The 481,762-nt window shown below is 38.7% G+C and overlaps 16 protein-coding genes, 1 long non-coding RNA gene and 2 pseudogenes across 25 annotated transcripts; 14 read left to right on the forward strand and 5 right to left on the reverse strand.

Annotated features, from left to right (window-relative positions):
- The first annotated feature begins 38,303 nt into the window (after positions 1-38,303).
- On the forward strand, positions 38,304-55,917 carry LOC139946246 (uncharacterized). Its single transcript, XM_071943867.1, has 8 exons — positions 38,304-38,833; positions 39,071-46,896; positions 47,814-48,641; positions 48,774-49,568; positions 49,692-50,075; positions 50,445-50,819; positions 53,016-53,303; positions 53,555-55,917. Exons 1-8 carry the CDS (start codon positions 38,304-38,306, stop codon positions 53,755-53,757), a joined length of 11,229 nt encoding a protein of 3,742 aa, XP_071799968.1. The 3' UTR covers positions 53,758-55,917.
- Positions 55,918-58,610: 2,693 nt separating this feature from the next.
- LOC139946005 (proteasome adapter and scaffold protein ECM29-like) lies at positions 58,611-102,729 on the forward strand. The gene is made up of 47 exons (XM_071943587.1): positions 58,611-58,680; positions 59,633-59,763; positions 60,520-60,636; positions 61,781-61,899; positions 62,645-62,800; positions 63,340-63,553; positions 63,823-63,920; positions 68,567-68,687; positions 70,528-70,644; positions 71,077-71,241; positions 72,045-72,094; positions 72,695-72,764; positions 73,470-73,592; positions 74,473-74,576; positions 75,093-75,258; positions 75,411-75,491; positions 76,719-77,009; positions 77,265-77,396; positions 78,258-78,444; positions 78,968-79,218; positions 79,472-79,573; positions 79,753-79,980; positions 81,865-81,979; positions 82,791-82,905; positions 83,651-83,719; positions 84,113-84,230; positions 84,671-84,841; positions 85,241-85,320; positions 86,268-86,373; positions 87,503-87,550; positions 87,834-87,955; positions 88,255-88,417; positions 88,701-88,760; positions 89,358-89,447; positions 89,883-89,949; positions 90,266-90,357; positions 90,666-90,732; positions 91,861-91,992; positions 92,494-92,556; positions 93,288-93,499; positions 93,898-93,941; positions 94,728-94,929; positions 95,247-95,373; positions 96,646-96,751; positions 97,312-97,406; positions 97,803-97,874; positions 98,281-102,729. Exons 1-47 carry the CDS (start codon positions 58,659-58,661, stop codon positions 98,448-98,450), a joined length of 5,751 nt encoding a protein of 1,916 aa, XP_071799688.1. The 5' UTR covers positions 58,611-58,658; the 3' UTR covers positions 98,451-102,729.
- On the reverse strand, positions 65,498-67,728 carry LOC139945710 (zinc finger protein 862-like; annotated as a pseudogene).
- Positions 102,730-108,996: 6,267 nt separating the features above from the next.
- Positions 108,997-113,800, reverse strand: LOC139946506 (uncharacterized). Its single transcript, XM_071944192.1, has one exon. The coding sequence runs from the start codon at positions 113,524-113,526 to the stop codon at positions 111,985-111,987; it is 1,542 nt and encodes a 513-aa protein (XP_071800293.1). The 5' UTR covers positions 113,527-113,800; the 3' UTR covers positions 108,997-111,984.
- Positions 113,801-118,627: 4,827 nt separating this feature from the next.
- Positions 118,628-174,463, forward strand: LOC139945921 (importin-13-like). Of its 2 annotated transcripts, none has more exons than XM_071943437.1 (27): positions 118,628-118,795; positions 124,604-124,819; positions 125,669-125,794; positions 128,540-128,598; positions 129,980-130,088; positions 132,846-132,944; positions 136,068-136,121; positions 136,886-136,958; positions 137,552-137,771; positions 138,322-138,406; positions 138,935-139,054; positions 139,654-139,734; positions 140,373-140,511; positions 140,740-140,789; positions 141,514-141,603; positions 142,120-142,267; positions 143,125-143,193; positions 143,476-143,615; positions 145,253-145,387; positions 148,076-148,312; positions 151,379-151,516; positions 154,351-154,447; positions 155,132-155,184; positions 155,608-155,733; positions 157,318-157,407; positions 157,803-157,984; positions 174,326-174,463. In XM_071943437.1, the coding sequence occupies exons 2-27, from the start codon at positions 124,754-124,756 to the stop codon at positions 174,417-174,419; spliced, it is 2,880 nt and encodes a 959-aa protein (XP_071799538.1). In that variant the 5' UTR covers positions 118,628-118,795; positions 124,604-124,753; the 3' UTR covers positions 174,420-174,463. The 2 variants fall into 2 exon arrangements, with proteins under 2 accessions (XP_071799538.1, XP_071799539.1); XM_071943438.1 differs by having other exon boundaries at positions 157,803-157,913; positions 174,326-174,426.
- A 13,996-nt stretch (positions 174,464-188,459) lies between these two features.
- Positions 188,460-219,028, forward strand: LOC139945915 (uncharacterized). The gene is made up of 31 exons (XM_071943431.1): positions 188,460-188,569; positions 190,228-190,272; positions 192,113-192,648; positions 193,001-193,202; positions 193,683-193,920; positions 194,243-194,513; positions 194,953-195,081; positions 195,580-195,743; positions 196,220-196,450; positions 196,819-197,059; positions 197,380-197,712; positions 198,068-198,271; positions 198,804-199,024; positions 199,485-199,688; positions 200,034-200,237; positions 200,573-200,727; positions 201,114-201,465; positions 201,696-201,951; positions 202,492-202,723; positions 203,312-203,574; positions 204,335-204,620; positions 205,143-210,025; positions 210,477-212,015; positions 212,272-213,196; positions 213,492-213,868; positions 214,095-214,550; positions 214,692-215,082; positions 215,334-216,098; positions 216,317-216,738; positions 217,201-217,429; positions 217,917-219,028. The coding sequence occupies exons 1-31, from the start codon at positions 188,524-188,526 to the stop codon at positions 218,090-218,092; spliced, it is 14,976 nt and encodes a 4,991-aa protein (XP_071799532.1). The 5' UTR covers positions 188,460-188,523; the 3' UTR covers positions 218,093-219,028.
- A 4,732-nt stretch (positions 219,029-223,760) lies between these two features.
- On the forward strand, positions 223,761-227,529 carry LOC139945916 (uncharacterized). Its single transcript, XM_071943432.1, has 3 exons — positions 223,761-223,959; positions 226,117-226,204; positions 226,686-227,529. Exons 2-3 carry the CDS (start codon positions 226,117-226,119, stop codon positions 227,000-227,002), a joined length of 405 nt encoding a protein of 134 aa, XP_071799533.1. The 5' UTR covers positions 223,761-223,959; the 3' UTR covers positions 227,003-227,529.
- A 14,514-nt stretch (positions 227,530-242,043) lies between these two features.
- LOC139945976 (uncharacterized) lies at positions 242,044-273,092 on the forward strand. 7 transcript variants are annotated; one of them, XM_071943536.1, is made up of 25 exons: positions 242,044-242,112; positions 242,204-242,273; positions 243,130-243,257; positions 245,952-246,108; positions 246,644-246,706; positions 248,869-248,930; positions 249,473-249,550; positions 249,981-250,108; positions 251,096-251,272; positions 251,886-251,988; positions 254,577-254,698; positions 255,323-255,503; positions 256,018-256,140; positions 257,051-257,309; positions 259,585-259,611; positions 261,322-261,448; positions 261,930-262,053; positions 262,547-262,956; positions 263,844-264,011; positions 264,144-264,203; positions 264,762-264,922; positions 266,349-266,559; positions 267,318-267,394; positions 267,931-267,960; positions 271,117-271,252. In XM_071943536.1, exons 1-24 carry the CDS (start codon positions 242,095-242,097, stop codon positions 267,936-267,938), a joined length of 3,042 nt encoding a protein of 1,013 aa, XP_071799637.1. In that variant the 5' UTR covers positions 242,044-242,094; the 3' UTR covers positions 267,939-267,960; positions 271,117-271,252. The 7 variants fall into 7 exon arrangements, with proteins under 7 accessions (XP_071799637.1, XP_071799632.1, XP_071799633.1 ...); XM_071943531.1 differs by lacking the exon at positions 267,931-267,960 and adding an exon at positions 268,784-268,994 and having other exon boundaries at positions 271,117-271,250; XM_071943532.1 differs by lacking the exon at positions 267,931-267,960 and adding an exon at positions 268,784-268,994 and having other exon boundaries at positions 264,147-264,203; positions 271,117-271,250.
- A 1,575-nt stretch (positions 273,093-274,667) lies between these two features.
- On the forward strand, positions 274,668-310,769 carry LOC139946291 (mucolipin-3-like). Of its 2 annotated transcripts, none has more exons than XM_071943913.1 (14): positions 274,668-274,867; positions 276,602-276,914; positions 277,751-277,942; positions 285,350-285,503; positions 289,186-289,273; positions 295,914-296,010; positions 297,700-297,793; positions 299,633-299,754; positions 301,927-302,076; positions 302,850-302,951; positions 304,490-304,612; positions 306,064-306,270; positions 306,502-306,644; positions 307,956-310,769. In XM_071943913.1, exons 1-14 carry the CDS (start codon positions 274,782-274,784, stop codon positions 307,990-307,992), a joined length of 1,908 nt encoding a protein of 635 aa, XP_071800014.1. In that variant the 5' UTR covers positions 274,668-274,781; the 3' UTR covers positions 307,993-310,769. The 2 variants fall into 2 exon arrangements, with proteins under 2 accessions (XP_071800014.1, XP_071800015.1); XM_071943914.1 differs by lacking the exon at positions 274,668-274,867 and adding an exon at positions 274,991-275,010.
- A 14,700-nt stretch (positions 310,770-325,469) lies between these two features.
- LOC139946252 (pancreatic lipase-related protein 3-like) lies at positions 325,470-329,902 on the forward strand (annotated as a pseudogene).
- Positions 329,903-331,615: 1,713 nt separating this feature from the next.
- On the forward strand, positions 331,616-358,007 carry LOC139946283 (uncharacterized). The gene is made up of 21 exons (XM_071943907.1): positions 331,616-331,690; positions 334,007-334,108; positions 336,206-336,435; positions 337,707-337,840; positions 338,074-338,217; positions 339,026-339,222; positions 340,268-340,442; positions 340,996-341,121; positions 341,615-341,746; positions 342,460-342,546; positions 343,195-343,374; positions 344,358-344,534; positions 345,107-345,157; positions 345,815-345,903; positions 346,193-346,271; positions 347,298-347,423; positions 347,861-348,057; positions 350,410-350,571; positions 351,958-352,030; positions 353,096-353,196; positions 355,366-358,007. The coding sequence occupies exons 2-21, from the start codon at positions 334,017-334,019 to the stop codon at positions 355,514-355,516; spliced, it is 2,703 nt and encodes a 900-aa protein (XP_071800008.1). The 5' UTR covers positions 331,616-331,690; positions 334,007-334,016; the 3' UTR covers positions 355,517-358,007.
- A 2,719-nt stretch (positions 358,008-360,726) lies between these two features.
- LOC139946337 (dehydrogenase/reductase SDR family member 12-like) lies at positions 360,727-376,302 on the forward strand. Its single transcript, XM_071943973.1, has 9 exons — positions 360,727-360,740; positions 367,903-367,985; positions 369,110-369,243; positions 369,493-369,569; positions 371,034-371,129; positions 373,905-374,048; positions 374,501-374,608; positions 375,283-375,520; positions 376,061-376,302. The coding sequence occupies exons 2-9, from the start codon at positions 367,954-367,956 to the stop codon at positions 376,177-376,179; spliced, it is 948 nt and encodes a 315-aa protein (XP_071800074.1). The 5' UTR covers positions 360,727-360,740; positions 367,903-367,953; the 3' UTR covers positions 376,180-376,302.
- Positions 376,303-387,389: 11,087 nt separating this feature from the next.
- Positions 387,390-402,178, forward strand: LOC139946334 (dehydrogenase/reductase SDR family member 12-like). Its single transcript, XM_071943970.1, has 8 exons — positions 387,390-387,418; positions 394,449-394,582; positions 394,990-395,066; positions 397,378-397,473; positions 398,329-398,472; positions 398,721-398,828; positions 399,475-399,715; positions 401,096-402,178. The coding sequence occupies exons 1-8, from the start codon at positions 387,390-387,392 to the stop codon at positions 401,206-401,208; spliced, it is 942 nt and encodes a 313-aa protein (XP_071800071.1). The 3' UTR covers positions 401,209-402,178.
- A 13,218-nt stretch (positions 402,179-415,396) lies between these two features.
- Positions 415,397-432,305, reverse strand: LOC139946075 (dehydrogenase/reductase SDR family member 12-like). Its single transcript, XM_071943675.1, has 8 exons — positions 432,177-432,305; positions 430,687-430,820; positions 429,905-429,981; positions 426,832-426,927; positions 418,303-418,446; positions 417,916-418,023; positions 417,224-417,461; positions 415,397-417,084 (listed from the first exon to the last, which is right to left on the reverse strand). The coding sequence occupies exons 1-8, from the start codon at positions 432,197-432,199 to the stop codon at positions 416,966-416,968; spliced, it is 939 nt and encodes a 312-aa protein (XP_071799776.1). The 5' UTR covers positions 432,200-432,305; the 3' UTR covers positions 415,397-416,965.
- Positions 432,306-438,069: 5,764 nt separating this feature from the next.
- LOC139946554 (dehydrogenase/reductase SDR family member 12-like) lies at positions 438,070-451,755 on the reverse strand. The gene is made up of 8 exons (XM_071944250.1): positions 451,575-451,755; positions 446,004-446,137; positions 445,187-445,263; positions 443,263-443,358; positions 441,440-441,583; positions 441,053-441,160; positions 440,360-440,597; positions 438,070-440,212 (listed from the first exon to the last, which is right to left on the reverse strand). Exons 1-8 carry the CDS (start codon positions 451,595-451,597, stop codon positions 440,094-440,096), a joined length of 939 nt encoding a protein of 312 aa, XP_071800351.1. The 5' UTR covers positions 451,598-451,755; the 3' UTR covers positions 438,070-440,093.
- Positions 447,133-449,730, forward strand: LOC139946093 (uncharacterized). Its single transcript, XR_011787202.1, has 2 exons — positions 447,133-447,535; positions 448,183-449,730. It is a non-coding gene; the product is annotated as an uncharacterized lncRNA (long non-coding RNA).
- A 1,803-nt stretch (positions 451,756-453,558) lies between the features above and the next one.
- On the forward strand, positions 453,559-454,701 carry LOC139946253 (beta-1,3-galactosyl-O-glycosyl-glycoprotein beta-1,6-N-acetylglucosaminyltransferase-like). The gene has a single exon (XM_071943874.1). It carries the CDS (start codon positions 453,559-453,561, stop codon positions 454,699-454,701), a length of 1,143 nt encoding a protein of 380 aa, XP_071799975.1.
- A 518-nt stretch (positions 454,702-455,219) lies between these two features.
- LOC139946136 (lysosomal aspartic protease-like) lies at positions 455,220-469,161 on the forward strand. Its single transcript, XM_071943752.1, has 9 exons — positions 455,220-455,396; positions 457,280-457,430; positions 461,285-461,408; positions 461,991-462,109; positions 463,079-463,278; positions 464,427-464,549; positions 465,847-465,991; positions 466,507-466,608; positions 467,148-469,161. Exons 1-9 carry the CDS (start codon positions 455,299-455,301, stop codon positions 467,307-467,309), a joined length of 1,224 nt encoding a protein of 407 aa, XP_071799853.1. The 5' UTR covers positions 455,220-455,298; the 3' UTR covers positions 467,310-469,161.
- A 440-nt stretch (positions 469,162-469,601) lies between these two features.
- LOC139946137 (zygote arrest protein 2.L-like) lies at positions 469,602-480,728 on the reverse strand. The gene is made up of 3 exons (XM_071943753.1): positions 480,512-480,728; positions 476,226-476,405; positions 469,602-470,588 (listed from the first exon to the last, which is right to left on the reverse strand). The coding sequence occupies exons 1-3, from the start codon at positions 480,566-480,568 to the stop codon at positions 470,373-470,375; spliced, it is 453 nt and encodes a 150-aa protein (XP_071799854.1). The 5' UTR covers positions 480,569-480,728; the 3' UTR covers positions 469,602-470,372.
- Positions 480,729-481,762: the final 1,034 nt, after the last annotated feature.

Genomic DNA, 481,762 nt, shown 5'->3' on the forward strand with positions numbered 1-481,762 from the left:
TACATTTGATAACATAGGATGAACAAGAAATCCATGGGGGAAAAACTACACCACATTAATTTTGTATAGTTCATTTTCAAACTGAAACTATAGTAAAAAATAAAAATCTGTTGGTTTCTTAATCAAATTTAACACGGGGAAGGCGGGGGAGGGGGTATGTGCTCATGCCCTTAATACTTGTGAACAATATTTTCTTGTACATTCTATTGCTTGAATGTTTTGGGTGATACTTTTCATCTTGGACCAGTTTGTGCACGTATACCCACCCTTTTACAATGGATCTTACATGTCAGAGTGGGTTTTTTCCCCTTCATATTACTGATCCCATCCCACACACCCATAGAACTTGAAAGGCCTGAGTGCCCTTAATGTATGTTGTTAGTATTTATCCATGCACAGAACATCGGATGTGGTTTCATTTTCCATGGCCAATGTTGATGTTTTCCCATAATGTATACAATTTTGATGAAAAGACCTAATTTTCAATGGCGTAAAGTCTCGTCATGGCTCGCCTCAGTTATGAAATTTGCCGGCATTCCGAAATCGAGAAGCCCTTCGTGTTATATTGTTGAATAACAAAGGGGACCTTCGCTGTAGTTAAAGAAAGAGATTTACACAACAAAGTGCAGAGAGAGGAGCATGAATAGATTTACAGCACCGTCAAGCATGGATGGGATGATGTGTGAGGTGTTTTTTATTATTCTGTGAGACGTTGTTGTATAGAAGACGGTGATAGTGGGTGTTTCCCTGCTTCAGACACACGCGGACCGGACCACGGACCATTCAGTGCATGTCGAGGTAGTGTACAGCGTGCACCGTACGGGGCGAAAAATGTGGAAAGATACCGCCCGGACTATCATGGACATCCGCTTGGTGTCATCGTTATTTTTGGTTGTTTTGCTAACTGGACAACCTGGGGATGCAAATGGTAAGTTAAACAGTATTTGTTCATTCATTTATACAATTATTTTGGTTTATATCCTGTGGTGGACGTCATTAGATGGGGACGAAATGACATGGGGACGTACGACATGAGCTACCGGCATTCATCTTCAAATCTGGGTTATGGTTATGCAATGACCCCTCCCAATCTGCAAAATGTGTTAAGGGTGTCGTTTGGGGAACGATATTTTTTCTAGGATCTTTTTTGTTTCACCAGCCCTTAAATCATACCTCATTTGTCAAAGTGTTATCTTCCATGGAGACAAATCTCATTTTGGGATGGGCAACTTTTGTTCTTTACTTTATTACCCCCAAAATAATATATACTTTCCTCCACCTATTTATACCTCCATGCTCCATGCTATTATTAACTGTACCTAAACAAAGACCATACTGGAACTGGTGGGATGGGGGTTGACAAGTAAAGCAAGCTCATTCTCAAACATCATTGAGGAATGTTTGCTTAGTAATGTCTAGTGTATATTTAGGATCTTGAGATCGTAGAGATTTAGTGTGATTGATGCTAAGGAATGTATTTGTACATCCCCTGCCTGTCCTCCATGCGGCCAAAGGGGCGACCTTTGAATCTGAGGTATATTGTCAGCAAAGTATCATATGATGGAAAAATCACACAAAGCGAAGCAAAGAAATTTCAGTTCAAGACGTGATGGCAGGAAAGTCCATACGACGAAAATCCACATGGTAGGGACTGAAAAACCAACTCCACATGCAAGTCTCCGGTCCGGGGGATTCGAACCGGGGTCCACAGAGGTGAAAGGCACGGGGCAGAAACCACTGAGCAAACCTGACTGTGAATGGCGTGACTGCAGACCAATGAGCAGCGACATGAACCCCATATACTCAGCATGAGGAAATATTTTAGATATCAATCCTTCAAAAACAATTGTCCGCGTTTCATTCTTCTCTTTGTTTATAATATTTAAAGTTCTACAAACAGCTGTCAAATATAATTATGGAATTGGCTGTATGAAGAATGGCAACAACAAAAAATGCTCAAATCCACATTAGGTTATGTAGGATGTCAATAATCCTGCATAAACTATAGAACACAAATTATATGGGAACATATCGAACAATATAAAAAAGATGAGACTCATTGTGGCTCAGTGGTTTCTTTCCCTGCCTTTCATCTCTGTGGAATTAGTTCGAAAACTACTCAGACCAGAGCCTTGTAATTGTAGGGATTGGGTTTTCAGCCCCTGCACGAAATAGTTGCGTGGGTTCATCCAAGGTGTGGTTTTCCTCCAACATCTATTAAAGGCAGTGGAGACTATTGGTAATTGTCAAATTCCAGTCTTCTCACTTGGTGTATCTCAACATGTACATAAAATAACAAACCTGTGAAAATTTGAGCTCGATTGGTCGTCGGAGTTGCGAGATAACTTTGTAAGAAAAAACACCCTTGTCACACGAAGTTGTGTAAATACCCTTGTCACACGAAGTTGTGTACTTTCAGATGCTTGATTTCGAGACATCAAGTTCTAAACTTGAGGTCTCGAAATCAAATTCGTGGAAATTACGTTCTTTCTCGAAAACTACATCGATATCACATCGGTCATAACTAGCAACAGGTCTCTAAACATGAGTGTTTTGTTGTACCTTCAAAACGTATCCAACTCCCCTATAACACTTCTAAATTTCTTTCCACTAAAAGAAAACCTTCACAATTTATTTGCGGTGATTTGAGTACGCATGGACGATTCGCCCACCGTGAGAGTCAGTGGGCGGGAATTTAATTCCCTTGACACGAGAATCTTCATAAAGGAAAAACGAACACAATATTGCACACAGAGAAAAATGTAGGCCTATTATTGATAAATAACAAAAGAAAACAACCGAAAAACGAACCAAAAATTCCAGCCATTTGTTATAATTCTTGCATTAATTTTATAGCTTTTTACGCGTAGGCTGTACATTATGTTGTGAGGAAGTAAATATAGGGGGACTGAGCCTATACCGTATAAAATGACGTGATATAATAATATTAAGAATACCTCTATTACAATAACTCCTATTTCTTTTATTTTCATGTGAACATAACTTGACAAAGGACATTTTTTGCACATAATTCACATACAATATATCTAAAGATATAACATTCACTCTGACACCTTTTGGGTGGTTCACAATTTAAAATGTGATGAAAACTGCAACAACTGAGGTGTTTTAAAAACTACCGAAAAAAAAAACGAAATTTACACAATAGGGTATTAAAATTACACATTTCTGTCAGCACAATTACATTTGTGTTATTTTCAACACCAACATGATGTTAGTTTACATTTTCTCTCCTGTGTATCTACATATTTATGTGACCAAACCCGTGGTGTAAATTTCAACACTCCATTGTTTGCAGTGAAAAAGTTTAAGAAAATGCCACACGATAAAATTACGTTAAAAAATATACTATGGTGCTCTGTTATTTTGTTGCTGCATTGCAAGGTGAATGACACATAATTTTGTATGCAGCTGCTGTATGAGCGCACATATTAACTGAGCACAAATTGTAATTATATGAAATTTCCCTATTAGTATTATAGCAAAACTCAATTATTTTCCTCCATATTCTAGGAGCTGCGAAACAATATTATTATACAAAATACAATTCGCACTGTGTAGATCTATCTCGTTTTTCCCCGTTACTGAGCAAACTTAAGGGACCCTTGTAAAAGTGCTGTCGTGTGAAATAGCTTAGAGGTTGGGTTGTATTAGTTCCAAATTTTGTGTAATTCCTGTCGGAAAGCCACCATTCACTGCTATAAAGATGAAACTGATAAAAGCATCCTGCGAAATGTTTGCGTCCGAAATACCCCCATTGATCAGAAATCAATAAAAGTGATGCAGACACATTTGAATCTCCAAAACTCACAAAAGAAACAACAAGGACTAAAGAAACCCTCAAAGTATACCTTGTTCTAAAAAGTTAAAAAATAAAATTGCCTGTTTTATATGTAATGAACGGTCAAATTTAATCAGGTGAGCCATAATTTGCAGATTGAGAATCGTGCCTTGTGGGGGAAACGGATCAATGATTTCCATTCATAAAAACGTGTCCTTTCACGCGAATAAAAGCGCTGACACGTAGTGCAAGTGTAGCCACCTCGGGTGGCACAAAGTTACATGACCTCCTTTGTGTGACACCAGGGCAAGGACCACGGTGTGACATGCCTGGGGCAATGGACTCCATTCATTGGCCTTTAGTGGTGTTCCAAACGTCATCAGCAAACACGTGACCATTGGGAGGTACAAAATTCGGCGACATCCTTGGTATGACCGCAAGAACCAATAAAACTTGCTCATGGAGATAAGTCATTGTCTAAAAAATTGGGGCTAGTGAAACTGTGCCTTTTACTTGCCCCCCCCCCCCCCAGTGTAAGTTTGAGTTAAGCCCAGATTTCAAACTATTGTCAAAACTGTATGTTTCTTTGATGTTTATCAATGGTAGATATCACAACCAATTTAATGAAAGCATTCGCAAATTCAACATGTAAGTATTAACACATTTTAAACATGACTCACATCTGAGGAACGAGTAATATAAGATTTCGGGGCAAGTTGAGAAGATGTTTTACGGGTAGGACAACTTCTAGAATGTATGCCTGAGGTTCTAGAAGAGTATTGTGAGCATTGATATGAAGACCTCCGATATCACTTACGCCCAATCCCCCCCCCCCCCCCCAAAAAAAAGGGGATAATAATTAGAAGTTTTACAGTCTGGCGTCACAGCCGACAATCTTGGGCCCTTTTCGAAACCACAGCTTCGGGCTCCAGATTCGGCTAAGGCTAGCTTGGCCCCGCGGTTGTTCTGACAAAATTGCGCGTGCTTTGCGTACGTGCTCAGGGGTTCGGACGAGAGAACGGAGTCTGAAGTACGTGCTCAGGGGTTCGGACGAGAGAACGGAGTCTGAGTCTGCTCAGGGATTCAGACGAGAGAACGGAGTCGAGTCTGCTCAGGGATTCAGACGAGAGTACGGAGTCTGAGTCTGCTCAGGGATTCAGACGAGAGAACGGAGTCTGAGTCTGCTCAGGGATTCAGACGAGAGAACGGAGTCTGAGTCTGCTCAGGGATTCAGATGAGAGAACGGAGTCTGAAGTACGTGCTCAGGGATTCAGACGAGAGAACGGAGTCTGAGTCTGCGCTCAGGGATTCAGACGAGAGAACGGAGTCTGAGTCTGCCCAGGGATTCAGACGAGAGTACGGAGTCTGAAGTCGAAGCGGTGGATTCGAAAAGGTCCTTTGTATCTGGGCGGGAAACTTGGTACCTTTGTAGTCTTTATGACCAGGAGCCAGCAGAGGACAGGTTTTAAAAAATAAGAAAGACTTTGTGCATTGGACCAGGGGCTCTTTGATTGGGTTTAGTGAGTCATCCTTTGTGGAGATCTCTTGAGTTATGTAAGCTGGGATTATGGATCAAACCTCGCCATCACACCAAGTAAATCGTAGATGGAAACTACATGTATTGCTTGACCAACTGATTCAAAATGAGAAAAAAAATAATTAGCTGTTGCTTACCAATCAAAAGAACCTAATATTATGGCGTTTCGACCCTCATATAATCTTTCTCGAGAAAGACTTTGGTACTTTAGGCAATTGACTGATTTAAAAAAAAATCTTTTCCATGCACCAGTCGAGTACATTGTTTCGTGGTATTATTCATGTTTAGGTATGATTATTTTAAGGGAAACTGTTGCAGTTATGTGAACATCTCTTTTGAGTAAAACGGTTGGTTATGAAACAACCGGTTCTTTTCGGAACCAAACCGTATAGGCCTACTCAAAACAGATTTGATATTGTTGCTGGTGCATCACATGCTTGGTGTTCAATTAATAATATTATTCCTATTCGCGTTTTTCTTTTTTGCACATAAGAAAAAAATCGCATGTATTATTTGCCCTTGAATTCGGTCAAAAGGTGACACAATCTTTGATCGAGCTGCAAAGTTCAAATAAATCTAGGTCCAAATTGGTTGAAAGCCCATTTTGCAGGGGAACAATTTCATGAGGCTATCTCCATGGTTTGTGGCGTCCATTTTCGGCCGGGGCCGAATATCGTACAGCTGCCTTAGAAACAAAAACAACAGTTGTTTTTATAAATAAAAAAATCTGCGCAATAAAAGTGAGCAGGGACATCAGTCACAGATGGAACATGATTGCGGTGTTGTTTTTTGGCTGGTAACCCTTACTCGATGGCAAGCGTATATAGCGATGTGCTTACCCCTAGCCATATTTTTGAAGTGCTTTTACAGTTTTGTGAAATTGGGCCTTGAGCAATGTAGGTAGGCCTACGTGGCTGTAAGGCAAATCGTGTAGGATTAAGTACAATTGCCTTAGTGGTCATTCTGTCCTTCATTCAGGATATCGTCGTGATAAATGAGGACTGCTGATTTTAGGGACTATGACTGATGTCCCGCAGTACAAAAGCTGTGCGTTACGAGGTGATAACCATCACCATAAAAAGTGCCTAAATTGAATGTCATAAAATACTGATTTTGTGGTACCACTTGATCGCAATCTGCTTGTTAGCAATTTCGATTGTTTCATTGGCTACAACTCTTGGTCTTAGACAGACAATATTGTCTTGGAAGAATCTTAGAACGCTGTAGGCTACTTAATGTTGTATGCCCGATTCCTGCGGAAAATTACTCGGAGGAGATTCGAACACATGACAATCGCACAATTCTCTGGAGCGGAACTATTGTTGGGATGTCTTTATTTTTGTATCATTATGATACAACAACTATAATTATTGCCTGAGATGGTTGCGTTAAAAAACTATTTACCGAGTAGGCATACTCCAGTGTCGAAAAACAATTACCCGAGGTAAGAAAGTTGGCAAGAAAGTCACAAATTTTGTGGTATCTAAAGAATTACGACGCCAAGGTTGAGAAGTAAAGCCCTTGTCAAAACTAAAAGGGCCTATATTTAGCTGTCGGAAATGGTGTCACCCATGTAAAAGAAACTAGGGCCCACACCTTGCACTTTGGGTCTGTCATTGTTACTTTGAACAGAACGTCTGTTTGCTTAGACTCCTCCTCCTTATAGCATACCCGATATGTGGCAGAGGGTGTCTACCAATGTTCCCTTTCCTCTTGTACAGAACTAGGCCGATACTCCTTTAAAATCCTCTGAAGAATTCCTTAGATTCCCTTAACACAATGAATACACAATAGGAGGGGATACACCATCCATGCCACATAATATCAAGCACCCGAATGCGGCCTTCAGGAAATTCCGGCACATTTTCACTGACATGATGGCACACATTACATCAGCAAGGATATGTGAAATTTACGTCTTGTCAGAAAAATAAAATTACAAACCGTGTGTTCAGTTTGAAACTGGTTCCGTGCTTACCATAATTATGCATTCCTATCTAAGCGATATTATGTTTAATAGCCAAGCCACTGGTCGCGAAATGGCAACTAAAAGAATTGCCGTACCGGAACTCGAAGCTTGACCACAGATTTCCGTCCAATTCTCATACGCTTGTGGGCCTTAGTTTAACTTTATTGTCTGGGATGAATTTCACTCAAGAATTTATCTTGTATTTTTTGCGGTCGTGAGCAATTTGTTTCGGTTGTATTGGCCATTGGTTACTCACTGGCCAATGACCGAAACAGTTATTGGTGCAGCCGCGAAAACGCAACCTGCAGCCCTGTGGGCGCTCGGTTGCTGTCGGTTCGGACGATTAATTTGCTCTGGAAGTTATAGGTCCTGGGTTCATTTCCAACCTTGTTTTTTTTTATTTGTTGTTCTTTATTGGGTTCTGTTTTGTAGTGTTTCCAAAATTTGTCCTTTAGCTATTGTAGCTGTTGAGTTTGGTGGCACCAAGTTCTGGGAAAAGGGAATGTTTTGTCTTAGCCCCGAAAGCAGTGAACCTAGTCCAGTAATGAGGTGGATTTTTGTATGCGCGGACGTGTATAGGAAATGAGGAGCTTTTACATTGTGGTCAGTGTACGGTTCTTCCGCAACATCCAGCAAAATCACTGAGAACTTTGAGTGAAAACAAGATCATTATCTTCCCAAAACCAATGGTGCACTTATATTTCGCATAATGTAGGCCTATAGTCCTAACTGAAATTACAATGCTAGACGCGCTCAGCTTTCATGTCCTCTCTAATTTGAGTTTGTTCTCAGAACGGCTTTGAAGTTGTGTCACGCTTAAAAGCCACTTCCTTTATCATTTTGAGCTTCCTTGAACCGCCTCAGCTCTCTGCAACCGTAAGGATCTCAATTTGTTGTTGCCATGGCAATCAGTCTAGCTTGCTAAAGACTTGTGTAGTATGTGAAGTTTGCGGTAGCACCGGTAGTGTGTAAATCTCTTTTGAGAGGTTATGAAAAGAACCAGTGGTTGACAACTCAATGTTTCCGATCAGTATGCTCTGCTGATCGTCTTCAGGAGGGACTGGTGTATGTATTTGACAATTGATAAGGAAAGTGTGATTGTTTAAGCCATTATGTCGGACATAGTGTATGCCTATTGGTTTCACTGTCTTTATAGTTGTCACTGTCGACATTCTGATGCACTAGGATTGGTTGATGATCTGTCCATTTTCGAGGGATTTTATTACACCGTTTTTTTTTTATGGCACCATTGCATGACTCGTCCCTCTCATCTGGAGGCCTACTTTTGCTATTGTCGCCCCTACCCTCCTAATGGCATTTCACCATCGTCTCCTTTGTGGAGCCTAGTGGAGAACATTCTTTCGGAGTTGCATGATTTCAGAAAAAAAGCAGGGCTCATGATGATACAAAATGTATCATCGGTTCCGTTAATTTGCAGTAACTTTTCGCCTTTTTGCACCGTAGGACAGGACTTTGCGTATAGGGCCCAAAAGGTCAAACATAATAGTTATTTTTAGCAAAACGATCCTGACCCGGGATGAGCTTGAACGCCTCTGGATTGAAAACAGTTTACGCTCTTTGGGCTTAAAGTCACCTGGGATTAAAACTTGTTTTCCTTCAAATATGCTTCAGAACAATAAAATAATTTTTGGAGTAAGTGTTTTTAACAATTTATATGTGAAAAAAAAGTTTTAAAAAGTTGTGACGTCAATCGAGGCAGACTTTGCCTCGATCGAACATCGAACACACGTACGTGCAAGTACATTCAAGTCCTAGTCGTGAGTTTGTACGTTTCGAAAAAGTATTTTTCCTGCATTTTTCCGGCAATGTCGACTACGTGTATTGCTGCTGGATGCAGCAAAACAACTAAAGATGGGGTCAGTTTGCAAGTCTTTTCCAGCGCTGTGCAGCAAACACTTTGAGCCGTCGTGCATCGAGAATCCGGAATACACCACACATTTTGACATGAAGAGAAAGGTTTTTTTTTTTAAATGACGCCATCCCAACAATTTTTCCAGCTAGTGGGGAAGTCGAAGAAGGTACCTAAAAGACGTAACGAACATGAGCATTTGCCTAAAGTGAAAAAAATCAGGTTGTTTCAACTTTGATGCCATGTTTTTAGCTTGCGCCAAGCGTCACTATAATAATTGTGTTGGCACTGCATGCGATTCATCGCGCCTCGATTTACGTCACGAACAGCGCCCTCTCGGGTTGGGCTTATTTTCAAATTTGTAAATAACATGGAAAATAACTTTTTTTTTAAACCTTAGTTAATTGTTTATTCATATTCCACTGATCAAAACACATATTTTAGTGAAAAAGCTTTATTTTGACAAAATACCACTTCCAGGTGACTTAAAGTTGTTGTCAGTAGGCCCTGTGATGTTTTGTTGAAATAAGTTCTTGTGATAACATGGAGTTTTTATAAGCTTTACAGCATCTGTGTGTGGGCCGAGAGAGTCATGGTCGTGCACTTTGCGAAAGGACTCTTGGATCGGAATGGCAGGAAATGTCTAAGGTAGTTTCTTATTAGGACTTATTGGTGTCTATTTCTGGGAAAATATTTAATTTATTGCGGTTGATTTTAAAGGGGTGTGACTATAACTGGGGCTGAAGCTCACACAAGGCCCTCATCAAATCATTGAACAAAAACGAGCAGAAAAGTCATAAAGTGACATTCTTTTTGTAAAGACTTTTGTTTAGTAGACTAGAACAAGAGAGGGCGCGCTTCTTAACATTGATGGCGCTGAGCTCAAGTTGCCTACTTTACAACCTCCACAAAATCAACTTTTCAGCTTCTGTGTTGCTGTCTTTAAATAAATCGGTAAGCCCCGTCATGTATCATAGTTGTTTCCACAAAATGTAAGGAATAAAATCAAGTAGGTTGGAGCTTATAATAATATTATTATGGGATAATAAGTGCAGTGGGAGAAATTTGCAATCAGACCATGAATGGTGTCTTTCTCCGGCTGGTCGGAGGTGAGTTTCTAGTTCAGTTGCGATAACGAACATAACCCTCCCCCGCCGGGGAGGGTAACGTTATAATATCGCAACTAGTTCCTACCTCCATGTTCTCCATGGTTCTCTCCAGTCCATGCCTATGTTTTTCACCTCTATGCTCTTAGTCTTAAGACTTGGGATAGAACAGGCCCAGTTCAGTCCCTACCTGACTGTGTGGGTTTTCCTATCCTAAAGCTAGTACTAGTATAAAAATAGGGGTTTTTCCTCCCACGTCTAACTGAACTCTCTTTATTGTCTTCTCTACAAAAAGTTGTTGTGATGTTTCCATTTATTTTAGGACGTTTGCCGACTATATAAATCAGATCCATCTCTCTGGGAATTGGGATGCGGGCATGCAGTGATCCTTGGGTCAGCTGGGTCAGTCATAGACCCAGTAACAGGGGCGCTGTATTCCTTTTTCGAAATTTTGACATTTTCTCTAGTATGACAGAAAATGTCAACATTTTGAAAAAGGAATACAGCACACCAGTTACTGGGTCTAGTTTAGTCAGTGACCTTAATCTTTTCCACTTCCACTCCACATAATTACTAGGTGTTTTTTTAGGTCACATTGCCGCTTGGGTCACTGCATTATAGAATCATCCAACCGTAATAGTCAGTGTCTGCATATGGCGTTCTTTTTCCGTTTATTAAAATCAAGTTTTCAGTTATAAATAAGGCAACTCTGTTTACTATTTTCAACTATCTGTTTTAGTTAAGTTGACACATACCCATCCATGGACTAGTTTACAAATATTGACTGCTTCGACCGAGTGCTATGGTTAAATACGCGCATTTCAGATACACAGATGCACAACTGATTGGGTTCGATGTGGGAAAAAGACATCTAGCTGTACTGCGCGCACCATGTGATATTCTTCGGACTAACACATAGCAAATTACTATTACATGGCCGTCGGGTTTCTAGTAAAAGTAAGACATATCATGTGATGCGCTCTAAACCAATGAAAAGGCAAAATTTTTGTAAGGGGTGTTATACATGTAAATCAAAATAGATGATTGTATGGACAGCAGCTCGTACCATCATAGTAATACCACATCTGATCTCCTAGACTAACTAAAGAGTTTTTACTGCAACCCCCCAAAAATTAATTTGCAAGCTGCAAAAAGTACAAACACCTCAGGAATGTTAAACTTGAATAGACACGATTTGAAATTCATTTCATTGCCTAATTTGTTGAATTTTTTTGTCAATAATACTTCCAACGTCAGAGTTGAGTGCTGTACACATAAATTCATACAATGTAATTTGATCTGAAACACGGTCATGGCCTTTCTTTCATTTAGGCCTACTTTTTACGAAAAAATTCAAACCCACATTTTACAAACAATGTAGTAGTACAGCAGCATTGACTGCCGGTAAACGATTATTTGTGTTTTCACAGTGGTTGACCATGTATACCAGTCAGGGTCAAAACCAAGGTGATTGATCTGGTTCATTAGCGACACGACACATTCATTAATTGCGAGTGGGAGTCAAAATCAACGTTCCGACACGAACGTTTTATCACCAGGAATGTTTTGAACTTAAAAAAAGTTTGTCTTTGTTCCAAATTTAGTGAGTGGTATTTTTAAGAAAGGCCTTGCCCTGGTTGGTTGAGGTCAAAGTTGTCCAATTAAAAGTTGAAATTTACGATGTCCAAATGTTATAAAGTATAGCTCCCTCTGTCCATCAAGGAAATTTGTATCAAAAGTTATTGACTGAGCATGTTTTTTGCATACCAAATTAACAATTGTTGAGTTAGCAAAATATATAATGACTATATGCAAGGCACTAAACCATTATTGATTATTGCGTTCTGCTCTACCAAACATGCTCCTACTGGATGATACCCTTGCCTTCCTTACATACTTTGAAGGGGGTAACTCAGTTTCAGTCCCAGAAGATGGCAATGTGCACTAGGTGGGCAGTTGATTTGGGTCGACAGCCCAAACCGGTCGAGTTTAGCCCTCACATTGAAGTGGCTGTCCGACCTTGTGAGTTGGGCGATAAGAAAAACCATAATCAAAACAAAACTGCTTGTTCCTTGGAATGTACAATAGCAGTAACCTGTAAAAAGTTAGTTTCAAACACTGTCAAAAGGTGATTGGGAATTATGTCTACGCAGGGAATAATTCCTAACTCGCATTCAAATTTCGGGGGTTAAAAACAGATCTTTTTTACAAAACTACTTGATGTGAAATGTTTTTCAACTGAGCTGTATAATTGGTTTTTTTATCGCCATTACTTTAAAAGTGATTACCAAACTTATACCTTGCCCTTTAAGACTGATTTTCTGCAATCAATCTTAATTTCAATGGAAAGTGTGATACTCATGGTCCAAATCAATTTGGCAATATTATCAACTCGGCTTTTAGACAAATCTTAGGTCTTTGTGAAGCACATGACGGGTCTGATACTTCATGAAATCGTTTGCCTCCATGCCCCCTGGCCTTGGTGCCCTTGAAATGCTGTCAGTAGAAATTTACAGTTTCCTCATGCCCTTTACCAATGAGAAAATGCCTTGGTGCCCTTGCACTTTCAAAAACGAAGCATACAGGCCTGCCAGTTTTATTATAAAACAATGCATCTTTTAGGTAAATCGTAGGGCTTTGAAATTGAAGCATAGTGATGTTTCTTTGAAGAAGCTGTATGAACTTATTGTTATAAATTGTATTCATTTGTTTTATTTATTTGTTTATATTGCAGGTGCTTTGTGTGATAGCAGACCATGCCAGAATAACGGACTGTGTGTATCATTATTTGAGGATCTAAATTATGCTTGTGTATGTGTTCCCGGCTTTGAAGGAAGGAACTGTGAGACTGGTATGTAAATATTAATTTTGGTTTTTCCCCATACACCGATTTGTGTTAGCACTGTATACTCAGTTCTTTCCAGTGCTCTGTGAAAAAATATCACAGGCATGTTACTCGGGTGGGATTCGAACCCACAACCCTTGCAATTCTAGAGCAGTGTCTTACCAACTAGACTACCGAGGTTGCCCGGCAGCTGGAGGCAGTTAGAATCATATGTTATAGGTGTGCAAATAGTTCCTGATAACTCTATCTTTATGGACAAGTTGGGTTTTTAGCTTTGGTCCTAATCAAGCGTACTGTCAGGTGCGCATCTGATTTTGATAAAAAACTAAATCATGCAAAAGTGCTAGACGAAATCGTTCCCTGCACTGCACTCCCCTCCCCTACCTTACAAATTTTACAATTCAGCATTTGAATTAAAAAGAAAAAAAGAAAAAGTAGAAAGGGCAGACATCATGGCAGATGGTTGCTAAGCATCAATCACCATGGCAACCAACCTCTCACATTGTATCATGGGCTTACCCATGAATGCTGTCGGGAAGCTTAGAAAGAGTGCAGGAATGTTATTTTTTGGCCTAATGACCAGAGTTCTAATGTAAAGCGCATTGGTATGTTAAAGTAAAAGGTGCTGTAATAAGAACTCGTTATTATGACCATTATAAGGATAAAACTGAAATCGTTGGAGAAAAGCTGCAAATTAAGTTATGATCACCGCTTTTAGAAACTAAGGCACTTCACAACATTAAGTAGCCCATATTTTATGGGCAGGTTTTGTCCCGGGAGACACTGAAAACCCTACAAAAGTAGTTAAATTTTTTGTGATCATAGGCCTAAAAGTTAAAATTCCTTTTTGATTGCTCAAACTAAAGTAGTAATTTTAATTACTACTTAGTTTGAGCAATCAGAAAGGAATTTTTAACTTTTTAAATACCCGATCGTATCACACATGAATGGTTTTGTGCAGTTAATGACAAGGCAATGTACTTTTGTTGCCACATAACGCAACATATTTGTCATGCATCACAGTGCTTGAAATAAGATGAAAATAGCAGGGTTTTCTGGCTAAAAATGTTTACTGGACCAGAATTCTTTTAACAAGACTAGAATCAAAGTATGAACAACTTTCCTAACACAGTTTAAAGTTTGTTTGGTTTGAACAAATGCTAAGACATGTCAGAGAAGATTGATCTCATTTGTCTTTTATGAGCATTTAAAAGTATTCCTTGTTATTTTATTACTCAAAAGAATTGAAAGATTCAGACCAAAAGTCAACATAGTTAAATTTGTACATTGTTTGTACAAGATTACACAGTGAGGTATTATTCTTCGCATAGTTCATTCAGTTCGTCCTGTCAAACGTATACTGGCCTGAAACCAATATTAACTGGCCTTATGCCTGCTCTCCAGTGTACAAAATTTGGGTGTCCACCCGATAGTCCGAAGGTCTGTTATTCCGAAGGTTCAATAGTCCTAAGGTTCAATGGTCCAAACGCACAAATTTCCCATAACGGGGGGTTCAGTAATCCGAACATTTGATGCGATAGTTCGAAGGTTCATTGATCCGAAGGTTCACTGGTCCGAATTCAGTAGTCCGAATCGACGATAAGGTCCGATAGTCCGAATCTACTGAACCTTATTGTCACTTCGGACTATCGGACCTTATTGTCACTTCCGACTATCGGACCTTATTGTCAATTCGGACTATCGAACCTTTGGCCTATCGAACCATCGGACTATTGAACCTTCGGACTAACAAACCTTCCGACAAACAAACCTTCGAACTAACCAACCTTCGGACCATCGAACCTTCAGACTATCGAGCTGTAACCCATAATTTGAGCCCGGCATCAACTACATGGAGAACGCTTGATTCTTACATTGTAAATAATAAACCATCTAAAACGATGCACAACTTCATAATCAATACAACACTTCCAGTCCCAATTCCTCTGATATCCAATTATCCAAGTGAATGATTTTGGCGGAAATGGTTCTGTTGACCCGTATTACTTATCACAGGGTCAGGTATTCCTATCTTATCCAAGTCCAAACAAGTTAAAATGCTAAAAATGGGCCTAGGGAGCTCAGAGTTATGAAATAAGTGAGTGTTAGCAATGGAGCCAAGGGAAATAACGCCAAAGACAATATTATTATTCCTAGTATTTTTTAGACCCTTTGCCATATTGTGACATCACATGCTCAAAAAGTGCCCATCACTGGGTCAAGTCATCTTTGTGCATAAAAAAGTATGTCATGCAAGGGGTCTATTGATAAATAGCGGTCTCAATAGACATCAAAAGAATAGTATAACTTCTTGCATTTTTCCTGTGTAGATGTTTGTTTAATGTGTAGTGTGTGTCTCCCCTTTGCTACAGATATCAATGAATGTGAGAGTACTCCATGCCTAAACGGTGCGACCTGTGCAGATCTGGCCAATGGGTATTCCTGCACCTGCCCCATGTGGTACTCTGGTGAACGTTGTGGAACAGGTGAGTTTTCATTCTATTAGATTTTATCCTTTCTTCTCCCCCCCCCCCCGACCGTCTTGAAACTTTGTTATCAGGCATTTTATTCTATTTTTTATTAATCTATCTTAAAGATTGGTCCTTAAAGAGGTACCTTAAACCTTGAAACTATCTCGGGTGTGCAACAGGGCCCATTTCTGTAAAGCTGAAATACTGCTTGACAAATTTACTTTCTGTGACTCTTTTGAATGTATTGGATTATCTATTTTTGGAGTTGGCAATGATAAATCAGGCCTCAAACGTCGCTCTGAGGGGCACAGCTATTTTTCTCTGGTGAGAGGTACACTATGTGGAAAATGTCAATTTGTATTGAAACTTTGTAAAGGACACCACAGCAAAAGCACAAGGCACCACGGCAATTACTGTTGAAGTTGTTGGTTATTCTTAGGCCAGATATATTGTAAAATTGTTCAAGGATTTACAATGCTATATACTGTGTAAATTTCTCTTCTACATGTAGATCTACGACCATGCCAGAGTGATCCATGTCTGAATGGGGGAGACTGCAACGATGTGTCAGTGGATTTCTATGTTTGTTTCTGCGCAGCTGGATACACAGGGGAAAACTGCGATGTTGGTGAGTTATAAAAGCAGTTTGGATACACGAAGAAACTTTTTAAGGAACATTTTCCCTTGGATCGGTCGAGTGAGTCGTTGAAAAGCATTCTGTAACTGTTTGTAATAAAATGCATATCGGTAGAAAGATGTTGTTAGTATAAGTTATCACACAAGCGCGAGTGGAATACGAACAAATATAGCACTTCTGCGTCCCATATCCAACGAGGCCGAAGGCCGAGTTGGATATGGGACGCAGACGTGCTATATTTTTTTGTATTTCACGAGCGCGCGTGTGATAACGAATTTATCTTCCAGTCTCACTTGCAATGTGCAAAATTTAATACTTCAGAGCGTTAGTTCACGCACACAAAGTTTAGAATGTAATTTTTGCAGTGTCCGTATATGGAGCGTGACAAAATGATATTTCACTATACGCACTGTGTAATAAGAACAGAGGAAGTAGGATATAAAACAGAGCTCGTAGCATATATGTTTTTATCCGCCTAGTAGTTCGAGCTTCTGATTGGTGGACTAGCGCATACTGGAAGATAAAGTAGAATACAATGATCTACACAAATATGCCTCGAAATTCTGTGGTTTTCTTTTTACCTCGTCGGCTAACATGGTTGGCCATTTATGGTTGACTCCCATAAATGGCCAACCGTGTTAGTTCGCAACAAAAAGGAAAACCATGCAATTTTGAGTAATACTTGTGTGGATCATTATATTCTACTTTTACAACATCTTTCTAACCATATGCATTTCTTAACAAACGGTTTCAAACGCTTTTTACAGACTAACTCGTCCGATCCAAGGCAACATACGTGTTCCTTAAAACAACACCTCCCCCCCCCACCCTAAAAAAAAACCAACACAATAACTCTTAAATAAATGGAAGATTCTCAGTACGTAAAGTATTATCTCGCCTGCCAGAAAGAAATTACAGGGCCACCATTTTTGCAAACAATGATCTTTTTGTGGAAGGAATTTACCCTATCATAACCTATGATGTATCAGGCCTTGAAGGATCACAGCGGTTTACCTCTGGTAATTAGGGGCATGCCTGTGAGGAAAATCCCAATTTGTTTTATAACCTTGCAAAGGGCACCACTGCAAAAGCACAGGGAACCATGGCAATTGCTGTAATAGGTGCCAGGGGTTATTTAGAGGCCTAATGTATGATCCCTTTTAATAATTAATTAAATATGTGGGCAAGATTCTGTAAGACTTGCAGCCCAAGCTTCCATCAAGAAAGAACCAAGACAAAATAACTACAAAACATGTTTAGTGCCTCCCTTTTTTATGAGATAGTTAAAATACTTCCTCTTTTTTTTGTAAATATGTTTTAAAAATAAAAACAAAAAGGAGGCAGCCTCTAAAAAGGGAGCGGCTGGGGACGCTGAACATGTTTTTTTATTAGGCTTAATAAATTAATTTTATTTTATATACAGATATTGACGACTGTGCAAACAACCCATGTCAGAACAACGGTACCTGTATCGACCGGCTTAATGGGTTCAACTGCTCATGTGCTGAAGGTTGGATGGGTCAGACATGTCAACAAGGTAGTGCATTTTGTACATTTCTTAACGGGAACTTAATGCAGGTCTGTGATTGATCAACATCCATCGATGATCTCTCCTAACATTTCTTGGTGCTCATGTTTGTGGCGATGTAGAGAGTCTACAAACTTCTTAATTGCCTTATTAAAAGTTTGTGGCGTGTTGTGGACAAGGGGTCTAGTTCACCAGTCACAGGCTCTGGTCTTGTGAGCTGCAGAGTGTGGGTTCGAATCCAAGTTATGATACCTTTGACCTTGAGCATGGCACTGTAACCATAATTGCTTTGTACAAAGTTGGGAAGGTATTGATTCTGCTCTACCAGACAGGCCCCTAGTGGATAATACCCTCGCCTACATCCTTACGGACTCTGAAGGGGCTAACCCTGTTTCAGCCCCAGGAGTATATGTAGGTGGAAACATGCCCCTGGTGGCTGTTGATTTTGGTCGTTTTTGACCATCTATGGCCTTTTGATGTTAGCCGTTCTCTTATAAAAAACAAAAATTTGAAACAAAAAAAGTATAAATAATGCATAATGTTCCTGTCGCATTGTACCTTACTACATTTACTATGATTGATCTGCAGATTTCGATGAGTGTCTTAGCACTCCATGTGCAAACGGCGGCACATGCACAAACGTACCGGATGGGTTCCTCTGTAGTTGTTCACATGGTTGGCAAGGGGTTAACTGTACCATACGTAAGTAATTGAAGACCCCAATTTTGTTTATTCTGCTATTCTTGGTAATTCAGGCATGCCACTTCTCTGGTCTCTCCCAGCTTGTCTTAGATTGTTGCAACACTTGGGTCAGCAATGAATTTTAAATTCACTAATTGAGTTCTTGCCATTGATTTCCCTCCTCTACATTATCAAGGCCTTATTTGATGGCACTGCTAACCACGGAAGTCCACGCTTACAGCACATAAAATGACTCACTTTACAGGGTGTGGTAAGCGCTGATTTCTGCGGTATAAGTAGTGCCGTGAAGTTGTGACCTTGTGCAGTAATAATGGTTCAGATTTTACTACCAAACACTTACACAACAATATCACATAATCCCCCAAACACCACCCTCAGAAAATGGACGTGTTGACATTGAAACCTTTTGTTGACAGTTACCAATAAAATCTTTTGTTGATAGAGACACAGTGCGCAGCAACTGATAGATGCCTTTCCCCTTGGCGGGAAACGCTTGAGGGGATTCCGAAATTGTGAAGTCAACACGGACTTACAATAGTTGTGGTTAGCACAAATCATGCGTGAGCTGTTCTCTTTGTTTGCACTCAAGGTTCCTCCAACACTAACAGGAAAGCCTCTCACAAATCGCCTGCGCAGATCTCTTTCACTGCCAGTAGTTGAACTTCAAAGAGAAGTGCAAACATGTTTTCTCATTCAATGCCAACAATTTAAGTGTATTTATAGAAAATATATACTTTTGGGAGAATGAGAAGTGCAAAGTCCCTTAGGCTACTCGTTTGCCAATGACCTAGGGATATTTTTCAACTATACTTGCTCCAATGAGTTTTTTGTACAGGGTCCAAAATTTCAGCCTTGAACCATGGCTTTAACTACCCTCCAGTAATTGATACCATCTGGGCCCAATTTCATAAACCCTGCAAGCATGGAAACTTGCTAAGCACAGAGCAATTTTACATACTTAATGGAATTCTGGTTACCAGCCAAAATTATGTAAAGTTTTCATTGTTGAATCTGGTGACTCACTCATTTTTCGCTAAGCAAAGAAATTTATCAAGCAGTCTTTACTGCTTAAGAGTCCCTGCCTGTAAGAATGTACCAAGTGGTGACTCATGGGTTCTCAGATCTTCTTCTAAAAAATTAGAGTGATGCATTATCATACCAAACGAATCCAAAATATTAGTTTGCTGACGCTTTCGGTTTGGGAGTTCAGTTATCAGAGTTTCGGCCTAAAAGCCTTCATGAAACAAATAGTACATTCCCTGTAAACACAAAAATGTGCGCCAAGATCATCCCAACAAAAGTAAAACATTTTTTGAAACCTCCAGTTGGGCTTATAACAAAGTAAAAAAAAAAATTTGGCATCTCGTTGGCACGTCATGATTCGCGTACCTGAACCTTTGCCATTTTCAACGCCTCATTACTCAACGCGCCTATAAGATCCCATGAATTAAACAAGTTCACATGAAAGAGCTTGCATCCCTAAAACAAACTGAAGTGCAAAGTCCGTGGGATCTCGTTGGCGCAGAGAAATAATAGAGGTCGAAGTTCAAATTTTACCAATATGTTGCGTTTTCAAACCTCCGTACAAAAATTTGTTTTATGGCACAGGAGGTTGGAACAGTTTTCATCTAATGACAAATGAAAAAAGAATCTTGGGATCACTGCAACTTGCATGTCAAAAGATTTTTTGAAAATTTTCTAAAGTTTTGCCATTCCACACATTTTGGCCTAAATTGGCACAACATTCACTTTTTTCATCACTGTAAGTATCTGTGCCAACAAGATCCCATCAATGTTTTCTTGTATTTGGTTAAGTTGAGTGTTCCTAAACAGATTTCAATTGAAAAAAAATTTGGATCATGTTGGCCCACCAATATGTCAAAGGTCATATGAAACTACACTACTGCCTATTTCGGACATTAAAAGCAAAAACCAAATGGGATTTGAGTGGAGCTAACAAATATTACAGACCAAAAGTCACAATACCTGCCTGCATGTCCTTGCATTGCTGTGGCCACCGACAGTGAGAAATATCCCCCAATTTCAAAACGTTGGCAAACCATGAAGGGGATAGGTCTCCAAAACAAATTTTGGTCCAGATATAGATTGGACTTGCTTTTACAAATGGTATTAGTTTAATGTTGGTGGGTAACTGTTGCCAAGGTCAAAGGTCACAAAGAACATGGGTGTTTTGTATATTTTCTGTCAAGAACCAACTTCAGAGCCTTTTCAAGATTTTATTTAAAGAACAAGAGCTCTATCCTTTCAGTTTGGGACAGCCACTTAAAATACCTAGGCACAATGGTTGTCCCAAATTAATTATAGAGCACTTGCTCATTTGATAAAATGTTGACAGGGCTTCGAAGTTGGTTCTTGACAGAAAATGTATTACAAAACACCAATATTTTCTGTGGAGAGCCAACTTCGTAGTCCTGTCAACATTTTATCAAATGAACAAGGGCTCTATAATTAATTTGGGACATATCACATGTGCCTAGATACTATAAATGGTTTTCCCCAACATAAAGGATAGAGCCCTTGTTCATTAAATAAAATATTGAAAAGGCTCTGAAGTTGGCTCTTGACAGAAAATATCAAGAAAAACCATATTCTTTGTAACCTTTGACCTTGGCAACAGTTACCAACATTAAACTAACAGCATTCGTAAAAGCAAGTCCAATCTATATATGGACCAAATTTGTTTTGGAGACCCATCCCCTTAATGGTTTGCCAATATTTTGAAATTGGGGGATATTTCTCACTTTCTGTTGCCACAGCAATGCATAACAATAGGCATGTCTTGTGAACTTTTGATCTGTAATATTTGTTAGCGCCAATCATATCCCATTTGGTTTTTGCTTTTTATGTGTTGCTGAGTATCTATATAATCATAAAACGCAGACAATTTAATGGGATCATATTGGCGCGTGGATTTCTAGACGACGCAAAATCGCCTGAAATAGGCAGTAGTGTAGTTTCATATGACCTTTGACCTTTGTTATATTGGTGGGCCAACATGATCCCAATTATTTTTCAATTGAAATCTGTTTAGGAACACTCAACTAAACCAAATACAAGAAAACATTTATGGGATCTTGTTGGCACAGATACTTACAGTGATAAGAAAAGCGAATGTTGAGCCAATTTAAGCCAAAATGTGTGAATTGGCAATACTTTCAAAAAATCTTTTGGCATGCAAGTTGCAGAGATCCCAATATTCTTTTTTCATTTGTCATTGTTGAAAACTGTTCCAACACCCGGTTGTTGATTTTGGCGCAGGAGATAATGGAGGTGCGAAAACGCATAAATTGGTAAAATTTGAACTTTGACCTCTATTATCTCAATGCGCCAACGAGATCCCATGCACTTTGCACTTAAATTTGTTTAAAAGGGATGTAAGCTCTTTCATGTGAACTTGTTTAATTCATGGGATCTTATAGGCGCGTTGAATTATGAGGCGTTGAAAATGACTTGAGGGCACTGTTCGTCAAAGGTTCAGGTGCGCGTAACATGATGCGCCAACGAGATCCTAATTTTTTTTTTTTTACTTTTGTTATAAGCCCAACTGGAGGTTTCAAAAATGTTTTACTTTTGTTGGGATGAGCTTGGCGCACACTTTTGTGTTTACAGGGAAGGTACTTTTCGTTTCTCAAGGGTCTTTTGGCCCAAACTTTGATAACTGGTAGCTCAAAAACTGAAAGCGTCAGCAAACTAAAATTTTTGATTTATTCGTTTGGTATGATGGTGTTTCACTCTAATTTTTTAGAAGAAGATCTGCGAACCCATGAATCACACCCCCCCCCCCCCCCTAATTTGGTAAATTCTTACAGGCAGGGACTCTTAACAGCTTCATGAAATTTCGGCTCTGACGATACAATGGTTAAAAATTAAAACTTAGATGAATTCATCAGCGACTTGAAATTGTTTGTTCTTGGTTTATAAGGGCACCTCTATGAGGTTATAATAATTTCCATCTTTAATGGAGCATTTTCTAATGTTAATAACCCTTGCTTTATCTCAGTCCTTTTTCACCCGGCCACAACCCTGTCAGCCATTTATAAGACCTTGTTGTTGACTCTTTTATTCCCGTATATTCTTACAGCTTGGGATGTGTGCGAAGTCTTTCCATGTTTAAACGGAGGGACCTGCACGAACTTTCAATTCTACGCAATTTGTACTTGTGTCCAGGATTATGAAGGTGTCATCTGTGAGATATATACTGGTAAGTAGGCATTGCATGATAATAATAATAATCGGTTTTTATATAGCGCTTTAAACACCATGTCTTAAAGTGCTTCCAACATTATTACCCTGTTTACTGGGCCATTTCAGCTTCCTGGGGAGTATACAGCCTGTGTCGCCAAATATGTAGCGCACTAAGCTAACCAACCACAAGAACCATCTCTGCCCTCACATGCACCCATTAACCCCTCGGTGAAAAGAAGCATTTATAGTAAAGTGTCTTGCTCAGAGACACAAGTGTCACGACCAGGATTTGAACCCTGCTGAACAAAAACACGAGAGCTTGAGTTCGGCCCTGACATCCCACATGATAGAATGTTCCCTATATCCCTGTTTTGGCTCGATGGCAAGGCTGTTTGTGTGAGTCTGAGGAACGATACAGATGTACATGCACCGAGTCCATGCACCAATAAATACAGTTGGATTATGTTTAATTTGCAGTAAAACAAAACACGGACTTTGGTCCTGTCCTGCCATGAGTTTACTTGCTTGAAGCTAACCTCTCGGCCTGCGGTAAAATTCAAGCCCTCAACTGCCATCAATATTTTACATATAAATCTCATAAAAATGGAAGCAAAAATTCAAGCTTTTTTTCAAGAAAATAAGCTGTTCCTTCTTCCGATCTTTGATAAATGACATTGTTTCACCTCTCCAGGACCAACATCAACAATGGAGGCATCAACTTCTGAGCCAGTAACTGCAGGAAATTCTACTGAAGTGATGATGAACATAACCACAGAGGCTACATCCACCAATGGGACATCTACTTCAGCAGAGGCATCAACTTCTGAGCCAGTAACTGCAGAAAATTCTACTGAAGTAATGATGGACACAACCACAGAGTATACATCCACCAATGAGACATCTACTCCAGCTGAATGTATGTTCACCCCAGTTACATACACAATGACATCATCAATATGCCAGTTTTCTACAAGGCCACCGATGATGGGCAATGTGTCAACAGATAGTGCGACAGGTTCGACAGCAATGCCTTCGACAATGCAGCCAGCGCCTATCACAAGAATTGAGGATTACATCTCCACACAAGATCCCACAACAACAACCATAACCACCTACACACAACTCCCTGCCTTCATTGAACTCATCTTAGAAACTACATCCCCCGCAACTACTTCAACTATTGAAATAACAACAGTTCCTGATAATATCGTTGAGGTTGTTAATACAACAGAGATCGGCGTAACTGTTCTGGAGATAACATTATCGGAAGGTGCTTATACTACTATCCTGATAACAACCACACAGCCTTCAGATATTTTAGTATCCTTAGCGACGGTAGATGCAGAAAACACTGCTATGTTACTCTTTGGAATATTGAACATAGCCTTACCAACAATGTTGCCGATGACTGAAACACCAGTGGTTGAGAAAGAGACCTTCATCAGGTATTTGAGTACAGCAGAAAATACAAGAGTTGTGGCTTTTGTTGCAACTGGAAGTGCAGCTGATTACCAGCTTCTGGTGCATACTGAAAACCCAATGGAAACAGTCTCCATCGTACTTGAAACTATACCTGTTTGCCGTTCGACCAACTTGACTTCTTTGATTACCAATTGCCCAGATGGATCATTGGTATCTTTTCAGACTTTAGAGGCTGTTAATACCACTTTGCTCATAACTCTGAAGGAAGCTGCAAACATATCCTTCCAGGTGACCACAGCAGACCCACTAAGTGTTGTAGAGCTTTCTGAAGATGACACTTATGTGAAGACACAGTACTACGTAAAAATGCTCAGTACCCGGGGGAGCTCAACACTAAGAGCTTTTGCTTCATCGGAATATCCAACAAATTACAGTCTCACGGTGTACACCACTTATCCTGTAGATTCTTTTGATGTTGATGTGGAAACCATTCCTGCAAATCGTGCACAGAATTTGAGATTTTTGACCAGTGGTGATTCTGAGGCTTACTATGTGACTTTTGAGACGTTTGAAGCAGCTAATACAACAATGTTCATCACACTGATGGAACCTGGGAATGTCACCTTTCAATTTTCCACGGAAGATGAGTCGGGCATTATAGGGCTTGAAGAGTATTCTCCAGAGCCATTAGTGAAGACACTAAGTACCCAGGGAAGAAGTGTTGTTAGAGCTTTTGCTTCAACAAGACGCCCTGCAGATTACATGCTGGTCATTTATACTAAGAACCCGAACGACACTGCTACTGTTGGACTAGCAACATCACCAGCTAATGCAACCTATGATCTGAGATACTTCAGAAGTGACAATCCAGAGGCTTTGATGGTGACATTCAAAACCTTAGAGGAAGTTAATGCCACCCTACACTTGGAACTGATGGAAGTTGCAAACGTATCTTTCGAGGTGACTACAGCTGATCGATCTAGTTTCATTGAGCTTGCAGAGTATATGACAGAACCAGAAGTTGTGGAACCTGTCCTAAGAAAACTAACTACCCAGGGAAGCAGTGTTGTAAGAGCTTTTGCTTCGACAAGGAGCTCTGCCAACTACACATTAATCATCTACACAACAAACCCCAATGACACTGCAAATGTGGTCCTTGAAACATCGCCTGCTGATTTTGCCTATGATGTGAGATACTTGAGGAGTGACACTCCAGAGGCTTTGATGGTGACATTCAAAACCTTAGAGGAAGTTAATGCCACCCTTCACATACAACTGATGGAAGCTGCAAACATTACCTTTCAAGTAAGCATTGCTGATCAATCCAGTTCAGTAGAGCTTGCCGAGTACAGTACAGAACCAGAAGTTGTGGAACCTATCCTTAGAAGACTAAGTACCCAGGGAAGCAGTGTTGTAAGAGCATTTGCTTCAACAAGAAACCCTGCTAACTACACATTAATCATCTACACAACAAACCCCAATGATACTGCAGATGTGGTTCTACAAACATCGCCTGCTGACGTAGCATATGATGTTAGATACTTTAGAAGTGACACTCCAGAGGCTTTGATGGTTACTTTCAAAACCTTAGAGGAAGTTAATACCACCTTACTTATAAGGTTGATGGAAGCTGCAAACTTAACTTTCCAGGTGACTACAATTGATCAATCTAGTTTTATTGAGCTTGCAGAGTCTAGTACTGAACCAGAAGTTGTAGAACCCTTTCGCAGAACTTTGAGGACCCAGGGAAGTAAAGTTGTAAGAGCTTTCGTTTCAACAACTCGTCCAGCAAACTACTCGCTGGTTATCTACACACAAAACCCTGAACAGACTGCTAATTTTAGCTTAGAAACATCACCTACTGATGTAGCAGTTGATTTGAGATTTTTCAGAGGTGATTTTCCTGAAGCATTGGTAGTGGCATTCAAAACCCTGCAAGCAGTAAATGCCACAGCAATTCTGCAGCTCAAAGAATCAGCAAACATTTCCCTTCGTGTTGACACAGATGACAAATACAGTGTTGTAGAGCTCGAAGAGTTTGTGACAGTGACTGTCCCACCACAGATGTATAGATCATTGAGTACAGACGGAGAAAGCACTGTGAAAGCTTTTGCAACTGCAAGAAGTCCAGCAAACTATACCTTGATTATCTACACCAGAAATCCCAATGAAAGTGTAGAAGTGGCTCTTGAAACATCTCCTGGAAATGCATCCTATGATGTAAGATCTATGATTACAGATGACATGAAAGCATTGGTTATGACATACAGGACTTCAGGCAGTGTAAATTCCACTTTGCTGATTACCCTTCAAGAATCTGCCAACATCTCCTTTGAGATTGAATCAGATGACCAGTCTAGTGAAGTAGAACTTGAAGAGGAAGATGATGAAATGGAGTCAACAGTATCACCTACTGACCCACCACAGATGTTTAGATCCTTGAGCACAGACGGAGAAAGTATCGTTAAAGCTTTTGCAACTGCAAGAAGTCCAGCAAACTATACTCTGATTATCTACACCAGAAATCCCAATGAAAGTGTAGAAGTGGCTCTTGAAACATCTCCTGGAAATGCATCCTATGATGTAAGATCTATGATTACAGATGACATGAAAGCATTGGTTATGACATACAGGACTTCAGGTAACGCGAATTCCACTTTGCTGATTACCCTTCAAGAATCTGCCAACATCTCCTTTGAGATTGAATCAGATGACCAGTCTAGTGAAGTAGAACTTGAAGAGGAAGATGATGAAATGGAGTCAACAGTGTCACCCACTGACCCACCACAGATGTTAAGATCCTTGAGCACAGACGGAGAAAGTATCGTTAAAGCTTTTGCAACTGCAAGAAGTCCAGCAAACTATACCTTGATTATCTACACCAGAAATCCCAATGAAAGTGTAGAAGTGGCTCTTGAAACATCTCCTGGAAATGCATCCTATGATGTAAGATCTATGATTACAGATGACATGAAAGCATTGATTATGACATACAGGACTTCAGGTAACGCGAATTCCACTTTGCTGATTACCCTTCAAGAATCTGCCAACATCTCCTTTGAGATTGAATCAGATGACCAGTCTAGTGAAGTAGAACTTGAAGAGGAAGATGATGAAATGGAGTCAACAGTGTCACCCACTGACCCACCACAGATGTTTAGGTCCTTGAGCACAGACGGAGAAAGTATTATTAAAGCGTTTGCAACTGCAAGAAGTCCAGCAAACTATACCCTGATTATCTACACCAATAATCCCAATGAAAGTGTAGAAGTGGCTCTTGAAACATCTCCTGGAAATGCATCCTATGATGTAAGATCTATGATTACAGATGACATGAAAGCATTGGTTATGACATACAGGACTTCAGGCAGTGTAAATTCCACTTTGCTGATTACCCTTCAAGAATCTGCCAACATCTCCTTTGAGATTGAATCAGATGACCACTCTAGTGAAGTAGAACTTGAAGAGGAAGATGATGAAATGGAGTCAACAGTGTCACCTACTGACCCACCACAGATGTTTAGATCCTTGAGCACAGACGGAGAAAGTATCGTTAAAGCTTTTGCAACTGCAAGAAGTCCAGCAAACTATACCTTGATTATCTACACCAGAAATCCCAATGAAAGTGTAGAAGTGGCTCTTGAAACATCTCCTGGAAATGCATCCTATGATGTAAGATCTATTATTACAGATGACATGAAAGCATTGATTATGACATACAGGACTTCAGGTAACGCGAATTCCACTTTGCTGATTACCCTTCAAGAATCTGCCAACATCTCCTTTGAGATTGAATCAGATGACCAGTCTAGTGAAGTAGAACTTGAAGAGGAAGATGATGAAATGGAGTCAACAGTGTCACCCACTGACCCACCACAGATGTTAAGATCCTTGAGCACAGACGGAGAAAGTATCGTTAAAGCTTTTGCAACTGCAAGAAGTCCAGCAAACTATACCTTGATTATCTACACCAGAAATCCCAATGAAAGTGTAGAAGTGGCTCTTGAAACATCTCCTGGAAATGCATCCTATGATGTAAGATCTATTATTACAGATGACATGAAAGCATTGATTATGACATACAGGACTTCAGGTAACGCAAATTCCACTTTGCTGATTACCCTTCAAGAATCTGCCAACATCTCCTTTGAGATTGAATCAGATGACCAGTCTAGTGAAGTAGAACTTGAAGAGGAAGATGATGAAATGGAGTCAACAGTGTCACCTACTGACCCACCACAGATGTTTAGATCCTTGAGCACAGACGGAGAAAGTATCGTTAAAGCTTTTGCAACTGCAAGAAGTCCAGCAAACTATACTCTGATTATCTACACCAGAAATCCCAATGAAAGTGTAGAAGTGGCTCTTGAAACATCTCCTGGAAATGCATCCTATGATGTAAGATCTATGATTACAGATGACATGAAAGCATTGGTTATGACATACAGGACTTCAGGTAACGCGAATTCCACTTTGCTGATTACCCTTCAAGAATCTGCCAACATCTCCTTTGAGATTGAATCAGATGACCAGTCTAGTGAAGTAGAACTTGAAGAGGAAGATGATGAAATGGAGTCAACAATGTCACCCACTGACCCACCACAGATGTTTAGATCCTTGAGCACAGACGGAGAAAGTATTATTAAAGCGTTTGCAACTGCAAGAAGTCCAGCAAACTATACCCTGATTATCTACACCAATAATCCCAATGAAAGTGTAGAAGTGGCTCTTGAAACATCTCCTGGAAATGCATCCTATGATGTAAGATCTATGATTACAGATGACATGAAAGCATTGGTTATGACATACAGGACTTCAGGCAGTGTAAATTCCACTTTGCTGATTACCCTTCAAGAATCTGCCAACATCTCCTTTGAGATTGAATCAGATGACCAGTTTAGTGAAGTAGAACTTGAAGAGGAAGATGGTGAAATGGAGTCAACAGTGTCACCTACTGACCCACCACAGATGTTTAGATCCTTGAGCACAGACGGAGAAAGTATCGTTAAAGCTTTTGCAACTGCAAGAAGTCCAGCAAACTATACTCTGATTATCTACACCAGAAATCCCAATGAAAGTGTAGAAGTGGCTCTTGAAACATCTCCTGGAAATGCATCCTATGATGTAAGATCTATGATTACAGATGACATGAAAGCATTGGTTATGACATACAGGACTTCAGGTAACGCGAATTCCACTTTGCTGATTACCCTTCAAGAATCTGCCAACATCTCCTTTGAGATTGAATCAGATGACCAGTCTAGTGAAGTAGAACTTGAAGAGGAAGATGATGAAATGGAGTCAACAATGTCACCCACTGACCCACCACAGATGTTTAGATCCTTGAGCACAGACGGAGAAAGTATTATTAAAGCGTTTGCAACTGCAAGAAGTCCAGCAAACTATACCCTGATTATCTACACCAATAATCCCAATGAAAGTGTAGAAGTGGCTCTTGAAACATCTCCTGGAAATGCATCCTATGATGTAAGATCTATGATTACAGATGACATGAAAGCATTGGTTATGACATACAAGACTTCAGGCAGTGTAAATTCCACTTTGCTGATTACCCTTCAAGAATCTGCCAACATCTCCTTTGAGATTGAATCAGATGACCAGTCTAGTGAAGTAGAACTTGAAGAGGAAGATGATGAAATGGAGTCAACAGTGTCACCTACTGACCCACCACAGATGTTTAGATCCTTGAGCACAGACGGAGAAAGTATCGTTAAAGCTTTTGCAACTGCAAGAAGTCCAGCAAACTATACTCTGATTATCTACACCAGAAATCCCAATGAAAGTGTAGAAGTGGCTCTTGAAACATCTCCTGGAAATGCATCCTATGATGTAAGATCTATGATTACAGATGACATGAAAGCATTGATTATGACATACAGGACTTCAGGTAACGCGAATTCCACTTTGCTGATTACCCTTCAAGAATCTGCCAACATCTCCTTTGAGATTGAATCAGATGACCAGTCTAGTGAAGTAGAACTTGAAGAGGAAGATGATGAAATGGAGTCAACAGTGTCACCCACTGACCCACCACAGATGTTAAGATCCTTGAGCACAGACGGAGAAAGTATCGTTAAAGCTTTTGCAACTGCAAGAAGTCCAGCAAACTATACCTTGATTATCTACACCAGAAATCCCAATGAAAGTGTAGAAGTGGCTCTTGAAACATCTCCTGGAAATGCATCCTATGATGTAAGATCTATGATTACAGATGACATGAAAGCATTGATTATGACATACAGGACTTCAGGTAACGCGAATTCCACTTTGCTGATTACCCTTCAAGAATCTGCCAACATCTCCTTTGAGATTGAATCAGATGACCAGTCTAGTGAAGTAGAACTTGAAGAGGAAGATGATGAAATGGAGTCAACAGTGTCACCCACTGACCCACCACAGATGTTTAGGTCCTTGAGCACAGACGGAGAAAGTATTATTAAAGCGTTTGCAACTGCAAGAAGTCCAGCAAACTATACCCTGATTATCTACACCAATAATCCCAATGAAAGTGTAGAAGTGGCTCTTGAAACATCTCCTGGAAATGCATCCTATGATGTAAGATCTATGATTACAGATGACATGAAAGCATTGGTTATGACATACAGGACTTCAGGTAACGCAAATTCCACTTTGCTGATTACCCTTCAAGAATCTGCCAACATCTCCTTTGAGATTGAATCAGATGACCAGTCTAGTGAAGTAGAACTTGAAGAGGAAGATGATGAAATGGAGTCAACAGTGTCACCTACTGACCCACCACAGATGTTTAGATCCTTGAGCACAGACGGAGAAAGTATCGTTAAAGCTTTTGCAACTGCAAGAAGTCCAGCAAACTATACTCTGATTATCTACACCAGAAATCCCAATGAAAGTGTAGAAGTGGCTCTTGAAACATCTCCTGGAAATGCATCCTATGATGTAAGATCTATGATTACAGATGACATGAAAGCATTGGTTATGACATACAGGACTTCAGGTAACGCGAATTCCACTTTGCTGATTACCCTTCAAGAATCTGCCAACATCTCCTTTGAGATTGAATCAGATGACCAGTCTAGTGAAGTAGAACTTGAAGAGGAAGATGATGAAATGGAGTCAACAATGTCACCCACTGACCCACCACAGATGTTTAGATCCTTGAGCACAGACGGAGAAAGTATTATTAAAGCGTTTGCAACTGCAAGAAGTCCAGCAAACTATACCCTGATTATCTACACCAATAATCCCAATGAAAGTGTAGAAGTGGCTCTTGAAACATCTCCTGGAAATGCATCCTATGATGTAAGATCTATGATTACAGATGACATGAAAGCATTGGTTATGACATACAGGACTTCAGGCAGTGTAAATTCCACTTTGCTGATTACCCTTCAAGAATCTGCCAACATCTCCTTTGAGATTGAATCAGATGACCAGTTTAGTGAAGTAGAACTTGAAGAGGAAGATGGTGAAATGGAGTCAACAGTGTCACCTACTGACCCACCACAGATGTTTAGATCCTTGAGCACAGACGGAGAAAGTATCGTTAAAGCTTTTGCAACTGCAAGAAGTCCAGCAAACTATACTCTGATTATCTACACCAGAAATCCCAATGAAAGTGTAGAAGTGGCTCTTGAAACATCTCCTGGAAATGCATCCTATGATGTAAGATCTATGATTACAGATGACATGAAAGCATTGGTTATGACATACAGGACTTCAGGTAACGCGAATTCCACTTTGCTGATTACCCTTCAAGAATCTGCCAACATCTCCTTTGAGATTGAATCAGATGACCAGTCTAGTGAAGTAGAACTTGAAGAGGAAGATGATGAAATGGAGTCAACAATGTCACCCACTGACCCACCACAGATGTTTAGATCCTTGAGCACAGACGGAGAAAGTATTATTAAAGCGTTTGCAACTGCAAGAAGTCCAGCAAACTATACCCTGATTATCTACACCAATAATCCCAATGAAAGTGTAGAAGTGGCTCTTGAAACATCTCCTGGAAATGCATCCTATGATGTAAGATCTATGATTACAGATGACATGAAAGCATTGGTTATGACATACAAGACTTCAGGCAGTGTAAATTCCACTTTGCTGATTACCCTTCAAGAATCTGCCAACATCTCCTTTGAGATTGAATCAGATGACCAGTCTAGTGAAGTAGAACTTGAAGAGGAAGATGATGAAATGGAGTCAACAGTGTCACCTACTGACCCACCACAGATGTTTAGATCCTTGAGCACAGACGGAGAAAGTATCGTTAAAGCTTTTGCAACTGCAAGAAGTCCAGCAAACTATACTCTGATTATCTACACCAGAAATCCCAATGAAAGTGTAGAAGTGGCTCTTGAAACATCTCCTGGAAATGCATCCTATGATGTAAGATCTATGATTACAGATGACATGAAAGCATTGATTATGACATACAGGACTTCAGGTAACGCGAATTCCACTTTGCTGATTACCCTTCAAGAATCTGCCAACATCTCCTTTGAGATTGAATCAGATGACCAGTCTAGTGAAGTAGAACTTGAAGAGGAAGATGATGAAATGGAGTCAACAGTGTCACCCACTGACCCACCACAGATGTTAAGATCCTTGAGCACAGACGGAGAAAGTATCGTTAAAGCTTTTGCAACTGCAAGAAGTCCAGCAAACTATACCTTGATTATCTACACCAGAAATCCCAATGAAAGTGTAGAAGTGGCTCTTGAAACATCTCCTGGAAATGCATCCTATGATGTAAGATCTATGATTACAGATGACATGAAAGCATTGATTATGACATACAGGACTTCAGGTAACGCGAATTCCACTTTGCTGATTACCCTTCAAGAATCTGCCAACATCTCCTTTGAGATTGAATCAGATGACCAGTCTAGTGAAGTAGAACTTGAAGAGGAAGATGATGAAATGGAGTCAACAGTGTCACCCACTGACCCACCACAGATGTTTAGGTCCTTGAGCACAGACGGAGAAAGTATTATTAAAGCGTTTGCAACTGCAAGAAGTCCAGCAAACTATACCCTGATTATCTACACCAATAATCCCAATGAAAGTGTAGAAGTGGCTCTTGAAACATCTCCTGGAAATGCATCCTATGATGTAAGATCTATGATTACAGATGACATGAAAGCATTGGTTATGACATACAGGACTTCAGGTAACGCAAATTCCACTTTGCTGATTACCCTTCAAGAATCTGCCAACATCTCCTTTGAGATTGAATCAGATGACCAGTCTAGTGAAGTAGAACTTGAAGAGGAAGATGATGAAATGGAGTCAACAGTGTCACCTACTGACCCACCACAGATGTTTAGATCCTTGAGCACAGACGGAGAAAGTATCGTTAAAGCTTTTGCAACTGCAAGAAGTCCAGCAAACTATACTCTGATTATCTACACCAGAAATCCCAATGAAAGTGTAGAAGTGGCTCTTGAAACATCTCCTGGAAATGCATCCTATGATGTAAGATCTATGATTACAGATGACATGAAAGCATTGGTTATGACATACAGGACTTCAGGTAACGCGAATTCCACTTTGCTGATTACCCTTCAAGAATCTGCCAACATCTCCTTTGAGATTGAATCAGATGACCAGTCTAGTGAAGTAGAACTTGAAGAGGAAGATGATGAAATGGAGTCAACAATGTCACCCACTGACCCACCACAGATGTTTAGATCCTTGAGCACAGACGGAGAAAGTATTATTAAAGCGTTTGCAACTGCAAGAAGTCCAGCAAACTATACCCTGATTATCTACACCAATAATCCCAATGAAAGTGTAGAAGTGGCTCTTGAAACATCTCCTGGAAATGCATCCTATGATGTAAGATCTATGATTACAGATGACATGAAAGCATTGGTTATGACATACAGGACTTCAGGCAGTGTAAATTCCACTTTGCTGATTACCCTTCAAGAATCTGCCAACATCTCCTTTGAGATTGAATCAGATGACCAGTTTAGTGAAGTAGAACTTGAAGAGGAAGATGGTGAAATGGAGTCAACAGTGTCACCTACTGACCCACCACAGATGTTTAGATCCTTGAGCACAGACGGAGAAAGTATCGTTAAAGCTTTTGCAACTGCAAGAAGTCCAGCAAACTATACTCTGATTATCTACACCAGAAATCCCAATGAAAGTGTAGAAGTGGCTCTTGAAACATCTCCTGGAAATGCATCCTATGATGTAAGATCTATGATTACAGATGACATGAAAGCATTGGTTATGACATACAGGACTTCAGGTAACGCGAATTCCACTTTGCTGATTACCCTTCAAGAATCTGCCAACATCTCCTTTGAGATTGAATCAGATGACCAGTCTAGTGAAGTAGAACTTGAAGAGGAAGATGATGAAATGGAGTCAACAATGTCACCCACTGACCCACCACAGATGTTTAGATCCTTGAGCACAGACGGAGAAAGTATTATTAAAGCGTTTGCAACTGCAAGAAGTCCAGCAAACTATACCCTGATTATCTACACCAATAATCCCAATGAAAGTGTAGAAGTGGCTCTTGAAACATCTCCTGGAAATGCATCCTATGATGTAAGATCTATGATTACAGATGACATGAAAGCATTGGTTATGACATACAAGACTTCAGGCAGTGTAAATTCCACTTTGCTGATTACCCTTCAAGAATCTGCCAACATCTCCTTTGAGATTGAATCAGATGACCAGTCTAGTGAAGTAGAACTTGAAGAGGAAGATGATGAAATGGAGTCAACAGTGTCACCTACTGACCCACCACAGATGTTTAGATCCTTGAGCACAGACGGAGAAAGTATCGTTAAAGCTTTTGCAACTGCAAGAAGTCCAGCAAACTATACTCTGATTATCTACACCAGAAATCCCAATGAAAGTGTAGAAGTGGCTCTTGAAACATCTCCTGGAAATGCATCCTATGATGTAAGATCTATGATTACAGATGACATGAAAGCATTGATTATGACATACAGGACTTCAGGTAACGCGAATTCCACTTTGCTGATTACCCTTCAAGAATCTGCCAACATCTCCTTTGAGATTGAATCAGATGACCAGTCTAGTGAAGTAGAACTTGAAGAGGAAGATGATGAAATGGAGTCAACAGTGTCACCCACTGACCCACCACAGATGTTAAGATCCTTGAGCACAGACGGAGAAAGTATCGTTAAAGCTTTTGCAACTGCAAGAAGTCCAGCAAACTATACCTTGATTATCTACACCAGAAATCCCAATGAAAGTGTAGAAGTGGCTCTTGAAACATCTCCTGGAAATGCGTCCTATGATGTAAGATCTATTATTACAGATGACATGAAAGCATTGATTATGACATACAGGACTTCAGGTAACGCGAATTCCACTTTGCTGATTACCCTTCAAGAATCTGCCAACATCTCCTTTGAGATTGAATCAGATGACCAGTCTAGTGAAGTAGAACTTGAAGAGGAAGATGATGAAATGGAGTCAACAGTGTCACCTACTGACCCACCACAGATGTTTAGATCCTTGAGCACAGACGGAGAAAGTATCGTTAAAGCTTTTGCAACTGCAAGAAGTCCAGCAAACTATACTCTGATTATCTACACCAGAAATCCCAATGAAAGTGTAGAAGTGGCTCTTGAAACATCTCCTGGAAATGCATCCTATGATGTAAGATCTATGATTACAGATGACATGAAAGCATTGATTATGACATACAGGACTTCAGGTAACGCGAATTCCACTTTGCTGATTACCCTTCAAGAATCTGCCAACATCTCCTTTGAGATTGAATCAGATGACCAGTCTAGTGAAGTAGAACTTGAAGAGGAAGATGATGAAATGGAGTCAACAGTGTCACCCACTGACCCACCACAGATGTTAAGATCCTTGAGCACAGACGGAGAAAGTATCGTTAAAGCTTTTGCAACTGCAAGAAGTCCAGCAAACTATACCTTGATTATCTACACCAGAAATCCCAATGAAAGTGTAGAAGTGGCTCTTGAAACATCTCCTGGAAATGCGTCCTATGATGTAAGATCTATTATTACAGATGACATGAAAGCATTGATTATGACATACAGGACTTCAGGTAACGCGAATTCCACTTTGCTGATTACCCTTCAAGAATCTGCCAACATCTCCTTTGAGATTGAATCAGATGACCAGTCTAGTGAAGTAGAACTTGAAGAGGAAGATGATGAAATGGAGTCAACAGTGTCACCTACTGACCCACCACAGATGTTTAGATCCTTGAGCACAGACGGAGAAAGTATCGTTAAAGCTTTTGCAACTGCAAGAAGTCCAGCAAACTATACTCTGATTATCTACACCAGAAATCCCAATGAAAGTGTAGTAGTGGCTCTTGAAACATCTCCTGGAAATGCATCCTATGATGTAAGATCTATGATTACAGATGACATGAAAGCATTGGTTATGACATACAGGACTTCAGGCAGTGTAAATTCCACTTTGCTGATTACCCTTCAAGAATCTGCCAACATCTCCTTTGAGATTGAATCAGATGACCAGTCTAGTGAAGTAGAACTTGAAGAGGAAGATGATGAAATGGAGTCAACAGTGTCACCTACTGACCCACCACAGATGTTTAGATCCTTGAGCACAGACGGAGAAAGTATCGTTAAAGCTTTTGCAACTGCAAGAAGTCCAGCAAACTATACTCTGATTATCTACACCAGAAATCCCAATGAAAGTGTAGAAGTGGCTCTTGAAACATCTCCTGGAAATGCATCCTATGATGTAAGATCTATGATTACAGATGACATGAAAGCATTGATTATGACATACAGGACTTCAGGTAACGCGAATTCCACTTTGCTGATTACCCTTCTAGAATCTGCCAACATCTCCTTTGAGATTGAATCAGATGACCAGTCTAGTGAAGTAGAACTTGAAGAGGAAGATGATGAAATGGAGTCAACAGTGTCACCCACTGACCCACCACAGATGTTAAGATCCTTGAGCACAGACGGAGAAAGTATCGTTAAAGCTTTTGCAACTGCAAGAAGTCCAGCAAACTATACCTTGATTATCTACACCAGAAATCCCAATGAAAGTGTAGAAGTGGCTCTTGAAACATCTCCTGGAAATGCATCCTTTGATGTAAGATCTATTATTACAGATGACATGAAAGCATTGATTATGACATACAGGACTTCAGGTAACGCGAATTCCACTTTGCTGATTACCCTTCAAGAATCTGCCAACATCTCCTTTGAGATTGAATCAGATGACCAGTCTAGTGAAGTAGAACTTGAAGAGGAAGATGATGAAATGGAGTCAACAGTGTCACCTACTGACCCACCACAGATGTTTAGATCCTTGAGCACAGACGGAGAAAGTATCGTTAAAGCTTTTGCAACTGCAAGAAGTCCAGCAAACTATACTCTGATTATCTACACCAGAAATCCCAATGAAAGTGTAGAAGTGGCTCTTGAAACATCTCCTGGAAATGCATCCTATGATGTAAGATCTATGATTACAGATGACATGAAAGCATTGGTTATGACATACAGGACTTCAGGTAACGCGAATTCCACTTTGCTGATTACCCTTCAAGAATCTGCCAACATCTCCTTTGAGATTGAATCAGATGACCAGTCTAGTAAAGTAGAACTTGAAGAGGAAGATGATGAAATGGAGTCAACAGTGTCACCCACCGACCCACCACAGATGTTTAGATCCTTGAGCACAGACGGAGAAAGTATCGTTAAAGCTTTTGCAACTGCAAGAAGTCCAGCAAACTATACCTTGATTATCTACACCAGAAATCCCAATGAAAGTGTAGAAGTGGCTCTTGAAACATCTCCTGGAAATGCATCCTTTGATGTAAGATCTATTATTACAGATGACATGAAAGCATTGATTATGACATACAGGACTTCAGGTAACGCGAATTCCACTTTGCTGATTACCCTTCAAGAATCTGCCAACATCTCCTTTGAGATTGAATCAGATGACCAGTCTAGTGAAGTAGAACTTGAAGAGGAAGATGATGAAATGGAGTCAACAGTGTCACCTACTGACCCACCACAGATGTTTAGATCCTTGAGCACAGACGGAGAAAGTATCGTTAAAGCTTTTGCAACTGCAAGAAGTCCAGCAAACTATACTCTGATTATCTACACCAGAAATCCCAATGAAAGTGTAGAAGTGGCTCTTGAAACATCTCCTGGAAATGCATCCTATGATGTAAGATCTATGATTACAGATGACATGAAAGCATTGGTTATGACATACAGGACTTCAGGTAACGCGAATTCCACTTTGCTGATTACCCTTCAAGAATCTGCCAACATCTCCTTTGAGATTGAATCAGATGACCAGTCTAGTAAAGTAGAACTTGAAGAGGAAGATGATGAAATGGAGTCAACAGTGTCACCCACCGACCCACCACAGATGTTTAGATCCTTGAGCACAGACGGAGAAAGTATCGTTAAAGCGTTTGCAACTGCAAGAAGTCCAGCAAACTATACCCTGATTATCTACACCAGAAATCCCAATGAAAGTGTAGAAGTGGCTCTTGAAACATCTCCTGGAAATGCATCCTATGATGTAAGATCTATGATTACAGATGACATGAAAGCATTGGTTACGACATACAGGACTTCAGGTTACGCGAATTCCACTTTGCTGATTACCCTTCAAGAATCTGCCAACATCTCCTTTGAGATTGAATCAGATGACCAGTCTAGTGAAGTAGAACTTGAAGAGGAAGATGATGAAATGGAGTCAACAGTGTCACCCACTGACCCACCACAGATGTTTAGATCCTTGAGCACAGACGGAGAAAGTATCGTTAAAGCTTTTGCAACTGCAAGAAGTCCAGCAAACTATACCCTGATTATCTACACCAGAAATCCCAATGAAAGTGTAGAAGTGGCTCTTGAAACATCTCCTGGAAATGCATCTTATGATGTAAGATCTATGATTACAGATGACATGAAAGCATTGGTTATGACATACAGGACTTCAGGTAACGCGAATTCCACTTTGCTGATTACCCTTCAAGAATCTGCCAACATCTCCTTTGAGATTGAATCAGATGACCAGTCTGGTGAAGTAGAACTTGAAGAGGAAGATGATGAAATGGAGTCAACAGTGTCACCTACTGACCCACCACAGATGTTTAGATCCTTGAGCACAGACGGAGAAAGTATCGTTAAAGCTTTTGCAACTGCAAGAAGTCCAGCAAACTATACTCTGATTATCTACACCAGAAATCCCAATGAAAGTGTAGAAGTGGCTCTTGAAACATCTCCTGGAAATGCATCCTATGATGTAAGATCTGTTATTACAAGTGACATGAAAGCATTGATTATGACATACAGGACTTCAGGCAGTGTAAATTCCACTTTGCTGATTACCCTTCAAGAATCTGCCAACATCTCCTTTGAGATTGAATCAGATGACCAGTCTAGTGAAGTAGAACTTGAAGAGGAAAATGATGAAATGGAGTCAACAGTGTCACCCACTGACACACCACAGATGTTTAGATCCTTGAGCACAGATGGAGAAAGTATCGTTAAAGCTTTTGCAACTGCAAGAAGTCCAGCAAACTATACCCTGATTATCTACACCAGAAATCCCAATGAAAGTGTAGAAGTGGCTCTTGAAACATCTCCTGGAAATGCATCTTATGATGTAAGATCTATGATTACAGATGACATGAAAGCATTGATTATGACATACAGGACTTCAGGTAACGCGAATTCCACTTTGCTGATTACCCTTCAAGAATCTGCCAACATCTCCTTTGAGATTGAATCAGATGACCAGTCTGCTGAAGTAGAACTTGAAGAGGAAGATGATGAAATGGAGTCAACAGTGTCACCCACTGACCCACCACAGATGTTAAGATCCTTGAGCACAGACGGAGAAAGTATCGTTAAAGCTTTTGCAACTGCAAGAAGTCCAGCAAACTATACTCTGATTATCTACACCAGAAATCCCAAAGAAAGTGTAGAAGTGACTCTTGAAACATCTCCTGGAAATGCGTCCTATGATGTAAGATCTATGATTACAGATGACATGAAAGCATTGATTATGACATACAGGACTTCAGGCAGTGTGAATTCCACTTTGCTGATTATCCTCCAAGAATCTGCCAACATCTCCTTTGAGATTGAATCAGATGACCAGTCTAGTGAAGTAGAACTTGAAGAGGAAGATGATGAAATGGAGTCAACAGTGTCACCCACTGACCCACCACAGATGTTTAGATCCTTGAGCACAGACGGAGAAAGTATCGTTAAAGCGTTTGCAACTGCAAGAAGTCCAGCAAACTATACCCTGATTATCTACACCAATAATCCAAATGAAAGTGTAGAAGTGGCTCTTGAAACATCTCCTGGAAATGCATCCTATGATGTAAGATCTATTATCACAGATGACATGAAAGCATTGATTATGACATACAGGACTTCAGGCAGTGTGAATTCCACTTTGCTGATTACCCTCCAAGAATCTGCCAACATCTCCTTTGAGATTGAATCAGATGACCAGTCTAGTGAAGTAGAACTTGAAGAGGAAGATGATGAAATGGAGTCAACAGTGTCACCTACTGACCCACCACAGAAGTTTAGATCCTTGAGCACAGACGGAGAAAGTATCGTTAAAGCTTTTGCAACTGCAAGAAGTCCAGCAAACTATACTCTGATTATCTACACCAGAAATCCCAATGAAAGTGTAGAAGTGGCTCTTGAAACATCTCCTGGAAATGCATCCTATGATGTAAGATCTGTTATTACAAGTGACATGAAAGCATTGATTATGACATACAGGACTTCAGGCAGTGTAAATTCCACTTTGCTGATTACCCTTCAAGAATCTGCCAACATCTCCTTTGAGATTGAATCAGATGACCAGTCTAGTGAAGTAGAACTTGAAGAGGAAGATGATGAAATGGAGTCAACAGTTTCACCCACTGACACACCACAGATGTTTAGATCCTTGAGCACAGATGGAGAAAGTATCGTTAAAGCTTTTGCAACTGCAAGAAGTCCAGCAAACTATACCCTGATTATCTACACCAGAAATCCCAATGAAAGTGTAGAAGTGGCTCTTGAAACATCTCCTGGAAATGCATCTTATGATGTAAGATCTATGATTACAGATGACATGAAAGCATTGATTATGACATACAGGACTTCAGGTAACGCGAATTCCACTTTGCTGATTACCCTTCAAGAATCTGCCAACATCTCCTTTGAGATTGAATCAGATGACCAGTCTGCTGAAGTAGAACTTGAAGAGGAAGATGATGAAATGGAGTCAACAGTGTCACCCACTGACCCACCACAGATGTTAAGATCCTTGAGCACAGACGGAGAAAGTATCGTTAAAGCTTTTGCAACTGCAAGAAGTCCAGCAAACTATACTCTGATTATCTACACCAGAAATCCCAAAGAAAGTGTAGAAGTGACTCTTGAAACATCTCCTGGAAATGCGTCCTATGATGTAAGATCTATGATTACAGATGACATGAAAGCATTGATTATGACATACAGGAGTTCAGGCAGTGTGAATTCCACTTTGCTGATTATCCTCCAAGAATCTGCCAACATCTCCTTTGAGATTGAATCAGATGACCAGTCTAGTGAAGTAGAACTTGAAGAGGAAGATGATGAAATGGAGTCAACAGTGTCACCCACTGACCCACCACAGATGTTTAGATCCTTGAGCACAGACGGAGAAAGTATCGTTAAAGCGTTTGCAACTGCAAGAAGTCCAGCAAACTATACCCTGATTATCTACACCAATAATCCAAATGAAAGTGTAGAAGTGGCTCTTGAAACATCTCCTGGAAATGCATCCTATGATGTAAGATCTATTATCACAGATGACATGAAAGCATTGATTATGACATACAGGACTTCAGGCAGTGTGAATTCCACTTTGCTGATTACCCTCCAAGAATCTGCCAACATCTCCTTTGAGATTGAATCAGATGACCAGTCTAGTGAAGTAGAACTTGAAGAGGAAGATGATGAAATGGAGTCAACAGTGTCACCTACTGACCCACCACAGAAGTTTAGATCCTTGAGCACAGACGGAGAAAGTATCGTTAAAGCTTTTGCAACTGCAAGAAGTCCAGCAAACTATACCCTGATTATCTACACCAATAATCCCAATGAAAGTGTAGAAGTGGCTCTTGAAACATCTCCTGGAAATGCATCTTATGATGTAAGATCTATGATTACGGATGACATGAAAGCATTGATTATGACATACAGGACTTCAGGTAACGCGAATTCCACTTTGCTGATTACCCTTCAAGAATCTGCCAATATCTCCTTTGAGATTGAATCAGATGACCAGTCTAGTGAAGTGGAACTTGAAGAGGAAGATGATGAAATGGAGTCAACAGTGTCACCCACTGACCCACCACAGATGTTTAGATCCTTGAGCACAGACGGAGAAAGTATCGTTAAAGCGTTTGCAACTGCAAGAAGTCCAGCAAACTATACCCTGATTATCTACACCAATAATCCCAATGAAAGTGTAGAAGTGGCTCTTGAAACATCTCCTGGAAATGCATCCTATGATGTAAGATCTATTATCACAGATGACATGAAAGCATTGATTATGACATACAGGACTTCAGGTAACGCGAATTCCACTTTGCTGATTACCCTTCAAGAATCTGCCAACATCTCCTTTGAGATTGAATCAGATGACCAGTCTAGTGAAGTAGAACTTGAAAAGGAAGATGATGAAATGGAGTCAACAGTGTCACCCACGGACCCACCACAGATGTTTAGATCCCTGAGCACAGACGGAGAAAGTACCGTTAAAGCGTTTGCAACTGCAAGAAGTCCAGCAAACTATACCCTGATTATTTACACCAGAAATCCCAATGAAAGTGTAGAAGTGACTCTTGAAACATCTCCTGGAAATGCATCCTATGATGTAAGATCTATGATTACAGATGACATGAAAGCATTGATTATGACATACAGGACTTCAGGCAGTGTGAATTCCACTTTGCTGATTACCCTTCAAGAATCTGCCAACATCTCCTTTGAGATTGAATCAGATGACCAGTCTAGTGAAGTGGAACTTGAAGAGGATGTGGATGAAATGGAGTCAACAGTGTCACCCACTGACCCACCACAGATATTTAGATCCTTGAGCACAGACGGAGAAAGTATCGTTAAAGCGTTTGCAACTGCAAGAAGTCCAGCAAACTATACCCTGATTATCTACACCAATAATCCCAATGAAAGTGTAGAAGTGGCTCTTGAAACATCTCCTGGAAATGCATCCTATGATGTAAGATCTATGATTACAGGTGACATGAAAGCATTGATTATGACATACAGGACTTCAGGTAACGCGAATTCCACTTTGCTGATTACCCTTCAAGAATCTGCCAACATCTCCTTTGAGATTGAATCAGATGACCAGTCTGGTGAAGTAGAACTTAAAGAGGAAGATGATGAAATGGAGTCAACAGTGTCACCTACTGACCCACCACAGACGTTAAGATCCTTGAGCACAGACGGAGAAAGTATCGTGAAAGCTTTTGCAACTGCAAGAAGTCCAGCAAACTATACCTTGATTATCTACACCAGAAATCCCAATGAAAGTGTAGAAGTGGCTCTTGAAACATCTCCTGGAAATGCATCGTATGATGTAAGATCTATTATCACAGATGACATGAAAGCATTGATTATGACATACAGGACTTCAGGCAGTGTGAATTCCACTTTGCTGATTACCCTTCAAGAATCTGCCAACATCTCCTTTGAGATTGAATCAGATGACCAGTCTAGTGAAGTAGTACTTGAAGAGGAAGATGATGAAATGGAGTCAACAGTGTCACCTACTGACCCACCACAGATGTTTAGATCCTTGAGCACAGACGGAGAAAGTATCGTTAAAGCTTTTGCAACTGCAAGAAGTCCAGCAAACTATACCCTGATTATCTACACCAGAAATCCCAATGAAAGTGTAGAAGTGGCCCTTGAAACATCTCCTGGAAATGCATCCTATGATGTAAGATCTATGATTACAGATGACATGAAAGCATTGATTATGACATACAGGACTTCAGGCATTGTGAATTCCACTTTGCTGATTACCCTTCAAGAATCTGCCAACATCTCCTTTGAGATTGAATCAGATGACCAGTCTAGTGAAGTAGAACTTGAAGAGGAAGATGATGAAATGGAGTCAACAGTGTCACCTACTGACCCACCACAGATGTTTAGATCCTTGAGCACAGACGGAGAAAGTATCGTTAAAGCTTTTGCAACTGCAAGAAGTCCAGCAAACTATACCTTGATTATCTACACCAGAAATCCCAATGAAAGTGTAGAAGTGGCTCTTGAAACATCTCCTGGAAATGCATCTTATGATGTAAGATCTATGATTACAGGTGACATGAAAGCATTGATTATGACATACAGGACTTCAGGTAACGCGAATTCCACTTTGCTGATTACCCTTCAAGAATCTGCCAATATCTCCTTTGAGATTGATTCAGATGACCAAGTGGCCGTTGTTGAGCTTGCAGAGTACATTGTGTTGACAAAAACATTGAGCACCCAGGGAAGTAGTGCTGTTAGAGCTTTTGTCTCATCAAAAAGCCCTGCCAACGTTTATTTAGTCATCTACACAAGTAATCCAGGTGACATTGCTGATATAAGTGTCGTTACTGTCCCTGCAAATGATGCTATTGATGTGACACCGGTGATAAGTAATGAGCCAGAAGCCTTAACTCTATCCTTCAGAACTTTAGGAGAAGTCAATACAACTCTCTTCATTGAACTCCAAGCTTCTGCTAACATTTCTTTCAAAGTTGAAACACTTGATCCAGACAGTTTAGTTGACCTATTTGATGTGTTTGTTGAATCAACGCCAAGTCCAACTTTGCCTTCTACCACAGGTCCGACTCCGCCTACCACTACCACTAGACCAGCTGAGATGTTTACTTTCAGGAAGGCCTTGTTCGCCATGGGAGATAAGACTGCAGTAGCCTCCGTGGACACAACTGGTGTGACAATGTATACTCTTGTTGTATTTGCACTTGATGCAGTGATTGATGTTCAAACCCTCCCCGAGGGTCTTGCCATGGATGTTAGTTCTGAGGAAAGCTCTGAAGCATTAATAACAACATTCAGTACCTTTGAGACAACTAATTCGAAAATGTTTGTTGACCTAAATGGTCCCGCTATTGTAACACTGAAGGTCGATTCAACAGATGCCTCCACTTTTGTTAGCCTTGCTGAAGTAACTGAGGTTGTCACTGAGCGTCCGGATACCACACTTTCTCCAGTAGCTGTTTATCGTTTCATCGAGGAGTTACTGACTGTAGAAAGTACAACTGTAACAGGTTTGGTAGCCACCAGTGGCCCTGCAAATTACACTGTGATTGTTCACTCTAGGAATCCAAGAGAAACTGTTAGTTTAAGAGTAGAGACGGACCCTGTTGATCTTGCTATTGGTACTACTGTATTCATTGAGGAAGGTGAAGAAGCAGTTGCCATGGTTTTCAAGACATTGGAAGCAGTAAACACAACTATCTTCATGAGCCTGGTGGAACCTGCTAATATCACTATTCAAGTAGACTCCTTTGATCAATTTAGCACTGTGTCACTTCTTGATGTTGGAACTACAGTGCAACCACCAACCATGACTTCACCTACCGCTGTGGTCTATGACTCTCAAGTTGAACTGAATACAAGTAGCAGTGCCCTCATTGAAGCATTTGCCTCCACCAGTGGTCCAGCAAACTTTTCTCTCTTTGTGTACACAATGAATCCCAGTGAAAATGTTGTTGTTGCTATTGAAACCCAACCGGCAAATCTCACATCTGATGTTAAATATCTCTTTAAAGATGATGAGCAGGCTTTAGCTGTCTTATTTACAGTTTTGGAACCGAGCAACACTACCTTGAGAATCACTGTGATGGATGCAGCACAGATTATCTTGAATGTGGAGTCTGATAGTGAGCTGGTTGTCTTACTTGAAGAAATTGAGTCTACAAGTAGAGAAACTTCAACCATGACATCCCCTAACACTGTGGTCCATGACTCTCAAGTTGAACTGAATACAAGTAGCAGTGCCCTCATCGAAGCGTTTGCCTCCACCAGTGGTCCAGCAAACTTTAATCTTTTTGTGTACACAATGAATCCCAGTGAAAATGTTGTTGTAGCCATCGAAACCCAACCAGCGAATCTTACATCTGATGTTAAATATCTCTTTCAAGACAATGAGCAGGCTTTGGCTGTCTTATTTACAGTTGTTGAACAGGCCAATACTACCTTGAGAATTACTGTGATGAACGCATCACGTATCATCTTGAATGTGGAGTCTGATAGCGAGCTTCTTGTCTTACTTGAAGAATTGGAGTCAACGAGTAGAGAAATCCCAACAACAATGGATCTTTCCACATCGATGCCTACCCTACCATCCACAACAGAATCTGCTGTTGTACAGATTGTATCAAGTAATTTTACAATCTCCGGTCCAGCAAATGTTTCGTTTACGTTCGACCTAGTGAAACCAGCAACCATCTACATTATGCTCAATGCATCATCAGAGGGTGGATTGACGAGTGTACCAGAAGATGCAGTCCAGTTGGAGAGCATCTTTGAAGATGGAAACAGCCTCTACATTCTCACGTCCTTGACACCATCCAATGTCACTTTTGTCTTGAGTGCAGATGATGCAGCACTCATAGTGACAACAGTTGAAGCCATCAATGCAAACGATGTTGATGTTGTCATAGAAACAATGTTAAAACCGACAGACGAACCAGATGTAGGTACCACGCCGCATTTGTTTGGTAAGTTAACAATTTCACAGATATTTACTACATGTTGCTCATATACATGTAGAATCAGAGAAAGTGCCTTTTTTAAGTTTATACCTTGATACTGTAAACTATTTTTTTGCCATACACAATACACAATACAAAAAGAGCTGGTCAACCACCAGTTGTTTGCAGACCCAACACTGCTCAAAAGAGATTTACACATGGTACTACCTCAAACCTCACCTTATTTTACTCCCACCATGCAAAGTTTCAAATCCTACTTAGTGGGTTTATGTTTTGTGGGAAAAAGCTGAATCTAATCTCTTTTTTATACAACGGATCAAGAAAGTGTGAATGCTCTTCTCGCTTTATTCAACATGTCTATACTCTGATCTCAACTTTTATTGTAACATTTGGTTTCCTCAAAGTTAAATAGTGGACCACAAAAATGTTTTGCTTTAGACAGTCGAAGAAGTTAAACAACTTGGTGTTACAAGCAATGGAGAGCTGTTGATAGTATAAAACACTGTGAGAAATGGCTCCCTCTGAAGTTACATAGTTTCGAGAAAGAAGTAATATTCCCTGAATGTGATTTTGAGACCTCAGAATTAGATTTTGAGGTCCTGAAATCAAGCATCTGAAAGCACACAGCTTCGTGTGACAAGGGTGTTTTTCCTTCATTATTATCTTTCAACCTTAAACGAGCAATTGAGCTCAAATATTTACATGTTTGTTATTTTATGCATATGTTGAGATACACCAAGTGACCAATAGTGTCCAGTGTCTTTAAGGCTATTTAGTATATGTTGATTACTCCACAAACTTCCACAACGTTTTTTGTCCTTTACTGCAAACTTAAACTGTCGAGGCTCAGAACATTTTGTTGTGTCTTTTTTTATGTTCTCTTGTGAAGGTTTTAAATTTTGTTATTTGCCTCCAAAACACAGACACCACAGCAGCATTGCCGACTACCCCTACATTCTTGCAACCTGTAACAATTATCAGGACTTTGAGCACCACTGGAGTGACTAAAGTGGAAGCAAGGGCATCAACACGCGGCCCTGCTAATTATAGCCTCACTGTTAACGTCCCAAATCCATCACAAAATACCCAAATCAATGTCTTGGTGGAACCCAATGGTGTGGCTTCCAACTTCCAAGTGTCGGCCTCTCCGGGTCAGGACGCAATCACATTGCAGTTTATGACATCCCAGGAATCGGATGTTATCATCTTTCTGACCACACTGGAAGATGCTTTTTCCACCTTCACCGTCGAGACAGTGGGGTCGTCAAGCACAGCAGATTTGATTTCTGGCTCTCAGCCATCAACACCTCGAAGCACCATGGCAACAGATATGACATCAGCAACTACAATAGACCTGTCCACACTCACAAGCAGGACTCCATCTGGGCCTGTTAGGTTCAACAGAAATCTGGAGACAGAAGGTGCGTCTTTAATCCATGCTGTGTCGACCACATTAGAGCATGCATTCTATGAAGTTGTTGTGGTCATCCCAGACCCGAATGAGAACACAGATATCGGCATACAGACGAATCCCCAGGGCCTGGTGAGTGATTTGAACATTATTGAGGACAATAACCCGAAGAGGATGACTGTCAGATTTCAAGTAAGAGAACCAGCCTACACGTTAATCTCAATGACTCTGTTAAAATCAGCAAACATATCCTTTAGTGTAGAGACAGCTGATTCTGAAGCTCTTGTCGATCTGCTTGACATGACTCACCTGTTAGTTACACCAGGAACTACACCAGGAGGTGAAGGTGGGAGCTCATTAGCGGCAACAACACCTGTAGCGGAGACTCCTCAGACTACTGAGCAACCATCCACCACCAAAGCACTTACTATGACAAGTAGTATGATGTCGACCTTGACTGATGTGGTGACAGATGCTAGTACTGCTACGCCATCGATGGGACCTCTTGCTCCTCTCTCTATTACTAGGACACTTATGACAATGGCTAATGTTGATGTGCAGGCTTTTGCTTCTCTAGATAGGCCTGCTGACATGAAGGTAGAGATCTACACTAACAATCCTAGTCAGACCACAGGAATAAGTGTTTTAACTGACCCACAGGGCCTGGCAACTGACTTTACGGTACAAGCAAGCCAGAATCCAGATAAATTCACAATGACATTCAAAACAGTTGCTGCAGCGCAAACATTTGTTTATCTTAATTTATTGGAAGCTGCAAATACCTCTTTCACTGTTGAGACAGCAAGCCGAGGAAGTGCTTCCAATCAGGTGACACTCATGCTTGTGGGAGATTCAACAATTCCACCCCCAACTACAGAAATGACACCATTGGTAGTAATGAACACATCACAGTCTATCTTCACCACAGGACCTTCACAAAGTACTATCTTCATCAATGCGAAATCACCTGCTTCTGTCTTAATTGATGTAAATGGGTCTGCAGCATATACCTGGACATCGGAGGAAGAAGATGCTTTCCAAGTTGAACAATTCAGCCTTCCTGAGCTAGGCTCCTTTATGCGACTCATCATATCCAGGCCAGTCAACATCACTGTGACAGTAGGCACAACAAGTGATGTTGAGATTGTCACCACAGTGATGAGTATGACATCGGATGCAGCTGTGGTTACTTTACTAACGGAGAGCTTCAGCACCTCCACTCTACAGCCCACTCCAGCAAGCACTGAGGGAAGCAGCAGTACTACTGGTGAGTTTTAGTTAATGCTTCGAGTTACTGTTTCAAAACCATTTGATTGCAAACATTGTTATTGTTCAAATATGTACTGAATATATTATTTCTCAAAACCATTCTCTTGTTTGTTTTACGCAGAATTTCCAGTGGCGATGACCCAAGACCCAGTTAGTCCTGGCACAGCTGTCAGGTCGTTGAGGACTCTCAGCAGAGGTTCCGTTGTTCAGGCGTCGGCTGTAACTTTCAGACCCGCAGAGTTCCTGTTTGAGATTTACACACCAAACCCAAGAGATACTGTATTTACTAACTTGCAGACTACTCCAAGTGGTCGAGCGGTCAACTTTGAGAACTCCGTTGATGGGGACAAGATGCTTGTCAGATTTAAGGTCTTGGAATCAACAGAAACGCAGACATTGGTCACTTTGACGTTCAATGAGCTGGCCAATGTCTCCTTCACTCTTACTAGTGATGATGAGGTCAGTCAAGTCTCTCTGCAGAATCTTTCAGAGATGACTCCTACAACTCCAGGAGGCATGACAGACACCGGTAGGACCAGCTACGTCGAAATCTTAACTCCGGAAGAGCCATCAGTTACCGTTATAGATATTTCAACTACTAACCCAGCAACTTATACTATCATCGTTAGTACCAGCAATCCCAATGAGACAGTAGAAGTGTCAGCTGAATCTACACCTGATGTAACAATAGCAGAATCTACAGTCAGTCTGACCAGCTATGTTCTTGTGGCAACAGCATCGGAAGCAACCAACATCTCCTTCTATGTGACAACCTTGAAGTCGGCATCAATCAATGTAAGTGTCGACACGGCAGATGCAGAAGATACTTCATCTGTACGGTTCTCGACTGAAGCCTTGCCAGACATGACAACGTCAATGCAGTTCTCAAATGTCAGTAGGACGACGTCTACATCAGGTGGTGTAACAACATTAGTCTCCGTCCAAACCCTTGAACCTTCCACCATCTATCTTATCGTCAATGCATCCGCTGAGATCAGCATAGCAGCAGATCCTATTGGGTCTGTGGAAACGGATACTTTCCATATGCTTGGGTCTAGCGTGCTTCAAATTACTACAGCAGTCCCAACAAACATTACTCTTTACATCTCGACCAGCAATGCTGCTCTGATTGAGACAATAGTGTCCTCACTGAACCCATCGTCTGCTGTCATCTTGATACAAGATGAAGTGAGCTCCACCCTTCAACCTCCTGTTACTTCTGTTGTCATGACAACCACTAGAACCCGAGGTAGGTCATTACTGTGTAACATGATGTCACCCTACCATCCAGCATTCTTCTCTGTTCTTCATCTTTCACATAACTGACCTCATCTGACCCCATCTGACCCTTGACTTCACGTTCATGATGTCATCCATGGACCTCACCACTAATTTATCTCGTCATTCATCTTCAGGAAGAGCACGGTGTTTGCTAATCCATCTCCATTTAAAACTCATGAGTGATCTGCACTTAGATAGGAAACTGCACCTTTCTAATTGTTATTAATTCAACTTGGTTGTAATATTTGTGTGTGAGTGGTAATTGGATTTATATAACCTAATTTTGACCCATGTTTAACAGTTAACATCATCGGAATGGTTCAGCCACCATTGTGAAACCCATGTAACTTTGTTTATAGTACAGGCTGATGATCAAGTTTTGCATTTTTTGAACTTGATCAAGTTTTGTATGTATGTGCAAAAAAAAAGGAGTAACAGATTTTTCAGTCTAATCATAATACATGTTACAAGGAAAGTGGGCTGTGTTTGACTCTACTTAGAGCTTGCTTATTTTGGAGAGAAAAGAAGTTACGAATCTCTTTCCAAACTACAATTACACAAACTAATCATTAACAGTGACGTTTTCGGCGTTTAATGGCATGTTGTGGCTGAGCACCAGACTCAAGCTCTTGTGTTTCTGATAGGCAGAGTGTGGGTTGGAGTCCCAGTCATGGCACTTCATCCTTGGGCAAGATACTTTACCATCATTGCTTTGTACTTCAGGTCTCGTGTAGGATTAGTAGTGCACGTTAAAGAACCCTTAACACTTATCATGGAAGACTAGGGGTTAACCTTGTTGTTTTGGTTCACATACAAGCACTCTTTTTTATAGTTTTCTTCGAGCTTATGAGCTACAGTGATTAAGTTTACTCATGAGGCATCCTTGGTTTCTTTACCAGAAATATATCATAATTATAATGATTTTAGTAATAATTTTTAAATTTTTAACAATTAATACAACGCCAGATTTAGGGTAAAGACACATCAGTTGAAAGAATGGGGAGACCGTGTAATTCTGCAAATGACACAGTAAACTTGACGTAACTTTACACAAGTTTGAGCTTCTACACTGTTAGACAATTTTATACAAATGTTTACCTTGCTTAATTAAACCCACAATTCTTGGGATTTTTTAAAACTGAAATCATGCACATTCTGTCAATTATCAAAACTCAAGTTCACTTTAAGTGTCCCAATTTTCAGATTTGTATAAACTCCATGGACCTTCAAACTTGATTGAAACATGAACTTACGGTTTAAGGATTCTAATTTCATCTGTACGATCAAATACAACAAAATAACAATTTCTCATGACTAATTGTAATCACCAATGATAGACTTTGAGTTGGAAAAAAACCTTTTCAAGATTGAGTTTGCAGACCCTAGATTTAGACAAGCATTTTGAGTCTTGTTTTAATACATAATCATAATCTCCTTATTGTGAAGACATAGATGATGTAATTCTCTGTTATTACATTTTATTTTTTGTTTTAACATTTTCTTATAACTAATGAGAGTGCATTACTAATCCCCTGTGATTGTAAAACTTGACTTTTGTACTCTAACATGCATGATGTATGATGATATATGAAGTGGATTATACAGTTTAGACCACAATGGCCCTTTTCAGAACCAAAACTCCTCCCAAATAAGATACTGTACTAGTTATAGTTACTTCCTTTTATATAAATCATAGTTTTTCATTTTAGTTTCCATTGACTAGTTCCTACGGTGCCTCATTTTGTCTTCAGGAATCAACTATTGCAATGCACTAGTTCTCCTTTCCTCCAATTTTGACTAAAAAACATTTGTCATAAGTCAATATCAACCATTTTTGATTCCTCGTCAACTTTGGTTAATGGATATGTTCTGATACAATATCCACCAAAACAGATGTTCATTTAAACTTGTTATGAAAACCTCAAAGTTAACTTATAGATATGCAAATCTATGCAACAATTTTAAAGAAAATGCTAAATTCTTAGTAGAGAAAGTAAATGACAGTTGCTAGAAAATAAAACACTTTGTGATGACTAAAAAATGAAGAAAAAACATCTTCCGAGTTCTAAAAATTCCCTTGCCTCATCAAATAAATTCATGTCTCGCACAAGAAATTTCTTCAAGATTCTAATTTTTCTTTTAAATGTTTCTCTTAATTTCTCAGGCGATGCAACCATCATTGAAGTAACCGGCGTCTTCAGCGACGAAGTCACCGTCTTCTGGAGTTTCGATCCAGAAGACGAGCCGTTCATCCAAGGGTTCATCCTTCAGTACCGGGAGGTCGGCGTTGATGAGTGGACCAACTCGTCACTCATACTGCCTTCCTCGCGTCTATTCAAGCTGATTGGACTTGGGGAGAACATGCTTTACTTCCTGAGATTGATTGCTGTGGACAGGTCCGCTTACCCAGCAGCGTTCTCCTTCCAGAAACCAGTCAAGACCTTGTCGAGAAGTGAGTACTTCTTAAGCCCCTTTCACACTACTCTATTCTCCGGGGAACTAACAGCTGGCCTTTTCACACTGTATAAGACTTGTTTACAAAGAGAATGAAGTTGTATGTTCCTGTGCTTTTTATTATAATTTTTAATGGCCGCAGTTGGTTTGTCTCAAATGTTAATTAATTATTATGTAAGTGTGTGTTTATTGCAAATCTTAACTGTTAATTGTTATAATAAACTTACTTTTATACTAATTTCTTTGCAGACTTAATGGACCCGGTACCTGATCGAGGCCAGCTGAACTCTTTCGACCCGTTCTTTTGGATAATTACAGCGGCCGTCATCTTAGTTGTCCTCCTACTGGTTTCCCTCGTCGCTTCCTTGATTCTGTACACTCGGAGAAAAACGGCCGTTAAAAACAGCAATGGCAGCGGTGGTTCACCCGCAATTCTGGATGATCAGGTTTAGGCGAGGCTGAAGTTGCCAGGAACTCCTTGGACCTTGTCACTTTGGCTGAATAAGTTCAATATATAACCTCTTTTGTTTTAATTATACATATTTGTTTAATTTAGTGTGAAAATAGCTTTCCATTCACTGAAATGTGTTACACGCTGTGAGAGTTAAATATTTTTAATGATTTCATGAATTTCTTATTTTTATTATGAAGGTTGTACCTTTTTTTGTTTCTTTACTTCTTTTTATATATAATGTGTTTGGTTTAGGTAGTGGTGGTAATAGCAATGTTTATATACTATTGATACTTGCCGATACTAACCTTAAATTATTGGTAAATCCTGGTAAGATTGTCACCATCGATTTTAACTTTTTTTGAAGTTCCAGTATGTTTCACAAAGGGGACATCAGGGGAGTTGTACAACTTTGAGGAAAAATCTCTTTTTATTTTTTTAATTGAAGGTTCGTCATCTCATCTAAAAGGTTGTACTCATGGAGAGAAAGTAATTTAACCCTTTAGTGACCATAGTAGCCGCAAAAAGGGCTAGTATCTCGTAAAGTGGCCGCCAATGGCTGCAAAACTAACCTACTTCCATTCAACCAAAATGGTCAAAGTAAAGATCAGGACTTGAATTGAGATTTTAAATGTTAAAATTTTAAATTTTCCAATGTTAACATAGTATCTCTGTTTTACAACGAAGCAAAATTTCTAGTTTAGTTTGTTCCAACAGAATAAATCATTTAAACAAATCAACAAAAATACAAGTCCGTGTGTATGGTGAATGAGTAATCATCACCATTGGTGATGATTATTCAGTTGAATGGTCAATAATGGGTTAAATAAGAAGTGTGTGACCTTTATACACTGTATAGCTTTTGAAGGGAGTATTAAAGTCATTGTGTGTCATTTTTTGTTTTTGCTGTAGGCCAACCTAGAGTTTAAATGCTTACTTTGAACTTGTGTTGTTAATGAAGACATTTTATTTGTTTTATTGTAAAAACAACAGTGCCCACTTACAGCCTTTAGTTGGGAGCACCGTCTGTCGACCAGAATTTTGTGTAAACTTGAAATAAGAAAGAATACCTGTTGCAGTTAAACACTCATTGCACTTTCTGTATTTGATCTTCAAGTTCATTTAAGCACGAACACAAGACAGTCAGACTTGCCTGGTTGTGTGTTTGCTGTCCTTATGCTAAAATTACTGTCATTTGGCCTACCGTCAAGTGTAATATTTGAGTCCTGAAAACTACCTTACACCTTGATGAATATGTAAAAGAATGAGGGTAACATTTATTTATTTTTACCAGTAGAGGCCAAGATAACTGTCAATATTTGTACCCTATTTTTGTAAACAATTTTTAATATCTAGATATGCATTGAATATACATGTACTCGTTAAGAAACCCTGGTATTAATCTTTTAGATCAATTTGTTTTGTAGGATCATTGAGCTGTAATATTTAATGTAAGATTATGGTCAGGTTCGTTAACATTCGTTTTTATTAAAGTTATCAGCTTTAAAGGTAATGTTCATCATCAAGAGTTTGCATGCATCTCCGACCAACAAGAGCTAGTTTTGATCGTTGACTGACCACAATCGCAACACAAGTTACTGGAGAAGAGATGTATGTTTAAAAGAAATTGTATGGTCAAAATGGACACGTAATTTGCTCAGTCCCTTTGAGCCAGTTGATGAACAGCTGTTATTTCATGATGATCCACTTCAAAACACTGTTGCAGACTTTCTGTGATGTACATTTTCTTTAGACTGTATCCTCAGGTAAAAAGGATTGTAAATATTTTATGTAAATTGGTATGAAATCTTTGAATATGTTACTCCTATAATCAACAACAAAATCTACACAAATAAGTTATAAGCATTTATAATGTTCCTCTGAAAAGCACTAGAATAGTTATCATTAACAATTAAATTCACACCTTTTTTTACTCACAGAAATTACATGTATTTGGTATTGGTTTTTGTGAAAATTTTTAATTAAAAATGAAACAGTAAAGTTCAGAACAGATCAAGTTTGCAGACGGTAAATGTGAATTGATTCGTATGTTAATCCAAATAATTATTTATTCAGGTTTTAATCTTAAAATAAACTGTATATTTTTGTTGTATATCAAAAGCTAAACAGACCTTGTAATTAAACTCATTTTTGTTTACAATAAAATACTGATGTGTAACAAATATTAATGCTTGATGAGATGATTTTATGATTTAATAAATATTTGAATCAAAGTTGATTTGAAAATACTGTTGAATAAGTTTGTCCCACACAGGGCTATAAAAAGTAAGAGCCACCCATGTGTCTTGTTAAAGAGTACACAAACAGATTGAATCCTGTAAAAAAGTAAAACAAATTGGGAGATATGAATGTATGAATTTATACTAAAACAAGGAGTTCCATAGACGTGCAGTCTGTGGGCACTTGACTCGGTATCAAGTTCCTTTGTTTTATATAAAGCCTGACAAACGGTGTATTGCAAATTAAGGTCCTTGTTTTCTTATTCAGAGGGAAAAACACATTTTTGGAACAGTTCACTGGAGTTTTCAAAAGCTTCCAGTTGTTTTTTCTGAATCTAAAAAATTGAGTGAGAGATTGACCCAGAACATTTTTAACAATAATGTGACATTTTGCATCTTCGACGTTACACTATGGGGGACCGAGCCTAAGTTTAGTTATTACTGGGTTAATCAAGTGAGAGTCACCGATATGGGTGAGATAATTATGGGAACAATCGGGAAGCCTGGTTTCAGGCACAAACGCGGATCAACAATACTACTGGGCCCAATTGCATTGCTTAGCATGAAATTTCTTCCTTGGTAAAAACAGGATTACGGTTATCAACCAAATTTCAATTTGTTGCATATTCCAATTGTTACTGGTATTTTAGCTGTTGTTTGCTCATCCTGAAAATCATGTTAAAATTTGGTTGGTAATCTGTTTTTATCGAGGAAGAAATTTAATGCCAAGCAAATTTCTGTGCTTAGCAGCTCTATGAAATTGGGCCCTGGTTGTAAACAGTAACCCTAAAAACACCACCACATTTTGCATTTACAAGTGCAACTAAAACCAGTGCAGTGAAGAAAGGAGAGGATCGAGATTTGTTTGCTTGGCAACAAACCACAATGGGACAGTTTTCATCGCGCGCAAGAAAGAGGTAACAGCTTTTTATAGATGTCAGAGTCGCCTTTTGAATACAAGACGTCCTGCGATATACTTGCCATAAAAACTACAGAAGACAGAGGCTTCTTGGCTCCTTATAAAAAACTTACAGAAGTTTCAAACTTTGTTGACGGACATAGAGGGCGCACTTTTACAGAACCCAGAACCCTGCATGGAAAAGGAAGTTGGAATTTGTATGGCGCCATAGAGCAGGAGACTTTTTCTTCTTAAAAAAACACCTATAGTTTGGGGCTTTTTTCGTCCCGCCAAAATGTCCTTGTTTTCTTCCAGCGGGAAATACATTGATTTCGAAATGGCGCCGACCCGACGAAGCTCTTTCAAGTTTGTCATAATCCTATAGGCGCTTGTGTGGTGCGTGTTCATGTTGTGTCTGTATTTAGTAAAAGGCAGTAGACACTATTGGTATTATTGTCAAAGACTAGCCTCCGCAGTTGGTGGATCTCAACATAACAAACGTGTGAAAATTTGAGCTCAATCGGTTATCAAACTTGCGAGATAATAATGAAAGAAAAAAACACCCTTGTCAGACGAAGTTGTGTGCGTTTAGATGGTTGATTTCGAGACCTCAAGTTCTAAATCTGAGGTCTCGAAATCAAATTCGTGGAAAATAGCTTCTTTCTCGAAAACTACGTCACTTCAGAAAAGCCGTTTCTCACAACGTTTTATACCATCAACCTCTCCCCATTTATACTCGTCACCAAGAAAGGTTTTATGCTAATAATTATTTGTCAAATACTAGTCTTCACAGTTGGTGCATCTCAAAATATGCATAAAATAACAAACTTGTGAAAATTTGAGCTCAATCGGTCGTCGAAGTTGCGAGATAATAATGAAAGAAAAAAAACACCCTTGTCACAAGAAGTTGTGTGCTTTCAGATGCTTGATTTCGAGACCTCAAATTCTTAATCTGAGGTCTCGAAATCAAATCCGTGGAAAATTACTTATTTCTCGAAAACTACCTTTCTACAGAGGGAGCCATTTCTCACAATGTTTTGTACCATCAACCTCTCCCCATTACTTATAATCAAGAAAAGTAGGCTTAAAACAATAAGGCTATACAAAAAACACTTGTTTCACTGTGAGGGTGGGAGATGAGCCGGGTGCCGGTAAAAACTTTCAATGCCAAATAACAGACCGTTATTGAATCCTAACGCTAGAATTTAAAGCGGGATGGGACCATAGAGCAAGAAATCCAAACACCATGGTTTAATTAAAAAAATAAAAATACACAGCAGCACAGATCGACTACCTGAGAAACAATAATCGGCGGGCCGGGTGTGGGATATGACTAGTACAAAAAAATATATATATATATAAACAATACTATGATGCCCCATTTGCTTATTTTCCTGACTGTTTCGACGATCTCATCCAATCGCCGCCACCCGCCTCATACCTCCCAGCCCCCCCCCCCCCCGACCTCCCTCGATCCCCTTTTGCAAGTCCGGACCTCCCTGTGTTGCATGTTTTCTATGTGTATTTAGGAGGAGGTATTGATAACCTTGTTTTCACGAGTGTAAGACAGTTTGTTACTTACACGTATGGGGACGATACAGCTCTCATTGTCGGTGAAAACGACGTTGACTATCTCGGAGGGAGAAAGTTGGAAACCAGTGAAAAATGCTGCATCATCATTGTGTTGCACAATCTGCAAACACCAGCGAAATTACGGTGCATATTTCACCGCATAGGTTCTACACACGTTATTCAATTTGCACGATGGCTGCTCAAGATGAACTTGGTAAGAACTTAGAAAATCATATTCTTTTGAACGACTTTAAATGGCCATGTTGTTAATATTTTAGGTAATGACTGTGATATTGTTTATTTGGAAATTAGGCGTGTGCAATAACCAGCCTTATCCTAGCATTAGGCTTTTTAGCGCATTTAAAATCAAACTCATCTCGAGCCGATAGATCAAAGACAATTGAATGAATGTTGATACTTGATAGAGTCAATGGAGTAGACTAACTCAGTCTTCTAAAAAAAGTCCCAGAAAGCACTATCGCTGGCGCCGCTGCTTGTAAGTTGTAATTGTATTGCATTGTATTGTATTTTAAAGTCGTTACTTACCATGCTCACTGTTGCAGAAAAATTTGCTATGGTGTAAACGTATTAATGTGGGTACGCCTACCTCTAATCTAAATGTGTTCTTAATTCTCAATCTCAGTGAGCTCTTGACTAATCAAAAATGTGCACAAAATTATGAATCCTCTTCAAAATCAAAGTTCAATCCCTTCTATCATCCGTGAGAAGCTTTGTATGTTTTGTTAAGTTGTTGCAGTGCACAGCTCATCGTAGCAAACTGCCCTTGTCTTTCAAAATCTTCAAGTGTGATGCGAGGCATGTCAACCTTTTAATAAACAGTTTAGATTTAATAATAGTACTTTTAACAATACAGTAACAAAAGGCCCCAAATTTACGACCTTCTTGCTGTTGTTGTGGCCCTCAGGATATGGAACAGTCTTCCTAACAATAACATTTTTGAACAACATCAAACAACCACTTACAATACACTACAATGTCAATCGTCAATTCAATAGACAATACATACTTTTAAGACATCACTCAAATCTCACCGGTTTACGGTTTACAAGAGCTCACTTTGGGCGCCATGAGAAATGAGCGTTGGATTAAGTTGGCAATACAAATGTTTAGTTGATTGACTGACAATTTCCTCGTTGAATTTACAGAGTTGCTGGAGAGAGTGTTTCTTCGAGTAGGTTCAGCGGAGACTGATGAGCAATTGCAGAATGTAACATCACGATTTCTACCTCCTGTGCTTCTCAAACTATGTAGCAACCAGGAAGGAGTTCGAAAAAAGGTCCACTACATAAAATGTCTCCATGTCATTCGTTTTGGCCGTTTTTTTTTTCCAGTTTCACTTCTGGCATTTTAAATAGTGTAACCATGTCAAGATTAAAACTTAAGTTTGTCATTCGTCAGTGACTAGCCAGTGGGATTGGTGTAATTTGTCAATTCACTGTTCTGCCAGCTTTTTCACGTGTTTATTTTTACAACGTTATTATTTGTATCTGAAACCGGATGTGAACAATCTGTAGATTCCAGAATGATATAGTCAGTAAACAAATAAGTAAAGAAAAATAAACTTCTAGTTTCACATTCTGACATTACTTTGTAGTATTCTCAAGTCTGTACATTCGCAGCAACAAAATACGTCGAAAGTTCTGGAGGTTCTACTTTCAGACCCGAGAGTTCAGGCCCCAATTTTACAGAGCTGCTTAAGGAATAAGATTAAATCTAAGTTTGGAAGAGTTTGGTATTGTGGACAGCTATGATGGATTTCGATTCACAAAGAGATCAAACTAGTCTTATCTTGAGTCTAGCCATACGTTTTTTATATCTCCTACGGCTAATCCAAAGTTAGGAGTAGTCCTTACTCTTAGTGAAATCTACCATGTCACACGTACAATTTATGACTGGTCTCCTGCTTTTTTTTTTGCTTAGCAGAAAATTACTAAGCAATATTTTCTGCCTGAGCATCTCTATGAAATCGGCCCTAGTTTATAATTTTGTCAAAGGATTGTTCTGATTTGATATGTTTACTTTGTCACACCAGGTGTTGGAGCTATTGGTCCATATTAATAAGAGGCTTAAGAGTCGACCTAAAGTGCAGATCCCTGTGGATGTTCTACTCCTGCAGTACCAAGACCCTGCCAATGTCACGTTTGTTACAGTTAGTATCATAGAATCACCGTCCAGGCCTAGAATTTTATCTTATTAGAGAAAAATAAAAAAATAGGCTAGTATAGTCTGAAAGAAAAAACAAGGAAGGTAGTTGTAGCACTTAAAAGCACTGGACACTACTGGTAATTACTAAAAATAGTTGTGAGCATAGAAACTTTCTTGGTGGCGAGCAGTAGAGAGCTGTTGATAGTATAAAATATTGTAAGAAACGGCTCCCTCTGAAGTAACGTAGTTTTTGAGAGTTTGTAATTGCTCAGTCAAACATTAAAAGACGTCATGCCTGGAGCCTTTTATTAGGCATCTAAATACACGTACACTTTGTCCAACATTGGTGTTTTTTTTTTTCGTTATTCTCCTGCAACTTTGATGATCAATTGAGTCAAAATTGTTACAGATTTGTTATTGTATGCATTTGTTTGGATACACCAAGTGAGAATACTGGTCTTTGACAATTACCAAAGAGTTCCTATGCCTTAAAAAACTAACTTATACATAAAAATTGAATTTCTCTTTTGTAGCAACAGCTACCACTTCAATTAACTACTTGCATCTTGCAACTAATCTAAGTGCTACTACTTTATTCCTTGTTTTATCTTTGAGAGGGCAAGGCCATTATTAATTTGCAAAGGGCATTTTCATTGGAACATGTTAAAGTCAATGGGAAACTTTTGATGGAACACCAAGGCTAACATTATCGCCATTGTGACATCCGTGTAATTCCAGGCCTGAACATGTCTAGCATTGGAATTGTGACAAGTAACGCTTTGCTCACTTCATTTGCCGCAATCAAAATAACCCTCAAATGAGCTTGCAAAAGATCCTGGACAGAAAATCAGTCACTTTCCTGTTCTTCCTTATGAAAAAATGTGTGCAACGCAACATGAGGCTATAAAGGCCACAAGAAAAATAAAGAACATTTAAAGAGAGGGAAGGTGTCTATTTATATTCCTTTAAAACTATTTAGGGTTGAACAAAGGCAACTTTAACCAGAGTGGGATTTGAACCAACGACCTTTGGAGTTGCATGTTCTACCAAATCAGCTATCTAGCCATATGTTGGTGGTCTTTTTTCCCTGTAAAAAAATGTATTTTATCTGATGACATTGTTAATTCCTTTGGTTTTGTTATTTGCAGAACTTCACCATACTGTACCTGAAAATGGGCTACCCTAGGCTTTCATTGGAGAAACAGGCCAAGTTGGCACCCTCTCTTATTCAATGCATAGAAGGCAAACCGATATTGCAGCAAGAATGGTGAGTAGCTAGCTGTCCAAAGTTATTATTATTTCCACATTGTATAAATGGTATGAAAGCAGTGTTGTAATCATAGTCATTGTATAAATGGTATGAAAGCAGTGTTGTAATCATAGTCATTGTCAAGTCAAAGCACTACTCACCTTTGCTTAAAGTCAAGTCAAGTCAAATAGAATGTAATTGTTGCTCAAGTCAAGTCACAAGTCAAACTTTTGCAAATCAAGTCAAGTCAAGTCATATAATATCATGAAATATGCCCACTCCCATGCTGTTGTGAAAAACTTTAGTACAATAAAACAAATCTGTCAAAAGGCTTATTTATAATCGATTCAATCCATGAATCATGCACCCACATATCTGTGCAGATTTATTGTTTGACCTTACGACAAGAGCACTAAAAAACATCGTGGCGCGGGCAGCAGCATCGTCGCCTGAGACTATAATATTTCCAAATTTATTTTAAACATTAATATCATCATAAATTTATTATTACAGGCTGCTCTCAACTCTCAAGTAATTTTTGCGCTAATCAAGTCACAAATCATTTTTCCCCAAGTCAAATCGCCAGTAATTTTTCCCCCAATTCAAGTTAAGTTGCAATTCAATGAAATTGGCAACTCAAGTCAAGTCAAAGTCATGCACTTGAGTCAACAACACTTTATGAACGGTGCGCCTTTATAACACCATCCACAACCTTTCTTGTTTCCAACTCGAAAATTTACTCTTTTGCCTCCTCCTCGTTTAGTCTGCTGCAGATGCTGATCCCGACCCTGCCGCATCTGAAACTCCCGAAGGACCCAGTTCAGAGAAAAGTGGTTTTTGGTCTAAGCGAGAAGCCTATCACAGTACAAATGCTACTGGATTTCATGCTGGACTACCTGCTGTTACCATACACGTTCAGGTGAGCTTGGATTAGTGTGTTGTGACAGGCTCGGGCCCAATTCCATAAAGCTGATTAGAAGCAGAAAATCCTGCTTAGCAAATTTCTTTGATAAGGAAAAAAGGGTGGGGCACCAGCCACAATAATTCAAACTAAATGGACTTTTGGCTGGTTACCAGTTTCTGCCAAGCAATATTTGTCTGAGCTTAGCAAGTTTTTGTGCTTAAAGGTTTCATGAAATTGGGACCTGTGCTTTGTTAAGATTTTTTTCCCCCACAGAACTCCCTAAGCCCAAACAATTTTTTTTTTTTTTAAGAAGTTAAACATTTCCTCCGGGCTCCAGTTTCATGAAGTCGCTTGGAGCAGAAAATAATGCTTGCATTTCTGCTTAGCAAAAATAAAGGATATTAGGATACCATCCACAGGTAGTACATGCGATATGGTATTTTGGCTGGTAACCTTATTAAGGTAAGCATATTGTGTGTGCAGTTTATGCTTAAGCAGCCCCAATAAGTTTGGTCCAGATTTTAAACAACTATGGATTTCTTTTTTCCACCCAGTACATCCAAGGCTGAGGAACGCCCCACTACTGCCACTGGAGGGCAGCAGACTGCCTCATCATCATCGTCAAGACCTACAACTGCACCTGCAGGTGGGGCTGGTGGTGCTGCTGCAGCCACAGCTTCGGGTTGGACAACACCACCGGGTCTGAGTGCCACTGCACTGAAGAGGGTATTGGGAGAAGGGGTTCTGGAAGCAAGCACGATTGAAGAGGTAAGTCAAATATTCAAACCCTCCAACTCTTCTCAAGCAAGTTGACCAACCGTTTGAAACATTTAACTGCACATGTAATTTTCGGGATATGCAAACAACAGCTGAATACCAGTAACAAGCAGTATGCAACACATGGAAATTTGGTTGGTAATCCTGTTTTTATCAAGAAAGAAATTTCATGCTAAGCAAATTTTTGTGCTTAGCAGCTCTATGAAATTGTGCCCTGTTATATACCATATTGCAATGATGTATTTTTTCCCTTTTTGCAGTGCAAAGTGGGTATTGTTAACTTCCTTGCTGCTGATGTGTTGTCTGAAGAAGATGTTGTGTGCCATCTCATCGTGGCCTGCTCAGACACCAGATACAGGTGGGTGCAGGAAATTGTTCCCTTAAAGGCACTGAACATGTTTGATAATTGTCATTCAAAGACCAGTATTCTCACATGGTGTACCCCAACATATGCATGAAATAACAAGCCTGTGAAAATGTTTTCTCAATTGGTCATTGAAGTTGCAAGAAAATGATGAACGAAAAAACACCCTTGTTGTACAAATTTGTGTGCTTTCAGATGCCTAATAAAATCATTCAAGCCTGAAGTCTTTTAATATTTGAGTGAGAAACTACCTCTTTCTCACAAACTACATTACTTCAGAGGGAGTTGATTCTCACAAAGTTGTCTACTAACAAAAGCTCCCCACTGCTTGTTACCAAGTAAGGTTTTATGCTATTTTTGACTCACTACCAATAGTGTCCAATGCCTTTAAATGAAAAATATTGACTTGTGACAGCCAAGGTTGTAGCTAGGGCAAATTGAATGCCGGCTAATTTTGTCGGTCAAGGGGCAGAGCCTCGGAATTTGAAGGGTTTAGTTTTTGCTTATTATTGGTTTGACAATTTATATGAGGTCCCAAAGCTGTCTTCTGCCCAAAAACATTTGCAGGAGAGCCACATAGCATGTATAGAGAAAACACTTGTATATAAGGGCCAAATAATTTAAATATCTGCAAAAAAAGTTAAGCCTGTGACTGTTCATTTATTTGATATACCTTTAAAATGAAATTTGTTTAAACTGTTCACAATTAACCATACACATTATAATACAGCAGCTGAAGACAATGTTACCATGGTCGTACGTAGGCCTACACCTCACCAAGTTGCTGCCTAAATTCTTCAAGTTTTACAATTAGATTGCTATCAGCTATATTCGTCATCAGTTCATCATGATTGATAAATTATCATACTTATAACATAGAAAGAGAATAAAGACGATTCGACGAAAGAATTTAGATCTTTTTTGACTATTTACGAACATAATCAAGATCCGAAAATGTTTCCCACAGCCGACCACTTGATCGTCCTCCTTCCCATAATATACAGGCAGGCAACGCACGTGCTGTGTGATATGACATCGCACACTAATGGGGACGAAATTGTATCACTCGGCGTATTTAGACAACGATGCAGTGTATACTATTTAGTAACACTATTTTACCCTCGTCCGCGTGTGTGTATACCTTGCATGCCGCGTCAGTGTGAATCGTTACGTTTCATTGGTGGTTGTGTAATGAGACGATGTCATTGACCCAATGAAGAGATTTCAGAAAGCAGGCCGATTATCTTCGGCATCTCTAAAGAAGCGGTATTGTTTGCGAACACGTACCGTTGCAGGCGCCCACAATAAAGTTCTCGAAACCCGCAGAAACTTGTTGGCAAATTGAAAACCGCAGACAAGTTATTTTTATAGTCTGTGGGGGGTTTGTTTCGCGGGAAATAAACCGGTATTTTGGCGACTTGTTAATAGTTGCAGAGCTACGTCAACAATACCATTGTATGAAACAGAAAAATAAACTGACAAACGATGCAACAAAAACACAGGTCACATTGTTTTCGTTAATCTTCACAGACTTGAATTTGAAAATAACTACTGTCTTACCTTGTTCTTCTTTAAATGAGTCTAACTTTATAGCGCCTGTCCTTCTTCTCCGACCAGAGCTTGACAGCTTTCCCAAATGGGTATTGGTCTATTGGTGGGCCTGCTATATTAATACGAAGTAGATAGTCCAATGTGTCTTCCCCCATCCTGTTCCGTATGTCCGTCTTTATGAGTTTCATTTGTGAGAAGTCTCGTTCGCAGTCACTGGTAGTGGGTGGCAAAACTTTGTATATGTGCGCCAGCTTGGACAGTGAAGGAAATGTAGCACAGTACACACTGGAATCCGATTTGATAGTGAGTTTTGTGAGGAAGTCACTTTGACTTAGGTTAATATCACCCGCTGCTTGTACATAAAATATGAAGTCTTTCATTTCATTGATGGCTGCGTCCTTTGGTAGTCCAAACTGGTCACAAAGTTTTGCAACATGGGAGCACATTTCATCAGGTTGCACTTTACTTGTACCATAACTTTGTGGATTGAATATTTCTGAGAATGCAGCCATGAACTCTGAATGTTGAAACCTTGCTTCTATGTTTTCCACTAACGTATCTATGAATGGAGCCTGGGTCTTGGTACGAAACTTGGCAACTTCTTCCGGAATAGTTAGCTTTGTCTTGATTTTGATACCTTGAGCTTCCAAGCCAGATATGGTTTCTGTTAAGTCCATCTCCTTTTTTGCTTTCAGTATAGCAATTGTGGCAGCCAGTGAAGTACTGATAGTTGAAAAGTTAATCTGCGAAACTTGAAACTGCAAACTTAGTTTATTAATTGTCGGCAACACTTCACACATAAGACACAATGTGTCCAAGAAATCAAATGGCGTCATCAGATTAACGAGTCCTCCTGTACCTGCATCACCCCGCTCCTCAGCCTCTCTTTCTAGACTAATTGACACGCTCCCAACAATGCCTTTCAATTTTGTGGCACATTCCCCTAGCGCTAGCCACCTAGTTTCAGCCGGGTTTTTTACTTTTCCTGATGCTGAACTTGAGTCGGATTCAATCTCGAGACTATCCTTCAGCAAATGTTGCACTGCAGTGAGCCCTTTGCTTCTAACAGCACTTCGTGAGTAAAATGCATGGTGTGATTTCACCACTCATTTGAACTTTTGAATAACTGGGAAATTTGTTCCAGCTTGTTTGGCTGCCAGATTTAGTTTGTGCGCCACACAATGCTGACCAATAGCCAAAGCTACAGGCTTGTGTGGGTCATTTGTATCCTTTTGTTTCTCACACTGTCGGTCAATAATTTGTTTTACTGCGCCATTCAATCTCCCCGTCATAACTGCAGCACCATCTGTACCGATTCCCCTAAGCTTTTCATATGGTAGGTCATTACTTTCAATGTAGTCTGTTATCTTCTTGCTTACTGCATCAGCATTTAAACTTATGACACAGTCATCAAGTTCGTGCATATCAGTCGACTGAAATTCCAAAGCATCTAAAATTTTCAGATACTTGACGCTGACATCCCCAAACAAATTTATATACCTACAATGGATCACCATTTGTTCAACAACAGACACGTCGGTAGTTTCATCGAACATCAGGGAGTAGGCGTCACTACTTTTAATGTCTTCTAAAATCTCTATTTCGATAACATCGCTTTGCAACATATCTCTGATGGCGGTGTTGGAGGTATATTTGGCATTATTTCCTTTGTTTATCTTTTGTTTAATGTCGATTCCCAGAAGTTTCTCCAACTCGAGCAATTTTGGAAAGTTCGAAGTGTGAGCAATGTTGTTCTTGCAGAGAAAATACAGGCACTTGAATGCCTGAATCATACCATCCTCAGAAATGTTTTCAGGGTTGGTCAAGAGTTTGGCTACATTTTGGGATTGGGTAGCGGTCGTTTCAGCCTTGACTGAATCCCGATGTTCTGCCGTTTCTTCATGTTCCCTTACTTTTTGTAGTCTAATTCGTACAGTGGGAGTTTTTCTCCATGCTGTACTCCGACTATGTGGTTGCTTCTGGCAATATGTACAATACATACCCTTGTTTGGAACATATTTTAACCATGGGCGGTTTATTCTCCATTTATTTGAAAATGTTTGTGCAAGTTTTTGTTTTTTACAGTAGGGTTATTCATACAAGAAGCCTGCTCCGACTCACCGTCGGTGTCATGATTTCCACTCTCGGCAACAGTCGGGGTCGGGGCCACATTTTCACTCAGATCATCACCTTTATCATCAGTATCCTTTCTCTTCCGTCCAAAAATAATTTTAAGGCTTGATTGCGACATAATTAATAACTTGACACTAAATACAATCTTCGGGAAAACTTTCAGAATTGCATGTAATAAAGACAGCCGTGAGTGAATACACTTAAGGTCCGTTCACCTGATACTGCACGTGTCCTGTAAGATCTCAGCACAACAACCAACTAACCAATCACGATTGAGATTCACTGGGCTATCCCCTACGTCACGTATGTGCTTCCCTTATATGGATCGAGTAAGTCTCGTACCCACATTGCGGTGGTGCAAATTCGTAAAGCGGGGATGAGCGAATGGTGCAAATGCCATCTGTGAGATGCACATCCTTTTCTGGGAAAGAGTCTAGTATGTTGTTGTTGTGGTAGGATTATTTATATAGTGCGTGAAAGGGGCAACGGACGGGCGCTAAACTATAGTTAATGTACATGTAGTAAGCTAAACGGACGGGCGCTAAACTATAGTTAATGTACATGTAGTAAGCTAAACGGACGGGCGCTAAACTATAGGTAATGTACATGTACATGTAGTAAGCTTACGATGTCTTTTACTTACAATTTTTTTAAGATTGGCGCTGATTATTTTAACTGAAAATAAAACACACACATTGATAAAGAGTTTACAAAGAGTGTTTTCTTTATTTTTTCACTTATTTCAATGAAAACAAAAACAAAAAAACGTAAATTTATGCCGGTCGGAATTCGGTATTATTCATTCGATCCCTGTCGGCTAAAGCTGGGGCCGGTCATAGCCGTCCGGCTCCGACCGTGGTAGCTACAACGTTGGTGACAGCCTTGTTGCACCAACACGACAATATGTCCTGAATTGTATCTTTTCTTGAAATGTTTCTTGTTTTGTTTCCATTCAGTGTTGCCACAGCTGCAGACATTGAGCTCAGGAAGATGCAAGGTGTTGTCAATTGGAATAATATAGCCATCGTCAATAAACTCTACAGCTTGTTCAAGGGAACTGTGGTGATCAAAGGCCAGGTAAAAACTGATATACCAGGGATGTGATTTCTCTGTTTTTAACTGGAAATCTGTTTTTTGCCGCTCCCCTTTTTTGTGTGATTTTTTAAATATTTGTTTTTTTCATAAAAACATGAAAATCAAACCATATAAAATGCACCAGATTGGAGAGTAGGGTTTTTAAAACCAAAGATTAATGTATGTAAGCTGGCTTCGCCCTCACAAACTTTCGCACTCTCTCAAGCTTTCATGCCTTGAGCTCATAGTTCTGGTTTTTTTAAACAACCTATCACATCCCTGATAAAAGCAATGTGCCATACATTGTAGGTTAGCATTTGGTGGGTGGGGGGCAAATATTACTGACAATTTTTTTGCTTACGACGGTCTTGAGCGGTGGACTCGAGTTCTGTTTTTTACAAGATATGGGTTCAAATCCTGGCCAGGTCAGTCGAGACATTTGCATCCTTTAGCAAGGCTCTTTATCATAATTGCTTGTCTTCATGCAGGAGTACAAATGGGGTATCGGCGAGAGCTGGGGAGTTACCTGCGATGGGGGAATAGAAATAATCTTGGTCGTTTACTGCCATTGAGACTGGACATAAACACCGTCCTGATGAGCTGTATTGGCTTGAGCCTTTTGGCAATGACATGTCTGAATAATAATGTCCACTCTAGTTTCAGTTCAGTACTGTCTCCTCATTGTTTTTTGGGTTGAACAAAGTATTGACTAAAGTTGGATTTGAGCCAACGACCTCGGGATTAGCGTGCCAGCGCTCTGCCAGGGTTCGAAATTAGCGGTCGCCCGATCGCCAAATGCGAGTGAAAATAGCGGCGGGCGAGTGAAAACCCTTTCTCGCCAGCCCGCTGGGCGAGTCAAATAATTATTCCTTTTCACATATAAATGAGGGTTCAGTGGCAAAATCCCACAGAAAACTTTTACTAAAGCTTTTAAATTAGTAAGTATGACAAATCTAGATACTTGCTAGATTTACTTTTGCCCTGATCGGGACCGGAATTGCTGTCGTTCGTTTCAGAAAACACGTACAATCAATTGAAAACACGATGCACAAACCACATGGTGCTGAGTATCCTCACAGTACACGGTCGCCCACGCAGTATGCACAGCACATACACAACGCACACAGTCGTCCAAAGTCCATTCTGACCAACTCTCTGCACGCTGTGAGTGGCCGTTGATGGCTGTTAATAATTCCATATTCATGATGTTCTTGACTAGACTTCAATGCAGTACACGTTCACGAACGGAGTAAAGAATTGCCGCACGTTGCGCATAATGACTGCAGACTGTGCTCAATGTACAGCCTTGGACAACCAACAACATGGACAACTTTTGCCAACAGAGGGCGTTGCGGGGCAAAGTTCATTGAATTATTTCTCGATGTGCGTTGTTGACTGATCGTTGATTCATGAAGATTTTGTTGCAAACGGAGTTCAAAACATGTTCAAATCAACTGACCCCCTAACCACGAAGTCATTAAAGTTGTTGTTGATGGAAAAGGGATAGTGTAAGGTAAAAATTCAGATATAAAATCCGCAAAAAACAGTTTTAAGGGCTTCACTTTCGTTTTTGGTTTTTTTTTTGAAAATTTTGTGGATAGTTATATGTGGACTAGTGAAAAAACCTGCGGGCGATCGAGAATTTTGGTTGACTTGCCCGGCTGGCGATTGAAAAAAAATGTTAAGGGAAACCCCTGTCTGCCAACTGAGCTATCTAGCCCTTTGTTGGCGGTGTCCCTATTTTGTCAATTCTTTGTTCAACCCCAAAAATCATTTGAAAATTACCCAGTCAGTGTCCCTTGTGGTTTATATTGATGTCATCTCATTGTCTTAACACTTTCAGCCTGCCATCAAGCAAGACGACCGCCGTCTTCCGGTTAGCACCAGAGTTCGTCTCAAGATCTTCCCATTCTTTCTCAAGTCTAGGGAAGCCGCAGAGCAATTTCCAGCTTGTATCCAGGTAAGCTTGGTACTCGTCCTCCTACACACTGGTACCACATGCTGACATAAAGTACCATTCTGTAATACTAGTAGTTTCTTGTTAGGACCCCTGTCCCCCAGCACCCTATGCAATAGTACAACACACTTTGACACAAAGTAGTAGTCTACAATTTTCCTGTGTTGCAGCTAATTGAGTCTTGGCTGAGTTAAAAAACAAAACATATTTAAAGTACTGACTCTCTAGGCTTTGCAAATTTTTACTGTTAGATTTTAACTGACTTGTCTCTTGTGACTTTTTTATGGGGGTGGGGGGAGCTTAACTTTTGCTGTTTATGTAAGTTTTTGCTACTGTTGTTCATCTGTGAATTGCCTTGAGGCCTTTGCATAAGGCGCTCTATAAATATTTCCTTGTTATTATCATGTCATTTGTTTGACCTTCGATGTGTTCCAGGTTATCTTTGACTGTCTCTACGGCAATAACACCAATGCTAAGCTGAAGACGTTTGCCGTTCAGTTCGTTCATCATCTCTGCGATACGTGCAGCACATCGCGCATGCAGCCTATGGGTCCTATTCTACTCTCCGGTATGGGGAAACTCATCTCCGAAGCTAAAGATGTACGTAGTCCAAAATCGTTTCTATCGTCGACCATCAGAACTTGCACAGACAACTTTGCCATGACACCACAATCTAGTGAATTATATAAAACGTGACTAGGGAAGACAGTAGTTTGACCAAGTGACTGTAGTATGTTGCAGCTGAAGATACTGTTACACCACAATCTAGTGAATTATATACAACATGACTAGGGAAGACAGTAGTTTGACCAAGTGACTGTAGTATGTTGCAGCTGAAGATACTGTTACACCACAATCTAGTGAATTTTATAAAACGTGACTAGGGAAGACAGTAGTTTGACCAAGTGACTGTAGTATGTTGCAGCTGAAGATACTGTTACACCACAATCTAGTGAATTATATAAAACGTGACTAGGGAAGACAGTAGTTTGACCAAGTGACTGTAGTATGTTGCGGCTTAAAATACTGTTTTCAGAAGCTCCTTGAAATTTATATTTTCAGGTGTTACCAAAAGGTGAACATGCCATCAATTCAATATACGTACATGTATTAAAGTTCGATCCAATTTATTTGAAAGTCATTTTTGCACAAGTCAAGTCAAGTCTCAAGTAATTTTTCCTCAAGTCAAGTCAAGTGACAAGTCAGTGTAACTGGCGACTTTTGTCAGCAGCAACTTGTATCCGTGGTTTATTGTAAACAACAGGATTGAAACAAATTTACTGTTTCAAAAACCTATGATGTAAATAACCTTAAGTTCATAAAAACATCCAGATAATTTGGAAGATGTTTTTTTTTTCTTTTTTTCTTCTTATTACTGCATTTGTTTTTCGTTTTTTACTCAGAGTGCACAGTTACGAGGTCTGGCTTACGTTGCGGTTGGAAAATTATCAAAGTAAGTTAAAGGCAGTGGACACTATTGGTAATTCTAGAAATGAAGCATCTGAAAGCACACAACTTCGTGTGACAAGGGTGTTTTTCTTTCATTATTATCTCGCAACTTCAACGACCGATTGAGCTCGAATTTTCACAGGTTTGTTATTTGATGTATTTGTTGAGATACACCAAGTGAAAAGACTAGTCTTTGACAATTACCAATAGTGTCCAGTGTCTTTAAAGGATGACTTTCAAATAAAATAAAATCAAAACTGGATGGCCCATTAAGAAAATGGTTGAGAAATGTATGCCCTAGTGCCTTGAGTTCCTTATTGGTAGATATGTAAGACCCTATTGCACCTCGTCTATCGAACTCACTGCCGCTTGAACACGGAACACAGAACAATCCTTCAGTCTTCAAGCGACAGCTCAAATCTCACCTCTATAAACAGGCATTTAAAATCCGTGAATTTTAACTTTGACTTTGTGAATCGGTGCCCTTGAACCTAAACTGGTACCCTTTTTGTGTTCCCGTCATATATTTTGATCAAATCATGAACCACTAAAATATAATTCATATTTAGCAGACATTCAAATGTCTTTCCCTTCTTTTCTCCAGACGTCTACCACAGCTGTCAAACAAGTTTGACATGGCACTTTTACAACAGTTCTTTGACGCCTTGTCTACTGTAAGTTTGAGTAATTCAATGTATATTTTGTTTGTGGTTACACCATTTGTATATCTACTTGCTGGGTAGATTATGTTCTTTTGAGAACTTGTCCTGCTTTATTTTCTACTACTGCTGAGTAAAGCGATCATAGTGTGAGAAGGCCAGCCGTTATTCACTGGGGGCAAACCCGGGGATACAGTAGTGTGAAAAGGGCTTATTTGAACTGGTTAGGGATATCTTGCAGGTTGGATAGTCAACTGTTGAGGAGTCTATCCACAAGGTATCCAGGGAAAGTGTTGAGAAGGTGCCTAAGTATTGTGGTTTTAAAGGGTCTGGGTACTTTTTGTACGACACAAAACACAATGTCCACAAATTTACATCAAACTTACACAGTTTGAAGATAATGATGGTAGAAAGCTTTCCTTAAATTATTGCTTGCTGAGGTGCCATAGTTCTTGAGAAATGAGTAAAACAAGTCACAAAAATAATTTTTGTCTCAGGAGGCGAAAATTATTTTAGCATGTAAAACGTTTTTTTGTGGCATTGTTTTAGTCATTTCTCAAAAACTACAGCACCTCAGCAAGTATTATTTTAAGGTAAGCTGTCTACTATCATTAACTTCAAACAGTTTAAAGTTTAATATAAATCTGTGGACATCGTGTTTTGTGTTACAAAAAGTACCCAAATCCTTTAATAGCGAATATTTTTGTTCTCTGACTTCAGGAAGATGCGAATATTCGAATGCATGTGCAGGAGTCTCTCTCTATGATGGCGCAGGCATTCAGGAACCTGGAAGGGCCAAATGTACAAATCATGCAGAGCCTCATCATGAGTAACATTGAGAAGGTAAGGTACCAGACCCACTGAGAGAGGGGATGCTGTTCCAGTAAGCACTGGCTTAGAGAGAACATATTATGCTTATCATGATATCATGATTTTTTTTATGGAAGTATGGACAACAAATTGCATCTTATTTGACTTGAATACTCGACCGTTGGTGCAGTTTGTTTTGTTTTTGTTTGTTTTTTCTCTCTCCTAATTGTTTGTGCATGTTTTTGTTTTCTTTACTGTTCTTATTGTCTGTACTTGAGTTTTTACCTGTGAAATTGATAAATGAAATAAATGAAAACAAATGAAAGGACCAGTCTTTGTACGCCAACTAGAATACTAAGTATTCTCGTACTCTTAATCAAATTTTCTGATTTGAATTCAATCCTGCTGTTTTTATCTTTCGTATTTTGCTTGTATATTATAATACTTTTCATAATGTTTATATATTTGATGTATTTTTGTATAAAAGGTAAATTTTCAGTGTGCATTTTTATACAACATATTTTCAGACACGCAAAACCAAAATGCATTTCACTGTACAATTTTATTTTACATGTGACAATAAAACATTAATAATAAACAATTTCACAATAATAATAATTGTGAGATATACCAAAAGGGAAGAAGTGTGTCAAACCAAGGAAAAGCACGAAATTGCAGTTTAATTGCAAATGAAAAGGTACCATTTCCTTTGATGGACATCTAGTTTATATCTTTTGTTGGCAATTTAAAATTCAGCTTTCCCCATCATTTTAGCAGAATTGATAAAATACGCAATTTGAGGAGGCTTCTCAATGTACTTGCAATGATAAAAATGTACTGTTTGATATTTTGATGCAATTCTTTGTATGGGGCACCATTCTCAACTTACAATGCGTTGCTTTTATGTTCACAGTCTGAACCCCAGGCTCGTCTTGTAGCTGTTCAGTATGCAAGTATAGTGTTTCCTGGCAACCACATAGCATCACGTTACGCATTGCTGCTAGCTTCTGGAGATGAGTAAGTAACACATTAAAAAGGATTTGAGGCATTGCATGGTGAGGTATTAATATATATTTTGTGTTAATCATGATCCTATAAGCTAAAGTAGTAGTCCCAGCCTATTTTCTATACCATCCGCCCGGGTAATAGTTAAAAAGCAGGACAGTTCTTTTTAGAACTGAGAAGTCTCCCAAACCCCTGAACTCCGTGGTAGACGAATAAAGCAAGAGAGTTCTCTAAGAACAAACTCTACCTGGCAAGTAGATACACACACGGTGTTACCGCAAACCAATATGTATATTTAATAAGACAGAAAAAGAAGAAGAAAAAAAAATTTGTACAGCTTTTTTTATTAAATAATATTGAGGCGTTGCATGGTGAGGTATCAATATATATTTGGTTTACAGTAATACCATGTGTGTATCTACTTGCCAAGTAGATTATGTTCTTTTGAAAACATGTCTTGCTTTAAATTCTACTTCCGCGGAGTAGAAAACCATTGATGTAATGAACCCTTTAATATTTGTATTTCAGGAAGGAAGATATTCAGAACGAGGCAGTGAAAGGGCTGAGAATACCTAGTGAGGAGTCTCTGAGGGAACGGCCAGATGATGCTAGTGAGGAACCTATGAGTGGAGCTAGTAACAGTAAGGCACTAGTTCCTGCTTTCCCTGAGATGGTACTCTACATCAGTGAAATGGTGAGATTATATTGCAGGCTGGCATAATGTATAGATACTATCATTCAAAACTGTATGGATGGTGTTGAATGGTCAGACAGTAGGAGGGGTGATTTTGAACTGTGTAGACTTTATCGTTCACTGCTCCTATTTTCTCTCCTTTTTGTTTTCAGGCATCCAAGAGAGTGAAAGGTTCCTCTCGTTATGTATCAGGGAACACCCACATGCCCTTCAAGCCATCTACGTTCAATCAGGTAATTACTTGAACATTTAATAAATCATTTGCATTGATGTATTATTTTTGGTTTTAACCAAAATTGAATCTGTATCCTCGTAAATCTATTAAATGCGTTGATATAATTTACATATTTTTCCTTGTCAATAGATGAGTTAAGAAAGCGTTCTGTGGCATCCTTGATTTTACTCTGTATTTGTTGCCACGACAGTTGACCATTGTAACCGTCAGATATAAAAAAAAAAATATAGGGCGGGAGATACAAATATAAACTATTGCCTAGACCAAAAGTGTTCAATGGTATACCTTTGGCTAGACCAATGGTGTTCAATGGTATACCATTGGCACAAGTGGTGTTAAATGGTATACCCCTGACTAAACAAATGGTATTGAATGACTTACCATTGATGTTATCATTGGTACTGAATGGTATACCATTAACAAAATAACTGGTGTTCAATGGTATACCATTGGCACAAGTGGTGTTAAATGGTATACCCCTGACTATACCAATGGAATTGAATGGTTTACCATTGATGTTATCAATGGTACTGTATACCATTTACTTAATAACTGGTGTTGAATGGTATACCATTGGCTAGGCCAATGGTGTTCAATGGTATACCATTGGCATAAGTGGTGTTAAATGGTATACCCCTGACTAAACAAAATGGTATTGCATGGTTTACCATTGATGTTATCATTGGTACTGAATGGTACACCATTAACTAAATAACTGGTGTTCAATGGTGTACCATTGGCACAAGTGGTGTTAAGCAGTATACCCCTGACTAAACAAATGGTATTGCATGGTATACTGGTCATTGATGTGATCAATGGTATTGATTGGTTATCAATGGTATGTATGTCATTAACTAAATAATAGTGTTCAGTGTAAAACCATAAGCCTTTTTAATGTATGGCGGACGTGATGCCACGCTCACCATGTTGGTGGTCATTAGGTTTACGTGTAAATGCCGCGCCGCCTAAAATGCGCACTTCACTGAATAACATACATTCTATTTCTATGGTCAGTACGCACAAATTTACCTCAACTTTACAGTGTTGTAGCATTGTGTCCGCCATATCTCAAAAAGGCTTATTGGCTAGATCAATTGTGCTCGATTGTATACCATGAGCTTCACTGCCTGATGGATTTATGCAAGCTATATTAGAAGCCTCTATTATAATTAGTATTATTATTAATGTTGTTAAACAAAATAAAAATATGTCACTCTCTTTGAAGGTGATATTCTACCTACGATCTTGTTTGCTTTATGATGCCGGTATACACGTCAATCCAGAGTCACCCTTTGACCTCGGCCCCAAGGCGCCAATGGCTAGTCGCCATGTTAACCAGCTACTGAACCAATCAGGAATGAGCGTTGCAAGTCCATTATTGGTCTACATCCGTCTCATACAGGAGCTTCTCAACACGGTGGCATCATGTGATGTCATGAAATGTCTCCTGGAAGTTGTTGCCATAGCGACAGGAAGACTTGCCAAACAGTTTGAGGATAAACTCACGTGGATCAAGGTATGTCCATGATGCTGTCCACAAAACTATTGCTTCTACTAAGTAAGTTCTAATTTTCTCGAAAGCTATTGCCTTTCAGGAAGTTTCCAACCCTGACCATCTTAATACCATGTATAACATCATTCGCATTAATATTTTTACTCTTTAACAATGTTATGCACATCCTTTCATGCCATTTTGATAATTTTTGATATGAAACTGCAATTTACAGCCTTACGACACTCAGCCGATGATTTGTTACTTATTTTGAACTAGAACTTTGTGAATGGTAACCGTGAGGATCTTCGAACCAGTGCTGCCCAGCTGTATGGTATCGTGTGCGACGCTTGCAGTACAGAGACGCTGATTGAAAACATCAAGGAATGCTCAAAAATAGTCAAAGATCAGGTGAGAAAACTTTACTAGAAAATCTTAAAGACAAAGTATACCTCTGTTGTTTTTTAACCGTTCAATTGTTTTAACCTAATGTAAATACTGTAGGTGTATTTAATAGAACTAACATGAGAAAATTTCATTTCTAAAGGTTTTTGTGTTTATTGTGTATCCCCCCCCCCCAAAAAAAAAAAAAATCCGGAGCGATTATGTCCACGCAAGAAGAAAGATTTGTAATTGGAATACACAATCTGAGCAAGTTGCTCACAGTAACGCTTCTTTTATTCAAATTTTGGGGCATACAAATTAATTGCCTTTCAAATAACCAATAACTTTGAAGTTAAATGCTTTCTACTTTAGAAAGCTGCTGTAGGCTTCTCTAGCAGTGCAAAGCTTGTGGGTTTGAATCTCACCCAAGTGTTTTGCCTGGGGATTTTTTTCACAGAGCTTGGGGAAAGTACTGAGAATACATTTTATATATATGGTATCCTTATATGTGCTTGATTTTGTTTCCTTTCTATGTACTGTTTTAACAAGAGTGTGGAGAGACATCATATTGAATAGGCCTGGGCGAATTATTTGAATATCTGGTTAATGGATATTCCTTTTACTTTGCGACCTAACACAGTCGGCCGTTTTTGGGAGTCAAAAACTTGGATCATTGTATTCTACTTTTACAACATCTTTCTAACCAATGCATTTCATAACAAACGGTTACAAACGCTTTTCAAAGACCAACTTGACCGATCCAAGGCAATGTGTTTCTTTAAAACAAATTATGTTCTTTACCCTTGTTAGTCACCAATGAAAATTCTATACTTGGCCTGTAGATTTTCTTCAAAATTTGGTTTTGATTTTGTCATTTTACTTTGTCAGTCCCAGGTCCAGTCGTTTGAATACAAGCACGGCTGCCTGCTGGGATTGGGATTCATCATTGGTCGATACTTGTCACGTGACAAGAGACAAGACGAAGCCATGATTACGGGCAGAGTATCAGGGAAGAGCAAGGATAAAGCAGTCGTACAACTCCACAATGCCATTGAAGAGGCTGTCAAAATCATTGGTAAACCTTTGAAAATACATAAAACATTTGTTTTCCCAGACGCACTCCTTTTGCTCCTTTTTTCTTTTCTTTTGTATATTTTTTGTTAAAGTTCAAAATGTTTTTTTTCCCTCACTGGTTATTATTTTAGGAACTTAACAAGTAATGCATATTGTGCTTTAAAAGATAAAAATCAGGTAAACTAATCAGTGTTTGAAGATTTTGCCAGGGTTTGCCATTAAACTCTTTCAGTGACCTGCTAGCGACACTACTCAGCTTGTCATTTCAGTAGTCTAACCTGACATGTATTTTTACTGGTCCTTATCTTAACCGCTTCACGCCAGTTTGCCTGTATAGACATTTCCATTGAGAATGTTTGTAGTCTGTACTTTATCTAGTCAGGATTTCATTTTGACAGACGTAATTAGAGCAACAACAAAAATTACTTTCAAAGTTTTAAACACTTTCGAGAGACATTGTTAAGTTTTTGAACACCAAGCTTCAGTTTTTTTTAAAGCTCTCTATTTGTGACATCTCGCGACAGCTTCCTCTTTAGATAACACCAACCCTCTACTCAGCACTGCGGCTTGCATTGCCATCGGTGAGATCACTCGCAATGGTGCTCTCCCCCTTCCTGATGGTGATACGGTCCAGCAGAGTGCTGCTGCGAATGGGATGGATGATACCAAAGAGGACAAGAAAGGGAAGTCTGCAAGCAAGGATGGGCCATTCACAAAGAGACTGGTCGTCCAAAAACTTGTGGAGAAGCTTCAGTCTTCCAAAGTGCCCACAAAAGTAGGAAGCCGTTTTTGAAGTTTTTCATAATTATGGACAGCCATGATATTATTCCTATTTTAATCTGGTTTCCAATTTTTGTCAACCATGGAATATACAGCAAATGTTTTTTTTTTTTTTTAATAGCTTGAAATAAGCTATGAAAGCTATACCATGTTTACAAGCATCATGCCTGAAACAAGAGGATTGTAATTAATTTACTCTACTGAAAATACTGATGGTGGTTGTTGTTGTTGTTGTTGTTGTTGACTAGGTGAAAGAGCAAGCAGCTTCGTGTCTAGGTCATCTTCCCATTGGTGAGAGGGACTTCCCATTCACCCAAGACGTCTTAGAAGGACTTCTTAAGTCAGCCAATGTAAGTCATATTATTACAATATAAAAAATAAAAATGAAAAATACTTTTTTCAAAATTCAGTATCAAAAAAACATATTTCTCACCCGACTTCACTGCCAAACCAAAAGACGAAGCAATAATTGTCATTAAAAAATGTATAAAAACAAATATATTACAATGGAAAAAAAAAATCTTGACAGATCAAAGAAGTAGAGCTTCACTTCAGTGTGGGTAACGCTCTCAGCCACGCTGCCCTAGGCCCGGCTTCCCCAATGAGTCGAGACATCTGGACTCAAGAGCAGAACAATGGTACAGAGGCTGTGCAATCTCCAGAGGGGGCATCAGGAGAGCGACGTGATTGGCTGGAGTGGTTACTGACCAGGATCCTCCAGGAGGAAGTGACCAATCAGAACCCCCACAGAAGACAGGTTAGGACTTTGGGGTTTGAAAGGGAGAATTTATATTTGCCTTGCTACTGTTGGCTGGGGCCAATTTCACAGAGCTGCTTAAGCAAAAAAATTGCTTAAGCATGAAAATAGCTCGCTTATTTTACACATGTTATTGACCAAATCTTCATGCCATATACATTGCTTGTGACTGGTATTTACCTGTTGTTTACTTAGCATAACAATGGACCCTTCCCGTGAAATATGCTAATCACATTCACGCATGCGTACAGACCCTGTTGGTTGGCAAACACCATAGAGTTGTGCACTAAGCAGACGCGCAGTCGCGTCTGCGTCACGCACCCATTAGCTGTGTACAAAACAGCGCGATGTTCCCTCATTTTGCCAACCAAAATGTTAGTGCGCAGGCACTATGTGCAATTTACATATTTCATGGGAAGGGTCTATTGAGTGGAGTCTTGGCCGGTTATCTGATTTTACTAAGCAAGGATTTTTTTGCCTAAGCAAAATTTTGTGCTTAAGCAGCTCTATGAAATTGGGCCCAGCTCGTATCAAAACCTCTTATCATTAACCCCTGGTCTAACCAAAAGGATGTAGCAATAATGGTTGTTAAAAAAAGTCTTTCTTGAGGACACATGCTGCTGATTAGAAATACCACAGCTGTAGTCTGCCTGTTTAAAGCATTTTTGTGAAATGAAAACTACATGTTTGTTGTGAAATACAGAACATAATGTGCAGTAACTTATCATTTTTAAAGATTTTATTTCTATGAGAATGTTTTTTTTTTTTTTTTTAGGTGTTCGGGCCAACAGCCCGGAACACCTCTTATTTTTTGTTCGTTTTTTTTTTCTTCTTTTTCTTCATACATCTTCTTCTTCTTCTTCTTCTTCTTCTTCTTCTTCTTCTTCTTCTTCTTTTTCTCAGCGTCCCTTGTCCACTAACAAAAGCGCCTATCCAAAACTCGTATGAACTTGAAATTTCACACATAGTTAGCGATTTATTAGGAGAAGAAACCGTGTGAGTTACGTCATGATGACGTCATCAATTCTGGAGTTATGAATATTCAAAGTTTATTAATTCAAAAAATCTTAACTTTTGATCTACATGAGGGATTCTTACAATCAAAACATCATCGGAATCGTCATTGAAAACTCCGTAAACGCCTCACAGACATGACCCCATTTTGATGTTGTCTTCCGGCTCAAAAGAGAGGTTGAAAATTTCAAAATTCACGTCTAAAGAACAACGTAAATCCCCTTTGGTATGTGCATAAACATTGCACGTAGGCATACACACAACGTGTAGTGTATAAGCGGTGCAGCAGAGTCACGCTCCAGTGATCATCCATAGAGCGCGAAAAAGTTTCATGAAGAATAGTCTTCGTTCAAGGCGGTTAAAACATACATGCCCCTTACAGTCTTTTCTACAGTCGTCAATATTTCCTAAGTTTATATAACCTAAACTACATAAGCTATTTTGACAATCTATACATCATATGAAAGGGCGTTACGTACTTTACAGAAATGGATATGTTGGTGAACCTTCGTTGACCTTTTGATCTGTTTAAACCGGATGTGACTGTGAAATGATTTGAAAGGGCGTTGTTTATTGCCTTTTAGGTTGAAATATACATCCTTTGATGCTTAACCATCACAGCATACAAGTCTGGCAAAGGTCTGGTTTAAAACAAATATTACAGATGACGTCACCAAACATACACTTTTACTAGATGACGTAATCATGTTGTTTTGACAGTTTTTGCAATTTGAATCATTTATTACAAATCTTGAGAACAAAGCAAGGTGTAATATTTGTTTTTTAATACAGGCTTTTACTCCCGGAAACCGAACACCTTGAGTTTGTTCACAAACTATCAATCTCTAGTTTTACATGTTCTTTCCTTAGGCTGTTTGCATCTGGCTGCTGTCTATAGTCCAGCAATGTGGCAGTTCTCTGGCGACACAGAAGAGGATGCAGGACATTCAGCAGGCGTTTGTCAACTTTCTGTCTGAACGCGAAGGTAAGGAGGATGTACTTGGAAGTGTTTGCGGTCAATAAGCCATTTGTGCATTGGACTTGAATTTGAGGAAGGTATTTGATTATAATGTCCTGCGAAAATGTCTGGCTGGGTGTCATGGCTGAGTGGTTTAGAGCATCAAATTCAAGTTCTGGTTGTTAAGTCATCAGAGTGTGAGTTTGAATCCTGGTTATAATACTTGTGTCCTTGCGCATGATGCTTTACTATCTTCACCCAGGGGGTATAAATAGAGTCAGCTGACGATGACTAGAGCAAGCTAGTCGAAATATTGAGACCAATTTAAGAACTGACTCCGCGGTAGTACAGTTAATCACGATCCTATAATCTTAAGTTGTAGTCCCAGCCTATTTTCTATACTATCCACCCGGGTAATAGTTAAAAAGCAGGACAGTTCTTTTGAGACCTGAGAAGTCTCCCGAACCCCGAACAATCTACTCCGTAGTTGTAGAATAAAAAAAAACAGTTCTCTAAGAACAACCTCTTCCTGGCAAGTAGATACACACATGGTGTGTTACCGCAAACCAAATATACAGAGTTGATATTGTGTTTAACAAAAACCTTTGAATGGCCAAGACAGCCCTTAGCTGTATACTTTCCAGGGCACTACTAGTGTTAAGCGCATTGATATGTTATTGTTAAATGCACTATATAAGAACTAGTTATTGTTAGTATTTGTATAATCTTTAAGCAGAGAACAATCTTTGGAGATGGTGTCCAGTCAGATCTTTTTCTAAATAAAAACATCATAGAAGATGAATCTCAATTTTGTATTATTTGTATTAATTTTTTTTAGAACTGACTCAAGACGTGGCGTCTAAAGGTCTGAGCCTTGTATATGAGCAGAGTACACCAGATCGGAGGACAGCGCTTGTATCCGTCTTGGTAGAGGCACTCATGACAGGAAAAACGTGGGTTCTGCCAATATGTTTTTAATTTAGCAGGGATGTGTTTTCTTTGTTATGAACCGGAATTCTGTTGTTTTTTTTTAGATCCCACCAAATTGTTTGTTTTTGTTATTAATATATTTTATAACTTGGATCAAATTCTAAAGAAAATGGCGATAAAACCACATGGAACACCCCAGATTGCAGAGTGGGGCCTTCAATACCAAAGATTAAGTTTATGTGAGCAGATTTCGTACCTTCATTTTGCACTTGAAATATCTGAGAGAATGTTTGCTAATAACTGAGAATTGACTTCAAACCTTTCTGGCAGATACGTTTCTCAAGTTCAAATTTGGGGTATAAAAGATAATACCTTATTAACCCCATTACTTGGAAGTAAAATGATTCTGCACATCCTTATAATATCCAAAGCTGCTGTACTTCTAACCAATTTGTTATTGCCATGAATTTGATGAGTGGTTACCAACTTTATCTTTAAGTACCCGCTAATCCTCCAATCAGATTGGCAGAATGGAGTGGTGATAAAAACCTATATTGTACGGCTAATAACACTACCTGCATCTTGTGTGTTCTATGTCACGCGCCAAGTTTGCTTCGGCCTCATTGGATATGGGACGCAGAAGCGCTATATTTGACCGTATTCCACTCGCGCTTGTGTGATAACTTATAGTATACTTTCTCTTGTGCAAGTCACATATTAATGAAAGTGTTTGTATATTACCAAGTCATGATACTTTTCTATTTTCAGAGCTAAACAGACAGTTACTGAAGACACAAAGCTGTTTTCTGATGGATCATTAGGGAGCAATCCATCAGGGTAAGTGAAAACATCAACCCTTTTCACATTGTATCACTTATCCCCAGGGATCACAGCCCTGGGGAGGCCCCAAGAGGTTTTTTCACCCAACAGTACCCCAGTGCGCTTTCACACTTTCCCCTCCTATAGGTCCCGATAGTATAAAAATATTGACTTCTTTGGATGCTATGGTTGCTAAGGGTATAGTCCATTTTTTATTATGGGTGTAAATTGTTACATTCATTTGCTTTGTAAAACAAATGAGATATCATGTGACATGCTATAAACCAATGACAAAACTGAATCTATCTATGATGTGTTACATTTTAAGAATAAATGAGGTTTACATGGCAACCCAACATATTTCAAAAATGGCGAAAACATATAGAATTGTCTTAATTTTGTCATTTGCAGTGGGAGTCTTTCGACATACAAGGAGCTGTGCTCATTGGCCAGTGATCTCAACCAACCAGATCTTATCTATAAATTTATGCACTTAGCCAATCACAACGCAATGTGGAATTCACGAAAGGTAGGAGAGAAGATACTTTAAAAATGTAAAAAATTACAAGGTAGTTGAAACAAAAAAATTAAACAAGTATTAAAGAAATTATGCTAGCATTTAGGTTAGCAATGTGCTTATATACAAACAGTGATTGCTTTGAGTGCTATGGTTAAAACTACGACGTTCGAGGTGATCGTCGGAGCTTTCTTTTTTTCCGAGGCAAATCCAGAGTAAAAAAGAAAGCTCTGGGGATCACCATAGCACGAGTAAAAGATAACACCAAATACACTGTACATAATATATTGTGCCTAGAAGAAGACAAACCATGTGGTATGCTCTGAACCAATCAAATAGCAGTATGTTTCTGAGCTGTTATAATAAGGGTTGTGTACCATAGTGAAACTAATGGTTTTGAAAATAATTCCAAGGTTTGAAGAAAATATTTTCCGTTCTTTTGTTTCTCGCAGGGTGCTGCATTTGGTTTCAGCTCAATCGCTGCTCATGCAGGGGACCAGTTAGCTCCCTTTTTACCTAAACTGGTACCCAGGCTCTATAGGTATCAGTATGATCCGAGTGGTCCCGTTCGCCAAGCCATGTCCAGCATCTGGAGCGCACTAGTCAAAGACAATAAGAATGTGGTAAGTTAAACGTTTAACTTCCCACAGTACGTCCAATATTATGACGGTGACTAGAGAAAAGTAGCAAGCTACCCGCTGATATCACAATGACTAAAATAAGTATTGTCGTCTAGTTACTAAATCAGATCTTCTTGATTAGTGCAATTCATAAACATAGACTTTAAACTAATTGTTGTATTAGAGAGATTAGCTGTTGCTAGCGTAGTGTTTATTTCCCCTTGTGAGAGTTTGCCAAGTTTGCTTGACAGGAAGATCATCTAAACAATCAACGCTCTTATTTTTACTTTTTGTTTTCTTTTATTGTCATTCTCTCAGATGGATACGTATCTGAAGGAGACATTGGTACAAACACTCAATCTCTAGTTTTTCTTCTTCTTTTTCCTAAAATCACTCTCTCAGGTGGATACGTATCTGAAGGAGATTGTGAAGGATCTGTTGCATCATCTTACCCATCATGCCTGGAGGAATAGAGAATCATGGTACGAAAACAACAGCTTTGTCCAGAATTTCCAGTAAATTCAATATTTTGACATGCTGCTTTCTTTCAATGTAGGATTGGGTTTTTTCTTCTTTTTTCTTTACAAGTTCACCCCAAACAAGGCTAAAAAGCACTCTTGGGGGTGACCCCTGGCAAGGGGCTACATTTAAACAGCTACCTAAGCGGAATGTTTTCAACAGAAATTGTATTTTTACTTGTTTTTAATGCACTTGTTCACCATTTTAATGTAATTTTGATATGTGTACACTTCTGAACTTTCGAAATTATCGATTAAAAAATCAGGCCCCTACCTAAAGGTTTTTTTTTGAAAAACTAAAAACACTTCTGCCGTTGAGAGCGGGCGTCAAAGGACAATGCCGCTGACGTCATTTGTGGGAGTTTGCTTTGTTATACATCCACGCTGCAACAAAGCGGCTTTATCTACTTATGACGTTTTGAGAGTGATTATGTAATGGGGCTTTTCGCAAATCTCGCAGAAAAGCTCTGGACAAGGGCATACAAAATGATTGTTTTTTACACAATTGAAACCTATTTATAATCATATGACTCGATTTCCTTATTCATCGAAAACATTTTAAGTGGAATTCAGCAAAGTTCACGACTTGACATTTTCGTTCAAGCAGGTCTTTAAGATAAAATAGCTCAGAAACAGTCTAGGATGGAGGAATACATGCACCAGGCAAAAAGATGCAATAAATGGAGAAACTGTTTGATATTTTTTGCTAATAATCAGTTAAACATATTGATTTATCAACAATTTGTCTTTAAGTTCTCAAGAGAAACAGTTGGATATTTTGCTAATAATACATTTGTTGACTGTTTGCATTGACAAATAATATATTGATTGACCAACAATTTTTGTCAGTAAGATCTTTAATAGAGAAACAGTTCAATGCTCACTACATGTGGTGATTGTTTTGTTGACAGTTGTTTGGCGTTGAGTGATTTACTACGAGGAAGGAATGTTGACGGTATCGTGGATTTCATGCCAGCATTATGGGAGAGTTGTCTCAAAGTATTGGATGATATCAAGGTATACAACTAAAGCGATTTTTACATTGGACTTAAAATGGTTAATTTACCGCCGCAAGTTTTTAACTTACCGATATGTAAGGAACACATTGCCTTGGTTCGGACGTTTTGGTCTATAAAAATGCGTTTGTAACCGTTTGTTAAAAAATGCATGTGATTAGAAAGATGTGTTAAAAGTAGAATACAATGATCCACACAAGTCTGCCTCAAAATTGCGTGGTTTTTCTTTTACTTTGTGAAATAACAGGGTCAACCATTTATGGGAGTGAAAAACTTTACTCCCATAAATGGCCATGTTAGTCGACGAGGTAACAGGAAAACCACGCAATTTCGAGGCTTATTTGTGTAGGGCTTTATTGATTCTACTTTTACCACATCTTTCTACCCATATGCATTTCATAACAAACAGTTACAAAATCTTTTTAAAGGCCAACTCGTCCAATCCAAGGCAATGTGTTCCTTTAAGTCGGAAGTGGGAACAGCCGGTAAGTGGTAAGTTATTGCCACGGCGCTGTTAAATTAACAGGCCGATTCGAGCCCCGGTGACTTAACAATGTTAAATTTACAGGGACAAGAAGTCCAATGCGAACACACCAATTCAAAACTTAACAATACTGTAACATGACTGCTATCTAACATGTGTAAAAGGTCTGCTGATGTTCGAACCAATGCATGCAATACACACTGCTCCAAAAAATCCTGTTAAATGCATAGCTGTGTTTCCTCTTACGTATGCAGCGCTCGGAGCCCAAGCGGAAGTTTGAGAAAAGCCCCTGGTAAATTACCAGACATAAGTTAATCCAAGTGCGGACAGCTTTAAACTTACCGGGCCTGAAAGTTATCAGACCCAAAAAGTCCAATGCAAACGTGGCTTAACATGTTGACTTTTGGATTAAGTTTGGTGTTCACCAGCTGCCCAGAGCAGCTCAGTGGAGTTTAAACAGATGACAGTTATTGATGAAGACTATTATTGTAACAAAATTTAAATGGATGGTAAATTTGCATCAGTGATACTGGAAACCATTAGCTTAAGTATAGAATACGGACTGCTTATAGCATTTCTGCTCTAGAATGGCAAAGGTTTAGGGTTTGAAATAATATGCCAATGATGCATTTTTTTTCTTCTTCAGGAATCTGTTCGGAAGTCGGCAGAGGCTGCCTGTAGATCACTCAGTAAGGTAAGTGATTTTTTTCTTCTTCATACAGGTTTTATTGCAGGTAAACTTGTTATTTTTTTCTGAAAGCTTAGACGTCTTATTGTTATATAATAACATGCATGCACTTTGTCAGCTAAGTTAGGTACCTCAGTCAGTAGAGCGCTGGCGGTTAATCCCATAGCTCTTTCGGTAGGGCTATGGCATGTTAAACTGAAGGTCGTAGTTCAAATCCCACTCTATTCAATTTGTTTTCCCCTTGTGGTTTAGTATTTTGATATTAAATAATGAATTGCTTAACAAACAGGTTTGCATCAAGATGTGTGATCTACAATACGGGAAGGTGGGCGAGCAAGCCTTGGCGTTGGTCTTACCCTGTTTACTGGAGCATGGACTCCCAAGCAGAGTGGAGGAGGTTCGAAACATCAGGTACGTCACAGCAAAGTCTTATCTTTGGAAGTTTCTGGAAATATTAGTTTTTTTCAGTATGTGTAGATTAATATCCCTGTATATTTAATTTATTTTTTGTTTAAGGCTGGAAATTTACAAACTTTGATTTCTTGTATTTACATGTAGCCTCTATTGTTGTTAGTTCCTGATCCTGCTTGTGAATTATGGAAATCTAAAATTTGATAGAACAAAATATTAAATTCCTTAAGTTCCTTAAGTACAAAATAGGTATAATTCCGGTGTGTAATTGTTTCTTACTCTCATTTTTGCTTGGCTAGCCTTTATACCTTGGTCCAAATCAGCAAGAAGGCAGGCAGCAGGTTAAAACCCCATATGGCAGTACTAGTAACTGCACAGTTGGAGTCACTCAGCGGTCTGGAACACCAGGCTATGAACTACATGAGCCTACATGTCGGTGAGAACCAAGACAGTCAAGAAAAGGTTAGTGGATAATTTGTAGGGTGTCATGGCTGATTGGTTTAGAGAAATTAATTCAAGTTCTCAGGGTTCTCCACGTGCGGGTTTGAACTACCAAATGTTCTTTCAAAAATTTAGTGCCTGGACAAAATTGTCGAGCACCCAGACAAGAAATCTCGAAGCACAAACAACATTATGGTGACAACAAATCAGTTTATAACCCTACCTTTAAAACAGAGAGAAGATATAAGGATAAACAAGACATAAATAAATAAATATTTGTGTTTTATTCTAATTTTGTTTATAGTTGGATAATGCTCGGATAGCCGTGAGTAAGAGTTCTCCAATGATGGAAATGATCAACATGGTGAGTAACTAAACATCTCAATCATCGCTCAAATATTTGTATCACAGCATATACAAAATATGAACTAGAGTAGAGTTGTGCGTCAGTTCTCTCCTGTGCTCAGAGAGTTTTTCTCCTGGCCCTCCAAGGCAATAAGTCCCTTTAAGTAATGAAGTATCCAATGAAGGGGTGTCGCCTCTCATGGTTGGTTAGCTTGTTTTAAAGTGTCGGAGCTATGACTGAAAAAAGCATGATTCCAATAGCGTATCATGGGTCCCGGGGAAGCTGAAAAGACAGGTAAAAGGAGGGTGAAGGCGTCGGTTATTTGATGATAGTGATAATGAACAAAAGACTAAGAGATCTTGGTCATACACTGGGGCTGGATTATGAACAACTTTATACACAAAAAGAAGAACTTTGAAACATGAACTACTTTCTACTTCGACTTTCTTCCACGCTTTTGAGTGTGTGTATTTCATATATGCTTTTACACGTGTATTATAAATTGTATTTTTTTAACTTTGTAAAAACTTACAATGTAAATTTAAATAGTGTCAACTTTTTGCTTGTTGTTTGATTCAAATAAATAAACTCATTGTGTTGTTGACTTGATTACAGTGTGCGCAGTATGTAGACTCTGAAGTTTTGGTGGAGTTGGTGCCCAGAGTGTGTGATCTCATCCGCAGTGGAATCGGCATGGGTACTAAGGTAGGTCCGATCGGTGACCTTTCGGAGGACTCTAGGTGGCAGCAGAGGTGGCAGGAGTACTACTAATCTGCTTTTATTAAATTTGTAATGTATTTGGACTTTACCCCATCGAAAATGAAAACGATATTAAAGAAAGTTGTGCCAGTGAAAATCTCTTTTTCGTTTTTGTACTGAATGCAGCGACTTTTGCATAAAAGTAGAATCACAAATTGCAGAATTAGGTGACACTTCCACCGAAAAGGGTTAAAACATTCTAACAAAGACTTTCCCGTGCTTGTTCAAAAAGCATCTACAAACTAATATATTTGTTGAATATGTTTCCTCTGTGGTTTTTGTATGTTTTATTGTAGTGCTTAGTAACCACTGGAAAAGGCGCTTTACTTAATGCTTTTATTATTTGTATTATTATTTCCCCATGTCAACTTTTTATTACAGGCTGGTTGCGCTAACTTTCTTATTCTTTTGAGTCACCAATGCCCTCTGGATCTGGCACCCTTTGCAGGTAAATTTAATTTTGTCATTCTGCAGAAAAGTCACGATACTTTAATCGAAAAAGTCCATTGGTAACCATGGTAACATGGCTAAAGATAAACATGAATTTGAGTAGGAAAATTGATTTGCAAGTAATTGTTTCTGACTTATGTCTGTTGGTCTGTGTCTTGGGCTCTGCACGCTGTGTTACGCAGTGGAAAGGCATCGACTATGAGCCAGCCTTCAGGCCTTTACTTCAGCGCCTGGAACCGAAGCCCAAACCCAAGTTTGACAAAGACCACAAGACTGCCAGTTGATCAATTTAATTGTTCACTTGATTGTTTCAGGAAAGCTGCTTAGTGCACTTTTGACGGGTCTAAACGATAAGAGCTTGGCGGTCAGGAAAACAAACGCAGCAGCAATTGGTCATCTCATTAAGGTGAGAATATGAACAACATTGATCAGATCTACTTTTACATTTTATGGAACCTTATGTTACATGTCCAAGGAATGGTTTCTTACAAAGGGCTAAGGGGCCATTCAGAATAGAGGGTTATACAGTTTCAAATAAAACAAATTGTAACATTATTTGGACCCATCCACCCACCCCAAGTTTTCACTACTAATATTGAGAACGATTTTACATCAGACACACTTTCTTTTTAACCTTGTCAGTTGTCTTTTCAAGTTTTTAGTTTGAATTTGGCATTGAAGTTTTTATTGTGTTTATCATCCCCCCACCCCCAGGTTGCCAAAGACAGCAGTGTAGAGAAACTGATAACAAAATTGAAGAATTGGTACACAGAAAAAGACGGTAAGACTACGGGGGGCCGGAAACGTAATGGTGTATTTACACTGACAACATTTCTTCAGTAGTCCGTTCTGTATCATTTGAAACCATAAAAATCATCGAAAATATTTGGACCCCAAATCTCACAATTTAACCATGCCGGCATGGCAGGTTTTTATTTTTTTTTTTGACCAAAAATGCAAACTTACAAAATTCTCAATGAATCTCACACTTTTGCTTATTAACCCATTCCACAAGGATAAAATGTCTTTAGTTGTGTGTCATTTGAAACCATAAAATCAGCAAACATTTTTTGACCCATAATCTGAAAATTTTGTGATACCGGCACAACAGATTTTTTTGATTTTGGAACGAAAACAAAAATTTGCAAATTGCTCAGTAAATCTCAAACTTTGGGTCTTTTACCCCTTCCACACAGATAAAATGTCTTTCGTGGCTTGTTCTGTATCATTTGATACCATATAATCACTGAAAGTAATTTGACCCCAAATCTGAAAATTTGACCATGCCGGCATGGCAGATTTTTTTGGTTTTGGACCAAAAACCCAAACTTACAAATTTCTTAATAAATCTTTAAGGAACACGTTGCCTTGGATCAGTCGAATTGGTCTTTGAAAAGTGTTTGAAACCGTTTGTTATAAAATGCATATGATTAGAAAGATACTTTAAAAGTAGAGTATAATGATCCACACAAGTATTACTCGAAATTACGTGGTTTTCCTTTTACCTCGTCGACTAACACGGTCGGCCATTTGTGGAAGTCAATTTTGACTCCCATAAATGGCCGACCCTGTTAGTTCGCAAAGTAAGAGGAAAACCAGGCAATTTCGAGGCAAACTTGTGTGGATCACTGTATTCTACTCTTAAATAATTTTGTTAACCATATGCATTTTATAGCAAACGGTTACAAATGCTTTTCAAAGACCAACCCGACCGATCCAAGGCAACGTGTTCCTTTAAAATTTTGCTCATTTATAAACCCAGTCCACACTGATAAAATGTCTTCAATAGTCCGCACTAGAACATTTGAACATTTACAACCACCCAAAAATGTTAGACCCGAATCTGAAAATCTTGGCTGGTATGAACTTTGGCCCTGATAAGTTCATGATTGTATGGTTTGTATTTCAGATGAAGCGTTGCACACGGCTTGTGGCTTGACGTTACAAGCTATGTCCAGGCACAGTTCAGATGCTTTTAAGAGACACAATGCTCTGGCCATGCCGTTGGTGTTCCTAGCGATGCACGCCAAGAAGGAAAAAGGTAAGACTCTAGTGGAAATATTTTTGTTGACGGTATTATGCAGGATTGGTTGAGCTGACCATAAAGTCGCAGAGAGTGTCATGTTTTGTGTGATCAACCATGTTAAAACTTTGTTACATTGTATTTCACTTTGAAATACTGCGATTCTGGAAAGAGATGTCATTTTTTCTTTCCCAAAATTTGAATATACATGTAAGAAGATTACTGTACCTGGTAGAGCTTCTCAGATTGTGTATTCCTCAAGGTTTTTTTTCTTCCTACTTGGACATAGTTCCAAAAGAGTTTCAGCGATATCTTAAAAAGGCGGCCACCTTTTGAAATAAAAATTTCTCAGGTTAATTTTAATGTATAAACTACATTTATATGATTAAAACAATCAAACCGTTCCAAAAACCAAAGGTATTTTGTACAATGCCGTTCAGCACAATAGAAACAAGAGAACTTATTCTGAAGTTGGTGTTTGACAAACTTTGCTGTATTTGTTTTATTTCCTTAATGCAGTGAGTGGACGAAACGAGGAGAAAGATTGTGTATGGGAAGAGGTCTGGCTAGACTCCACTCCAGGTAAAGTTACTTACCAAGCTACATCTACCTGTACCTGTGTGTCTACTCTTTTTTTGCTTAAAAAGTTGTACTTAGTTGTACTAAGTTTATTTAGGCATTCCGCCCGGCATTCCGCCCGGACACCTATTTTTCGGTGTTTTTTTTTTACTTTCTTAATACTTCTTCTTCATCTTCTTCTCCCCGTTTCTTTTCCACTAAAAACAAAAACATTTTCAAAGCCCATATAACATTGAAATTTCACATCTAGCAAGATATTTTTTTAGGAGATGAAAACCGCATCAATTACAGCATGATGATGTTATCAAAATGACGTCATCAGTTTTCAAAATTTATTATTGTTGCTTGTTTCAAATTTGCTAACCGTTAGAACCAACATTCACTTTACGTTTATCAAACCTTTGTACAAAGACATATTTACACAATTATTCTTTTAAAGCAAAAGGGCTGCTTACTCAAAAGAGAGTAGAATATAAAGCAAGACAAGCTCTCAACAGAACATAAACTACCCAGTAGATACCCACATGGTGTAACCACAAAACAAATAACCTTGTTTTTGTTTCTACAAACTGGACGTCAGATTTGAAGCCTTTAATGGTCTGTGTAAGTGATAGATTTGTTTATGTAGTTATTCTTTAATAGCAAAGTGCTGACTTGGAGATATCTACACAGAAAACCTTGTTTTCATTTCTACAAACATTTATTTCTGGTTATGTTTTTACTTCACATTTTAGGGACTGAGGGTGGAATCAAGTTATACTTAGCGGAGATCGTCACTCAGACCAAGGAGGCATTGGGATCCCAATCCTGGCCTCGTAAAGCCCAGGCAGCTAGAGCAATGAGCACTGTTGCTAAGAAGCTCGGCTCCAGGCTCCAACCCCCGCATCTTGGCCGGTTACTGGCGGCCCTGGTCTCTGGACTCTCTGGTAGGACGTGGAATGGAAAAGTAAGTAAGGCAAACCATAAACCAGGGCCTAATTCTATGGCTCTGCCTAGCGCCGAATTCTGCGCTTACAGGTTCTTTCCAGAGCTCTCTGGAAAAAAGACACAGGCATATTACTTGGATGGGATTCAAACCCATGGCCTTTGCCAATCTAGAGCAGATGTCATATCCCACCCGAGTAATAATAATATGAGTGTGATTTTTTTCACAGAACGTGGGACATTACTGAGTATACAGTACTTGCACACATCGGTGTAAGGGTAAAACCAAGTAATATTCCTTATCCCCTTTGCAAATTTATAAAATGTTTATTAAACATCTTTTAAATATAGCCAAATTAAAAATGTAAAAAATGTTGTTAATTTTCATTGATATATTTATTGATTTGTGTATTTTTATAGGATGAGCTGTTAAGATCTATTTCAACGGTCTGCACATCATGCAGGTAAGTAATCTGTGAATGTGAATCAGACCCAATTATTCGCTTTTTGATAGGTAGAAAACAGGCAATTTTCCCTTTTTTTTAAAGGGCTGCCATTGCTTGACACTTTACTATTATTGCTCTCCACCCAGGGGTAAATGGGTATCTGTGAAGGCATAGATTGATATTTGGCAGCACAGGCTGTATACTCCAAAGGGAGCTGAGATAGTTTAAGGAATTAAATAAAATGGCTTAGTGACTAGGAGTTATAATACTGATGCCATGACAACCTATATAAGAAGCCACTTACACTATTTTTATAATTTTTTTATAGCACCTTTATTTTTCTGAAATTTGAGTCTGCGATGACCCTATAGCACAAAACCCTTCTTTTGACATACTCAGTGGGTGCGTTCGTTTAGCTTCCCTGGGTCGACCCCGGTCTGCCCCGGTACGCTCGAGTATGTTTGACGGGGCTCACTTGGGTCAGCCCCCAGTGCCCTGCTTGTGGGGTGTGTCACTTTGGGGTGACCTGAGGTGCATGCTGTCACCCCGAGAGGGTGAGTGATCGTTCGATTAGCTCTTGTCATGGGCTAACCCTAGTGAGGACTGCGGGGTTGACCCAAGGAAGTTTATAGAACCCTTAATGTGTGCCAATTTTTTATTTTTGTTTTCATCAAGGGCACAATCTCATTAACATCACCTACCTGCCAGACTACTTTAATCGTTATGCGCCTCAAAATAACAAACAAGATGGCATCGCATTATGAATGCTTTATGTTATTATTGTTATTTGTCGGAATTATGTAGGAATGCACTTGAGAGTCCCGACGATGCCTACCCGGAGCAGCCCACCATTGAGACGGTTCTCACGGCCGTCTTCAGGGAGAGCAAGAAGGAGCGGATTGATTATAAGATCGTTGCTCTTCAATGTCTCTCCTCCATCTTACAGGCTCATAACATTGATCGATTCAAAGATGTCACTGACATCCTCTTCCCACTCTTATCAAAGGTAAGTTATTGAAGTTCCCTTTTTTAAACCATGTGGACTGGGTTTTCAGTCCCTACCTGACTGCGTGGGTTTTACCCTTAGAATAATTCTCTGGGCTTTTCCTCCAACATCTAAACCTGAAAATTCCTTCCAAGTCTTCTCTTCTTTTGGGTTCTTGGCAAGTACAGTAATTAAGTTTGCTTTTCTGATGGTTCTTGGCTTCACAACTAGAGATGAGAAAGGAAATCATATAACTTTTATCATTTATAAAAAACAAACAAATTGAAAAAGGGTTGGACTAGAAATATTTTGTTCAAAAAAGACCATTTTATTTTCAGGAGAAGAAGGATGACTCTGATTCTGACGATGAGAATGATCGAGAGAGACAAGACGCAAAACTCAAACTTCAGGAATGTGCATATGAGAGTCTGGGTAAAGCGTGGCCGCACGAACGACTAACCCAAGGTGATTATGACAGACCCCTCTCTTTTTATTACGCAGTGCTCAAACTTGGCCATTTAGCTCTGGCATACAAAGGCTACAGCGGGCATGACAGTCGCCCTTCTTTTCGCACATCAAATATATTTTTCTAAAATTTTTCAATTCAATTCTCATTTATTTAGAGTGCATACAATGTAATAGCGAGTACATGTAGTGTAAGGTTTATATGAGAATAACCTCTGGTTTGAGATGTTTTGTACTCTGTATTTTTATCGTGTATCAAAATTACTGTGATATTTACTATGCTGTAATCCATTTGATTCTGAACTGTTAATCTCAATATTTGTTCTTCTTCTAGTTTCTCATAATTTGTCTGTAATATTTTTATTCCTGTTGTCTATTATTTCTATGTCTTGATCTAGTGTTGTCTTATGTTAGACCAAGTACGTGTTCTCCTTGTACACAGGAAAGACAGATGTCATGCATTATTCTATAATGACAGTAAATACTTAGAATCTGGAATCTTGATTTAAATTGTTAAAATAGTCCACAAAGTTGTACATCTTTAACAGTTGATTTTCTTGCATTAGTTGTTATATTCCTTGAAGGGGGCATTAAGGCAGAATGCTCTTTGTCTTTGAGGCACACTTAGTGCTTTCTTCTAGTAATACATTAGAAGTTTTTAAGAAGTAAAATGGCTCCAGACAATAAAGATTGCATCACAGTACCATTTTTGTTGCCGAATTACTGTGAAAGACATGTTTTCCCAATTCCATGCAGAATTTACCCTTCCTATACTGACTTACGAATGGTACAATACTGATGAAGTTTTCATGCTCAGTTTTCTTGGCACACAACATAAATGTTGGTAATAATAATAGATGTCTGCTCTAGCAATACAATGATCATGAATTCGAATCCCACTGTGGATTTTGTTTTCACACAACTTGGGGAAAGTACTGATTATACATCAGTGTAAGGGCAAAAACAAGATATTGTTTTAGTAAGAGATTTCTAATTCATCCTAATTTAGGCCTAGAATGTAAATATTGGAGTTCACAAATAGTGGAGTTCACAAAGAGTTAAAATAGTTTTCTCTCAAGTAAGGACTAGTTACTCATCCTAATTTAGGACTAGCCTTTAGTGTTCAATAACTCCTAGGACTAGTCCTATCTTGTCTAATCGACCACTGATGACATTTATTTAAAAGATGATGTTTTGGTTATCTTCAATCTTCAAGTGCTTGATTTTCTTTACAAATAATTGTAATCTACTGATTGTATATTTCTCACATAGATCTTTACCACCAAGAGTTCTGCCGTTACCTGTCGGATGGATTGCAGAACAGCACCTTTAAAGTCCAAGTAACCATCCTCAAATCTCTAGGTCTATTCTTGGAAAGGTAAGCGACAATATTAATTTGCTTAAAGGCAGTGGACAATATTGGTAATTACTTAAAATAATTGTCATCATAAAACCTCACTTGGTAACCAGTAGTGGGGAGAGGTTGATGGTATAAAACATTGTAAGAAACGGCTCCCTCTGAACTGACGTAGTTTTCGAGACAGAAGTAGTTTTCAAGAAAGAAGTAATTTTCCACAAATTGGATTTCGAGACCTCAAGTTTAGAATTTGAGGTCTCGAAATCAAGCATCTGATAGCACACAACTTCGTGTGACAAGGGTGTTTTTTTCTTTCATAGTTATCTCGCAACTCAGACGACCATCAAGCTCAAATTTTCACATATTTGTTATTTTATGCATATGTTGAGATACAGTAAGTGAGAAGACTGGAGTTTGACAATTGCCAATAGTGTCCAGTGTCTTTAAATCTAGATCTAAATATCAGACATTTTGTCAGCAGTGACTCATCACTGAAATATACAACAGCTTGGGATGTTTGCTCCCCAGGGAGTTGAGAAAGTTTGAGGAATGATCCAGTACTTGTGGTTTTTCTTTAACAGGTTGATGTTCCTAGTTCCTGATATCTCAGATATCGACTGCAAGTTTGTGTCCAGTATACTTCTAAGAATCATCCCCGATCTATGCAAATGTTTAGGTAAGTCAAATATCAATTTTTCCTCTGACTTATGAACTGAGTTTGCTTTCAACATCTACAGTAGATGATTAAAGCAATTTAGGCATTTTAAGTAGGATTGAAACTTTGGAGGGTGGGAGTTATAGTTGAGTTTTGCAGTAGCACCATATGTATCGGTCTTAAGTAGTGATGGTTCTGAAGTAAAGGTTTAGTCCCGTCTCCATCCTATATTATGCGTCACCGAGCTATGCCCAGCTTATCCTGTTCCAGATCAGAACTAAACAGAAAGCTTTCCAGTAGAAAATTAAGCTTGGTTAAAAATGTTTCTAGTTGATGAGATAAATCTCCCTTACCATAAAATTATATCATGCTGTTTTGTGTCATTCTTAATTGATCTCTTATTTTATTTTTTTACAGGTATCGTCAAGTACATAGCAATAAGAAGAGAAGCTTTAAATATACTGGAAAAACTTGTCACTAAACTAAAAGGTAATTTTTAACTGCCTCTAGCCACTAGACTTGCTTGGTGGTATATAAAGACATCTGCTCTGATAATGCACAGGTCTTTGGTTTGAATCCCATCTGAGTGATTTTCCTTGGGTTTTTTTTTCACAGCTTTTGGCCTGAACGTTTTTTTTTTATCAGGAGGGCAGGGTTTTTGTTGACAATTTGGTATGGAAGGACAGCCTTGTAGAGGTGCTAGTCTACTGTTCCTCCTTGCCTCCAAATAGCTTGGTATTTTATTCGGTTTCAAATATTTGTATTTATTTTTAGTTGCTCAGTCTGTTCTATTTGTAGGATTGTATCTTTTAATTCTTAATAGCGTTTTGCCAGTGTGAAGTGTAAGAAAATAAATAAATAAACAAATACTTCTTTTTCTTTTTCACTCTTGCAGAGATTAACCAATTTGTTTTACTGAATGAAGAGATGTTAGAGACTCTACATGATGCTCTGATTGGAATGTCGACAGACACTGATCTAAGTCTAAAGGACCGATCCAGACAACTCAGGAAACGCCTTGAGCAATACTCCCAAGAAGATGAAGAAGAGAACAGCATGTCTTAAAGAAAAAAAAAAAAACCTTTATCACAGTGTGGTCATCTTGATTTTACTCCATGTCACAGAGAAATCCTGTATTTATATTTTTAATGCATATTCACTAGCTGACATGAATATTGTAACCACACTGAGGCTGGACAAAATAATAGCCTGGTGCCATGCACAATGAATGTTAGCATTCATTACTGTTATTGGAAACAGGGAACATGACCAAGATGGCGACAGCATGATAAAGGTCTATTCACAGGGCACTATGGATACATATTGCTACTAGATTGGTCTTTTGTTTTTATTCGTAAGGATAAATACTGGCACTGGCCTAACAGGCACAATGATTTCTTTGGATGCATTGATTTCATTGGAACAAATGTGCAGTGACGTAAGTGTCATTTGTCATCATGGCTCACACAGAAAACAAAACAACCTGGAGGCAAAATGCTACAAGCCTGTCTTTATCCACTTCACTCATATTTAAAAACTTTGTTTTCTATGAAAGAGAATTCATTTAATAAGCATAATTTATTTTGCTTTAAAATCATTGCGGGAAAACTTGATTAAAGATTTAAAGTTTCATAGCAAAAACTCGAAAATTATAAATCCTTTTCACCAGTGGGCGTGTTTCCATTAAATTACTTGAGTCCTGTGTTTAAAGGCACTGGACACTATTGGTAATTACTCAAAATAATTGTTAGCATAAAAACTAACTTGTTAACAAGCATCGAAGACCTGTTGATAGTATAAAACATTGTGAGAAGAAATGGCTCCCTCTGAAGTAACATAGTTTAACGAGAAAGAAGTAAGTTTCCACTAAAATATTTTAATTTGATATCGAGACCTCAGAATTAGATTTTAGGTACTGAAATCAAGCATCTCAAAGCACACAACTTCGTGTGACGCAGGTGTTTTTTCTTGCATTATTATCTGGCAGCTTCAACGACCAATTGAGTTCAAATTTTCACAGGGTTATTACGTTTAGATACACCAAGTGAGAAGACTGGTCTTTGACAAAGGTGTCTTGAATTGATTAGTTATAAATCTGCCTGGGGCAGTCAGCACCACTGGTTTGTGCATGATTCAATTAAGTCCACTTTTTTGAAAAGGATTTACATGGAGATAACAGGTGTTAGTTGTTAGATGAAAAGGACGTTTTATTATAGCCTCTTTCATTAATGAAGCTTTCCCGTAATGTGAAATATTTATGTTAATAATTGAGTTTGTAAAATTGAACTCGGAGCTGTTAGGTAAGGTAATCAAATTGTTGCGTGAGTGGTCAAACAATTCGGTTACAGTGGTTGTTTATCTCAAAACAATTTAGTTAAAGGTACTATACAGGATTGGTAGACCTAACTAAAGATTCACAGAAAGTGTTTGTGTTTTGTGTGATTAACCATCTGTGAAAATTTAGACTAAAGCCAGGTTCAAACTTCGTGCGAATGCAAAGCAAATTGTGACGTCACATGGCTGTTTTCACAGCAAATGTTTCGCAGGAGTTGAGCACCGTTCAACTGTTACAACCTATTCGTTGCAAATTTGTGACGTCAACATTCGTATCGCATTCGCAGGAAGTATGAACCAGGCTTTAATCTGTTTTGCGAGTCAGGAGAAAAAAATGGGAGAAAATGCACATTTTTCCAGCATGTAAACACTTTGTCCTTAATTTGGGTTGTAAGAATCGAAATCAGTTGTTGAATTCTTCATTCAGATACAGTTTTCTTGAATGTGGCTACAAAAAATTGTTTTAGTATTAACTTCATATCAGTAAGCTTTCAGACCAAAACATTTTATCCTTACCTATCCTGTATCAAACCTTTAAGGGGGTGGGAAAAGTTTCTGTATGGCGCCACCATTTTTTCATTCGATATGAAATTATATAGTATCTCATTAACCTCAATGAGATATCTATCCCTTTTTGTAAAAATTAGTGAAAAGTGGTGGCGCCGTAATATAGGGAATGTATCCAGATGGTGAACTCCCTGTTGATCTTGAAAGTGCAATAATTTTTGGGGTTTTTTGTTATTAACTTCACTTAAAATGATTGTAAAAATTTAGAATCAAGGTGGAGGATGTATCACGTGAATGTTGATGTGAGATTAAGATGACCTTTGACACATTGTGACTATTGAAGATTCAAAGGTCGGTTACATAGCATTACTTTATGTATAGGACATGACACTTAATATTTACTATGGGTGTGCCTTGTGCATTCTAGGGTGTGACCTCATCCAGTTGCTAAGGAAATATATTTAAAATGTAAATTCAACATAAGCTCGGTAGTGAAATAACAACACTTTTGATATATGCACCCCCCCCCCTCTTCAAAAGTTGATTTAAGCCATACACTGCCATATTAAACAAAACGAAATTGTTGGATTAATTGAACAAAGACTAAATGATCGAGCAGGACTTAGCCTGCGACCTCCAGATTGCCATATGCAGGCATCCTACCAACTGAGCTATCAAGTCCTATGTTATCAGCCTCCCGATTTTGTCAATATCTTTGTTTTGGGTGCCAGTCAGAAGCCTGTCTCTTAAAGGAACACGTTGCCTTGGATCGGACGAGTTGGTCTATGAAAAGCGTTTGAAACCGTTTGTTATGAAATGCATATGGTTAGAAAGATGTTCTAAAAGTAGAATATATTGATCCACACAAGTATCGCTCAAAATTGCACGGTTTTCATTTTACAGCGCGAACTAACACGGTCGGCCATTTATGGGAGTCAAAGTTTGAATGGCCGACCGTGTTATTTATGGGAGTCAAAGTTTTGACTCCCATGAATGGCCGACCGTGTTTGTCGACGAGGTAAAACGAAAACCACGCAATTTCGAGGCATATTTGTGTAGATCATTGTATTCTGCTTTTACAACATCTTTCAAACCATATTGATTTTATAACAAACGGTTCCAGGACGCTTGTCAAAGACCAACTCGACCGATCCAAGGCAACGTGTTCCCATCGAGCAACCATGGTGTTCCTTTAATAAAAGCTTTTACGTTTTCATCCATCCATTTGCTTTGTTTGCTTTGTTTGCTTTGTTTGTCTGAAGAATGTTTAGTCTCTGGAACACTTATACATGACGTCTTTGCACCATCATTGTTTGGCAAAACAATGACAAGTGGGAATCTGTTAAGCAGAAGTGACTGCTAAGGGAATTTATTTGCATAGCTTAAAAATGAGCGGGGCCTCAGTTGCAACAATGTTAACTTTATAGAACTTTGGATGGTTAAACCTGTTTCTGTTAATTAAGAATTGTTCGTGTTTAGCAAGTTTTTTAGTTTTACAGGCTCAATTGGGTTGAGGATGGTGTGGTAAAAATACTTGAATAAAGTTTTAAAAAACACACACAAAAACCACTTTGAGGAACGTTAGCAAATCACCGTAAAACTTTTACCCCCAAATCTGAAAATTTGTCATATTTTTCACTAAAAATACAACTTCAACTTTGGTTGAATACTCAGTCTGCACTTCAATAGTCTGTTCTGTGTCATTTGAAATCTTAAAATCACCGAAAATTGTTTGACCCAAACTTGGAAATTTGCCCATGCCGGTGTCAGATGCAATTGTGTCCGCCATGCAATACTGTCCGCTCCTGACACTTTTGCATATGCTATCGTGTCCGGGGCTATGCAAAAACAGTCAGTTGGACATGTACATGTGCACGCGTAAGCGAGCGTGCATGCACTGAAGCTTTGCATATGCAGCATGAATATTGACAAATCTTATGATTGTAGCGAATACCCAACGGCCGACCATTTCCCATGTCATTCATGTCATGCACTTTGCTTGTAAAAAAAAAATGGCGAACGTGTTCCGTCGACCAAGGGCGTTTAATTTACTGCAAGGACGGTTTGACACGGGGGCAGACACAACTGCATATGGAAATGTGTATGGGCGGACACATTTGCCTTATGCAGCGTCCGGGCGGACACGATTGCATATGCAATAATGTCCTTCGGATAGTATCGAATAGAGGACACAATTGCATGCGACACCGGCATAGAAGATACTTCAGATTTTTGACTTACAATTCTCAATATATCTGGAACTTTGGTTGATTTACTAGGTCCGCACTGATGAGTTGTCGCTATTGTTATGTTCTGTATCATAAAGCCATAAAATCACCGAATTGTTTTTACCCTTAATCTGAAAATTTGCCCTGCCGGCATGACTGATTTTTCAGATTGTATAAGCAAAGAACTGTTGCTATGTGACGGGATCATGGAGAACGGAGGCAGGCATTAGAGTACGTGGGACGGGGAGAGGAAGGGGCATGGAACGGGGGAACGGCACCCACTAACGCAGCTCCATTGTTTAGGACATGCATCCTTCCTCAAGTAAATTATGACAAACTGAATAAACCACGCCATAAAAGTTTACACGTGGGACATTAATTTTTATTTGAAACCTCGCAGCATCTACACATCTTTTGTTACCCCCGCCCCGCCCCAACACACGACTTTCTTTGTACGTTCGGAAATACGAGGAAGCAAATTATGACGAACTGAGTTTTATTACATGCCTTGGAAACGCCAGGAAGCAAATTATGACAAAATTAATAAAACACACCTTTAAAAATTACTCTAACACGTTTAAGCAGCTTTACGAAATGGGCCCATCATAATCACGGCATGAGCGTCAATCAGGGGTGGGACAGGGGGACATGTCCCCCACCTTTTGGAGGGTGGGGGACACAATATCAAATGTCCCCCCACCTTTTTGACCACCTTTATCATGAAGCCCAAGTTTTGCACTGTGTAAGACGAAACCCGGTGTCCCTATATGGGCATTAATCCTGTGGGCAAAGGATTACACAATTTTTTGAAGGGTGGGGGACACTATAACAAATGTCCCCCCTCAAAATTGGCCCTAGATTGCATCACAGAGCATCTAAAATGCAAAATTTCCCCGGGCCCTTAATCGGGCCCGCACCTCACGACGTAAAGGCTTCCCACACGCATAGTCCATCGCTGACAGATTTGCACCTCCCCCCTGAAAGAGTGGAAGGAACGTGAACCCCCACCCCATTTTCGAAGGGTGGGGGACACAGTATCAACTGTTCCCCGTGTCTTTTGACCACCTTTATCATGAAACTCATGTTTTGCACTGTGGAACTGTGGAGCACTGGAACACAATATTCCCATTGTTCTGTTTCGTTTGCCATTTGGCCGCTAAATGGCCTAAAGATTGCACCACAGAGCATCTAAAAATACAAAATTTTCGCAGGCCCTTAAGCGGGCCCGGACCCATGCCGTAAAGGTTTCGCATTTGCGTGCTCACTCTTTGGCAGATTTGTCCCCTAAAATTCGTGTCATAGATCAACACCTGAACATGCTGTTAACCAAAAAGATTCTACTGCTGCTCACATTTTACAGATATTCTGTTCCATTCTGTAAGCCTTTTATTAGCCTAAGATTGCACCACAGAGCATCTAGAACTCAAAATTTTCCCGGGCCCTTAAGCGGGCCCGGACCCATGCCGTAAGGTTTCACACTTACGTGCTCACTCTTTGACAGTACCCCCCCCCCCCCACCAAAAAAACAAAAAAAAAACAAATTGGGTTCAAAGACCCGGACTTGAAGATGCTATCAATTCAGAAGGTTCTACTTCTGCTCACATTTTACAGATGCTCTGTTCCATTCTGTAAGCCTCTTATTGGCCTCTTATTGATTGCACCACAGAGCATCTAGAATGCGGAATTTTTCCCGGGCCCTTAAGCGGGCCCGGACACATGCCGTAAAGGTTTCACACTCGTGTGCTCACTCTCTCACAGATTCCCCCCCTAAAACAAGGTTCATAGATCCGCACTTGAAGATGCTGTTAACGCAAAAGGTTCTACTGCTGCTCACATTTTACAGATGTTCTGTTCCGTCCTGTATGCCTCTTATTGGCCTTAGATTGCACCACAGAACATCTAGAATCCTTAAGCGGGCCCGGACCCATGCCGTAAAGGTTTCGCACTCGTGTGCTCACTCTGCGACAGATTTTCCCCCTATAACTTGGTTCATAGATCCGAACTTGAAGATGCTCACTGTTTAATAACTCAAAAGGTTCTACTGCTGCTCACATTTTAAAAATGTTCTGTGCCATTCTGTATGCCTCTTATTGGCCTTAGATTGCACCTCAGAGCATCTACAATGCAAAATTTTCCCGAGCCCTTAGGCCCGGACCCAAGGCCGTAAAAGGCTTTGCGTTCCGCTTTAATACCCACCAGGGATGAACTGCCGTCTGAGCATTAGAATGCAGAAACAAAATGGATATTACGAAGCTATAGTTGAGTTGTTTTTTAGGTAGAATAACCATGCATGATAGCAAAAATAGGTGCATCATAGCTTGAAATAGGCATTAATTCTGAGAGGGGGGAACATCACCCCTCAGACTCCATAGATTGCACCAGAGAGCATCTACGGACAAAAACATTTCCGGGGCCCTAAAGCGGGCCCCGGACCCCACGCTGTAAATGTTATGTCCCCCCCCCCACCTTTCAAGACGGATTGACGCCCCTGAATCACGGTAATCTTGGTTGCGCCATTTTGGGAGTGATCAGTGTCCCCATGTGTTAATACACATTCACCTTTGGGGATATGGTTGACACTATAGGTAAAAAGTAAACCTCTGATTTGCAGAGTCAAACAGTTGTTACATACTTTATTGAGACTTTGAGGAGAGGAGTTTTTTGGCCGATTTTTTTTTTTTAAATCAAACTTTGTATTACACCACATTGATTGAATTTGCAAGTTAACAAAGAAATGTTCGCACATTTGGTGATTACTTAAAACAAACTGACTTGGTAACAAGCTTTGGAGAGCTGTTGGTGGTATAAAACATTGTGGGAAATGACTCCCTCTGAGGTAACGTAGTCTTTGAGAAAGAGGTAATTTCTCACTAAAATAATAAAAGACTTCTAGCTAGAAGTCTTTTATTCCTATCTGAAAGCACACAAATTCGTCCAACAATTAAGGTTGTTTTTTCTGTCATCATTTTCTCGCAACTTCGATGACCGATTGAGCCCAAATTTTCACGGGCTTGTTATTTTACCATTGTATACACCATTGAGTACGCTGGTCTTTGACAATTGCCAAACGTGTACCTTCCCTTTAAGTTATATTGGTATTACAGATGTACGTGTAGTAGAGTTTCCTTCCATTCAATTCACAGTTTAAACAAAAAAACATTTCTATGAAAGTTACCTCAAAAATGCATAGAATAAGTCATACAGAAGAGTAGGTTAGATATGTATTTGTAGAAATGGGGGGAAAAGCTTTGTACAAGCATCATCAAAATTTGTGATTGATTATTTTTTATATCAAGGACTTTGGTATTTGGTAAATTAGAGTATACCAATGTGAAATCCAGTCTGAGAAGGGTTTTATATTGTTTGTCTTTGTTGTGCAGTTGGCTCAGTAGTCCGTCAATGTTTAAAAACACAATTAATAATGACAAATCAAAGGGGAGGATGGGGGAAGTGAGGGCTGGTAATGCTGCTCTCACACTGTGGCCAATATTCTTGCGAATATGAATAATTGAACTCCGCGATGAATTGGTCCCCAAAAGAGCGATTGGATAAAGAATATTTTCTTGGTCATCCTCGGTCGTCCCTCGACCTCTCCTTACCAATATCTTGAGAATATCTATATGAATGCTAACCAATGCTTTTCCATTGTCTTGCGAACTGTAACAAACGTTGCTCGGCTTGACCAACATTTCCAATGGACGACCAATACCTATGATAGATGGGATGACCATCTTCACATCATTCGCTGAAATTTCTGAAGCGCTTCCTAAATTGAACGATCTTCGTAAGGAGTGGAAAATGACTTGTTAACCATAAATTGTTAACAACGCTTCTGAATGGTATGTTGCGAAGTTTGAGCGATTGTCAAATATTTCCATTCATAAGCATTCACTAGCCTACTCCCACAGGGTTGGGGTGTAAACCACACACACACCACACCACACACAAACCATTCTAACCACTCGCTGTCACAGTTTACCGGGGTATGGGTAGAGAAAAAATATTCTGCCTTTTCATTGGTTTAGAGCGCGTCACATGATATGTCTTAGTTTTACTAGAAACGGCGGCCGTCGTTTGCCCTCTGTTAGTCCGACGACTATCACACGGCGTGCAGTACCCAGATGTATTTTTACCCACCTCGAACCCAATTGTGTACTGTGTATCTGTGTATCTAAAACGCACGAACGAACGTTACGTGTACGAGGATGACTCTGTTGATTCTAAAACAAATATTGACTGCTTTTACTCATGCTATGGTTAAAACTCCGACTCCCTCGGTGATCCCCGGACCGTTCCATTTCCCCTCGACTGCGCCTCAGGAAAATAGAATGCACTGGGGATCACCTCGAGATTTGTAGCTTTAACCATATAGCACTCGAAGCAGTCAGTATAAAATTTTGTGTATAATATTGTCTCCCACAAGGGTGGGGGAGGGGGCAATCAAATGGGAGAGACCCCCCCCCCCCATACACACCACACAAACACACACAAACACACCATTTTAATCACTCTTTGTCAGTTTCCCTGGGTATGGGTCGAGAAAAAGATGGAGGTAGCCTACAGTCAACTCTCGTTATAACAAGATCAATGTTATTATTGTTGTTATTAGCCAAATTAACAGAAACGGTATATAAGATTAGAAGACAAACAAAGAAGTTCAAAGCAAGAATGAGTTCAGAGTAAGCATTCTACACAATGGAATGAGAAGGGTGTGTTGAGAGTATACCACTCATCTTATGTACCACCCTCTATTGACAACTTACAATGTATAATGCAACTCATGTAGGCCCTACAATACTTCGACCGAACATGATTCAAAGAGTTCTTAAACAAGCCGTGCATTATACCAATCTCCTCAAATTGGATGTACCATGCAGGCGCTTGTGGCTATTTGCACAGACTAATTTTTTACTCTTCCTTGCTCTATGTTTATACCGAGTCCCCAATAGACCTTTTCGCAAATACTGGGGCGCGCGCGTAAAGCTTGGAATTAGATGCATTGTGGTCTAGCTGGTAGCAAAATTTGATTCATATCTATCCCACAATGCACCTCACTCAACAGTCTGCGCTTGCGCATTGGTATTTGCGATAAGGTCTATACGGTTCATGTGGTTAATCCACAACACGCCCCCTCTGAAGGCCGTTCTACAAAACACAGATTTACTCAATTTAAACACCCGGAACAAAATGCATGAATTTTCTTGAAGTTTGCGGATGAAATCAGTTGATCTGCCGTGTACACACACTGAGACCAGCGTGGTAAACACCAAGTAAAGTCAGATCAGCATCCCTGAGCTCAGCAAACAATGCATATAACAGCCGCAGGCCTTGGTAAATAAACGCATACAACAGTCGAAGGCTTCTCGCTCAAGGATTTCTTTGATTTGAGACTCCGTGATTGAAGAAAGAACCCGAGAGCAAATACGGATAAAGTTTTCGCTTCGCACCGATCAAATATCATGCAGGTCAAAAACAAACAGAGCAAAAAACACTGAACAACTCTTAAGATGGACTTCCACTAAACTTTATTGTACGGCCTTTTAGACTGAAGATGGGTTATTTCGTGCTTGTTATTCAAGTATTTTATTTCTTTGTTCATTAATTGCGCTGTAACATTTATTGCCAATTACTGTACAAACGGAAGTAAACGCTATTTAGCCGATCAGGTTCTTGCGCGCATCCGAACAATGTGGGTGCACCCAACTTTGGAGAAAACAAAATGGTGAAAGATTTCTCTTGAAATATTATCCCATGCAATGCTTTTCTTTTTTTGAGAAAACATTAAAACAATTATCAACTCTCGATATCGAGAATTACGGATTTATTTAAAACACATGTCATGACACGGCGAAACGTGCGGAAACAAGGGTGGGTTTCCCCGTTATTTTCTCCCGAACTCCGATGACCGATTTAGCCTAAATTTTCACAGGTTGTGATACACGAAGTGTGGGCCTTTGGACAACACTGTTTACCGAAAGTGGCAAATGGCTTTAAAAAATATTGTTGCCTAATTGTGACCTGGGGGTTGTTGACTTCCAACTTGAGGTATTTTGGACGACATAGGCCCTGAAATAAATGGCCCTATTTGCCGAGAGGTGTGCCCAGACGTTTGGAGAAAGAAAAATTATTTCGAGGGAGAATAACTCGCCGGGCCTTGGCACCCCTCATATCAAATTGAGCAGAGGATGGAACATCAAGAGTCAATGGATAATTTCCCCCTTAACTGTCAGGTCCGTGTACTGCACCTGTATTTGTCCTCGCCTTTCACAACTATGACACCGGTTCGAATCACGCCCGGGAACTTTGAAGATGGTGTTTTCAGTCCCTACTTGACTGCGTGGGTTTTCCCTGAAATAATTCACTTGGGTTTGTCCTCGCACACCTCGTGTACTCTCCAGCAGGGTTCTAGCTATGTTTACAATGATCCGAGTTAGCTTTCATGGGATTCCTTGGCTTCAAAACAAAAATACATTTAAAATAAAATCAATCCTGAAATGTTTTCAACAATCTTTGAATAATATATTGATTTTTATTATCTGTCATTAAAAATTTATTGATAAGTTATTAATTTGAAATTGATTGCCCATAATAGCACATAAAATCTAACTGTGCCATTATTGTCAAACCATGCAGGCACCCAATTCCATAGAGCTAATAAACAAGCACATAATATCATGTCACAAACAGTATTCTTATTCTATAATTTGGTCCATGCATACATTTCAGTTAGAACGGTGTTGATTACTGTTACAAACACAAAACCATTCCAGCTGAACATGGTCTGTGTCTCCTATGGTTACATTAAACAACAAATCGTGCCCCATACGTCAAAGCTCTATAAATAAATATGTTATGATGTCTTCACAAATCAAGCAAACATTCATTATCCTTAATGTAAATAAAATAATGCACCGTGTTTGGAGACCAAATAGGCAGTAGACTTGCCTCCGAATAAGTTGACATAACGGGGGGGGGGGGCACCAATATGTTATATATTTTTAAGGTGCCATAAAATGTCATTTTGTGTACACATTTTACAATCGCCGATGTCCTTAGTTCTGGACAGTCAGTACAAAGTTGACTTCTGACTTCACTAAATACCATAGAGGCAAACTTTGATGTCATATAGAACTTTTATAATTAGTAACTTAGTAACTTTCTACGTTCTCCGTTTCACAGTGAAAACGCCCAGAAGGTTTGCAGTACAAATATTTTGGTACAAATTGACAAAATTATGTCACTTAAGAAGGAGACTTTGTTCATCGCATGTAGGCCTGTAGGCACTGGACTGGTTGGTTATTGTCAAAGACCACTAGTCTAACTTGGTGTATCTTAACATATACGTATGAATAATATAACAAATCTGTGGAAGTTCGGACCTAATTGGTCATCGAAGTTGCGAGAGAACATTGAAAGAAAAAACACAATTGTTGCACAAATGTGTATGCTTTCAGAATAAAAGGCTTGGGGCATGAAGTCTTTTGTTATTTGAATGAGAAGTTACCTCTTTTAAAGGGTCTGTGTACTTTTTTTTGTAGGCCAAAAAACGCAATGTCCACAGATTTACATTAAACTTACACAGTTTGAAGATTATGATGTAGAAAGCTTCCCTGGACATATTACCTGCTGAGGTGCTGTAGTTTTTGAGAAATGAGTAAAACAATGTCATGAGAATAATTTTCGTCTCAGCGATCATGAGATGAAAATTATTTTAGCATGTAAAAACATATTTCATGACATTGTTTTACTTATTTCTCAAAAACTACAGCACCTCAGCAAATAATATTTTTAGGTATGCTTTCTACTATCATTTTCTTCAAACGATGTAAGTTTAATGTAAATATGTGGACATTGTGTTTTGTGTTACAAAAAGTACCCAAATCCTTTAAATTACGCTACTTCAGAGGGAGCTGTTTCTCACAATTTGGTATACTAACAACAGTTGCCCATTGGTAGTTACCAAGTAAGTTTTTATGCTATCAATTATTTTGAGTATTTACCAATAGTGTCCAGTGCCTTTAAGGTAAATTCTGTTGCCTTGATTCTTCGTGAGAATTGATAGTTGGAGCAAGGGGGATCCAGAAAATGTTTTTCTCAAAACAAACAATTTGTAACACAAAGAGAAGACTTTTGCAACATCAGTTATGTTTTTTAGAATTTAAAATAATGCTTCTTCTTTTTATAGCGTTATTTACAATTTTAGTCAAGACATATTGCACATTGCAAATTTATACTTAAATCTATATAATTTACACAAACAACTGTCCAAAGCAAACCACTGCAAACTCAAATAAATAACATGAAGTGGAAGAAATGAAAGACGACAACTAAACAAATTTTTACTTTCAAAATTCAAACCTGCGATGGCCCTTATAGTCAAATATCTATCCATGACCATACTCTGACTGTATGCCAAATTCAAAATGCACGTTTCACCCAAATATTTCCCCTATCTGCCGGTGCAGATATGTACAATAAAACACATCAAACCAATCACACCCAACCTGGAAACCACAGTGGCAATCGTTGTTGTATTTCTTATCAATTTAACCTCAACATCAATGATAACATTGATGCTGAGCTTGTACAGTGAATATGCCCGTGTAACCATCTATAGTGCATTTAATCTAGACACCAATGTAGGTCTATCATGAATACCTGTATTGGGAACGTCATGGGGATTTACCCCGATGAAATACTATTATTATTCTCGATCAGTTTGACACAAAAAAGTCATGCATATTCACGAAAGTTAGTACGTTTCCATATTGTTTACGAGTCATGTCACTTTGTCACAAGAGGCAATTTACAGGCAACCAGTTCAAAGCAATCTACAAGCAGAGAATCCGTTCATATTTGATAAATGTTAACATAATATTCTTATTTTATAAGAATATCATAAGACATCGTAAGACATCGTTGAAAATTTATCATGTGCCACCAAAGTAGTCCAGTGTAGCATGCAATGCAGTTGGTTGCCTCCAAGTTGCCTGTAAATGCAGGCCAAGGCCCTGGCCACCAAAGTAAATTAATATGTTTCAAATGTTTGATGGCGGCAATAGTCTTAGACCCTAAGTTAGAGCACGACCCGGAAAAAGGGGTATACAATTCAATGATGATGGTAATCTCACGGAGATCCAAGCTGTAGACCGGACTAAGCGGGATAATCCCGCCGTCATTATTGTCAAATTTCCCCGGTGGCTCATTGAAAATCTAATGGTTTTAAGCCGGGGTGCCGGGGCTTCTAATTCGTATTTTGACGCCATTGTTGTAACATAAACTTACAGATTGTGAGAGTCCTTCTAACAATTTTATTTGTATAACATTGTTCGTCGTGTGTTAATAAATCAAGTCACCACTCAAGGAGTGATGCATGCTGGGGCAAAAATAAATTAAGATTACGTAAGATTGTAAGATTGAATCTGATTTTCAGCCGTTTTGAAGAGTAATTGTTTCTCAGATTTTATGGATAAGTTTTGTTATCATTTACTCCCGTTTACAATTGCTTTACCGATACCGTTAGTACCCGATCAGGATTCGGTATCGTCATCCACAGAGCCTTTCCCAATCGTCGATGAGGATCCCACGAACGCATTCGACTTTCTCCTCCGGAACGCGTTCATGACCATCTTGGCAGCTGCATTAGTGTCGACTGACGATGTATTCGATTCCATGTCTCGCTTTCCTTTCAACCCTCCAATGTTAACATTCGTCCTCCGCGATGTGTTTGAAGCAGTATCGATGCTGTTCACACTCGGGAATCGTTTCAACAATTGTCCGTTATCGAGAAACGATTGTCTTCGACTGAGTCTACTCGATGGGGCCTTTCTGTCCTCCTCGATGGCGATAGAGGGATTCACCGAAAATTGACTCTGTAATCTGAACTGATTGGAGAAGACTGGGTTCACTTTGGCCTTCTTTCGGAATGACTCCGTCACTTGATGTTCATAGCGCTTGAATATCTGTCTGAATTCTCCTTGCCAAGCTGCGCGATCATGAGGCTCACCGCCTGAAGAAACACTCGATTCTACCGGTCGGAGGTTCTGGGTCATTCTCCATTGACCATACGCATTGTGAGTCTTTTCGGCATCTGTGGTCAGGCTTGGGTTGGAAAACGGCACAGGAGACGGGTAGAACTTAGCGGTGATGAGCTCCTTGCTCATGTTGCTTTCCTCCGTCCACGTACGGGTTAGTCCTACTACTTTAGCCGAGTTGATGTTCGGCAGTGCCGACATGGTCTTCGCTCGAGTAAGCCGCCTGAGTCCCACGCAACGGGCACGGTGTGGTGTCGAACCTCCATCGGTGCTCACTGTCGACGTGGAGTCACCGTCGTCACTCAGACCCTGCTGACCGTCATCGGGGACCCCTGATAGACTGGCGGATCTCCTTCGAGGCTTCCCGGGTACCGAGTTACTCGCCGACTTCTTATCCGCCAGCCAGGGTTTGTCATAAGACCGATTCCTGGTTCGATCAGCCGCCTCAACTTGTCTTTCGTGTTCCTGCTCCCAGTCCATTGCGTTCCAGTGTCGAACACTGTCCCTGTGCTCTTCATCTGCGCCGTTCTCAACCAATATCCTCCCCACCGTCTTGTGCCCTAGTCGGCAAGCTTCGAGAAGTGGCGTCATTCCACATTTGTTTCCCCTGTCAAGCTTCTCACCAAAGTGTTTGAATTTCTTCACCAGTTCAGTCACAATATCTATGTTGCCACTTGACGCGGCGTAGAACAGGGCCGTGTTCCCGAAGCGGTCCCGATGATTCAGGTCAAAGTCTACAGCTCGTAGGAAGATTTCAACCAGCTCGAGTCGGCGGTAGATGCAGGCGTAGATCAGGGCATTGCGTCCTTGTTTGTCTGGGAGACCCACCAGGGCTCCCATCTCAAGCAGCATCCGAGCTATACCGACACCCCACGTTGCTTGCTCAAGTAAGGCGCAGAGGATGAGGGGTGTACGATGGGTCCCATCCCCGCAGTTCACGTCGTCACCGGCAGAGACGAGCTGCCGTGCATCGTGGAATTGTCCCCGGCGAATTGCAACGTGAAGCTCCGGTAAACCCTTCCACATGTTTGATGCCATTTTCAATACAATGTCTTACACAATGTGGGTGAAACCTCTTGTCATTGGCACTCTGTCATCAATAGAACATGCCCGTGGTTTCAGCCTTTCCAACAAATGAACAAATTTCTCTCATTTTAATGACGTCATCATTAAAATTAAATCACAGAATAAAGTCATAGATCTGCAAATTATTTGATACCCATTTCATCTTCTCGTCACTCTCATTTTTAACGTATCCATTCAGCAGATGAAATGACAGTGTGCTACACTATGCACTCATCTTTACAGTGAACTGATTTCACCAAGTGACACAGAGCGCTATGACTACCCAAATATACACGCCATGGTTCTGACAGTACCGGAGGGGTGCTACGCATTAACTTAATCTGGTATTGTGTCTTCTGTAGTTTCCACAAATGGCTCAGGTGACAAAGCCACTCAGGTAGTAAACACACAGACGTGTAACTGGAGTCCGGTCTTTTCACCTTTTTCTTTCTATTAATGAAAAATAAAATCTCTCAGAAAGTGGGGCTTGTGCTTTTAAAGGCACTGGACAAGTTTGGTAAACAGTTAAAAGTAAAGGCCAGTATTCTCACTTCGTATATCCCAGCATGTGCATAAAATAACAAACCTGTGAGACATTTTGGGCTCAATAGGTCATCGAAGTTGTAAAACACTACAATGAAAGAAAATACACACTTATTGCACAAATAGTGTGTGCTTTCAGATGCATAAATAAAAGGCTTCAGCTGAAGTATTTTATCATTAATTGAGTGAGAAATCCTCAAAAACTACGGCATATAGTTTTATACCACCAGCTCTCCATTGCTCGCAACCAAGTAGCTTTTATACCGACAATTAGTTTGAGTAATTATAACTACCAATAGTGTCCAGTGCCTTTTAAGTAGTAGGCGAGCATTGGGGAGATAATCTTTCAAAGTGAGGAACTTTGAACAGAACAAGAAAGGCGTGTAATGTTTCCTTCAGCGCAAACCCAAACCAACTTTCCAATACCACGCTCGGTGTTTATTACCAATAAAGGTTTAAAGAATACCGGGTTATTCAAGAAACGAAGCCGAAGATTTAATTAAAAATCATTATATCGTGTTTTGATGATGGTGTCGATCCCCACTAGACCTATACTTTAGTTTTTGAGTTTTCAAGCACCGAAAGATCAGGGGCAACTGGTTGGGGTTTTTCGGGGGGAGGGGTCTAAAATGGGCATTTTGAAAGGCAGACAGAAACAACATTTTTATTCTTTAGTGAGATTTGGGTCTGGTTTGTGTCAAAAAGTTGGTTGGGAGAACGGCTCCCCCTGAAGTAACATAGTTTTTGAAAATGGGGTAATTTTCAAAAAATGGGGACTTCAGGCCCGTGAGGCATTTAAAAGCACTCACATGTTGTGCAACTAAGTGTGTATATTCTTTCACTATTCTCCTGAAGCTGAGCTATATACAGATGTAGTTGCTAGGGACATCAGGATGCTTCCATAGCCGATCTTCCCAACCTAATGGGGGATATACAAGAATGGGCAAATCTCAATATGATTCCGACATCGGTCGAATAGAGAGAGAGAGAGAGATTTTCTTGCAACTTCGACGACCAAATGAGTCCAAAATTTTACAGGTTTGTTACTTGATACATTGGGACATACAGCAAGTGATTACCAAAGATGTATATGCCTTTGTTTAGAGTCTCGACCCGTAGTTAATCTGGGTGTGGCCCCCATTGCTTCCCCCTTCTGCCTGTTTGTCATTCATTAAGCTAGTCCCCATCAGCCGGCCTCATGTCATCAGCCTCTTGATAAACAAACCAAGCCCAATGGACTGTGTCCAACGTCAATACTTGAAGAGACAACTCAAACATCAAGGGATTAAAACTGATATCGATTTTAGGGACTGTTCAAACATTTACTGTAAAAAAAAAAACACGAGATACTCAAAAAGTACTTCACTCTTTCTTTAATTGGTCATAGATGACGAGGAAGAAGTGTATATGGATGTTCGTTCTGGATGGATATAGGAAATACTCATAATATTAATTACATATTTAAATTAAATCTAATCAATAATTACGGATATGCCCCCTATGTTTATTTTGCTTTTCATATGATATTAAACTTGTGGACATGTCGTTAATTATCTGTCGCGGTGACTACTAAAGGAATTTGATACGTTTGGTAATTGCCAAAGACGAGTATTCTCACTTGGTGTATCCCAACATAACCATAAAACAGTATATCTGTGAATGTTTGGACTTAATTTAATCATCGAAGTTGCAAGAGAATAATAAAAGAAAAGACACCCTTGTTGCACAAATTTGTTTGCATTCAGATGCCTAATAAAAGGCTTCAGGCCTGAAGTCTTTTCATACTTGAGTGAGAATATTTCCCTTTACCATTTCTATTTATTCAATGAGGTATTAATATTAAGTGTAGACCAAACCTCTCAAGATTTTCGGCGACATATAAAAGAAAAAACAAAAATCTCTACCGCCTTTTGAAATAAAATTTTCACGGATGATTTTTTGTGTGTACATGATTAAAAGAATCAAACGGTTTAAAAAACCAAATGAATAGACGACGTGACATGTGACTTCACATGTTTACAATTGAGCCACCATGCCTAGACTTCATGCAGGTACCTGATGGGTGGATGGCTCAAGGTTGCTCAAATTGAAAGAAGGTTTGAATAAATTGCAAAAGTCATAAAATAAAATTACAATGTTTTAAGTTGTGTCTGATGAGTGGATGGCTCAAGGTTGCTCAAAATGAAAGGAGGTTTGAATAAATTGCAAAAGTCATAACAAAATAACAATGTTTAAAGTTGTACCTGATGAGTGGATGGCTCAAGGTTGCTCAAAATGAAAGGAGGTTTGAATAAATTGCAAAAGTCATTACAAAATAACAATGTTTAAAGTTGTACCTGATGAGTGGATGGCTCAAGGTTGCTCAAACTGAAAGAATGTTTGAATAAGTTGCAAACGTCATAAAAAATGACATTGTTTAAAGTCGTACCTGATGTGCGGATGGCTCAAGATTGCTGAAATGAAAAAAATGTTTGAATAAATTCCAAAGGTCTCAAAATATGACAATGTTTAAAGTCGTACCTGATGTGCGGATGGCTCAAGATTGCTGAAATGAAAAAAATGTTTGAATAAATTCCAAAGGTCATAAAGAAATTACAAATTAATGTTGTACCTGATGAGCGGAAGGTTTAAGGTTGCTGAAATGAAAGAATGTTTGAATAAATTGCAACGGTCTTACAAAATAACAATGTTGAAAGTTATGATGAGCGGATGGCTCATGGTTGCTGAAATGAAAGAATATTTGAATAAAATTGCAAAAGTCATAAAAATGGCAATGTCTATGATGAGCGGATGGAACATGGTTGCTGAAATGAAAGAATGTTTGGAAATTTTAGAGGTCTCAAAAAATGACTATGTTTAAAGTTGTACCTGACGAGATGACCCAAGGTTGCTGAAATGAAAGAGTGATTGAATAATTTGCAAAGGTAATAAAACTGACTATGTTAAATACAATACCTAATGGGCAGCAGTTGGCTCAAGGTTGGTCTGTGTAATAGTGTTTTAAGAGTTTGCAAAGGTCATAAAATGACAATGTTTAATGTTGTACCTGCCGAGCGGAGGGCTCGGGGTTGCTTTAATAAAATAATGATTGTGTTTGAATAAGTTGTTAAAGATTGTGAAAAATCATGATTTTTTTAATGTTGTATTTGGCGAGCGAATGGCTCAAGGTTGCTCACATAAAAGAATGTTGAATTATCTGCCACGGTCCTAAAAGATGACAATGTTCAATGTTGTACCTGCTGAGCGTAGGGAAGGCTCAAGGTTGTCCCACTGAAAAAGTTTGAGTCAAAACTGCCGAGCAAAGGGCTCAATACGTTTTAAATGTAAGAGTGTTGGAGTATTTTTGCAAGGGACATCATAGGCAGTGGACACTATTTGTAATTACTCAAAATAAATATTGGCATAAAACCTTACTTGGTAACGTAATGGGGAGAGGTTGATGGTATAAAACAATGTGAGAAACGACTCCCTCTGAAGTGCCATTTTTGAGAAAGAAGTAATTTTCCACAAATTTGATTTCGAGACCTCAGATTTAGAACTTGGAGGTCACGAAAGCAACCATCTAAATACACACAGTTTTGTGTGACAAGGGTCGTTTTTCTTTCATTGTTATCTCGCAACTTTACTGACCGATTGAGCTCAATTTTTCACAGGTTTGTTATGTGCATATGTTGAGATACACCAAAATGTGAAGGCTAGTCTTTGACAAATACCAATAGTGTCCACTGCCTTTAAAAGGAAAATGTTTAATGCTACCCGCTGAGCGTTGGAGGCTCAATTAAGGTTACCCCGTATTGAACATATTTTTTACAAACCGATCACTGGAAGATTCAGACAAGCGCCTTATAGATTCGAACGTAAGCATCTGGGTTTAGGTTCGCCACCTACTGCGGTTAAAGGAACACGTTGCCTTGGATCGAAAGAGTTGGTCTATAAAAAGTGTTTGAAACCGTTTGTTATGAAATGCATATGGTTAGAAAGATGTTTTAAAAGTAGAATATAATGATCCACACAAGTATCACCCAAAATTGCACGGTTTTCCTTTTACGTCACGAACTAACACGGTCGGCCATTTATGGGAGTCAAAAATTTGACTCCCATACATGGCCGACCGTGTTAGTCGACGATCCAAGGCAACGTATTCCTTTAACAGAAATAGAGCGAAAGGAAGGCCCTGCCCGAAAAACGTGTCCTTTTGTCGAGAGGTGTAGATAGGGCCTAATGATTGTTTTCTTCCAAGATTGGTGCTCGGGTCCGTTTGTAAATAAATACACGCAGGCTAGGCCTATAGGTGGTGTTTGGTTAGGGTGTATTCATTTGTGTCTCTTGAGCAAAGGAAAACAGTTTAGAAGTCAATGTATACGTTTCTCCTTACTGTAAAAAGCTATGAGACATCTAAATATTCCAACTTGTGTTTTGAAACTTTAACATTTTGTGCCATGTTATTGTTGGAGATACTTTGTTTTAGTGAGCCGCTTGTCGACTACTCTGCTTCCGTACCTCTTGAGGGCGCCCATCAGCCAACATTCGACGACGTGATCCTTGTACGACGTGAGGATTTGCCGTCTTATTGTGTTCCTTCTTCACTCAGTTCTTAAAAGTAAAGATTCCTCATCATTAAGAGTGTTTGCGGGAAGAAGTCTTATGGTAACGAGCATGGATATGGAGGTTACAGCTGTCTAAAATTGAACCAAACCAGGTATGTAGAGAATAGTTCCATTTATTGAGGAGGGTTTGTTTTGTGTACGAATTTTTTGTCAAAATTGACACACACTGACAGGCGCCGCTGTGTGTATGTGTGCACACAACAGCCTGCTGGACAAGCAGGGACAGTCAGTGTCTCATGATTTACAAGAAAACAAGGAGGTAAATGGATGTATGATGCATGTAAATTGGGAATCCTCAAGTTGTAACATTGTGGCTATTTCTAGATCCATTCTATTTATTTCGACTTCCTTATAAATACTTATAAAAATGACTTAAAGCCATTGGACCCTTTCGGTAAACAGTGTTGTCCAAGGCCCACACTTTGTGTATCACAACTTCTATATCAAATAACAAACCTGTGAAAACTTAGGCTCAATCGGTCATCGGAGTCGGGAGAAAACAACGGAAAACCCCACCCCTGTTTCCGCGCGTTTCGCCTTGTCATGACATGTGTTTAAAATAAATCCGTAATTCTCGTTAATGAGAATTGATATTATTTTGCTGTTTTCTCAAAAAGTAAAGCATTTCATGGAATAATATTTCAAGAGGAGTCTTTCACCATTGCCTTCTTTAAACCCTGTAAGTTATTTTTAAATCTGTGAACTTTTATTTTTTTTTCTGAACCGAAAGGGTCCAATGGCTGTAAAGCCAGTGGACACTATTGGTAATTCAATTGTATATATTTGGTTTGCGGTAACACCATGTGTGTATCTACTTGCCAGGTAGAGTTGTTCTTAGGGAACTGTTCGGGAGACTCCTCAGTTCTGAAAAGAACTGTCCAGCTTTTAACTATTAGGCCTACACATAGGCCTACACGAACATTGCCAATGTTTTGCCAGCTGTGCAGGTTTTAGTTAAACGGACAATAAACATTTTAGTCTGGACACTATTGGTAATTTTGTCAAAGACAAGTGTTCTCACTCGGTGTATCTCAACAAATGCATAAAATAAAAAACCTGTGAAAATTTGAGCTCAATTGGTTGTCGAAGTTGCGAGATAATAAAAGAAAAACACCCTTGTCACACGAAGTTGTGTGTGTTCAGATGCTTGATTTCAAGACCTCAAATTCTAAATCTGAGGTCTCAAAATCAAATGGAAAATTACTTCTTTCTCAAAAATTAGTTTACTTCAGAGGGAGCCAGTTCTCACAATGTTTTAAACCATTAAACTCTCCCCATTACTCGTCACTAAGTAAGGTTGTATGCTAATAATTATTGTGAGTAATTACCAATAGTGTCCACTGCCTTTAAACACATTTTGAAAGAATTGGTTTTGAAGCTGTCACATTAGTGGTTCTTACATTTACAGTGTATGTGCAAAGTGTTCTGCAGGTGCACCAGACATTCTTTGTTGATAGTCTGTGGTTGCCAGTGACATTATGAATTATTTGACAATAACATTGACATTCTTTTTGGAGACCTTGGGTTGCCATGTAATTTCGGCTCCAATGTATTTCTGATATTTGTTGCTTTCAAAAAGGCCAAGTAAACCTTTGGGTCTTGGAACCCAAATTTTGATTGTTTTCATTCGTTTTAGTTCTATAAAATATAAAATTTTAAAGGCCTGTAACACTTCTAAGATTCAAATTTTGTGGCATACATGTAAAAAAAATAAATCTTCTGACATTACCTCATTACTTCGAAAGTAAATGTTTCTGAAAATACTTTCTTGCTATCGAAAGTTGACTAGGCTTCTAACCAAAAGTTGTAACAATCAAGAGTGATTCAAAACATACTACGGCTAGTTTGGCTACATTTTAATGGGAAAAACGCATGGTTGTAACTGTTGCAACTTTAACTTAAAGCAGTAAAAAGCAGTCGCATTCACTAATGTCTTGTTCATGACCCAATGAGATAAAAAGGGGGCGAAGAATGGTTTAAAAGCACCCCTCCTACATGTACCACTTGTCTTCATAAACTTTACAGGAAACTCTTCCATTACCTGACACTGCATATTTAGGTGATTTTTAACATGTTGCCTTAAAATTGCCTCTTGTGAGCATGTCCCCGAGAACAGCCATATTTGGATCTGTCTTTCTCTCTTGAAAACTACAATAAAAAACTTTGCAGACAACCCGAACAGCTTATTTTGTGAAAATACAGTACGGTACAGTACTATGGAAGCCTGGAAACACTCTGGAATCAGTACTGCCCGTGGCAGGCCTGTATGCTTGGTTTTTGAAAGGGCAAAGGCACCGAGACATTCTCATTGGTTAAGGGCACTCTGAGGAACTTGTAAATTTCTACTGTCCAGAGCATTTCAATGGCACCAAGGCAATGATCAGAGGGCACAGAGGCAATCGCCTTTGTTGCCTTCGTGAAGTGTCAGGCCTGCTTTTTTACACTAATTGTTCTGACAGACTGTGGGTTCGACTAAGGAAGGAAATAGTTACAATCAAGCTACACGTAGACACAAACAGGATGGGAACTTCATCTTGCTCAGCAGAGATTTTATGGACTGTACGTAAAGTGTTTAAGAAAAACATGTTACCTCTGGGGTGTATAGTGGTGACAACCTCCACCCCGCCCTCTCTCTGAAAGATTGATTAGAAAAACTTAGTCATTCTCGGCGTGTACGCCTGATGTTCAGTAAAGATTGATTTTGGAAAGAGTAAAACTATTCCTGTTCTCTAGTTTATACTTGGGAATACAGGTAACCAACAAATCTGTGAAAATTTAGGTTTTGTGGTCATGTTTTAAGGGTCACGTTTTAAGTTGATCTACTGCATGTATTTGCAACCTTTCAACAGTGCACAAGTCGAACGGTATACTGTACTACAGGTATATTTGTGATAATAATGAATAATGATGAATACATGGTTCTTAATAGAATCATGGCACTCAAATACAACACAAGGCCTTTCCCAGTTCATTGTTTCCTTTCCCAGTTCATTGTTTTTACATAAAGGCAAACTTTAGCCAATCCACAAACTTTCTCAGTTCCGTGAGGAGGAAGCTGCAAACTTAATATAGCTCTAAGTTTTTTAATTATTTCAATGCTCTAGTCTCGGCCCATGTTGCAGATTCCCATATACCTTGGTTAAGAGAAGCAATTTATGGTTTTCCCTGTCTTGCAATCACCTCTGTTGCCCATGGTCATTGCCTTGGTGAATCTTGAAATGTTCCAATATAATTTTACAAGAGGTGCCCTTTACCAAGGAGAACAAATCCCTTGCCAAATAAAAATGAAGCATCAGCTGTGAATTTCACAAAGGGGTGAAGACGAATCTTATATTGAGTTTAGGAAAAGTTAAAACTTAGGACTTGCCTTCAGGTTTTTAATAACTCCTAGGACTACATGTACATGTAGTCCTACTAGTAAGTTACACTAGGACGTATCTTTTTTGAAATCAACCCCAGGCCTGACAATGACGTCATAACACATGAGGAGGATCAATGTGCTTGTATAAATTAAGTTTGATTTCATTTATTACTTATTTTTATTGTGGCAAACATTTTTCAAAGCATAAACCTTTTGAAAAAATACTGCCAGCTCACACCCATGCAGTACAGATGTAAAATACAGCACTAGTGTTTTAACAGGGAAACTATGTTTACTGTACCTGTTTATACCCTTGTGATCGTTTCTGAACACATCAAACTGTACTCTGCACTCTCTGCAGTGACACACTTGGGGGAACTCAAAGTGTGTAGACAGAGGATGTGAATGGTTAACCCAGAGGAAGTGATACTAGATATGGATCAGTCTAGCCTGCAGGTTATCTCTGAGTGAGTAGTAGACCCCCCTCAACGCTGCCGCCCTGTCAGCAGGTGTGCCTCCAAGTTTAATACCTGACCCTTGAGGGAGGGATGCTTAGCTTCTCTTCAAGACACTCGGGGTCGATTGATCTTTAAAGGTTCATGAACTTCTGCCTGAAGGAGGCGTGCACCTTTACGAGGAGCTGTACAGTGTCTATGCCACTATCGAGAGAGAGGAGCTGGAGCAGAAGATAGCTTAAAAAAAAACTAAAAAAAAGAAAGAATGATACTGAAAGTGCAACTCTTAAGATGTTTCGTTGAGCTTATTTTGTTTCCGTATTTATAAAGTCAGCTCTCTGGAGTATGCTAAGAGTGTTCTATTAATGTAGTGCTGAGAGGCTAGGATTGTGCTTTAGAGCCTGTCAATGGCCTCTTGATGGCCAGGAATCAGGCTATTTAGGAGGATTTGTGACGGCCGTCAGCTTTAATTATCTGAGGGATCACAATAATCAGGAAATGCTTTTTAGTGAGTCTGTTGGTAACTAGGGTCATGTTGGGATGGTCAATCCCTTCTTAAGATGGGTGCAGAGGGTTGACAGACTACTTTCCTGCCTGAAGACCGGTACAATACAGTGTTCACTCTGTAAGAACTCAGTGTTACACCTGCAGTCATTCTAAAAGACAGGTAGAATAGACTCTGCACTTTGCACTTAGTGTTACTCCTATAGATAATACTTGTGTAGAATTGAAGGTGATGAATTGTTTACACTTCAAGTCAACCCTGAAGACAGGTAGAATACACTCTAAAGCTGTACTGTGTGCTCTACACCAGTGCTACACCTGCACTCAATTCTGAAAAGGGGTTGAATTCCCTCTGAAGGTGTGCTGTACACCAGTGTTACACCTGTACACCAGTGTTACACCGGTACACATGTGTTACACCTGCACTCAATTCTGAAAAGGGGTTGAATTCCCTCTGAAGGTGTGCTGTACACCAGTGTTACACATGTACACCAGTGGTATACCGGTACACCTGTGTAACACCTGCACTCAATCATGAAAAAGGGTTGAATTCCCTCTGAAAGGGTGCTGTACACCAGTGTTACACCTGTACACCAGTGTTACACCGGTACACCCGTGTTACACCTGCACTCAATCATGAAAAAGGGTTGAATTCCCTCTGAAAGGGTGCTGTACACCAGTGTTACACCTGTACACCGGTGTTACACCGATACACCCGTGTTACACCTGCACTCAATCATGAAAAAGGGTTGAATTCCCTCTGAAAGGGTGCTGTACACCGGTGTTATACTGGTACACCAGTGTTACACTGGTACACCCGTACACCATGTACAACTGTGTTACACTAAAGGGGTGTGATACATCTGTGTGACAACTGTACAGTGTTACACCAGTACACCAGTGTTACACTTTGGTGCTCATAGTATGATTATGGTCAACTACCCAATTACACCACTTTACAAATACCGCAGGTTTACAAGAAATTTTGTGCTCTGGATTTAAAGTTTGACTTGTAGTGTTCAGATTTCAGAATGCCCAGTTTCTTAATACAGCACCAAAATATGGTCAATGTGAGAATATAGCTGTGTTCAGATCAGATTTGTGTTCAGATTTTCAAAATGCCAAGATTGTGAAGTACACATCTATGAGGCCCCTTTTGAGCCTTCGGCTTTGGTTTTGGCTTTGGATTTGACAACGGTTGATTTGACCATTGCGCGTGCTTTGCGTTTAACCCGCTCAGGGCTTAAGACATGAGGACGGAGTCTGAAGCCGAACCCAAAGCCGAAGCCGTGGTTTCGAAAAGGGCCATAGTAGATGTATCTACAACATACATGTACCGCATTAAATTTCCTCTATGATTCTTGGCTTATTCAGTTTACCACATCACCCACAGGGATTTCAATCTACACATTGTACTGCCTCCATGTACACATACCACAATCTGCAGGTGAAAAAAAATGAAAATAATTCTCCTAGAAAGACTCTGCTAGGGGGTCGAAACGTCAGGCCATTTACTTTTTTTTAAACCTTTTTAAATTTAAGCTTATCTTGGTTTTTTGTTTTGTTATTTCTCCGAACAGGAACCAGGCCATTAACACCTGATGATAAAGTGTTTCCTTCAAACTGGAGAGGTAGAGTGTTTTTTATTTAGTCGCCCAACGTGACGTTGACCTTCCAGACGGTCCTGGCAGTGTTGCTGGATTTATTGACAGCAGTTTGGTCCAGGAGGGATGGCTGCTTCGTCCCAGTCAAGAAATGATTCTACACTGGACATTGATGTGGATAACATAGAAAAGGTAGGGTAAACTGGGCTAAAAACTGCCATTGGGTATGGGGTCAAAAATGGCCACTGGACTTGTCTCCACTGCTAGTAAAAAGTTAGAAAGTAGAGTTACTACATTTATAACAAGAATGCGTATTTAGTCTTTCTTAGCATGCTGGAAAGTATACTCTCAGGATTTTTCTTGATTTCCATATTTTTTTTGTTTTTTGTTTTTTTTAGGGGGGGGGGGGATTTCTTGAAGCCATCATTAAAATAGACTACAATAATATACATGTGCAAAGACATTGTGTATCTCAAAGCCATTTGGAAAATTTATTGAAGCCATACAAATAGACTGAAGTACAAAGATATTTACGTATCTTGTACACTGTACGAGGGTCTTTATTTTCAGATACAATGCTCCAGGGTTCTCCACAGAATTGTTCAAAACTGGGGGGGGGGGGGGCATTCCGGACCCAGATTTTTGCAGTGGCCAAAGAAGTCTGAGTTGAAACAAGGACTTAAGAATGTTTTCTACTTGGTGTTTATCTTGGTTTTAAATGCCCTAATGTGCATTCTGGAGCATTACGTGTATAGATGGTTTTAACTTTTTTTGACATTAATATAAACTTTTTTAGCAGAAATAAAATTTGCACTTATCTGCCAAAGGTTGTGTGTATCAACCTGTTGCATGCTCATTATATCAGATGGCCCGATACGCTAGCTTGTGTATGGTTAGAACCCTGATGGTTAGAACCGTGATGGTTAGAACCCTGACGCTTAGAACCCTGACGCTTAGGCACCAATATTTTTAAACTCAGTATAGAGAGGCCATCTGAAACGCACTCTCAGTCCAAATAATTTGTTCTGTCCTTTCCTTCAGGCTATACATCAGCTTTATTATGATCCACACCCTGGGGTAAAGGACTCTGCTCAGCGATGGCTGCTGGTGGCGCAACGCTCACAACAAGCTTGGCAATTCTCATGGACACTTCTGGCCCCAGACAAGGTGAGTTCACCCCGTAAACAACCAGAGCCCAATTTCATAAAGCTGCCTAAGCACAAAAAGTAATGTAGCTAAAAACACAATAATTTTGCTTACCATAATAAGGTTACCAGCCAAAATGCCATCTCTCATGTTCATTGTGTGACTGGTATCCTGCTAATTTGTGCTTAAGAGAAACTTTTTTAGCAATATTTTCTGCTTATAAAAGCAGCTCTATGAAGTTGAGCCACGGGTCAAATTTCAAAAAGCTGTATTAAAGCAGAAAATACTGCTTGACAAATTTCTTTGCTAAGCAAAAACTGAGTGGTTCACCAGCCACAACAATACAAACTTATTGTAATTTTGGCTGGTAACCTGTTTTTGCTACTGTTTTGTGCTCAGCAAGTTTTTGGTGCTTCCCCAGGCTTTATGATATTATGCCCAGGTCCTAATTTGACGCTCAGTAGAATTAAAAGATAGTATGCAATTTTTCACTAAGACATTACATAATGAGGTAACCTAATATTATTCAATCACATATCAGAAGACTTCACCACACTTGTCCAGTCTGGTGTAAGTTTACTGGCGCCCATCGCTAAAACCACTGGCTTCAGGCCTGTGGTCCAGTGCTAATTTAGAGCCCTGCTGTCACAATGTGGATTGGCCTTTGGGAAGCACCTCCAGATAATGACTGTTGAGATGTCGGTTAGTGACGACCAGTAGATTGCCAGTAGAGGCTTAACATCCAATCAGTATCAAGTAAGGTGTCCATATCATTCACGTCGTAGTAATTCTTCTCTGCATGTGTTGACTTTCTTGATCCTCGGAAAGCGTTTTGGAAAGTCTGCCACTCTTTAGAAATGAATCATAGTTAATGAAAGGTGTCGACAAAAGGATGGCAGTTGGTACTAAATGCATGAGACAGACAATTAATTGCTTTTTTTCACTTCATGTATTCTGGTTGTGAAGCCAATGACTCTTAAAAGATCAAACGTAATCTACAATCCCGGCCAAAATGCTTGTGCCACCCATTTACAACGTTACAGTAAACAATTCCTGTCCATTTCCCCTGTGACAATAAACATGTTGATGGGAGCGCCGACGACCGCGCAAAGAGAGCTACATTGAAAGGGGGCACGGGAGCATTGGTGTCCCAATGAGATATGACCAAGATTGTATCCAAGAACCCAATAGAGAGAAAACAAGAAAGGAAGTTTCAGTTTTAGACGTGGGAGGAAATCCCTCGTGAATTAATCCATGCAAAACCTACGCAGTCAGGTACAGTAGGGACTGAAACACAATCCATTTAGTGCCCCTGGCGTGATTCGAACCGGGGTCTTTGAGGTGGATGGTGAAGAAAGATATTACCTGCCAACCCCGACCACCCAAGGAGCCCTTAAGCATATCAAGTGCAACAAAGCCATTTACACATACATGTAGGCGTTGGACTGAAGTGTATTAAACCTAGGGTACAAACTTGATGGAAACAAGTTTTTCCTTGGAATACATGTAGGTTCACCTGCTTGGGACTGGGGAAGGTTGAAGCAAGATAATACCAGGGGTAAAGGCAGTGGACACTATTGGTAAATTACTCAAACTAATTATTAGCATAAAACCTTTCTAGGTGACGAGTAATGGGGATAGGTTGATGGTATAAAACATTGTGAGAAACGGCTCCTTCTGAAGTGCCATAGTTTTCGGGAAAGAAGTAATTTTCCACGAATTTGATTTCGAGACCTCAGATTTAGAACTTGAGGTCTCGAAATCAACCATCTTAAACGCACACAACTTCGTGTGACAAGGGTGTTTTTTTTCTTTCATTTTTATCTTGCAACTTCGAAGACCGATAGAGCTCAAATTTTCACAGGTTAGTTATTTTATGCATATGTTGAGAAACAACAACTGTGGAGGCTAGTCCTTGACAATTACCAATAGTGTCCAGTGTCTTTAATAGACGATGTGACCTCTGACGTCACTCGAAAATCATAACACGATTCGCGCGCATACCGCCGGGCAAAACCTTTGTGTTTTGGCAGCCAGCTAGAAAGTGAATGCAATGTTACCATGACTACGCGTAATTTTGCCTGGCGAAACATGACCTATACAGTGTTTTGTCAACAGAGGGCGATTTGAATGTAAAAATAGGTCACATTGTCTATATTGTGTTGGGAAATCCCAGCGAATGTGAAACTCTGAGTGGCAGTGAATTTGTATGATTTGTCTCCATAGTGTGAAAGGGTTTTAGTCTTTATTCTTGTAAAATACTCCTTTGTCAGCTACATTTATGCTAAAGGTTAAAGGTTGTGAAAGTATAATGGCAAGAAATGCCAGAAAACAAAACTGAGAAAGAGTTTTTTATGTGGTGTTGTTTATTAGAAATACATTGCAAACCCTTTTTTATGTTATTTATTAGGGAGGAAAAGGACATTTGAAAAATTTTTGTTTATATTTTTGAAAATGGCACCCCTGTTACCACAGGACTCATGGAAGTATAGTGCTTTACACACATCGGTGTTTGGTTAAAACCAAATAATGTTCTCCTCTTCTTTTAGATTTGAACTGTTTGCCTGTAGGTTAAGATTGCCCTATGTGACATAGGGTAGATTTCACAAAGAACTCGAGTTAGGACGAGACGAGGTACTCGTCCTATCTTACAATGTCTTAGGACTAGCCATACGTTTTAAGTATCTCCTATAACTCTTTGTGAAATCCACCCATTGTCTTTATACACTGTGAATAATGAATTCTTTATTTTCTTTGTATCACCAGGCCACAGAGGTCCAGTATTTTGGTGCTAGTGCCCTCCATACAAAGATTTCCAGATACTGGTAGGTTTTGGCTTGGTTATTTATTGACTGTTCACGTCTTTCACTTTGTTGTGTTTGCACAACGGCTAGGAACGGATTAATTTTCATCAATTTCGCAGACTTTCAAGGAAGTTGCAACATTTGTGCTTGAAAAAATGTGCTAATTCTTCGGAAAAGTGTTCCTATTTCTAGACAGTAATTGATACTAAGTACTCAAAATACAACACTGTATAAAACCTTAAAGGCTCTGGACACTATCGGTAACTACACAAACAACTTTTTAGCATAAATACTTACTTGGTAACAAGCAACGAAGACCTGTTGATAGTTTGAAACGACTCCCTCTGAAGTACATGTAGCATAGGTTTTTAGAAAGAGGTAATTTCTCACTCAAACATTAAAAGACTTCAGGCCTGAAGCCTTTTATTATGCATCTGAAAGCACACAAATTAATTGTGCAACAAGGGTATTTTTTCTTTCATTATTTTTGTGCAACTTTGATGACCAGTTAGGCCCAAATTTTCACAGGTTTGTTATTTTATGCATATTTTTGACAAATACCAAAGATGCCAGTGCCCTTAAAGTGTTCAATAATGATGCAGTAAAGATTTAAAGCTTTACACGTTGTGGGAAAGGAAGAGAATAACTAGTTTGGGGTGGAACTACCGTGTCAAATTAATCACTTGGATGATCCATTAGCCTTGACAAACGAAACAGATTCTTCTGCTTGTCATTGCAGTTTTGTCTCATTAAAGGCAATGTACACGCTTGGTTAATTATTCAAAGACCAGTATTCTCACTAGGTGTATCCCAACATATGCATTAACAAACAAATCTGTGAAAATCTGGGCTTAGTTGGTCATCGAATTTGCAAAAGAATAATGAAAGATAAAAAACACTGTTGTTGCATTAATCTGTTTGCTTTCAGATGCATAATAAAAGGCTTCTGGTGAAGTTTTTTATTATTTGATTGAGAAATTACGTCTTTCTCAAAAGGTACATTACTTAAAGAGGGAGCCATTTCTCACAATGTTTTACTATCAACAGCTCTCCATTGCTTGTTACCAAGTAAGTTTTTATGTTAACAATTACTTTGAGTAATTACCAATTGTCCAGTGCCTTTAAAAATGATTAAATGGAAAATGTGCTAAAAAGAACTCCAGTGTGATATTTCATTAACTGAATACATCCGGACAAATGTTTTCATTTCAGCTTGTCTCCGCAAACATCGGCAGCTTACTTCTTTTCCTGTGGCATTGAACGAGGATGTGCTAAAAGCTTAAAGATCTTTAAATGTCACAGGAAATCCGTAAATTACTTATTAGGTTATTGTACTTGACACGAGTTAAGTATTGCTCTCTCTGACTTTTTTCCCTCTCCTTGTTATTGTCGTCTTGTTTAGGATTGAGGTGCACCCGGAACAGTATGATATCCTACGCACTCAGATATTCAGACAGATCTTTGCGTTCGGTGCTGGAGCCAGAATTGTGTTGACCCGGTTGTGCGTAGCAGTAAGTACTACAAATATTTTATATTGGGATTTGAGGAATTGCATGGTGAGGTATCAATATATATTATAAATTTGGTTTTGGATAACACCATCTGGTATCAACTTGCAGGGTAGATTTTATATTCTACATTGTACTACCGCTGAGAAGAATTTTTTGAAAATATTTTGTATGGGATTTAAGGCATTGCATGATGAGGTATCAATATATATTTGGTTTGTGGTGACACCATGCGTGTATTGCTGGTTAGATTATGTTCTTTAGAGAACTTGTCTCGCTTTATATTCTACTACCGCTGAGTAGATTTTATTGAAAATATTTTATAAGGGATTTGAGGCATTGCATGGTCAGGTATCGATATATATTTAGTTTACAGTAACACGATTTGTGTATATACATCTAATTGCAAGGTAGATTTTTCATTAGAGAACTGTCTTGCTTCATTTATTCTACTACCACGGAGTAGATTTTCGGTTCTTAAAAGAACTGTCCTGCTTTTTAACTACTAGCTTGGCTTAGAAGGTAGAAATCAGCCGAGATTACTACTTAAGCCTAAAGCCTGGTTCAGACTTCCTGTGAATGCGAATGCGATTTGTATGTTGACACCACAAATTTGCAACGAAAAATTTGCAGCAGTTCAACTCCGCTCAACTCACTTGCAAATATCGCTGCGCAAGTAGGCTTGCTTTAGTCATCGTTAGGAGACTGATATTTTTATTGGGCCCACAGTAACATTCATGGGTACACTTTTTATTTTTCGTTTCCATTCCATGAACAATTGAAAACCACTGATGTACCAGTTAATTCAATGTTAATTATACATCGGTTAACAATCGCTGTGTGAGTAATAAATTGAAGAAGTGCTGCAGTTTGTTGAATCTGCAAAGAGTTACTCAGCATTGATCTCTCGTTCATTTGGTGTCTTTGTAACAAAAAGTGGACCTATGATTGTGGCTGTGCTCATGTTCATAATGGACAGTTCTAATCCGCAGCATTCAAGTTTATAGTCAACTTCAACTGTTATTTTTGTGTTTTGTTGCTTCGTTACGGGTATTCTAATTTTATAATTTTATCTATGGCCAGTTACAACAAGCAGCATTGGCACTTCGAGTCAAATGAAAACTTTGTACAGTTTTGTACAATTCAATACAATTCAACTAAATTCGATTCAATTTAATTCAATCCAATCTCCCCCAGCATGTGATAATTGTATTTAGGTCTATTTTATTCATATTGACGTACTTGAAGTACTTGCGGATAGAAATGTCCTCATGGAAACTTATTGCTGGATTGAACTCTATATCAGTTAGATCTCATATTGAAAACATTCATTGGTTATCCATTTAAATTTATTTACCAATTAATAATAATATAATAATAAAAACCATTCTTATATAGCGTATATCACCGTGAGGTCCCTATGCGCTGTAAAAGGAAATCAACAATTATTGTACAAAGTAAACAGATATGTTTTCAATCGGGTTTTGAATTGTTCTGATGTCTCAGCCTGTTTAACAACCTCTGGAAGACTGTTCCATAACTGAACTGCTGCATATTGGAAAGATAATCTAAAAAAAGGCCACAACACACTAAGGGTTTATTTTAAGACTCAGCGAAATCTTGGAATACTTTTTCAACATGATTGGGCGATTTTTGTTTTCATGGTCAAAAGCCTTTGAAAGTACTTGAAGTGATATTTGTGGCTCTTCTTTACTCCAACCTGGTTAATTACTACACTTGCTGGTACTGAAACCATGGATGTGTCATTAGTCATGTTAGTGAACCTTATAGTATTGAAGTTTTATATAGCGCACGTATCTACCAAACAAGGTACTCAAGGCGCTGAGTATATACAAACATTAAAAAAAATAGGTTATTGCAGTGATGAATTCTGAGACCCAATTATTTAGCACCTTATAAGGGTTTACAAGGTGCTACGGCGCATTAAGCAGCCACAACCAGGAACACCGGGGCGAACCCCTTCTCTTTTCGATAAGTGCACTGGGTTCTTTTACATGCGTTACACAACACATGGGACCAACGGCTTTACGTCCCATCCGAAGGACGAAGCAATGGTTAAGGGTCTTGCTTAAGGACACGAGTGTCGCGGCTGGGGATTTGAACCCACATTCTGCTGATCAGAAACACCAGAGTTTGAATTCGGTGCTCTTAACCGCTCGGCCACCACACTTCCAGTGTAGCATACCTACCAACCGTGTAGATTTAATTGGCATGGTCCAGATTTTTAAGATTACAGGCAGCACAAGATCATTCCCTTCTCTGACCAGAGACCACATGAAAAGAAAAGAAAAAAGATCTGGCAAAATAGTGTGCCATTTGCTTGTGACCTTCAGATAGTAAAGGTTTTTTTTTTACGTGATACTATGATTTTAACAGATTTTTGGAATGTATTTAAGTTGGATATGAAACTTTGCATGGTGGGAGTATAATTAGGTGAAGTTTGTGGCAGCACCATGTGTAAATCTCTTCTGAGTAGTAATGGTTCTATAAAGAAACAAGTGGTTGACAACTGAATGCTTCGATCAGTGCATTATCTTGGAAGACGATCAGAGTATACTGATTGAAACAATGAGTTGTCACAACCAGTTCTATTCAGAACCAAGATTTCCATATGTTGCTACTGCAAACTTCGCCTAAGATTGAATCTTTACAAAAATCTCCCTCTTTTTTTGGATATGTACAAATCCTGTAGTACATGTATGTCTTCACAATTTAAAATGAATTGTTTTTGATTTCCAGTTATCATCCTTTGCCCTAAACACAATGCCTGAAGTATGGCCGGACGCAGTCAAAGGTATCATTGATACCTTCCAGCAGACGGATATACCACAGTTGGACGTAAGAAATAACCTTTCTTGTCTTAACCCTTATCTCTACAGTAATAATGTATTTATTAAGCTCCTCCCCAATGTAAAAAAAACCGTAACACATACCTGCCAAAAGTCAGATTGAATTGGAATTGTCCAGAATTTTGAGAGCAAGCAAACATGGACATGACACCAAAAAATCAAGTTTTTGTCACAACTTTCTTTCCACTTAGAAATTATAGCTAACATAATGAAACCAATTTATTTTTAGTTGTTGACAAGGAATGAACCCAATTTTTCCAAATAAGAACTCAGCTTGGGCTCCATGTAGGCGTGGCTACATTGTCTGGAAAACTGTAATGCGACTGACCATGGTTTTGCCATGTACACCGAAAAGTTCAAGTTGCTGACCATTTATAAGTATCCTGTTGGATACTCATGTATATGGGCGATTCCATGGTTAGTCGCATTACACTTTTTAGTGTCATTTCTTGATCTTGGTGCTAGTAGTTCTATGTGAGATATTATTTCCACTAAGTTTATAGACTGATTTGTACTTGACACCCAAGGCTTTGAAGTGATGATATGAAAAATGTTGTGGGCGTTGTACTCTGGATGTTATAGCTTTGTAAAAAGCGGTTAGTCGCATTACACAAAAAGGACATGATTAAAAATACACTTGTCTCAATTCAAAAGTTTCCTCAAACTAAAAAACTTGCAAAGGTTTTACTACATTTAGCACACATCTCTTATACATTATTATCCAACAGGATACTTATAAATAGTCAGCAACTTGAACTTTTAGGTTTACGTGGCAAAACCATGGTTAGTCGCATTACGGTTAGTCGCATTACAGTTTGTCCGGCCACTTCAGCCAAGCCCAATGGAGCCCAAACTGAGTTCTTGTTTGGCAAAATCGGGTTCATTCCTTATCAACAAACAAAATAAATTAATTTCACTTGTTTTTACTAAAATAATAACGCCTTTTCTCTTAAAAATCATTGAAACAAGGCTGAAATGTGCAAACTTACATTTTTCGGAAATATTATTATTTCCCATTTTACTGACTACCTTTATTTTCAGAGTCGTGCATTCAACATAAAATGTTAAATATCTTGCCGAGTATGTAGGAATTGAACAAAAATAAAATCTCAGATTTAAAGTGACTTACATACATGAAACCATGTCCCTGAAAAACCAAAGTTTGGGTTATTGTTTAAAAGTGGACTGTGAATTTAAAATGGCCTTGTTGGTTATCACAGGTTACTCAATGCAACAAACAATTTGTTTTGTGTCGAAAAAGTGTACAAAACAAAACAAAAAACCTTCTTGATCACCCATCTCCTCGACTTTACCTGGATACATTTCACTACATGTTACACCACACACCACTGACCATGCATTGCTACCCTTGCATCACTACCCTGGTTTGTAAGGCAGCATTTTGTAGTTATCATGTTTCTTCTTTCTGAAGGAAAATGGTGGCAAGAGGACATCAGCTTTTTGCTTTTGTTTGCTCTTTTGGGAGATTTTTCTGTGCTCTTCTTGAATTCCTTGTATTTTAACATCATTCTGCTTTTTCAGCCTAGGCAATGGTACAACATGTACATATTATGTCCACAATTTTTGGAGTAAATTAGTTCCATTACTTCACTTTTCTACTCAAAATTCTCAGAAATGTTGCTTTTCTTTATTTTTTTTCATATATGTTAATGATGAAACTAGATTGGAGTGGCACATGTACAACACATGTTATACTTTTCAGCATGGAAAAATGCATTGTGGGTAGGGCACGAGTGGCATCTGCAGAGCCCCAGATCTCTTAATTCATGTAATATTGTCCTCTAGTAAGTCAAAACCAAGATATCCAGCTTTGCTGACCTCTTAGCGTCCTCCTCTTGAAAAAAAATTTGGTTAGTCGCATTACATTGCATGGTTAGTCACATTACCGGTTAGTCGCATTACACTTTTTGTTGACTCGTTATTAAAATACACCAACTAGAGTGTTGATTTCTTTACTCATTTCAGACTTGGTAATAAGGGTAGAAGCATATTTTGAATTGCCATGAAGATAGTCAGTGGATTTTTCGTGCAATTGAAATAACTTCATCTCTCGGTTAGTCCCATTACGCCCTGTTGAAGCTCCCACAAGTACACTCACATATTGCTTAAATGAGAAACACAAATTAAAATTCATTCTGGATTTTAAATAGTTGTACCTGCTGCTAATCACAACTATTAAAGTTTTGCTGGAAGAACCTTTGTGGGGGACAATATTTAACTTTGAAGAAATCACCTTAATGTGCTCACTTTGTAGGGTCTGTTCACAGCTTGTGCAAACATGAGCTGAATTTGTACAAAATGGTACAGAGTGTGTAAAAAAAGTTAATGTCTGTTTCCTTTCATATGTTAGCTATAACTTTTACGTGGAAAGAAAGTTGTTACACAATTTTTATTTTTTGGTGTCATGTCCATGTTTGCTTGGAATCGCCCATAAGAGTTGTGTGTTACATATAGTAACACTTTCGCAAGCTTTTTGATAATAGGAAATTTTTGAATTGTTACAAGTGTGTTTTTTACCATGTCCTTTTTGTGTAATGCGACTGACCGCTTTTTACAACGTTATAAAATCCAGAGTACAAAGCCCACAACATTTCTAATATCATTACTTCAAAGCCTTGGGTGTCAAGTACAAATCAGTCTTTAAACTTAGTGGAAAGAATATCTCACATAGAACTTCTAGCACCAAGATCGAGAAATGACACTGAAAAGTGTAATGCGACTGACCGTGGAATTGCCCGACTACAAATCTTTTTTAGTTCCACATATTTTTTACTAATCACTTTGGTAGTTTTAAGACACGTTTACTTTTGAAAATTTGTACCGTTTGCTGTTCTGTGTGCTCTCTATATACTTTACTGATTGTGTGTGTATTTTATGCATTAAAAAAAATTGTATACTTTTGTTACTGACCATTTGTATTGTGTTGTGCATATACACAGTTCTTTGTCAGTGCCTTTTTATTTTCTCTAGTGAGGAATGATAACATTCTATCTAATTATTTATTTAAGACCTCATACTAAAGGAGTGCACTGAAATTGATAGTCATGGTTAAAGGTTTTAAAAATATTTTGACTGTTTTTGTGTGTAACAGGCAACTCACAGGTGTACAGCCTTACTGGAGCTCTTGACAGTTCTACCAGAAGAAGTAAGACAAGAATATTGTAATCAAATAATAATAACAATTTTTTATATTACACATTTCACAATAACGTATCAATCCGCTTTACATTAGTGCCCTGTTCATTGGGCCAATAACATTCTTTTTCATCTTTCTGAGCTCCCTGGGAAGTATATAGCCCTGAGCTGCTGCATTGCGCTAGTGGCTATTTTTTTATATTATGCATTTCACAATAACGTATCAATCCCCTTTACATCAGTACCCTTTTCATCGGGCCAATAACATCCTTTTTCATCTTACTCAGCTCCCTGGGGAGTATACAGCCCTGAGCAGCCATATGGTGCTAGTGGCTTTTATATTCACAATATCAACCTCTACCCTCGCAGCTACCCATACATGTACCCCTGAGTGAAGAGAAGCAATTATATTATAGCATCTTGCTAAGGACGCAAGTGTCATGTCCAGGGTTCAAACCCACACTCAATAAATTCAATAATAATAATAACAACAAAGGATGAAATAAATGTTGCTACGGAAGCGTACAGTATACCGTTTTCGGCAGTGTATTTTATAATAGTATGGAATAAGTGCATGGTAACACGCCATCTGGCGAAATCAACTCGCATTCCAGGCGGGTTTGTTTCTGTAAAATTAGCTGAACTTTGAACTATAAAATTAAGCTAAGATGTAAGTTCCTTACATTTTCAAGACTTGATGACTTCACAGAAAAAAGAAATGAAAAGGAAAACAAGACAACCATGTTATTGATATTTAATTGTTGCTTGTTTCAGTTTCACACAGCACCCCTTCCTCAGGGTAGAAGAGGAACGGTGCGTCATGAATTGGAGAACGGGCTTCAGCACGGTGAGTAATCAGTACAATTAGAAGCCAATGTTATAATAGCTTCTCTACCTGTCAAGTGGTCCTTAGTAAAAAGAGTCATTAACATAAAATAAAAAAAACCTTGGAAAGAAGTAAAGCTGAAAAACTGTATATTTTTGTGACTTATGACCATGGCCCAATTTCATAGAGCTGCAAAGCACAAAAATGTGCTGAGGATGAAATGTCTTCCTTGATAAAAACAGGATTACCAACCAAATTTCCATGTAGTTTTCAGGATAAGCAACCAACAGCTGAATATCATTAACAAGCAATATGCAACAAATGGAAATTTGGTTGGAAATTTGATTTTTATCAGGGAAGACTTTTTTCATGCTAAGCAAATTTTTGTGCTTTAGTTTACTTTTCTGAGAGTCCTTGGCTTCACAACCAGAATAAATGAAATCAAATGAAAGCAAGCAGTCACCAAGGGAAGAAGAAATAGTTCGCAATCTAAATGCTCCTATTAGAGCAAAACAAGAAGAGTGGAAGTGCACGGTGTGGTTTTCAGTAGTATGCTGTGTAAAATGAAGATGATTTCAGAACATTATTATTTCTTTCTGTTCTTCCCTCTGTAGTCATGCCTCTCCTTAAGACGCTCCTTGAGCAGCAAGATTCACCCGCGGCAGTCCGCCTCCAAGCTCTGAAATGCTTCTCAAGTTGGGTCCAGTTGAAGGTTCCGCTCAATGACATCGACCCTATCACGGAGATGTTATTTCAGCTACTACAGGATCCAGAGCTCTTTGATCTATGCATCGACTCGCTGATCAACGTCGTGTGTCAGCCAGTCGCGTTTAAGTGAGTATGAAGGCAAGGGGATGTATTTGGTTTGCGGTAACAGCATGTGTGTGTTGACTTGCCAGGTAGATTTTGTTCTTTAGAGAACTGTCTTGCTTGATCTTCTACAACCGCAGAGTAGAATATTTGGAGTTCAGGAGACTTCTCAGTTCTGAAAATTACTTTACTGCTTTTTATTAAAGTGAACAACATAACAACAACCAGACTTGCTTGGTCCTCAGTTAACTGATATCATGTTAAAATTACTGACCTCAGGTCTGCAGTCCAGTGTTGAGCCCTGTATGAGTAGGTCATCAGGGCTCTAATTTGGGGGAAAATCTGTCAAGATCACAGTGTCTTCTGCTGAATGTTGAGTTGTCAACCGCCGGTTCTTTTCCTCTGAATGAATTTTGACATAATGAGGATTTTTCTAAACTTAAACAAAAACACACACCAAACACAAAACTCGGTAAAGTACTGAGTATGCATTGCCTAACACATTTGATGTACATGTAAGGGTGAAAACAAAACTATATGTTTCATCACTAATGATGTTTTCTGTTTAATGTAGATATCCGCTTTCCATTAGGAAAGTAATCAAGCAAGTATTGCAACTACAGGATCACTTGTCATCAGCAGTGCAAGACAAGGACATGGTAAGTAACCAAATAAACCTACATGTATTTATAACAACAGAGCCCAGCATTCTCCTGAAACTAGAGCATACTGAACAACCACCGGTTCACACCCAGGTATCACACCCAAGATTAGGATACAACCTTGATGTTTCAGTTCTGTTCTTTGTTCTCTGTGTACAGCTTTACCATCTTTCTTTTAAAGGCAAAGAATACCTTTGATTTTTGGAACCCTGCGTTCTTGTTTTTGAGATAACACTAAAAATATGGAGCAATTATGCCAACGCAGGAAGAATAATCCCTAAAAGGAATGCACAAGCGTTACGTCAACTGAAATTCAAATTTGGGGAATAAAAAAATTTATCTTTTGACATTACAACATTACTTCCAAGTGGAATGTTTCTGAAAAATGCTTTTTACTTTCGAAACCTGCTAAAGGGTTCTAACCAATTTCTTTTATTAACGTTAATTTAAAGAGTGACAACCAAACATGTAGCTTCCCTTTAAAGCACTTGATAAACACCTGTTGTTGTTTGATTGATTGACCAGGATGTGGTTCAGGGTATCTGCCGTCTTGCCGTCTCGCTGGGAGAAAACAATGCCAAGATCTTACTGGAGTCTAAAGGAGAAGATCGGCAACAGGCAGTGGAGTTCACCAACCTTATTATTGTAAGCTCACCTCTCAACTGTGACATTTTAACTATGGTCTGAGCTATTCTAAATACACTATATGGCAGTATCCGAATTGGCAGCTACAGCTTCGGCTATGAGTGTTGCTAAGTGTGTTGCTTTAGGACGCCCCGTACTTCAACACATGATGATGCGGAAATCTAGTCGTAGTCGTAGCTGTAGCTGTATCTGCCTAAGCCAAGCCCGATATAGGGCAGAGGGTTTTTCAAAATAATTCCATACTTTCATGACCATTTTCATCTTGTGGAGAAGTACCCCATAAAAAAATATAATCTGAAGCCAAGATTTATCATAAAGAATACATACACCTGTAGCTCAAAAGTGAAACTACATGTGAGCAATCAGGGCTCAATTTTATGGCTCTGCTTAACATAAGCAAAGAATCAGCGCTCATGGAAGCAGGGAATACCTGGGAATGGGGATCGGAAGTGCAGAACTCAACAGTAAGCAGAGCCATGATTTTTGGCTCAAGTTCGCCCTATGTAAAAGAAAAGTGTCAGCACAGTCACCATGAGGTGTGTTAGTCCAACCTGGGTACACTTGTTTATTGTTACCTTGGTGCTTGATCTTGTCTGCAGGGTTTTACAGCATTACCAGGCCACTACCCAGTGGATGAAAGTATCAGCAATATACCATTTGGATTCTGGTACATCCTTCAAGTGAGTACGGACTTTATTATGCTTCCTTTCAAATAGATGGATGGCACATACCGTCATCGACCGCCATATTTGATGATAACTAATGGAAAAGTGTACTTGTAAATTCACTGCGCACAACTCTCAGCCAAGGATAGCCCTTCTTGCGTGCACTTTTCATCAAAGATGGTGTTCAATGATGTAAAATGTGCAACCCATCTATTGCACTCTTTGAACAGCCATTTTCTTCTGGTAACAGGTACTTCTTTGAGCAAAATGCAAACTTGTATTTCAACTTTGCAAAGGACACCGCAGCAACAGTATAGGGCACCACAGCAATTGCTTTGGGTGCTGTGCGTTATTTTGAAGCCTATGGCTTTACATCCCAGCCAAAGGATATAGCAATTGCTTAAGGACACAAATGTCATGACTGGGACTCGAACCCAGGCTCTGCTGAACTGAAACACCAGAGTTTGAGTCCGGTGCTCTTACATTGTAACTGCTAGGCCACGACGCAGCATTCAGTTTGCAAACTGAGTTACTTACTGTTGTTTATGAAAAGAAAATTCATAAAACGAACCTTGGCAAAGCTTTCTCTTCCTGATTGTCCACCACTGTATCAGAGAAAAATGTTGCCCTCTATTTTCTTCCTTCCCATCCAGGATGACATCGTGTCGTCGGATCAAGAGGAGTTTCAGGAGTATGTTCGAGTCTTTGCTCCAGTCTACATGCATCTAGTGGAGGTCATGCTGACTAAAGTGCAGTATCCACCGGATGAAGAATATAACTCATGGAATGCAGGTCAGTTCAAAGGTCAAATCATCAAGATTGACTGCTTGCTTAAAGGGCCAAATTTTTGGAAACATTTTTTGGTTTAGCAGCTCCATGAAATTGGGTCCTGATCTCGCTAAATTTGTCCTGAATGTACACTTAAAGGCACAGGCACCGAGACCCAACAGATATATAAAATTTAAATTATGATTTTTGTTTTACTGACTGTGTATTCTTATTGTGTTTTTTTCCCTTCAGAGGAAAAGGAGCATTTCCGATGTTACAGACAGGACATCGGTGACACACTAGTAAGTTAATCAAAGGTTTCATTTCTAAACCTTGCTAAGGTTCCATCTCTGGCCCCGGGCCCTGTTTGATGTAGGAAACACCGAACAAAACGTACACTGCTCCAGAATTGATGGCTAAAGCCTGGTTCATACTTCCTGCGAATGCAAATGCGATGCCAATTTGATGTGAATTTGACGTCACAACCTTCCTTTCGCAGCCAAATTCGCAAGTGAGTTGAGCAGAGTTGAACTGCTGCGAAGTATTGTTGCAAATTTGTGACGTCAACATTCTCTTCACATTCGCAGGAAGTATGAAGCTGGCTTTAGCCTCCAGCCCGAATCGGAGCCCAAGGTGATGTTTGGAAGGGCCCTTTGTTGCAGTTTGCTTGGAGTAATTACACATATTGAATACAGGGCACTCTTATGGTTGATGGTTGGGTCATAGACTGTTCTTTGTCAATGGAATGCTGATTAATGGGAAAATCAGAAAAAAACACCTGTAATTTTATTTTCTTAAGAACGTAGAATCCATCCATGGTTAATAGTGAGGTGACAGCATGCACCAATTGTATATTTGGCAGAAAATGTTTTTTTTATTTTTTCTCGTAATGCTTAATGCTATCGAAGCTGCTGTAGGCTTCAAAGCAAGAAGTTGTCATTGTCATTAAATTTAAGAGTATTTATACCTAAGCTTCCCTTCAATTGAGGGTTCTAATTTGTTTTCTTGTCTGTTTTCTGTTTACAGATGTACTGTTACACACTCCTGAGGGAGCCTTTATTAAATCATCTCTATGCAATACTGAGTCGTATTCAGGAGCAGCAGTTACCATGGCAGGTAAGTCTGTCAATCAATCTGGCAATCATGTGTCGTGTAATGCACTTATCGTAAAAGGATGGGGTTGGCCCTGGTGTTCCTGGTCCGATTGGCGTATATTTCACCATAGCACCTTGTAAACCGTTGCAGGAAATATACTGAATGTTGAACGTCAAGAGCGTCACTGAGTGACAGATTTCATCGCTATATGAGAAGCCACTATCATTATTTAAAATAATTTTATTAAATAGGCTCCACCCCTTTTGTCAGGGCCTTCATGGCTTGGCGAGCGTGCATGGTCTCCCGTTCCAGGCGCTTAGGTTCGCGGCTCTCCAAGCCACGAAGGGCTTGACAAAAGTCTACTCGGTGTAAGGACCACACAGGACACGTTAATGCAGATTCTTGCACGAAGCTAGGGAAACCCAAGATAGAGATCTTAGTTGGGTATGTGTTCTTCAAATAAAAACAATTTAAAATGAGATTAAATATGTATGCTCTGACAGGATAAAATTTTTTCCCTACGTTTTTCTCTTGTAGCAAGTTGAAGCGTGTTTATTTGCGTTCCGATCCATCGCTGAGGGCGGGGATTACGGGGACGATCAATGCGTGACCGATCTACTGCGACTACTCGCTCAAGTCAATATGTCACATACAACATTAGCATCAACTGCCTTATACATGCTAGGTAAGGGGTTATTGTTTCAGTCTCAGTTTTTTCAATCCATCAGTCCAATAAGCCTTTTTTTTAGGTATGGCGGACGTGATTGGAGTGCACTGTTTGGTTTTAGTGTATCCACACAAATTTACCCAAACGTTATAGTGTTGTAGCATTTTGTCCGCCATATCTCAACATGGCTTATGGGCTAAAGAGCATACATGTCTGGACAGCCGTTCAGATGTCATTCCAGCTGTCCCTGGGCACTTTCGTTCGCAGAGGGTAACTCCTCTTACAAGTGACATTCGTCTGCTCAGAACTATTAGGTCTTAAATTCAATTTGTATGGATTTCGTAAAACTGCAATGGCATATTTTGGAGCTCCAGGTAAACAGGGTTTATTGATAAAAGGTGTTCTTAAAAAGTACTGTTTGGAAAAAATTGTTTAGTAAATTTTTATTTTATTTTATATTTTCTTTTAAAATTGTATACATGTATACTTTTCATGAATGACCTTTTGATTATTACATTTATGACGTTCTTCTTCTTGAGTACAAAGTTGTTCATGTTTTGGCCCTCTCCAAGATCTCTTAGCACTTTGTTCAGCTTAACTATCATCCGCTACCTGATGCCCTCACTCTCCTTCCACTGCTCATTTCCAGCTTTCCCCAGGACCCCGTTATGGCGACTGTACCTGCTCGGTCATAGCTCCAACACAGCTACCCACCCACATTCAAGCGGCACCTTCATTGGACACTTTTAAGTCATTACTTAAACCAATCTGTTTTGTCAATCTGGTTGGTCTGGTTACATTATAGTCCTTAAAAACATACGCACTAAGTGCTTTATAAATGTTGAATTTTTGTTAAATTATAATTTGTGTTTCAGGTGCCTACTCGGAGTGGTTAGCGGATACACCAGAAGCCTTGGGAACTGTGATTCCCGTTTTACTCTCAGGTACATTAGATTCACTTGATAGATGTTAGTTTGCATCGCGGATAAAGAATATATATTTTTTTTTTTCTCAAACACAGATGTGTATGAAGCACTGTATACTCGGTAATTTTATGAGTTCTGTAGGCAAATCACTGTGGGATGCGAAGTAACAAATGCATGAATTCCTTTTTCAGTGGCACTCTTGTCCAAGTACCTGTGTATCCGACTAATATTCTTGAAGTGAAATGACGATCTGGTATTTTGTGTATTTTAATTGAGTTTGCTTTCATTTTGACCTTCCAGGTCTGAATGACTCTGAGCTGGCTGCCCCAGCCACCATGTCCCTCAAAGATATCTGCTTTGAGTGTCGTAAAGAGATGAAGCCCTATGCAGAGACAATCCTCAACGCTAGTCAAGAAGCACTCAGAAGGAATACTATCAAAGTAGGGGTTGAACTCTTTAAATGTTGTAGCATTCCAGAAGATATCCCCTACCAGCTCTACTTAACAGTTAGGGCTGGCTCCAGGCTCTTGTAAACCACTTTTGCTTTTTACTTGCACATTAAAGACACTGGACACTATTGGTTATAACAGTCTTCTCACTTGCAGTATGTCAACATACATGTACGCATTAAATAACAAACCTGTGAAAATGTGAGCTCAATTGGCCGTCGAGATAACTATGAAAGAAAAAACACCCCAGTCACACAAAGTTGTATGCTTTCGGATACTTGATTTTGAGACCTCAAAATCTAATTCTAAGGTCTTGAAATCAAATTCTTGGAAAATTACTTCTTTCTCAAAAATTACGTCACTTCATCAGAGGGAGCCGCTTCTTACAATGTTTTATACTATCAACCTCTCCCCGTTACTTGATACCAAGTAAGGTTTAAAGGAACACGTTTCCTTGGATCGGTCGAGTTGGTCTTAGAAAAGCGTTCTGTAGATATTTGTAATAAAATTGGTATGGTTAGAAAGATGTTTTAAAAGTAGAATACAATGATCTACACAAATATGCCTCAAAATTGCGTGGTTTTCGTTTTACCTCGTCGACAAACACGGTTGGCCATTTATGAGAGTAAAAAATTTGACTTCCATAAATGGCCGATCGTGTTAGTTGGCGACGTAAAATGAAAACCGTGCAGTTTTGAGTGATACTTGTATGGATCATCATATTCTACTTTTAAAACATCTTTCTAAACATATTCATTTCATAACAAATGCTTTTCATTGACCAACTCGTCCGAACCAAGGCAACATGTTCCTTTAATGCTCCTTTTTTTTAAAAAGTAATTACCAATAGTGTCCACTGCCTTTCACATTAGTTCACCACCACCTGTACATTTGACCAGTTCGGCACCTGATGCACCATCCAAGTTTAGTTTCTATTGAGAACTGCTACATGGATTACTTACATAACTCAAGATTCATCACATCTATTTCATGCTTTTGCTTTCCGTCGACTTCTGCACTAACGATCACCATTCTCCACTTACCATGCTTACAGGGCACAGCGCTGGCTGTATTGTCAAAGAATGCCTAGTAACCTGGAGTAGCACATGCACAAGCCAAGATTCACTGCTAACCAAAGAAATATGTTTGGCGTAAGCGCAGAATTCCCTGCTACCAAAGCGCCGCTTACGTTAAGCAGAGCCATGACATTGGGCCCAGTTTATGTTTGGAGAACATGGCAAATTCCCACAAGGGTATATTAAGCATTAAGCTGGCAACAGTCACTCTCTCTCGTACTATAAATTGGTTGAACGTCTATGATTATGAACTTCACAAATCAAGAAATTGTGGTTCAGTAAGTAGACGACAATACTTATTCAGCTGTAAGCTTGGTAGGGTTCAAACCCACAACCTTGTGAAGTCCTGCAGTCTAACCACTCGACCATGGTTTACAGATACCACTGATATCGTTTGAGTCTTTCTTTTACTTGCCATCTTTTTGTTTTTACTTTGCACTGCAATTTTACATTTCTGTGTAATATAGTAATACATTTTAGTCTGTTAGTGTTTTGCCAGTGAAGACATATTATTATAATTTATTTTATTTTATATGTTGTTGTGATTGGCAGGCCAGGGAGAGTATACGACTCATGTCCATCATTGGTTTTGTCCTGTCGACGTTATCGTTACAAGAGATTCTCAGCTACCTTCAACTCATACTCACCCCTCAGCTTCAGATCCTGGAAAGTGCAATTAATGAACAGGTACAACAACTCATATTGAATCATCATATACTCTGATCGCCTCATGACAGATTGGACCTCAGACTAGGCCTGGAATTTCATCTGAAAGAGGGCAAGGCAATTTTCCTTTTTCAGAGGGCTCTTCCATTTCAAAATCATGAAGTCTATGGGAATTTTTTGAGGGGGCAGCAAGGCCAAGACCAGGGCTCGATTTCACAAAGAAATACAATTTAATGGCAAGACAAGTTTTCAGTATTACCATAGTGATTTGTATTGTTATATCACACTTTACTTAGCGACTACGATTGATTTCCAGTAAACATCAATTTTGGCTCTTTGAGAAATTGACCCCAGGCCACAGAGGTCAATGCGTTTAATTCCAGGCTTGTCCGATATTCAAATCTGATCTCAGAGTTGTATCTGAGACTTATGTCTTAGACTCGTATCCCTGACTCAAAACTCGGACTTGAAACTCAGACTTATGTCTAAAACTGGCATTTTTTTGCAAGGTAAACTCTTTCCCTAGGTAAACAAACCTAACAATCGATCTCTGAAGATTTTATGCGGTCATGTTTGTTATGTTTGTCAACGATTTGTGCACTTTCATGTTTGTACTTAGTTTGGTTGCTTCTACTATGGTCCCTAAAGTGTTAACATACATATATGTACCTTTTTATGTAGTTTTGACACCTTAACTTTTATGCATGGATTCCTCTGTTACTTTATGTTAGGGAAAGAATAGCTCTAGCACTTCCACTAAAGACAGTTCAGGCAGTTGTAAAATACGATCAACGTCCTCCGGGGTATGTGTGTGTCTTAGCATGCATCAACAAGGGATGTTTGCACATTGCATCATGGGATGTATGCCTGGTGCATTATGGGATGTACATACCTACCAAGTCTCACGCATGAAGCGTCTCACGCATGAAGCGTGAGAGTCGTGCATTTGGGGTCTGTCTCACAAACGACTGGTGAAAACAAAAATAGTGGGCAATAATTGCCCATACACAGGCAAGAACCTTCAGGAGGGGAAACCATTTTTCAAAAAGAAACCCCTGTTTTATATGCCAGGGGCAAGGGTGCTGAAAACGCCTAGCTGGTCTCTGAACTAAAACCCCTTTCATTGTGGGGTGTACCTTTTTAGAGGGATGTAATGCATGCTGGGATGTGTACCACAAGAGCATCGTTCACTATTAGCCATATAAGTGGGTCAAAAGTCATATTTAAAAAGTTTTGCAAATTTGTGTACGTGCCGTAAATACGTATTGCAAAATTAAGAGTGAGATAGCATCCTATGCATGCTTTATACTCCTCCTTTAATTTCATTTTTAATTTTGTTGGCTTATTGGGTTTTCCCAAGTTTGTAAGTTGTCCAAAAAATCTTCTGAAAGGTAAAGTAATATGAAGGTAACCATTTTTACTCCATGAAATTTCCTACTTCAGTCAAAGGTAAAAAAATCTTGTTATGTGCAAGATGCATGCTGGGCTGTATGAATGGTGCATGATGAGTGTACAGGTGAACATGTGTCTAGTTGGTATGTCACTGCTCTAGACTTTCAAAGGTCATGGGTTCGAATCCCATTCCAGTAATATGCATGTGGGCTTTGTAAGTACTGAGTATACAGTGCTAACACACATCGGTGTATATGGGTAAAAACCAAAATGAATACAGGTGTTAATGTTTGATATTACTAGGGTGCGTTTTCACGGTCAAAACAAATAATTGTTTTGGTTGAATTGGCAATTGGTTAATCACTGGCAAAAGACAGAAAGTGTTATTGGTTACAGCATGGAGCTACAAAGTCCATCAACTACATACGTGTATCACTTCAGAAACATCTCAAAAATACATGGTATTGACACAAAAACCTGCTACACCAATGCCAGAGTCCTTGTGTTATCTACAATCCTGGCCATATCTCATTGGGCCCCACATCACGGCAACCCTTTAATACATGTTGGACTTGCATGATGAGTAGATGCTCAGTGTCTGGTCCCCTGTCTCATAATGCAACACATCATCAACGTTTGAACATCACAGAATGATCTGACTACTTTAATAATAATATATTTAACATTTCTAATATGCCATAACTCTCAAGGATCACACTCCTGCAGTCGATTTCACGAAACGCTAGGATTAATCCTATCTCCAGTTAGGACGAGCAACCCGTCCTAACTTAGGATGAGTTCAATGCGTCCTACGTATTTTGATACGGAACTGAACTCGTCCTAAGTCCTAAGATCAATCCTAAGTTAGGAATAGTTTGGTGAAATCGACGACTGGGCTCAAAAACAAGAACTCTGCCAAATACACAAGGACAACCAAAGGCCAAAAGATATTATTTCCAAAATAAATAGGTTATGAGATGTATTTTTGCAAGAACCTTTTTTAAGGCGGGCTCGAGTATGTTTTTTCCAAGTATTTTGGTCATGCATGAGGGTGGCCAGTTTGTGGGTTCTACACCGGTGTCCTTTTGCATTTTCAATTTTTCCTCGTCTCCTGTGTCCGTGAATTGGTTTCTAGGGAATGACTTTGTCTGCCTCCAGCGACCTCCAGTGGCCTGCTAACTGCATCTGACGGCTTGCGATTTTGTCTCCGACCCCAGGGAGGTCGCCATATAGGTCGTCATTGGTTTCAGAACTTAACGATCTATTGTTAACCTATTGTAAATCTATTGTTAACTTTTCTCCCTCACCCATTTCTAGCCTACCCCAATGACAAAATCAACCATTCTACTAAAAATCAACATGTTATCCAACCTGTGCTCGACCCTTGACCTCAAACGGCCTGACCGATCAGAAGAAGAGGAGGGGTCAGGGTCAGGGACTCGCCAGCTGCCGACGCCTGATGAGCCTCAGCCTGTCTTGCTGATATTACAGCAGACGCTGCCGATCCTACAGAATCTACTCAGTGTGTGGATATTGGACGTAGGCGTGGTTGAGGTAAGGAGGGAAAGAGGGCAGGCCTCGATAACTTTGTTGTTACTCAATTGGAAACTAATGCATTCGGAAAGTATTGCTTAAATTTTTCAGTGACAATCAGTGACAAGAGACATGGGCCCAATTTTATAAATTAACGAGCAACGGAGAGAGCTGGTAGTATAAAACATTGTGAGAAACAACCCTAAAGTCAGGTAGTTTTTGAGAAAAAGGTACTTTGTCACTCAAATATTAAAAGACCTCGGGCCTGAAGCCTTTTCTAATGCATCTGAAAGCACACCAATTTAAGTTTTTTCTTTCATTATTCTCTTGATTATTTAATTCTCTTTATTCATGTTGGGATACACTTAGTGAGAATACTGGTCTTTGACAAATACCAAAGGTGAGCAGTGCCTTCAAGTGTCTTCCTTAAGGACAAAAGTGTTATGACCGGGGCTTGAACCCACTCGACCGTGACGATAAGAACCAAAAACCAGGTTAATTCTAGACCTACCAGCTGATCCAAACCTTTGAGATACACTTGGCCTACATTTATGTTTTTACCGAAGCTTGTTTGAACAATGTGTTGTACATTGACTTTTTCTACTCATGCGATATGATACAGAATAGTCTTTGTAGTATAACCTTAATATTCTTATCATAATTGCCGTTGTACCTAATTAATTGCTTGGCAGCTGTATTGTGGAAAATGTGAACAATTAGAGAGAACTTTTACAGTTCAATGCAGTTTTGAAATAATTGGGTTCAGTAGTGACATCTTGCATAAGACAACCATATCCCTTAAAAGGCAAAGTATACCTTTGATATTTGGAACCATTCGATTGTTTTTAATCCTGTTCGAAAGGTAGTTGCAATTTTGAGGTATTAGAGAGGTTTCGCAAGCGTGCGGGGATACAGATACATATACGGATAGGATAACCGTATCTGTTCACGTCAGCCACGTGTTGGGTTTTGTTTCTCAAAATAGTAGGTATATGTCACTTGAGTGCACCCGCATTCACCAGGAGTGTTTTCCCCGACAAGCATGTATAGAGACCTTGTATTTTATAAAGAACTTTTTCTCATCGTTTTGCTTGCAAATGACAAACAAATTTCTATCTACATCAAGCATGATACAAGTGAAAGCAATTCCGTGGGGAATGGTTTTGATCTGGGACAAAAGACAACTAGTTAAAGTATGTAAAACAGTATCCATTTTTCTACTATGTGTATGAGCTCCTGTATCCGTTGCTAACATGTATGCAAGATAGGATAGTTGCGGATACGCGTCACGTGAACACACGAAGGGTATCTGTTTGCGTATCCGTAGCCTTGCGAAACCTATCTATTACCTTAAACCTGGAGTGAACATGTTCACGCACAGGAAGAATGATCCCTAATAGAATTAATGGCATTAAAAACTTTTGGTTAGAAGTCTGCAGTAGCTTTTGATAGTAGAAAGAATTTTTAGAAACCTTTCACTTAAGAAAAATGTGGTTACGTAAAAAAGATATAATTTTTTTTGCCCCAAAGTTTGGATATTGGAAGCGTTACTGTCTGTAACCTTCTCAGATAGTGTGTCAGGATTATTCTTCCTGAATGGCATATTCGTTCTGGATTTTTGGCGATATCTCAAAACTGCGACCACACTTAACTCTAAACACTATAACACTGAACTCTTTACCTTATATGCAAATAATGACATCACTAAAAGATAACGGCCATGTTGATTCCTCATTGTGCCTATGTTTCATCAGGGTTTTTCCTGGTTTTGATTTGCAATAACCACTCTTCGGTGGTCTTCCCAAAAAACAGGTTTTTTTTGGGGGGGGGGGGTGGAACTTTTGGGAGCTTCTGGAGTAGTCTTTTCCTTGCCACAGTGAAACCTCGACTCATCAAAGGAAAATGAATTGGGAATTGAAAAACATTTTATTTTGAAGTAATGTGGTTATGTAAAAGTTATCAGCTTTTGAATCTTCGACAGATCTGATACAGTTTACAAAATTCTTCTCTTAACTTTCAAGGCTCAAACATGTCAATCTCCTGCTTATTTATCTGAACTTGTTCACCATTATTCCCCTAATTGGACTTTACGATCATCTCAACAGGCATTTCTATCAACTACTAGAGCTTCTTTTCATTTTTTATGGCCACAGATCTTTTTCATGCTGCACCGTTTCTTGGGAATAGTCTGTGTATACATGTAATCGTCAGGCTAGTTCTTTACAATGTTTTAAGTCACTATTGAAAACTCAATTGTTTTAAAGCTGTTTTTTGTTGTATCTTGCTTATTTGTATTTTGTATCTTTCTCTCAATGTTGTATATTTTATTGTTCTCTTTATGCACTTGTAGGCTTTTCGCATTATTAGCTCAACCACCACCAGTAGTCCACCATTCTACTGAAGACGAGCAGAGTATACTGTTCGAAACGTCTAGACCTACCAACTCTTTTCAGAGCCAACACTCTGTCAAAAGAGATTAAAGGCAGTGGACACTATTGGTTATTGTCAAGACTCCTTCACAGTTGGTGCATCTCAACATATGCATAAAATAACAGACCTGTGAAAATTTGAGCTCAATCGGTCATCGAAGTTGCAAGATAATAATGAAAGAAAAATAACCCTTCTCACACGAAGTTGTGTGCGTTTAGATGGTTGATTTCAAACTTGAGGTCTCGAAATAAAATTCATGGAAAATTACATCTTTCTCGAAAACTATGGCACTTCAGAGGGAGCCGTTTCTCACAATGTTTTATACTATCAACCTCTCCCAATTACTTGTAATCAAGAAAGGTTTTATGATAATAATTATTTTCAGAAATTACCAATAGTGTCCACTGCCTTTAACACATGGTTGTACCCGCAAGTTTACTATTCATATTTATATGTATAGTTACTCTGAGACAGATTTTTAGAGTAGGGATTTGTCTTCCTGCATGGACATAAATTTGCTCTGGATTTTGGGTGATATCTTAAAAATGCATACACCTTTTGAAATGAAATTTTCATATAGGATTAAAACAATCAAATACTTCAAAAAGACAAATGTTTACTTTGCTTAATTTTCGTTTAATTTTGTGGTATTTACAGGCAGTCTGTGAGCTGCTTAGGAGAGCAAGTCGTACACTTCTTGATGATCTTCAACCAATGGTACCTCAGTTGGCAGAGCTCATAGCAACAATATACAACGCTCTCCCACAGTCTGCGATTCTAGACCTTGCCAGACAGGTAGGTGTCTTCTAACTTGTCTAAATTTGGCTGGCTTGAACTCTAAAAGAAACTAAACGTACCCTTCCCCATTTCTATTTTCCGTTCCCTCACTCCCCGTTCCCCCGCTCAAGTTGTTTAATCCAGGTGGAGCTGAGATCGCGCAATGAGAGCCAATATTGAAAGGGGGCCGGGGAGCAGGGCACAACGAGATAGGGCAAGGATTGTCAGAAACCATTTTCAGGATTTTTACAGTTGACAAATCTCATCCCTGTTATGAAGTTAATACAATTTGAAACTTTGCATGGTGGGAGTTTAATAAGAGGAGGTTTGCAGTAGCACCTTGTGTAGATCTCTTTTGAAAAGTGTTGGCTCTGAAAAGAACTGATGGTTGACAACTCAACATTTTGATCAGTTTGCTTTCATTGTCTTCAAGAGAAATGATCAGAGCATACTGATCGAATCTTTGAGTTGACAACCACCGTTTTTTTTTCAGAACACTACTTACACATGGTGCTACCACAAAACCTGACCTGATTAATTTTTACAGGTTGAAAACAAAATAAGAACAAAATTTACAGATGTCAGATCATGAAAAGCAAAAGATACAATGAACAATGTATTTGCATTGCTTACAACCCACCTAGTGAACTTAGATTGACCTTTTGGGAAATTTCAAGTTGCGACAAAAATAAAGTTTGAGAAGTCCGCTTTGATTTGTTTTTATGCCGCAGCTGCACGTAAGCCAAAGTTGTTATTGACTTTTACAAGTACTGAGCAAAGAGCAGCTAATGAGTAAAAGTCAGCTCTGACCGACCTGGTTTTGTTTAGATGATCTTCCCGCCAAGAGATCTCGGCAAACTCTCACAAGGGGATATAAACACCAACCTGGCAGCAGCCAATCTCTCTCATACATTGGTTTAATGTCTATGATTATGAATTGCACAAATCAAGGAATCTGTGATTCAGTAACAAGACGGCAATACTTATTCTAGTCATTGTGAAATCAGCGGTTAGCTGGGGGATTCGAACCCACAACCTTGTGATTGCAAGTCCTGTAGTCTAACCACTGGATCACAGTGACCTGGGTTCAATGTCATGAGGCAGGTCGCAGTTTCATCAAGCCTGTAAGCATGATTATAAACTTGGCCAGCTGAGAACATTAAAAAACTTGCTAAGCTGAAACAGGTTACGTGTACCAGACAACATTCCATAAACAGTACATTGTTGCAACTGGTGCCCCACTCAATTTATCACAAGATTTGCCAAGTAGTACTTTCTGCTAAAAATCTTTGGCGTGTCAGGGCCAATCGGGCTAGTTCACCAGATTCAAGCTCCGGTGCAGTCAAAAGCACAGTGTGGGCTCAAATCTCGGTCAGAATACTTTTGCCCTTGAGCAAGGCACTTACCCATAATTGGGTAGTACACTGTGCTTTACCATTCAGGCTCCTACATGTAGTGGATCATAAATGTTGCTACATCCTTGCGGGCTATGAATGGGGTAACCCTGTTTCAGCCCCAGGAGTAGATGGCATCTTGCCCCTGGTGGCAGTTAACCTAGGACGATAGCACAAATCAGTCAAGTGTAGCCCTCACCTTGAAGTGGCTGTCCGGCCTTGTGAGGAGGGCGATACCCAAACAGATCATAAACTGGCGTGCTTTATTTTAACTGGCAATTGGCCAGCTGAGAGCATTGTTAAATATTTTGCACACTGCCGAGAACGCTGTTGAACAGTTTGCACACTGTCCCTAGAAGGTCCATGGGTAGCTTGTTGAGTTTATCAAGGTGTGGTCGATGGGTTTTTGAACTCAGCAATCTTGTGACCCTCTTACAGCGTTTACTGATGAGATTCTGTACTAATTAGGTCACACTTGATCTGCAGACCTTTAGCATATAGGTGAACCCTGAATGGCATAGAGTAGAAATGTTGAACTCTGATGTTATTGTTGTTTTTTAATCGTTTGTTGGGAGTGTTTACACTTTTTCATCGTTTTCTGTTTTTGTATCAGAAATTGCTCCAGAATTCAGATATCTCTTATGAAACCCCAAATAAGGTGTTGAATCACGAGGAAGTGTCCTTATTTATAGCTAACCTTGGGGTTTTTATAGTGCAAAGTTTATCAGGACAATAATCTTCCAAGTTCAATTTGATTTCTGATTTTGACAAATTGTTTTGCCCCCCAAAAAATAGATTGTTGTTATACCTTATTGGTTATTTTTGTTTTGTGCAACTGAGGGAGTTTAAAAACAAAATCAATACAAAACATTCTTTCTCCTAGGGACACAATTTTGTTGCTGTCTTATCAAACTTTTGATAACAAAGAAAACATACTAAATAAAACAGCGCATGCAAAGTATGAGGTAAAGGCACTGGACACCTTTTGTACTTGTCAAAGACTAGTATTCTCACTACATGTAAGTGTATCCCAATATACCCAAAATAAAAATCTATGAACATTTTTACTCAATTGGTCATCGAAGTTGCAGGAGAATTTGAGTGGGAAGTCACCTCTTTCTCAAAAACAATGTTACTTAAGAGGGAGCTGTTTCTCACAATGTTTTATATTATCAACAGCTCTGTATTTCTCTTTACTCAGATTTTATGCTAACAATTATTTTGAGTAATTACCAGTAGTGACCAGTGCCTTTAAACTGCCTTCTTAGAAGGTTCCAATCAAATAAAAAAACATTTCTCATAAAGGTCCCCTTTACAACATGTACATGTACAAAGGGGGAAAGCGCCATGGTGCCTTTTTCTTTTCAAGAATAAAACTTTATGTTTCCAACTTATATATCTGAACATGAATAACATTTGAGTGCTTGATATTTTGAATCACTATGTCTTCACTCTCAGATTATCATCCTATTTGGGAGTAGCGAGGATGTCAGCACAGCGGTGGGAGCCATGTTTGTTCAGCTCTCATCAAAGACAATCAGCCTCTTTCCTGCTAGTACGTCTTCATTAAAATTCCTTAATCCACTGTTATCAGGGTTTTTTTTTTTTTTTTTTTTTTTTTTGGGGGGGGGGGGGGGCTTGTTTGACGGAAAGTCAATGGAACTTGGCAAACTCCCACAAGGGGATATAAACATGATGCACACAACAGCCAATCTCTCTCATACAAAACATTGGTTTTGAGTCTATGATTATGAATTGCATAGATCAAGAAATTGTGATTCAGTAACTAGATGGCACTACTTATTCTAGTAATTATGATATCAGCGTTTAAACACACAACCTTGTGATTGCAAGTCCTGCAGTCTATCCACTAGACCAACGTAACAAGTTTTTAGTGGACTAGCAATGCCCCTGGCATTTGTTTAAGTTTGTTCTTGGATCATTGTTGGCAAAGCTACAAGCTTGTAGTTTTGGGTGTTAACAACACAAGATGGTACTTTTTTGTGAGATTTGTCATTGTTTTTCACATTCGTGTCAGCTATGCTGAGTTGCCAGTGTGATTGCTTTCAGTCGACTATTTTTTGTCAAAATTTACTTTCCAAATATAGAAGGCGCACTTGTAAATCACCCATGTTCACCAAGAATAAGGCCAGTTGAAATAAGGTTTTGATATAACATAAAATACATACACACATTTTAGAATTAAGAAGTAAAACCTATTTTGTCTTTATTTCTGTAGGAGCAAGGGAGCACACTGATGTAGTAGAGACATTCATGGGAGTATGTGGCAATGTAAGTGTGCCGTGTTGTCATGGTAACAAACCACTCACTTTATAAAGATTGCTTATTTTTTATTTGTTTTTTTGAATCTCCTTGAGCATTCAAGTGCTGTTGAAAGAAGTAAAGCAGTTACTAAAGGGAGAAAGAGATATTGTGTCTAAACATGTACATTGTAGTGTTGTATTTCTGCTGAGTCCGTAAATCTTCTGAACTACAACAACTGAAAAAGTTGAGTCTGACAGCATGTACTACAATGTGTATAAATATGTTTTTGTGAAAGTTTTACGCGTATTTGAACAGTGCAAGTTTATTTCCTTTCATGCACTAAAGCAATGTAGGTGGGTCCCAAAAATGTTTGAATACGCGCTAGACTTGAGAGGTCTATTGTCAGTTCATTAACAATGATATGCATTTTCGTTTTTACTCCAAATGTAGCTGTTGAAAAAGCAAAGCAGTGTGTTTATTCGTGAGGGTTGTAATCCTGCCGCTATATTCCAGTGTGGTTTAATGGCAATCACTCTACCTGAGAATCCAACAGTGAAGAGCACCTGTAACTTCTTTGTGAGTACAGGGCCTTGAAAGCGCCCTCTTAATTGTTTAAAGTCACTGGACACTATTGGTAATTACTCAAAGTAATTGTGAGCATAAAAAACTTACTTGGTAACAAGCAATGGAGAGAGCTGTTGTTAGTATAAAACATTGTGAGAAACAGCTCCCTCTGAAGTAGCGTTGTTTTTGAGAAAGAGGTAAATTTTCACTTAAATAATAACAGACTTCAGGCATGAAGCCTTTTTTTAAGGCATCTGAAAGCACACAAGATTGTGCAACAAGGTTTTTTTCTGTCATTATTCTCTTGCAACTTTGATAAGAGTCAAAATTTTAACATGCATTAATTTGTTATTTTATGCATATGTTGAGATACACCAAGTGAGAATTCTGGTCTTTGACAATTACCAAACATGTCCATGTGCCTTTAATAAAGCCTTGGTGATTTGTACTGTGATACCACACTTTGCTTACCAGTTAAAGATTGATTCTCTCCCTCCAGTGACCTGTATAAACTTCTTGTGATAACGCCCTCAATAGAATCAAACCCCTTCAACCTTTGTGTAATATTTTCCCATATGGGGGATAGAATATCCAGGGGGACAGATTTCCCTATGGCACCTGTGCTCTACCATGCCACGTCCCCTGAAGGTGATCCCTATGCTGTGGCATAGTTGGTAACAAGCAATGGTGAGCTGTTGTTAGAGGGAGCTGTTTGTCGCATCCCAGACAGGTTGTATGCAACATGCTCCTTGTTCCCCGGTCTCGGCTAGCCAGCTACAGGGACAGGGTTGTTTCCATTACAGCACCCAGGCTCTGGAATTCACTCCCTGAAAACCTCAGGGAAATACAAAACATCTCCATCTTTCAGCAGCAACTCAAGACACACCTGTTCACACTTGCTTTCCCTAACACTTGAGAATTCCCTCTTTTCCATCTTGACCGGCGCCTTTGAATGGTTTTAGATTAGATTTAGTGCGCCTTTATAAATACTGTGTAATTATTATTTATTATTATTAACAAAATTGGGTGTAATCCCTGGCTAAATGGCAACTACAGGTTGAATGTCTTCTGACTGGCTAACAAAACAAAGATATTGCAAAATTGGGAGGCCGCCAAAATTCTGGGCTAGATAACACAGTTGATGGAACGTTGGTATGTTAATTCACAGGCTGCAGGTTCTAGTCTCGCTCTAGAAAGTTTTTCACACCCCTGTTTAAATTAAGAGGATTTCAAAATTCAGCCCCCCCCCCTGTAAAAAAATTGAATTAATACAAAAATAAATTAATGAAGTATCAGCAATCCCGACCAAACAAACAAACAAACAAACAAACTGCACACTAAAAACTTAATAAGTTTCAGCCATGTCCGCATAGGCGGCCTACGACTAGATTTTGGCGTCATCATACGTTAAAGTATGATATGTCTTTAGCAACACCCTAAGCAACAGTCGTAGCCGTAGCTGTAGTCCCCAATTTGGATACAGCCTAATTGTTAGTAATGAATAGCAATGATAAGAAGTGAAGATATACCAGTTTAGAGATTTGCTGGCTGGCTTTTAAGGTTTTGAATATATTCTGTCTTTGTGTTTTATATCAGATGTCCTTCATTGCCCAATCCGAGAACAACCCAGTTTTAGGTGAAGTGTTGACGCAACATGGTCGCGCTCTCGTAGAGCTTGTCCTTAAGGTAAGAGTCTCTTGAAATTGTCATCAAAAGTTTCTAGACATCTGTTGGACACTCTGTGGTAAATCTGGACACATTTCAACAATATATCATTATATGTAAAAGACATGCACATGAAACACAGAAGTGTTTGTAAACGTTTTAAACGATTTGACACCCAGTTCCATTCCTACATTCTTGCCGATAATATGGCCATACACCGAGGAATAGCCACCCCATCTCTGGAGTAGGGGTGGGTAAAACACTGGGGTATTCTTGAAAGGTTTATCAGGAACCGTGTGGAATCGGGACCTGGGCAAGGACAGTGTAAAAGCTTCTTCTCAGAACCAACGCTTCTCTCGAATAACTTGGTTATTACTCAAACTCTGTGTTTCTGATTTGACCTTCTTGTTCTGCAGGCTATCGGTGGAGCAGCCCCTCGCACCGTCGTTGAGACCTTAGCGGATGTCATCTTTATCTTGAATAAGCACAGCTTCACTCACATCAACAACTGGCTGAGAGAACTCATGGTGAGTCCAGATCTCAACCTCCCACGAGTCACTAAAGATCAACGGGAACAATTCGCTAAGACGATACTCAGGTGAGTCCAGCTTTTTTTTCTTTTTCCCATGAGTGAGAAGAAGAAAAATAAGTAAAGTAATGTTTGAAATCTTTGCATTGTGTGAAGAATAAGAATAAACTAAACATACATGTAATACAGAAGAACAAACAAAACTGTTTTTTTTCTTCTTCTTTTCTCCTGAAGACGAGCAGAGTATACTGTATAAAAAGTCAAGACCCAAACCGGCTCTTTTTAAAGCAAACACTTCCTCAAAATGAATTATTACACAGTTATACCCGCAAGTTTGCTATTAATTTCTCCTGAAGTTGAGCAGAGTATACTGTTCAAAACATTGAGACCAAACCGCTTCTTTTCAGAGCTAACACTCCCTCAAAAGAGAATTATTAAATGTTTGTATCTGCAAGTTGACTATTATCTTAAGAAGAATAGGTGAGAAAAAGATTTATTGAGGGAGATAAAAGCGGATTTTTGGTGGAAGGAAGAACTTTTTATGTTCCCCGAAGAAGGCTTTAAGGTTATTGCCCGTCTTCCAGGCACATCAACAAAAATTGTCCCAGTAACAAATGGCCATCAGCAATAAAATGGTCCAGCTTTTTTTCCAACATGATTGAGAAGAAGGTGTATTGAGGGAGTTAAAAACAGATTTTGGTTGAATGATGAACTGTTGTAAGAAGTTTAAAAAACTTTGAAGTTGCATACATGTATCACGGTCGTATGTTTGATGACCTTTACTGTTCCTTGTTCCATCGGCAGCATATTTGGCCACATCACCTTGTAAACCATTACATGTACATGGTGTTTTTTTACATTTTTTGTATGCAAGTCGCCAGAAACACAAGGCCTGAAGGCCACTTCAAGGTGTGGGCTACAATTTTTGTTCTTCCGGGGCCGTTGCCACGTACTCCTAAGGGCTGAAACAGGGTTACCCCTTTTGCAGTCCATACGGATGTATAGGCTTGGGTACCATCAGTCTGAAGCCTGGCCAGTAGAGCAGAAAGCACTACCTCCACAATTTTACGTAGCAAGTGTCATGACCGGGATTCGAACCCACACTCTGCTGATCAAACACCTGAGCTTGAATCCGGTGCTCTTAAGCGCTCAGCCATGACACGCCACATGCTATGTAAAATTAAGTGGTCTCATACTTTAAAAACTTACTTGCAGGAAAATACTGAACTTTTGAAGCACCTTGAGCGTCTCTGAGTGACAGTTTTAAGTGCTATATAAGAAGCCATAATTATTATCATTATCTTTGGAATAAATCTTGGCTAGGTCAAGTACATAGTAATGCCATCAGATTCCTGAATTGAGGTCAATGACCCGTTGACCAGTTAGGGGCAATCTTGTGTCACCTGCCCGTGTCAAAATGATCCTGTCCATCATCTGACCACTGAAAAGAATGACCTTAGAAAAACCTTTGATTGGCAGCATATTGCGACACAGCAACTTGTAAACCATTATATGGTGCTATGTAAAGAAATTAGTCTCATATACTTCAAAAAACGTACTTGCAGGAAAAAATACATTATTATTATTATTATTATTATTATCTTTGGAATCAATCTTGGATAGGTCAACTACAAAGTAGTGCCATCAAATTCCTGGGGTCAATTGAGGTCAATGACCCATTGACCAGTGAGGGCCCGTCCTGTTCCATCTGCCCCTCGTTGAAATCATCCTGTCCATCATGAGACCACTGAAAAGAATGACCACGGAAACCCTTAGAATGTTTGACTGGAGCCATTCAGAAAAGTTAAATGTTTAATTAATGTGATTTTTGTTCTTCAAAATTGTGGGTGCGTGGGTCAAAGATATTAAAGTCACCTGGAAGTGGTATTTTTTCAAAATAAAGCTTTTGTCACTAACATATGTCTTTTGAGGGGTTGAATGTGAATAAACAGTTAACTAAGGTTTTAAAAACTCAGTTCTTGTGTTATTTACAAATTTAAGAGTAGACCCTGACCCGAGAGGGCGCTGTTCGTGACGTCAATCGAGGCAGACTTTGCCTGTAATGCGTAGAGTAAACACAATAATTGCAAACTAGTACATGTACGGACCAAGTCGTGAGTTTGTATGTTCAAAAAAAAAATGTTTTTTTTTTCCGGCAATGCCGACCAGGTGTATTGCTGCTGAATGCAGAAAAACACTTTTTGAAATGTACCAACTCACGACTTGGACGTACATGTACTTTGCACGTGTGTTTACTATACGCATTGCAGGCAAAGTCTGCCTTGAATGACGTCACAAAAGGGGTAGGCGGAGTCAGCCCCCCAAACAACTTTATATATTTTTTAAACATATAAATCGTGACAAACAATTACTAATGAATTTGTTTTATTGTTCGTAAGCAAATACTCTTATGTTTGAAAGAAAAAAAATCTATTTCCAGGTGACTTTAACTTGAAAGTCAAAATTCAGTTTTTAATTTAAAGAGGAAAAGAAGAAGGCAAAATACACATTGTCGATTACATTCCTGATTAAACATCAAAGTAAACTTTGTTTATTTTGTTTAAAAAGCAATGAATACCCTTTGAAAACAAATTCTCAAAAATAATTGATTTAAAAAATATGTATATTTTAAAAGTTTTAATATCGACTATTCTGAAGAGGCCACGGTTGACATACCAAGTTCATTGAACAAAAAGTGATATTTACCTACGATAGGAATGAATAACTCATTTGCAATTTAAACATTGGCTTAATCTAGATTGTTATCAGGTAGAAGGGCCCTTTAAATTTTCCATGGCAAACCTTTGGCCAAGTCAAGTTCAAAGCTGGAAAGTAATGGTCAGTTACAGTGGTCATTAATTCCAACCTGACCCAGTTTATCTGAGCCTGCTACATAAAAGCCTACTTCACACTGCATCTCTTATCCTCGTGGAATACAGCTGTAGAGAGGGCTCATTAGGGCGTCTGATGTTCCTTGGTGGTCCAAGAAACGAACTCCCTCCATGCCTCCCTGCCCAGAGTGTGGAAAATAAACAATCTTATAAATAAACAATCTTATACAAGCGTTACATACATGTACACTCTTGTAAAAACATTACATTATAAGTTACCACACAAGCCGAGTGGAATACAAAAAAATATAGCGCTTCTGCGTCCCATATTGATAGAGGCCGAAGACCGTGTTGGATATGGGACGCAGAGGTGCATTATTTTTCCGTATTCCACGAGCGCGAGTGTGATAACAAATTTATCTTCCAGCCTCATTAAGTCAATAAGGTTAGGTTATGTTTTGGGTTTTGGTTTTGCACACGCAAATTTTAGAATGTAATTTTTTGCACACTGACCATATGCGGAGCATGATGCATTGACACTTACAATACGCAGAGTGCAATATAAAAACTGGGAGTAGGTCATCATCTGATATCACACTCCGGTTAGAGCATCTGATTGGAGGATTAGCGCGTACTGGAAGATAAACACTCTTACACAAGCATTGCATACACTCTTATAAAAACATCACATACACATTCTTATGAAAGCATTACATATGTACACTCCTAGAAAACCATTATATACAATCTTATAAAAGCATTATGTAAACTGTTATAAAAACATTATTTTAAGAATAAGAAGATAGTACAAGAGTTATGCCACTGGCCTTAAAACATTTCTTTTCTTTTTCTCAAAAGCTTTCGACTAATACAGCTAAAAATTCTACATGTCAGTTAAAATATTACATACATCTTCATTCACAGTGGGTAGGGATTTATTTCTTGGCCGAAGCCCGCATCTTCTAAAGGTATCAAAACCCTCTCAACTGAAAATATTCTTGAGTTAATATTTGCATGTTTTTTTTATCCTTCCATTGTTTAGGGGTCCAATCCCTTTGACCTTGTGTGTTGTTTGTTCGCAAACAAACGATTTATTGTACAAGTTGTTTATTTCGACACATTAATGTGATTGGCACATATACCCCTATTTACTCGCCAAGGACATGAGATTGCTCTTTGGGGGATTGTGAAAGAGATTTGCGATTACAACTAAACGAATAAATCCCAAAATGAGATGAGAACTATTTAGTTTGTTCTCTTCAAATAATTTATGAAAACTGTCGCTACTGAAAATGACAATTCTTAACATTGCATCTAATGTACAGTCAACAACCTTGTTTAGCCCTAACCAAAACTGGCTTAAATCGGTTATTGCCTATCTTAGAATCTTAAAGACCCTTGCTTATGATGCCACAAGCCCAAACAGCGCCCTCACTATTGTCAATAAAGTACTATCATTGTGTTCGGTTCATTAGCACATGCAAGTTTACCTTGTTCGAAAATGTTCTCAAACTAAATATTTTGCATTAAAATGTTTTATCCATCCATTGTTCGGCCTGGTCCCTTTGACCTTGTTGAAGTTTGTTGCAAACAAACGATTTATTGTGCGATTTAGATAATAGTTTTTTTGTTCTATGTGATTTTTTTCGCAGTAAATTATCTTTGTATCAGCTTGATGCAATTGTGCCCAAGCAGTACAATGCATTGTATTTCTCACCAAATCTCTACTAGGACAATCTATTTATAGTTAATTGGGCTCAACAATGGCAAAGTTCAAACAGCTATGATTAACCAACCTTTGTATTTTATTATTCCAGAAGTAATTTTACAAAACACTTGTGCAGGATAAGTACATTTAGTATATTACAATGCTGATGTAATTTCTGCCCGATTCAAATAAATAAATAAATAAATAAACAAATAAAAAACCGAGTAGTAACAAATAAACAGATCTTTTTTTAGCAGTGCAAAACAAGGTTGAAGGTAATGTTTGGTTGGCGATACTGGACCTTGGATTTGATTCCAAAATCACGATCTTGGTGGTTACCGGCTTTTTCTGGCTTCAAGCCAAACGCATGAGTCATTAGTTTTATAAATGTCGCAATCAGTTTTTAATAGTTTTAAGTTTAGTCATAGTTTTTTGCCTTTACTGCACAAGCATAAAAAATGCAACATGGTGCAAAAGGGAAACCCCGAACCGGCACGAACAGGCACGCAGGTACACTAAATGGGGACCCTTGATCACACTACAGAATAAAACAAAGCAACAAAGAAAAGAGCAAAAACGCAAAAAACAACTTTAGAAAACATACAAATATGTACAAAGATAATGACTCATAATGTGAGACAATTGAGGTCGTCTTTTCACCGGTTCCAATTCTTTATCTTTGTATTTGATCTATGATCCTTCCACATGGCTATTTTTTAAGCAGATTTATGCAGCAAAGTATGGTGGCTCTATAGAACGCAAGTTTTTTAATGGCAATTTGGGTTTGAACTATGAACATTTTAGTGGAGTGGGACATGAACCAACAGCCTTCAGATTACAAGACCACTCTACCAACTGAGCTATCCAGCCCTATGTTGGCGGTCTCCCCTCTTTTCAATATCTTTGTTCAGGATGCAAGTCGGAAGCCATATTCATTATAATCCTTATTCCTTCAGATGGGACGCAAAGCTGTTGGTCCCATGTGTTGTGTAATGCATGTAAAAGTGTAGAAAAGAGAACCACGTGGTTCGCCCAGGTGTTCCTGGCTGTGGCTGCTGTATGCGCCAGAGCACCTTGTTGAAACCCTTATAAGGTGCTACATAATTGGGTCTCAGAATTCATCACTGCAATAACCTATCTTTCTGGAAGTTTGTATATTATACTCTGGACCTTGAGTACCTTGTTTGGTAGATACATGCGCTACAGTATATAAGACTGATATTATAACAGCATTACATCGCAGTACTGTTGCGTTACATTGCTGTATTTTATTACAATTTAAGAGGTCACTTGTGAAAGTAGACAAGTCTTTGTACCCGACATTATACAACTTTAAATTAGCTTATATCTCTTCATATCTCTTTGAAGAGGTGTTATCTTAAATATTATTTAAATAGATGCAACAATTCCCTTCTCAACATACTTTTTTTTATAATACCTAGCTTTACCATTATTGACACTCCGTATTATGTGATTGTAGCCTAGGCTCACATAATACATAAGACACAAGATTAACCAGAAACGCAAACAATCTCTGATTGTGTAAATCACAAGAAGAGATTTCTAGTCTACACCCTTGAAGTTACATCATGATCAATTCAGGCAGCACAGGTATCTGCAGTATTTGCACTGGTAATTACACTAAAACGACTGACCTTTTCACACTATGAAAACCTCCAGTCTACAACCCCCCCCCCGTCTGCAACCCTTTTTGGAAACTTTTTGGTCTTTTTGAAACTTGCATTTTCAAATTGTGGAATGGGGGGGGGGAGCTATTTGTGAGATGTTTTGACTTAGCTCAAGCCCTTTTTACAAAATAATGGATAACTTTTTCACACTAAGATTGCTTCACCCCCTTTCTTTGTCTGGTCTGCCTCAATCAGATGGGTACCACGGGGAGTAGCCACCTCTGCTCCGGTGTATGGGTAAGCTGTAAAACCCTGTGGTAGCCCCGAACCAAGCAACCAGAACCCTGTTGAATAGGGACACAGTGCGAAACCGTGCACGGCCGTGGGGTAAAAAACTCCCAGGGCCTAACCTCCCCAGGGCTGTAATCCACTTGGATAAGATATACATGTACATGTACGTTGTGAAAAAGGCAGATGAATCTTTTTCGAAGGTTAATGTTTTTTTCACAAAACAAACAAATGAGTCAAAGGGAACCAGTCACTTAATGATAATATCATCCTTTAATCTTTCTCAGCTCCCTGGGGAGTACACAGCCCCCCCCCCCCCCACTGACCCCCATGCCCCTCCAAAGGCTTTTTCATACACAACTTCAAACTCTTTAGTGCAAGTACCTGTTTATACCCCTGGGTGAAGAGAAGCAAATATAGAGAGTGTCTCGCTCAAAGAAACAAGTGCCATGAGTGGGATTCAAACTCACACCCTGGTGAGTAAACCACTCGGTCAATACATCCCTGACCCCTTTCCTATTGGGACTTTCCTATTTTTCACGGTGATGAAAACAATAGAAAATGGACCCTTGAGTGTGATGCCTACTGTCATGACTGCTCGCTAGTCATTAGAAAAGTCTCCCATTGTCACTCAGCAGAAGTTCATGAAATCTTCTATACTCTCATTTCCCACACACCTACACATGTACATGAAAAGAGTTGCACGCAAAAAGAAACAATACAAAGTTCATCTCCACCTTGTTATTGCAGTTTGGTCTGATAAACCCAAGTCCTGTACTTCCTTATTGCTGGATAGGCTTCCTGTTTGTCAGCTCGTTGCACAATCGATATTGTGTTTGAGTCATGTTGATGTCCAAGGACCAATCTCTCTTTAAGTGTGCAATAGTCAGGGTGTATTTTGTTTGTTTTGCGCAACTTTACTCTGGGTTCCAGGATCTGAGGAATATCCTATCCTTGAGTTTCTATCCAGGCCACAGTCTCATGAGGCCACTGGGGTATTTAGTGTTTGCCCTTCACTTTTTTTAGCTGTTTTACTTGTCCACATGTTTGTTCACGAGTCCATTTTTCATATTCAATAAGGATGGAACATTGAACTATCCAGTCGAATCACTTGGTGAGAATTCTTATTGGTCATTGGGTGTTTTAAAGGCAGTGGACACTGTTGGTAACTACTCAAAATAATTATTAGCTCAAAACCTTACTGGTAACGAGTAATGAGGAGAGGTTGACTAGTCCATTTTTCATATTCAATAAGGATCCTTTGAGCATTGAACTATACAGTCAAATTACTTGTAGAGAATATTGATTGGTCCTTGGGTGTTTGAGTGTTCTAAGTGACATTTGGCTAGAGGACCAACCCTGCGAAGGGAGACCCTTGTTTATGTAATATGTCTCAACTTGTTTGTTTGGTTTGGGGAATTCTAAGAAAAGGATAATTCAAGGCTTTGCTGATGTTCAGTTACAGTGGTTTCAAATTCAAGGAGCCCTGGTTAAGTGAGGGCTGATAGAGCATCTGTGAATGGTTCACACCCCTATGTGCTGACACTCCAAGTGTTTTCCTATTCCTAAACCCTGAGATTAAGACTAACCCTAATCCTAACCATAGCATGTAAATCAAAAGGGGGTTGTCACAACATGAACTTGTATGTGTGATGAATGAGTTAAGACCCAAAGTGCTGACACTCCTATGTTTTCTGTTCCTAAAACTAAGCTTAACCCTTACCCTTACCCTAGCATGTAAATCAAAGGGGGGTTGTCGGAACAAAGTAGTCTCTGAATATATGGATGTTGGAATAATACAGAGCAGTCACTTACAAATGCTCCCCATGTCTCTTTCTGGTCCCTGATCCAATCACTACTGTCTGACACCCCCCCCCCCTCCCCCACATGTCACCCTCTCCATCTGCTGCCCTGGAATACAGGGAGGTCTAGCTCTCTTGTCCCTTGGCCTTGGTGCCCATTCAACATTTTCCCTGACGCTTTAAGATTTTCCAGTGGAAGTTTTTCCAGTGGAAGTGCCCTTTACAAATAGAAATAGCCTTGCCCTCCAACAGGGATGGCATACATTTAATAATCACTCTTAAAATTAATAGCAATACAAGTTTTTGGTTAAAAGCTTACATTTCACTTCAAACAAAAAGTAGTTACTGTATGTAAAACGATGCAATTTTTGAATCTGCAGTAACGCTTTTCAGATTGTGAATTCCTTTTATGAATTATTCTTCCTGCGTGGACATGTTTGCTCCAGATTTCCTGTGATATATCACATGTTAGTTTTATTGTATACACCTACATTTTTAAAAGAGTTCAACAATCAAACATTTCCTAAAACCAAAGACATACTTTGCCTTTAAAGATAAAATTTATGGCCATGTTACCCTGATACCTCCATTATAATGAACAAACCACCTCTACTGTTTATATAGTTTCTTCAACAACACTTCAGGCCATTTAATTTTTCCAGCAACTCTCTGGTGAAATTATAGCATTGTTCCCATTGTGTCAAGTGTGCCCAGGAGTATTAAAAAGCATGTGACTCTCCATCCACACACACCTTTCCAAGGCAATGTGACAGATTTCCAGGTCCTATCAAATTTAAGGTCAACAAACTTTGTGTTCGCTCATTGCAATGCCCTTCAGAGGGTTTCCCTGGAAAAAACAACCCAAGTGTTTAATCCAGCCTATCCAGTTTCCATTTCCTTCATTGTGTGGTGAACTTTCACAAATTACTTGTTGGTTTTGAACTGGCCCTGGTATTATTAAATTGAGCATAGAGCAAGGACTCTACATGTATATGAATTTAGTTTTAAAGAGAAAACTCCCTGGGACAGTTCCAACATTGAAATGAATGTCCAGTGGTGTGCACAAACATGGTTAACATTAAAAAGTCAATGTTGTACAAACTACAAAGTCGGTTTAGGTTGAATCAATGTTTCCTCAGCATCACTTTATAAATTTGTGTATCAGTTCATTTCCTTCATTGTGTAGTGAACTTTCACACACAACTTGGTTTTCATCTGTTCTGCTGGCCCGGTTATTACATCAAGTAATACAAAATATTCCCTTAGAATGTCCTGAATCATGGTTAACATTTCACACAAATTGTGGTATTCATCATCTGGCCCTGTTTTAAATTTAGTGTAAATGAAAATTCCCTGGGACAGTCCATAATGAAGTAGTCTTGAAGTCAAAACGGGAATTGTTAAGCGCGTTGTAGGTACAGTGCGGTGTAACTACGGGGACAGTACACTCATCCTCAATCCTAGTGTACGTACATGTTTGTATGTGTTCGTCAGTGGCAATTACCCGCCACGCGCTACCCACGACCGTTGCATGTTTAAAATCGCACTGTTACTGTTTCATGAATGGCAGACAAATAGGCAGCGCCTAACGACTTGTCATCAAGTCTAATAATGAAGTGAGTGTCCTGCAGTTTGCTCATGCATAGTTAACATTAATGAGTCGATGTAGTTCAAACTATAGGGACAATCCAATTTTGAAGTGAATGTCCTGCAGTGTGCACAAACATGGTTAACATTAAAGAGTCACTGTAATACAAACTACAAAGTCGGTGAGGTTGAATCAATACTTCGTCAGCTTCACTTTATAGATTTGTGTATCAGTTCATTAATTCCTTCATTGTGTAGCGAACTTTCACACACAACTTGGTTTTCAACTATTCAGCTGCCCGGTTATTACATCAAGTAATAAAAAAAAAACTAAAAAGTTGGTTCGATTTGAATCATTGTCTCTTAAAGTCTGATATTCACTGTAATACTTTGTATATCTGTTCCAATTTAGAACCATTTGTTTTTCAAAAAGATTTAAGTTTAATTAATGCCCTGCAAAAAAAAAACCTCATAAAATTATTAAAAGTTGTGTCTTTTATTGACCGTTGCCAAATGCTTATTTGCAAGCTTGAGCAACACACCAACACAAGTGTATCTGTCTTTTGAAATCGGTGACCTGTTAGTGTCCCTCTTCTAAAAACCAGTAAAAAAACACTGGATGACCTAAATGGTGGTGCGTTATCCACCAATCAAATGACAATGATCTCTATCTTGTCCTTAGTCTATGCTATAAGTATATGAATAATTAAGTATTGTTCTAGTCATGATTTTGACCGTGAACATCATGAATGATAGTCTTGGTCCAAGACCTTCGCATGCAGCGCGCTGTATCACCCACTAGCTTTCGCATACATGTGTAAGTCTATTCTCGCAACCGAGTGCAGCGCATCGTATCGTCCGCAAGCTTTGTGTAAGTCTGATCTTGCTACCACGTGAAGGGCGCCGTATTGCCCGCTAGCTTTGTGAAAGTCTTGGTTTGATTTCCAGCTACCTACAAACATTTGTCAACCGAAATGAAAACAAGAATAAAATCAAGAAATGGAATCGTGGGAGTGCTGTGGCTGAGCGGTTAAGAGCACCGAATTCAAACTCTGGTGAATCTGATCAGCAGAGTGTGGGTTCGAATCCCCAGCCGTGACACTTGTGTCCTTAAGCAAGACACATAACCATTGCTTCGTCCTTCAGATAAAGCCGTTGGTCCCATGTGTTGTGTAAAGGCATGTAAAAGAACCCAGTGCACTTATCGAAAAGAGAAGGGGTTCGCCCCTGTGTTCCTGGCTGGATTGGCAGCATATTGCGCCATAGCACCTTGTAAACCATTAAATGGTGCTTAAGGATTAGGTCTTATATCTCAAAAATTCGCCCCACTCCTTGCAGTAATAATACCTGGCGCTTTGTATCCTTTGGCAAAAGGCGCATTATAAATACGGTTATTATTATTATTAATAAAAGCACGCCCTCTGTAAGGTTATCAACTTCTTTTACGCTACGAGTATGAGATAATGACGTCTTGGACCGAGACTACCTGAATGATGATTACAGGGGTTGCCCTGCCCATACCTCCAGTCATAGTATACAAATAATGAGTGGCTCAGAGTGGAATGGGAGGAATATTATCGCAAGGTAAATTTTGGACTGTTCAATTTTACGAGGCGAAGCCGAGTGAAATGGAACAGTCCAAATTTTACCGAGCGATAACATTCCTTCCATTCCACGAATTAAAGCCACTCAATATTTGTTTTATATATCTGACATATAGATCCTTGTCATTTGATGTATTGTAAAAGTATAACATTATGAAAAATCACACAAATTACAGACAACCAAAAACCATATAGCGCCGCGTAGCGGCAACAATGCACAAATCGGATCACAACCTTTTGCACAGGTGCTCCTTTGTTTTAGCAGCGGCGCGGCGGCGCTGTACTGCTTAAAGACATTGGGAACCAGGATGATCCTAACTGTTGAATGGGAAATGCTATTCCCCATGGACAAATAGGTCTTTTTGATTGTTGGTGGGGATTGGGGTAATAGTGAATGTCTTGTGAAGTAAGTTCCACCAATCAAATGACAAGGATCTGTATGTCAGTTATATAACTGCTCTTATTGCTAGACCAGGACAAGCTTTTAACAATAATAAATAAGCTTTCACAAACTTGGACGAAGTAAACAAACCACAAAGTTAGTACCATAATACACAACAACAGAAAGCTGTGTTTTGTAAGTTGAGTAATACCTGGATTCATTGTATGCAGATGAAGCCAGTTTGGTCATGGAGGTTGGGGTGCAGTTGTACCAAAGAGCCTTACACTGTGGTATCATAGATCACATCCACCACAAGGACCACAATCCTTTACAATATACCTGAACAACTAATAATAGATCTCATCTACCAAAATGACCACTAAGCTAAAGATACAATACCTCACAGAAGACCAGAGCTTTTGCAGCAGTGTATGCAGTAGAGTGTGTATACACCCCCCCCCCCCCCCCCCGACTTCACCAATCCACCTGTCAACATTAATGAAACTTTAATGTCATGCTGAAGCAGTGGCCCCTCCCTCCCCACACCCCCTCACAAATTGGTACCTGGATCCGTCATATTTTTGCTATCAGTGCAAATAAAGTTGATAATGAAGACTATTATCAAAAACTCCATTTTTACATTCAAATACAGAAGATCAAACAAAACATGTACAATTGTTTTGTATGATTAATTTCTTTTTTTTTTCTGACGAAATTTAAAGCACAACAGTTGAAACTAGTCGAAACGAAAGTCCAATTTCATAGAGCAGCTCAAGTACAAACATTTACTAGATACTGGTCTTTGGCAATTTGTGCTTTAAAGGCACAGGACGATATTGGTAATTACTCAAAATAATTGTTAGCATAAAATCTTACTTGGTAACAAGCAACGGAGAGCTGCTCAAGTAATGTAGTTTTCAAGAACGAAGTTATTTTCCACTAAAATATTTGACTTTGATTTTGAGACCTCAGAATTAGATTTTGGGGTCCTGAAGTCAAGCATCTGAAAGCACACAACTTCGTGTGACATGGGTGTTTTTTCTTCGACCAATTGAGCTAAATTTTTCAAATGTTTGTTATTTTGTGCATATGCTGAGATACACCAAGTGAGAAGACTGGTCTTTGACAATTACCGAAGGTGTCCAGTGTCTTTAAGTCGGATCTGCACTGGACACTATTTTGTCAAAGACTAGCCTTCACAGTTGGTGTATCTCAACATATGCATAAAATAAAAAACCTGTGAAAATTTGACCTCAATTGGTCATCGAAGTTGAAAGAAAAAACACCCATGTCACACGAAGTTGTGTTCTTTCAGATGCTTGATTTCGAGACCTCAAATTCTAAATCTGAGGTCTTGAAATCAAAATTACTTCTTTCTCGAAAACTACATTATTTCAGAGGGAGCCGTTTTTCACAATGTTTTATACTATCAACCTCTCCCCATTACTCGTTACCAAGAAAGGTTTTATGCTAATAATTATTTTGAGTAATTACCAATAGTGTCCAGAAAATACATAGCTTGGAAAATTAAGTTGGACTTTAACTCATATTGTGTCAGGAGGGTATAGTGTGTCGCAACATACATTGTATTTATCTTCAGTGTAATGTTGATTAATGTGTTATATTCTCAAGTGGTTTTTACTTCTTCTGGAGGGTCTGAATATCTATTCGATGAAAGGTCACTCAGAATAAATATGGATCTTGAGAGATCAACAACATTCTGTTTATAGGTTTTCTTGAATGTGAAGGATCTAAACAAGTATAGGACAGATTTGATTACATTGTTGTGCAGAGTATAATCATGTGGTGAATAACAAAGCAAGGGGTCGATTTCACAAGGAGTTAGGATAGTCCTATTATATATTAAAAACTTAAAGTAAGGCTAGTCCTAGAGTTAGGACGAGTAACTCATCCTAACTCGATAGAAGACTAGTCTTAACCCTTTGTGAAATCCACCCCAGGTATAAAGCAATACATGTACTTGCACTACAACCATACAACTCTTTTCAGAGAAGTCTGAGAAAAAATGGCGGGGTCTCGACTTTTCAAACAGTATACCTTGCTGTTCTCATCTTCATACGCTTTCATGGAGCTGCTTAAGCAGAAAAGATTGCTTAACAATTGTCTTCTAAGCAGATATGAGCAGGATACCAGTATAAACTGTACATGGGCCATGTCAGTCTGCCTTTTTGTGCTTAAGCAACTCTTTGAAATTGGACCCTGCTCTCAGAAATAACGCTTTTCCCCAAAAAGTTGTTGATACATGGTTGTTCCTGCAAGTTTACTGCTATAGATTTTTTGTTATTCACATTATGTTAAACTTCATTCAACTCTCCATCTGTTGACAGCTGGTAAAAATAAGTAAAAAGGGCAGACCTTATACTTGATGGTAAAAGTTTAAAATTTCCTCATAGGGTGCCTTTTATACCAAGGAGAAAATGCCCTTGCCCTTCCAAAAGCGATGCTAACAGGGCTGAAATGGATTATGCCACCAAATTTTGCTAGAAAACTTGTCACAATTGAGGTGAGCTTTTTGAGGAGGTCTCTTTTTGTGATAAGCTAAGCTCTGAAAGGCAGGTTGTTCCATTGTTAGTGGGGTACATTGTATGCAGATAGGTGTTGATATTCAGGATTGATGGGGGGGGGGGGGGGGGTAGGGGGTTCCTTTATCAATATGGTCACTTTGTATTGTGTTTTTTTTAGCATTGAGAAAGGAAATTTTCTTGTGACCTATGCAGGTATGGCATTGAGGATGTTTGCATGTTGCTGCTTGAAGAAATGAATTAAAAGAATTACTTAGCAATGTTTTGTTTTTCCCTCAGCTGGGTCTGACTGAGATCAGGGCCCAATTTCATAAAGCTGCTTAAGCACACAAAGTAGCTAAGCTAAGCTTGACAAAATTATGCTTTATACCAGATAAGAGTTACCAGCCAAACTGACCTGTCACACTTAAGTTCATGTACAATTTCTGCCGAGTATACTATGGTATAACATAGTTTTAAGCAATAACTACGAAATTGGGCTTTGATCCAAATGAGAATAGACAGTTTTTCTTGAAGAATGACAGCCCAATAATAGACTATTCATTGTTTTTAGGGCAAGGTTATTTTTGCCTATCAGAGGGCAATAATATCGTCAGCGTTTTCACGAAGTAGCACTCTACGTGCTTAAGGATTTTTTTACATTTTTATTTTTTTTACATTTCTGATGAGAATGCATGAAGACCTACAACTCCATGAAGTTTCAAAGCGCAGACAGCTTTACTTTTTAAATTAAGCTCATTAGTGTTTTCATTTTTTGCTCAAACGTGGAAATTTTGGTTTCACGAAGTAGCTACCGAACCCCTGTTTACCGTTGTAATGCATGTACACACTCGAGTCAAAGCTTGGTAAAAACGTTTTCATGCTGACCTCGTTTCAAAAAGTAATACAAAATGCTGTGTTGTGGAAAACGCAAAAAGACATATTTTGCACTTTTTTGGTTTCACGAAGTAGCACGGGTCTTCTCTCGTGTCTAGTTTAATAATTAATTATGCAAATGATTTAAAATAAGATTAATTGTTAAGTTCAAGTCATCAAGTATCTACATTGATATTTTGAAATGGAAATGCTTTGAAGTTTTGAAGGGAGGCGGGTTTCTAAAAAGTGTTCAGCTTCAGAGGCAAATGAGTTAAAATAAGATTAATTGTTAAGTTCAAGTCATCAAGTATCTACATTGATATTTTTAAATGGAAATGCTTTGAAGTTTTGAAGGGAGGCGGGTTTCTAAAAAGTGTTCAGCTTCAGAGGCCGTTTTCTTGGATTGTAATTTTTTTGCTGGTATAGCAGTGAGTGCTACTTCGTGAAAACGCTGACGATATGAAGGGCAGCATGAGGCAAATAGAAAAGGGCTGCCAAATATTTTAGCTGCTGGGCAAGGCTATTTTTTAGCCTTTGATAGGGCAACAGTATGAAGAGCAGCATGGGGCAAATAGATGGGGCACCAATATGCCAAATGTTTGGAAGGGAGAGGGAGAATTGGGTACACTTACCAGTGTGTGGAAAGAACCCCCCCCCCCCATCCTACTGAAGCCCGGTTCATACTTCCTGTGAATGCGATACGAATGTTGACGTCACATATTCGCAACGAATAATTCGCAGCAGTTGAGCTGTGTTCAACTCTCTTGGAAATATCGCTGGGAAAACAGAGTTGTGACGCCAAATTCACAACAAATTTACATCCCATTGGCAGGAAGTATGAGCCGAGCTTAAGGCTCTCTCCTCCTCCAACTAGGAACTATGGCCCACTCCCAAGTGTTGAATTCACACCCAGCTAAGAACCAAGGCCCACTTGTCACCCAACCAATACTTAAGGCCTCTCCTCACCATCTTATTACCAACGCCCACTCCTCGCCCAACTAAGAACTAAGGCTCACTCAATTAAGGACTAACCTTCTATCACACCCCACCATGGTCCCTTCCTAATGCCCCACTCCTCAGCAGGAGTCTGGCATCCCATGTGACGTATGCAAATATCAATAACCAACTTTTGTTTTTGAATTTTAAATTATAGTTGTTGATTTTGTTTTTTCTGCAAAACAGAAATCGTGTTAACAAGCGTCAAGTTCGTGATATGGTCACCGAGTTCAGTCTCATGTGTCGCGGTCTCCACGGGACGGAGTATGCCGAATATTGACTAAAATGCGCAAACTGGATCAAGAACAGCGAGTTTTCACCAGCGGATATCCTCGGTCAGTGAAATATTTTACAAATCAACAAATAAACAGCTCTCAGCTTTTCTGGAGAGCATAAAGCGGGTCAAGACAAGACTGCTCCACACATGGTTTTATGGCTGGTAACCTTTCTGAAAAGCAACTTGTAAATTTGTAAACATTTTTACAAATAAAGAGTTCTCAGCTTTTCCGGAGAGTGTAAAGTGGTTCAAGGCACGACTGCTTCACAGAAGTTTTCGAACAATCTTTTTAGAGGTGCTTTTTTTTTTTTTTAAATCAAACAATATTGCTTAACAAGTTTCATGCTAAGCAAGAACAAAGCAGGGAACCAGGCAGAAGCAGTGCACTTGGTAATGTTTTTCTGGATGGTAACCTTTCTGAAAGGCAACTTTGTTTTGTTCTTAACTTAGTTTTTCTTATGGTAAAAGTGCTTCTGAAAAATTTTACCCATGTTTTGGTTTTGAGTGAAAGGCTGTGTCTGAGTAGCTATTGCTACGGATAGATTCTTAATATGTCATCATGCGTTGAGGTATAGGATGCCCTGCCTTAGCAATACCCTTTGCAGTTGTAGTCCTAGCCAATTCGGATACTGCCATAGATCAACCAAATGTACAGTTTTGAGTTTTGAAATAAGAGATTTTCTTCTGTGATTTTCAACAACCCGAGATCAGCAACTTGGTCTTCTCTGCCAATCCCAAGATTTTTCTGTTCTTTAGTAAAATGTAGATGCTTTCATCTAATTTCTTGTCAAGTCTTGGGTTTTTTGGGGGAAAGTCTTAATTTCTGACATATTGAGCGTTAAACCAGGTGCAGGGATCAGAAATTTCTGACTATAATCCGAAGTCACACTTTTTTAAGTCTGCTTGGCTAAGAAACAAAAAATGCTGTAACCATTTTGGATTACATGACACTACATGCAACACAGTAAAAGTTTTCGCAATCTGTATTCGCATCGTCCGTGGATTGTAGCATTCAGGTAGACTGTAACTTAATAGTACAGTATTTAGAAATGTGTGGGGTGTTATAAAACAAATATTGACTACTTTTTCTCGTGCAATGGCTAAAACTATGACTCCCCGGAGCCTTCTATTTTCTCTCGGCTTCGCCTCGGGAAAATAAAACGCTGCGGGGATCACCTCAGGAGTCATAGTTTTAACCATACGTGTAGCACTTGAAGCAGTCAATATTTGTATACTAACCCCTGGGGGACTGTTCCTAAATCTCCTTTGGGTTTATAAGCTCCTGGGGTTATCAAAAGGTGGAAATGCCATAATTTCAAGAAACTTTTCAATATCTGGATTCATATTCCATTTTTTGTTTGGTAATGATGACTCTCAACCCTTTTCTAACAATGAACTCATCCAATAGTGATCAAGTCAAATGAACTTAAAACCTTAAAATGTACATTCTTTTTAAGCCTTCAAGAAAGACTCTGCTAGGGTCGGAACATCACGCAGCTAACTATTTTTTGCCTCTTTTTAAATGTCAAACTTTAACAAAAACATGGTTGCAGGACATAGACAAGAGGTCTTGAGGCTGGTGCTTATATTATAGCTGGTGACTGTAAACTTATTCTGTAATGACGAGCAAGGAAACTAGACTGCATAATGACCATGTGAATTGGATGTACTGTATGAAGGCTGTGTATGTTTGAAACAAGTGATGTGGTGTACGGCTTTGGCTTGATTACAATATATTACCATATGTCTATACTTCAACACTGCCAATGTATCCATCAGCCACAGCCAAACAATATGCACAGATTTTGCCTTCTGAAACACCCCTTCCCCTCTCCCCATCTTAAAGATACACCCAGTACACTTTTTCTTAGAGCTGTTTATAGAACCGAAAATATTGTGTAATCAATTTCTGCTGTAAAAAAAAAACAGGTGAAGAACCAGTCCTAAACTTTTGGGCCTAAGCAATCTAAAAAGGTTTGTTTATGATGAGGGTTGAAGATTCAGTTTGCCTTTTTGTTATTTACGTCCCCAACGTTAAAAAAGAGCTTAAAAAATCCATGAGCTCTCTTTGTCAACAAGTGTAAAGTCCGCCCAAATTATACTATCTTGACACCCCCTGAAATCCATAGAATCTTCCAGTTAGCCTTGAAAGTTTGATTATACTCGGGAGATACCACTTTGGAATCTAGGTGTCTTGAAATAGATTTTAACTTTTATCCACATCTGTTGTGTAAATATTTTGCAAAATAATTATTTAAACTAATCTCTTTCTTAGATAACTGGGAAATCTCTGCAAACAAAAACAGAGCGGGTGGGTTCGTTGTATAAACAACGATTATAGCTGTTTGCCAACACAATCAAATATTTTTGTGTTCCTTGCAAAAAAAATGTCCTTTCTCGATAAATCCATATATAGCTGCCAATTTCTTTTATGTACAATGTATGCTGTATTGGTTGTATACTGATACTTCGAAACTGTCTTAAACTAATTTCATCTTCAACTTCAAGGGTGTGCACATCATTTGTAAAATTGAAAATATTAATCTTCACATATTTGCACATTATACACAGTATAAAGATGGTCATAGTGGAAAACTCCCTTGAAATACTTTTGCATGAAATGCTTTAGTTTTTAAAGAAACATTTACAACAATTAGTTTTTATCTTAAAAAACTTTGTTTTTTTACAAAACAGTAAAATAAAATCTCATTTCCTTGTGCTCTAAAGACACTTGACACTATTGGTAATTACTCAGAATAGTTGTTAGCTTGAAAACTTACTGGTAACAAGCAAGATCATATAAAACATTGTGAGAAACGGCTCCCTCTGAAGTAACAAAGAGTTTGAGAAAGAGGTAATTTCTCACTCAAATATTAAAAGACCTCAGGCCTGAAGTATTTTAATAGGCATTTGAAATCACACAAATTTGTGTAACAAGGGTGTTTTTTGTTTATTTTAATGTCTTGCAACTTTGATGACCAGTTTTGCCAAAATGTTCACAGAGTTGTTATTTGATGCCTATGTTAGGATACACCAAGTGAGATTACCAAACATGTCCAGTGTCTTTAACTTCAACATTTCTTATTTCATGTATGTGTAGAGTCACATCAAGTGCGGATACTGGTCTTTTACAACTACAAATGTTGTCCATATGCTTTTAGTCATAGTGGCTGTACTGAGATTGCCTTTGATATTAAAAAAGAATTATATTTGATTGAAATAGCATTTTACCAATGAAATAATACCCCATGAAATGAAGTCATACATACATAGTTTATTTAGTTGGTTACCACACATTTTACTTAACTAACTTACCACTCATTTGTCATTAGTTAATCACAACATTTATTCAACAGCTAAGGCCAGGTCCAAACGGCAACTTTGGCTGCAGCTATGGCTAGATCAGTGCGTCTGCCTATTTTTCAACACCACCAGCAGACGCGCTGATCTAGCCGCAGCTTTAGCCAAAGTTGCCATTTTGGACAAGACCTAAGTACACTTTCATTATGACATCACATTTGCAACTCTCTCACTGGGTATTCCAATTTAGAGCTCATAATACATAGATTTAATTAAATGCATGCCTACATGTACATGTACACGTACAAAGAAAAAGATGATGCAATTTACAGAGGGATAACAAACATAAATGAACCCTGTTTTCACAAACACTGCCAAGTTACCTACATGTATTGGCACAGCACCAACTCACATTAACCACACTATGTTTAAACTACTAATTCCTAAGGTTTACAATTTCAATTTCATAACAGTTCTCAGGCTGACATATTCATTTCCTAAGATGGACAATGACAAATGTTGAGAAACTAATTTGATTAAAGGATAGACCCAAGGTCTACCTGGGCCCTCCTTACATCTTTCCCGGGCCTACCATGGGTTGTCCCCCATGTTTACAGTAGGATCAACCTAGTTCTACCTTGGTTTACCCCTGGTCCACCCTGGGTTCATCCTGGGACGAGCCACCTTGGGTTTAAACGTGGTTCATGCCCTCCTTACATCTACCCTGGGTCTACTTTGGGTTTACCCCACGTTCACCCTAGGATCAACGTGGGTCTACCTTGGTTTACCCCTGGTCCACCCTGGGTCCAAACTGGGCCCTCCTAGGTCCACCCTAGGTCTACCTTGGGTGTTTCTTGGTTTAAACCTTTGTCCAATCTTGGTCCTCTCCTTTGGTACCCATGGTCCCTCCCTGCCCTTGGTTCATCCAGGGCCCTCGTTAAGTTCACCCTATGTTTAACCCTGGGCCCCCCTAGGTCCACTCAGGCTCCCATCTGGGTTGCTCAGACTGGATTCTAACTGTGACTACCCTGGGCCCTCTATATGTCCACTCTAGATTCACACAGGGTTCTCCCTTTGTTTACCCCGGGCCTTCTCCAGTTCCATCCTGGGTTCACACTGGGTTCTCCCTGGTTTACGCATTGCTATTACTACTCGAGGTCCACTCTATACCCATACTTGTTCCACTTTAGGTCATCCTTTTTCCACCTTGGTCTATCCTTGTTCCACCTTAGGTCTATCCTTGTTCCACCTTAGGTCTATCCTTGTTCCACCTTAGGTCTATCCTTATTCCACCTTGGGTCTATCCTTATTCCACCTTAGGTCTATCCTTATTCCACCTTAGGTCTATCCTTGTTCCACCTTAGGTCTATCCTTGTTCCACCTTAGGTCTATCCTTGTTCCACCTTAGGTCTATCCTTGTTCCACCTTAGGTCTATCCTTGTTCCACCTTAGGTCTATCCTTGTTCCACCTTAGGTCTATCCTTGTTCCACCTTAGGTATATCCTTATTCCACCTTAGGTCTATCCTTGTTCCACTTTAGGTCTATCCTTGTTCCACCTTAGGTCTATCCTTATTCCACCTTAGGTCTATCCTTGTTCCACCTTAGGTATATCCTTATTCCACCTTAGGTCTATCCTTGTTCCACCTTAGGTCTATCCTTGTTTCACATTGGGTTTACCCTTGGTTCACCCTGGATCTTAACTTTGGATCCATTTTGGGATGCTCAGTTCACCCTTCTTGAGATATAGTGAACACACATTCATATGACACTATTGGGTTTGGGTAAATGTGTCTATATACACCCAAACCAAACAGTGCACTTATAATAGGGAGGTTTACATGTAGCTGCGAGCAAATACGTAAACGTGAACGTCAGAAAATGTTGTAAGAATTTCACGCTTTAAGCATACGTGAAGTAACCATATCTCACGTAAGTTCATCTGTGCAGATGACATACTGAGCATGAAATAAGCCCAAAGTGGTGACACCACCTAGAAACGAAACAATTTTCTGACGCTCACGTTCACGTTGTTGCTTACTTAACGTGCAACTAAACTTCCCTATTATAATGTCCACCATTTTACCTCAAAAAAGGCTAATGGATCCACTTGCACCTTTTTAAATGTGAATTTTTTTAAGTTATTTAATTTCAATCTAATATCAGTATTTGTAACTTTTCCAACAAAGGTATGATACATCATTGATTTTTATGGGAGAAGACATTCAAGCAACTCCTTTGGTTCAAATAAATGCACACAATCCTTCCATCAATACTATATGTTTTGTCATTTTGGGAGTCAATAATGTTGCATGAAGACGCTGCTCATCTCACAGTGTGCGTGTATCGCCTAAAATGCGCATTGTCGAATCGGACTACCAAAATTGGCGTAACCACAGAACAAAGATGTATTGTGGATGATGGCATCAGGTAGAAGTCAATATCAGGGCCAAATTTCATAGAGCTGCTTAAGCAGAAAATATTTCCTAACATTTTTCTGCTCAGCACAACTAAGTGATAATACACATCGGTGTATGGGTAAAACCAAAACTAAGCAGGATACCGGTTACATTTTTGTACATGTAAAATGGTATTTTAGCTGCTAACCTTAATAAGCATAGTATGGTTGTGCTTAGCAACTTTATATATTTAGCAGCTCTATGAAATTGAGACATGGGGCCAATTTATGAATAAAACAGCATTTCTCAAGTAAAAATTATTGCTTGGGACACTTTTTCAAATCAAGAGTAAGCTTCTATAATGTCACAATTTTTGTTATCAAATCATGTATCATATCTTTACAGAAAGAATAGATTTGGTGTCCTAACGTTTAACATTGCTTAACAATTATTTATGTTTAACTTATTTGTTTAAGCAGAATGGCCCTGTTTGGGTATTTTTATTGCTTTTGTTTATAATGCTTATGTTACAGTCAATACACCACAAGTTTTTTATTTGTAATAATTAAACACAATAACTTTTCTTTTTTTAGTTTTAATGTTATTGATTCTACAGCAGGTAACCATAATAATATATTTATGTCATTAAAACTCAATGCATGGTTTAATTAACATCATTATTTCTCACTTGTGTTGGTTTTTTTGGTGTTGTCGATTTTAGTTTTTACCTCGCTGTTAAATAACATTAATTTGGCCTATCCCCTCGTATTTGGTGCCATCGCTGACGTCAAATATAAGACCCCTTGGGTATGATGTCACACTCTCAAAAAGGAGAATTTTTGTGCACTGAAACCCTTTTCTGGGGCTCTCAAATATGTCTAATATAGAATATTTTGAGGGTAAACAACATTGATTGATGAGCTTGGCTCTCTGTTTTCTCCTTTTTAAGTCGGGTGCACCCTTAGGGACAAACAAACGGCATTACCCACGGCATACCACACGTTGAATCAGACGCATCTTCTTGATCTAAAATGATTGTCAAGTTTTATCTCTCAGAAAGCTTCCTCAGGGCTCCCAACTCCGCCTGAAAACCTGACCTGGGAACAATACCGTTTTGTTTATTGCAATGTTGGGTGCGTGTGTTCCTGCCCTGATATGGAGTTACAGATTGAATAGCCAATGGGTATATAATTAACCCTGCCTGGTTGAATAGCCATGGGTTATAACATCAACAACACCCCGCTTCCAAAATGTGGTAATATATGTCTCCCCAAAATAGAATAATTGATATAAACAGGCATTAATCGCATGCTCCATGATTTAACTAATATTAAAACCTCGGTGCATACTTGCATAACTAAGGGGTTGGGCGCGTACCCCCGCCCCACAGCTATGACATTGCCCATTTACCCACTCCCATATTTGGACTTTTAAGATGAAAAAAATTACATAAATTATGAGAGTTTATGCGGTACTTCCAGCGAAACTAGTTTTGAGAACAATGCATTTGTTTTTAACCCCACGGCAATAATGTCATAGAAAATTGTATAAGACGTAAACAGAGCGCTGAAATACTTCCAGTTTTTTAAAGTAGTTTTACACTTAGACAATGTCGTTGTTTTTACCCCCACTACATATAATCTTACTAACAGAGCAAATTGTGCTGAAGGAAATTGGTAATTTTTGTGTAGTAAACTTCCTTTTTGGACCGGAGGGAAAGCTAAAATTTGGGTCAGCTCTACAACTTTGTGTGGCCGCTGCACTATTTTTGCACCGATTTTACCTTTATTTTTGAATAATATAAAGTGTTCCGTGGTATCTCTGGGAGACCCAATTTTTCGGCTTTTAAATACTAATTACTCTAACTTTTATATTTAGAGCAATTTTTTATTATTATATAAGCTTGTTTATATAAGTCAACAATTATTATACTAATAGTTGTTAGCTTATAGTATACACATAATGAATGTTTATGAGTGCAATGGTGCGAATATGTTCATGAGTTGAAAGATGGAATGTTCTATTAAATGAGGCGGAGCCGAGTTGAATGGAACATTCCAGCTTTAAACGAATGAACATATTCGCACCATTGCACGAATGAAAAACATTCATTATTTGTTTTATAATCCAAGTAGATCTTTGTCATTTTGATTGAAAGATACAACTTTCAAAACAAACAAAGCGTAGGCCTACAATTTTTAATTGTAGAAGCCGAATGCTAGTAGTTTTACTCAGGGGCGTCAATCCGTATTGAAGTGTGGGGGGGGACATAACATTTACGGCGTGGGGTCCGGGGCCCGCTTTAGGGCCCCGGATTTTTTTTTTAGCCCATAGATGCTCTCTGGTGCAATCTAGTGAATCTGAGGGGTGATGTTCCCCCTCTCAGATGTTGGAATTATTTAATGCCTATTTTTAAGCTATGGTGCACCTATTCTTGCTATCATGGTTATTGTACCTAAAAAGCAACTCAATTATAGCTTCGTTATATCAATATTGTTTCTGCATTCTAATGCTCAGACGGCGTTTCATCCCTATCATCACCAGACCAAAGACACAAGTTTTATGGGGCAAATCTCTCAGAATGGAACAGAACATCTGTAAAATGTGAGCAGCAGTAGAACCTTTTGGGTTGACAACATCTTTAAGTGCGGATCTATGAACCATGTTTTTGGGGGAAAATCTGTTAAAGAGTGAGCTCAGGTGCGAAATCTTTACGGCATGGGTCCGGGCCCGCTTAAGGGCCCGGGAAAATTTTGCATTCTAGATGCTCTGTGGTGCAATCTTAGGCCAATAAGAGGCATACAGAACGGAACAGAACATCTGTAAAATGTGAGCAGCAGTAAAACTTTTGGGTTGACAACATCTTCAAGTGCGGATCTATGAACCAAGTTTTAGGGGAAAATACTGTCAAATAGTGAGCACGTGAGTGTGAAACTTTTACGGCATGGGTCCGGGCCCGCTCAAGGGCCCGGGAAAATTTTGTATTTTTAGATGCTCTGTAGTGCAATCTTTAGGCCATTTAGCGGCCAAATGGCAAACGAAACAGAACAATGAGCTGTGTGAATATTTGTGTTCCAGTGCTCCACAATTTCTCAGTGCAAAACACGATTTTCATAATAAAGGTGGTCAAACGACACGGGGAACATTGATACTGTGTCCCCCACCCTTCGAAAATTGGATGGGATGGGGTGGGGTAGGGGTGGGGTACACATCCCTTCCACTCTTTCAAGGGGGAGGTGCAAATCTGTCAACGATGGAGCATGCGTGTGAGAAGCCTTTACGGCTCGGGGTGCGGGCCAGATTAAGGGCTCGGGGTGTGGGCCCGATTAAGGGCCCGGGAAAATTTTGCATTTTAGATACTCTGTGATGCAATCTAGGGCCAATTTTGAGAAGGGATATTGTGTCATCCTTTGCCCACAGGATTAATGCCCATATAGGGACACAGGGTTTCGTCTTACACATTGCAAACTTGGGCTTCGTGATAAAGGTGGTCAAAAAGGTGGGGGGGGGGGGGGGACATTTGATATTGTGTCCCCCACCCTCCAAAAGGTGGGGGGGACATGTCCCCCTGTCCCCCCCCCCCCCCTGATTGACGCCCATGGTTTTACTAATATGCCTTGCAGTAACACTGCTGAGTTACCAAAGACACGCGCACGCAGTGATGTTTCTACTCAGCTTTTTCGTTCCATCCGAAAAGTACCATTGCACGCTGGCAGCGTGCAATGGTACTTTTCGGATGGAACGAAAAAGCACGGTGAGTGACTCAGCGTGCAATGGTACTTTTATTTGCTATCACGTGACGGACAATCCTCCAATCAAATGGCAAGGATCTGCTTGGGTGTTATATAAATGGCAATAAAACCCATCCCAATTGGCTGTTGGAACTATTCAGGATAAAGATCTATACATAAATAGTTCTCAGTTCTCACTACAAACTAAAATAAAACGTTGGTTACTTTTCTCGATGTGTTTTTAATGGATGAAAACCGATGTGACATAGACAATTAAATTTAGAGCTAACATTGTTTCTGATATCGGTAATTATACTTATAGTTGTTAGCTTATAGGTGACTCTACAAAAATCATCCGAACTGTTGGAACTATTCAAAATAAAAGGTCTAAACTAACATACAGCATTTACAACGCGATGGGCAAAACACAATTTTATGTACAATGCAATTAATCTATTATACCTCTTCACGAACTTTTGTAAATCAAAATATACGCTTAAATGACCCGTACAACATCAATGGAAAACTTTCGAAGGGGCACGAAGACAAATGGGGCATGGCAACGGAGGCAATGACTCCCGTGGCTCTGATGTGTAAAGAACTGAATTGAAAGAACACAACAGTAAGAACCAGGGATAGAAAAACGACTAAATGAAAATAAAGAACAGAAAACACAACATAACTAAAATGAAAGTCAGAAACTATTCCAAGAACAATGCGAACTTTTAGAACAAAAAAAGAAAGACATTGGGCCGTATAAAAAAACAACCATTGTACTATTGCGTGTGGATAGTTTGTCACACAATGGTATTTGATAACCAGAGTTCATCTCCACAAAGATATTTCACTACAATCTTGTCAATGCTGAGCTGTCAGATTTGCTTGTTATGAAATCATCATTATCAGTGTAACTTTGGATATTCTGAGATTGCATCTAAACGCGGACACCAAACACAAAACGTAGACTTTGATCAAATCAAATAATATAATATTATAAAGTATCGTGAGGCCAAATTTGGCTATCTTGTAAATCACGTAGGTATGCATTGATTAGCAATAATATAGGATCAAAGGTATTCTTTCGCAACTTGGTGCAAATCTCAAGGTGGTTATTTTATGTCCGTTTGAAAAGTTTATACCTGGAATGTACCTGCCAGATTTCTGAGTTGTTGCTAGTAAAATTCTATATATTAATGCTTATAACTGATTCTTTCAATAGTAAATCATCCTGTGGTTTTATTTCCACTTTCCAACCGACCTGTGAAAACTTCTGGTCCTGTTTTTAGCGAAAACGCCGGATCTGAAAATAGTACATGGTACTATTACTGTTGTTGGGCCCTTTGTATGTTCATTTACTGTATATTTCGACTGCACAAATTGAAATTATAAATTGTTGTTACCAATAAACTTTTAAAAAAATTAAAGTTCACTTTTTAAGGCCATCCCTTTAAAAATATACGAAAATATACACTGCAATCATTCTAACGAGTTATTATTAGTCGACGTTTCGATGCTTTGATCGTCTTCGTTGAGAGGAAGAAAATAACAACCCACGGTGACCAGTGCCCAATTTAATTTACCCTGCAAGTACAAAACATTGCTTAGCACAGAGTAGTATTACTTAGCAGAAACAGCCTACCAGTCCAAATTGTATTATTATTATGTTTGGTGCCCGACTCCATTTTTGCTCAGCAAAGATTAATTTGTGCTTTTGACTGCTGCGGAGGCGTTCATAGAATAGGCCCACTGACCGAAACGTGAAGTTGGATCACTCGGACATCACTTGGTCATTATCAGATTATCAGCACTTTATAAGACCCAACATACGTCCAAGCTGTGGAAAAGTTCGTTCTATCATCTTATTCAACTGAAAGCAGTGGGAAATTCCCTCACGGTTTTCACTGTTGCAAGCATCAAGATTTTAATTTCGCAAGATCAAATGTTTTACTCATTTCTTAAAGACCAAATAGAGCGCCAGGCAAAGAAAATGTTGAGGGAAGTTTTCAACCATAGTCATCTTACACCATGTGCAAATTTGTGAACCATGCTGTAAAAACTATTAAAACAACATTGCGTCCACAACTGCCGAGAACAAAAGAGCAAAATGTTGACGAATTTAAGCTGTCGGACAGCACTTAGAAAACTATTGTTGACTGGCCAGCAAAATGATTCAAAACTGCATTTTTTTTCTTTAAAATAACCCACACACACAATGGACAAGATTTCACTGTATATAATATGGCCTTTTTGAGAATAGTAATATGGCTATAATATAGCATATTATGCCCAGTCAAGTTAGTTATCGCGAAGTAACATTTTGGAAGCACATTTTGTCCCCATAAGTGATGTAATCGATCTATAAATAGGCCCCACATGACTTTGTATTCTTTCTGTTTTCGTAAACAATCTCTGATTGAAAACAATTGATGTCTTTGTCCTGAGATATGCCTACTTTTGTTTGAACTTGGTAGTGTATAGCTTTCTGTTATGACAATTTTTTTAAACAATTTTAAAGGCACCTGACCATATTGGTAAATACTCAAAATAATTGTTAGCATAAAAACATACTTGGTAAAGAGCAATGGAGAGCTGTTGATGTATAAAACAGTGTGAGAAACGGCTCCCTCTGAAGTAAACGTAGTCTTTGAGAATGAGGTTAATTCTCACTCAAATATTCAAAGATTTCATGCCTGAATCCTTTTATTAGTATGGGCATAGAATTTGTGCATGAATCCTTATAATAAAGGCATTTGAAAGAACACAAATTCGTGCAACAAGGGTGTTTTTCTGTCATTATTCTCTTGCAATTTCGATGACTAATTGAGTAAAACATTGGCACATGTTATGCATATTAAAGGATAGGCTTACATCAAGTGTGAATTCTGGTCAATTGCCAAAAGTGCTCAGTTCCTTTGATGAGCTCGACCCTGTTTATCATCAACATTTATCACCCATCAAATACGTAATTTATAAAATCTGCAGTGTTTACCAGATATTAACTTCAAATAAGTGTAAGGATTTCGTAAGAATAAATCAGGAAAGAAAGAAAAAAATTAAGCCTTTGTCTTAAGAACAATTACAATGTTTTTCTTGTCTTTGTTACGCGTAATTTGTTTTCCCCGGATTTTGTGTAATACCGTAAGCTGTCCACGCGTATAAGCGCCGGTGATTGGCTACTGGGGTCATATCACGAGCACACGGCGTGCCCCTGCAGAGAATTGATCGCTAAACTTGACCCTAACAAACTTTTTGAAATTCTGAATAGAGCGATGGTAATTAGCGTCCATGCCCAACTGCATTCCGTTATGAAGCTTGTAATATAGCACCCCAACAACACCGTTTCGTTTGTTTGTGCTATTGAAAGTGTCCTCTGTTGTAAACTACATTTAAGAGCTGCAAAATATGTGAAGAAACGAATAATTTCAAACGTTGTACTTCACAATGCATAGATAAAACAATGACCCATTGGTAGGCCTGCCTCTAGACTTCGGCCCTTTCTCTACGGTTGGTTTTCTCTTTCTACGCGTCTTTCTTTAAGGTGGCGTACTGTTGTTTGTTTGCTTGTTTGTTTATTTAGATGATCTTCCCGACAAAGGAACTCAGATAGTGTCAGTATGCAACTCACAATGGGAATATAACGCGAAGACAGCAACAACATAACAGGGAGCGCCATTTCAAAAATAACACTGCGATACAAATTTCATGAACAATTCACAGTGACGACAAACTAGCCCGTACATAATTTCATAATCAGTAGGAATTTATTCCTCCATGGTTTAATGAGCTTTGGTGGTGGGGTTTATATTTGCAAGATGGTGTAGTAGGCCTACAGCCTTTGATAAATCGTAGAGCAAGGGCCAGGTCACCCCAATGGAAATAAGTATAGCTATTGACCGTTTGGTTATCCTCGTATAAAGTGTGTAAGAAAAGAGAGAAGCAAACGAAAACCTAAGCAAGCAAGCAGACAAACAAACAAAACAAACAAACAACCAATTCGTTTATAAAACATGGAGACTTCCCATTCTTCATTCTTACCAGATGGCCAACGTAAATTAATTGGCGCTAAAATTGTGAACAATACGATGCATACAGTGACTTTAATGACGGGGTGCCGTCCGGATACAACCGGGTAAACTTGTGAAAAGTCGTTTGTGACTTTGTCATCCCGCTTTATGTATCATCATGACTTCAATATTGTCACATTGTTCCTAGAATGTTCTAATATTGCATAACCCAGTGTTACCTCATCAATTGTCCTTCTTACAAAAGTGTTAATTATGAAAAAGGGATCGTACTCAAGGGCGAAACAAAAATGTCCACTCAGCAGATCAAAGGTGAAAGACTAGACTAAGTCTAATCTTTCTCCAAAGTTGCGTCAACACCACTTTAGGGATGTCCCAGGCAATCGAGGAAAGCCTTTGCTCAGTAACAGTTCTCTGATTGGTCGGTTGCCATGAATAGCTAATTATAACTGTCAACTTAGTGGGTGCATGACTTGGGATCATGATCTCGGAGCGGGGGGTTTCTATTCATTATGCAAGGCACAGATTTACATGTTTTTATCTGAGCAGTGAATTTCTCTCGAGGTCAGGATTTTTGATAAGGAGGGATATATAAAGGCTGGGAGTGCAGTGGAAGCTTCAAAGTAAATCTATTTTGGTGACTATTGGAGCCTCAAGATGAGATTTTGCGTATTGCTCCTGACGGTAGCCAGTGCCTTGGCCTGTGAGTATTCAATTATATTTACACTTCAACATTTATCGTTCATTCGTTTTTACCTAGCATTTCATCAATTATTATTGCATTCTTTAATAGTTTCAAAACAATCTCAAGATTTTTAATACCTCAATTCCAACATTAATTTTTCATGTGTTCTGATGTTCCAAAGTTATATACTCTGGATGATTTTATTTCTGTGTTTAACCTGCTGAATTGGTTTGCAAATTAGACTGAGAAAGTTTCCTTGTATGTACGTATTTATAATCAATAGGCCTACCAACAAGAGATGCTTTCGTCTTATAATGATTATGAATTAGCTGTAGTTTTTCATTGGTAACAAAAATACGTCTGTTCTTTTTTGAACGGAAGGGAATTCCAAAGCGATTATTCAGTGTAGTTTTTATTTTCCTCCAGTTGTTGAATGTATTTTATTCACTAGCAGTCTGTTCTGAAGGTAACAAAACACGGTTCCATGCCTACTTGGAAGATAGACATACAATTTTGGGGTACGCGTGATTGAATGCAAGTAATGCTGGTCGTTGGCTGAAATGAAATTTTATTTGACCTATCCTGTCGGCTGACAAAATTTCTCATGTGAAACCTCTGTAAACTGAAACCAAATGCAAATTTAACCGATGACTTACAAAAATGCACCTTTGTCCAGGTCCCGCCAGCGAAACTTGTTCATGGACAAAGAAGCTCTCTAAACTTGTTTACATCTCACAGCTGACTGTCAAAAGCAGCATTGCCCAATCCCGTCAAGTATACACGTACTGCGCATGCTCAAATGTATTGTATGCTAATTAGGTTATTCCAAGTTGAGTGCTCTGCGGGGGAGAAGCGGAAATATTATTTTGTTGTGTGGGTGAGAGGTTCTCGCAATAGTTTATTCCTCTGGGATATTGGGTAATAAGAAGTTCTTGCTCGCTCAACAACTGAACCCTGGATTTCTTGACGGATGTTTCAGGGAAAATGTTTATCTTTACAGCAATAAAGTGATCGAGCTTGGCTGGAAAAAAACAAAGCAATAAAACTGTCATGAAAAGTCCAAACTGGAGCGGGAATAATAATGAATATATTTTACCCAAACTTGGTTTCGAAACAGCCAAAGTTTAATCTTTCGTTTACCGTTAATAGGCCTACATGTGTGAAGAGTTTATTAATTTGTGAAACAATAAGAATGGAAAGGGAAACAATAACAACAACATTAAACTTAGAGTATGAACAACAAGATACAGTTTCTTTGTTTCTTTTAACTTGACTTGAAACAAGTTTTGTTAATGTAATGAGCCAGGAAACTTTTCCATGATTTAGTTACCTGAGCTCTGATCTGAATTTATTTAGGTCTCCAACCTTGATCTGAAGATGCACGATCCCTTAATTTAATTTATAAAATTACTTTCAGTTTTGGTAGAACTCAAAAAAAGATTTAGTTATTTGCATTTTACCTGCTCAGAATTAAACTATGTCTTCAACTTTCAACTGAAGATGCATGTTCCCTTAGTTGAATTTATAATGTCACTGTCAGTGTTGAGAGAACTTGATAAATATATAAGCCTAACTTATGAAGTCAGTGCAGTATACCGTAGATTATGTTGAGAAATATTAGTATAGAAAATTCTGGTGCTCATGTATTGATAATCGTTGTTAATTTTCTTATGCAGGGCCCGTACAGTGGTCGGAAACCGACGAACAATGTCCTCCCATGAGTAAGTGAAGTTATTTTTTTTTCTCTTTTAATTATCAGTGACTTAAGTTTCAATTTCAAATTTATTTTTTTAAGAAAATAAATTGCTTGTTTTAAATCTTAAGTGTTACTCATTTATGGAACTAACAACCCATAAAATGCCTTAGGTAGGTGATGAGTTTGCATGAGCTGTTAAAAACCTGGGTTTTTTTTTCCTTGTGATTTTGTTTTTACTCTTTGATCGATACAAGCTTTCACAGAATGCAAAACGAAACTGCCTAACAAATAAGGATCTAAACGTTGACTTATCTCTCCAGCTTCAATTTCAAACAAAGCCATTGTTTGGAAGGCTGGTATGTCGAAACCAGCTGGTTTGATTTTAGAACAATGGTGTTACCCTTCCCGTTGTTTTCATACCATTTCCAGGGTTCTACAATTATAGGTTTTTTAACCTAACTTGTTTCGCTTTAGTTTACCTCAAAGATCACCTTGATAACCTCTCTGGAGGATTTCGAAATTGTTGAAAGCCCACCCCTGCCTTGTCATTGTACATCAAAACAATTATCTTGCATTGTACATCACTTTGGCTTAAGGCAGGTGTTGCATAGATACAATTAACCAAGTTGTGTTTACTTACTGATAATATTATCACATTGAGCTCTGGCGCTCTGTTGGCGAGTTTGCCTTGATTCCAAAAGTCACAATCAGATAGTTAAACACAATGACCAATAAAGTTAATGAGTTAGTGAAGCTTTTAATATAACTGTTGTACTCTTATCACAAGTTGACTGAAAAGATTTATGCAAATGTATACCCAAGAGTTGGGGGTTAGGGTGATTTTGCAGATTTGGAATTATCAATTGTGTGGCTCTGTATTTCGCAATGCCTGGAAAGGGTTACGCAAAGGTTGGGAGCAATTCCCTTTGACTTTTAGACTTTGCTATTTATAACAATATAAGTTATTTCTTGACTACCAAAAACTCTTTAAAATTATATGCACTTGTGGTTTTTAATTTCCATTTTATATTCCCTTTTTTAAAGTATTTTTTAAATATACTTACTTTTTTGTTGGGGAACAGAGAGTGCTGCCACTGTTTTTTTCCCAGATTTTTTTTTTAGAGAAAAAAAGTGTCTAAAGAACAAGTGGCAGCAAAACCAGTTAAAGTTCAACTAAATTGTTTCCCCCAAACAATGGATTCACCTCTAAAGTCTGCTGACACCTTTACATTCCAAAAAGCCTTTAATAAGTAAGCTATACAAAAACAAAAACAACCAACCTATTTTGTTTTTTTTATTTGGGTTTTGTTTGTGTGAGTCCTTCTTTGGAATGTGTTGTTGCAGAATAACAAAACTCCTCAGGTTTCAAAAGACTTGAAGGAATAGTTGTGTCTCATGACGCACCATATGCTCCATTTACCTGATAAAGGGGAAGCTTTAAAAACAAATTGAGGAGTTTTTCAAGCTATAACTATTACCCAACATATTCTTCTGGCATTATGGTCCCCCCTTTTACCATAGAGGTGGATCCCCTCAATTGTTTCTCTAAAGAAACAATAAACTTGTTTCACAACTACAGGAACAACAATCCAAAGTTTTACTGATCATTTTATTGATGGTCATGAAAAGCTTTATTTGTGTCTTTCTGTAGATTGACAGAAAAACTTTTTGTTAAACCTTTTCTTATTTTTTATGTCATACAGGCTAGAAACAATTTACTTATGCAGTTACTTTGTAAAGATTCCATAACTACCACAACACAATGTTTTACTGATAATTTATTTATAAGCAATTACCATGAAAAGCTCGTTTGTGTGTTTGTGTACCTTCTTTAAAAACCGCTTGTTCAAACTTGTGTCTTGCAGGCGACAGGCTCTTCGAGTCCGGCTCGAGCTACCTCCTTAAATACGACGCATCTGTCACCACCCTCATCCAGGGGACCAGTCATGAGGTCACAGGAATGAACGTCGACTGTGACGTCTTAATAGAGGCAACGTCGGATTGCATGTTGGTCTTATCCACCGAAAAATGCAACCTGAAGAACGTTGAGGGACAACGCTTGCTGAACAGCAAGCAGTTCTCCCAGGACATGAGTGCCCACAAAACCATCTTGAAAATGGACAATGGTAGAGTGTTGGAAATCCTCGCACACGAGGACGAACCTCTTTACATTCTTAACATCAAGAGGGGTATCATCTCCACTCTCCAGTACGACTTGAGAGAAGACCAAGTGGTTGAACAGACCACCGTCAACGGAAACTGTACCTCACAGCGCACTGTCATTGACCGTTCAAGACCTGGCCGTGTCCAAGAAGTGTCCATCACAACCGATCTCAACAACTGCACCAGACCCCAACAGAAGGTCGTTACATTGTCTCCAACTTCGTTCCTTACCGGTGTTGTAAGTGTTTTATTTAGATTTTATGAGTAGAACCAAATCTATATTGATACCTCACCATGCAATGCCTCAAATCCCATATAATGTGTGTGGATTCAAAACAAAACAAAGCAAAATATGTAAGGCAATAACAATCCAAATATCAGATCTGGGAAGAGAATTCAACTGTAAAAAGGAAATACAAATTTGCTGCTCCCTTTGTGGGATGAGAAGTCAAAGGTGTAATCACCACCTCTTTTTCAACTCAGTGCTCCATAAATGTCGGCACTTAACATCTTTTCAAGATGATCTGTTGTGTACTTTATGAAGTGACACTATTTGTAATCACCTTTTTGTGCATCTTCTTTTTTTACAGCAAGTCGCCGACAAGTTCATCAACTCCACCAGGGTATGTAGCTACGAGCTGAGAGATGAGAATGTCAAGAAGGTCAACTGTTTCGAGAGCCACGTCTTCAACCCATTCAGCTACGATGGAGTGCGCGGAGTCCAGACATTCATCCAGCAAGAGCTTAAGTTCAAGGAAAAGGGAAAGATCAACAGCGTCTTGAAGCTGAAGGGTGAGGTTTTTTTTATAAGTTAACTAAACCACCAAATATTCTCTGATGTTGAAGTTTTTCTCACTTTGTTATTCTTGTAACAATCTTCTTTTCGAGAAAAACCAGCAAATGTTTGAAGACAAACAAACAATAGTTAAAGGTGTCTTTTACGCTGTTACAACTACCTTGAAAACAATTCAGGGCTTGAATTTATGGTTGAGAGAGCAAAGCCAATTTCATTTTGCAAGGGGCACTTCTGTTGGGAAAATCTTCAAGTCTATAGGAAACTTTACAATGGTATCAAGGCCATGGCCCCTGTGACCTCTTTGTTATTCAAGGCCTGCAAATATCTTGATAATAATAATAATAGTAACATGCATTTATATATTGCTTAATACAAGGTTTCTAAGCGCTGAGATGCTTTTGTTGAGATTTCTCTAAACTACATGAAGCATACAAATAAACGAATTTTCACATGTTCCTTCCCGTTGCCCTCAACAGACAACTTGATAAAGAAGAACTTGACTTTTGAGTTTGAGGAACAGCAGGAATCTGCTCATGATGACCGTACTCATGCCGAAGCCATCCTGGCCGAGCTTGTAAAGGGCTCCCTCGAGGAAACTCAGATGGACAGTGCTCGCCTCTTTGGAGAGTTTGTTGTCAGCATCCGTACCTTGAACTACGAGACTTTGAAAGCGCTTTTCGATGGAGTCCGAACCAGAGAGGTTGAACTTGAAAAGTGAGTAGGAATTGCAAAAATGTTGTTCATAATATGTTTAAACTGTAGATGTATTTTTCTGACTAAACAGTAAATAATAATGAAACCTGAATATCTCCAAAAATACATCCAAAAGTCTCCATCAAAATTAGTATGTGAGACATATTCTAAGAAAAAAGAAGACGACTACTTTTGGTTTTATTGATGAAAAGTACCTGAAGATGCATTGAACAAAACACGCTGGCGGAAAACACAATCAAGTCTTGTGTGAAACATGTTTACTGAGGATGTTTTTTTTTTTTACATTAAGTAGTAATTTTAATGTTTCCTTGCCCCGTTACAGGACTTACATGTACGATGCCCTCCTCCAGTGCGGCAGTGTCCCATGCTTCAAGGTGATGAATGATCTCGTCATTGATGAGTCAGTCCCATCTCCAATCTCCGATGCCATCATGTACATCATGGCTTTCCGTCAGTTCCCACCTCTGACCCTCATTGAGGAGAGTCTGAGAGTTGCTCACGTCCACAAGAGGCAGTCTGTTCTCCTTCCCCTCAGCATCATGGTCCATAACTACTACATCCAACAGGAGGAGACCCTGAAGGTTGCTCGCAAGGTGAGGAAAAATTCCCTAAGGGGTTTCTTGTAAATAATGTCTCCTGACGATGACTAGAGCAAGCTAGTCGAAATGTTAAGACCAACTTAAGAACTGACTCCGTGGTAGTACAGTTATCTACGATCCTATTAGCTAAAGTAGTAGCCTATTTTCTTTACCATGCCAGGGTAATAGTAAATAAGCAGGACAGTTCTTTTCAGAACTGAGAAGTCTCCGGAACACCCAAACACTCTACTCCGTGGTAGTAAAATAAAGCAAGACATTTCTCTAAGAACAAACTCTACCTTACCTTGTGTGCCTTAGATGATTATAAGATTGCCAAGGTGATTTTTAATTTTGACACAACCTTTGCTTTGCAATTAAGATTGATATACACCAAAAGATAAATTTTAGCTTACAATAAATTGATAAAATATTTTGCTTTTTTTACTTCTTGCAGCTTCCCGATCCCCTGAAGGAGACAATCCGTATGGTCCGTGACATGCTCGGCAGAGATTGCTCCACACCCGATGAGATCCAAGGAGAAAGGAGAGTTGAGAACAACCGTCTTGTCCTCCTCGCCCTGAAGGTACGTAAGACAGCACCTGAACTAATATTTTTACCATTGGTGGCTTCATGACCGTCTCGCTAAAAAGGGCTATTTAGTACCACAGCAGCTGAAAAATGTTTTATTCTAACAGAAGTCCCCTAACTTCCGTTAACTGCATTTTAAAAAATACAATTTTTCAAAATATAAGTTAAGCTTTTGTCATTCACTTGCGGTTACACCAATTTATCCTGACATCCCAAGTGTATTTTCCTAATCTTCACCTGAACCCAAATCCTAATCTAACATTGGGTTGCTGATGGAACATAGAGCAGGGGAATTTTCACAAAGATTGAGGACTTAGGAGTCCTAATAATTTTCAAGAACTTACGGCTAGTTGCTGCTAAAATATGACAAGTAAATCGTCTTAACTCGAGACAAGACTATGTAGTCTAAAATCTTTGTGAAATCCACCCCTGCCACCCTTATTAATCATGAGTTGTTCAGGGTGTTCATGGTCTTTGTACTTAAATTTTGCAGAGCATTGGCAACATGGGTGAAGCCGTACAGAAGTTCGACAGTGACGAGATGTACACCACCGAGCAGATCGTTCCCCGTCTGAAGGAATGCATCGCCCGAAAGGACCTCCACCACAACATCTCAATGGCCGCCATCCAGGCTTTCCGTCGCTTCAACATCCCAAGGTGAGCTTGAGAATCAGTCATCTAGGGCCCAGTTTCATAAAGAGTTAAGACTAGTCTTAACCCCTTGGGCTCATCTCCATACAGCTGCTTGGAGCACAAGAAGTAGCCAAGCACAACAAAATTAAGCTTACCATAATAGGTTACCAGCTAAACTACCATGTCACATGTAGGCCTACCGTTTGTAACTGGTATCCTGCTCATTTCTGTTAAGCAGACAATTGTTTAATAATATTCACTACTAGAACATGAAATAGCAACAAGCATTTGTTTGAAAAAATACATCACACTAAAAACACTTCGAAAGCAAAAACGTGATACCGCATTAAATCAAGTAACCACTTTGCTGTAAACACACCGCTTCTCTATCGGAACTAAGCAATTTTATCAATAGTCTTTCTCTGAAATTGATATTTTGGCTTGAAAATTACCGCCTCTATATTGAAACTTCTCTAAAATTGATGTTGTCGTTTTTACAGCACTGACGAGAAGAGAGTCCGCACTTCACTGAAGGAAGTCCTCGGAGACTCCTCAAGGAAGGTCCACTCCCGCATCGCTGCTTACCTGATGGTCATGCGTAGCCACCCTGAGATTGTTGATCTGGAGGAGATCATTGAAATCATGCTGAACGAGCCTCTCATGCAAGTTAAGGCTTTCGTCTTCTCTCACATCGAGAATGTCCTGGAGTCAGATGAGCCCCTTGTTCAAGAGTAAGTTGTCTTCATCTGTTGATAAACGATGATTTCATGTTGATTAGAAAAAGTATGCAGTTGTTACTGAATCACAACTTCTTGATATGTGCAGTTCGTAAACCAATGTTTGTAAGAGAGAGATTGGCTGTTGCCAGTTTTGGCTATATCCCCTTGTGGGTGTTTGGCCAAGTTCCCTTGACAGAAATCATCAATGTTCAATGTTTAATGTAAAATTCTAAAAGAAAAAAAAAAAAAATTTTAAATTAAAATTATCTAATGTGACTTGCTCATAAAAACAGGTTTAAAAGAACCGTCGATTTTAGGGAAGCTGCTCCACCGTTTTATTTGTTTTCTTTCCTCTGATTTTGTTTCTCTTTTCTTAACAGTCTGAAGAGGAAGATTGTCGCTGCTATGGGCAACCGTATGCTCCCAGAGTACCCCAAGGACCCTCTACGATACTCTCGCAACATTGAGAAGTCTAAGGCAGTCAACGTCCCCTACCTGAACAAGACCATGGCTGCTCAGATGGAATCCAACATCATCTTCGACGCTGAGCACTACCTGCCCCATCACGTCATGCTCAACACAACCATCAATGTCCTCGGACAGAGCTGGAACTTGTTTGAGGTTAGTAGTTTTTCTGTGGAGATTCATTAGTTAAAAAGTTGTTTTCAGATTAAGGAAAACCACTTACAGAACATAAATTTAAATTGGCTTAGATCAAGCAAAACCCTCTTAGAGGTTTGAAAGTTTGAAATATGTTTCAGATCAAGCAAAACCACTTGGAGAATTATCAGTTTAAAAGATGATATAGATCAAGTGAAGCGACTTGAAGATTCAAAAGTTTCAAGATGTCTCAGATCAAGCAAAACCACTTGGAGATTCATAAGTTTTAATTCATAAGTAGCTAAAAACTAATCTTTTGCATAATTGTTGTTTTTTTTTAGGCTGGTGTTGAGATGAAAGGATTTGAATCTGCTCTTGAGGCCATCTTCGGCCCCATGGGGTACTACCCCGATGACATCCTCGGCAGCATCTACAAGCAGATGGACACCAAGATCCTCCCCAAGATGTGGAACGCCTACACCTTCCTGGTGGAAGAGGCTCAGGTCCAGATCGAGGACCTCCGCAACACACCCTACGCTGAGATGAGTGAGAAGATCTTGGAGAAACTTGATGCTGCCAAGAAGGTTATCCTTGAGAAGTTGAACATGGCTAAGCCCAAGACCACCACCACTCCCCAGAAGGAGAGCCCAATGGCTGAGCATATGAATGAAGTGGTAAGTGTTCATACACCTTAAAAGAGTCTTGTGTCTCGGTGATAATATTGCCGTCTTGCACAATGCAGAACTCACCTCTGTGCAATGCGCGCGTCCACCATTTTCGGAGTCAATTCCTTTGTGTTTACTTTGACTCCTCAAATGGCAGAAAGGATATGTACGTGAAAAATCGCTGCCATTCTCTAATGGTTCATTACTTAATACAAAGTAAGTCTGTTTTCCTGCAAAAAATATTTGCGTTTTGCCTTTAATGACTAAAAATCTGGTACCCTCACTTAAGTTTTGGAATTTTTGTGCATGGAGTTTGAGACATTTCTGTTTTATAACCGGTGTCTTTGATGAATTTTTTCTCCAGCTGACACAGGCCCTTCCAGCCGAATTCGAAGCCAAACTGAACAAGATCCATGAGATGATCCCCCAGGAAGCCCAGATGGTCCACGCCTCTGTGTACCTGAAGATGCTCGGTAACGAGCTCGGATACGTCAGCCTTGAAGACATCAAAGCCCTGATCCCAAGACTCAACTTCACCGTCGCTAACATCAAGACCGTTGCCAAGAAGGTACTTAAAAAAAGATAAAATTTAGTTCTTGTGAATTTGTGACATGCAAAATTGCTTTGTAAACGGGGTTACTAAAGCTATAAAGGTTTTGGAGAACTGGAGGACAATGACAGTGAATGGGCTAAGGCACTGATGTTGAATATATAAATTGCGGCCTTATTTTAGTTTTTAAACAAGTTTTTTTTTTGCGTTGATAAATCTTTTCATTACCAAATTGGATGCTTTTGAGGTTGTGTAGGTGTTTATAGGCAAGCTGTAAAAGGAAAAAAAAAACCATCAAAATATTTGAGTGTCAGTCTGAATCATTAGTTTTTAATTGATTCCAAGAGAATGGGACACTCTTCCTAATCACATCAAGGATGCTCAGACTATTCGTATTTTTAAGAAACTGCTCAAATAATATCTTTTTCAACAAGTCTATAGAAATTAGTTTCATGGAACTGTCTTGAGCGCCTTATTGAACAATTTTTAGTTTTTATTTTGGTGCTATATGAATTAATAAATTGATTGATATTTGTTTTTTTGTCTTCAGTACGCCCAAGAGATGATGGAGAATGTTGCCCAAGGAATTGAGAAGAACATCACTAAGAGCTTCATCTTCTTGGAGCGTGACTTCATCATCCCAACCAGCGCTGGTCTTCCTTTGAACTGCTCTGTAAATGGATCCGCTGTGCTTAGCCTGCGTATGCGTGCTGCCCTCGGTATGGAGCTGATTATGACTAAGGCTTTCGCCTCTGGCAGAATCGCCCCTAGGTAAGTTGTTTTTAGAAAATAAAAATAATATAGGCCTTTAAATAATCCATGGTACACACAGCAATTGCCAAGATGCCTTCTGTTTTTGCTGTTGTGCCCTTTGCAAAGTTCCAATTTACAAATTGACATTCCCACAGCATCCACAGCAATTGTCGTGTTGCCTTGTACTTTTGCTGTAGTGTCCTTTGCAAACTCCAATATAGATTGACATTTTCCTCATAGAAGTTCCCCTGACACCAGAGGAAAAACTACTGCATTTGTAAAGTGCTGTTTCTGTAGAAAAGACACTTCTGGCGCATAGACAAAAGAACTCTGCTAATGAATGTCTACTTGTCTTAAGTTCAGTGGAAGAGCATTCTAAAGAGATGGTCCAGCTTGTGAAAAACAATCATCTCTCGTTAATTATAGTTCATTTATTGTTCCTTAATAACTTGATCGTCTATTTCTGTTCTGTTTGTAGTGCTTCAATTGAGGTTGTGGGAACCATGGGAGTCAAGGTACCAGTCCTGGGTGAGGCTTCCGTCATGGCTAACGCCACTGCCTACCACGCCTCTCATGTTGAGGGTAACATCACCCTCGCTGGACCACACCTCAAGTTGAACCTCAACTCTACCCAGGGACCAATGAACCTCCTCAACTTCTCTACCAATTACTTCTTGGTCAAGTGAGTTTTTTTGTCACAGTCTGATCTTATGTAAAATTAAGTGGAACTCAGTGGTGTCATTTCAGAAATATTCATTATAAAATTTGAAAATAAAAAAACAAAGCATGAGATGACAAACCCAAGTAGAAATTGATTTTTCATTGAAACAGCACACTTTGGGAACAATATTTTAACAGAGTTTTATATAAATAAAGAGTTGACCTGCGGGTACAACCATGTATTAAATATCTTTTGTGGGAGTGTTGGCTTTGAAAAGATACAAATACTTTATTAAAATTTTAGCATCAAAGACATGTGCATTCTTGAACATAGGTTAAACATTTGTGTTCCTCTTTATTTCCTTAGGCCTGATGGTGGCATCCAGCTCATCCCAGGAGTGCAGAAGGACCGCGTTGATGTTAAGAAATGTGTCGGAGTCGCCAAGACCGTCCTCGGAACTGACCTGTGTGTCTCATGGGCTTACCCCAACGCTAGCTATGTTGATGAAGCACCTCGCTTCCCCATCACTGGACCAACCAGCTTCAACATCACTCTTGTCAACTCTGACAAGTAAGTCAAATCTATGTCCTTAAAAAATGTACTTTTTATGGGGCTGCTCATTGTGCTATGCTGAAGGGGTAACAATGATGCGGAGCCCAGGCAAGGATGTCTCTTCCATGGCAAAACAGCCTGACTAAAAAAATTACATTTTGAGAAAAGAAAGTACAGAGATGAGCTGTTAATCCATAAAACAAGATGAAAGTGTAAAAAGAGGCTGAGATGTTAATTCGCATCAATACATAGTATGCCTTTGAACCTTTGTTATGTAAAGTTTGGGGTAAATATTTAGGTATACACCCACACCAAACGGTGCACTTTATATTTCGGTTTCTCTTGTACCACAGGGCTCTGAAGACCTTCACTCTCGAGTTCTTGTACAAGAACATGAAGAAGGGAGGAAGCCCAGCCAAGAAGACAATGCAACAACTGATGAAGAAGAAGTCTGCAACCATGCCCGCTGAGATCACCGATGTCATCTTGGTTAACTTCACTGCTCCAGGTAAGTTTGTAAATCATGCCTTCTCTTCAAAGAGTCTTTGAAAAGTGCAGAATTCAACTTGCAAAAAAATATTTAAAAAATAAATGGAAATCCTCAAACATTGAGAACAGGTTTGAAGGTTAGGTTGGCGGTAGCACCATGTGTAACACTCTTTTGAGTTGTGTTGGTTCTGAAAAGAACCGGTTGTTGACCTCAACAGGTTTTTTTCATAATGTTTCTTCTCAGAACAAACACTACTCAAAAGAGATATACATATGGTGCCACTGCAAACCTCACCTAATAATACTTCAACCATGCAAAGTTTCAAATCCTATTGAGCTTTTGTACTGTTAAAACTTCTGTTGTTGACATCTTTAACCAAACTATTTATCATCTTCACACCCTAGGTGAGACCCTCAGAAGAGAGATCTCTTCCAAGATCACCTTCAACCGTGCCACCTACGAGACCAAGTGGAACTTCTCTGCCCCCGAGCTCCAGACCTACGCCTTTGCCGGCCTTCTTAACCTCAAGAACCCCAAGACCAACACCAAGGGTATCCACCTCGTTGCCAATGCCACTGTCACTCCCGAGTACAATGCATCCGTCTCTCTGACCCTGAAGAACGTCACCACTGTGGAGAAGACAAACCTCACCGCCGTCTTCAATGTTTCCGTTATGGAGCTTTACTTTGCCAATGTTGCTCAGTTTGTGAAGGAAGGCATGAATGTTAAGGCCAGCGCAACCAACTTCTACTACTGGTAAGTTCTGATGCACACTTCTCTCATGGGCCCAATTTCATAAAACTGTTAAACTTAAACGAAAATTGAGTGGGGCACCAGTCACAACAATGTAAACTTAAAATGTAATCTTTGTTGGTAACCTGTTTCTGTTATGGAGGTAAACATGCACCAATGTAGTTCACAAAATCCAACCATTATCCTCGACAATAAAACTTGCATATTTTTTTTCTCACTTAACCTTTGTGTAGGGATAATGAGACACCAATCTACCAGCAGATTCTCTTCCCCCTCTACAACTACGCCATCCGTCAGGATAAATACCGCCAGAACACCGCTTTGGTTCAGTGGGACGTCACTCGTTTTAGCCCAGAAGCATACAATGTTGATGCCAAGGCACTCCTGAGTGTATTCCAACAGAACCTGACCTTCGCCAGCCAAGCTAGGAGAGTAGAAGCTGTATCTTATGATAACGATATGGACATTAAATTCGCCAACTGCTACATGGTAAGCTTCATTTTCCAAAGTTTTCTTTCTTTCACTTCTGTATATCTGTTGTTCGAAAACAAAAATAGCTAAGAATTCATTTAACAAGATTCTTAAATTATCTACATGACATAAGTGGTGTTCGAAGCTTTTCATTGTGTGACAAATAGGTAGTAGCTAAAAAATAGTTAACTTGCGAATACAACTATGTAGCAAATCTCTTGTTTTCTCCTGAAGATGAACATAGTATACTACTTGACCACACCAGCCCTGTTCAGAGCCAACACTCCCTCAAAAGAGATTTAGTACATGTTGTGCACCTGCAAGTTAACTACTTTTTAGTAACTTTGTGGTTTGCATGACTTGATTGGTCCTCTGTTCAATAGACAGAAAAATCTTCCACTCCTTTCTTGAGAAGACATTTAACCGCACTTATTATTGCCATGCGTAGGAACCAACCAACGAGATACATATCTTGAGAAATATTTCCATTACCCTTGTGAAAACCTTAAACAAGATCATCAAGACTAACTTAATCGTTTGTTTTGTGTGTCTTGGCAGGATTACTCAATCCTCAACAGTACATTGAGCTTCCGTAACTCTGTACTGTCACCAACCGTCACCAAGGGGGACTTCAGAATGGCACTGACACGTAATGACAAATCAATCGTCTACGAACATGAGAGGATCTTCAGTCCCAAGGAGCTGAACGAAACTGTCACCATCGGTTTTGAGAAGATGGAGAAGACTTTGAAGCCAAGCTTCGAAGCTTACAGAGATTGGACTTTCTTGAGTAAGTGATTGAACAAAATGGAAATACTATAACAAAAGCAGGAACAAATTCTGTTTCAAAATCATGAAAGAATTCAAACGGAAATAGATTTTCAATCAGTCATTTTGAATGTTAAGAAAGTTTTGAATTCTTAACTTTGGGTCTACCAGGGTCCGTTAAATAATTATGCTATCATATAATTGATTTTGTTTGTTGTGCTTTGCAAAGTTTAATAACAAATATGAAAAAAAGCAAACTCTGGGGGGACAAATAAAACCCACCCAAGTACTTTGGGTGATTTTTCTGCCAATTGCTTAATAAATTTTTTATAAGAGTTTGTAGCTACACAAAGGGAACAAAAACTAATGATGGGAATGGAATTGTGCATTGCTAAGTGCCAGCTTTCGCTAATGCTCTCCTAAAAATGTCTCTGTTTGTCACACTGTACTGGTTTTCTACCAGTCACCTAAAAGTATTTTTGTTAATGCATTTTCTTCATTGCTTGATTGCGTGCTTTGTAGAGGGTCGATAAATCCCTTGAAGTATTATTAAAACTATTATTACTATCAGAATGTAACTTATGTTTTTATTTACTATGTGTAATTGCAGGCATGTATGGCGACAGCGCATTCACCACAACCAAGACTTCTTACAATATGACCACCAAGCTTTGCCTGCGCAATGAGACCATGGATACCATGGAGCCAACCCCAGTCATGTACATGGCTTACTTCAACGTTAGTCTGCCAAATCCAATGAGTGAGGAACGCATCACATACAGCATGAGCGGCCGCTATGCCAATGAGTCTCTACTCCTTGACAACCAGTACAGCTATTGGACCCAGTTCAACACCACTGTACCAACACTGAAGGTAAGCCCACTTCACAGGATCTGATGCCTTTTCCAAACTGGTGGCTACGGCTTTGGATGTGGTTAGATTTTCATGTCCTCATCATGCATTAAATATAGTATCACCCAACAGCAACAGTCGTAGCCTTAGCTGTAGCTGTCAATCCCGATACAGCCTCGAACTAACAAGGCCCGATTTCGCTAAGCACAAAGATTCACCTGAAGATGAGTCGGTATAATCTCTTGTATTGTGACATTATACTTTGCTTATAAGTTAAGATTGATTTCCACTTAAAGAACAATCTTAGTTCTTAGTGGAATCGAGCTTGCACTTTATTTACTAATGAAATAAACTATGGTAAAATAACTTCTTTTGCACTCATTAATGTGGAACATTAGCAAGATATTCTTTATCCCCACTGAAAAACAATGAACATATTACCTGACAATTCATGCAAATAGTAAGAGTATTTTTTAGGATTTGAGTTACGATCACAACTGACAGTTGCCATGTTTTCATCTAATAATATTATCATCAGACAATGTAAAGCCAGTGCCTATACAGCCCTCAACATGTTCTGATTAAAGACAAATACTCTCTTACTGTTAACTAGTGCAGCTGCTTCTTTGTCACAAGACTATTTCTTCATACATGTATCTATCGGCAGTTGGACATAGTTTTTTAGTCTTTTCGAACACTCTACAAAGTGGTCCTTTCTTTTCTATAATCGACTGAAACTGTTGCAGCCAAAACTTAAAGAATCCTCTTTTATTTCCTTTAGCTGAAGACTGCTTCCGTCTACACTCTCATGAAATCCGAGAATGACTTTGTCTTCTGGTTTAACGACACTGCCATGACAATGGAGGAGAAGCCTCTGTTCATCATCGACTCCGATCTGACTTTGAGCAAGCAGAGAGGCAACTACCTTGCCTTCAGGACTGTCACACCAGTCTACAACTTCACCTTCAACGTGAACGCTGACAAGGACCAGGAGAAGGGATGGGTTCTGAGCTACACCACTTCTCACAACAACACTCTGACTGATCTCCTTAATGTTACTCAAGCTGGTGAGTTGTTGCTTTCGAGCTTTGAAATAATTTGCAGAATGATTCATCACATTCCTCCATACTTTATTTATTTGTTCTCTGCCTTGTAAAAGAGCTTTGTTTATTTGTTACTTCTTTATAAATTATTGTTATGGCTTTGTAATGATTTCATGAAGTATGAAAATAGTTGTGAGTTTAAATTGAAATTAAAATCTTGACTCAAACAAACTGGGTAGCCGAACTTGATAACCTTTGCTTGCTGTGAAGGATTTTGGAATATAGTTTACACATATTGCCAAAGGAAAATTTCTTATGGCCAAATACTTCAAATATTGCTCAATTTCTGTTGTAAATTGCAAAGGTTAAACACTTAAATTTCAAAACCTGCAAGACACTTCAATTCAAAACATTTTAAATGCTTATAAAGTTCAGTTTATAATTAAGTTTTGGTGAGCCAGTTTATACCTCGTCATTTATACAAATTTTAGTACTGTTCCAAGAAATTAATGAAATTTTTCTTTTCCTTTATTCTCTTCTCAACAGCCACAGCAACTCTGAGCCGTGAAGCCATGTCGTTGAACGGTATGTTTTACCACCCCTGGCTGCAAGCTGACATGACCAACATCCTCACACCAAGTGGTCCCATCAAGCGAATCAACGTGCCTGAGCTTAAAGAGTTCATCGTTGAGGCCTACAGAAAGACCTTGGAGCTGAACATGGATGGGCTGAAGGAGATGAGCCGCGAAGCTGTACAGTTGGTTCTGGACTCCCGTTTGGAGTTGACCAACTCACTTCGTGCTTACACACCAATGGTCGCTAACCTGACGCTGGATAACTCCTTCTTAATCGACAGCACCATGCTGCACAATGTCTTCGACATTGAAGTCAACCGCTCAAGATGTGGATCTGGTCTGAGAGTCAACACAACTTCCTTGATCAATGCCGAGGGCATGAAGACTGGCCTGAGCTACAGAGTAAAGGGACGCCGTCTACCTGAGATCTCTGGTAACCATACCATTCAGGTCCTGAAGGAAGATGAGAGCCACATGAAGGTAGATGTTCAGAATGACTTCCTCTTCGGTTCTCGCTTTGTTAACCTTACCACCAATGCTGACTACCAGATCAAGAAGATGAACAGGCCCTGGAGGTTTGAGGCCATCAATAGTGGCATCAAGTACAACCTAACCAGCCCACTGATGAACTCCTCCATGGAATCTGGTCTTTTCTTTGACAACTTCGAGAACATCACCAACTTCAATGGTATTGAGTATTCTCTGAATCACAATGCTACCTCAAGGTGGGCTAACACCTCAACCCTCTCTGGTATCAGGTTTAATGGATTCAGGTCTCTCTTCAACTTCGATGACATCTCATCTGCTCTTGTACACAGCTTCAACTCAACTCTGACCAACTGGACCACAGATGCTAGGTTCAACCTTCATAACGTTCGCTCTTTGTTCAACTTTGACCGTCTGGATGCTGGTGCCGAGTACAACATGGCCTCTCGCTGGTCTAATGTCTCAACTGGGGCTGAATACCTCGTCGATGGACTCACTGCTCCTTTTGCATTTAGGCTCATTGACGGCAAAATTTACCACAACATCACCACTCCCTGGTCCGAGATGACAACAGAAGGTCTTCTTCAGTTCAACAACTTCATCTCCATGTTCAACTTTGGTGGAATTCAAGCATCAGGAGAGAACAAGATGGTCTCTTCCCTGTCCAACTGGACCAATGATTTCCTTATCGACTTCTCCAACTTCCGATCTCTCTTCAACTTTGACCGCGTCCTCATTGAGGCTGGCAACCGAATGAACTCTTCCTTGGCAAACTCTTCCAACACTGGTGTGCTTGAGGTCAACAATGTCCGCTCCATCTTTGAGTTTGATGAAGTAAGATCCTCTGCTGTACATGATGTCACAACTCCATTGGGCAACTGGACTCTTGGAGTTGGAATGGACCTCAACAACTTTGCTTCTCTCTTCAAATTTGACGAAGCAACATTCGGAGCCAAGCACAACTTGACTTCCACCTGGTACAACACTACCACAGAGTCTGAGCTTGCCCTTCGCAACATGAGATCTCCATTTTCCTTTGGTAAGATCATGGCTGCCATGGAACACAACACCAACACTTCTATGGGCAACTGGACAACATACTCCGGCATCTCACTAAACGGGTTCCAGAGTATCTTCAACTTCCAGAGCATTGATGCTGCCTTGGGACATGAGATCAAATCCCAGTGGGTCAACTGGACCACCAACTACAACATGCAGTTGGATGACGTCCGATCCCTGTCTGTCTTCCGTAATGCCAACAGTGGATTCTCCACAGTTCTTACAAGCAAATGGGGTAACATGACCACCAACACCGGAATGCAGTTTGAGGCTTTCAGGTCACTCCTAGACTTCAACAGAATTGGCGCATTCTACAATACCTTCATTAACTCCAGCATCGTGAATGCTTCTCACACCTTTGAAAATGAAGTTGTCAACTCAAGAGGTCTGTTTTCTTTTGATAGTGCAACCAGCAAGATGACCACAAATGTTGTTAGCATTTTGGGAAATGCTGAGCTCTCCAACAATGTCCAGCTGAACAACTTTGTCAGCCTTGCCACATTCAGGAACATCAAGCACACTCTTACTGTAGATGTCATTGCTCGTTATGTCAATGCCACTCACTTCAGTGAGTTGACTTTGGATGGCTTTTCTGGCATCTTCACTTTCGGTAAGGTTCAACACCAACTGCGTTCCAACCTTGTATCTCGCTTCTTGAATGCCTCCATGCAAGATGACCTCAAGCTTCTTAACTTTGTATCTCTGAAGCAATATGAGTCTGCTTCCCTTGGAGTCAACCATATTGTCAACAGCTTTATTGGCCAGTTGGAGTTGAACCAATCTTATGGTATCTCTGGCATGCGTGACTTCATGAGTTTCCAGAAGGCGAATGCCAACATCATCTTTATAGGCGAAGGACCCCTTGGACACCTCACTCTGAAGCATGATCAAAAAATTAAGGACATGTCTGGCATGTTCAAGATTCAGTCCGCTACCCTTACCCAAGAAGCTAAGCTTTTGGCTCGTTTCTTCAACCTGACGGCAGTCTTCTCTCGGGAGACTAACCAGATGGCAGGTCCCTTCAAATTCCAACGTATTAATGGCAGCATCAACTACGATGTGAGCACCCCAGTTGGAACACTGAAGGCCGGCGCAAGTACTGATCTGAGTAACTTCAAGAACATGATGAAGTTCCGTCTTATTAACAACACTGCCCTTCTCAACATGACCAGCCGTTTCATGAACCTGACCCACCTGACTCAGACAGAGTTCCACAACTCCCGCCGTTTGATGGATTTCGAGCACATCATTGCCAACACGAGCACCAACTTCTCCTCTCCAATTGGAAAGGTTGCAACCACTTCTGTTGCTGAACTCAACAACTTTGATGACTTTTTCAAGTTCTCCTTGGTCCGTGTCAACAACACTGTAAACATCAGCAACTGCTATCTTAATGCCACCAGTGTACATGGTGTAGAGTTCAACAATTTCCGCAAAGCCTTTACCTTTGAGAGAGTCAATGCATCCAGTCAGTTGAATCTTAGCACACCTCTTGGTGTTGCCAGCAACATTGCTGAGATTGCATTTGAAGACTTCACCAGCTTGTTCAACTTCCGCATCATCAACTTCACTTCTCGTGCAAATGCCAGCAGCAAACATGTCAACGCTACAAGCCTGACTAATGTTACGCTGAATAACTTCTCCTCCTTGACAGCCTTTGAAAGCATCATTGCTCTCACCAAGAACAACCTCAATACCCCTGTCTTCAACACCTCAGGAAAAACTGGTATTGAGATGCACAACTTTGCAAGCCTGTTCAACTTTGGCCGTGTGAATGCTAGCGTTATTGCTGAGCTGACAAGCAAGTTCATCAATTCATCCAATGAGGCTGCAGTTGAGTTCATCAACTTCACCAAGCTGTACACTTTTGAAAGAATCAATGCTACCGGAAAGACCAACCTGAGCATTCCCTTCATCAACACCACAGCTGTGGGATCTGTTGGTTTCCATGACTTCCGCAACCTCATTGACTTCTCTCGCATCAATTCTTCTATCGAGGCTAACTTGACCAACTGTTTGGCCAATTTGACCACCAGTGGCAGCATGGAGCTGAACAACATGTCCGGTTTTAGCAAGTTTGAGCTGCTGAATGGCACCACAAGAGTCAACCTCAACAGTATCTTGCTGAACTTGACCACTGCCACCAACATGGAGATCAACAGAATGACTGGATTTGCCCGCTTCCAGCGCATGATCAACAATGCAAGCATGAACGTCACCAGCAGGTTGGCCAACATGACTGCAGCAGTCAACTCTGAAGTCAACAACATGACCGGTCTGAACAAGTACGAGCGCATCCTTGGAAATGCCAGCCTTAACTTCACCAGCAAGCTTGCCAACTTGTCTGCTGGCACTGGCATGGAAGTGAACAACATGACTGGTATGATGGTGTACGATAGAATCCTTGCTAATGCTAGCATGAACTTCAGCAGCCCCATCGTCAGCCTCAACAGCAGTTCCAACATGGAAGTGAACAACATGACTGGTTTCAGCAGATTTGAGCGCATTATTGGAAACGCAAGCCTGAACGTGACCAGCCAGATCGCCAACTTGACCACTGGTACAAACATGCTGATCCGCAACATGAGAGGAATTGGTCAGTTTGATCAGATCATCGGCAATGCCAGCTTGAACTTCACCAGCAGAGTCGCCAACATAAGCACCCAGCACCTTATTGAGATGAACAACTTTGCCAATCCCATCACTTTCGAGAAGCTGAACTTCACCAGTAACATGGATGTCACCAGCATGATCGGCAAGGTCGCCCTGAAGGGAGGTGTTGAAGCCCACAATGTAAACCTCTTGTACACCTTTGACCGTGTCAATGGCAGCATCGCCGCAACAGCTGTCAGTAAGATCGCCAATTTGACCGCTGGAGCCAACCTAGGTCTGCATGGTGTCGCTACTCCTACTAACTTCGGGAGAGTCGAGGGTGACCTTAAGTGGGATCTTGTTTCCAAGTACATAACAGCTGGACAGAACTCAATGTTTTTGCTCGACCGTTTCCGTGATCTCCGTACCTTCAATGGCATCTCTGGTAACACCCGCATCTTCATCGACACTCCAGTCTACGTCACTGAACTCCGCACCAACCTGAACATCGACAATGCATACAACTTTGTCCAAGAAGCTGAGATGCTGTCCGAGGTAATCACAGGCAACAGGTATCAAGTTATCCTTCGACAGACAGCTAATAATGACCGCATCCTGCTCAATGCTACCATCCCAGCTCGTGGATCTCTCTGCGCAGAAGGACATCTCAACCCTGTTGGCGATGAGTTGACCATGACTCTCTTCCACCAGAAGAAGGTACTTAAATATAATTTTGTGAAAGTCCAGAACAAAAACTCTGTATATTTGATGTGTGAAATTTTGTTTTTAACTAATGAATCTAAAAAGAATGAAAATAATGACAGTTAACAAAATCTTAAATGTTGCATAGTACCTATCTTCAACAAAAAGGAGTTACTTAAAAATTTGTTTTTTGGAGTCCAGAACAAAACTTTGTATTTTTAAGAGTGGTATTCCGTTTTAAACTATTGAATCTAAAAAGATTGAAAACAATTACTGTCAATTTGATGAGGGAAAAAATCTTAAATAAGCATCATGACTTTCTTCCACAATAAGGAGGTACTTGAATTTAGTCCTAAACCTAACTCTGTTTGTTTGATGAGTTACATGTTATTTTAAACTGTTGTATTTGGAAAGATTGAAACAATGACTAATAATTCATTACATTTTATCCTTGTAATTTTCTCAGGATATCAAGACCATCGACCTGAGCTTGCTGCTTAAATTGAACAATACTGGTGTCATCTACAGCAATGTCAGCTGGAACCCAGAGACCCTTCAGGCCATCAAAGAATTCAAGAATGAGATCTACAACAACCTCCTTGAGATGGTCCGAAATGCCAGCAACACCTCCAAGGTGTACCTCGAGCAAGGCCTCAACACCACTCTTGAGCTTCTGAACCAGGCAGTTGATGTTGCTAACACCACCTACAACCTTTTGAACTTCACCATCTACAACCCACGTGAAGCTTTCCAGAATTTCCATGAGCTTGAGCAAGTCCAAAAGCTGATGGAGAAGTGGAACGTAGCCATCCAAAAGGTTAATGACACCATCAGGGGTGTTGTTAACCGCATGGATTTCACCACAGTTGAATCTATCATCGACAGCTTCAAGGCACTGGAAGAGGTTCAGAGGGTTGAGCAGATTGTGAAAGATTTCATCAGGAAGAATTCCAAGAGGATGTCAAGAATGATCGACGCAAACGTTGAGAAAGTCAAGCAGCTTATCCAGGAATACACTCTAAAGTTTGAACAAGCCCGAGAGGAGTTTCTCCGAATCACCAAGGACCCGGAACACCTCATCAATGTCTGGGTTATGAAGTGCATTGATATGACCGTATACGATGCCGCTGTAAAGAGCTACGACCTGACCCAAGACTACTCACTTCTAGCTTTGAACTACTCAAAGAACTTCAGCCGTCAAGCTCTGAACTACACCAAGACCTTCAGCCGTCAAGCTCTGAACTACACTCTCAACTTCACCGAGTGGGCCGTCAATAACACCAAGGGCTTCACCCAGTTGGCTGTGTACAAGATCAACAACTACGCCGTCCTGGTGTACAACTACACAATGAATGTATCTAAGATGGCTCTGGAGTTTGGTCGCAACTACTCTGATGAGGTTAGAGTGATCTCCGAGGCTGGTCTTGAATATGCTTTGTACTACAAAGAATTGGCTCTGAACAAGACCGAGTTGGTTATGAATGTGACCAGACCTTACATTGTCTGGGTTGATGAAATCAGCATGCCATACAGAGTCATCGCTGTCGAGTATGCTCAACAGCTCAAGAAAGATACCGGCAAGAAAATGGTTGTTATTTTGAAGAACGCCAAGGCAGCTGGTAAAGCCGCCATCAAGTATGCTGTGATTGGTTACAAGACCGGCCTCAGCTATGCGTCCTATGCAACTGCCTACGTCATTGAGATCAGCAAGGACCCCGAGCATATCTTCAACAGGTACCTCGCACAATACCTTGAAGGCACCATCTTCCAGGCTGGCGAGAGAGCTTACTACCATGTCAAAGATGCTGCTGACAAGTGGTACCTAGAGGCTGAGGTGATCTACCAGAAGTACTACACCGAGATGGAAGAGCTCATCAACACCACTGTGGAGAAACTGTCAACTTTCGTGGAGCTGAAGCTCAACCAATTTGATGTCCTAAGCAAGAACGAGACCCACTCCATCAACATCTACCTCCGCAAGTACTTTGAGAAGAGTCTCTTTGAGGTATGATAACTAAAATTCCTGTTTTTTTATTATTTCTCTTGGTCGAAGGCAACTTGTTTAACTAAAGAATCCATAGTTTAAAAAACAAGGCAGTTTTACTTAAATCATGGCTCTCTTTGTGCAACATTTGACAATGTCTGGAACGAGAAATATTTAGGTGAACAGGTGGTATCAAACTACCTCAGTAAACTCAATATTATTTTTCTAACAAAACAAAATCTTAATCATTTCCTCCCACTTTCTTAATTCTGCCCAGATTGTTGAGTTGGTTAAGAACAAGATCACCGTTACCCGTGAGAATGGCCGTATTCTCCAAACTCAGTTCAGGCAATGGTTGAAGAAGGCTGCCAAGCAGCCCTTCGAGGTCACCAAGCAAGAAGTCAGACAGTTCTTCAATGCCAAGTACGAGAAAGCCCAAGTGCTGATCGAGGAGTTCCTTGCTCGTGATGATGTCATTGAGATTCTTGAGAAGATCAAGAAGCCTCTGCTCTGGGCCAACCAGACTCGCTTCCAGCCCCTGCAACAAACCATCGATGAGGTTAAGGTTATCCTAGAAGAAGCCAAATCCATGGCCAAAGCACTATACCTTGACCTCACTGAGCGAGAAGAGTACCAGCAAACCATGCAAGTCTACAGAGACTTCATGGCTAGAGAAGATGTCACCAAGGTCTTAGAGGTTGCCGAGAAAATGATGCTGTGGGCCAACCAGACCCGCTTCCAGCCGCTGGAGGTGACCCGCGAGGAAATCATGATGGTCCTGAGGAAAAACTCAGAGATCATTCGTGAGAAGATCATGACCTTCCCCGTAGAGTCCAATGTAAGAAAGGCTGTAGCGTTTGTTACTGTCTTGGCTGAAGACACCAAAGTACTCGCCATCAAGTACATCGATCTCGTCAATGAGACGTACATCATCGTGATGGATGTTGCTGAAGAGAAATACTTGCTCGTCAAAGAATACGCTGAAGAGAAATACTTGCTCATCAAAGAATACGCTGTTGAGCAATGGCGTTACTTGAAGGAAGAGACCACATACGTTGTTCGGGCTGAGGAGCTTCTTGAACAGACCAAGGCTTTCGTGACTGACCAGATCGAGTACACAAGAAATCTTGCTGAAGAGGTTAAGGTTGCTTCCATCGAGATGGCTCAGGATTACATCACCTATGTCAACGGCACCATGCCAGGTAAGAACAATGTTTTTGTTTTTTTAGTACGATGCAGGGGTTGATTTCACAAAGAGTTAGGACTAGTCTTAACTTAATTAGGACTATTCCTAGAAGATAATAAAATCTTAAGGCTAGTCCTAAGTAAGGACGAGTAATTTACTCAACTTAAAATCGAGATAAGACTAGTCATAACTCTTTGCGAAATTCACCCCTGATCAGATGTATCTATTTGTTTGTATTTTTATTTATTTATATTTTTGTTCTATACTTAAGAGTTAAACATCAATTGTGAATATTTTGATTATTCTTTCAGGTTGGTTTGTCCGTTATTACGAACTGAATCAGATCCCATTCAAGGCATTCATCCGCTACGTTACCTTCCTCTACGACAGTCAAAACAGAATTGTCTACGTTGTCCGTTATGTCATCTCAGAGATCCCAGTCGTCTTCGATAACGGCCTGAACGCCATCGGACAAGTTGGAGAGCACAGCTATGCTATGAACACCAGCCACCCAATCTCATGGGCCAGCTTCCGCGAGACCCCCACTTTGACCGAGGCCCAGTGGAACATGATCGAGGAGACCAAGGACTTGATCAAGCTCAACCTCATTGAGCCTTCCGTCGTTAAAATCAAGGAATGGGTGAGACGTGCCAATGAGACTCAACAGGAGATCCGTGAATACATTGAGGTTAGTTTGGTTTTTAATACGGAGACTTTTTTACAATGAAAAAGACATGCAGCCCTAAAATTGGGTTGTTAGTATTAAAATTCTCTTACTACACCCAAAAATCTTTTGGCAGGAATTCTTTCAACCGTATTGTACAAGCGTTTTTTGTTGTTATTTTCCATTTAAACAAGTTAACCATGGAATATGATTGAAGTTTCTCACTGGCAAACCAAACTGTTTTTTATAGGAGGTATACAACAAACCTGTCGTGCAGCAGCGCATTTCAGAGCTTAGAGAGAAGATCATGCAGCTGAAACAGAACATCACTGAAGAGTACAAGAAGCTGCCAACTCTTGAAGAGCTCAAAGACTTCGATAAGCTCGCTGAGAAGTACCCAGTCATCTTGGAAATCAAGGAGAACCTGATTGAACTCAAGGAAAACATCACCGAGAAGATCCCCACCATTGAAGAGCTGAAGGGCAACTGGACCATCTTCAGACAGAACGTCGAGGACAATTTGATTGTCCTGAGAGCCAACATTGAAGACAATCTGATCGTCCTAAGGGCCAACATTGAGGGCAACTGGACCATCTGGAGGAGTTACATCGAAGGAAACTACACCATGCTGAAGGAAAACATCATTGAGAACTACCCAGTCTGGAAGGCCAAGGCAACCGAGTTCCTTAACAACGTCACCCAAAAGGTAAGAATTTTAATTGCTCCACAAAAATAGGTGAAGCCATGTTTGTTTATGAATCGCTGCAACGACAGAAAAAAAACAATGATGCAAAACTACATTTGACAAGTCTCTCTAATGTTGTAAAACTTAAATTTTAATATGCAGGTGGAAGTGATCTATGAGCTCGTAAAGAAGGAGTATCCCAATGCAAAGATCCATGCACAGAATCTCATCAAGATGATCAAGGAAAAGACACTCGAGGTCCGTGCTGAAATTGAAAGAGTTGCTCCCATCTGGGTCGAGAAGGCTAAGGAACTGGTGCAGAATTTGACTGACAAAGCCAACGAGTTGTACCCTGTCTACGTCGAACAGCTGAGAGACTTGATGGAGAACCTCCGTAACAAGATCGACAGCGAGTACCCACAACTGAGGATCAAGGTCGAGGAAGGAATTGAGAAGATCAAGGAGCTGATCGAGTACCTGAAGGAACTCCGTAAGCAGATCCCAGTCGAGAAGATCCTTGCTCTGCGTTACTACAGACCATTCAGCTCAGAAGGTGAGTAACAAAGACAACAAGTGAATTTATACAACAAATTTACCTCAACAACTTCTACAAATTATAGAAGGTCAAAATTATTACCCGGGGTGGGGGGCTTCCATAAATCATTACTTATTTTAGTTGGGAAAAAAATGGAATGTGCTGAATTTGTTGGCACCAATACGGAATCTATAAACATAAATTCAGTGAATAAGAAAGATTTTTGAGGAAATACTCAAATTCACTTACATCTTTATTTATTGCTACAGCAACTGCACTGATCTTTGATTCACTTCATGTCCTGACCTTCGACAACCATCTGTATGAGCACCCCGGATACACCAACCCTGAATGCACATACTTGATGGCCACCGACTACGTCGACAAGAACTTCACCTTGTTCAGCAACCAAGAGAATATCTTCCTGGCTCTGAAGGGTGTCCACATGAGGATCAACCAAGACAATGTCGTCTACTTCAATGGTGCTGTGGTCCCCCAGGACATCTCCTTCGAGGATGAAGAGAAGACCGTCACCATCTTCCACCAAGGTCCATGGGTCAATATTTCCTCCTCCTACGGCGTTAAGGTTTCTTGCAACTCAAGGAACTTTATGTGCTCCGTCTCCCTCAGCTCATGGTATCATGGCAAGACACGTGGACTCCTCGGAAACTTGGACCGCGAGGCAAGAACAGACCGCATCAAGCCCAATGGCGAGAATGCAACAGACATCATCGACTTTGTCAACGCTTATGAGGTAACCCACCGTCCAGAGTGCCAGATCAACCGCTTCAACCGTCCCAACGTTCAGGTTCCCGGATGTAGCCAGAGAAACCGTGTTGCTTTTGAGGCTCAGTGCATGGAGAATTTCAACAGTCTAGAGTCTCTCCTGCAGCCTGCCTTTGAGACCTTCAGCCCAGTAGAGTGGCTCCAAGAGTGCAGGAATCTAGCTGACCAATGCAAGGATATCTGTACGCTCACCAAGGGTTACACTCATCTGGCTCGCACCAAGGAGATCTCTGTCGTTGATCCATGTGGTAAGCACAATCTTCATTCTTCATCTTCAATTCATTCACATTTACAAAAACTGTTTTCAGAACTTGTCCCTAAATTAATTTAGAGTGTTGGTCAAAGCAAACTATGACTAAGCATTTTTTATTTTATTTTTTGATCTAGTGGATTTTCCAAAATCTTGACTATCTGCTTCATTTCGGCAAAACATTTTAAGTAATTTTTGCCCTTTCCAACATTACAGAACAATGTGGTGACCGCCCAGTAGACTCCATGTGGATGGAACGTAAGGTTGTCAACAGCGCCGACATCGTATTCGTCGTCTCAGAGAACAAGCTCTTCAGAGGTCCAGAAGTCCTTGTCAACCTCAACACTCTCATCAACAAGTTGGACAACACTCTCCGCAAGGCCAGCTCTCCAATGGAAAACAACATGTATGGTCTAGCAGCCTTCGGCAGCAATGGTGTCCATGAGGGAGATCACAGCCACACCATCAACGGTTACCTGATGAACACAGCTGCCAACATGCCCAAGGGATTCGAAAGCCTATATTCCGAAGGTGACTACCCAACAGATGCTTTTGATGCCATCAGTCTCGCCGCTACATACAGATTCCGTGCTGGAGCAGCCAAGGCTATCATCCTTATTGTCGAGAATGAACGCCAGGTAAGAATAAAATCAGACTTTCTTTTGTCCATATGCACTAACAACATCAAAATTTATCGCAATAAATCTTGGGAAACATTTAAAAACAAAAATGAAGCTGCCAAGATAGATGTCATGCTGTAATTAAAATGTAACTGCAGGAGGTGTTATAGTTGTGTATTGCATTGCTTCAAAATCAGTGCACAGTGATGACTGTTGTTGTTTGGACTCAGATTTTACCCATATTGCGTGCATGGGCTATAGGGGCTGTTTGATACAAATGACACCAATTTTAGTCATGTTCCCTGTATGAAGTAGCACCATTGCTTACTAAATCAAAATAGGATCAGTCTACTGGCCCTCCCAGCATTTGTTAAATGCTGAAACTGAAGAAAGAAAAGATACAAAATGTGAAACTTTTCAAAGCTCTTTCTACTCTTTTCTGAACACTTAATAACTGTTGTCCATGTGATGCCTTGGCAGGTTGAGAAATCCTACCTCACTCTCGCTGAAGTCCAACAGAAGTTGAACTCCCGTGGCATCATCCTGTATGTTGTCTCCAACTACGAGTCCATCTCTAAGAAGTCTGCCCCAGGAGCACCAGTCGGTATTAAGTTCGACAAGACCATCATCACAGCAAGCAAGAAAATCAAGGAAGGAGTGGTCAACATCCCAAGCGGAAACTACGCCAAGCTGGCCATTGCCACACGTGGTATGTATTATTCAGTTGTTGATTTCAGCAATTAGGAAAAAACCTTGGGTATCGATGATGGAAGCTGCCATATTGGTGATAAACCAGCGATGAAAGGAACAAAATTGTTCTAGCAGAGCGCAGAGTTGGTCAATGGACCTTATTTTGCGGGCGCCTTACTCGAATGTATCTTTGGTTAGATGGTCAGTTTTTAGGTTTTTACTTTTCTACTTTAGCTCCGTCGAAAAACTCTAATAGGGTCGAAACGTCAGACCTTTTGACTATTTTTTTGCATTTCAACCACAGATCCTTTTGGGTGGTAAGCAGTTCGTAATAGCTAATTTCTCATGAATTTTTATTTTCTAATGAATACGCTTTAAAGACAAAGCACTGAGCTGTTAGTTATCATAATCATTGGATGACGGTATTGGTTTCAATTTTATTTTCTATATTCTCATGTATAAATTACTTATCATGGTTTTTTTTTCTTCTTCTTATTCGCGCACAGGATCCATCTTCCGATTGGACATGCTCCTCTCAGGAAACAATGAGCTCCTCTCGATGTTACCGAAGATCATTCGCAACGATGCCCTTCCCATCATGTCAGGTTCTGTTGAGAGACAGTGCCAGTGCGTTATCAACCAATATGGCCTCGCAACCGTCAACTGCGAGAACATCTGGTAGATTAAATAACATCTCTGTAAAAGGTATCGTAAAATGAAGGTTTTTCTTCACGATCAAGTGGTCTATCTACACTACTAATGTTGAACACTTTTTTTTGGTTGATGGTATTCCCAGTATGACTCTAAACAGAAACCTTCATTTTACAGTACTCTTTGGTAATTTTTTTATCGTGATTGCTGTGGCTTTCAAATTTCTGTATTTTGTAAGTTTTTAAAGTTATGATTTAGTGATTGAAGCGATTATGTGGAGCTTTTATTTAAGTTTGGAAGTTATTAAAACGTTTATTTTATTTTTTTGGCAAGGTATCCAGTTCTAACAACATATTATTGTACATGGTGGAATTTCTTTATTGGTTTATGCACTTAACATGCCTAAAGGTTAACAAAAAATTCTTTATAGAATTTTTGGAAGTAATACGTATTTAAATTGCATCTTATATTCTTTTTACTGCTACAACATCGCAAGATCTTGAAAACGGAGGCCCTTCCAGCAAGATAACTTTCCTTACTTTTACCAAATTTTGTGACTCCAGAACTCTTGTGGTATGTCTTCTTCTGTGTTAGATCTTGTTAACAGATGTCACCCACTTAAGCTGGTATATTATAAGCTAGTTACTAATATTGTAAAAAGTCTGTTATAACGCACTTCAATGCAGCATGGAAAAGTATTTACGCACTAAATGGCACAACCGTTCAGTGGCATCTTATAACTTGCACCTATATATTCACATACTAATAGTTTTAAACAGTTGTAGAACAGGATTTAGAAACCAATTTTAACGGAATGTGTGTAGACTACGATTTTCGTCATCTGTTACTGATTTTATTTGTTTGTTTGTGTACCTTGCCGGTAAACAGTTTTGAATACCAATGCAATTAGTTATTATAAGGAGGGATTACTAAATCAGAAGGGTTAATAAATGTTTTTGCAAGCATATCTTTCACTCTTCTTAGTATTGTTTTTTACTTCTGTCATTCATATTATTTAAGTTAATGGTTAATTAACATTAATAAAAGTCTATTCCTTTGCAAGCTAAAACAATATTTGGTGGAATTATGACTTTTTCAGAGAACTCTTTGTTTTGGTCGGATGTTCAAATGGATATCGTCTGACCTGTGCCCCCCTGACCTCAATGCCCCTTGAAGAACCTTGTTAAGTCGGATTTGAAACTTCGCATGGTGGAGATAAGATATAGAAGAGTTTGCGGTAACACCATGTAATGACAATCTCTAATGAGTTGGAGTGGTTCTGAAAAGAACCGTTGGGTTAACTCGACGTTTCGATCAGTATGCTCTGATCGTCTTCTGGAGAATGCTGGACTCTGATGCTTGTTAAGTCGCTATTATTATTATTATGATGTGAAAGGAGCAGGCCGAAACAAATGCACTCCAATGAAGAGCCAACAAGTCAACATCAATAATATTTATGAACTTCAAAATCAATCCAATTTTTATCACTTCCGGGGGTACATGCGATTTGTCGTGCACAGTTTCAATAGGCGTTCTGTCACTTTTGTTGCACCGTAGTTTAAGTTGCTTTAGAGGTGGGTTGTATAGGCTCCTTCAAATGTCTTATTGTCCATGATGGATTAGATGTCTGTGTTGTTAATGTGTTCCGGTCTTTCATATCTGTTTTGAGTAGGAATGAATATACCCCCGGAAGTGAACGAGAGCACCCTCACACGGTCAAAAATATGGCCCATTGATATCGATCTAAAAATTCATGCATTTTAATGTACCCCAAATATATATGTTTTTTATAAATGTCAATTCTCATGTCGGCCTACCATAGTCTCTTTTTAAATAAAAAAACCCATACAATAAATATGTACAATCGCAATTATGCACAACAGAACAACCTCAATCCAATCAAAGGCTTTAAAAGCGTTGTGTGCTTATCAGATTTTGCTTAAAAATGTGTATAAGGCTATACTTTTCAAATGAAAATGTCAAATTTGTCATTATATGTGTATACATGTACTTCTCGAATGTTGCCTAAAATGTTGACAAGGCTATGTATAGCCTTGTAAACTTACCAAATTTTGCCTTAAAATGTGTACAAGACTGTCCTGTAGCCTTGTATACTTTGTAAGTTTCTTCTGAAAATGGCAAATTTTGCTTGAAAATGTGTACAAAGCTATAAAGGCTATAAAGCCTTGTGTACAGGAAGGTGTACAAGGCCTTGTGTACTTGGCAATTTTTGCTTGAAAAAAGTGTACAATGCTATAGCACCGGTACTAAGCAATTTTTGCTTGAAAAAGTGTGTACAAGGCTATTGTACAAGACTATAGCCTTGTTTGTTTACTAAGCAATTTTTGCTTGAAAAATTGTACAATACTATAGACTTATGTACCTAGCAATTTTTTGCTTGAAAAGGTGTTCAAGCAATTTTTGCTTTAAAAAGAGTACAAGACTGAATTGATCACCATTGGTCTAGCCAATGGTACACCATTCAGTACCATTGGTGATATCAATGGTATAATCATCATGAACACCATTGGTCTAGCCTTTGGTATTGGCACTCCAGAGCCAATGGTCTATCATTCAGACCGTTGGTAATATAATAAAGAAAAAAACAATGGCATATTATACCATTGAACATCTTTGGTCTATAGCGGCAATGGTATACCATTGAAAACCCAGGGGGTATTCCATTCAGTACCTTTGGTGATATCAATGGCATACCATTCAGTACCGGTGGGGCGGTCTCGGAGCTCCGGCGGTCTCAGAGCTCCAGATTACCAAATACGGTAGTATTACGTCATGCCATGCCTGCGCACACCAAGCGAAAGTAGTCGATTTTAGCGCTGTGCCGAGTACACTCTCGTAGTAGACTTAAGGACAAGTCGTTAATTATTGTCCCACGCGGTGCTCTCCGCGCGCGAACTGCTGGTTGCGCAACTACTGCGCTGCCCGACTCCAGGCAGCTCGTAGTAGTCGCGCAACCAGCAGTTCGCCGCAACTCGACTATCTCACCGCGTGGGATCATAAACGACTTGTCCACAAGTCTACTCTCGTAGCTGTCATGGGTTCGCCCATAGCGTGTGGTGAACGAGTGGATCGTATGCGACAGTATTGTGAAAAAAAGTGATCACGTTTATAATAAGTATTTGAGGAGTGGGAATTACAAAGAAGGTTCTTCTGAAAGCCAGAAAAGGGGTTTGGGTTGCCCCTCGGAAAAGCACTCGTACGATAACAAACAGGTCTCGAAGATTTATTCGTGGCGGTAGGGGGGGGCGGGGACTCACGCCCGAAACGACAGCATGCTACGTCTTCCCGGAGAGCTTGGCACGCCAGAGATCTGAGACCGTGATTACTGCGTGCCGAAATCCCCGGTGACGTCACCCGGAGTTCTGAGACCGCCGGAACGCTGAGGCCGCCACACACCTGAGGTGTTATCAATGGTATACCGTTGAATTGAACAAAGGGTCGGCCATTTTGTCAGGTGATTCCCGCCCGTGTTAGTTCGCGACGTAAAATGAAAACCATGCAATTTCGAGTAATATTTGTATGGATTATTATATTCTACTTTTAAAATATGTTTCTAACCATTTTATGCATTTCACAACAAACTCGATCAAAGGCATAAGCCATGTTGAGATATGGCGGACACAATGCTACAACACTATATAAGGTTTGGGTATATTTGTCTGTTTACACCCAAACCAAACAGTACACTCCTATCACGGTCCGCCATACCTCAAAAAGGCAATGGCAGCGTGTTCTTTTCATATTGGTATGAAGCGACGTAGACTCAATCCTTCTTGAGCCTACGTCTTTTGCATAGTTCCATTATATAGATTGGTCAATAACTTGTTTGTGTTCAGGGATACAAGGAGGAAATGCTGCATGGGAATTAAGTGAGTTCAGATGCCGTATAGTAGAAATGTTTCACGCCGTAGGCCTTATTCTTTCACGGGTAAATGTTCGTGTAATAAATTTGCCATCTTCTCTGAAATTAAATCACTATAAAGGGGGTTGTTTCTATAACGAAGTTTTATCATCACCAGCTCTTCTATCATGATTTTTACCAGGTACGTTTTTGAGTTAATGAGTAAAAGAACCCTGATATGTTGCTGTTTATAATCCAATTCCAAACCAAGCTTAGGCCTACTTGATTCATAAACGTATCGACTGGAATATATTTATAACAGGATATTAGTCGGATACCAAAAAAGACCCTCCCCGCCCCGGCCCCCCACATACATCAAGGTTACGCCACTACAATACCGTGTGTCTCAAAAAAAAAACTATACACTTTTTGAAATGGCTGCCGAATAACAAATAAATGATTCTTTGGGGAAAGGTTTAGGTGTATGGATAGCTTATGGTCTCAACTTTCATATGATACCTAAAAGTCCGAAAACAATTCATGATTGGTTGAGCACCACTCTCTTTTGTGAAGGGTTTTTGAAAATTAGGGTACGCATGAATTAGCCTTCCCTTTGTGAGAGGTAGTCCTTTGTAGCTTACAAGACGTCGGCTACTTCAGGTCAATGGGTAACCTGATGAATAAATAGCCAACATCTTTGACATTCCTTCTTTCAACAAACCGTATTTGAATAATCAATTTACTTAATCCCCGTCTGATTATTAAGAAAAAACAATGAAATGTTCAACTAATCTTACAATAACTGAAATGTGGGGTGAAGGTCTTTATTCAAAGTCACAGATGTGTAGAAAAAAATGTAGGGGGCCTACCATCACCCCATCCTGACTCATATGAACACACCACTGAGAAAGTAACAATGCTACAAGAAAAAATGCAATTCCTGTTTACTCATGCATAAAACAAATGGTTTAACAAACCATAGTATAATTCATTCAGCAAACCCAATCTGATTGCAATTGATCATCATATCACCATCAATTTTGTAAGCTCACAAAAGGCTAATTCCTGCGCAGCCTAATTTTCATACCCTCACATAAGTGAGCAGAGCTCACCCAGGCATACATTATTTTCGGACTTGTTGTCATACTTTCATATTATGAAAGTTGAGACCATATAAGCTAGCTATACATCTAACCTTTTCCCCCAGAATCAAATACTTTTCATTTGGCAGCCATTTTAAAAGTGTATAGTCTTTTTTGAGACACCCTGTAGTTCTCATCATCGTTCTCATAGTGTCAGACAGCCATACGATAACCCTAACGAGGGAGCGTTTGTTAATCTCTCTTGGTGCAAATCTACCAGTGAAATAAACTAAGAATCGAATAAGTGCATGCCAGACAGACTCCAATAAGACTTTCCTTTTTGTTGGATGAGTTTTTGTCCTCCAAGGACGCTACTGGACACTGGTGTATAGTTCTCAGTAGTGTATTGTGAAGCGTTTGTTAAGCCGTGGTTAGTGCGAATTGAAATAAACTATAAGAATCTTCCCATTTCGAAATAGTTCATGCGAAACAGAATCCAACCAAGGATTGCCTCTAGTATAATAGTTATCAGTATAAGTGTCAGATATAGCTAAAAGTGTTCATAAGAAACCGTTTGTTATTAAGGCCGTGGAAATCTCCCTTTGCAAATCCACTGTGGCCGCCATAATATTCATTTTCTTTGATTGTAAAAACCTTTAACCCCGTTAACTATTGTATACAATAATTGTAAATACTTGCCTGACAACAAGTTCTGCTTGAAGATTCTCTTTTTACTGATGGCCGTATATCCAAACAATTCAAGCATTCTGATTGGCTTCTGTTATTTCACGTGACCAGACAAGTCACGCCATCTTCACTATAAGTAATCGAGACCATCTAGGTTCTAGTCGAAGTCATAACCAGCACTGAGTAAGAGGGACATCAAATCTGTCAAATTGAAAGACGGTATTTCACCAGGGTCAGATAAAGATTAAACTTCCATCAAATTTCAAGGTATGTTTAAATTTATGATGATCTCATGTAATATATCATATTTTGCTTCATCAAATTGAGTTTATTTGTTGTCTATGAGAGGTCGACTGTATCGCCATCTTCTTAATATCGACACAAATTTACAATATTAGTGATAGGCCTACGTAACTTCGGAGATAATGATCTTCAAATCTGAGGTGAAAGATTGATCTCAGATGTCGTATTTTTTGAAATGCCGATGAATCAAAACAAATTGAAATAATCCGCTGCGATGGTATTTTCTGCTAGGGTCTTTAAAGGCACTGAACACCTTTGGTAAAAATGTCTAAGACCAGTAACCCCACTTGGTGTAGGGAACAGTATACATAAGATAAAAGTTTCGTGGCCGAGCGGTTAAGAGCACCGAATTCAAACTCTGGTGTTTCTGATCAGCAGAGTGTGGGTTCGAATCCCCAGCCGTGACACTTAACCATTGCTTCGTCCTTTGGATGGGACGTAAAGCCGTTGGTCCCATGTGTTGTGTAACGCAAAAGAACCGCAGTGCACTTTTCGAAAAGAGAAGGGGTTTGCCCCGGTGTTCCTGGCTGTGGCTGCTGTATGCGCCGTAGCACCTTGTAAACCCTTATAAGAGGCTAAATAATTGGGTCTCAGAATCCATCACTGCAAACTATATACTCAGCGCCTTGAGTACCTCGTTTGGTAGATACGTGCGCTATATAAGACTTCGATATTATATTATTATATTATAAAAAATCTGCGTAAGTTTGACTCAATTAGTGATTAGTCATCGAAGTTGCAACAGAATAATATTAAAGAAAGTTGCACACGTATGTGTGTGTGCTTTCAGACTCGTAATATAATAACACTATAGGAGTGGGATGTGGTAATAGTTTTATAGTAATGTGTGTCCACCAGCGAGCGGGGATGCGCTCGACTTGATGACAAGTCGTTAGCTGCCCCAAACACACATTCTGCCGTCCATGCAAACAGTAGCGAGCTTTCGATTTGTGGCACGGAGCACACAGGACGGAAGAGAGCATAGCACAGTAATCTGTATTCACGCTTGAGTGCTCACGTCCTGGATGTTGTGGACCGCATGGTGATATAGAAATGATTCAAGTCCCAGTCCCCATGAGGGTCCTTTTATTTACAGTCCCATCGCCTAAAAATTATACAACTTTTGCGAGGTTGGCATCCCCCAACCTAGCCCCCTGTGCCTGGCCATTCTCGGGACCACAATAGCTACATTTTGAAGTCGGATATGATTCTTTAGGATCTCTCGCACGAGAACGGGGCTTGAATCAAGTCCATCACAAGGCTCCCCCACCATACAACGTGTACAAACGACATCACTCCGTTGTCGTACAGACCGGACGTTGTTTCACCAAAATTAGCGTTCCGAAACTCTACACGACGGAGTCTACTTCAGTTTGGCGCATGCGTCGATTGATTTTCCTGCTTCCTTACACTGATCTCTATTATACACAATCAGTAATCCCTTACAGTGTATTTTTACCCCAGGAAAGATGAGGCCACTAAGCATTAATGTACGTGTTGTACGAGTACCGTCTTTCTCACATGGGCGCAACCAACCAAGCGTGTCTAGAATACCCTCTATACACGTGTACTTGTGTTGCATCTCCATGCAAACTCCATGATTGGGACGGTAAGGCCATGGAGTTTTCCTCCATAGGGCACACGTAGTTATTGTACCTCATCTTCCCTGGGGAAAAAAAAACACGCTTAGAATTTGTTCACCGTCTTGTGTCCCTACCGTGGTCTTTCGAAAGCACGCTAGTCACAGTGCGATACATTCAAGCAACGGCCGTAGGTAGCGCGTGGCAAGGTCCGTCAGCATTTTCTAACCACCGACTCAGACACATACGGGGATCGAGGATGTGTGCACCGTCCCCCGTATATAACTACACTGCACTTAACAATTACCGACTTGATTTCAAGACTAGGGATGCGTTGAAAACTGTGCTGGTGGCTCCCAAAAGAGTGCACGCTGTAAATGGGGCTACTTTCACACTTAATTATTGTTTAAACAAACAAATTTTATTTTTTTAAATGCAAAATGTCCCCTTGCTTCATAATCTAAAGTGTGCCTTTTTAGGTCAATGGTAGCAATTTTTTTGATCATGTTTTTCAAAAGCAACAAAACTTTCTTCGTTTCAGATGGTATCTCGGTGCGTTATGTTGGTCGCTGTGATGGCGATGGTGGGTCTCGCCATGAGCAGCTGTCCCAATGTGCCCTGGAGGGAACGTAAGTAAAATCAGAAGTGAAAGTTTATCGAGACACTCATATAAGTTGGATTTGAAACTATGCATGCATGGTGGAAATACGGTAATAGTACAGGTTTGCGGCAACACACTACAGTCCCAGGCTCCTGAGTAGGATCATGCCGGAGCAATGTCCAGCTTTCCCACGCATCATCGAGTCATTTTCCCGCCTCTATTTTCTCGCCTTCGGTCATCACCAAACAAATCGGCGCCATCATGCTTAGGCAGCATGCAGCATCAGAGTCCAGCTTAAGACTTTCAGCGCATAGTCGAAACGTCGAGTTGAAACCAATGTATTTTTCAGAACCACCCCAACTCATTTAGAGATGATCAGTACATGCGGGGTGTTGCCGCAAACCTATACTATAAAGACACTCACCTTTGCAGAAAAAAAAATAACATACAGTTTCTGTTCGTATACAGCATTGAGAAAGCTGACTTTTTTTCTATCCTTTTCTTCGCAGATGGCAAGCCATACTTGACTCTGCAAAAGTTCCCATCCAGACCATTGACCAGGGCATCGACGTACTGTCAGAACTGCGGCATGCAACTCTGCACACTGGCTCAAATGCAGGAAGCTTACATCAATGGCTTCAGATCGCAGCGATGGGGTATGTTCGAAAAGCTGGGACATGACATGCGTGCCTCTGACTGCACCAAGTACGTCGCCCGAAAAGAATGCTATGCAGTGTTGAACTCTCCTGGCGCCAGTCCAACCGGGATTATTCCCTTTACTCCTCGTGTGGCATCTGTTCAAAACGCGTGGTGTTGCGGCAAGTAAAAATTGGACCACGTCACAGGAAACTCATAGACTTGACTCAAGTCCCAATCCGCGAGTCCTTTTATTTTCAGTCCCATCGCCCAACGACAGAAAACTCCCCAAACCTGGACGTGTCCCCCCCCCTCCCCAACCTGTGCCATTCTCGGGAACACATTTGCTTTCATTTGACGGCGGTATGCTCAGGGACCTCTCGCACGAGACCGGGACTTGAATCAAGTCTAGAAACTCGATTGATGGGTGAACCAACCGTCGGGCCATTTCAATTTTATGTATATCAAAATTTCCACTCTCGTAGTGCTATACAATGGGAACTTTTGTTCTTCTTCTAAATCGATTCAAAACTAGGAATCCTTAAAAATAACTATCAGTAAAATCTTTGAGGATGGCAATTCTAATGTACGGGGTAAAACAAATTTGCACCCGGTGGCCCCAAACGGTCTTAAAGGAACACGTTGCCTTGGATCGGTCGAGTTGGTCTTTGAAAAGCGTTTAGTAACCGTTTGTTATAAAATGCATATGGTCAGAAAGATGTTGTAAAAGTAGAATACAATGATCCACACAAGTTTGCCTCGAAGTTGCGTGGTTTTCCTTTTACGCCGCGAACTAACACGGTCGGCCATCAATGGCCGACCGTGTTAGTCGACGAGGTAAAAAGAAAACCACGCAATTTGGAGTCATATTTGTGTAGATCATTGTATTCTACTTTTACAACGTCTTTCCACCCATATGCATTTTATAACAAACGGTTACTGAACGCTTTTCAAAGACCAACTCGACCGATCCAAGGCAACGTGTTCCTTTAACCAAGACCGCTGGTATGAGCTGATGAACTTGTACAAATTCTTGATTAGGATGAGGTAATGCATGATCCGGGAATGGTTGTATACATGCTGATCGACACAATGCTCACAATCACCACACGTATCACACAATGATACACCGTGATAGCCCTCCACTTTTTAAACCCTGGATAGCCTACAAGATGTTCAGGCCCGATTTCACAAAGATCACAGAATGATCTTGGATAGCTGCAAATTAATCGTAGTTGCTAAGTAAAATGTGATGTCACAATACAAATCACCATGGTAACACTAGTAATTTGTCTTGCAATGAATTTATATTGCTTTGTGAAATCGGCCCCATGTCAGCTATTAATTGCGATCGAGCCCACTTTTAGTAAAAGGCAAAAATGACAATAATTTTGTTCAATGGATTTATATAAAATAGTTACATCAATAAATCTATACAGGTCGAATCTTTCGTAAACAGGAAGATGTGACCTGTAGTCTAGGTCAGAAAAAATGGTCCTATGTCTTTTGGTTTAGAGTTTACTTTTAATTACAGTTAGGGTAAAGACATTTTCATTTTAACCTTATCGGTAGCGTTTTAAGGTGGAGGAACTTTAGTGGTGGAGGAGTTGTTATTGAGATCCGGAAAACCAAGTATCAAATTTTACTAATTAAATTTAACTTCGAAAAAATCATATTAATGTGGCCTCCGTTTATAGTCAACATCCAACAAAAAATCGTATAATATTATCACAAGATTTTATCTGGACTATATTCAATTTCACAAAACGGAGCCGAGTGAAATGGAATTGCAATATTTGATCTCGTGATACGTGACATGACATTGCCTCGTTCAAACAAACGGGCGGGGAACGATTATGTTTGGGAACGATGGTGCAATGTGACTAAAGAGATACTCATTATTAGAGTGCATTGTCGCAGCAGTAAATGAATGGCAAAAATAATGGATGACACGTGACGTGAGTTCCACCAATCAAATGACAAGGACATATCTTTGTTGGTCCAGTATAATTTGTTGGAAGATATATCGAATTAGTATCCGTCTGTGGGAATGTTGGCTTATATGAATAACTAATGGATAGTCCTACTTTATGTTGAACTAAAACAGTTGTTCTCATTTTAACGAAGAATGTATAAAATCAAACAAGTTGTTACTCACATAATATTATGCAGTACAAATAAAACTAAACACCAGCAATAACAGTCTTAGTTTGTGCACATCTTTAATTTTTTGTACATGGGCTCTTAAAGCCATTGGACCCTTTCGGTAAACAGTATTGTCCAAGGCCCACACTTCGTGTATCACAACTTCTATATCAAGTAACAAACCTGTGAAAATTTGGGCTTAATCGGTCATCGGAGTCGGGAGAAAATAACGGGAAAACCCACCCTTGTATCCGCGCGTTTCGCCGTGTCATGACATGTGTTTAAAATAAATCCGTAATTCTCGTTAACGAGAACTGAAATTGTTTTACTGTTTTCTCAAAAAGTAAAGCATATCATGGAATACTATTTCAAGAGAAGTATTTCACCACTACCTTCTGTAAACCCTGTAAGTTATTTGTAAATCTGTGAACTTTTTTTGTTTTCTGTACCAAAAGGATCCAATGGCTTTAATGTCCTAATTAATGGGCAACATGTATTTATATAATAATGATAATACTTAACGTTTCTTCACAAACAAAAAGAAAACCCAGTACAGAAATATTTCAGCTGATATGGCTTAAGATTTTGTTTAAGACTAAACTAGTGGACAAGTCGTTAAAATGTCTGTCGCGGTGATAGCGTTCCAAATCTCCCCGCGATTGCCGCGGTATCGCGAGACTGCTGGCCCAGCGAGACTCACCCTCTCACGACTATAGCTCCCCACGGCGCGCACGCGGCACCACAGATGTCAAGCACGACCCCAGATATCACGCACGAAAAAAGACCAGCGCGACCGGCGGAGCCGCGAACTTCGCCGCTCGCGCTTGTTTTTTTTCGCGCGTTTTATCTTGGGGTGCCGCCGCCGCGTGCGCCTTGATTAGAGGCTATCACGACTATACGGGATGGGGAGTAGAAGTTGGCAACCAGCAGTTCGTGCGAGAGCACCGCCACAACTCGACTATCTCACCACGGCAGACCATCAACGACTTGTCCAAAAGTCTAGTTAAAAAAGCAAACTAAAGATTTAACTGGCCAGAAGCTTCTGGCCAGTTAATTCAGCTTTTGGCTGCGACTCGTGTTCTTTTGAATAAACCATTTTGAAGTGAAATTAAAAAAGTTTCCCCTGTATAAAAAGATGCACCATTGCCAAGACCCCTCAAGTATATCCAATCTTGGTTTATAACAAAACTATTCGATTATTTACACTTGGTACTCGATGTGTGCCATGGGATGGTAAACCATTCCCCCATTTTGTCTCTTAAGGTGTTCTCAGGGATGTGATTTCTCCGTTCAAGATAAAAACAATACGGAACACCAGATTGCAGAGTAGGGTTTTCAAAACCAAAAGATAGTATAGATATAAGCAGGCTTTTTACCCACAAACGATTGCGCTCACAAGCTTCCACGCTTTGAGCTCATAATTCAGGTTTTTTTCATCAGCCCATCACATCTCTGTCTTCTGGACATCCCATGAACTCTTCAGATTATTGTCACGGTCCCCCTTAATTGGGATGGGGTGGGATGGGGGTGTTATCCCAGTATTAGATGAAAAGAGTACGTTAAAATATGGGAACATTTTTGTGTGTATCGTCCTGGGCCCGATTTCATAGAGCTGCTTAAGCAGAAAATATTGCTTGCAATTGTTCTGCTTAGCATAAATGAGCAGGTTACGAGTCACAAATTGTACAGGCGACATGTCTATAAGTTTGGCTTGTAGCCTTATTCCGATGAGCATAAATTTGTTGTGCTGAGCTAATTTTTGTGTTTAAACAGCTGTATGAAAGTCCTAAGATTAATCCGAAGTTAGGAAGATTTTGGTGAAATCGACTGCAGTTCTTTGATTATGGGATGAAAACTTGAATTTGTTTGTTTAATTATACCAGGTCTTTGGTTCAAATAGTGTTTTATATGGAATTCGAACTTTCTTTCCCTTTTTGAAAAAAATCCCGGGAAGGCGTTATAATAATTACTGTGTACCTGGAATTTGGGCTTTCTTTCCCTTTTTTACATAATCCTGGGAAAGTGTTATAATTATTATATGGAATTTGGGCTTTCTGTCCTTTTTGAAATAATCCTTCGAGAGGGATGGTTGTGACACTACACTACGTATGAAGCTTTGTGCATTGTTGTAGAAACACAATTCAATTCAATTTATTATAAAGAAATTACCTTCCAGTGTGCATCAACGATAAAAATCACACAAAAAAACAACAATGCATACAAATACAAACGGGACAAGATACACAGAGACATAGGTATTTACAACCACCTAAAAATACAATAGGGAGATGAAAAAAACCTTAAAAAAGCACCAAACCAACAATTTAGGAGGCTTACAAAAATTGACAGTAATGCCAGACAACCAGGACAAACAGAAAGATAACAAAAGCAGGGAATTATCTGTTGAATTTGGAATTGAACAGGTGACAAGCATTAGGCAAGAATGACATTCTTGAATGCTTAGTGTGTGTGTGGCTGTGTCCCTTTAGGGCCACCATATTTTGGGGTTCTCAACTTGTGCAGACAACATCGGTGACGACTTGACGCATGCGCAAAGCCTCAGCAAGATGTAGTCACATGTCAGTCGACGTCTTGGATGCAAAATCTAAGGCCGTGTCCGAATTGGCGACTTCGGCTACAGCTACGGCTAGGGCGCGCGCGTCTGACATTCTTCAACACTGACAGACGCGCTGATCTAGCCGTAGCTGTAGCCAAAGTCGCCAATTCGGACACGGCCTAAAGCTGCATGTTGTCTGCAAGTTGTGTCGTATGAGGCGCCAGCTGTAAACTTGTTACATGTATCTAACGAAGTTATTTACATAACAAAAATAATTGTATCCACTTACAACACACAACGCTTTCGTTGCCCTATATAATGAAAATTGTCGAATATGTATATCAAAAGACCTGCATGGAGCAAAATTAACAAAATGAATTTACATATAAAAGAAATCATCATTGTTTGCAAAATAGAAACAAAAATGAAATCGCGTGAATAATTATATATAAAAGCTTCGTACAGCAATGAGTGGGTAGATGGCATTATAATTAGCTTTCGATCCAAACTGGACCTTCTTCAGAGGCATAAACAAGTACGAAAAAAATACATTTCCTTTTTATAGACAAAGGGGGAAATGGATTAAGGGAAGGGTCCATACAAATGGGAACATTATAGCCAATCAAAGTTTAAGAGTTGAAAAACCACTGGACCCAATTTCATAGAGCTGCTAGGCACAAAACAATTGCTTATCATTACATTTCTGCCTTGATAAAAACAGGCTTACCACAGTTGCATATTGCTTGTTACGTAGTCAGCTGTTGCTTGCCTATACTGAAAACCACGTGGACATTTTGTTGGTAGGCTTACTAATCCTCTTTTATCAAGGAAGACTTTTTGCCAAGTAAAAGTTTTGTGCTGAGCAGCTCTATGAAATTTGGCCCTGGTTGCTATGAACCACCGCTGCTTACTCGCTGACAGTTAGTTTTGCGCATGTGCGAAGTTGTTGACGAGCGCTCTCTTGAGTCAAAACCGTAAACAAAACATAGCCTTTCAACCGTTGAAAACGATCTGGGGTCATCGCGATTTTTGACCAATTAAAAGCCAAGATAGAAAACTAAACATGAATATGCAATGAAGTTAGTTGCGATGGTCGGATTTTGAGTCGAATTGATCCTTCAAAATCTACGTAATGTGAATGTTCTTGTTGAGAAATAGACCTCACACGTAAGAAATATATAACAACTAATGTTTTCCACTCAAAATTGAGATAGCAAACCCTTTGAAAACAATTCCCTGTTTATTTTTGTAACACATGACGACGTTCTGGTGAAGCATTTTTATCAAGAGTAATGTACACAAGCATTGGGAAATTGTCGCTTTTTGTGACGTGTGCAAACTGTAATAAACATTGTGCATTGTATGCGTTTGTTTAGTTTGTATGTGAAACATGTGGGCCGCGTCAGAAAAACGTTGGTGGAATCCCACTAATTTTAATTAATCCAGAGGGTTTGCTGCTATATAAACGGAATAATTTGATAGAATAATAATTTTCCTCTACAACAAACATTGTTTTAATATCAGGGAAATTCAATTTTACTCACAAACGCCAACAAAACTCATCGTTAAAGTCATAGAAACATGCACAAAACAGCGATGGGGTCACTGCTGTGAATAATTTATCTAATGAAAATCTCGCGCATGCGCAAAACTATTTGGCACTCGATGTAGAGCTCTGAACAGCGGTGGAACCTAAGATCATGGATGTAGGGGCAGGCACTTTGCTACGAACCCCAAAAGGAGTATGAGGACAAAGGATGGTCGTATGAAAGAATGGATTACTGGACCAAAAAAGTAGTGTGTAATGCATTGTACGTATAACAATGCAGGGAAACGTGAAAGGGTTGGATTAGAGAGCAATTTGCATGATGCACCTAATGGACAAATTAAACAACAACAAGATCAAAGGTGGGGTGTTTTCAAAAGAGGTATTGGGTTCGGGGCTGTAGACAAATGGGTTACCACATACCACTACAAATGGAGACAGTTTTTATAACCAGGGCCTATATATATATATAAAAAAACTTATTGACCGAACAAATTTCGTATTATTTTACACTTTATTTACAGAAAATAAATACACAAAAATAAATTCTTCAGGGTTGGACTGTCTTGAGTTGGTGAATCCGGTGTGATTCTCTATGCTTTCGGTGTGTGTCATGTATTATTGTGTGGTTTAAAATTTATTATTTGTTAATAAAGGTAAAAATAAATCATGGATGAATAATTGATTATGTGTTATATAATGAATTGTATGTAAATAATTGCGTTTAATAAAAAAAATTACATTTGGCGCCCCATAGAGTCACGACCCCAAAACTATGGTTATGACGTCACTTGGAAAAAACACAACCGTGGTCGACATGAACGAGGTCCACGTTCACTCGAATCTAAAGGTCCCTACAGGGTGAACGCGGACTTCGTTCACGTTGTATAGTTAGCCTTTATTTAAGGCGCTTCGCTGCGTCGGTACTCTCGCTGGTCTCTTTTCTTGAGTGGCATGAGTGACATATTGGTGCCGCGTGCGCCTTTCTAAAGGCTACGTTCACGTCGAGCACGGCTTTGATTTTTCTAAACGTACGGTTTTTTAAAAAAACTCTTTCGGTAAATCATCCAAAATTAATTTGCCACACAAAACATTGTTCCCGAGGCCTCACAACCAAGGGTTTAGAATAAAACAAATTTTATCTCACCTTGGACTCGATTGAGACTTTTACTCAACAAAAAAGTCTCTACACATTCCTGGGACCGGGGTTTTACTGTGGAATGTTGCCTCATTGAAGATACTTCTTTGTTATGCGAATTTCCAAAACTCTTTGTTTTCAAAGCACTCATTGTGGCGAATCATTCAGTTGGACCATGGCAGGATGGAGGGCAACATCTTTCAGCTTTAACGTGGGATATGGACATTGGTTTTATGAAAAAAACTCTTTCGGGAAGTTTATAAATTTTATAATTTGCCACACCAAGCATTGTACAATGGCTCTTTATTAAAGTCTTCTGGAAATATAATTTTTTTTCTTTCTAACATAAGAGTATATGCTTACAAACAATAAAACAATTTTTTTAGTAATTGTTTGTCACGATGTATATGTTTAAAAAATATATAAAGTTGTTTGGGGGGCTGACTCCGCCTACCCCTTTTGTGACGTCATTCAAGGCAGACTTTGCCTGCAATGCGTATAGTAAACACACGTGCAAAGTACATGTACGTCTAAGTCGTGAGTTGGTACATTTCAAAGAGTGTTTTTCTGCATTCAGCAGCAAAACACCTGGTCGGCATTGCCGGAAATTTTTTTTTTTTGTTGAAACGTACAAACTCACGACTTGTTCCGTACATGTACTTTGCAATTGTGTTTACTCTACGCATTACAGGCAAAGTCTGCCTCGATTGACGTCACGAACAGCGCCCTCTCGGGTCGGGGTCTACTCTTAAATTTGTAAATAACATAAGAACTGATTTATTTAAAACCTTAGTTAACTGTTTATTCACATTCAACTCATCAAAACACATATATTAGTCACAAAAGCTTTATTTTGAAAAAATACCACTTCCAGGTGACTTTAAAGGTTTTAGTACAAAGAGTTTCACAAAGTAGTCTAGTTTAGACTACACGGACATTAAAAAAACCATTAAAAGCATTACATTTTTCGGTGTTTGAGATTGCGAGTATAGCTGTAGAATCACCTTACTTCAGTGTCAAACTTCACGACCGAGCCCAGCACATCCTTCCAATGACATCTTGTTGAGGTAAGGCTTATGTGACCTATGAATTATTTAACCATCTCGTGCGCATTGGCCTCAATTGAGGACAGATACTAGTTCACTCACACAAAAATGCATCCAAACAAGATAGAAAATATAGTTGTATAATACCATCCAGTGCAGTAAAGGCCTCTGCATCTGTTTGTCGTCTTCAAGTGGCAGATAGAACTGTCCTGTCATTGAATGGCCTATACTTTGTTCAGTGGTCATACTATGCCCGTCGAAAACCACAAGTTTTCGCGAATATTTTTCAGCTTTCTTGCAAAGATTAGCAGGTTAAAAAAATATTATTGGTTGTCATAATTATACTCTATACAATCTATCTGTCAACAATCAAATCATGTCAATAATCTCAAATCATGTCAGCAAGAGTACGAACAGTACTGAAGAAACAGAATAGCACCGATTCTTCAAAAACTTTTCCAGAAATCCTTGAATGATGGAACACTGAGTCCCTGGAGAGGAGCAAATGTCACACCTGTACTCAAAAGAAGCGACCTTTCAAACCCGGCAAATTACCGACCCATATCACTATTAACATCTATTTGTTGTAAAACTCTTGAGCATAATTATTATTCACTCTCATATAATGTCGCATCTTGAAGATCATCATATCCTATCAGATGAACAACATGGTTTTAAGGAAAGATCATGTGAAACCCAACTTGTTATAAGGTACACGTTGCCTTGGATCGGACGAGTTGGTATATAACTGAGCGTTTGTAACCGTTTTTTATATAGAATGTCAGACAACTCGTCCGTCGGACAACTCGTCCGTTCGGCGGTTAATGTTGATCATAATTATTTACAAATTATTGTTTATCACAAGAAGTGTGGTGTTCCAGTGAAGCCATACTTGCAGAAACATCTGTTAGTGACTATCTCGAGACTTTGTGTAAAAAACAGACTATGAGATGACCATGGTATGACTCTATGTGTGGCCAGCTAGTCGTCTTCAATTTATTCAAAATAAAAGATTTTAAAAAAACCACACAATTAAAACATTAAATAAGTAAAACATTATACAGCTCTATTATCAGAATATTTACTTTTATTTACTTTATTACCAACAACAATAACAACTCGATCATTGCTCTATGGTACAAGCAATGAAAATGCAGCGGGTCATGGTAAAAAAAATCAAAAAATCAATTATCCGTTTGCCCGGATATAAACACACCCACCATAATATACCCCCTCCCCCCGGGGAATGCCCTTGCATTATTGCCAAGTCGCTAGTCAGTACATCCCCACCCCAGGCCGCTTTTTACCCCTCCCGCCCCGTGCTAAGCCCCGTCACGGCCATCCGTCGACTTGTCTTGACCCCAAGTCGAGTTGTCTGACGGTTGAATAAATCATCCGTCGAGTTGTCCGAACCGTCGAGTTGTCTGAACCGTCGAGTTGTCCGAACGGACGAGTTGTCTGGTCTCCGAACGGACGAGTTGTCCGACGGACGAGTTGTCTGGTCTCCTTTATATAAAATGCATATGGTTTGGAAAGATGTTTTAAAAGTAGAATACAATTATCCACACAAGTTTGCCTCGAAATTGCGTGGTTTTCCTTTTTACTGCGCGAACTAACACAGTCGGCCATTTATGTGAGTCAAAAATGTGACTCCCATAAATGGCCGACCGTGTTAGTCGACGAGGTAAAAGGAAAACTGTGCAATTTCGAGGCATGTTTGTGTGGATCATTGTATTCTACTTTTACAACATCTTTCTATGCATTTTATAAAAAACAGTTACAAACGCTTTTCAAAGACCAACTCGACCGATCCAAGGCAACGTGTTCCTTTAATGTTATAGATGATATCACAAGATGCCTATAGACTCCAAAAGCCAGATGGATCTCATAATAATGGACTTCTCCAAAGCTTTTGACAAAGTACCTCACCAGCGACTTTTATGGAACCTCCTCCCAGCTGGGCCCAATTTCATAGAGCTGCTAAGCAAACAAATTTGCTTATATTAGCATTAAATTTCTTCCTTGATAAAAACAGGATTACCAACCAAATTTCCATTTGTTGCATATTGCGTGTTACTGGTATTCAGCTGTTGTTTGCTTATCCTGAAAATCACGTGGAAAGTTGGTTGGTAATCCTGTTTTTATCAAGGAAGAAATGTCATGCTAAGCACATTTTCGTGCTTAGCAGCTCTATGAAATTGGGCCCCGCTGTGAGAGAAGCTCCCTCACCTGATACAATCAAAAAGTGTCTACTCAACTTAAACCTGTTAAGAGTCAGTTCAGGTAAATAATTGACATAGTTGCTCACGGTCAAAAAATGATTTTTTTTTTATACTTTGTAGGTGGAAGGGCCTTGGGGTGCAAGTAAACAAAATTGCATTTTCAATTCTATATATAGCCCGTTGCCATGGTTACGGCTCATTTTGTTTTTGGGCCATTTTAGGCCGATTTTGGGGTCTGAAAAACTGGTTTTTAGCTCATATTTACAACTCCACCCCACCAAAATGCAAAATTATTTCAAAAAACCTTTTATATCACTACAAAGTGTCATCCTTGGCCTTCCTTGAGAAAAAACCTATTGCTTTAAATATCACCCTTGTGCTATTTTTGCATCATGCATTACAGTATGTTTTTAGAACCTGCAAAATCGACATTTTTACCCTATTTTTGGACCCCAAAATGTCAACTTGCCAGGGGTCTCAGAAAATTTTCCTTTCGGCTGTGATTAGGGCCAACATTGGTCTTTCCATATCTGGTGTCAAAAACTTGGGCAATTGTATCCTGTTGTGACAGTACTGCCTCAAAACTAGACTTTTTTCCCCAAAACGTGAAAAAATGCCTTTTTAAGGGTCTTTTCACATAATATCGACATACGTGTCCACGGTAAAAAAAGGAATATTTTTCTTATACTTTGTGGATGGTAGGGACTTGGGGTCCAAATAAACAACATTTACATTTCAAATCATAATATAACACGTTACCATGGTAACAGTTCATTTGTGTTTAGGCCACTTTAGGCCGATTTTGGGGTCTGAAAAACTGTTTTTTTAGTTAATATTTACAACTCCACCCCACCAAAAAACAAAAATATTTCATAAAACCTTTTACATCACTACAAAGTATCATCCTTGGCTTTACTTGAGACAAAAAAAATATTGCTATAAATTTCACCTTTGTGCTGTTTTAAGAACGTGCATTAGAGTATGTTTTTAGAACTTGCAAAATCAACATTTTTACCATATTTTTTGCCCTCCAAATTTCATTTTTTCAGGGGTCTCAGAATATTTTTCTTTCGGTTTTGATCAGGGCCAAAATTTTTCTTTTTATTTCTGGTAAGAAAAACTTGGGCAAGTGTATCCTGATGTTAACAGTACTGTCTCAAAAATAGACTTTTTTCCCCAAACAGAAAAATGCATTTTGAATTGTTTTTTCTTCATATTGAATTTCTAACATTAAAAAGTAATAATTCTATTAATCTTGCAGCTTTTCTTAAGCACTAGTGGATTACCCAACATTGATCAGGAACTGTTGATGACTTTAATTTTAGAATTTGCCTGGCCAAGCCCCAATCATATTTCTTGACATTGCATAAAACAATGTTTTGTGAATAGCGCCTCTTTTTTTACAAGTGTTCCCTTTCGGTTGTTATTGGTGTTTTCATGTCTTCTGGGTAGAAACACTGTGTTTATTGTATCCTGTTGTGACTGATCATGCCTTAAGTATAGTAATTTTTCCAAAAACAATGCATGCTCGTTAAAAAACTGGCACTGTTTCCATGCCCTTTGAGTAATGAATACAAAGTTTTTATTTAAACATAATGGTATCCAACCAAACCATAACCAATGCTTTGCCACTGAGAGTACTTGATTTGGCTACTTTACCTATTGTACAGGTATGATTCCCATTGCAAGTAGAGTGCAATGAGCATTCTTTACAAGATGTCTTTAATACAGGGCCTACTCTCCTTGGTCCCTGCCTGCTACCAAGTGTAAAACTTTTCATAGAGATAGAGATCATAAATATGTAGTTTCTGTGCTTGAGGCAGATGGTTTGGAGCATCCAATCATGTCCAACACAAATGTGGGAAATTAAAAAGCCTGCTTAAAAGTGTTGGAAAAGTTTGCCAAGATCTTATTAAAAACAATGATACAAACGATTTGCAAGATGAGCGTAAGAGATCATTTAAAAGGAACACGTTGCCTGGGATCGGTCAAGTTGGTCTTTGAAATGCGTTTGTAACCGTTTGTTATAAATTGCATGGTTAGAAAGATGTTTTAGAGTGATACTTGTGTGGATCATTATATTCTACTTTTAAAATATCTTTCTAATCATATGCATTTTGTAATAAACGTTTACAAATGCTTTTCAAAGACCAACTCGACCGATCCAAGGCAACGTGTTCCTTTAATGAAACAACATTGAAAGAAGTTGTAAATACTTGCACCTGCTCAACATAAATAAGTAAGATGCATTTGCAGTGACAAAAGTTTATTCAGGCTAGTTTGATTATTTTTTCCATTCACTATCTTCCTAATTCATAATTATTATACATGTCTCTGAGAACGATCAACAAAAAACATTGTCAAACATTACCCGCTGAATTGTTTATCACGTTAAATAAACCAACTCTTTTATTGTTTGCAACAGTACAATTGAAAGGAACCCCACCATGGATGGGGGAACTGCTTACAGAAGGCCAAAGCAGGTGAATGGCCATTTAGATACTTTGGATACAGTACTTGCTCACTTTTAGAGCCTCTTTGTTCTGATAGGGATGAAAATGTTTAGTTTGGTAGCGGGCAGAGGACCAAGAAGACTGTTATAAGGCCATGTATAGACAAGAATAGTAAAGAATGCTCATCACACTACTTCTCTTCTTGCAATGTGAATCATACCTGTACAACTAGGTAAAGTAGTCATGACAAAACAAGAACTCTCAGTGGCAAAGCATGGTTATAAACTTTTTATATGTTACTTAAAGAGCATGGAAACAGTGCCATATTTTTTTAACAAGCATGCTCGTTTTTGTTTTTTATCAATTCAAACTAATGGATAACTTCAAAATGCATTTTTATTGTTTTTGGAAAAATTACCATGTTTGAGGCAGAAGTGTCACAACAGGATAATAAACCAAAGTGTTTCTCCCCAGCAGACATGCAAACCATAATGATAGCCCAATCACAACCAAAAGGGAAATATTCTGAGAACCAATAACAAATTAAGACAGTACAAACTTTCTTGATGTGCAAGGGGAATTAAAAAATGTGACTTTCAAAAAAGAGGCGCTGTTCACAAAACTTTGGCTTTTTTTATGCAATGTCAAGAAATATGATTGGGCCGGGGTGGGGCAAAATCTAAGATTTAGGTCGTCAACAAGTCCTGATCAATGTTTGGTAATGCACTAAGCCTACAGAGTGCTTATGAAAAGCTGCCAGATTGATGGAATTATTACTAACTTCTTAATGTTATAAATTCAAAATGAAGCAAATATTTCAATGCATTTCTCTATGTTTTCGGGGAAAAGGGTCTATTTTTGAGACAGTTCTGTTACATCAGGATACACTTGCCCGAGTTTTTCTTACCAGAAATAAAAAGAAAATTTTGGCCCTGATCAAAACCGAACGAAAAATATTCTGAGACCCCTGAAAAAATGAAATTTTGAGGGCAAAAAATATGGTAAAAATGTTGATTTTGCAAGTTCTAAAAACATACTAATGCACGTTCTTAAAATAGCACAAGGGTTAAATTTATAGCAATATTTTTTTGTCTCAAGTAAAGCCAAGGATGATACTTTGTAGTGATGTAAAAGGTTTTATGAAATATTTTTGTTTTTTGGTGGGGTGGAGTTGTAAATATTAACTAAAAAAACAGTTTTTCAGACCCCAAAATCGGCCTTTGGACCCCAAGTCCCCATCCACAAAGTATAAGAAAAATATTCCCTTTTTTTTTTACCGTGGACACGTATGTCGATATTATGTGAAAAGACCCTTAAAAAGGCATTTTTCACGTTTTGGGGAAAAAAAGTCTAGTTTTGAGGCAGTACTGTCACAACAGGAAACAATTGCCCAAGTTTTTGACACCAGATATGGAAAGACCACTGTTGGCCCTAATCACAGCCGAAAGGAAAATTTTCTGAGACCCCTGGCAAGTTGACATTTTGCAAGTTCTAAAAACATACTGTAATGCATGATGCAAAAATAGCACAAGGGTGATATTTAAAGCAATAATTTTTTTTTCTCAAGGAAGGCCAAGGATGATAATTTGTAGTGATATAAAAGTTTTTTTGAAATAATTTTGCATTTTGGTGGGGTGGAGTTGTAAATATGAGCTAAAAACCAGTTTTTCAGACCCCAAAATCGGCTTAAAATGGCCAAAAACAAAATGAGCCGTAACCATGGCAACGGGCTATATATGGAATTGAAAATGCAATTTTGTTTACTTGCACCACAAAGCCCTTCCACCTACAAAGTATAAAAAAAATTCATTTTTTGACCGTGAGCAACTATGTCAATTATTATTTACCTTAACTGACTCTTAAATATCAAAAGTAGAGCGCATTATAATAATTAGAGTCCCCAGCACCACACACACCTGCAACCTGTACATCCCTACATTGGGAGATTGGTTGCAGTATTGATCCAAATCCAGATCCAGACAATCCAAACGCATGTCATCAGTGGTTGACGGCCGTTCGCGGCATTTGACTAAATTTCATCAAAGTTGCAAATCGATCGTCTGAATCCACTGACTCTGTTTAAAAGTTAACGAACGATAACCAAAAAGAGTCGCCAGTCTGAGCTGTCACCGTGCAACCGGAACGCACAAAAATGAAGTTGAAGGTCCAAAAAAGATGAGGTTGTCAACGAAGGTAAACTTAATTCTTGATTTTGTTGTTGTATTGTTGTGTGTTTCTTAATTAATATTGAAATATTAAACTGTCATATATTTTGTTTTGTCAGGTTGTACGTTCTAGGTCTCGAGGGCCCTTGTATTCTGTGGAATACCTTGACCTATCTTGTCTTGGTATCGGTAAGTGCAAACCACTACCCCATACAAAATGTGCAGCTTTCGTTTTCGGTTTTTCGTTTTCGGTTGTAATTATAAAAATATTAGTAGGAGGTCCTGTTTTCAAGTTGTCCCTAAACTCGTGGCAAATCTTTTACCTCTCTGTGCGCGATGTAAACAGTCCCTAGATAAAAAAAATTGTGGTTTTATTTGCTAAGCAAAGAGTCTCCTCTCCCTTGACCAAAACTTAGAAACACGTAAAGTAAGGCTCCGTGGTTTATACACAGTTGCACTTGTAAATGCAAAAAGTTTGGTATTTTAGGCATTTCTACAAAAAACAAGTACAAGGTACAAAAATATGTCATATGTCATATAGCACTATTTCAATTTACAATTCACGATGATCAAATCATGTGACTGATGGACCTTCTGCTGAGCATTCTGGAAAAAAATACAGATAAGTAAGAGGATTCCGCTTAGATTTATAATAAGTCGTGTGCCTTATATCATTTTCTAATATTTTTGGGGAATTTTTTTTAACCTTCATATCAATATTATTACTAATATTAAAATTTAAATATTCAATTATCACTGTTTATGTACAAATACGCTTTATTATAAATATAATTTTTTTTTTTTTATTTCATAAAAAATATGTTGAATAAAATGAAGACAACTGCTGGCTATAGAGTAATACAAAGAGTTGCCCGGAACACTTGTAGTCACTGCAGATGTTTCTTCCACGTATGAAGCTTCCATTATCAACCGTTTACCCCCACATGATGCACTCTCCACCAATAGGAATAGCAAAACTGTCTGAGGTATTTATGAATTAAATATTTAACCTTCACTTTGTTTTTCGAAATTGTTTCACCGCTAGTTACAATCGATGGGTTGAAACGATGCAGCAGATTACAAGTTCTTCTTCTACAAGGGAATCATATAGAGATCGTACAAAACTTGGAAACGTGTTACAGCCTATGGAAGTTAGATCTCTCCAACTGCAAGGTATGAAATTCAATTTAGATCACTGGCCTTGGCTTTAGTTTGGTGATATAATATTGTAGCGTGATCTAAATTGGGTTCTTGTTACAACCTGTCACAAAACGCCAACAGGAAAACATTACGACAATCAGATAATATTAACTCAAAACTTTTATTCAACTTCTCAAAACACGTCCACTCGGGACAACATCAGCTTCAGAACACCTCAGCAATAAACGATACATGCTAGAAAAAGGGCGCCAAAACAACCAACCGCATCCAACCGGTCAGCGCACCTGGATATATCTAATCTTACACGATGTATATACAATGTTACAGAAGATTGTTATACAACGGTCAATGCCCGTCAATATTGTCCAATCACTGCAGTTCACACAAAGTTCAGTCTAGCTACGGTGGGAGCTCTGTCCTTCCTGATCTGGCGGGCACTCCAGCGCACCCGGCGGGGCCTTCGTCCATATTACAGTACGCATGTACGCAGTAAGTTTGTGTTCGTTACAATATCATGCCTCCAAATAACCCACAGCACCCACAGCAAAAGTTGCGGTTATTGTAACTCTCCATTCTCCCGATGGTTGCATCGCAACTACCACAGCAATTGCCTTGGTGCCCTGTGCTTTTGCCACAGTGCCCCATGCAAGGAACCTGTACAAATTTATAGAGTGAAATTGCTGATACCCCCCGTACAGCAATTTCACTTTGAATGATTATCAAACATTTGACATTCCTCAGGCCTGGAATTTCAACTTTGACAGGGTAGACCATTTTTATTTTGCCAAGGGTACTTCCATTTAAGGAAACTTATGAAGAGGCACCAAGGCCTTTGTGTTAGGCCTCATAGTGACTTGTCACACAGGGCAATGTTTTTTACAGGAAACATGGAGGCAACCAACTGCACTGCTTGCAAAGCGTACCTCTTTTGTAGCATAATATTAACCTATTTAGGTTAACAGGGTTAACTCTTAAAGCCATTGGACCCTTTCGGTACAGAACAAAAAATAAAAGTTAACAGATTTACAAATAACTTACAGGGTTTACAGAAGACTTCTCTGGTGAAAGACTTCTCTTGAAATATTATTCCATGATTGCTTTACTTTTTGAGAAAACGGTAAAACAATATCAATTCTCGATAGCGAGAATTACGGATTTATTTTAAACACATGTCATGACACGGCGAAACGCACGGATACAAGGGTGGGTTTTACCGTTATTTTCTCCCGACTTCGATGACCGATCAAGCCTAAATTTTCACAGGTTTGTTATTTGATATAGAAGTTGTGATACACGAAGTGTGGGCCTTGGACAATACTGTTTACCGAAAGGGTACAATGGCTTTAATAGGGAAGATCCACCAGACTGAGCTCAGAATCTTTACTGGACCGGAATTTTATTTATAAGAACAGAACTGAAATGAGAACAAAACTAAAATCAAAATGACAACACAGTTTTATCATCTAAACTGTTTGGATTGACAAATATTTTTGAGACTCAAACTCAACATTTGAACATAATTCTTTTTAGTCAAAGATGTAGTGATAGTTCATTTTAAAAAAATCACACCCTGGGTTATTTGTCTTACAAACCACCATAAATTACTTCAAAACTGAATTGTGAATTCTTTTTTTTTTTTGGAGATGGCCTGGAACTAACTGCTTGTAAACTGCCTTGTGTGGTATAGCTCTGGCCCCTGTAGGTGTACATAAATTAGTTTATTGATTATACCATAATGATTATAAAAACTCTAGATCCTGTTCCTGGGGTTTGGCTGATCCAATATTTACATTTCCCATTCACAAAGCCTCATCTCTATTGTCATTTACAACACACTCTAATTCATGATCACACTGTTTACACCACCATCAATAGATGAGAAATATTTGAATAAGCTAGTCAATATTTACTAAGTGTGTTCACCACAGGGACGGTGTCTAGAATGAAACTCGGTATATAATTGAAATTTTCTCATCATATTCATTTTGGTTTTACCCTTACAACAATGGGTGTTAGCACTGTACTCGAGTTTTGTGAAGAAAAAAAAATCACAGGCATACTTGGGTGAGATTGAACCCGCCCTTATAAATTCTAGAGCAGTGTCTTACTTACAAACTAGACCAAGAGATGGCCCAGTAGCTAGAAGCAGAGTTGAAGTTGGTAAAAAAAAATGAAATTTTCTCAATATTCATTTTGGTTTTACCCTTACACCAATGTGTGTTAGAACTGTATACTCGAGCTCTGTGAACAAAAATCACAGGCATTTTTTAATTCTAAAGCAGTGTCTTACCAACTAGACCATGAGATTGCTCACCACATTTTAATAACATTCTCAATCCCACCCGAGTTATATTCCTATGGATTGTTTTCACTAAACATGGATATGTACTGAGTATACAGTGCTAAACACACATCAGTTTATACACAGGGATGTATATGGGTAAAAACCAAAGATGAGTATTCTTTATCCCCAATGCAAATTTAACATATATTAAGTTCATTTCATTTCATTCAATCAATGGTTTATTAAAAATCTATTCAATTCGCTGCCAGCAGCAGAATTACATGAACAGTTACATTGATAAAAATTTGGAGTAAAGCATTACATTAATAATTAAAATGTCCTTAAATCTTACACAGAACAATGGAGATGTACTGTTTGTTCACTCTAAATGGGAAGTTCTCAATGTTTTTGGTATGTTTCAGTTGAGCAACCTTGACGGCTTGTCAAAGTTCATCGCCCTGGGTACCCTAAACCTTGCCAATAACAACCTAGCATGGGCGGAGCTGATGAAGATCCGCCATATGCACATCTTAGACCTCAGTCTCCATGGCAACAACAACATGGAGAAAGATAAATACTGTAAGTCATGAAGGTCACTCGTCTGAATGCATTTGGTAATGACTCTGGTAATTAATGGCAGTAAAAAACTACTTTGTAAGAAGTACAGCAGCTTTGGAGAAACTTTTCACTTCAAAGAACTGCAGTTATGGATAAAGATATAACATTATAACATTATAACATATAACACTCAGGCAATGATCTGAAGACCAGGGATATTGATGCAGTTGCCTTCATTGCTCTGAGAAGCATCGTACATGTATATGTTGGTATAAATGTAGCGGCACATGCCCCATGCCTTATTGGAATTGGAACCTTTCGAGGGACACCATATTTGATGAAATGTGCACGCGTGCAAAGCTATCATTGGCTAGAGCTGTGCACAGCGCGTACATGTATGCACTTTTGGTTTGTTTATACATCAAATATGGCGGTTGATGACGCTTATACATGTATGCAGCTAGCTGAATATGGAAAACGAATTGTATTCATAATAAATTTTGTACTTACACAAAAACCTTTAAAAAATGATATTTTATTTGTTTTCTTTGATCAGATCGTATTCATGTGATTGACAGTCTTCCTAATGTTTGGATGCTAGACGGTCGCATTGTCACATGTAAGTATAAAATAGTTTGGGTTTGAACAAAGAAAGTTGCATCTCCTTCCCCTGGCTGCAGCCTCCAAAGTTGGGTGTGATCCCTGGCTACAGGTCAGTTAAGGGTTGTATGGCTTCTGACTGGCAACTCGAACAAAGATACTCACTATTAAGTAGGGAGACTGCCAACTTAGGGCTGGATAACACAAATGGTTGAGTTCCGGTACAATAATCCGTAGGTTGGTGGTTCACATCCCACTCCAGTTAAATTTTCTTTGTTCAAACTCAAACTATTAAAAAAATTACCTAGTCAGTTTCCCTTGTGTTTTTGGCGAGCTGCTTTAGCAGTATGCGAGCCTATGTAATACAGATTTTGTCCGTCCGTCTGTCTGTCCGTCCGTCCGTCCGTCCGTCCGTCCGTCCGTCCGTCCGGCCGTCCGCACTCAGTGGAAATGTTAAAGTTTTTTGGTTTAAGTTTCAGTCTTTGAGTTGAGTGGTTTTTGGTATGTACAAGCGCAAATGAGATTGTTATATATACTTGTCAGTCATTTTTTGTAGTGTTTAGCTATGTTTTCCAATAATGTTGAAGTTTTTGGAATGAGAAAATGTTAAAGTTTTTGGAATAAAAAAAAATGTTATAGTTTTTGTAATACAAAAAATGTTATAGTTTTTTTTTCAGGCTCAAAGTAAAACATTGACATATGGATTTTAAAGAAACAAATTCAAACTTAAATCTTAAAGTTTTGAAATAATTTGTTTAAACAAAAGTCAATCTCTCTGTCACTGGTTCCAGTTGAATGAGCTGAAACAATGAAAAACATAAAATGATCATAACTCCTGATTGCAATGATGTACTGACTTGAAACTTAAGTCAAATATTGCTTCTGTCGTATAGATACATATGAAAAGATAAAATTCAAAGAGTGCATCAATGGTTCCAGTTGAATGAGCTGAAACAATGAAAACCTCAAATGGTCATAACTTCTTATTGCAACGATGTACTGACTTGAAACTTAATACATTGCTTCTGTCGTATAGATACATATGAAAAGATAAAATTCAAAGAGTGCATCAATGGTTCCAGTTGAATGAGCTGAAACAATGAAAACCTTAAAGGGTCATAACTTCTTATTGCAACGATGTACTGAATTGAAACTATTCTTCTGGAAAAGGCAACGTGTCCCTTTAAATGGTCATCACTCTTTATTGCAATGATGTACAGATTTAAAACTTCAATCAAATGTTGCTGCTTACATGTAGATAATATGAAAAGATGAAAACCATAAATGGTCTTAACTTCATACTTGTCAATGTCTCCACCCCTGTGACCATCAGTTGATCAAATGATTGTTTTTTTTGTCAGTCATTGGTTCTATCTGGCGATCGGCAGCTCGCCATGGCAGCTTCGCTGTCTAGTTTTACTTGATATAACGTGGAAAGAGCAAGTTTTTAAGGAGAGCACATCATTAGTAGTAGGGTTTTAAAGGGAAGGTGTACATTTGGGATTCACTCTTAAAATGAATGGCAATGAAATTTCTTTGTTAAAAGCCTACACCAGCTTCCGATATTATCAAGCGTTCTGGGAAACATTTCACTTTGAAGTGAAATTATTTTATACAAATTTCTTTAAAAAAAAAAAAAAAAAAAGGTTAATTTTATGGCACAAAAAACAACAAGGATTGATAATAATATCGTTAGAATGAATTTTCTACACGTGTTAATACTTGAAAACACAAAATGTACTTGGACATCTAAGCTGTTAGAGACCTGGATACTATTTGTAATTGTCATTTGTCAAAGACCAGTCTTCTCACTTGGTGTATCCCAACATATGTATAAAATAACAAACCTGTGAAAATTTGAACTCAATTGGTCGTCGAAGTTGCGAGAGAATAATGGAATGAAAAAACACTCTTGTCACACAAGTTGTGTGCTTTCAGATGCCTTGAACTCAATTCAAATATTTGAGTGAGTAATTACTTCTTTCTCGAAAACTACGTTACTTCAGAGGGAGCCGTTTCTCACAATGTTTTAACTATCAACAGCTCTCCATTGCTCGTTACCAGGTAAGTTTCTTATGCTAACAACTATTTTGAGTTATTACCAATAGAGTCCAGTACCTTTAAGTCACAATATGCTACTCTATTCCATAACTAAAATGTTTTTGGTTTTGTTAATTTCAGCTGCTGAGCGAATCCAGGTGGAACACTTTTTCCAGGACTCTGCCCTCAGTGAAAGACCAGTTGTAAGTAATCATAATAATAATTACAAGTTCTTATTGTATAGCGCAATAATTCACAATAACCGTCTCAATGCGCTTTACATTAGTGCCCTGGTCATTAGGCCAACAATAGCATCCCTTTTAATCTTTCTCAGAGTATACTACCTGGGCAACCGTAGTGTTCTGAAGGCTTCTTCATATACAATATCAACCACTATCTGACTATCCTCGCAAGCACACATGTACCCATATATACCCCTGGGTGAAGAGAAGTAATTATAATAAAGTATCTTGCTCAAGGACACAAGTGTCAAGACCAAGATTTGAACCCTCACTCCATTGACTTAACTACCAAAGTTGAATTTGATGCTCTTAACCACTTGACTATGACATCCTACAGAATTAAAAACTTGCAGAAGTGAACCTTGTATAAGTCTCTTTTGCAAGGGGTGTTGGATCTGAAAAGGGCAGTTCCTTCGAACAAACTCTGCTCAATTTCAGGGGAATGCTACTCCCTCGGCTAAATGTGTACTTGCTTTAACTTGTACTTCTTGTTGTCATTACAGAGGCACAAGTTAACACGAGAGCAGTTTGTGCCATCTTCTATGAAAAAGCTCCAAGTCAGTGGAATATATGGTGAACGGGTGAGTAGATCTTCTGACAACCATCCTAAATAAAAGCCCGGTTCATACATGTACTTCATGCGAATGCAACGAAAACAAATTCATAACATGGCTCTTTTCGCAGCGAATGTTTCGCTGCAGTTGAACACAGTTGAACTGTTTTGTTTGGTATTCGCAGGAAGTACGAACCAGGCTTTAGCCATTTACCAACAAATGCTTTCTACACAAGATTGTATTCAAAGTCTTGATGTGATTATTACCAGTAATCATTTAACAGAGAAACAGAGTTAACCCACGCACACTGAGATCAAGCAAACATTTACAAAGAAGCAGCAGCAGTATTTAAATACTTTGGCTGAACATCGGACATGTGGGAGATTGTGTGTTCATACTAGTAAAATGCCCTGCTTGTAACTAGTTATTTTTGTTTATATTCCCGGTGCCTTCACAGACCACGCATTTCATGATGCGGTTCCCAACAAAGGGTGCCCTCAATGTTGAGACAGATAACAGGAGATTGCGATATTTATCATACTGCTTGCAGTTTGACCTACTTCTGGAAGTGCAGCACAGAAAGAGGTGAGTGTCATGTTGATTAAAGGGAAGGTTCACGTTTGGTAATTGCTTAAAACAAATATTAATTTAAAAACTGACTTGGTAACGAGCATTGGAGATCTGTTGATAGTATCAAATTATTGTGAGAAATGGCTCCCTCTGAAGTATTATAGGTTTTGAAAAAGAGGTAATTTCTCACTAAAATAATGAAAGACTTCTAGCCAGAAGTCTTTTATTCCTATCTGAAAGCACAGAAATACGTCCAATAAGGGTGTTTTTTCTCTCATCATTTTCTCGCAACTTCGATGACCAATTTAGCTCAAATTTTCACAGGTTTGTTATTTTATGCTTATGTTGGTATACACCAAGGGAGAAAACTGGTCTTTGACAATTACTAAACGTGTACCTTCCCTTTAATTCATTATTTAGATTCCCTCAATCATTGGCCAAGTACGCGCAAAGACCAATGGTTATGAGTGGTTGTTTAGTGACATACGTGGGACAAGCGCACAGAAGTTGAAGTGCGAACGGACTCTTGTTTTGTCAATGCGACTCGATCAGAAAATGAAAACTCACTTGAGTGGCTCGCATGCATTTTCATTTTATGATAACTGGTCCTCTCGGCACTGTGCTATGCCGGCTATTGGTAAGCAGTGATGAGGCCATGCCCGGAAGGCTGGTTCAAAATAGTCGACTAGCGTAGTCCAATCATTGTCAACTTTACAGAGTTAGGACTAACTTAGTCAAATGATAGTCAATAAAACTTCATGCGCTAAATGGCCATATGTGCTAAATAGGAATAACACTAGAGCCTAAGCATTGTAAAGAAAGACCTTAACAAATACTACCTGTCCTGGAAGGTATAGACAATTGGCTGGGACTACTACTTTAGCTTATATGATCGTTATTAACTGCACTTCTTAAATTGGTCTCAACGTTTCGACTAGCTTGCTCTAGTCATCCTCAGGAGAATGAGCTTTCCTGTAATGTTTTTTGTTTCTGTTCCTCCAGAAACCAGAGACTAACGCTATACGAGTCTAACTACTTGGAGAGTCTTCTGGGGGCTAGACCCATTGAGAGAGACAGGTGTAATGTACTCCTTCTACTACTCATAGCGTCGCTGGAATTCTCTCTCCCTACTAACCTGGTCCAAGAAACCCTCAGTGCTGCCAAGCTGATGGAAATAGGGTAGGTTGATCTCTCTGTTTGGTGATGGGAAAGGGGATAACAGGCCTGGAATTTTCATCATGTTGGAAAGGGCTTTTTTCATTTTGCAAAGAGGAATTGAATTAGAAAATCTTAAAGTCAATGGGAAACTTTTGAAGGACACCAAGTTCAAGACCAGGGGCAACGGATATTCTGGGATAATGTGTGTGTGACCCTAGAAGAAGGATAATCTAGAGATTATCTTCTTCTTTAGGACACGCAGGGAAGGAGATAATCTTTGTGTGACCTTGATAGTATAAAACATTGTGAGAAACGGCTCCCTCTGAAGTGACGTAGTTTTCGAGAAAGAAGTAATTTTCCACAAATTTGATTTCGAGACCTCAAATTTAGAATTTGAGGTCTCAAAATCAAGCATCTGAAAGCACACAACTTTGTGTGACCATGGTGCGACAAAGGTGTTTTTTTCTTTCATTAATATCTCGCAACTTCGACGACCGATTGAGCTCAAATTTTCTCACATGTTTGTTACTTTATGCATATGTTGAGACACACCAACTGTGAAGACTAGTCTTTAACAATTACCAATAAGGTCCACTGTCTTTAAGGTTTAACTCATTGTTTTATTTTCTTGAAGGGGTGTGGATACCATTGAGTTATTCTTGATGCCGAGGGATCATAGATGTCAGATTGCTTCACTGCTCCTCAGTGCAGTCAAAGTGGACAGAGACGACAGAAAGGTAGTTTCATCATTCTGTGTTGGAATCATCTTTGAAGTGACCATGCAAGTCTTGAGTGTATTCTAACTATTGTTGTTGTTTAGTGTTCTTTTTCAGCTTCTGCCCTTTTTTTCTGTCTCTGTGGTTCACTTTTTAACTCTATATATAGGCCCACTATTTCTCTGTGGTAAGGTTTAACCTACTTACCACCTACTTACTCACCAGAACCAAATCTTCCAAGCACATAACACCCATTGTATATAATCTCCACTGGCTTCCTGTTAAACATAGAAATCAATTCAAAATCTTGCTTCTCACATTCAAGGCCCTCCATGGGTTAGCACCTTGCTGCATTACACATCTTCTACAGCAACGTAACATCAGACAGTGGCCCAATTTCATGGCTCTGCTTACCGTAAGCACAGAACCGGCGCTTACGGAAGCAGGGAATTATGTGCTTCCGGCAAGCGTATTTCACGGGTTAGCGGCGAGTTCTGGCTTCTGCGCGTGCGTACTCTGTGTTACTAGGCATTCTACGCTTACAAGGCTAGCGCAGAAATTCGGCGCTTGCACTTAAGCGGTGAATCGTGATCGTAAGCGCAGAATTCGGCGGTAAGCAGAGCCATGAAATTGGGCCCGGGCCTTAGATCGTCATCATCATCATCATATACTCTATGTTCCCAAAACTCGTCTGGCAAGTTACAGAGACGGCCTTTTCCAGCTGCGCACCTCGTCTCTGGAATTCCTTGCCAGACAAGCTGAGGGACACACCTGATCTATCTACTTTCAAACACAACCTCAAAACTCATCTGTTCAATTTGTCTGCTTGCTAGCTTCCGGCGCCTTTGAATGGTACCATTCCAGATACAGTGCCCCTTATAAATGTTATGTTATTATTATTATTAACCACTTTTTTCGTTGTACCTTTTTACTGGTGACTGTGTTTTTATGTGAGCAAAAAAGGCCAAAGGAATTTTCTCATGCAGGGACAATTAAGTTGTATTGTATTGTATTGTATTATATTGTATTCAAACATTTTTGGGACCACCTTGTTCCCAGGTAAACATGCAAACTTTAATGGGTCCTATTGGTTGAATCTGCGCAAGACTTTTGTAGTCTTTTGCAACAAAACCGAAAAATTGTTTAAAAGCGCGTTGCCTGTAAAAAGCTGTCAGAAGTCAATAATTTTAGTTATAATTGTTTTGTTTTTTCATTGTGGCTTTTCTGTTGTGCAGTTAAAGTCACCTGGAAATAGAATTTTTTTTTCTTTCAAACATAAGAGTATATGCTTACGAACAATAAAACAACTCTTTTAGTAATTGTTTGTCACGATTTATATGTTTAAAAAATATATAAAGTTGTTTGGGGGCTGACTCCGCCTACCCCTTTTGTGACGTCAATAGAGGCAGACTTTGCCTGCAATGCGTATAGTAAACACACGTGCAAAGTACATGTACGTCCAAGTAGTGAGTTGGTACATTTCAAAAAGTGTTTTTTTATGCATTCAGCAGCAATACACCTGGTCGGCATTGCCGGAAAAAAACAATTTTTTTTTTTTTTGAAACGTACAAACTCACGACTTGGTCCGACATGTATTTTGCAATTGTGTTTACTCTATGCATTACAGGCAAAGTCTACCTCGATTGACGACACGAACAGCGCCCTCTCGGGTCGGGGTCTACTCTTAAATTTGTAAATAACATAAGAACTGATTTTTTTAAACCTTAGTTAACTGTTTATTCACATTCCACTCATCAAAACACATATATTAGTGACAAAAGCTTTATTTTGAAAAAATACCACTTCCAGGTGACTTTAATAAATTTGTTGATGTGTATTTTCATAACCAGGCCTGATACTTCACAGTGGCAATGAAGGTGATTGCCTCCATGCCCCTTGGTCATGGCATTGGTGCCCTTGAAGTGCTCCAGTAGAAATTTACAATTTCCTCATAGGGTGTCTTTTACCAAGGAGAACATGCCTTGGTGCCCTTGCCCTTACAAAAACGAAGCATACAGGCTTGCATATCTCTTCCTGTTAATGGCTTTTGTTGCTGTTGGTCGGTGGTAAAGAAATCAAATTAAAATAAATAATGTGCCGCTGTCTCTAAAGTAGCAGCTACGGCTACGGCTGGATTGCCACGTCATCATGCATTGAAGTGTAGGACCTCCTGAGCAACGCCCTTAGCAACAGTCGTAGCCTTAGTCATAGCCGCTAATTCAGTGACAGCCTAGATGTAGGGCTATTCCCCAGAAAACATTGACTAAGAAAAATTGATAGGGAAAGCGTCGATAAGTCATGCCGTTAACTATTTTTTAAACATTAATTTTGGTTTCTTACCCATACACCGATGTGTGTTAGCACTGTATACTCAGTACTTTCCCCGAGTCCTGTGAACAAATATCACAGGCATGTTACTCGGCTGGGATTCAAACAGTGCTAACACAGATTGGTGTATGGGTAAGAAACCAAATTATCCCCGATGCAAAATTTAACATCTCTTATTATTTTTTGAACCATCGGTACTTTTGTTTGGTAAGCAGTTTGGTGAACAGCTACTTTTATTTTCTCATTTAACATCTTTTCTTGATTCCATTTTGGTCTGTCAGGATGGTGGTCTGTATGATCGGTTGTACCTGTGCCTGTACCACACTGTGACTGATCTATATAGGAGGATGCATGCAGACATTGATCCATCTTCCCCTCAGCCTTCCCCAAGGATTAATGAAGAGTAAGTAATAATAATATAATAATTGCAGCTTCTTATATCCGTCACTCAGTGACGCTCAAGGTGCTGAAACATTCATCAGTATTCTCTTGCAAGGTGTGTAAGACTAAGTTTTGAAGTATGATACCTGGGGTGGATTTCACAAAGAGTTAGGACTAGTCTTATCTCGAGCTAGGACTAGTTACTTGTCCTAACTTAGGACTATCCATGCAATTTGTATATCTCCTAGGACTAGTCCTAAGTTGGGACTAGTCCTAACTCTTTGTGAAATCGACCCCTGCTCCTTTATAAAGCACCATGTTTACAAGGTGCTGTGGCGCAATTTGCTGCCAATCAAACCAGGAACACCGAGCAAACGTCTTCTCTTTTACTGGGTTCTTTTACGTACATTACACAACACACTGGACCAGCGGCTTTACGTCCCATCCAATAGAAAAAGCATCAAGGTTAAGTGTCTTGCTGAAGGACACAGGTGTCACGACTGGGACTCCAACCCCTCACTCTGCTGATCAGAAACACCAGAGTGTACGAACAACAAGGCTCTTCCAAGTAGTATTTACTGTAAAAACAAAATTGTAAACAGCCACATGACTCAGTTTACCTTTTTTTGTTTCTTCTGTATTTCAGGTCCAGGGAATTCAAGTCACTCTTAGCAGCAGAGGTTGTTCAGCTCTTCTGCATCGTACCTGTCTTCTTTGACTATGTCACCAAGGAGTCTGGGGTCATGCGTCTGGTTTCATTGGCCACAGCGGACGTAACCGTTGTGGATAAGGTCGCTGAACTCATCGAGCGAATAACAAGACAAGGGGTAGGATTTGATTTGATTTTTTTTTTTAAAGCACTGGACACGTTTGGTAAATGTCAAAGACCAGTCTTCTTACTTGGTGTATCCAAACAAAGTAATGCTTCAAATGAACAAGATGTTTTAGATCAACGGTCTCCAACATCAGTTCTTTACAATGGCTTTGATGGCTTAAACAAACAACTTAATCAGGAATGACAATCTTGCCAGCTTGTGCAGCTTGGTATGTTGTCTTTTTTTTCTTCCAATGATGTATATCATATATGTATTTTTAAAACAAGAACTGAATTTAGATTTTCAGTTATTTCTTTTGACCCACCCACCCACAATTTTGAAGAAAATAAATTGAAACTTTTAAACATTGACTATTGTGAATGGCCCCATCTGTGTGGTTTGTTGTCATTTAGCCTTTGAGAAAAGACTCTGCTAAGATCGAAACGTCAGGCCAGTGACTTTATGAACTCAAACCCTTTTAAACAGTTATTGTTTTAAATGCGTTATGACCTTTGACCCTGTACAGGGTGACCTGAGGCGCATCATCGAGGAGGTAGCAGAATTCATCATCAACGGACTCAACAAGAACACCAAGATTGTTTTAAATAAAAGAATACCAGTCAAAAGCTCTTCTAGCTATGTATTGTCTGTAAGTATATACGCAGTCACATGCAGTTCGATATCGAAGTAAAAACCCTCATGCGATCGAAAAAATTGTCAATTGAAGGTTTCCAACAGTTTCTGAAAGACTGATCAAGCTAAATGAGTCGTTTGTCCAAAATATCAGAATGGAGAAACAAGCCAAAACATGCCAAAAAGGGTGACATTTTCAACAACATTTTTTTTTTCAAATTTAAATGCCAAAATATCTTACTTTATCAGTTTTGGCAATAAAACAGGGTTAAAACTATCATTACAGAATTGGTTTTTGCTAACACAACAGTTGCTGACAGTGTAAGCACTTTATGTAATCCACCATATACATAAACTGACAAACCTGTAGAAGTTTGAGATCGATCGGCCATCTGGGTCACGAGAGAATAGTGAAAAACTGATTACAAATTTTGCATTGCATCAATGCAAAAATAAAAATGAATAAAACACTCACTGAGCGATAAACTCCAAGATTATTTATTTCTCATCAAATATGACATTTCAGACAGAAATATTTCATGGGATGTTTTCAACTATTATCATCATTAGACCGTGTAAAGTTTTTTGTAAATCTGTGATCTTCACGATTTTTGTTTCTTACCAATTCTGTAACGTTCCTTTAAAAGAAAATGTTACTCGACTTTAAACCCCTTTTTCTCAGTTTTATTCTCGCACATCTCTTGGTATTTCTACTTACACCAGTTTTGAACTAAAGGTGGTATCAACATGGGGTTTTAACAGTAGGCCTACTAAAGTATAGAATATGCTCTTTTCAAATGTATAAAAAAGAATTGCCTGGGTCGACAAACAACTCACTTCGCTTGATCTCATCACTAATGTGCATGGATTATGAAAGATTTTATGATAGTCAGAGATAACATCATTGTATTCCTCCTTCCTCTCAGACACCAAAAGCCCTTCCTAGAAGACCCCAGTCCTCCCCCGTCCATGCCAGTTCATATCTAGCTGTCGGTCGACCAAGCCCAGAGCGCCCTCTAACATCTCGAACACGCCCATCTACAGCTCAGAGTCTGAGCGTGACCGGACGACAACAACGGCTGCCGAGACTCGGAGATAAGATGCTGTTAGCGCCTCAAAATCTTGGGTTTATCATCGCATTGCCGGAGTGTGACATCGCTCTGGTGCAGCTGGATTGCATACCAGGTATGATTAGTGAAGTAGGATTTGAAACTTTGCATGGTGGGAGTATAGGTGAGGTTTGGCCATAAGAAAGAGCAGAGTCTCTACACTAAAACACCCTGTCGTTTGTTTAGATGATCTTTTATTATTGATCTGGTGTTGATCAAAGAAAATTTGACTAAAGCAGGATTTGAACCAATAACCTCCGGACCTTTACTACCTAAGCTATATCTAACCCTATGTTGGCGGTCTCCATGTTTTGTTCAGGGATGCCAGTCACAAGTCATACTTGACAATCCTTAACTGCCCTGTAGCCAGAGATCACACCCGAATTAACAATAGCCTGCTGAGAACCCACAGCATATTTTCAATCTAATGTAATTCAAAATTGGTTTATTTTAAAAATACATCATCAAATAAAAAGTCACAGACTAAAAGAATTTCATACCCTTCTATCAAGTAGTTTAGCAAAAGAGCAATGACCATGCCTTGTGGTTTTGCTAGTGGATTAAGTGATTAAGATTATTAAACAGCTACTTGAGCGGAATTTGTTTAACGGAAAGGCTATTTTAACTTGTTTATAATGCATTTGTTCACCATTTAAATAAGGGAATAAAATACTAGTGACGACTTCTTAATCAGCCGTTTAAAGCTGGCATGGTCGACGGCCGTGTGATTATCCCATGGCAACGACCCTGCAAGGTTTTAAACGGACGTTTAGGAACGAGTCACTACTCTTTTATTCCTATTCATATTCATAAATATCCTTTTGTTAAAAAAGGTTAAAAAATACAATTATAGATAATTTAACAATTGAACATTCCGAGGTTTGAAATATTTTTTTCAAAAACTTGTGAAGAATCTGTTTGATGCGCGTGGGTTGTGTGTACGCGCGGGCGCTTAGATTGTGCGCTATTACTATAGCTATGATAATCTTGTGCGCCCGACACGCGGAAGCCAGCCTGTTCTAAACAACTCCAGCTGGTCATTATCAACAGTGTAAACACCCCCACGTGACGCGCTCTCCACCAGTAGGAGTAGAGAAACTGTCTGGGGTGTTTATGAATGTAATTTTGATTTCTGTATAATTCTGAATTTTTTGTGATTATCGATTAAAAGGCCCCAACCTCAAGGTTTTGAAAAACTTAAAACACTTCACGTCCGTTGACAAATGCTTGACGTCATGTCTGAGAGTTTGCTTCGTTACATACCTCCACGCTGCAACAAAGCGGCTTTACAAATTGGAGCTCCCAACTATGACATCACATGAGTGATTACGTAACAGAGCTTTTCGCGAATCTTTCAGAAAAGTGCTGGATAAGGGTATTCGAAATGATTGTGTTTTTTTTGCACAATTAAAATCTATTTATAGTCATATGACTCGATTTCCTTGATTGAAAACATTTTAAATGAAATTCAGCAAAGTTCACGACTTAACATTTTCGTTTAAGCAGGTCTTTAACAAAACATGTGCAGTAATGTTTGTCTTTGTTTCTCAAGCCAACATGCATTCGGGATGAGAGTAAGTGTTACTAGCACTGGTAATCAAGGTACCTAGGTACCTAGGTGAGACAGTGTGAAAGGAACCAAGGTAACCATAAATCCCTGGGCCTCCCCTGGTCTGTATACCCAAGGAAATAGTACAGATGCAGTGTGAAAAAGGCTTTACATGTATATGTGCACTGTATACTTTGGTACTCAACAGAATTCACTAAAAGTCAACGTTTGAACATAATTTTGTTTCCCCCAAAAAGTTGAAAAAGACATGACCACCGAGCTTGTCCGGGCATAGATTCGTTCACCATGGGCTAAAATCGGTGGTCCAGTGTTAATTTTTAGCCCTGGAAGTGCTGATGAAAACTTTGCCCCAGCCATGTATTAGTCAGTTAATGCACTGTCTCTGTGATCACGTGATCATGTTTTGCTTGAAATAGCAACTCCTTTTTCCACCAAATTTATTTACAATTCCTTTTTATGCCGACACAACAAACTCTTGTTGAGTTAAAACTTAAGGCTATGCATGGTGGAAAATACTAAGTAATATGGTGTGCAGTGACACTTTATAAACATGTCTTCTGTGAGTAGTGGTGGCTCTGAGAAGACCAGAACAAATCGCCTCTTCTCAGTCAGAGCCACCACTTCTCACAACAGAGATTGTTATATGGTGTCGCCACAAAGCTCTACATAGTTGCTTAATTTTCAGTTTTTAAATTGCTGGATACTTGTTAAATGTTGCTCTAACCAATGAAATTGTTTTGTTTTGTTTCCTTTATTTTTGCCGGCTTTTAACTTTCGCCAGACCTGATCCTTAATCTCAAGGCACAAGGTACTCCTTTGGATGAATGTGTTTCTCTGTTTGCAGTGCACAGATGAACAAAAGAGAAGAACATGTTTGTAGAAAAGGCTGCCATGATTGCTCTGTAAAGCCGCACTCTTTTCTCTTACTGTTGTTGTGTTTGTTTTTGCCTAGCAAATGCTAACTGTATTCAACAGGCATATTTTTGCCACAATATAATTTCCCTCCTTAAAACCCGGTCACACTAAGACGCTGCTTCTATATGTACTATGATGGAAAAGTGGCAGAGAGTGTGGCAAATTTGGGCCAATCGTGGGCCAAACGTTGGAGGATCTCCACAAGCATGGTTTGATTGGGGTGGGATCTCCTAGGTCCGGAAGTTGCATGCTCTCCCCACACTTTATTTTGATAACTTTTTGAGGTGGGGGATGTTTAGCATGGTCTTCGTAAGATCGAGAGCTGTGTGAATGGGTTATAAAGCATTGTGTGTTGCAAAATAAGTGTGTTCTTTTGGTAGGTGCTTCTTGTAAATTGCCTTTCAAGTGGCAAGTATGAAAAATGTTGTCATGTAGAGGCAATGCTAAATACTGTGCACATTTTGTCTGAAGTTCTGTATGATGCAACCTGAGTGCTTTACAGGCTTCCTTAATCCTTGGCTGTAATTTTCTGCTTTCTGCTGAGTGTAACAGTGCTTTTCTTCCTAACCTGCACACACGTATGCATTTTAGATTGAGTAATGTAAATGTTAAATCTGGAGCACTCTAACTAACTGTATTTTTTTTTTTTTTTTTTTTACACACACTAATAGGCCCCTAATCAGTTCATAAAAAGAAGTTGTGCCATGTAAAAATTGACAGCCTTAGCTACAGCTATGTCTTGATTGCTACATCAGAATGCATTGAATGAAATAAAGGTGGATTATTGCACATGACCTCATTGACCACCATCTTTGATAAACAAAAATGGAAACGTGCACAAATGTACGTGATGCGCTTGACCCGCACCCAATGATAGCTGTGCACGCAAGCATACTTCATTGATGGTGGCCGATGAAAGGGATCACCAGGAGGCACTAAGCATCACCCTTTGGCAACACCTGTTGGCAACAGTCTTTGGCAAGAGTCGATGGCAACTATCGTTGGCTTAACTGTAGCTGCCAATCCGGATAATGGTCTATAAACTTAAAAATGTCAGTGGGTGTTTGCTTTATTTTGGAATTGTGAAATTTGAAATCTACGAAAGCCTTTTGGGCCCAAGTTGGTGGAAGATTGATCATTTATATGGTTGGTCGGTTGGTCAGTTCGTTGGTTGATTGGTCATTTGTCAGTAAGTTGATCGGTCAATCGATAGATCAATTGATTGGATGATTGATTGATTATAATCCCTGAGGAAGATGTTTTTTTACATATATTGTGCAAATTCCACATTCAAAAGAGCATTCCCCAAAACACTCCTTCCTACATTTTAAATAGATTTATCTGATATCTGTACTGGCAAAGTTTTACTTATACTAGGTACTTCTTGTTATCCACACTATGGACCAATCTGACGAAACAAAATTGGTAGCGCCCTCTGTTGAATTTTTTTTTTACAGCTGCGGTGTCTTTGTGCATAATCTATAGGCATTGAAGACACCGCAGCAAATGGCGCGCGGTGCTCAACACTTGCGCCGCGCCCGGTGCGCGTCGGATTGGTCTTTATCCAAATTTTGAAATGTCATATTCTGTGTTTGTTCTTTAGCCCCCAATGGCTCAGTAGTGAAGAGTACCAGTGATGTTGATAAGAACTACTGTTACATTGACATGAATCAAGTGAGATGGGATGGTCAATACCAGTACTGGAAACCAGTCGGAACCACGGGTGATAGGTAGGTACTCAAAATCATAAACCAGACATGATCATTTTTCTGCTTAAGTATGATTTCCGATTTCTTTGTCTTGGAAAAATCAGAAAAACTGCTGTTAAATCAAATATAAATGCACATGTACATGTAGGTCAACCCTTGTTCTAAAACAAAATTGTCTGTTTTCTTTCAAGAACCGACTATCATACCTGTAAGCCAAGTTTGGTATTTGTCTTTGAAAGATTTTTTAAAATATAACTTCTGAAGTCCAAGTTGATGTGAATAAATTTCATTCTGCTCTCAAGCTGACCCTTCATAGCTCCTTGACTGTCACAAGGAGATTGGTTTAAGTCTTCAAACCGTGTGGATTGTGTTGCTTTTGTAAGTGAAATGTTTCGTGCAAACTGGAATATCTTACAGGTTATGAGTTTCCAGTGAAATAACTATAGTTGTTTTGTTTACATAGTTGTTATTTACTTCAGTTTTGTTGTTATTTACTTCACAGGATAACAATACAGAATATTGAGGAGAAGCTCCCATCCAATCCACCCACCAGCCCAACCACGGGTAACACGCCCCCTTACAGCCCAAGGGAGGACCCACACTTACCCCCATCACCAGCAGGAGAGGTAAAGACTAATAGCTTTTTTAATCTAAAGGAACTCTGCAAACTCCCACAAGGGGCTATAAACACCAAGCTAGCAAACATTGGTTTAAAACATTTATGATTAGGAATTGTTCAAATCAAGAAGTTGCGGTTCAGTATTTTGATGAAAAAACTTGCTCTACTCATAATGAAATTGACAGTTTAGCTTGGTAGGATTTGAACCCACAACCTTCTGATTGCAAGTCCTGCAGTATAACCACTAGACATCACACCACCTTGTTTGTATTGTATCGAAATTTTGTCATAAACTAATCAGGAGCAGTTTGTAGTTGCACTACGAGAATATCTCTTTTTAGTGTTGGTTCTGAAAAGAACAATTGTTGACAACTCAACGTTTTAATCAGTACACACTGATTGTCATCAGACTGCAAAACTCACCTAATTACACTCCCGCCATGCAAATTTCAAGTTCTACCGAAACTAATCGTTGAAGTATTTTCTCTCTCTGATTGCAGATAGATGATTTGCCACGTTCTGTCTCGGTCCTCCTCAGAGAGAGTCTTAGAATCTCTCCTCAAATCCATATCCTCGACAGTAACGAGTCTGCGTCCCCTCTAACTACAAATCGATCTCCTCCAACTACGAATCGATCTCCTCCAACTACAAAACGATCACCACGACAGGAAGAGACAAATGAGATAACGGAACTCACCAAGAGTTCAGATGAGGCTGTGCTTTATGATTGTGTCAAGTGTGCAATGGAAGTTGTGAGATTGAACAATGATTTCATGAGCCCGAGAGATGGAGATGATGAAGGGAGATTGGAAGAAGATGCTGAGGAGGAAAGGATATCGGAGGAGAGTGGCGATTATGAGGAAGAGAACGAAGCAAGAGAAGAGAGGCCAGCGTCGGCACGCTCCTTGAGGTAAGAGCTCAAGGCCCAATTTCTGCTTACAATCACAATTCTTTGCTTGAAGACACTGGACACCTTTGGTAGATGTCGAAGACCAGTCTTTTCACTTGGTATATGTCAACATATGCACGAAATAACAAACCTGTGAAAATTTGAACACGATTGGTCATCGAAGTTGCGATATAGTAATGGGAAAAAAAACACCCTTGTCACACGAAGTTGTGTGCTTTCAGATGCTTGATTTCGGGACCTCAAAATCTAATTCTGAGGTCTCGAAATCAAATTCAAATATTTTAGTGGAAAATTACTTCTTTCTCGAAAACTACATAACTTCAGAGGGAGATGTTTCTCCAGTGTTTTATACTACAACAGCTCTCCATTGCTTGTTACCAAGTAAGGTTTTATGCTAACAATTATTTTGAGTAATTACCAACAGTGTCCAGTGCCTTTAATGTAAGTGAAGAATGCCGAGTATATGGTTGAGAAGTCAGGGACTCTCAGAAAAGCAAACTTAATCACTGTACTAGAAATAACCCAAATGGAGAGAAGACAAGGAAGGAAGTTTCAGTTTTAGATGTGGGAGGATCAAAAGCCCCAGAGAATTACTCCAGGGAACCCACGCAATCAGTTAGGGACTGAAAACTCAATGGAGAGAAAACAAGAAAGGAAGTTTCAGTTTTAGATGTGGGAGGATCAAAAGCCCCAGAGAATTACTCCAGGGAACCCATGCAATCAGTTAGGGACTGAAAACTCAATCCACATAGTGCCTCTCAGTGGGATTTGAAACCAGGGTCCTAGAGGTGGAAGGCGAGGAATGACACCACTTCGCCAGCCCGACCACCCCAAACAACACCCCGATTCAACATGTCAATTATGAATATATTTACTATCTGTTGCAGGGGTTTGACCGAGAGGGCAGTCGATGATCGTTTACTGGATGAGATCACTGATGCTAACACTCAAACTCCACCCGGTACAAGGAGGAACACTCAAAATCCAACCGGTACCAGGAGGATTAGTCAGCGATCTTCTACTGAGAAAATAGTTTGTGAGCAACCAGACGAAAGGTTAGAAACATATTCGTAATGATCAATAGGTCATTCATTGAACAAATTGTTTCAATTTGAAGAAAATAAATCAAAATTATGATACAAATTTTTCTGTCAAACAAGTAATGATTTCTTGTTGTTTTCCTTCAGCAGGCAGCTCCCAGCAAGACCGAAGACAGCAAGCGGGCCATCAAGAGCAACATCGGCAAAGTAAGAAAGAACCTTTCAACTCTAGCAGAGTCTGTAAAGAAAGACTCTGCTAGGGTTGAAATGTCCGGTCATTAAAGGAACACCTTGCCTTGGATTGGTCGAGTTGGTCTTTGAAAAGCGTTTGTTATAAAATGCACATGGGTAGAAAGATGTAAAAGTAGAATACAATGATCCACACAAACATGCCTCGAAATTGCATGGTTTTCCTTTTACCTCGTCGATTAACACGGTCGGCCATTTATGGGAGTCAAATGTTTGACTCCCATAAATGGCCGACCGTGTTAGTTTGCACAGTAAAAGGAAAACCACGCAATGTCGATGCAAATTTGTGTGGATCATTGTATTCTACTTTTAAAACATCGTTCCAATCATATGCATTTTATAGAAAACGGTTACAAAACGCTTTTTATAGACCAACTCGACCGATCCAAGGCAACGTGTTCCTTTAAATATTCATACCATAGGTTCTTCTGGTTGGTAAACAGTTTGCAATAGCTAATTGTACTTTCTAAATTTGTATTTAATAAGATATTAAGACAGGTGTTTTATTGACTACAGGTCGACGGCAAGCAATACCTCAGTTACAAGCACTCGGTCTCGTACCATAGAGGTTGATCTAAGACCAGATAGCGAGATGTTCTCTGATTATCAAATGGATCGTACTGAGGAGTGGAAGCGGACATCTAAGAGGCCACAGTCCTCAAGAAGCCTCGGAGGATGTAAGTTTGGTCTTCAGCTCTTAAAGGACTGCAGCTGGTAACCTTATTCTGAAATGCATAATGTTGTTATACTTTGCTACTTTTCGTGCTTAAAGGATTCAGTACTTATTGTACAACACAAAACACAATGTCCACAGATTTACATTAAACTTACACCGTTTGAAGATAATGATAGTAGAATACAATACAATACAATACAATAAAACTTGAATGTCCCTGCTAGGGAAATTCCTTTGGCCTTATTGCTCACATAAAAACCAAGTCACCAGTAACAACGTTAAAAATGGGTTAAACCTTACCCCAGAAAAAATAGTGGGCCTAAATACAGAGTTAAAAAGTGAACCACAGACAGACAAAAAAACATATACAGAAAAAGAACGGTAAACAACAACAACAATAAACATGCAATAACAGATCTAGAATGATACATTAACTCACCGTTCAAGCTTCCTTTCAAATATTACTTACTGAGGGGTGCTGTGTAGTTTTTGAGAAATTAGTAAAACAATGTCATGAAAATAATTTTGTTTTGTGAGATGAATTGTTTTCAGCATGTACAACGTACTGGTATTTAAGTGACTCTCCTAAAAACATCACTCTGTGATTTTCTTTTTCTTTTTTTCTTAAAAAATGTATGATTAGTGAAGCTGAAACTTCTACAAGTAAATTATATTACATACATCTTCATTTACAGTGACTCATGTAATGCCAAAAACAAAAGGTATATCTTGACAATAATAATAAAAATAATAGTAATAATATAGGTATTTATATAGCGCCTTTAACACAGATCAAAGCGCTTAACAATAAATAAAACAATGTAGTGTGGGGTGCTGTGGCCGAGCGGTCTTTGTTGGTGGACCATAGAGCTATATATAGCTCTATGTGGTGGACTCAAGTACTGTAATTTACAGAATGTAGGTTTGAATCCTGGCCTTGTCAGCTGCGACACTTGTGTCCTTGAGCAAGGTACTTTATCCTAATTGCTTCTCTCCACCAAGGGGTACAAATTGGTACTGGCGTGAGCTGGGAGTAACCTGTGATGGACTGGCATCCTGTCTGGGGAACTATAAATAATCTCAGTCGTTTAATGCCAAGGAAACCGGATATAAACACAGGCCTGATGAGCAATATTGGCTCAGGACAGACTGAACTTTAATATAGTTTTGGTCTGATGTGAAGAAATTTACTGGAGCGGGTTGTAATCCAATGACCTCCTGATTAACATAACGGCGCTCTACGAACTGAGCTATCCACCCCTATGTTGGCAGTCTCCCTATTAGTCAATATCTTTATTCTGGAGGTGCCAGTCAGAAGCCATATAACTGTTACCATGAGGTCAGGGATAACACCCAAGTTTATGAAAATGATATGAAGTATTATTGTAGGAGTGAACCATTATTTCACTGTAAACTTGTTACCTCAGCATCACGATCTTCAACACCAACACGAGGGCGCTATCATGAGCCATCTGGAAGTCCCGTCTTGGTCCAGACGGCCAATGATTGGCTAGCTGGCGGTATGAATGTTCATCATATAGAGAAACTGACCAATCGGATGAAAATTCATCATACCCCGGGATGGATGGAAGGAGTCAGTGGCCGGCGTCCACAATCTGTCGGACCTAACAGAACAAGGTAAGGAGGTCAAGATGATGATTTTCATGTTTTTTTTTTTTACAAGGCATCCTAGCCTTCAAGCTTTTGCTTTTATGGGTTCTGCCTCAGGCACTGGACATGTTTTGTAGTTACTCAAAATAATTGTTAACATAAAAACTTACTTGGTAACAGTCAATGGAGAGCTGTTGATAGTAAAACATTGTGAGAAACGGCTCCCACTGATCTGAAGGAATGTAGTTTTCCAGCAAGAAGTAATTTTCCACTTAAATATTTGGATTTGATATCGAGACCTCAGAATTAGATTTTGAGGTCCAAAATCAGGCATCTGAAAGCACGCAACTTCAGGTGACAAGGATGTTTTTTCTTCCATTATTATCTTGCAACTTCGACGACCAATTGAGTTCAAATTTTCACAGGTTTGTTTTTGTGTGCATATGTTGACATATACTAAGTGAAAAGACTGGTCTTCGACACATACCAAAGATGTCCAGTGTTTGTAAAGGCACTGGAAACGTTTGGTAATTACACAAAATATTTAGCATAAAAATATGAAATTGTTAAAGAGCAACAGAGAGCTGTTGATGGTAAAAAAACATTGTGAAAAACGACTCTTGAATCTGAGAAAGACTTCAGGGCTGAAGCCTTCTTATGCATCTGAAAGCACACACATTTGTAAAGGCTATGCTCTTTTGCTCAATCAAATTTGTTTATACTTTTTCTCTGAGAAGCCAAATAACGATCCTGTTTTTGTTTTTTGTTTTTTTTCCACTTTGAAGGAGTTTGCAAAAAACAGGTAACCGAAGAAATATCAAGTCAGCCGGGATGTCAAGGGATTACTCTGGAATGTATACAGGTAAATATAACTTTCACTAACATTCACATCTTCAGTATAATACTGTATTTTTGATTTATTCAAGGTATAGTTATTTTTGTTACCATTGAATGTTTTTAACTTACAATATAAAACAAATCTAATGAAATGTTAAATGTTATTGTACAATTTAGATGGAACTTGGCAATGGAATCTTCCCCACATTCTAAAAACAGAAATTCATGTGATCGCAGTGCATTAATATCATGGCAGCTTAGCTGCCAACTCTCCCTTATTCTGCAGAATATTCCCTGAAAATAACAAATCTTTCAATGTTCTGATGAACAAGTTTGAAAACCTCGCTGATTGTCAAAGCTTATTTGAACATGTATTTTTTATGGATACCTGAGCTATGTAAATTGTTTTGATTGATTGCTTGATTAATAGACTTTATAGTACTGATGACACCACAGTTTGTTGACCACTTTGTGAAAAAGTGGACTAAAAATTGACAAAATGTGTTTGAGTCAATTAAACAGATTGCGTTATACTCCATGTCTTCTGTCTTAAACTTTCAGACTTGTGAAAATATCAGACATAATGAAAAGGTGATATCATTTTAAATGTTTTACATACTGTACCTCCAATTTGCTCACTGTTCATCATTCAATGACCATCAGGATCAAGTATCTATGAGCTGGTGCTAAGTAAGAAGCATGTGCTTAGCGTTTTTTAAACAGACTTCTAACTGCCATATTCATCTGCATGATGTTTGAATAGCAACTTAAAGTAGGGACCTACTGAGTATATCGTTCTTAATACACATTGGTGAGGGATACAAAACCATTATCTATCAGAAAAAAAGCGAAACTTGGCTTAGCGTTTTTTAAACAGATTTCCAGTTGTGGTATGGATCTGACTTGAAGTATGAAAAACAAACATGCTAAGCAATGTTGGTTTGAGCTTAACAGCTTCGTGGCACTGGTCCTTTGTTTCAAATGCAGTCATTATTGGTTTTGCTTCATGTCTTTTATCCCTATCCAGGATCTTTAGGAAATGTTCCTCATTTACATAAACAGAGTCAGATCATGCAACAAATGTCCTTATAACAAGCAAGGGTGGAGAATTAAATGACCTTATGACCTCAAGGTTTGCAAAATATTCATGAAGCTATGCATAATTCATGATTGTCATGTATTAATCATGAGTTTGACCATAACCCATCTCAGGAACTAGCATTCCCATCCTTTTTGTAGCTTCCAACAAGCCTCCCCTGCCCCCAGCCTCCTTGGATTAAAACTTCTCCCTCGTGGACCAGGCAACAGACTACCCGATGACCCCAAGCTTTACATAATTCATGAAGCTATGCATAGTACATGACTGCCATAAAATCACCAATCTCAGGAACTAACATTCCCATGCTTTTTGTAGCTTCCCACAAGCCTACCCCGTCCCCAGCCTCCTCGGATTATAACTTCTCCCTCGTGGACCAGGCACCAGACTACCTGGACCGAGCTCGTCAGCATAACTTCACTAGGTCAATGACCCCACCCTACGGTGGCCGCCAAAGGCCACCCTCACCGCTCGGCATGCAAATAAAGTGATGCTGGACTCTAATGCTAAAGCCCTAAAGCAGCTAATGGTAAAAAATGCATTAAGTGCTGTGCTGAAGTTAGCTTTTCTCCCTTGTTTGATTTGAGCAGGCTCCCATTTTGAGGAAGTTGCAAGTTTGCTGTTAATCTAACTGCATGCATGCTTTGGAGTGATATAGCAATGCTTCCAGGGCCCAATTTCTTAGAGCTACTTAAGCAGAAATTATTGCTAAACAATTATCTACTAAACAGAAATGAGCAAGAAACCAGTCATACATTGTTCATAAAACAGTGGTGGTTTGGCTGGTAGCTTATTTTAAGCAGCTCTATGAACTTGGGCCCAGAGGTTGAGAGAGGGGCTCCTTGGTCGAATTCAAAAATGCAATAATTTTCCAGTACATAGATACAGTCCTTATATGGATTTGAGCAAAAAATTACAAGTCTTTAACCTCCTGTCAAAACAGTGCAAAAATGCAATTTGGTTTGATACCTGTCCAGTGTGAATTTTGCAAACATGAAAAACATGCAGTGTCATTAAATTTCAAATAATATGGGCTTTACATTTGCAGACCTGCCAACCTGTACGCATTTTGCGTACCATGTACGCATTTTCACCTTTTGATGATATTCAAGCAAAACTGAATTTGATCTTTTGACTGCTCCAAAAAGTCATCTTTGGATCGAACAGACCCTTTTGGTTCTGATTCTCAATGATTTCAAGTTTTAAATTTTGCTCTGAAAGAGTTTAAGCCGAAATTTTAACCACATTTTAAAGATATCTATTGAGAACTAGGTTTGACCTTAGAGCCACTCTCTAACTAATTTTATCAATTAAGGGTTGCTGTGATTTTTGTTCATGTCAAATTGCTAACACTTCAATTTAATATACTTTTTTTCATGATCAAATTAACCCAAGTTATTTTATGGCTTATACAAAGTTTTAGTTCAGACGAGTCTTGAAAGGTAGGGTCATAGATTGGTTTTTGTAATCAAATGATGACTTAAAGGAAAACTTATCAATGTCATATTTTTAGTTGAATACAGTGCATGTCTACTTGTTATTAAAACAGCAACAAATTGTCACTGTATTCTCATAACGAGCATTTAATCCATCTACATCACGTGTAAATTTCATTTCAAAAGGTTGTCTATTTTTGAGAGATTGCCGAAAATAGGAAAACACAATCTGTGAAATGTTACTCGCACAAGTCTTATTCAAACTTTGGGGCATAACAAACTTTTTTATGTCAAAAGGTGGTAGTGTTTTTGTGATATTGCCAAAAATCTGGAGCAGTTATATGTCCACGCAGGAAGAATAATCTGCAATTGGAATACACAACCTGAGGAACAGTACTGTCAGATTCAGATTTTTGGAGTTCAAAAGTGATATCTTTTCCCACTAGTACTTTGAAGTTACTGACCTCTCTTATTCAAACTTTGGGGCATAAAAACTGTTTAACCCCATTACTGCGAAGTGAAATGTTTCTCAAAATGCTTTACACTATCGAAACTTGCTTTGGGCTTCTTATCAAAAGTTGATATTGCTGGTAATTTAAGAGCGACTACCAAATGTTTACCTTCTTCCCTTTAAATTACTAGCATTAGTTCATGGACTAAACATTGTTAAGTTAACATTGTCACTTGTTAATTTGGCATTATTAAATCAATGCCACCATAGCTTGAAAAACTTTGTGGCGTGTCACGGCTGGGCGGTTAAGAGCACCGGATTCAATCTCTGGTGTTTGATCAGCAGAGTGTGGGTTCGAGTCCCGGTCAAGACACTTGCTATGTAAAATTGTGGAGGTAGTGCTTTCTACTCTACCAGCCAGGCTTTGGATTGATGATACCCAAGCCTACATGTACATCCATATGGACGGTAAAGTGGATAACCCTGTTTCAGCCCTAGGAGTAGGTGGCAACGGCCTCTGGAATAAAATAATTGTAGCCCACACCTTGAAGTGGCCTTCAGGCCTTGTGTTTCTGGCGACTTGCATAAAAAATACAAAAAAATAAAAATAACCTGCATCAAAACTTCATAAACTTGTGGCTTCATTTGAAAAAAGTGTTGAAAGTTTTAAGTGTGATCACAGCAGCACTTTGGTAATAAAAATATACAGAGTGATATGTTCTTCTTTATATCTTGTTGATGATGTTGTCCCTGTTTTGTTACAGAGCCTCTACTCCTGACGCCGTCTGGTGATCCTCCCATCTTCTTCGGAGATCCTTCTCGCCTTAAGAATCCAATGTATGAGACGAGAAGAGGCCGTCAGGTTCATATGAGAACAGCAAGAGTGATTTGGGATGTGACGTGAGTCATGATTTGGGATGTGACGTGAGTCCATTTGGAAAGTCTACCTCTTTTCTTTTTGGGGGGAGAAGTGAAGCCGTGAAGTTTTGTATTTTTAAGAAATGCTGGGGCTTGAAATTGGAGAGGATGTGGGATTTTTGATGTGAGTTCATTGAAAAATCCACCTGTTTGCTTTTTCAGGGGAGAAGTTAAGCCAGGAAATCTGTATTTTTATGAACTGTTCTGGCTTGAAGGTGGAGGATAAATAAGGTTTAAGAGTTATTTAAGACAAAAGAGTTATTCTATATATGTGTAAATTATTTATGTTCATCAATCCAAGAATGGTCAGTGCCCAATTTTAAAGAGACTACAGGCAAATGCATATAGCCCGGTTCATACTTCCTGCGAATGCAATACAAAATTTTTACAGTGTTTTTGGGTGTTTTTGCAGAGAATATTTCGAAGGAGTTGAGCATAGGATGCGAATTTGTGATGTCTAAATTTGTATTGCATTGGCATCTGCAAGAAGTATGAACCGGGCTTAATTTTTCTTGGGCGATCAATCTTTGGCTATTGAATGTATTGGATAAGCGATTCATTCTATAAATAATGAATGCTTATGAGTGAATTGTCACAGAAAATAGTTACAAAGTGAAGTCTTGACTATTCCATTGAAATTGAAAATGCAAATTTCACAGAGTGATTATATTCTGCGACAATACCTGAATGAAATTAATTTATTTTTTTTTTTTTTACTCGCACATAGATCCTTGTTATTTCATCATGAGTTTTTTTTCAAAATAAACATTAAATAAATCTAGAAAAATTCTCAACCACTTACTTAAAAAGTTCTTTTAAAAATACCTTCTAACGTTGATGTCACCAACATTGTCACGACCTTGCTTTGTTTGGTAAGCAGGTTGGAAATGATAATTTTTAAAACGATGCTGCGAAACGCCTATAATTATCCACAAAAAATTCCTATATTAACTTTTGGAGCATCGCCACTAGTACATACATGTACATGGAATAATAAAAGACGACATGTAACGCATGTAACACATGTAACGCAAGAAACGCATGTAACACAAGTTGCACCAAACAAATGACAAGGATCTGTGCGGTATATAAAGGGTACTATTGCTGTGGTGGACAGATCAATGGATGTACATGTATTTAAAGGGAATGAATGTATACCTCTGGTTATTGGAACCCACTGTTTCTTTCAATCCTATTTTAATGTAGATACACACCCTGGAACTAACATGTGTAAACTACATTTTGAAAGGTAGCGTTTTGGGAGATACTGCTGAAAATCTGGAGCAGTTATGTCCACGCAAGAAGAATAATCTGCAATTGGAATACACAATCTGAGAAACAGTACTGTCAGTAACGCTTCTCATCAGATTCACGATTTTTTTAGGTCAAAAGTGATATCTTTTTCCATGAAGTTAAAAGTGTCTCAATAATCATCATACTATCCAAAGCTGGTTTACTTCTTGTCTTGTCAAGTAAGTTTTTATTATAGCACAGAAAGGTTTTTGTTGAGCTTATCATGGGCAGGGCCCAATACATGGCTCTGCTTACCGTAAGCTTTGCTGTACACTTTTTCAGGCAAAAATTGCTAAATACACGAGGCTATAGCCTCAAACACTTTTTCAAGCAAAAATTGCCTAGTACACAAGACTATATAGTCTTGTACACTTTTACAAGCAAAAATTGCTAAGTACTTGTACACTTCAAGCAAAAATTGCCAATCGGTAAATCAGAGTGCTCTCTGGCTTATTAGGCCTTCTCTCTCAGGTAATTTCAGTGACTTGTTGAGTGTAAATAAAGCTCCTAAACGAGGACAGAAAAGCTAGTTAATTGTATCTTCTTGTGTCATTAAACTGTGTGCATTGCAACCCCCGGTCAACGCTACAGTACTGAATGGTATACCATTGGCTCTGCCAATGGTGTTCAATTGTCACCAATGGTACTGAATGGTATACCATTGTACCATTGGGTTTTGAATGGTTGGCTAGACCAATGGGGTTCAACGGTATACTAAGAAATAATTATTAGCATTTATAAAACCTCACTAGGTAACGAGTAATGGGGAGAGGTTGATAGTAAAAAACGATGTGAGAAACAGCTCCCCCTGAAGTGACGTAGTTTTCGAGAAAGAATAAATTTTCCACGAATTTGATTTTGAGACCTCGGATTTACAAATTGAGGTGATAAAATCAAGCATCTGAAAGAACACAACTTTGTGTGACCAGGGTGTTATTTCTTTCCATATTTTATCTCGCAACTTCGCGACGACCAATTGAGCTCAAGTTTTCACAGGTTTGTTATTTTATGCATGTTGAGATACACCAAGTGAGAAGACTGGTCTTTGACAATTACCAATAGTGTCCACTCTCTTTAAAAGGACAATCTCAATGCTACCTGGTTTAGTATTGTCGTATTGCTGTCTAAGAAACACGTGTAACCATAATGGCGTAACCTTGGTGTGTGTGGAGGGGGGGGGGGGGTCTTTTGTTATCCAACTCATATCTAGTTTTATACGTTTAGAAGATATGAGTTCCTTGAATTGGGTTATAGGTTATAAAACAGCAAAATTGCAGTGTTTTTCTTTTACTCAAATATCAATTACTCCTGAAACGTATGCCTACCTGGAAAAAAAACATAGCAGAGCTGTTGATGATAAAACTTTGTTATAAAAACAACCTGCTTTTATAGTGATTCTTGTGTGAGAGGTCCCTAAGCATATCGCATCACCCACTTAATAAAAACAGGATTAGGCCTATCAAACAAGTTTCCATTTGTTGCATAATATTGCTTTAGTACTGGTATTCAGCTGTTGTTTACTACTTATCCTGAAAGTCACATGAATGTTTTTTGGTAATCCTGTTTTCATCAACAACAACAAAATTACGCTAAGCATATTTTTGTGCAGAGCTGCTAAGCACAAAAATTTGCTTAAGCATGAAATTTCTTCCTCGAAATAAAAACTGGATTACCAGCCAAAATGTCCATTTGTTGCATAGTGCTTGTTACTGGTATTCAGCTTTTGTTTGCTTATCCTGAAAATCACATGGAAACTTGGTTGGTAAACCTGTTTTTATCAAGGAAGAAATTTCATGCTAAGCAATTTTTTGTGCTTAGCAGCTCTATGAAATTGGGCCCTGGTCAAAACATGTTTTTGGCCATTCAAGTGATTCTTGTATGAGAGGTCCCTAAGCATATCAAGCCGTAAAGTGCGCTCGCCGTCAAAATGTGGTCCCGAGATCGATGGAATGGATAAGGTTGGGGGGACGACTAAAAAAGCATCACAAAACAATAGTTTTCTGGCAATGGAATGGCGTTGGGACTTGGATCAAGTCTACCGTGTTGTGCGGCACTAGTAGGACCCCAAAAGAGGGCGCCCTTTAAATAAATTTGGTGTAAAACAAGATGATCGGGGGAGTTGATCATCAGTCACGTTATCAACACAGAGTCACCTGATTAAGATAATTATATTGTCAATTAATGCTATTGATAAGTTCGTGTACCTGCATGTACACCTATGTATGGAAGTATTTACATCCGAGATGGTAACACTGAAAGGGATGAAAATGGCACCGCTGTGATGCGTAAAGTTGAGCTTAACAAGTGAGTATTTTAGATAGAGTTACGTCATGACGTGACACGGTCACTCGTGACACACTTACATTCTACGGATCCACATCGTGTGTTGTTTTCTTTCGATTCGATGCACAGGAAATCATAGAGAGAGGACTGAGGAAATGAACTGGGTTGGTGGTATGGACATTGTCACCTTGTGTTGTTGCGATTGTCCTAAACCCTCGATGCTCCCGATCTTTTGACAGCTAGAGTTGGCCTACTTCTTATATTAGTACTCTACTAAAAAAAATACTAGGAGTCTAGCTGGGGATATTCACTAAATTTTAAACAACATCTGATTAGATTAGGAAAAGTTTCTAATTTACATCAATGAGATATCCTTTTTTGTAAAAATGAGTGAAAAAGTGGTGGCGCCATACGGAAAGTTATCCTTAGATTAATTTGGACATAGCTGGATCTAGGTCTCTTGGAGACATTCAGTTTGACACCTCATTTTGTTGGGGTCGGGTCATGCAAACCCAAGTTACGCCAGGTCAAAGTTCAAAAATGTTGCCATTGTTTTCATTAACAAAAACTGTGATTTTTATGTACTGTAATTTTATGTAGCCTACAAATGCATGTGAATTTAGTTACAAAAAAAATGTTTAATTAAATTTGTTTTATTGACTTTTTAAATTAATTTTTGTAATAATTATATTTGTTTGTTATAATTTTTAATAAATTGTACAAAACTAAGTCAAATATTGTCTTTTGTTTGTTGTTCAAGCATAACATGTTGGCCAATCACTAACAGCGGCACACATAGCATTACCCGATCCCAGCCCGTAAAAGTTTGGAAAATCCCCGCCGTATCGCTGTCTTGAAAAGGCGATCGCGACAGACCGCGATGACCAAACGTTTTGAACAAAAAATCATTGACAGCTTAAATTCCACTATTTTTAGTTGTCATTCAGACAACAATTGTCTCCTTTTATATATATTCCAATTTTGCGCTTTTATGAGATTCTCTTGAACAGCAAACGGCACACGGTCCAACACGTACAATTTCGACAGCTAGTCAACAGATTTGCTCCATTTTTACTACTTTCGAAAAATCATGACACAAATTCTTGGAACACAAACCTAATCCCAATGTCTAATGAAGCCTAATGAATCCTTTACTAACACTCAAAACACAAAAAGGACAAAAACTTACCAGATCACAGTCACAAATTTCCCAGGTTTTATTTGTTACCTGTTGCACATCGCACGTTTTTTGACTTCTCGATAATACATACTATGTTCAACGCTTAATTTTTTGGTCACCAAGCACTGAACCTCAGATACCAGCCTATTGGATTGACGAACTGCCAAGCCTATATGAGTGAACAGGGGGGCATTGTAAGCGGACAATGCACACGCACTGCTGCACTGCCTTGTAACACCCCTTTCACAGACCAGTTTAGTCCAACTTGGCTGCGGCTTGGCAGTTTCTTGAACATTTCAATTCAAGGCATTTCCTGGCAGGCAAGATCCTGTACTACTTTAAAGTCTACTTTTTGTACACATTAAATCAAGATTGTGATGTCATTTAGCCTCGGAGAAAGACTCTGTTATGGTTGAAATGTCAGGCCATTGACTATTTTTTGCAATTTATATCATTGGTCTTTTAGGTACATGTAAACAGTTTGCAACAGTAAGGCTTTTATTTTCTCATCTAAATTAAGAATTGGTATTGTTTTCGCACTCAAATAATAATAATATTAACCACTTTCTATACAGCATTGGAGTCACACATACATGCAGTGCAATGAATACTGCAGCAAGACGTGGTACGACGGGTTCAGGCCACCGTCATAGTGATAGCGACTGTGACATGATTCAAACTGCTGACGAAGTGGAACAGAACTCGCAATATGAATCCGGTACACATACAAGTAATTATCAGTACGAGCCACCACCGGCCATTGAGGAGAAAATGCGTCGAGAGCTGAAGTTCTACTTCATGAATCCGTACGAGAAATACAAGGCTAGAGGGCGTAAACCTTGGAAGCTTGGAGTACAGCTGATTAAGATAGTCTTGGTGACGTTGCAGGTAATGTTTAAAGGGAACTTGTCAAAATTAGTTTAGGACAATCAACAAATAAGTATGGTCCAGTATAGGCCTGGGCGAATAATTCAAATATATCCGGTTAATGGCGAATATTTTTTGCGATATCCGCAAGGGGCGCGGATACCTTTTAATAGACCTGATAGTCTCTAATTTTGTTCATAATACTGCATTGAATCAGACCCTCCAACCACAGAGGGGGAGGGGTGGAGCCTAACTTGTCTTTATAACACACCTCTTGCTTTTTCTGTATTCTGGTTGGCTAAACACGGTCATGTGGGATGAACTAATATAGTCTAGTGATCGCGCGCGCGTGTTTTGTGGGAACTAGTTCCCGAGCGGGCACTAGTCTTTGAAAATAGTGCCCCGTTACAGCACCCTCTCTTGACTTGAACCATGAACAGCAACTACAAAACTTCCTTTCTTTTCCAGATTTCTGTTCTTATTTCACATTTAAGACCAAGCTGTGTTATAAAACACATATTGACTGGCATAATCATCGGGCCTGTGAGTGACCAGATAAGACATGTAAGAGGCCTAAACAGGTCCCTCTTCTGGTCACTCAAAGTCCCTCGGGGGAATAGACCTACACTAAGTACCTCATTGCCAGTCAATATGTATATTGGAAATTATGACACAAAATGTCAACTTTACCATTTGATCAATGCAGTGTATTGCCTGCCAGACAAGCCAAAAAATGTACAGGAAAACACTTACTGTAACTAAAGGTCACATGGTCTATATAAACAAATTGTTTCCTAGTTTGCTTGTTCACCACTTTATGTGACAATCCTTACTCTTTCATTTGCTTGACTTAACAGCTAGTACAATTTGGGACGAGTCAGTTCAAGCAAGCAACATTCTTTGAAGACAACGAGAAGGCTTTTAACAACATTTTCCTGAAAGACTGGGACCCTGGTTATGACTCCTTTGCGTATCCTAAAACCAGACAGCTCTATGCACTCTACTTGAAAGAAGACGTTTTCCAACATTTGAACTATGCTATTTACCAGGTGAGAAATTTGTCTCTTTTTTTTCTGGGGGAGTGATGTGGCTGTCGCATGCTGGAGTTTCAATAACACTTTGGGCTAAGTGAAGATACCAGAAGTATTAGAAGTTTGTGGAAGTGTCGTGGCCGAGCGGTTAAGAGCACCGAATTCAAACTCTGGTGTTTCTGATCAGCAGAGTGTGGGTTTGAATCCCCAGCCGTGACACTTGTGTCCTTAAGCAAGACACTTAACCATTGCTTCGTCCTTCGGATGGGACGTAAAGCCGTATGGGCGGCCATTGGGGCAAAAAAGACAAACTTTAAAATAATAATAATAATAATAAAAACATAATTTACACGCAAATAATATTTTAATTTAAAAACGAAAGTATGAAACACAAATATAACTTTAATAAAAAACAATTAAAAGACAAACTTTAAAATAAAAACAAATTTTTAAAATAAAAGACACTACACCAACAACAATTAAATTCAAGAAAAACAAAACTGCTTGAAAGAATAATACACAAGTTATGAATATATATATTATTTTATTCAAATTGGTCCATTTTGTTACAATATTAATCAGCAAGATAAAACATGAAAATAAAAAGCTTTCATGTTTACAAAACAAATAAGGATTAAAGCAACGTAAATCAAATAATGTCTACTGACTTAAAAAAAATTAAAGCCTTTCATAAAGTCTGTTAGAATTATCAGTAAAAACTAACAAGAGGAGAATTTTATTAGTAAAACAGTAAAGAAGGCAAATCATACAAAGCGAAATACGGAAACGCAAAATGAAAACAAACCCAGGATTAAACAATACTTCAACCGCAAAATACATAAACGACTCGGAAATAAACGAACAACTCAGAAATAAATGTATCTCAGAAATAAACAAACAGTGGAATCGATTCTCGCAATCCGACTGTCAACAGATGACCTTCGATACCCAATTCACTGACTGTGTTTGGTTACGTGTGGGCCGAGTGCCGCCGCCTTGTGTTTACACTCTCTACTGTCCGGTCGGGTCGGAGAGGATGCGATGACCAGCAGGAGGCGGTGTATGTCATGATTTATTCATGATTTGAACGTCAGACAACTCGTCCGTTCGGACAATGGAGCTACTTCAATCCCTGCACCAGTCCTATCTGGAGTGCCACATGGAAGTGTTCTTGGACCATTGCTGTTCCTGCTGTTTATAAATGACCTTCCTGACTGTGTCTCACAGGGCACAACAGCCAGATTATTTGCAGATGACTGTATCCTGTATCGTAACATCAAGACAGAGGAAGATGCATCTATATTGCAGCAGGACCTAGACCACCTTCAGCAATGGGAGAGTGACTGGAAAATGGAGTTCCACCCAAAGAAGTGCCAGGTTATCCATGTCACCAACAGAAGGAAGTTCATCAAGCAAACATACACAATTCACAACCACACTCTGGAAGAAGTCGACTCTGCAAAATATCTTGGGGTGAACATTCACAAAACCCTAAGCTGGAATAATCACATCAACAGCATCACCAACAAAGCAAATTCCATAAGGGCTTTTCTGCAGCGCAACATACACCAGTGTCCCAGGAAAACAAAGGAGCTGTGCTACAAGACCCTAGTGCGCCCTATTGTAGAGTACTCCAGCATCATATGGGACCCCCAGACAGCTAGCTACACCCACAAGTTAGAAATGGTGTAGCGACGCTATGCACGCTTTGTGCTTGGAGACTACCGAACAACAAGTAGTGTATGGTAACTGTCATGATCAGCCAACTTCAGTGGACCACACTTCAAGAACGGCGTGCACAGGCCAAGGCAGTTATGATGTATAGGTTGTGAACAACCTGGTTGACGTCCCACACACATTTCTGGCTCCATGCACCGTTTCTCTGAGGGGTCATTCTTACAAATACATGATACCATTCACCAGGACAGGGGTCTACACACAGTCATTTTTCCCAATAGCATTAGGATATGGAACAATCTCCCGGTAGACCTGATCAACTGTACAACTCTTGCTAGTTTTAAGCAGGGTGTACAGTCAGTCCAGCTCCGCTAGGTCAGCCTGAGCTGTTTTTTAGCCGCATGTTCACTGTTCACCCACCTGCACTGTATATATCCACATCCTCGCATGCACACAACTACCAGAGTACGCAATACACCAGATGGTGGACTGTACTTTCACGGAAGAAGAAGGACAACTCGGCTTTGAGACAACTCGTCCGTTCGGAAAACTCGGCTTTGAGAAAGTCGACGGATGGTCGTGACGGGACTCAGCGCGGGGCGGGATCATGGCGTAAATAGGGGCGGCGTGGGGGTGGGGATCACTGACTATAGTGACTTGGTTGGAAATGGTGCACGGGCATTCCCCGGGGAGTTATATTATGGTGGGTGGGTTTATATCCGGTCCAACGGATTATATTGATACGTTTTTTTATTTGTTTTACCATGACCCTGCGGCATTTTCATCTTTGTACCACACTTGATCGAGTTGTTATTGTTGTTGGTAATAAAGTAAATAAAAGTAAATCTTCAAATAATAAAGCTGTATAACGTTTTAATAATGTAATGTTTTAATTGGGTTTTTTAACCTGTTATTTTGAATAAATTGAAAACAGTTTGTATTATTATTATTATTATTATTATTATTATTATTATTATTATTATTATTATTATTATTATTATTATTATTATTATTATTATTATTATTATTATTATTATTATTATTATTATTATTATTATTATTATTATTATTATTATTATTATTATTATTATTATTATTATTATTATTATTATTATTATTATTATTATTATTATTATTATTATTATTATTATTATTATTATTATTATTATTATTATTATTATTATTATTATTATTATTATTATTATTATTATTATTATTATTATTATTATTATTATTATTATTATTATTATTATTATTATTATTATTATTATTATTATTATTATTATTATTATTATTATTATTATTATTATTATTATTATTATTATTATTATTATTATTATTATTATTATTATTATTATTATTATTATTATTATTATTATTATTATTATTATTATTATTATTATTATTATTATTATTATTATTATTATTATTATTATTATTATTATTATTATTATTATTATTATTATTATTATTATTATTATTATTATTATTATTATTATTATTATTATTATTATTATTATTATTATTATTATTATTATTATTATTATTATTATTATTATTATTATTATTATTATTATTATTATTATTATTATTATTATTATTATTATTATTATTATTATTATTATTATTATTATTATTATTATTATTATTATTATTATTATTATTATTATTATTATTATTATTATTATTATTATTATTATTATTATTATTATTATTATTATTATTATTATTATTATTATTATTATTATTATTATTATTATTATTATTATTATTATTATTATTATTATTATTATTATTATTATTATTATTATTATTATTATTATTATTATTATTATTATTATTATTATTATTATTATTATTATTATTATTATTATTATTATTATTATTATTATTATTATTATTATTATTATTATTATTATTATTATTATTATTATTATTATTATTATTATTATTATTATTATTATTATTATTATTATTATTATTATTATTATTATTATTATTATTATTATTATTATTATTATTATTATTATTATTATTATTATTATTATTATTATTATTATTATTATTATTATTATTATTATTATTATTATTATTATTATTATTATTATTATTATTATTATTATTATTATTATTATTATTATTATTATTATTATTATTATTATTATTATTATTATTATTATTATTATTATTATTATTATTATTATTATTATTATTATTATTATTATTATTATTATTATTATTATTATTATTATTATTATTATTATTATTATTATTATTATTATTATTATTATTATTATTATTATTATTATTATTATTATTATTATTATTATTATTATTATTATTATTATTATTATTATTATTATTATTATTATTATTATTATTATTATTATTATTATTATTATTATTATTATTATTATTATTATTATTATTATTATTATTATTATTATTATTATTATTATTATTATTATTATTATTATTATTATTATTATTATTATTATTATTATTATTATTATTATTATTATTATTATTATTATTATTATTATTATTATTATTATTATTATTATTATTATTATTATTATTATTATTATTATTATTATTATTATTATTATTATTATTATTATTATTATTATTATTATTATTATTATTATTATTATTATTATTATTATTATTATTATTATTATTATTATTATTATTATTATTATTATTATTATTATTATTATTATTATTATTATTATTATTATTATTATTATTATTATTATTATTATTATTATTATTATTATTATTATTATTATTATTATTATTATTATTATTATTATTATTATTATTATTATTATTATTATTATTATTATTATTATTATTATTATTATTATTATTATTATTATTATTATTATTATTATTATTATTATTATTATTATTATTATTATTATTATTATTATTATTATTATTATTATTATTATTATTATTATTATTATTATTATTATTATTATTATTATTATTATTATTATTATTATTATTATTATTATTATTATTATTATTATTATTATTATTATTATTATTATTATTATTATTATTATTATTATTATTATTATTATTATTATTATTATTATTATTATTATTATTATTATTATTATTATTATTATTATTATTATTATTATTATTATTATTATTATTATTATTATTATTATTATTATTATTATTATTATTATTATTATTATTATTATTATTATTATTATTATTATTATTATTATTATTATTATTATTATTATTATTATTATTATTATTATTATTATTATTATTATTATTATTATTATTATTATTATTATTATTATTATTATTATTATTATTATTATTATTATTATTATTATTATTATTATTATTATTATTATTATTATTATTATTATTATTATTATTATTATTATTATTATTATTATTATTATTATTATTATTATTATTATTATTATTATTATTATTATTATTATTATTATTATTATTATTATTATTATTATTATTATTATTATTATTATTATTATTATTATTATTATTATTATTATTATTATTATTATTATTATTATTATTATTATTATTATTATTATTATTATTATTATTATTATTATTATTATTATTATTATTATTATTATTATTATTATTATTATTATTATTATTATTATTATTATTATTATTATTATTATTATTATTATTATTATTATTATTATTATTATTATTATTATTATTATTATTATTATTATTATTATTATTATTATTATTATTATTATTATTATTATTATTATTATTATTATTATTATTATTATTATTATTATTATTATTATTATTATTATTATTATTATTATTATTATTATTATTATTATTATTATTATTATTATTATTATTATTATTATTATTATTATTATTATTATTATTATTATTATTATTATTATTATTATTATTATTATTATTATTATTATTATTATTATTATTATTATTATTATTATTATTATTATTATTATTATTATTATTATTATTATTATTATTATTATTATTATTATTATTATTATTATTATTATTATTATTATTATTATTATTATTATTATTATTATTATTATTATTATTATTATTATTATTATTATTATTATTATTATTATTATTATTATTATTATTATTATTATTATTATTATTATTATTATTATTATTATTATTATTATTATTATTATTATTATTATTATTATTATTATTATTATTATTATTATTATTATTATTATTATTATTATTATTATTATTATTATTATTATTATTATTATTATTATTATTATTATTATTATTATTATTATTATTATTATTATTATTATTATTATTATTATTATTATTATTATTATTATTATTATTATTATTATTATTATTATTATTATTATTATTATTATTATTATTATTATTATTATTATTATTATTATTATTATTATTATTATTATTATTATTATTATTATTATTATTATTATTATTATTATTATTATTATTATTATTATTATTATTATTATTATTATTATTATTATTATTATTATTATTATTATTATTATTATTATTATTATTATTATTATTATTATTATTATTATTATTATTATTATTATTATTATTATTATTATTATTATTATTATTATTATTATTATTATTATTATTATTATTATTATTATTATTATTATTATTATTATTATTATTATTATTATTATTATTATTATTATTATTATTATTATTATTATTATTATTATTATTATTATTATTATTATTATTATTATTATTATTATTATTATTATTATTATTATTATTATTATCCTAGAGCATCATTGTTGTATGTTCATCAACTAATTGCAGTGTAGACCATAAAGCACTTTGCACAATGTATCTCTTATCCACGTAGTACAGCCCTGGGGGAGACCTCGGAAGTAATTTTACCTCACAGTTATCCACTTCGCATTTTCACACTGGTTGGCACGTCTTCAGGAAAACTTGAGGGTTTTACCACTAACCCCTACTCCAGAGCAGGGGTGGCTGTTCAAATAACCACGGGAATAGGGAAGTGTGAAAAGGGCGTATTGAGGTGTTATTTGAAAGCTCTTGTCTTCATATATTGATGATAACATAAACCCAGTTTTGAGTTTGGGCAGGACGGTGCCTGGCTTTAGTAATAATAGGATCCTTCTTTATTGTCGTGGCCGAAGCTCTGATGTTTCTAAGCATTGTTTGAAGCTTTGCATGGTGTACAGAAATAGGAAGAAACTATAAATAAATAGTAAACTTGGGGGTACAACCATGTGTAAATCACTTAGGGTGAGTGTTGGCTCTGAAAAGAGCCGTTTGGGTCTCGACGTTTCGAACAGTATACTCTGCTCGTCTTCAGCAGACTGTGGGTTCCAGTCCTTGTTGTTACACTTGTGTCCCTGAGCAAGACATTTAACTATAACTGCTTCTTTCCACTCAGGGGTAAATGGTTACCTGTAAGGGCAGAGATGGTTCTTTTGATTGATTTAGCTTAGTAGCAAATATTTGTTGCACAGGCTGTATACTCCCCTGGGAGCTGAGATGGGTTAAGGAATTAATTAAATAGTCCAGTGACCAGGGGTTATACATGTTATGGTGGAAGCTCTTTGAGATGCCCATTTAGTGTAAAAAGCTCTATGTGAAATTTTATTATTGTAATTATGATTACAATTATTATTATACTATAATTATTATTATTAATATCATTATTACCCTTTTTAGTATTCCCAATTGGAGAATATAGCCATCGGGACCTATGAGTTTGAAGTATTAAATGCCACTGAAGATATCTACTCTATGACGTTGTGTAACAAGCACTTCTCATCAGTCGAAGGCAAAAATGGAACATTTGATGTCAATCTTACTACTGCAGTGGGTAAGATAAACTATTTCATGTTTTTAAAGGCACTTGTTGACACCTTTGGTAATTGTCAAAGACCAGTATTCTCACTTAAAGCCATTGGGCACTTTCGGTAAACAGTATTGTCCAAAGCCCACACTCCGTGTATCACAACATATATATCATATAACAAACCTGTGAAAATTTAGGCTCAATCGGCCATCGGAGTCGGGAGAAAATAACGGGAATAACCCATTCCTTGTTTCCGCACGTTTCGCCGTGTCTTGACATTGTTTAAAATAAATCCGTAATTCTTGTTAGCGAGAATTGATAATTGTTTTAATGTTTTCTCAAAAAGTAAAGCATTTCATGGAATAATATTTCAAGAGAAGTCTTTCACCATAACCTTCTGTAAACCCTGTAAGTTATTTGTAAATCTGTGAACTTTTTTTCTTTTTTTTCTGTTCCGAAAATAATGGCTTTGTCAGATCTTTTGCTGATTTGACCCAAACATTTTGATTTAAAATTCAATAGGTATTTTGGTGGGGGTCGAGAAAGTTACAAGCTTTCATTTGAGCCATTGCTCGAAAAAGTCCGCCAATTATTAGTAGCAGTGAAATAAAGTGCTCAAAATTAGTTTTTGTCGGGATCCCGACAATATATCTCGTGACCAATTCTTATGTGTTTTATAAGAAACGTTTTAAATTTTTGTCATGGTTCCTGACCATTAAAAGAAAAAGTAAAAAAAAAAATTTCGTTAGAGCGGGTGATACTCTTTGAAATACCATTCACTCAAAAAAATCTATTTTCTAATGTTTGGGGCCAAAAGTCTGACATAGCATCTTTAAAATAACAAATCTGTGAAAAATTAGACTCAATTGATCAACAAAATTTCAAGAGAATAATGAAAGGAAACGACCTTGTTGCACAAATTTGTGTGCTTTCAGATGCCTAATAAAAAGCTTAAGGCCTGAATACTTTTAATATTTGAGTGAGAAGTTCCTCTTTCTCAAAATTATGTGGAGGATATTGAATGGTCATGGCCTAATTTCATGGCACTGCTTACCGTAAGTAAAGATTCTTACGTCACGTGAAGTGAATTTCATGAGTAAGCGTGCGCACGTCTTCATATAGTCTAGACCAGATTTCCAAAAAGGGATCTAGTTAAGGAAGTGAGCCGCATTTTTTAGTAAAAGTTGGTAACATACCTGATTTATCTAATTTGGGGGTGCTGAATCCAAAAATGGTTGATACCAAGGCTAAGTTTTAGTCCTTCACCCTGAAAAATCAAATTTAAAACAATACAGAAAACCTAGCAGACGATGGACTTCTCACGTGAAAAATAGTCAGTTTCTGCTGTGGTTCCATATTGATGTTGTCAGGATACCATACAGGGCAGGTACCCGGGTTCAGGTCAGGTATCCGTAACAAACTTGTGATTGTACTAGATAGATATACAACCAAATTGCACTTTCAGAGGGACCAACAGGTGCTTTCAATGTCAATTTGAAAGTATTTGAGGTTTTTTTTTTTTTTTTTGCTAATAAAGAGTTATTTACTATTTGAACATAATTTCTCTGTTGTTAAAAGCACAAACCGTTGATTATTTTCTCTTATAATGTAGGCCTACAGTACCTAAACAGGTAGACTCAACAATGATACAAAAAATTGTATTGTATATCAACTTTTCAGTGCTCCCTGTTTTTGAATAGGTTAGCTTTTAGTGTTCACTCTCCATTGATAAAACAATGCACCCCTCTCTTTTCAGCTGGGTGTGAGAAACAAGGAAAAAACAAATATCTCTCTATTCATATTATTACCGCTCAATCCACTCCTACTTTATTTTTGTATGTCAGCTAGGACGGTTCCCAGCAATGAATCATTCATGAAAGGTGTGCGTATCTTCGATATTAGCAATCATAGTTTGGAGTACAAATTGTGGCAAATTGTTTTGCTAAACAAAAAAGTGGACTTCTTTGCAATGTGATAGTATGATTCTTGATTTAGATGACTCTGTACGTACATTAAGTGGATGCTGGAAAGGATGACATACACTGAAAAGAAGATGCCTCCTTGCACCAAGCTGTTGTACATGTATGTGTTTCAGTGTTGTTTCAGCATGTTCAGTACTGCAAGGATACCTTCTCCGGTATACTTCTATCATAACATAACATAAAATCAGGTTAATTTTAGGAAAAACACTATTGGATTTTGGGAAATATCAGCTTGAATGGAATGCTTTGATGCGTCGATTCCATAGAGGCATTTTTGTAATGTCATGTAACTGTATCTCCCCAAAGGAAATTTACATATTTATCAAGTTATATGTTTGCTTATCAGTTTCCTGAATGATAGTCCATCCTGCATGGCAGTTTGTGTTTTTTCACAAGTCATTATTCAATCGAATTGCAATGTGTTGTGTACTATTAATTCTGTATTTTCTTTTATAGAAATGTCTCTGTAAGGACAGGGATGGGAGCCCAAATACTACAAAACATTTGTTTATAATTTATATACATTGGGTTATTTAACACTTCAAAATATTGCTTGATTTTCGCACTCTAAGTATCTCGAACTATTCTGACAAAAAAAGCTGACATGCAAAAACAAAGTAGGAGTCTATACTTGTGGACTGAGCGGTAATAATAGATAAAGAGATTTTTTCCCCTTGTTCTTCACACCCAGCTGAAAAGAGAGGGGTGAATTGTTTTATCAATGGAGGGGATACATATTTTGTTGTCCTTTGTTTCTGAATCTTACTATCGTCTTCTTGTGTGAAATTTGTCCGTGTAGGTGTACAAACACGACTAACAATGCGTTTTACTGCCAACAAACAAACAAACTGGATTTTTTTTTCAATTGTTAGCCTACAACAAATAGATTGGTTCATAAACTGTGGAGAATACTTTTTAAAACGAGGGAGAATTGTAATCGAAAAATTGGTTACCCTAAAATCCTTTAAAATCAATTTTTTTTTACTGGTAAGATAATTTCAAGCCATGAAGTATCATTGTTGAGTCTAGACACACCTGGTAGGCCTACCTGTTTAAGTAGTGTTGGCCTACATTATAAGAGAAAATAATCAACGGTTTGTGCTTTTAACAACAGAGAAATTATGTTAAAATAATAAATAACTCTTTATTAGAAAAAACACTAACTCAAATACTTTCAAAATGACATTGAAAGCACCTGTGGGTCCCTCTGAAAGTGCATTTTGATTGCAGGATCTATCCAGTACACTCAAAAGTTTGTTACGGATACCTGACCTGCACCCGGGTACCTGACTCGTGTAGTATCCTGACAACATCAATATGGAACCACAGCAGAACCTGACTATTTTTCACGTGAGAAGTCCGTTGTCTGCTAGGTTTTCTGTATTGTTTTAAATTTGTTTTTTCAGGGACAAGGACTAAAAATTAGCCTTGGTATCAACCATTTTCGGATTCAGCCCAAATTAGTTAAATCAGGTATGTTACAAACTTTTACTCAAAAATGCCGCTCGAAGTTTTTTTTTTAAAAATCTGGTCTAGACTAATACTAAGCATTCTTTGCTTACAAAGCTACAGTGTAGTCTGTAATTCAGCAGTTGCACAGTTCGAGTAAGCGGAGAATGAATGGTGATCATAAGCGCAAAATTCGCCAGTAACGAGAGCCATGAAACTGGTCTGAAACATTGCAAGAGCTCTTTTAAGTAACAAGAATGGTTTGCTTTTTGCAGATTGTAAGCAGTTTGAAGTTTCGCCGACAGCTAACATCAGCATAAAGAAAGTTATGAAAGACAAGAACATCAGTCTGAACTTTGACAGGTGAGAGATGGCTTTTCTATTTATATCAAAAGGGTCAATCAAGATTGGCTGATTAAACGCCAGAGGGCAGGCAGGGTAGCAAGATTGGCTGATAAAACGCCAGAGGGCAGGGTAGAGTTCATCATTATCAATGTGCTGGAGGGGATATAAATACTTAATTTTTTTTTTAAAGTACATTTTTTAGTTTTATAATTATTTTATATCGACAATTATGTATTTTGTTTTTTATAACGGTCCCTTAATAATTGAATATATGACAATATTAAAGACCCTGCACACCTCTGGTAATTGTCAAAGACCAGTCTTCTCACTTGCTGTATCTCAACATATGCACAAAATAACAAACCTGTGAAATGTTGAACTCAATTGGTCGTTGAAGTTGCGAGATAATAATGGAAGAAAAAACACCCTTGTCACATTAAGTTGTGTGCTTTCTCTCGCTTGATTTTGGGACCTCAAAATCTAATTCTGAGGTCTTGAAATCAAATTCAAATATTTTATTGACAAAATTACGTTGCTTCAGAAGAAGTCGATTCTCACAATATTTTATACTATCAACAGCTGTCCATTGTAAGTTTTTATGCTTGCAATTATTTTGAGTAATCACCAATAGTGTCCAGTGCTTTTAATGTTTAAGTGACGTTTGAAGTTTGCATGGTTTGCTCTGCTCATCTTCAGCAGAATATACTGATCAAAACATTGAGTTGTCAACCACCAGTTCATTTTAGAAGCAACACTACTCAAAAGAATACAGAACCAACACTACTCAAAAGAGACTTATACAGAACCAACACTACTCAAAAGAGATACATATACAGGAACCAACACTACTCAACAGAGATATATACCGAACCAACACTACTCAAAAGAGATATATACAGAACCAACACTACTCAAAAGAGATATATACAGAACCGACACTACTCAAAAGAAATATATACAGAACCGACACTACTCAAAAGAGATATATACAGAACCAACACTACTCAAAAGAGATACATATAGAACCAACACTACTCAAAAGAGATATATACAGACCCAACACTACTCAAAAGAGATATATACCGAACCAACACTACTCAAAAGAGACATATACAGAACCAACACTACTCAAAAGAGATATATACCGAACCAACACTACTCAAAAGAGATATATATACAGAACCAACACTACTCAAAAGAGATATATACAGACCCAACACTACTCAAAAGAGACATATACAGAACCAACACTACTCAAAAGAGATATACAGGAACCAACACTACTCAAAAGAGATATATATACAGAACCAACACTACTCAAAAGAGATATATACAGAACCAACACTACTCAAAAGATATATACAGAACCAACACTACTCAAAAGAGATATACAGGAACCAACACTACTCAAAAGAGATATATACAGAACCAACACTACTCAAAAGAGATATATACAGAACCAACACTACTTAAAAGAGACATATACAGAACCAACACTACTCAAAAGAGATATACAGGAACCAACACTACTCAAAAGAGACATATACAGAACCAACACTACTCAAAAGGGATATACAGGAACCAACACTACTCAAAAGAGATATATACAGAACCAACACTACTCAAAAGAGATATATACAGAACCAACACTACTCAAAAGAGATATATACAGAACCAACACTACTCAAAAGAGACATATACAGAACCAACACTACTCAAAAGAGATATACAGGAACCAACACTACTCAAAAGAGATATATACAGAACCAACACTACTCAAAAGAGATATAAACAGAACCAACACTACTCAAAAGAGACATATACAGAACCAACACTACTCAAAAGAGATATACAGGAACCAACACTACTCAAAAGAGATATATACAGAACCAACACTACTCAAAAGAGATATATACAGAACCAACACTACTCAAAAGATATATACAGAACCAACACTACTCAAAAGTGATATACAGGAACCAACACTACTCAAAAGAGATATATACAGAACCAACACTACTCAAAAGAGATATATACAGAACCAACACTACTCAAAAGAGACATATACAGAACCAACACTACTCAAAAGAGATATACAGGAACCAACACTACTCAAAAGAGATATATACAGAACCAACACTACTCAAAAGAGATATACAGGAACCAACACTACTCAAAAGAGATATACAGGAACCAACACTACTCAACAGAGATATATACAGAACCAACACTACTCAAAAGAGATATACAGGAACCAACACTACTCAAAAGAGATATGTATACAGAACCAACACTACTCCAAAAAGATATATACAGAACCAACACTACTCAAAACATATATATACGGAACCAACACTACTCAAAAGAGATACATATAGAACCAACACTACTCAAAAGAGATATATACAGAACCAACACTACTCAAAAGAGATACAGGAACCAACACTACTCAAAAGAGATATACATGTATACACAACTAACACTACTCAAAAGAGATATATATGCAGAACCAACACTATTTAAAAGAGATACAGGAACCAACACTACTCAAAAGAGATATATATACAGAACCAACACTACTTAAAAGAGATATATACAGAACCAACACTACTCAAAAGAGATATATACTGAACCAACACTACTCAAAAGAGGTACAGGAACCAACACTACTCAAAAGAGATATACATGTATACAGAACTTACACTACTCAAAAAAAAGATATATATACAGAACCAACACTACTCAACAGAGATATATATATACAGAACCAACACTACTTAAAAGAGATGTATACAGAACCAACACTACTCAAAAGAGATATATACCGAACCAACACTACTCAAAAGAGATATATACAGAACCAACACTACTCAAAAGAGATATATACCGAACCAACACTACTCAACAGAGATACAGGAACCAACACTACTCAAAAGAGATATACATGTATACAGAACCAACACTACTCAAAAGAGATAATACAGAAACCAACACTACTCAAAAGAGATATATACCGAACCAACACTACTCAAAAGAGATACAGGAACCAACACTACTCAAAAGAGATATACATGTATACAGAACCAACACTACTCAAAAGAGATATATACAGACCCAACACTACTCAAAAGAGATACAGGAACCAACACTACTCAAAAGAGATATACATGTATACAGAACCAACACTACTCAAAAGAGATATATATGCAGAACCAACACTACTCAAAAGAGATACAGGAACCAACACTACTCAAAAGACATATACATGTATACAGAACCAACACTACTCAAAAGAGATATATATGCAGAACCAACACTACTCAAAAGAGATACATATAGAACCAACACTACTCAAAAGAGATATATACAGAACCAACACTACTCAAAAGAGATACAGGAACCAACACTACTCAAAAGAGATATACATGTATACACAACTAACACTACTCAAAAGAGATATATATGCAGAACCAACACTTTTTAAAAGAGATACAGGAACCAACAATACTCAAAAGAGATATATATACAGAACCAACACTACTTAAAAGAGATATATACAGAACCAACACTACTCAAAAGAGATATATACTGAACCAACACTACTCAAAAGAGGTACAGGAACCAGTAAGTACTGGTCATTTTTCAAGGTAGCTCCAGAGCTACCTTGGACACAGAAGTAAAAGGCTTATCTGAAGAAATGACGGTGTTTATGAATGTTCCTCACAGGATAAATCTTTTAGTCCAAATGAAAGACATCACTGAAATATTAAATAGACACACGTATGCACAGTGTTTCACAACAGAAACAATGCACACAAACTCAAACTGCTTTTAAACAAGTTTGTTTATATTTTTTTGCTGAGGACAAAATAAAACCGTTTGTAAAAAAACGTTTTGTATCAGTAAAGCAAGCTTTTTTAAAGATATAAAGCAATTTTTCGACTCAGAAATGAATGCCTCTGTCATTAAGGCTCAGAAAAGGTAATTTTTTAAACAATTAAATGCATTTCAATAGAATGTTGTTCGTGTAACTATTAAAACTTCTAAGTTTAAATTAAATAGCTATGCTCATATCCAGCTCTCATCTTCTCTATATAGCACTGTAAGTTTCAAAACCTTAACAAAAACGTTTTGATTCTTGGTGTCCAGATGAGTCGTCTTCATCAAAATGTTGTCAGAATAAAAACCTCATGGCTGACTTGAAGATTTCTATGTTTCTATTTAATCAAATGCTGCTTAACCTGTGTGTGTGTGAGCGCATACGTAGACGTGAATGGGAGTTGTAATACAAAGGAAACCTTTTGTTAAAGAGCCATTCAGCCATGGTATATCAGAAGTATTTACTCCAAAGCATTAAGTGAATACTTTGCAGTAAAAGAATAGGTTTATTCATACGGAATTCAGAAGATGCTTTTACTGAATGCTTCTACTTGGAAGTTTATGCCTTTACTTTTTGCTAGTACTTGTCAGTAAATACTACTTTTTATTCATACGACCCATTATCTCAGTTTGGTCCATGTTTTTCTTGTACTTTGGATAGAAAGATTTCTCAGGATATAATGTATGGTATTAAAGACACTGGACACTATTGGTGATTCTCAAAGACCAGTCTTCTCACTTGGTATATCTAAACATATGCACAAAGTAAGCTCAATTGGTTGTTGAAGTTGCAAAGATAATAATGAAAGAGAAAAACCCCCTTGTCACATGAAGTTGTGTGCTTTCAGATGCTTGATTTCGAGACCTCAAATTCTAAATCTGAGGTCTCAAAATCAAATTCGTGGAAAATTACATCTTTCTCGAAAAACTGCATGACTTCACAGGGAGCCGTTTCTCACAATGTTTTGTACTATCAACCTCTCCCTATTACTCGTTACCAAGTAAGGTTTTATGCTAATAATTATTTTGAGTAATTACCAATAATGTCCACTGCCTATAATCTTTATGAAGAATAACATTTCATGAAACTGTACAGATTAGATTTTAAATCATAATAAAATGTATTCACCACGAAACCTTGTAGGCTGTGCCATAAAACCTTTGGATGTGTTATGTTTATAAGCAATACTTCCTTGTTTCTGCTTTCATAATTTGCCTTTAAAGAGAGGTTAAAGACACTGGACACTATTGGTAATTGTCAAAGACTAGTCTTCACAGTTGGTGCATCTCAACATAATAACAAACCTGTGAAAATTTGAGCTCAATCGGTCGTCGAAGTTGCATGAAATTAATGAAAGAAAAAAAACACTTGTCGCACTATGATTACATGAAGTTGTGTGCTTTCAGATGCTTGATTTTGAGACTTCAAATTCTAAATCTGAGGTCTCAAAATCAAATTTGTGGAAAATTACTCAAATGCTACGTTACTTCAGAGGGAGCCGTTTCTCACAATGTTGTATACTACCAACAGCTCTCCATTACTCATTACCAAGTAATGAGTAATGATAGTAATTATTTTGAGTAATTACCAATAGTGTCCACTGCCTTTAAAGAGAGATTAATGATCATAAAAACTTACACCATGGTCCAGTGGTTAGACTGCAGGACAAGGTTGTGGGTTGGAATCATGCCCAAGTTTACCGCTGATTTCATTAATGACTAGTATTGTCGCCTAGTTACTGAATCAAAATTTCTTGATTTGTGCAATTCATAACCATAGACAGTTAACCAATGTTTGCATGAGAGAGATTGGCTTTTGCCAGCTTTATATCCCCTTTTGGAAGTTTGTCGAGTTCCCTTGGCGGGAAGATAGACAGATTATAGATAATATTTAAAAGCTGTTAATAACGTGTAACATTTTGAGAAACAATTCTCTCTGAAGGAATGTGATTTTAGACAGCGTGATAGCTGTTCAAAAACATTTCAATATGAGAAACAACTCTGCATGAAACACTTCTCAGACGCAGCCACTTCTCACACTGTGGCTCGGGCCTTTATCACACGGCAATTCAACCCTGCCGGCTTTAAACGACCGTGTAAGAACTCGTCGCTACCCTTTTATTCCCTTATTTATATTCAATTTAAAAAAAAAAACTAGACTGCCGGACTTGTCCAGTTACATCATGTATATGTTTACTGGCCCAACACTAAAACTGTTGGCCTCGGGACTGCGGTGTAGTCTAAATTTCAATCCCTGCTTGCTATGTACGTTACAGTGCACCATGAGTGCAGAACTCCACATTAAAGACATTGGACACTTTCAGAACAGAAACAAAAATTATAAGTTCACAGATTTACAAATAATTTACAGGGTTTACTGAAGGTAATGGTGAAAGACTTCTCTTGAAATATTATTCCATGAAATGCTTTACTTTTTGAGAAAACAGTAAAACAATATCAGTTCTCGATATCGAGAATTACGGATTTATTCTAAACACATGTCATGACACAGTGAATCATGCGGAAACGAGGGTGGGTTTTCCCGTTATTTTCTCCCGACTCCGATGACCAATTGAGCTAAATTTTTACAGGTTTGTTATTTTATATATAAGTTGTGATACATGAAGTGTGGGCCTTGGACAATACTGTTTACCGAAAGTGTCCAATGGCTTTAAACGAAGCCAATAAATTGCAGTCTAATGGAAACCATAACATTGCGTTTTGTTATTCTTAACATTTCCTTTTTTGATTTTACTTCCTATTTCATTCATGCAAGTAGCTTGATTGAGTTGAAACTGAAGTTTTCGATTCGGAGTTTACATGTGAAGAATCTGGATATGCTGACGTCACCAGATTGTGTCAGGTTCAATATATCGGTGAGTTTCACTTTAATAGTTAGTATTCTTGAAAAGGACATTGTTAATAATGGCTATGGGTTCATTTATAATGCCCTTGGTTTATTGCCCTGGGTCCAGTGCGCCCCCCCCCCCCCCAGGTGCCCCCTCCTAGAAAAAAATCTGGAAAGTGGCTAATTTATTTACGAAAAGCTTTAGCCAATCAACTTGAGAGCTAACATTATTTGTGCTGTAAAGCATTATACTAGTACTTGTTAGCTAATAAATGTAAACCATCTCGACCAGAACTTTTCCACATGTTGGTCTAAACGTGAATAATTCACTGATACAAACTAAAGAGACCATTTGCGATGTGATGGTCAAAATATACTATGTACATTGAAATCAAACTAAAATACCTTTTTCACAACTTGATTGTAAATACAAAGCTACAATAATGTGAACAAACTAAAATAAAAATGAAGCTATTGAGTGGTTGAACTATTTATTAGAACAAATGTTGACAATTGAAGTGAGCGCTAACATTCTTTGTTAATGTTAAAGTCACCTGGAAATAGAATTTTTTTCTTTCAAACATAAGAGTATATGCTTATGAACAATAAAACAATTTTTTTAGTAATTGTTAGTCTCGATTTATATGTTTAAAAAATAGATAAAGTTGTTTTGGGGCTGACTCCGCCTACCCCTTTTGTGACGTCAATCGAGGCAGACTTTGCCTGCAAAGCGTAGAGTAAACAAACATGCAAAGTACATTTTTTTTGCATTTTTCGGCAATGCCGACCAGGTGTTTTGCTGCTGGATGCAGCAAAACAACTAAAGATGGGGTCAGGTTGCATGTGTTTCCTGCAGATCCCAAGTATGGGTGGTTGTGGGCCGCGAAAGTCAGACTCACAAGAGCAATAGTGGTCCGGTCCGACGTCTTTTTCAGCGCTGTGCAGCGAACACTTCGTGCTTCGAATCCAGAATACACCACACATTTGACATGAAGAGAAAAGTTATTCTAAAACATGACGCCATCCCAACAACTTTTCCAGAGTGGGAAGTCAAAGAAGGTACCTGAAAGACGTGACGAACCTAGAGGAGCGTATGCAAAACGTGAACAATTTGGGTTAGTTTGAACTTTGAGGGCATGTTTTTAGCTTGCGATTCACTGTGCAGGGTAATCCGAGTGGACCGGCCGCACAGCAGCCATAGTGCTTGAGTCTGCTCCGTGACCGTAGTTTTGTACGTACATGTAGGCATCATACCGATCAGGTACCCAGACGTAGTGTACGGGGCCAGACCACACATTTTCTCTTCAAATATCGCGCCTCGATTGACATCACGAACAGCACCCTCTCGGGTCTGGGCCTATACTCTTAAATTTGTAAATAAAATGAGAACTATTTTTTTTTAGAACCTTAGTTAACTGTTTATTCACATTCCACACATCAAAACACATATCTTAGTGACAAAAGCTTTATTTTGAAAAAATACCACTTCCAGGTGACTTTAAGCATTGTACAGTTGTTAGCTAATAGATGACAACAAAAACCATCCCACTCAGCTGTTTGAACTATTCAACATGATGGAGTTTGTTCCAGCTTCAGAACAAAATACAATTCAATACATTATAATACAATACGATACAATAATACAACACAATTAAAACTCTATACTGATTTCTTTCTAACTTTCTAAAAGTGACACATTTCTTTATTTTGACTTCAGATCATCTATGATTACAGCATCCATGGAGGTCGCATTGGGGTCAAACTTTCCGAGGACCACTCTATATTCTACTGCTCTAATAAAGTAATAGGAGGTAAGAGTTTATCCCTTCTTTCATCCCTTCTTTCATCCCTTCTTTCATCCCTTCTTTCATCCCTTCTTTCTTATTTTCAGTCTACATGAAACTTCAAACCAAATAACTTTTTAAGTGTTTTTTTTTTTGTGCATTAAACGCAGTGGACACTATTGGTAATTACTCAAAATAATTATTAACATAAAACCTTTCTTGGTGACGAGTAATGGGGAGAGGTTGATGGTATAAAACATTGTGAGAAACGACTCCCTCTTAAGTGCCATAGTTTTCAAAAAAGAAAAAGAAGTAATTTTCCACGAATTTGATTTCGAGACCTCGTATTTAGAACTTGAGGTCTCGAAATCAACCATCTAAACGCACACAACTTTGTGTGACATGTTTTTTTTTTTTTTTCATTATAATCTCGGAAGTTCGATGACCAATTGAGCTCAAATTTTCACAGGTTTGTTATTTTATGCATATGTTGAGATACACCAACTGTGAAGGCTAGTCTTTGACAATTACCAATAGTGTCAACTGCCTTTAAGAATGATTATTTTGTCTTGCCCAACTACATTGTACATGTATAAAATGCACTGTATGAGTTGCTGTGCTTGGCCCAATTTGAAATGTGACATCGGTGGATATTTTTGGAGCCCCCATACGGGAAAAGAAAACAAGAGAGGTGCTGCCAGATTTATTACTAAAATTCTGCCTTTTTATTGGTTTAGAGTTCGCGACCCATGATATGTCTTAGTTTTACCAGAAACCTGGCGGTCGTGTGATATTCGTTTGCCATGCAAAAGTAAAGACTATTACATGGCGCGCGCGATACCCAGATGTCTTTTTACCCACCTCGAACCCAATCAGCCGTGCATCTGTGTATCTGAAATGCGCGTACAAACGTTACTTGTACGAGGATGATAAATAGTCTGTTTGTGGGTGTTATAAAACAAATATTGACTGCTTTTACTCGTGCTATGTTTTAAACTCTGACTCCCTCGGTGATCCCCGGACCGTTCAATTTTTTCAAAAATAGAACACTCCGGGGATCACCTTGGGAGTCGTTGTTTTAACCATAGCACTCGAGGCAGTCAATATTTGTATACTACACCCGCACCGAAGGCAAAGTTATGCACCTCCTGGAAGAGTTAGGTTGATGCACACTGAAGAAAAGGAGAAAAGTAAGCCAGGCTCACCAACTTGGTGGACATCCCCAGTGACCGCTACCTAACGTCAGCAGCCCGACTCGCAACATTCAAACATCAAAAGCTTCATCACTCACAGTGCCCACTAATAGACATCCACAAATTCGCCTTCTTCCCAATAGATGGATTGCAGTATATATCATTGACCACCATCTTTGATGAATTGTGCAAGCGTGATGAGCTAAGAGACGTTCGTAGCCCGTACACACGTGCACTTTTCCGTTGTTCTACATCAAAGATGGCTGTCAATGACGCAAATTGCAATTTATCTATAACCATAGTGAAGTGGAATGCCCTTGATGACTCATGTGAATGCAGTAATCTTGAATAACTTCAAGCAACAACTAATTTGAATTCCCATAACTCCTCATAAGCCTGGCATCATACGCTCATTGAGTCCAGCCAATATTAGGCTGTATCTGAGTTAGCGGCTTCAGCTATGGCTACGGCTGTTGCTAAGGGTGTTGCTGAGAACGTCCTATACCTCAACGCATGATGACGCGGAAATCTAGCTGTAGCCCTAGCTGTTGACGTCAATTCAGACACAGCCTTAGAGTGAAAGTAAAAGTGATATTAAGGATCTTCTCACTTCAATGCAAGTTTAATTGAATCTTTGTTACCGGTATGTGTTTTGTGTTGTTTTTTCATTTAGACTATTTTGACGGTGTTGCTAGCGATCTTGTCAAGGTCTACGACGTGCTGATCATGATCCTCTGTTCGCTATCTCTCACTCTGTGTTTGAGGTCCATCCATAGAGGACGGAAACTGAAAAAAGTAATTCTAACCCCCGTATAATTTTCACCATACACCCAGTCTGCAGGCCTAATACTTCACGGAGGCAATTGCCTCTGTGGCCCATTGGTGCCCTTGGTGCTCCTTTAGAAATTAACAATTTCCAAATAGGGTGCCTTTAAAGGAACACGTTGCCTTGGTCAAAACAAAAACGTTTGTAACCGTTTTTCATATACCTAATGCATATGGTTGGAAAGATGTTTTAAAAGTAGAATACAATGATCCACACAAGTTTGCCTCGAAATTGCGTGGTTTTCCTTCTACTGTGCGAACTAACACGGTCCGCCATTTATGGGAGTCAAAATTTTGACCCCCATAAATGGCCGACGTGTTAGTCGATGAGGTAAAAGGAAAACCATGCAATTTTGAGGCATGTTTGTGTGGATCATTGTATTCTACTTTTACAACATCTTTCTACCCATATGCATTTCATAAAAAACGGTTACAAACGCTTTTCAAAGACCAACTCGACCGATCCAAGGCAATGTGTTCCTTTAACCAAGGAGAAAATGCCTTGGTGCCCTTGCCCTTTCACAAAACGAATCATACAGACTTGCCCAGACCTTGCTAATCTTGTTCATTTTTAATCCCTGAGAAATTTACGGAAAATTGTTAGGAAATAGAAATAAATAACTTGCTCAAGAATTGTAGATTTGGTCTGATACCTTTTCTTTGACACTCTTGTTCAAGTGGAAGTAAGTCAATTGTTATGGCCATTTCTGCGGCCGCTATGTTTTTTTAGCAAGCCGCTTGCAGCCGCTATGCTTCCTCTTAAACCATGAAATTGGCATCTTTAGATGCTCTTCCTATCAGGAGAACTCGGCAAACTCCTTTAAAGGCAGTGGACACTATTGGTAATTACTCAAAATAATTATTAGCGTAAAACCTTTCTTGGTGACGAGTAATGGGGAGAGGTTGATGGTAGAAAACATTGTGAGAAATGGCTCCCTCTGAAGTAACGTTGTTTTTGAGAAAGAAGTTATTTGCCATAGTTTTCGAGAAAGAAGTAATTTTCAACGAATTTGATTTTGAGACCTCAAGTTTAGAACTTGAGGTCTCGAAATCAACTATCTAAACGCACACAACTTCGTGTGACAAGGGTATTTGTTCTTTCATTACTATCTTGCAAGTTTGATGACCGATTGAGCTCAAATTTTCACAGGTTTGTTATTTTATGCATATGTTGAGATACACCAACTGTGAAGACTAGTCTTTGACAATTACCAATAGTGCCCACTGCCTTTAAGGGGATCAAAACCCCAAGCTGGCAACAGCCAATCTCTCGCATACAAACATCGGTTTAATCATTGTCTATGATTTATTATGATTTACACAAATCAAGAAATTGTGATTCAGTAACAAGACGACAGTACTTAGTCTAGTCATTGTGAAATCAACAGTTTTCTTTGTAGGATTTGAACCCCTAACCTTTTGTTTGCAAGTCACACAGTCTAACCATTTTACTTCTAAAAAATCCGCCAATGACTAATATGTAGACCATGTACATGTAACTTGTGACAGCACATGTTAACGAAAGAGCCACAGAGCCTGGACTTCCTGCAGCCAAGATTTGTACATAGACCTTATCGCAAATACGTGGTACATGTAGGTGCGCTGTAGGCGTTGAATGAGGTGCATGCTGGTCTAGCTAGCGATCAAATTTGATCGCTAGCTAGACGTTGAATGAGGTGCATGCTGGTCTAGCTAGCGATCAAATTTGATCGCTAGCTAGACCAGCATGCACCTCATTCAAGGGTTGGTGCTTGCGCAATTAGTATTTGTGAAAAGGTCTATAGCTCAATGGAAGAAATGATAAAACTCTTAAATTTTATGAAGATTACACAGGTTTTTGTTACAACTTTTGATATGAAGAAAGGAGGCCTGTCTCAAAACTTGTTCATTAGGATTTGAAACTTTGCATGGTGGAATTACGATCTAGTAAGGTTTGTGGTAATGATAATGATAATGATAATCTCTAATTGAGTTTGGGTGGTTCTAAAAAGAGCCGTAGTTTCAACTTGTTTCAGAACAACCCCAACTCATTTAGAGATTATCATCACATAGTGTTACTGCAAACCTTACTAAAACTTGTTCAGTTGTTATTGTTATTGTTGTTGTTATTAACTCATTTTCATGTCTCTGTTCTCCTGACAGAAAACAATGAAGTTTTTCAAGAGGTATTACAGCAAAAATTTAACCCGGATTGAGAAACTTGAGTTTCTGAATTTCTGGTACATCATGATCATTCTGAGTGATATGTGCACAATTATGGGGTCGATTGTCAAATTGCTGATTGAATTTAAGGTAAGTTGACTCTATGTCATGGCCTGTCATGGCAGGCAGTTAAAGGATTTGGGTACCTTTTCAAAATGTGCATAGTTTTACATTAAACTTACAGGGTTTGAAGATAAAAAAAACTACAGCACCTCCGCACGTAATATTTTCAGGGAAGCTTTCTACTATCATTATCATCAAACTGTGTAAGTTTAGTGTAAATCTGTGGACATTGTGTTTTTTGTCCTACAAAAGTTACATAGACCCTTTAAGATCCCTGGATTCAAACTCTGATGTTTCTGATCAGCAGAGTGTTGCTTTCTAAATTTCTGGTACATCATAATCATTCTAATTGACTTGTGCACAATGATGGGTTCAACTGTCAAGGCTTCAGCTGAAGTCTCATATTATTTGAGTGAGAAATTACATCTTTCTCCAAAAACTATGTTACATCAGAGGGAGCCGTTTCTCACAATGTTTTATACTATCAACAGCTCTCCATTGCTCGTTACCAAGTGAGTCTTTATGCTAACAATTATTTTGAGTGATTACCAAAAGTGTCCAGTGCCTTTGAAAAGATGAGTTTTCAAGGCTGTTTTAAAAATGTCCGATGTCTGGAAGGCTCTGATGGAATAAGGTAGACCATTCTAGACCTTCCCTGCAGCTACCCAAGATCGGCAAAGAGTTACTCAATATTTATCTCTTGTCCGTGTAGTGTCTTTGTAACAAAGACTGTATCTGTGATTGTGGCTGTGCGCTGTAATATTGTCATGTGTAATATTCTGCATCTTTTGTTTCCACAGTTGAATACTACCTATGACGTATGTAGCCTGCTCCTTGGCTCTGGATGTTTCTTTGTTTGGCTCGGAATTCTCAGATATCTCGGCTTTTTCCCCAAATACAACGTAAGTTTTGTTTAATTAAATTGATGCCAAAACTTAGGATTCAAACTGGCTCTAGCTACCGGGCAATCTCGGTAGTCTAGTTGGTAAGACATTGCTCTAGAATTGCTAAGGTCGTGGGTTCGAATCCAACCCTAGTAATATGCCTAGTGATTATTTTCACAAGACTCGGGGAAGTACTGAGTATACAGTGCTAACACACATTGGTGTATGTGGGTAAAACAAAAATTAATTAGGTATTAAGTTTGTTGTATATTTAGTTTGCGGTAATATTAATAACACCATGTGTAAATTGAGTTGCTGGGAAGATAAGGTTCTTTTGAGAACTTGTCTTGCTGTATATTATACTACCTCGGAGTAGAACTTCGCAATTTCCCGAGTAGATTAAAGGTAAAACTCTTCAACCTGTTCAGATATAAAGCAACAGTAGCGCATTTAAACATTGGAGTATTAATTGTTTATTCATAAGTACCTCAGACAGTTTTGCTATTCCTATTGGTGGAGAGCGCGTCACGTGGGTGTTTATAAACCTTTGTTAATGACCAGTAAAAAATGTTCAAACATTGGCGTGACACGCGAGCTTGCACCTGTGCTTATAAGACAGTTTCTTCATTCCTTTTGGTCGTGAGCAACGGCCGGGACAGTTGTGCCACATCACGCGATATGCGCGACGCGCACAGCATTCCCTTATAAGGAGTTGTTTACCCGAGGGCCTTACCATTTCATAGCTGGAGGGGTGTTGTGTTGAAAGAAATCATTGAACAATTAAAAATTTTGCATTTATTTTACTTTTTGACCAAAAAGTGTTGATTTTTTTTACCGAAAAGGTATTTATGAATGGGAATCAAAGTGTGTTGAATCTGTTTTCAACTAGTGGTTTAAACCCGCCGAGGCCTGGTTCTTGATAATTATTTACCTCGACTTCGTCTCGGTAAAATTATCAAGAATCAGGCCTCATTGGGTTTAAACCACTAGTTGAAAACCTCTTCACCAAACATTGATTCCCTTAATAATGACCAAAAATTTAAATAGGCAAAAATAAAGTAAAAAATATTACGGGAAAGCTCCACTAAAGATTTTCTGAGTTTGGCTACAAAAACTAAGAAAGTATACATCCTTTTCAGTGATCGAGTGTAACATCATTGAATTACTTGGATCGTTAAAATTAACGAATGGGCGTTTAATTTGCCTGGGGCATTCAGCAGCACCTCTGGTTTGTGCATGATCCAATGTAGTCCACTGTTTGGTAAGCAGTTACATGGAGATAACAGGTGTAAGTTGCCAGACGAAAAAGATGTGTCTTTTCTGCCTCTTTCTTTAATGGAGCATTCTCATAATGAATTCGAAAATTTATGTACATGGAATTTTGAGGTTAGATTGAGTGTAAACCATTACATGGTACTTCATGTGTGTAAAAGGAGTAGGTCTCATAATTCAAACTTAGAACCACATACTTTGCATGGAAATACTGTATTTTAAAGCACCTTGCGCGCTATATAAGAAGCCACTATTGTTATTAACAATATTATTTTACATTACAGATTCCCATAGTAACGTTGAAGAGTGCTCTACCAAACTGTGGCAGGTTTATTGTATGTGGGCTAATTCTGTACATGGCATATGGTTTCTCTGGTTGGATCGTACTGGGACCTTACCACCACAAGGTAGGTTTAAAGATGTCAAATCATGCAAAGAAAATGTTGCACTAATGAAAACTAATGAAGTTTTGACGGTACACAAGTAGTACATTCTGCTCAACCAGCCAGTCTCCTAATGGATGATACCCATGTCTATCCTAAAGGACTGTGAAGGGGGTAACCCTGCTATGCAATGTGCCTCTGGTGACAGTAGATTTGGGTTGATAACCCAAATCAGTTAAAGGCACTGGACACTATTGGTAATTACTCAAAATAATTGTTAGCATAATTTCTTACTTGGTAACAAGCAATGGAGAGCTGTTGATAGTGTAAAACATTGTGAGAAATGGCTCCCTCTGAAGTAACGTTGTTTTTGAGAAAGAAGTTATTTTCCACTAAAATATTTGAATTTGATTTTGAGACCTCAGAATTAAATTTTAAAGTCCCAAAATCAAGCATCTGAAAGCTTACAACTTTTTGTGACAAGGGTGTTTTTTCCTCCATTATTATCTTGCATGTCATACAGTCATATCGTGCAAAGAAAATTGTGCACTGATGATAACAATAAGTTGGGAATAATAACATAATAACTTTCGATTTATATAGCGCCTAATAACTAACACTTAATTCTCTAAGCGCTTTACATTAGTGCCCTGGTTATAGGGCCAATAACATCCCTTTTTTTTTTTTAATGTTTCTCAGCTCCCTTGGGAGTATACAACCTGGGCAACAGTTTATATTGCTCCAAAGGCTTTTTCATTCACAATATCAACCTCTACCCTCGCAGGTACCCATTTATTCCCCTGGGTGAAGAGAAGCAATTACAATAAAGTATCTTGCTCAAGGACACAAGTGTCACGACCGGGATCGAACCCACACTCCGGTGAAACGCACCAGAACTTGAATTCGATGCTCTTAACCACTCGGCCATGACACTCTAGGTAGTGCATTCTGTTCTACCAGGCAGGCTCCTAGTGGGTGTAACCTTGTGTCAGCCCCAGCAGTAGGTGGCAACATGCCCCTGGTTACACTTTGTTTAGCCCTCACCTTGAAGTGGCCGTCCGTGGCCATGTTATGTCAGGTGATCTCTCATAAACCAGCAACCCCAAAACCAAACCAGTTTTTATGTAGAGCCTTATCTACATGTACGGGTATCTTGAAGTGCTGGTCTAAGACAAGTCTTTGAACTATAAGACCTTTTTAGGCTGCGCTTTCAAAGGTACTGTCGCTTTTTTGACATATCGCCAAAGAATAGTCCCTAATTGGAATACACAATCTGGTCACAGATGCAAATGTTATTTTGGGACATAAAAACTGATATCTTTTTACAAAATCACATTACCTTGAAGTGAAATGTTTCTCAAAATGTTTTGTACCATCAAAAGCTAGTAGGCTTATATACATAAGTTTCCCTGTCATCAATTTTTAGAGTGGTATACCTTCCCTAATGATCACATTTTTGTTATTCTTTCATCCAGTTCCGAACACTGAACGTTGCCATTGAGTGTATGTTTAGCCTCATCAACGGTGACGATATGTACGCCACATTTGATGAGATGTCTGATAAGAGTACAGTGGTGTGGATCTACAGTCGTATCTATCTCTACTCCTTCATCAGCCTCTTCATCTATGCCATACTCAGTCTCTTCATTGCTCTCATCATGGATACCTATGAGACGGTCAAGGTGAGTCAACCTGAGTTTTGAATCTCCGAGTATTTGCCTATCCTGTCTGCCATTTTGGGATTCAAAGTTTTGGGAGTTGTGTTTTTAAGATAAAAGGTCAAAACTAGCCTATTTAAAAAAATATATATTTATTTTATCAGTTTCATTTGATGTGCAACAATAAAAACTTTGACACTGTGATTGTTTTTCCTGATTGTTTTTTTTCTTTTTGTCTTTTCTTTTTTCGATCAGGAATGTCATGGTAGACACAAGAATCACACGGATCTCGAGGCGTTTATTGATAAATGTGATGACAGACCGGAGTCGGGATGTTATCGGAGAAAGAAAAAGAAGAAACGGAAACTTTTGAAGTTTGTTCGCAACTGCTGTAAAAGGTTTGTTAACCAAGTATTTCTCAGTGGTCTGCTTTTCAATTAAATGTGGGGTATAATATTAATGGAATCTTATAAAGCGCTGGTATCTGCCAAAAAGGTGCTCATAGCACTCGCTCATGATACAAAAAAAGTTCGAAATAAAGGGACACAAGTTCTTGCTCAAGGCAGTCGCATTATATGCTCCGAAAAGACGCCGCTGTAAACCCACCCGTTTACCCTGTGCGTGGTGCGTGCGATCACACCGCATAACCCACCCGTATACACACTGTCACATCGTACGACTACTGTGCACACCAGTCATCCGCACTCGTACCACTAACCGCATGCGGAGGCCGCCAGGCTCGACAGCCTTGTTGGGTCTGTAACTTCCGGGTTTAATGAGTTTCATGAACAAAAATGGGGGGGCTCTCGGATATGCTAGTATGCAGCTCATGAATATGTATATCTTTCGTCAGACCTATCAGACAACACAGGATGTGAGGCAAATGATTATTCACTTTGACGTCCAATCACGCTCTTCCCTTATCACACGACCTTTGGACCCTATCATGCTCGCTGAGCGTCCGTGGTGGTGGTTTGTGATGTAAACATGTCTCGTCTTTCGCGGGCATTATGGTAATGAACTGACCGTGGGAACTCTTCGCTTATTATAGTAATGAGGTCAGTGGCTTCAATACAGACCCTACAAAGCTGTTTGCCTGACGGCCTACGCATGCTGATAGTGTACGGGGCATCGTGTCGTGCGATGTTACGCACAGTGAATATGGGTGGGTTTTTATACAGCGGCGGTCTTTTTTCGGAGTGAATAATTCGACTGCCTTGAGCAAGGCTAGACACAAGTATGTATGTTGAAAATCACTGTTCAACATTCCTCTAAACAGATGAGTCTTAAAAGCAGTTTTAAATGATGATGCTGTATCAGCAGCCCAGATGTGGCACAGAAAACTTGTCACACTTTTCCTGTTGTGAATAGGAATGACATATGCTAGGAATGAACGTGTTATATACGCGTTGAATAATGTTTTTTTTTAGTCAAGCAGGATTTGAACCATTGACCTTCAGATTAACGTACATGTACCAGCATTCTACGACTGAGCTAGCAAGCCTCATGTTTGCATTCTTGTTGTTAGTAAATATCTTTGTTTAGGGGTGCCAGTCAGAAGCCACACAACCATTAACTGCCCTGTAGCCAGGGATCACACCCAAGATTACGATACAACCTGGGAAGCGGCAGGCAGGGGACTTTATAAATACATTTTCATTAATATTGTTATTTACAAATAGTTTGTTTGTTTGTTTGTTTGTAAACAGATCCAGCTCTTCTGATGAGGAAAATTTAGTTCAATGAAATATGGGGATACATTGGAGCAGTGCATTGGCAAGTCTTGCTGTATATAAAGCACTACATTCCCACCTTGACGTTGAATGCAGAACAAGTCTGTGGCATGATGACCCATAAGCAATAACTGTACACTTTTATAATGCGCCAAAGGCTGTCATAAATGGCACTTGCGCCAAGATATCGGATTTGTTGAAGTTCATTAAGAATGTGATTAATAATAATAAAAAGCTGCCAGCAAAGCGCTAGGTTGTTGTCAACAAATATAAAAACAAAAAAAACTATTAAAAAAAATGGCCCAATGTGAAACTCACTGGCGCCGAAGCAAGTGGGTCTTCAGCAGGTAATTTAATGATTCAAGTGAGTTTGTATTTCTGTAGCTATCAGGAAATGAATTCCACAGAGCTGGGCCTGCATTGGAGAAGGCTCGGTCTCTAGCTTTTAGTGTTTGACCTATGCAGAAAGAGAAGGTTGCTTGGTGCTCCACACCTCTAAAGGTCTTTTTAAGCACAATATCAACTTTGCAGGTTTTTTATAGTTCTACCTATTGTTCCCCTTTGGTTTGCAGTTAATTTGATAAGCTTTTATATTTAAATATGCTTTATAATACCTATCAGCATTGGAAGTTTTTCTTGGATTTAAAGCCATTGGATACTTTCAGTTAACAGTATTGTCCAAAGGCCCACACTTCGTGTATCACAACTGATATAAAAAATAACAAACCTGTGAAAATTTAGGCTCAATCGGTCATCGGAGTCGGGAGAAAATAACGGGGAAAACCCACTCTTGTTTACGCACGTTTCGCCATCTCATGACATGTGTTTAAAATAAATCTGTAATTCTCGACAACGAGAATTGATAATTGTTTTAATGTTTTCGAAAAGTAAAGCATTTCATGGAATAATATTTCAAGAGAAGTCTGTCACAATTACCTTCTGTAAACCCTGTAAGTTACTTCTGTACAATGAAAGAACGTGTTTGAGAGTGATATTGGGCTTGGGCTTGGGCTTGGTGAATCTCTGAGCAACTATGTTAAACATGCTGTATAGCACCCAACAGCTTGCCTAGGTGCCAGTAAAAATAATATTTAAGATTTGGTAAAAAGATGTACGGTACTATATAAATAGCTTGCCAGATACAGAAACTGCCAATAGGCATTGATGTTTTTGAAGTTCATGGCCATACTGCATGGAACTGCTTAAAGCAGCAAATGGTACTTCACAAATTTCTGCTAAGCAAAAATTAGCAGGATACTTGTCACAGATGATACAATGTGGAATCGTGTTCTGGTGTGTAACCTTATCCTGGTAAGCATACTTTTGTTTCTCTTGGCTACTTTTTGTGAAAACTGGGCCCCTTGGTTGCAATAAAGGTGCAGTTTGAAGTTTTTATATCCAAGATAAGGTTGTGAGTGTTAAACAGTATTAGTATTCTATTTAAAAGAACAAGGAGCAATTTTTAACAAATAGGGAAAAGCTTTGGTTTGTTTTTGTATGGCTTGAGTTTCAGGAAAGGTAATTTACGTCACGAATATTAGCTTACATACAAAGAGTTGTATAATAGAATAAGATCACACTAATTACACCCACACACACCCAAGTGTGTAAACACCTGCAATCGTGGACCCTCCTTTGTTCAACCATTTCAACTCATTGTGATAGCAACGTGGACCCCATTGTATTCCTTTATGATAGCAACCGTGGACCCATTGTCACTTTTGTTATAGGTCCCCGGTTTGAATGTGGATAAAAACCTAGCCACAAGTGTGTATACGTCTGCAACCGTGGAACTCCATTTGTCCCTCCCTTTTTTCTCTCTTTTTTTTCCAACTGCTCAGATTGATTTTGTACACGTTTTTTAACTGTGGACCTTTCCCGAACTGTCGACCCTATTGTTCTCTTTGGTTATGGTACCGGTTTGAATGAGTGTACCTACTCACTGGCCAACACATCTCTGTGTTGCAGTCACTTTGTGGACATTCCTTTGTTATGTACACTTTAGGAAAATCCTTGTCTTCAACACTGTGAATAGCACTGTGTGGACACCTGAGAAGTCCACATAGTGCTTCAAGTTCCCACACTATGTGGGCCTCTTTTGTTCTCGGGTCCACACGTATATAATGCTTGCCCACCATGGGTTTGAATCCCTATGGAGTCAATAACATACAAACTTCCCCTTACAAAATATTGGTTGTGTGAACTTGTTCAAACACAAAAATATTTCAAACTTGCCCAGTCAGTTTCCCTTGCGGTTTATTACTGACTTATAACCATGTCTACATAATTATCTTAAAAAGACTCGGAACAACTCAACAGGTGTGCCTTTCGATAACTGAAATGAAATTAGGTTAGAACTTTAAGACTTAATTTTATTTTGACAAAATATTGTTTAATTGATTGATGATCATCATAATAGTATAAACACTTTTATTGACATTATGAATGACTTCAGTGTAAATGTTGAGACTCAATTGTGAATGTAACTTATGTGGTTAATGGTAAATCTAAGTAATTTTTGCAACTTGGATTGTTGCAGGGTTTAACACACCCAAATCACCCAAGGCACTACTTTTTATATTTATAAAAACGAAAACAGATCAAATAAAGATAATAAAAATGTATATAAGTAATGGAACTTGAATCCTTTGCCAAGTCTTTCATTTACAAAAGCATAGTCGTGCGACCTCCCAAATTCATCAATCAACAATTCTTTAAAGTCACCTGGAAGTGGTATTTTGTCGAAATAAAGCTTTTGTCACTAATATATGTGTTTTGATGAGTAGAATGTAAATAAACAGTTTCTAAGGTTCTAAAAAAAATTAGTTCTTATTTTATTTACAAATTTAGGAGTACGCCCAGACCCGAGAGGGCGCTGTTCGTGACGTCAATCGAGGCGCGATATTTTAAGAGAAAATGCTGCACAGTGCTGAAAAAGACGTCAGACTGGACCACTAGGCACTCGTGCCCTTGTGAGTTTGACCAGCCATGGAGACTGACCCCCATCTAAGTTGTTTTGCTGCATCCAGCAGCAATACACTTGGTCGGCATTGCCGGAAAAATACAAGAAAACATTTTTTTCGAAACGTACAAACACGATGACTTGGACTTGCATGTACTTTGCACGTGTGTTTACTCTACGCATCAAGGCAAAGTCTGCCTCGATTGACGTCACAAAAGGGGTAGGCGTAGTCAACCCCCAAACAACTTTAACTATTTTTTAAACATATAAATCGTGACAAGCAATTACTCAAACAATTGTTTTATTGTTACTAAACATATACTCTTATGTTTGACAAAATAAAAATTCTGTTTCCAGGTGACTTTAAATTTGGGCAAAACAGTGGGGGAAGTTTGGGAACACCAAGAGAAAACGACAATGGACAGTGAAAGCAACAAAATAAATTGTACTGTGACCCATAAGAGCTTAGGTAATTAGAAAAATATACAATTTACTGGTTGCTAGAGACTCAAATAATATTTGACAATGGCTGGGCATGTAAAGAATGTAAAACATGTTAACATTTTTGGGAAATGCACAGCCGCACACAAGTGTGTAAACGCCTGCAACCGTGGACCTCCAGTTGTCCCTCCTTTTTCTCTCTTTTTTTTGCTACGGCAAAAAAATGTTATTGAAGACACTGGCCACTATTTGTAATTGTCAAGTCTTCTCACTTGGTGTATCTCAACAAATGCAGAAAATAACAAACCTGTGAAAATTTGAGTTCAATTGGTCGTCGAAGTTGCGAGAAAACAAAACAAAAAACACCCTTGTCACACGGAAGTTTTGTGCTTTTAGATGCTTGATTTCGAGACCTCAAAATTTAACTCTGATGGGGTCTCGAAATCAAATTCGTGGAAAATTACTTGTTTCTCGAAAACTACGTTACTTCAGAGGGAGCCGTTTCTCACAATATTTTCAACTATCAACAGCTCCTCGTTACTTGTTTATACCAAGTAAGGTTTTATGCTAATAGTTATTTTTTGTTATTACCTAAAAGTGTCCACTGTCTTTAAGTTATGACGAATAACTCGTCCTATAACTCGAAAGAAGAATCCTTGTGAAATCTACCACGGGCATGTAAAGAAGTCATTTAGATTTAAAAATTGTTGGGAAATGCAAAGAATTAAAAAATATTTAAGATGGTGTGGTATGATATCTTGGCCCTTCATGGTTAAGTGTGTACATTGTGCTCTTGAATCTTTTGAGGGTTGAGTCCTCATCATATGCCCTTGCAAAAATGTTTCCTAATCACGTTTCTCAACTGAAACTTCTTACACAGAGTCTGTCTCGTATATGCATAAATGATCAGCCTTTAGGTCTAAAGATTTCAGGTTGTAAATCACCATCAGTAATTTGAAACTGAACCAAACTGCAAAAGAAAGGCCTCAGGCGGAAGGTACACGTTTGGTAATTACTCAAAACAAATACTAACTTATAAACTGACTTGGTAACGAGCATTGTAGAGATGTTGATAGTATAAAACATTGTGAGAAACGGCTTGAAGTCCTCTAAATTAGCATAGATTTTGAGAAAGAGGTAATTTCTCACTAAAATAACAAAAGACTTCTAGCCAGAAGTCTTTTATTCCTATCTGAAAGCACACTAATTCAGCCAACAAGGGTGTTTTTTCTCTTATCATTTTCTCGCAACTTCGATGACCAATTTAGCTCATATTTTCACAGGCTTGTTATTTGATGCTTATGTTGGGATGCACCAAGTGAGAAGATTGGTCTTTGACAATCACCAAACGTGTACCTTCCCTGTATAAGCAGCAACAACAACCCTATAGCAGAGTCGTTCTCGAAGGCTAAAAAAGGAGAGAGAAAATAAGTTAAACCTAAGAAAGTAGGCCTGCCCAAGTTCCGAATTTCCGACAACAATTGATTTGACTTGCTTTATACAAAATGTATGGAAGCGTTTTGCCGCCACACTAATACAAAAATTCTTATCGCTTACGCGACAAGTTTTGGTCCATCATGTACGTACACCATAAGTTATCGTGTACAACTTGTCGGGTATCAAAAGGGCTAGCATGAGTACCACACAATACATTTTTAAATTTCAAATGTACATTTCAAAATAATGTTTAAGTGACCTTTTTACATGCCATACTTTTGTCAAAGAATAATATTTGAGTCCTGTAAGTGTACGTACACATTTGCTTTATTCAAGTACTGGCAATAGGCCTACGCTTCCGTAAAAAGTGTTACCTTTGGTGACGAACAAAAGTATTGCCTGTTCATTCGTCACGGTATTTCGATTGAGGATGTTTCGTTTTTACGACTTGGACATTAACACGGTCGTAATATTATAGTCTTGGACGGTTTGGGATGCCGTAAAAGGGAATTTAAACTCCTATCATTTATCTTTTTGTAGACAATGTACAGAATGGTCACCACGGAAGTCACATTATTCTAATATTATATTTCTCTAAAATTAATTTGGGTTGAACAACGATGTAAACCTGCGACATCCGGAATAACGTGCCAGCGTTCTACCATCCAGTCAGTTTCCTGTAACTTGGGTTTTACCCGGCCCATTTCAACAACAATCCAAATTAGCATTCAAAACGGAGTAGTTTCAACAGGTTTAATTATTAGCATTTTTACTATATGGTCATATATGGAAGTATGGAGGTAGAAAATTAAATGGGTAAATGAAGATCATTCAATCCATTCCGAAGCCGCAAGATTTATTCATTTTCGTAAACGCAAGCAGCAAACCCTGGGCTTGATTTCACAAAGCACTAAGTTATATTTAAATGACTTTTCAGTGTTACCACTGGTGGAATTTGTATTGTGACTTTCCTTAATCGTCACAGGACGAGCAGGCCTTCCCTCGTTTCACTTTTCAATTCAAAGCTTGCATTTTTTTCCCCTAATTTGTGAAAACAATGCATATACAACAAAATATGATTTTAAGAAACAAAACAGAAATCCAAATAAGTTGGCGTATGGAATCATCTTCTCTAGTAGTCGGAACTTGTGTGGCATACATTGTGACACAAACAAACAGCACGACAACAGGAACAAGAACGGACGGACAGACAGGCAAGACAGAAATGTTCAATGTGTAAAAACATAGCTACGTGCTCCAGGCTAAGAAAGCTCTAATAATGTGCCCCTACTGATGGTGTAATTCTTAAAGTTGCACAAGTGTGACAAAAGTAGGATTTGAAACTGTGCATATAAGTATACTAAGAGAGGTTGCTTTAAAGCCATTGGACCCTTTCGGTAAACATTATTGTCCAAGGCCCACACTTCGTGTATCACAACTTATATAAAATAACAAACCTGTGAAAATTTAGGCTCAATCGGTCATCGGAGTCGGGAGAAAATAACGGGGAAATCCACCCTTGTATCCGCACGTTTCGCCGTGTCATGACATGTGTTTAAAATAAATCCGTAAATCTCGTTAACGAGAATTGATATCGTTTTACTGTTTTCTCAAAAAGTAAAGCATTTCATTGAATAATATTTCAAGAGAAGTCTTTCACCACAACCTTCTGTAACCCATGTAAGTTATTTGTAAATCTGTGTACTTCTGTACCGAAAGGGTCCAATGGCTTTAAGACCATATGAAAATCTCTTCGAAGTAGTGACACAATAATTATAAATATGGTAGCGCAACAGTTTATTTTATAGCTATGTTTACCATGTTCATTTTCTCGAGAACACATCTGTTTGTGTGATCTATGGCGTGAAGCACTAAACATCACGTCAATCATGCAGCTCATCTGCCCCAGCCTGATTTGTCGCCCGTTGTTTGGTCGTTATTGCCGGCCTAGCCATGGGGGAACCGGGCCCCAGACTGCCCATATTTCACCCATAGACTGCCTGGCGAATTACGCTCCACCGTAAATTCACGGTTGAGAGGCCTACTTGACATACTCAATGCCAACAGGTGATCTGTCTGATACTACCCACTCGTACTTCTCTTTCCAAATGAAAGTGTTTCAAATTTTCTAATAGAAAAATTATGTGATATAAGATTTGAATCACGGCTCTTTTCAGACCCCCCCCCCAACCTCACTAGAACGTAATTTCCACCACGAAAGTTTCAAATCTTACTTTTTATGTAATAATGTACTTCACGTGTCAAGCAAAGGGAAACTCCAATGCCCTTATTCATGACTATCGTTTTCTTTTCGTTGGGGACACTATGGAAACTCTGATTGTCAAAAACCAGTATTCTCACTTGGTGTATCCCACCTAGGCATAAAACAAAACAATCTGTGAAAATTTTGACTCAATTTGTCATCGAAGTTGCAAAGCTTAATTTGCGCTTAATCGGTTCGTTATAAACTGCGCCAATAAAGTATCTAAACACTTACAAATGGTCAGATATATCGGAACCTGAAATAGTATGCCAAAAAATAATTATTCATTTCTATTCACCGTTAATTTCTGCACATTTGACACATCTTATGTTGCGCTACGATGTTGTTTGGTGGATTTATGGGCACTTGAGTGGCTTAAGGTCGAATTTCAAAAGTTGCAAAAGCCCCTATTCGAGCTAAATCGTTGTATTGTGACGAGTAAGATCAGCGTTTCTTTTGCCCGCCTTTTATAAATGATTTGTTTGTCGCGTTTTGGATAAATCGGTTGCAATGAACATCAGCAATAATTGTCAGTAACCAAGCAAAGGGGTCAAAGATGGGAGGCATACAACAAAATGGGTTAAGAGCCAGAATCCCTGATTATGGTAAGACAGGGAAAGGTGTTTCAAGATAACAGGAAAGATGGCTCAACTGACCAAACAGGAAAGAGGACGGATCGTTGGTTTGATAGAAGCCGGTATGTCGATTCGAGCTGCAGCTCATCAAGTTGGAACGTCACCAGCGACGGTCAGTAAAATGGTGGAATGGCTACCAAGCTCAGGGAAATGTGGACAACCTGCCAATGAGTGGCCGCCCGAGTGTGACTTCTGCAGCAGAAGAAAGTGAACAAGTCCATCAAGCCTGACACCACTCTCGAGGGATTGCGACGCACCCTGATCAAGAAATGGCAGGGGATTGACCAGGGACAGATCAGATGTCTCGTTTGGAGTATGAGAAGACGACTCCTTGCCGTTAACAGTGATGGAGGACACACCAAGTATTGAGGACAGGATATCAGCAGTTTTAGAGTTAAAGATACGGCCATAAACTTCCTGGTCAAGTAAACGAAACGAGTTTGTGTCTTTTGTCTTGATTTTGTCTGTGTGTGATGCTTGTGTGAGTTCCCTTCTGGAATTGGGGTGAATAGGGGCTTTTGCAACTTTTGAAATTCGACCTTAAGCCACTCAAGTGTCCATAAATCCACCAAACAACATCGTAGCGCAACACAAGATGTGTCAAAATGTGCAGAAATTAACGGTGAATAGAAATGAATAATTATTCTTTGGCATACTAATTCAGGTTCCGATAAATCTGACTATTTGTAAGTGTTTAGATACTTTATTGGCGCAGTTTACATTGACATGAAGGGGAGGAAACAATAGGCCATGGCTAAAAAAAAAACGTGTTAAGAGAAGTTTTCTGTTTCTAAAGGTAATGTTGGACATTGGCCATTTACTAAGGCTGAATATCAATAGTGCTTTTTGATATTGGACATTGGAACAACCTATTTGCATGTCATATATCCAATAGGAACCTAAATTTACTGTTATTTTCTTTTTACGGATTATATCTCGCATACTACTTTTGTTGATTTCATCCACACAAGTTATTCGTGTGCGTGTCGGCAATACGCCACCGTAAAATACGGAGATACCAAACAATGTCAAACGAACCATTGTTATCCTTTCCTCATGCGGCAGTCGGCAAAGCTTAAACCCGGCACTATTATGTGCTTGAGTTTTCATACCTCTCTCTTAGCTCCACGATACCCGCCGGAAATAATATTACCACCAAGGGAATGGTGTCTAATGGTTTGTTTACCCTAGTAATCGCTAGACTATGGGCAGATAGGAAGCGCGGCTAATTTTCCTGAAATATTACTCGCCCCCTGAGGCTTTGGGATTTGCAAATTTTTGAAACCCTAAGAAAAACCAGCTGTTATATTTGCAAGGCATTGTTTAGGGGTCTGGTTTGCGTTGATGGTAATTCGTGTGCTGTTCGGATATGCATTGACCTTGTGTGAATAATATAATGTTTGTTTCATATGTAACTTCTAAAGCCTTTAGTCGGCAGGTCCACAGGCTGGGAAGCTATTTAATTTTTTAGTAAAATTATTTTTTTTTGTTTCCAGAATTCAAGGTGCTCAGAGTGTATGTTTCAAAGAGTGTATAATATATGTCTAAAAAGGGGGGCACGAGGGAGGGACACACATTAAAGGCACTGCACATTTTTGGTAATTGTCAAAGACTAGTATTTCTCACTTGGTGTAATATGCATAGTGAAACTTTGGATCCCAATTGGTAATCGAAAGTTGCAAGAGAATGTTGAAAGAAAAACCACAGTTGTTGCACAAAGTCTTTTAATTATCGAGTGAGACTCTTAATCTCAGAAACTTACAATACTCTCAGAGGGAGCCGTTTCTCATAATGTGTTATACTATCAGCAGCTCTCAATTGCTCATTACCTAGTATTTTTTTCTATGCTAACGAATTCTTTGGAGCAATTACCAATAGTCCGGGTGTCTTGCAAAACCAGTGTCAATAATAGACCCAAAAGGTGACCAATAGTTTTGGTCGAACTGGATTCGAACTGCCTCCAGCTACCGTGGCGGGAAGTCTCTGTGGGTTTTTAGTCGGTATGCACTAGAATTTCCAAAGGGTCGTGGGTTCGAATCCCACCCGATTAATATGCTGTGTTCACATAGCTCGGGAAAAGTACTGAGTATATACAGTGCTAACACACACCGGGTGTATGGGTAAAACCCAAAGTTAATTGACTGAACATGAGTTGTTTAGGCCTACTACCACCTTCACGTGAGATATCAAGGACTAAAGAGCCCCCCTGTTTTGTTTTGTTCAAGCAACACACATTAAAAGAAATTGTTCTCCGACATCATGTTACTCTCAATGCTTCTAAGTCTCGACTTTCGGCGCCAAATTCATCATCAGTTGTCCCGTTATGTCAAGGCTGGAACTTAATCTCCGCTAATATTCAATATTCATACCAGATATGATGTTATGTAATTCATACAGGACGGTACCACTAATTCAAGGCAAACCGTAGTTTCTGTAAACCCTGCAAATGATATTGTAAATTGGCAGTGACAGAGTTGGGTATGTGAACAGTTCATACGAAAACATAACCTACTCCCAAAAGAGATTTACACATGGTGCTACACCGCAAACATCCTAATACTCCCACAATGCAAGAGTTTCAAATCATACTTGAAACCTCCCCGCCTTTGTGTGTGCACGTGCGTAAAATCTGGGATATTGTGGAGAGGGAGGATGAGTCAACTTTGTATGTTATATGAATGGATATAGAAACAACTCTTATTACTAAATTACCACTCGGCAATTTTTACCCCCAAAGTATACTAGCAAAACTTTTTTATTATAGAACTATTTGTACTCCAATCACAAGCAATCTAAATATCCACCAGAATCGGCTTTTACGAATTATAGTTAGCTAAATTAAGGCCTACGTGAATGTTCATAATTTAGGGCACAAACCATGAATTACCAGAAGTATTTGAAAGCAAATAATGTTCCATGACCAATTTCAGCCACCATAATAGATCTCCGCTTCACACAAATCTTAAAGTTTTCAGATTTGATATGAAGAAAGTTAAACAAAATCAAGGTCAAACTTTACCCTTACGGCCAGTTATTAACGACACCCCATCATACACCCTTTTCACTTCCGCCGGCCAATGAATGATTTTTCCGGGTGTCAGGAAAGAGAAGCATCTGATTGGCTGAGGGTGAACTCAAATCCCCAAGTCACCACCCCTACCCCGCCCAGCTACTTTATGATATTTGTCATTCCATGTTCTTTGATAATTCAACTTCGGCTTCAACAATCGGCTTAAACTGGTATACCCTTTGTGATGAAATTCAAAGAGGCATTACATTGACACGTGAGGTCCGACTAGCTCATCGTTAGTACTTTGAATGAAGGCCTCCCCCTTTGAAGTGTTGAGCAGGTTTTCAGACGAGGGTTGTGAGCAAGGCTTAGTGTAACTGCAGGGAACACTGTTGAGGTAGGTGTCAAATACCGTTACTAACCTTTCTTGTTTTTGCCAAAACTTTGTGGACACTTTATTCCCCTGTATATCCAATCGTGTTTGCTTTAATCTCTGGTAGAAAACAACTTGATTATAAGTTTTCATGATCACTTCTATTGGTAATTACTCAAAATAATTGTTAGCATAAAACTTTTCTTGGTAACGAGTAATGGAGAGAGGTTGATAGTAAGAAACTTTGTGAGAAACGGCTCCCTCTGAAGTCATGTAGTTTTTGAGAAAGAAGTAATTTTCCACGAATTTGATTTCGAGACCTCAGATTAGAATTTGAGGTCTCGAAATCAAGCATCTGAAAGCGCACAACTTTGTGTGACAAGGGTGTTTTTTCTTTCATTCATCTCGCAGCTTCGACCACCAATTGAGCTTGTACTGACTTCACAGGTTTGTTATTTTATGCATATGTTGAGATACACCAACTGTGAAGGCTGGTATTTGACAATTACCAATAGTGTCCAGTGTCTTTTAAATACACTGGACACGAATGGTAATTGTCAAAGAAAACAGATACATCAAATCATTGGATAGTCGGGTTGTCATGGTGGTATATCTTACTAATCTTTCCTCGCCTTCCATCTAAAGACTCTGGTTTGAATCACACTGGGGATGGGGCACTGTGGTCTGGGTTTTGTTTGCGTGACTGCGTGGGTTTATTATTCTCTGGGGTTTTCCCTCCACAAACTTCATTCCTTGTCTTCTTTCTTGGCTTATGGCAATTATTTCACTGATTAAGTTCGCTTTTCTGGGAGGTACAGTGGCTTATCAACATGAAATGAAATCGCAAAGGCTCGTACATTCTACCCTCGAACCTCGGCCACTTTTTTGCATGCTCCTTTAAAAACATTTTAAGTTTTACGTTTTTACACCATACGTGTCAGACCCGATAAAATATCTACTACCAAAATATGGATAATTGATTTAAAAGAAAGTTAAAGACACTGGAACTATGGTGGCCCTGAAGGGACAATGAACATATATTTTTACGTGAATATTGACGTCACTATTCATGGATTTTGCCCTAAATCGCAAATATTCACGTCATTTGGTAATTGTCAAAGACTAGTCTCCACAGTTGGTGTATCTCAGCATACGCATAAAATAACAAACCTGTGACAATTTGAGCTCAATCGGTCGTCGAAGTTGCGAGATAATAATGACAGAAAAAATACCCTTGTCACACGAAGTTGTGTGCGTTCAGCAGATGCTTGATTTTGAGACTTCAAATTCTAAATTTGAGGTCTCGAAATCAAATTCGTGGAAAATTACTTCTTTCTCGAAAACTACTCCACTTTAGAGGAAGCCGTTTTTCACAATGTTTTATACTACCAACCTCTCCCCATTACTTGTTACCAAGTAAGGTTTTATGCTAATAAATATTGAGTAATTACCAACTGTGTCCACTGCTATAGGCCTATAACATAACTTCCGCAGACAACAGAAAAACATATCAAAAGGAGCCACATAATAAGAAAAACAAGACAAATTTATTAAAAGAAACAAATTTTAACATTATGAAGCAAAAATCAAAGACAGTTAAAAACATTATTTTTCAGAAATACGATTTTACCGTTGCGGTCTATCGTGCAATAAGAATCTTCAGCAATTATACTGCATGAAAACGCCTTGGAAGACTTTTTAAACACACAGTTTAGAAACGGTTTTTTATGATCATGAAATCAACACCTTATAGGTGTGCAATCCAATTTAGAAACTTACATCCGTTTTTACGAGTTCATAATTGTACCCTAGAGATACACGGCAGTAAATCTTAAAGACACTGGACACTAATGGTAATTGTCAAAGACCAGTCTTCTCACTTGGTGTATCTCAACATATACACAAAATAACAAACCTGTAAAAATTTGAGCTCAAATTGGTCGTCAAAGTTGCGAGATAGTAATCATGAAAGAAAAAACCCTTGTCAAACGAAGTTTTGTGCTTTCAGATGCTTGATTTCGTGACCTCAAAATCTAATTTTGAGGTCTCGAAATCAAGCATCTGAAATTACTTCTTTCTCGAAAATACGATCAGAGGGAGCCGTTTCTAACAATGTTTTATAACATCAACAGCTCTCCATTGCTCGTAACAAAGTAAGGTTTTATGCTAATAATTATTTTTTAGTAATTACCAATAGTGTCCACTTCCTTTAACCAGTCAATTGTAAAGAGTTGAGAAGACACCATCAGGAAGAAATTGTTTCAACCACCAAAAGTATATAATAAGAAAGGACAACGCAGTGGTCCGGTGGTTAGACTTGCAATTACAAGGTTGTGGGTTCGAATGCCCTAACTCATAACTGTTGATAGGCGCTTAACAATGTACTTTTACATGAGCCACTTACACTACAAGCAAAAGATTCAAGGCAATTTTCATGAAGGAAATATCATCACATTATTTTGAGTATTCACATTTTTTCGTAAGACATTGTTTGATAAATGAACAAAGAGCTTCTCCAGTAGCTTTCTCCCTCGTCCTGCATCTCTTTGGAACTCCTTGCCTGTTGCATGTTTCCCTTCATCCTATGATCTGCCATCTTTTAAGAGGAATATCAATTCATACCTTCAGCTCTATTATGAGTTTCTGCATGTCTGTGTTTTCTTCCTTGTAGCCCTTTACCTGGAGTGGTTTTTAGCCTTGTTTTGGGCAAACTTGCATTAAGAAAAAAACTTTAAAGTCACCTGGAAATAGATTTTTTTTTTCTTTCAAACATAAGAGTATATGCTTACGAACAATAAAACAATTTTTTAGTAATTGTTTGTCACGATTTATTTGTTTAAAAAATATATAAAGTTGTTTGGGGCTGACTCCGCCTACCCCTTTTGTGACGTCATTCAAGGCAGACTTTGCCTGCAATGCGTATAGTAAACACACGTGCAAAGTACATGTACGTCCAAGTCGTGAGTTGGTACATTTCAATAAGTGTTTTTCTGCATTCAGCAGCAATACACCTGGTCGGCATTCTGCCGGAAAAAGAAAAAAAAAATTGTTGTTGAAACGTACAAACTTACGACTTTGGTCCGTACATGTACTTTGGCAATTGTGTTTACTCTATACGCATTACAGGCAAAGTCTGCCTCGATTGACGTCACGAACAGCGCCCTCTCGGGTCGGGGTCTACTCTTAAAATTTGTGTAAATAACATAAGAACCGATATTTTCAAACCTTAGTTAACTGTTTATTCGACATTCCACTCATCAAACACATATATTAGTGACAAAAGTGGTTCCATATAGTAGCATGCACTGCAGGTGGTTGCCTCCAAGTTGCCTTACGGTGCATATTAATTTAATTTCGAAACTCACATTTATTTCTATAAAACTTAAAGAACATATCACAATAATACAAAGCCCCATAATTTGTATAAAAGAGGTAACAATGTAAATGCATTTCTTCACAAGAAAATATAATAAATACACTAAATAGCCGCTCCGGAAGCGTCTGCTTATTAGATTGGACCATAGAGAAAGGAGTTTCTCTATGAGAGAGAGGACTTTCTCTGTGATTGGACCAAAGATAAAGCGGTGGGGGGGGGGGGGGTCGACAGCCTTGATTTGTTGACAGGGTTCGGACCAAATGTAGTAGATATTACAGGTGCTAAAATCTTCACCCTTGATTTGTACTGATCTGCCCAAAACATAAACCAGATCAGATATACTCGACTCTGTGAGCTTCAAGGTCAGTTGATACATAGTCGCGGTTTTGAAACAGTCTCGTCTTTTAGGCAGATGATATTAACGGTCATAAATCCCTTCAGCGCGTGATTCTGTGATAAATCCATCGGTATGTTTTTAAAGACTTCCCGTCTTTGGACCGTTTCCCCGGGTCTTAGAGTTAGATAGCGCGTGTATATTGCTGTGTTTTTATCATGGACTGTGAAGGAGGACATTGTAGTATTGTATTCCGGTGAGAGAGCCCACTCACAATGAAGATAACGCCAAAAAGAGGAGGGCTTAAGGGAAATTATAATTGGGTTTTTAATTTCTCGTATCTGAATAACGAAACAATTCTTGAGTGGTTTACAGCGGCCAAACTGTCCGTGTGGTCTGACTCGGGATATTAGCTTCGAAAAGGGATGGAATCAACTTTGCAAATGAAATGAATACGTTTTCCCAAAGGATACTTCGCACTGCAGTTCCAATAGCAGCGTGTACTATTTAACAGTGATGGGCATCGCAATGAATGTGACAGTTCAGAGCTTTCCCATCGAACGCGCCTTCTCTCTCAAAATATCTTTCGTCTGGCAGAGTTTCTCAAAAACAGGGTTTCAATTTCGAGGACTGTGCGTTTCCTCTTTGAAAAGTTGTCTATAATTCCATCATTTAATTACAGGCGAATTCCGGAGCGGTTTGGTAATTGCATTATATACGTTAATCGTTTATCAAGTCTGACAGTTTTTATTTCTTGGTGATGGCTCGTGATTTATGTGTGTGAATCTAAAATAAAATTCCAGCACGGTGGCCTTGCTGATTGAGATTTTATGGTTGAAAGTTTGAGAGAAAGAGCGATAAGAAACAATTTATCCGAGTTTTATGTGAGGAATTGGTTACTTTGTTACGCAAGTATTTATTCCAGGCTCCATGTCATTTTATGGTTCTCGTGGGTCCTTTTTCTAAACGTTTGGTTCGTCGTTACATTTTTAACTTTATTTCATAAGGGAAAACAAACACAGCAGCCGGCCTCAATGAATGTAGAGATTGTTTAACTGAAATGAACAACTGGGAACTGTTTTTAAAGTTATTAATGTCAAAACTTTGAGATGTCAAACCACCGGGTTTTTTCACGACCAGGACTACTTATAAGAGATTTCCACATGATGTTTAATTACCGCAAACATCACCTGTACTATCTCTCAACATGTAACGTTTCAAATCCTACTAAAAAGGTAGGCCGGCCGACTCAAACATTTTCACAGAGCGAAATCAACATTGTAGGCCCCCTTCAACTCTATAGCTAGGTTCAACTTTATATTTTGTTGTGCTTTTCTTGTTGTGTTTTGCAGATTGATTTTTTAAGCCAATAAGTCATCAGGAGACAAAGACTGCTGGTTATAAGATGCATCGGGTGCTTCTGCTTCTGGAAGGTCCACTATATTTTGCAATCAATAATTAGGTGTAAAGAATATTTGTGCTTATTTTCTTTGCAGATTTATTATAACCTGAGAAGTCATCGGAAGACAGAGACTGCATGCTGGTTAGTTTGCAGGTGCTTTGGAGTTTTGGAAGTCCACTATCAATTCACAGAAGGATGGACCGAAGTAGTGTTGGATTCGTCACAGTCATGATCATGGTCATGGTTAACGGGAGTATCAGCAGGTTAGGTTCACGTCTGCTTATCAATTAGTTCGGGGAGGGGGGAGAGATACATTTGCGAGGGGTGATGGGGAGGGAATTATACCCCCCTCTGCCTACTTCTCTGGGATTAAAGGAACACGTTGCCTTGGATCGGACGAGTTGGTCAAAACAAAAGCGTTTGTAACCGTTTTTTATATAACGCATATGGTTGGAAAGATGTTTTAAAAGTAGCATACCAATGATCCACACAAGTTTGCCTCGAAATTGCGTGGTTTTCCTTCTACTGTGCGAACTATCACCCGTCGGGCCCATTTATGGGAGTCAAAATTCTGACCCCCATAAATGGCCGACGTGTTAGTCGACGAGGGTAAAAGGAAAAACCACGCAATTTCGAGGCATGTTTGTGTGGATCATTGTATTCTACTTTTACAACATCTTTCTACCCCATATGCATTTTATAAAAAAACGGTTACAAACGTCTTTCAAAGACCAAACTCGACCGATCCAAGGCAATGTGTTCCTTTAACCATGGAGGAAAAACGGTTACAAACGTCTTTCAAAGACCAACTCGACCGATCCAAGGCAATGTGTTCCTTTAACCATGGAGGTACTACCTCCATGGATTAACAAAAATGGGGTTTTGGACCACTGACAACTTAGGCCAAGTAAAAAAAGAAACATGTTTAGCGTCCCCGCCCGCTTCCTTTTTACAGGCCGCCTCCTTTTTTTCTTTAGGATTATTTTAAATGATCTCAGGGTTATTTTAAATGATCTCAGCAAAAACAATCTGAATGTCTTGTCTGAATGCCTCGACTAAATTGTTTCATTTATGTTTTGTGTTTTTCAGCAGTAGAAAACACAATGGATATTTGACATTTTAACAAAGAATGGCGGCCATCTTGAAATAAAAATAAAAAGTAAAAAGCCCCTCTTCCTCCTTTTTTTGAAAACCCGGACGTGAAACATGTTTTTTTTTTTACTCGGCCTTAGTTCTGGTCATGCACACATTTCCAAAATGGGTTCACTAGGGACCATATCCATGGCTCTGCTTACCAAAGCAAAGTCCCGTTTGAATTGTTCGGTTTTAAACTAAAAACAAGATATCCGAATATGTATTTAAATGTTAAAGACAGTGTACACTATTGGTAATTGTCAAAGATCAGTCTTCTCACTTGGTGTATCTCAACATATGCATAAAATAACAAACCTATGAAAATTTGAGCTCGATCGGTCGTCGGAGTTGCAAGATAACTATGAAAGAAAAAAACACTCTTGTCACACGAAGTTGTGTGCGTTTAGATGGTTGATTTCGGGACCTCAAGTTCAAAAATTCGTGGAAAATTACTCCTTTCTCCAAAACTAGGTCACTTCAGAGGGAGCTGTTTCTCACAATGTTTCATACCACCAACCTCTCCCATTTACTCGTTGCAAAGTAAGGTTTTATGCCAATAATTATTTTGAGTAATTACCAATAGTGTCCACTGCCTTTAACTTTACTGTTTATATATTTGTCCTCTATTTGTGAAGACGAATCTGATCCATCCAAAGGCTCTTGGTTAGGTGACTGGGGGCCGACACACTGGCTGCAGGAATTGTGCCACTGGGCGGGTAAGTTGATTTTAACAAAGTCGGGCCCCCCTTGTGGGGACCGGTGTCGCATGCAATTATGTCCTCTATGCAATACTATCCGGAGAACATTATTGCATATGCAATAATGTCTGCCGGACGGTTTTGCATATGCAGTAGTGTCCGCCCAGATGCTGCTGCATAATGCAGTTGTGTCCGCCCCGTGCAAAACCGTCCTTGCAGTAAATTAAACGCCCCTGTTGGTCGACGGAACACGTTCGCCATTTTTTTTACAAGCTAAGTGCATGTCATGAATGACATGGGAAATGTTCGGCCGTTGGGTATTCGCTGCGCTCATAAAATACGTAAATATTCATGCTGCATGTACGTAGGTTCAGAGTGCATGCACGCTCATTTTACGCATCATGTAAATGTCCACCGGACGGTTTTTGCAAAGCCCTGGACACGATTGCATAGGCAAAAGTGTCCGGAACGGACAGTATTGCATGGCGGACACAATTGCATCTGACACCGGCGGAGCTCTGTTCCCCACCATCTGCCCGGGCTAGATTTAAGACAATAAGTTCTATGTTTGATAGTTCAATACAATGTGGTTAGCGTCTTTTATAACAAAAAGTTTGTAGAAATTTGTGTCGTTGAAATTAATATAACGTTTAGGTTTGAACAAAGACAAATTGCACCAACGGGACTTGAACCTACAACCTCCGGATTAGCGTCCGTTGTTCCAGTTGGTTAGACTGCATGACTTGCAATCACAAGGGTGTCGATTCGAATCCTTACACTGATTTCACACTGGCTAGAATAAGTAGGTCTAATCATCTAGTCATCTGAACACAATATTGAATTTAATTGAAATGGTTCATTGATAAAAACATCGTTGCGGCCAGAAGCCGAATAAAGAATTTTTGAACAGATATCTTGATTTGTTGCAGTATCTTGATTTGTGCAATTCATAATCATACATTAAAGGGCAATGGACACTATTGGTATTACCCAAAATAATTTACTTGGTGACGAGTAATAGGGAGAGGCTCCCTCTGAAGTGACATAGTTTTCAAAAAAGAAGTAATTCAGATTTAGAGTTTGAGGTCTCGAAATCAACCATGTAATTAACGCACACAACTTCGTGTGACAAGGGTGTTTTTTCTTTCAATATTATCTCGCAACTTCGATGACCGATTGATCTTAAATTTTCACAGGTTTGTAAGACTGGTCTTTGACAATTACCAATAGTGTCCAGTGTCTTTAAACCAATGTTCTTGTAAAGTTAGATTGGATGTTACCATCTGGGTATTTATACCCCCTTGTGGGTTCGCTGAGTTCTCTTGATGTGAATATCATCTAAACAACAACGACAATAACGGATGGTTTTCAGGAATTTGATTATATCTGACTTGCACCTCTCTGTTTCCATCAAACCAGGACTTTGCGACCGTGTCTGCTTTGGGGACCTTGGTTGTTTCTCCGACGATCTACCGTGCCACAAGGACTTCTTCCCCCCGATGACCCCGGCGGAGATCGGTACAAGATTCACGTTGTACACCCGGCATCCTCGTAACTTGTCGTGGCCGGTGAATGGGAGTGATTTTGGCGGGACTTGGAGGGTTCAGTTTGAGGGTAGACGCAGATCTGTTTTCATCATCCATGGATGGGGAGAGACGGACGATAAACAATGGGTGATGGAGTTGAAGGATGCACTGTTGGATAAAGTAAGTTGTAATTTTATGAACATTAGTATGTAAACTGTTGTTATGTTGTTCTGTTATCCCTTCTCTGAATTTTATCTATGGGGTACTACTTTAACAAAGAAAACACTTGTGTGGAATCGAACCCACAACCTTGTGATTACCCGTAACATCAGTTGTATTATTACTTTCTACCACAGGAAGACGTCAACATCATCACAGTTGATTGGGCAGACGGAGCCGATGAACTGAACTACATGAAGTCTGTCCAAAACATCCGTGTAGTTGGTAGAGAAGTGGCGAATCTGATCCAACTTATGCATGACCAAGAGGGATTAGAACCATCTACAGTGCATCTTATCGGTCATAGCCTTGGGGCACACGCTGCTGGATATGCAGGCAAAGCCATCCGTAGAATTGGCCGTATAACTGGTAAATATTTGAAAGTTGTTGTCCCACACCCATAATCAAATGCTAATTTTAAGTTCACTAAAAGGCAAAGTATTGGTTTTTGGAACTGTTCGATTGTTATAATCCTATATAAAAGTGGTGGACAATTTTATTTCAAATGGTGGTCGCGTTTTGGGGATGTCTCCGACAAATCCGGAGCGAATGTGTCCATGCAGGAAGTATAATCCCTAACTGGAATACACAATCTGAGCGGTGATGTGCTTCTCGTTGTAAAAGTTCAATGTTGAGGCAGACAAACTGAAGTTTTTTTTAAAGAACCATTTAAGTTCGAAGTGAAATGTTTCTCGTAATGATACTCCCGAAAGCTGCTGAAAGTTCTAACTAAATGTTTGTATTGCCATAATATATACTTTTAAGAATGATACCAACCGTATACACATAAAAAATATTGCTTGCAGAAACCTTTTACCCAGCCCAATAACCATCAAGTTCACTGTGTTGTGCCGGATGTGTTGTGCTAAATGTTTTTGTCAACTTTGTTTTACTGAAGGCAGTTATGAAATCAGGCTATTGTCCAAACTATTTAAATATCTAGTGTTAAAACAAACACTGGGAGCCAGATGAAACGAAAGAGAAAACCTCTTTAAAAAGTATTATCAATTATTTGTGTTTTTATCAGGATTAGATGCGGCTGGACCAGGGTTTGAGAACGTAAATGCAGGCTGCCGATTGGACCGTACTGATGCCACATTTGTAGACGTCATACATACGAGCTCCAATAGGCTCATTGCAGGAGGAGCGGGCATTGAGCAGAAGGTAAAACCAAAAACTAGAATCTCCATTAACAAGAACAAATCAAAGACAACTCGAGAAACATGAAAGATATCAAAGCAAAACTAAAACACACACAATACACCACCCTAAACCGTCAAGCAACGCATGGCGATTGTTCCTTAAAAGTTAAACGTTGTACAAAAACCGTTGAAACTGAACAGTTTTTAATAATAATTTTTGAATGCTCACCCTTTGTGGCATTAACTCAATTGTTTGCATAAAGTTAAACAACTGTTTTAGAGCAAACGAAATGTTGTATAGCTGTAAAAGCTTGAGGAAATAGAATTAGCTGTTGCAAACTGCTTACAAATCATAAGAACCCAAGGTGTAACCCCCCCCCCCAATAAAAAAAAAAAAAAAAAAAAAAAACTTGACATGACGTGTTGACACTTAACAGAGTCATTCTCGAGGCACTTCATTACAAGCCTTCAAGAAAGACTCTGCCTATATTAGCGTCGAAACGTCAGACCATTAACTTTATTTGCAGCTATAAAAGCTTAATAAATTTCTGTCATTTCCCCCGATCGTAGCTCGGCCATGCAGATTTCTATCCCAACGGCGGCCATAACCAGCCTGGCTGCAAATGGTGGATGATCGGCTGCAACCACGCCGATCACACGCCTACTTCATACAAAGTGTGCACGACTACTGCCGTTTTCCCGCCCTGCCATGTGAAACTTTGGAGGACTTTAAAGCGGGAAAGTGTCGGTCGTGTAGCATTGGAGGGTGCTCTACCATGGGGTACAACGCAGACAGGACTGTTTCTCATGGCAGTTACTACTTGAAGACGTTGAAGAAGAGTCCCTACTGCAACTTTAAGAACTATCGCCGCAGAGACAAGTTTAGACAGGGGTCCAAGAATGAGATATTCAGTATGAAAAAAGGACGCACTAAGTCAACGGAAAAAAGTCGCCACAACTTTATGGTTTGAGTAACATTAAAGGAAGAACTAGTGGATATCAGTGACGACAAAAATAACTCAGGACGATTTGTGAAAGATGTTGTCATAAACTGTAAACTGTAACATAATGCCGTGATGTCCGAAACGACCACTTCGGCTACAGTTTCAGCTAGATCAGCGCGTCTAGTGCCTATTCTTCAACACAGACAGACACGCTGATCTAACCATAGACAAAGTCGCCGTGGACACGGTCTATAAAAAGCTGTGCTGTGGCAAGCTTCCTTTTGAAAAGAAGACGTTCTGTGTAGTCTATTTTTGATATTGAACGGTGACTGTATTATTATATAAAAGTGATCACAAGTTGTACTTTAAAGGGAATGTAACGTTTGGTAGTTACCCAAAACAAATATTAACTTAAAAACTGACTCTAGCATTGGAGAGCTGTTGATAGTATAAAACATTGTGAGAAACAACTCCCTCTGAAGTAACGTAGTTTTTGAGAAAGAGGTCATTGCTCACTAAAATAATAAAAGACTTCTTTATTCCTATCTGAAACACACAAATTCGTCCAGCAAGGGTGTTTTTTTCTTTCATCATTTTCTCGCAACTTCGATGACCAATATTGAGCCCAATTCACAGGCTTGTTATTTTATGCTTATGTTAATACACCAAGTGAGAATACTGGTCTTTGACATTTATTACCAAACATGTACAGTGCCTTTAATTAGTAATAAAGTGATGAAACGAAGTTTTGTATTTTAAATAATGTCTGGTTCATTTTTACCGAGCTCCTAGAGGGACAGGTCAACAATATTATTTCAACGGTAAGCAAAAATGTAAATTAATTGGTTCCCTCCCTCGACACATATTGAGTCGTTCGAACAAGTCATTATTATTTCATTCTTACGAAATAAATTATGTCGTTGGTCTTAGGTCCAAATCCGGGACGGGTTGAGATTTATCTTTTCAAAAAAGTGAAATTTAATGGTGAGGGGATTTTATTGATCAGAGAGGGACTTGCCCGGTTTCTCCGGACTCCGCCGTTGACGTTGTTGGCTTTGGTCCTAGGTTTGAACCCGGAACAATAAATTACAAATAAAGAAATTCGCTGATTTTCTACGTGCAGCGAGAGGTAGCCTTGGCGGCTTTTTGGAGGGGTCCTCGGTTTGTATCCGAAGAAGTAGTCTCGCGAGATAATGCGAGAGATCCGCTGTTGGGTGCATTCGTTTAGCTTCCCTGGTTCAACCCCGATGTGACGTATTTTATTTTTTTCCAGGACGAACGTGGGCACACAATTACCCAACGTTCGTTCGAACCAGGAAACCCCCCCCCCCCCCCCCAGACACGTCACCACGTGAGCCTTCCCGTGGTGACGTCAGTGCACCTCGGGCCAGCCCCAAGAGCCCCGCTTTTGGATTGGGTCACTTGGGGCTGGCCCGAGGTGCACTGACGTCACCACGGGAAGGCTCACTTGGTGACGTGTTTTGGTATTTTTCTGGTTCGAGTACGAACGTGGGGTAATTGTGTGCCCACGTTCGTCTTGGAAAAAAAAAAAAAAAAAAAAAAAAAAAAAACGCAACACCGGGGTCGACCCAGGGAAGCTAAACGAACGCACCATTAATATCACTGCAACAGACAAACGACTTGTCCACATGTCTAGGTTAGTGCGTGGTGGACAAAGCTTGTCAACAGAGGGCGCTATGTGACATATTTAGAAGGTCGTCGAATTTCATTGAAGGATGTCATCGGCAAGGAGATTGACGCTTTGGTAACCCAGTGGCAGTGGGAGATATTATTGAAGAGAAATACGCCTCAGAGGTAAACATATCCGTTTATTTTTCTACTGGGGGGGGGGGGGGGGGGTATGGATATGGGCGAAACGAAACATTAATTACATACTAGTTAGTAATATAGGATTTGAGGCATTGCATGATGGTGGGGTATCAATATATATTGGTTTGCGGTAACACCATGTGTGTATCTACTTGCCAGGTAGAGTTGTTCTTAGGGAACTGTCTTGCTTTGTTCTACTGCCGTGGAGTAGAAAATCGGAGGTTCGGGAGACTTCTCAGTTCTGAAAAGCAGGACAGTTCTTTTCAGAACTGAGAAGTCTCCCGAACCTCCGACTTTCTACTCCACGGCAGTAGAATAAAGCAAGACAGTTCCCTAAGAACAACTCTACCTGGCAAGTAGATATACACACATGGTGTTACCGCAAACCAATATATATATGTTGGGCGCGATCGGTCAATCTGCGCGATCAACCGATCGCGCTGCGCTATCGACCGATCGCGCTGCGCTATTGAAATATCTATTGGTCGCGCAGCAATCGGTCGATCGCGCAGCAATCGGTCGATCGCGCATCAATCGGTCGATCGCGCAACAATCGGTCGATCGCGCAACATTCGGCAACGAACATGCGCGATCAACCGATCGTGCGGGAATGGCTCGGCGCGATCGGCCGATTGTGCAGGAATGATTTTGCGCGATCGGTCCGATTGTGCAGGAATGGTTATGAGTGATCGGCCGATTGTGCAGGAATGGTTTTGCGCGATCGGCCGATTGTGCAGGAATTGTTCGTAGTGTGACGTCACTATATAAATCACTATGGTGATACTGAAAATTTGTCCTGCTATGAATTTTATTGCTTTGAGAAATCGCCCTAAGGAATAGTTTACCTGCACGATCGGTCGAACGCGTGAAACCATTCCTGCACGATCGGTCGATCGCGCAAACCCATTCCTGCACGATCGGTAGATCGCGCAAAACTTTTCCTGCACGATCGGTTGATTGCGCAAAACTTTTCCTGCACTATCGGTCGATCGCGCAAACCCATTCCTGCACGATCGGTAGATCGCGCAAAGCCTTTCCTGCGCAATCCGCTGATAACGGGAAAAAATACTCGTAGCGCAATCGGCCAATCGCGCAAAGATGTCATTGCGCGATCGACCGATTGTTGCGTGATCGACCGATTGCTGCGCGACCAATTGATCTTAATTTGATCGTTCAATAGCGCAGTGCGATCGGTTGATCGCGCAGATTGACCGATCGCGCCCAACATATACATACTAGTACTTTTTTACTAGGCCTATAACTATTTACCAAAATGTTAATCGTATCGAATACGATCATTTCCCTTTTTTCTGGCTATTTGTTATACTATAGAGGGCCCACTAATTCAATAAATTGTTTGTTTTTTTAACGTAAACACGTAAACAAGAATGGGACTCGGAGTTAAAAGTAAAACTTTAGTCTTAAGAGATCTTTCTTAGTTAGAGACTTAAATATCAGAGACAGAGGAAGTCAATCAAGTAGGACTATGTTACGTGTAGGGGACTGTAGTACATCATACATGGTAGTACTAGTAGACAGACTGAGTAATTCAACTGATCAATTCGTGATGCTCGAGTAGACCCAGTGTCAGTGACTGGGGTGCTAGATTCCTTTTTCGAAATTTTGACATTATCGGTCATCTAACTAACCTTAACTAGATAGATGACCAAAAGGAATAGGATCTCGTTTAGGTAAATTAGACACTATTTTGTTTCAATTCCCAAAATCACTATTTTATTTCATAACGAATAATATGGAAACTTTCTGGCAACCAGTCAATACCCTTTAGCAACAGTTGTAGCCATCGTCGCCGTGACCGTTTGCTAATTTTGATACAGCCTTGTTACATCATCTTGAGTACCCGACTCACTAGGCGACTCACAACCACAGCGGCATTTTAATTTTATTCCAATATTTCTGATTTCAATTCAAAGTGTATACTTTTTGTTTCGGTTAAATATTATGTGAATTTTTACCAATTTCAATATAGATGAAAAAAATGGAGTAACAAACTCACAAATTTGTCAGTTACTTTTCACCTAAGCTTTACACTAGTGGCTTCAAAGCCCTGTTAGAATCACAGACTCCTTATGTTTGTTCACTACATTCGAAAGGAGTCCATAATTAGGGCTAGTGGCTCTGTCAGACTGGCAACTCATCACAGCTTGTTTTCTCCTTCAGAATCAGAGATAGCCCCACTTGTGTGGCCAACTCTGAATCCTACTTCTGAGTTGGCCACTCATGGTGTGATGAGCTGGTTATTCTTGAATTTATATCGTTTGTTGTTTATGGTACATGTAGGTTGTTAGCAATGAATGTTACAGTCCTTGGGCGGGCCTGTCCATCTTCAGGTAGTGAAAGTTCTTCTTCGTACACTTCTTACAACGCTCAGAATCATTCAAGGTGAGTATTGATGAAGTAGACACAGTAAACTGGGACGTTGTATAGACGATGTGACCTGTGACATCACATGTTTACAAAAGAGCCACATAGCCTAGACTTCCTGTTTGTACACAGCCTAATGGAAGAAAACATAAAATCTTATAATTTATGGAGATTGCACTGTCTAGTTCTTATCAACTTTTGATATGATGAAAGGGGACACAAACTTGTCCAGCTTTTACATTCATAATTCTTGGATTTATGTGTAAATTATATGACACAAGATGTCAACTTTCCAATATGACCTGTGCAGTATTGTGCCTGCCAAAATGTTCAAAGAATGTATAAGGTCACACTTGATGTAAACAAAGTTCACATACGTCTATACTTGTTTTCAAAATTTGATATCTGTGGTTGACAAGGGCCCAGGTGAACCATTGTGTTTGATTGCTCTCCAAAGATAATTTTACATGTTTTTACTTGGGCAATTCCACACTAATGGGCACAAAAGTGTGACATAAGGTTTATCGCAAATAGCAAAATATCAAGAAAGGGCGGTGTTGAACCCACACAAAGGTATAGGCATTGCGTGCGCGAGTCATAGAAACTGCATAGAAACTGCTCCATATTCCTTCCCACAATGCATTCTGTTTCGAATCGCGATAAACCTTATTGGAAGGGAATGTTTCGTTTTGTACTACAGTTGACGTCCTGGACATCAGGGTACATTTCTGGGGCGGAAAATTTACACAGCTTCATGACTCAAATATTACCTGCAATGAGCCACAAATTTCAACAGATTCACATTCTATGGCGGCATACATTTTTCTGCGGTGGGTTTTTGTCCTCATTTATTTCTCACAAATCCGTCATTTTCGTGAAATAATACAGCTTCCAACGTTAAAAAAATTCCCGCTTCGATCGTTTTCTCACACTGTTGTCTGTTGTCGAGCGTACGCGTACACATCCGCGTGCAAGACGCATGATGCAAGCTTAGACGCATGAGTTGTTGGTCACCGCATCTTGACTGCAGAGCCTTTACACGCAACACAATTCAAAATTTGCGCGTCGTGGGTCTTGCGTACACACGCCAGACTGTGAGAGAAGTACGAACAAAAATGGGAATTCCTAAACGTTGGGAGCTGCATTATTTCATGAAATTGACGGATTTGTGAAGAATAACTTATGATCAAAACCCACCGCAGAAAAACATGCTGCCATGGAATGTGAATCTGTTGAAATTGGTGCTTTCTTGCAGGTAAGATTTAAATTATGAAGCTGTGAAATTTTTCCGCCTCAGAAACGGGCCTCAATAGTTAGGACTCTGTTCCTGTGTATAGAGCAAGAGTCCTATAGATATAGGGCTAGCCCCCCTAGTTGTCATGTCTGAACATTCAGAAGCACATGAGGATTGTGGTTAAAAAAAAAAGAAGGTAAATGACCGAGTATTTAAGAAGCCGGAAGGCTAAGTCTTCAAGATTTATACGCACGTAACAAGGACAGACATTTTGGTTATCATTTGATAGAAGTTATACTAAAATAAATGTATCAATATAAACCACAAGGGAAACTGACTGGGTAAATTTGTAAATGATTTTTGGGGTTGAACAAAGAATTGACTAGAGTGGGATTCGAACCAACGACCTCCGGATTACATGCCGGCGCTCTACCAACTGAGCTATTTAGCCCTATATTGCCGGTGTCCCTATTTTGTCAATATCTTTGTTCGGGGGTGCCAATCAGAAGCCATACAACCGTTATCTGCCGTGTAGCCAGGGATCACACCCAAATTAGGATACAACCTGGGAAGCGGCAGCTAGGGGATCACCTTAGGTTTCCTCCTACTTCTATAACTGACACTTGTTCATCATGTTCTCCACACAGTTAATTTCAGGACTTTGGATATTATTGCTAATCAATTTTGAGGGACCCTTAAGTTTATGTCCAAAAAGATAATAGTAAGACATGTATAATAAGGTTCAAACGTCAAGTAATTATCCAAAATTAAAATCTATATGGAAAGCAAATAAATGAATTCCCCCTTCTTTTTTTGGGGGGGGGGGGCAATTCCCCAAAAGCTGAAATATTTTAATTCTTAATGTTTTGCTTGAATTTCAGTTTTTCAGGCTTTTATCAGCCAGGCGATACCAACCGAGCCATCTACAATGATGCAATCCTTCCAATGGTTGGCCTCTTGGGGGCAGGCTTCAACTGTAGCTTGCTGTGTTTCGGAGAGAGCGGCTCTGGAAAAAGCTTCACCTTGGCCGGGGAAGGGCTTGGTCAGCCGGGGGTCATTCAGATGGTCATCAATGATCTATTTGTGGAAGTAGAGGAACTAGAAAGAAACAGTATGTATGGTAGAAAAGATTCTCCTGTTTTGTCCCCGAACCCAGACCTAATACTGTATGGAGGCAACAAAGGCAATTGCCACAGGTCATTGCCTTGGTGCCCTTGAAATGCTCTGACAGTAGAAATTGACAAATTCCTCATAGGGTGCCCTTTACCAAGGAGAAAACGCCTTGGTACCCTAGCAAACAGGCCTGCCAAGCCCTACCTGGGGAAGGCGTGGCCGAGCGGATAAGAAGACCGGACTCATTCTCTGGGGTTTCTGTTCAGCAGTGTGTGTGGGGTCGAGTCCTTGTTGTGACACTTATGTATCTCGATAAAACCATCATTGCTGGGTCCTGCGAATGGGATATAAAACGGTAGATCCCGTGTTTTGGGTAATGCTCGTAAAAGAACCCAGTAAACTTATTATAACTAAAAGGGGTTTTAATAGCCTTGCTAATAGAGGCAGTGGCACTATTCGCTCCGAAAAGACGCCGCTGTAAACTCACCCGTATATACTGTGCTTGGTGTGTGTAATCACATTGCACGACCCACTATATACCATGCATACACACTATCACATCGTACGACTACTGTGCACACAAGTCATCCGCTCTCGTACCACTAACCGCATGCGGAGGCCGTCAGGCAGACAGCCTTGTCAGGTCTGTAACTTCCGGATTAAATGTGTTTCATGAAAAACAAAATCCTTTATTGAAAAAGAATGGGGGGGGGGGCTCTCGGATATGCTAGTATGCAGCTCATATGTATATCTTTCGTCAGACCTACATTTATCAAACAACACAGGATGTGAAGCAAATGAATTCTTCATTTTGATGTCCAATCACGCACTTCCCTTATCACGACCTTTGCACCCTATCATGCTCACTGAGCATCCGTGGTGGTTATGTGATGTAAACATGTCTCGTCTTTTTCGGGCATTATGGTAATGAGTTGACCTTGGGAACTCTTCGCTTATTATAGTAATGACCGTACAAGGCGGTCGACGCATGTGGATAGTGAACAGGGGCATGGTGTCGTGCGATGTGGTTACACACATTTTACGCAACAGTGAATAAGGGTGGGTTTTTATACAGCGGCGGTCTTTTTCCTCGAAGTGAATAATTCGACTACCTTGAGCAAGTAGGCCCTATATAATATCCATCATTTTCATTTTGTAGAATGATTTTGTAATGTTTTTGTGTGTGTAGGCATCTTGATCAGTTTTCTGGATAAGTGCGCATTATAAATCTATGAGTATTATTACACAGGTTTTTTATTTCACTTTAAGGGTCTGTTGCACATGTGAAGATTCGTATGTATGAGATTTATAGCGAGAGTATTAGAGACCTGTTGAATCCAGACCAGCAAGGAGGTGCTGTGTGTGATGTCAGTGTCAACGCAAAACACGGAGTTTACGTTGAGGTAATTTTCATTCCGAGGTTTTATCTAAGGTTTTATGCTAATAATTATTTTGAGTAATTACCAATAGTGTCCACGGCCTTTAGCGTCAATGATTATGAATTGCACAAATCAAGAAACAGTGATGAGAAAGAGAAAGATGAAGATTTCTCCCTTTCCAACCATTTTTTTTTTATTATAAAAAAAAATCTTCATAACAACTTGGATAATTTTTTTTTTTTAATCTTGATGTTTAGAACCTGACAGAGGTAGCAGTAAGTAGCTCTTCTACTGCAATATCTATGTTTAAGACTGGCTGGTTGGCACAGAATTCCAAGGCAACAGACTTCGGTGAAGCAAACAGTCGGACGACAACTGTCGTTGAAGTTCTTCTTATCCAGGTATTGTGACCCTTTTTAAACAGAAATCTTTACCCTCCCTTTTCCCAGTGACATTTGCCAGTGAGTTGAATAACCAATGAAAACCCTTTAACTGAAGGGCTCAAATTTTACACTGGACCACAGGCCCAAAGCATCTGGCAATTAAAATCATGACCGGACAAGTCAGGCAGCCAAATGCTTGTGTTCCAAGTTTGACTTTCAGTCTAATACATTATATAATTATTCTATGATTTTTGAAGAATACTTTCTCACAATACAAATGAGATAAATTTTATCCTAGTGCTTTTTCAAATTCATTTTGTTCATCGTAAACTGTGTAGCAGTTTGTTTCACTAATAGTCGTAAACGCAAAATTCTGGTCAAGTACATATTTTTAAAGGATTTGGGTACTTTTTCTAACACAAAACACAATGTCCACAGAGTAACATTAAACTTACATGCTAAAATAATTTCGTCTCATGATCACTGAGACGAAAATTATTTTCATGACATTGTTTTACTCATTTATCAAAAACTACAGCACCTTAGCAACTAATATTTTAAGGTACGCTTTTTTACCATGTTTACTATCATTATCTTCAAACTGTGTAAGTTTAATGTAAATCTGTGGACATTGTGTTTTTTGTCCTACAAAAAGTACAAAGACGCTTTAACTACAAGCCCTATGGTCTTGTTGGGTTTTCCTCCCAAATTTGAGTCATGAACTGTGTGAGCTGGTTTGTGTACGAGTATGTTGATGTACAATGTATTTGGTTGTCCGTCCTAACAATTGCACTAGGAATATTTTTTCGTATTTTATGTTTCACAGGAGAGAGATGAAAACACGTATCCGTATAAATCAACGTTCACCTTTGTTGATCTCCCCGGCGCGGAGAAGCTTGCCATGGACCCCATGGCTCTTAAGAGGAGTGAAGGAGCCTTGCTGAATAAATCTATTCTTGCCCTTGGAAACCTGATTAAAGAATTGGCCGACAAACCAGACTCTTCCAGGTGCATCCAGTACGAGTAAGTGTCAGACATTTTTCAGAATTTTTCCTGATCTCACAACTTTCCTCAAAGGCAGTGGACACTATTGGTAATTACTCAAAATAATTATCAGCATAAAACCTCACTTGGTGACGAGTAATGGGGAGAGGTTAAAAGTATAAAACATTGTGAGAAACAGCTCCCTCTGAAAAGAGGTAGTTTTTCGAGAAAGAAGTAATTTTCCACGAATTTGATTTCGAGACCTCAAGTTTAGATTTTGAGGTCTCGAAATCAAGCATCTGAAAGCACAAAACTTCGTATGAAAAGGGTGTTTTTTATTTCATTCATATCTCGCAACTTCGACGACCAATTGAACTAAAATTTTCACAGGTTTGTTATTTTATGCATTTGTTTAGATACACCAAGTGAGAAGACTGGTCATTGACAATTACCATTAGTGTCCACTGGCTTTAAAGGGTTTTGATACCTTTTGTAGATCAAGTTTTTGGCCATGACATGAATCCCTGTGGGAAAGTAGTGAGTCACACTACACAAGTAAGTTTTTTGGGGGTGTGATTTCTCTGGAAGTTAGAAAGTACTGTGTATAGGCCTACAGTAGTTTACACACTAGACATCGGTGAATGGGTAAAAACCAAATAACATTCTTTATTCTCAATGCAAATTTGTTATTAAACACTGCACAAAGGAACATTACGGAATGGTTTTTTTTTGCTTCCAAAAGAGTTGCTGGCAGTGAAAGGACTTTATGTAATCGACCATATACATAAACTGACAAACCTATGGAAGTATGAGTTCAATTGGCCATCTGGGTCACGAGAAAATAGTGAAAAACCAATTATACATGTTTTGCACGACATTGATTAAACAAACAAATTAATTAACTCCAAACAGGAAACTAGTTTTATTTATCAAATATGACATTTCAGACAGAAATATTTTAAGGGATGTTTTCTACTATCATCATCATTAGACTGTGTTAGTTTTATTGATCTCAGACATTTTTTTGTTCTTACCAATTCTGTAAGTTTCCTTTAAACATTAAAGACTGCAAATTGTTTTTCAGTGAATCCAAACTGACCAATCTGTTGCGCAATCAGCTCGGAGGCAACTGTAATACAAAGGTCATAGTTCATCAGAAGCCCCGCTCTGATCCGAGGGTCACCGAGGCTGTGCTGAACGCAGCGAACTACTTTGGGCGGATCGTCAATTTCTGTGTGTTAAATGACACTGCTGCACAGGTAAAAGAGAACCTTGTTAAAAAAAAAATTCCCCTGTGGCATGTCATGGCCAAGCGGATAAGAGCACCAAACTCAAGCTCTGGTGTTTCTGTTTTGTAGTGTGTGGGTTTGAGTCCCTGTCGTGACACTTGTGTCCTTGAGCAAGACACTTAACCATTGCTACATCCTTTGGTTGGGACGTAAAGCCGGTGGTCCCAAGTGTTGTGTAATGCACATGAAAGAACCCAGCACACTTTTTGCAAAAAGAAGGGGTTTATTTATTGATTTCATCTTATTTCACATTCATGAGGATCGCCCCTGTTTTCCTGGTTTAATGCTGCATATTGCGCCACACAATTACATGGTGCTATGTAGAGGAGTTTGTCTTCTACTTCCTAAACGCTCCACAGCTTGGGGCAGTGTATTTCCCAGGGAGCTGGAAAAGATGAAAGGAATGTGATTTAAATGACCAGGACACTAGTGTAAAGCACATTGATAGTTTGTTGTAATTTGCGCTGTATAAAGAAACAGTTATTTTTACTACTCTGCCATCTGTTCTCTTTTTACATCTTAGGGTTTGATCACTCAGTACCGAGCGCGTCTTCTTGACCTTCAAGCTCAGAAAGGACGCACAGCTCCTCCTCCTGCCATCGACTCAGAGGAACTCATCTCAAACAACAGCAAACTCGTCAAGGAAAATGTAAGAAAACAGGCCTGGAATTACACAGAGGCAATTGGCTTCTTTGCACCCGATCTTGGCCTTGTTGCCCCTTGACTTTAAAATTTTTCAATGGAAGTGCCCTTTGTAAAATGAAAATGGCTTTGCCCTTTCAAGGATGAAATTCCAGGTCTGAGACAAAGATTATTCATGTTAATTTTTCTCCAAAGTGGTCATTGAAGTTAACCGCTGGAGTGGTTGGGTTGGCATCGTGGTATCTTTCCTCACCTTCCACCTCTAGGACCCTGGGTAAATTTTGTACAGAGCTGCTTAGCGGGCGATTTGTGCTTACTGTACAATTTCCATTTTATAGCACTGCTACTTGTAAGAACATGGCATGCTAACCTTTCGGTGCTTACTGCATGTATAAGAATGACGTCACAATGCAAATCCATGGTTAATTGTAATGACAAATTGACTCTAATTTATTGATGGTTTTCATCTGGTAATGTCTTCTTTGTTTCCTGAACTCCAGATGAAGTTGAAGGAGGAGGAGGGATATTTCAGGAGGAGACTTGACCAACTCCAGAGTCGTCTTGGTGACATTGCCATGGCAAAGACTGATATGGCATCTAAACTAATCCTGAACGAAGAGGAGAGGTTAAAGGTCAGTTTGAAATTTTTTGCAGCAAGGGTGTATTTTCTTTCATTTTTTTCTTGTAACTTTGATGACCAATTGAGTCAAAATTTCCACAGGTTTGTTATTTTTTGCATATGTTGGGAAACAACAAGTGAGAAGACTGGTCTTTGACAATTACTTAACATGTTCCAGGGCCTTTAAGCAATTATTTTGCTTAAACAGCTCTATGAACTTGTGCCCTGTTATTAATCTATCAATTTTGGGACACTAGCTTTGCAAAGTCTTATAAAGAGACTTTTTTAAAGGCAGTGGACACTATCGGTAATTACTCAAAATAATTTTTTAGCATTAAAACTCACTTGGTTACATGCAATGGAGAGCTGTTGATAGTATAAAACACTGTGAGAAACGGCTCCCTCTGAAGGAACGTAGTTTATGAGAAAGAGGTTATTATTTCTCACCCAAATAATGAAATACCTCAGGCCCGAAGCCTTTTATTACACAACCAGGGTGTTTTTTCTTTCATTATTCCCTTGCAACTTCAATGACAAATTAGGCCCATTTTCTTACATATTTGTTATTGTATGTTGGGCTACACTAAGTAAGAATACTAGTCTTTAACAATTACCAAAGGTGTCCAGTGTCTTTAATAAAAAATGTTCGAGCTCATTTGCTTTTATCCAGTGAGTTATCTTATTTGAAAATAACCGAGCAGAGTTTCCATTATGTGTTGTTGTCAGGTATCTAAGATGTTGGTGGACCTTCAGATTGAGAATAGTCGTATTAAGGAGAAGGCATCCCAAGATGCTTTTGAGTTGAACAATAAGGTAAAATATTCCAGAAGATGATTTCTGATGACCCACTTCACTTGTCAGTTGCCCCCAACACTTTCAGAACAATCCTCCCAACATCAGCTCATCAAACACAGCCATTACATTTAAAAGATTTAGTAGATGTTAATTTTGCATCGGGGATAAAGAATACAATTTTTTTTTAATTTAACCTTACACAGATGTGTATTAAGCACTGTATACTGGGTACTTTCCCGAGTTCTGTGAAAAGGAAATTCACAGGCAAGTCATTCTGACTGCAATCGAACCCATAACCTTTGCATTGTTAGAGTAGATGTCTGATTACTAGACCAGGTGGTTAGGGAGGCAGTTTACATGATAACATCTTTGAGTATGAATTGCACAAATCAGAAGTTGTGATTTAGTAACTAAACGACAATACTTGTTCTAGTCATTGTAAAATCAACGGCTAGATAGGACCCACCACCATTTGATTGCAAGTCCTGCAGTCTAATCACATGACCACAGTGAACTTCTATGTCTGCTCTCGGTGGGATTACCGGCTAATATAGTGGTCCAGTTCATTTTTTTGAGAGTCCTGGTTTTCACAATCAAAATTAATTAGCCATAAGGATATGTGCGTATATCAGAACCAAATATTAAGTTATTTGTTCTCTATGGCAGCTGATGAGTCTCGACACTGACTACAGGCAAGCCTTGATTATTAAGGACCAGCAGGCCAAGGAAGCTAAGATGTACCGAGATAGATTGGACCTCATTGAGAGAGAACGACACGAGCTGGCCGATAAGTTTGTTGTGATGAAAGCGGATTATAAGGCACTCGCCCTGAAATACGACAGCGAGGTAAGAACTTTATTTGAACACTTTTTTTATTGAAAAGTTATTATTCTTATCTTTGTTTTCAAATGTTGTATTGTTGGATTTTTTTTTTAACCATGTGTTAAAGGGAAAGTATGCCTTTGGTTTTTAGAACCGTTTGATTTTTTTTTATGGATGTGCAAACAAAACATGTACACATTGAGATAAAATGTTCTTGCACAGAGATTTTTCATGAGAGATAAAATGTTTTCGCAAAATCAAGATATGTTTAAGCTTAAAAGAACAATATTGTGCTGTGTCGTGGCCAAGCAGCCTAGTCCAGTGTTGCCAGCAGCAGAGTGTGGGTTCGAATCCCGGTCATGACACTTGTGCCCTTGAGTAAGACTTTCCCAGCCATGCTCCTAGTGGATGATACCCATGCCTACATCCTTTTAGACGGTGAAGGGGGTCACCCTGTTTCAGCCCCAGGAGTAGTTGGCATCGTGCTTCTGGTAACAGTTGATTTTGGTCAACAGCTCAAATAAGTTAAAGTCACTGGACACTACTGGTAATTGTCAAAGACCAGTATTCTCACTTGGTATATCTCAACATGTTGTATAAAATAACGAAATTGTGAAAATTTGGGCTCAATTGGTCGTAGGAGTTGCGATATATTAATGGAAGAAAAAACACCCTTGCTTTCAGCTGCTTGAAATCGAGACCTCAGCTGAGGTCTCAAATTCAATTCAAATATTTGTAGTGAGAAATTACTTCTTTCTCAAAAACTACGTTACTTCAGAGGGAGCCGTTTCTCACAATGTTTTATACTGTTAACAGCTCTCTATTGCACGTTACCAATTAAGTTTTTATGCTCACAACTATTTTGAGTAATTACCAATAGTGTCAAGTGCCTTTAAGTGTAGCCCTCACCTTGAATTGGCCGTTAGGCCTTCTGAGGCATTATCTCATCAAACAAAATTAAAAAATGACTTGATACATTTATTTCATTTCTGCGAATTTGTTCTCAGGTGAGTAGAAACCAGGACCTTGGATTGGAATTACTGAGTCTCCTCAATGCTAAGGTGACCCTTCTCAAACAGGAGGAGAATCTTGCTAGAGCCTCCAACCACAAAAGGGAACAGACTGCAGAGGAGTTGAGACGAGCTAGAGACATCGCACTGGGGCTCAGTAGCAAGAAAGAACGAGTGAGTCACATGTAGACGAGGCATTGTTTCAAAAGTATTTAAAGCCATTGGACCCTTTCGGTACAGAAAAAAAAAAAAATGTTCACAGATTTACAAATAATTTACAGGGTTTACAGAAGGTAATGGTGAAAGACTTCTCTTGAAATATTAGTCCATGAAATGCTTTACTTTTTGAGAAAACGGTAAAACAATATAAATTCTCGTTAACGAGAATTACGGATTTGTTATAAACACATGTCATGACACGGCGAAACGCGCGAAAACAGGAGTGGGTTTTCCTGTTATTTTCTCCCGACTCCGACGTCCGATTGAGCCTAAATTTCCACAGGATTGTTATTTTATATATAAGTTGTGATACACGAAGTGTGGGACTTGGACAATACTGTTTACCGAAAGTGTATAATGGCTTTAAGGAACCCGTTACATATGATCGGGCGATTTGGCCTATAAAAAGTGTTTGTAACTGTTTATTATGGTTATAAAGATGTTTTGAAAGTAGAAAGACAATGATCCACACAAATAATCAGTCAGTTTCCTTTGTGGTTTATTGATGTCATTTTTCCTTTTTTCAGGCTGACGAAATAGGAGCATCTGAGATGGACAGAGAAGAATTGCAAAATAAGGTAGTTGGAAAATAAGCAAAGGAGGAAAACTTTCAAGGTGGTATTAATTCAGTGCCCTCAATTCTGGGTGGTTGACCCTTGTGAATGGCTGCCATTGTTTCTAAGTGTAGTTGCAACAAGCTACTTATTGATCGACCCATTGCAGTCATCGATCATAGCTAAAAGTAGAATACATAAGAAAAGCTTAGAAAAGGTTGCTTCTGACTTTCATCCCCTAAAGGCACTGGACACTATTGGTTATTACTCAAAATAGTTGTTAGCATAAAAACTTACTTGGTGACAAGCAATGGAGAGCCATCATAATCAAGACCTCAGAATTAGATTGTGAGGTCCCGAAATCAAGCATCTGAAAGCACAGAACTTTGTGTGACAAGGGTGTTTTTCTTCCATTATTATCTCGCAACATCGACTACCAACTGAGGTCAAATTTTCACAGGTTTGTTATTTTGTGCATATACATGTACACCAAGTGAGAAGACTGGTCTTTGACAAGTACCAATAGTGTCCAGTGTCTTTAACAAAGATGAGACCACCAACATAGGGCTTGATAGCTTGGTTGGTAGAGCACCAGTACTGTAATTTGGAGGTCTTGTTCAAGTCCCACTTCAGTAAATTTTTCTTTGTTCAAACCTTAACTGGTTAATTTTCTTGTTACAGCTGTTCAGCACTCGAGATAGAATGAAGAGTAAATTTGATGAGATGAGGAACCAGTACGATGAGCAACAAGATAAACTTCAGACCAGAATGTAAGTCAGAAATTAAACAACCTTTCATAAAGTTTGAGTAGATTAGATTAGAATATTATCCCCTGGCTGCCATTTCCCAGGTTGTATCATAATTTGTTTTTTCATCCCTGGTTATACACGACAGTTAGTGGTTGTATGGCTTCTACTGATACCCCCGAACAAAGATACTGACAAAATAGGGAGAACTCCAACATAGGGCTAGATAGCTCAGTTGATAGAGCGCCAGCACATTAATCCGGAGGTTGTTGTTTTAAAACTCTGTAATTTTTCTAATTCCTCTGAATCTTAGAGTGGAATTAAACACAGCACTCAAGAAAGCTCGCCAGACTACACGGGATTCCCAGCACAAACTTGCGCAACAGGAAGTGGTAAATATTGCAGATTCTTTAACATTGGGAGGAAAGCTACGTCATAACTGATGTTATGACGAAACTCCTACTATTGTAGTTTATAGCATTCTGTGAAATCATACTTCCCCCTGGGGTATGAAGCTTCTTTTACACCATTTTTAAGGCTAACACCCAAAAAAAAGTTGGAATAGGGCCCAATGCTAGCCCTATATACATGTAGGACTCTTTCTCTGTACACAGATACAGGAGTCCTAACTATTAAGGTTCGTTTCTGGTATATATTTGCGTTCAAGACGCAAGATGCAAGACGCACGAATTCTTGGTCACCGCATCTTGAATGCACAGCAATAACATGCAAACGCAACGCAAGATTTGCGCGTCTTGCGTACACACCGCAGACTATGAGAATAGGAACACAAATGGGAATTTCTTAACGTTGGGAGCTGCATTATTTCATGAAAATGACAGATTTGTGAAGAATATGTGACGACCCAAAACCCACCGCAGAAAAATATATGCTGCCATGGAATGTGAATCTGTTGAAATTAGTGGTTTCTTGCAGGTAAGATTTGAGTTTTGAAGCTGTGAAAATTTCCACCCCAGAAATGGACCCTTATATCCAGGACGTCACTGTTGTATAATACGAAAGTGTAAGGCCGCCAGGGCTAGGCCCAATACTTGCTCTTGTGCCCCTTCATCTCGTCGTTTGATTAGTTGTTGATGTACAGTTGAATTACCTAATAACTGATCATAATGCAAGAGCCATTTGGGTGTATGTTTATGGGACATGTGCAAAAGCATAGGAGAGTGCCTGGCTGCTGAATTTGTATCGAGGTTTACAATCGAGGTTAACCCTCTGTATAATGAGCTTTTGCAGTGTGTTTGTTGAAGGTACGATGGTGGGTGACCCTAAAAACTGATTTATTTGAGCATTAATTTTGCCGGGTAATAAACAAATAGCAATAACCCACTACAGACCGTGGGTACCCTAAACCTGAGAGGTAAAAAGAAAAAAAGGAAATCTTTCATCTTCCCTTGATTTAGGAACTTCTGTCCTCTCGTGAGAAAGTGCGAGAATTAGCCGTGGCAAACAGTCGATTACAAACCCAGCTCATGGAGAAGAATGAGGAAATGCGATCTCGTCTCAATAAGTACTTGGAAGATATCTCGGTAAGTCTTGAAGACTTGAATATGAGTATGTTGCCTATTGATCATTACAAACCGAAATCATGGTGTGTCCCGGCCAAGTGGTTAAGAGCACTTACGTTGTTACACTGGCAGTAAGCAACTGGCTATATAAGCATTTGTTTTTCAATTCCTCTGTGTATGAATTTATTTAAAAGCCCATTTTCCCTGACTTCAGAGATAATTCGCTTGAGGAACATAATTTAAAGTTTGGGGGATTAGGACAAGGTCGCTTCCCTGCTGGATTCGTTGACTCGTACACAAAACGGGCCTTAGTCTATTGTGTGGTAATAATATTGTTTGACCTTTTTGTTCTGTGTAACCTTTTAAGTCCGTATATTCTTTCTAAAAACCTTTTTAGAGTTGATCTTGAAATGAGACTTTGGAAATGAACTCTGATGATGTATTTTTACTTCTTGTAGGAATTCGTTGACGATCGGGATGCCACCCTCAATCGTAAGATGGAGTCTAATTTATCCAACTACGTACGCAGCATGATGAAGGATCTTAAAGAGACATACAAAGCAAGAGAGAAACAGCTGAGTGAAGCTGCCAGGGACTTCAAAGCTAAGATGATGACCATCGGTAAAAAACACGAGAAGCTCATCGTCGCTTACAGGTACTTTAGCTAATAATAATAGTAATAATAATATTGAAGTCTTATATAGCGCACGTATCTAATGTACCAAAGTACTCAAGGGCTGAGTATATACAAACTTTCAGAAAGATAGGTTATTGCAATGATGAATTCTGAGACCCAATTAGTTAGCACCTTATAAGGGTTTACAAGGTGCTACGGCGTGCACTGGGTTCTTTTACATGCGTTACACAACACATGGGACCAACCTCTTTACGTCCAATCCGAAGGACGAAGCAATGGTTAAGTGTCTTGCTTAAGGACACAAGTGTCACAGCTTGTGATTCGAATCCACACTCTGCTGATCAGAAACACCAGAGTTTGAATTCGGTGATCTTAACCGCTCGGCCACGACACTTACAGTATCCACTTCCAAATCTAATAATAATTTAAGATTTCTATAGGGCACCTATCTGCCTACAATGGCACCCAAGGCACTATTATACAAATATTGAGTGGCTCAGAGTGAAATGGGAGGAAAATTATCGCAAGGTAAACCTTGGACTGTTCCATTTCACGAGGCGAAGCCGAGTGAAATGGAACAGTCCAAATTTTACCGAGCGATAATATTCCTTCCTGCCATTCCACGAATTAAAGCCACTCAATATTTGTTTTATATAACTGACATATACATGTAGATCCTTGTCATTTGATGTATTTTAAAAGTATAACATGAAAAATCACACAAATTACTGACAACCAAAAATCATATAGCGCCGCGTAGCGGCAACAATGCACAAATCGGATCACAACCTTTTGCACAGGTGCTCCTTTGTTTTAGCAGCGGCGAGGCGGCGCTGTACTGCTCAAAAACATTGGGAACAAGGATGATCCTAACTGTTGAATGGGAAATGCTATTTCCCATGGGCGAATAGGTCTTTTTGATCGCCAGTGCGGATGGGAGTAATAGTGAATGTCACGCGAAGTTCCACCAATCAAATGACAAGGATCTGTATGTCAGTTATATAAACTATACTATACTACAAAGGCATTTCTAAAGTGCTCTTACAAAAAAATGTATCACAGTGCTTTACACAGAAAGAAAAATAGCAAAAACAAGATAAACATACAACCAGGTTAAGAGTCATATAAATAGGTTTTGAGAGCTTTTCTGAAGGCTGAAAAAAAAGAAAAAAGATAGGCACCTTCTCAAAACTATTCCAGAATAATTAAGTTGAGAAATAAAAGTGTAATCTGCAAAGGGTAAATCACAGAGGATAAATTGCATGTTTTATCCACAACTATGCTGACTGACTAGCCTCTATGGTCAATAGTGGTCAAGTTGTAAGAATGCAGGACTTGCAATTGCTATCCGCTGATTTCACAATGATCAGAATAAGGTGTGTTGTCTCGTTTGAATCACAATTTTTTTATTTGTTCAATTCATAATTTCATAATTTTATTCAATTCATAATCATTGACCAATTATGAGAGAGGTTGGCTGTTGCCAGCTTGATGTTTGCTGAGCTCCCTTAAAGGATTTGGGTACTTTTTGTAACACGAAACACAATGTCCACAGATTTACATTAAACTTAAACCGTTTGAAGATAATGATAGTAGAAAGCGCACCTTAAAATATTAGTTTATGAGGTGCTGTAGTTTTTTGAGAAATGAGTATAAAACAATGTCATGAAGATACGTTTTTACATGCTAAAATAATTTTTGTCTCATGATCACTAAGACAAACTTTTTTTTCCATGACATTGTTTTACCCATAACTCAAAAACTACAGCACCTCAGCGAGTAATATTTTCAGGGAAGCTTTCTACCATCATTATCTTCAAACTGTGTATTAAGTTTAGTGTAAATATGTAGACATTGTGGTGGTTTTTCCTACAAAAAGTACATACGTAGACCCTTTAACAAAAAGCTATGAGCAGTACATGTATGTGATTTGACCATAGAGTTATATATAAGAACTAGAGGGCGCACTGGTGATGCTTCTTGCACAAACGCGACGGGACCCAGGAAAATACGCGCACCATTCTGCACGCGCATTGAATATGAAGTACACGTTGGAGTTTGTGTTTATTGAACGCTGACGCGATCCTGTTTTGTCAACTTACAAAATGGCCGCACAAACAACGCTAAGCAGTGCCTGTTTGTTCAACTTAGAAAATGGCCGCCTGCGCGCATGCCGGGGCGCGTATATAAGCCAGTGCGCCCTCTTGTTCTTATATATAACTCTATGGATTTGACCAACTAACTGATAAGGTCTTTTTATGAGGCATCCTTGGTTTCATCACCAGAAATGTATAAAAATCATGTGTCATGCACAGATTATTTCCAGTCATATTTTTTGACCGCCACAATGAACTTTTTTTTTTTTTATAGATACCTGAGGAAGCAGATGCAGAGTGAGGTGATGGTAACAGAGTTTGATGTCGGCCCCGATGAGGATCAGCTCACCCTCGACAATGACGATGTTGAATCGGCAAATAGACAAGAGATTAGGAGGTTGATGGAGGCATTGAAGGAGGCAAAGAGGGGTCAAAGGTATGTACAAATGTCTAAGACAAGAAGATATAAGGCAAGGAGGATGTTTGATTTAGACAGAGACCACAGGGGAGTTAATTGAAAACTCCAGATGTGGAATCGGCAAAACGACAAGAGATTAGGAGGTTGATGGAGGCATTGAGAGAGGCAAAGCGATGTCAAAGGTATGCATTTTTTTGTATTGCTTTTCATAGTTTTAGTAACAATCCTATCTCTTTATTTATTGTTCTAATATGTAATGTGATTTTTTGTTCGTTGTTATGCACCTTTGAACAGCGTTGCCTTGCCTCGCTTTTGAGCTTTTAATTTTGATTGAGTCTTTTCTTTTTTTTTCTTATAATGATGGTTGTTTCTTGAATGTGCAAACATTCTAATGTATATTTTTATTGCTACTTAAAAGCTTTGGTTAATGATCCTTTCTCTGTATTTATTGTTCTATTGTGTAATGTGATTTTTATTGGTTTACTTTTTTTATTGTACATTGCAACGCGCCTATGAACAGCATTGCCTTGCCTCACTTTTTAGCTTTTAATTTTGATTGTCTCAGTTGTTTTCAGAATTTTTAAACATTGTAGTGTATATTTTTATTGCTACTTGTAATGTGATCTTTAATGGTTTTTTAAAGTGTTTTTATTGTACATTGTCAAGCGCCTTTGAACAGCATTGTCTGGAATTGGTGCATTATAAATTAAATTATTATTAATCAATTAATATTTTGCACAAAGATTTAAGACAAGAAGATGGTGCAAGGAGGGAGGATGTTTGATTTTGACAAAGACCGCAGAAGGGTTAATTGGACAACTCCTGTTATGTTTTAAAATAATGGAAATGTTCAGGTCAAAATATTTACTTCTTAAGCCCAGCTTTCAAAAGCAATGGGGCATCATCTAAGGTGCTTTTAACTGGAATTTTAATAGAACTTTTCATATGTTGTACTTACTAACCCCCACATTAATTAGTTTTTACCCTATGCCGATGTTTGTAAAGCACTTTAAACTCATTACTTTCCTGAGTCTCAAAAAAACAAAAAACAAAACATTTTACTCGGATGGGATTCATAGCAGATTGTAGATGTCTTCCCACTAGACCTTTATGTTACTTTAGTTTATTTACTAACAGTATCTTATTTTTTAGAATTGTTGTAATGCAGTTATCTTTTAGCCTTGATACTTGTTTTGTTCTGACATGTTTAATAATCATTTTGTTTTTCTAAAGTGGTTTTATAAATGTATTCCCAGTATTATGTATTGCTTTTTACTTAGGCCAAGCCTAAGGCCCTATATAAATAAATTGTTATTACTATTATTATAAGACCACCAAGATTGCCCAACATTTTATTCCCGATGCAAATTTATCATCTGTGATGAATATTATGCTGTTTTGTAGGAGTGGAGGTCCTGTAGGCGATGGATGGAGCGACATTCAGAAACAGCTTGGAGAGTTTACCAGTACAACACAGGTGAGAAGATGGGGGAGGTTAAAGTAGACCTGCACCAGGTCGTTTGGTAGGTTGCCAGGCCTGTAATTACACGGAAGCCACAAAAGCCATAAGCCATTTTGAAATGTGGTGGACACATTACTAAAGCACTACTTGGTTTGGGTAAATCTGTCTTGGTTTGGGTAAATCTGGCTCTGCTTACGCTTACAGAAGCAGGAAATTCTGTGCTAACGGCAAGCGTATTTCACGGGTTAGCGGCGAATTTTGGCTTCTGCGCGTGCGTACTCCACGTTACTAGGCATTCTACGCTTACAAGGCTAGCGCAGAAATTTGGCGCTTGCACATAAGCGGGGAATCGTGATCGTAAGCGCAGAATTCAGCGGTAAGCAGAGCCATGAAATTGGGCCCAGTTCACTCATGCGGTGTCCACCATACCTCAAAAATGCTAATGGCCTCTGTTGACCCTTTTCTTGGCCTTGGTGCCCTTTCAAAAGTTGTCCGTTGACTTAAATAACATTTTCTGATTGAAGTTCCCTCTGCAAAGTGAAAAGGGCCTTGCCCTACTAAGGTTGAAATTCCAGGCCTGGGTTGCACCAGGTGCACCAGGGAAAGTCTGAGTTGACCTTTATTGACTTTTGTATCAAAGGTATTAAAAGAGCAACACCAGAGCTATCTTACACAACTAACAGCACACTTGCATGTGCCTTAAAAGTTAGGTTCACACAGCATTTGCTACAGCTGCTCCTCGTTTGTGGAATTTCTTACCACTGCATATTCAAACATCTAGTTCATTAAGTATTTTTAAATCTCAGCTTAAAACTCATTTGATGTTTCAGTGCTGTTCTTACTCAATGTGATCATAATTTTCCATGTAGAAAGTTTTGTGTAAGCTATTGTAATGTATAATTTCAGGCGCCTTGGGCCCTCTATCGGTTGATGTGCACAAATAAGTTTTGCTATTATTTTGTTATTATTATGATCCTGGTTCCTTGTTCTAAACTCGGGTTCCCGTCATTACAGATAGAATTGTTTTAATCTTGATTCTCTTTGCTCAATGTGGTCTGTGTCTTTTCTTTTTACTGATAGCAAGAGCTAGAGCAAGAAAGAGCGTCGCTGATGTCGTCCAATGCCATCTTGGAGGAGCAGTTAGCAGAATGCCACGATTACATCGATAAACATCTCAACAAGTAAGAATCTCTGTTTTGTCCTTGAAGTCTGCTCTAAAAACGTAATATTTTCGTAAATTTTATTTAGGTTACATTGCTTTGTTTTGTGATTCTGGAATTCTCTAATTTAACTGAGTCTTAATGCATCTTATTGTGTATTTTATCGTTGTATAGGGATAATTATTATTGTTGTACCAATGTTTTTAATGTGCTGTTAATAAGGGAATAAAAGGGTAGCGACGAGGTCTTAAATGGCTGTTTAAAACTGACAGGGTCGTGGTCGTGCGATAAAGGCCTGGGCCGAAAGCAAGGGCCGTTATCGCACGGCCACCACCCTGCAAGATTTTAAACGGCAGTTTATTCTTTTATTCCCATTCATGAATACCATTTTGGTTAAATGGCGTAATAAAGTAGGAAATTCTGTAAAAACTTATCGGTTTCCGCCGTCTGAGCTATGTACATGTGGTGCATTTTTATGAGACAGTTTTCGAATATGCATTTGTGCGCGTAATGCATCCGCGATCCATGGGCTAAAATGGTGTGGCGAAATCTATTACTCCTGTGAACAAGGTTGTGGGCTAACCCGCACAAGTTCTACACGAAAACAACCGGTTATAAACTGCTCCAGCTGGTCATTATCAACCGTTTAAACACCCCTCTGTGACGCGCTCTCCACCAATAGGAACAGCGAAACTGTCTGAGGTATTTATGAATGTATTTTAATCTATCGTTGTTTTACATGATTACTAGAAGTTGTAATAATATATAAAGCGCATTGAGATTATTTGTTGATGTAATGTGTTATATAACAATTAAATATATTATTAGTGTTGATCACTAACAAAAATCCAACTTTTTTAAGGATGGGAAGGGGGTGGGTGTCACGGCCGAGTGGTTTTGAGCATGAATTTTAAGTTGTGAACTCAGATACCACCAATTATCTTAACTTGGGAGTTTGATTTCATGCAGGTACAGAGTTGGGCTAACTCGAATACCACCAATCATTCTACATTGGGTATTTGATTTCATTCGGGTAAAGAGTTGGGCAAACTCGGATATCACCAATCATTCTAACTTGGGTGTTTGATTTCATGCAGGTACAGAATTGGGCGAACTCGGATACCATCAATCATTTTAAATTGGGTGTTTGATTTCATGCAGCTACAGAGTTGGGCGAACTCGGATACCATCAATCATTTTAACTTGGGTGTTTGATTTCATGCAGGTACAGAGTTGGGCGAACTCGGATACCACTAATCATTCTAACTTGGGTGTTTGATTTCATGCAGGTACAGAGTTGGGCGAACTCGGATATCACCAATCATTCTTCTTTGGGTGTTTGATTTCATGCAGGTACAGAGTTGGGCGAACTCGGATACCACCAATCATTCTAACTTGGGTGTTTGATTTCATGCAGGTACAGAGTTGGGTAAACTCAGATACCATCAATCATTCTAACTTGGGTGTTTGATTTCATGCAGGTACAGAATTGGGCGAACTCGGATACCATCAATCATTTTAACTTGGGTGTTTGATTTCATGCAGGTACAGAGTTGGGCGAGCTCGGATACCATCAATCATTTTAACTTGGGTGTTTGATTTCATGCAGGTACAGAGTTGGGCAAACTCGGATATCACCAATCATTCTAACTTGGGTGTTTGATTTCATGCAGGTACAGAGTTGGGCGAACTCGGATACCACCAATCATTCTAACTTGGGTGTTCGATTTCATGCAGGTACAGAGTTGGGCGAACTCGCGACGGATACCACCAATCATTCTAACTTGGGTGTTTGATTTCATGCAGGTACAGAGTTGGGCGAACTCGGATACCACTAATCATTCTAACTTGGGTGTTTGATTTCATCCAGGTACAGAGTTGGGGGAACTCGGATACCACTAATCATTCTAACTTGGGTGTTCGATTTCATGCAGGTACAGAGTTGGGCGAACTCGGATAACACTAATCATTCTAATTTGGGTGTTTGATTTCATGCAGGTACAGAGTTGGGCAAACTCGGATACCACTAATCATTCTAACTTGGGTGTTTGATTTCATGCAGGTACAGAGTTGGGCAAACTCGGATAACACCAATCATTCTAATTTGAGTGTTTGATTTCATGCAGGTACAGAGTTGGGCAAACTCAAATATCATCAATCATTCTAACTTGGGTGTTTGATTTCATGCAGGTACAGAGAAGAGAACACATCACTGAGGAGAATTGTTGGAATGAAGGAGAGGGACGGCAACACCTATCAGGACCCGCCTAGAGGACAGAGAGGGAGCTACCCAAGAATCGCTGCTGGACCCTCGCTGACTCATCCAAGTTGGCAATATTAAGCCCCTTTCACACGAGAGCAATTTAGCAAGGTTTCCTTGCTAAATTGTACCATGGTTGTAAAATTTTGTAAAATGTACCTCGTGTGAGAGGGCAACAACTTTTTCTACGCTGTCCAAGTTTTCTTGCAAAATCTTGTCAAACATTGCTACATTTTACAACCATGCTTAAATTAAGCAAGGGACCCGAGTTTAATTGCTGCTGAGTGAATAGCACTTTAAAAGCACTTTAAAAGCACTGTGTCTATGTCCATTGGTTATCGAATGGCAAAACACTTCTCAATCTGAATCTGATTAAATAGACATCCTATTGGGAACTCACAAATTTGACGACTAATGAAGCTGAAACTGCTACAGGGTAAATTATAATACATACATCTGTCGTTCACAGTGAGTAGGTATTCATGTCATTGCCAAAAACTTGATCTACAAAAGGTACATGTATGAAAACTCTTTAAAGGCATGGGCACCTTTAGTAATTGTCAAAGACCAGTCTTCTCACTTGGTGTATCTCAACATATGCACAAAATGACAAACCTATGAAAATTTGAACTCAATTGGTAGTCGAAGTTGCGATAGAATGATGAAAGAAAAACTCTCTTGTTGCACAAGTTGTCATGGTTTTGTGCTTTCAGATGCTTGTTGTTACTTTCCAGAGGAAGCCGTTTCTCACAATGTTTTATACTATCAAAAGCTCTCCGTTGCTCGTTATCGAGTACGTTTTTATGCCAACAATTATTTTGAGTAATTACCAATAGTGTCCAGTGCCCTTTATGTACATAAACCAGTGGATCATAAGGATCTCAGCATGGACTTGATTTGTTGGACATCAACATTTCCAAAAATTAGGTGTGCCATCCGCTTAAAAAATCCTGGATCAGCGCCCGATGACCCACGATAAAATTGTGTTATTTCTATCAGAAAGCCCACTTGTTGTAAAGATGTTATTGTTAGTAAACATCCTGCCAAATTATTTCATCTGGAGTGACCCCCCTGATTAGAAATCAATCAAAGTATGTCAACAAATTTGTATATTCAAAGATCGCCTATAAAAGGCGACTTTTGGAGATCCAAATTTCAGGCCTCTTTGAATGCTCCAGTCAGAGTTTTATGCACTAATTGTTTCTCAGATTCAAATGTTTTGATTAATTTCTAGTCAAGATGGCGTCTTAGACAATTTGCAGGATGCTCACTACAATAACCATTTTTATAACAAAATAAGCTTTCGTATATAAATTACTCCTTTTTTTGGAGGGGGGCGGGGTGGGTAAGGGCCATACCAAAGTATTTCCCTTGTTTGAAAATATGAACAATGCCCTTTCCCCATCCAACTTATGTTCATTCTGTTTTATTGTCACACATATACTTGCCTAGAAAGTTTGTAGGATAGCATGAAACAGACTGCTTTTAGAATTTTATAAATTCAGTGAAGTTTATCATCTTGAATATATCCTCTTGAATATTGTAATGATTAATATCATAATCAACTCTCAGCAGAGTGATCAGAATCATTCAGATCACTTTGTGTTTTTTTGCTTCAACTTAAAGCTTCTTTCAAATCACATATTTTATTTCATTTTTTTTTTCTTCTTAAGAAGATTGATTTCTGGCCATGGAGAAAAGGTGAGGATTTGTTAAGACTTCGGTATCCTCAAATAATTTCATTCTATTCAAAGTCAAGTTAATTGAGTTTATACAAATGTAATATAGTCTAAATCTATATAAAATTATATTGTATATGTTATCTATATTTTCAACAAGATAATGATTAAAAACTAATTAATTCAACAAGTAGCTCACTTAAATACTTTCTTAATTATTTCCAATTGTATTTCAGGTGTTTATTGTATAGTTAAACCTACGCAAATTTATATTCTTCCTGTGTGTATATACATGGTATACTACCTAGGAACTATTCTACTCTGATCTGGGCCCAGTTTCATAGAGCTGGCGTAAGCAGAAAATATTGCTTACTAATTTTCTTCTTAGCATAAATGAACAGGATACCAGTAACAAATTGTACACGTAACATGGTAGTTTGTCCGGTAAGGCGGTAACCTTATTCTGGTAAGCAACATTTTATTTTGCTTAGCTACTTTTTGTGCTTAAACAGCTCTATGAAATTTGGCCCTGCAGTGTACCAGTTGAATGGCCTACCAGATTACCACATTGGTCATTTTTCTGATTTGGCTACAGTACACAATGGACCCTTCCCATGAAATATGCTAATTACATTCACGCATGCGAACAGACCTTATTGGTTGGCAAACGCCATAGAGTTGTGCACTAAGCAGACGCGCAATCGCGTCTGCGTCACGCACCCATTAGCCGTGTACAAAACAGCGCGATGTTCCCTCATTTTGCCAACCAAAACGTTAGTGCGCACGCGCTATGTGCAATTTACATATTTCATGGGAAGGGTCTATTGCTCTTAAGTGATGTTTGAAGCTTTGCATGGTATGAAGGATAAGAATAAACTATAAATAATAATAAACATGCGGGTACAACCATGTAATAGTTCTCTTTTGAGGGAATGTTGGCTCTGAACACGTTTCCAACAGTATACTCTGCTCGTCTTCACGGCTCAACTGTGGTGAATTATTCGTTGTGAATTTGTGATGTCAATATTCGCTTCCCATTCGCATTCGCAGGAAGTACGAACCGCGCTTAAAGACAGTGGACACTATTGGTAATTGTCAAAGACTATTCTTCAAAGTTGATGTATCTCAACATATGCATAAAATATCAAAGCTGTGAAAATTTGAGCTCAATTGGTCGTCGAAGTTGCGAGATAACAATGAAAGGAAAAAAACACCATTGTCACAGGAAGTTGTGTGCTTTCTGATGATTGATTTCGAGACCTCAAATTCTAAACTTGAGGTCTCGAAATCAAATTCGTGGAAAATTACTCCTTTCTCGAAAACTACGTCACTTCAAAGGGAGCTGTTTCTCACAATGTTTTATACTATCAACCTCTCCCCATTACTCGTAATCAAGAAAGGTTTTATGATGATAATTATTTGGAGTAATTACCAATAGTGTCCACTGCCTTTAAAATGTCAACATCCCTTGATAAATTATCTCGGGATGACGACATCTGGAACGTAGACTCGTGCTGAACAGATTTAGATTTTCCGTTTTTGTAACACCACAACAACAAGGTGTTCGTTTTGCTAGGTGTTCAAGAATCTATTTTGTTCGATTTAAACCTGAAGTCGATATCAATATTTTGGAAAAATCTGTGTGACGTCTGTTCAGTTTTCGAAAGAAGAAATTTCCGTAAAAATCCAATCATTGGTTCAGGAGTTAGGATTCCTCAACTTCCAATTCAATGTCGTATACTGGGTCACACTTTGTGCAGCATTTGTTGACTTTTGAAGACCTTTACTGACGATGTATACATTTTATAAAGTTCAATGTGTGTTTCAGGGGTTACCGCTCGATAGTCCGAAGGTTCGATGGTCCGAAGGTTCAATAGTTCGAAGGTCCGTTAGTCCGAAGGTTCGTTAGTCCGAAGGTTCAATAGTTCGAAGGTCCGACAGTCCGAAGGTTCGATAGTCCGAATGGCCTGTTAGGCCGAAAATAGGATAAGGTTAAATATTCCGAAGGTTCGGTAGTCCGAATTGACAATCAGGTTCGATAGTCCGAATTGACAATAAGGTTCGATAGTCCGAATCGACAATAAGGTTCGACAGTCCGAACTGACAATAAGGTTCGACAGTCCGAATTGACATTAAGGTTCGATAGTCCGAATCGACAATAAGGTTCATTATTCCGAATCGACAATAAGGTTCGATAGTCCGAATCGACAATACACACGCGCCATTGCCTGTGTAGAATTTATTTTGGTTCGCCATGGACGACGCGGTAACGATTTCACGTTCGAAAGCCGACGCGCAGAAAATGCACACGGGAGATAGGCTTTGGACGCGCTAAATATCACGTGCCGACGGCAACAAGTCACGTGACCACGGCAACGCACAGAAAGTGAACAGGGGAGATAGGCCAATGGCGGACCCATGCCAGAACCCGTGTATGTACGCGCGGCCGATCTAGTTATTTCAGTTATTTTAATTTATATCTATGAACAAAACGAACTTCTTTTTTAAATTTCCCTACGGTGTGCGTCTTTCGAACCTTAATCGAACCTTATTATCGATTCGGACTATCGAACCTTATTGTCAGTTCGGACTATCGAACCTTATTGTAAATTCGGACTATCGAACCTTATTGTCAATTCGGACTATCGAACCTTATCGTCGATTCGGACTACCGAACCTTATCGTCGATTCGGACTATCGAACCTTATCGTCGATTCGGAATAATGAACCTTCGGACTGTTGAACCTCGTTTTTGTTTCGAACTATCGAACCTTCGGACTAACTAACCTTTTTTAAATTCGGACTACCGAACCTTCGGACCAGTAAACCTTCGGATCGATGAACCTTCGGACTAATAAACCTTCGGACTATCGCATCATATGTTCGGATTAACGAACCCTATTACATTTTCGGACTAATGAACCCCCTCTTATGGAAAATTTGCGCGTTCGGACTATCGAACCTTCGGACTATTGCACCTTCGGACTAACGGACCTTCGGACTATCGGGCGGACCCCGTTTCAGGAGCTATGATTTGTTTATATAAATATTGACACATGATTTGTACCAGAAGTCGGGGGTGTTTAATACCCGACTTCCTAATCAATGCACGACCACCTAATCATAATCATACGGAGTACCATACCCGTACTTTATACATGTACCAGCAAAAACATATTTATTTCTTTGTCTAAAGTTCCATATATTACTATAACCAAACAGTCAAACAAAAACAGTGGATTAATCTATTTATTGTCCATACTTCCGGAGAAGGGATTTTTTTATGTTATTAGTTCATTTGTACTAGCAATTGAATGGTTCGTTAGACTGTCGATTTTGAGAGCACCAGTGTAATCAATATTTATGAGAAACAACACATAATCGCCCTGTGTAATTCTACCTACATTATGGTAATACGAAGTAGGACCATACCAGTACTTTGCATTTTCCAGAAAAGATTTTCTGTTAAGATTGATCGTGTAAACATGTAGTTCTCCTTGAGTTGTAGGCTACTCGCTGGCCTTGAAACGATGAAATTCTAATGATATTAATTATTTGCAGCTGGGAACGATGGATTATTAAAGGCGATAATAATAATGCGGTCCACGAATAAACGAAGCGTCGAGGTACGGGTTATATTTTTTGTCGAAAAAAAAACCCCAAGGGTACGTAATTAATTGTGTATCTCCCTAAGGGTGGGGGGGGGGGGATATATTTTTGGGCGTCGACTGTTTGTTTTGTGTGTATAATTGTCTTGGTAGTATATTGTTTCATGAGTTCGCTCGGCCCGATGCCAACAAAGCATGTTGTCAGTTGTCAGGATATTTTACTGCCTGTTGTTTTATACAAAGATCCGATTGCATGCGTACTTACCATAAACAAACACGGTCGGCCATTTTATGGAGTAAAAAAATTGACTCCTCGCGTGCCGTTCGCGTGCCGTGTTAGTTCATGACGTATAAGGAAAACCGTGCAATTTCGAGGCATATTTGTGTTGATCATTAGGTGTTCGGGCAAACAGCCCGGAACACCTCTTATTTTTGTTCGATTTTTTTTAGGTGTTCGGGCCAACAGCCCGGAACACCTCTTATTTTTGTTAGGTGTTCGGGTATTGAACCCGAACACCTCTTATTTTTTTTCGGTTTTTTAGGTGTTCGGGCAACAGCCCGAACAACTCATTGATTTTGTTCGTTTTTTTTAGGTGTTCGGGCCAACAGCCCGGAACACCTCTTATTTTTGTTCGGTTTTTATTTATTAGGTGTTCGGGCAACAGCCCGAACAACTCTTTGATTTTGTTCGGTTGTTTTTTAGGTGTTCGGGCAACAGCCCGAACAACTCATTGATTTTGTTCGTTTTTTTTTTTTTTTTTTTTTTTTTTTCTTATTCTTCTCGCTGTCGATTGTCCGCAAGTAAAAGCATAGTTGCGAAGCTTGCATTAAGATGAAACTTTGCACACAGGTAGACAATAACCAGTAGATGATGCAAAAGTTGTTACGTCACGATGACGTCATCAGTTGACGAGATACACTCATTCAAAATTTATTATTTCAAAAAATCATAACTTTAGATCTACATGAGGGATTTTTACAATCCATACATCATCGGAAAGGGCAATTAAAACTCCGTAAACACCTTACAGACATGACCCCATTTTTATTTTGTCTTCCGGCTCAAAAGAGAGGTTGAAAATATCAGATTTCATGTATAAAGAACTACAAAATTCCCCCATTGATTGCGCGTAAAGATTTTACGATTACATGTACACGTACTTTGTCACCACGTGTAAGTATGCGGTGCATTGAGGAGCATAGTCACTCTCTGCACCGCGTTTTGATCGTTTTAGTCTGCGTTCGAGGCGTTCTCAACATAATGTCAGTTTTCTTAAAAAGTAATTAATTAGTTTTATCTACGACCATACTGCGTTGATAACACCGGTCACTAAAGTTAAGCAAAATCGGGCCCAGTCAGTATTTGGATGGGAGACCAAATGGCGACCAGAATTTGTACTATTTATTTTTGTATTAATTTTTTTTTCCTCCTATAAATAGCTTCGCTATGGTCTTTTTTCAAGGCGTTTTCAACAAAGATTTCCCTCCCGGTTACTTAGTCTCTTCTCCAGCCGTCATTATGCATAAGCTCCTATATCCTCAACCACACAAGCTATTTTGACAATCTATACATCATATGAAAGGGCTTTACGTACGTAGTCTGTTTTCAAGGTGTTTTCAACAAACATTTCCCTTTCGGTTGGTTAGTCTCTTCTGCAGTCGTCATTATGCATAAGCTCCTATATCCTCAACCACACAAGCTATTTTGACAATCTATACATCATATGAAAGGGCTTTACGTACGTAGTCTGTTTTCAAGGTGTTTTCAACAAACATTTCCCTTTCGGTTAGTTAGTCTCTTCTCCAGTCGTCGTTATGCATGAGTTCCTATGTCCTCAACCACAAAAGCTATTTTGACAATCCATACATCATATGAAAGGGCCTCACGTATTTCACAAAAATAGGTATGTTGGTGACCTTGTCTTGACTTTTTGACCTTTTTAAACTGGAAGAGCCTGTAAAATGCTTTGAAAAGGCAGTATTTAAAGGCTTTTAGGTTGAAATGTACACTTGTTGATGCTTTTCCATAAAATTATTACACATCGAGAAAACTGTTTGGTTTTGATTTCTTTGTAATTTGACGGTATACTTACAATACTTGTTTCATTTATTTATTCAAACACTGACCCAACAATAGCCGAACACCTAGTGTTTGTTTTTACAAACACTATATCTAGTTTTAATTCTTCTTCTTCTTCTTCTCAGCGTCCCTTGTCCGCTAACAAAAGCGCCTTTCCCAAATTTGTATGAACTTGAAACTTCACACATAGTTAGCGATTTATTAGGAGAAGAAACCGTGTGAGTTACGTCATGATGACGTCATCAATTCTTGAGTAATGAATATTCAAAGTTTATTAATTCAAAAAATCATAACTTTTGATCTACATGAGGGATTCTTACAATCGAAACATCATCGGAATCGTCATTGAAAACTCCGTAAACGCCCCACAGACATGACCCCATTTCGATGTTGTCTTCCGGCTCAAAAAAGAGGTTGCAAATTTCAAAATTCACGTCTAAAGAACAACGTAAATCCCCATTGCTATGTGCATAAACATTGCACGTAGGCATACACACAACGTGTAGCGTATTAGCGGTGCAGCAGAGTCACGCTCCAGTGATCATCCATAGAGCGCGAAAAAGCTTCATGAAGAATAGTCTTCGTTCAAGGCGGTTAAAACATACATGCCCCTTACAGTCTTTTCTACAGTCGTCAATATTTCCTAAGTTCATATTTCCAAAACTACATAGGCTATTTTGACAATCTATACATCATATGAAAGGGCTTTACGTACTTTACAGAAATGGATATGTTGGTGAACTTTCGTTGACCTTTTGACCTGTTTAAACCGGAAGTGACTGTGAAATGATTTGAAAGGGTGTTGTTTATTGCCTTTTAGGTTGAAATATACATCCTTTGATGCTTTACCATCACAGCATACAAGTCTGGCAAAGGTCTGCTTTAAAACAAATATTACCGATGACGTCACCAAACATACACTTTTACTAGAGTTATCATGTTGTTTTGACAGTTTTTGCAATTTTAATCATTTATTACAAATCTTGAGAACAAAGCAAGGTTTAACTATTTGTTTTTTAATCCAGGCTTTTACTCCCGGAAACCGAACACCTTGAGTTTGTTCACAAACTCTCAATCTCTAGTTTTTTATTGATACTTCTTCTTCTTCTTCTTCTTCTGTACGTCCCTTGTCCCCCTACAAAAACATCTTTCCAAACATCGTATGAACTTGAAACTTTACACATAGTTAGATATTTATTACGAGAAGAAACACGTATCATTACGAGTTATGAATATTCAAAGTTTATTAATTAAAAAAATCATAACTTTTGATCTACATGAGGGATTTTTACAATCGAAACATCATCGGAATCGTTATTGCAAACTCCGTAAACGCCCCACAGACATGACCCCATTTTGATGTTGTCTTCTGGCTCAAAAAAAGAGGTTGGAAATTTCAAAATTCACGTCTAAAGAACAGAACGTAAATCCCCATTGGTATGTGCATAAACATTGCACGTAGGCATACACACAACGTGTAGTGTATTAGTGGTGCAACAGAGTCACGCTCCGTTGATCATCCATAGAGCGCGAAAAAGCTTCATGCAGAATAGTCTTCCTTCAAGGCGGTTAAAACATACATGCCCATTACAATCTTTTCTACAGTCGTCAATATTTCCTAAGTTCATATTTCCAAAACTACATAAGCTATTTTGAAAATCTATACATCATATGAAAGGGCTTTACGTACTTTAAAGAAATGGATATGTTGGTGAACTTTCGTTGACCTTTTGACCTGTTTAAACCGGAAGTGACTGTGAAATGATTTGAAAGGGTGTTGTTTAATGCCTTTTAGGTTGAAATCATGGAGGAGTAAAGAAATATACATCCTTTGATGCTTTACCATCACAGCATACAAGTCTGGCAAAGGTCTGGTTTAAAACAAATATTACCGATGACATCACCAAACATCTTTTACTAGAGTAATCAGGTTGTTTTGACAGTTTTTTACAAATCTTGAGAACAAAGCAAGGTGTAACTATTTGTTTTTTAATCCAGGCTTTTACTCCCGGTAACCGAACACCTTGAGTTTGTCCACAAACTCTCAATCTTATATTTTATTTTTGAAACAAACCATATGCATTTCAAAACAAACGGTTTTCAAATGCATTTCATAGACCAACTCGCCCGATCCAAGGCAACGTGTCCCTTTAACTGCTTATTGACCCAATTCACCTGATGTCATCATCAGAATAATCTTAGATGCGCCATTTTGGTGGTCAATGTCAATGTTCAGTGAAGTGCGCATTTTTAGGTGAAGCGGCGTTTACACGTAAGACTAGATCGACCGCGCGTACATACGCGGGTTCTGTCATGGGGGCCCCATTGCCTATCTCCCGTGTACATTTTCTGTGCGTTGCCGTCAGCACGTGACTTTTTGCCGTCAGCACGCGACATTTAGCGTGCAAAGGCCTATCTCCCGTGTTCATTTCCGCGCGTCGCCTTTCGAACGTGAAATTTTTACTGCGTCCATGGCGAACAAAAACCTTTTCTACATAGGCAATGGCGCGTGTGTACGCGCAACCGATCTAGTTATTTTAATTCTATATCTATGGTATTAAAGACCACCAACATGGCATATGACCTTTTGCATATGACGTCATTTCAGTAGGGCGCCCTCACCTAGAGGTCAAAAGGAGGTTGTTCACTGGCCAATACTGTGCGCCGCGCGTACAAATCTGTGCGTCTCGATTGTTTCGTCACCGTTTTTCCTCTAAGATGGCGGCTGGATGACGTCAATGCATAAGGTCCATACCACTGATCTCCATTATACAGTATAATGGAGATCAATGGTCCATACCTAGATCGGCCGCGCGTACATACGCCCCATAAGCCGTACTCAAAAATTTCGCTTTCTTCACGGACGCGCTAAAAAGTCACATGCTGGTGGTAACGCACAGAAAATGAACATTGGAGGCCTTAAACCACTAATAAAGACCATAGATATAGAATAGAAAAACTAGAATGGCCGCGCGTACATACGCGGGTTCTGGCATGGGGGCCGCCATTGCCTATCTCCAGTGTACATTTAGTGTGCGTTGCCGTCAGCGCTTGGCGGCGCCAAGCACCTGCGCGCCATTGCTAGGTAGTCTTTGTGCCTATTTTGTGCACAAAGACACGAGAAAATCGTTTTCCTTTTCACTTTTTATGGTAATTGAGTGTCTTCCTCGACAATCTATGAAATTTCCTTGATATTGCTGCTTGATATAACAACGTACTATATTCTTGATAAATTGTTTAAATTAAAGTCACCTGGAAATAGATTTTTTTTCTTTCAAACATAAGAGTATATGCTTACGAACAATAAAACATTTTTTTAAGTAATTGTTTGTCACGATTTATATGTTTAAAAAATATATAAAGTTGTTTGGGGGCTGACTCCGCCTACCCCTTTTGTGACGTCAATCAAGGCAGACTTTGCCTGCAATGCGTAAAGTAAACACACGTGCAAAATACATGTACGTCCAAGTCGCGAGTTGGTACATTTCAAAAAGTGTTTTTCTGCATTCAGCAGCAATACACCTGGTCGGCATTGCCGGAAAAAAACTTTTTTTTTTTTTTTAAACGTACAAACTCACGACTTGGTCCGTACATGTACTTTGCAATTGTGTTTACTCTACGCATTACAGGCAAAGTCTGCCTCGATTGACGTCACGAACAGCGCCCTCTCGGGTCGGGGTCTACTCTTAAATTTGTAAATAACATAAGAACTGATTTTTCAAAACCTTAGTTAACTGTTTATTCACATTCCACTCATCAAAACTAATATATTAGTGACAAAAGCTTTATTTTTTAAAAAATACCACTTCCAGGTGACTTTAAGCAGAAAGTATAATACTGAAATTCTGACAAAATACCTTGCCGCTGTAATGCATTTTAGCGACTTTTATGCCGTTTCCGCGTCTTTGATCCTAAACTCGCCTAAGACAATCACCTCTTTTCAAGATGATTCGGCTTTTATTTTGTTGCAAATATTTGTGGTCAGTGATCGTCATTGGTATATCATGATGTCCTGTTAAGGAAATTTTGTTATTCGTTGAGGAAAACATTTAATTTCCATAAAGAGTAAAAAGAAACATGATTTCCTCATGTCTTTGTGCACAAAACTAGATCACATCGATAGAGATCATAATATAGAAAAGAATAACTAGATCGGCCGCGCACGGGATCGCGGTGACGGGGAGGTATGGAGGCGCGGGTTAGATATGGGACGAGAGAGGGAAGGGGCCCACGGTGGGAACGGCAAAATAAATGACGGGGAAAATGAACGGGGCTGGGGATATAATAAGGAAAGGAAAATGTGAAAAGGGACTTGAAAACGATACAGTACATGAAAATAATAAACTGAACGGAAAAAAAAGTAAAAACGTGATATATGACTGGGAATGAACCACTTAACGGGACCCGCGCAAAATTAAAAAACATAGATGGGACCGACAAACGGGGAAAAAAGGGCAAGTGTACGATTTCACAAAGTACTAAAAGGTTGGTCGTGACTCCGAGTGCCACCTATTCCACCCCACCCTTTCACCACCCTACTTCGGAGTTCTTTCTATACGCAATGATTCCTAGCGGGTGCCGCGCAACGGGATATAAAGGAAAGAACCACCAGCGCAAAGCGCGACATCCCGCTAGTTGGTTATTACGTTGGATGGATGATGCTTTTTTTCCCCTCTCGATATTTACTGTGCATTTGTTGTTTATATATTAATTGTTCTTCATTAGTTTTATTTCATATTTCGTTGACCATCGTCAATGTTTGATTGTTCATATCTTGGGTGTCCTATTGTACCATGGAGGAAGAAATGTGTGTTCCGTCCTCTATGATTGTATATATCCTATACACTACTGTATACCATGCATTATCTGTACCAAATAAGGGCCTACTTCATATTTCCGTAAACCACCCTACCTGTTAAATATTGCATTGCCATAAAATAGAGTCATGGTCAACTGAAGGATCGTAAGCATATTCACGCGCGAATGAACAATTCCTTCCCTCAATTATTTTATTCGCTGGCATGCCCTAAATGCTTCCTTGGTTAAAAGAAATAGCAATACTTAAACCGTGGAGGAAGCTTAAACTGTACATTTATACAGGAACATCGTTGGGGGAACTTGTGGCTCTAAGTTGCTGCACTAGATGTCAATATGGATCAAGAGCAACTAAGAAAACGATTCAAGTAAGTAAAATCAGACATGTGTCCAGTTTCGTAGAGCTGCTTAAGCAAACAATTTGCTAAAGCTAAAAAAATCCTTGCCTATAGGAACACGTTGCCTTGGATCGGTCGAGTTGGTCTTCGAAAAGCGTTTGTAACCGTTTGTTATAAAATGCATATGGTTAGAAAGATAATTTAAAAGTAGAATAAAATGATCCACACAAAATTACCTCGAAATTGCGTGGTTTTCCTTTTACTTTGCGAACTAACACGGTCGGCCATTTATGGGAGTCAATAACTTGACTCCCATAAATGGCCGACCATGTTAGTCGACGAGGTAAAAGGAAAACCACGCATTTTCGAGTGATACTTGTGTGGATCATTATATTCTACTTTTAAAATATCTTTCTACCCATATGCATTTTATAGCAAACGGTTACTAACGCTTTTCAAAGACCAACTCGACCGATCCAAGGCAACGTGTTCCTTAATCAAATTGGTTTACCGGCCAATACTCCACTCAATTAGCAAGCTATTTTCGTGCTTTAGCAAATTTTGTGCTTAAGCAGCTCTATTAAATTGTTATATCGGTTCAATTTAATAAAAAAACTGTTTCCAGCTCCATATAAAAACAATAACAATTAGGGGTAGAAATTGACAATAAGTATACAAAAAGATGACAAAACCAAACAAACATTGAATGTATAAATAAGAACCACAAGAAAAAAGTAAATAAACCGAGAGTGGGGTAAACATAGTGAGGTTGTTTAGTGAGGTGTGGGGCAGGCGGAAATAATTGGGGGATATGTTCCTTTCTTTGACAATTTAGAAGTATGGTTGACATTGGCACATTTTTACAAAGTTTTTCCTTTCATATTTTCTCGCAACTTTTGCACGTGTGTTTATCTACGCATCGAAGGGGGTCTATGCTTGATCGAGGCAAAGTCTTCCTTTTCCTACGTCACAAAAGGGGTAGGCGGAGACAACCCCCAGCACTTAATTAATTTTTTTAACATATAAATCGTGACAAACAATTACTCAAAAAATTGTTTTATTGTTAATAAACATATATTCTTATATTTAAAAGAAAAGAAATCCTATTTCCAGGTGCCTTTAATTATTTACCAGCTCCATTTCTTTCCAAATAGGGCTGGATTTCTGGCTGCTTCAGAGAACTTTGACGAAAATGTTTTGAATGTTGATTTGTCTGGCAAATCATTTATGTTGACCGGAGCAAACACAGGCATTGGGAAAAGCGTAACTATGGAACTTGCTAAACGAGGTAAGCCCTGGGAAGATTGACAACTTAACTTAACTTTACATTAAAATGCTGGACAAAAAGCATGAGCTAAAATAGCAATATGGTTTTAAAAATACACAACAGTTTAGTAAAAAATTGCATTACAAACAACGTCCATGGCAAGGGACGATCTTGCTTTAACAGGTTATACAATTTGTAAATTTTAGATTATACCTTTTCATCATCCTTAATTTTAAAAAATGTATCTCTTTGATTTAACTTTCATCACAGGTGGAACAGTCCATATGATTTGCCAGCATGCTGACGAGAAAACGAGGAAAGAGATTGTTGAGAAAACTGGGAACATGGTGAGTGATCAAGGTCGATGAGGAAAACTTAACAATTATTGTGCCGCTTGAATAAGCATGATATCCATAAAGTTTGGTTATAAAGTCCACAATAACAACAATATTGTATTTTAAGCGCCATACCAGCACAGACATAAGGCCACATAAAAAAAGAATTGTTGATCGTCCCCGCCCGACCGTTCAAAACCCCCCGACACAATTTTTTTCCCCCATGTCTGGATATCTCTTTATACTTTATCTCTTCCCTTTATACTGCCCAGATTTTTCAGCTGATATTTTTTTCAAAAAGTACAGGTTTGAAAAGATGTTTAAAGAAGGTTATCATGTTGGCAAAGCAGAGAACAATTCTTCAAATATTTACTTGGGCTACACTGTGCTTAGTTGTTTGAACAAGTTTACAGAAAATGTCATCTAGGAGTTAAATTTGTTTGACAAAACTATTGAAAACATCAAAAACACACAAACCCTCTGTTTTACAGTGATTGTGATGATTTCTTTATTCTTTATTTCATATTTATTTTGGCATGTCAACAAAACTTAAAAACTTTCCCTTCTTCCTTTTTTTGTGGAAAAAAGAGAATGGTAGAGCGGTCAATAAAATGGATTATGAAATGTAGCATTTATGAGCATTTACGCCAGATTAAGGTCACGTGGTTTACCCGGACCATTTTTTTTAGTTCGGCTAAACCACGTGATCTTTGGAGCTAGCTCAACTTCCAGCTGTAAGCCTATGTCAATTTCAATGGTTTCTTTAAATCTAGTTATGTAAATATTTTACAAAAGACATCAGGTTTTCAGATTATGGCCGCAAGTTATAAATAAATGTGAAAATGATCGTAAGATTTTAACCCCAAAATCGGTAGCGTGTCCATAATGTGCACAGCTTGGGGCTGGCGAAGAGGGGGAAAAAACGTGTAGCCGTGTTGTTGTTCAGTGAGCGAGCGCATAATCATAGCCTAGAAAATAACTATAGGCCTAGCTGGGAGACATGACAAAGGTGGGAGGGGCAGGAAGCCAGACCGCTGAGTACCTTTTTGTCATAGTCTGTACATCACTGCCTATCATAAACAGGGCCAAATTTCATGGAGCTGCTTTAGCACAAAAAGTTCCTAAGCATAACACAGGTATGTTTACCTGTAAAGTAAGGTTACCAGCCAAACTACCGATGTACCATGTCACATGTACAATTTGTGACTGGTATCCTGCTCCTTTCTGGTTTAAGCAAAAAATTGTTAAGCAATGTTTTTTTGCTTAAAGCAGCTATATGAATTTTGGGCTCTGGTCTTATCCTGGTTTTGTTTTCCTCCAGGAAATGCAAAATTTAATTCAATGCCCTGTTTATATTACAACCTTCCCCTCATTTTCAATGTCTAAATTTGCCAAATTCCAATATCAACATAAATGAAGAAAGTGTGCCAGTTTTGTTTCCCTTTATTGTTTACACATTCTTATATCCTGTCCCAGAACATACATCTACACGTACTGGAGCTATCCAAGCCCAGAGAGGTCTACGAATTTGCAACAAAGTTCGCGAAGGACTGGAAGGAGCTTCATGTTTTGGTATGGAATGGTCTTATCACATTGCGCCTTTCTTTTAACATGAATATGGTTCCCTAATCGGTCCACATGCATGGAAGTATAAGAATTTGTTAGGCACCGAACACTATTATACACATATTGACTGGCAAAACTAGTATACGTCTATTCCCACGAGGGACTTTGAGTGACCAGATAAGCGACCTATTTCCCGAGGCCGAAGGCCGAGGGAAATGGGCCCCTCTTCTGGTCACTCACAGGCCCAAGGGGGAATAGACGTATACTAGTCACCGAATTATGCCAGTCAATATGTGTTTTATAACACAGCTCGGTCTAAAAATGTCAAATAAGATCAGAAAAAGGAATTTTGTAGTTTGTTCACGGTTCAAGTCAAGAGAGGGCGCTGTTACCGCGGGCACTATAGACCTTTTCGCAAATACTGGGGCGCGCGCGTAAAGCTTGGAATTAGGTGCATTGTGGTCTAGCTGGCAGCAAAATTTGATTCATATCTATCCCACAATGCACCTCATTCAACAGTCTGCGCTTGCGCATTGGTATTTGCGATAAGGTCTATTTGCAAAGACTCTAGTGCCCGCTCTGGTACTATTCCCGCAAAACACGCGCGCGCGATCACTAGCCTATATTAGTTCATCCCACGTGACCGTGTTTCAGCCAAACAGAATACTGGAAAGCAAGAGATGTGTTATAATGGTAATTAATCCAAATAGTTGTTAGCATAAACAATATGGTTACGAGCAACCGAGAGATGTTGATAGAATAAAACATTGTGAGAATTACAGTACCATCTGAAGTATGTTTCAGAAAGAGGAATTTAGCACTTAAATATTAATCAAATACTTCATGCCTCACGCCTTTTTTTTTTTGGGGGGGGGGGGCATCTGAAAACACATAATTTTGTGCAACAAGGGTGTTTTTTCTTTCATTATTCTCTTGCATCTTCGATGGCCAATTGAGAAGATTTTTTCACAGATTTGTTATTGTATGCAATATGTTGGGGTAACATCCAAGTGAGAAACAATACTGGCCTTTGACAACTACCAAACATGTCCAGTGCCTGGACAGGTTAGAAGCTTTGTATCCAACTTATAAATACTAGACATCAGCATCTAGAACAACAGAACAAGATGCCTAATTTATTTCGTTATTTTAAAGGGGTTGTGCTGTCATAATCAAAGCCCTGTATGATACAATATGTGACTTTGCACCCTCATATTGGATTGATCAAATGGTACACTATTGATGTTATCAGTAAGGTATTGATGTAATCAATGGTATTAAATGGTTTACCATTGATGTTATCAATGCTACTGAATGGTATACCAATAACTAAATAAATGGTGTCCAGAAGTATACCATTGATAAGATCAATGGTATTGAATGATAAGATCAATGATATTAAAAGGTTTATGTCTCATTAGAGCGTCACCTATCGGCAGGAGTAGGAAAGGCGTGTACAGTAACATGGGCACAGCCATCATTACAACATTGATTAATAGTTAAACTGTGATGTGAGGGACTCAATAGTCTGCACAATATGTACACTAAGTACATGATTCTACATTTATTCAAGACTACTCTTCCAAAATTTGCGCAATTTGACGATTAATCCATGTAGGTACTTATATTATATCGATATAGTTCATGATCCACATTTTTTGCGATCCCCGCGCTTTACCAATGGCCTCGGAAGAGCCCCACAACAACTCTATTGTTTTAACCCTGTGTAGCCAAATGATTATCTGTGGGTAACTTGTTTACTTGATCAAGTTCCTTGATCAATTTCAATAGTTATTCAAATTTTGTGCTGGTACGTATAATTTAACCTGCACAATATTGTCATGCACACGCAAGTGGGTCTCAAGGAAAGCCAACGCGCAATCACTATTGCGTAATTTGATGCATACGTACACTGTTGCGCAACAGCCAAGAGTAAGTAAGTTCGACTGGGCACATTAATTAGTCGACCCGTGATTGACTACCGACCAGCAACGTACATGCGCAGTGACGCACCCACTCGAACAACTCACTTTGAAGTCCCTAGTCAACCTTCCGCCTTTTCGCTATACTGTCACTCGTTCCCCTCTGCCCTTTATACATGTTAGAATGGAACATGCTGTTGGTACCATTGAAGAAACCATGGGCTCGAGGCCGGTTCCAAATGGTCGACCACAGTAAAGGGTCTGTCAATCAATGGTAGACCAGCATGGGTTTGGGTAAAAATGGTCAACCTTTTAGTTAACCTTGGTGCACACTCGAACTTGCTCCAATTGTGCAAAAGTGATGGCGCCCTCTGTTGCCCAGTCACATTAAGGAAATGAGATTTTCAACTCTATAGGTGATAGCAAGCAAGCGACCACGTGAAAAGTCAGGGCGCCTGGCTATTTGAATTTTGACCTGAATTATTTTTTATTTTAGTTTGGAAAATCATCAGAAGTTGTGTGTCCAATACAACATATAATAGACACTTATATCTCGAACAATAGAGCAATTACCTAAAACTCGTTAGTAATACAACATATAATAGACACTTATATCTCGAACAATAGAGCAATTACCTAAAACTCGTTAGTTTAAAGGGGCTGTGTTGTCATGATATGTGATTTTGAACTGACGACAGCAAGCATGTGAACCATGCAGAGGGAGGACACGTGGGTGCAGTAACTTGGTGAAAGATCATAATTACAATTCCACGCACACCCATATTCCTGCTTTGATCATGACCACACAGCCCCTTTAAGAAGTGATTCAACGTGTTTGTGAAATTATCGTTTTATTAAGGTGAACAATGCTGCCGACGTGTTAAAAACCAGAGACATCACCGAGTATGGTTTGGAAACAAACTTTGCAATAAATACCATGGGGCCGTATCTCCTTACGAAGACTCTGCTGCCGACCATCAACAGGACGCCTGGATCACGAGTGGTGAGTACGGCCTAGGCTACTTGTGATGTAGCCTATCTCAACGTAAAAATGATATCACGTCTGAAATTTGTTTTGCCTTTGATGTAAACACCTCGTAGTTCGACAAAAAGTGGCCTTTTATGTTTTCTTGACACAATTATTATCCCCCATTTCAGACAGGCGCTACAGAGTCACGCCCAAACCAAATTCTGAATTACGTACATGAAAAGTCGACGTCTGAAACGGTATATAGGAGCGACTGGGCACGCTAGAAGTTGAAAGGTCAACTGTTGCAGTAGTTCGGAACGACCAAACCCGCTTCCAAAGCTTTTCGATCAGAGTCGTGCCTGTCTGAAAAGGGTGCAATTCCCTTTTACAAATGAAAGACAAATTAAGTAAATAAACAAAAAAGCTTCATGAAAAACGATTCTGATTAGATCCGTAAAAAATAAAGGTGTTTACACTTCTGACAGGTCATGGTTTCTACAGGCGGTGTCTACAAAGAAAAACTTAATCTCTCCGATCTTAACAACGAACACATGGAACCATTCGATGGACACGATTGCTATACACGTAGCAAGGTAAGTTTCATTGTCAGGTATTTCTTGATACCCGCGGGACAACAATTAATTATTTTGTAAAACAATAAAAAATTAAATACTAGGTACCCTAGAGTCAATGATATTTTGAACGGTTACAGTTGTAACAAAGTACAGAATACTTATTCCATTTCGAATTAAATTGCTAAGAAGTTTCATTGAAAACTGACTGATATTTCTTGCAAAATACAATGAACTATTCAAATGGATTTGGGTAAAGTTACTTATATATATACAAGAACATGTGTCGGTTATTTTCATTTTCAAAGTAAGACAGCTGTTACAAGATACATAAGGCAATCATATCTAGTATCTATAGACCTTTGGTAGATTATTGGTAACAATGTAACAAAACTTGTTGATTTTGTTAAAAACAAAACAACTAATGAGAGGTGTTTTATTTTATTTAATTGAATGTTTGCAGAAAATGTTTAATTGTGTTAAAGAATCTCTTTTTACGATTTAGTGTTTAACTACCATTTGGGCACTTTGTTTATCAACAAAAGAAAGGTCAATAGAACCCCTTGCATTGGCCGCCATCTTTGATGAAACGTGCACACGTGCAGCAATCATTGGCTGAGAGTCGGGCGCAGTGCGTACACGTGCAGTGTAATTTTCCCAAAATGACGTCATGTATAATCCTTTCTTACATGCAGCGTCAACAACTGATCGTGAATGAAATGTGGGCCAAAGAGTATCCGAACGTGCACTTCTCGACAATGCGTCCTGGGATAGTGGATACGCCCTCATTGTGCAAATACCTACCGGTTGAAAGGATTCAGATAATGCGTGCAAATGACATACTGCGCACACCGGAACAGGGTGCGGATACCATCGTGTGGCTGTGTGCCGCAGAGAAGGTCGCCCAACAACCAAGTGCGCAGTTTTATTTGGGTGCGTATCTAATTATATTAAAACCCTCCCATGTATTTATGAATAATTTTTCTAGATTTAATTCCCAAGGAGTGCTGTTTAAGAGTATAACAAAACAAATCTGAGAAACGTTTCGTGCATGGAACAATTCTCAGATTGTGTTTTTCAATGACGGATTGTTGTTCATGCGTGGATTTACTGCGTCTAAAAACCTCTACATACCCACCGTTTTGAAATGACATTTCCACAGGCTAGTTTAATTGTATATGTCTACATTATTAAAAGGTTAAAACAACGGAACGGTTCACAAATTCAAAGGTTCACCTTTAGAAGTCAGCATCAAACTAGTTAGAACCTTAAAATATGTCTCTTTCTCAACACGACAGATCTTTTTATTGTATATTTACACATGTATAGACTATAACAATCAAACGGTCAAAAAAAAAGGTTATACTTCGCCTTTCAGGCACCATATCAAAATATATACCGTAGACCTACCTCCATACGAGCTTTAAAGACACCATGATTTGCTTGTTTCCCCCCTTCATCATATCAACACAGATCGTTCGGTCGTACCTGAACATTTACCTGGACTGGACACGGACTCCTCATTTGAAGAGAAACGGCAACTCATGCGCTATCTGGAAAAACTGGCTGATGACGTCAGAAAGGATGCATAGGTCAAAGGTCATTGCAGAAAATGCCACAATACAGAAACATCTCTTCTCTGGGTTCAAAGTGATTTTTAAAAATATAATTTGGACAATTATTTGGGGTGTAATTTGGATATTTAGTGATCTCTTTCTCAAGTGGCTACAATCATTGTACAACTTTAGTGATACAACCCCGGGCGGCGAGCACGATTCGCACATGTTTTCTGTTGGATGTCATGAATGCGCAAAATAAATCTGTCAAGTATATAATTATATTATGAGACGGCTCTAGATGAAAAACCGAATCGTATCTTAGGTGATTGTAATGCCTCCTGTTGGCATTTAGAGACAGAGAGGGGGTCAGCTTGTATCATGAACTTTGGTAGTTTTAATCACGTTAACACTTGGCAGCCATGTTGATGGAAAGATACATGAGTTAGGGGTTAGACTCTAGAGGGCGCCAGTCCTGTATGTATGCATGTGTGAATGTGACAGTAATAAACAACTGAAATACTGGATGTGGATTGCGCGAAGTTAATAAAGTACATAACGTCATCATTTGCAACAAATTCCGCAAATTTTCTTCCCGACGTACGTCATAACAGTTCCGTAAAATTGTTTCAAAGATGACGTTCAAAACTTGACGCTTAGCACTTAAATTTTATTTTATGGAAACATCATAATTTGTATAATTGTTTGTAGATTTTAGGTATTAAAGGAACACGTTGCCTTGGATCGGACGAGTTGGTCTGTAAAATGCATTTGTAACCGTTTTTTAATAAAATGCATACGGTTGGAACGATGTTTGAAAAGTAGAATACAATGATCCACACAAATTTGCCTCGAAATTGCATGGTTTTCCTTTTACTGTGCGAACTAACACGGTAGGCCATTGTTATGGTCGACTTTTACAACATCTTTCTACCCATACATTGTATAATAAACGGTTACAAACGCTTTCACTTTCAGCAACGTGTTCCTTTAAATTACAGTTGTAATGTGCCAGTAATAAATTAATGACTGGCAGTATATTTGCTTTGATTCTTCCTCAATGTTATGCGCTCTTCTGTTTGGCTTATACTAATTTCTGAGTGCGGTTTGTTGGCTTATTTCATTTTTTTTTGATATAAATTTGGCAATTTGGCCTCACTAACGGAATGATCGCTAACTTGTGATTTGCTTCTGCCATCTGTGAGTTAAATTTAAATGACCACAGGTTGGTTCTGATGGAGACTAAAATGACTTCATTGGATAAACGTGAAGTGATGTTTCCGTGCTTTGATTGGTGTATGAGATGATTTAGACAAATAAGTAATTGGACCCAAACTCCAATCTTCCTTACAGAAATAACACGCAATCCCATCTCCCAGCACTTCATACATGTACCAGCAAAGACATGTTTACATTACTGGTTAATAAATAACGGAGATCCGAGCTTTTGAAATTGCAAACATTTTAACCACTGCACACACTTTGTTGGTGGATCTTGGAACATTGACTTGCCCGCACTGGATGCCATGATGGATCAAGAACAACTCAGACGACTAAAGTAAGTCAAGTCAGACATTGGCCCAATTTCATAGAACTGCTTGAGCACAAAATTTGCTTTAAAGGCAGTGGACACTATTGGTAATTGTCAAAGACTAGCCTTCACAGTTGGTGTATCTCAACATATGCATAAAATAACACACCTGTGAAAATTTGAGCTCAATCGGTCATGGAACTTGCGAGAAAATAATGAAAGAAAAAACACCCTTGTCATACACGAAGTTGTGTGCGTTTAGATGGTTGGTTTCAAAACCTCAAGTTCTAAATCTGAGGTCTCGAAATAAAATTCGTGGGAAAGTACTTCTTTCTCGAAAACTATGGCACTTCAGAGGGTGCCGTTTCTCACAATGTTTTATACCATCAACCTCTCCCCATTACTCGTCACCAAGTAAGGTTTTGTGCTAATAATTATTTTGAGTAATTACCAATAGTGTCCACTGCCTTTAAGCAAAGACAATCCTTGCTTAGTAAAATTAGATTAACGGCCAAGACTCCACTCAAGTGTTATGCTAAGTAAACAATAGCTAAATACCAGTCACAATCAATGTATATGGCATGACATTTTCCCCAGTAACATGTGTATAACAAGCAAAAGCTAGTTTCGTGCTTAAGCAAATTTTGTGCTTAAGCAGCTCAATGGAATTAGCCCCTGATCTGTTGTTTTAGAGATGTAGATATATTGTATTAATAATAATAATAATAAGACATTTGTAAAGCGCCTAATGCAAAAGCCTCTAAGCGCATTAAAGAAAACAATAAAATAAACAATTAGAGAAAGATACAAGATACAAATAAGCAAACTACAAAAAAGAAGCTTTAAACAAATGAGTTTTCAACAAGGACTTAAAACATTGTAAAGTATTAGCTTGGCGAATATGCACAGGAAGACTATTCCAAAGAAACGGTGCGGCGTTAGAAAAAGATCTGTGGCCATAAAAAATGGAAGAAGCTCTAGTAGCAGAAAGCAATGACTGTTGAGATGATCGTAAAGTCCGAGTAGGGGAATAATGATGAACAAGTTCAGATAAATACGCAGGAGATTGACATGTTTGAGCCTTGAAAGTTAACAGAAGAATTTTGTAAACTGTTCTAAACTTAACCGGGAGCCAATGCAATTGCATTAGTACAGGTGTAATATGGTGAGAACGAGGCAGACAAGAAACGAGGCGAGCAGCAGTGTTCTGTACACGTTGAATTTTAGCAAGATCTTTATCGGGGAGTCCATACAGAAGTGAATTGCAGGAATCAAGTCTAGTAGTGACGAAGGCATGAACAAGACGAAGAGTAGTAGCTTCATCCAGGTAGCGGCGAATTTGTGATATTTTCCTAATAGCCATGAGAGCTCCTTTGCAAACATTATCAACATGTCTACTTATGCACAATGATGAATCCATAATAACACCGAGATTACGGGCAAATTCAGATGGTTCAATGACAGACTGGGCAATTTGTACTGTTGGCGGAGAAATCTTTTTTGCGAAACGAGATCTCAAAAATAAAATCTCAGTTTTTGAGTCATTCAAAGCAAGTTTATTTGACAACGCCCAAGATTTGACATCTTGAATGCACACTTCAACTTTTGCAATGGCAGAAGCGCGATCAGCTGGATCAAATGTAATGTAAAGCTGGGTGTCGTCAGCGTAAGCAACACTAGAAATACCATGGGCAGCAATGAGGTCTTGCAAGGGTGCACTGAACAATATCAATTCAAGTGGCCCAGCTACTGAACCTTGTGGAACACCACACCAGAGATGATGGCGATCTGATTTAACATTGTTGATGAGAACATGCTGGGTTCTGTTGTTCAGATAAGAAGAGAACCAGTTAAGGGCAGTTCCAGTAATTCCATAGCGTGAAGATAAACGTTGGATGAGATGCTCATGGTTGATAGTGTCAAATGCAGCTGAAAAATCTAACAGCACGAGGATTGCTTCCTTATGGTTGTCCAGTGCACGTAAGATTTCGTCCTGCACACGAACAAGAGCAGTCTCAGTACTGTGGAAAGGACGATAAGCAGACTGCATTTCAGCAAGGAGGTTATTTTCATGGAGATAGTCATGAAGTTGACTAACAACAGCACGCTCAATCAATTTGGAGATGAATCTCAAGTTAGAGATAGGACGATAATTTGACAAACACTCTGGGTCCAAATGTTGCTTTTTCAGAAGTGGCAGGATGCAAGCCTCCTTAAGATGATCAGGGAAATGACCAAAAGACAAAGATCTATTAATAATCTCTGTGAAGACTGGCAGCAATTCAGAATAACACTCCTTAAAAACAGATAATGGCAGAGGGTCCAGCTTGCAGGAGGTAATCGAACAAGATTTGATCATCTTCATCACTTCATCAGAAGTGACTACACGAAAAGTGGCGAATGACGAAGTACAATGATCATGAATGTCAACGGAGATGGGTGGAGGATGATTATTATCAAATCTGCCATACAGTTTCTTAATTTTGTCTTCGAAGAAACTAGCGAAATTGTTGGCAAGATCAACAGGATTATCACAACTTGGAAGCTTTTTCAAACACTTCGGAGAAGAAAGCTTGTCAATAACACGGAACAGACTTCGTTGGTTGCACTCGGATATTTGATGGCGATGATAATTGTTTACAAGGTCTCTGTATATAATACACTGTTCTTTATACAACTCATGATGCACAGCAAGGCCAGATTTTATCCACTTTCGCTCACTACGACGTTTCATTTGCTTGGCTGCACGTAAAGTATCGCTATATGGAGCATGAGGGCGTAGTATTACAGTTTTTAGAACTTCAGGAGCATGATTATCTAGAATAACCTTAAGAACAGAATCGTATTGCAAAACAAGTTCATCTAAATCGATGGCAGGATCCGTCATCAAAGAAGAGTTACAAATATCAGATTTAAAAGAAGGCATATCAATTGAACGAAGTTTGCGAGTAAGTAATGTCTTAGTTGATGCTGGAGGGCGAGCAATATTAATCAGACACTTCACAGCAGCATGGTCAGAAGGAAGATCATGATGAGTTGAAACCGAAGAAATTAAATCATCAGTGACATTAGAAATCAGTAAATCCAATGTATGTCCAGCGATATGAGTAGACGAAGTAACATGTTGTTGAAGGTTGGAAGTATCTAACAAGTCACGAAAAATAACAGTTTCACGGTTGTTGGGAACATCCATATGAAAATTAAAGTCACCGGACAAGAGAAAACTGCAGGGATTAGCGATGAGTGCTTCAATTAGGCATCCAAACTCTTCAAGGAACATCGGAAATGTGAGATTATTTTTCTTGTTAGGTGGAGGTCGATAGATGATGAGAAGACGGAAAGATGACGACATTGATGATAAAGTGAGCTCCATATGTTCAAAGGCTCTAAATTCATGATTTTGGTGAATTTGTATATCAATACCAGTTCTCACAATGATACCAACACCACCTGCTCTTGAATGAAGACGTGGACAGTGGTGGAAAACATAGTTAGGTAAAGTGTTACTGATGTCAGCAAGAGTACGATTATCTCGATCCCCTCCAGTTAACCAAGTCTCAGTGATGGCAAGTATATCTAACTGATGACTGATTACAAAATCACAGAGTGCAGTAGATGTATCCTTGGATTTAATAGAGTGAGCATTCCATACAGCAAAACGAAGATTCTTATTAGACTGTACAGATAAATGATGAGAGTCAATGGAGGTAGGCAATATGGAGGTAGGCAATATGGAGGTGGGTAATATGGAAGTGGGTAACTGTTTCATTCGTCGACGCCCACCCTTTTTCCCTCGATGTGTACGTCGATTGCATCTTGAGTTAATACTTTGGGTGACATTTATTCCAAGATGCTTAATATGATCCAAAACAGAAGGGTCCAGTGTGTAGTTCAAACCAATAGAACCAGAGGCCAAGTTCAAATGTAAGAGTTCATCACGATCATAATTAATGGGAGACAAACGGGAACTGGAAGATCTAGGAATACTGTTACAAGAAAGAGGTCCTGGGTTAGGATTGATGTCACCAGATGTTAGAAGTTGCAATTGAAAGGTAGCACTTGAATTGCAATAGTAAGGAATGCGAAGACTCATATATTTATGATGTCGAGGATGTTGTTTTCCATACTGTTTATTTGTACCAATGCACATGTAGTTCCAATAAGTGCCTGCAGAAGTCCCAATTAATGAGTTGTCCAGTAATGAATCATCACAAGGTGTGAGACCAAACAGGAAGAAGATCAACAGGAAGATGAATGGCTTCATTGTTCCACTAGCAAGATGCCAAAACTAGCACAATGCAATAAACAGTCACACTAGAAGATAATCCGGGATTACCATGGGCAGGTTCAATAAACAGAGGTGAATGAAGAGTCCATGTACATGTAGATGGCAAAACATTGTTGAAATCCAAACTAAGAAGAAAACTCAGCGAAATGTTTTCATTAAAAACTCAAATGTAGAATCAGGAAACAGCACAAAAAGAGTCCAGTAGATTCCTGGTACAAAGCTCTATCCACAGATATAAAATTGAACACAATAGGAGCTCAAAATACATAAATAATTGCAGAAAAGAGAGAGAGAGAGAACACTTTAGTGGTCGCTTGTAAGGCGCACCAACTACTATTGTATTGTATTGTATTGAGTTTTATATATTAAAAAAAATAATAAAAAGGGGAAACAAACCCCCATACCCTGATGAAGGGTTACAACAATAACCAAATTTATTCTAACAAAGTTAGTTAGGAGAGTTTAGCGTGAACAAAAATGTTAAGTTGTGTTTGGGTTTCCTTGGACTTAAAAGCAGAAAATATTCACTTCGCAACACAACTCATATTGGTTTTATCGTGCTGAGCATCTAAACTTTGCCAAGACTGACATATCGAGGATTGTACAAATAACTTGGGTATGTGACGATATCGAGGATTGTACAAATAACTTGGGTATGGTTTTATCTCGAAATTTCCTTTTAAACGTCCTACGCTTATTTCTTTGGGTAGAAGAGCCCGGGTATCATCATGTAATATTTCAAAACCAGTTACAAACAAAAACATTACATAATTCTTGTCTAGATGTATCACAAAGTACATGTTGACAACGAATTCCTGGCAAACTCAAAAGTGCATTTCATTTGACCAAACCAAAGGTATTCGGGATCTTGAGGAACAAAGGCGGTTTCCCCGCAATTCCTAAGCTAATGTCCTCCTGAAAAGCATTATAAAGAATGGAGTCTGTAGGTTGACTGGTTAAAGGCACCTGGAAATATGATTTTTTTTAAGACGTGAGTTTGTACGCTGCGAAAAAGGTTTTTTTCTGGCATTTTTCCGGCAATGCCGACCAGGTGTATTGCTGCTGGATGCAACAAAACAACTAAAGATGGGGTCAGTCTTCATCTGTTTCCTGCAGATCCCAAGTATAGGCGGTTGTGGGCTGCGAAAGTCAGATTAAGTAAAGCAAAGTGGTCCGGTCAGACGTATTTTTCAGCGCTATGCAGCGAACACTTCGAGCCGTCGTGCTTCGAATCCGGGATACACCACTCATTTGACATGACGAGAAGAGCCATTCTTAAACACGACGCCGTTCCCAACAATTTTTCGAGCTAGTGGGAAGTCGAAGAAGGTATCTGAAAGACGTGACGAACCCAGAGGAGCATTTGCTAAACGTGAAAAAATTCGGGTAAGTTTGAACTTTGAGGGTATGTTTTTAGCTTTTGCCAAGTGACACGATTTTTTGTTGGTACCGCATGCGATTCACCGTGCGTGCAGGTCCTATGTGACCGTCCGCACATTATACATCAGCCATAGTGCGTGCGTGCAGTCTGCTCCGTGGCCGTATTTCTATAATAATACGTAGGCAGACCCACATCTTACAACCCATTTGGTCACTAAAAAGTCGCATAGTTAAATAAAAATAGCAGCAATAGCTTTTGTAAAAACCACTAGGCGTTCAACATGTTGTTTTGACGTGCCATAATCCCAGACGTAATGTACGGGGGCCTGACTACAAATTTTCTTCTCAAATATCGCGCCTTGAATTACGTCACAAATAGCGCCCTCTCGGGTCGGGGCCTACTCGTAAATTTGTAAATACAATCAAAACGAATATTTTTAAACCTTAACTTTTTATTCACATTCCTCTCATAAAAACACATATTATAGTGACAAAAGCTTTATTTAAAAAAAATACCACTTCCAGGTGACTTTAACTAAAGCAGGTATTTAAAGACATGGGCCCAATTTCATTTCATTGCTTAGTAAAATCAGATTACCGGCCAAGACTCCACTCAGTTGTAATGCTAAGTAAACAACAGCTTAATACTAAGCAATGTATATGGCAGGAAATTTTGGCCAGTAACATGTGTAAAATAAGCGAGCTATTTTCGTGCTTAAGCAAATTATTTGCTTAAGCAGCTCTATGAAATTGGCCCCTGGACACATTTGGTAATTGTCAAAGACCAGTCTTCTAACGGTGTATCTCAACATATGCACAAAATAACAAACCTGTGGAAATTTGAATTCATGATTGGTCGTCGAGATAGCGAGATAATAATGGAAGAAAAAACACCCTTGTCACACGAAGGTGTGTGCTTTCAGATGCTGGATTTTGAGACCTCAAAATTTGGTGGACACCAAATCTGTTGCGGCACAAAATCTCCGATGAGCACGGCGGACAGGACCTAATTTATTCTAGGAGACGCTCTCTCGGGGGACGCTGTACCCTAGCAAGCCATGCAGGTAAATTGGTCCGGGGGACAAATTCACCGGGGAACAGAATCTCCGTCCACACCGGCGCTCTTCTTTAAGTTTTAGACTACAAAGCAAAACATTGTATTTCAATTTAATCTAGGAGTATTAACAAATGGTCTCACATAGGCATTTGTATAATGTGCTTTGCTCAGTCTAAGTAAAGTCAGTAAAAACGAAAGGGCCTGAAGTAGAGAACTCAGAAAAGATACACCAAAATTTATAGCTTTTAAATCCCAGAAATTGTCCTTGTCAAGAACGCATGACCATCTCATCTATTTTATTAGCGTTATTTCTTTCCCAAAATAGGGCTGGATTCCTGGCTGCTTCAAAGAACTTTGACGAAAATGACTTAAATGTTGATTTGTCTGGCAAATCATTTATGTTGACCGGAGCAAACACAGGCATTGGGAAAAGCGTAACTATGGAACTTGCTAAACGAGGTAAGCCCTGGGAAGATGGACAACGTCCATGGAAAGGGAGGATTTCGTTGTGATAGCTTTCAAAGTTTTCGTGTAATAACAATAATAGTTAGATATATATATTGCGCGATTTCAAAAAAAAAAAAACAATGCGCCATTCCAACAGCTTTATTCCACACATTGTATCTCTTTCGAACCCCTAATTGCCTTGTGCATGCTGCCCTCCCCCATCCCACAATCTAGACTGTTTTAAGGGGAATAATGGAATATCAATTCCTACCTCATAAGCTCCTCTGGGTTTTTCTTCTTGCAGCTTAGGCCCTTACCATACCAAGATCGGCTTTATCCTTATTTGAGGCAAACTCGCATTAAACAAAGTTGTAAAAATGTCATACCAAAACACCTTTTTTATGATTTAACTTTTTTCAGGTGGCACTGTTCATATGATTTGCCAGCATGCTGATGAGGAAACAAGGAAAGAGGTTGTTGAGAAAACTGGGAACGAGGTAAGTGATCAAGGTCAATGAGTGAAACTAACGCTTTTTCAATTTTTTTTTAACAACTAGCTTCCATTCTGTGCAAATCGAAAGTAAATTCTTATGAAGACGATCAGGGTATACTGATTGCAAACGTTCGTTAACCATCAGTTCTTTTGAGAACCAACACTAAAAAGAGATATTCATAAATACCTCAGACAGTTTCGCTATTCTTATTGGTGGAGAGCGCGTCACGTGGGTGTGTATAAACCTTTGTTTGTGACCGGTAAAAAGTGTTAATTCACGGGCGTGACACGCGACCTTGCACCTGTTCTTATAAGACAGTTTCTTCATTCCTATTGGTCGAGAGCAACGGCTGAAACAGTTGTGCCACATCACGCGATACGCGCGACGCGCAAAGCATTCCTTTATTATAAGGAGTTGTTTACCCGAGGGCGGCGGAGGGCTTTACCATTTCATAGCTGGAGGGGTGTTGTGTTGAAAGAAATCATTTAACAATTACAATTTTTGCATTTTTTAAATACTTTTTGACCAAAAAGTGATGATGTTTTTGACCGTAAAGGTCTTTATGAATATGAATCAAAGTGTGTTGAATCGGTTTTCAACTAGCGGGTTTAATCCGCCGAGGCCTGGTTCTTGATAATTTACCTCGACTTCTTCTCGGTAAAATTATCAAGAACCAGGTCTCGTTGGGATTAAACCACTACTAGTTGAAAACCTCTTCAGCACAAATTGATTCCCCTATTTACATGGTGTTACCGCAAACCTCTCTTCGTTTATACTTCCACCACATTTTGTTTATATTATATATTTTTTCCCGGGGGTTTCGTTTTTATTGACTTCTTGATTCACACTCTAGAAAGAAGTAAATAACAATAGCAACAGATTGTTTATAATGTGGTAAGAAACATTAGTCTTGGCACAGTACCGAGAGAGCGCCCCAGTGGTTTTACTGTTTGAGGCGTACATAATCTTCTCCGCAATGAAGTGTTTCCTTAAATCAATCTTTAGGAGCGGTAAAGATGGACATTTCACATTCATTTTCATTAAACGACTTAAATTTTGCTTAGTTATTCCACATGGGGAAAGTATAGATTGAATACAATTTAGATGGGGCCCGTTTTTGGGAGCTGCATTATTTCATGAAAATTACGGATTTGTGAAGAATATATGACGATCAAAACCCACCGCAGAAAAATACATGCTGCCATGGAATGTGAATCTGTTGAACTAGTGGTTTCTTGCAGGTAAGATTTGAGTTATGAAGCTTTGGAAATGGACCGTGATATCCAGGACGTCACTGTAGTGTAATACACGGAGGTGTAAGGCCGCCAAGGCTAGGGCACCAGCATAAAACCATACATTTCCCCGTCTAAAATAGCATTTTGTGGCAATTTGCTGTGCGAACTAACACGGTAGGCCATTGTTATGGTCGACTTTCACAACATCTTTCTACCCATACATTGTATAATAAACGGTTACAAACGCTTTCACTTTCAGCAACGTGTTCCTTTAAATTACAGTTGTAATGTGCCAGTAATAAATTAATGACTGGCAGTATATTTGCTTTGATTCTTCCTCAATGTTATGCGCTCTTCTGTTTGGCTTATACTAATTTCTGAGTGCGGTTTGTTGGCTTATTTCATTTTTTTTTGATATAAATTGGGCAATTTGGCCTCACTAACGGAATGATCGCTAACTTGTGATTTGCTTCTGCCATCTGTGAGTTAAATTTAAATGACCACAGGTTGGTTCTGATGGAGACTCAAATGACTTCATTGGATAAACGTGAAGTGATGTTTCCGTGCTTTGATTGGTGTATGAGATGATTTAGACAAATAAGTAATTGGACCCAAACTCCAATCTTCCTTACAGAAATAACACGCAATCCCATCTACCAGCACTTCATACATGTACCAGCAAAGACATGATTGTTTACATTACTGGTTAATAAATAACGGAGATCCGAGCTTTTGAAATTGCAAACATTTTAACCACTGCACACACTTTGTTGGTGGATCTTGGAACATTGACTTGCCCGCACTGGATGCCATGATGGATCAAGAACAACTCAGACGACTAAAGTAAGTCAAGTCAGACATGGGCCCAATTTCATAGAACTGCTTGAGCACAAAATTTGCTTTAAAGGCAGTGGACACTATTGGTAATTGTCAAAGACTAGCCTTCACAGTTGGTGTATCTCAACATATGCATAAAATAACACACCTGTGAAAATTTGAGCTCAATCGGTCATGGAACTTGCGAGAAAATAATGAAAGAAAAAACACCCTTGTCGTACACGAAGTTGTGTGCGTTTAGATGGTTGGTTTCGAGACCTCAAGTTCTAAATCTGAGGTCTCGAAATAAAATTCGTGGGAAAGTACTTCTTTCTCGAAAACTATGGCACTTCAGAGGGTGCCGTTTCTCACAATGTTTTATACCATCAACCTCTCCCCATTACTCGTCACCAAGTAAGGTTTTGTGCTAATAATTATTTTGAGTAATTACCAATAGTGTCCACTGCCTTTAAGCAAAGACAATCCTTGCTTAGTAAAATTAGATTAACGGCCAAGACTCCACTCAAGTGTTATGCTAAGTAAACAATAGCTAAATACCAGTCACAATCAATGTATATGGCATGACATTTTCCCCAGTAACATGTGTATAACAAGCAAAAGCTAGTATCGTGCTTAAGCAAATTTTGTGCTTAAGCAGCTCAATGGAATTAGCCCCTGATCTGTTGTTTTAGAGATGTAGATATATTGTATTAATAATAATAATAATAAGACATTTGTAAAGCGCCTAATGCAAAAGCCTCTAAGCGCATTAAAGAAAACAATAAAATAAACAATTAGAGAAAGATACAAGATACAAATAAGCAAACTACAAAAAAGAAGCTTTAAACAAATGAGTTTTCAACAAGGACTTAAAACATTGTAAAGTATTAGCTTGGCGAATATGCACAGGAAGACTATTCCAAAGAAACGGTGCGGCGTTAGAAAAAGATCTGTGGCCATAAAAAATGGAAGAAGCTCTAGTAGCAGAAAGCAATGACTGTTGAGATGATCGTAAAGTCCGAGTAGGGGAATAATGATGAACAAGTTCAGATAAATACGCAGGAGATTGACATGTTTGAGCCTTGAAAGTTAACAGAAGAATTTTGTAAACTGTTCTAAACTTAACCGGGAGCCAATGCAATTGCATTAGTACAGGTGTAATATGGTGAGAACGAGGCAGACAAGAAACGAGGCGAGCAGCAGTGTTCTGTACACGTTGAATTTTAGCAAGATCTTTATCGGGGAGTCCATACAGAAGTGAATTGCAGGAATCAAGTCTAGTAGTGACGAAGGCATGAACAAGACGAAGAGTAGTAGCTTCATCCAGGTAGCGGCGAATTTGTGATATTTTCCTAATAGCCATGAGAGCTCCTTTGCAAACATTATCAACATGTCTACTTATGCACAATGATGAATCCATAATAACACCGAGATTACGGGCAAATTCAGATGGTTCAATGACAGACTGGGCAATTTGTACTGTTGGCGGAGAAATCTTTTTTGCGAAACGAGATCTCAAAAATAAAATCTCAGTTTTTGAGTCATTCAAAGCAAGTTTATTTGACAACGCCCAAGATTTGACATCTTGAATGCACACTTCAACTTTTGCAATGGCAGAAGCGCGATCAGCTGGATCAAATGTAATGTAAAGCTGGGTGTCGTCAGCGTAAGCAACACTAGAAATACCATGGGCAGCAATGAGGTCTTGCAAGGGTGCACTGAACAATATCAATTCAAGTGGCCCAGCTACTGAACCTTGTGGAACACCACACCAGAGATGATGGCGATCTGATTTAACATTGTTGATGAGAACATGCTGGGTTCTGTTGTTCAGATAAGAAGAGAACCAGTTAAGGGCAGTTCCAGTAATTCCATAGCGTGAAGATAAACGTTGGATGAGATGCTCATGGTTGATAGTGTCAAATGCAGCTGAAAAATCTAACAGCACGAGGATTGCTTCCTTATGGTTGTCCAGTGCACGTAAGATTTCGTCCTGCACACGAACAAGAGCAGTCTCAGTACTGTGGAAAGGACGATAAGCAGACTGCATTTCAGCAAGGAGGTTATTTTCATGGAGATAGTCATGAAGTTGACTAACAACAGCACGCTCAATCAATTTGGAGATGAATCTCAAGTTAGAGATAGGACGATAATTTGACAAACACTCTGGGTCCAAATGTTGCTTTTTCAGAAGTGGCAGGATGCAAGCCTCCTTAAGATGATCAGGGAAATGACCAAAAGACAAAGATCTATTAATAATCTCTGTGAAGACTGGCAGCAATTCAGAATAACACTCCTTAAAAACAGATAATGGCAGAGGGTCCAGCTTGCAGGAGGTAATCGAACAAGATTTGATCATCTTCATCACTTCATCAGAAGTGACTACACGAAAAGTGGCGAATGACGAAGTACAATGATCATGAATGTCAACGGAGATGGGTGGAGGATGATTATTATCAAATCTGCCATACAGTTTCTTAATTTTGTCTTCGAAGAAACTAGCGAAATTGTTGGCAAGATCAACAGGATTATCACAACTTGGAAGCTTTTTCAAACACTTCGGAGAAGAAAGCTTGTCAATAACACGGAACAGACTTCGTTGGTTGCACTCGGATATTTGATGGCGATGATAATTGTTTACAAGGTCTCTGTATATAATACACTGTTCTTTATACAACTCATGATGCACAGCAAGGCCAGATTTTATCCACTTTCGCTCACTACGACGTTTCATTTGCTTGGCTGCACGTAAAGTATCGCTATACCATGGAGCATGAGGGCGTAGTATTACAGTTTTTAGAACTTCAGGAGCATGATTATCTAGAATAACCTTAAGAACAGAATCGTATTGCAAAACAAGTTCATCTAAATCGATGGCAGGATCCGTCATCAAAGAAGAGTTACAAATATCAGATTTAAAAGAAGGCATATCAATTGAACGAAGTTTGCGAGTAAGTAATGTCTTAGTTGATGCTGGAGGGCGAGCAATATTAATCAGACACTTCACAGCAGCATGGTCAGAAGGAAGATCATGATGAGTTGAAACCGAAGAAATTAAATCATCAGTGACATTAGAAATCAGTAAATCCAATGTATGTCCAGCGATATGAGTAGACGAAGTAACATGTTGTTGAAGGTTGGAAGTATCTAACAAGTCACGAAAAATAACAGTTTCACGGTTGTTGGGAACATCCATATGAAAATTAAAGTCATCGGACAAGAGAAAACTGCAGGGATTAGCGATGAGTGCTTCAATTAGGCATCCAAACTCTTCAAGGAACATCGGAAATGTGAGATTATTTTTCTTGTTAGGTGGAGGTCGATAGATGATGAGAAGACGGAAAGATGACGACATTGATGATAAAGTGAGCTCCATATGTTCAAAGGCTCTAAATTCATGATTTTGGTGAATATTTATATCAATACCAGTTCTCACAATGATACCAACACCACCTGCTCTTGAATGAAGACGTGGACAGTGGTGGAAAACATAGTTAGGTAAAGTGTTACTGATGTCAGCAAGAGTACGATTATCTCGATCCCCTCCAGTTAACCAAGTCTCAGTGATGGCAAGTATATCTAACTGATGACTGATTACAAAATCACAGAGTGCAGTAGATGTATCCTTGGATTTAATAGAGTGAGCATTCCATACAGCAAAACGAAGATTCTTATTAGACTGTACAGATAAATGATGAGAGTCAATGGAGGTAGGCAATATGGAGGTAGGCAATATGGAGGTGGGTAATATGGAAGTGGGTAACTGTTTCATTCGTCGACGCCCACCCTTTTTCCCTCGATGTGTACGTCGATTGCATCTTGAGTTAATACTTTGGGTGACATTTATTCCAAGATGCTTAATATGATCCAAAACAGAAGGGTCCAGTGTGTAGTTCAAACCAATAGAACCAGAGGCCAAGTTCAAATGTAAGAGTTCATCACGATCATAATTAATGGGAGACAAACGGGAACTGGAAGATCTAGGAATACTGTTACAAGAAAGAGGTCCTGGGTTAGGATTGATGTCACCAGATGTTAGAAGTTGCAATTGAAAGGTAGCACTTGAGTTGCAATAGTAAGGAATGCGAAGACTCATATATTTATGATGTCGAGGATGTTGTTTTCCGTACTGTTCATTTGTACCAATGCACATGTAGTTCCAATAAGTGCCTGCAGAAGGCCCAATTAACGAGTTGTCCAGTAAGGAATCATCACAAGGTGTGAGACCAAACAGGAAGAAGATCAACAGGAAGATTAATGGCTTCATTGTTGCACTAGCAAGACGCCAAAACTAGCACAATGCAATAAACAGTCACACTAGAAGATAATCCGGGATTACCATGGGCAGGTTCAATAAACAGAGGTGAATGAAGAGTCCATGTACATGTAGATGGCAAAACATTGTTGAAATCCAAACTAAGAAGAAAACTCAGCGAAATGTTTTCATTAAAAACTCAAATGTAGAATCAGGAAACAGCACAAAAAGAGTCCAGTAGATTCCTGGTACAAAGCTCTATCCACAGATATAAAATTGAACACAATAGGAGCTCAAAATACATAAATAATTGCAGAAAAGAGAGAGAGAGAGAGAACACTTTAGTGGTCGCTTGTAAGGCGCACCAACTACTATTGTATTGTATTGTATTGAGTTTTATATATTAAAAAAAATAATAAAAAGGGGAAACAAACCCCCATACCCTGATGAAGGGTTACAACAATAACCAAATTTATTCTAACAAAGTTAGTTAGGAGAGTTTAGCGTGAACAAAAATGTTAAGTTGTGTTTGGGTTTCCTTGGACTTAAAAGCAGAAAATATTCACTTCGGAACACAACTCATATTGGTTTTATCGTGCTGAGCATCTAAACTTTGCCAAGACTGACATATCGAGGATTGTACAAACAACTTGGGTATGTGACGATATCGAGGATTGTACAAATAACTTGGGTATGGTTTTATCTCGAAATTTCCTTTTAAACGTCTTACGCTTATTTCTTTGGGTAGAAGAGCCCGGGAATCATCATGTAATATTTCAAAACCAGTTACAAACAAAAACATTACATAATTTTTGTCTAGATGTATCACAAAGTACATGTTGACAACGAATTCCTGGCAAACTCAAAAGTGCATTTCATTTGACCAAACCAAAGGTATTCGGGATCTTGAGGAACAAAGGCGGTTTCCCCGCATTTCCTAAGCTAATGTCCTCCTGAAAAGCATTATAAAGAATGGAGTCTGTAGGTTGACTGGTTAAAGGCACCTGGAAATATGATTTTTTTAAGACGTGAGTTTGAACGCTGCGAAAAAGGTTTTTTTTCTGGCATTTTTCCGGCAATGCCGACCAGGTGTATTGCTGCTGGATGCAACAAAACAACTAAAGATGGGGTCAGTCTTCATCTGTTTCCTGCAGATCCCAAGTATAGGCGGTTGTGGGCTGCGAAAGTCAGATTAACTAAAGCAAAGTGGTCCGGTCAGACGTATTTTTCAGCGCTATGCAGCGAACACTTCGAGCCGTCGTGCTTCGAATCCGGGATACACCACTCATTTGACATGACGAGAAGAGCCATTCTTAAACACGACGCCGTTCTTAACAATTTTTCGAGCTAGTGGGAAGTTGAAGAAGGTATCTGAAAGACGTGACGAACCCAGAGGAGCATTTGCTAAACGTGAAAAAATTCGGGTAAGTTTGAACTTTGAGGGTATGTTTTTAGCTTTTGCCAAGTGACAAGATTTTTTGTTGGTACCGAATGCGATTCACCGTGCGTGCAGGTCCTATGTGACCGTCCGCACATTATACAGCAGCCATAGTGCGTGCGTGCAGTCTGCTCCGTGGCCGTATTTCTATAATAATACGTAGGCAGACCCACATCTTACAACCCATTTGGTCACTAAAAAGTCGCATAGTTAAATAAAAATAGCAGCAATAGCTTTTGTAAAAACCACTAGGCGTTCAACATGTTGTTTTGACGTGCCATAATCCCAGACGTAATGTACGGGGGCCTGACTACAAATTTTCTTTTCAAATATCGCGCCTTGAATTACGTCACGAATAGCGCCCTCTCGGGTCGGGGCCTACTCGTAAATTTGTAAATACAATTAAAACGAATATTTTTAAACCTTAACTTTTTATTCACGTTCCTCTCATAAAAACACATATTATAGTGACAAAAGCTTTATTTAAAAAAAATACCACTTCCAGGTGACTTTAACTAAAGCAGGTATTTAAAGACATGGGCCCAATTTCATTTCATTGCTTAGTAAAATCAGATTACCGGCCAAGACTCCACTCAGTTGTAATGCTAAGTAAACAACAGCTTAATACTAGTCATAAGCAATGTATATGGCAGGAAATTTTGGCCAGTAACATGTGTAAAATAAGCGAGCTATTTTCGTGCTTAAGCAAATTATTTGCTTAAGCAGCTCTATGAAATTGGCCCCTGGACACATTTGGTAATTGTCAAAGACCAGTCTTCTAACGGTGTATCTCAACATATGCACAAAATAACAAACCTGTGGAAATTTGAATTCATGATTGGTCGTCGAGATAGCGAGATAATAATGGAAGAAAAAACACCCTTGTCACACGAAGGTGTGTGCTTTCAGATGCTGGATTTTGAGACCTCAAAATTTGGTGGACACCAAATCTGTTGCGGCACAAAATCTCCGATGAGCACGGCGGACAGGACCTAATTTATTCTAGGAGACGCTCTCTCGGGGGACGCTGTACCCTAGCAAGCCATGCAGGTAAATTGGTCCGGGGGACAAATTCACCGGGAACAGAATCTCCGTCCACACCGGCGCTCTTCTTTAAGTTTTAGACTACAAAGCAAAATATTGTATTTCAATTTAATAGGAGTATTAACAAATGGTCTCACATAGGCATTTGTATAATGTGCTTTGCTCAGTCTAAGTAAAGTCAGTAAAAACGAAAGGGCCTGAAGTAGAGAACTCAGAAAAGATACACCAAATTTATAGCTTTTAAATCCCAGAAATTGTCCTTGTCAAGAACGCATGACCATCTCATCTATTTTATTAGCGTTATTTCTTTCCCAAAATAGGGCTGGATTCCTGGCTGCTTCAAAGAACTTTGACGAAAATGACTTAAATGTTGATTTGTCTGGCAAATCATTTATGTTGACCGGAGCAAACACAGGCATTGGGAAAAGCGTAACTATGGAACTTGCTAAACGAGGTAAGCCCTGGGAAGATGGACAACGTCCATGGAAAGGGAGGATTTCGTTGTGATAGCTTTCAAAGTTTTCGTGTAATAACAATAATAGTTAGATATATATATTGCGCGATTTAAAAAAAAAAAAACAATGCGTCATTCCAACAGCTTTATTCCACACATTGTATCTCTTTCGAACCCCTAATTGCCTTGTGCATGCTGCCCTCCCCCATCCCACAATCTAGACTGTTTTAAGGGGAATAATGGAATATCAATTCCTACCTCATAAGCTCCTCTGAGTTTTTCTTCTTGCAGCTTAGGCCCTTACCATACCAAGATCGGCTTTATCCTTATTTGAGGCAAACTCGCATTAAACAAAGTTGTAAAAATGTCATACCAAAACACCTTTTTTATGATTTAACTTTTTTCAGGTGGCACTGTTCATATGATTTGCCAGCATGCTGATGAGGAAACAAGGAAAGAGGTTGTTGAGAAAACTGGGAACGAGGTAAGTGATCAAGGTCAATGAGTGAAACTAACGCTTTTTCAATTTTTTTTTAACAACTAGCTTCCATTCTGTGCAAATCGAAAGTAAATTCTTATGAAGACGATCAGGGTATACTGATTGCAAACGTTCGTTAACCATCAGTTCTTTTGAGAACCAACACTAAAAAGAGATATTCATAAATACCTCAGACAGTTTCGCTATTCCTATTGGTGGAGAGCGCGTCACGTGGGTGTGTATAAACCTTTGTTTGTGACCGGTCAAAAGTGTTAATTCACGGGCGTGACACGCGACCTTGCACCTGTTCTTATAAGACAGTTTCTTCATTCCTATTGGTCGAGAGCAACGGCTGAAACAGTTGTGCCACATCACGCGATACGCGCGACGCGCAAAGCATTCCTTTATTATAAGGAGTTGTTTACCCGAGGGCGGCGGAGGGCTTTACCATTTCATAGCTGGAGGGGTGTTGTGTTGAAAGAAATCATTTAACAATTACAATTTTTGCATTTTTTAAATACTTTTTGACCAAAAAGTGATGATGTTTTTGACCGTAAAGGTCTTTATGAATATGAATCAAAGTGTGTTGAATCGGTTTTCAACTAGCGGGTTTAAACCCGCCGAGGCCTGGTTCTTGATAATTTACCTCGACTTCTTCTCGGTAAAATTATCAAGAACCAGGTCTCGTTGGGATTAAACCACTACTAGTTGAAAACCTCTTCACCACAAATTGATTCCCCTATTTACATGGTGTTACCGCAAACCTCTCTTCGTTTATACTTCCACCACATTTTGTTTATATTATATATTTTTTCCCGGGGGTTTCGTTTTTATTGACTTCTTGATTCACACTCTAGAAAGAAGTAAATAACAATAGCAACAGATTGTTTATAATGTGGTAAGAAACATTAGTCTTGGCACAGTACCGAGAGAGCGCCCCAGTGGTTTTACTGTTTGAGGCGTACATAATCTTCTCCGCAATGAAGTCTTTCCTTAAATCAATCTTTAGGAGCGGTAAAGATGGACATTTCACATTCATTTTCATTAAACGACTTAAATTTTGCTTAGTTATTCCACATGGGGAAAATATAGATTGAATACAATTTAGATGGGGCCCGTTTTTGGGAGCTGCATTATTTCATGACAATTACGGATTTGTGAAGAATATATGACGATCAAAACCCACCGCAGAAAAATACATGCTGCCATGGAATGTGAATCTGTTGAACTAGTGGTTTCTTGCAGTTAAGATTTGAGTTATGAAGCTTTGGAAATGGACCGTGATATCCAGGACGTCACTGTAGTGTAATACACGGAGGTGTAAGGCCGCCAAGGCTAGGGCACCAGCATAAAACAATACATTTCCCCGTCTAAAATAGCATTTTGTGGCAATTTGCAAAGTTGTGCCGCCTGATGAGCATGACATTCATCAATGTGGCTATATTATTAATACCAAACATATAACACTGGACAGGTTTGTTTAACACCAAGAAACATACCAGCACAAACATTGCAACGACACATCAGCTTCGGTTTTTATGTGCTGCAAAATAGGCTATAAAATAGGTATTCCGTGAGTATGATAGAGCGGGACTAAAATGTATAATGATATTCAGATGTGTTTGAGCATTAATTGAGCATGTTTTGCTGCTAGATATACACATCATGAATACTCAGCAGATTATGGATACAAAAAATATAAATAAACGTGGAATTTAGTGAGCGTATATTTTAATTCAAAGAGTCCTATGTATCGGTAATTACACAATTACAAAGGAGCAAATACAAGCAGAAGAATAAATAAGTAAACAAAACAAAATCAAAAAGAGTTACCAATAGGAAACCAACAAATAAGTATGTTATAGGCCCTATAGACGAAACATATTTTTTTTATAACTTTTTACAAAATACTTTATCGTATTTTGCTTTATAACGACATTTCAAATGTTGAATTAAACACGTATGCAGTTGATCGCGAAGCACTTACGGGATGGGTTCCTGGGCCGTTTAAGGGCCCGGGAATTTTTGATTCCGCTATAGATGCTCTGTGGTGTAATCTTACGCCAACTATTGGCAAAATAATTGACGACCTTTCGTCATTCAGGTTCTTTTAATAGTCTGTATACCATTAAATACCATTAAATGGGTCATATCCGGGGTTTTTCTTTCTTAGGAATCGCAACATTTCAATACCCTGTGTATGACATTTTCTTCATTTTACACTGCTACACTAATTGCAAAATTCCAAAATCAACATAAATGAAGAAAGTGTGTTTCTTTCCCTTTATTGTTTACACATTCTTATATCCTGTCCCAGAACATACATCTACACGTACTGGAGCTATCCAAGCCCAGAGAGGTCTACGAATTTGCAACAAAGTTCGCGAAGGACTGGAAGGAGCTTCATGTTTTGGTATGGAATGGTCTTATCACATTGCGCCTCTCCTTTAAATTTATTTTTAAAAACGTTCCTCGATAATCCAATAAAATTATTGATAGGTCGCTTTTGGGCTGTAAAAAGTGTTTGTTTTGAAACGAGTAGGCTTGTGGTTGTATACATTCATTTTTAAATGATCTATTAACAAATATCCCTTCAAATTTGAGGATTTTAATTAAATTAAAAATGTTATCTAATGTCTTTAAATTACCATGAACTCCATCGTGTTTCTGATTCGCTGACTGGTGATCAGAAAATTTCAGGGCACCGGCTCTTTTAAATTCTGGCCTAAACTGTTTGCTTATAATTTGTATAAACATCAAAAGGTGTGTATCCAACTTAAAGTAGACACTTGTACATCTCGAACAACGGAGCAATGACCTCGTTAATTTAACGGGGCTGTGTTGCCATGATCAAAGCCCTGATATGTGAGTTTGAACTCTCGACAGCAAGCAAATGAACCATACAGAGGAAGGACACATACGTGCAGTAACTTGGTGAAAGATCATAATGTACAGCCATAGACCTGTGCCTAATTCCATAGAGCTGCGTAAGCTCAAAAAGAAGCTAAGCACAACAGAATTATGCTTACCAGGACAGGGTTACCGGCCACTATACCATGTCACATGTACAATTTGTTGCTGGTATCCTGCTCATTTCTGCAAAGCCGGAAATGTTTGAGCAGTATTTTCTGCTTTGAGTAGCTTTATGAAATTGGTCTCTGCTTTGATTATGACGACACAGCCCCTTCCTTTATAAAGGATTTCAGTGTTAATGTATAGTGCCTTTTTGAAAACAGGTAATGTTTAATTATCGTGCTGTTATTATTAGGTGAACAATGCTGCAGATGTAGTATATACAAGAGAGATTACGGACTTCGGTTTTGAACAAAACTTTGCAATAAATACCATGGGGCCGTACCTCCTTACGAAGACTCTGCTACCGACCATCAACAAGACCCCTGGATCACGAGTGGTGAGTTACGCCTATTTGTGAACACCTGAACACGTTTGACGTAACACTTCGAGGCTCAAGCAAACAAATCAAATAATCAATCAATTACGTTTCAAATAATGGCTTTTGTTAATAAGTTTATATGTTTTCTTTAAACAAATACCATGTCATTTTAATAAGGGAATGACAAGTTGTAAAAACAAAAAGCTCCATTGAAAAATCGGATTTGATAGTAAACGTAAAACTAAAAGTGTTCACACTTTTGACAGATCATGGTTTCTACACGCAGAGCCTACGAAGAAAAAGCGAATCTCTCTGATCTTAACAACGAAAACATGGAATCGTACGATGGATACGATTGCCAGTTACGGAGCAAGGTATATAAGTTTAATTTTCTCTTATTTATTTATTTATTTATTTGTTTATTTATTTATTTAGATATATATTTATTTATTTGTACAGAGACAACAGTTTATGCTTTTTGACATGTAAATCGATATCTACAGATAATAATATTTGTAAGAATATATTTTTTTAGTTGTCCCAAAGTACACAAAAAAGTTTATTTTTCTAAAAGGTTTCATAGACAAGTGACTGAATTTATTTGCCAAATATAACAAACTGTTTAGGTTTATATGCTTTTATACATGTAAAACGATAACAAACGAGATAGAATACATTACAGCTAATAATAATTTCAATTGAATACAGATGTCCCAAAGTACAGAATACTTATTTCATTTCGAATTAATTTTCTAAAAAGTTCCATGGACAACAACTGAGTGAACTTTCTTGCAAAATAAAATAAACTCCTCAGGTCTCTTTTTAAAAAGCTATGCTACAACGACGTCTATCGTTCTTTTTCATTTTTAAAGTTTGAAAGCTATTACAAGAATAATGTATACGTTAATAATGCAACCATATCTATAGAACCCTTGCATTGGCCTCCATATTTGATGCAACGAGTACACTTTTCCAAAATGGCGGACAATGACGTCATGTTTAATCATTCCATACATGCAGCGTCACCAATTCATTATGAATGAAATCTGGGCCAAGGAGTATCTGAACGTGCGCTTCTCGGCAATGCGTCCCGGGATAGTGGACACGCCATTGTTGAGCAAATATCTACCGCAGTTCGCGATCCAGACCGCACGTGGAAAGGACACGCTGCGCACACCGGAACAGGGTGCGGATACCATTGTGTGGCTGTGTGTCACAGAGAAGGTCCTCGCTCAACAACCAAGTGCGAATTTTTACTTGGGTGCGTATTATGCATATTAAAACCCTCCCATTCAACTTTCATAAAATGCCTGGTGAGTGGGCCAACAATTCAAAAAAGCTAAACGTAGAATTGCTAGTGTATTGTGGATATCACATTCATTCATCGCATGAGGTCCATAAGGCAGGTCAGTGCATTTTGTATCATTCAGCACCAATGGATGATATTGGTTGCGTCACACCATGGTGAGGTGGCCAGACAGAACACTGGGGAAAAGGAACTACATTTTGGTTTCCTAATGGAACTTTGGTTCAAAAAGTATTTCCCCGATCCGAGGGCTGACCATCATTGAAGCTGGTGAGTATTTCATTGACCTGGGGTCATGAAGTCAGTATGTGACGCAGCCTGAACATCTGGCCTCCTTCGAGGCTCATTAATTACGCCAGATACCAGCCTTATGCCGACGTTTCGTTGGTTGACTCAGCAGGATTCAAAGTTTGGACGTAATGCTAAGGGTGGTTGATTGGTGCTCAAACAGTACACAGATAGAAGTGCATCCATGTTAACAAGGGCCCGAAGAAAAAAAGGTGCTATACGTGTACATACAAACAAACGGTGGCAGTACACCTGTGTACAACCATAGATCAAGGGTATAACTTTCAATCCCTGTATTTCAATCCCCGTCAAAAGTCACCTTTGACCTCACTTTCTTGTACCAAAGCTGCATTGTTTTTATAGCCTTCATTGTGTTATGGTGTTCATGCACCTTTTTTGCGTGTAAAATGTTTAAAGCTATTTTGCTTATATTTGTTACTGTTGTACTTTCTCAAAGCTGTTGTATGTAATTTTCTTAAAACTGTTGTATGTAATTTTCTTAAAGGAACACGTTGCCTTGGATCGGACGAGTTGGTCTATTAAAAGCGTTTGAAACCGTTTGTTATGAAATGCATATGGTTAGAAAGATGTTTTAAAAGTAGAATATAATGATCCACACAAGTATCACTCGAAATTGCACAGTTTTCCTTTTACGTCGCGAACTATCACGGTCGGCCATTTATGGGAGTCAAAATTTTGACTCCCATAGAAATGGCCGACCTTGTTAGTCGACAGGGTAAAAAGAAACCCACGCAATTTCGAGGCATATTTGTGTAGATCATTGTATTCTACCTTTACAATATCTTTCTAACCATATACATTTTACATCAAAAGGTTACAGAACGCTTTTCAAAGACCAACTCGACCGATCCAAGGCAACGTTTTCCTTTAATCTTTTGCCATTTTTACTGTTATGCGCCCTCGAACAGGCTGGTCCTGAAGAGAGCGCAATATAAAACCAACAATCATCACACAATTAATATCCGTACCTCCACATGTCAAATGTACCAGCTTTTAATGTTTTTCCCCCTTTTCTCATAAATTCAGACCGTTCGGTTGTACCTATATATCAACATGTGCTGGACACAACATTGGAAGAGAAACTGGAACTCATGCACTCTCTGGAAAAAATGGCTAATGAGGTCAGAAAAGATGCGTAGGTCAAAGATCGTTGCAGGAATTAACAGAGAACAGGAGCAGCTCTACTCTGGCCTCAAAATATTTGTTGTTGGTGTAGTCCTAGCAATAAATTGGATATTAACTGATCTTTCTGCAGCCTCCGACACTTTTTTATGACGTCTCTTATAATCCTTACATGCATTAGAATTACTAGCGGGATGCCGCGCTTCGCGCGGCACCCCGCTAGATGAGGAGGATTCTAGTATACAAATGTTGTAAAAGGTAATGTGGGGGCAAGGGAGGTATTCTTACAGGTAATAATCATTTCGTAGGAGTGGATTAGAAATTGTATTTATAATCGGTATGGAAATTTGTCATTAATGTTGTATTTTGATAAAAATTAATTGTTGAGCGTGCACAACTTAGTTGTGAAACGTCGCGACGCGTCGCCTCCCCTCCTCACCTTCTCTCTTGCGTTCTCCAACTCAAGGAATTGGTGTTCGTTTCTGGAATTGAGCTTTAATATTGGGGATGGGTATACTTGGCAATGATTGTTCTTGGCATGATATGTAGGGTATTTCGTAATATTTTAGTGTTGATCCGTAATGTGGATTATGTTTCGCCTCATTTACGCATAGTTAGCTGTTCCGACCGTCCGTCGGAACAGGTATTGTTTTTGTCGAGATTTAAAAAACTTTTTAGGAACGTTTTTTTTTCAAAACGCCATAGGTTTAACGCACGACTTTTTTGTGGCAAGATAATCTCAGAAACGGTAGAAATGACAGACTAGAGTTCTATATTAAATCGAAGCTTAGTACGTAACTTAGTTTTTCTACGTATGATTTTTAATCTCTTAATCAATTAGCCGAGTTATTAAAGATATGAATATTTAATTAGGCAATCTTGTTAACAGCATATCTCCCAAAATAAACGTCCGATTTTCAAAAATTCTTCATATAATGATTCTCTGGGTATTGAAGATGTGCAAAATGAAGTAATTTTATATCTCACGTCATCTTGTAATTCTTTTATTAAATGTATACAGTTATTATATAAGGAATAAAATCGCGACGTCCGTGTTGATAGATCCAATGGGGCCGCGGTTAAACGCGAGTGCTATTACCCAGGTGATCTGAGTTCGAATCCTCTGGGAATCTCGACGAAATCAATGTATAGAGGCATACATTTTACATTTTTTTTACAATCAGAAATATGTACCCACATTAAAACGATCTGTACAACATGTTCTTTTTCCCTAAATTTTTGGCTCATGAGAAGCTTCTTTCCTGGAAAATAAAACGGTCCTGATTTTGTCCTCGCGCAGAACCATCTTTGGTGTACGTTCTTGTATGGAGGAGAGTCTACATACATGTACATGGTTCTACGTTACGAAGCATGGAGGGAAGATAATGATAGTTGAAAGCTTGCCGTGTTGTTGAAGTTTTTGAGAAAGGAGTAAAAAATAAATGTCACGAAAACTATAGTCTCAGTTTTAGCATGGAGGTAGAAATGGCACATGGTTTAAGCAAAGCATGTAAAAACGTATTAAGCTCTGAGCGTCGCGCGTCTTTGACCGGGCTCGTTTCAGGCGACGAGCGTAGACGACGAAAATAGACCGCCCGGGGATTTGGAATGATTTACGGGTAAAGTCACCTTGTTTGCGCCGAGGACCAATTGCCTAAACTAATTCCAGTGTTTCGCGTTACTTTCGGAAATTAGACCATGATCGACAAACAAAAACTCTTTGACAGGAATACAAAAGCAGAGATTTTATTATGCTGATCGTTTCTCTGGTGGTTGAGTGGCTCAGTTTTATAGAGCTGCTTATAATAAACAGGCAAAACATTTTGCTTTACAAAATTGCAGAAATTGAGCAGAACACCTGGATTCACAACTTGAACATGAGGCATGGTTAAGCTGCTTTTTGTGTTTAAAAAGCTATTATGTAGTTTGGTCCTGGGCCAATGGTTTTTAAAGGAAAGAATCGCAGCGCTTAAGTAATCAGGGAACTGTGCTTACGCTAAGCGTACTTTACAGCTTAGCAGGAAATGTGTTCTTCACGTCACAATTCGCATCAAAAAATTTGCTACAGTTGACTAATTGTGCTCAACTCCTGCGAAACTTTCACTGCGAAAACAGTGACTTAAAAATTTGATTTGCATTCGCAGGAAAAACCGTGCTTTACTTGAGACAAAAGTACGCAGGGGCGACTAGTGTGCTTTAGTGTTAAAGTCGTGACATAAATCATATCTCACAGCTTAGCAGGGATATTTTTGCTTGTGCGCGGGGAAACTTATCATATGTAATCTTTGCTTTGAACTAATTGCACAGAAATTTCAGCGCCTGCAAAGTAAGCGGAGAATGGTGGTTGTATAATAAATGGGCAGAGTTTGGTTGAAGCAGACAGAGCCATAAAACTGGGCCGTGTTCTATAGGGGAAATTATAGCTTGACATTTTGTGACAGTTTTGGTCTCTGCAACGTACACATACAAATACAGAGTCAGATACAGACATTACGGTGCAGAAATCGTGCAATTGAAATGTCTCATATAAAGAGCGCCCCCTATCGGCAGGAGTAGGAAAATAAAGGAGTATCCTACAAATTAATTATGTGTTTTTAAACACGTAAAATAATATTAGATGGAAGCTTTAGGATGTTTAGCTTAATTCCTATCATAAAACATATTACAATTATTTATTAATTAACCACCAGTGACCCTCATTTGCATATTAATTAGGAAATCTTTGCAGCATCATATCTCAAGAACTTCACGGCCGACTTTTCAACTGTTTGTTCTTAAAGACTCCTTGGGGGTTGGAGATTAATTTGAAAAACTGTGACATCAAGTTGACCTCTACTTCCGCGTCAACCGGAAGTGTCACCATATCTTAAGAACTATACAGCAGATTTTCAAAATATTTTCAGTTATAAACTCCTTAGGCATAAAATATTAACTTTAAAAAACCGTGACCTCAAGTTGACCCATACTTCCTGGTCAACCGGAAGTGGGACCATATCTCAAGAACTTTACAACAGATTATCAATTTTTGTTCAGTTATAGACTCCTTGGGCATTCAAGATTAGTTTGAAACAACTTTGACCCCATGTTGACCTTTACTTCCGGGTCAACCGGAAGTGAGCCCATATCTAAAAAAGTACAAAGCTAATGCTCAAACTTCAGTTATAGACTCTAAGGCAATAAATATTAGCTTTGGAAAACTGTGACCCCAAGTTGACCTCTACTTCTGGGTCAACCGGAACTGGGACTATATATCAAGATCTACACAACCGATTTTATAGACTCCTTGGCATTGCAGATTAATCTTTGGTAGCTGTGGGCCCATGTTGACCTTTACTTACGGGTCAACCGGGAAGTAAGACTTTATAACAAGAGCTACACAACTTTTTTGAAACCTTTTTTTCAGTTATATATTCCTTGGGCAATGAAGCACATAATCCAAGCAAAACAACACGGAACAGCTTCGTGTTTGTTCACAAACACTTAATGTCGAGTTTTAATTCAATCGGCTTTTGTCATTGTGTCAATTTTATCCACTGCACTGAGTATTTCCCAGCTAAGATGACTGTAAGGGTAATAATGCTTAGTCGACTAAAAATATAGCACGTACACTGCTCCAATGACACACTTATTTTATTGTGTTGAGCACATTTGGTACAATTTAGTTACACGGATTTGAGTGGTCTAAGTCTGGTCTCCCCCTCAACAATAATCACCGCTGCTAATAGCACAGGAGAAATCCGACTAAAAAGGCTTGTATGAAAGTGGTACCTTCTTTTAAAACAAACTCATAATCACAGCCATTAATAGCCGCGGAGTTTATCTGACTGAAAAGGAAGCTTCGAAGAAGTTCTGGTATACAACAGATAAAAAAAACCCGCGCCAGTTGGCAGGTATGGACTTTAACGACAAAGTCAATTTCTGCAAATTGTATTGAAAATAAATATATTTAATAATTGGTTGCTATAACTGTTGAATGATTTTTGCTTTGTTTCCAATGACGTGTACACGATTTTAGAATCAAAGGCCCCATTCATCGTGATTTATTGAGCGTACGTCCAACGACGCATACAAAGTTGTTTGAGCACCAAATAAAGCGAGTTTTCGGAACATGCTGTGCAACATCTAATCTACTGTTTTTACCACCGCTTTTGGGAGTAACAGAGCGTCGGCCTCATTAATTTTAAGTTTATTGTCATATCAATTAATTCTCATGTAAACTTTCTGGTCAACATCCGTCGGGGCGCGCGCCCCGCGTGACGAAGTCCCCTGATAAAACATCCAATTTTATAATACGTTATCATAATTATCTGTGGAACCCTATACAAACTAAAATAATAGAAACGGTAATTTTATTGGTCTTTAATAACTACTCCTACATTCTCTCACTTAATTCACTTTCAGAAAACATTTGCCTAGTTATTTTGAGGGTTTGTATGCCAGCTACCCCTTACATCCTCTCACTTAATTCACTTTCAGAAAACATTTGCCTAGTTATTTTGAGGGTTTGCATGCCAGCTACCCCTACATCCTCTCACTTAATTCACTTTCAGAAAACATTTGCCTTGTTGTTTTTAGGGTTTGTAGGCCAGTTTGGTTAATTTTGTATGGAGAAATTCGTAAAAAGTACCCGATTCAGCTGCACATGAGGGCTCTTTCGATAACAAAATCCGACGGCCGATTGCTTAATACAAAACGGATTTGGCAAAATCCCGAGTCCTGACCAAACTGCGTTCTAACAATTTTGTTGCTTCTGAACTTTGAATGGAATGTTCGTTTACAGCTTCAAAACAGCCGTTTATTCTTTAACGGTGATTTCATGTACTCTTTTGTAGGTTTAACTGGCAAAACCTATACAATGTATATGAAAAGAATCAGTAATGCATTTACTTTCTTTTTGAAAATGTTTCAACTTTTGCGTGTATGTGTGTGGGGGATGACGTAATGGACTGTACCACTAATGGTGCAGAGTTAAATGGAACAAATAAAGTTTCACAACAACGGGTTGCTGTTTGATGCGTTTAAAAAATGCGGGAAAGTTGGGTAGGCATGAGTGACTTAATTGTAATAAACACATATGTAACAGATGCATGACTAAAGCCTAATGTTTTTTATTTAACACGCGAAATTAAATCCCCCTGTACAGAATGGTATATACACAATGCCATTTACCCCTCTGCGAAACATCAATGAGTCACTCTGGAATGTTAATGGGAGTCCGAGGTTGCCACCCACTTCAAACCTAAAAAGGTGGCTCTGTGTGCAGCCTACAGCTCCCCCCCCCCCCCCACCCCTTAGACCAACAGGTGGCCCATATCAAAACCAGACAACCACATAGGTGACTCTGTGCGCAGCCTACGGCTTCCCCCCTTCGACCAACAGGTGGCCCATATCAAAACCAGACAACCACACATGTAAAGAGTTATCGCTCGTGACTCCAGCCAATCAGACAACTCGTAAGAGGGAGTTCGGTTCAGGGCTTTGTAGACTTGCAACCCTACGTCTGTAACGATACAACCGTGTTGGATTCCACAAGGATGCCATGCCACTGGACCTTCTAATTTTCAATCCAAGATGGCGCGGGTTACGCTTTTAATAGTATAGATTAGTCTTGAAATCAAGTCGGTGTAGTTACAGGGACGGTACACACATCCTCGATCCCAGTATGTGTGTGAATCAGTGAGAGCTGCTGGCGGATCTTGCTACGCACTACCTACGACCGTTGCATGAACGACAATCGCACTGTGATTTGAGTGTCTTATGGCTTGACCTCTTGATGGGTCACGCTTAGCAAGTAGAAACTGGAGATTCTGCCCCCCCCCCCCCCCCCCCATGGCGATATGCATACAAACTTAAAGCCATTATACACTTTCGGTACAGAAAAACAAATTAAAAGTTCAGAGATTTACATATAATTTACAGGGTTTACAGAAGGTAATGGTGAAAGACTTATCTTGAAATATTATTCCATGAAATGCTTTACTATTTGAGAAAACATTAAAACAATATCAATTCTCGATAGCGAGAATTACGGATTTATTTTTAAACACATGTCATGACACGGTGAAACGTGGGAAAACAAGTGTGGGTTTTCCCGTTAATTTCTCCCGACTCCGATGATTTTTACAGGTTTGTTATTTTATAAGTTGTGGTACACGAAGTGTGTGCCTTGGACAATACTGTTTACCGAAGGTGTCCAATGGCTTTAATTTGATAGCGCCCTCCCGTGAACCCTCCTCCTACAGCCCATGTTACCAATTTCCGGTGGACAAATTTCCTTGGGACACCGTCCCAGCAGAAGTGGTCGGGCTCCACGGATCATTTCAACAAATTATCAAAATGAAATTCTTGTTAAAGGAACACGTTGCCTTGGATCGGTCGAGTTGGTCTTTGAAATACGTTTTGTGACCGTTTGTTATAAAATGCATATGGTTAGAAAGATGATGTAAAAGTAGAATACAATGATCTTCACAAATATGCCTCGAAATTGCGTGGTTTTCTTTTTACCTCGTCCAATAACACGGTCGGCCATTTATGGGAGTCAAAATTTTGACTCCCATAAATGGCCGACCGTGATAGTTCGCGACGTAAAAAGAAAACCGTGCAACTTTGAGTGATACTTGTGTGGATCATTATATTCTACTTTTAAAACATCTTTCTAACTATATACATTTCATAACAAACGGTTTCAAACGCTTTTTATACCAACTCGTCCGATCCAAGGCAACGTGTTCCTTTAAGAATACAGTTGTAACATACGCACAAATGGGGGCCTACATCTAATGGTGTAGGGCCTGGCATAATAATAAACAATTTTATGTTAAAATGCTTGTTTTGTTACACACAGTAAACCACACCGTCGAGGACTCCGTTCTTCTTCCGACAAAACAAAGCTTAACACTCATGAATCCAGATTAACTTATGGCAAACACGCCTTCTCACACTCTGCTGCTGAACTTTGGAACAATCTCCATATTAATGTCCGTAAATCTTTTTGTGTTGTTACTTTTAAAGCCATGGACACTTTCGGTACATAATTTTTAGTAAAGTACACAGATTTACAAATCACTTACAGGGTTTACAGAAGGTAATGGCGAACGACTTCTCTTGAAATATTATTCCATGAAATGCTTTCAATTCTCGATATCGAGAATAACGGATTTATTTTAAACACGTGTCATGCCACGGCGAAACGTGCGGTGGGTGGGTTTCTTCCCCGTTATTTTCTCCCGACTCCGATGACCGATTGAGCCTAAATTTCCACAGCTTTGGTATTTTATATAGAAGTTGTGATACACGAAGTATGGGCCTTGGACAATACTGATTACCGAAAGTGTCCAATGGTTTTAAGAAAAAAACTTAACTTATTTTTTTCCTAAAGTAGATTAATGATTTGTTTCTAGCTAGTTTTAATTTATCTTAATCTTTGTTATGCGCTTTGATCATGTTTTGGAAAAGCGCAATACAAATACCTTTTATTGTTTAATAATCTGATTCTATTTCTTCATTCTTTTCTCGCGTGGTTTTACATTTTGAGGTAATGTAAAGATTAGGGTTGCTCTGAACATCTGACGCCACACTTCGTAGACTTGATGACAAGTTGTTAGGCGCTGCCTATTTGTCTGCCGTTCATGCAACAGTCACAGTGCAATTATACACATGCAACAGTCGTAGACTCACACACACATACTGGGATCGAGGGTGTGTGTATCGTCCCCGTAGCTACACCGCGCTGTAACTACACACCGCGCTTAACAATTACCGTCTTGACTTCAAGACTACACACTTCGAGGCTCGTGAATAACTAGCGGCAGGGAACTGTCTTTATCCTTGAGGATAAAGATAGGGGCCCAGTCTAATCCTCCCCAGCCCGCCGCTCGACCCCCTATCCAGGACCGCTAAGATGGGCTAATTCTTGCACAGATTCTTGTTTAGGAAGTACGTCATGCGTGCAGTGTGAGTGAGTGTGGGTGTGATGCATGGTGGGACGGAGCTTAACCAATGAGCGTGCTTGATACGTTTGCCCATCCCAGCGCCTTTGGTTAAGGCAATGCACTGGGGCCGAGCGAACTCCAGCCCATATTATTTTTCGTATAAAACCTACAGAATCTCCGGAAGACGGAATTCCTTGGGACACCGCCGAGGACTCAGTATGGTCAGCAGGGTATTAAAAGTCTCCGGGCCACGCCTCGCCGCTGCTCTACAGCTTGCCTAGCAGCTCCAGTCATCACCGGTCTGGTTCTAGACTTGTTTCAAGTCGGGTTTCATGCTAACCCAAGTCAAACTCAGTAGTACAAAGATGTTTTTTTTAACGACTTCCGATAATAATTAGGGAATAACAGTGCGAGGACCCGGTCTTCACTGCGTGGTAATGACCGGGTTTGTGGCTGGCGCTGTTAACGGACCGAGCCTGAATAAATACCCTTTTTAGACATGTTCAGGGGCCATAATTGAGCTTTTGATGGTTCATATCTCTTTTGTGCGTTAATCACAGTACTGATCTTTGAGACCAGTGACTCTTTTAAATAACGGTTTGTTCAGACCATGCATGGAAACGAGGGAGTGGCCATAGGTGACATGGATTGGTACGAAGCAAGTCATCTAATAAAATTGTTGTTAAAATAAGATATTGCACTGGGTAAGAAGGAGAGTTCTTTTGGTGACAATAGGTCACCAAGACAAGAGAATGGTGACCAGCAATTAACATGTAGGGATTTACGTAAGGTTGCGTGAACACAGCCGCCTAATTTTCTTTCATTAAAGTGGTAGTTTTTTGGTATTGTTTGCGGTAACACAACATTTATGTCTACTTGCCAGGTAAAGTTTGTTCTTTAGAAAGTTGTCTTCTGCTATAAATTCTACAACCGCGGAGAACAAGTTCTACCTGGCAAGTAGACACACACAAAAGTATGCTGTTAACCGCATATCAAATATATTGATACCTGCCCATGCAATGCCTCAAATCCCACATGGTTATATACTTTTACTAAAATAATTTTCGTGACATTATTTTACCCATTTCTCAAAAACTACAGCACCTCAGCAAGTAATATTTAGGGGAAGCTTTCTCTTCAAACAGTAACAACAATAAAACATTTTTTTGAGTAACTGATTTTAACGATTTATATGTTTAAAAAAATTAATAAAGTTGTGTGGTGGTGACTCCGCCTACCCCTTTTGTGACGTCAATCGAGGCAGACTTTGCCTCGATCGAACATCGAACACACGTACGTGCAAGTACGTGCAAGTACATTCAAGTCCTAGTCGTGAGTTTGTACGTTTCGAAAAAGTTTTATGTGTGCATTTTTCCGGCAATGTCGACCAGGTGTATTGCTGCTGGATGCAGCGAAACAATTATCCAGCGCTGTGCAGCAAACACTTCGAGCCTTCGTGCTTCGAGAATTCGGAATACACTACACATTTTGACATGAAGAGAAAAGTTCTTTTCTAAAACATGACGCCATCCCAAAAATGTTCCAGCTAGTGGAGAAGTCGAAGAATGTACCTGAAAGACGTAACGAACCTAAAGGAGCATTTCCCTAACGTGAAAAAAATCAGGTATTGTTTCAACTTTGAGGGCATGTTTTTAGCTTGCGCCAAGCGTCACTACCTTGTGTTGGCACTGCACGCGACTCATCGCGCCTCTATTGACGTCACGAACAGCGCCCTCTCGGGTCGGGCTTATTTTCAAACTTGTAAATAACATGGAAACTAATTTTTGTAAACCTTAGTTAATTGTTTATTCATATTCCACTCATCAAAACACATATTTTAGTGACAAAAGCTTTATTTTGACAAAATACCACTTCCAGATGACTTTAAGTTTTATAATGTAAATCTGTTGACATTGTATGAAAAGTAACAGACCGTAAACCCAGTCTAGATTCTTTTTAGATTTGACGTTTATATTTAGAGATGATGCCATTAGTGTTATACACATGTAGGTGTCAAGACACATCCTACCTGTGCCACTTCGTACCGTGGACACTTCGTACCTTTTGCAAGGTACGAAGTGACTTTTAGTAGGGTCATATCTTTGGATTCCGTGACCATTTTTTTGCTACCTTTTTTTCTCGATGGATTTGGCTTCAGGAACCATTTAAAAGGAAAATTAGCTCCTATGAACCTCTGAAATGTGATAGGAACTTTTTTTATTGCGCAATATTCAAAATGGCCGCCGACGCCATCTTGAAAAACATAAATTGTAATAGCTCTGGCACCAGATGACCTAGATGGACAAAGGAGATGTCCTTTTCCACTATATCTGACATGACAAATACACTGGAGTGGTAATTGTAAGGTTTGGGGGCCATCTTGACTTCTAAATCCAATATGGCCGCCGACGCCATCTTGAAAAACATAAATTGTAATAGCTCTGGCACCAGATGACCTAGATGGACAAAGGAGATGTCCTTTTCCACTATATCTGGCATGACAAATACACTGGAGTGGTTATTGTTAGGTTTAGGGACCCCCTTGACCTCTAAATCCAATATGGCCGCCGGACGCCATCTTGAAAACCATAACTTTTATTAGCTCTGGCACCAGATGACCTAGACGGACAAAGGAGATATCCTTTTCCACTATATCTGGCATGGCAAAGACACTGGAGTGGTTATTGTAAGGTTTGGGGACCATCTTGACCTCGAAATCCAATATGGCCGTCGGATGGCATCTTAAAAAACATAACTTTCATTAGCTATCGCACCAGATGACCTAGACAGACAAAAGATATGTCATTTTCCACTAAATTTGGCATTACAAGTCTACTGGAACGGTTATTGTAGAGAGTGGGGATCATCCTAAACCCCAAATCCAAGATGGCCGCTGTCACCATCTTACAAATTATGAATTGTTATAGCTCAGGCACAAGAAGAGCTGTACAAACAAATATGGTGTAATTGTCCACTATTTCTGGCATTACAACTGATTTTAACTGATTCAAGCACTCTCGATACATACGGGCAAAGAACTCGCTGTGTAATCCTTGCATTGGCCCAGGGCCAAAGATGACCAAGTGAGACCTAAACCAGAAGAACAGACTGTGCCAGGGTTTTCAGGGCTTCAGCCAACATGTCAAAACCAGAGGAAAGTCGAGCAATTTCATACGACTTACCCCAACCCACTTGATAAGACGATTTATTTGATGTGATGTGTAAACTTGGAAAGCCAATCAAAGAGAAAAATATGCCTTTCGCAATAATTGTTGGTGACCATCCTGTAAACTTTCCACAAAATCATACCTTTCACGGGACCTTTCCACATCAATGTCACTCATCTACGCTATATTCAAGAGGTTTAAAGGGATCTGGCATCTTAGATGTTTTGGTTGCAGCGGGTGTCATTGCAGATTGTTCTGTTATTCGGGCCCTTCGTGGGAAAAGAGCGGGTTCGTGCCTGTATAACTCTACTACGAGACTGTTCCGTCATGCCAGGACAAAAACACATGACTTGAAGCGTATTTGCTAAGCGTATTGAGGCTTTCTTGCTAAGCTCCGACTTTCAAACAGTGTTCAAGAACTTTCAGATTCACATGATGAACTTAAGTACAATGCTGATCTGATTGACCTACATGATTGTAGTTGACACTCTCTTCAAGGACTTTGAGGGTTCCCAACAAGCAGAATACTGGAGATTCTTCATGGAAATGGTGGAGATTCTGACTCAAAACGAGCAACTGGACAGAGTTCAAGTCTTCACTCGACCTCATGCTTCCATGGATGTGAATCTATGACAATGACACGTATGGTCGGCATCTTCCCGATTTTACGAGTTCAAGTCTTCACTCAACCTCATGCTTCCATGGATGTGAATCTATGACAATGACACGTATGGTCGGCATCTTCTCGATTTTACGGCAGTACTTGATACCCTTCCTGAAGACCAGGCTGCATTCAAGGAATATGGTATGTTGCGCACTCAATGATTGGAAAACCTTTCATGTGTCGCCCTTGACATTTGGATAGAGCCAACAATGAATAAGGGCTCTAAGCTGATATCTAAGCTGAAATCTGGATGACTGGCAATTCCAAACAATGAAAAGCAACTCCTTTCAAAGACTCGAAATAGCAAGCATCAGAACTTTTCAACTCGAGAATTGCAGTAAGGATGGAGGAAATGGGAGTGTAAAGCTTTGGCCTCTGTTCTCTGGCTGGTCGAAACGAGTGGTGCCCAATCTTGAAGACATCCTGCAGCATCGTGTTGTGCCTTGCAATCTTCAACGTCAATGGAACCATGCGTAAGACACAGAAAAGCAAGCTCCCGCAAAAATCTCACTTCGATTGCCATTCCAGAGCCTGATGTATTCACATAGATCATCGATATGGGCCTCATATGGCGCTTGACCATTCCTACCACTGAAGACAAACTGCCAATCAGCAATGTTTTCATGAAATCAGAAGATTTCCATGCTCTCCTGAGCACACGTGAGAACAAGGCAAGATCCGCCTTCAAGTTTTCCTCCAAGAAGCTTTCCTGAGAACAGCAGAGTCAACCAGTATTGAGATAATCTACGTGTATAGTAGGCAGCACTGCTAAGAATCTCGCAGGCAGTCTGATGCCAGAGCTTAATATTGTGCCCATGCAGAGGCAGACACTGCCATATTCACCATGTACATTGTGCTTTGTTCTGATGGCTACTCAGAAGCAGTCATTTTTGATACTGAGAACACTGATAACTTTGTACAAGTGGCATATAATTCTCAGAATACATCAGGGCTCATGTGTGTGTACAACGCAAACATCAGCTTATCAAGCCACTTCCATCATACCACTTTATGTTCTTTGGGTGTGACAATAACTCTGGTTTCTATGGATCAATCGGGTTGAAAAGTCCAAAGAGGCACAAGACCTGCTAGCAGTATTAAACAGCTCCCTGTGACACAAAAGATTATCAGCAATTTGGAGCAATTTGTCATACGTGTATGGCGATTGTAAAAGCAAGGCCCTGGGAGAAGTCCGAGCTGCCAAGTGAAGAGTGCAGGAAAAAGAGCACTATTTGGCTTGTGCCTGACTTGGACAGTCTCTGTCCACACTTGGAGCGTGCATACTTATTAAGTTAAGAAGTCACCCCCTCACCAATAGGCCATGGGTTGCATCTTGCAAATGGCTTGTGTCTGCCAATCCGTTATACTAAGCCCCCCATTCCCTGATCCATGTCCCTACCAACAAACCCGCAGACACATGTCAACAGTGATAGCGGTAGCGTAAGTGAAAAGTGAGATAGGTTGTGATAGTGAAGCTGCTATGATGTGAATCTTGGATTTAGAGGTAAGGATGACTCCAGAACTATGAAAAACATTTAAAAATTAATTTGTAATGCCAGAAATAGTGGGAAATGACACACTATTTGTTCTTATAGCTCTTCTTGTGCCACAGCTTTCACATTTCAAATTTTGAAGATGGCGTTCGGTGGCCATATTGGATTTCGAGGTCAAAATGGTCCCTTACAATTAACACTCCAGTGTATTTGCCATGCCAGATCTAGTGGAAAAGGATATCTCCTTTGTCCTTCTAGGTCATCTCGTGCCAGAGCTAATGAAAGTTATGTTTTTCAAGATGGCGTCGGCGGCCATATTGGATTTCGAGGTCAAGATGGTCCCCAAACCTTACAATAACCACTTCAGTGTATTTGCCATGGCCCATGCCAGATATAGTGGAAAAGGATATCTCCTTTGTCCGTCTATATAGGTCATCTTTGTGCCAGAGCTAATGAAAGTTATGTTTTTCAAGATGGCTTCCGGTGGCCATATTGGATTTAGAGGTCAAGATGGTCCCCAAACCTTACAATAACCACTCCAGTGTATTTGTCATGCCAGATATAGTGGAAAAGGACATCTCCTTTGTCCGTCTAGGTCATCTGGTGCCAGAGCTATTACAATTTATGTTTTTTCAAGATGGCGTCCGGCGGCAATTTTGGATTTAGAGGTCAAGATGGCCCCCAAACCTTACAATTACCACTCCAGTGTATTTGTCATGTCAGATATAGTGGAAAAGGACATCTCCTTTGTCCATCTAGGTCATCTGGTGCCAGAGCTATTACAATTTATGTTTTTCAAGATGGCGTCGACGGCCATTTTGAATATTGCGCAATAAAAAAAGTTCCTATCACATTTCAGAGGTTCATAGGAGCTAATTTTCCTTTTAAATGGTTCCTGAAGTCAAATCCATCGAGAAAAAAAGGTAGCAAAAAATGGTCACGGAATCCAAAGATATGACCCTACTATTTGGACAATTCCCTTAGACGAAGTGACGAGTTTTTGTTACGATGCGAAGTGTCCCGAAGGTGCTAAGAGTACGAAGTTGCAACGAGTACGAAGTGTCAGACAACCTACATGTGGTATTCTACAACTACAATATTATACACGAAATGGTCATTTTCCAAGTCTACGCATACATCGTGAAGATCCGTTTTTTGAAATCTCTGAACTCCACTGATTGATAATTTGACTTTCCGATAATTTGTCAGCAATAAACTTTCACCAAGAGTAAACTAAAACAAAACTTTTGTGAACACTACTTTTTAATCTAAGTTCTATTTTATTCGGATGGTGACGACCGAATAACCAAGTAAATGTACGAACAGTATAAGATTTTTTTATATAAAATTTAATCTCCATCTTTAATCTGACCTCAAAGTATAAAATTCACCGCATGACAAAGACCAACCTCTTCTTCTGTAAATGCACAGCTTTTAGAACCATATAACTGTGTACTAAATTAATAATTACTTTGTTCTTTAACATGAGTCTTGTTTAAAGGCACTGCACACCTTTGGTAAATGTGAAAAACCAGTCTTCTCACTTGCTGTATCTCAACATATGCATAAAATGTGAAAAGTTGAGCTCAACATTGGAAGAAAAAACACCCTTGTCACTTAAAGGCAGTGGGCACTATTGGTAATAACTCCAATCATTGTTTTGCATAAAACCTTACTTAGTAACGAGTAATGGGGAGAGGTTGATAGTATCAGACGTTGTGAGAAACGGCTCCCTCTGAAGAAATGTAGTTTTCAAGAAACAAGTAATTTTCCACGAATTTGATTTTGAGACCTCATATTTAGAACTTGAGGCCTCGAAATCAAGCATCAGGAAGCACACAACTTCGTGTGACAAAGGTGTTTTTTCTTTCATTATTATCTTGCAACTTTGATGACCGATTGAGCTCAAATTTTCACAGGTTTGTTATTTTATGCATATGTTGAGATACAGCAAGTGAGATGACTGGTCTTTGACAGTTACCAATAGTGTCCACTGTCTTTAAGTTGTGTGCTTTCAGATGCTTGAAATCGAGGCCTCAGCTGTGGTCTCGAATTCAATTCAATTATTTTAGTTAGAACTATTTATGACTTCTTTCTCAAAAACTACGTTACTTCAGAGGGAGCCATTTCTCAAAATGTTTTATACTATCAACACCTCTCGTAGTTTTAATGGTAAAACTTATTTTGAGTAATTACCAATAGTGTCCAGTGCCTTTAAACAAGTTGTACAATCACGTGGAGCCTGACCACTTCTGGGTCAGTTTGACCCGGACTCTAGTCAGCCAAAACGAAACAGAAAAGAGTCAAACAGACACAGAATCAAAATATAATCTTTACACGACCTCAAATTGTTGTACCGTTGTATCACTAAAACTTAAAAACTATGATTGTGCCCCATCTTAGAGTAGATACTTTGACACAGATACAAGAAGGACGTCATAATCAATAGTGCCAAAGGAGGCAGAAAGATCAATAAGTGTCAGAAACAAAGCCGACATTTTGCATCAATGACCTTTGACCTATGCATCTCTTCTGACGTCATCAGCCAGTTTTTCCAGAGTGCGCATGAGTTGTTGCTTCTCTTCCAATGGGGAGTCCGTGTCCAGTTCAGGTTTATGCATAGAAATGACCGAACGATCTGTAATAATATGAGAAAAGTAAAGACATTAAGAAAAACAGGGTGTCTATTCAAAATTCGAAAATTTTATAAGGTGAAGGTATGGGTATGGAATGGAATTTGGATGGGGGGGGGGGGGCGGTAATATATAGATACGCACCCAAATAAAACTGCGCACTTGGTCGTTGAGCGACCTTCTCTGCAACACACAGCCACACGACGGTATCCGCACCCTGTTCCGGTGCGCGCAGTTTGCCCTTTCCACGGTCCCTCTCAGTCACTCGAAGCCCCAGGAATTTGTACAACAATGGCGTGTCCGTAATCCCAGGACGCATTGCCGAGAAGTGCACGTTCGGATACTCCTTGGCCCACATTTCAGTCATGATCAGTTGTTGACGCTGCATGTATGGATGAAATGTACATTACGTCATTAACCGCCATTTTGGAAAAGTGCACTCGTGTGCGCGCTACGCACGACTCTCAGCCAATGATGGCTGCACGTGTGCACGTTTCGTGAAAGACGGCGGTCAATGTAGGGGTCTATAGATTGGGGTTGTATTGAATCGTAAATCTTATTCTTGCAAAAACTTTCACACTAAAAATGAAATGACCGACAAACGTAATTATTGTGTCAAGGGACAAAAATGAAGGAAAAAAAACAAGATTTTATTTGGCAAGAAATATCAGTCAGTTGTCAATGGAACTTCTTCGAAAGTGAATAATTATTCTATACTCTGTGACAACTGTAACTGTATTCCAAATATTATAGAATCGTTTTACATGTCCTAAAGAAATAAACGGTTGTCCCCGGTATAAATAGGTAAACAAATACATGAGAATGAAACTGTATACCTTGCTACGTGTATAGCAATCGTGTCCATCGAATGGTTCCATGTGTTCGTTGTTAAGATCGGAGAGATTTAGTTTTTCTGGGTAGACACCGCATGTAGAAACCATGACCTGTCAAAAATGTGAACAGTACTTTTATTTTTACCTATAACACCAAATAAGAATCTGTTATTTTTTCCAAGGATTTTATTTTTGTTTTACAAACTTGTCATTCCCTTGTAAAAATGACACATGTGTTTAAAGAAATCTTAAAAACTGATGGGCAAAGGCCGTTCGTTGAAACGTAACTGGTTGATTATTTAGCTTGTACTTGTCCATGTGTATTTGTTCGAGCCTCAAAGTGTTACGTCAAACGTTATTCAGGCGTAATATTTTACGTCGAGTACTCACCACTCGTGATCCAGGCGTCTTGTTGATGGTCGGTAGCAGAGTCTTCGTAAGGAGGTACGGCCCCATGGTATTTATTGCAAAGTTTTGTTCAAAACCGAAGTCCGTAATCTCTCTTGTATATATTATATCTGCAGCATTGTTCACCTTAATAACACGATAATTAAACAAAAACAATAAAATGGCATTGCCTATAGAAAAACACAGAATCACTTCTTTGTAGGGTTTTAGTAATAATTACACATTTTGTTAGAGTTTTGTTACTCTTTGTAGAAAAAAACCCACAATTTCCACATATTATTTGAATTGACCTTTGGTTCAAAGATAATGATGGTAGAAAGCTTCCCTTAAAATATTACTTGCTGTGATGTGGTGTAGTTTTTGAGAAATTAGTAAAACAATGTCACGAAAATAATTTCGACCCATGCGACGAAAATCATTTCAGCAGGTACACTGTATCAACCCGTATTGATATTTAGATACCAGAACTGGTAAATACTTTGTAATGCTCTCTCATGAGACGAACATTATTTCCGTGACATTGTTTTACTAATTTATCAAAACAACAGCACCTCAGCAATCCAGATTTTAAGGGAAGATTTCTACCATCATTATCTTCAGACCGTGTGAGTTAAGGTGAGACAGTGGACATTTCGTTTTGTGTCATACAAAAAGTATCCAAACCCCTTTAAGGGGCCTGTGTCGTCATGATCAAACAGGCCATGTACATGGAATTGTGAACTTTCACCCATAGTAATGCTGCACGCACGTGCCCTCACATGCAACCTCAGAGTGCAACCTCACATGTAAACAGGGCTTTTTCATGACAGGCACCTTTAAACTAACAAAATAGTTGAATAGTCACTTAATTATGCTGAAGGTGCTTCAACATTCAGTAGTTTCCTGCAAAGTATATGTGGGACTGCGTTTGAGACCTTCTCTTTTTTTACACAGCACCTTGTAATGGTTTACAAGGTGCTAGCTGTGGCGCAATATGCGGCCAATAAAACTTGGAACACCGGGGCGAATTCTCTTTTCGATTAGTGCACTGGGTTCTTCTACGTACGTTACTCAACCCAATGGACAAACGGCCGTTAAAGCCCACCATCTATGCATGTCTAAAACGCTATGTTTGTAAAGTACAATCAAGTCGTAAACTACTTTGACTGCAAATTTCTCCCACTTTATACAAATCACATATGCCTACTACGACTTCATTTTATTCCTTACATTAACATGACAGGGCTCACCAAAATGATGACTTTGTCCAAATGTGGTGATTTGAACATGATATAGAAAGGTTTGCGGTAACACCATGTAATGACTATCTCTAATGAGTTGGGGTGGTTCTGAAAAGAACCGTTGGTTTCAACTCGGCGTTTCGATCAGTATGTTCTGATCGTCTTCTTGAGTTTGGTAAGCTTTATGTGCTTTTGTATGATATATTTTGGTGCTTTTTCCGATTTGTATTTCTTGTTATTTTGATGTTTTTGATGTGTTTTTTATCTCCGGTCGAGTTCACTATTAACGTGTGCTCATCATGGTTGTTGCCTTTAGTGCCCGTTCTCGTCTCTTGGTGTTTTTGCATCTGATTTTTGTCATACATAAGTCACGGGTTCAAACCTTTTCTGATGCTGTGACTGTCAGAAATGAGTATTTTGTGTCTCCAGACCAATACATGTGTCTGACTAATTTTGTTGTTTCATTTTCACCCTGTTATGGGGTAACATTACAGCTGTGCCGTACTGGGTTTAATTTCTCTAAAGTTCCATTAGTAAAATGGTCCAAACATGGCCAAACTACTCTTGTTGTTCCTGGTCATGACCCTCCACATGACATAACAATATTTATGGATATTGCTGTTAACCCAGGCCCTCGTATTGGATCCACTAGTAATGACGAGTTGCATTTTATACATTCAGATAGTTCTCATTCTATAGAATGTCTAGTAATTCTACTATAATGTATTCCCGTGGTCAGCTTTTTAATATCCGTAAGACTTCTTGTCACTCCATTCAGCCTGGATTGCTTTCTATTCTAAAAGCGAATGGAATTATTCGGTTCAGGGGTAATAGAGCGGGTCATCGTAACTATAAGTGTAAAATTCCTGTTCAAATTGGTCACCGGCTTGATTATGTTCATAATGAGAGAGCTTTGGAAAACCGCACTCCTGTCCTTAAACACATTGTTGTAAATCCTGCCGATCCCTCTGATGATCTTTTTAAACTCTGTTGCTTAAATACCAGATCTCTTAAAAATAAAGCTGCTAGTTTTGTTTCTTATGCTATTAATAGTAAGGCTGATTTGTTTGCCCTTACCGAGACTTGGTTTACAGATATTGATGTTGCACACAAGGTTGAAGCAACCCCACCTGGTTTTAGATTGCTTGATCATCCCTGGAAAAAACGTGTGGGGGAGGCACTGCTTTGTTGTTTCGTGACCATTTGAATGTCAAGAAAATTGCTGAAGATGAACTAGACTCATTTGAGTTTTCAGAATGGTCTGTAGGGATTAATTCGTCTAAATTACGACTTGTAATTATTTATCGGCCTCCTTACTATGCTAGCCAACCTTGTACAGTTAATCAGTTTATCAATGATTTTGCTGATTATTTAGAATCCATTGTTTTATCTTCTGAACCAGTTTTAATAACTGGGGATTTTAACATTCATGTTGACATCTCTGATGATCCAAACACTATACGTTTTTTTGTCACTTCTTGAATCCATGGGTCTCCAGCAACATGTTAACAAACCTACTCATGAGATGGGTCACAAACTTGATCTTGTTATTACCAAGAAATCTGACATGGTACAAACTTGATCTTGTTATTACCAGGAAATCAGACATGGTTCTAAACAGCCCCCGACACCTCACAACCTCGATTCTGATCATTTTTCTGTTATTTGCAATTTTCAACAAAACAAGTCTGCTTTTCCAGCTAAACAGATTGTTTATAGGGATATTAAATCCTTTGACGTTAATTGCTTGAAAGGTGACTTAGTCTCTTCTAGGCTGTGCAGAGACACTCCTCAAGGTCTTGAGGAGCTTACCAAGTGTTATAATACTACGCTAGCTGGTGCCTTTAATACACATGCCCCATTAAAGTCCAAGTTGGTCACCGCTAGGCCCCGTCTTCCTTGGTTTAGTCAAGACATCAACTCTGCCTTGAGGATGAGGAGACGTGCAGAAAAGAAGTGGCGACGAACATGGTCTCTGATCTTTCAGAATATAAGCTTATTAGAAATAGGGTTACCTTTCTTCTTAATAAAGCTCGCTGCAGTTTTTACAAAGACTTTATCGAAAGTAATAGTTCCGACCAGAGGAAATTGTTTAGATCATCTAAAAAGCTGCTTGGGCATAGTGTTGACGTCCTCTATCCACCTTTTTAAGATAAACTGTCTCTTGCCAATGATATGGGTAGCTTTTTTGTAAAGGAAATATCTAATATTCATGCTAAACTTGATGACTTGGAAGTTTCAACCTCTGTGGACAGGCCGTTATATTTTACACCTGAAACAATGTCCAGTAATATCCTGTTTGATAGTTTCATACCCTTAATCGAGTCACAGGTAAAACAGCTTGTTGTCAATTCTTCTAAGGGATCATGCGCTCTGGATCCCATGCCTACTAACCTTGTGGGTGAGTGCCTTGATGTTTTGCTTCCAGTAATTACCAACATTATAAACTCATCATTAGTTTCTGGAACATTTCCTACTGACTGGAAAGAAGCTTTAATATGTCCTTTATTAAAGAAACCCAATCTTGACATGAAATTAGAAAACTACCGTCCAATCAGTAACTTGCAATTTATTTCTAAATTAACTGAGAGAGCTGTTTGTGACCAACTTTATAGTCATTTGTCAAAACACTCCATGTTTCCGGTTCTCCAATCATCTTACCGGAAGCATCATAGTACAGAAACGGCTCTTATTAAGGTTAAAAAATGATTTACTGATGAGGATGAATTCCCAACATGTTATTCTGCTTGTCCTTTTAGACCTTAGTGCAGCAGCGTTCGATACTGTTGATCATGTAATTTTGCTGAAACGTCTTCAGTCTAAATGTGGAGTCACTGGCAAGGCCCTTGATTGGTTTTCGTCCTATTTGTCAGATAGAAGTCAGCGTGTATCCATTCAAGGTACCTTATCAGAGAAGTTTAACATCAACTGTGGTGTTCCTCAGGGATCCTGCTTAGGACCATTTTTATTTATTGTCTATGCCTCTAAATTGTTTGACATCGTTGAGCATCATTTGCCTGATGTCCATTGCTATGCCGATGACACTCAGCTGTATCTATCTTTTAGACCCGACGACAATGAATCTTGTCAAGCTGCTGTGACTTTAATCGAAGATTGCATTAGGGACATCAGGCAATGGATGATACATGACCGCCTTTTAATTAATGATGCTAAAAGTGAATTTTTGATCATCGGATGCTAAAAGTGAATTTTTGATCATCGGATCAAAGCAGCAATTGAAGTAAATTAATATTAATTTCCAATATAATGATAGGTGAAGCTACTGTTTTTCCTACATGTGTTCGTTACTTGGGGTCTTGGTTCGATTCTGAACTTACAATGAACACCTACATCAATAAATCTTGCTCTGCAGCCTTTTTTCATCTTCAAAACATCAAACGCATTAGTCAGTTCCTTACACAAGACTCTCTTTTAAAACTCATTCATGCATTTGTGACCAGTCGTCTTGATTATTGTAATAGCCTTTTGTATGGTCTGCCAAAGTCACAGATAGCTAAACTACAAAGGGTTCAAAACGTAGCTGCCAGAATTGTTTCGAACACACATCGATTTGATCACATCACACCTGTACTTCGTCAATTACATTGGCTGCCTGTTTCGCACAGGATTCATTTTAAAATCCTGTTGTTGACATTTAAAGCTATTCATGGTCTTTCTCCAAAAGTATATACAGGATCTTGTTTCCATCCGCAAAGTATCTTTTTATAAACTTAAGTCAGGGAATAATGGTATTTTCTTGGATTATCCTTCTGGTAAAATGTTGACTACATTTGGTGATAGGGCTTTTTCTGTGGCAGCCCCTAAGCTGAATGCGCGAACAGAAACTCATCTCTTTTAAATACCGCTTTTTAGCTTTTTATGTCTTCTTCTATGGTCACCTTGCCAGTTAGTTTAGAATTTTAGCATAGCTAGGGTTAGAGGCGTCTGTCTCCTGAAAAGGTCAAAACATTACCGATGCCAGCAGAGATAGGCCTATGTAATAAGTAACTAATTAGTTCTCTGTTGGCGGGACAGACGTATCCCCATACTTTTGTTTGGGCACTGGCCTGGTGACCAGTCTTTTTTCTTTGTCTTTTTCTTCCATTCTGTGCTTTTTAACAAGTGGTCTGCGCCTCTGATCATTTTGTGTTATTATTATTATTATTATTATTATTACTATTACTATTACTATTACTATTACTATTACTATTACTATTACTATTACTATTACTATTACTATTACTATTACTATTACTATTACTATTACTATTACTATTACTATTACTATTACTATTACTATTACTATTACTATTACTATTACTATTACTATTACTATTACTATTACTATTACTATTACTATTACTATTACTATTACTATTACTATTACTATTACTATTACTATTACTATTACTATTACTATTACTATTACTATTACTATTACTATTACTATTACTATTACTATTACTATTACTATTACTATTACTATTACTATTACTATTACTATTACTATTACTATTACTATTACTATTACTATTACTATTACTATTACTATTACTATTACTATTACTATTACTATTACTATTACTATTACTATTACTATTACTATTACTATTACTATTACTATTACTATTACTATTACTATTACTATTACTATTACTATTACTATTACTATTACTATTACTATTACTATTACTATTACTATTACTATTACTATTACTATTACTATTACTATTACTATTACTATTACTATTACTATTACTATTACTATTACTATTACTATTACTATTACTATTACTATTACTATTACTATTACTATTACTATTACTATTACTATTACTATTACTATTACTATTACTATTACTATTACTATTACTATTACTATTACTATTACTATTACTATTACTATTACTATTACTATTACTATTACTATTACTATTACTATTACTATTACTATTACTATTACTATTACTATTACTATTACTATTACTATTACTATTACTATTACTATTACTATTACTATTACTATTACTATTACTATTACTATTACTATTACTATTACTATTACTATTACTATTACTATTACTATTACTATTACTATTACTATTACTATTACTATTACTATTACTATTACTATTACTATTACTATTACTATTACTATTACTATTACTATTACTATTACTATTACTATTACTATTACTATTACTATTACTATTACTATTACTATTACTATTACTATTACTATTACTATTACTATTACTATTACTATTACTATTACTATTACTATTACTATTACTATTACTATTACTATTACTATTACTATTACTATTACTATTACTATTACTATTACTATTACTATTACTATTACTATTACTATTACTATTACTATTACTAATACTATTACTATTACTATTACTATTACTATTACTATTACTATTACTATTACTATTACTATTACTATTACTATTACTATTACTATTACTATTACTATTACTATTACTATTACTATTACTATTACTATTACTATTACTATTACTATTATTATTATTATTATTATTATTATTATTATTATTATTATTATTATTATTATTATTATTATTATTATTATTATTATTATTATTATTATTATTAAAAGATAGTCATAACATGGTAATACCGCAAACCTTTCTATATCGTATTTCCACCATGCAAAGTTTCAAATCCTACTGATTTGAACATGGTAAACCATAGAGAAAGGACCACTCTATGGTAAAACAAAATACGTTTAAAGGCACCTGGAAATAGGAATTTTTTTTTCTTTTAAACATAAGAGTATATGTTTATTAACAATAAAACAATTTTTTTAGTAATTATTTGTCACGATTTATATGTTGAAAAAAAAGTGCTTGGGGGTTGACTCCGCCTACCCCTTTTGTGACGTAGGAAAAGGAAGACTTTGCCTCGATCAAACATAGACCCCCCACGATGCGTAGATAAACACACGTGCAAAAGTACATGTAATTCTAAGACGTGAGTTTTTACGCTGCGAAAAAGGTTTTTTTCTGGCATTTTTCCGGCAATGCCGACCAGGTGTATTGCTGCTGGATGCAGCAAAACAACTAAAGATGGGGTCAGTCTGCATCTATTTCCTGCAGATCCCAAGTATAAGCGGTTGTGGGCTACGAAAGTCAGATTAACTAGAGCAAAGTGGTCCGGTCCGACGTCTTTTTCAGCGCTTTGCAGCGAACACTTCGAGCCGTCGTGCTTCGAATCCGGGATACACCACTCATTTGACATGACGAGAAGAGCCATTCTTAAACACGACGCCGTCCCAACAATTTTTCCAGCTGGTGGGAAGTCGAAGAAGGTATCTGAAAGACGTGACGAACCCAGAGGAGCATTTGCTAAACGTGAAAAAATGTGGGTAAGTTTGAACTTTGCGGGTATGTTTTTAGCTTTTGCCAAGTGACACGATTTTTTGTTGGTACCGCATGCGATTCACCGTGCGTGCAGGTCCTATGTGACCGTCCGCACATTATACAGCAGCCATAGTGCGTGCGTGCAGTCTGCTCCGTGGCCGTATTTCTATAATAATACGTAGGCAGACCCACATCTTACAACCCATTTGGTCACTAAAAAGTCGCATAGTTAAATAAAAATAGCAGCAATAGCTTTTGTAAAAACCACTAGGCGTTCAACATGTTCAAGTTTCAATGTACGTATGTGTGTAAACTCGTGTCTAAATTTGTTTTGATGTGCCATGTTCCCAGACGTAATGTACGGGGCCTGACTACAAATTTTCTCTTCAAATATCGCGCCTTGAATTACGTAACGAACAGCGCCCTCTCGGGTCGGGGCCTACTCGTAAATTTGTAAATACAATCAAAACTAATATTTTTAAACCTTAGTAAATTTTTTATTCACATTCCTCTCATAAAAACACATATTTTAGTGACAAAAGCTTTATTTTTAAAAAATACCACTTCCAGGTGATTTTAAATCAATTACATTCAAGTTTGTCGTTTACTGTGGGGAATGCCATCTTGTTTATGACCCGCTGCCTGGTAATCGTGAGATGTCGGGCGCCTCATGGATATGCATAAAGATGACGTCGGGTAACTTGCGACGCTCAGCCAATCAATAATGTGTACCATGTGAAGCTACTTGCAACGTCACGACCTAGTACACGCGACGTCACGCCATGCATATTCATAACTCTTCAAACAGGCCTGACTTGCCCATCTAATGAATATGCAAACTTATGCAGATCAGCCGGCGCCATGTCAAAAGTGATAAAATTAAGACAATTCCATACCAAAACATGAAGCTCCTTCCAGTCCTTCGCGAACTTTGTTGCAAATTCGTAGACCTCTCTGGGCTTGGATAGCTCCAGTACGTGTAGATGTATGTTCTGGGACAGGAAATAAGAATGTGTAAACAATAAAGGGAAATAAACACACTTTCTTCATTAATGATAATATCGGAATTTAGCAAATTTAGAAGTTGAAAAATGAGGGGAAAAGATCGTACAGAGTATTGAAGCGTTTGAATTACTGAAGAAGAAAAACCCAGATAATATGACCCGTTCTAAGCAGTGGTGTACAGACTATTAAAGAACCTGAATGACAAAAGGTACTCGGCGGTCTGGCTTCCTACCCCTCCCACATTTTCGAAAGCTCCCAGCCCTAGGCCTACATATGTCCTTGGCTATGTTTTTTTAGTCACCGCTCTATAATAATACCAGATGGAAAACTTACTTTAGAGTCTATTTTTCAGCCCCCCCCCCCCAAAAAAAAAAAAAAAAAAAAAAAAAAAAAAACCCTGCACTTTTATGCCGGTGCTGGTATGACACTTGGCGTTAAAACAAAACAACAGCGAGTTTTATTTTACAGTAACCTTGACGTGTAGGCGTATCTTTATTGTTTTATGATCATACTTTATGGATTTTTGTGGTTAACATTTTTTGTTGTTGTAAAGCGCCTGGGAGCATTTTTAATGGATTTGGCGCTTTATAAATGTTTATTATTATTATTATAGGCGTTAAAAAACACATCAAGTTGTATATGCTGATGGATAATAATAAAACAGCCACGTGATGGAAGTCATGCTCACTCAGACGACTTTGCAGTTTGCCACGAAATGCTATTTTGAGCGGCAAATTAATGTTTTTATCCTGGTGCCCCATTCCCCAACAAAGAAATAAAAAGTATTGTCAACCCAAAATTTCGATGAACTGAAATTAAATTTAAGGAAGATACGTTAAACTGATAAAGCATGCAAGTCATCAAACAGTGTTTTATGTCATTTTGAACGCCAATGTTTTTGTTTTGTTTTCTGACAGGAAAGTAAAGAAATCTGACAACTAACTTTTATGTTAAAACAAATCTTATTTGCTTGCGTGAATTTACTTCTTTATTGTGCACAAAACGGAGGCTATTACAACACCCATTCCTTTGATTCTATCTGTTGATTGGCCGAGAGCGTGTCACATGGTGTTGTGTATTTTTACTCTTGTACATGTTCACCGACCAAAGTAACTACTCAATGGACTATTGAACGATAGCCTAATAGCAACCGATGTACTAGTGCATGGAAACCCTGGTACCCAGACTACATTGACTACCATTGACTTAAACGAGCTGCTTGACAACCTCGAACCCGGTGTATGAACAACACTATGTGCATTTGAAATACGGTTTAGAGAACGAACGTAACAGCAGTAGTCTGGTACCCTCTTATTATGTCAAAACTCGGTGTTTCAACGTAAGATTTTAAAGTTCTTGTTTGACGATTGATTGTGCGCGACGTACGTAAAGTTTTTTGACGATTCTGCCAGGAAAATGGAGGACAATGAGCCCCGTCCGCGATTTGTTTTACTTATTGAAGATGAATTACGAGATGTTACCGACTCAGCAGATTCAAAGAACACTAAAACCAGCATAAAATACGTCGAAAGAATTGTTCAACAGTACTGTTCTGTACGCAACACAACGTTGGAGATAGTGGATCACATGAACAACGAAGAATAAAGGCGTTGTGTGAATTAATTTGTATTAAAGTATACAGATAGAATCAAAGGAAGGGGTGTTATAAAACAAATATTGACTGCTTTGTCTCGTGGCATAGTAAAACTAGTCACTCTCGGTGGTCCCCGGAGCAGCCTAGGCGAAGCCGAGGAAAGATAGGCTGCTCCGGGGATCACCTCGAGTGACTAGTTTTACTATGCCACTCGAAGCAGTCAATCTGTGTATACTAGTGACCAAAGATTATAGAGCGCCGAAGGCCCAAGATGAGGAACTGAAGCTTTATCTATTGTTGGAACGTGAAATACGCATGGGCGCCATTTCACCAAGTGAATGTTTTGTTTTCCATTGATAGAAATGGTCATTGTCTGCACTAATCACCGCTGTTCAGAGCTCTACATCGAGTGCCAAATAGTTTTGCGCATGCGCGAGATTTTCAGAGAGTCCAACATTAGATAAATTATTCACAGCAGTGACCCCATCGCTGTTTTGTGCATGTTTCTATGACTTTAACGATGAGTTTTGTTGGCGTTTGTGAGTAAAATTGAATTTCCCTGATATTAAAACAATGTTTGTTGTAGAGGAAAATTATTATTCTATCAAATTATTCCGTTTATGTAGCAGCAATTCCTCTGGATTAATTAAAATCAGTGGGATTCAACCAACGTTTTTCTGACGCGGCCCACATGTTTCACATACAAACTAAACAAACGCATACAATGCACAATGTTTATTACAGTTTGCACACGTCACAAAAAGCGACAATTGCCCAATGCTTGTGTACATTACTCTTGATAAAAATGCTTCACCAGAACGTCGTCATGTGTTACAAAAATAAACAGGGAATTGTTTTCAAAGGGTTTGCTCTCTCAATTTTGAGTGGAAAACATTAGTTGTTATATATTTCTTACGTGTGAGGTCTATTTCTCAACAAGAAAATTCACATTACGTAGATTTTGAAGGATCAATTCGACTCAAAATCCGACCATCGCAACTAACTTCATTGCATATTCATGTTTAGTTTTCCATCTTGGCTTTTAATTGGTCAAAAATCGCGATGACCCCAGATCGTTTTCAACGGTTGAAAGGCTATGTTTTGTTTACGATTTTGACTCAAGAGAGCGCTCGTCAACAACTTCGCACATGCGCAAAACTAACTGTCAGCGAGTAAGCAGCGGTGTAATCTGCACTAATCTATTGTTGTATCAAAAGAGTTACTTGCCGAAATGACGTCCAGTGGGATTTCACAATTCAGCCCGAGTTCCGCATCTTGCGCCTACGGCGCTCTATAATCTTTGCTAGTGACTGTTATAAACTCGAAAAATGTAAGTTTCACTAATCACTAATCGACTGCGGATCACTCACCTCGTTCCCAGTTTTCTCAACAACCTCTTTCCTCGTTTCCTCGTCCGCATACTGGCAAAGCATATGGACTGTGCCACCTGAAAATTCAAGCATTTTTTTTTATTGCATGTTCGCTTCAAACAAAGCTAAAAGACACTCTTGGTAAGGGGCTAGGCTGCAAGAGAAATGATTTATTTAATATGAAATAAAACTCAGAGGAGCTACAGATGGAAATGGACATTTTTCTTTTAAAAGTCTAGATTGTAGGAGTGGGGGGGGGGGGTGCATGCACCACTCAATGAGATCGAAATGGATAACAGTATGTGGAATAATAATAACAATGGTAATATTTTTAATAATAAATGCGATTTATATATTACCTAATATAAAGTATCTCTAAGTGCTTTACAAATAACTCAAATATATAACCTAGTAAATGATGTACAATTAACTGAATTAATGCTGTTCAGAGAAAAGGTGGGTCACTTCAGGGCACTTTTGTATATTTTAAATGAGGTGATTCAACGAGTGTGATGTGGGAGATTGTTCCAGAGAGTGGGAGCAGACGCTATAAATGACTGGTTTCCGTAGTATTGTGTGTTGAATCTTTGAATTTGAAGGAGATGTTGGTGTTGTGAGCGAAGGGAACGGGTTGTAGTGATGAGGGTAGGGAGATCTGTGGTGTAGATTGGATAATAAAGCTGTTGGAATGGTAAATTAATCTACATGATGAGGTATATTACACAAAGTGTACAACAAAATCCTCCCTTTCCATGGACGTTGTCCATCTTCCCAGGGCTTACCTCGTTTAGCAAGTTCCATAGTTACGCTTTTCCCAATGCCTGTGTTTGCTCCGGTCAACATAAATGATTTGCCAGACAAATCAACTTTCAAGTCATTTTCGTCAAAGTTCTTTGAAGCAGCCAGAAATTCAGGCCTTTTTGGAAAGAAATGAAAAGAAACAAGAGGGGGATAAAAATGGGACGCAAAGACAATTGAGGACTGAAAGCCATTTTATAGTCGAAATAGTTGTTTTAGCATCAAAACTTACTTGTGGTTATAACGAGCAAGGCATGGAGAGCTATTGATACATAACACATTGTGACATGGTTCCCTTTAGAGTATATAGCGTATAGTTTTTGAGGAAGAGGCAATTTTTCACGTAAGAAGACTTCTGCTGAAGCCTTTTATTATCCACAAGGCACAAAACATTTTGCAACGAACGTTTTTTTTCTTTCATTATTTTCTTGCAACTTGATGACCAATTGAGCCCCAAATTTCACAGGTTTGTAATTGTATGCATGTTGGGACACCAAGTAAGAACACTGATTTTTAAATATTACCAAACATGTCCAGTGCGTTTACGTTTAAAATAAATGGAAATTAGAAAACCTTTTTGACAAGCCTACAGCAGCGTTTGATTGTATCAACCATTTTGTAAAAAGAAAAATTCACTCCAAAGTTACGTGGTTTTATATTTAAAAAATGATAGTTTTCTTACCCCTAATTTGGGTGTACGCTAATCCAAGATTGTGAATTTCTGTTACCGATTATTTACTTCTGCGTTGATAATAATTAATAGATTTTCGGTGGTATCTCAAAAACATGACTACTTTTAAAAATCAATTTTTCACATATTAATTCAATTGTGTATAGCAAAAAGGTATACGTTGCCTTTAAATTATTATCAGAGTGGAACCATAAACAAAACATTTAAAAAAATACCGGTATCTTCTCCTGAAGACAAACACAGTTTTGTTCGAAACGTCGAGACCTCACACAACAGCTGTTAGAGGAAACACAATTTCTTTTATATTAAATTTACTAAAAGACAGATTGGACACTATTGGTAAAATGTCAAAGACCAGTCTTCTCACTTGGTGTATCTCAACATATGCACAAAATAATAAACCTGTGAAAATTTGAGCACAATTGGTCGTTGGAGTTGCGAGATAACTATGAAAGAAAAAAACACCCTTGTCACACGAACTTGAGTGCTTTCAGATGCTTGATTTCGAGCCCTCAAATTCTAAACTTGAGGTCTCGAAATCAAATTCGTGGAAAATTACTTCTTTCTCGAAAACTACGTTACTTCGGAGGGAGCCGTTTCTCACAATGTTTTATACTATCAACCTCTCCCCATTACTCGTAATCAAGAAAGGTTTTCATGATGATAATTTTTTTTTGAGTAATTACCAATAGTGTCCACAGCATTTAAAAGGGAGATAGTAATCCATCAAGGGACCATTTCCCCCCCAAATTAAGCAGATTATGCCTGCATGACTTCACTTACTTGAAATCTGCGAGTTTTTCCATTACGACATCCAGTGTTAAACGGTCTCCAGCGAAGTAATGTGGTAGGTTTAAATGTTGTAATTTCTTTTAACTACAACGGAGCTCCGTGTCTATAAATGCAAATTTGTTTGCTGGTACTACGGAAGTGTCGGTAAACAAAAACTCATAAGGGTTTAAATTCTACGAAACACAAGAAGCTCCAAAAACATTCCATTATTACCTAATCTATTGCTGGTATGCACGAAGTACTGGGATGTACGAAAGTACTGGCATGTTGGATTTCTATGGACCGTTCCGGCTTTCCACTAAGCTCCGCCCACCGCGCACGTGAGCAAGACACGTGTACGAACACTCCCAATGACATTCTGCACGATTCTGCCGCGCGTGCCAAATATACGCGCACGCAGGACCGAGTTTGTCCGACCACAATCATTGCTGTGATTGTTCAAAATGGGTGAACGCGCACAGTTTGATTGACAGGCCGGATCGGTCCATTACACCGATCCATTAGGCTCCGCCCACGACGCACGTGTGAGCAAGAACACGTGCACCTCTCCCATGCCTTTCTGCACACTCTGCCGTGCGCACCAAGCATACGCGAACGCATGTCAGACCTTATGGACCTTTTCGCCATAGATATAGAATAGAATAACTAGATCGGCCGCGCGTAAATACGCAGGTTCTGGCATGGGGGCTGCCATTGCCTATCTCCCGTGTACATTTTCTGTGCGTTGCCGTCAGCACGTGACTTTTTGCCGTCAGCACGTGACATTTAGCGCGTCAAAGGCCTATCTCCCGTGTTCATTTTTGCGCGTCGCCTTTCGAACGTGAAATTTTTACCGCGTCCATGGCGAACAGTTTTATTTTCTACACAGGTAATGGCGCGTATGTACGCGCGGCCGATCTAGTTATTTAATTCTATATCTATGCCTTTTCGCAAAAACTGGGGCGCGCGCGTAAAGCTTGGAATTAGGTGCATTGTGGTCCAGCTGGTATCCAAGTTTGATCCATATCTATCCCACAATGCACCTCATTCAACAGTCTGCGCTTGCGCATTGGTATTTGCGATAAGGTCTGTTGTCGGACCTTCGTTGCGTTGTGATTGGTCAATACGCAATGGGGCGGAGCTTAATGGATCGGTCTAAGATGGAGGGGGGACTGGTGCATAACATACAAGAGTTGGAGATCTATGGAACGCGAGATCTATTTTCTCTCGTTCTCCGTGGTGTACAGATGCGAGGCCCTTACTATCGTGAAAGTTTCCCCCACCAACAGTCGGGCAGAAAGGAATGACAAATAAAACAACAGTTTTACTCTTCAACTATTTTGTTCGTTAAGTTCTGACACCATAAAATCACTGTCAGCGAGCGGCTGCATGCAGTAAAGTGCGTGGATCCGTTTGGCGGAAGAATACCACAAGGATTTATAATAATCTTATAAAAATAAAACACTTTCAAATTTGCCAAGAGATTCATATTACACAGCAGGGAAAAAAGAATGGCTTTGTATAGCATTTGTTTTATAAAACAAACGACATATCTTTTTGTATTCAACTTTCAATGTACACTGCATCATTGAGGGACAACATGATCAGTATATAATATGTTAAGTGAAATTATGACTGGATTAATTAGCAACAAGTGCGTTGGATGGAACTTTAAATAAAAAGTACACTTATAATCTCTTTTGATGGCTCTGAAAAGAGCCGATTAGGTCTCGACACATTTTGAACAGCATACTATGCTTCACTAGATGGCCTCATCTTCCCTGGGAAATCAAATACGCTTAGAGTTTTGTTACCGTCGCCTCGCTCTTCCCGTTGCCTTGCGAAAGCTCGCTATTAAAATAGGCTGGAGGAGAATGACTCAAAAGAGGCGCTCTCAGAAGAGGTTAGACACAGTTTGCCATAATTATGGGGGGGGGGGGGAATCTCCGAGTAACAGAATCTCCTGCCACACAGGGCTGCACAGCGATGCATTACGTAAGGAACACGTTACCTTGGGTGATCGGTTGAGTTGGTCTTTGAAAAGCGTTTGTAACAGTTTGTTATAAAATCCATTATGGTTAGAAAGATGTTTTAATATACAATACAATGATCCACACAAAGTTGCCTCGAAATTGCACGGTTTTCCTTTTACTTTGTGAATTAAGACGGTCGGCCATTTATCTGGGAGTCAAAAATAATTTACTCCCATATATGGCCGACCGTGTTAGTCAACGAGGTGAAAGGAAAACCACATAATTTCGAGTGATACTTGTGTGGATCATTAAATTCTACTTTAAAAATATCTTTCTAATTATAATGCATTTTATAACAAACGGTAACAAACACTCTTCAAAGACAAACTCTTCCGATCCAATGCAACGTGTTCCTTTAACTGCAGTAAAATCGATTCCATCAAAGGACAGTCCTAACCACCTCAGCACAATAAACAAAAAAAACCAAAAACACCAAAATCAGATGCCAGCTGTTATTAATATGGCATCAGACACGCAATAATAGCCCAGTTTTCTATGGTTCCATACTGGTTTGTATTCTGGCTGCCATGAATCTGAAAACAATTGAACTCAATCCAATCAATGGATTTATGGACCAATCGAAAACACAATGACGTAGTTCGAGTGAAAGGAACTAGTGACAGGATGGAGCAGTTCGCCTAAAGTGCATTTTTTTTTTAAATTGTTTTTCGTTAGCATCACACGGATTTTTCTTCTTCAGAATGCCGGGGAATTTACAAAAGAGTAAGACCACTCCGGATGGATGTTATACCAAAGGGTGGAGATGCTTTCTTTTAGGGCTTATTTTATTCCTTTGGGGTCATTCCGTGTCAATTCAACACGCTTTGGACCTGACCCTCACGGATTTAAATGAAATTCGGTGTGCTGATTGGACTCCCTCAGAAATGCCCGAATCCAAATTTTATGTAATTCGGATCATTATTTTGGGAGATACGGCTAATTAGCATGACCTGCTATGTTTGGACAATCATATCTCCAAAAGTAAAACACCTACAGAGATAATATTTACATCATTTTGAAGCTCTTGACATGGCCCACATTTGATAACATAAAATCAAAAAATTTCCACACACCACCGAAAAAATACGCAAAAATTTGACCTTTGACCTTGATTTGCGAAAATGCGTATTTTTCAAAATGCATAATTCTTTTTTTAAATGCAAGTTTAAGATGTAAGCAACAATATTCTGAAAAAAATGTGATGGGCACTCTTACAGTTTTTTTGTTATGATTTTTTTAACATTGGCTATCAAGGCCAAAACCATAAAAACGCATTGTACAACATACACAATGTACACAGTGTACAAAGTATTGTGTGGTAGTGTGTACACGCACATTAAAAACCATGTCACCCTGGTAATAATGTGGAGTCCAAAAGTCTGTTTTATGACATGACTTAATGAGCTAATTCATTTCATCCCCTTGATTTAATATAGGAGACACTGTGTATCAGACATACCTCAACATGTTATACAATACAATGTGAATACTCTGTACACTGTACATGTACAGTGTACAGAGTATTCACATTTAGTGCTTTAAAAGTCAATTCCCTGGAGGATGGATCATAGAGAAAAATGTGTTGTGACCCATTTAAATCACACAGCAAGAAAATAGGCAGGCTTAGACCACGTATCAGAAAGGTTTATATTGGAGCATCCAAGTCTTCATTTCACTCGAGCACAGTTTATGCACCGGCTATCGCAAGAAGATATCTGAATTGTCGCCTGAGAAAATACTCTCAACAACTGAAAGTTCTAGCAGTGATCCAGAAGTTCAGGCACCATCAATGTCATTTGCACATCAGGATGTTTTTGTGCAGCCAAATACCGACATTAACATTATCAATGACGCTATGACAATTTTTGGTGTATCTCCTATCATAAGTAAGAAGAAAGTTCATGGAAGTTACATGGAAAACAAAGTTAAGAGAATAGAGACAACAATTAAGCAGAAACTGGAAACTGCTCCAGGAAAACAGTTCGGTGATGATGAAAGTGAGATGATAAGTCAGTTGAAACAAAAATTTCATTCCTTGACCAAGAAAAGTGAAAAAGTTCAAGTCTTGACCGTCTTACCAGTGAGTTGGAGTATCAAAAGAATAGCAGTTTATTTTTGGAGCATTAAACTACATGCCAAGAAAAGCAAAGAAACTGGTGAATTAGCAGGGAATGCTTTCCATTCCAAATCCTAGCGCTGGAAATCTCTTTCATTAAAAATGGTGCAAACTGTGAGAGACTTTTACTGGTTTGAGTCCGTCAGCAAACAAATGCCAGGGATGAAAGACTTTGTATCGGTTACTGTTGATGGTGAGAAGAAACATCTCCAGAAACATCTTGTTCTTTGTAATCTGAAAGAAGTGTTTGAACTTTTCAAGGAAACAATCCTCCTGAAAGTTTTGCTGAAAATTTGCTGAACTTGGGCTGAAGCAGTGCATCCTTGCCGGATCTAGTGGAATGCATTCAGTTTGTGTTTGTACTATACATCAAAATGTGAAACTCAAAATGTGAATGATTATCTTTGAACTTCTAATGTACTTGTATCATGTACACATCACTACACATAATACTGTACATGTACATGTACATACATGTACATGTACAATGCGTTTTTATAGTTTTGGCCTTGATAGCCAATGTTAAAAAAATCATAACAAAAAAAATGTAAGAGTGCCCATCACAATTTTTCAGAATATTGTTGCTTACATCTTAAACTTGCATTTAAAAAAAGAATTACGCATTTTGAAAAATACGCGTTTTCGCAAATCAAGATCAAAGGTAAAATTTTTGCGTATTTTTTCGGTGGTGCGTGGAAATTTTTTGATTTTATGTTATCAAATGTGGGCCATGTCAAGAGCTTCAGAAAGATGTAAGTATTATCTCTGTAGGTGTTTTACTTTTGGAGATATGATTGTCCAAACATAGCAGGTCATGCTAATTAGTCAAAAGTTCGTTAAGCCGTATCTCCCAAAATAATGATCCGAATTACATAAAATTTGGGATTTGGGCATTTCTCAGGGAGTCCAATCAGCACACCGAATTTCATTTAAATTCGTGAGGGTCAGGTCCAAAAGCGTGTTGAATTGACACGGAATGACCCTTTGCATGGAGTTGAGTAGCATTATTTTAACATATAAGCCTGGTGGAATGCATGTATTTTGTAACCAAAACAACCAGACTGAGTGCAGGCGAGCGCCCTTGATGCTCAGTGTGCCTCGGTACTCAAATTTATCACACAGGCTTACTTTGGATTCTAGAGGAAAGAACGAGGATGTGTCAAAAGGGATGGTTGTTCTGCCTTCATTCCACAAGAAATGGGACATCAATTGTACTAAAATACTACAGGGAAACAAGGAGGAGATCCGACGTTCGGTCAGACTGCTTAATGTTTGGCGCCTCGATCCCAAGCGACCGACAGATCCGTTCATGCCATCGGATAACGAGGTACGGTCATGGACGCATGACTGTGATGTATGTATTCAAGAGAGCTAGACACTGCCGGAGACAACCCACGTCTGTGGAAGAAGCTGACTTCCTCATGGCTTATATCATCGTAGTCCATCGCGGTTCCGCCCAAGTGGAACGACTATTGAAGGCGATCTATCAACCCCAAAATATTTACTGCATACACCCGTGCTTCGAGAATTCGGAATACACTACACATTTTGACATGAAGAGAAAAGTTCTTTTCTAAAACATGACGCCATCCCAAAAATTTCCAACTAGTGGAGAAGTCGAAGAAGGTACCTGAAAGACGTAACGAACCTAAAGGAGCATTTCCCTAACGTGAAACAAAATCAGGTATTGTTTCAACTTCGAGGGCATGTTTTTAGCTTGCGCCAAGCGTCACTACCTTGTGTTGGCACTGCAGGCGATTCATCGCGCCTCGATTGACGTCACGAACAGCGCCCTCTCGGGTCGGGCTTATTTTCAAACTTGTAAATAACATGTAAACTAATTTTTGTAAACCTTAGTTAATTGTTTATTCATATTCCACTCATCAAAACACATATTTTAGTGACAAAAGCTTTATTTTGACAAAATACCACTTCCAGATGACTTTAAGTTTTATAATGTAAATCTGTTGACATTGTATGAAAAGTAACAGACCGTAAACCCAGTCTAGATTCTTTTTAGATTTGACGTTTATATTTAGAGAGGATGCCATTAGTGTTATATACATGTAGGTGTCAAGACACATCCTACCTGTGCCACTTCGTACCGTGGACACTCCGTACCTTTTGCAAGGTACGAAGTGACTTTGGACAATTCCCTTGGACGAAGTGGCGATTTTTTGTTACGATGCGAAGTGTCCCGAAGGTGCGAAGTGTTAAGAGTACGAAGTTGCAACGGGTACGAAGTGTCAGACAACCTACATGTGGTATTCTAGAACTACAATATTATAAACGAAATGGTCATTTTTCAAGTCTACGCATACATCGTTAAAGTCCGTTTTTTGAAATCTCTGAACTCCACTGATTGATAATTTGACTTTCCGATAATTAGTCAGCAATAAACTTTCACCAAGAGTACTATAAACAAAACCTTTGTGAACACTACTTTTGAATCTAAGTTCTATTTTATTCGGATGGTGACGACCGAATAACCAAGTAAATGTACGAACAGTATAAAAAAAAATTATATAAAATTTAATTTACGAACAGTATAAGATCTTTTTATATAAAATTTAATCTCCATCTTTAATCTGACCTCAAAGTATAAAATTCACCGCATGACAAAGAACAACCTCTTCTTCTGTAAATGCACAGCTTTTAGAACCATATAACTGCATACGAAATTAATAATTACTTTGTTCTTTAACATGAGTCTTGTTTAAAGGCACTGCACACCTTTGGTAAATGTTTAAAAACCAGTCTTCTCACTTGCTGTATCTTAACATATGCATAAAATAACAAACCTGTGAAAAGTTGAGCTCAACATTGGTCGTCGAAGTTGCGAGATAACAATGGAAGAAAAAACACCCTTGTCACTTAAAGGCAGTGGGCACTATTGGTAATAACTCCAATCATTGTTTTGCATAAAACCCTACTTGGTAACGAGTAATGGGGAGAGGTTGATAGTATCAGACGTTGTGAGAAACGGCTCCCTCTGAAGAAATGTAGTTTTCAAGAAACAAGTACCTTTCCACGAATTTGATTTCGAGACCTCAGATTTAGAACTTGAGGCCTCGAAATCAAGCATCAGGAAGCACACAATTTCGTGTGACAAGGGTGTTTTTTCTTTCATTATTATCTTGCAACTTCGATGACCGATTGAGCTCAAATTTTCACAGGTTTGTTATTTTATGCATATGTTGAGATACAGCAAGTGAGATGACTGGTCTTTGACAGTTACCAATAGTGTTCACTGTCTTTAAGTTGTGTGCTTTCAGATGCTTGAAATCGAGGCCTGAGCTGTGGTCTCGAATTCATTTCAATTATTTTAGTTAGAACTAATTGACTTCTTTCTCAAAAAATACGTTACTTCAGAGGGAGCCATTTCTCAAAATGTTTTATACTATCAACACCTCTCGTAGTTTTAATGGTAAAACTTATTTTGAGTAATTACCTATAGTGTCCAGTGCCTTTAAACAAGTTGTACAATCACGTGGAGCCTGACCACTTTTGGGTCAGTTTGACCCGGACTCTAGTCAGCCAAAACGAAACAGAAAAGAGTCAAACAGACACAGAATCAAAACAACCCTATAATCTTTACACGACCTCAAATTGTTGTACCGTTGTATCACTAAAACTTAAAAACTATTATTGTGCCCCATCTTAGAGAAGATACTTTGACACAGATACAAGAAGGACGTCATAATCAATAGTGCCAAAGGAGGCAGAAAGATCAATAAGTGTCAGAAACAAACCCGACATTTTGCATCAATGACCTTTGACCTATGCATCTCTTCTGACGTCATCAGCCAGTTTTTCCAGAGTGCGCATGAGTTGTTGTTTCTCTTCCAATGGGGAGTCCGTGTCCAGTTCAGGTTTATGCATAGAAATGACCGAACGATCTGTAATAATATGAGAAAAGTAAAGACATTAAGAAAAACAGGGTGTCTATCAAAAATTCGAAAATTTTATAAGGTGAAGGTATGGGTATGAAATGGAATTTAGATGGGGGGGGGGGGGGGGGGGGGCGGTAATATATAGATACGCACCCAAATAAAACTGCGCACTTGGTTGTTGAGCGACCTTCTCTGCAACACACAGCCACACGACGGTATCCGCACCCTGTTCCGGTGCGCGCAGTTTGCCCTTTCCACGGGCCCTCTCAATCACTCGAAGCCCCAGGAATTTGTACAACAATGGCGTGTCCGTTATCCCAGGACGCATTGCCGAGAAGTGCACGTTCGGATACTCTTTGACCCACATTTCAGTCATGATCAGTTGCTGACGCTGCATGTATGGATGAAATGTACATTACGTCATTAACCGCCATTTTGGAAAAGTGCACTCGTGTGCGCGCTACGCACGACTCTCAGCCAATGATGGCTGCACGTGTGCACGTTTCGTGAGAGACGGCGGTCAATGTAGGGGTCTATAGATTGGGGTTGTATTGAATCGTAAATCTTTTTCTTGCAACAACTTTCACACTAAAAATGAAATGACCGACAAACGTAATTATTGTGTCAAGGGACAAAAATGAAGAAAAAAAAATCAAGATTTTATTTTGCAAGAAATATCAGTCAGTTGTCAATGGAACTTCTTCGAAAGTGAATAATTATTCTATACTCTGTGACAACTGTAACTGTATTCCAAAAATTATAGAATCGTTTTACATGTCCTAAAGAAATAAACGGTTGTCCCCGGTATAAATAGGTAAACAAATACATGAGAATGAAACTGTATACCTTGCTACGTGTATAGCAATCGTGTCCATCGAATGGTTCCATGTGTTCGTTGTTAAGATCGGAGAGATTTAGTTTTTCTGGGTAGACACCGCCTGTAGAAACCATGATCTGTCAAAAATGTGAACAGTACTTTTATTTTTACCTATAACACCAAATAAGAATCTGTTATTTTTTCCAAGGATTTTATTTTTGTTTTACAAACTTGTCATTCCCTTATAAAAATGACACATGTGTTTAAAGAAAACTTAAAAACTGATGGGCAAAGGCCGTTCGTTGAAACGTAACTGGTTAATAATTTAGCTTGTACTTGTCCATGTGTATTTGTTCGAGCCTCAAAGTGTTACGTCAAACGTTGTTCAGGCGTAATATTTTACGTCGAGTACTCACCACTCGTGATCCAGGCGTCTTGTTGATGGTCGGTAGCAGAGTCTTCGTAAGGAGGTACGGCCCCATGGTATTTATTGCAAAGTTTTGTTCAAAACCGAAGTCCGTAATCTCTCTTGTATATACTATATCTGCAGCATTGTTCACCTTAATAACACGATAATTAAACAAAAACAATAAAATGGCATTGCCTATAGAAAAACACAGAATCACTTCTTTGTAGGGTTTTAGTAATAATTACACATTTTGTTAGAGTTTTGTTACTCTTTGTAGAAAAAAACCCACAATTTCCACACATTATTTGAATTGACCTTTGGTTCAAAGATAATGATGGTAGAAAGCTTCTCTTAAAATATTAATTGCTGTGATGTGGTGTAGTTTTTGAGAAATTAGTAAAATAATGTCATGAAAATAATTTTCGACTCATGCGACGAAAATCATTTCAGCAGGTACACTGTATCAACCCGTATTGATATTTAAATACCAGAACTGGTAAATACGTTGTATGCTCTCTCATGTGACGAACATTATTTCCGTGACATTGTTTTACTAATTTATCAAAACAACAGCACCTCAGCAATCCAGATTTTAAGGGCAGATTTCTACCATCATTATCTTCAGACCTTGTGAGTTAAGGTGAGACAGTGGACATTTCGTTTTGTGTCATACAAAAAGTATCCAAACCCCTTTAAGGGGCCTGTGTCGTCATGATCAAACAGGCCATGTACATGGAATTGTGAACTTTCACCCATAGTAATGCTGCACGCAACCTCAGAGTGCAACCTCACATGTAAACAGGGCTTTTTCATGACAGGCCCCTTTAAACTAACAAAATAGTTGAATAGTCACTTAATTATGCTGAAGGTGCTTCAACATTCAGTAGTTTCCTGCAAAGTATATGTGGGACTGCGTTTGAGACCTTCTCTTTTTTTACACAGCACTTTGTAATGGTTTACAAGGTGCTAGCTGTGGCGCAATATGCGGCCAATAAAACTTGGAACACCGGGGCGAATTCTCTTTTCGATTAGTGCACTGGGTTCTTCTACGTACGTTACTCAACCCAATGGACAAACGGCCGTTAAAGCCCACCATCTATACATGTCTAAAACGCTATGTTTGTAAAGTACAATCAAGTCGTAAACTACTTTGACTGCAAATTTCTCCCACTTTATACAAATCACATAGGCCTACTACGACTTCATTTTATTCCTTACATTAACATGACAGGGCTCACCAAAATGATGACTTTGTCCAAATGTGATGATTTGAACATGATATAGAGAGGTTTGCGGTAACACCATGTAATGACTATCTCTAATGAGTTGGGGTGGTTCTGAAAAGAACCGTTGGTTTCAACTCGGCGTTTCGATCAGTATGCTCTGATCGTCTTCTTGAGAAAATATAGTCATTACATGGTGTTACCGCAAACCTTTCTATATCGTATTTCCACCATGCAAAGTTTCAAATCCTACTGATTTGAACATGGTAAAACCACAGAGAAAGGACCACTCTATGGTAAAACAAAGTTTGTCGTTTACTGTGGGGAATGCCATCTTGTTTATGACCCGCTGCCTGGCGATCGTGAGATGTCGGGCGCCTCATGGATATGCATAAAGATGACGTCGGGTAACTTGCGACGCTCAGCCAATCAATAATGTGTACCATGTGAAGCTACTTGCAACGTCACGACCTAGTACACGCGACGTCACGTCATGCATATTCATAACTCTTCAGACAGGCCAGACTTGCCCATCTAATGAATATGCAAACTTATGCAGATCAGCCGGCGCCATGTCAAAAGTGATCAAATTAAGACCATTCCATACCAAAACATGAAGCTCCTTCCAGTCCTTCGCGAACTTTGTTGCAAATTCGTAGACCTCTCTGGGCTTGGATAGCTCCAGTACGTGTAGATGTATGTTCTGGGACAGGAAATAAGAATGTGTAAACAATAAAGGGAAAGAAACACACTTTCTTCATTAATGATAATATCGGAACTTAGCAAATTTAGAAGTTAAAAAATGAGGGGAAAAGATCGTACAGGGTATTGAAGCGTTTGAATTACTGAAGAAGAAAAACCCAGATAACATGACCCGTTATAGGCAGTGGTGTACAGACTATTAAAGAACCTGAATGACAAAAGGTACGCGGCGGTCTGGCTTCCTACCCCTCCCACATTTTCGAAAGCTCCCAGCTCTAGGCCTACATAATTATGTCCTTGGCTATGTTTTTTTAGTCACCGCTCTTTCATATAACCAGATGGAAAACTTACTTTAGAGTCTATTTTTCAGCCCCCCCCCCCCCAAAAAAAAAAAAAAAAAAAAAAAAAAAAAAAAACCCTGCACCTTTATGCCGGTGCTGGTATGACACTTGGCGTTAAAACAAAACAACAGCGAGTTTTATTTTACAGCCACCTTGGTTGTACACCAGTCTTTGCTGGTATGACGTATAGGCGTTAAAAAACACATCAAGTTTTATATGCTGATGGATAATAATAAAACAGCCACGTGATGGAAGTCATGCTCACTCAGGCGGCACGACTTTGCAGTGCCACGAAATGCTATTTTGAGCGGCAAATTAATGTTTTTATTCTGGTGCCCCATTGTTGTATTCCCCCATCCCCCAACAAAGAAATAACAAGTATTGTCAACCCAAAATGTCGATGAACTGAAATTAAATTTAAGGAAGATACATTAAACTGATAAAGCATTCAAGTCATCAAACAGTGTTTTATGTCATTTTGAACGCCAATGTTTTTGTTTTGTTTTCTGACAGGAAAGTAAAGAAATCTGACAACTAACTTTTATGTTAAAACAAATCTTATTTGCTTGCGTGAATTTACTTCTTTATTGTGCACAAAACGGAGGCTATTATAACACCCATTCCTTTGATTCTATCTGTTGATTGGCCGAGAGCGTGTCACATGGTGTTGTGTATTTTTACTCTTGTACATGTTCACCGACCAAAGTAACTACTCAATGGACTATTGAACGATAGCCTAATAGCAACCGATGTACTAGTGCATGGAAACCCTGGTACCCAGACTACATTGACTACCATTGACTTAAACGTGCTGCTTGACAACCTCGAATCCGGTGTATGAACAACATTATGTGCATTTGAAATACGGTTTAGAGAACGAACGTAACAGCAGTAGTCTTGTACCCTCTTATTATGTCAAAACTCGTTGTTTCAACGTAAGATTTTAAAGTTCTTGTTTAACGATTGATTGTGCGCGACGTACGTAAATATTTTTGACGATTCTACCAGGAAAATGGAGGACAATGAGCCCCGTCCGCGATTTGTTTTACTTACTGAAGATGAATTACGAGATGTTACCGACTCAGCAGCTTCAAAGAACACTAAAACCAGCATAAAATACGTCGAAAGAATTGTTCAACAGTACTGTTCTGTACGCAACACAACGTTGGAGATAGTGGATCACATGAACAACGAAGAATAAAGGCGTTGTGTGAATTAATTTGTATTAAAGTATACAGATAGAATCAAAGGAAGGGGTGTTATAAAACAAATATTGACTGCTTTGTCTCGTGGCATAGTAAAACTAGTCACTCTCTGTGATCCCCGGAGCAGCCTCTTCGCCTCGGGAAGATAGGCTGCTCCGGGGATCACCTCGAGTGACTAGTTTTACTATGCCACTCGAAGCAGTCAATCTTTGTATACTAGTGACTGTTATAAACTCGAAAAATGTAAGTTTCGCTAATCACTAATCGACTGCGGATCACTCACCTCGTTCCCAGTTTTCTCAACAACCTCTTTCCTCGTTTCCTCGTCCGCATACTGGCAAAGCATATGGACTGTGCCACCTGAAAATTCAAGCATTTTTTTTAATGCATGTTCGCTTCAAACAAGGCTAAAAGACACTCTTGGTAAGGGGCTAGGCTGCAAGCGAAATTATTTATTTTATATGAAATAAAACTCTGAGGAGCTAAAGATAGAAATGGAAATTTTTCTTTTAAAAGTCTAGATTGTAGGAGTGGGGGGGTGCATGCACCACTCAATGAGATCGAAATGGAACAGTATGTGGAATAATAACAACAGTATGTGGAATAATAATAACAGTATGTGGAATAATAATAATAATAGTAATATTTTTAATAATAAATGCGATTTATATATTACCTAATATAAAGTATCTCTAAGTGCTTTACAAATAACTCAAATAAATAACCTAGTGAATGATGTACAACTAACTGAATTAATGCTGTTCAGAGAAAAGGTGGGTCACCTCAGGGCCCTTTTGTATATTTTAAATGAGGTGATTGAACGAATGTGATGTGGGAGATTGTTCCATGAGAGTAGGAACAGACGCTATAAATGACTGGTTTCCGTAGTATTGTGTGTTGAATCTTTGAATTTGAAGGAGATGTTGGTGTTGTGAGCGAAGGGAACGGGTTGTAGTGATGAGGGTAGGGAGATCTGTGGTGTAGATTGGATAATAAAGCTGTTGGAATGGTAAATTGATCTACATGATGAGGTATATTACACAAAGTGTACAACAAAATCCTCCCTTTCCATGGACGTTGTCCATCTTCCCAGGGCTTACCTCGTTTAGCAAGTTCCATAGTTACGCTTTTCCCAATGCCTGTGTTTGCTCCGGTCAACATAAATGATTTGCCAGACAAATCAACTTTCAAGTCATTTTCGTCAAAGTTCTTTGAAGCAGCCAGAAATCCAGGCCTTTTTGGAAAGAAATGAAAAGAAACAAGAGGGGGATAAAAATGGGACGCAAAGACAATTGAGGACTGAAAGCCGTTTTATAGTCGAAATAGTTGTTTTAGCATCAAAACTTACTTGTGGTTATAACGAGCAAGGCATGGAGAGCTATTGATACATAACACATTGTGACATGGTTCCCTTTAGAGTATAGTTTTTGAGGAAGAGGCAATTTTTCACGTAAGAAGACTTCTGCTGAAGCCTTTTATTATGCACAAGGCACACAAAATTTTGTAACAAATAGGTTTTTTTTTCTTTCATTATTTTCTTGCAACTTGATGACCAATTGAGCCCCAAATTTCACAGGTTTGTAATTGTATGCATGTTGGGACACCAAGTAAGAACACTGGTTTTTAAATATTACCAAGCATGTCCAGTGCGTTTACGTTTAAAATAAATGGAAATTAGAAAACCTTTTTGACAAGCCTACAGCAGCGTTTGATTGTATCAACCATTTTGTAAATAGAAAAATTCACTCCAAAGTTACGTGGTTTTATATTTTTAAAAATGATAGTTTTCTTACTCCTAATTTGGGTGTACGCTAATCCAAGATTGTGAATTTCTGTTACCGGTTATTTATTTCTGCGTTGATAATAATTAATAGATTTTCGGTGGTATCTCAAAAACATGACTACTTTTAAAATCAATTTTTCACATATTAATTCAATTGTGTATAGCAAAAAGTTATACTTTGCCTTTAAATTATTATCAGAGTGGAACCTAGTCTTGGCCCAAGACGATGGTGCTTGATTCTGGATAGTGTACTACGCGCGGTTGAATCGCCAAAGCGCGTCCGCCACGGTATGATTTAGTTACGTGGACGGCTCGAAATCTAGACTACACTCTGCAAGCTACCATCGTCTTGGCAATCCTGCAGCGCTGTGTTAACTTTTTCATTGTTTTCTTCTACAGCTTTGTGTAGGACCAATCAGCGTGCGATCGTTGTAATAAATGTTGACCCCGGGGTCATTCATGTTATGATTACACGGCATTGGCAGCTCCGTGTTTGTCGTGGAGGAAAAATCGTAAGAAAATAGGAAATATTCACGATTATGAATGCTAAAGATGAACAAGTGAGCCGAAGCTATATTGATCTGCTATCTAGATGGCAATTAATGAACGACTATGTCAAAATATACCAGCTAGTGTCCTCTCTGCGGACGGTCTGGTTTTGCGATAAACTCCGTCAGTTCTCGTGTGCTTCGTCTGCTGCATGCAGGCAGCAGTTGGACCATGGAGGTAGGATGTCCGGGTGTGAATAAACTATAGGGAACTAGAGCATGATACCACATACGACTAACGTTTGCAACTGAGCAAGTCATGGATCCCAAGTCATTATGTAACTGTCAGTGTCACAAAGTGGTGAGTGAAGAGAATCTTGTTTATATTGATCGAATCTGTATAGAATTAGAAAACGTAAAGTCATACATTTGTAAGTAGTCATTGTTTGTCATGTTTGAATACTTCAAAACTTGTTGTTATTTATGTAGGTAGACCTCCTTCCTGCTAAATAGCAGTGCTATTTCATCATGCGAAGCACAATTTTCTTGTGTCTCACTTATGGAAGGGCAGCTCGTAAAAGTATTGCCTCACCAAAATCCACTTCGCATTCGCATTCAAAGGAAGTATGAGCCTACTCCTTGGTTTTGTTTCGGTTTGGAACGAACATAGCCCAGCTTTATGTGAGATTGGATTTGTCTGACTTGAGTCACCAACACTTCAATGCACACAGATACATATCCCTCGATTTGAAAATGGCTCATTGGCTGACATTTTTTTTTTTTAACTTACATTTTTCTTCTGTGCACAAGCAATTAACACTTGTTTGCAATTGCTATAGTTGGGTTGATTGATGATCGTAACCCTCGCTGGTCAACGGTATAATATTAATAATCAAAACAGATATACATTTTACATTAAGCTTGATGCAGAAAAAGTTTAGCACAATGAGACCCAATATAATCACTGAACTTATTCTATGATTTGTGTTTGTTTCATTCTTCTGATAGGGCACATTTCCAGGAAAGGAGTCTGCTTTTAGAGAACTGCTGCATGCCCACCTTGGAGTACTGATACTTTTTAGGCCTCGTCTTGTCAGATGAATGGGTAGTCGACTGCTCTGCAATTAAGGAATGGAGTTCTTGATTCAAGAGAGACAAATCTGTGACATCAGAATCAAGATTCAAGCGTATATAATTGTGGAAGAGATATTTTGCTGTTTTGCAGAGGAAGTCTCAAGAGAAAAGGAAAAGATGGAACATCATATTAACTGAATCAAGAAAGACGTATGTGAAGAACTGTACTCTACATTTTGCTGCAAAGTTCCACCACTGTATCACAATTTATTGTCGACATGTATCATACCATACCAATACAGAGATTGACTTTCAAGATGAGTTTACATAGCTTTTTCAACACTGTGGGAACTGTGTGCATACTCTTAGCAACCGATGCTTTTGGACTGGGGTTGATGTTTGTCATTATTTTGAACACCAATTGGGCGAGATGAGCAACATGGTCTTTCAACTGCCATAAACTATCTAAGACACAGAGAATTAGATGAAAACTGCATTGCACCCCACAATGTAGAAGAGTGGTTGTAGGCTCAGCCGCTCACACAAGTACATAGTACAAACAGTATTGTGTATAACTGCTGTGATACCTGTGCACTTTAAATGCTGCTGTCGGAAAGCCTGTGATTGGCGACTAGTGGTACGCACTACGATTGATGTCGAAATCGCAACTAGTTATTGCTTAGTCGAGTTGCGACTGCCATTATTCACCTACTCCGTAAATCGAGCCACCACAACAACTAAAATAGTTGCGACTATTCCTGCTTGCTGAAAAAATTGTGTCGCTCACAGTCACGACTTTTCATGACAACATAATTTACCTATGAAACACAACCAGACATCAGTAAGCCTGGGCCACTAGTGTAAGTTACTACTCGACTAGTCACACCTCAAAAAGTCATGACTACGACACTAGTCACGACTTGTTTGCCGCAGGGGCAATATGGTAAATTTCGTGCTTAGAGGATTGAAGGATTGTCACTGGTGTTACTGACTGTGTTTCGTAAGTAAATTATGTTGCCATGAATAGTCGTGAGCGATACAATAGACAGTTCACCAAACAGGAAGTTGTTACTATTTTTGTAGTACACGATTATTCAATTAGGAATTAAAAAAAGTAGTCGCAACACGACTAGTGATTTTAATAATCTCGACTGTGCGACAAGTTTGACACTGTGTCGCACTAGTCGCCCAGCCCTAGACATAAAGTGACACAATCCTTAAATCCTTTCAGCGTGTGTTTTACTCTATTGCACCTGCAGCAAATAATACGTCGCAATGCATTTTGGGGCATGAAAAATGACTAGTGTGTTGAAGTTGCGACTATTTGAGGCACGAATAGTTGAGAAGCAAATTTCACTAGTCGCTCAGGCTTCAATTGTGGGGTATCGTTGTTATAGCCTGTTTACAAACCTGATCATTTTAATAGCCACTGCTCTGTGAAGAATTTGTGTTTGGCAATAAAGAAATCAATTTTATGAACAAGTAATTTGTGTTGGCCTTTATTTAGAAATATTTTTAATTAAACTGTATCAATTGTTTTTAGACACAATACATCATTGTTAATTATAACATACTGACTATTAATTTTTTTATTTTTTTATTTTACCCATACACCGATGTGTGTTAGCACTGTATACTCAGTACTTTCCCGAGTCCTGTGAAAAAATATCACAGGCATGTTACTCGGGTGGGATTCGAACCCACGACCCTTGCGATTCTAGAGCAGGGGGGTCGTGGGTTCCCCCACTGCAAGGGTCGTGGGTTCGAATCCCACCCGAGTAACATGCCTGTGATATTTTTTCACAGGACTCGGGAAAGTACTGAGTATACAGTGCTAACACACATCGGTGTATTGGTAAAAAAAAAAAAATAAATTAATATTCTTTATCCCCGATGCAAATTTAACATCTATTATACTGACTATTAGGTATTCATGTGATTGTGACACAATTAGTAGCCCTAAAGTTTAATACATGTGCAAAGTCATATGAGTCGATGCCTGAACGACAATAAATTGTACATGTACAGTGAATAGTGTTTGCTGTAGTAAAACTACTATATACGGTAGTATCATGGAGGTTTCTACCTCCATGTGAGTATAATCATGGAGGTACCTCCATGGTATAATATATGCACTGCGGGTAGTTCGTCTGTCTGTGGTTCATGTGATCTGCCCACGACAAATCATTCGGGAAGTATAAAACCATAAAACAAACACGACACGTAACGAAGATGCAAGCATTTTGTTTCTTAATTCCTCCTTAGTCAGTTTTCTCTCAGACATTCTGTAGTCAGCTATTCTTCAGAATAACGACAATTATTATTATTTGGTTTTCTGGGAAAAGGGGATGTAGAATTTAAATCCCTGCATTGCGTTCGTTTAGTATGGCTAGGCAAACCATTCTATAGTATCACTCGTTCGTCCCGTCCGTACGTACGTACGTCCGACCGTGGCCCGACTTCATTTCATGCTGCTGGGCGCTGCCATGTTGTTCACATATTGAATATGCATTACACAACCTCGACAACGGCCTTATTTACATAATACGGCAACGCCCACAGTGCACGCAGCGCTGCTGGATTGCCAAGACGATGGTAGCTTGCAGAGTGTAGTCTAGATTTCGAGACGTCCACGTAACTAAATCATACCATGGCGGGCGCGCTTTGGCGATTCAACCGCGCGTAGTACACTATCCAGAATCAAGCACCATCGTCTTGGGCCAAGACTAAGTGGAACCATAAACAAAACATTTAAAAAATACCGGTATCTTCTCCTGAAGACAAACACAGTTTTGTTCGAAACGTCGAGACCTCACACAACAGCTGTCAGAAGAAACACAATTTCTTTTATATTAAATTTACTTAAAGACAGATTGGACACTATTGGTAAAATGTCAAAGACCAGTCTTCTCACTTGGTGTATCTCAACATATGCACAAAATAACAAACCTGTGAAAATGTGAGCACAATTGGTCGTTGGAGTTGCGAGATAACTATGAAAGAAAAAACACCCTTGTCACACGAACTTGAGTGCTTTCAGATGCTTGATTTCGAGCCCTCAAATTCTAAACTTGAGGTCTCGAAATCAAATTCGTGGAAAATTATTTCTTTCTCGAAAACTACGTTACTTCGGGGGAGCCGTTTCTCACAATGTTTTATACTATCAACCTCTCCCCATTACTCGTAATCAAGAAAGGTTTTCATGATGATAATTTTTTTTGAGTAATTACCAATAGTGTCCACAGCATTTAAAAGGGAGATAGTAATCCATCAAGGGACCATTTCCCCCCAAATTAAGCAGATTATGCCTGCATGACTTCACTTACTTGAAATCTGTGAGTTTTTCCATTACGACATCCAGTGCGCAGCAAGTCAATGTCAAACGGTCTCCAACGAAGTAATGTGGTAGGTTTAAATGTTGTAATTTCTTTTAACTACAACGGAGCTCCGTGTCTATAAATGCAAATTTGTTTGCTGGTACTACGGAAGTGTCGGTAAACAAAAACTCATAAGGGTTTTAATTCTACGCAACACAAGAAGCTCCAAAAACATTCCATTATTAACAAATCTATTGCTGGTATGCACGAAGTACTGGGATGTACGAAAGTACTGGTATGTTGGATTTATATGGACCGTTCCGGCTTTCCACTAAGCTCCGCCCACCGCGCACGTGAGCAAGACACGTGTACGAACACTCCCAATGACATTCGGCACGATTCTGCCGCGCGTGCCAAATATACGCGCGCAGGACCGAGTTTGTCCGACCACAATCATTGCTGTGATTGGTCAAAATGGGTGAACGCGCACAGTTTGATTGACAGGCCGGATCGGTCCATTAGACCGATCCATTAGGCTCCGCCCACGACGCACGTGTGAGCAAGAACACGTGCACCTCTCCCATGCCTTTCTGCACACTCTGCCGTGCGCGCCAAGCATACGCGAACGCATGTCGGACCTTATGTGTCGGACCTTCGTTGCGTTGTAATTGGTCAATACGCAATGGGGCGGAGCTTAATGGATCGGTCTAAGATGGAGGGGGGGGGGACTGGTGCATAACATACAAGAGTTGGAGATCTATGGAACGCGAGATCTATTTTCTCTCGTTCTCCGTGGTGGACTCTTTTTTTTAAGTGACCAAAGACCTGCGCAATTTGTCCGATGGAGGTTGTGCAGATGATACACGGCATAAAGAAAAAATCAACTCAGCATATTATACAGCAATATTAACAAGCGTACCAACATGTATAGCATAAGCTCATAATCATTATTTTTATGTTGCATTATTCTACGTCATCTGCCTTATAAACAAACGTTGTACCACTATCTGTGTACTTACTATTGGTAAACAACAGCTCATTGGTGTACAGATGCGAGGCCCTTACTATCGTGAAAGTTTTTCACCACCAACAGTCGGGCAGAAAGGAATGACAAATAAAACAACAGTTCTACTCTTCAACTATTTTGTTCGTTAAGTTCTGACACCATAAAATCACTGTCAGCGAGCGGTTGCATGCAGTAAAGTGCGTGGATCCGTTTGGCGGAAGAAAGGAAAACCACATAATTACGAGTGATACTTGTGTGGATCATTAAATTCTACTTTAAAAAATCTTTCTAATCATAATGCATTTTATACCAAACGGTTACAAACACTCTTCAAAGACAAACTCTTCCGATCCAATGCAACGTGTTCCTTTAACTGCAGTAAAATCGATTCCATTAAAGGACAGTCCTAACCACCTCAGCACAATAAAAAAAAACACCAAAAACACCAAAATCAGATGCCAGCTGTTATTAATATGGCATCAGACACACAATAATAGCCCAGTTTTCTATGGTTCCATACTAGTTTGTATTATAGGCTGCCATGAATCTGAAAACAATTGAACTCAATCCAATCAATGGATTTATGGACCAATCGAAAACACAATGACGTAGTCCGAGTGAAAGGAACTAGTGACAGGATGGAGCAGTTCGCCTAAAGTGCATTTTTGAAATTGTTTTTCGTTAGCATCACACGGATTTTTCTTCTTCAGAATGCCGGGGAATTTACAAAAGAGTAAGACCACTCCGGATGGATGTTATACCAAAGGGTGGAGATGCTTTCTTTTAGGGCTTATTTTATTCCTTTGCATGGAGTTGAGTTGCATTATTTTAACATATGAGCCTGGTGGAATGCATGTATTTTGTAACCAAAACAACCGGACTGAGTGCAGGCGAGCGCCCTTGATGCTCAGTGTGCCTCGGTACTCAAATTTATCACACAGGCTTACTCTGGATTCTAGAGGAAAGAACGAGGATGTGTCAAAAGGGATGGTTGTTCTGCCTTCATTCCACAAGAAATGGGACATCAATTGTACTAAAATACTACAGGGGAACAAGGAGGAGATCCGACGTTCGGTCAGACTGCTTAATGTTTGGCGCCTCGATCCCAAGCGACCGACAGATCCGTTCATGCCATCGGATAACGAGGTACGGTCATGGACGCATGACTGTGATGTATTCAAGAGAGCTAGACACTACCGGAGACAACCCACGTCTGTGGAAGAAGCCGACTTCCCCGTGGCTTATATCATCGTAGTCCATCGCGGTTCCGCCCAAGTGGAACGGCTATTGAAGGCGATCTATCAACCCCAAAATATTTACTGCATACACCCGGATCGGAAAGCACAGGACGATTTTAAAAGCGCCATCAAGGGGCTCGCGGATTGTTTCGAAAATGTGTTCGTTGCTTCGAGGACAGCGAGTGTAATTTACGCGGGATACACGAGGCTATTGGCAGATGTGAACTGTATGAGAGACCTGATTGGACAAAGGGCTTCTGGTTATGCCTGGAAGTACGTCATCAATTTATGTGGTCAAGACTTCCCCTTGAAATCCAACCTGGAGATTGTGAGAAAGTTGAAATCGTACAACGGACATAATGATATCTCGGGAAGTGAGCCATCGGGCGGGAAGCGGCTCCACACGACATACCGTTATGTTGATAAACCAGGAGGACCCCATAGGACCGAGGAGCGTAAACCCTCTGCTCCTCACAACATACACCTGAGGACGGGTATAGCTTATTACATTGCCACGCGGGCTTTCGTGCACTACGTCCTGACAAATCAGACTGCCATAGATTTTTTGGAGTGGACCAACGGTACGTACAGTCCGGACGAGACCTACTGGGCGTCACTTCAGCAGGTAGCCGGAACTCCAGGTGGACGGTACCAGCCACCGGGCGGCTCGGTCATCCGTTTCATTCGGTGGTACGGTAAATCGCCTTATCCAAGGTGTCGCGGGAAAATGATCAGAATGGTGTGTGTTTTCAGCATGGGATATACGCAACATCTAACAAAAGTGAAACATCTTTTTGCGAATAAATTTGACTATGCGTTCGATCCAATCGCGCTGCAGTGCATAGAGGAGGCTTTCGAGTTTCGAACTCTGCATCCGGGTGCACCAAACTAAACAAGGTTCCCGTTATCAACCAATGTGAAATGCCAATTGTTCCAAAATATTCGCATTACTCCCCTCAGCCACTAGATAACAAACCGAATATATTTTCTGACAACAAAACTTCGATTTTTTTTTCCTTCTAAAACTCTGGTAGATTAGCCGTTTGGCTTTTGATACATGCTCATCCAGAACAAAATACCCCTTGCCTACGACAATGTATTTAAACAAGAATCAGTATGGCAGTGGAAACCCTATTTTAAAAAAGCATTATACCAGAAATAAAACAGTCGTCTTATCCTTGATCGACAAAAAACCCAGGTGAGATGAATTGCATAAAACAGTCGTCCAATTTTAAAGGCCATCTTTTGAAACAGCCATGAAAACACCACGTGCAGCGAATTGCACGCGGTATGTACCTTTTGTATAACAGGTGAACAAAAACAGTGTTGGAAAATCACACCCAAACAAAGGATACTGTGAACGTTCAACTCATGTGTTTCTGAACTCAGCTCTCACACACTGCAGTTGTATTCAACTTGTAGTGCATGTATTTGCGGTGTGTCATTGGGGAAATAATATAGCGTGTTTTACGAAAGTCTTCTACCGACGATGGGGCAGTTTTCACCGTCAAACAACAGTGGGTTGATCCGCTATCTCGCCCTGGTGGTGCTGTGTTGCGTGGTCGTCACCGAATGTTCGTTAGTAAGGTTGGTTTGATTTGAGGAAGGTTGTCACTCCCTGAGATCTTTAAAGACACTGGACACAGTTAGTTATAGTCAAAGACCTTTTTTTCACTTATTGTGTCCCAACATAAAATGATAAATCTGTGATGCTTTCAGATGTCTATTAAACGGCTCCAGGCCTGAAGTCTTTTAATATTTGAGTGAGAAATCTCCAAAACTATGTTTTACTTGTTCAGATGGTGCCGTTTCTCACAATGTTTTCCCACTAAGTGAGTAGTTAAGCGGGCGGATATACGGAAATTTTCGGATTAGCATAAATTAATTTTAATGAGGCGCTTAAGCGTTACGAGATAGGGAAAAAATATGCGGAAAAGTGATCTGATTTGCATAAGGGGAGGAGTTAAAGCCGATAAAGGGGCGTAAGCGTTGGAGTAAGGGGGAAATTTATACGGTAAAATGATTGTTTTTAAATGAGATGTTAATGAGATGTTAATGAGTTGGAGATAATGAAGTGTCTAAAGCGTTGGGGTATAGGCTCGGAATATACGGAAATCTAGCCTGATCTGCATAGGGAGTAATGAGATGTTAATGAGTTGGAGATAATGAAGTGACTAAAGCATGGGGAGATAGGCTCGGAATTTACGGAAATCTGGCCTGATTTAAATAGGGGGTAATAAGATTGAAGACTGATGAGAGAATGACGAGTGATGACGTAATGCTGACGTACGCAAACAACAAGAAGGGCATGGGGGGGGGGGTCGGAACTGTTGAAAAAGAACCGTTGGTGGGGAGAGGGGTAGTTCTTAAAAGAAGTTTTGGTGTATAAAACAACCAACTTACCCCCAGTGTGTAGCGAAAGTTTGATCTGAGATCGTGTCTCGTAGCGCAAGATATCTGCTAGAAAACTACCACAGATGACGTAATGCTGACGTACGCAAACAACAAGAAGGGCATGGGGGGGGGGTCGGAACTGTTGAAAAAGAACCGTTGGTGGGGAGAGGGGTAGTTCTTAAAAGAAGTTTTGGTGTATAAAACAACCAACTTACCCCCAGTGTGTAGCGAAAGTTTGATCTGAGATCGTGTCTCGTAGCGCAAGATATCTGCTAGAAAACTACCACAGATAGGTACAGAAAATAAAATGGAGAATATAGGAGAGCACTGGATTTGAAAACTCTGGATTTGAAGCCGTCAAATAAACTGAAGTTATAGTTTGGATTGCTCTACTTGAACTAGTGATTCATTTGCCAAAAGGTGGGGCACCCCCGTAATTACCGCCCTTACCGGGCCTGTAAGGTACCAGACCCAAAAGTCCAATGCGAACGTGGTCGAAACCAGTATCCTGTGTTTCTTGGAATGGGTTACAACCTTCACCAATAAATAATAGATATTTTATACCATTTACACATTCAAATTCTTGTCATTTTATTGGTAGATTACGCATTACGTGTCATTCAGTTATAGTCTGTCATGTATCTACTGACGCGACGCTCCAGTCCAATATGGATAATTATTGGACGCCTTGCAGCGTCGTATCCAAGCTAATCGTTCACCCACCCGTTTAACCAAAAAAGGGCCCCCTTTTGGTCTGCTGGATCTAAAGGGTGATTTAACTTGTTTGCATGCGAACCATAAGAGAGTTTCAAAACTCAAGCGTATTTGATAACGATATTTATCAACACTAATACGCTAAGTGTAATATAATAACCAACTGCAATTTATTGATGACATCCTAAGATTTTAAACTGTGAAAATAACACCAAAACCCTGTATTCGGTTTAAATCAATAATATATTATTGCCAGTTAAAATAACATTAAAATGGAAACACTCGGATTCATTTTCCAATTTATAGTTCCATTTTTCAAGGTAGTTACTTCATTTCCTCTTGATTCTTTTATTGGTGTATAGGGTTAAATTGACTCATTTTAAGAGTCTCCGCAAACGACTGGGGCAAGCGGGGAAACTTCCGCAGAACTACCGCCCGAAACCTCGGTCAAAGTACGATAGGGATTTCATGAGCACCGGTCCTGTACAAGAGCCTCTCCACAACTACTTTGATGTAAGTATTTACCCTGACGTTGGCAAATGGTCAACTGGTTATACTGCAAGTTGAACAATTGATGGTATATATACCCCTTTAAAATTATAGTTCATAAATACCTAAGACAGTTTCGCTATTCCTATTGGTGGAGAGCGCGTCACGTGGGGGTGTTTAAACCTTTGACAATGACCAGTAATACGTGTTGAAACATGGGCGTGACACAAGAGCTCACACCTGTGTTTATAAGACAGTTTCTGTTTGTAGTCGGTCGCGCGATGGTCGCGCGACGGAATTCTTGCGCGCAATCCTAAAACTGAGGCCTAAAAACCGTTTCTTTTGATGATCGCGCGTCAAGATTTCCGACGCCCGACCATCGCGCGACCGACTATAACTCGGCCTTTAGTCGAGGGCAACGGCTGGAACAGTTGTGCCACATCATGCGATACGCGCGACGCGCACAGCATTCCATTGTAAGGAGTTGTTTACCCGAGGGCCTTACAATTTCATAGCTGAAGGGGAGTTGTGTTGAAAGAAATCATTGAACAATTATAATGTTTGCATTTATTTTACTTTTTGACAAAAAGTGTTGATGTTTTTGACCGAAAAGGTATTTATGAATGGGAATCGAAGCGTGTTGAATCAGTTTTCAACTAGTGGTTTAAACCCGCCGGGACCTGGTTCTTGTCTCGGTAAAATTATCAAGAACCAGGGGCCAATTTCATAGAGCTGCTTACGCAAAAAATTTGCTTAAGCACGAAAATAGCTCGCTTATTTTACACATGTTGCATGCCAAAATTTCCTGCCATATACATTGCTTATGACTAGTATTAAGCTGTTGTTTACTTAGCATAACAATTGAGCGGAGTCTTGGCCGGTAATCTGATTTTACTAAGCAATGAATTTTTTGCTTAGGCAACATTTTTTGCTTAAGCAGCTCTATGAAATTGGGCCCAGGCCTCGGCGGGTTTAAACCACTAGTTGAAAACCTCTTCACCCCACATTGATTCCCTTAATAGTTCTCTGAATTAAAATAAATAAGTACAAAACAAAAACATCACTCACAAAGAGCTCTATATGACACTATTTTTTCCTATACAAAATAGACAGAAATACACATAGAACATGATGTGCATTCTCTTCGCTCAAAGCCAGAACAAAAAAAGAGAGTGAGCCCATTGATCAATGAACTAAACATTTTAAGATGAACTTGGGTTTCCTACAATCGGAGCTGTGTATTAAAAGAGTTGTGACATTGAGGGACCAACTTTCTTAAAGGCAGTGGACACTATTGGTAATTACTCAAAATAAGTATCATCATAAAACCTTTCTTGGTTACGAGTAATGGGGAGAGGTTGGTAGTATAAAACATTGTGAGAAACAACTCCCTCTGCAGTGACGTAGTTTTCGAGAGAGAAGTAATTTTCTACGAATTTGATTTCGAGACCTCAAGTTTAGAACTTGAGGTCTCTAAATCAAGCATCAGAAAGCACACAACTTCGTGTGACAAAGGTGTATTTTCTTTCATTATTATCTCGCAACTTCTATGACCGATTGACCTCAAATTTTCACAGGTTTGTTATTTTATGCATATGTTGAGATACACCAAGTGAGAAGACTGGTCTTTGACATTTACCAATAGTGTCCACTGTCTTTAAGACAGGTGATTGATGGACGCCCATTTCGAAACAACAATAATGTAGCTTCTCTTGTTCCCACTTTGCTGGCGTGACAGTTCGGTGTTGCATGCAATTATGTCCTTTATGCAATACTATCCGCGCACATTATGTACAGTCATGTACATGTCCACCGGACGGTTTCTGCATAGTGTCGGACACGATTGCATATGCAAAAGTGTCCGGAGCGGACGCCAAGATCGACCATTAGCAGCCTCCCGAGGGCGGTATAGAACGTCGTCCGACACCTCATGTCGCTGACTGAGAAGGTTCCATTGATGCCCAGGAATGGGAAGTGATCGCTCTGAAAGGGAATTCGTTAATAGATTTAATTTCAGAGACGCTGCCTAATGAAGACAGAAGAACAGAAACAGTCCCTCGTATCTAGAATTCTGTATCTGTGTACAGCACAGAATATAGTCCTGTATAGGGTTAGGTAATGCATTGTTTAAAACATACACGGCGGACACAATTGCATCTGACACCGGCTGCATTTTGCTCAGTATTCATTTTTCTTAAAGGGACTGCGTGGTTATTCGTTGAGTCTTTTTTGCCACTAGACTTAGTGTCTGCACAAATTATAGTTACACACAGCGGTATTGCTAGACCGTCTTCAGTATTAAAGGAACGTTACAGAACTGGTAGGAAACAAAAATCGTGATGATCACAGATTTACATACAACTTACACGGTCTAACTATGATGATAGTTGAAAACATCCCTTGAAATATTTCTGTCTGAAATGTCATATTTGATGAGAAATAAATAATCTAACTTCGCGTTTGGAGTTTATCGCTCAATGAGCGGTTTTATTCATTTTTATTTTGGCATCGATGCAATGCAAAATTTGTAATCGTTTTTTTTCACTATTCTCTCGTGACCCAGATGGCCGATCGATCTCAAACTTACAGGTTTGTCAGTTTTGTATATGGTGGATTACATTAAGTGCGTACACTGCCAGCGACTGTTTTGTTAGCAAAAACCAATTCTGTAATATTCCTTTAAAATCGGTCAAACAACTTGTTGAATAATTCAACACTGTGAACAGCCGTCTGGTCATTTGACCCGACCTTTTAAAACACGAATCAGTCCTTCATAACTTATCTCTCAATATTGATAGCTATTAATTCATAAAAACTTTGAAACTCTCTGTATTATATGCGCTATAGTCCTACTGTTTTGGTATACTTGTCAAACGGGGGCCAGTACAAAATTTATCTGGTCTGAGCGCAGTTCAAGGCCTTTTGTCTATGACCTATAATGATTGTCTACACAACAACCGCTTGGCAAATGTCCGTTATCATAGCACATCAGATAAAAATGATGTTTTCACAAGGTTATTTTATGAATCACCGTGATACGAAACGTTTAAAAGTACTGGACACTTTGACAATTGCCAAAGACCAGTATTACCACTTGGTGTATCCCAACATAAGCATAAAATAACAAATCTGTGAACCAATAGTGTCCAGTACCTTAAAGGCATTGGACACGTTTGGTAATTGTCAAAGACTAGCCTTCACAGTTGGTGTATCTCAACATATGCCTAAAATAACAAACCTGTGAAAATTTGAGCTCAATCGATCATCGAACTTGCGAGATAATAATGAAAGAAAAATACCCTTGTCACACGAAGTTGTGTGCGTTTAGATAGTTGAGTTCGAGAACTCAAGTTCTAAACTTGAGGTCTCGAAATCAAATTCAGGGAAAATTACTTCTTTCTCGAAAACTATGGCACTACAGAGTGAGCCGTTTCTCACAATGTTTTATACCATCAACCTCTCCCCATTACTTGTCACCAAGAAAAGTTTTACGCTAATAATTATTTTGAGTAATTACCAATAGTGTCCACTGCCTTTAAAGGCTACATTTAACATTCAATTATTTTTCATTTGCAACATGTAACTGGTAATAGTATCATGCCTAGTTTCGCTTAGCAAAATTATTCTAAGTTTTGTTTTCTAGTTTCAAGCAGCTCTTTGAAATCGGACCCATGGTGTTAAGAGTAACAGAAATAAGCTATTCACTGTTACTAAGGTTTAAAATCGCATCGAACCCCGGTACCATGTAAATACCATTGATTTGTTATCCACGACAGACGGGATCGAATAAAACAAATTAAAAAGTATAATAATAGTCAGAGACAATTATTGGAAAATGCTACTTCAATTTTTAATGAGTTTTGGTTATTCTCCCACAGGCTGAGTATTACGGAACTATCAACATTGGCACACCATCACAAACCTTCTTGGTTATCTTCGATACCGGCTCATCCAACCTTTGGATCCCGTCATCCAAATGTCCATCTTCTGACAAGGCCTGCCGTTAGTACATCCCTTATCAAACAACATCTTCTGTCACGCCACCCCGCCCACCCTCCTCCTCCCTCATATCAATCTGGAACATATTTTTGTTTATCCTTTGTTTTTGCACAGTTTCCCTTAGACTTTGTACACTACTTTCTTTAAAGGCACCGGACACTATTGGTAGTCACTTAAAATTATTGTTAAAAACTTACTTGGTACCGAGCAATGGAGAGCTGTTGACAGTATAACATATTATTGTGAGAAAAGGCTCCCTCTGAAGTTTAGAGTTTTTGAGAAAGAGGTAATTTCTCACTCAAATAATTAAAGACTTCAGCTGAGGCATTTTATTACGCATCGAAAAGCACACGAAGTAATGCATCAAAGTTGCATTTACTTTCTCTTACAAATTCGATTAACCATTGAGCCAAAATTTTCACGGATTCGTTGATGTATGCATTTGTTGGGATACACAAAGTGAGATTACTGGTATTTGACACTTATTGCCAAAGGTGTCCTTTAAGAAACACCCTGGTGTGAAGACATTTTTGTTTCCCCTTTCTTTGTTTTAGCCTTATTTGTTGATTACTTTACATTTTCTAGAATCACACAAGCAGTACGACCACTCGAAGTCATCGACTTACTATCCCAACGGCACGGCACTGGAGATTCACTACGGGACTGGCAGTATGACAGGCTTCCTCAGTACTGACATTGTGGATGTAAGTTGATAGGGTTTCAAACTTACGGTGGAAGTATAAATACATGTACTAAGAGAGGTTTACATTAACATCATGTGAATAATATCTCTTTTTGAGTAGTGTTGGTTCTGAAAGGAACCGATGGCTTTTCAGAACCAACATTACTCAAAAAGATATATTCACATGGTGTTACCGCAAACCGGTAATGTATGATGTATGATGTATATAAAGTTTACAATTATATTATTAATAATTCCACATCCTGCGTCCCAGGCGGTGTCTGACCCGTTCTGGGTCAAGCTGCATGTTATCTCCGTCGATAAGTATTTTTTTTGTATTGTATTATCTTTATTCCTTCATGGTATTATGCTTAGGTATTTCTACTCCTGCTCGCCTTCCCCTTTGTTTATTTTAATCACTGCATTTCCGGTATTTACTTTGTATTGCTTTGGAATGTCCAGCATGCCCGGGTACCAACGTAGTGGGCGTTGGTTGCTAAATATATTCTTGCAGCGAACACCTTAGGCTCATTTCTGTTCCTGGGGTGGATTTTACAAAGGTAGTCCTAACTTAGGACTAGTCCTAGGCAATGCTAAGAGATAGGACCAGTCCTAAGGTAGGATGAGTAACTGGTCCTAACTTAGGACCAGTCCTATCTCTTAGCATTGCCTAGGACTAGTCCTAAGTTAGGACTACCTTTGTGAAATCCACCCCTGATTCCGTTGCGTTCTGTTCGAGTTTATTTTAGTTCTACTCAAACATGTAATTTCATAGCCATCTCCCGATACCAGTGAACGTCCCAGAATACCGCAGAACACTACCATGTGACACTGCATGACTTTCATAATAGCCAATAATAGCCTTTCACGCGTGCATGTTTCATCAAAGCTGGCTGCCAATGCAGGGGGGGGGGGGTTCTATATAATACTACCTTTTTCGTCGTAGTGTTGTCTGTTGATAAAATAAGACAGTAATTGTGGTTCACTTTAGGTACAAACTGTACAGGTCGTCAACCAGACCTTTGGTGAGTCGACGTCGGAACCGGGCGATGTCTTCTTGGATGTAGACTTCGATGGTATCCTCGGAATGGGTTATCCCACTATAGCCGTAGATGGCGCTACACCTGTCTTTAACTCCATGGTGCAGCAGGGACTCCTGGACAAACCTGTTTTCTCATTTTATCTGGACAGGTGAGGGCGAAATTTTATCAAAAGGACTCATCTGAATCTGAATTTAATATTTATCTTTATATTATATTTATTTCATTTATCGGGAAAAAAAAGTACAATAATGCACATTAATTAGGTTAAAAACATTGAAAAATACAGCAAAGAGCAATTTAAATACACTAGCTTAAAAACATTGAAAAATACAACAAAGAGCAATTTAAATGCAGCAAAGAAAAGGAAACAGCTAGAGCCCGAAGGACTGCCTAAAAGAAATACAGTCATGTGAAGAGACTCTCTTCTCCAGCTGATCCTAAAAAGAACAACAATTAAGTAGAATAGGCAAAGCATCATAATGGAATCTCCTCTAAGTAGAATAGGCAAATCATCATAATGGAATCCCCTCTAAGTAGAATAGGCAAAGCATCATAATGGAATCTCCTCTAAGTAGAATAGGCAAAGCATCATAATAGAATCTCCTCACCAACTTTTTGTAAAGAAGACAATGGAGACATTTCCAGTTTTAGAGGTGGGAGGAAATTAAACCAATATGGGGAAAAAACATACGTAGTCAGATAGAGACAGATGAACCTAAGCTTTGGTCTGGGAATCAAACCGGGGTCCACATAGGGAAAGACAGATACAGAAACAACTAAAACTATTAAACCTTCCTGGGACTGAGTGCAACCACCATCAAGAGTTTGGTATAAGCGCCTGTGGCTAATTTTAGACAAGGCCTCGTGGCTGATTTTAAAGCGGGCTTCATAGGCCTTCGCAGTTTACTTGGAAATACCTGGGCATTCCCAGCTTCCCAGCCACGCACGCAAAGAAAACTTGTGGAAGAATGACAATAGTTAAATCTAAATATGTGTCCGACAACGAATAGTAAATAGCTACGGCTGAAATTTATTTCAAAAATTTGAACATTTTACAACCACTGTGTGTAGTCTCAGGTCATGGTTATGACTGGATTATCAGCCATAGCTTTTCGAAGATGACTTTTCCGCTGGAACATTTTTGGCTCAAAACATTCTTAAAACATTGTACAAACTAAATGAGCTGTTCAATTGAATTTACATCAAACACAGATGAAAGACATTCAGAAAGTAATCTTTTCAGAACAAGCCAAAGTAGTGACTTATTTGGACTACCCACCTTTTGTGGTTTGACAGGAATACAAAAGACAGCAAAGGAGGAGAGCTCATCATAGGTGGTTCAGATCCCCAATACTACAGAGGGCGCTTCACATACGCACCGGTCACAAAGAAAGGATACTGGCAGTTTGCTGTGGATGGGTAAGCCACTTGTGTTGTTCACATTCAGGGAAACAATAAGTTTGGGTACTTTTTGTATGACACAACAGAATGTTCACAGATTTACATTAAACTTACACGGTTTGAAGATGGTAGAAAGCTTCCCAGAAAATAATACTTGCTGAGATGCTGTAGCTTTTGCGAAATGAGAAAATTATTTTATCATGTATACAATATATTTACGCGACTCTCCTGAAAACAATGCTGTGTGATTTTCACTTTTGTTTTCTCAAAAACTTGACGACTAATGAAGATGTAAATAAATATAACACATCTTCATTCACAGTGAGTAGGGATTCGTTTCATGTCCAAAAGCTTAATATACAGAAGGAATCAAACCATTTAAAGGGAAGGTATACGTTTGGTAACCACTGATCTTAAAATTCTGGCAATACAACTTTTGGTAAGAAGCCTATCCAGCAACTTCACTCTTAAAATTATGGCAATACAAACTGTTGGTTAGAAGACTATATACAACAACTTCCGATTAAGCATTTTTGAGAAACGTTTCACTTCGAAGTAATGATGCAGAACACTGTTGTCCGTTTGTTCTCAAGGCAGTTGGAAGGGTATACCAGTATTGTAAACATCTATAGACCAATCAGACGAAACAAAATTGGTAGCGCCCTCTATTGAAAATTACCAACTGCAGTGTCTTTTTGTGCACAATCTGGGCATTGAAGACACTGCAGCAAATGGCGCGCGGTGCTCGACACTTGCGCGCCCGGTGCGCGTCTGATTGGTCCCTTTTTACCTCTAAAGTGTTGTATTGATTTTAGCTCTACTTGTTATGCACTGAGTATTTCCAAATCGTCTTTTTATGTATGCGTGATGCTGAGGATCTTGGCGTAGGGTGACGTGCTGGGATCCTCTCCCCTCTAGCAGTTGTCTTTTAAATTACTTTTAGTTAATTTTAGTATCAGTATCTTATTTTGTCATAACGGTTTTGTCATGCTGTTTTCTTTAAGCTTTGCTGCGCCTTTTTTTTTTATTTAGATTTAGTATCTTTTTTCTTCTAAATGGTTTATGGTTGTGTTATCTCTGTACTATAGGCCTATATGTGTTGTTTTTAACAAAATTGTTTTCCTTTTCGTGTTAATCGCTTTGAGCCTTATTTAGCACAAGGCGCTAAACTGTTTTTTATATTTTATATTCAAGTTGAAGGACTGAAACAGCATTGTTCCTTTTTTCTTCAATATCAATGATGCCTTTTGTTTTTCTGGCAAGCGTTATTTTCCTAATTAAAACAGCATGGTCTGGTGCATTGTTCAAATAAAAGGGTTTCGGTAAATGGAAAGTCCATGTGTGGAGCTGGATGCCAGGCCATAGCCGACACTGGTACGTCACTGATCACGTGTCCTTCGGATGACTGCACCAAACTCAATGACTACATCGGCGCAAAGATGAACCCACAAACTGGTCAGGTGCGTTAAACTGGGTTGCCCATATTGCACATTGGTAGCTTTTTAGAAGTTGTTTTCCCCCCCGGGGGGGGGGGAGGGGGGAGGGGGGAGGGGGGCACACTTTTGCTAAATTAAACATACATTCTCTTTCACGAAAAATATATATTACACTAAAAGAGTAAGCCCCAATTCCTACAAACTTGGCAAGTTTGTGAACGTGTTAAACATGTTTTTTTAAGAAGTGCATCAGAGTTGAGTTATTTTGAACTTGGAGTTAAGATCTGAAATGCTAAGCACCATCAAAACCGCTGGATCAAAATGTTTTACCATTTTCTGGATCAGGCTGACATTATGATTTTTCAAACTGGGATTCTACGGCAGTTTGACCAATTTCTTTGTCGTGTTGACATGTATTACGGGACATACCGACTTGGGTAGTGCTACCTTTCTTGGTATTAACAGCTTAATGGAAATAGTTAAGCTTGGAATATCTGTTTCTAAGACAATCTACCCTTCTATTTCCCTCTGCACTTCAGTTCATGCTTGATTGCAACACGATATCCAAACTTCCGGACATAGTGTTTGTCATCTCACATGTCAAGATGCCGCTCACGTGGAAGGACTATGTTATTATGGAGGTAGGTATTAAATCAGTTCTCTCTGTCCCAATGCACCATCTGGTCCCCTGTCTTCATCAGCAAGAACAAAGACAGGCATGGGCTCAAATATCTCATTGGATACAATGATCTCTGATCGCTTTCCATTATCTGTGTTATGATTGGTCGAGCTTACAAGGTAAAATTTAGTTTATCAGTATCTAATTTCAATCGTCTTTATGCAATAATGTTGTGTAAATCTACATGGATAGCATCAGCACCAGAAATAGGTGTTTGGTCAATTTGCATGAACACAAGAGGGCGTTAAAAATACCTGTAGCACTGAAGTTCAATAAAGTCAATTAATTATTTTTCAAAAACCAATAAAAGACATTGTCTCAAATAAAGTTAAATGTGTGGAGAGTCTTGAAAAGTGACGGTTCCGGTAGTTTTTCTTTGTAAGTCAAAAATATAATTATAACACAATGTCTTTTTTTTAATTAGTTTTTGAAATGATTAATTGACTTCACTGAATATAAGTTTGAAAAGCCATCAAATTATTTTTGTACAAATATTTGCAGCCAGACTCATCCGGAGCTAAGACCTGTATGAGCGCCTTCACTCCCGCTGATGTTCCACCTCCCTCTGGCCCTCTCTGGATTCTTGGTGATGTCTTCCTGGGACGATATTACGCCGAATTTGACGTCGGTAACGACCGTGTAGGCTTCGCCCAAGCAGTGTAGATGTATCTCCTAGAATAATGTAGGTTGTGATCAAAGATTATGGAACGATGAAGGTGCAAGATGGGCTGAGTTGTGAAACGTGCACTGGACGCCATTTCAGCAAGCAAAAACTAAAGATGCTGTGTCAGATTTTTGGCCGATTTGACCCCAAAATTTTGATTTAAAGTTAGGTATTTTGATGGGGGTCGAGAAAGTTACAAGCTTTCGTTTGAACCATTGCTCGAAAAAGTCCGCCAATTATTAGTAGCAGTGAAATAAAGTGCTCAAAATTAGTTTTTGTCGGGATCCCGACAATATATCATGTGACCAATTCTTATGTGTTTTATAAGAAACGTTTTAAATTTTTGTCATGGTTCCTGACCATTAAAAGTATAGTTAAACTTTTTTTCGTTAGAGCGGGTGATACTCTTTGAAATACCATTCACTAAAAAAAATATATTTGTTTAATTTTTGGGGCCAAAAATCTAACATAGCATCTTTAAGCGGGAGATCCTCCCCGAACCGCCGATTTATGGGTGCGTTCGATTAGCTTCACTTGGTCTATACCCCGCGGTGCTCACTCGGGTGAGCCCCCTGACAAGAGCTAAACGAACGATCACTCACCGCTCCCGTAGTGACGACATGCACCTGGGGTCAGCCCCCAAGTGACCCACTCCACAAGCAGGGCACTGAGGGCTGACCCGGGTGAGCCCCTGGAATTACGTCAAAGCTATTCGAACTATAGCTCTATGAAATTGGCCCCTGGCGTTTTAATATTTAACTCTGTGCTGTGCGTTATTCAGTGAAGTGTGCGTTAATACACGTAAACCTAACTGCCCACCAATATGGTAATCGTGGCATCAGTCGCCGCGTGTGACGCGCGTGCAAGAGGTCAATAGGACTCGCGTGTACACATTGAGCGTCACTTGCCACTGCAATAAAATATATGACAAAATGAACGTGATGCTTATCAACCAATCAAATGACAATCTGTGATCTATTAAACTTGTTTTTCACTAAGTCACGGGACACGGTTGGTATGGTATCTAGCAACACAGCCATATATTATTTTTGTTTAATCATCCAATCATTATTAATACACCAAACAAGCTATAGTGTACAACGATTAACTGGGATCAGAGAGACGAGAAAACAGATTCACAGAATAAAGCAATCAATAAATATAATTAAACATAATTGCATTGACCCCCTTTTAAACAATCACTACAAAATACCCTTTTTTTTTTTACCTACACCGATGTAGGTTAGCACTGTATACTCAGTACTTAACCGAGTCCTGTGAAAAAAAGTTATTAAGACATTGATCTAGAATCGCAAGGGTCGTTGGTTCGAATCCAACCCGAGTAACATGCCTGTGATATTTTATTCACAGGACTCGGGAAAGTACTGAGTATACAGTGCTAACACACGTCGGTGTATAGCTGGGTAAAAAAGCAAAATTGATATTCTTTATCCCGATGCAAATTTAACATCTATAATTACTACAAAGTTGTAAACTCATATTGCGTAGTGACAAATCGAACGTCTGAAAAGGTTGAGCAGTGTCACAGTGGTAAATTTATATAAATAATTAAATGTCCAAACAATTTGCATAGAAACAGCATAATCGAGTTGTCATTTGAGTGTAGAATGAATGACGTCATCGGGGTGGCAAAATTGGATTTAAGATTACAGTTAAATTAAACACAATGAGGCTATAAAGCAAAATATTTATAAGTTAAGGTTCAGCAATGTCAGAGACTCGATTTTCACTAGGTGGCAATTCCCGATTTTAGGTTTGATTGTTTTGCTCAGTCTAACTTTACATTAAACTTCTGAGTAAATATTCTTTGACGGTGGTTAAAATATGTGTAATGTTTTATTTTCAATTTAATTTTGTTTACAATATATGTTGCATTTTATTTTGCTTATCATGGTTATTCACAAAGGATTGCAAGTTTTTAATGCCAAACTCTTAAATGCGGTTGCTAATGCAGAAAGTGTTGTTGTCTCGTTTTGTGATGGTTGTTTCATATTCGTATACTTTGAGTCCAAATAGGTAGTAACAAGTAAAAACACTTTATGTGGGAAAGCAGTTTTCGGTGGAACTTAACTGAAAGGTTACTAATAAAAATTAAAATCAAAATTAAATCCTTAAAACTTTTGTAAAAAGAAGATCTCAATGACCACTATACAAAATCTTTTGAAACCAAACATATTCCAAACCAAACTTTTCGAAGCTCCAGTGTATGCCGTTTTAGCCCCTGACTAACAAACAAAATAAAGCAGGAACCGTTGTTATGGCTTTGCTTTCCACGGAATTCGAAGCTTAACGTTCCCCATTTCCACCTACTGTTAATCGCACATTTCTTTCCAAGCTGGTTAAAACGAAGTGCCAACGTGCAAAAACAGATTATTTTGGTTACTTACTAATCATCAGCGAAAGACGCTAGAACATTGAAGCGTCCACCTACAATTTTCGCCTACGATACAATACAATCAAATTTTCTGTATACGTGCTGAACAATTATTTGCAATGAAATGATGATGGGGAACTCTTATCACTTCACGTTTAAATTGACATACTCAAAAATGTTTTTAAGTCCCTTTTTGGAATCGATTTAAAAAACAAAATTTTCCCATTGAAAAGCTTTTTACGACAGTGGCCATTTCGTAATGCAGAAAAATGCGATCCCGGTTTTTATTTGTGTGTTGATGATGCTCGTAATTATATCTCACCATTACCAATCGAACTCAAGTGAAGTTGTGTAAAGTCTGGGTCGAATTGTACAGAGCTGCTTAAGCAGTCAATAATGCTTAATAGTTTTCTGCTAAGCATAATGAGTAGGGATACCACCAGTCACAAATTATACATGTGGAATACTTAGCTGTGATATTTGTATTCTGTAAGCATAATTTTGTTGTGCATAGATATTTGTTTGTGCCTAACGAAACTCTGGACCCTGACTTTGAGGTTACGTCGACCTCAAATCTAGAGTTATACAATCTCACGTGACTCCTCATTCCGGTAATGGATCGTTAAAATCCACATCGAACTTCATTTTCAACTGTTTAGTTGGGGACTTATCTACGGGAGTTGCAACGCTCTCCTAGGATCTTGCACTTTTCGCACAGGTCTTCGCGGTGAGGCTTGTTAAGGTCACCGTGGTGCTCGTCCAGATCGTCCTGATCGCATAAGCACTCGTTGGTGGGTTCACCACACAAGGAACACTTCAGCCTCTCTACCTTGTGCGGTTTGACCATGATAAGGCAACGCTTACACTCTTGACCGGAGGAAGGCTGAAATAATGAAGAAAGAAGGGTAAATGAGAGAAGAGGAGGCAATTTGATAACCAATTTGATAAAAAACGTCTCCCGACTGTATATGTATACTTTTTTTAAATCTAGTTGCCGTTTTAACACCTCCGTTTTTTTAAAGTTTTTTTTTGCAAGTCTTTTATGGCAGGGGCCAACCAGGGTAACAAAACAATTTCATCGAAGCGATGTGCCCTCCCAGACCCCGCCTATTCAAAATGTAGAGATGGCTTAAGCACACAAATCTACTGAGCACCGAACAATTTTGCTTACTGTAAAAAAGCCTTTTTAGCGGTTAATAAAATATCGTGTTATGTGCACAGTTTGTGACTGGTTCCCTCTGCCTATTTTTTGCCAATCAGGCAATATCTAAGCATATATGAAATGGGACCCTGATCAAATAGCAGGGCATACAAATTGTGTCCTGTTTAGTTGGAAACGGTTGCCATGTACCGGAAAAAAACAAGGGTAACATTTTCTTAATTACGTTCCACCAGTTTAAAGGAACATTACAGATTGGTAAGAACAAAACTCGTCTAAGATCACAGATTTACAAAGAACTTACACTGCAAAAACTGTGGTGTTAAATTTTCAACACCAAGTTTTATTTATTCTTTTGGAATTAAAGTCGGTGTCATATTGACACCATCGGCATTAATTTGAACTCCAAACGCTGGTGTTACCTAATAGTGGTGTTAATTTCGAGCTAAAGCGCATGCGTGTGTCGAATGGGGGCCTGTGATTGGTCAAGACGAAATTATGGGATGCGCTGCCGGCCGCTGGCGAGAACAGACAGCGTGTCAGAGAAAGTTGCTGCCACACAGAATTATACCAAGAAATAGTGTTCTGATCAATTGTTTTTGATAATCAACATGCCTATAGCAAGAGTGAGTGACGCTCAAAGGACCATCTGGAAGTAATAGTCCCATTCAGGGGGGACCACGACGAGTTTGTGGATCTTGGTAAGTCATTTATGGCATCCAAATGAGAAGCTTTTTTTGTCAGTTTTGCCTGAGCGGTGCGGGCGAATTAACGATCTAAAGTGTGTGGGGCGATTGGTGCAACACAATGGTCATGTTGAACACGTCCCTTAATAAACAGTACGTTGATGTCAGTTTGTGGTCTCATGCATGGTGGATTGGCTTACAATGTCGTACTCTAAGTATGGAAGTAATGTATGTAGACGTACGTTTAGCCTAGCTAGAAATTGTTTAATCATGGAGTCTAATTCTACCCCCATGGTAATGATGGCTAATTCGCTTAACTTGTGAAATCTTTCTTGTTCTTAACCACAATCAAGCTTGTTAAGTTCTTATACACAAGTCAATGCAATCATACAAAACTTCCGAAGTTCCATAAAAACTGAGGAATTTTTGTTTTAGCTTTTCTCCTCAAACGAGACCCGGCCGGCCGAGTGATTTGGTAACTTAGGATAGGAGGGATGAATAAGGCAAAAGTTCATAATTTTTTTTATATTTATTGAAATGAAATGATATTTCAACGGGAGGGGGGGTCAAACATAGGTCAAACCATGAAAACCAACTTTAGTCGGCCGTTACTGGCTTACGTGTTTGGAGTATTCCATTGTGCTAATTTTAATACATAGATACGTATGATAGATTTAACACCGACAAGAGGGTGGGCCAACTCAAGGGTGTTATTTTTTGTTTTGTTAGCAGAATGTAATATTTCCAATTAAAAAGACTTGTCACAAACTTTAAAAAAAAAACTATAAGAAAATAGAGATGAATAATTACATAGAAATATTTATTTGTTTTGCGGTAGCACCATGTGTGTATCGACTTGCCAGGGCTCGTCAGTGCATTTACATTAAGTACATGTACACTGTTAGGCCTAACATGCCTAGTAAACACTATTTGGACATAACTTATTAAAGGAACACGTTGCCTTGGATCGGTCGAGTTGGTCTTTGAAAAGCGTTTGTAACCGTTTTTTATAAAATGCATATGGGTAGAAAGATGTTGTAAAAGTAGAATACACAGATCCACACAAACATGACTCGAAATTGCGTGGTTTTCCATTTACCTCGTCGACTAGCACGTCGGCCATTTATGGGGGTCAAAATTTTGACTCCCATAAATGGCCGACCGTGTTAGTTCGCACAGTAGAAGGAAAACCACGCAATTTCGAAGCAAACTTGTGTGGATCATTGTATCCTACTTTTAAAACATCTTTCCAACCATATGCATTATATAAAAAACGGTTACAAACGCTTTTGTTTTGACCAACTCGTCCGATCCAAGGCAACGTGTTCCTTTAAACAAAAGCTCCTTCATGAATTTCGATAACAAAATAATTGTTGTCTATTTTCTTTCTTTTCATCCACAGTAAAAACAAAATTTCAAATAGATAAAGATCAAGATGTTTATTTTGTTGATGACAAAGATGGTGCCGGCATTGATGCTGATGTCATAAATGATGTTCTCCAATCAGATCAGGGGATAACGATGATGGTGCTAAAGGAAGGGGAGGAGTGGGGTGAGTACTAAGCATAAATATTTTAGCAACTTTGTACTGGGCCCGAACTGAAACCGTCATTTTATTTTAATATTAGTAAGTATAACAATCTAATTTGGCTGCATGGACGAACTTTGTCAACAAGCTAATGGGACAAAAACAAAGACCCATGTCTACTATAACTATACATTTCCTTTGCCGGTCACCGATGTGTGATAAGCACTGTATACTCGGTGCATGTTTTTTTCTTCTGCAGGACCCAAAATGCAAAGAGATAGTGCTTATCACATAGCGGTGAAGGGAAACAACAAAAATTATATTCATTTCCCCTGATGTGTATTTTTACATCTATTTTTAATACCCTTCTATTGTATTGCTAATGCTATGAAACCTGAACCTGAAACCCGAAGTCAATGTACGTTCTATTTTTCAGCTCCTTGTAGTCGTGAGCCAAGCATCATCAGTGACACAACTGGAATTATCAGCCCCAGTGATGACGGTTCATCAGAAAGTAGCCCCCCATATCAACCAAAGAGAGCGAGATTCATATCACCAACCCGAAGGACACAAACTATGTTGGTGAAGAAGCTGAAGCGAAGGAGGTAAGGAGGTACACATTCAACCATGATTCGACAAAGAAAGTGTGGTTTGAAATTTAGCAGCTGGCTGTGTTGAGCTTCTGATGGGTAGACTACCTAGTGTTGATCTTCTGTCTGAAGTGTATGATGTTACATGGGTAAAACTTTGTGGAAGTAGGTACAAATCATCCCAGGTTTTGTGCTATCATGCTAATGAAGTACCCTTATTTGTCAAAATTCATCATCTTGTGGTGTTTAAGTACAACGTGTATTTTGTATTGAAGGTTTTTGAAACATTGTAACCCACCTCTATGTCCATTACTTTGTTTAGAACTTCATTCTTACCCTGTACGTTGCCAAATGGGGAAACTTTAGGAGCAGAGAGGTTCATGATTCCATCTTTTTAATCAACATGGCAGGAAGTATAGGGAATGCTCATCTGTCAAATCAAAATTAAAATGTAGACTTTTTCTGTCATTCTGAGATAATATGTTATTTTTCACATGATGTTATTGGGCATACCCTATACCCTGCAGTTAAAAAACAAAAGGAATGATTTATTTTACTTCAGGGGCTTCCAAGTATTTTATTTCATGTTCTTAAACCTTTTTTTCATCTGAAAAGAAAAAGACAGAAAAAAGACAAATGAAACCTTTTGCTGTCATACTGAAGAGCAATTAGCATAAGATCATATTTGTTGGTAAATCTATGGTTTTGGTTTGGTTGGAATTAAAGTACATTCCATGATTTGATGAGCAGATTGATGTATGTACATTGTTCCTGTTATGATTTGATGTTAATTCGTGTTTTTCTCATAATGTAATCAGTTGGGGAAAATCAGTTGTGCTAATTGTTGTGATCCTTGAAATCAAAGTGCAGTTTTATGATATTTATTGTATGTAGCTTCTTGCCAATTTATAAAATGTTTGGGGTTGATGTTTGAGATTATCCAGAAAATTTACAATGATTTATGTAATTATTGTGTGTGACTCATTTGCATGCTTATAGTATCTCCCTTACAGGTTTTTTACTGGAATCAAATCAAAGTAAAGTGTGTTAACCTTCCCTTCCACCCTGAAAATGTAAAACTCAAACGACAATAACATGTTAGCTATAGATAAGTACAAAGAAGTTTTCTTTATTGGGCATATCCTACAGCTAAAAGACAATTTTTTGTTATTTTATGAAACCTTTTTATTTTTTTAATAGAAACAAGACAGAGAAAGGAAAAAACAATGATCTTTTCAGTACTGTCATGATTATTCAAGAGGCTAAAGTAATGTCAATGATTATTCATTAAATAAAAAAACTACTTAACAGATTGGTAATCTCATGTTGTGTGACTACTAAAGATTGTTTTCATACTGGATAGCTTTCAGAAGTACATTATAGCTTTCACAGCTGTTTTATACAGTTTGTTCTTGTTATGGTGTTAGGGTGTTATGCTAGTTTGTGTTTTTCATACTATAATCAGTAGTGCTAAATTTCTTGATCCTTGAAATCAAAGTGCAATTTTATTCTTGCCAACTGATGATGTCAAATGCCTTCTATAGATGGTTTAGACACTTTCAGAAAATTTCCATTTATTACTTTTGGATTTGATTAGTATTATTTGTATGATTATTGTTTAAATAATGAATGATTTATTCCAGATTTATATTTTTGAAGCAATAATATCAAAAGTTTATATACCAGAACAAATTGTCTTGTCATTACTTGTGTTGTTTTTATTTACACCACTTTGGGATAAATTGACACCATATTTTTGGTTTTTACAGTTGAAACCAGTTTTATTGTTGAATGTGTTTAATTCCAGGTACTGGTGTTGAGTAGGATCAAACGTCTTATTTACTCCCTGTCTTGGTGTGGATTTATGCACCCTAATTGGTGTTAAAAAATTCCAAAACGGGTGTGGTTTAACACCAGCATTCTTGCCCAATATAAACACCACTTTGGAATTAATTTAATCCCCCTTCGGTGTTAGATTTCTACACCGCGATTGGTGTTAAAATAATTTAACTCCAAAATCGGGGTTGTTTAACACCAGCATTCTTGTCCAATATAAACACCAATTTGGAATTAAATTACTCCCCATTTGGTGTTAGACTTCTACACCGATATTGGTGTTAACTTATTTTGATTCCAAAATAGGAGCTAATTAACACCGAAATTCTTGCCCAATATGAATGACGGAAAAGAATTAAAATTAACACCGATGGTGTACATTTTAACACCACAGTTTTTGCAGTGTTCACGGTAAAAAAATGATGATACAAAAAACCTCTTGAAGTGTCATATTTGTTGAGAAATAAATAAACACAACTTTTCGTTTGGAGTTTATCGCTCAGTGTGCGGTTTAATCATTATTTCTTTTCACTATTTTTTCGTGACCCAGATGGCCGATCGATCTCAAACTTCTACAGGTTTATTCGTGTATGTATATGGGGATTACATTAAGTGCTTTCACCGCCAGCAATTATTTTGTTAGCAAAACAAAAACCAATTCTTAAATGTTCCTTTAATTCGACCGAAAATCAAAGTTTAAGAGTTTGTGGTATCAACCTACAATATCAGTTCCCTTGTAACACCAGGCCCATGAGCTCTCCCATCCGCGTTTGCAGGTTGGGCACGTGAAGAACCCATATCGGCGCTGGTCACTTCCTGGCATAGTTACAGTCCTTGGTTTGTGTCGACGAGGATTCTTCTTCTTGGCAAAGGAAGGAGTGCCGTGTGCAATCGGTCGCCTCTGGTTAATCAAAACAATTAAGGGTATTTAATTAATGGACGTTCAATTTGCATCGGGGATTAAGAATACTATAGGGGAGCCCTTACAGAATACACCGATATAGGATTCGAACTGCCTCTACAGTTACCGGGCTACTTGGAAATCTCGGTAGTCTGTGTGAAAAGGCATCTAGAATTCCAAGGTTGTGGGTTGCAATCCCACCTAAATATTATGCCTGTGATTTTTATTTGATTATACAGTGCTAACACACATCGGTGTATTAAAAGGATTAACAAAAACAGTGTGCAAGTAAGGGAATTTGCAGCTTCTTCAGTAGATTTGTATTGAAAATATTGGCAGCAAAATCATTACAATGAGGGCATGCAATGTAAAATTTCCGTGCACTAAACACATGACATCGCGCGTGAACATCTCGTATAATTGTCTAGTTGGTGGAACTGTGTTTACCCATTACTGGCATTTTCAGCCACCGGTAAGGTCACTGGTACAAACTCCAGAATATTCTTCACTGATTTCGAGAAAGAAAAGCCTCGATTAAACAAACAAATGCAACAATATTCATGTCTTTTAAACGCACGTCGATATAATATAGTACGCCGTGTTTGTTGACGTTTAATACCATAGAGCTATACATATATATATTATATATATATACCCATCTCTGATCACGTGACGTTGGTCACGCAATCGGTCTATCGTTGGGTTCATAACCTCACATAGAATGTGTACACACAAGTGGAGCACGAGTCTGTGGAATTCCCCCACTGTGACCTTTGTTTTTCCTTATTCATTATATCACCGGTCTCCACAGGGTGGTTAATATTAAAACATGTTTCCATTTAAAGGCATTGGACACATTCCGAACAGAACAAAAATTAAAAGTTCACAGATTTACAAATAACTCACAGGGTTTACAGAAGGTAATGGAGAAAGACTTCCCTTGAAATATTATTCCATGAAATGCTTTACTTTTTGAGAAAACATAAAAAACATTTATCAATTCTCGATATCGAGAATAACGGATTTATTTTAAACACATGTCATGACACGGCGAAACGTGCGGAAACAAGGATGGGTTTTCCCGTTTGTTATTTTTGGCGAGCTGCTTTAGCAGAATGCAAGCCTATTAATACCGATTTTGTTCGTCCGTCCGGCCGTCCGCGCTCAGTGGAAATGTTAAATTTTTTGGTTTAAGTTTCAGTCTTTGAGTTGAGTTGTTTTTGGTATGTACAAGCCCAAGTGAGATTGTTATATATACTTGCCAGTAATTTTTAGCTGTGTTTTCCGATAAAGTTTTGGAATAAAACAATGTTAAAGTTTTTGGAATAATTTTGTAAAAGTTTTTGGAAAAAAAAAAAAAATGTTAATGTCTTTTTTTCAGGCTCAAACATTGACATCTGGATTTTAAAGAACCAAACTCAAACTTAAAACTTAAAAGTTTTGAAATAATTTGTTTAAACAAAAATCAATCTCTCTGTCACTGGGTTCAGTTGAATGAGCTGGAACAATAAAAACCTTAAATGGAGATAACTCCTTATTGGAATGATGTACTGTCTTGAAACTTAAATCAAATATTGCTTCCTACATATAGATGCATATGAAGAGATAAAACTCAAAGAGTGTATCACTGGTTCCAGTTGAAAGAGCTGAAACAATGAAAACCCAAAATGGTCACAATTCCTTATTGCCAAGATGTTCTGACTTGAAACTTAAATCAAATATTGCTTCTTACATAAAGATGCATATGTTGAGATAAAACTCAAAAGAGTGCATCACTGGTTCCAGTTGTATGAGCTGAAACAATGAAAATCTTAAATGGTCATAACTCCTTATTGCAATGATGTACTGACTTGAAACTTAAATCAAATATTGCTTCTTACATAATAGATGCATATGAAGAGAAAAAACTCAAAGAGTGCATTACTGGTTCTAGTTGAATTAAATCAAACATTGCTTCGTACATGTAAATTCAAATGAAAAGATGAAACTCAAAGAGTTTAACACTGGTTCAAGTTGAATAAGCTAAAAACAATGAAAACCTAATGGTCATCACTCCTTATAGTCTTGGCCCAAGACTATGGTGCTTGATTCTGGATAGTGTACTACGCGCGGTATCGCCAAAGCGCGCCTGCCACGGTATGATTTAGTTAATTGGACGGCTTGAAATCTAGACTACACTCTGCAATCTAGACTACACTCTGCAAGCTATAACTTTAGAGTGTAGTCTAGATTCCAAGCCGTCCAATTAACTAAATCATACCGTGGCGGGCGCGCTTTGGCGATTCAACCGCGCGTAGTACACTATCCAGAATCAAGCACCATAGTCTTGGGCCAAGACTACACTCCTTATTGCAATGATACACAGATTTAAAACTTAAATCAAATATTGCTGCGTTCATGTAGATAATATGAAAAGATGAAACTCAAAGAGGTAATCACTGGTTCCAGTTGAATGAGCTAAAACAATGTCTCCACCCCTTTGACCATCAGTCAATGGGTCTATCTGGCGATCGGCAGCTCGCCATGGCACCTTCGCTGTCTGGTATATAAGTTGTGATGGACAAAACTTTTTACCGATGTTGTGCGATTGCTTTAAAGGTGTATTTACGAATAGGGCCCAATTTTATAAAGATTTTAAGCAGAATATATTTGCTTTGCAAATTCCTTTGCTTAAGCGAAAAATGAGTGGCCAGGGGCACCAGTTGCAGAATTAAAAATTTTAATAAAACAGCATTGAAGATGAAACATGCATACCTTTAGACAGCGATTTCCTACAACAGAAACAAGAAAATAACCAATTTGAATTAATACAATGAAACAGAGGAAGAAAAAACCCACTAGAAATAAATTTGCACTTAAAGGCAGTGGACACTACTGGTAACTACTCAAAATAATTATTATCATAAAACCTTACTTAGTATACCGAGTAATGGGGAGAGGTTGGTGGTATAAAACTTCGTGAGAAACGGCTCCCTCTGAAGTGGAGTACTTTTTGAGAAAGAAGTAATTTTCCACGAATTTGATTTCGAGACCTCAGATTTAGAAATTGAGGTCTCGAAATCAAGCATCTGAGAGCACACAACTTCGTGTGACCATGGTGCAACTTCGATGACCGATTGAGCTAAAATTTTCACAGGTTTGTTATTTTATGCATATGTTGAGATACAGCAAGTGAGAAAACTGGTCTTTGACAATTACCATTAGTGTCCACTGTCTTTAAGCCAATCAAGATTATATTTAAATATAATACAATTTATTAACAAAACATTTCTTTTTTTTAGTGGCCACTGTTTTAAAAACGAAATTCACACACTTTAAAGGAACACGTTGCCTTGGATCGGTCGAGTTCGTCCATGAAAAGCGTTTGTTATAAAATGCACATGGGTAGAAAGATGTTGTAAAAGTAGAATACAACGATCCACACAAACATGCCTCGAAATTGCACGGTTTTCCTTTTACCTCGTCGACTAACAAGGTCGGCCATTTATGGGAGTCAAACTTTTGACTCCCATAAATGGCCGACCGTGTTAGTTCGCACAGTAAAAGGAAAACCACGCAATTTCGAGGCAAATTTGTGTGGATCATTGTATTCTACTTTTACAACATCTTTCCAACCATATGCATTTTATAGAAAACGGTTAAAAAACGCTTTTTATAGACCAACTCGTCCGATCCAAGGCAACGTGTTCCTTTAAAATACAATAAATTCAACCCTCTAGATTCAGTAAAATCCAATCCTAAAATTCAGTCAAACCAACTCATAATTTTGTGAGTTACCGACTCGTCAAAAATTTATCAATTTCTGACGTCTTCGAATGCGCGCGAGAAATGTAAGGAAATTCAAGGCTGCTTTGGTAAACAAGCCAATCAATTAATCAATAAAATAGCAAGATAAATAGGGACTTCAATCAAAAAAGATGAATTTAACAATTTAAGAACGCAACACAACCATTTATTGACGCATCAGATATGCCAGATCAAATAGTATCAGACTGTCGAAAATTATGTTGTTAATGCAGTTTAAAATGAAAATAAAATCAACAAGTTTGCTTGTTAGCCAATGATCCCAGTATAATAAGTGCATCCCAAATTATTTCGGGTCATACCTGGTAAATAGCGAAGAGCTTTCCAGACAAGTTGAGAACACAACGCTTAGTAGACATCTCCCACACTGACGGGGTTGTTGATCAACAAGCCAATTTATAGGATGCCTGTAATTATGATTGCGTGCTTGAAGGGAATTCCCCCTGAACACTAGGGTAGACGGGCGTGGCATGCAGCAAATAGCCTTTATTCAAGAGGCACGTAGCCTCTTAGCGTTTGTGTTTGTTCGTTGTGGGTGTAATGGGGTGCCGTTTGCGCATTGACTGAAGGCTAATGACAGCGCCATGTTATTGCGTGCTAGGGGATTCCCCATGACGTAAATGGGAATTCTGATGAGAAATAACATTTCGCAATCTCGGAGATCCCAAAAATATATAGCTGACTGTTTGCCAATAACAGTCATAATAAAAAGCTTGTTCATTGTCAACTCTAAAAATAGAACGTTCGTTTTGAGTGCATTTCCTTTGTTGTAGGCATTATGGAATTTGGTATACAGTCGTAGAAGGCCTAGCATGTCTTAAGAAAGATATTGCATCGCAAAATATTGTTTAAAAAAAATAAAGGTAGAAAAAGGTAACCATGCAGCCATTTTTGAATTTGATACGAAGTCAGAGTATTAGAAGGTCTATCGAATTGCAGATTTGTCTTTTAAAAATATCTAGAATACAAACAAAACCGTGCAGCTATTTTGAATGTGTGTGTTTAAGTGCTGTTGTTCTATGTGCTATTCTATCTATGTGAAAGGACAAATCTGCACTTTGGCCCTGGGCTGTTGATACACATGTTTGACTATGAAATGAATCCCTACTCACTGTGAATGAATATCTATGTAATTGGTACATGCAGAAGTTTCAGTTTCATTACTTTTTGAGATTTTGAGAAAAATTAGGTCACAGAGCGATGTTTTCATGACAGTCTCGTAAGTATCAGTACTGGTAAACGCGTTTACATGCTCAAAAGTAACCATTTAATTGGAAATTTAAACTTCGTCACTTTTATACACAGTTCACCATAATGGAGGGGGGGGGGACACACACAGAATCTTCCTCGGGTGGGGGGGGGGGGGGGGCACATGCATAGTCCCCTGCCACACGGGTACCCCGATGCCGAGTTACTCATTTCTTAAGTCGAACATTACATTTGTGAAATTGTTTCACTTATTTCTCAAAAGTTACAGCACCTCAGCAAGTAAATACTTGTTTTAAGGGAAGCTTTCTACCACCAGTATCTTCAAACCGTGTCGGTTTGATGCT

The sequence above is a fragment of the Asterias amurensis genome, chromosome 13 (assembly GCF_032118995.1).
Source record: "Asterias amurensis chromosome 13, ASM3211899v1".
NCBI classification, from domain to species: Eukaryota; Metazoa; Echinodermata; class Asteroidea; order Forcipulatida; family Asteriidae; genus Asterias; species Asterias amurensis.

What these genes read in the sequence shown, in the direction of transcription:
- LOC139946246 (XM_071943867.1), top strand. Translation starts at nt 38,304, where the DNA reads ATGATTACAGATGACATGAAAGCATTGGTTATGACATACAGGACTTCA. An exon ending in GGGAAGCAGCAGTACTACTG is followed by an intron (nt 49,569 to 49,691) that starts GTGAGTTTTAGT and finishes TGTTTTACGCAG; the next exon opens with AATTTCCAGTGGCGATGACC. An exon ending in GACAACCACTAGAACCCGAG is followed by an intron (nt 50,820 to 53,015) that starts GTAGGTCATTAC and finishes TTAATTTCTCAG; the next exon opens with GCGATGCAACCATCATTGAA.
- LOC139946005 (XM_071943587.1), top strand. Translation starts at nt 58,659, where the DNA reads ATGGCTGCTCAAGATGAACTTG. An exon ending in GAGGAGGTTCGAAACATCAG is followed by an intron (nt 87,956 to 88,254) that starts GTACGTCACAGC and finishes TTGCTTGGCTAG; the next exon opens with CCTTTATACCTTGGTCCAAA. An exon ending in CGATCTATGCAAATGTTTAG is followed by an intron (nt 97,407 to 97,802) that starts GTAAGTCAAATA and finishes ATTTTTTTACAG; the next exon opens with GTATCGTCAAGTACATAGCA.
- LOC139946506 (XM_071944192.1), bottom strand. Translation starts at nt 113,526, where the DNA reads ATGGCATCAAACATGTGGAAGGGTTTACCGGAGCTTCACGTTGCAATT.
- LOC139945921 (XM_071943437.1), top strand. Translation starts at nt 124,754, where the DNA reads ATGGCTGCTTCGTCCCAGTCAAGAAATGATTCTACACTGGACATTGAT. An exon ending in ACAAAGATTTCCAGATACTG is followed by an intron (nt 128,599 to 129,979) that starts GTAGGTTTTGGC and finishes CGTCTTGTTTAG; the next exon opens with GATTGAGGTGCACCCGGAAC. An exon ending in TGACCCGGTTGTGCGTAGCA is followed by an intron (nt 130,089 to 132,845) that starts GTAAGTACTACA and finishes TTTGATTTCCAG; the next exon opens with TTATCATCCTTTGCCCTAAA.
- LOC139945915 (XM_071943431.1), top strand. Translation starts at nt 188,524, where the DNA reads ATGAGATTTTGCGTATTGCTCCTGACGGTAGCCAGTGCCTTGGCCT. An exon ending in CTTCGTTCCTTACCGGTGTT is followed by an intron (nt 192,649 to 193,000) that starts GTAAGTGTTTTA and finishes CTTTTTTTACAG; the next exon opens with CAAGTCGCCGACAAGTTCAT. An exon ending in TTGTCGAGAATGAACGCCAG is followed by an intron (nt 216,739 to 217,200) that starts GTAAGAATAAAA and finishes ATGCCTTGGCAG; the next exon opens with GTTGAGAAATCCTACCTCAC.
- LOC139945916 (XM_071943432.1), top strand. Translation starts at nt 226,117, where the DNA reads ATGGTATCTCGGTGCGTTATGTTGGTCGCTGTGATGGCGATGGTGGGT. An exon ending in CAATGTGCCCTGGAGGGAAC is followed by an intron (nt 226,205 to 226,685) that starts GTAAGTAAAATC and finishes TTTTCTTCGCAG; the next exon opens with ATGGCAAGCCATACTTGACT.
- LOC139945976 (XM_071943531.1), top strand. An exon ending in AGACGGTCGCATTGTCACAT is followed by an intron (nt 246,707 to 248,868) that starts GTAAGTATAAAA and finishes TGTTAATTTCAG; the next exon opens with CTGCTGAGCGAATCCAGGTG. An exon ending in CCCTCAGTGAAAGACCAGTT is followed by an intron (nt 248,931 to 249,472) that starts GTAAGTAATCAT and finishes TTGTCATTACAG; the next exon opens with AGGCACAAGTTAACACGAGA.
- LOC139946291 (XM_071943913.1), top strand. Translation starts at nt 274,782, where the DNA reads ATGTATGGAAGTATTTACATCCGAGATGGTAACACTGAAAGGGATGAA. An exon ending in GAGGACGGAAACTGAAAAAA is followed by an intron (nt 299,755 to 301,926) that starts GTAATTCTAACC and finishes TTCTCCTGACAG; the next exon opens with AAAACAATGAAGTTTTTCAA. An exon ending in ATACCTATGAGACGGTCAAG is followed by an intron (nt 306,271 to 306,501) that starts GTGAGTCAACCT and finishes TTTTTCGATCAG; the next exon opens with GAATGTCATGGTAGACACAA.
- LOC139946283 (XM_071943907.1), top strand. Translation starts at nt 334,017, where the DNA reads ATGAATGTTACAGTCCTTGGGCGGGCCTGTCCATCTTCAGGTAGTGAA. An exon ending in ACGAAGAGGAGAGGTTAAAG is followed by an intron (nt 341,747 to 342,459) that starts GTCAGTTTGAAA and finishes TGTTGTTGTCAG; the next exon opens with GTATCTAAGATGTTGGTGGA. An exon ending in GAGAAGAATTGCAAAATAAG is followed by an intron (nt 345,158 to 345,814) that starts GTAGTTGGAAAA and finishes TTCTTGTTACAG; the next exon opens with CTGTTCAGCACTCGAGATAG.
- LOC139946337 (XM_071943973.1), top strand. Translation starts at nt 367,954, where the DNA reads ATGGATCAAGAGCAACTAAGAAAACGATTCAA. An exon ending in CAACTAAGAAAACGATTCAA is followed by an intron (nt 367,986 to 369,109) that starts GTAAGTAAAATC and finishes CTTTCCAAATAG; the next exon opens with GGCTGGATTTCTGGCTGCTT. An exon ending in GGACGCCTGGATCACGAGTG is followed by an intron (nt 374,049 to 374,500) that starts GTGAGTACGGCC and finishes CACTTCTGACAG; the next exon opens with GTCATGGTTTCTACAGGCGG.
- LOC139946334 (XM_071943970.1), top strand. Translation starts at nt 387,390, where the DNA reads ATGGATCAAGAACAACTCAGACGACTAAA. An exon ending in GAACAACTCAGACGACTAAA is followed by an intron (nt 387,419 to 394,448) that starts GTAAGTCAAGTC and finishes TTCCCAAAATAG; the next exon opens with GGCTGGATTCCTGGCTGCTT. An exon ending in ATTGCCAGTTACGGAGCAAG is followed by an intron (nt 398,829 to 399,474) that starts GTATATAAGTTT and finishes CCATACATGCAG; the next exon opens with CGTCACCAATTCATTATGAA.
- LOC139946075 (XM_071943675.1), bottom strand. Translation starts at nt 432,199, where the DNA reads ATGGAAAAACTCGCAGATTTCAA. An exon ending in TATGGAACTTGCTAAACGAG is followed by an intron (nt 429,982 to 430,686) that starts GTAAGCCCTGGG and finishes TTGAATTTTCAG; the next exon opens with GTGGCACAGTCCATATGCTT. An exon ending in AGACGCCTGGATCACGAGTG is followed by an intron (nt 418,024 to 418,302) that starts GTGAGTACTCGA and finishes CATTTTTGACAG; the next exon opens with GTCATGGTTTCTACATGCGG.
- LOC139946554 (XM_071944250.1), bottom strand. Translation starts at nt 451,597, where the DNA reads ATGGAAAAACTCACAGATTTCAA. An exon ending in TTGAGAAAACTGGGAACGAG is followed by an intron (nt 443,359 to 445,186) that starts GTGAGTGATCCG and finishes TTCCTGTCCCAG; the next exon opens with AACATACATCTACACGTACT. An exon ending in ATTGCTATACACGTAGCAAG is followed by an intron (nt 440,598 to 441,052) that starts GTATACAGTTTC and finishes CCATACATGCAG; the next exon opens with CGTCAGCAACTGATCATGAC.
- LOC139946253 (XM_071943874.1), top strand. Translation starts at nt 453,559, where the DNA reads ATGGTTGTTCTGCCTTCATTCCACAAGAAATGGGACATCAATTGTACT.
- LOC139946136 (XM_071943752.1), top strand. Translation starts at nt 455,299, where the DNA reads ATGGGGCAGTTTTCACCGTCAAACAACAGTGGGTTGATCCGCTATCTC. An exon ending in ACCGAATGTTCGTTAGTAAG is followed by an intron (nt 455,397 to 457,279) that starts GTTGGTTTGATT and finishes ATTGGTGTATAG; the next exon opens with GGTTAAATTGACTCATTTTA. An exon ending in CTCTCCACAACTACTTTGAT is followed by an intron (nt 457,431 to 461,284) that starts GTAAGTATTTAC and finishes ATTCTCCCACAG; the next exon opens with GCTGAGTATTACGGAACTAT.
- LOC139946137 (XM_071943753.1), bottom strand. Translation starts at nt 480,568, where the DNA reads ATGTCTACTAAGCGTTGTGTTCTCAACTTGTCTGGAAAGCTCTTCGCT. An exon ending in AGCTCTTCGCTATTTACCAG is followed by an intron (nt 476,406 to 480,511) that starts GTATGACCCGAA and finishes TTGATTAACCAG; the next exon opens with AGGCGACCGATTGCACACGG. An exon ending in GTTACAAGGGAACTGATATT is followed by an intron (nt 470,589 to 476,225) that starts GTAGGTTGATAC and finishes TCATTATTTCAG; the next exon opens with CCTTCCTCCGGTCAAGAGTG.